Below are 509,316 nucleotides of genomic sequence, written 5' to 3' on the forward strand. Positions count from 1 at the left end.
CATTTTGTCACTGACTATTAGCATCATGATCTCAAGGTGGAGGTAAGGCCAATACAGGTGCAGGAGCCATGTCTGCCCATACCTGGTCTACAAGCAGTAATTAAAGAAAAAAAACCCCAGTGCTGCAATCCTACCCCTTTATAGGTAGAGGAGGAAGGAGGAATTAAAAAATGTTTTAATTGCCTTAAGCAAATACTACCGTACCTACTTGAAAGCAAAACAAAAAAACATATAACACCCAACATTGGTGACCTTCAATCTGCCTTGAGTTGGGGAAAAACAAGACTAGTATAATACACCAACCTTCCTTGGTGTTTACAGAAGTACATAAAGGTAAAGGAATCCCTGAGGATTTAACTCCACTAGTTCTTACCAATTATGGGAGGCAATGCTCATCTCTGTTTCAAGGCCATTGAGCCAGAGCTGTCCGAAGACATTTCCGCGGTCATGTGGCCAGCATGACATCACGGAATGCTGTTACCTTCCCACCAAAGTGGAACCTATTTACCTACTCACATTTACATGCTTTCGAACTGCTAGGTAGGCAGCAGCTGGAGTGAGGAATGGGAGCTCATCCGATCACATGGTGCTCGGGTCTCGAACCTGGGCTGCCGACTTTCCAGTCAACAAGCCCAGCATCGTAATTGCTGAGCCACTGCATCCCCCTACACACATAGAAATACATAGCTATATTAAACTCAACATGCAGGTCATTGTAGAGTCCAAAATGTTTGATGATTGAATATTCCCAACTACAGATTGTTCTGTTTTGATCCTAGAATCAGTTTTGAGGACTGGCCATTTCGGAAATGATGGAATAAGTTGTACTAGTATTGGGTTTTATTCTACCTAGCGGGAAAAGGCATTACAGAATCAAGGCATTTCAGCCATGAAATGATTTGCACATCTCTAGAAGCTAATAGCTTCAAGCTTAACCTGCTTCCAACAGCTCATTTGGGCTGTGAATAAATCCCATAGGCTGACTTCTCTCTCTCTCTCTCTCCCTCTCCCTCCCTCTCTCTCTCTCTCTTTCTTTTTCCCTCCCCCCTCCTCCTCCTTCCCTCTCTCTCATTTATCTATCTATCTATCTTTTTATTACCTTATAAGCAGGGGTGAAATTTAATTTAATTTAATTTCCAATTTATATACCGCCCTTCTCCCTGAGGACTCAGGGCTCCCGGTTTGGACCGGATCAGGCAATCCGGTAGCGATTGTAACAGGTGGTTCGGAGAATCAGTAGGGATGGCGGCATGAGGCTCCGCCCACTCGCCCGGGTATCATTACTTCCTGGTTTTAACCAGGAAGTAATGTGTTTTTTACCCTCTGTGCATGTGCAGAAGGTTTTGCGGGTCTGCGCGCGCATGTGATGGCGGCACAGGCACTTCCAAACCGGTAAGGAAGGTAAGTAGATTTCACCCCTGCTTATAAGTTAACAGTAACAGAATTGGAAGGGACTTTGGAGGTCATCTAGTCCAACCCCCTGCTCATGCAGGAGACCTAGACTAGGGATTCGAACTGCCGAACTGCCGACCTTTCTGATCGACAAGCTCAGTGTCTTAGCCACTGAGCCACCTAGTCAGGCTCAAGTAATGCAAGCAGAGGTGGGTTTCACATAATTTTACCACCGGTTCGCCGCGCACCAAAAATGTGAGCCCGCACGACCTTCCGTGCATGCACTTTGCTCACATGCCCGGCTTGCATGCATGTGCGTGGCTTAGAAAACGTGGCTAAATAGGACGGCATAGTGCCAGGGTGGGTAGGCGGGGACCCGCAGGTCGCCACTACCTACCCGAACTGGCTGAATACCACCAGTGGCGTAGGAGGCTAATGCCTCCTACTAAGGCAGCATTTAACATCCAGCTGCCTGCAATTACTGTGAGTTCAATTCTCACCAGGCTCAAGGTCGACTCAGCCTTCCATCCTTTCTAAGGTGGGTAAAATGAGGACCCGGTTTGTGGGGGCAATAAGCTGACTTTGTATAAAATATACAAAAGTATGAAGGCTATGGCTTAATGCATTGTAAGCTGCCCTGAGTCTCCGGAGAAGGGCGGCAAATAAAAATAAAGAAATAAAGAAATAAAATTGAACTCTAGGTGGCAAACAGACATAATACTACTTCTTCCTCCGCTTTTTCCCCACAACAACTTTGTGAGGTGGATTGTTACCTTCTTACAGAATAAAGCAGCAGACAACTGCAGATCAAGGTTGGCCTCCAGGAAAATAAATATTTTGTGATTGGCCATGTAGCACGATTAAAAACCATTTTGTGAGCATGCCAGTCCAATGTTCTCAGTGCTATAAATGTTCTGCAGTTATATTTGAATGAGGCAAACAAAGGAAATAACCCCCTAAGAACTTTGGTTTATTCCATAATAAATAGGCACATTTGTTTTAAAAGTTAGTTTAACGTTCGTGGTAAACAATAAGGGTGTTGACCGTTCTTTCTGACGGATTTGGCTGCATTGTTTGATGCTGGGACAAAAAGATTTAGGTTTTGTTTTCCTGATTTCAACTGCTTTCACTTTTTCTTCTACTGAAGGGAATTGCATATCCAAAGTGCTATGCTAGGACACACCCTAATCCCAAAGTTGATTACATAATTTATATGCTTAGTCTCCCCAAGCACTTTCACAAAATCCTGTCCCCTCAAAAAAAAAAAAACCCCTCTCTACATTCAAAACAGGTAGGAAATTCCATGCCCAGCTGCAAATTTTGCATATTTCAAAACAGCTGGATGACTATAAAGGTAGTCCTCGATTTACAACCATAATTGAGCCCAATGTTTCTGTTGCTAAGCAAGAGACATTTGTTCAGTGAACTTTGTGCCATTTTATGACCTTCCTCGTCTCAGTTGTTAAGTGAATCACTGCAGTTCTTAAATTAGTAACATGGTTGTTAAGTGAATCTGCCTTCCCCATTGTCTTTTGCATGTCAGAAGGTCACAAAAGGGGCTCACAGGACCCCGGGACACTAAAAACCAGCATAAATATGAGTCAGTTGCCAAGTATCAGAATTTTGATCACTTGACCATGGATATGGTGCATTGGTCATAAGGATGAAAAATGGTCATAAGTCATTTTTTTCAGTGCTGTTGTAACTTCAAATGGTCACTAAGCAAACTGTTGTAAGTTGAGGACTACCTGTAATGATGGCATTACAGCCACAGTGGTGCAGTAGTTAGAATGCAGTACTGCCGACTTCCGGCTGCCTGCAATTTGGCAGTTCCAATCTCACCAGGCTCAAGTTTGACTCAGCCTTCTATCCTTCCAAGGTGTGTAAAATGAGGACCCAGATTGTTGGGGCAAATATGCTGAATCTAAACTGTTTAGAGAGGGTTGTAAAACACTGTAAAGCGGTATATAAGTCTAAGTGCTATTGCTATTGCTATGCACTTGCCTATGCAATGAGAAGCAATGTATGTCTTCTGATGCTTACCCTTCCCAATAGAGATTGTTTCAATCACCCGGTCAAATTTTTTGATCAGATCTCATCCCAATAACATATAGATAGAGAATATGTTTTAGGCACTCAGAGCCACTATTGGTTCAAATCCCAGTCCCAGATGTGCTTAGAGTGAAACAAAAGGGCTCTGCACTACAGGTAGTCCTCGACTTACGATCACAATTGAGCCCAGAATTTCTGTCGCTAAGTGAGAAATTTTGTTAAGTGAGTTTTGGCCCCCTTCAACGACTTTTCTTGCCGCGTTTGCTAAGTGAATCACTGCAGTTGTTAAATTAGTATTACGGTTGTTAAGTGAAACCGGCTTCCCCATTAAACTTGCTTGTGAGAAGGTGACAAAAGGGGATCACATGACCCCCGGACCAGGGGTGAAATGCTCCCGGTTTGGACCGGATTGCCCGATCCGGTAGCAATGGCGGTGGGTGGTTCTGAGAACTGGTAGCAAACATCTCTGCGCCCCCCCCAATGCCCAGCTGAGCCGCGCAATCATCAGAGGCTTTTTTTTTTTTAAGATGATGCTCAGCTGGGATGTCAGAGGCTTTTTTTATTATTTTTAAAAGCATTTTTTCTACAACCTCTTCAAAATGCTTTTTAAACTAAAAAAAAAGCCTCTGATGATCGCACGGCTCAGCTGAGATGTCAGAGGCTTTTAAAATAATTTTTTCTACAACCTCTTCAGCCGAAGAGGTTGTAGAAAAAATGTTTTTTTGAAAAAAAAAAAGCCTCTGCCGATCAGGCAACTCAGCTTGGATCGTCAGAGGCTTTTAAAAGCATATTTTTACAACCTCTTTGGCCGAAAAAATGGTTTTAAAAGTAAAAAAAAAAAAAAGTTGGCCACGCCCACCCAGTTACTTTACCCCCCCACCAAGCCATGCCCACAGAACCGCTAGTAACAAATTTTGCATTTCACCACTGCCCCGGACACAGCAACCGTCATACATGTGAGTCAGTTGTCAAGCATCCAAACGTAAATCATGTGACTATGGAGACACTGCAAAGGTCGTAAGTGTGGAAAAATGGTCATAAGTTCCTTTTTTCAGTGCCGTTGTAACTTTGAATGGCCACTAAATGAACTGTTGTAAGTCAAGGACTACCTGTAATAGTGCCAGGACAGAACTCCTATTACTACGATCCAGTGGATGTGATATTGTCTAAAAATTCACATACGTGCTTAGCGCATTCCTTTCGTAAACAAGCCAGTAAGGTTGGCAAGGACAAAAGAAAAGCAGGAAAAGCTTCTATTTCTGTCAACCATGGATTGTTGAATAAATCACAAAAATAGATTTTTGTGGGGTTTCGTTTCGTCAAGACTCCCATTCACAGTGGCTGTCTTTCCTTGAAATTCACTGTGTGGGCTTGATCTTTAGTTTACAGTAATCCCTTGTAGCCTTCCAGTTAATAGTTACCATCTCTGGTTGATGTTTTATCGAAGGCCAACTCATGAGATGATCAGCCCTAAAAGAATGAGCTCAACTGTGGCCCTTTTACAACCTGTGGACTTCAACTCCCAGAATTCCTGAGACAGCCAAGCTGGCTCAGGAATTCTGGGAGTTGAAGTCCACAGGTCATAAAGGGGCCATATTTGCCCACCCCTGAGCTAGACAAATTTGACTGAGGGGATCTTAGTGCTCTCTGAGCTTGCTTGTTTTTCTTGCAAACATTTCGTTACCCAAACTTGGTAACAACATCAGTGCTAGCTAATACTAGCTTGGGTAATGAAACATCTGCAAGAAAACAACCAAGCTCAGAGAGCATCAGGGAACCCTGATTTCAACCCTGAGCTACAAATGTTCTTCAGTAAGTTTGAGTGAGATACCTACCTGAGGTTGGGGGAAGAAGATAATGCCAGTTCAATAGAGAAGGCGTCTCAGTCAAGATGTCCCACTGGGCTGATTTAAAAAGACTGAGGTTTATTTTTTTTAAAAAAGCGTTGAAGCCTGAAACTGAAGCAACATGTTGTTGTGATAAATTATTGTGCTAAACTGGATTCTTGCTAATTATAATCTGTTGAATGAGTTGTAGTCCTTAAAGCTTGCCAAGGCTCAGCGGAGGTGGGAATTGCGGGGGGGAGAAACTTTGTTTTGAACAACTTGTGGAGGAATACTGTAATTATTTATTAACCATAAGTTAATAATTAATCTGTGATTCATTGATACAATACTGGACCATGATTAAGGGAGGATAAGATAATTCAAACCAAGCTGTAGTTCTGAACTGAGATTGATATGCTCTGCTTTTTCTGCCATGGCTCCTGCAGAACATCATACCACCCCCCCTCCCAGGTGACAGACCACCCACCATCCTGACCTTCTATAAGGAACCAGAAGACCTGACTCTGCCAGTTGACCTCGGACACCAATGAGGGTGCAGCACTGATTAAGAGAAGACCCCACTTCTTCCCATGTACTTCCTGCCCCCTTCTCCCCATCTTTCAATTGTAAATTATCAATATAATTGTTATTTATTGCTTTATCATTTTAATGTTTACTACTTTTTAATCTTTGTAAGCCACCTAAAGTTGGGACTAGACGAGATGGGGGGGATTACAAATCAAATCAAATCAATCAATCAGTAAACAAAATTCTACTTAAAACTAAGTAGCTTAGTTTTTTTCAGGTTCTGCTTTCTTTATCAACAAAAGTTCCCACCTTAACTATCCTGTGACTGATAACTTTGTATTTAACCTTGTTAAAACAAAAACGTTGATTATTGGAACCTTTAATTGTTTATGCTACCTAAGATTGTAGCAAACACCCTTTTCCAAAATTGGGGTTATTCCATTTTTTTAGACCTTTAGCAAAAAAGAAACAGCAAAAGACACATCCGTGTGAGTTTCAACATGAATTGACAAAACCTGAGAAGATTTTTCTTTTTAAAGTTCCATTAACTTTTTGGAATATAGGGATTTCCATCAGGATTTTGAAAGATGCTTCCCTCAGTTGCTCTATGGCTTATTACTAGTAGCAACAGCAGACTATATAGAGCAAGAGTATTGACAGATGTCAACTTGTCCTTTATCTCCTCCAACTATCTTGATGTATTTATTTACTATTACTTTCTCAATGAGCTGAAAGTAGACATAGACATCTTTATTTTATCCCTAAAAGAGCAATCATGTGAGTTTGGTTGGGCTTAAAGTGAAAAAGACAAAAATAGCCAATGAGTTCTCATGATAAAAGATGTCCAACACCTTTGTCACTAGTCCTTATTCAACACTATAATTGATATATCCCACTGGCTCTCCTAGGTCTACTAATTAACCCATTTTTAAACCTACAGAGATTAAGACATTAGGCTAGAAACTGGGAGACTGTGAGTTCTAGTCTCACCTTAGACACACAGCTAGCTGGGTGACCTTGGACTAGTCATTGTTTCTCAGCCATAGGAAGGAGGCAAAGGTAAGCTACTTCTGAAAAACCTTGCCAAGAAAATTTCAGGGACACGTCCAGGCAGTCTCCCAAGAATCAGACATGAATAAATGGAGGGGGTAGGAACCCCAGTCATCGGGATTGAATATGTCTGACCATATGATTCAATCTGAAATGTGTGGTGTGCCAACAATATCTTTCTGGATTCTATGCAAAATATAAATAGAGATGCTGTTCTGTCTCAAAAAGAATAAAATTGGTGCACATCTGACAGCAGAGACAACAGTGTTGACAAATAAGAGAAGATGTCAAGATCATTGACCTTGAAGAGTTCATTCTTGAGTTCATCCTTCAAAACCATTTGAGGCTTGCTCCAAGAGATGGAGACATACATGATATGTTCGTTGGTTCTCCAGAACCTTGGATGCTTTATTAGCAACAATTGCTTTGTAAAGGGCCATAAAAGTCTAGCCACATAGAATATCTATGATTGAAAGAACATATAACTCATTCTGTGCTGTGTGAGAATTGTCTAATTTTTCTCCAACATCTAGTCTTCGTTTGAAAACCACCAGAGAGTGGGAGGCCACTAGTGTTGTGACTGCGTTAGTTGTGTTTTCATACTATGGTAAACTGTACTGTACTTCACTTACCCTGTTGTGGTTGCTTTATTTACTCTAACCTGGAGCCAGATATTTTTAAATAATTATTTTGGGAACTATATCTCAAATTTTGTCTGAGATTATCCAGGGCTGTGGTTTGCTGATTCCTTGTGTACTTGCCATCAGTCTATTGGACACATTCTGGGATGGCTGCAAAAAAAACAACAACAAAGTTTCTCTCCCCTCCTTCCCTAACCCTCCACCCCAAATAAGTGCAGAGTACACAAATTATGGTCATCAAGCCATTTGAGAAAGAACAAATCTATCTCTTCGTTCTGTGTGCAACAGAATTTCTGCTTCCATTTCCCCCTCCCTTTCTCTGAATTTTTTTTAAAAAGGAGATGGTTGGTGGCTCCTCTCAACAGCAGAGGGGGATTTCTATAGATGGACATCCTTAGGGATTGCTAATTTGATTCCTCTTCCTGGGCCATTAACTTGCACTAATAATAATAATAATAATAATAATAATAATAATAATAATAATAATAATAATAAATATTGTATTAATGTATATTGTATTAATGAATATTACTAAATATTTTTAAAATTACTAAATATTAAACTATTACTAAAGGGTTCCTTGGTGCTAATGGCTCTTCGTCTATGAAGATTCTCAGTCATCCAGGTCATGGTTGTCCCAAAAGTGCTTTTTTCAAGCAGCAATTGGAGTTTCTGGTTTTTCTTTGAAGACGTTTCATTTCTCATCTGTAGGAAGTTAGCACTCACCCCTCTCCTAGAAAAATGAAATATTTTCATTTTTATGAAATATACTAAAAAGGCAGAATATTTTCCCTAAAAAAGAAGTAAAAACTCAGAGAAGCAGAAACCCAATTCCCTCCCACCTTTGTCAATGGACCATCATCTGCAACGCAATAGGACCCATCTAGCAACAGAAACTCACCACATGGCACCTGGGAAGATTGCATCAGTCAGCAAGGCTAGCTAAGACCCCCACCCCCTGGGAGTCTGACAACCAATCAGGATACTCTTTCTGGGCCCCAGGAAGTTCAAAGCCAGAGAGGGCATAAAACCCAGGGACTCATTACATTTCGCCCCTTTTCTGTTCAGGAACTCAAGCCATGTGATCCTGTCCACCATTAAACCATCTTTCCAAGCCGTCTCCATGTTTCCAGTGTCTTTTTCCCCACTTGGAGTTGAACCCAGAAGGATATTTCTTCCAACACATCCAAGAAGCTTCTCCAGCCCTGAGTTGAAGATGCTTCTTGGATGAGAAACGAAATATTTTGTCAGTTTCTACAACATACAATGTAAGAACTGCAACAACCACTATGTAGGACAAACAGGCAGAAGACTGGCTGAATGCATCCATGAACACCAACTGGCAGTCAGAAGGCCTGACGAAAATTCTTTAACTTCACAACATATAGACAGATTTAACCATAGTTTCAATTGGGAAAAATGTGACAATCCTAGACAAGGCCAAGTCCAAAGATGTCAATGAATTTCTAGAAGCCTGGCACTCTGACAAATCAGCCATCAATAGACACATTTACAATATTTATAGACTATGCAAAAGAGACAATCAACCAGCCCCAAAGAGGTAGTAAACCAAGTTCAGAAGGAGGTCAAACAGGTTGTCTGGACCCTATCCCACAATTTAATTTTAATTCTGCCTATTGTACTGTCTAAATGGCTATATTGCCTTTCAAAACGGTATCTTGAGGACAAACCTTAGGAATATCTGTCAAAACTAACTGCACTGAAAAAGTCTTAGCAGCACTAAAAGGGCAAGCAGAAGGGGAGGGGGAAAAAGTTTATGAACAGATAATAATATTTCAGCTTGTGTGTTTTCCTGCAGTCATCCTCTTAATGGTGCTTCTTAGCTTTCATTTTGGGAGCCAAAGGCAGCTGATTATAGCTCTGTCTTCTTGATGCCCCTTTCCCCCAATATAAATCAAAGGAAGGGGATGCTTTAAAATAAAAGCCGACACAGGAAACCATCAGAAATGAAATCCATTTCATTCATTAAACTGTCTTGCCAAAATTAATTGCAGACAACACCACATAGAGCCAAGCCTGCATAACAATAGGGATAATGTAATCAAATGTTTCACCAATGCACTCAGTTCCCTTTCACTGTCCTAATGTCAGCATTTGTCAGGAATATGGAATTAAAAGAGATTGCAGAATCATGTAAGCACTATACACCTGACTCAGGAATGACTTTGCTCCCACTAGGAGGAAGTTCACGCTATTAAAAACCTGCCTTCCCTGGGAAAACCATAGCTGCTTAGCATGAAATAGAACCAGTCACCAGTTCTAATCTATATTTTGACTGGTAATTTCAGATCAATAAGTGATAACCAGAGGAAGCATTCCCCTTCCTGACACAGCAAAAGATCAAGAGAAGCTAAAAATGGTTTGGTTACATCTATGGGAAGTTCTTATTCCAGCAGGCATCCTTCCATCTACCTGGGCATCTATACTGGGGAAGGTGAGCAAATGATGACATGGACATGATGTCATCACTCACTCAAATGTTGCAAATATTTGTGTCTGATATCAGGACACAAGTATCTCACGGTGTTCTTCTTCTCAGGTTTCGATGTCATCTCAAATAAATTGCATTTCCAAACAAATAGTCTTTGATGAAATCTTTCATTTATTAAGCACGACAATCTGTCCCTGATTATGTCGAAGCCAACACTGACTTCCCGACCCCAAACCTTCCCTTTCCGTTCCCCAATTCTCTGCGTCTCATTGGCCATCTTCCAAATCACTCTTCCCATATCTACTACTTCAGCTCCCAGGAATGTCCCCCCTCCCAACCCATCTCCTAGGGGATATTATCTTCAGGGAAAATAAGTAGGTGAAAAGTCAAGCGTCCTCTTGCCAGCTGCCCCCTCTTCTCCTCCTTATGTCAGCACTGGAACGAATGTAGTTTGAAGTGCTGACACTTCTCATCTGTCAGAGCAGTCTTTCTTATCCATGGCAACTTTAAGATGGGTGAACTTCAATCTCCCAGAATTTCCCAGAAGCCATGCTGCTGGAGAATTCTGGGAGTTGACTTCCCCCTATCTCAAAGCCAAGTTTGAGAAACATTGCTTTAGAGTTATGATGGTTTGCTATGGATACCATTTTCTTTGGACATGTTAAAACTAAGGTCCTTTCAAGTTAAAGTGCTTTCCATCCATACTTGGCATGAATTTGTTCTCTGTTTCTGGTTCTTAGTCATTTGATTTTCTTCTAAGATAAAAGCAAAAAAATTCACAAGCTCTACACACTCTACACTACTCTTGGATGGTGAGCTGGAATAATGTAGGGAAGTGCAGTACCAGTGCAACTAATAAAAAGATTGTCTTATGCATGGGCAGGAGACAAGATGCAGATAGTGGGGTGAACATAACCATTGCCAAGATAGGATGTGCCATGGTTAGTACCAAATGGGTCTGTAATACTGAACAGCATGTTTGAAAACTGGAAAGTCTGGTAGAAGTAATCCTAGCACATCCAGAGGACTTCAAGTGGTAAAATACAAATCAACCCAATCTTTCCTATTTTCTTTCCTGAACCTTTTAGAATACGAGGTTCAGGTTTTCTCCGTTTCCTACCACTTAGAAGTAAGCCAATGTTAAGGCAAATAAGTCAGAATAGAGTTGGAAGGGACCTTGGAGATATTAGACCCCTTGCTCAAGCAGGAGATCCTAGAGTCTAGGACCTAGACCATTTCAGACAAATGGCTGTCTAGTCTTTTCTTAAAAACCTCCAGCGATGAAGCACCTACAACTTCCGAAGGCAAGCTGTTCCGCTGGTCAATTGTCCTCACTGTTAGAAAGTTTCTCCTTAATTCCAGGTTGCTTCTCTCCTTGATTAGTTTCCAGCCATTATTTATATAGATGGGAAGTTTAAATCAATCAATCAATAAATCCATTGTTTAAATAGATGGGAAGGAAGGTCTCCATCTCATCATCATCATCATCATCATCATCATCATCATCATCAGAACAGGCAAAGGCAGAAGTTTCAACCAACAGAATTAAATTTATTATAGAAACACCAGAAAGAATTTGTGTGTCTGTCTGTCTGTCTCTGTGCATGTATGTGAAGTGGCAACCATTATGGCAGGAAAAAGAAAGTAAACATACCTTTACTCTAAGCCAAAGGTAGGGAATAAAATTACAGAACCAGGCAGAACTAGCCGTTTAACAACTTGTTCCATAGACTTCTTTTTATAAGCAGAATTATGGCTACAAAATGTATGCTACTCAACTGTTTTTTTTCATCATAACTATTTCTCGGTATAATAAAGTCATCACTCAGAACTTTAGGCAGAAAGTTCAGTGTAACATTATTTCTTGCTTTGGGGCAAAACTTGGGGAATGCGTGAATTAGTAACCTGAGAGTTGTTTACAGAGCAATACAAAAGAGTAATGGAGAAACAGTGTGGTATAGTGGTTAGAGCACATGATTAGGGCCAGGGAGACCCAGGGTCAAACCTACATTCATTCATTGCAACTTACTAGATGACTTTGGGGCAGATGTGACAGAGCTCACTCAGCCATTGTGCGATGGAGCTTGAACATGTGTCTGCACAGGGTACATCGGAATCTGCAAAATGGCAGCCATGTTTCAGGTAACCCTCAACTTATGAAAACATTTGGCACCTTGCTAAGCAAGGTGGTTGGTAAGTGAGTCACACCAGGGGTGAAATGCTACTGGTTTGGGCCAGTTCGCCCGAACCGGTAGTAAAAAATGCTACTGGTTCGCCGAACCGGTAGTAAAAAATGTAAAAAAAAAAAAAAAACTTCCAATGATCAGCTGAACGACATACGATCGTCAGAACTTTAAAAAAATGCTTTAAAAAGTAAAAAAAAAAAAAAGTTCGGACATCGTATGTCGCTCAGCTGATCATCGGAACTTTTTTTAAAAAAAATTTTAGGCATTTTTTTACTACTGGTTTGGGCGAATAGGTAGTAAAAAATGCTTTAAAAAAGTAAAAAAAAGGCTCCAACAATCGCAGCTGTGCCGCGTGATCGCCGGAGCCTTTTTTTTTTACTTTTTAAAAACATTTTTTACTACTATTCACCCAAGCCGGTAGTAAAAAAATGCCTAAAATTTTTTTTAAAAGGTTTCCATGCGCACCACATCTGATCACCCCCCCGCACTGTTCTACTTACCTTCCCAAGCCTCCTTTTGGCGCTTACTGCGCACGAGCATGTGCAGCTCACATTTGGTGCACAGTGCGCATACAGCATGTGTTTGGCGCATGGCACGCATGCACGACCAGCAAACCGGTAGTAAACCGGTTCAGATTTCACCACTGAGTCACACTCACTTTTATCCCCTTCTTAGCCATGGTTAAGCGAATCCATCTTCTCCCATTGACATTACTTGTCAGAAGCCAGATGGAAAGTTCACAAAATGGAAATCATGTGATCTGGGATGCTACAATTCTCATATCCCAAGGGTGCTTTTTCAGGAGGCAATTGGACTTTCTGGTTTTTCTTTGAAAACGTTTCACTTCCCATCAGTGGTGGGTTCCTCCCGGTTCGGTCCGGTTCGGCCGAGCGGGTAGCGGTGACGATATGATGTCACCGAACCGGTTCTTCCCCCCCGCCCTCCCACCCACCCACCCACATTATTCTTACCTTTTATTTGGTCCCACCTCCAATCTATTGCTGCCTCCTGAGTCCCAGCTGATGACTAGAGGGAAAAAAACTGTTTAAACTCTTGCCGCGGGGCTTCAAAGGGCCGTCCTACAGTTGATCAGTGTTAAAAGCAAACAAATGAGTCGGGTCGTAAGTGCGAGGACTGGTCGTAAGTGCAAGGACCTTCCAGAAATGACTCTGACCAGCTAGCCACGCCCACCTAGTCACATGACCTCCAAGCCACGCCCACAAAATAAGCCACGCCCACAGAACCGGTAGTAAAAAAATTTAGAACCCACCCCTGCTTCCCATCCAAGAAGCTTCGTCAGCTCTGAAGAACTCTCAAGAACTGCTTCTTGAAACAACCACCTTTGGGACAAACATGACCTGGATGACTGAGAATCTCCATAGACATTTAGCTATGCATGAAACACTGGAAGTTTTTAAGAAGAAATCAAATGAATCATTTGTCTAAAATGGTATAAGGTTTCCTGCCTGAGCAGGGGGTTGGACTAGAAAACCACCAAGGTCCCTTCCAACTCTGTTATTCGATTCCCACCAGGAAATACTACTCACCATAGCCTGAGTTCCTGGCAGTTGAATTAAAGTCTACCAGCCTGTTTGTAACAGCTGCCAATTTCCAGACATTGCTAGCACTTCCTTGTCTATAGACTGTTTGCATTCACCTTTCCCGCCAGACACACCTCACTTCAATCTGCCTTAGCATTTGCTATTCTAAGCTAAGAACTTGGGTTGTAGACACCACCTCAGATATCAGCACATCCTTGAAAATCCCTAGGATGTGGCTCAGTTAGCCAGGCAACTGAAACATCAGTTTAAAGGCATGCGAGTTCAGTTCTGAGGGAATGGTTGAATGCTTGAGGGAAGGATGAAGGGGCTTGTCTAGATGACTGCAGCTACTTTTGGGAAGAGCAGACATCAAGCTTCATTCCCTCATACTCTTTAAGAGTGTGATTTCAAAAGCCTGGTGCTACCTTGATTTTTTTGCGCCCTCCTCCAGTCAATTGCCTCTGTTTCTGTGGTGTTACCTGCCCCACTGCTGATTTGATGAGCAATCCTTCTGTCTTTCTTTGGTTGTTGGATCTAACAGATTAACAGAGTTGGAAGGGACCTTATAGGTCATCTAGTCCAACCCCCCTGCTCAAGCAGGAGACCCTGTACCATTTCTGACAAACGGCAGTCCAATCTTTTCTTGAAAGTCTCAAGTGATGAAGCTCCCACAACTTCTGAAGGCAACTTCTGTTCCATTCTCACTGTCAGAGAGTTCCTCCTCATTTCTAGGTTGAATCTCTCCTTGGTCAGTTTCCATCCATTATTCCCAGGGGTGGGTTCTAAATTTTTTTACTACCGGTTCTGTGGGTGTGGCTTATTTTGTGGGTGTGGCTTGGAGGTCATGTGACTAGGTGGGCGTGGCTAGCTGATCAGTCATTTATGGAAGGTCCTCGCACTTACGACCAGTCCTCGCACTTACGACCTGACTCATTTGTTTGCTTTTAACACTGATCAGCTGTAGGATGGCCCTTTGAAGCCCCACAGAAAGAGTTTAAACAGTTTTTCTCCCTCTAGTCATCAGCTGGAACTCAGGAGGCAGCAATAGATTGGGGGTGGGACCAAATAAAAGGTAAGAATAACGTGGGGGGGTAGGTGGGAGGGGGAAGAACCGGTTCGGTGACTTCATATCGTCACCGCTACCGGCTCGGCCAAACCGGACCGAACCAGGAGGAACCCACCACTGATTATTCCTTGTCTGGCCTTCAGGTGCTTTGGAAAACAGCATGACCGCCTGCTCTCTGGGGCAGCCCCTCAAATATGGAAAGCTGCTATCATGTCTCTCCTGGTCCTTCTCTTCTCTAAACTAGCCATGCCCAGTTCATGCAACCGTTCTTCATATGTTTTAGTCTCCAGTCCCCTAATCAGTGGTGAGTTGCTACCGGTTCTCCCCGGTTCTTGCGAACTGGTAGTGGAAATTTTGAGTAGTTCGGAGAACCGGTAAATACCACCTCTGCCTGGCCCCGCCCCAATCTATTCGCTGCCTCCTGAGTCCCAGCTGATCAGCTAGAAGGAAAAAAAACTGTTTAAACTCTTGCCATGGCACTTCCAAGGGCCGCCCTACAGCTGATTAGCGGTAAAAGGCAGTGTGGTGGTAGACCAATGAGCTCCAAAAACAAATGGGTAAACCGGTACGAGCCTGGTAGACCAGTACCTCTGCTAAACCCTAAAGAATTGTCACATGACCATCAAACCACGCCTACAAAATAAGCCATGCTCACAGAACCGGTAGTAAAAAAATTTAGAATTTTTTTACCTTAATCATTGCTCTCCTCTGCACTTTTTCTAGGGTCTCAACATCTTTTTTATAGTGTGGTGACCAAAACTGGATGCAGTACTCTACATGTGGTCTAACTAAGGCTTTATAGAGTGGTATTAGTACTCACTTGATCTTGATTGTATCCCTCTGTTAATGCAATTTAGGATTGCATTGGCTTTTTTAGCTGCCGCTGCACACTGCTGGCTCATATTTAGCTGGTTGTCCACTAAGACTCCAAGATCTCTCACACAGTTACTGCTATTAAGCCTGGTTTCCCCCAGTTTATATGTGTGCTTTTGGTTTTTCTTACCTAAGTGTAAGACTTTACTTTTCTCAACATTGAATTTCATTTTGTTAGAAAGGATCTGTAACTTGACCATGTATGACAGAACCTTCCTCTAGCAGGCACCTCGAATGATCTCCTGGGGTCCTTGATGCCCTCTGAACTTGTTTTCTTGCAGATGTTTCACCACCAGTGCACTGGTGATGTAACCTAGTTTGGGTAATGAAAGGTCTGCAAGAAAACCACCAAGCTCAGAGCGCATCAATGAGTTCAATCCTGAGCTACAAATATTCTCTTCTATCAGTACCAATGATCTTGGTCTTTCCAATATAGCAGACAGCACAGTCCGTGGTAATGAGATTTGTAAACTGATATGCCTGGAAGTCATCCGATTGGGCATGGATGCCGTGATCATTTTGTTTCATGTCTTTATAGTTCCCACTTTAATCCTTCCCCTTCAATAGTGTTTTGTTTGAAAGAGCAGTGATAATAAAAGACACCTGACTATCAATAAGTGAAGATATACATGCTATTTTGAAGCCCCAGGTGATGTCTGGAGCCATTTATTTCTTGCTTTTCAGTGCACATAAGGTAAAAGCATCTATTTCATAACAGTCAGACGTATTTAACTTTGGCAGGTCAAGCCAAGCCATATCCTGTTTGGAGTATTAATGGCAATTGGGAGAGCAGGAAATAAAACATCCTGGAATTCAATTGTATTCGAACTTATGGCTTATTTTATATGTGATGTAGTCTGGCTGTATTTCGGGGGAGAGGTGCCTTCAAGTCAGTCTTGATTCTTGGAGACTTCCTGAACTAGTCCCTGCTGTTTTCTTGGCAAGTTTTTTTCAAAAGTGGTTTGCCATTCCCTCCTTCTTCCTATGGCTGAGAGCCTAAGTCATGACTAGAACTTAGGGTCTCTGGAGACTATCTATCTATCTATCTATCTATCTATCTATCTATCTATCTATCTATCTATCTATCATCTACCCATCCATCCATCTACCTACCTACCCACCCACTCACCCATCCATCTATCTATCTATTCATCATCTACCCATCCATCTATCCATCTACCTACCCATCCATCCATCCACCCATCCACCCATCTATCTATCTATCTATCTATCTATCTATCTATCTATCTATCTATCTATCATCTACCCATCCATCCATCTACCTACCTACCCACCCACTCACCCATCCATCTATCTATCTATTTATCATCTACCCATCCATCTATCCATCTACCTACCCATCGATCCATCGATCCATCGATCCATCATCTACCCATCCATCTATCCATCTACCTACCTACCTACCCACCCAACCCATCCATCCATCCATCCATCCATCCATCCATCCATCCATCCACCCACCCACCCACCCACCCACCCACCCACCCACCCACCCATCTATCTATCTATCTATCTATCTATCTATCTATCTATCTATCTATCTATCTACCTATCTATCTAGAAATTTATTTGCCGCCCATCTTGTCCAATGCCTCTGGGTGCCTTACAACATAAAAACATTAAAAAAAAACATTAAAACTATCCATTATAAAATAACACAGGAGATAAAATCATTAACCCAAGATGGCAAAGGAAGGGAACTGGATATATTGGAGAGGAGAGGGTGGACTAAGCTTTAATTAGTCTTTAATTAGGCCATGGAGATGCTACAACAGTTATAAATATGAAAAATGGTCATGTCAATTTTTTTTCAGTACCCTTCTGACTTCGAATAGGCCCTAGATGAACTATTGTAAGTTGAGACTACCTGCAATAAAGATAGAGAAAAAGAAACTTGCAATTCTGAAAGCACTTTCTCCTCCTCTGTTTATCTTCCCGAGAACTAGGGAGAGTCAAGATACTTACTTAAATTATGATTCTGGCGTGACTCAAATTACTGTTATACGACCTTTGTTTTGGTTGCAGTTTTTCCTCCCTTCTTCAAGATTATTCCTTCTTCCCCTTACACAGGCAATTTATATACAGCCCCTTGAGATTCATAGACAAATCACTTTGAGTCGGGGTCCCCAGTCCCTGACAGGCCGTGGCCTATTTGAAACAGGGCCACGAGAGAAATGGGCAAGCATGCATGCACGAAGTTCCACTTGCGTGAGCAGAGGACACTTGCACTCACATACGAAGCTCCACTCATGTGAATGGAACTTTGCACACGAGAACAAGTCCCTGCTGCTCGCGTGAGTGGAGGTTTGCTGGCAAGCCTAAGCACTCTCTGCTTGTGTGCGACGCTCCATTAGCACGAATGGAGGATGTGTGTGCTTGCTGGTTGCACAAATAAAGCTGTGTGCGTGTGCACCTGCTACTCACATGTGCCACACACACACACCCCAGCCGGGCTGCCAAGCTGAAAAGGTTGAGGACTGCTGCCTTGAGTCATTAAAGGAAGGCTGTATAGGCTGACTTACTAATGTAGGCTCAAACCTATAACATAGATCCAGAATAGACAATTAATTAGTAATCAAAAACAGTTCAACAACCTCCACCTGAAGGGCATATTGGTAAACTTTGTTTCTCTGCTGTACCTGAACTATCATAACTCCCCATTTCATTCATTCATTCATTCATTCATTCATTCATTCATTCATTTATTTATTTATTTATTTATTTATTTATTTATTTATTTATTTAACTTCTATACCGCCCTTCTCCCGAAGGACTCAGGGCGGTGTACAGCCATATTAAAACAAACATATACTCACAAACTTTAAAAAGCAATTTAAAATAAATATATAAATTTGGCCCTTATGTTAAAAGCTAACAAACACCCAATTTAAATTTCCTTTTCTAAGCCAGCCCAGCCTGTTGGAACAAAAGAGTCTTAAGGGCACGGCCAAAGGTATGTAGGTCGGGGATCATGCGAACCTCCAGGGGCAGTTCATTCCAGAGGGCAGGTGCCCCCACAGAGAAGGCTCTCCCCCTGGGTGTCGCCAGTCGACATTGTTTGGCCGACGACACCCTGAGGAGTCCCTCTCTGTGGGAGCGTATTGGCTGGTGGGAGGCTATCGGTGGCAGAAGGCGATCTCGTATATACCCAGGTCCTAAGCCATGGAGCGATTTAAAGGTAGTGACCAGCACCTTGAATCGCACCCGGAAGACCACTGGGAGCCAGTGCAGCTCGCGCAGGAGAGGTGTTACATGGGTGCGCCATGTCACCCCCATAATCACCCGCACGGCCACATTCTGGACCAGTTGGAGCCTCCAACTGCTCTTCAAGGGGAGCCCCATGTAGAGAGCATTATAGTAGTCCAGACGGGACATGATGAGGGCGTGAGTGACCGTGCGCAAGGCTTCCCGGTCCAGAAAGAGACGCAACTGGTGAATCAGGCGAACCTGATTTTGCTTTCTTGTTCTCCCTTTACAGTATTTAACTTTTTTTAAAAAAATAGTTTTTATTGAACATTTTACAACTTTAAAAAACACAAGTAAAAAAGAAAAAAAATACAAATACAACCACATAAAAAACACAAACAACACAACAGTGTAATATAATTTTACAGCTTTCCATATCAGCATGTATATTCTGCTTTTGTAATTCACTATTCAATATTTGCCTTCTCATAGATTTTAACAATTCTAGTAATAGTATAATAATTATATTATAATAATATAATACGTTCTGATTATACGTATATACATTTATCTTTATATTATAGTCAATGGTTTTTGAACTTTTATTTCTTGTTTTGGCTTCTATTCTCTAGCCACTTGTAGAGTCTACTCCAAGTTTTATAATAGTCCGACTCTTCTCTTTCTTTTAACTCCATGGTCATCCTGTCCATTTCAGCACATTCAAGTATCTTCCTATTTACCATTTCATCTGAAGGGGTATTTATTTGTTTCCAGTTTTGTGCAAAAGCGATTCTAGCAGCGGTTAGCATGTTACAGTATTTAACTTTTATTACTACCCAGGACAAGTAAAAAGTAAATATAATACAGATTTAAGTGTCCCACAGTTACAGCACATTAATCTTCAGCTTGTTTGAAATAGATTTCCTTATTCAAGGAGGAGGTGTTTTTTGGATCAGATAGGACATGAAAATATAACTCCCTCCTGCCAAAAGCTGCAAACAGAATTATCGTGAGGCAAAGCAAAAACATTTACTATGTAGTATATCTCAAGAACCTCCCTCTATACATACTGAACTGGCAGAAAAAGTCATGTTTACAGACAAATGCAAGGGTCATTTTGATAACATGTGCTAATGTTATACTTGTCAACTATTAACGTATCTTTGGTAGTTTATACATTAAAAATAGGGACTCCTGGATATTTTTGCAATCAGAAATCGGATGCAAACAAGGCCATTGAAATCCAAATATACTTTCGCTCACCTATTGTTGAATGGTAGGACTTGGAAGGACTTTTCAGTTGACTTTCTAACTTTCCTTAGGTGAAGGACAATTTCCTTTTGCAGATAAATTCTATTTCTGCAAGATCAGATGTATCACCTGAAGTTATGATGAGTGCTAACAGAAGGGTACCCCCTGCCAATAAAGATATGCATACATCTGGGAAGTCAATCTTCTAAAAAGAAGAGAGATTTCCACTGGCTATATAAGAGATCACAGTGGTGACACCAGAGAAGGAAAGGTAAATATTTTAGGGCCATTGAATTAGGGAGAGTGAGCCTGGCAAACAGAAGCAGAGTTGAATGGCCAATTATTAGCAATTTGAAACTAATGTTAGTAGAATGGTTTTTGGAGTTCTAGAAACTGACAATTAGGATTGGGAATTCCACGAGGAGTTAAAGTTGCCTTTCCCCACAGGATTTTGGTAGAAAACCAAGCCAGTTTCATATGACTTCCTTTTATGTGTGCAATTCTAACAGAGAAAAAACTGCTGACTATACATAAGAGATTCTGACTTTGTTTAGTCAGCTGGCGAAGATCACAAGAACTGCAGTCCTATCCAGGAAGCATGGAATCATTGAAAAGGGCTATTTCGGCTATCGAGTCTTCCTAATGCAAGAATACAAATTAAATATTCTGTTGAAAAGTGTCAGAGTAGGGAAGGTGGCAGTGGTGAAATCCATTTTTTTTTACTACCGGTTCTGTGGGTGTGGCTTGGTGGGTGTGGTAGGGGAAGGATACTGCAAAATCCCCATTCCCACCCCACTCCAGGGGAAGGATACTGCAAAATCCTCATTCCCTCCCCACTCCTGAGGAAAGAATATTGCAAAATCTCCATTCCCACACCACTCTGGGGCCAGCCAGAGATGGTATTTGCCAGTTCTCCGAACTACTAAAAAAAAAAAAAATTCCGCTACTAGTTCTCCAGAACCTGTCAGAACCTGCTGGATTTCACCCCTGGAAGGTGGACTGTTATCTTCTTGGATCGTGCTCTTCCCAACAAGACAGACACAGACATAGACTTCAGAGGATAATTAGAACTGCAGAAAAAACAATGTGTGCCTCTGGTTTCAGGATGTGCCTTAGAGGATAAGTGACCACCAGGTTAAAGGATTTTCTGCCTAAATTTCATTGTTATGCAACTTTTAAAAAAAGAAATAAACAAGGAGAGCAGAGTTCTCCTCATATCCTGACATCAGAGCCATACATCAATTCATTATACTGCTTCCAAAGAAAATTACACAAAAGATTTTAGCACCTAGGCATTTGCTGAATAGCAATTTTGCCCTTAGAGGGCTAAATCAAATAATCTGTAGTGTCAGTACAGATACCCCACCAAATTTGAGAATCAAGAATTTCAGGCTTGAATCTCCAGATGTCCATTTTAGCCTAAAGCCTTGATAATGGTTTACCTCCTCCTCCTCCTCCTCCTCCTCCCCCCCCTCCTCCTCCTCCAGCCCCAAGTATATCATCAAGATACCCAGATCTTCCCAACAGCTAGCATCTGGCTGTAAACTACATAGTAGCTGCCCCTACAAGGAGTTTCCAGGCATCCAGTATAGCCATAATTCACTGCAAGGAATTTAATCTACCCTCTTTGATAATCCCACAAGATGTACAGGCTATTTCATTGGTCAGCAGAAAATAAGAAGTCTTCTTTCAGATAAAGATATTGTTTTGATGTTATACTGTGGGGCATTCTGCAATCCACAAAGGCCTTTGCCTCAGTGCCTGTGATCCTCTGATAATTGATCCAGCAGGCTTCCTCCAAAATTTCTGGATTAAGGTATTTCTGCCTTCAGAGATGTTAATCATCTAGATGGTCAGATCTTTACAATGAAGAGTAGAAACAGTTTGGCCATTTCTATAAACACCAAGTGCCCATTAGCATGAAGAATAGTTGGCTTCCTTTTTGTTTTGTTTTCTACAAAAGAACTTTGTGGGGACTGCAACCTGCAAAACTACAGCTCTGCCTGTGTTCATTTGAACCCATTAAATCATTGGCACAAGACTAGGGCAGACTGACTTCCAGCAATCCTTCAAAATCCAATCCCGCACTCAGCTCTCCCTTCCTCCCAGTCCCACCCATTTGTTAAATGCACAATCAGGTAAATCAATTAATAGCTGGACTTTCTGAAATGTGAACATTGGCACTGAGCTCTTTCTTTTTCCCCTTCCCCTTTTGCCATATACTGCTTTTAAGAATCTTTGTAAATAACTAAATAAGACAAAGTTTGACTTTAACTCTCCATATCAGATGACCTTGGTGGATTTTGTCAGTTAACAAACCAGGAAGAGAAGGATTGAAAGAGAGGAGGGAATTGTGATTTGCTGAGATTCATTCCTGAAGTGATAACCTGAACTGAGTCACACTATGTGCTATTTAGGGTTATATTGTTTTTCCTCCTTTAAAGAATTGTCTATGACATATATGTATATACAGACTGTCAATGTTGTATGGGGGGAAAAGTCACAGCATTCTAGAGGTATTTAAAACTTTTGAGAATGAACTGTTCCAGTTCAAATAATTCACAAATACTCTGAGCTTGGTTGTTTTCCTCAAGATATGTCATTACCCAATTAGGGAACACCATCAATGCTAGAAGTGGGGTTTGCTCTCTTTGTATATACTATCTGCTTGCCCTGTCAGTGTTGGTGGGAATGATCCTGGTAGTCCCTTGATCAAGCTGTTGTTGTTGTTTTACCGTTATCTTCTCTGAGTTAGTAGTCCCTTGATTGGGATAAGCAGTGTCTCTCAACCCTGGCAGCTTTACAATGGGTGGACTTCAACTCCCAGAATTCCTCAGGTTGACTGGGGAATTCTGGAAGTTGAAGTCCACCCTTCTTAAAGTTGCCAAGGTTGAGAAACACACTGGAGTATTGTATGGTTCTTGATTTTCTGAAACATGTGTAAGAAAACAACCAAGCTCAGAGAGCACAATGACTCCCATAGTTCAACTCGGAGCTTCAAATACTCTCTTCTATTGGTATCACATACGTAGCTCTTATATGCAAGGACTGCCTTGCTCCAGGTGGATAGGGGAACCAAACATTTTTAGTTTTACTTGGCCTGTTGGCCAGATCTAATATCATCCCTTCTAACCAACAGACATCATCATTTAGAAGCAAGAAATATTCGCTGTTTAGCTGATAATTCTCCAGGAGTTATCTATCTATCTATCTATCTATCTATCTATCTATCTATCTATCTATCTATCCATCCATCCATCCATCCATCCATCCATCCATCCATCCATCCATCCATCTATCTATCTATCTATCTATCTATCTATCTATCTATCTATCTATCTATCTATCTATCATTATTGCTATTGGTCATTCTATCTTGTTGAATTTAATATCCAATTGTGCTTAAATGAAGATCTTTATTCCATTTCTACATGTAAGTGTTTTTACTCTTTGTGAATAAAAATGAGGAAAAGGAAGAGAATAGAAACAGAAGCAGATTTATGCAAGAGTTAGAAGAATAGAATAGAATAGAATAGAATAGAATAGAATAGAATAGAATAGAATAGAATAGAATAGAATAGAATAGAATAGAATAGAATAGAATAGAATAGAATAGTGTGATTGGACCAGAGGTGGGTTTCAGCAGGTTCTGACCAGTTCTGGAGAACCGGTAGTGGAAATTCTGAGTAGTTCGGAGAACCGGTAGTAAAAATTCTGACTGGCCCCACCCCATCTATTATCTGCCTCCCAAGTCCCAGCTGATCGGGAGGAAATGGGGATTTTGCAGTAACCTTCCCCTGGAGTGGGGAGGGAATGGAGATTTTACAGTATCCTTCCCCTGTCACACCCACCAAGCCACACCCACCATGCCATGCCACGCCCTCCAAGCCACGCCCACAGAACTGGTAGTAAACATTTTGAAACCCACCACTGGGATCACCATAAGTATTTGAATGCATTGTAACTTTGAAAGTCTGTTTAAACCAGTATTTTTCAAATTTGGCAGCTTTAAGATGTGTGGATATCAACTTCCAGAGTTCCCCAGTGTGTTGGCTAGGGAATTTCAGGAGCTGGAAGACCATGCATCTTAAAGCTGCCAAATTTGAAAAAAAATGTGTTTTAATCGTTTTAATTTAAATCTAACCCATGTTAATAAGAGAGAGCAGTTGGAACTTAGCACAGTTCACTTAGTGACCATTCAAAGTTACAATGGCACTGAGTGACTTAAGGCCATTTTTCACACTTACGACCATTGCAGCATCCCCATGGTCACATGATCAAAATTCAGATGCTTGGTGACTGGTTCATATTTATGATGGTTGCAGTGTCCCGGGGTCTTTTGGGCCCCACCTTAGTGTTTCCTGTTCCTGTATAAGAAATGTATCCTGATTGGTTGTCAGACTCCCACGGGGTGGGGGTCTTAGCTAACTTTGTAGGTTGTCTCCCAGGCTTGCTTGAGCCTGTCTCAGACCTTAATGGTCCATTGACAAAGGTGGGGGGACAGGGAGCTGCAGGGAGCTGCTTTGTCTTTAAAACATAAGTCACAATCATAAGTTTATTTGTCAAGCATATATAAGATAACAGGTAAAAGTATAAACATAATTTGAATACATGAAAGGAGTAAGTAAAAAGGAATATTAGGACAGGGACGGTAGGCACGCTGGTGCACTTATGCATACCCCTTACAGACCTCTTAGGAATAGGGTGAGGTCAACAGTAGACAGTTTAAGGTTAAAGTTTTCGGGGTTTGGGGAAGAAACTACAGAGTCAGGTAGTGCATTCCAGGCATTGACCACTCTGTTACTGAAGTCATATTTTCTTCAATCGAGTTTGGAGCGGTTTACCTTGAGTTTGTATCTATTGTTTGCTCGTGTTTCTCCATTTTTCATTTAGGGAAATAAAATATTCTGCCGTTTTAATATTTCCCAAAATATTTCATTCTTCTAGGAGACGGGTGGGTTTTAATGTCCTACATGACAATGAAAGTTGGCAAGAGGCATTAGGGGTATCATTTGTCTTCCCCAAACTTTTATCCAATCCTCCCTAACACTGGCAAAGGGAGGCCTTATTGCAAGCATTTATTTATTTCACATTCCAGAGATATTTACACAGGGAGGATCATTCAGTTTGTGTTCTCAGTCCAGGATAAAGTAATAGAATTGAGTTTTTAAAAACTTTTTAGAAAAATAAATAAAATATAATACAAATAATAAAAATGCATTCTTGTGTAGATCAGGTTAAGGGACAAGGAAATGAAAAAACAAACAAACAACATCAATAAGAAATCCCAAAAAAGTGGTTTCAAAAAGTAGGTCATTTAAATCTGTGGTATGCACTCTGCTCTATTTAGCAGACACTTTTAAGCAGCAGTGAAAGCACTGCAGGCTTAAAAAAACAACAGAGAGTTATTCTACCAAAACATACACATGTAGTTAGTCATCTTTTTCATCATTGTAACGTGCAGGAAAAAAACATGTCCAGAGCTGCACACAGACAGAGAACTTTCAACTGTTTTCCAGGCAGACTGTAAATATGGAAAAAATACTGTATTTTTCAGAGTATAAAATGCACCTTTCCCCCCCTAAAAGGGGGTGAAAATTTAGGTGCATCTTATACACCAAATGTAGCCCCGCCCATCCACTGGCGCCCACCCTTTGGCCTCTGCCTCGCAGCAGTTACCTCTGTGCAAGCAAAGAGCAAGAAAAAAACAGCTCCTTTCAGCTTCAGCACAGCCTAATTAGCACAAGTTGATTTGATAGGCCACCCAACTCTCAGCAGTTTTGCTCTCAGCTGTTTTGTGCAGGGCTCTGCTGCTTGCTGCAAAGAGGTAAATTGCTGGAGCAGATTTTTTTTTCCCCTTGTGCTAATCAAGCTATGCTGAAAACGAAAATGAAAGTAAAGCAGGCTGTTTGCTGCAATGAGGCAAAATTGCTCAGAGGCAGAGGGAGATTTCTTTTTCTTCTTTTCCTCACCAAAAAAGGTAGGTGCATCTTATACTCCGAAAAATACAGTAGTTAATTTGTTCAACTTCAACATGATTAACTATTCACATTTATATATCACCTTTGTTGTTTGCATGAATAACGCAGGGTGGCAAACACCTTTCTCCTCCTATTTTCTCCACAACAACCCCGTGAGGTAAAGTCACCCAGCTGACTTTCATGGCTAAGGTAGGACTTGAACTCATGGCCTCTTGCGTTCTAGCCTGGTGCCTTAACCTCTAGACCAAATTGGCTCCCCAGTTATACATATCCCCAATTATAATGTTAAAACAAATCAACAGTATGGGCAGTCCTCACGTCCTGACTGTAATGGAACCTGTCCGTCAGGGTCAGAACTCATAAAATGGGTAGTTTTGTGGTGGTTGTTAAAGCAATCACCATGGTCATTAAGCAAATCTGCAGTTGTTAAACAAACATTGCAGTCATAAAGCAAACCAATGATTTGCTATGGGTGCTGTTTTGACTGAAAACCAGAGGGAAATGCCATGTTTTGGCAAAAGTGTCGTAAAATGCAGTCACTTGAACACGGAACGCTGCAGATGGCTTAAATGAGGCCTGGTTGTCAAGCAGCCAGAATGCGGTCAAGTTAACTGCAGGGAGGGAACTTCAAATCCAGATCTTGAGTATCCCTTGGGTAGGTCCGTTGGAACTTCGAATAGTCACTAAGCAACCTGTGGTAAGTCAAGAACTGCCTATATGACTTTACAGTAAGCGGAGTCCTAATTCGAACAATATGCTGAGACGATGATACAATCCAACAACCATAAATGACAAACCTCATTTTAGCATAATCTGCTATAGGATATAATCTCGGCCCCTATCCCTTTCTTCAAGAAATACCCAACTCAAAAGCCACAATAGAGAAATGCTTTTTATGAAAAACAACAACTAGAAGATCACAAACACACAACTTTAGTTTCTCCAGAAGACTAAACAGGAGATGCGATGACAAAAAGTAGTGTCTAACGAAGGATCAGAAGCCTAGGAAGGATGATCATTTTAAGTCCTGCAGATATGGGAGAAAACAATTTAGAATTTATTTTGATGGATGAGGTACAGATTTTGGCTTCCACTTCAATCTGAAGAATTATTCGATCCCAGCCCAGTTTAAAACTCAAGGACATTAACCCCAAAGGGCAGAGTGTACAGCCACATAAAGTGTAGAAGATACTAGTTAGAATCAAAGGGTTTGTGCGTTTGCATACAAATTTATGCTGACTTTTGGGGGTATGTGTGATGCATTTGCCCATAAATATCCAATACAGCTGTTTAGACAGCTGTTAAAGAAATGTTCATTGCTACTTCTTGTGGAATGGCCAGTTTCCCTATCTCCGTGATGGCGAACCTATGGCACGGGTGCCACAGGTGGCACGTGGAGCCATATTGGTGGGCACGTGAGCTCAGCTCTGGCACGCATGTGTGCGCCAGCCAGCTGATTTTCGGACCTTCTGGGCCCACCAGAAGTCAGGAAAAACACTGTTTCCGGCCTCCGGAGGGCCTCTAGTGGGGGGAAAGACTGTTTTTGCCCTCCCCAGGCTCCCAGAAAGGCTCTGGAGCCTAGGGAGAGCGAAAAATGGGCCTACTAGGCCCACCGTGCCATCGCATGCCAAAAGCAGGGAAAGCACAGGGGGGGGACGCATAGAATTGTGAATGTGAGCACGTGTGCGTGTGACCCCACAGTGCTCCCCCTGCTTTTGGCATGCGATGGCAAAAAGGTTAGCCATCACTGCCCTATCTCATAGATCACATCCCTATAGCTGCTTTGCAGTGCTCTCCTCCCTACCAGAGATGCACCCCTTGAAACTATGGTTTTCTGGTTGACAGTTATGCATACCCACTGAGTAAGTGCTGCTGAATTGCTGGAGGCCGAGAAATGGGGATTGGTATGGAAGTTGTAAATACCTAAGAAGCCCAGGCACATGAGTAGAGTAGAGTAGAGTAGAGTAGAGTAGAGTAGAGTAGAGTAGAGTAATAGGATAGGATAGGATAGGATAGGATAGGATAGGATAGGATAGGATAGGATAGGGCAGGGTAGGGTAGGGTAGGGTAGGGTAGGGTAGGATAGGATAGGATAGGATAGGATGGGATGGGATAGGATAGGGTAGGGTAGGGTAGGGTAGGGTAGGGTAGGATAGGATAGGATAGGATAGGAGTGAAGCAGAGCTGGAAGGGACCTTGGAGGTCTACTTCAGACAAATGACTGTCTAGTCTCTTCTTAAAAACCTTCAGTGATGGAGCGCCTGCATTTTCTGGAGGCTAGCTGTTCCACTGGTTAATTGTTCTCTGTTAGGAAGTGTCTTCTTAATTCCACGTTGATTAGTTTCCAACCATTGTTTCTTCTCCTGCCCTCTGGTGCTTTGGAGAATAATTTGACCCCCTTTTCTTTGTGGCAGCCCCTCGAATACTGGAATACTGCTATCATGTCACCCCTAATTCTTCTTTTCTTTAGACTACTAGCCAAACCCAAAACCTGTAGCTGTTCTTCATATGGTTTAGTCTCCAGGCCATTGATCATCTTAGTTGCTCTTCTCTGAACTTTTTCCAAAGTCTCAACATCTTTTTTGTAGCATTGTGATCAAAATTGGTTGCCGTATTCCAGGTGTGGTCTTATTACGGTTTTATAAAGCGGCACTAATATTTCACTAATATTTCAGACAAGGAAATTTGCTTGTTATCTATACATATCAGATGCAGCATTGACTCAAAGGAGATGATGTTGTGTCTAATTAAAGAGTTGAACAGCTGGCGTTCCAATTAGTCATCCATTTTCATAATATTCTCCACTCAATGTCTGGTACTTGACCATCAAAATCAAGATATGTACCAATCACAGGAACAGGTTAGGGAGACACAACTACTCAGGTTCAAGTCTATCAGGAACAAAACAGAAAAGCATTAATTTTCAGAGAAACTTGAGAGAAGGGTGTAATCCTACCACAACTTCCGGAAAAACCTGATATGGTTTCTCAAGGACTTACCTTTTCTTTTAGTGAATAAGCAATGAATAAGTATTCTCGGAAGTTGTTTCTCCAACAGAATTGCTTTTAAGTGGGGAAAATATGTACACATGTCATCCACAATTTTATAATTACCCATAATTTCAGTTCACATATTTTAAGAGACAAGAAATGAAAATAATAGTGAGATTCTAAAAAATAAGTCTTCTCCATGGCTAGAATTTTTCTAGGGGAAGCATCTTAAAGAATATAATAGCGAGATTATCATAGATCAACACAAATAGCAAGTAGCAACATCTTAGGAAAACTTCTACACTAGTTATTTATTATGAAATGGTTAACTCATTATCTAATCATTGTTCTGAGTTTCCACATCAATTTAGTTTATCTTGGGAGCTCACAAAATCAGAGTCACAGCTCAATTCCTTCAAGTATAAATCCTTTTAAGATTGTTCTTCAACCTTTCTGAACTTGTATTGACTTTGTCTTAAGAGGGACATTCCAGGTCACTCCAACTCTTCATTCTAAACATGTTAGGTAAGTTTATAAACCTAAGCAACAATAAGTTTTGGTTTCTTGTGGCCCTGTGTATTGTCAGCACAGTCAATTATGACTTAATTCAAGGAACTATGGTTAAGAAAAGAATTTAGCACAATACAAGAACTAATCACTGTCAAGATTCCAGTAGCGAAGCGTCTCAATTTGATTTTGTTCACATATGTTGGACTACAACTTCCCTCATCCCCAGCAGAGAATTATAGGACATACTACTGTCCCCATCTGAAGAGATCAGAGTGGTCTAGTTTAGGGGTCAGCAACCCCGCTACTGCAGCTGTCATTCAAAATATGCGTCACAACCGCCAATGTGACACCCGCCGGCACACGATTTATTGAGCTTTTCAATAACCATGGATATAATCCAAGAAAAGAAAAGTTTCAGAAGAAAACAGAACCTTTAATTCAACTACATATGCTAGTTTTGTGGCCGCTCAAGAAATAGTCAGGCACGGGAAGGGTTTTGTGGCTCCTGGTGTTTTCTTTTCTGTGGGAAACGGGTCCAAATGGCTTTTTGAGTGTTTAAGGTTGCAGATCCCTGGTCTAGTTTTTTCCAGTTTAACGCAATGAAAAGGAGGATGGGTTTAATGCTATTTCCTTAATTCTTCTTGGAATTTGCACATTTGCCTAGAATGTTTTATTTGCATAACATACTTCTTTCCTTCATTTTGTTTACTGAGGTTTCTAGAAAGAATGGACTTGAAATGTTAGAATTAGCAAAAAGAATATTGAGATACAGGTAAACTTCGACTTACGACCACAATTGAGCCCAAAATGTTTGTTGCTAAGTGATAGTTGTTAAGTAAGTTTTGCCCCATTCCATGACCTTTTTTTGCCACAGTTGTTAAGTGAATCAGGAACTGCAGTTGTTAAATTAGTAACATAGGAAGTGAATCTACTTGCCCATGGAATTTGCTTGTCAGAAGCTCGCAAAAGAGAACACATGACCCTGGAAAACTGCAACGTCATAAATGTGAGTCACTTGTCAAGCATTCAAATTTTGATCATGTGACTATGGGGATGCTGCAACAGTCGTAAGTGTGAAAAACTGTCATAAGTCACTTTTTTCAGTGCCATTGTAACTTTGAGCGGTCACTAAATGAACTGGTGTAAGTTGAGGACTACCTATATTGTTGGAATCCTCAAATATTGCAGAGAAATCTGGTTTACACCTCTGTCATGAAATGCTGAATTATGTAGCTGTTGGAAGAAGCCCAACATGTAATTTGTGAGGACAAATTTCAGAAAGTGAGACTAAGTGTGTAAGCAACACCTGCTCCTCCTTTGATGTTTATATTAATAAGTAATATAGTAATAAGGATGTTTCAATGAAACCACTCAGGGGCAATTTTTGTCAATGCAACTGAAAAAGATCTCAACCCAATTCTTTATAAATTAACTTGCATTGAACTTTTTGGATACCCATTTTTTAAAATGTCACTGATTAATTACACATAAAAAGCAGTCTGTTGCATTAGTTCATGAAAAAACCCCACCAAGGAATAGCTAAGTAATCTTTTGTATTATTACCACCAAGTTCATGGACTTTGAAGAAGTGGGATAGGAAGAGCACGGATGTTTTTTTGAACTTTGGCGTTTTATTATTTATTTAGTTTGTCAAACATGTACGAGATAACAGGTATACAGTAAGTATAAACATGGACATGAGCATATGAAATGAGTACAAGTAAATGGGGACAGTAGGACAGGGACGGTAGGCACGCTGGTCCACTTATGTACGCCCCTTAAAGACCTCTTAGGAATGGGGTGAGGTCCATGGTAGTCAGTTTAAGGTTGAAGCTATGGGGGTTTGAGGAAGTAACAATGGAGTCAGGTAGAGCATTCCAGGCATTGACCACTCTATTGCTGAAGTCGTATTTCCTGCAATAGAGTTTGGAGCGGTTTACCTTGAGTTTGTACCTATTGTTTGCCCGTGTATTATTGCAGTTGAAGCTAAAGTAGTCATTCACAGGTAGGACTTTGTAGCAGACAATTTTGTGTACTATGCTTAGGTCAGACCTAGGCAGTATAGTTCAAGGTTGTCCAAGTACAAAATTTCAAGCCTGGTGGCATAAGGTATTCTGTTGTGAGCAGAGAAGTGGAGTACTTTTCTCATGAAATACCTCTGGAGCCACTCAATTGTATTAAAGTCCGATGTACAGTGTGGATTCCAGGCAGACGAGCTGTATTCGAGGAATGGTCTGGCAAAGGTTTTTATACCCTAGTTAGCAGTACAGTGTTACCAGAGAAGAAGCTTCGCAAAATTAGGACAAGGCTTCTGAGATACAGCCAAGAAAGCAAACTAATGGATCATCAAACAAATCAGAGTTCTCACTTGAGATACACAGGTCCACGGTCAAACTATCCTACTTCAGATACATTATGTGAAGACCTAGCTCTTCTTTAGGAGACGTCAATGCTGGGAAAGTGGGGCTTTAGAAGGCTTTAACGCTGGGAAAGGTGGAAGGAAAGATAAGAAAAGTATAATCAGTATATGAGTGCATCTTCGGAAGAGTTGAAGGACATGATTGATGAAGAAAACAATCTACCTGATCACTAAGAGTTCACCACAACTTTATGGCATGTAATCATCATCATTATCAAACAGCCCAGCATGTAAACATTCAAATTCTCCCAGAACTCTTCAAAAGGCAATGAGGAAGCAGAAGATGAAAATAAAGCAGGAAAGTCTAAAGGTGAGGTCAAATGTTTCAGGTCTAAGATCAGGTCAGTCAGCCTGGCTGGGGAATTCTGGAAATTGAAGTCTACAAGTCCTAAAGTTGCCAAGTTTGGAGACCCCTGCTCTAATTCATGGGTGTCCAAGCTTTTGCCTAGGCCGCACTGAGTGAAGAATTGTTTTGGGCCATATATAAAATATGTAATATTGTATCAACCACTTAGTGGCAGGCCATCCATACCCCAATCAAAAGTTAGGGGGCCCACACAGAACCGGATACCACATAAATACCACACTCAGAATAGCTCAAAGCACACATTCTGGTAGAGATAAGTTCCCTCAGGATGGGCTCCAGTATGAGTTTGAAAGCTTGAAAGACTAAACCTCTAGTTCTGGTGACCGATCCAGATTGGATCCTGCATAATATAAAATCACATAATAATATTAAAAGTTTACAATCTTGTGGAACCATATTTCTAGCTGTCCGTGGGGGAAGTGGCCTGTGGACCTCTGGTTGGACATGCCTGCTCTAATCCTTGCAGATATTTATTTTTTAATTTGTCAAACACGTATAAGATAACGGATATAAGTACAAATATGATTATGAATAAATAAATGGGGACATTAGGACAGGGACAGTAGGCATGTTGGTACACTTATGCATGCCCCTTAAAGGCCTCTTAGAATTTGGGTGAGGTCTTCAGTAGACAGTCTAAGGTTAAAGTTTTGGGGGTTTGGGGAAGAAACCAGAGAGTCAGCTAGTGCATTCCAGGCATTGACCACTCTTGTTACTGAAGTCATATTTTGTGCAATCGAGTTTGGAACGGTTTATCTTAAGTTTGTATCTATTGTGTGCTCGTGTATTGTTGTGGTTGAAGCTGAAGTAGTCATTGACAGGTAGGACGTTGTAGCAGATAACTTTGTGTACTACACTTAGGTCAATCCGAAGGCGGTGTAGTTCTAAATTGTCTAATCCCAAAATTTCAAGCATAAGGTATTCTGTTGTGAGCAGAGGAGTGGCGTACTCTTCTCGTGAAATACCTCTGGACTCGCTCAATTGCATTAATGTCTGATATACAGTGTGGGTTCCAGGCAGATGAGCTGTACTCAAGAGTTGGTTTAGCAAATGTTTTGTATGGCCTAGTTTGTTTTGTTCTCGATATCTAGAGAACAGCACAGAAGAAGAAAGACACACACACACACAAATTAAGGAAAATTTTAGTTTGAAGATGCCATCCTCAGCTACAATGCCACTGCAGCTGTATTTCCATACATCAGCAGAAAGTTTCCCCATGAAACAAGGATCCCTTTATGACTCAAACATGCCAGTGGTTACTAAGAAAAGCTCTTTTGTACTCTACAATTGGTACTCAAAAAATTGGTACTCTACCTACACAGCTTTGATCTACATTTTAACAGTGCTCAAAATAGTGTTTCCTGTCCAGAAATATCTCAAAGAGACTTTCAACTTCTGTGAGGAAATTCCTACAAGATTGTTTGCACAAAGTCCAGAAGTAGGAAAGAAATAAACATTCAGCCGTTTGTTAAACTTTGCATGATTTAGAATGTTAAGTGGTTAGATGTGGTTAATATTTAGAGGACGGATTATCTATAGCAGCATTTTTCAATCTCAGCAGCTTTAAGATGTGTGGACTTTTACCCAGGGGTGAAATGCTCCCGGTTCGGACCGGCTTGGGTGATTAGGTAGCGATGGCTGCGGGCAGTTCAGAGAACCGGTAGCAAAAATCCCTGCCCCCGCCCCCCATGCCCAGCTGAGCCGCGCAATCATCAGAGGCTTTTTTTCTTTTAAATGCCTCTGACGATCCTGGCCGAGGGTTTTTTAAAAACCCTCTGACGATCAGGCAACTCAGCTGGGATCGTCAGAGCCTTTTGAAAGCATTTTTACATGGTTTTACATGTAAAAAATGGTTTTAAAAGTAAAAAAAAATAAATGGCCACACCCACCCAGTCACATTAACCCCACCACCACCAAGCCATGCCCACAGAACCGGTAGTAACAAATTTTAGATTTCACCATTGCTTTTACCCCCAGAATTCCCCAGCCAGCATGTCATGGCTGGCTGGGGAATGCTGGGAGTTGAAGTCCACACAACGTAAAGCTGCTGAGATTGATAAACACTTAGGGTGTTTGTAGGGTGGGAAGCTGAAAAACATATTATGAAGACAGTTGTAAACCACTTCAGTTGTAAACCACTTCAGTGTCATGGGAAGAAACACAACAAATATTTTTATTATTATTTTTTATTAACTCTGTGAACACGATAAATCTGACTCCCCTTTGTACGACAACTTTTTTTGTATGGACTACTGATAGTCCTTGACTTACGATCACAATTGAGCCCAAAGTTTTTGTTGTTAAGTGAGACATTTGTTAAGAGTTTTGCCCCATTTTACGACTTTTCTTGCCATAGTTGTTAAGTGAATCACTGCAGTTGTTAAGTTAGTAACCCAGTTGTTGAGTGAATCTGGCTTCCCTATTGACTTTGCTTGTCAGAAGGCCGCAAAAGGGGATCCCATGAACCTGGGATGCTGCAACCATCATAAATACACGACAAATAAGAACACAACAATTTTGCAGATGGGTTAAAATAGCCTGAATGGAAACAGAAAGTTGCAGTGAGACATTATCTGGTTAGAATCAATCAAAGGTGTTTCAGAAAATGCAAGATAAATTCAGATTTGAAAGATGCTAAGACAGTAATTTAGATAGATAATTTACACATTGATGTAAATTACTTTTTTACATCAGGGTTAAAATATTTCCATGATACTCTGAATAGGGTTTATCCAGCAAATCAAAAAATCACTGGCCTAACTCAATCTCCTATACATACCAACTTTACAAGAACCAATAATATGGGATACAAAATTTGGGTCTTGGACTCTCCAAAACATATTTGTGATGACAGAAAAAAAAATATTCTGGTGACAAATAACTCATTCTTTCCTTTCCAATATTTCGGAATACACGAGATCGTTTCTTTTTTAGCCACACGTGAATTTTCAGCTTGTTTCTAGGAAAATGAAACCAGGAGACCAATGATGCTCAAAAGAACCAAAAGGAAATTATGAGTAAGAAAAACTGAAACCTTTTTGTATTACTAACAGTCACATTATCAATCTTGTTCAGTATCATGCAATTCTGTGTCTTTTCCTCCTTGAAAGAAAAACCCTTTGCTGAACGTTTATTTCATTTCAGAATTTCCATTTTACACTCAAATACTTGTTAACTGTGTATTTTACCAGCAATCAAATGTGTTTACTGATTTGCATTGCATAAATACTAAACAGATATGTTTAGTTTAAAAATTGTAAGCTCTATAACCAAAACAACTCCTAACAGAGAGTTTCAGGCAAAAAGGTCTGTTGTACAAGCTAGGGGGAAAAAATGAAATCCTGGTTACTGCAGACAAGAATGAGTTAGTCAGCCTGATTCTGGGCAAGTCTTTCCTAATCGTGATGAATTGTCACATTTAAGCTGATGCAAAACAATTATTTGATATTACAGAGAATGAACTCAAACACCCCACTCTAATCCATATTAGAAGGAAAATAACTTGTCTGTAGGGTGGGGTGTTGCATCTTCAGATCAGCCTTAATTCCCGACTTCTAAGAATGCTTTTTTGGCAAAATTTTCAAAAGTTGCTTGCTCACGCCTTCTTCTTTTTAGGGCTGAGAGAGATTGGCCTAAAGTCATCCAGTTGACTTCCATGCCTGAGACAGAACTAGAACTCATCCTCTCCTGGTTTCTACTCCAGGACACCACTACCTCAATCTGTTTTTTCCTGGGATTGGTACCCAATGGTTTTTGCATTGTCCTGGTGCCCATTCAAGGATCCACAGGAGTTCTTTACTCTCTCTCTCTCATTTATCCTGAAGTCCATCTGCAATTATCATCATTTCTATGACTGGCAAAACTACCAGTGAAGGTGATTGCAAAACCATACAGTGTGTTATGTGTTGGGAGGGAATTTTGGTTTGTGTCTCTAGTGATGTTCTTTTGCTCCTAAAAGGGGTTGTTTCTTATGGGTGGGGGAATTGCTGAAGTTTGTCCTCTGGATGCTCACTGGGAATAACCCATCTGATAAAATTTCAGCGGGACAGTGGAGCAGCAGTGTCAAACTGGCTACCCACAGGCTAGATGCGTCACATACAGGCCACGCCCACCCCAGCTCTGCGAAGGGGAAAAACATCTCAAAATGTCACGTGACGGCAATGTGACAATTGAGTTTGACACCAGTGGTATAAAGCAGGGGTGTCAAACTCAAGGCCCGGGGCCCAGATCTGGTCTGTGGGGCCACCCTGGAAACAGTGAAGGACCGACCCACAGTGCTTCTGCCAGCAAAAACAAACCTCCATTTTCACTGGCAGAGGGTTGTAGGAAGCCGTGGCAGCCGAAAACGGAGCTAGGGACCCCATTTTCACTGGCAGAGTGGTCGGACCACCACAGATGCCCCTGACACAAGTGACGTTGAGCTGGCCACGCCCACCCTAGCCACCCCCACCCCCAAGGTCAAACCAGGGGTGAAATGCTCCCGGTTTTGACTGGATCGGGTAATCTGGTAGCGATTGTGGCAGGTGGTTCGGAGAACCGGTAGCGATGGCGGTGCGAGGCTCCGCCCACCCGCCCGGGTGTCGTTACTTCCTGGCTTTAACCAGGAAGTAGTTTTTTACCCTCTGTGCATGTGCAGGTTTTGCGCATGCGCAGAGGGTCTGCGCACATGTCACACGTGCATGAAGCGAATGCACTTCTGAACCGGTAAGGAAGGTAAGTAGATTTATTTATTTATTAGTTCAATTTATATGCCGCCCTTCTCTGGAGACTCAGGGCGGCTTACAATGCGTTAAGCAATAGCCTTCATACTTTTGTATATACCTGCTTAGTAGAGCTTTCACGCACTCCCCCCAAAGCGGTGTTCTTTTTTATACAAAGTCAGCTTATTGCCCCCACAATCTGGGTCCTCATTTTACCTACCTCGAAAGGATGGAAGGCTGAGTCAACCTTGAGCCTGGTGAGATTCGAACTTGCAGTAATTGCAGGCAGCTGGTGCTAGTTAACAGCACTTTAGTCTGCTGCGCCACCAAGGTTCTTCTTCCCTGAGTCAAACCAACTCTGATGCAGCCCTCAATGAAATCGAGTTTGATACCCCTGATGTAGAGGAATGGATGAAGACATTTGGATACTTCTTGAAGTTGCTTTTTAATGTAGAGGTAATCCTCAATTTATAACCATTTGCATAGTGACTGCTCAAAGTTACAACGGCACTGAAAAAATGTGACTTATGGTCCTTTTTCCCACTTCTGACCATTGCAGCATCCCCATGACAACATGATCAAACTTCAGATGGTTGGCAACTGGTTCATATTTATCACAATTGTAGTGTCCTGGGGTCATGTGATCACCTTTTGCAATCTTCTGACAAGCAAAGTTCATGGGAAGCCAGATTCACTTCATAACCATGTTATTAATTTAACTACTGTATCATGGTTAAGAAAGGTCATAAAATGGGGCAAAACTCATTCAACTAGTTCGTGTCGCAGAAATTTTGCGCTCAATTGTGGTCGTAGGTCTGAATCTTTGCTAGAAAAACCAACTTACCGTATTTTGCACTGGATAAGATGCACTGGACTATAAAACGCACCTACCTTTTTTGGTGAGGAAAAGAAGAAAAAGAAATCTCCCTCTGCCTCTGCGCAATTTTGCCTGGTTGCAGCAAACAGCAAACAGCCTGTTTTACTTTCATTTTCATTTTCAGCATAGCTTGATTAGCACAAGGGGAAAAAAAATCTGCTCCAGCAATTTTCTACCTTGCACCAAGCAACAGAGGCCTGCACAAAACAGATGAGAGGCCGATCCAATCAACTTGTGCTAATTAGGCTGTGCTGAAGCTGAAAGGAGCTGTTTTTTCTTGCTGTTTGCTGCAAGGAGGTAACTGCTGGGAGGCAGAGGCCAAAGGGTGAGGGCCAGTGGGTGGGCGGGGCCACATTCGGTGTATAAGACCCACCTACATTTTCATCCCCTTTTAGGGGGGAAAAAAGTGTGTCTTATACTCCGAAAAATACGGTATGTGATGAATCAGGTAGTGAATCAAGAACTTTGGATTCCCTACACCCATCAACTATGGAAATGTATTTTTAGTAGATAACATTTTCTTCAATCAAACTATGAGGTCTTCTTGACAAAAATATCAGAGTGGTTTCCCACTGCCTTCTTCCTGAATTTATCAGGCAGGCTTGGATTTCCTAGTGGTGTCCATCCAAGCATGCTTAGTTTTTCAAGCTCAGATAAATACTGCCACTTTCCTGGCCATTACGCTGATTAATATAATACATATTTTGCCTTTCAAACGCACAAGCCCAACAGTTCAGTTTTTCTTCTTCTCAACTGTATGGTTTTGACTCTGAATGTCGAAAGGCCGGAATGGAAGGAATTAGCCAGTTTAAGGATTACTCTACCTTCTTCCTCTTATAACTACTCACAGTACCTTCTGGATTTGGAAACACAGCGTAACTGCATTCACACAACACATTTAAACAGGTTACTAAATGAACCCATTTTCTAGATGTAGACACTGGTACGAATTAAAGTATGAAATGACTCAATGGGATCGCTTCTCACACTACCCTTATCTGATTCCTACAGTAGATTTAACTTAGTCAGCAATGCAGCAGCAGTGGTATAAACTGCCAAATTTGCTTAGCTCTGATGTCCGTTTGTTTTGGCGGTTCTATGCTGTGCTGTGCAAACCCAGCCTGATTTACTTGATGGTTCAAGGTCTTGTGCAAATTCTAGGAAATGGGTTCCTTCGGGGTTAAACATGTTGTGTGAAGTCCCAAAGGTGCTTTTTCAAGAGGCAACTGGGCTTTCTGGTTTTTCTTGGAAGACGTTTCGCTTCTCAATCCAAGAAGCTTCTTCAGCTCTGACTTCCAGTCAGAGCTGAAGAAGCTTCTTGGATTGAGAAGCGAAACGTCTTCCAGGAAAAACCAGAAAGCCCAGTTGCCTCTTGGAAAAAAACGCCTTTGGGACAACCAGGACCTGGATGACTGAGAATCTCCATAGACACGTTGTGCAAAGAGTTTGAATTCACCTAAATGCAGCGAGCACGATCTGCTGAACAAGGCGATGTGAAGCATTCCTCCGTTCCAAAAGTGCTTCCCCCACCACCCCCAAAAGTCAATTGAACTTTTCTTAGTGTTTTTTTTTCTTTGAAAAAGTTTCGCTTCTCATCCAAGAAACTTTTTTCAATTGCCTTTTGGAAAAAGTACCTTCGGGATAACCACAACCCTGGATGATTTGAGACTTTCCATAGATCTTTCTTCCTTCTTTCCTTTCCTTTCCTTTCCTTTCCTTCCCTTCTTTCCTTTCTTTTCCTTTCCCTTCCTTTCTTTCTTCTCATCCAAGAAACTTTTTCAGTTGCCTTTTGGAAAAAGTACCTTTGGGATAACCACGACCCTGGATGATTTGAGACTTTCCACAGATCTTTCTTTCTTTCTTCTTTTTTTTCTTCTCATCCAAGAAATTTTTTCAGTTGCCTTTTGGAAAAAGTACCTTTGGGATAACCACGACCCTGGATGATTTGAGACTTTCTACAGATCTTTCTTTTTCTTTCTTTCTTTCTTTCTTTCTTTCTTTCTTTCTTTCTTTCTTTCTTTCTCTTTCTTTCTTTCTTTCTCTTTCTTTCTTTTTTTCTTTCTTTTTTTTTTCTTCTCATCCAAGAATTTTTTTCAGTTGCCTTTTGGAAAAAGTACCTTTGGGATAACCACGACCCTGGATGATTTGAGACTTTCTACAGATCTTTCTTTCTTTCTTTCTTTCTTTCTTTCTTTCTTTCTTTCTTTCTTTCTTTCTTTCTTTCTTTCTTTCTTTCTTTCTTTCTTTCTTTCTCTTCCTTCCGTCCCCTCCCCCCCTCCCCTCCTATCCTTCCTTTCCTCCCCTCCCCTTCCTTCCTATCCTGGGATCTTTTCCCAACTTCCCATAGACTTTCCAAAACTGCCAAGCAGGCGCCGCCGAGCGAGAGAAAGAAAGGAAAAGGAGGAGGAGCAAAGCGGGCTTTGAAAGGCGAAGTCCGGACGCGGCTCCACCTTAACCACCCCAATCCGAGCCCGCCAGGCCTCCCTCTCTCCACACAGGGACGGAGTCTCCCCTCGCCCGTCCGCTCTTTCTTTCACTCGTGCGAAACCCACCAACCCCCCCCCCCAATATTTTTTTTTTTGGTTGTTGTTGTCCGCCAGCGACCACCATGGTGGCATCCGGCGGTCCCAGCACGGGCCAGACCTGCGGGCTCGTCCTGATTTTCGCCGTCCTCTTGCAATCCATCTGCGTGGCGATCACTTTCCTTTATTTCACCAACGAGCTGCAACAGGTCGGTGCGACGTTCATGGGTCCGTCTGGCGGGGGAGTGGGGGGGAGAGGAGAGAGGGGAAGGCTTTACTGCTTGCAAAACAGGAGGTTTCTTCAGCCCCCCCCCTTTACGCTTAATATAAATACATTACTACTTAATACCTGAATAGGTTAGTAGTATATTAATTGAAGCGTAATCATGCATTTTTACGCTTGCAAGAGGGGTCCCTTGGGATGCATGTCCTTTTGCAACTCGCATCGGATTTGCTGCAAAACGCACGACCCGATCTCTTTTTTCCCCCCCTCCCCTTTGCAATTTAGGTCACTACTCCAACAAAGCCCACGTTGCAAAGGATCGCTCGCTCAATGCACCGCGAATACTTTTCGATACTCTTCAATACTGAGAAAATACTTTTCTCAGCTGCTATTTCGTATCCCCAGATCTGCAGCTTTTTGGCTCTTCTCTCGAATCGGGCCTATTCGCCCCACCGATTAGTCGCTTTCCTTCCTGCCCCGATGCTTTGTTTTAGCCAAGTACAGAAGTTTGCTTCGCGGCCGACCGAATCCGCCAGTCTTCCCTTTCTTTCTTTCTTTCTTTATCCACAAACTATATAAACTTATTACTCTAGACTAGAGTAATAAACCCATAAAGCCCAGCACGAGGATTAAATTGGCAAGAAACGCTCGTGGCTGCAGTGGAAGCAGGCGGAAATCCTTTATACGTTGCTGTTTTTGTTTTTTGTTTTTTGTAGGGGAAGGGAAGACAAGTCAATGGGCGGTATAGAAATAAAATAATAATAATAATAATAATAATAATAATAATAATAATAATAATAATAATAATAATAATAATAATAATAATAATAATAATAATAATAATGGCGGGAGATGGTCTTCAGTTTTAGCGGGATTGAACTAACCAAGGTTTTGCTGTTACTGTACTTATTTACAAAGAAACGGTGCAGCGCCTGCAAGTCCTATGCTCCAAACAAATGCACAGCGCCTGCTGCCTCCTGTCCTGTGTTTCAGCTAAACGTGCATTAAAGAATACGACTCAGAACTAACCATGTTTAAAAAAAAGAACAGGCAGCCATTTCTTTCCCCTCACGCCTCACCCGAGAGGGTTAAAAACTTCACAAAAGGCTGCAAAACGATCGGCCTTTGTTTACCTCAGTTTTAAAAGTGGGCTCCCTTTGTCTTGAGAGCCTTCCTGGGTTTTTGTGCCATACATACATACATACATACATTGGCTTCTGGTGTGAGATTTGAACTCTTTACAGAACCATGGAGTTCGTGTTGGGCTGGGTTGGTATAATGCAGAGTTTCCTAAACTTGGCAACCCCCAACTCCCAGAATTCCCCAGCCAAGCGTGTTGGGAAAGTTTGAGAAACAAGTTTGAAAAACTGCTGGTATGGTGCCTACTCAGCACTTAAGGGAGCACAATCTCTGTGGGCTTGGTTTGTTTTCTTAGTGGGTTTTCTTTTCAAAAAACAAACAAACGCTGGGAGAATGGTATCTACCCATTGGGCATTCCAGCGAGATAAGATTTCTATTTCTGCACCAAAAGGCAGTATACAGTAATTTCTTGGTACCAACCGGTCCTAACTGAACTTCCCTGAAGCAGTTCCAGTCTCATCTTGCAACATTCAGCTTGTATGTTTAAAAGTTGTTGTTTTGCACAGGTCTGGCTGCTAAATTACTTTGCCAAAGTTCTGGATTTTCTATATATGTATATATATATTTATTTATTTATTTTACTGCATGGAAAAGTTTAAAAGAAAAATAATGGTTAAAAATGCTGTTTAACTCCTGTAGGACTGTTTCCAGAGGAATAGTACAGATGAAACTAAATCAGCCCTTCCACAAGCCCATTCTGTTGCTTAGGCAAGGGGAAGAGGGGGCTAAGCTTGCATTTGGCTTCTTCCTTTCACACATTTCCACAATTCAGACACATTTCCTGCAACCAGCTGATCAGGAAGAGCAAGGGAGTTGCCCATCCTGCCTACTTCCATGCTTTTCTCAGTTTCTAAACCATTGGCTGGATTCACACATTGCTTTTGTTTTACTGGATCCTGGCTTGTTAAAGAAGGCAGGAGATCCTGTGGTACTCTGGATGCTCAAGTATAAAGGGCATTTTGCAGACCCCCACCCCAGTGGGTGGAATCGCCTATCAGTGCTGAAATAAAAAAATAGTAGGATCTCTTATCTCAGCCTACTGAGGAAGCAAATGGGGAGGGGGGATGCAGTTTGAGGCCCCAGCCCCTCCCTTTTCCTTGGTATTTAGGGGCCATTGCAGTCACAAATGCTGAAGAATTGGGAGCAGGAAATAGCACTTTTGTCCTGCTAAAAACCAGTTTTACATAATGCCTTTTAAAAAGAACAAAGCCCACGCAGCTCTTCCAAGCCCAGGTAAAACTAGCACATTAATCACCCAATGTTGCCCAAGGTGCATCTCCATTATCCCACCACGAACATTTAGTAGAGCACAACTACCTACCTACCTTCCTACTTAACCTGAGTCACTGAGCAGATTAAATAAAATTGCCCTCTATATGTGGCTCCAAGACACTGGGAAGAAATTCAAGGTATTGTGTGATACCTGTTAACTTGGTGGCCAACTAAAGAATGATGCATTTCTTGTTTGGAGAAAACTAGTACTCTTTATGAACAAAAGGTGTATACACCTTATTCCTCCAGGGGTCAGAACAGGTATTCCTTGTTTTTGCCTTATGTACACTTTTCAACACTGGACTACCGCCTATAACCTTTGGTCAGCAAAGGTTATTGTAAAATGTCCCAGATTAGCCTTTGCTATCTAATCACTGGAAGGTTGTTATTTTGCTGAAGCAAAATGCTCTGAAGTGGACTATGTTCCATGGCCAGGTTCCTGTTCTGATTTGAAAGATTCTTTTGGGACTTTGCCAGAGGCAGAGAGGTTGGGTGAAAACCCAGCACCATTACTCATGCTTAACTGAACCAGAGATTAGTGAAATAAGCCAGTATTCAGGATTTTCACTAGGTCAGAGGCTAACCAATGCAGCCTGTACTTGCCCAACACTGGAGGCTAAAATGTGGTTAATTACGTTTGCTTGCAGTTAACTTCAGTGGAATCTGATGAGAAATATACTATGCTGCAACATGCAGTGTCTTGCAGCACAAATATTGTTGATGCAGCTTTTGTGCTTGGTAATAGAAATTGATCTGGTGCATTCCAGGATGTGTTTAACAACATAAGCTCAAGTTACTTATTGTTCGTTTGCGTGAATTGATGTAAAGTAATTAAAACCTAGTTATGCGGGAGAGCTGTAAAACTAGATATGGCTGGGGAGGAACAAGAAGATTGAAGAGGGGGGAAAAAAGGATTATTTATCCTACCACGGTTACTTCAATCAAGTTTGTGGTCTCTCTCCATAGTTCTCTCTATGAACTCTATGAAATACAGGTAAACACCTCCCTTTGTTTGATTGATGTGGAATTAAAAAAAACAGGACCCAAAGCAAATAACCCAGGCTCACTTCGATGTTTATTGTTCAGTACATACTGTTAGGGTTTGCCTTCTCTCATAGTAACACACACACACAGATCTAGAAAAAGACAAGCACTGATATTTATATGTTTCAAAAAAGGAGGAGAAAATGACGCAGGCGGGCATTTACATGATAGATGAGCATTGATTATTTGCTTTGGGTCCTGCATTCCACATCAGCCAAATAAAGGGGTGTGTTCTCATTTAAGAAGCTGTCTAAAAGCCCACTTCTGCTTATCTTCACACATTTCCCAGCGAAAACAAGTTTGTTGAACTGAAGCCATTATTGTCTGAACATAATTTAACATAATCTAACATAATCTGTCACTGCATCGGAGGCATCTTTGGAATTATTGGAGCTTGGGTTGTAATTTTTCTTCAAAAGATAAAATTTTCAGTCTGTAATGTTTTGTAAAGAGAACGGTTTTAAAGTGCATCCAGTAGTAAAATGGGACTTTCCTTCATAGTACTCTGTTTCAAACAATCAGTAGATTCAATTGAACAGAACAGGAAGGGACCTTGGAGGTCTTCTAGCCCAACCCCTGGTCAATGCCCCCCCCCCCCCGTTTCATTTAGCACTTGGCTTTTGAAACCTAGGAGGATGGGATGGGAAGTTAAAACTTCCTGTGATTGTTCCGTTTTTAACTATTTTCACTACTCACACAGAGAGGATTAGAAAATAGGCTATTTTAAATTAAATATGAAATAATGGAAATCTATTTCGGTGTTTCTAAAAAATTCTTCAGACAGGCCTGTTCTATTATTTGTGTTCCTCCAGATGTTAGACTGCAATTTTCATAACCTCTCCCTGTGGCCACAATGGGAGGTGGAATTTAACTGAATTGTTGCCGTTCCTGAGTGGTGGAAGATAAAATTCAGTTTGTCCTGAAGCCTGCATTTAGTTGGACTACCCCTTCATCATGCAGTTGCCTCTCCTGATCTCCCCATTTTTCTTTCTTGACATCTGTTTCCCGAAATAACAATTGCTGAATTATTTAGGCAGAAGCTAAACCCAGCTACATCACATTTGCAATGCTTCATGCTGTGTGACTAACTTCTAATACTTCCCAAAATGCAGTTTCTGGGGAACTTTGTGGGTACCGGAGTACAATTATATAAACCCAGCATTTCTTAAGAGAGAAGAAAAAATGTACAAAGAGGAAGTATTATATATAGTAGTATTTAACTACTATATAGGAATTATAACTAGGAGCTGTGGTGGCGCAGTGGTTAGAATGCAGTACTACAGGCTACTTCTGCCGGCGGTTTGGCAGTTCGAGTCTCATCGGCTCAAGCTTGACTGAGCCTTCCATCCTTCTGAGGTCGATAAAATGAGGACCCAGTTTGTTGAGGGAAATATGCTGACTCTGTAAACCGCTTAGAGAGGGCTGTAAAGCACTGTGAATTCTAGACTTAGAATAAGTCTAAGTACTATTGCTATTATTATTGATCATTGTACAATCAGCCAGATGTTCAGACTGGGTTTGGCATTTTTGTCTACCTAGTCCAAGGACCTGGGATAAGCAGATCTGGATGTTTGATGGTGTTACAGATATCGTCGCAGGATGGAAGCTGTTCCAAGTAAAGCTGCCGTCTGCAATTGACTGATGGCAAATTTGTCAATGCCAGTGGTGTTCAAGTGGTGCTCCAGTTGCTTTTGGGATTGCACCCAAGATCCTATTGCTATTGGTTCTATCCTTGCTTGCCTTTGCCACAGTCGTTCTATTTCTATTTGTAGGTCTTTGTATTCTGTTCTTTCTCTTCTGTCTCCAGACACTGCCATATCCACTATTCAGACTTTTTTGTCTTTCTTATCGACAGTTGTTAGGTCTGAGGTGTTATGTGGCAGGTGCCTGTCTTATTATGATTGTTAAATTAATTTGCTGCCTATTTTGCCACGGAACTACTCTAGGCAAATATGCATTGCCAGACACGACAGCTTCCTGAGTATTGTGAAAATTCATGCATATGCTAGCTTTGAGAGGTGGAGCTTGACTGCTGAAAGGTTTCTCATTGGCTGCTCACCTTTGAGCACTGGCCTATGACGATTCATTGTCAGATTCAAAATCTGAATAGTGGAATTCATTCTGCAAATGAGATGAGAGGACTTCACCTGCAATTCAGTTTTGTTTCAGGAACTCCCTCTAGTTTATTCTTAAATCAGACACATGGAATTATTCTTTGTCACTTCTACCTGAATACCACTTTTGATTTGAATCTTAAACGAAACCAGGGCACACGTGTATGTATGGGTTAAAATAACTTTTAATCTGTGGGTTGTAGGAGAAAAGAAAGCTAAGTTACTAGAAGGAGAGGTTAAACGTGTCATCACTTTGGAGTCATTGCATTGCCACAAGAACCCCAAATCTATCTCCCCCCTCCCCGAATTCCATTATCTAGTGCCAAATTAACTTTGACTGTTAGTTGGCTAGATTCTTATACAGGTAGTCCTCAATTTAGGACCCAAAGTTTGAGGATTGAGCCCAAAGTTTCTGTTATTAAGTGAAACATTTGTTAAGTGAGTTTTGCTCCATTTTACGACCTATCTTGCAACAATTGTTAAGTGAATCACTGCATTTGATAAGTTAGTAACTTGTTTGTTAGGTAAATCTGGCTTCTCTATTGACTTTACTTCCCCATTGACTTTGCAAAAGGTGATTGCATGACCTTGGAACACAGCAATGGTCATAAATATGAACCAGTTGCCAAAGCATATGAATTTTGGTCACATGACCATGGGGACGCTACAAAGATTGTAACTGAAAAATGGTCACTTTTTCCAATCAGTTGTAACTTTGAACAGTCACTGAATGAACTGTTGTAAGTTGAGGACTACCTGTATATAGGTAGCAATAATAAACTTAGACTTGGAATAACTTTATTGTCACTTTAAATGTACACTAATTGGCATACATTAAAATGGAATTCTTCTATGATTTGAATTCAACTAATGCTCCTGATTATTTGCTCCTTGCATGGGTACAGTTTTATGGCTAGACAATACCTTACTTAAGCTCTCCTATGCTCTCTTGTTTTTGAAAGCAAATAAAAAAGACATTTCACCTTTATAGAGAATATATCTTCGGTATAAATAGTATTTGATCCTAGTTCCTAATGCTGCTGCTTCTGGACCCCTTCCTGTGCCTCTCTTGCCCTGTGCTTTCTCCCCGCTTTTTATCTACTTGTTAATTGTGGAGGATGCTAGAATTGTTGTCTATCTTCATTTATAGTGAAAAACATTTGGATAATGAGACTTTATATAGATCTCCCCCAGATGTTTCTTTTCTTAGGATTGTCTACCGCCAGTTCAGACAATGAGACCACAGAACATAAACAGAAAGGATGAGTTTATCACTGGAGCCTACCTCCCACATAGAGCCTTTCAGCTAATGGCAAGTTTTGTCTTTTGTGAAATGAAAATAGCCCTGGAAATACCCAGCAAAAAAGCAGCCTAACTTTCAGTCTAGAAATAATACTTCAGTGCACAGTTAACCTTTATGGGGAACCCCCCCCCTGTAGGTATCTTCCCTTACCTCTTATGACAATGCTTTCTTCCCTTTGAATTTCGAAGTTTACTGAGGCAATGGGGGAAATAGGTTCCCACAATTTCCACAAATTCATCTGTCAGTCACTTGGGACCACGTCTTCCTGTGGTTGTCTGCTTCTCTGGAATCTCTGGAGAAGAAACTGCAGAATTCATGGGTGTCATGTCGACAGTTCTGAAAAAAAAAATCCTTACACATATTCTTTGGCTTTTGCACCCCTAATTTCCATTATTATTATTTTTAAATTATGAACTGTACCCATTCTACTTGTGTGTCTTTCTTGTTATTTCATCTGTTTTTAATGTTTGGGTTTTAAGATTTTGTTGCAAATGGCTGAACGTTTTGGGGAGTCAGCAGTATGCCGGGTTAAATAAATAAGCGAATGGGGAAGAATCTATTCCAGATGGGAAGCTTTGCAGTTGGTGGGGTGTCAGAGAGTGATGGGTATTGAAATCTTGGAGGATTGATGTAGTAACATTGTGTGATGGTTCCTGCAGGCTGGCCTATCAATTTAATCTTCTGTTTAACCAGTTTAGGCTTTTTTTTGGGTGGGGGGGCGGCTAGATAAGACTTTTTCCTATCTTCAGGGCTGATGGTAGAGATAAAAAAAGTTTCTCACAAGGGTTTTTTTCCTGCATGATGTTAGAAAAAAAAAAACAGAATGATGAAACAAATAGACGATGCACACAGTTAACTGGCTTCAGTTTCCGATTCCAGCGACAACTTCCTCCTTTTGCGTAAGAGCAATACTGGCAAGAGAAATGTAGGTAGCGTATAACTTGTATAATCTATTTCTCTTACTTAGTCTGAAACAGCAGCCCATTCTTTTCGGGATAAACAGGTCTGTGTATTTGCAAGATGACCCTATTACCGTGGGATCAAAGCAGAGGCTGAAAAATGGCAGCATTGCAACAGGAAGTGATCGGGCCAAAAGAATATTAGGAAACCACCTTATGTAAATTAGGAACATCTGCTAGATGTTCCTGATTTGCACTCTGCTAGATGAGGCTTGGATCCACTTCATCCAGCTTTCTGCATCATATGGTGAAATCTGGATATATCTAAGAAGCTTAGAGATAGGACAGGAAGGCAACAGTTCTCTTTCCTGGTGGTTGGTTGGTTATTTATTTGATTTATACTTTGCTTTTCATTCAGGAGCATTAGATGGTGCACATAATAATTTCCTCCTCTTTTTCTCTTCACACATTAATAATGTGGGTGGATTGGATTGAGTGTGACTGGTCCAAAATTATCCATAAGATTCCACGGATGAAGATGGAGCAGAATCTGGATTTACCCACACCTACTCCAGTTCCTTAATGACTAGTTATTTGACCTATGTTGACAGAGGGGGGAGAAATTTCAATCTCCCTGTTTCACTTTGTGCATACTTTTATATACTGCCATGGAGTCTCCCTGGTCTACTCTTTAGTCTACTGGAAGACCTAAGCTGCACAATCCACTTTCTATAGTCTTTCTTCTAAAAGGAAAGCTTCTCCAATTCATGAATTCTTTGGTTGCTCTTCATTCTGTGTGTGTGTGTGTGTTTTAAGGCACCCTTATAAAGCACAATCATAAACTCTTTCTCCATTTGCCAAACTAGAGCCAGGGAAATATTTCCTTCTAACGTGGGTGGCTTTTGATTAAAGTCAGACCTAGGAAGTATTTGGATCTGGCAGTAGTTATGACAAAACTGTTCACCCAAGATTGAATAGGAATTCTGGCAATTGACAGTGAGGGAAGATTGCACTTTAAATCAGGACAAGCCAAAACAGAAACCTGAAGCAGGCAAGTCAGCAATGACTGCCTCTGCTGTCAGCTTTTGAAGGCCCTCAAGCCAGATACATTCAGTGGCCCAACCTTGTTGCTACCTGCTTGGCTTCCTTTTATCTTGCTTCCCACCTTCTTGCTTCTCAGACAGAAAGTCATTCAGCAAAGAGACTGGCGCCTTCTGCTTCTCTCTAGGGAGAAGACCAGGGAGCCAATTATAAAGGCCAAATATAAGTCCGTGGGCTGTTATGAATGTCCCCATCTTATACAGGTTTTGACAGGTCTCTGATAAGTCCAACCTGGACATTAACTCTATGGAGGTATTTGAGAAAAGCATAGCTGATTAGCATTGGGAGTCTTCCAAAATATAGTTAAGATCTGGGGGTGTGAAGATCATCAGGACCTGAAATTTCCTATTTCTGTCTCCCATCTTCAACCCCATCTCTCACTTCCATTCTTTTCATCGGTCACTTCCATTTCCCAGTTGTGAAAAGGCAGTGGAAGTTCTGGAAGCCCTGAAGTGACATCGGGCAATAATTTTAAGAGTCCATAAAACTAAATTCAAAATATTTGATATCCAGTTATTGAGATCATATATTGAGGAGGAAAGATTAGATACCCAAAATTATCTCATAGACATTTGTTATTGTTGAATTTCACTATAGCAATGATTTAGAGTTTGGAATTTGTTTAATAGCCTAATGGGAGAAAATATGAAAAAAGATACTGGTTTTGTTCTTTTGCTCTTCTTTTGTAGAGGGCATTCAAAAAGTTGCACGAAGAGGTGCTTTCAAGACTAAAGTTGAAAGCAAACCAACATCTGTTCCTCTCATTTTGTAGATTCATATTTTCTCCCTCAAGTTATTCTACCCAAAGTAGAGTTTCCTTTTCAGTCTGCCTTGAAGTGACACTAAGGGATGAATTTAGGCGAGTGGTTTTGTCTGCTACTTGTGGCTCAGTTCTATAATACAGAAAGGAAGACTCAATCTTGGTCAACTTTGAGAGGAAGTTTGATGGTTTTTTTGATTTTATAGATTATCCTCTGAACATTTCGTACCTAATTGTCCATCTCGAAGAGGCTTCATTACAAATTCAAGAAATGTTTGCCACTGTTCAGAAAAGCAGTTTGTGCCATCTTCTTGTTTCATGGTGAGAAGCCCCCATACTTGTATAGATAATCCTTGACTTACAACAGTTGGTTTAGTGATCATTCAAAGGTACATCAGTACTGGACTAAAAATGATTTAGGACCATTTTTCACACTTATCGACCGTTGTAGCATCCCCACAGTCATGTGATGAAAATTCAGATGCTTGGCAACTAATTCATATTTATGACGGTTGCAGTGTCCCAGAGTCATGTGATCACCTGCCACCTTCTGACATGCAAAGTCAATGGGGAAGGGAGATTCACTTTAAAAATCTTGTAACTAACTTAACAACTAGCGATTCACTTAAAAACTGCTGCAAGAAAGGTCGTAAAACAGAGCAAAATTCACTTAACTGTCTCATGAACAGAAATTTCAGTTCAATTCTGGTCATAACTTGAGGACTACCTGTACAGATTTTTACCAGTGGTGGAATCCAATTTTTTTTACTACCGGTTCTGTGGGCGTGGCTTGGTGGGCGTGGGAGGGGAAGGATACTGCAAAATTTCCATTCCCATCCCACTCCAGGGAAGGATACTGCAAAATCCCCATTCCCTCCCAACTCCTGGGTCCCGCCAGAGGTGGTATTTTCCGGTTCTCCAAACTACTCAAAATGTCCACTACCGGTTCTCCAGAACCTGGTAGAACCTACTGGATTTTACCCCTGATTTTTATCCTTGTGTTTGAAACTTTATCATATGGCAGTGAGTGGAGCATCACGGACCATTGTACACATATATCACTTTGTGAGTTATGAACGAGGGATTGTTTCTGTCATTGATGGCCACCGTAACTCTATTTCTGGATAACCTGTAAAAGCACAGATTTGGATTACATGAAAGTACTCCGAGCGATAAAATGAAAATAGAGATGGAAAGATGGAAACGGCAGGAGAATGAAAGTTATGGATAACTGTAGAATGTTACTGGGAAAGCGTGGAAAAACTCTGAATCCTGTCGATGAAGGAAAGATGACACCTTTCATTGATTTATGCATAGGTATGTACATGTGTGAGGATGAATTACGTGAGGTTGGTTGGGGCCAGAAAAAGCTAGTTTAGAGTAAAGATGGAGGCACACTTTCCATGTGAAGAATTTACAGATATTCTCCCTTTTAACTAGCGTAATGTGTAATCAAAGACCTTTGTATTTTAGGACATCAATTTTGAGGGATGCTATAGAATTTATCTTGGGTGAACAACAAGAGGGGAATTAGTAGAATGGGCAAATAAAGACCAAACTAAACATACTGTCAAATTTGTTTTATACAGATTAGTCACCAGATGTAAACAGAAGAGCAGATGGATAGCAACCATGAAGTTGAAATGAAGATCTACAAGCAAATTAACATGAAGGCTTCAGCTTCCTTCAAAAGCTGGGCAAAGTTCCATTATCCAGTATTTTCAAGGTTCTCTATAAATATCCATGATTTTTTTTTTTTACAGTTTTGGGTAGAAGGTATAAACGGGTTGTTACGAATAGTAATGTTTTTTCCTTGTAACTTTGATGAATAAAGTTTTTACTTATTTTTTGTTAATAACTTGGCTGTTTTGCTTATTTGACTTCCCTGAACAAAGTAATCTAATTTAGCAGTTTATAAATATTTCCTGCTGGTAACACCCCAAACCATTAATAGGTCATTATCACATTCCTCATTGTAGCATCTGTAGAAAGGCTGTGCTCTAGAAGCCCATGCACTCCTGTCCAGCTACCGTTCCTCTCACTCTCTGTGAGATAATGGAATTCAAATAGTTTGCATTGAACAGAAATAAAATTTACTTATTGCTGTAAATAATAAGTTCCACTGGAAGGTGAGTAGTACAAGTAAAGCAGGGGTGAAATGCTACCGGTTTGCACCGGTTTGAGCAAACCGGTAGCAATAAAAGCTACCAGTTCAGGCGAACCAGTAGTTTAAAAAGCTACCAGTATTTCCAATGATCAGCTGTGCTGCGCAATTTATATTTGCTAGAAAGCAGGAAATCCTGCTTTCTAGCAAATCTAAATCGCGCGGCACAGCTGTTCCCCCACCCCTTGCTGTTCCACTTACATTAAGCCTCCTTTTTCCGTGTGCGGCGTGCATTTGGTGCACACTGTGCAGGCAGCAAATGTAGCAAACCGCGAAGGATTTCACCACTGAAGGAAAGAATAACATTAGTGATGTTTAGTGGAGGAAAGGAAGGGGAAGGAGAGAAGGAAAGAAGAAAGTAGAAGAGGATAGAAGAAGGGAAGGAAGGGAAAGAGACAAGAAGGAGAAGAAGGATTGTTGTAAAATAAGGGAGATGGAATGGTAGAAGAACAACTCAATATACTCAACTGAGTATACTCAAATTTTTTAGGATGAAGAATGAATTAATATGAAAGTTAAAAAGAGAATATGTATGATTAACAATTGATAAGAGACTGTACATTTAAGACATGTTTGTGAGAAATAAAAAAACATTAAAAAAAACATTAGTGAGCTTTTAAAGCAGAGCTAAAGTTCAGTTCTAGATAAACATTTTGGGTTCCTCCTGGATTGGTCTTGGAACAAAAGAGTAGCTTATCACGTTGAAATAGCCTTGGGACTTTTATTAGGCCCAATCAAAAAAAAATCACAAATGAAAAACATTTGTGTTGGATTTTTTTTCTTCTGGGTGAATCTCAAACAGAACTCGGGAAATGGAATATTGGAATATTCAAGTCTCAAAAGTGTGCATGTTATAAATTCTGTATTTTGCTTAGTGCAGGAGGCCAAGTCATACAGTAGAATACCTTTCATGATTGCATGATTATCACAACAGCCCTTAATGTATTTTTTTCCTTTGATTTCCCTTTTAAAATAGATTTAAACGTACAATTAAGATCAAGAGCTGAAATTTAAATGGTCTGCCAGTTCTGCACAAAAAGGGAAATATTTTAAGTTTCAAACAGTTGTCTCGAGATGAAGACTTACTGCTCTGAGCTTATTAGAAGTATTTCAATACTTCCGTTCTGCAAAGGGATCTACCATATTTTTTCGGAGTATAAGACGCACCTTAGTTTTTGGGGAGGAAAATAAGAAAAAAGCTGATTGGTGGGTAGATCGGCCTCCCAGAATACCCCCCCAATCAGCTGTTCCCAGAGGTGAATTTTAGCACAATTTCGTTGATTGAGCTCCATGCCCCCCCTTTTTTTTCCTGCCTCTGAAGCTTCTGAAACAGCTTCAGACAAAAAGCCTCTGAAGCTCTGTTTCTGAGACTTTTTTTCTGAAGCTCTGGGGGCTTTTTTTCTGAAGCTCTGTTTGGAGGCTTTTTTTCTGAAGCTTCGTTTCTAATGCTTTTTTCAGCCTCTGAAACCTCCGTTTGTGAAGCTGGGTGGGGCTACATTCAGAGTATAAGACGTACCCAGATTTTCACCCTCTTTTTTGGGGATAAAAGGTGCGTCTTATACTCTAAACAATGTGGTATTTGGAATTTAGGATACTTTCCAAAATGGGCACGGTGCATCCAGTAATTTTGGGACAGCTGTTGCAAACTCAAAATGTTTTAACATGCCACCAAATAGTAGGCAGGATCAGGATGGAAAAAATATGCAAGGGAGAAAAACATATTTTTAGCCTACTCTCACCTTAAATGGTGCAGTTCTTAAAGTAGCATTTTCCCAGTCAATTTCAGTAGAAAACCTACCATAACAAATTCAACAAGAAACTGAACTAGATCTGCAGAAGGTTATTGCAAGAGCCACATACAAGCTACCAGTTGTCCTTCTTTGACCGAGAAGGCCTAAATTTCCTCATAAATTCAATAATTTGTCCATGAAGACAGTTTGATGGTTTGAGGCTTGGACTTCGTGATCAAACTGCATATCAAGATATTTCAAAGGCTCAGCTTGTAGAAATTCATGGGAGATCGATGCTGCTGTCCTGCAAGAGAGAATTTTGTGGTCCAGTAACTGTTTATAAAGATGGCTAACCTTCTGTGTAACCCATTTGTCATTTTGAGATGATTGTGAGGGGGGAAATGGCAGATGGAAGGAAAATAAGACTTCCTTGTTTTGTTCAACTTGTTTTTGTTTTTCGTTGGATTCCTTGTTTTGGACCACAATGTTTTTGTTCCGTTGCATTATAATTATAGTGTTCTATGAATAAATTTGCTTTTCATTTGGGAAGACCTTTTGGGAGGAAGGTTCCCATTCTGTTGTATTTTATAGTACCCTATTTTCTTTCTTTCCTGATTTTTTTCCTGCTTGTTTTGTCTCTTAAGGTAGATGAATAAAGTTATGTAAATAAAAAAATGTATATATTTAGTCAATTATTTTTCAGATGGATTTGACACCATTATGGGAAAGCCCCTAAAAGCATCAAAGACTACAATTTGAGGGAAGTTTATTCCAGATTCCTATTCCAGTGGGAATTATTAGGGCAGTTCTATAGTTTTGGACTTCTGAATCTTTGCCACTGGAAGCTGGAATTAAGGGCAATTGACATTTTAAATCAAATGGAAACTCCTGGGTCACCTACTTGGTTTAATTAGATCGGCTTTCTAGTTAGTTTGCACATACATACCTGTGATGACAAGTTTGATTTAACATAGTATGATTTGCTTCTGATCAGACGTGTCAGCCTGCCTGGAAAATCAAATAATGGTTGAGGGTTTTATTACAACCTGGGAATTTCAGCAAAATCACCAGTGTAGATCAATGATAAAACTGCTAAAATCCCCACGCAAAGGATTGTGAATGAATGCATCTCATAGTTGAAGTTTGAAATTTGCAGAAGAGGAAAGCAGAGATCTGTTAAGTCTCTGTGCTAGACTGAACAGATAGAACTGGGTTGATAGTAGCTTCCTGTTACCAGTACCAGCGGCTTGATAAAAAGAATAAAATAATGAAATCTGTTTAAAATGTAAGCTGGGATTCTCTAGCAGCCCAACACCGATAACAAAAATGGAAGTTGGTTTTTTTTTTTTTTGATATCTAAATGTTGTATCCAAAATAAATATTGACGATATTCAGTTACTGTACTATTCTTACTGAATGTGTTCCTGCCTCTACAGTTCCATTCATTTAAATTAACACTTGGCTTCCCCTGTTTTTCTAACACAGCTCCGAGACACCTACGCAAAGAGTAGCTTCGCTTGCTTCACCAGAGAAAATTTTTTCCTAGAAGATATGGATCCAAATGATAAAGAAGATGGCGATCCCTGCTGGGAGGTCAAATGGCAGCTGTCGAGGCTCATTAAAAAGGTACTCCTTTTTTAAAATACCTATCAGTCTTGTGCCAAAAGGAAATCAGGGGACACGGATTTTACTCCTTTCTAAGATTTATAGTGTCTGCTTTAATGGGATATGTCTGAACTTTCTGGGGTATGCACTCAAAATTCTAAAATGCCGATACTGCGTTTCCCCCAAAATAAGATCAGGTCTTATATTAATTTTTGCTCCAAAAGACGCATTATGCCTTATTTTCCAGTTAGGTCTTATTTTGGGGAAAATATAGTATTAATCACCTCCTGCTGACGATCTTAACTGGAGCTTATTTTGGGGGTAGGGCTTATATTATGCGCATCCTGAAAAATCATGCTAGGCCTTATTTTCCAGTTGGGTCTTATTTTCAGGGAAAGGGGATAGAAGGAGAAACAGTTGCATCAAATATTCCAGATTGTCAAACTTTAATGCTCATGGAAGGTATTTTGAGAGGGAAAAGGGCATCTGTAAAAATTGTTCTAGGTGATGTGTTTCTTTCTGTTGCTGACTTGAGCTTCTCCAGGGAACAAGTTACGGATGTGGGCATGGTGTCCCCTCTCCTTTTTTAAAAAGAAGTTTTCAACTTGGCTAAACAAGAAAGTTGTTAAATGAGTTTAGCCCCATTTTACGCTCTTTCTTGCAACACTTGTTAAATAAATCGCCTCAATTGTTAAAAGGTAGTATAACACAGTGAATCTGGCTTCCCCATTGACTTTGCTTATCAGAAGGTTGTAAAAGGCGATCCCATGACCCCGGGACACTGCAATAAATAAGAGCCATATATATATATAAATATCAACAATACTGGCTTCATCTCCATACACCTTTTACAGAAGAAGGTTCCTTAGACTATTCCAAAAATATTTGGGGGGAATGAAAGAATATAAATCCAGTGTTTGGATTTATGATGCTGCATTCTAATAATATCAGGAGGGGAAAAAGATAATTATATTTGTAATTGTAATTTGTAATTGCAGATGGTGGCCAAGAGTCGTGCAGAAGAAGGAACATCAGCTTCAACACAAGGTTGAGAAAGTTTATGATTAATGATTCATGAATGACTGCATTGTTGCATTGAGGAATTGAATGAGATATTCATGCAAAGACAGATTATGATGTAATCGAGATTATTTAAAGAAGCTGAACGTGGAGCACTCTGCTCTAGGAGGCACTTCTGTGTCTAACTGAACTGGTCCTTCCTGCATTATGCGTAAGTGGATAAGGAGATAATAACATTTATGGAGGCCACAGTCAAGCGGCAGGGCACAGTTTAATTTGCAGAAGGCCCGAAGTTCAGTCTTCCTGTAAGTGATGGACAAAACTTCTACCAGTGATCCTGAGGAGGTGCCAAATAAATACGTGGACATTTTACCTCAGCCACAGTAGTGGGGAAGATGGAAAGAAGAACCAAGCCATCACCTTTGCTGAAAGAACAATTCCATTGTGTTCTTCCTCAATGGTTTCCATTTTAACTAGTTCCCTAAAGTGCTAGACTTCCCTCATTTTCTTACAACATTCATGTTGCATTTTTTTTTTTTGGAGTTATACCTTTTTTATACTGTAGTATTAGTACTATATAGCCTCTTATAGTCTGACCTGTCTAAGGGAGCTTCCTACATTCCTTCCCATATAAGGTGGTATAAGCATCCATATATCTCCCAAAGGTGCTTTTTCAGGAGGCAACTAGATTTCCTTGTTTTTTCTTTTGAAGACGTTTCGCTTCTCATCCAAGAAGCTTCTTCAGCTCTGACAGGATAGTGGGGATTGGAAGGATTTATGCTCCTTGCAGACAGCTGGTAATTTGCATCCTTTTAGAGCAGTGTTTCTCAACCTTGGAAGCTTGAAGATGGGTGGACTTCAACTCCCAGAATCCCCCAGCCAGCAGCGCTGGCTGGGGGATTCTGGGAGTTGAACTCCACTCATCTTCAAGCTACCAAGGTTGAGAAACACTATTTTAGAGGGTCCCCTTCCATTTTCCACTATCATGTCAGACCTGATGAAGCTTCTTGGGTGAGAAGCGAAACGTCTTCAAACCCATTGGCCTCCTGAAAAAGGACCTTTGGGACAACCATGACCTGGATGACTGAGAATCTCTACAGGCAACCATGTATCTGTTTCATCCTTTCCTATAATATATATAGTATATAGCTAAATATTTATGGCAAGGGGAAACAAAACTACGACATCCAAATAAGGCAATACAAGACGCAAAGGAACGAAGAAGATTGGGTTTACCTGATACAAAATTATGTTTTGCAGCTTGTTATTTAGGTTGGATGAAAGACGGGGGGTTGCTGAGAAATAGAAGGACACGATCTGAGATGTGGGTGGCATGGATGTTTCTGGTACGACAAAGCTAAGGTTAACATAGATTTTAAAAAGAGTTCCAGGTAGGATATTAAATGTTGGCATTTCTTTCTATCCAGACAATATTTCTCTAGATACCATTGCAAGAGACGTACCTAGGAACTCCCGAGTCGCAGCTCATCTCACCTCAAGCAGAAGTGCAAGGAGAGCTTTATTTGTACAAAGTAAGACATTGCCTTATTCTGGGGGAAAGTGGCTACTGTTTAGATGAATGGATTTATTTCTTTTATAGATAGGTGGCAGCACTTGTCTGAGCTTGGAAGCTAAGCAGGATAGGGCCTGGTTAATGGTTGGATGGGAGATTTCAGGTAAGTATCTTTCCCATTGTTGTGGGCTGAAATCAAAATATATTTCAGGCAAAGGTGGAAACCACAGGCACAATAAAGCTGCTTTATTGCGTCCATGTAAACACCAGGAATCAAACTTGACAATATCCTTTTCCTTATAAGAAAGAGAAGAAGCTGCAGATTACATAGCAACTATAAGCAATTATAAGAGCCGAGATGGCGCAGTGGTTAGGGTGCAGTACTGCAGCTACTTCAGCTGACTGCTAGTTCAGCAGATGAGCAGATCAAATCTCACCGGCTCAGGGTTGACTCAGCCTTCCATCCTTCCGAGGTGGGTAAAATGAGGACCCAGGTTGTTGGGGGCAATATGCTATTTAGTATACTGTCTTTGGTGTAAGCCACCCAGAGTCCTCGGAGAGTGGGCGGCATAGAAATTATTATTATTATTATTATTATTATTATTATTATTATTATTATTATTAATAAATAATTTAGAAATTCTAAATTTGCCAGACTTGAACATTTTGACTCTACAAAAAACCACCTTACTCGGAACAGCTTACATCCTCCGACGATACCTTAACAGTTCCTAGGTCCTTGGTTAGGACTCGAGCTGCTGAGCTATTAACCAGCCTCAAAGGCTGTGAATCTCACTAAAGATTAAATAATAATAATAACAACAACAACAACAAGAACTCTTATAACCCTGTTTTTTGTAAAAATGAATCCAGAAAATGAAAGCAAAACTATATCAGGCAGACCCATCCAAAAAAAAATTAGTGGGCTTTTTCCAGGTAAGAATGTAAATCCTATCCATTGGACGTGATACTTTGAATTACATCATAAAATACTTCCCCTTCATGGATTACTGCCTTGTCGTGGCGAAGGGGCTTGCGTAGCTCGATGAAGCTATGAGTTATGCCATGAAGGGCCACCCAAGACGGACAGATCATAGCAGAGAGCTCTGACAAAACGTGATCCACTGGAGAAGGAAATGGCAACCCACTCCAGTATCTTTGCCATGAAAACCCCATGGACAGTACTAAAAGGAAAACAATATGATGCCAGAAGATGAGCTCCTCAGGTCGGAAGGTGTCCAATATGGTTCTGGGGAAGAGCAGAGGGCTAGTATTAGTAGCGCCAGAAAGAGTGAAGCGACTGGGCCAAAGCCGAAACGACGCTCAGCTGTGGATGCATCTGGTGGTGAAAAGAAAGTCGGGTGCTGTAAAGATCTATTCTCCATAGGAACCTGGAATGTAAGATCCATGAATCAAGGCAAGCTGAAAGTGGTCAAACAAGAGATGACAAGACTGAACATCGACATCTTAGGAATCAGCGAACTAAAATGGACAGGAATGGGTTAATTTAATTCAGATGACCATCAGGTATATTACTGTGGGCAAGAATCGCTCAGAAAACATGGAGTAGCTTTCATAGTCAGTAAAAGAGTAGGAAAAGCAATACTGGGATACAATCCCCAAAATAACAGAATGATCTCAGTTTGAATCCAAGGCAAATCATTCAACATCACAGTAGTCCCAAGTCTATACCCCAACCACTGGTGCTGAAGAGGATGAAATTGGCCAGTTCTATGAAACCCGACAGCATCTTATAGAATTAACACCAAAAATATGTCCTTATTATCATGGGGGATTGGAATGCTAAAGTAGGAAGCCAAAAGATAACCAGAATAACAGGCAAGTTTGGCCTTGGAGTACAAAATGAAGCAGAGCGCAGGCTGATAGAATTTTGTCAAGAGAATACGATGGTCATAGCAAAGACTCTTTTCCAACAATCCAAGAGATGACTCTACACATGGACATCACCAGACGGTCAACACAAAAATCAGATTGACTATGTGCTCTGCAGCCAAAGATGGAGACGCTCTATACAGTCAGTAAAAACAAGACCAGGAGTTGATTGGCTCAGATCATGAGCTTCTCGTTGCAAAATTTAGGCTTAAATTGAAGAAACTAGGGAAAAGCACTAGGCCACACGGGTATGAACTAAATCATATCCCTGATGAATATACAGTAGAGGTGACAAAAAGATTTAAGGAATTAGATCTGATAGACAGTGCCTGAAGAACTATGGATGGAGGTTCGCAACATTGTACAAGAGGTAGCAACTAAAACCAAACCAAAGTAAAAGAAAGGCAAGAAAGCAAAATGGCTGTCTGAGGAAGCTTTGCAAATAGCTGAGGAAAGAAGGGAAGTGAAAGGCAAGGGAGGACAAGAAAGATACACCCAATTGAATGCAGAATTCCAGAGAATAGCTAGAAAAGATAAGAATACCTTCTTAAATGAACAGTGCAAAGAAATAGAAGAAAACAATAGAATAGGGAGGACCAGAGATCTCTTCAAGAAAATTGGAGATATGAAGGGAACGTTTCATGCAACGGTGGGCATTATAAAGGACCAAAATGGCAGGGACCTAACAGAGGCAGAAGAGATTAGGAAGCGACAAAATTACACAGAAGAACTATACAAGAACGAACTTAACATCCCTGATAACCAAGATGGGGTGATCACTGACCTCGAGCCAGACATCCTAGAATGTGAAGTCAAATGGACCTTAGGAAATCTGAGCAACAACAAAGCTAGTGGAGGTGAGAGTATTCCAGCTGATCTATTCAAAATCTTAAAAGTGCTACACTCAATTTGCCAGGAAATTTGAAAAACTCAACAGTGGCCACAGGATTGGAAAAGGTCAGTTTACATTCCAATTCCAAAAAAAGGCAATGCCAAAGAATGTTCAAACTATTGCACCACAGCACTCATTTCACATGCTAGAAAAGTTATGCTTAAAATCCTACAAGCTAGGCTCCAGCAGTATGTGGATCGAGAACTACCAGAAGTACAGGCAGGATTTCGAAGAGGCAGAGGAACTAGAGATCAACTTGCCAACATACGCTGGATCATGGAGAAAGCTAGGGAGTTTCAGAAAAACATCTGCTTCATTGACTATGCTAAAGCCTTTGAGTGTGTGGATCGCAACAAATTTTGGCAAGATCTTAAAGAGGTGGGAGTACCAGACCATCTTATTTGTCTCTTGAGAAATCTATATGTGGGTCAAGAAGCAACAGTGAGAACTGGACATGGAACCACTGATTGGTTCAAAATTGGGAAAGGAGTCCGGCAAGGCTGTATACAGATTGTAAAGAAGTATGGAAGCTTCTTGGGTGGGACTGCTAGCCTAAACAATTCTCAGAGAGTTGAGCTAATGAGCAGATAATCACCAGATAACTGCAAAGAACATAAATCCTTCTGTTCCCCACCAGTCAGTTAGAACTGAAGAAGCTTCTTGGATGAGAAGCCAAATGTTTTCAGGGGAAAAAACAAAACAAAATTCAGTTGCCTTTTGGAAATATAAGTACCTTTGGGACAAGCATGACCTGGATGATTGAGAGTATCCATAGATAATCACATTATACCTTTTTGCCCAGTTAAAGGTTACAGATCTGAGAGTTTTAGGATACTTGGATGGCCTTGAAACACACATTGTGAGAGAGGGACAAACTTGTAAAGGGGATTTAGCATAACAACCAGGCTTTTGGTTTTTCCCATTTCTTCACTGAGGGCTGCCTTTGCATGCTATGCAAATGTGATACATAACTCAAGACAATGTTAAGAAGGGGCAGACCCAGAGACCAATTCCAGCAGGAAATTTCTGGGGTTCCTAGAAGATTTTAACGAACTCGGCTCAGAACCTACCATCCTGGGCTCTCCACCAATGTGAAGTAAACATTTTCACATCCTAAAACTCAATGAAAAGAGAGTAGATGAATGCAGTCTGCTTTCCTATGATATTAGGCTTGTGAAACCTGGACTAGATGAATGTAATTATTTCAATTAAATCAATTTGCATTAAAATCAGTGGAGTGGAAGTTAATTATCCCTGCTCTAAGTTGTAATGATTTCACTTGATCAAAGGGTAAATACGAGAGTTTAGATCTAACCCATCATAATCCTTTTGCTAGATACTGTTAATTATTTAATGTTCCCTCCCCAAATAAAGGTGTAGGCATTATTATACATATTCTTGATGTATAATTTAGAGACTACTTGTATTGCATTTTTAAGTAAAGCCAAATCCTCTGTGTGGCCTATAAATACGCTATTTTTCAAAAGCACTCACAACCTTTATGTAACCTAACCCAAATTATACTATCTATATGCAAGACAAAGAATTTCTAAGGGGAAATTCAAGTGCGAATCCAAAGCAGCCCATGGAAACCAGCGAGAATGTTCTGGCGATAGAACTTGGCCAGGAATATAAGATTAATACCAGACCTGTAGAAAAAAATAGCATTGTGCAGCTTTTGATGGCTCGCATGGTGTCAGATGGCCATGGGGGCAGAGAATTCTGGGAGTTGAAGTCCCAACACATCTTCAAAGCAGCACATTGGGAAAGTCTGCAAGTACAAGTAGTCCTCACCTTAATGACCACAATTGAGCCCAAAATTGACATTGAGTTTTGCCTCATTTTACAATCTTTCTTGCCACAGTTGTTAAGTGAATCATTGCAGTTGTTAAATTAATAGCAAGGTTGTTAAGTGAATTTGGCTTCCCCATTGACTTTGCTTGTCAGAAAATAATCACATGACCCCAGGACACTGCAATGGTCATAAGTATGAATCAGTTGCCAAGCATCCAGATTTTGATCATGGGACCATGGAGATGCTACAACGGTCATAAGTGTGAAAAATGGTCATGAGTCACTTTTTTCAGTGCCGTTGTAACTTTGAATGGTCACTAAGTGAACTGTTTGTAAATTGAGGACTACGTGTAGAGTCTTGGAAGAGAAGCTGGTTCAAAGCGTTGATAAAACTTTCCATTTTGCAACTTGTATAGCAACAGTAATATGGGTCACTTTCCTTAATCCATATGAATGATGATCACACTTATATGGGCATTGGGATTTAGGACTCGTGAATTGGAATAAAAGCTGAGTGGTGCGGTGGCCTAGAGGTGGAGCTTTCGCCTCACAATCAGGAGGCTGTGAGTTTGATCCTAGATAGAGGAAGATATTTCTCTCTCTGGGCACAGCGAGAATATATCTGCTGAACAAAACTCCGCATTGGCAACAGGAAGGGCATCCAGCCAGTAAACTCTCAGCTCCATTCAGTTGCCCAGACTCCACCCCGCAAGAGATTATGGGGTTGTTAAAAGGAGATGGATGATGATGATATTGGAATAAAAGCTGCTAAGAAGATGCAAAGTTTACATTATTTGCCTTTTTAAAAAAAGAGGTGGGATTTATTTAGCGTTTTACATGCCTAAACTATTTTATGCCTTTTTCAATCTATCACAGGTACCCCCATGAGAAACAATTTGGGATTTAAAATAATCTCTTGGCAATCTTCAGTGTACCCTTCCTTTCTTCACAATATACTGCTGAGAAATGGAGAACTTGAAATACAGCAACCTGGATTTTATTACATTTATGCACAGACTTATTTTCGTTTCCGGGAATCGGAAAGTGTTGAACCCAATGCAGATCCTGACTCAGAGAGCATTAGGAATCCAAAGCAGATGGTTCAGTACATTTCCAAATTTACAGATTTTTACCCAGAAGCCATCCTGCTCATGAAAAGTGCAAGAAGCAGTTGTTGGTCTAAAAACGCAGAATATGGATTGTATTCCATATACCAGGGTGGAGTGTTTCAGTTAAAAAGAAACGATAAGATTTTTGTCTCCATCAGCTATGTAGAATTGGTGGACATGGATAAAGAAGCCAGCTTCTTTGGAGCCTTCCTGGTCTCTTAAACAAAGATGAGAGAATAATTAGACATCCATAAAGAAGTTGTGGAAGACCTGAAATATTCTGCCTTCGAAGTACAGTAAGAAGTAGTTGCACTATCCACAGAATTGGATGAAGTATTTTAGTTCCTCTGTTAAGCACCACTGAGACCAGTTCAAGGTCCCATTATCCAAATTCCACAACGAATGTTTGGCACGCTACAGATAACAAGACATGCTAACAAGCTGCTGTGGGTCCGTGAACAATCTTCCAGGGATTTGGGCTTTTTTTGGTTTCGAACAGGAAAGTTGCATTTGATTTGTTTCAGCAAATTTCTGTTGATTAGATTATGCATGGAATCCATGCACCTAAGAAGACGCATTACAAGTGATTTCAACCTGTACTGTCGTGTGGGTAGTTGTCACCCTGCTGTGGGTTGCATTTGCTGAACCGACTCTGACAACAGAGTGTAAAAGATAAAGCAAAATAGATTCCCTAAATTAAGACTGTTTCCTTTTTTTTCACATCAGAATGGTGATGTTCAGAATAGCCCCTATCCAGAAAGGTAGCATCTCTGATCGCAAGAGAAGAAAAATCCCATATTGGAAAGCTGCATCCTAAACTCGCTTCCATCAAGGGGAACATTCATATACCTGCACCCCCTTCATGCAGCTTGAAATGGTACAGTCCTGAGTAGGCTGTACCAGGCAATAACTCCAAACAAGCTGTTCCTTTTGTGAGAATGAAAAATGTGAATCCCATTTGGAAAGAACCGGATTTGCTTCATGTTCCAATTGGGCCAAATGGATAAAGAGTCAGATTACTCTGAGGCTGGAAACAGGCTTCAGATTAGTTGCGTATCTCCTTTTAATGCAGGAACATTTTTTGTATGAAAAGATTTATTTTTAAAGTTTGTATTTTTTTTAAAAAAAAAGAAAAGAAAATAGCATGCTAACAAAACCAGGACAGTCAAAGCAATTATTTTTTGCAAAGGTCCAGATGCAGTAAAATACAGACTGAAGTGAGGGATGTAATTTGGATGAGCCAGAGTGAATCAATAAATGGTGTCTTTTGTTCTTGTGAGAATTAGCGTTATCTTCTGTAGACCACTGCTGAAGACACTTTAAAAAAAAAAAGTAAGTAACTTAATTGCTGTAAAAGCAGTTAAATGTTTCTGAGAGTTTACTGTTTTATTCCACAAAGGTAAGTGACGGTTAAAGAAACTCACACTTTATTTAGAACTGGAATCACATAACTGTTCAATGCTGGGTAAAAATCAATTTATTTCTGTAATGCCAAATAGTACCAGGTTGGTATTTAGTAGCATTCACCATGTAGCAATATTGTTATTGAAGTTGCTATGAAAATCTTCACCTGTAGCATATTTTTTTGCATTGTGATTGACAAAAGAGTTGCCAATTGTTTCTCCAGCTTTTACAGCACACCACTTTGATGTATACAGCTTAGCGAATACCATTTTTCATGGCTCTTGTTATGAAACCCTCTTTGCAGTTATTGATGTGGTTTTTCATGTGATCCATTAGCTCAACTCCTCTAAGGGCTTCCTATCTCTTTTTCGCGTAGCCTAGAAGGAAAATCCCACCCTAACTACAATTTTGCACAATGGGATCATTGTAGCCTTGTTCACATATGTTAAAAAAAAAAAGAGATAGAAATGTAGACAAACTGCTACTGCAGAAGGAAAATCCCACCATAACTACAGTTTTGGACAATGTATCCAATTCTACCCTAATATTGTTGGCAGCATATGTTTAACAGAGATGGATAGAAACATAGACCAACTGCATCTTCAGAAGAAATTTTTTCCGAAATGCTTTTTAAGTAAATGCAAAGAGATGCTGAAGTTACATGCTGTGTCAAATGTTGAGGTGTATATAGGTAGCATTGACATTAATGTGATAACCCATTTTAGAATCGTCACCCTTTGTTCACACCAGTGTAAAAACATACAATCTTAATTCTGAGCGGAGCCAACCCAGTTTGACGGTCTCCAGTTTGGGATGCCAAGTCCAAGGGGTCTGACTAAGAGCTCCCTGGAAACTGTGTTGAAATAATATTGGGAGATTTTGCGTGGTTAGTAGCAAGTATGTAAAAACATGGCCGCCCTCATACCTCAACTGTCATACTCATGGTGATATCTGAGAAGAAAGAATTGGAAAGGTCTGGAAATAAAGACTCCACGACCTATTCCTGGGAATTTAGCAAATCTGAGGGACAAAAATCTGAATGACCATTAATGGGTAGCAAAACTCTGTTAGGACAGTTTAAATTTTGCAGCCCAAATATGGTTGGTTATACTGTGAAGCAAAGCACCGATTTAGCTAGATAGTTCCATCTTTATTAAAATTGGTTTATCAAATGGATACAGGCAATGTGATAGCAAGCTCTTGACCATCCTTTGGGTTTTTTTAAAGCAGTACTATGGATATCAAAAATATCATGTGTGGTATATATATATATAATTAAAAAATGGGCTTTTTCTGACTGCCTCAAACAGTCAGAAGAAACAGAATACTTAAGCAGGAAAAAAGGAGAAAATCGCCAAACTCTTTTTGGCTAGTCACTTTTAATATGAACTGTAACCAGGGCAATCGTTTACAGGCAGGCAAGTCTAGACCACCAATAGATGGTGTCAAAACCCACCACATTATTGTGTCTCCTTGCTGCCATCTTGTGGTTCTTTTAGTTTTTGCAGCTGATCATATGTAATGGTTTATTAGAGATAAATCACATCCACACACAGACTTCAAAAATTAAAAGACAATTAAAAAAGTTAAGTTTAAAAACAAGCATGATCCATTTTTGCACATGATACAAAATGCTTATAACAATGTTTATCTGTGATGGAGCTCTTCAGCAGGCTTGAAAATGCAACCAATCAGAAAGTGATTCAATTCTTGTATATTTTCTTTTTTAAGTGTGAAATTTACTGATGTTTTGTACTTTCATTTTTAATAAAAAAAAATTCCCAATTAATTGTGGGCTCGTTTTTTTCTTTTCACACCTCCTTTCATCTGAACAAAAGCCTTGGCAAGCTGTTTGGTAGCCTCCGGATGGGAATTCTTGGGAACTTTGCCAACAAGGCTGAGAGCCACGGTCTCCAGAAAGAGGAAAAAGATGCCATAGCATGGCAAAAAACAGGAAGAATAACAGCAATGGATCAAGTTACTGTTTTTGTGTCAGGCAAACAGATTCAAACTGCAGCAATGCGTTGCTGCCAAAAGTTTTTTTTTTTTTAATGCATAGGGCTAAAATACCGGCAGGCTGTTTCAAAGGCCGCTCATTTTTTCTATGTGTGTTTTTTCCTTTCATATTTCTATTGCAAGCATGAAAGGAAATGCACAAAAAATCATTCAAAAGAAAAAGATGGAAAACAGAGTAATAAATGACCAACATTTATAATAAAATTATAAATTTTATAATTTTATTTATAAAATTATAATTCATAATAAAATTATTTGTTATATTAATGGAACAAATAGGAGGAAAAGGGCCTGGTGACTCAGTAGATTGATAGCATTGTGATTAACACCAGCTGCCTGCAATTACTGTAAGTTCGAATCTCACCAGGCTCAAGGTTGACTCAGCCTTCCATCCTTTCTAAGGTAGGTAAATTGAGGACCCAGTTTGTGGGGGCAATAAGCTGACGTATAAATATACAAAAGTATGAAGGCTATTGCTGAGCGCATTGTAAGCCGCCCTGAGTCTCCGGAGAAGGGCGGCATATAAATCAAAACAAAACAAAACAAAGGAAAACAAGTGTAACGTCATGCTTAAAGCTAAAACCTAATATAAACCTTTAAATCTACATATTTAAAAGTTGAAATTACAAATAATCCTCGACTTACAACAGTTCACTTGATGACCAAAGTTACAACGGTAGTGAAAAAGTGACTTATGACCATTTTTCACACTTATGACCATTGCAACATCCCCATGGTCACGTGATTTACATTCGGATGGTTGACAACACACGTTTATGACGGTTGCAGTGTCCCAGGGTCATGTGATTATCTTTTGCCACATTCTGACAAGCAAAGTTAATGAAACCAGATTTCACTTAACCATGTTACTAATTTAACCACTGCAGTGATTCGCTTAACAAATGTGGCAAGAAAAGTCATACAATGAGGCAAAACTCACTTAACAAATTTCTCTCAGCCACATAAATTTTTGGCCCAATTATGGTCATAGGTTGAGGACTACCTGTACCTCAAAATTGCCTCTTTCTGGAGAAATAAGAAATCTATGCCAAAGGAAAACATTGTGCATTGGGATATCTGGGTACACGTGTGTGTGTGAGAGGAATTAATAGGAGAAAAGGCTGTTTTGAAATGGATAAATAGTTCTTAAATCCAGTCCTTGATGTCTTAAGTAATAGTCTTTTTTCTAGTATAGTTCTCTTAACTATTCCCCTAAGCCTCTTCATATTATATAGTGTGTGTAACAGAAGGTCAGCCATTTTGCCTCCCAACTTCAGTTCGTCGTAGCGTGTCCTCCATCTGCAGCCAATGTTTTTGAAGTGCCATCCTGTTAGACAGGATGTCTTCACAACACAGACCAGCTGTTGAGAAATGCCTCAGGAATTAACAGAAAGCAATTTCAAGAGCTGTCAATTGTTTATCTTGCTTCGCTAAGAAGTTTGCAGTGAAACGAGGTCTTCCTTCAATTTGTATACTTTTCGTAGCCTCACAAGTTTTGTTTTCATTGCTCCATGCTGTGCAATACATTAAAAGGTTGGGGTAGAGTGGAATAGAGTGGAATTGAGGGATTTTTTCAGGGTGCATTGAGAGAATTACATCCCCAAGTGATCCTTGATGCTCTTGTATGCAGTATATACAATAACAGGCGTGGAAAGGACTTTAGAGGTCCTCTAGTCCAACTCCCTATTCAAACCTATACCATTTCAGACAAATGGTTGTCCAATCTCTTAAAAACTTCCAGTGTTGGAATACCCACAATTTCTGGAAGCAAGTAATTCCACTGATTAATTGTTCTAAGGGTCAGAAAATTTCTCCTTGGTTCTAGGTTGGTTCTCTCCTTGCTTAGTTTCCATCCATTGCTTCTTGCCCTGCCTTCAAATGTTTTGGAAAATAGGTTGACCCCTTCATCTTTGTAGCTGCCCTTCAAATATTAGAACAGTGCCATCATGTCACCCCATAATCCTTTTCATCTTCAATTCCTGCAATAATTCTCCATATGTTTCAAGCTCTAATCCCCTAATCATCTTTGTTGCTCTTCTCTGCACTCTTTCTAGAGTCTCAACATCTTTATATCATGGCGAGCAAAACTGGATGCAAATTTAAATAGATTATTTTTTTAAAAAAATCTGAAACTTCCATCACCAGTTTGGTCATTTATTTCATTTCCCATCGTGTGGTTCTGAACTTTTTTTTAAAGAAGTAATGTTAATATTGCAGAACCATTATAAGAGAACTGGTATTCATTTCTCATCATGGATATGGAGAAAGAAATTGGCTATTATCTGCCACTCCATCAACCCAGCATTTGCCTAGTGGACATTACAATATCATTTTGCTTCAGCTTCTTAAAATCATCACTGTTCTGAGAATGGAGTGGAACATTGGAGAATACTCTTAACAGTAGATTAGACAGCTGTGATGCAGGTATTCTGTATGAAAATTCCATCAATGAATAGGGTCCAGGCAGAAAGTAAGAACTAAACAACAAATTTCTTCCCATAAGCCAGCTGATGTGCTTCTGTTTGCTTGAGTGCAAGCTTGGTTGCCCTTGGCTATTGTCTTTAGATTTTAGCCAGCCCAAAAGAAGCTGGGAGGAACTTTTCCAACTTCCACCTTAATTTTTTTCCCTCTAGTGGATTAAACAAAAAGTACTGTGATTAACATTGATGCTACCATACACAGGAGCCAGCAAGTCCATAGTGCTCTTCCACTTATTTCTGTTTTATTTATCTCCCGTAGGGTGACCTGTATGAAGCCTCCATATTTTTGTGTGTGAACCTCAACTTTGGCACAAGTCACAGGAGCCATTCACACAACACATAATAGGGATTAGTTTAGTCCTAAATAGGGACGTGGTGGCTCAGTCTCTAAGACGCTGAGCTTGTCGATCAAAAAGTTGGCAGTTCAGCGTTTCGAATCCCTAGTGCCGTGTAATGGGGTGAGCTCCTGTTACTTGTCCCAACTTTTGCCAACCTAGCAGTTTGAAAGCACGTAAAAAAAAATGCAAGTAGAAAAATAGGGATCACCTTTGGTGGGAAGGTAAGAGTGTTCCGTGTGCCTTTGCTGTTTAATCATGCCGGCCACATGACATGACCACGGAGACGTCTTCGGACAGCGCTGGCTCTTCGGCTTTGAAACAGAGATGAGACCGCCCCCTAGAGTCAGGAACAACTAGCATATATGTGCGAGGGGAATCTTTACCTTTTACCTTTACCTTTAGTTCTAAATAAGTGTGACACTTTGGGACTAAAACCAACCTCTTGAGAGCTTGGAGTAGTTGGTCCATTTTTCTTGTTCCCGTTACATACTTTCTCTCCACAAGTCCAATATGTGTGAGCTTGTCAAAAGTTGTTTATAGTTTATATTTAACATTCATACAATTTCTTTGCCTCAAGTAACTAGTAGACCTAAAAAGAGCTGAAATATGGAGTCCAATCAACTTGCTAGGTGGAAACAACCAAGCAATACAAGCATGTGTCTTAAATTCTTAACACTTCTGACAGGATAGTAGAAGGGGATGATAAAACTTTTCCCTCTCTTGGTGCCCTCTAGATATATTGGACAAATTTCAAATGTCCTAGTCAAATTGATGGACAGTTGCGAGAAAGACAATTCTGTCCACATTCATGATCTGCTGTCTCAGTGCCAGTATTTCACCAGCACCTTCTCCATCTCTAGCCTTACAGAAATTTGGGAATGCAAAATTCCAAAACCTTCCTCCACAGAGAATGTGTAGATTGCACAACACTACAGTTCAGGCCTGCTAAAATAAAATTTAAAAAAAATCAGGAGGGATGCTGAATCAACATCCTTCTATTGTCCTAATAATGGGAGAGAACAGGACTAACCAGTCTCGCTTGGAGCTGTCCATGGTCCTGCTGCCTCTTTCTCATGAACTACAGTAGATTTGATTTTCCTTATAGTGCAGTACAGTGTCTTAATTTGGCACTATTAATTTCTGCAGAGTTCAAATCACCATTGAATGGGTGTCTGCCAGCTGCTAAAATCTGCTGCTGAAGATAGACTTGGATGTAGGTATTATCCCAGCAAGTAAGAGGTATGTAGCAAAATTGTAATGATGAGAGGGGGAAAAAAGCAAACTATTATTTGTAAGTCTTGGAGTATAATTCTAACCCTGAGACACTTTGGCTGCAATTATCACACTGTTCCATCCAACTGGAGAATGAGCCATGGTGGCACAGTAGTTAGAGTGCAGTAATGCAGGCTACTTCTGCTGACTGCTGGATGCCTGCAATTTGGCAGTTCAAATCTCACCAGGCTCAAGATTGACTCAGCCTTCCATCCTTCCGAGGTGGGTAAAATGAGGACCCAGGTTGTTGGGGGCAATATGCTGACTCTGTAAACCACTTACAGAGGGCTGTAAAGCACTGTAAAGCCGTATATAAGTTTAAATGCTATTGCTAATGTTATCAAAGCTTTAAACACAAAGAGTGTGACTCAGTGCTAGCACATTTCCTTTCCCCAAGAAGAAATTAGGTGAAGTGAAACCAGGGCGCTGATTGGAAGCTCTGATAATGAAGGCAAAGCTTAGATAATTGGACACATATGGCAAAAACAAAGTCATTGGGAAAGATCCTAAAGTTTGGGGAAATCGAAGGCAATTGAAGAGGAGAACAACAGAAGACAAAATGTTGGTATGGCAGAAATATGAGGTTATAAGAGCAGTTTCTCACAATCAGTTCTGGGTGGAATTGTGGCCAACTGACAAAGACTGAATCATTGAACAACAAAAGTCACACTCTTACTGTGCTGAAAATTCTAAATCCTCCCGTTTATCAAGAACATTGGTGGCAGAGAGAGCTCTCTACCTGAACCGGTGCTATGCCAGAGGAACGGCCATAGACTGCTAGTCAGACCCATTCCTTGATACAAAAAAAGCAACTTTAATAAATCACGGTTTGCAATGGAAAACTTCCAGGTCCACCGAATCCGCTGAAACCAATCCAAACTGAGACAGGATCAGGACTTAATGCACGGTCATGGAACTCAACCAGCGGCAGAGCTCACCTGATACCAGAGATGAAATTCAAATTTTTTTACTACCGGTTCTGTGGGCGTCACTTGGTGGGCATGGTGTGGCTTGGTGGGCATGGCTTGGTGGGCATGGCAGAGGAAGGATACTGCAAAATCTCCATTCCAACCCCACTCCTGGGAGAAAGATATTGCAAAATCTCCATTCCCTCCCCACCCTTGGGGCCAGCCAGAGGTGGTATTTGCCGGTTCTCCAAACTACTCAAAATTTCCGCTACCGGTTCTCCAGAACCTGCTGGATTTCACCCCTGCCTGATAACCCTTAAACCAAGCGGCGTTTTCACCGTGCGCTTAAACTTGGTTTGGTTTCACGATGGCTCTGTGGTTTTCGCCTTTTTCTCCGAACCTGACCCGCTCAGTTCATTCATGGATCGGTAGATTACAGGGATCGGGGGAAACGCGTTCAATGGGCGGGGTGGGGAGGGGCAGGAGGAGGATCATCCGAATCGAGTCGATCAGGTCGCTGAGAGCGGAACCACGTCCCCGCGGGATCCCACCGCTCCTTTGCTTTTCCAGACACGCTGCTGGGCTCTCTCTCTCTCGCCTCCCGATCCAGCCCTTGGACCGTCCTCAGAGCCTTTTTCTGTGCGCCTTGGCCATCCTCACTTCCCCCCCGAGGCGCTCGCTCCTAGTCGGATTCGGGCTCTTTGCTGGGGACTGTTGTGTCCGTCGGGGAGGGAGGCGGAGAGCGGAGCCGCGGCGCTGCCGGAGGGTGGGTGGGTGGCAGGGAGGGAGGGAGGGAGCGCCCCGTCTCCGCTGCAGATGCTCCCCAAGGTCGATCCTTTCTGGGGACGGTCGATGCCACGCTCATTGGGTGCGATGCATGCGTGGAAACAAGAGTCATGAGGCTAATGAGGCTGATGATGATGATGATGATGATGATGATGATGATGATGACAATAAGCTGCTTCTGTTGCTCCTTTCCCAACCCTTCCGAGGCTTGAAGCCGCGCGCTCTGCCCTGCTCAGCGCTTTCTGCAGCCCGGTATCAGGGGCGTCTTTGAAAGCGAGGGGGGCGCGTAGCCGGCTGGGCGTGCCGACCCTGCCTTTCCGCTTCTCAGCCCGTTTCTACGGTTCTTCCGCGCCACGCGGGACAGAAGGAGAAAAGTTGGCCGTGGGAGTGGGCCAGGTAAGGCGGCGGTGGGTAGGTCATGATGGGATGGGGGGGCTGCTCCAGGAGAGGAATCAGACTTTCTTATTTAGGGGACTCTCCCCCCTCCCCGCATAATGGACCCCTTTGAAAGGCAGGAGATGCCCTCTTCTTCATCGTTTAGATGCCACCTGCAGATTACCTACCTGAAATTCAGGGGGAGGGGGGGGTGTCTCATGCCTAATGAATATGAATACTATTAATAGTATTATTAATAATACTGCCAAAATAATAATAATAATAATAATCATAGATGGGAGGTTGGCACTTCCCCCTCCTGTGCCCTGGAATTCTATAGCCATTGGAAGAGTTCTCCTACCGAAGGATAGTATTTTAGTTTACTTTAACCCTGCTCTGCTCTCCTGAACTGTGCACAGTTTTTTTTTCAAAAAAAGAGAGAGAAGAGTTCATCAACTGGGATTTGATCAAAACGCTCAGCAATAAAAAAGAAATAAAATGATGAGGTTGGGACACATTCAAGCAGAATCCAGGGGAGTAAGCCAGCATCTTGTCATTACTCCAGATGGAGAGATTTTTTAAAAAAATATTGATTGGTGATATGCATCTGACTAGGGTAGCATGGATGGATGGATGGATGGAAGGACAGACAGACAAACTGTAAGATCTCCCCCTCCTCTTTTAGCACTTTTGGAAAGTGCAAGCTCCACAGTTGGTTTATAGTTTATTATATTTCACCAGTTATGCTATATTTTATTAATTTTCCTCAGTTATTTGAAAAATGCCATTTATTTGGACTGAAAGCATGATAAACTAAATGTCTAGTTATTTACTTTTTACTCTACTCTTGCTGAAACAACAAACCATTCCCTCACAGAAATTTATCCTGTAAAAATGCTGGTTAGGCTAGGTTAAGAGAATAAAGCTGAATTCACACAACTAAATCAATGAAACACCAAATAATTTGCTTTTGTTAAATTTGTCCCTTTGTTATTCTTGAGTTATTTTATTGTAGACTTGTTTAGGAGTTTAATGCTTAATGAAAATAGATTAGAAAATGGGTTTCTTGTGTGAATGCAGCTTACAAGTCCTGAAATGTACTGATTGGGTTTGAGAGGTCAACTAGTTCTTGAATTCTGATTTCACTGCATAATAATTGATTCTTCCCTGAACTGATGCCTTCCAGCTCTCTTGGCACTATTAAATTCACAGGTTGAGCTTCTCATTATACCATAGTGACCTTTGATAATCCAGGTAAATAATGCAAAAGAATGCCTGTAGGTGGAAAAGGTTTCACAAACACTTTGGTGTCAGAAGTGGAAGTCATATTGACACAAAGGCTCGTATTGGTTAAAGGGGTGGAAGCAGAAGCTCAGCTTGGTTTGTTTCAGAGTGTTGCTTCTATGTTCTGGTTCCTCCATGCATGCTTTTTCATCAGTGACTGCAGCCTCCATCCAAAAATGGATGTGAGCAGCAGGTCCCTCTGGAGAGAAGGACCACAGCTTTCCAAGGTAGACATTCCCATTTTCAGCAGCCCTCCTTCTAACCGAGAGAACTCCCAATGATGAAATAGACACGTGAACCAGCTCATGATTAATGCAGAAGCAAAATGCAGGAGCCTTGATAGTACAGTGGTTTATGCACCCTGTTATTAACACAGCTGCCTGCAATTTCTGCTGATTCGAATCTCTCCAAGGCTCAAGGTTGACTCAGCCTTCCATCCTTTCTAAGGTAGGTGAAATGAGGACCCAGTTGTGGGGGCAATAAGCTGACTTTGTATAAAATATACAAAAGTATGAAGGCTATTGCTTAACGCACTGTAAGCTGCCCTGAGTCTCCGGAGAAGGGCGGCATATAAATCAAATTAAACAAAAAACAAAAACGATGAATATGGTAGAGGAATTACTTTGTTAGAGGAAGCTGAATCTCATGAAGGGACTGGAAAGTTTTCATGTTAGATTGAATGTCCTCTTTCTTCCCCCCACCCTCCAATCCACGTCTTGCTTGCCTGTCTTGTTTGTTTTCATTTAGCATCTCTCAGCTGTCTATTTCTTGCCTTTATCAGAGCCCATTGCCTCATTCTTCTCGGGTATGAGGAAACAGCTGATGTAGTCCCTTCAGATCAACAAACACTGACTGAACGCATAACGAGAGCGACTTGCAGCTCATCATGGATTATGACAACAATACAGAGACTGAAGCTTCCTACCTGTTCCCTGCACCTCTCCTCACAGGTGTCACTGTCACTTGTTTGCTCTTCTTCACAATTGGGATTAGTGGAAACATGATGACAATGCTGGTGGTCTTTAAGTTCCGAGATATGAGGACAACTACCAACTTGTACCTCTCCAGTATGGCTTTCTCAGATCTCTTGATCTTCCTTTGCATGCCCCTAGACCTCTTCCGCCTCTGGCAGTATCGGCCCTGGAATTTTGGGGATCTTCTCTGCAAGCTCTTCCAATTTGTCAGTGAGTGTTGCACATACTCAACCATACTCAACATCACAGCCTTGAGCGCCGAGAGATATTTTGCGGTCTGCTTTCCACTCAGGGCCAAGGCGATGATCACCAAGACCAAAGTCAAACTCCTTATCCTCGTGCTCTGGGTGATCTCTTTTGTCAGTGCTGGGCCCATCTTTGTTCTGGTTGGAGTTGAGCATGAGAATGGGACAAATCCTTTGGATACCAACGAATGTCGCATCACAGAGTATGCCATTCATTCAGGGCTGCTGACCATTATGGTGTGGACCTCCAGCGTCTTCTTTTTCCTGCCCGTTTTTTGCTTGACCGTTCTCTACAGCCTCATTGTGCGGAAGCTTTGGAAGCGAAAGAAGAAAAACATTGGGCCAAAGACCTCCATCAGGGACAAGTACAACAGACAAACAATAAAAATGCTAGGTAAGGTACCTGATCTATTTTTTTTTTTCCCAAGACAAGCCTGCTTATTCTGTAAATCCAAGATGTGAGATTCATGATATTGTTTATTGAACCAATTAAAAGTCGTGTTGAAACATGCAACATTTTCAGTAACAAAGAACATGTCCTTCAGATTAGATTTAAGAAGAGACTGGACAGCCATTTAGAATAGAATAACAGAATTGGAAGCGGCCTTGGAGGACTTCTAGTCCAACCCCCTGCTCAGGCAGGAAACCCTATACTATTTCAAACAAATGGTTGTCCAATCTCTTCTTAAATACTTCCAGTGTTGGAGAATTTACAACTTCTGGAGGCAAGTTGTTCCACTGGTTAATTGTTCTAACTGTCAGGAAATTTCTCCTTAGTTCTAGGTTGCTTCTCTCCTTGATTAGTTTTCACCCATTGCTTCTTGTCCTACCCTCAGGTGCTTTGGAGAATAGCTTGACTCCCTTTTTTTTGTGGCAACCCCTGAGATATCAGAACACTGCTATCACGTCACCCCTAGTCCTTCTTTTCATTAAACTAGACATACCCAGTTCCTGCAACCATTCTGTTTGTCTGAAATGGTATAGGTTCTCCTGCTTGAGCAGGGAGTTGCATAAGACCTCCAAGATCCCTTTCAACTCTATTCTGATTGATCGATTAAGAATGCTGTGCAACTTAAAACAGCTTGTGTAGTCTTACATTCTTTAGCAGATTGCATTATATGCTAGTTATAATAGCTATGCATGTCTCGCTGGTCTATAATGAAAAATTTGATTCTTCCTCAATGATTCTCCAAACTGTCATTTGACCAAGAGGTCCTGATCTAGAACATATCCATTTGGATATGTGAATAGGAGGACTGATCAGAAAGGTCCACTAAGCTTTAGCTTCCATGTCTCCAAGTGTGGTAGAGTTATTAGGATGGATTTGAAGTGAGGACACCCAGCTTCGAGTCCATCCTCAGCCAGGAAAGTTCACTGGATGACTGTGAGCCAGCCATTTACTCTCTGACCATCCTAGCTCAAAAGGTTGTTGCTGTGGTTGATGCACAAAATTTGCGGAGGTATGCTATTTTGAGCTACTGGAGGAAAAACATGATATTCATATAATAAACTAGCTGGACACCCGTGCTTCACTACGAAACTATGTGATCGGGTGTGATAAATTGACACTTAAAGCCTGAAACTTAATGTAGAATGTGTAACTCTGTAGGATCAGAGTGTGTTAATACAGGGCAACTGGCAGTTGGAACGGAGGAGGAGGGGGAGTAGAATGTCCCAGCCCACAGGCTGGATGAGTCATGCCCTGGCCACGCCCACACCTGGTTTAGCGAAGGGGTAGCATCAGAGTGTGTTAATATAAGACAACTGGCAGTTGGGACAGAGTTCCTTTCAGTGGGGAGGGGGAGTAGAACGTCTAACTCCTTAGCCTCAGAGCATGTGAATATAATACTGTATACGAAATACTAATGATCTGATGGTCATTTCAAAAAATCCTTTCTTAGTGAGCACCTAGAAGCCAAGAGGAACATACATGCCAAATTTCAAGTTTGTAGGCTTTACTGTTCTGGAGATTTTGTGATGAGTGAGTGGTATTTGGCTTTTATATATATAGATAAATAACTTTAAAAAGTGTACCATTTTTAAACTGAACTGGCATGTTCATAAAACATAAATAAGAACATGAGGATACGATTTAAAGACCTAGAAAAATGAAATAATGATTGTCTCTGGACTCCTGCAGGGTGTACTTTTTCACTATCTTCAGTGAACTGGTTAGGTCAGGTCAAATATCTGTTTGGTTCCTCATGCAGATGGTGAAATGCTTAAGGCTCTGATGATCACATCTCTTCCTGCTATGACTTTCCAACATCTTTGAAATAACTAGAAAAGGCTTTCAGATTTGGAAAAGTCATAAAACACAGTCATATTCCTTAAAAGTTCAGTTTGCAGAACACTTAACTTGCTTAACTGACTTTCTAGCATTCTGCAATATATGGAGTCCTAACTTTACCAAATTGTGACTGAGCCATAGCTTAACCCAGGTTAAAGCTATCAAGTTTAACATCTTAGGTATGAATATCCATTGGATCTTTAATGATCAGATTGAATATTGTGTTGGATAGATTTTTAAGTCAATCTTCTTCTTCTTCTTCTTCTTCTTCATAATATTTCTATGCCGCCCATTCTCTGAGGATTCTGGGCGGCTTACACCAAAGACAGTATACTAAACAGTATATTGCCCCCAACAATCTGGGTCCTCATTTTACCCACCTCGGAAGGATGGAAGGCTGAGTCAACCTTGAGCCGGTGAGATTTGATCTGCTCATCTGCTGAACTAGCAGTCAGCTGAAGTAGCTGCAGTACTGCACTCTAACCACTGCGCCACCTCAGTTCTTGCATATAGCATTGCTGATCAGATATGATGGTCAGAATCTACAGATTTATTTTCCCTTAAAGAAACTGATACAAGACAGTTTGATAGACCTGATTGGGTCAGAATCCTGTACTTTGAAACCCGAGTGAGGAAATCCATCAAGTCTGAAGAGTGCAGTTTTCTGCTTGGGAATATGTGACAAAGAGTAATTGTGATAACTTGCCTCCAGAGTAGTGGTGAAATCTGAACCGGTTTACTACCGGTTCGCTGGCTGCGCAGTGCGCACCACGCACCAAATGCAAGGTGCGTGTGCACAGTGCACGCCAAAGGGAGGCATGCGGTAAGTAGAACAGCGCGAGAGAGTGGGGGTGATCAGCTGTGGCACACATTGCTTTTAAAAGTAAAAAAAGCCTCTGATAATCGTGTGGCTCAGCTGTGCATGGGCGGGGGGGGGGGGGGAAGGATTTTTGCTACCGGTTCTCCGAACCACCCACCACTATCACTACCAGATCGAGTGATCCGGTCCGAACCGGGAGCATTTCACCCCTGCTGCAGAGGCACCTTTTTTTTAAAATTTGATTTATATGCCGCCCTTCTCCGAAGACTCAGGGCGGCTTACAATGCATTAAGCAATAGCCTTCATACTTTTGTTTATTTATACAAAGTCAGTTTATTGCCCCCACAAACTGGGTCCTCATTTCACCTACCTTTGAAAGGATGGAAGGCTGAGTCAACCTTGAGCCTTGGAGAGATTTGAACTTGCAGTAATTGCAGGCAGCTGATGTTAATAACAATGCTTTAGTCTGCTGCACTACCAGGGCTCTTTCACCTTTCACTGTATTACATGCAACAGGAGATTCATGTTTACTAAACATTACAAAGAGTTAAACATATAACGCTGCCAGAAATAACAATGATCATTTTTCACATGTTTAATAGCTTTTTCCTTTAATCACATTAAAAAATATTTACATTGTAGCAGCAACTTTTGCCGAGACTTATGGAGTGCAATATTTTGCACTTCTGCTTCTTACTATTGGAGGAAAATGAACGCATCATAAATGATAATAGAGCTGGAAAGTTAACACTATTGTCATAATCCTGTACACTACTAAGAATAAGCTTTATAGAATGCAGGGAGACTTACTTGCATAGTTGCAATTATGAACACACTCATTCAAGGATGAACTCCTTTGGTCTCAATGGGAGCATCTGCATAGTGGTGTCCAAAGGTCAATCCATGACTGTATGGTCAAAGCCTCACCCTTTTTCATGTGGAACACATGTAAAAGGGGGGGGGCAGTGCTTTGATTGCATGACCATCATATAGACTTCTTGGAGCTCCTCCCCCAACAGATGCCCCTGTAGATTGGGAACACAGTTGCTCAATAGGTAAGATTTGGTGACTGTTGACAAGTGTTGTTGTCAGGAAGACCAAAAGAGAAGTTCATCAAGCACCAGTAATAATCTTTATTAGGACTTACCCTATGATAAGGGTGGTGAGGCATACTTGGCCTGCATTGTGTTTGCTGATAGCAACCCAGAGACCCTGAGGGAGCTTGGAAGCAGCCCCTGCCCTATAAACTACTGAAGATCTGACAGTCACCCTCATTTTAATTTTCTAGATTCAGGACTTGGCCCTGCCCCAATGCACTGGAGTAGAGTGAGGTCAAAGATATGAATGAAATAAGTTGCATCAGTGTAGTATGGTGGCAGCACCAGATTTTGCTTTTTATTGGGGTTTTTTTTTTGTTTATTTTTATAAACAATATATATATATATAGTGTTCTTATTTCTAGGTTGTCAGCTGCCCATAGTTTGGTATTAAGGTGAGTGGCTATCTAAAGGTTTTAAGTAAATAAATGTTTAACAGGGTATGCAAGGACTTTACTCGGGGTGGGCTCCTGGGGGTTCGGCAAGGTTCGGGCGATCCTCTAGTCAAGGATAGTTGGGGTTGGACCCCCAAATGCCACCTCTGGTTGGCCATGCCCACCCCGCCCTTCTCCTCCCAGGAGTCTCCTCGTGGCCCGTTAATCATTTCAGGTAAGTGCAGGGGCCACACGGAGGGTCTGGGAGGGCAAAAAATGGGCCTACCGGAGGTTCTGGAAGTCCGGAAATGGGCCTGTTTCTGGCTTCCCGAGGCCCTCTGGATCCCAGGGGAAGCAAAAAAGCCTCCCCGCCTGCCGTGGTGCAGGTGGCCGACTAGGCCACGCCCACCATGGCCACGCCCACCCAGCAGTAGGGCAGCAAACCCGTTGCTAAAGGATCTGAAGCCCACCCCTGACTTCTACTTGACCTGGTTAAGCACATTGTGTGTGAAACAGCCATTTTATTAGATTAAGGAAAAAAATGTGTTGCAAGTTGCAAGAAAGATGGTTGGGGAAAAGAAAAAGGAATGGTCTTTCTGTATTGCTATAGAAAGTCATTGGTTTTACAAACCACAATAAAGGGTTTGGTCTTTTTCACCTTATTATTTTTTAAAAAAATTTAAAGCCACTCAACTCCAGAGATAGTTATCGACTCCGTATTCTCCCAGACTCTTTAAATGTGATCCAAAGAGGAAGGTAATAGCTACAATAAGTGTCAATTTGCAATAATTTCGGCTTTCAGTCATTCTTGTTTCTTTTGGTGGACCAACCGTAGAACTCTGAATTTTATTTCTTGGTTAAGTGGGGGAAAAAAACAAACCCTGGAGTACTTTGTGGTTATAGTCCTGACTGCAGAGGGATCTGTTGCCTTTCAATAGACATCATTTGCCTTCAGTTGCCATTCTCCCCCTAGAATTCAAGACTCTTTCCCAGCTCTGATTTCTTTTCTGAAGAACATTCAACATAGACATGACAATTTGATTTTTCCCCCCATAAATCACAATGAGAGTTACATTAAATGCCCTGTGGCATTTTATTGGAAGGTCATTATTTTAAGATGCTACAAGATTCTCATCTGTAAAAATGGAGAATAGGTCCACACCTCTTTTGTAGAAGAGCTCTTCAGATTTTAAAGACTGCCATCATGTTTCCCTTCAATTATCGCAGTAGGCTGAACCTAACCCAACTTTTAGCTCTCTCTCATCAGGCTTATATTGCAGATCTTTCACCACTGGAGATTTAAACAGATTAACAGAGTTGGAAGGGACCTAGTCCAACCTCCGTCCCACAAGAGTTGACTCCAAACTTTTTGGGCCAACAGGCAAATGATGTTTCCTCTGTTAGTAGCCTTGGGGACACTAAAATGGCCCAATTATTTTGACATTCAGGCAGAAAATCTCAGGACATCTTCATTGTTGAAAGTGAGACTGTAGTAATAAATTAAGGAATTAAGGTAGTAATAAATTAAGGAACTCAAAGTTTGTTGTCCTTCCTCCAAATCTGAAACGCGAGAGCCCAATCGAATCGACCACCAATAGTATTTTTTTCCTTTCCATAACAGATGAAGACTTGTTTATCCTCCCAAAAATTTATTGAGTGATGAATATTTGCTGCTTTTCTGTAAAAAAGTTACCTTGGGTAGCGATATCCAAGTTGGGTAGAGATACTATAGTGAAGAAAATGGCAGGTTTATTTGTTGATTGTTTATTCCCATTATCACTAGGACAGGTAATGTTTTGAGACCACTGATATGCCCTCCAAAAGTTAATTCAATAGAAGAACTGTATGGCTATATCCAGAAAGTCACCAGGAACCCAGCTTGAATTGAAGATGATGTCAGGGTTCCAAGTAACACCCCCAATGAAAGAAGACTCCAAGGCTAGAAATTCCTCAAAGTTCTATTTTATTAGAGATGTCATATTGGCACATCTGGGAAAACCCAAATCTGAAGGTTCCAGGTTTTCCCCACCCAAAGGAAAGTCCAAGTCCCTTCCCCTGACCCCACATGTCCATCACATGGTCCAATCAATGCACCGTCCCAACTGGAGATGCCTCCCAGTCACGCCAGTCCAGGTGCAGGCCCAAAAGTCCTTGACTCTCAGAGAAAGGAATGTTATTATGGCTAAATATCTCCACCACTCTATGCAATCCCCCCTCCCAGTTTCCCACAGCACTAAGTGTGGCAGCCCTGAAGATCCAAAGAAAAAGATGGCCTCCAGGGCTGACAGGTGACTGATGTACTTTATATGGCTTCAGGGAACAAAAGGGTCGAGGATATATCGTATGTATTTACCAGATTTATGTCCTGCTTTTCTTTCAATTGCTCATGGCAGTTTATATCAGGATAGCATCCCTATGAGTAATGTGGGCAGAGATAGAGAGTGACTGGTTCAGTCATTCAAGGAAATGTCTATCTAGAGGATGGGTTTAATTCTGGGTCTTCCTAATGGAACCACTACACTCACTTTATTTCTGTAACCAATGAATTGTATGGGTCCATGCAGGGGTGAAATGCTTCCGGTTCGGACCGGATCGCCCGATCCGGTAGCGATGGAGGCAGGTGGTTTGGAGAACTGGTAGCAAAAAAAACGGTAGTTAAAAATCAGAGGCTTTTTTTTTTTATTTTTAAAAGCATTTTTTCTACAATCTCTTTGGCCGAAAAAATGGTTTTAAAAGTAAAAAAAAAAAGCCTCTGATGATCGCGCGGCTCAGCTGGGATCATCAGAGGCTTTTAAAAGCATTTTTTCTACAACCTCTTTGGCCGAAGAGGTTATAGAAAAAATGTTTTTAAAGGGAAAAAAAGCCTCTGCTGATCAGGAAAGTCAGCTGGGATCGTCAGAGGCTTTAAAAGCATTTTTTTTACAAATGGTTTTAAAAGTAAAAAAAAGAAAAGTTGGCCACGCCCACTCAGTCATATTACCCACCACCACCAAGCCACACCCACAGAACCGGTAATAACAAATTTTACATTTCACCACTGGGTCCATGGCAACTCTTAACAGGTTGATCAGCACCTTATTCTTTGTCCTGATTTATAACTAACTCTTTTTATTTTCAGCAACTGAAAACACGGTTGATACAATCTCCTTTTCTGTTTCCAGTTGGAATTGTTAAGAGGTCATCAATCTATCAAGCCCATTGGCATTGACATAGACACTTCTACCACAGACAAGATACATACACATTTGAAAACGTCCATGGTCTTCCTAAGAAATAATTTCATCTGTGTTTACCTATATTCTGTGGCAGGACCCCAAGGGGAATTATTTTCTCAGAGGAATGTAAGAGCAGTTTCATTTCGGACCCTGGTTCCACAGGAATCAGACTTTTGTGAGAAACTCATGTAACAAGACCTGGTGTTGAACAGTATCTTGCCTGTGACTCTTGAAGTAATATATTGATGCTTTAGCTTGTAGCTGTCTTTCATCTTATTTTCCACCAGTAAGTGACAACTACCAGTGGTCTCACTTATGATGAATTACACAAGGTGATTCTCTACTCGGTGGATAATAATACCTTTTGCTTGTCAAGATCCAGAATGCGGCCGCGCGGGTAATTACGGGAGCTGCCTGGCGCTCCCACATAACACCGCTCCTGCGTGAGCTGCACTGGCTCCCAGTGGTCTTCCAGGTGCGCTTCAAGGTGTTGGTCACCACCTTTAAAGCGCTCCATGGCATAAGACCTAGTTATCTTCCAGACCGCCTGCTGCTACCGATGACCTCCCACCGACCTGTGTGCTCCCACAGAGAGGACCTCCTTGGGGTGCCATCAGCCAGTGGCAGGGGAAAGATACTATAAAAATCTCCATTCTCACCTTTCCTTACAATCAGCTGGGACTCGGGAGGCAGAGAATAGATGAGGGTGGGGCCAGTCAGAGGTGGTATTTACCGGTTCCCTGAACTACTCAAAATTTCCGCTACCGGTTCTCCAGAACTGGTCAGAACCTGCTGAAACCTGCTCTGTCCCAAATCCAACTGAAATCAACGAAGTAAGTTAGTGTGTGTCAATTCAGAAACAAGACTTAGTTGCAACTGAGATTTTTTTTTTTTAATAAAAAAAATAAGGTTATATACTATGGACCATAGAAGCTTTCATGTAACCCAGTTTATGTAACAGAACTATGTGAGTTTCTCCTTTCTATTGTAGCTCTTAGGATACCTGGGGAAGTTGTTGTAAAGAACGAGGCATTGGCTGTCCAGAGTTCCTTGGTGCATGAGATGATGGTAGAGGAAAGATTAGCTCATAGGGCTTTGTCCTGCAAATGTCCTGCAAAAGATCAGATACCAAGGTGGTATCTGATCTTTTGGGGCCTTGAGTAGAAATACTGCTGGGGAATGACATGAAAAATTGATTTTGATAACATATCAGCAACAAGAGTCAGGGTTTCAAATTGGTGAACCTGCAGACTCACCATGCTTCTTTTTGTGCTCTTTTGTCTCATCTGCTCCAAGAGATTTCTAACATTTTGGAGAAACAATATAAGTAAAAATGATAAAGTAGGCTACCACTGACTTTTGTATAAGGCCGATAAGAATTTGAGAGATTATTGAGGTGCCCAAGACCAGAAACTTTTTCCATAAAGCCAAATAAATAGTAGGTTCTGTACAAGGTTTATGGATGAGAGATGAAGATTGTTTTCTCTTTGCATCTTTCTCCAATGGCCTCTTGTTCTGGCTGGTTCTACTCACTGTTCTCCAGATGTGTTGTTTGATGAACAACAAGGAACAGCTGGAGGAGAGAAGCAACTTAGAACTAAGGAGTTCTAAGGCAGTTAGAACAATTAATCAGTGGAACAACTTGCCTCCAGAAGTTGTGAATGCTCCAAACACTGGAAGTTTTTAAGAAGATCTTGGATAACCATTTGTCTGAAGTGGTGTAGGGTTTCCTACCTAAGCAGGGGGTTGGATAGAAGACCTCCAAGGTCCCTTCCAATGCTTCTGTTCTATTCTTTTCTAAAATTACTTGTTCAACCATTTGTCTCTTCCAACTCTATTATTATTCTAAGACATTTGTTGCAGGAAGAATAGTTGAAGCATTCCTTTTCTCCTGCTTCTTCTTCCAAGATGGGTAGCTCAGATTCCCATCTCAAAATCCAGCTTGGTTTTTCTGTCCTCTGTGCCTTGACCCTTGAATTAAAAAGAGAAACCTTAGCAAATATTTTAATTCACTTTCATATGCACTTGTCCTTTCTCTCTTGACTAGCTGCTGTGGCCTAGAGGTGGAGCTCTTGCCTCACAATCAGGAGGTTGTGAGTTCAATCCTAGGCAGAGGCAGATGTAGGGTCTCCTGCTTAGGCAGGGGCTTGGACTAGATGATCTGCAAGATCCCTTCCAACTCTGTTAATCATTCTCTCTCTTACTTTTTTTAACTAGCGGTGGTGGTTTTGGCTTTTGTCCTCTGCTGGCTGCCCTTCTACTTAGGACGTTATCTCTTTTCCAAATCCTTCGAGGTCGAATCCTTGGATATCGCCGTTATCAGCCAGTACTGCAACGTGGTCTCCTTCGTTCTCTTCTACTTAAGCGCTGCCATCAACCCAATCCTGTACAACATCATGTCAAAGAAATACCGAGAAGCAGCTTACAGGCTCTTCAGAATGAAGCCGCCGAGGAAGAAAAAGCTTTTGGCGATGACGGAGAGAAGATGCCACACTTGGACAGAGTCCAGGATCAGAGGGACGTGACGGCAGAGGATGGACCGAGGTGTCACTTAAAAGCCACTAGAGAAGGGGGGGAAAAATATTCAGGCTGGCTAAAAGATGGAGTGTTTGTTTCTTTTCATGATTGGGAGGGCTTGCAATGTGAAAACTCAGGTATGGAAACGAAAAAGGGGTTAAAAAAAAAAGCACAGCTGCGAGGAATATTATGACAGATGTTCTGTGTAAATATATTCATCAGCAGTGGGTGAAACAGCTATCCTTTTGAATCATTTCCAGTGCCTATGATTCTATGCATAAAGATGGGAATTGAGGTGGCTTATGTTTATAAAGCACAAATGTGAACTAAATGGAACCTGTCTTTGTGCTGGGCAGCCTGGCATGGGGAGGAACTAGCTGTGATGCAGAAGCTCATTGAAAACGTTTCCCCACCAGATGGGATCTGTATGTATTTCGTACTGCATAATAAAGGAAGGAATGTCATCAAAAGCAAGGAAACTTCCCTCTCCTATGTAGGCAGGAAGACCTTGACAGAGGCCAGAAAGGATGATTTCCTTCATCCCTGTGGAACAGTGTGTACCAGCCTGCTATGTGTTGCTTGCCACCTCATCAGGGTGACAGTCAAGTCGCAGTGAATCAAGACCCTTTCTACAAAAGGGAGCCGGAGAGAGGATTGCGGTGGTCCTGGGGATAGAGACCCAGTAGAACAGGGGTGTCAAACTCAATTTCATTGAGGGCCACAATTAGCGTTGTGTTTGACTTTGGGGGGCCGGGGTGGGCGTGGCCAGGGTCGGCATGGCCAGCTCGACGTCACTCATGTCGGGGGTGCCTGTGGCGGCCCAAGCGTTCTGCCAGCAAAATTGGGCTCCTGTTTTTGGCTGGGATGGCTTCCTACAACCATCTGCTAGCGAAAATGGAGCTTGGGGGAGGTCCGCGTACGGCCCTCATGGGCTTTGTTTACAACTGAAATGGCCTCCTGCAACCCTCTGCCAGTGAAAATGGAGCTCAGAGGGGGCCACATGCAGCACTCCTGAGCTACGTTTTCGTTGGCAAAAGCACCGCGGGCCGGTCCTTCACTGTTTCCAGGGTGGCTCTGAGGGCCAGATCTGACCACCCCGTGGGCCAGATCCATCCCCCGGGCCTTGAGTTTGACACCCCTGCAGTAGAAGGTATCCATTTCTGGCCCATGGCAATGAGAAGATGTGTATCATGGCATACAGAGAAGGTAGTGCTCTAGGGAGCAGCTGTGCCAATCGATAGTAGGTGAATGAGGTCTGGCCAAATCTGGAAAACTGTAACGAAACCCTAAGTTGGAAGGAGACTTTGAGAAACACAAAAAAACCCTTCCTGCCTTGTTTTGAAAATGCCAAAACCCAGCTTTGCACATATCAATTATCAGAGGGACATTGAGAACCATCAAATGATGGTTGACATTAAATTTTCATTTCGAAGCAAGCCTACACACCTCTTTTGGATACAACAGCACGGATGCTCTTCTTTAGAGAGCTTCTGCCTTCAAGTCTAGAACAGGGAGAGAATGCTAAATCTTTTTTTTTTTTTAAAGTAGTGCCAGGGAGAATGCTAGCTCATTTGCATTCTTTCAAAAAAAAAAAAAAGTGAATGGTAGATGGTACATTTAATTATGAATGAAGGCAAATATATGTGTCCTAGGATAACGTTGCAGGATCCAACGTTGGGATTCACTTACCTTCCCTACAGGTTCACTCGCACGCGCCATCTCTGTGCATGTGCACGGACTTCTGTGCATGCGTAGTAGTTGCGCTTTTCATCCAGGCAGATGGGCGGAGCCTCCCACAGTTGCCACTACTGGTTCACGCGATCCAGACAGAACCGGCTGAATCCCACCACTGGCAAGATCCAATCTGGGTTGGTCACTGAGACCAGAGGTTTACTCTTCCAAGCTTTCAATCTCATGCTGGGAGCCCATCCTCAGAGAACTTCTTGTTAGCAGAGGGTGTGAGTGTGTCTAGCAGTGTTTGGGAGTGCGTCTAGCTGTGTGTGAGTGTGTCTGCTAGAGAGAAGTTCCCTGAGAATGGGCTCCAGCACGAGTCTGAAAACTGAGAAGCCTAAACCTCTGGTCCTGGTGACTGACCCAGGTTGGATCCTGTGACATTTAATTATATTTATAGTCACATCCACTTGCTGAATTAAAACAACAGCTATGTAAATGGGTATTCCTGATTAATAAACAAAAGTATATGGACTTATAGCTCATCGTGGAATAGCTTTCAGCAAACACTGGACATTTACTGTAATTTCGTTGACCCAATAAGACATCTACTTGGTTTTTTAAAAAAATGGATTTAAAAAAAATCCATATTTTCTTAACAAACAAACAAACAAGTAGATGTTTCATGCAATGGGTTACTCTGATGAATTTGCCTATGGGAATGGCTTCTTATATATTAATGTGATGGGTGGAATTTATTATTAGACATATTATACTTGTGCGGCAGGGGTGGGTTCTACTTACCTTTACTACCGGTTCGCAACAGGGCCGTGCGCGCATGAGATGTGTAGAAGCGTTCTGATGACATCGGGGTCGGTGGGCGGAGCCTCCCGCCAGTTTTACTACCGGTTCTATAGAACCGGTGCAAACTGGGGGCAACCCACCACCGTTGTGCAGGGACAGGATCAAGAATTTATGTTGTTGTAAGGGGTAAGAAAACCAGATGAATCGCTTGCAATTGAGGATAACCGTGTTAATTTGGGTCACCCCAGATATAGGATGTTTGGCTGAATCTACAGTAAAAGCTAGAAATATGACAACAATTCAGCCTTGCTTATAAAGTTTGAAGTGAAGCTGCCTTATAAATGTGGAGTACAAAACCTTAATAACAAGAGTGGGCCTGAGTTATTAGTTTTGCTGTTCAATATGGGCTCAGCTCTACCAAACATTATTTGAGAAATATTTTGTGGATTTTGGAAGTTCATTTTCCTAAAAAAAAAAAAAAAAAAGTGGCACGACTAAACATTTCTGTCCTCAAAATGATTCTGCAAGCAGAAACCTAAGCTTCAAGAGGGTATCTGAGGTAAGATGTGGAATGGAACTATTGTGTTTCCCCAAAAATAAGACCCTGTCACTCCAGGGGAAGGATACTGCAAAATCCCCACTCCCTCCCCACTCCTGGGGGAAGGATATTGCAAAATCCCCATTCCCTCCCCACTCTGGGGCCAGCCAGAGGTGGCATTTGCTGGTTCTCTGAACTACTCAAAATTTCCGCTACCGGTTTTCCACAACCTGTCAAAACCTGGCCTGACCCTTTGCATCAAGAAGCCCCTTTGGGCTGCATTGCTGGGCTGAGCTGAAGGCCCTTCCATGATGGCTATAGAACAGGCTATTGAACTGGGGTTGCTTCTTGCTTCCTTCCTTCTCTTTCTTATGAAGCTCTGAGCTGGAGCTGGGCTTCCAGGTGTGAAGGGCTAGGCTGGGCATGCCTCATCAGCAATGGGAGCAAGAAGTCAAATATGATCTGCAGAGCAGAGGGTGGCAGAGGCCAAAAGAACATATATGGAAGAAAAAGGGGGGTAGAGTGAGTTGAAACCGGTTACTAAAGCTTGGAGCTGGAATGGTTTGGATTGCTGTAGGCACTTTATTTTTATTCTTTATTTAACATAGTCTAAAGCCACCGTCTCCTTCACAGAGGTCTTTACTTGCAAAATGGGATGCTCAGTTAACAATAGCAGTGGGGAGTGCCAGAAATGCTGTCACTAAGTGATGTGAAATCTCTTTTTCTCCCTGCATTGCTTAGCAGTGGAAATTCTGCTTTTAACTGTGCTCGTAAATCAAGAACCATTTTAGTGTTTAAGTTCGTACAGGTACAGCAAGCAAGATAGGGCCACAAAATTTAATCCTTTCAAGCACATGGATATACAAGTACTGGTATTTGGTTGTGTTTAAATTCTTGACTCAACGTGACTTATATTTCCAGCTGTTATGCTATGATGCTATGTTCATGATCTCAGGGCTTGAAAATATGAAATCTGAAGCAGTAGATGTATTTGACGTATTTGTAAAATCTGGTACTTTCATACCGTTTTTCTGTAAAATCCATGGGCCTAATCTCCAAATCGAATCATTATGATTTTTCTGTTCAACAGAATTGTTCAAACAAATTTGAGAAGACGAAACTGTTCAAGACAAGTACTGTGCTCGATTTATTCTGGATACAATTTGTGGTTTGCTTTTGTTTGCTACGATCTGCTGCTCTTCAAAACATTAAACTCTGGGCTGCTTCTGCATTGTTGCATTGGAATTTATTTTTAATTAATTCTCAAGTCCCTATTGTGTGTTTGGTGAAGGCTTTGTATAGATTTTAAATGGATGATCAGGAATGGAAATCATTATAATAGACCAACTTTCCTTGCCTTAGAAATGATTTAAAAAAAATAATTGAACACGAAGTTTACACAAAGAAAGAAAAAAATCCAAGCGAACAATATAGGAGGATTATAGAAAAAGCAATACAATTAAATACAAACATGGAGCTTCTTTGTGCTCCCTTAGCATGATTGCTTGCTTGCAGACATTTCATTATTCAGCCAGATAATATCGTGATCAAAGGGCCTGATGGCTCAGCAGACTAACAGCATTGTGATTAACATCTGCTGCCTGCAATTACTGTAAGTTCGAATCTCACCAGGCTCAAGGTTGACTCAGCCTTCCATCCTTTCTAAGGTAGGTAAATTGAGGACCCAGTTTGTGGGGGCAATAAGCTGACTTTGTATAAATATATAAAAGTATGAAGGCTATTGCTTAACGCATTGTAAGCCACCCTGAATCTCCAGAGAAGGGTGGCATATAAATCAAATTAAAAAAACAAACACCAAGAACATCACAGTTCAACCCTGAGCTTGTTGGAAAAAGTAAATGATCTAAAAGTTGTTTAGAATTTCCGTATAGTATTAATACAGTTGGTTCTCAACTTATGACCACAAATGTGCCCAAAATTTCTGTGGCTAAGCAAGACAGTTAAGAGAGTTTTGCCTTTTTGCCTGAAGACCTTTCCTGCCAAAGTTGTTAAGTGAATCACTTGCAGTTGTTAAGTTAGTAACATGGTTGTTAGGTGAATCTGGCTTCCCTATTGACTTTGCTTGTCAGAAGGTCGCAAAAAGTGATCACACACCCTAGAACATTACAACTGTCATAAATATGAGTCAGTTGCCAAGTGTCTGAATTTTGATCACATGACCATGGGGATGCTGAATGGTCATAAGTTTGAAAAACGGTCGTAAGTCACTTTTTCCAGTGCCGTTGTAACTTTAAACAGTTACTAAACAAACAAGACTACCTGTATTTATCAACATACCTAATTACGCCTATTGTTACTAACCTAATGAATATAATCTACCCAAAAGTGATGAAAAGTCTTATTCTTGCCTCTGAAATTTCATTGTTCTAGGCTTCTTGCTATTTTTTTTTCTAATATGGCACTTGAATAAGCTATTTTAATCCATAAATCAATCATTATATTTTCAAGAAATTTTCAGGTTTGAGAAGTAGTCAGTTTTGCTGCCAAAAGTTAATAGACAATCGGTTACTTATTTTTAAGAGAAGCTTGGATCACGTAAATAGAGGTAACAAACCTAACTCTGAAGTACATTCAACTCTTTGTTTTGTGATACCAATTTTCCTAAAAACAAAACAAAACAAAAAACAAAATCCTAGAAAGACTGCCTATCCCCATATCTTTTGTGCAAAGCTTCTCCAATAACTTGAAGAATGTTGACTTTAAATAATGGGGTACAATCAGGGGTGGGCTGCTGGGGGCTCGCAGGGATTTGGGAGAACCTCTAGCAAAGATTCTGTGAAGTTCGGAGAACCCTCAAAAATCCCACTCCTGGCTGGCCTAGCCCACCCTGCCCCGCCCCTCCCAGGAGTCCCCACGCAGCCCATTTTGGATGCAGGTAAGTGCAGGGCACGCGTGGAGGCTCGGAAAGGGCGAAAAATGGGCCTACCAGAAGTTCAGGAAGGCCGGAAACAGGCCCGTTTCTGGCCTCCAGAGGGTCTCCAGAGCCTGGGGAGGCCGTTTTCGCCCTCCCAGAGGATCGAGGAAAGCCTTTGGAGCCTGGGGAGGGCAAAAACACTCCCCTTGCCATGGTGCAGGAGGCCGACTAGGCCACACCCACCCAGCAACTGGGAAGAGAACCCCTTGCTAAAATTTTTGAAGCCCACCCCTGGGTAAAATGCCTTCAATTGCAACTCTTGGATAGAGGAAGAAACAAAAACTTCTTGATTTGGTGGCAACAGCACCAAGAAACCTCTCAGAAGATAAAAGCAGAGGGAATGGAGGGACAGATGAATGTGACACAAAGGCCCAAGTCTATCAAGAACTTTGGAGCTAGAAAACTAGATTTCAAGTCCTCTCCAAAGATGTTCATGGGTGGAAACATGTGTCATAAACCTCACAGATTAAGAAAATGGGACTTTAGAGTTTTTGTAAAAGGAAATATGCCTGCATCTGCCTCACATCTGCAGAAAGAAAGGCTAAACCATAAGAAATTTGGACCCGCAAGAGAAGTTAAAAGCAATACGAATACAGGTAGTCCTCAATTTACAACCACTTAAAATTTAAATTACAACAGTGAAAAAAGTTACTTATGATTGGTCCTCACACTTACAACTGCTGCAGCATCCCCACAGTTACATCATCAATATTTAGATGCTTGGCATCCCAATAGTTGTATTACAATAGTTACGGTGTCTTAGGGCCACATGTCCGCCATTTGCAACTGTTCCAACAAGCAAAATCAAGGGAGGAAGTTGGATTTACTTAAAATCAGGTGACTCACCTAGCTGCAGAGATTCGCTTAACAGCCACAGAAAAGAAGTCATAAAATTGGGTGCAACTCGCTTAACAACTGCTTTGCTTAGCAATGGAAATTCTGGTTCTAGTTGTGGTTGTGATGAAACTGTGAGAAGGTTTTTGGCATAACTATTACATGGAGAAAATAATTCCTTATAAAGTTGCCTAATATTGCTACCCTGCTAGCTAGGAATTCTGTGGTTTGCAATTCTTACACATCCTCCACTTGGGCTCTATAGGCAGTGGTGGGTTGCCCCCGGTTCGGACAGGTTTGCAAGAACCGGTAGTAAAACCAGTGGGAGGCCCCGCCCACCGCCCCGGATACCATCATCGGCGATCTGCGCATGCGCAGAAGCAAGGCATGCATGCGATCCCATTGCGAACCGGTAGTAAAGGTAAGTAGAACCCATCCCTGTCTATAGGGGCAAAGATTTTCACGGAGGAACCTTCGCATAATGAACCTTGCCATCAAGAAAGAATTAAAACATTTATTGGGCATAAATATATTACATATACACTACAGATAACAGTTTACATACATAGCGTAATATCTGCAAAAATCTATACATTAAAATTGATATGGCAGTTTTAATACAATGCATATGAAATAGTTAAAATTTACAAGAAAACTTATGATTATTTATTTCAAAGTTGAAAAGCTTGGAATGTATGTCCTACAAGTGAGGTAAAAAAAAAACAAAAACAAAAAGAAAAACAACTTTTAATTTTCTTTTTCAATTTTAAATTGTGCAAGAATAATGTTCAGAAACATTCAATTTTAGGGCACTTTTCCATGATTAACAGAGAGTACTCGTCTATTGTTGCTGACAAAACACGATTAGAAAACTACAACATTTCAAGTTCATAAAGGACAAAGGCAGATAATATAAAAATGTTTCTTTTTCTTCTTAAATAACTTCTTAAAATACTTTCCCCATATTGTCTTTTTATTTTATTTTTTTACAATTTCTTTACACAAAACTGGGGACAAGGGAAGTTGATTTCACACAGCCGATACTGACTGGGCCAGAAAAAGACATACAAGGTAATAGAAAGCATTTTCTTTCTTTCCATAAACTGAAGGTTATGGAAATTGGAACAGGAATGGGTGGAATTATCTCTTTTACAGAATGGCTGCATTAAAAATTGACCTCTTATGGAAAGGGGCTACAAGGTTACTACCTTGTGGTAACCAATGATATCTGATCCAATCTAACTTGGCAATTAAAATGCATTGGCATGTGTGCGGTAAGTATGCACAAATGGGGGAGATGTGGGAAACAACAATAAAAATGTGAAACGCACCTGACCTTCCTTCAGGTCACTTTTCTTCAATCTTGCACAAAATGACGTTCTTTGTCTAAACACACAAATGGTTGGCTCTGGATTAAAGAAGCAATCCTATGTTCTCCTCACGATTGTTTACGGGAGTATTAGAAATTGGGTGAACTTTCTTATTGCTGGAGAGAGTGATGTCTTTTAAGAGAGATTTACTCTGGGTAGGATCAAAATGATCCCTCCCAGGACTGGTTCTCTGCCAACACTGAGACCACAGTAAAGGCAGTCCCCATATTCCTAGCCTTCTCCTTTCCTTATTTATTGGCTGAAGATGATACACTCCTATCTGGGATTGGTTGTCCTGTCCCACCCAGCACAGCTTCAGGAAAGAGAAACATGGAATGATAAGGAAGGAGGGGGACACCCGCCTAGCCAGACAGATCAGCCAAATGAAATCTGCTAATCAATGGGGTGACAGATGTCACACCTGTTCACTCTCACATTTATTTATCCATTGGATTTATATGGCTGTCCATCTATCTGAGGAACTCTGGAAAAAAAATTACATTAAAAGAAAGTCAACTTAAAGTACGTTGAGACTCAACGAAAACACAACCTGTTAGACATATGCATCCACGGTGGCGCTCCCAACTAATACCCTCTCTCCCTATGTTTTCATTACCTTGTGAAAGGCCAATAGGACTACAAGTTAGTTTAAAAGAGGAAATTATTCTAATCCATCAGCGGGTGTAATTAAATCCCTCCCTTAAAAATAAGGGAGAGAAAATATTGACCTTGAAACCAGAGATGGGAACGCTCTGATGGGAATCTCCCTCCGTTTCCTGCAAACAGAGTTGTGTTCTCCACTTCTGCTGACCCCCAACATTAGTCCCACTGAAATCAATGGGAAAACTTTCAACGAAAGGTCTCAACAACCAGTCAACATGATTGACTTTGCCTGCAAACTTTGAGAGCATATGCAGTAAGTTTCTGCTCAGGTCAAAAATGGTAGGGATTGTTATGACAGTGGGTTGATAATCACAAGGCACGATAAAAGGGACAACAGCTGTTTTATAAAGGTGTGGCTTTCCAAATGGATTGCCCCCGATCCAGAAAAATTGAAAGGATTTCAGAGCCGCGACAACTAACAGGTTTCCAATGATTCCTAGTTAATTGTTCCTGATGATTGAAATGAGATCAAAGCCCAGCTAATGCTATCTACATTCTTTAAAATTTTGCCAGCGTTTTTTTTTAAAAATAATTTTATATTTGAAGACAACCAAGTATTATATAAAAAGGAATAAAGTTGAATTAAACAACGACAACAATACCACATTTGTCAAGGCCAAAACTGGAGCCAGCGGGAAGAGGAAATTTTAAAAAAAAGAAAATAGCTGAATATCATTTGTTTGCTAGGCAAATATGCATACTAACATTAGGAAAGAAAAAAAAAATACAGAACCTTTGTACTAGTTTGCTACATCAAGAGAGGCACACAGAATAATCAGTTTCAAACTATTATTTCAAAAGATGCTTATGTTTTTTTTTTTTTTTTTGGCTACATGTAAACTTTGAAGATGATTGTTTTTAATGTACCGCAGATGGAATGGATGTGGTCCCGCAAGTTTTTTTATTTGCGTGCAGGAAATATTGGGTACATTTATCTTTTCTTCTTCTTCTTCTTCTTCTTCTTCTTTTGTTTTTTTTTGGCAATTCATAAAACACTCCCATTTTTAAACATACAGTATACTATAAGAAGGTTAATACTAGGAATGGTGCTGGGGAAATGAAAATATTTTACCTAAATTATACTTATATAAAACAAAATAGAAAAATAGTATGCTGCTAGGGGTTAGAGGGGAGGGGAAGGGGAGAGATTTAGTACATAAGTACACTTTTTATTTTTTTTTTACAATAAATAATGAGATTGCACTTTAATTGGCATTTTAAAGTACTGAATGCAGTATATAGTATAAATAATCCTAAAACAAAAATAATGTTGGTTTCCCCATTACTTTGGTTATGGGAAGGAATGAATAATACAGGACACAGTAATGTAGCAAAGAATGGAAGGAAAGGAGTCCCTGCAGATTTTAACTCCGCTAGTTGTTGCCAACTATAGGGGGCGGTGCTCATTTCCGTTTCAAGGCCGTTGAGCCAGCGCTGTCCAAAGACATTTCCACAGTCATGTGGCCAGCATGACGACGCAGAGCACTGTTTCCTCCCCACCAAAGTGGTACCTATTTATCTATTCGCATTTGCATGCTTTCGAATTGCTAGGTGGGCAGGAGCTAGGCAAAGACGGGTACTCACCCCGTTGCGGGATGCTCGGGTCTCGAACCCCGGACTGTTGGCTTTCCAGCCAACAAACCCAGCATCTTAACCACTGAGCCATCGCGCTGCCCTGTGTCATAACAAAAGAGAAGACCAAAAAAAAAAAAAAAAAGTACAATGCAAGCCAAAGCCAAAGAAAATGAAAAAAAAAAATTTGTTTGTTTGAATGCAAGGCTACACAAAGTCTGGGGCACAATTCACGAGAACTCTTCCAATTCATGCAGAGCTAGAACAGGAACTGCTGGATCACATTTTTATTTTTTCCTGAACAGGCATTTAAGGATAGGGTGCACATTTCATTTCAATTGGCTTAAAAATTAAATAGAGATGATATGATTACTCCCCAGTCCCTCCCCATTCTGGTACTTTAAAAAAAAAATAACATTGAAAATCTCCGCCAGGGGCCATTTACGAGGCTTTCCGGGGAGGGTGCATATCGTTGTGCACCTCTGTTTGATGGAAGTCAACAGAGTTCCGTAGCAATGCCTCTCCAGTTGTAACAACATAATTTGGGAGAGGTTCCTAGTGGATTGCAGCTCTGTGCATTTCCATGTGTAATTTACTTTACACCTCCTGCTCAATATCCCTGAGGCACTTAGACATCATAAAACTAACCCAATGATTCAAATGTTTTTTTTTTCTTAAAACAAGAAGAATAACCAAGGGTTTTGCTGGACTGAATGAATGTGCCTTGGCAATTGATGTAAAAGCACATACAATGTCCCACACAGGAATGAACTAAGTTTGCAATGGACCACACCCTACTCTTCTGAACACTAGTTGAAATTAGAGCTGGGTGTCAAGACTGCAGATGCTCTGAAACCAGCTGCTCTACATCTCCTCCTTGTCTTTTCCCTTTGGCCATGTCCACTACAGGAAACTCCAAAATTGGAGGGCCAGTGAGTATTCCTGGAATTTTGAGTGTGTAATAAAGGCATTCATAAACTATAGTGGCCGATTGTCCAATTGCCAGAAGATAAAGCCAGCACTGGTATGTAGCTACCAGCCATTCAATGAAGTTCTGGAGAACTTCTCAGAGGCATTGCTGGAAATATCAATAATGCTTGAGGTTGATTGCTTTGCAACACAGCACTGTTATGCTTCTTTTGCTTTATTAGGACAGTGTGTGCAGTGCGTTGTCATGTGAACTACAGTGTCCCTCCCACCGTCATTTCTGAAGGCAGCAGCTAATGAAGTCGAAGAGGGAAATGAATGGATATTACATGACACTGTTTGTAATAGGAGATGCTATTAAGAAGAAAGGAGGAGGAGATGGAAGAAATGGCACCTTTTAATGTCAGCTCTAATTACAGTATTTAGCATCTGAGATGCCTATATGAGTTTACCATGTTTTCTTTTCCAAAACTGAAATGCAGATGGACCTTTTTCTTAACAAGGCTGATTGAGAGTTTGCTTATGATAAAAGGTAATAATCTAATTTAAATAGCAAACGCAGCAAGCTTTCGCCAGTTATAAACACATAAGATCACGATGAATATAACAAATCTAGTGACTGGATTAAAAAGTAAGTTTATATACAAAGGCAAACAAACTAGTTAAAAGCAGCTTTTCTTTAAACAAAATAAAAACAGCTGGACATGGGGAATAACTATTGCACAATGCCCTCTTAAAATTACTGCTATAAAATAAAGGAAATGGTAGAAATGGTAATGCTTTTCCATTGATAAAGCTATCTGGCTATCAGATTCGATATACAGGAATTTATAGTGCGCAAACAGCTTGAGTAAAACGTTTACAATTCAGAGAAGACTTTAGGTTGCAAGATAAATTATCGGGATTGAAATGTGCTAAAAATATAGTTGATTACATAATTGAGATTAATTTTTTTCCTCCCCGTATGGGGATAACGCAAAAACAATGCAAAACTGACGGTATGAGGGTTGAGGAGAAAATAAATGTAGTGAATATCGTATGTGATATTTATAATTAACGACTTGTGCAACAAATGCATTGCGGAATGCTTAGCTGCAATGCTATTACATAATGATGGTTAAATTTTGCAGATTCAGAGGAGCTTAAAGCGGCTACTTTAATGTAATAAACTTGCAACTTAAAGACTGCAACAAGTTTAGCACTAAGGCAAAAACGTGAAGGCAAACTGGTTACATTTCTACATTCTGAAAATAAAAAAACCAAGTAAGTGAATAAAATCATAGGAGCAGGGAACTGAACATCCAAATGTTAAATATTTGTTTTGGTCTCTGGCTTGGATATATTTAACCATTTCCTAACCTTGAATGTCCAAAAGGTGCACCTGAACATTGATTTTTATTTTCTAAATAGGACTGATATTCCCACCCACCCGTCACCCCTTAAAAAAACAATAAACCAGAAACAAATGCACTGAAAAAATAAAGAGGACTATCTGAATAAAACATATTGATTATAGTATGAAGCATTAATTAAAACGATACCTCAAATACTTGTGTTGAACTCTCTACTTCATAAACAAATACTGTAGTATAAAAGCAAATAAGATGGAGACGCTTGCAAAGCCAAGGACTAAGAGGGCTGCAAACTGTTCATCAGAAGGCATCATACATTTAGTCTTGGGGTCATCGGTTCTTCCCAGTTCCCCGGTAAGCATGAGCTCACTCCGCTGGAGAATAAAGGCAACAGAAGTGCTGAAAGGTCCATTAAGTTCTTGTGAGGTATCCAAGCATCGGCGGCAAACACACACACGAAATCTATAATCTGTGTTCACCTGAAGGCCTGAGATTTGGTACGTTGTCTCGTCTCCCTTGTACACCTTGAAGGAACAAGAAGTGAGGAAAGAAAACTTAGGTTGCATAAGAAATTGCTATGAAGCTTTAAGTCAAGCTCTTCAAAAACGGAAGGAGCTTTGCTTAAAATTGCAGCACACATTATCTCAACGTTTGCCAAGTTCCTGGAGAGAGAACATCTGGAGAGAAAATCCAAAAGGTGCTTTTCCAAAAGGCAACTGGACTTCCTTGGTTTTTCCTAGAAAAGATTTTGCTTCTCATCCAAGAAGCTTCTTCAGCTTCAGAATTTCTTGAATAAGAAGAAAAACATTTTCAAGGAAAAACCAAGGAAGTGGAGTTGTCTTCTGGAAAAACATCTTTGAGACAACCATGCCCTGGATGACTGAGAAGCTCCATAGACATCTGGAGAGAAAAGTTGACATTTCAGGAAACTAGACAGAGTAGTCCTAGTCACGTTTTTATGACCTTCCTAAAAACCAATAGGATAGAAGCTGTTGAGATTTCTTGGGACATGGGAGGCAGATACTGAGATGGTCCCTGGTCCCTGTGATGACATTTCCTGAGAGAAGGAATACAGAGTAGTCTGCACTATTTGAACTTGTTGGAAAGGTATAAACAATTGGGAATAAAAAATAATGTAGTGGTTAAGTATATATAGCTTCCAAATGCTCTTCAAGGGCAGCCCCATTGCAATATTAAAAACAAGAGGGCATGAATGACTGTTAGAAGAGCCTCCTGTTCCAGAGAAAATTGTAGGTGGCACTCTTTGCACACACTATACAACCACTCAATAAGAAAAATACACATAGTGCGTATTCCAACATTTCTCCAGCTACACCAGCTACACCTGCAGCCTTGCCATTTTTAAACATTTATTCTTTTCTTTTCATTCTTTTTTTTCTTTTACACCAAGATATATAGACTTTAATTCAACAGACCATAATCATTCCCATTTAAGCGTTTATCATTTTCACAAAGCTTATCCTTTACATCCTAACTCTTTTCATCACTTCTATTTTTAACTTCTCTGCTGCTGACCCCTTGTTTAGCTTCATGACAAAATGAAGATGTGGGTACTCCAACACTGGAGATTTTAAAGAAGAGATTGGACAGCCATTTGTCTGAAATGGTTTCCTGCTTGAGCAGGGGGTTGGACTAGAAGACCTCCAAGGTCCCTTCCAACTCTGTTATTCTGATTGTCATCACCATCATCTTCATTTTCACTTTTCCTCTTTTATTCTTAATTGTTTAGAATTAATTATTCTTAATTGTTCCTTATATCTGACTATATTCACTCCGACTATCTTGTTCTCTATACGCACATTATACAATATATTTCATTATTCTTGAATATGCATTTTTCTAGGCACAAACACCAGCAATAGAATTGAGTGTTATAATGCGAAATACATAATTTCTGCCATCTTCATAGATCTGTAAAAAAATTTAACTTCTCACTTCCAAGTAAAAAACAAAACAAAACAAGAAAGACATAGCAGTGTATAATGTAACAATTACTAAATACTGTTTGATCCTATCATAGTAGCCATACAAATATCACCGCTTTCCCAGGTACACAGGAAACATGACGGGTTGGGCAAATTTTACTTTATGTAATGTAAACTATGTACAAGGTTAGATTAACAGAAACTTGCAAGTATGATAGTGCAAATCTTCCACTGTCTTTTTTTTCCCAGCATAAAAAGTTAGGGAAGTTCATTTCAAAGTCTCTTTCTCTGACCGTTATGTAGTTGTGGGCTGTGCACTTCCTTATCGGATTGTTGCTTAGAAAGTATCCCTTCCTGCACCCCACTTCACCCCACCTCTCTCTTCCAAGGTCATTCCCATGTACCATTACAATTTTTGCCAGTACAATTCCATTCCAGCATGCAGCCTAGGTCACCACTCAAAATTACATCCCAAACTGTCACCTATTTCTTTTTCCTTAAGCAGTGAGGGACATTTGTAAGATGGTGATGTGATGTATGTTTTTTACCACTGTTCCATATTATGAATTGCCTGAATAGGGTAAAGGTAAAGGTTCCCCTCATACATATGTGCTAGTTGTTCCCGACTCTAAGGGGCGGTGTTCATCTCCGTTTCAAAGCCGAAGAGTCAGTGCTGTCCGAAGACGTCTCGGTGGTCATGTGGCCGGCATGACTAAACGCCAAAGGCGCATGGAATGCTGTTATCTTCCCACCAAAGGTGGTCCCTGTTTTTCTATTTGCATTTTTTATGTGTTTTCGAACTGCTAGGTTGGCAGAAGCTGGGACAAGTAACGGGAGCTTACCCTGTTACGCGGCACTAGGGATTCAAACTGCTGAACTGCTGATCTTTCGATTGATAAGCTCAGCATTTTAGCCACTGAGCCACTGCATCCCCTTTTTAATTAATATAAAATTAGCAGAAAAGTATACATATAAACACCATTCTTTCTACATCCCAGCTATGAAACAAATGCTCCATTTTATATTTTACTTACATTTTACATACACTTGGAAATGCAAATAAAAATTAAAACCCAAGATTCTGTAATTGCAAACCCAACCAGACAGAACTGGGGTGCAAACCCTGGATGACCACCAGGTGGCAGGAGAGATACATAGAAAAACCTAACTCTTAACTGCCATCAAGTGGTCTTCTGAATTTTGACAGCACCCAATGATTTATTTTAACCAAAACTACCACCCAGGAGTGACCTTTTAAGTTTGAAGTAAAAATTTGATAGTGGAAATGTACTGAATAAAGGATAACACTTCAAAAGGTGAGTCAATTATTTTGTGCCAGATGGAAAGATTATTGTCCTTCAATAATGGTGATCAAACTCTGGCAGAAAACGGAACAAAATATCTTTTTCCATTAGTCTGCTGTGATTAAACAATTGCCAGCTCTAAGCTACACAACACAACATGACAAATAGGGACTCTACAGCAAAATTATTAGATCTTTTCCTCTCAGATCCTATTATAATAGTTTTATGCTTCAAATAAGATAAGCGCCCTGCAGTGAAATAATTAGAAATTTGCATGTGTAAATTGCCATAATTAGAAAGATGGAAAAATGATACCCTAAATGCATATTTAATATGCCTCAAATTTGAAAATCATGAATTAATGCAATGGATAAATTGCTCCTTTTATTCAAAAATTACTGAGAACAGTACATAGGCCAGTTAAGGAAATAACGATGAGAAAATTTCATGATGATGCGTTACTTTATTTTATTTTTATTTATGTATATTTCATATTTCTAAATCGCCCATCTCCCTCAGGGATTTACCAATAGCGCCATTTTTAAAAATCCTCCTATGAGTTGTGACTGAGATTTCACCAGTTCAGGCTAAACAAACAGGGAAATTATGATTCAATAGCATGTGAATGGGAGAAAAACTGAATTTGCATAAGGCATGACAAAAGGTATTCAGAGTTGGATAGAAGACAAAGCCAAAACAGTGGCTTTATAGACAATCAAGGTTTTTAAAAGGAAATGTCTTTCAAATAGACATTATTTTGATTTTAATATTGAACCCCTGTTTGCCCATGAAGCCCCAAAGGATATAAATAAACCAGTGGTGGGTTGCCCCCGGTTCGCACCGGTTCTATAGCTTTGCTTTGCTGGCTGGAGAATTCTGGGAGTTGAAGTCCACCAGGCTTATTGTTGCCAAGGTTGGGGACCCCTGAATTAAAGCACAACCACCCTTTATATTCCTTATACCAGTGGTTTTTAAAAACTTTTTTCCTCTCACAACCCCTTCCCACTTTCAACTGGTGGAGCCAATTTGTGTGAGTCACCCCAATGTATATATATATATATCTACTAGTCATTTCAGCTAGCAAAATAAAAAAAACAGGCACAAAGCTCAGGAAAAGTCACCCCTAATGCATGCTACAAGGTCTCAATTTTTATAAATTTAATGTGGTTGATTATATTTGAAAGCCCACCTGCTTATTACATATGCCCTCTCCGACAGCTAAAAGCATGATCATCAAGCAATTATCATGCTAACAAATCAGTGCATCTGTAGATAAATTCATGCCAAAATCTGTTTTTTTGGCTACACAAATATGCCAGCAAACTTATCTTTTCTGTTTCCAGCAAGGAAGAATTCTTAAGAAATTTTCTTTTCAAGGCTTGTACTCTAATTTTGTTCTCAAAATAAATGTGTCTATTGTCTTGCTTTATGTTAGCTCGGGACAATGGCTAAAATGGTTTTGGAAATCATTCACTATATTTGGAAAAGTAAAACAGGAACAATTTGAATTATCTCTCCAGGATTTATAACCCGCTATTAGCTATGCAGGAGGCAAATTTTGTCTGGCCGCAATGAAAATAAGAGACAAATGGTTGAACAAGTAATTTTAGAAAAGAATAGAACAGAAGCATTGGAAGGTACCTTGGAGGTCTTCTATCCAACCACCTGCTCAGGCAGGAAACCCTACAACCATTTCAGACAAATGGTTGTCCAATCTCTTCTTAAAAGTTTCCAGTGTTGGAGCATTTCACAACTTCTGGAGGTTATTGGTTTAAAAAATTCTCACTTTTATCCCCTATATTCCATTTAGGTAGTTATTTTCTTTTAATCAATAAGTGCCTAGGGGAAATTTAGCCTATATTATAGCTTTTTAATTTTTAAGTTATTTTTACTTGGGTAGACAATATACTTAAAACTTAAAAAGCTATAATACAGACTGCATTCTAGAACAGCTGTAGCTTCCAAGTGGTTTTCACTGCAGTAAATTCAGTCAAGAGGTGAAAAAGATATGAGTGGTTGAAGGGTCTTCTGATCTAAGGAAGAGTGAAACTTATATGCCACGTGAACCTTGATCAGAATCTGTACATCCACGAAGGCTCTCAGATTGTGCACCAGTTTTGAATAGGGAAATGCGAGCCCACTCAAGATCAAAGAATCTTCCAATCTTGTTAGGATTGAGACCAAGCCTGTTATTCCCAATCCAGACCCAAATACCCTCCAGGCAGTTGGTTAAGACCCTATAGGATCTACACGCTAGAGCAGGGGTGGGCAATTGTGGCTCTTTTACAACCTGTGGACTTCAACTCCCAGAATTCCTGAGACAGCTGTCCACAGGTTGTAAAAGAGCCACAATTGCCCATCCCTGCGCTACAGCATCCACAGTATGTGTCCAAAGGACTTGTGAAATTCTATTTCCCCAGCACCAATTTGTAGAGCAATAGAGAAATAGCGAGTCTTGTGATTTTTTAGTTGCACGCTCTTGTCGCCTGACTTACTTAGCAAAATTTCAATGAGAAAAATAACAAGAGTTGCAAAGGAGACCAAATCATGCCTGCTGCTTTGAGTTCCTTGAAGAGAAACCTACTATCAATATTGCAAAAACAGTTGCCATGATAGAAGAAGAGGGGGACAACTTATTTTCCAAAGCACTCAAAGCCAAGACAAGAAACAATGGATGGAAACTAATCAAGGAAAGAAGCACCTTGGAATTAAGGAGAAACTTCCTAACAGTGAGAACAATTAACCAGTGGAACAGCTTTCCTTCAGAAGTTGTGGGTGCTCTGTCACTGGAGGTTTTAAGAAAAGACTGCACAACCACTTGTCTGAAATGATATAGGATCTCCTGTTTGAGTAGAGGATTGGATTAGAAAACCGCCAAGGTTTCTTTCAATTCTATTCTGATTGATTGATTGATTGTTCCACTAAGCCCTAAACCTATTGAGACAACCTGCTTCATTTTGGGGGAAGTTGGGATACAGTGGCTAGAGCCACAGAATCTACCAGTTTCTGGATTTGTACAATAGACATTACCTGATTAGTAAATAAATCCATCTTCTGCATTTGCACTCTACACAAAAATTATAAACTAGCCAAATAATCAAAGTAACAAGACACTAAGCTGCAAAACAAATGGAAGCCTGCTTCCTTCCTCCACATATACCATAAAAATACAATGTGCTTCACTTAGTTTGTGAACTAATCTATTTTTGGAGAATTCACCACTTGTAATGACATGTGGGAGTGACCTGCAATAGGAATGGGGATGGGGTGAGTGGCTTAAAAGGGACCCTCCCTAATTTCTTGGTCTGCAAAGGGGACAGGGAGAAATGTTTCTTGACTTTGAAGATTTTTTTAATGTAACATTACAAATAAAGTAGAATAAACTCATCTTGCTGGGTTTCCTGTCTAGACTATCTCACAAAGCTGACATCATGAACATGAAACTAACTAAAGGACTAGGGTTGTATAACAATCTAACCCACAAAAAGTTTAAGCAAAGTTAGCATTAAACAAGAATTGCACGTTTTATCAAAGTTTCTGCTAAGTCTTAACCTAACCTGTAAGCACTCCTATAACACGTTATCAGTATTGTAGTGTTAGGGCAAGATTATTGATGCTCCTGTCTTGCAGGATTTTTTGGATGCAAATTTCACAGCACTGAAAAACCTGTAAAAACCCCATGCTCTCTACATGGGGCTCCCCTTGAGGAGTACCCGGAGGCTCCAACTGGTGCAGAATGCGGCCACGCGGGGGATTATGGGAGCGAGAGGGTGCTCCCATGTGACACCTCTCCTGCATGAGCTGCATTGGCTTCCAGTGGTCTTCCGGGTGCGCTTCAAGGTGTTGGTCACCACCTTTAAAGCGCTCCATGGCATAGGACCTGGGTATTTGCGGGACCGCCTTTTGCCGCCGATAGCCTCCCACCGATCAGTATGCTCCCACAGAGAGGGACTCCTCAGGGTATCATCAGCCAGGCAATGTTGGCTGGTGACCCCCAGGGGGAGGGCCTTCTCTGTGGCAGCTCCTGCCCTCTGGAACGATTTGCCCCTGGAGATACGAAGGATATCGGATCTCCGGGCCTTTCTCCGTGCCCTAAAAACTTCTTTTCCATCAAGCAGGGCTGGCGTGAACCCCCCCTTTTTTTTTAGTTTTTAAATTGTCAATGGGTTTTAGTTTGAATGTTTTAAATTTTGGGCCAAAGTCATGTAATTCTTTTAAAAAATTTAAATTTTGTATTGGTATGTGTTTTAGTTCTGGCTGTGCACCGCCCTGAGTCCACTAGGAAAAGGGCGATATACAAATTGAATAAAATAAATAAAAATAAATAAATAAAATGTCTCCAGGTTTCTTGTAAACTGGCCTTAGTTACCACCAAATACAACCATTGCCCTAGGAAGCAGCCCAGGTCATTGGGAAGAAGTTTTTCATTGATTGCTTTCATTTCTCATCTTTCTACGCTAGCACAAATTCAGGTCTAGGGTCCTCTCTTGAAAACAAGGGTGTAAATTCATGACAAACACACAAAAATGGAAGCAACAGTCAACCAGTAGCAGATACAGCCACATTCCCCGTGTTTGTAAGCTATCCTGTAGTACGTTCGGTCAATTACACAGAGGACATTGCTTGTAAACAAGGCAGCGTATTGAATTTTTTTTCACGTCACTACAAAAAAAAAAAAAAAAAAAGGAACATCATGTAATGCGTAATTATTAGCTACATGGCTGCATGCTGCTGAATACTTGTCATTGAAGCTCTATGGTGAAGATATAATATAAGCCCTAGTATGAAAGAGTACTATCATTTTGTATTGTTTTCTCTTAATATGAGGACGTTCATTGCTATTATGATCTGATTTAACAGCATGAGTTTCTTAATTAAGAGTCTAGCAAAACTATACTACTGTGCATACACAGATGTTTGTTCGGTCGTGTTGGAGAAACGACTCCCATACTACTGTGCATGAAATCCATCTTAGAATGATCAACTAATAGCAACTTTGAAAAATGCTGAGTGATTGTTGTCCATTTGCTGTGCTATTTTAATCTTCAATGTAGATGTTCTCTCTCTCTCTCTCCCTCCTTCCCTCTCCCTCCCTCTCTCTCTCCCTCCCTCTCTTACATGTTTTCCCCACTTTCAGATACCCACTGAATTTGTTTTTATTGTTCAATACCTCTGATATCAGAAACTATTAAGACTGTTTGCATTCTTTAGATGATGATACTAGTAAACTATTCAGGAGCAAAACCAAAAGTGGCCATGAAAAGCTTCAGAAGGATCTCTTTCAACAGTGTAGTCAAACATTGACAAATAAGTATATCACACTGAGATTGTAGCAGTGGTGAAATTCAATTTTTTTTTACTACCGGTTCTGTGGGCGTGGTGTGGCTTGGTGGCCATGACAGGGGAAGGATACTGCAAAATCTCCATTCCCATCCCACTCCTGGGGGAAGGATATTGCAAAATCTCCAGTCCCACTCCACTCTGGGGCCAGCCAGATGTGGTATTTCCTGGTTCTCCAAACTATTCAAAATTTCCGCTACCGGTTCTCCAGAACCTGTCAGAACCTGCTGGATTTCACCCCTGGATTATAGCGAATAGCTCAGCTGAGTTAAGCAAGTAGCAGTTGGGAATGCTATACTAGGGATCATTAGGAACTGGAGTAATAATAAGATAACCAATATTGTTAATGCCCTACAGAAAACTATGCAGAGTCCTGGTCACTGCATTTCGTCAAGGGCAAAACAGAGCTAGAAAAAGTGCAGAAGTTACCAAAAGGATGAGGGGGCTGGAAGACTTTTATGACAAAAAGATATAACATTAGTGACTCTGGAGCTAACTGAGGGTTGACATACAAGCAGACCTTGACTTATGACTGCAATGGAGCTTGTCCATTACAGGTGCAAGTTGTGACAGCCATAAAGTGGGTGGCCACACTCCGATTGTGTGCCCTTTTTAGCAGAGGTCATTAAGTGAATGCCACAGTTGTTAAGTGAACTAAGTTGAATTGTTCACTATGAATTGGTTTTGCTGAAAAACAGAAGGAAACGCCAGTTTTCATAAATGTCATAAAATGCGGTCATTTGACCATGGAACACTGCAAATGACTGTCAATGTGGACTGACAGCTCATGGTGCAAGATTCAGTCATGTGACCATGGGGGTGAGGGTGGCCAGTGGCTGTCAGATCTTCAGAACCTGGTCATAACCTGTCATCTGCACCACTATAAACTGTCTGGTTTGGTTCTGCACCGCAACAGGACAGACACAGATGTCAGAGGATAATTAGAATTGCAGAAAAAACAATTACTACCAACCTACCTTCCATTGAGGACCTGTATGCTGCACGAGTCAAAAAGAGGGCTGGGAAAATATTTACAGACCCCTCGCATCCTGGACATAAACTGTTTCAACTCTTACCCTCAAAACGACGCTATAGAGCACTGCACACCAGAACAACTAGACACAAGGACAGTTTTTTCCCGAACACCGTCAGGACACTACAACACCGTCAAACTATTTACTAAGTCTGCACTACTATTAATCTTCTCATGGTTCCTATCACCCATCTCCTCCCACTTATGACTATATGACTGTAACCTTGTTGCTGGTTATTCTTACGATTTATATTGACTGTTTCCTAATATGATGTTATTGCTTGGATGGCTATCAAAGAAAGCTGAGAGCTGAGAAACAAGAGATCCAAAGACTCAATGTTAACCTGGAGTTGAAGGCAGCACATCTTTACGACTCAATGTGAACCTCGGTGTCTTATGTCTTAAATATGCGCAGGTGGATAACAGCACAAAAGAGGCTGGTTTATGAGCACTCCAGAGCCACTTAGATTGGTGCTGTGCAAATGAAAATACTGGATTACTTTGTCCACTGCTTATCCTGATTCAACCACGCTGCTCTTACATTAGATAACACTACATAACTTTGCCCAAGTTTAGGGAAAAAAAACCCACAAGATTAGTAATAACAGCATTAAAAGCAGTAAAGAGGATCAAACCCAAATTGTAATAAAAAAGCACCAACATTAAATCTGTTTGTGTCTGTACATCTCGGTTTGATGGAAATCCATTTGCGGTTTAATAACACTAAATGGAATTCGAGCCAAACATGTTAACTTGATGGTTTTCTGCCATCGTACTGTTATTACAGAAACCAAAGTCTACATACATACATACACCACTTGATAACTGAAACATGTCTCAAACTACTAAGTTTCCTTTCCTTCTTTTCTCCTCTCACATCCTGTTACTCAATTGAGCAATTTTGGAAAGAGCACATCCATTTTTACTTTCTGCACACTGCAAAATTTATTCCTGGCACTTCATAAGTGATATAATTTCAGGCTTTAGGGAGCTTGAGTGATAAAGAGAACCACAAGAGACAGACAAAAGAATTTTTTTTTAGTTTGGCCATTGACCAATAAAAAGGACATTCGACAGCATAAAACTATTCCCTAACAACAAGGACTATTGGCAACCATTTGGAAATCTACATGATACAGATAGTCCTTGATTTACGACCACAATGGCGTCCAAAATTTTCTCCTGTAAAGCTATTAAGTGAGTTTTGCCCTATTTTACCACCTTTCTTGCCACTGTTGTTAAGTGAATCACTGCAGTTGTTAAATTAGTAACACAGGTGTTCAGGGAATCTGGCTTCCCCCTTGATTTTGTTTGTCAGAAGGTCGTAAAAGGTGATCACATGACCTCGGGCACTCTGCAACTGTCATAACTATGAGTCAGTTCCCAAGCCTCTGAATTTTGATCACGTGACCATGGGGACGCTGCAACGGTCAGGTGAAAACCGGTCATAAATCACATTTTTCAAGGCCGTAACTTTGAATGGTCATTCAATGAACTGTTGTAAGTCAAGGCCTACCTGTATGGCAATTTGGAGGTCAGAAAATGGATGTCTCTTTAAAAAGCAACAGTATCGTGTGCTTTAACATTTATGAAAGGTTAAAAACAGGGAAATTCTGTCTTGTTCCTATGGCCTATTGCAGGCATCACTTCATTACATAGGAGAGAAGTGATCTTGGCACCAACATATTTCAACAATACCAGATGCTAAATAAAGATTCTGCATGTAGTAATAGCAATAGCACTTAGACTTATATACCGCTTTACAGTGCTTTATAGCCCTCTCTAAGCAGTTTACAGAGTCAGCATATTGTCCCCAACAATCTGGGTCCTCATTTTATCCACCTCGGAAGAATGGAAAACTGAGTCTACATTGATCCTGGTGAGATTTGAACTGCCAAATTGCAGGCAGCCGGCAGTCAGCAGAAATAGCCTGCAGTACTGCACTCTAACCACTGTGCCACCGTGGCTCATGAAGCTAAACCTTATTGCTTTTCTAGAACTAGAAGTTGAATAGAACTCCTTTCAGGCATCGAACAGGAATATGTCAATGCCTCCTGAAGAAAAATTGGATGCAACCAAGTAAGCATCTATAGTCCTTGACTTACAACAGTTCATTTAGTGACCATTCAAAGTTACAATACCATTGAAAAAATGTGATTTATGACCATTTTTCACAGTTACGATCTTTGCAGCATCCCATGATCATGTGACCAAAATTCAGATGCTTGGCAACTGGTTCATATTTATGACCGTTGCTGTGTTCCATTCTCACAGGCAAAGTCAACGAGGAAGCCAGATTCACTTAAGAACCGAGTTGCTAGCTTATCAACTGCAGTGATTCACTTAACATCGGTGGCAACATAGGTCGTAAATTGGGAGAAAGCATCAAGATGCACATCTAAAATAAATAAATATATTAACCCCCCCCCCGAAATTTGCTTAACAGAATGGAGACGTATGTTTAAATCAATGGAGAGAGAAACATACGTAACTGTGGCTAGAACCCAGCCTCTCTTCCTTTATTTCCAACTTTTAAAAATTTGCATAAAATTGATGCGAATCCGGGGCCGCTAGGAGACCATGCTGTGCTTCTGAGGAGATATTGGCATCATTTCCATGGTGATAATAGAAAAGAACCATCTTGAAGATGATCCAGTAGACTGAAATCTCAAAATGACTCAGAAAAAAAAAGTCAGACAGGGCAATTTTCTCCATCAAGTGTACAATGTTCGTCATCTGGGTTATTTTTGTTATGAAATACTAATATAATGGCTGATAGAATTTTTAGGTATACATATTTCTCTCAGTGAGTGAATACAGTTTTCTCCTCTGGAAAAGCAAAATATTCCCGCAAGATAACAAAAGCCAGTAAAAGTTACGTGCATATAGGATAATTTTATAACTAAATTGCTGGAAGAAGATTGCAGCTGCTTTTTTTTACATAATTATTATGTACAAAACATTATTTATTTATTATACAAATAAATATTATATTCCGTCTGATTATCTTGGGGTTTCTTCCCTCATTATTTCATATACTCCATTCCCCACCCCCCCCTCTCTCTCTCCCTCCCTCCCTCCCTCCCCCCTCTCTTTTCCATTTTCCCCTTTATTTCATTTCTTTTGTTCTTTTATTCATCATTTCTACTTCAGGAACATATAACATTACCTCAGAAAGATGCAGCGTGTAACCTAAGGGATTTTCTTGGACTCACAGCTCCTGCTCAAATAAGAGGTGGCAGCCATGGCTAAGAAAGGCCTTTGTGTAACTCCATTTTGCATACCATGGCAACGCGTTCTCTTTGGGGGCTACCCTTTACAAGCTTCCAGAACCTTCAGCTGATGTAGAACTTAGCCACACAAGCTATATTGGGGGCCCAATAGGACACAAATAACAGCTCTGCTCTGCAAAGTACATTGAGTGATAGTTTGCTTCCAGGTCCAATTCTAGATATTGGTTGTGACCTATAAGGGCCTACAATGCATGGGGCCAGGCAACCTACAGAATTGGCTTTGTCCCATTATATTGGCCTGTCCCATCTGGTAAGGCAGAAAAGATACGTTGCAGACTCTGTCAGTTAAAGAACTCCAACTGCTGGGGCAGGGGTGAAATCTACTTAACTTCCTCACCTTACCGGTTCGGAAGCCTGTGCACGCATCACAGGTGCGCACAGACCTTCTGCACATGCACAAAACTTTCTGTGCATGCGCAAAACCTTCTGTGCATGCGCAAAACTTTCTGTGCATGCGCAGAAGGTAAAAAACACATTACTTCCAGGTTAAAACCAGAAAATAATATCACCCGGCCGGGTGGGCAGAGCTATACTCCACCGTTGCTACTGGATCGCCGAACCACCGGCTAAGAACGCTACCGGATCGGGTGATTTGGTCCAATCCGGGAGCATTTCAACCCTGTGCTGGGGTCCATGAAGTTAGCCTTCTCTCCTGCTGCCCCCCAGGGATGGGCTTCAAAAATTTTAGCAAGGGGTTCTCTGCCCTGTTGCTGGGTGGGTGTGGCCATGGTGGGCGTGGCCTACTCAGCCTCCTGCACCACGGGGGGGGGGGCAATTTTGCCCTCCCCGGGCTCCAGAGGCTTTCCTCAAGCCTCCGGGAGGGTGAAAACGGCCTCCCCAGGCTCCGGAGGCCCTCTGGGCCTGTTTCCGGCCTTCCCAAACTTCCAGCAGGCTCATTTTTCGCCCTCCCTGAGCCTCCGCACGCGCTGCACTTACCTGCATCCAAAATGGGCCGCGTGGGGACTCCTGGGAGAGACAGGGCCAGCCAGGAGTGGGATTTGAGGGTTCTCTGAACTGCACAGAATCTTAGCTAGTGGTTCTCCCCAACCCCTGCAAACCCCCAGCAGCCCATCCCTGGCTGCCCCCCTCTGTGGAATAACTCCCCCCCATATGTGAGACTAGCCCCCATTTCCTGGCCTTCCGAAAAAGAGTCAGAACATGGCACTGATGCCTCATAAGGGAAACCCACAGAAGTGCACAGCTGTGGGGCTGGCCCTGAGTGCCCTTTTAACTAATTTTAACAATGTTTTAACAACCTTGCCTCTTTCTAAATTTTTAAAATGTTATATATGGTTTTTATATTATAATATTTTTCTGTATCTCCCCCAGAGGAAGGAGTGTTAGATATGGGGAAGCAACAGAATAGATACATTTCCTGGCCCCACCTTTTTAGCTTCAATGGGGGATGAGAAAATTCAGCATAGCTTCCTGACTCAAAGGTGTAGAATGGGCAGATTCTCCAAGGACCAAGTAATCAGGTTCTGGGCACCAAAGGTGCTTCCCCCCCTCTCAAAAAAAAAAACAAAAAAACAAAAAAACAAAAAAAAAACAAAAAAAAAAAACAACTGGACTGTTTTTCCTTTGCAGAAGAAGAAGAAAACATTTCGCCCTTCATCCAAGAAGCTTCATCAGTTCTGATGGTGGGGGGATGGAAGGACAAATACTGACAGTTGAGATTGGATGATGTGGGGGAGGGGAATGGAAGGATAGGTTCTGATAGGATGGTAGTGATGGGGGAAATGGAAGGATTGTATTTCTTTGCAGTCATCTGGTTATTAACACTCTCTGAGACCCATCCTATAAGAAACTATCCTTTCGTTCCCCTGCCATCGGAATTGATGAAGCTTCTTGGATGAGAAGTGAAATGTTTTTTTCTTCTACTTCAAAGAAAAAAAAACAGTCCAGTTGCCTTCTGAAGAAAAAAAAACCAGAACCTCTGAGACAACTATGACTTTATTGACTGAGAACCTCCATAGATACTGAGCACTGAAGGGTTTATAACTGGCACTAAATATCATTTTGTGCCTCTGTGAACTTGGAAATAAGTCTTGCAGTTACTGTGTTTCCCCGGAAATAAGACCTCCCCAGATAATAAACCCTCCCCCGAAAATAAACCCCCTCCCAAAAATAAGCCTGCCCTGAAAATATTTTACCGGATGCGCAGCCAGTTCCCGCCATTTTCTCTGGTTAGGGTTAGGGACACAGAGCTGGAAATTAGGTAAGACAGCAAGAGGATCCCCGTCTTGCTCCATGTGCCCCAAAATAATAAGACCTCCCCTAAAATAAGGCCCAGCACGTATTTTGGGGTTCAAAAAAATAAATAAGACAGGGTCTTATTTTTGGAGAAACATGGTACTAAGGTTGGGTGTTGGAAATTAGACCAAAATAAATCCACTTTTTGCGTCCCATCACCTATAAACACTTTGTAAGACCATGAAAGGTTGTTGTATCTACTTTGAGGTTCTTCTTACCTGTTTGTACTCAGACTCTCTTCCAACTAGGACCTGCAGAATGTAGTTCACAGGGTCTCCCTTCATTGGGGGTGCATTTTCCCAAGCAATTTCACAGGTGTTTCCTTCTAACTGTCTCACTCGAGGTGCTATTAAAAAAAAAAGAAAAGGTCACCACGTATCAATTGGCATGTGCAGAAGGAACACACACTTCTCATTTTTCTTCTTGCAAATACTGACTTTTATTCATTTTAAAAAATAAAATAATTTTTTAAAAAAATCAGAATTATCTCCAGGAATGTTATCATTGACAAATAAGATGCAGTTAATGTGATGGAAACCAATCTTTCCAAATATGAAGAATCAATAGAATGTATGCATTGCTTTCATAGTCTGGGAAACAATATTTAAAATAAAACATTTAGCTTTTCAAGCTGTGTTTCTCGAGGACATGAATATTTGCAGACGAGGATAAAAAAAAAGAATTCCTGAGACACCAGAAATGTATTTTTTAAATTTTATAATCAAAACTTTTCATTTTAATTGCCTTTTTAGATTTCATTAGCTACCTTGAGTAAGTACTAGACTGGAAAGGCAGGGGTTAAAAAAATGAATGCTTTGCTGAAATCAAGATATATTACATCTGTAACATTCTCATGATCTACTAAAGCTATCGGGTCAAAAATATGGAATAAGTGAAGTCCGCTATGACTTGTTCTTACTATTATTCTTCCCCATTTACTTTGTTTGTGAGAAGCTTGCAGGGAGAACGTCAACAGGGAAGACAGCAGGAAGTTGCGAGTCCAAGGCCACCAGGCAAGTGAGTGAGGGAGCGAGGAGGCGCAGATGAGGAATGTTACATGGGAGTCTGTGAGAGGTGCTGTTGGGGGTGGGTATGCGTGTGCATGCCAAAGATACTGTACAGGTAGGGGAAGGCATGTGAATGGGCAGCATAGTCAGGAGGGGCAACCAGGGATGTCTGAGAGGTGCTGTGCTACTTGGGTAGGGTGTGCAGGGAGCCGCAGGTCAACAAGGTTGAACAGGAGTCAAATGGGTGTCTAAGAGGTTCTGCGTAGGTCAAGTAGAGTGCATGGGGAGGGGGAGGGTTGGTATAGGTCATGAATGCATATGGATTGCAGGAATATGCGAGAGGCACTGTACTGGTTGGGGGCAGCACATGAGTTGGTGGGAAGGGTGCCTAGGAATGCACAAAAGGTACTGTGCAGGTCAGGAAAGATGCACAGGAGGGTGTAGGTCAGGGAGGATGCATAGGAGTACCCAAGAGGTGCCGCATGGTAGGAGCACAGGTTGGGAAAAGGTCATGGGATGCGCAAGAGGTACTGCAAGAGTCAGGGGAGATATGTGGAGAAGAGATGTTAATCAGGGAAGATGCATGGGGATGCCAAGAGATGCTGTGTGGGTTGGGGATGTGGCATGGAAGGCAGGTGAGGGGGCAGCATTGTGTGCCTGAGTTCTTTCCCTCCTGTTTGTCACTTTCTCTCTCTCGTCCTCCTTTCCCCTCCCTTTTTAGTAGGTAGTAAGTATCTACTTTTGTATGGGGGACGGAGCGAGGGATTGTGAGATTGGCTGGGAAACTGTCACAGAATGTTGAAAGTGAAGATCATGTGACTGAAGCAGCAACCCAGCAGTACAGCAGCAGCCAGTAGCACTGAAGCAGCCACAACATTCCCAATTTTCATTCTCTTAGGAGTCATGGCCCCTGAATTTTGGACATATTCTGTAAATTAGCCCATTTAAGGTACTGGCTCCAAAATTGTTGCCCTATGATGCACAGTTTTGCCAGGTTAAAGGTTATGTTAAGAGTATTATTAGTATATAAATAAGGCAAATAAAAGAAAGAGAAAAGGCATACATAGTGATGAACCCAAAAGAAATGTGCATGACTGGAATGGTAAGGAGTTATGGAATGATAGAAATAAAAATAGAAACATGAGTTTGAAGTGCATAGAAGATAAGGTAATGTATTATTCAATTTAACTATCAACCATCTTACTCTATTGCTATTTTCCTGTTAGAAAAATGAAAAACAATAAAGGAACAAGTAGGGCAAACAACAAAGAATCAAACTGCAAAGAAGAAAAACATGTTGATTGTTGAAGAATTTAGTTTTCCTTGCGTTATCATCCAGATAAGAGTTGGTTAAACATATGATATTCGCACAGATTTATTGCTCCACCAGGTGGCAAAAAAAGTGTTTTTATACAAGAGACAAATAAGGGTCAATTTTTTTGAAGCGTATCTATTTGAGAGAGTCCCTGCCTTACACCCTTGGGGAAAAAGTCATCTTCCATCGGTCAAAATCCATCATATGTCATTTATTAGCTAAAAGAATCTCATCTATCAAAAATATGTAAAGCTTTCAGCAATAGTCAACTACCGTCAAGCACCAGTTCCCACAATCAATGTTAATTTAACTGTAGGAGGTTTCAAATGGGAAATGAGCAAAAAAGATCCAAATTCAATATTGGAGTGGATTCATAATCAAGAAAAATAGTACAAAACACACCAACTGAACCGAAAGTCCAACAGTTGTTAAGTGCGCGAAGACCTGTCATAAGTCACTTGAAACTTTGAACCGTTGCTGAATAAATGATTAGGGGACTGGAGGCTAAAACATATGAAGAACAGTTGCAGGAACTGGGTATGTCTAGTTTAATGAAAAGAAGGACTAGGGGAGGCATGATAGCAGTGTTCCAATATCTCAGGAGCTGCCACAAAGAAGAGGGCGTCAAGCTATTCTCCAAAGCACCTGAGAACAAGAAGCAATGGGTGGAAACTAATCAAGGAGAGAAGCAACCTAGAACTAAGAAGAAATTTCCTGACAGTAAGAACAATTAATCAACTTGCCTCCAGAAGTTGTGAGTGCTCCAACACTGGAAGTTTTTAAGAAGAGATTGGACAATGATTTGTTTGAAATGGAATAGGGTTTCCTGCCTGAGCAGGCAGTTAGACTAGAAGACCTCCAAGGTCCCTTCCAACTCTGTTATTCTAGTCTAAATATACACCAGAATGGTTGTAATTTGAGGACTACCTCTATGTTGTGATAGGGGGAAAAGTGATTACAAATGGGTTTTAGGTCCATTAAATGCTTCCTCCCCACCTCCCGCCCACCCCACCAAAATCAGGAGACGTATCTTACTTACCTTTAATGACAGAGGGGATAGATTTAGTTGTGCTGAAGCTAAAGACTTCTGAGAAAGGCCCTTCCCCAGCACCATTTACAGCCTGTATTCTAAAAGCATAGCTGGTATATTCCATCAGCCGTTGTACCTTGTAAGTATGACTAGGCCCCCTATAGATTGAAGTAAACCTAAAAAAAAGAGAGAGAAGTACAAATTTGTTGTTATTTGTTTACAAGGTTTTCGTTGATAAGTTGTCTGTGACTCACCCCCCCCAAAAAAGGTTAATGTCGTTTAATCTAATATCACCGTAATGATATCTCAATCTAGAAGCTCAGGTGCAAGTTCCCTAGATGGATTTATCACACAGTATTTGTATCCTTTTGACCAGAGGTGGTATTCAGCAGGTTCTGACCAGTTCTGGAGAACCGGTAGCGGAAATTTTGAGTAGTTCGGAGAACTGGTAAATAGCACCTCTGACTGGTCCTGCCGCCATCTATTCTCTGCCTCCCAAGTCCCAGCTGATTGGGAGGAAATGGGGATTTTGCAGTAACCTTCCCCTGGAGTGGGGAGGGAATGGAGATTTTACAGTATCCTTCCCCTGTCACACCCACCAAGCCATGCCACGCCCAGAAAGCCATAGAACCAGTAGTAAAAAAAATTGAATCCCACCACTACTTTTGACCCCAAGACCCCAGACTCTCAGTGATTTGCATATATATCAGCCCCTCAAACTATAAAATATATATTAGAATTTTCCTCTAAATCTTAACAAAATACAGGTAGCCTTCGACCACAATTGAGCCCAATGTTTCCATTTTACAACGCAGTTGTTAAGTTAGTAACATGGTTGTTAAGTAAATCTGGCTTTCTTATCGACTTTGCTTGTCAGGAGGTCAATGCAAGAGATGATCACATGACCCTGGGACACTGCAACCCTCCTAAATATACACCAATTGCCGGCATCTGAATTTTGATCACCTGACCTTTGATCACTTAGGACCATTTTTCACACTTATCAAAGTTCGCAATGGGGTGGGTTTTTTTGCTAAAACCTGTAAATGTCAACAATTGTGGACAGGTGACTCTGGCACAGGGGTGGGTTTTAAAAATTTTAGCAAGGGTTCTCTGGTTGCTGGGTGGGTGTGGTCATGGTGGGTGTGGTCAAGTTGGCCTCCTGCACCACAGCTGGGGGCGGGCGTTTTTGCCCTCCCCGGGCTCCGGAGGCTTTCCTTGAGCCTCCGTGAGGGTGAAAATGGCCTCCCCAGGCTCCGGAGGCCCTCTGGAGGCCTGTTTCTGGCCTTCCCGAACTTCTGGTAGGCCTGTTTTTCGCCCTCCCCAAGCCTCTGCGCACGCCCTGTACTTACCTGAATCCAAAACTGGCCGCATGGGGATTCCTTGGAGGGGTGGGGCAGGGTGGGCGGGGCCAGCCAGGAGTGGGATTTGGGAGTTCTCTGAATTGCACAGAATCTTAGCTAGAGGTTCTTCCGAACCCCTGCGAACCCCCAGCAGCCCACCCCTGCTCTGGCGCACTGCAAACAGTCATGGCCAATTGTCAAGCACTCCAATGCAGTTCCATATCTGTGGGAGGGGGCAGTGGTCAGAACTTCAGAACTGGATCATAAATACCTTTTGGGCATGTGTGCGTCATTCACTTTATCCCCTTTATTTTAAAAATGATTTGAGCCAGGCTTAAAAAGATTTCGCCCTTATTCTGTTGCAGTTGATTTCATGTGGCATAGTTTCTATTCCAGTTGGTTTTATTTTGATTTTATTAGATGTTGTCCTTATTACTACTATTTTGTTTTGTGTTAACGTTAAATTGGTTTTCATTTTATGCAGAATTTTAGCTTTTGGCTCTGGAAGATCAAAAATTAAATAAATGGACTTGGTCTCATCCACCCTTTTATGTGAGATACACACAGCCATGAACCAGGAGAGTATGAGGTTCAAAATGTATTGGAACTGAATGATTTCTCCCTCTTCTAACCAGATCATTTCCTACCATTTTTTTTTAAATGCTAGTCAGTGTTTGGACTTGGCAGTATTTGCTGCAAGGGGAGCCGGTGAATTGAATTTTCGATACTTCTAATTAGCAACAGCAGGAGCATAATACCATGCAGTCAATGAATACTAATGTTTCTCAGAATAAATCTGGAATTGTTATTATTATTATTATTATTATTTTAACCTGGCACCAAGGAGGGCTATATGGGTAATGAAAGTTACCGTTTTTTGTTTTTTTTTTTGCAGCAAAAGTTGGCAAAACAGTGAAGTGGTAATGATTAGGGATGGAGATTTTAAGGAATTCAGAAAGCTATAGTATTAGAGATTGATGTGCAGATGTGATTTTTTTAAAAATAATAATAGATGTTGATGTTATACATGTTGACGGCAGAAAGATTACTTTATGCACAAAAATAGAAGGACACTGTGATTCCCACAATGGACAAATGGCTGCAAAAGTTAATGGAGTTATCGTAATTTAGAAAGAGTAAACAACACCATTAATTTTATTTCTACTTGGAAACTGCTTTTGGACTTAAGTGCTTGAGGTGGGGAAAAAAAATGAAACTTTGATTTTGGGTCTTACTGGTTAGATATGTTTGGTGTTATAGAAATGGCTAGTATATACTATTATATAAAAATAAAAAGCTGAGGTTTCATGGTACAGTAGAATAAGAGCTGAAGAAGCTTCTTGGACGAGAAGCAAAACGTCTTCAAAGAAAAACCAGAAAGTCCAGTTGCCTCTTGAAAAAAAGCACCTTTGGGACAATCAAGACCTGGATGACTGAGAACCTCCATAGATACCAAAAGGAATCAGAAGTCAATGCTTTTTTCTTCCCCCACCCTCTACCCTCTACTTTTCTCCTTTTCCCCTTTCCTCCCCTATTCTACCTACATCTTTCTTTATATTTTTGTATTTTATGCTTTGTAAAAATGAATAAAGTGTTGAACCACGTTGTGCAGATGTGATAAGATGGTGGAGAGAAAGAAGAGAGGATTAAGAGTTGTGTTTGTTGGGAAACCTTGTGGCAAGAGTCAGGAGAGTGTAGTGTGGTGGCATTGTGCAGAGAATGGTGGTTGTGGCAGGTTTAAACTAGCAAACTAGAGTTTTCCTGGACTTGATTAATTATCTGGAGTCCAGTTGGAGGAGACTTCAACCTACTGTCACTGAAGCTTGGTTGGGAAGAAGTCACAGTGATTTTTTCCTTTTTTAAAAAAAAAGAAGAAGAAGAATTTATTCAATTTTTCAGATAAAGAGATATAAAAAATAGAAACTAATCATTAACACAGAAAAAAGAAAAAGGTAAACCATGAAAAAGAGAGCAAAGCTCAAACTGCAAAAAGCAAAGAAATGACTTCCAACTTTCCTCTTGCAAACAGCAATGGGATTCTCATTTAAAAGCGAAATTAGTAGAGGAAAGTTCTCATTGTTTGATTTTTTTTTTCATTTTGCTTTGACCTTATCTAAATATTTCTTTAAAATATGGGTGCTGTGAACAGTCTTATCCTTGATCTTAAATGGGAAATACTTCTCTCTTGGAAGATACATTATTAGTATTTATTTGTAGTGCTAGTAAACACTGCAAAGCACTAAGATATAATCCTATCTCACAAGCATTAATAAATAAAAATGAGATGCTTTTATTCAACCATGTGTATCAAAAAGAAAATAAAAATATTATTCTGCACCGAAATCTAGAAACTAGAAAAATGTGCAGCCTGGATTGCTACTGATGTTCAAGATCACAACTTTTCTGAGCTATATTTTGGGATTTAAGGTATGTTTGCTGTTCTTTAAATGGTGGACAATCTGCTTATTTTTTTTTTATCATGACATTTTAATTTTAATTGTTTTAAATTGGTGCACTGAATCTCTATTTTGGGAATCTTTAGTGTAAAAAAGAAGATTAGAAATTATACCTATGTGCACAAATGCTGCTGATACTGTAATAGATAGATTCTGTTATCTTTGTCACACATTATGATCTTGGCCAACAAATCATGTTTTTCTTCATTAAGAGTAGTAAAATGAATATTTCTTTTTTCACAAGTAGATGTTTCCCACAGCAAGATTTCCATGTATAATAATGCAATTTGGGCTAATGATCTAATTGTGTGCTTTCAATTTGTTTTTTTGATTGCTTGCGTTCATTTAGCCTTTTCAAGGAGATTCATTTAACTTGCCAGGTATACAATACAACTCTTATCTTTGTTCCTAAGATTTGCTTGGAGCATTCAAAAGCATCTGTTTGATCACTGTTGAAAATGGTATGTTAGCCTGTGGTTTAGCAATCTGTTATAGCAAATCTGGCCCAGCATGTTAATAATTACGATTTTGGAAGCCAGGTTTAATATCTGGAGGCAACGTGAACCCGTGATATTCACATTACCTCCAGATAATGTGAATATCTGTAGGTTTCATGACTCTGAAAGCAATGTTGGTGAAAAACAAAACTCACGGTAGGACTACCTTCTGAACCCCAGAGCAGGTTAAGTGAATAGACTCTACAGGAAGACTGTATTTTACTGAGATAAACTATAGTAACATAATTTTGAAAGCTGATTATTATTATTCCCCTCTCTCTTTGGAAAACACTTCTGCATTTTTGCACACAGATGTTAAGATCAACATAAGGAAGAAGTTTAATATATTTAAACAGATGTAAACCTGAAAAGTTGTGGAAAGAGATAAGAGTCACTGTTAAAATTTTAAAAAATGTTCCCAAAATTCAAACAGGAAAAGATCAAGGATGGGCTCATGGGGATTCGGGTGAACCCCCAAATGCCACCCCTGGCTGGCCACGCCTACCCCACGCCCACCCCTCCCACCCCTTCTCTCCCAGGAGTCTCCACACGGCCCATTCATCATTCCAGGTAAGTGCAGGAGTTGCCGGAGGGTCTGGGAGGGCAAAAAATGGGCCTACCAGAGGTTTCGGAAGTCCAGAAATGGGCCTGTTTCCGGCCTCCAGAGGGTATCCGGAGCCTGGGGGAAGCTGTTTTCGCCCTTCAGGTGGCTTGAGGAAAGCCTCTGGAGCCTGGGGAGGGCGAAAAACACTCCCCCTGCCGTGCTGCAGGCAGCCGACTAGGCCACACCCATCATGGCCACGCCCATCCAGCAACGGGGCAGAGAACCCGTTGCTAAAGAATCTGAAGTGCACCCCTGGAAAAGATCTAGGTATGAGACATATCTGGCAACAAGAAGGATGTATGGCAGCTGCACACAGATTTCCAATATCAAGTAAGGAAGGATAACACATATTACATTGTGAGACAAGAAACAATAGATGGAAACTAGTCAAGGAGAGGACCAAGCTAGAGCTAAGGAGAAATTTGCTGACAGTTAGGACAATTAATCATAGAACAACTTGCCTCCAGAAGTTGTGGGTGTTCCATCACTGGACAGTTTTAAGAAGAGACTGGACAGTCACTTATCTGGAATGGTATAGGGTTTCCTGTTTGAGCAGGGGGTTGGACTAAAAGACCTCTAAGGTTCCTTCCAACTCTGTTATTCTGTTGCATTCCGATTTCTTTTACTTTTCTTCTAATTTCCACTTTCAATGTGCAAAAGTGGTCTATTCTGTTGCTCTTATGACCTTCGGTAATGCCCTTACTATTTCCGGATAAAAAATGAACTCAATTCATGTTTTCAGATTTGTATTAACTCTTTTCTCATGTGTACATATAAGTAGACAGGGTTATACATTCAATGTAAACAGTTCTTCTTCTAAACAGATAATCACAATTATAATCCTAATTTATTCTTAATGGCCCAATTACTTTTTGTGTACTTCTTCCTCTCATTCTTGTCTATGTTTTCATGTCACCTGCAGACTAATTTTTTAAATTCAGAATGTCATATAATTTTTCTCAAAAACTCATATTTGCTTCTTCTATTCACTAGTCACTGAACAATAACCTATGGATATCTACATTTATTTGCATCCACCAAAATATTCATTCACAGGACCAACGTTTTGAAATAGGCATACTTTGTCAGGACAAGGCAGAACCAGATTTAACTTGCCATTCAAGCAAAGATTTTATTGGGTCATTTGAGGACCAGGCATTAAGAACAACTATGGTGTACTTTTCAAGAGAATAAAAGCAGAAAACCGGGTGTGAACAGCTCTCAGCTCTCAAATAAAACACAAATAATAATACAGTAGGCGCAAATGTCAAGTCATTACTGAATCTCATCCCAATTCTTTTCAAAAAATACTGGTCAGTGAAAGCAATAACAAAAACTAAAGTAATAAAAATGCCAACTAGATACATCGATTCAAAGACCATGATAGTCTGATAATACCCATTATGCCCTCCTACTGTACAACTCAATGCTATGGAAGATCCAGCTTCATTCATATAATATCAGCCAAACTTTTATTACCCATGAAGGAAACAAGGTGAATGTCATCCCAATAACACTATATGCCATTATAAATGAAAAACCAGGGTTGTTTTTTTTTTTAAAAAAAATCTAAAAGCAAAGCCTGGAGTGAAAATACCATTTCTTGCTGAATAAAGCAGTAATGTTCAGGCAAATAGAATAACAGAATTAGAGAGTTGGAAGGGATCTTGGAGATCTTCTAGTCCAACCCCCTGCTCTGGCAGGAAACCCTATACCAGGGTTGTCAAACTGGCGGCCAAAGGACCGGATGCGTCACGCACAGGCCACGCCCATCCCAGCTCTACAAATGGGGAAAATGTCGCGAAACATCACGTGACGGCAATGTGGTGCTGCAAATTTGACACCTGTGCCCTATAACACTTCAGACAAATGGTTGTCTAAGCTCTTCTTAAAAACCTCCAGTGTTGGAGCATCCACAATTTCTGGAATCAATTAACATTATCCATGTTTCTTTTCTATTAATAGCCTGAACTGGCCCCTTTCCCTTTTCTTTATAATGTTAAATAATAATGAAGACAAATATACAGAATAAAAAATTTCAGGGATATCTCCAGGAATATGTGCATGACAAACCCAAATTGATGGCGATCATTTATTAGATTTGTTATACACACCCCAGTTCAAAGATGGCAGCCACAGCCACACAGTCCAGGCCTTACTACTTTTTTCGTGTTACACACTTTTGACCTTTAAAAAACAAAACAAAACACTCTCTTCCCAATGAACAGGCCTGGTTCTTATTAAAATTGCTTAAGGTATGACAACACTGATTTAGTGACCAGTCCTTTTTAAATTTTCTCTAAGGATCTTCCAGGAAAGAATGCAGCGGTGAAATCCAGCAGGTTCTGACAGGTTCTGGAGAACAGGTAGTGGAAATTTTGAGCAGTTTGGAGAACTGGCAAATTCCACCTCTGGCTGGCCCCGGAGTGGGGTGGGAATGGAGATTTTGCAATATCCTTCCCCTGGAGTGGGGTGGGAATGGAGATTTTGCAGTATCCTTCCCCTGCCACGCCCACCAAGCCACGCCCACAGAACCCATAGTGAAAAAATTTGGATTTCACCACTGTGCATGTGCATGTCGCCATACCAATTTCCTGTTGATTTTTTAAAGCCAGTGCAATCAACAACGAGCGGGAATAGAATCATGATTTCCTTTATCCGTGATGTACAAAATTTTATTTATTTATTTCCTTGGGAAGGAAGCTTCCTCCTCTACTATCAATCTGGTTTTACAGCAAATTCACTTAGATCTGAAGCGTTACATAAATGAGAGCCAGTTAAAAACAATACAATACAACAGCAGTATCCAATGGTGTAAACAGGAATCAGAACTTCGCTTCACCTTCCTGGCTGCAAATGAAGCTATTTGTTTGTGGAAACAACCCAGGTGGGGAAATGAGAATGGGGCACATTAATTTCCCAGTGAGTTAAATTGATGACCTGAGGCTGTTTTCTTTGCAGGACACAACCATTGGAGCGTTTTTAAATTGAGGTTAACCCATCTCAGCAAACAAAAGCTGCTAATATTTGAATGAAATTACCATTAGGTGAAAGAGCTTCTTTTTAGATATTGGCCCACATTTCCTGCTTTTTTGAAAAAAAGGAACTTTAATGGCTTGGCCATTCTGCATATCAAGCAGATTTATCAGTCTAGTTCTCCCTGTGTGTCAATCTAGAAATAAACAATGTAGTCCATGAATAAATAAGATATTCCAAGCAGTGCTGCAACAAGGAAAAAGGCATCTCGTTCATCTGAAGTTATAGATGTGTGGACTTACCGATTGCCATAAATCCTTCATTGAAGGTTACACAAAGAAGAAGACTTGTTTACGCTAGAACAGTAAGATTTCTGCCAAGTGCTAATTATTTTCACATAATCAAGTCTATTCTCAGTCTGTACTATCTCAGTGTGTAAGTCTCATTTCCAAACAGAACGTCTACACGTCAACATGCATCCATGATCAACATTTGACTGTCAGTAGGAAGCAATTTATTCCTGAGATTTTAAAGCCTGAATGATTATGCTCCAATTCACTCCTCTAAAAACGGTCCCAAAGGTCCTTTTTCAAGAGGCAACTGGACTTTCTGGTTTTTTGTTTTGCTTCTCATCCAAGAAGCGCCTTCAGCTCTGACTGGATGGTGGGGAATGGAAGGATGTATACTCCTTGCAGACAGTTGGTCATTTGCATCCTTTTAGAGAGTCGTTGAGTCCACCTGGAGGTTTATCTGTGTCATCAGGGTCACCTGAGTGATGCAAATGGATGTGGAGCCTTTCTGGAACTGTTGAAAGAGCTGTGTTGTAGACTGAAGATAGATGATGTTGTATCCCTCTCCCTTTGTTGAGAGAAGGCTGTTCAGTTTTGACATAGGTGGCCTCTTTGACCCCTCTTTTAAATCAGAGGTCCTCTCTGTCCAAAACATGGAATTTGCTGTCTTCAAAAGAGTGGACTTTGTCTTTTAAATGCGGCTGAACTGCTGAATGCCTCTTGAAAAAGCATCTTTGGGTGCTATTCAGCAGGTTCTGACAGGTTCTGGAGAACTGGTAGTGGAAATTTTGAGCAGTTCGGAGAACCGGCAAATACCACCTCTGGCTGGCCCCAGAGTAAGGTGGGAATGGAGATTTTGCAATATCCTTCTTCCAGGAGTCAGGAGGGAATGGAGATTTTGCCGTAACCTTCCCCCAGGAGTGGGGAGAAAATGGGGATTTTGCAGTATCCTTCCCCTGGAGTAGGGTGGGAATGGAGATTTTGCAGTATCCTTCCCCAAGCCATGCCACCAAATTGGATTTCACCACTGGGACAACCATGACCTTTGCACAGGTTCGCCTGGTGCACCAATTGCGACCCTACTTGGATCAGGAGGCTCTCCTCACAGTCACTCATGCCCTTGTCACCTCACGGTTAGATTATTGCAACATGCTCTACATGGGGCTACCCTTGAAAAGTGTTCGGAGACTACAGTTGGTCCAGAACGCAGCCGCGCAAGCTGTCATGGGTGCACCTAGGTACACCCACATTACACCAATTCTCCGCGAGCTGCACTGGCTCCTTATTGGTCTCCGGTCACAATTCAAGGTGTTGGTTATTACCTTTAAAGCCCTACATGGCTCAGGGCCAGGCTATCTTCGAGACCACCTTCTACCGCATAGCTCCCAGCGATCGGTAAAATCCCACAGAGTTGGTCTCCTCCGGGTCCCATCAGCTAAACAATGCCAGCTGGCGGGCCCGCAGGGAAGGGCCTTCTCTGTGGCTGCCCCAGCTCTCTGGAACCAGTTACTCCTGAGATCCGGACCCACCCTATTGGCCTTCCGAAAAGCGGTGAAGACCTGGCTTTTCCGGCAGGCCTGGGGTCATTGATCTCACTGTTGCAATCTGGCGAGATCCGGCCATGAATGGTGTGAATGGGTTTTAATTGTTTTTAATGTTTTAATTTTTAATGTTTTTATATATGGTTTTTAAATGCATTGTAAGCTGCCTTGAGTCTTTGGAGAAAGGCGGCATACAAGTTGAACAAATAAATAAATAAATAAATGATCTGGATGACTGAGAATCTCCATAGACACCTCTAAAAAATGCTTCCAAGTATAAGCACATCCACATACAAGAACATTTTTACGGAAGCTTGGAAAAAAAACCTACAGAGGTAGAAAACAGGATGACCTGCATCCATTACAGATAGTCCTCGACTTAACAACCATTCATTAGTTTGAAGTTTCAAGGGCACTGAAAAATGTGATTTATAACCGGTCCTCACACTTACAACTGTCAGAGCATCTCCAAGGTCACATGATTAAAATTCAGCAGGTATTTATAATTGTTGCAGCATTCAGGAGATCATTTGATCACCATTTGCAACCTTCCCAGCCAGCTTCTGGCAAGCAAAGTCAATGAGGGAAGCTAGATTTGCTTAATGACCGCACGATTCACTTAACAACTGCAGTGTACTGTTGAACAACCAAGACAAAAAAGGTTGCAAAATTCGGTGCAACAACCACCTTGCTTAGCAATGGAAATTCTGGTCCCAGTTGTGTTCATAAGTTGCAACACGGCAGGGTATTAGCTCTAGAGAACCACTGGAGGAAACTTGTACAATCTTTGTTCGCAGCTTCCTATCCTGGAATTCTACAGCAGGTGTCCCCAACCTTTCGGACCTCAGGGACCACTAAATTCATAATTTTAAATCCCACGAACCACTAATATGATCTGCCTAATGACCGGCTGGGTGGGCATGGCTAGGTGGTCATGTGACTTGGTGGGTATGGCCAACTCAATGTCACTTACATCGAGGGGCACCTCGCCGGCCTCTACTCACCCCTCTCCTGCCAGCCACTCCTCGCCTCCCCGCCCGGGCTCCTTAGCGCCCCAACAGGAAGCAGTTGTTGGAGCTAAGCAGCCACCATGAGAAAGAGTTGGCAACAACTAAGTTGGCTTAGTTCAAATTGGATCTGACCGAGAAGGAGGCTCAGCAGAAGCACCTCACTCAGGACTACAAGCATAGGCTTTCCAAGCAGAGGGAAGACCTGCAGGAGTGCAAGGCCAGAAATTATATTTCTACTGAATCTACTACTACTTTAATTTGACAAAGCAGGGTAATGATTCTTCATTCTTTTTTTAACTGGGCTACTCCAATCAAAGCATGGCAGAAAAGTCTTCCAAAGGATTGCACAGTGCGTGAAGCATGCTGTGGAAATCCCTTTTCCTTTTTTCTCTTGGAATCGAGAATAATGTTAAGAATTAACATTAGATAATGTTATTATCTAATTAGATAAGAATTAACAACAATGATAACAGAAGAGAAAAGGGAAGGGAAAACAGAAATATAATCTGATGTACAACAGCTTTCTCAAACTGATGCCTGGGACTGCAGTTGTAGCCATCACATCATAGAATTCAGAGAGTTTGGGGCACCACGTATTTAGAGGATGCTAGGCAGGGGAAAAAAACCTAGTTACTCAGTAATAAATTGGGTATCAGCAATTTATTAGGTGTTGCTGTTCATACTTCAATCTGGCTAATAAGTGGGCTCTTGCAACTGTATGACTCAGTCTTAATTATTAATTTCCTTTCCTTATTCAGTAGCCAAAGCCTTTCAATATTTGCAAGTTGATTATTTGAATACGTTAATGCAATTTGGGGCAGGATATCTTTTGAAAGTCACTCTAGCAGCTTTCTGAGTTAAGTGGGAAGGAGGCATTGCAGTTCAAGGGGGTATTAATGCTTTTGATTTAATTTAGACACAAATAATTTTCTAGTTAAAACTTGAAAACTCACATTTGCAAGATAACTCATATTTTTGTCTTTATAGAGTGTTCTCTGTTTCTGGCAGAAAATAATGTTTATATTATTTAAATGTTAATGTAAATCATCTTGTTCATAGTTTTATATTACATAGTTTTATATTACAGTTTCGGCCTTATATATATTCTGATACCTTTTTGTCCTTTCAGTCAATACTATAAACTAACCTCAAACTGTAATTTGCAGTGCTGGTTTGGATCAGACTTGGCTTGTAATAAACCAGGAAGTAATAAATAAATGGGATGCAGCAATGTAACAAGCATTTGGAAGACACACTTTAAAAAGTGCATCAACATTAAGTACCTCATTTCAGCTCATTAAAGCAGCCATATTTTTTTCTTGCATGATTGCTACAAAGGGCAAATATTTCAGCACTGAAATGGAGGGAAAGCATCAATCAGTCAAGGTTAAGAATACTAAATGTCTAATGCAAGAGCTATTGTAGAAATTCAAGAGCTAATGTTAAAGTTTGTGTCGGTAATTAAATACTTGGAATGTCTATGGAGCTTCTCAGTCATCCAGGTCATGGTTGTCCCAAAGGTGCTTTTTCAAGAGGCAACTGGACTTTCTAGTTTTTCTTTAAAGACATTTCGTTTCTCATCCAAGAAGCTTCTTCAACGTCTTCAAAGAAAAACCAGAAAGTCCAGTTGCCTCTTGAAAAAGTACCTTTGGGATAAATATTTGGAGGTAATGATAATCACTAGGAAGGAAGAAAAACTCAAGCCAAGTCAAGCCAAGCCAAGGAAGAATCAAAATATTATTTTTGAAAATACCTGGAGAATGAACTAACCAAAAAGAAAACCTTTGAAGACCAAGTAATAAAGTGAATAAAGGCCCAGTCCTGTTCAACTCTTGGGCACAGTACTCATCTCCATTTCTTAGCTGAGGAAGCCAGCATTGTCCAAAGACAATTCCATGATCATATGGCCAGCATATGCTGACGCCAGTGGTGGGTTTCTACCAGTTCATCCCGGTTTGGGCGAACCAGTAGCGGTGGCAGCGGGAGGCTCCGCTCACCCACTCGGACTTCATCATGGACGCTCTGTGCATACGCAGAAGGTTCTGCACATGTGCAGAAGTGCACACTCACAGTTTCAAACCGGTAGCAAAGGTAAGTGAAAACCACTACTGGCTAAGACATACAGAATGCTGTTACTATCCCATTGAAGTGGTACCTATTTATCTACTCGCATTTGCATGCTTTTGCACAGCTAGATGGGCAGGAGCAAATCAAGTTATACCAGTGGAAAAATCTAACCAGGTGAAATTCTTTCTTGGAAACAAAAATACCACAGCTTTCATAACTGGCAAGAGAGGCTTGCAGTTAATGTGTAATTGCAGCAATGGTGGGAGTCCAGGCATTCTTCAATATACAACCATTTGTTCAGCAACCCAGGGTCTCCTTCACCCCTCAAGGTATCCCATGCTATGTGCATAATGACTGCCAGGGAGAGAGCCAGGAGTGCATGGGTGTCTTGCTTAATGACAGCAACAATGGCTGTAATTCTGAGCTCATTTGTGATCGTAAATCAAGGACTACCTGTACTTTAATGTTAAATTTAATTAACAAAATAAATCTTAGTTTTAGCTAGAAATGCAAGAAACTGCCTTAAATCAAATCAGGATCATCTGTTTTAGTCTTGCCCTGGTTCATTTCTCTAGACCAGCCCTTTTCTACTTGGCTATCCCCCCTGATAAATGGCATTTCTTTCCCAGAATTCTCAGCAGTTCACACACTAGGGAGATTGAGAGTTGAACTTCAAGTATCTCAGGGGAATCAAACTCACATCGTCACGTGATGTATCATGACTTTTTCTCCCTTGGCTAAACCGGGGGTGGGCATGGCCAGCACATCAGCGGTGAAATCCGGCTGGATCTATCCGGCTTGTGCGAGGTGGTAGGGCCGGCAGTGGGAGACTCTGCCCACCCGCTGGGATGTCATTATGTCCCGTTTTTGATCCTCTGTGCATACTCAAAAAGCTCTGTGCATGCGCAGAAGAGGTGCGCGCACACGCTCACATTTCCAATCTGGTAGCGAAGGTAAATGCATTTCACCGCTGGAGCACGTGACACATCTGGCCCGGGAGCCGTGAGTTTGACACCCCTGATGTACCTGGAGAGTTGTAGGAGGTTGATTTCAGGCTGTACATATTAATGATTAAAAGCAAATTAAATATAAATATAAATTAATTATATAAATTAAATATAAATTAAAAGCAAAAAAAAAAAAAACCCGACTGAAGCTGTGGGAGGCTAATCCGTGCAGAATATATTTTCTAATAAACTGAAATATACAGAATGTAAAATGTATTTTAAAAATAAAATATGCTTTCTAACCCTTTGCAAAGCCCACCCTTTTATTAGTTGGCAAACTAGAGACAACTTCACAGCCAAATTCTAAAGGAAACTTTGAAAGCAGTTGGCAGACAAACATATAATTAGCACACCAGTTAATTGGATTACTTTAGCACTGGTTCTTGGAAACACCTACAAGCTTCCCAGAAAAGCTATGATTGTTGAAGAGTTCAAACTAATTATCGCCATCAGAAATTAAAGTGTTGATGCAACTATGTTAATTTGTTTGACTTGCTTTTTAAAAAAGGTGACCTTACACTCTGGATTTATTTTTTACTTTATGTTTGGTTAACATAAAGGTAGTTAAGGTGCCACCTTGTAATCACCCACAGCTCATTTTTTAAAAAGTCACCAGTATTCCAATTTCCACAGAAACCAGCACAAGCTTGAAAATACTCTAAATTGGTCTTCTTGGTGGGAATTTTGGCAGCATATCAAGAACAGTTATGTGCAGCTGTTCAGTTCCAAAGTGGAAAAGTTGTGATGATGTACACCTGTTGGCACCTCTTTGGAGAAGATACATTTTCTAGAGTTTGTGTGGTAGCTGTGAAATCCCAGAACAATAGGAATTTGGGGATTATATCCCTTGTGGGGATGTAGTGGTGCAGTGGCTTAATGATGCTGGAATGGCCAGCCAGAAATGGTCTGTATGCTGGAGGTTTGAGCCCAGCTCCATGAGATGGAGTGAGCACCCATCGCTCAATCCCTAGCTCCTGCCCACCAAACAGTTCAAAAGCATGCAATACTGCAAGTCGATAAATGGATACCACTTTGGTGGGAAAAGCCTAACTGCATTCGAGTGTGTAAAGAATGGAAGCTGGTGCTGGACCTGGCTGGACATGAGGGATTGTGACACAAGGTGAGGCAAGATGAGATCGGAGAAAGAGCTCAGAGGAACCAGCAACCTGAGCACCACTAATTGGTGTAACGCTAATTTGCTTCCCCCCTCCCCCCACTGCACTTCATCAAGGATAAACATGCAATCACCAAACAGAATGAACTAGCAATCTAGTCTGTCAGGACTACATTGTGTCTACCACACGTATATTTCCCTGATATTGTATCATCATCTTCTTTTAACAACCACATAATCCCTTGTGGGGTGGAGTCTGGGCAACTGAATGGAGCTAGCAGAGTGTTTTAATGGCCAAATGCCCTTCCTGTCACCAATGCAGAGTTTTGTTCAGCAGAAATATTCTCATTGTGCCCAGAGAGAGAAATATCTGCCTCTACCTAGGATCGAACTCACAGCTGCCTGATTGTGAGGTGAGAGCTCCACCTCTAGGACACTGCACCACATTTCCCTGACACTGTATGCCATACACTAAATAATAATACTGGTATATCCCTTGAAAATATTTTTTTTGCTTCAGAAATCCAAACAGTTGTATATCCCTAATTAAGAATCTAATCAGATATTTGCTAAATGGTCACTTTATCCAGATTTATTGAGTGGGTCTTTCCTCTACCCAATCAGCCATCCCCTGCATAGACTGCCCCTATCAGAGCCCCATACATAGGAGTGTATGGCTGTGACAGATACACCATAAGAAAAACTGAATGCTGAAGAATCAATGCTTTTGAATTGTGGTGTTGGAGAAGACACTTAAGTATTCCTTGGACAGCAAAAAGATCAAATCAGTCAATTTGAAAGGAATCAACCCTGATTGTACTTTGGAAGGACAGGTACTAAAGCTGAAGTTCAAACACTTTGGCCACCAAATCAGAAGAGAGGGCTCATTGGAAAAGACCCTTTTGCTGGGAAAGACTGAAGGCCAAAGGAGAAGTAGACGGCAAAAGATGAGATGGTTAGACAGTGTCATCGATGGAGTAGGCATGAGTATGGGAAGAGACTCCAGGAGACAGTAGAGGACAGGGGGCCTAGTGTGCTGGGGTTCATAGAATCGCAAAGAGATAGACATGACTTAGTGACTGAACAACAACAATTAGAGCCTCAGGCCAGTCAGCAGAGCCAGGTTTGAAGGCTCTTTCAGAAGAGCAGGATTATGGAGGCCAACTTCACCTGCAAGGGGAGAATATTCCAGAGTGGGGGCCCATAGCAAAAAAAAGGCTCTTTTTTTGGACCCCGCCAACTAAAATTCTTTGGCAGATGGGATCTGAAGTATGTGTCCTCTGCTGGAGTGAATGGGACAGGCCCAATCCCATTGGGGCAAGATGATTCCTCATATACCCTGGACCCATGACATAAAGAAATAACCAATACCTTGAATTGGGCCTAAAGGTGCTGTTTCAAGAAGCAAATGGAATTTTTGGTTTTTCATTGAAGATGTTTCTTCAGCTCTGAAGAAGCTTCTTGGATGAGAAGTGAAACGTCTTCAAAGAAAAACCAGAAACTCCAGTTGCCTCTTGAAAAAGCAGCTTTGGGACAGCCATGACCTGGGTGACTGAGAATCTCCATAGATACTTGAGTTGGATCTGGAAGCAAACCTAGCAACCAGTGCAGCTCATGTAACAACAAATACATGTGTCCATATTGCTGTGTTTTGTATTTGCTTCCAAAAACTCTTCAAGAAGAGCCCCATGCACAGCGCGTTGCAGTAATCCGACCAAGAGATGACCAGTGCATCATTGACACATTAAAAAACCCTATAGTTCCCTGGCTTGCTAATAAGCTTCCTTTAAATCTCTATGGGAAGATATAATATAACAGGTTTATTGTTGCCTTTTTCAATAGCATTTAGCATACTTTCATGGCTGGAGGTGCTGACCTTGAGAAATAAATCTTGAATAATTTGTTATATTTTTATTTATTAAATTTGTTTACCACACATCTCATCTTCCCATGGTGAAAAGGTGCACCTAATGTCTTTGCTCATGAACCAGGTAGAGAATTTTGAAAGCCATTCCTTCCTAGCTCACTTTCTAAGGTAGGTAAATTGAGGACCCAGTTTGTGGGGGCAATAAGCTGACTTTGTATAAATATACAAAAGTATGAAGGCTATTGCTTAACGCATTGTAAGCCGCCCTAAGTCTCTGGAGAAGGGCGGCATATAAATCAAATTTAAAAAAAAAAACTGTTGAGAATTTAACATGATTTTAATATGCAGCGTATTAACATATTGCCTAGGAAGCATTTCAGTGTAGGAGAAAGAAATGAGATTCACAGTAAGATTCAGAAGACTGTTTAAGAATATATTTAAGGATATAAACCAAATCTGGGGGCAGGTTTTAGTCCTGTGGCAGAGATTTCTCTGCAATTAAATTAAAAAGTTTGTTCCAGCTAGGCTAAAAATTTCCAGAAGATGCTATCAACCAGAACAGGAAAGTACAGTTGCCAATCCAGGCTGCAAAAATATGTACGATTAGTAGATGACAGCTAGGAGAGAGAGGAAAATCTAACTGATGCCATCAATCGATGATCATCTGGACTGTTTGCAACCCAGATATAATAGCCCAAAGGGAAATCAAGGTTTAATGGACCAAAACATAACTTAGCATAAGGCTGCCTCATATGCTCATTGTAATTTGAAAGCAATATTTCAATCTTTATCATGTGTATCTAGCACACAAGACACTTGTTTTATTACAAATACTGGAGAATTGTGAGTGATAAGAGAGTTTCTAACAAACAAAAGGATATTTAATAAATTTCTTCCTCAAATGGCAACTCCAATTTCTGTTATGCAAAAGTTACAAGCAACGATTAATTGTCAATAACAATGCAACAGAGACAACTGCTTTGGCTCCTAATAACTATATTAAAATTAGTACAGCAAGAGACCTACTGATCATTGGATTATTGCATTTGCTAAGAATTACAATTATATTTACTAGCAGTTTAGCATACAGCAAATAAGCGAGTTAACCAGAGAGAAGATCATTTCATTTCAGTTATTATTAATGCTATGGGCATATCTCTTCCAGACATGGTTCTGCATTAAGGAGGTGTTTTATTTGTCTCTATTTTCCAACAGTTTTTTAAAAATTGACTGGGTGTCTCTTGGGAGTTCTTGAAAAGCAAAACAACAAGAGTTTATTGCTGCTGAATTTGGATGGGCTATTGTGGCATAACAACAACTGTATTAATTTAATTTCAAAACAAATTTGCTTTTTTTTACATTTAGCATTTCCCTTTCCCATCAATTTAATTCTGTCTCATTCAGTTCTACTCCTTTGATATAGTGGTCCCCAACCTTCTGGCTGCCAGGGACTGGTTCAGTGGAAGGTGGTTTTTCCATGGACTAGGGGAGTGTCGTTTCGCACGCTGCCAGGATGCTGCGTGTGTACAGATGGGGCTTCACTCACTTGAACAGACTGGTTCCTGATGGACTATGGACCAGGGTCGGATTGGGGCCTGGGGCCTGCTTTAATATATTGCTAAATTCTTCCTGGATAAATCCATTGCTACTTTCTTCAAGTTGATCATCATTGTTGTCTTTTAATGATCTCATAATCCCTTGCAGGGTGGAGTCTGGGCAACTGAATGGAGCTGAGTGTTCACTGGCCAGATGCCCTCCCTGTTGCCAATGCGGAGTGATATTCAGCAGACATGATCTCAACGTGCCCAGAGAGAGAGAAATATCTGCCACTACCTAGGATCGAACTCACTACCTCCTGATTGTGAGGTGAGAGCTCCACCTTTAGGCCACTGTACCACTCATTTTCTTCAACTTGATGCTCTCCAAATATTCTTGACTTCAACTCCCATTGTACCAATCAGTGTGCCCAAAAGCCACACCTGTTGAGAATTTGGGAATTGGTTTACCAATTGGCTTAGTGGATCTTGGTTCCATTGATTTATTCAAATTATGGAATTAATTGTGTTTCCAGAAATGATTTTCCATAAAGTTAACAAACAGAACAAATGAACGCTACAAGAACAATTGAGATACACAGCTTCTTAATCCCTCAGACAACATTTAGAAGATGAACAATGACCCACAACTTGGTCTTAGAATATACAGAGAACATCAAGAGCCAATCAAAAACTGTCTTCTGTTGAAGAAATAACAGGGTGGAAAAAAACTACCATCTATTATGTGCTGACTCCCCGATCTATCACCTAGAAAGATCTCCTAACTCTTACTATACAAAACAAATAAATTTCACACACATTATATTTTCCCTGGTATATTCAGGGAATAAACCCCAGTGTGCATTGCTTTAAAAAGAAAATTGAGCAATTGCTGTAAGAACAGCTTTCAGACCACCTGTTGCTTTTAAAAACTTAGGCAGGTTGTGATGGTAAAATGATAGCGCGTTCAGCAAGTTTGCAATCTGGTGCTTTCCCAATAGCTGTAACCATGGCTACCTGTACATTATGTGTGAGGATTGGGGGGAGGGGGGGGAAGGAAAAATGAATTCTGAATAAGGAATACAGACACGGCCTGTATTGGGTAGGAGGGCTACTTTCAACCAGGAAGCAGGAGAACACTAGTCTTCCTGTCCCAAAGGAGCTTTTTTCAAGAGGCAACTAGACTTTCTGTTTTTTTTTCTTTGAAGACGTTTCGCTTCCCATCCAAGAAGCTTCTTCAGCTCTGACTGGATGGTGGGGAATGGAAGGATTTATACTCCTTGCAGACAGCTGGTCATTTGCATCCTTTTAGAGCAGTGGCTCTCAACCTTCCTAATGCTGCGACCCTTTAATACAGTTCCTCATGTTGTGGTAACCCCCAACAATAAAATTATTCCTAAAACCATTGAAAATATGTGTTTTCCGATGGTCTTAGGCGACCCCTGTGAAAGGGTCATTCGACCCTCAAAGGGGTCCTGACCCACAGGTTGAGAACCACTGTTTTAGAGAGTCGTTGAGGCTACCTGGAGGTTTATCTGTGTTATCAGGGTCAACTGAGTGCAAATGGGTGTGAAGCCTTCTTGGAACTGTTGAAAGGACTGAGTTGTAGATTGGAGATAGATGATGCCGTATCCCCCCCCCCACCCATTTCCAGTCATGTTACTAGCTTAACACATGAAGTGCGTTAACAACCGTGGCGAGAAATGGAGCAAAATTCACTCGGCAACTGTCTCGCTTAGTATTTAAAAAATTGGACTCAATTATGGTTGTACGTTGAGGACTACCTGCATTAACAACACTGAGTGTTGTTAGTAGATCTCCACCTTATTCTCTCACTGCCAAGTGTCAATGGAAAGAATTTAATGACATAAGACCAACCAGTTCACTCATGAAGATACTCATAGCCTTTCCTACAACCAGAACTAAGCCAAGCCCATTTGGGTTGACTCTCATTTATAGAAAGGTAGCTTCCAGCTACCTGAGCTTTCTTACCTCTTGTTCTTGTCCTCTATTTGTAAGAGATAGACCATGTCATCAGTCGCATGCTGTCTGGAGCTGCTCTCCCCCCATTTCAATTTCAGGCTCTGGGGACCTGCTGCAGTACACTCTAGCCGAGGGGGTAACGGTGGCAACGACCGGGTCTTTGCTGCAATGAAATGGCTAAAAGGCCCAGCTCCAACTTCGTTGATGGCCTGAATCCGGATCCTGTCATTGAAAGAGACACAGAAAGAACAGAAGGTTAAAGTGGACAGAATCGAAGTTATGAATACATTTCATACTTCGATATTGCTGCTATTCGACAGTTATTTTGGTGAGACCATGGTTTGTTGAGGAAGCTGCTACGGATAGGCTCTCAGATGGCAGACCAACACAGCTCCCGTTCTCCCAGATTCTACCTAAATTATGAATGCTATAGCAACAGCACTAGCGCTTACGACTTATATTTAAGACTTCACGGTGCTTTTACAGCCCTCTCCAAGCGCTTTTACAGAGTCAGCATATTTCCCCCAATAATCTGGGTCCTCATTTTATCGACCTCGGAAGGATGGAAGGCTGACCTTCAACCTTCTCAGCTGCTCAGTTCAATTCTCAGCTGCTCAGAATTGAACTCCAGGAGTCAGCAGTGACTTAGTCCTGCAGTACTGCATTCCAACCACTGCGCCACCACGGCTCTTATAACTTGAAAAAACGATGGTTAAAAAATAAAGAACTGCACCTAGATAGATCTAACTAGCAAGCCACTATGGGATCATAAAAGATGCATATCACAATGTTCCCTAACTAATTTTTTTCTCCCTGATATTATCCTTGGATATTCTGCAGTAACCCCCCCAACCCCCCCCCCCATACTGGCAGACAGCCTAATACAGGAAGGTCAAACTCAATTTCATTGAGGGCTGCATCGGGGTTGTGTTTGACCTTGGGGGGCTGGGGGGGCGTGGCCAGCTTGACGTCACTCATGTCAGGGGCACCTGTGGTGGTCTGAGCGCTCTGCCAGCAAAAACAGGCTCCCGAGGTCCGTTTTCAGTTGCGACGGCCTCCTGCAACCATCTGCCAGTGAAAATGGAGCTCGGGAGGGCCGCATGTACCCCTCCCAAGCTCTGTTTTCGCTGGCAGAGCCACCATGAGCTGGTCCTTCGCTGTTTCTGGGCAGTCCCGGGAGCCAGATCTAAGTATCCTGTGGGCCAGATCCGCCTCCTGGGCCGTGAGTTTGACACCTCTGGCCTAATATTTATACCCTTTTTGGTGATATAATGTTTTCTGATTTCCAAGCAGCCATTAAGACAGAACAGACTATAGAATAATACTATATGTACCTGAAAGGAAGACCCTGAATATGTCATTCTGGTCTTTCCAACCTGGTCCCTGAAATCGTATCTATTTCATTTGTTCTTATAATTAGTGAACATAAAACAACCTTCTCAAGTTAGAGGTAACTATTCGGAATGAAACCAAAAATTTTCTTGGAGCAAATAAACTGCTCAAAAAAATAAAGGGAACACAAGCAGAAGACATCCGAGATCTGAATGAATGAAATAGCCTTATTAAATACTTTGTTCTTTACATACAGTAGTTTATACACTGCTCAAACAACTAAAGGGAACACAAAACTACTGTAAGTAAAGAACAAAGTATTTAATAAGACTATTTCATTCATTCAGATCTCGGATGTCTTCTGTTTGTGTTCCCTTTATTTTTTTGAGCAGTGTACTTTATGTCAAAAGTATCCCAGACCACTGCTTAAAAACAGTTGGTATCATTGGAAATATTTTTAGGTGGAACTCTGTGGCCCAATTTTTCACATAGAAAATGTACCAGGAATAGGACAAAAACAGCTAAATGCAGTACTTGGAAGGAAATTACTCTGCCGATTAATGTAACATTTCTGTAAAATTAGCCTGAAATTATTCTTTAGATCCAAAAAAAGCAGCATCACAAAAGCTGAAGTCTATTGCTATAAATTAACCTGCTGGCTGGTGTACATAATGTACAGACTGCACACACCGATACCCTAAATAATACTCTGGTATATTATTCTTATTTCTTGATTCTACTCTCATGCAAAACCTGCCTGTCTGTCTCTCTTTATTAACATTCATTAATATTCACTATGGTGTTTCTTTGAAATTTGCACATGAAGATTCTTTGCTCATTAGATCTAGTATACCCGTTGCAAACTGGTAGTAAAGGTAAGTAGAACCCAGCCCTGCCGTGCTCTATAGTATTGACACTGCCAGTAATTCATTGCATGAAGATACAGTTGCTAAACATAAAGATACATAAAGTGTGTGTGTGAGTGTATATAAATGAAACAAACAAAACTGGGATCATGTGATCACCTTTTGTAACATGACAAGCAAAGTCAATGGGAAAATCAGATTCACTTAACAACCACGTTACTAACCCAACAACTGGAGTGATTCACTTAACAACTGTGATAAGAAAGGTTGTAAAATGGGGCAAAATTCACTTAATGACTGTCTCACTTAGCAACAGAAATTTTGGTTCAATTGTGATCGTACATTGAGGACTATCTGTATACACATGTGTGTGTATACACACACACATACACGCACACACACAAACACACTGTGGGTATACACACACATTACCTATTACTGTACAGATGTCAATTTGGCTAGTCTGTTGTGTGTATTTCTGCTCTCAGTCAACAAGAATTTTCAGCTTTTCTGAAGTACAAAATGTAGAAAGATTCAGCCAGGAACCCAGATTATACTGTATAGGTAAAGGTAAAGGTTCCCCTCACACATATGTGCTAGTCGTTCCCGACTCTAGGGAGCAATCCTCAATCAACAGCTTATCTCTGTTTCAAAGCCGAAGAGCCAGCGCTGTCCGAAGACGTCTCCGTGGTCATGTGGCTGGCATGACTAAACGCCAAAGGCGCATGGAACGCTGTTACCTTCCCACCAAAGGTGCTCCCTATTTTTCTACTTGCATTTTTTACGTGCTTTCAAACTGCTAGATTGGCAGAAGTTGGGACAAGTAACAGGAGCTCACCCCGTTACGCGGCACTAGGGATTTGAACCGCTGAACTGCCCTTTCGATCGACAAGCTCAGTGTCTTAGCCACTGAGCCACCGTGTCCCTTATATATACTGTATATATTCCTCTTAACCAGAAACTGTCCTATTTTATAGGCATGACAGCAACTGCTACCTAAGAGTTGACTATATTATGGAATATAAATTACAAACTAACAATGTCTGTACCCTATAAAGATAATATGTATAAAATGTTTTATAGGTGGCATCTACCACCTGCCAGATTGGCAAAGATGTTTCCAAATACCTCCCCGCTATGTTGGAAATGTAAACATCAAAAAGGAACTTCTTATCACATGTGGTGGTCCTGCCAGAAGGCAAAACAATTTTGGCAAACAATTAAAACACAAATAGAAGAAATTATAAATCAACAAATAGAAATGAGGCCAGAAACTTTCTTACTGGGAATAATTACTGGGTCATATGAAAAAGAAATAAGATACTTAATTATTCACATAATTATAGCAGCATGAATAGTTTTTGCCCAAAACTGGAAAAACAATGAAATATTTTCAGAAGACAAGTTGATTAGAAAAAATTATGGAGTGTGCGGAAATGGATAAGCTGACAAAGGAGATACAAGAAAAAGATGAAACAGAATACTACTTAGTCTGAGAGAAATGGTATAAATGGTTGGAGGAGAAAGGGAAAAAAGGGGGGAACAAAAGAAAACTAAACAATGGTTAAATTAGGTGGAGGAATATGGAAACAAATGGGAAGATATAAATTGTGGAAAGGAAACTAGGTACCTGTTTATGTTAAATGTAAAAAAAATATTTAGATTAAGAGAATATATATATATGATATACTAGAAATATATGTATAAAAGATAGATTAAGATAAGAGAAAATATATAAATATGGATTATTGATGCGAAGATGTAAATATCTGTTTTTGTTTTTTTGTTTGTTTTTTAAAAAACAGTTTAGTAAAAAGAGTTGACTTTTCACACTTGTAATAGTAGGAGGAAATCACCTTCAGACAAGAAACAATAGACACAGGAAGAGTCACAGGCAACAGTCATGTGAAAGAAATCACAGAAGGAGAAGGGTGTGTTTGTGCAGTTTTCTGGAGACTCAAATGAGAGGAAGGGAGAAATGCGTCAATGCAACCTTACAATAAAGTGTTGTTATTATTATTGATGGTTGTGCTTCTTGCCTGGATTATCTGAAAAGGGTATTAACACCAGCCCAAACACATCTGCTCAGTCAAAAGCAGCATGAACAGCTCCTCCGGCATAGTAGGAAGTCTGAAAACCAAACCTGCTCTGGTTATCATGTATCGTTGATTAATAGCCTAATTAGATATTTTCCTCCTTTTTTAAAAAAAACAAAACAAAGAACCACCTCCTAATAAGCAGCAGCCAAAGCATTCTGTCTGATGCTCCTTTGTGCCCACAAGGTCACACAGCTCTCCTTAGTCATTATTTGTGCAACATTAATTGAACAGTCTAATGGTTCTTCAGAAAGGCTGCCATAAATACACAGGGCTGATCCATTCGTTTGCTATGCAAAATTCCCTGACAGGTGCAATAGGAAAAGGCTGGTTGCTTTGAAAAGTCATCAGGACAAATTAAAAGTCAAAGGCAGCTTTGTACAAATGTGGCTCAATTTTCTTTGAGATTTCACTTTCCAGAAAGAAATAAGAACCTTTTTTTTAAAAAAAACAAAAACAACACCACTGAAAGGGAAGTTTCATTCCTTTTACAGTGGCTGGGTTTTGCCTTTTAAATTTTCCTTGCAATGTTTGTTTTGTAATAGTGGTTGTGGTGGTTCTCACGGGTTAAGAGAACTGGGGTGACAGAGTTAGAATACATCAGTGCAAAAACAGTAAATACCTATCAAGCTAAATAAAAATACAAGAGTGGCATAATTCAGTGGTGAAATGTGAAATTTGTTACTATTGGTTCTGTGGGTGTGGCTTGGTGGTGGTAGGGTAATGTGACTGGGTGGGCGTGGCCAATTTTTTTTTTTTTACTTTTAAAAGCATTTTTCCTACAACCTCTTCGGCCAAAGAGGTTGTATAAAAAATGCTTTTAAAAGGCTCTGACGATCCCAGTTTGAGTTGCCTGATCGTCAGAGGCTTTTGTTGTTTAAAAGGAAAAAAAAAAGCCTCTGACGATCAGGCAACTCAGCTGGGATCGTCAGAGGCTTTTAAAAGCATTTTTTTTTCTATAACCTCTTCAGCTGAAGAAATTGTAAAAAAAAAATGCTTTTAAAGGCTCTGACGATCCCAGCTGAGCCGCGTGGTCATCAGAGGCTTATTTTTTTTTACTTTTAAAAGCATTTTTTCAGCCAAAGAAAAAATGCTTTTAAAAGTAAAAAAAAATAAGTCTCTGATGATCACGTGGCTTAGCTGGACATGGGGGGGGGGCAGGGATTTTTGTTACCGGTTCTCCGAACCATCCGCCGCCACCACTACCGGATCGGGCGATCCGGTCCGAACCGGGAGCATTTTACCCCTGGCATAATTCATATAAGTTATGTCATTTATTTTATTTCTTCCTCCAAGCCTTGAGCATTTATTTTGCACTTCGACCATATTATGACTGATGAAATGAACAGTTATCTCTGATACCCTTTCAATCAGGGGTGGTATTGATCTACCTTTGCTACCAGTTTTCAAATGTGAGCTCACACATGACACCTCTGCACATGCGCAGGGCCTTCTGCACATGCACAGAGTGTCAAAAATGGGATGTGATGACATCCGGGCAGGTGGGTGGAGCCGGATAGAACCGGCTGAATAGCACCACTTCTTTCAACCTTTTCCCATCAGATTATCTGATTAAGTCGAATAATTGATTAAGTCAAAAGGGAAAGCTGCCTTCTCTTCTTCCCATTTCAGAATTAACACCAGCTTGTAGCTGAAGATTGCATTCATTCCCCTTACAACAGGGGTGTCAAACTCAATTTCATTGAGGCTGCATCAGGGTTCTGTTTGACCTGGGAGGGCCAGGGTGGGCGTGGCCAGGATGGACATGGCCAACATGATGTCTCTCGTGTCGAGGGGGTGCCTGTGGCGGCCTGAGTACTCTGCCAGCAAAAACAGGCTCCCGAGCTTCATTTTCGGCTGCAACAGCATTCTGCAACCCTCTGCCAGTGAAAAGGGAGCTTGCGAGGTCCTTCGCTGTTTCCAGGGAGGCCCCGCAGGCCAGATGTAAGCAACCCGCAAGCCAGATCCAGCTCCTGGGCCTAGAGTTTGACACCCCCCATCTTACAAGATAGGGGCATCTGAATTACTTCCCCTAACAAGCAGGAATCAGAAGTATAAAACGGTATATTTAAATTGAAACTAGGTTTAAAATTCAGTATGACATAAAATACAAACAGTCTTGTACAACCCTAGACAGCTCCTTTTCATTGGATTTCTGGACCAGTGTTAGCCTCAGCAACTTTCAGATGTGTGGACTTTAACTCCCCAGCCAGAAATCTTAAGAGTTGAATTTCACCCATCTTAAAATTTCCTGAGTTTGAGAAACGCTATCCTAGACAGTCTCTGGAAACCCCAAAGATCAGTACCATTCACTTAAAAAGTCATATTTAGAGATAACAAGATACCTAATCTTAACTAGAAGGCTATGTTTATGTTTATTAAGATAATTTTATTTGGGCTGCAAAATCTTCAGAACCACTAAGTGGCAGTATTAAAAAAAAAAAGTAACTCCTTGCTGCCATCTAGTGGTTATGTGGATTTAAGAGAAAAATATTTATACCCCTTTGCACTTAATATGTGTTATTGGGAAAATATTATTTCTCAATATTATTACTTCCAAGTTCCCAAGCTCATCTTATTGGACTTATATTTGATTCAACCTGATAAATTTCTTAGAGCATAATTAATATAATTATAATTAATAATACCAATACCAATAACTAACAACAGTACAAGAATAATGCATTTTTTTGCTCTCTGCTGCTATTAGCAATAATTTGAATTGAGATACTATTATGATTCTGTCTGAAAAGAAAATGACTTTGGGTTACTTTAGATTTTTAGAGTTATATTCGCTAGCTGATCCTTAATCTATATTAATTCTTAAATTAATTTCTCACAAGTCCTAAGAAAAAAAAGATTTATAAGTTCAGTTATTTATCTCCACAGGCCCATTAACAGAATTAATATGCACATTTAATAATTACTACCCAGGACCTAAAAACTGACTATATTATATTACTGATTATGCTCATCATTCTAGTTTGGAAACCTTTAATTGTTTTCTATTATTTCTAACATATATTCTAATTAGTTTAATGGTTAGTAATGCAAAGTAAAAAATGAGCATTGCTTCCTCAATCATTTACGAGTTCAAAACGCAGAGGGGAAAAAGGTAATTAAGGAAGGACATGAATAGAAAGCTTTATTCAACAGCTTTATTCTATGGGATGCAACGGTTATTTCTACTTGGCAGAATTATTATTTTTTCTGCAACCTAAGCAATTGCAAAGCAAAGTGGCATCAGTCATATGCTAGAAGCAAACAGAAGTCCACTGTTCCTCAGGGCACAGACTGAAGCTGTTGGAGCCAAGGCTGAAAAGATTAAAAGCATCTACAGGGAGGCAAACAACAATATGTGATGAGGTCATCATGCAAATGCCACAATATACATTTACACCAGATGTGAAAGCAACACCCATGATGACGATCTCACCATGTGTGTGAAGCTGATTGAAATCACAGCAGTTTGTTCTTGGGGGTCTATCTTTCAAATGTGAAAGAATAGGGAAGGAGAGGGTTTTCTCTCTCTGCTGAGTAATGCTAGTTATGATGAGAGCCAGTTTGGAATAGTGGTTAAGGCACCAGTCTAGAAATCAGGGTACTGTGAATCTAGTCCCACCTTAGGTATGATTACTTTGGGCCAATCATCAGTAGATTGTGAGTTCTAGCCCCGCCTTAGGCATGAAGACTGGATGACTTTGGGCCTATCATCAGTAGATTATGAGCTCTAGCACCACCTTAGGCATGAAAGCCAGCTGGGTGACTTTGGGCCAATCATCAGTAGACTGTGAGTTCTAGCCCCGCCTTAGGCATGAAAGCCAGCTGGATGACTTTGAGCCAATCATTAGTAGACTATGAGTTCTAGCCCCGCCTTAGGCATGAAAGCCAGCTGGATGACTTTGAGCCAATCATCAGTAGACTATGAGTTCTAGCCCCGCCTTAGGCATGAAAGCCAGTGGTGTCGAGCCCCAGACCCGGGCTCAACACACACCTAGGGGAGAGCGGACAGAGAAGTGTCTGAAGCTGATAGTGGTGGGAGGAACGGCATGGCAGTGACACGGGAGAGGCATTCAGATGGCAGCAATCCCAGTGGGTGTCTCAGCAACAGCATGAAGGCAATCCCAGTGTGTCTCTCAGGTGCCGGCGGATGATGTCATGGCTGCCCGGCGCGAATTGAGAAGCTGTGCAGGGCAGGCCATTTAAACCACCGCCGGACAGCTGTGAGGGGGAGGACTTTGAGTGCTGGATGGTGGTTTGCTGGGGGGGGTGCGGCTTTACTGCATTGTTAAAAGGGCGCTGAGAAGCAGAAGCTCTCAGTGCTGACTTTACATCACTTTGTGGCTTGGACTGCACTGAGACCGGGTTTGTAGCTGCAATAAAGCTCTGCATCACTGGAGTTGGATTCTGGCTTCTTTGTGTACCAGCACAAGCCTGGCTTAGCCAGGCCAAGAGCTGAGTTACTTTGGGCAAATCATCTGTAGACTATGAGTTCTAGTCCTGCCTTAGGCATGAAAGCCAGCTGGACAGTGGTGGGTTTCAATCGGTGTTACCACCAGTTCGCTTCACACACACGCTTTGTGCATGATCTGTTAATCTGTATCTGTATCTGTATCTGTATCTTTGTAGTAACACTTACCGGAATGTGGTTTCTGGAGGCAGGTCCTCAATTACGTAAGTTGTGACTTTACCCACTGACAAAATACTATCTCCCAGTTCGATATTGTAAGATACAATCTCAGACCCATTATTGCACGGTTCCTCCCAGTTCAATACGAGGCATACAACAGGCATTGGACAGGCATCCAGGTGCTCATCCTCTGATACGTAGAGGATGGTCACAGCCTCAGGAACAGACGCTGGGGCTCTGCAGGATACCAGGTCACTGTATGATCCTGCTCCTGCCTGGTTGATTGCCTGAAAAACAAATAGAGGTTGGATTTCATTATTCCATAAACTAGTGACATAGTTGGAAGTCAGAGCTATAGAGAGACAAAGTTCTAGATCAGGGGTCAGCAACCCGTGGCTCTGGGGCTACATGTGGCTCTTTCATCCCTCTGCTGCAGCTCTCTGTCACCTGTTGTTGGCTCCACAATTTGATAGGGCTTTCGGTTAGGACAAGTAGAGGAAAAAGAAAGCTGCACTAGGAGGAGACTATGGTGGGGGAACCGGACTTCCTGTCAGCAGAGAAAAAAGGACGCTGTGCTAGGAAGAGACTCTATGATGGGGGAACAAGACTTCTGGTCAGCTCCAGAATTGAATGGGGGGGCTTTCGGTTAGGACCTTTGTGGCTCTTCAAGTGTTTAAGGCTGCCGACCCCTGATTTCTAGATCAAGGGTCCCCAACCTCTGGGTCGTGGCTCACTACCGGACCATGGCTTATTCGCAACGAGGCTGTGTGAGTGGCGATCCAATTACTCACTGGAATGAAAGCTCCTTGCAACTATTCCCTAACTCTGCTTTGTTTCTCCAGAAATGTCACCTTTTACAGTAAGTCCCAAAGGTGCATTTTTTCTAGAGGCAACTGGACTTTCTGGTTTTTCTTTGAAGACATTTCACTTCTCAACCAAGAAGCTTCTTCAGCTCTGACTGGATGGTGGGGAATGGAAGGATGTATACTACTTGCAGACAGCTGGCCATTTGCATTCTTTTAGAGAGTCATTGAGGCCACCTGGAGGTTTATCTGGGTTGTCAGGGTCACCTGAGTGGTGAAAATTGATGTGGAGCCTTCTTGGAACTGTTGAAAGGACTGTGTTGTACACTGGAGATAGATGATGTCGTATCCTTCCCCCTCTGTTGAGAGAGGGCTGTTCAATTTTGACATAAATGGCCTCTTTAACTCGTCTTTCAAACCAGTGATCCTGTCTGTCCAAAATATGGACTTTGTCATCTTCAAAAGAGTGGTCTGTGTCTTTTAAATGCAAATGTTTGTTCTTCTATGTTGTGCCATGCATTTATGAAATGGTTCAGAGGTGGGTTCCAACCGGTGTTACCGGTTCTCTTCACGCACGCGCTTTGCGTGCGATCACTCTGTTCAAGCGCATTAGATTTCTGCCCAGCTGAGGTGCAGCAGTCCACTCTGCCGCGCCTATCAGCTGGGCTAAAAAACAACAAATAAAGGTAGGTATAAAGCGGGGGCAGGCGGGAGGGCCCAGCTCACAGTCAGAGAGAACCAGTTCGCTGACGTCACATCATCATCACTACCGGCTCGCCCGAACCGGGCTGAACCGGGAGCAACCCACCACTGAAATGGTTGTTTTGTTTTCCCAAAGTAGATCTCTGCATGTGGCTCACTGCTTTGTACTGCCTATACCATGTTGCTCAATTTCTGTCTGGGTGTTTTATCCTTGGAGTGGACCCCCCCCCCATCATCCAGTCTGAACTGAAGAAGCATCTTTGAAGCAGCAAAATGTCTTCAAAGAAAAAAAACAGAAAGTCCAGTTGCCTTTTGAAAAAACACCTTTGGGAAAAACATGACCTGGATGACTGAGAATCTCCATAGTCTTTTACAGTAAGGTTGATGAGGAAGGCGGGAACTTATACCCTCATCTTGATTTATATCTAATCCTATGTAAATTGTCTTGACTTACCTGTAGTCTACAGAAATAATGTGCTGCAGCTGAGAGTTGGTGGATTTCAAAAGAGTTGGCTGTGCCAGTATACACCAGTTCTAAATTCCCCTTGTCTTCTCCCCACTCCAGTCTGTATTCTGGGATGTCAGCACCAAAACTCTCAGGACTCTGCAAAAGAAACAGAAGTTTGCGTCGTATTTGGGCCCCCAAGAGATGCTCTTCTATCTTTTCTGCTTTATATATGGCTACCGGTGGCACTCCGGATACGTTTCAAGGTGCTGGTGCTCACCTATAAAGCCCTTCATGGCTTAGGCCCGGGGTACTTGCAGGACCATCTCCAGCCGTTCTCCCATCGCTCTCACAGAGTCGGCCTCCTCAGGGTGCCGTCGGCCAAACAATGTCGGCTGACGACCCCCAGAGGGAGGACGTTCTCTGTGGGAGCCCCGACCCTCTGGAATGGATTGCCCACTCAGCTCAGGACAGCCCCCGACCTTCTTTCCTTCCGTCGCGAGCTGAAGACGTGGCTCTTCCGCCAATTAAACTGATCCGTTTGGGGGTACACTGGTATAATTTTAAATCGTTTTTTAATTGGGTTACTGATTTTAATTTGGTATTGTATTGTGATTTGTATTGAAGTTGTCATTTTGTAAGCCGCCTTGAGTCCCTAGGGAGAAAGGCGGCATATAAATCGCAATAAAATAAAATAAAATAAATAAATAAATAAATATAGAAAACTGGCCAATCCATATCTGAGTCACATATCAAGGCCTCCTCTTTAATTCAGAGGTCAACTGTCGAGAGAAGACATCTCAAAGGGAAGAAATTCAGTAGGAGAAGCAGAAGTCTAACTAACCGCGGCCAATTTATTGAATTGTGTAAGTCAATCTGAAAATGTCCAGGATTGGTTGAGAGGACCTTTCATAAAGAGAGGTTGCCATTGGGATATTTTGAAGGCACCAGTTTGAGCAAAAGTGATAAAAGGAAACTTAGTGCTTATCGGCTATGTTGCTTAGTAAATGGAGCAGTTAAAATATGCATTCCGCGAATCAACTCTTACACCTAGTCATCGACTTACAGCCCAATGTTTGAAGTTATGATCGAGCCAGAAAGGGCACTTATGACCCATATTCAATGAACCTGAGCTTCATTTCGGGCTAAAAGTCCTACAAAACCAGCATGAATAGCTTTGGTCTTGTAAATTCTCAGGATTCCCCCCCCCCATGTATACATTTGAACTAGACTGTGATGTTTTTTTGTGTCATATATGTATGTATATGTGGGTATATGCATAATGGTTACCTTTTAAGAGCTGAATGCAACAAAATTTCATGTTAATATATTCTGATTAGTGTACATTAAAGTGACAATAAAGTTCTCCTTCTAGTCTAGTTGTCTTCAAAACTGTCAAAATCAATTTATGACCCTAATTACTCAATGGGATGGAGATATGATATTACTTGTGATTCATGAACAATTTGTATGGAGTTGTAAACCATACATGGATGAAAAAAGATCATTCTTTATTGCAATATTTGGGTAAAACTCTCTCTCTCTCAAATAAAGGGGAAAATTACATCTTTTCTTAATTTGAAAGATAGTCAAAATATGGGACTTGATCATTGCAATACAGGTAGCCTTGACTTACAACCATTCATTTAATTCGAAGTCACAACAGGACTGAAAACAGTGACCATTTTTTCACACAATCCTTGCAGCACCCCCATGGTCACATGATCAAAATCCAGACGCATGGAGATTGGCTCATATTTATGACGGTTGCCGTGTCCTGGAGTCATGTGATCACAAAAGGTCACTTTTGTGACCTTCTGACCAGCCAAATCAATGGTCAGGAAGCCAGATTCACTTAACAACCGGGTTACTAACTTATCAACTTCAGTGATTCACTTCACAACTGAGGCAAGAAATGGGGTAGGATTCACTTAACTGTCTTGCTTTTGGGCTCAATTGTGGTTGTAAGTTGAGGACCATCTGTAAGTACAATGGATAACTGAAGGTAATGATTCCACCAATTCATTTTCTCTCTCTGTAGGGAGCCCTAATCACAGTTAATTTGAATGGAGGATTGACAGAAGTCCAAAGAACCACGGTTGCAGGAACTGGGTATGTCTAGTTTAATGAAAAGAAGGACTAGGGGAGACATGATAGCAGTGTTCCAATATCTCAGGGGCTGCCACAAAGAAGAGGGAGTCCAGCTATTCTCCAAAGCACCTGAGGGCAGGACAAGGAAACCAGGGGTGAAATCCAGCAAGTTCTGACAGGTTCTGGAGAACCAGTAGTGGAAATTTTGAGTAGTTCAGAGAACCGGCAAATACCACCTCTGGCTGGTCCCAAAGTGGGACTGTGGGAAGTGGGAATGGAGATTTTGCAATATCCTTCTCCCAGGAGTGGGGATTTTGCAGTATCCTTCCCCTGCCACGCCCACCAAGCCACACATGCCCACCAAGCTACGCCCACAGAACCAGTAGTAAAAAAAATTGGATTTCACCACTGGTAGAAACTAATCAAGGAGAGAAGCAACTTAGAACTAAGGAGAAATTTCCTGACAGTTAGAAGAATTAATTAAACTTGCCTCCAGAAGTTGTCAATGCTCCAACAATGGAAGTTTTTAAGAAGAGATTGGATAACCATTTGTCTGAAGTGGTGTAAGGTTTCCTGCCTAAGCAGGGGGTTGGACTAGAAGACCTCCAAGATCCCTTCCAAGTCTATTATTCTAAATTCTTACCTCCCAGCTCACAAGTACACTTGAATCTGAAAGGAAGGTAAGGCAAGGTGCTTTACACTGCCCTGGAGGTCCAGCCACCGTGGTGATTTTTGCAGCTTCAGAATAGGTCCCATACTAAAGGAAAAACAGGAAAACTCATGCACACATTGCATATAGTAGAAGGATTTAGGAGATTACAATATAATAATATGTTCTTCTCCACCTTGACTTTCTTCAGATGGACTGTGAATTGTGGTCCATCGATAAGAAGTCTATAGGAATGTATATATTATAAATAAATACGTATTTATTTGATTCTAGATTAGGGGAAAAAGCCCATTGTAAAAACCACCCAAAACATTCACATAGAGTACTCAATGTGGTCTGTTTCCAAATATTTTCCTAATAAAAACAGTTCTGTAATTCTAAAATTTCAGACATACAAATCTCCCCTCTTCTATTTCAACATTTCAGCACTTGGGCTAGTTTTCCATTAAAATGGAAGATGTTCCATTCCTTTCACAGTGGATATTCCTCAAATTGAACTGTTTTCTTCAGAATTCATTCCTCCACAGATAGGATGATTGCCAGCATTCATGATGGCCCCATTTATAATTGCAGGCAAATTAACACTGATTGTCAATTATGTAAGACTGGAGAAGCCAAACTTTTTTAAAGAAGAGAGTTCACAAAGGACCCTCTTCAAATATTGTTTAGCTTTTAGAGGCAATATTTTGGAGTGGAGCTTTCTTACCCCTCCATCATTCAAAGCCCTCACTCTGAACTGGTATGTTGTTCCAGGCAGAAGATTGCTGACAGTACATTCAAGGTCTGGGCCATGATAGACCTCCGAGGCTACCTCTTCAGGTCCTGTCATTTCTACGCTGTATGCTGAGATATGACTGCTACTTTCTGATACAGGGGGAGCATCTGGAAAGAGACAATTAATATAATTGTAACGAAGCTGGTACTATCACTTAGGCAAAATTACTTTCTCTTAACCATCCATTTTCTAAATTGTGGGAGGTCCAACACTGGAGGTTTTTAAGAAGAGATTAGACAGGCATTTATCTGAAATAGTATAGGGCAGTGATGGCTAACCTTTTTGTCATTGCATGTTGAAAGTGTGTGAGCGCGCCAGTGTGCCTGCACCCATAATGCAATGTGCATGTGACCCCCCCCACACCCTGCCCCCCGTGCATACATGCGCAACCCCCCACGCTCCTCCTGCCCCTCTGTGCATGTGCACCACCTCATGGCCCATTTTGAGCCTAGCAGGCGTCCCTGCAGCTTCCTGGGACCAAACATGGGCCAGGGCAACCCCTGCCCCCCGCGCATACACGTTGACCTCCCACCCTGGGCATGCGCACACATTTCCCGCATGCGCCCCACGTGCGAGGCAGAGTCCCGAAAATCAGCTGGCTGACGGGAAATGCGCACTCATACGGGGTGGAGCTGATCTGGGTGACAGCTCGTGTGCCCGTAGAGAGGGCTCTGCATGCCACCTGTGACATGCATGCCATAAGTTCACCATCACAGGTATAGGGTTTCCTGCTTGAGCAGGACTAGAAGACTCCAAGGTCCCTTCCAATTCTGTTATTCTTCTACCTTTGGCATTGACAAAATCTCTATCAATCAACTGCAAAAGATAGCTTTTCCTAGAACAGCTTACATCCTTGACTTTCATATATAAATTTTGAAGATTTATTTATTCAGCGTATGGCATATCATACACGGACTAGCAATATATATTAACCTAGATTTCACCTAGATTAGCAAAACACAATAAAATATAAATGTTAAAAAGTTCTATGTTCAAATACCAATATCTAGTCAAGCTAAACATTGAAGCGCAGCGCTGTTTATTTAAAAAAAAAAAAATCAGATACTGGACCAGTGATATGACCTCAGCTTACAACCGATCATGATGTGATCTGCAGTTTGATGTGGGGCCCTGAAGTCACACTGAGGGGACGATACTACGCCCCATTGAAGAAGGAAATGAATTTCAAATCCTGATAACTTACCCCACTGCAATTGTATTTCTTTATGCTTTGGTTTTCCAAGCACTCCGGGTGGTTGACACTGGTCTGGAGCAATGCTTAGCGTACGAACAAGTAAACTTTCAGAACACTAGAAAAAAAATGAAAAAATACGTAAGGTATAAAGCTACCTAGTCTAGTCCAAAATCATTTATTCTAAATTCACAATAGCTATAGTCTATTTTACTTCAGCTACAGGCACCTTATAGGTCAGTGATGGCTAACCTTTTTGCCGTTGCGTGCCAAAAGCGGGGGTCGCATGGAGGGGGATTGCACGTGTGCATGCCCACGCCCATAATTCAATGTCCACCCTGAGCCTGCGCATGCGCACGTGACCCTTCGTGCTCCCCCCACTTTTGGCAAGCGACGGCAAAAAGGTTACCAGTAGGCCCGTTTTTTACCCTCCCCAGGCTCCAGAGGCTTTCTTGGAGCCTGGGGAGGGCGAAAACAGCCTTCCCCACCCCCCAGATGCCCTCTGGAGGGCGCAAATGGCCAGAAGGCCCAAAAATCAGCTGGCCAGTACGCGCATGTGCGCTGGAACTGAGCTAGGGCAACGCTCGCGTGCCCACAGATATGGTTCCATGTGCCACCTGTGGCACACATGCCATAGGTTTGCCATTACGGTTATAGGCTTTACCCATGGTTAATTTAACCTTGGTTCATCCAATTAATACAATTTTCTCTAAATTGTGAACGAGCCACAAAGGACAACTTCGCACCATTCAACTATGCTAAAATGGGGTTGGATAACTTGTAGTTCAGTGTGTGCCTCTATGCAATTTTGCCTTCCCCATGGAGATACAAGCGTTTGGATTTGACAATCCAGAAAGAATGGAAAAATGAAAATGCACATCAGGAATAAAATATGCTTCAGGAAATTGACAGTACTTTAGGAAGCTAAAGTGTCTAACTGTTCACTCAACTTCTCTAGCAAATGGGTACCATATTTTTAAAAAGATCAAACAATGTGTATGGGTTGATATAGAACAGAATTTGAGACCGTCTGAAACTCAGTCTGAAATTTTGTTAGTGAACTTTAAAGGACAAATTATAGCACAGCCTTGTGGAAAATATAACAATGTTTTCAGAGGAACCTTCTGTTATTAATACCAAATTACTACTAGGTTAGCCTTCCTCTCTTTATATAACCTTAATCATGGCTGGAACCACCATTGCTAAGCAACCCATGAGATTGTCCTTTACAATCGCGTTGCTTAGCAATGGACACCCCAGTCCCAATTATTGTCATTAAGCAAAGATTACCTGCAACACAACACAGCATAAAATAGCAGCTGAAAATATACACCTCACCGTTGGCATAACCATTTGAGGTGTGACACTATGCAAACTACATTCAAAACTTTACAGAAAACTATACAAGGTAACAGGTTCATGACCAAGAACACTTAACTACTTAACAAAAACAACAAAACAACAACAACAAATCAGCTCTACAAAAGTTGGAAAATATGGCAGAATGGACAGAAAGAAAATGGTACCCTTTGCTGTTCATTTTGTTCTTACCTGGCTGTGTCCACCAGTGCTAATACAGCATGCCCGGAGCTTGTACGAAGTGCCTGGCTTCAAGTATGCACACGTACATTCGGTAGCAGGTCCCCTATATGCAACTTCCCATTGATTTGCTGTAAGGTTAATTGGACTCGCTTAGGCAAGTGATAAACTGCTGTTAACATCCTATCCACATTTCATTTCAGTCCCTGCCTTTGCAGTGATTTGTGGCAATAACTCAGGGGTGAAATGCTCCCAGTTCGGACCTGATCGGGCGATCTGGTAGCGATTGTGGCAGGTGGTTCGGAGAACCGGTAGCGATGGCGGCGCAAGGCTCCGCCCACCCGCCTGGGTGTTTTTACTTCCTAGTTTTAACCACGAAGTAATGTGTTTTTTACCCTCTGCACATGCGCGCAGCGTGTGCACTTCCAAACCGGTAAGGAGGGTAAGTAGATTTTACCCCTGCAATAACTCCTTTATGGGAAGAAACTGGCCTATGATCTTTTCAATCAGATTTTTCCCATTCAATCAGGCCCAGAGGTGGGTGGCACATGAATTAACAACCAGTTAATTAAACCAAAAATGTGAGCGTGTGCAGCCTTCTGCTTGCACGCATGCGCACGGTTTAAAACCAGGACGGCATAATGCCGGGGCGGGTGGGCCTGCAGGTCACAACTACCGGTTTGCCCGAATTGGTCCGAACTGGCTGAATCCCACCCGTGATCAGGCCCTTTCATTAGTTGAAAGCTGCATTAGAGAGGTAGAGTTTTGCTTAATTGCTAGATTTGTATTTGCTTTAAAAAAGAAGGCACCATTCTGGTTTTGGCAAGACCAAGTTTTCAATTAATTAGGAAAGTTGACCCAAAATCCCCCATCTTAATCTAAATAATAATGAATCCTATTTTGAAAATAACTCAACATTGGTAACGATAATTCTCAGTTTGCAAAGGAAAGCTGGATAGACATTTAAGTAAATATATCTGTTTGCAATTCTATGTTGCAATTTGTAAAAACAAACAAACTAAGATTTGCCTGGAATTTTATTAGTCCTATATAATCTTAATAGGCAACTATAATTAAATATTACAGCTCAGAAAGTAATATTAACTTTTTAAAAATTGGTTACTGCATCTGGACTACAGATTTCCATTTTGATTAATTTACCATTTTTATTTAATGATACATCAATCAAACCCTTGAGGATGGTGAAGAATCACTACAGTCAAATAAATTCAACTTCAACTACTTGATACGAGGGTTTTGAGAGTAGTGACACTTTTCCTATCTGCAATTATATTTTCTTATGAACATCATGAATAATTGAAGGAATCAGACTATTTATGAATCAAATTTACCTTCACAGCTTCCTTCTGAAACTTCTAACAGATAATTTAGGATTTCCGAACCACCGTTGTCCTGAGGAGGCTCTGTTAAAAAAAGAAAAAAAAGGATTGGAGAGGAAAAGAAATAATAAGCAAGTTATAAAAATGGGAAAAATTATTTTTAGTGGTGATTAAATGCAGAATCTATCTTTTAGTCAGTTGGCAGATTACCTCCAATATGGTTGTTAGTCTATGTCCTTGAATAATAATAATAATAATAATAATAATAATAATAATAATAATAATAATAATAATAATTTTATTTCTATACAATTTTATTTCAATATATAGAAATTTTATTTCTATATATTGATGGGTTAGAACTGCTAAAAGTTTATAAGTACCATGTTTCCCTGAAAATAAAACCTATCCTGAAAATAAACACTTGTTTAAATGAAGTCTTTCTTGCTGGTGTGCAGATAACAGAACCCTTTCCTTTTAAATGTTCCTTGTCACTTGTTTGTTTTGTCATGACTTGTATTTCGTTTCTGGAGCAACATTCATTTGTTATGTTGCTCCATCATGGAGCAACATAACAAATGGTACATTCATAGGTTTGGTCTAGTGATAAAGGCGCCTGACTAGAAAACAGGAGACTGTGAGTTCTAGTCCTGCCTTAGGTATGAAAGCCAGATGGATGACTTTTGGCCAATCATCAGTAGACTATGAGTTCTAGTCCCGCTTAGGCATGAAGAGCCGAGGTGGCACGGTGGTTAGAGTGCAGCACTGCAGGCTACTTCAGCTGAATGCTAGCTGCACTTCAGCAGTTCAAATCTCACCGGCTCAAGGTTGACTCAGCCTTCCATCCTTCCGAGGTGGGTAAAATGAGGACCCAGATTGTTGGGGGCAATATGCTGACTCTGTAAACCGCTTAGAGAGGGCTGTAAAAGCACTATGAAGCAGCATATAAATCTAAGTGCTATTGCTATTGGTATGAAAGTCGACCGGATGACTTTGGGCCAATCATAAGTAGACTAGGAGTTTCAGTCCCGCCTTAGGCATAAAAGCTGGTTGGATGACTTTTGGCCAATCAGCAGGAGTTTTTATTTCTGCCTTAGGCATGAAAACCAGCTGGGTGATTTTGGGCCAGTTATTCTCTCTCAATGCAACACACCCAGCAGAGTTGTTGTTATGGGGAAGATAAGAGAAGGAAGAAGTATTAGATATTATTTCCACCTTGAGTTATTTATAACAATAATAAACAGACTGAAAAAACTAACTAAATAAACAAGGCAGCATTTGCGCAACACAAGAGAAGCATTTTCTTTTCATTTCATTATCAGTTCAGTGAATCAATACTCCATGTCAATTCTCTGCAGGCATAAACTACATGTGTGGTTGGAAAGAGTGCAATATATTACAACAAAACAGCACCAGCCATCTCTACAGCAATGCCATGCATGTTAAATCATTTCCTTCTTGTGCTTTTAAAATACAGAGATGTACTCTTACCCCATTTCACACTGAAGCCATGAGATGTTACTGGCCCTTTAACAATGGGTCTGGAGGGAGGCCCTGGTCTGTCTGGGCTTGTGGTACAGACCATGACATCACTAGGACTACTTTTCCCTTCTACATTGGAGACAATCAGCTGGAATAAAGAAAATCATGTTTTTTTTTGTGAGTCTGTCTACATGTTGCATTGCACAGTACATTTATCTGCCCAAGTGCTCTGTAAAGGTTTACCCAATGACATTTTCATCATTTTACTAAAATAAATAAACAGTCACTGCAACTAGACTTTTCATTTCGAATCCACATCACTTCTTATGTATTATTCCTATGTTTATTTGATTGTGGATACATGAGAATACGTTTCACAGTAATTGGAGACTTTTCGCAAGTACAAATTTAGCAGTTCAGAGGAAAAAGAAATTAGGCTTCCCCCTTGTGGCACCTTGTTAAAATTGCACATAAAATTAAAATTGAACATTGAAAACATGTGGCATGAGATTGTTATTTAAAAATAAACAAGGGACATACATTTCTGCATGCACTTCCTTGCGAGATAAAATGACGCTATTGTAACTTCGAACATTTACTACTAAATGAATGGTTGTAACTTGAGGATTACCTATAACCTTTTTCCAATAATAAACATGCATGATACGACAGTGTAAACTCTTGTGCTGCACAGGACAATGAAAATGAAAGTGAACGAGAAAGAAATTTACCCTGAATTTGTATTGTGTGCTTCTTTTAAGATTCTTCACAGTACAGGTTCGGTCTTCTCCAGTGTACCTTGGATGAAATGCATTATCCTAAAGGACAAATTAAGTTACCAGTTAAAGAGCAAAAAACCAGCAAGCAAAAATAAATTCAGGAATATCACTCGTAGTGTTATGCATCAAGCAATAATATACCACTCCAACTGGGACATGAAATATTTGTTCTTCTATTGTGGAATTTGCCATTATTTGCAAATTAACCCTCTCCCTTTGAATTTTGCAGAGAATGTTGCTATGTTCTGGATTATCTGTTGTTTGCCCCAGAACCTAATCTACATGACTATAATTATGAACTGAGAAGGAACTTTGGTCATCTGTTGCCAAATCATAGTACAGTACCTTACTATAGTTAAAAAAATATATACCGGTAGATGAAATCTTTTTTTAAAAAAATAATTTTCTATTGTTTACATTTATTAGTGCTTAATAAACATTGTGTTGTCTGGGTATTTAATTTTCTTAACAATACAGATTACATTCTTAATCTTCACCCCTTTTCCCCAACCACTGGTAAAATAAATTCCATGTTTGATAATATTCTGCATCTTCTTTCTGTTTAATTTTCAATGTAAGTCCATCTATTTCTGCACAATCTAATATCTTCCTAATTATCTCTTCATCTCGCGGTGATTCTTCATTTTTCCAATATTGCGCGAATATAATCCTCGCTGCTGTTAAGACATGTAACATTAAATATATACTTTGCCTATCAAGTTTTTCTGGTGTTATACCTAATAAAAACAGTTCAGATTTAAAATCTACATGTTTCCCTTTTATCTTTTCTAACCACCTGTGTATCTTTGCCCATTTTTTTTTTTTTGCTTTAACACAAGTCCACCACATATGATAAAATGTGCCCGATTTTTGGTTGCATTTCCAACATTTGCTAGACATATTTTTAAACATTTTAGCTAACCTAGCAGGTGGTAAATGCCATCTATAAAACATTTATATAAATTTTCTTTATAAGAAGTTGCCATTGTTAATTTATAGTTTCTTTCCCATAAGTTTTGCTACTTCTCTAATTCTGTGTAATAACCAAAGTTTTTTTCCCATTGTACCATTGTGTCTTTTACTTGTTCATCCTCCATTTTCCAATTTAGTAAGAAGTTATAGATTTTCTTAATTAGTTTTTCATCAGAGTTCAACAGTATCTGATCAAAGGGTGTTTGTCCTTTATAGAAGTCATACTTTTTCATATCTTTATCAATATCTAGATTGTATTTGCAGTTGAGGCCACCATGATAGTATAATACCTTGGTCTTCAAGCTCTTGCTTACATTTTAATTTCCCTTCGGTGTCGAGGATGTCTTTATATGTCAGAGTTAAAAACAGATGAAATCTTAAACAATTTAATTTGAAGATTGGGAAGCATAAATGAAAGTTTGACATTTCCCAAATTTCTTACTTGAAATTTCTGGGCTGGTTTTTACCCTAAATCACTACCATTCAAAACAGAAAAATTGAATTTAAATCCCCATTGCATTCCTATTGTAATAATAGTTTCAAGAGCGCTTAATTTTTTAAAACTTTGTTAAAGTGGCTCCCTCTTGTGTTAAAAAGAAAAAACACAACACACTTAGTACCACGTTACTCATGTTGAGGAATGTTCTTCTTTTAGTAACATCCTATCTGTCCACCAGGTACGTGCTGATAAAACCCAGGAGCTTTGCCAAAGCAATAAAGTCAAGGTAGAACATTTTAGGGAGGGAGCAAAGTAATAGCTATGTAATATTCTTTATTTATGCATCAACAGTCTGGGCTGCTGTGCTAGCATGTATGGAAGTGAGACTGAAGTACGGCACTGTTCCCCAATGCAGGATAAAATGTTGGGGCAAGATGCCGACAATATATGTAAAACCAAGTTCTTGGATGGGTGTAGCAATTTCCCTTTGAGTGCCACTGGAAAAGTTGCCAAGAACAAATGTCTCATAGGAACCGCCTTGAGATGGACAGATCAGGACCTCTTTATACACTCCGTCAGATATTTAAAACGCCTTTTAGATATTTAAGAACTTCTATGATTCATTTATTGCAATAAGATGTTAGGATAGGATTGAAGTCGAGGGGAAAAAAATTCTTGGCTCTCTCACAGGAAATTGAGGCGATGACATTACATTCCCTTGAGTGCATTGATGTTACAGAACATTGATGTTACAGCATTGATGTTGAGTGCATTGAGATTGTGACACAGGAGATTATGTCACAATCTCAACAGGAACAAAGTTAATCGGCTCAAACTCAAAAGAAACAAAGTTAATCGGCTGCCCATACAAGAAAATATAGGGAAATTTAAAATCTCTGTTGGTACACAGAAAGGCCCAACAGTTGAGAGTCGAGAATGTTTAGATTTGGCTATTGGCTTAGCTGCATTTATGGATTTAGAACAGAGATGGGGAATTATGTCCCCTTTATGACATGCTGGCTCAGGAATTCTGGGAGTTGAGGTCATAAAAGGGACATAGTTCCCCACTCCTGATTTAGAGCATGGGACAGAATTATTATGACCGCCATGTAATGCTAATTTTCTATGAAGGCAAAGCAAAATGTGGGCCATAATAAAAGTGAGGGGGTCATTGGTGCTCTCTGAACTTGTTTGTTTTCTTGCAGATGTTTCATTACCCAAACTAGATAAGATCAACAGTGCACTGACAGTGAGAACAATTAATCAGTGGAAGGGCTTGCCTCCAGAAATTGTGAATGCTCCATCACTGGAGCATTTTAAGAAGAGACTGGACAACCATTTGTCTGAAATGCTATAGGGCAGTGATGGCTAACCTTTTTGCCATTGCGTGCCAAAAGTGGGGGGAGCGTGGGGGGGGTCATGCACACGTGTGCCCAACCCATAAAATGCCCTGCCCCTGCGCGTGTGTGTGACCCCCCCATGCTTCCCCTGTTTTTGGCACGTGATGGCACGGTGGGCCTGGTGGGCCCGTTTTTTGCCCTCCCCAGGCTCCAGAGCCTTTCTAGGAGCCTGGGGAGGGTGAAAATGGCCTTCTCCACCGCCTCGGAGGCCCTCTGGAGGCCGGAAATGACCTGTTTGGCGACTTCCAGTGGGCCCAGAAGGCCCGAAAATCTGCTGGCCGGCATGTTCATGTGCACCGGAGCTGAGCTTGCGTGCCCACCTATATGGCTCCATGTGCCACCCGTGGCACGCGTTCCATAGGTTCGCCATCACGGGTCTAGGGTTTCCTGCATGAGCAGGGGGTTGGACTAGAAGATCCAAGATCCCTTCCAACTCCGTTAGTTCTGTTCTTTATTTTGGATATCGAAACTTACAGTATCTTCCTCTTGAATCTCCAAGGTGTAGGTAATCACTTCTTCTGGTGTGCAACCTTCTGCTTTATTCCATTGCAGTGTGATCCACGTTACCCCAGCACGGACCAGTCTTGGTGCTGAAGGAGTCTGGGGGATGTTTCCTGAAGTGTAGCATACAACTTCTTGGCTAAAGCCACTGTGGAATGGCAGGGGGGGATATGGGGGAGAGAGAAAGGATGCTCTTTAGTAGAAGTCTGGAATTACACCCAGTGGCTCTATTATTTAAATCGCCCATTCTTTGTTAGCTAGACACGTATTATCACCATCTTCATTTAATGGCCGCATAATCACTTGCGGGGTGGAGTCTGGGCAACTGAATGGAGCTAGCAGAGTGTTTACTGGATGGATGTCCTTCCTGACACCAAAGCGGAGTTTTGTTCAGCAGATATGTTCTCATTGTGCCCAGAGAGATAAATATCTGCCTCTACCTAGTATCGAACTCACAGCCTCCTGATTGTGAGGTGAGAGCTCTACCTCTAGGCCACCGCACCACTCCTTGCTGAACATGTATTATGCGCATGCTAAATTCCATTCTCTTTCTCAAAAAGGAAGAACTTGGTTGCGATTCATAACAGAAGCTTCTACATCTTTAAACACTATTGATTCTCACAGCTACGCTTAACGGATTAAAGACAATATGCAGCAGCTCAGAAAACCTTCAATTCAGCATGGGGTGGTTTAACTTTGTATCCTGGTGATCAGGACCAGATTTTTATCTCAGATCCAAAACACAGACATAACCCCATCTGTTGATCAATAGTGATTTCTAGATTCATATTCTAAATCTATATGTATATAAATGGCTGTGTGTTTGTGTGTGTGTGTGTTCCAGCATGACTCTGGAATGCCTCGAGCAATTTCAACCAAACTTGGTACACAGATGCCTTACTCTGGAAAAAAATACTGGGGGTGGGGATGGGGTAAGACACTCCTAACACTCCTCGGTGTGTGTGTGTGTGTGTGTGTGTGTGTGTTCCAGCATAACTGGAACGCCTGGGCCACTGAAATGAAAAGGAATGAATTATATCTATAGTGTCAAATCACAGTACTTTTGACAGTGATACTATGCATTTTGGATTCAAGTTCTGTTAAGATACAGACTATTGTGCCTTAAAATGGCTTCTACTGTACAGCACAGTGGAGTTGCCATGGTAATGGCTTCCCAGTACTCCACAAGGGGGCTCCCTCTGGTAAGGGGGATTGGTTCTTTAAAAAAAAAAAAAACCACCATAGGCCCTCAGCTTCAATCAAAGAGGGCAAGTTGTCGGAGGAGGTGTCTGCTAATGCAGATAATCACCTCAAAAGCAGGATTGGGATAAATAAATACCCGGGCAACGCAGGGTTATCAGCTAGTGATTAGATAAAAGAGCTGGATATTTTTGACAGCCTTTTTTTTGCCTGACACTATTTCTGTCAAGATTTTGCTTTCTGCTATTTAAATACTTCCTGGAAGTTGGACTGAGTTGTGCTTCTCTTTGTAATCCAGGTTTATGCCTGTTTGATGCTCTTTGGTACTAGGTTTTGATGTGTATCCATTTGCATTTCTGCTTTAAGCAAGCTAGTCCAAACTCTCTCTGAAATGGAAAAACCTCTCCCCTGAAACAACACTGAACGGCATCTGATTGGCCTCTGTGAGAAACAGGATGCTGGAATAAATGGGTCTTTTGTGTTCTCCAGCCAAACTTTTACTTCTCAGCTGAGTTTGGCCTTTAGAAACAGCTTGACTGATGGCTGAAGCATGTTATCAATCAGGCACCAGGACTTACCTTATGCCTATTTCATTCTGAGCTGCTAATCGGAATGTATAACCCACAGCAGGACACAGCTTTGTCACCTTGTAATGTTTTTGGTTCCCAAAGTAACATTCTCTGAAAACATTACTCCTTTTCCCCTGGAAGACAAAGGTGTGAATTCTATGAGCTTACTCTTTCAATTTCTTTCTTTCTTTTTTTTTTCAAAGCAAAGAGCATTTTCTTCTGACTGGACATAAACAGTTCATCATTTATTTACTCATCTTCGCAGTAAGATGCAGCCTTCCTAGACATTTCCACTCAACTACTAATCTCGCCTTTCTATCCTTTGCAACACTTTTTAGCCACAAGAATATCTTCGTGGCAGTTCTCTGAGGGCGAGGCAGGTGAACACGATGGAAAACAAAAACGATATCCAGATGCACAATGGGGTCATAAAAAAATTATCCAAAGGGGAGAGAACCAATCACTGTGAGGGGGTGAGGCCAAATTTTGTCAGGCCTGGAAGCCATCTTTTGTATTAGGCCTTCAGAGCCTCCCAGTTTCCCACAGTAGTAAATGTGGCAGGTCTGAGGGCCTAATATGAAAGATGGCTTCTAGGCGTGACAAAATCATTTATCCAATTGTTTCTAAAGAATGAGGGAAGGAAATGTGGCAAGGGGTACCAGCATCTTGGCTTCAGCAGGAAGGTGCCAGGCTCCAAAATCCAAGAAAGACATGCTTAGGTTCTTCTAAGCAATTTCCTTTATTGTTCCTCACCTATAGACAGAAATCTTGCCACCCTAAAACTAACCGCTTGCTCCATTCAACATCTACTGAGAACTACTAGAAAGGAACCATCTTAACTCTCTTTCTCTCACACAAACTATGTAAACTTTGCTGTATTTTGTTCCTCTGGAATACATTCTCTCCCTCCATCACAAAAGGTGAAAAAATTCCCAGGAATCAGGAACAACGAGAAATCCCCACCAACGGGAAACTGCAACTCAAGAGGAAATGTTGCAAAACTATCTATCCTTTGAAATATCGGCGGATGCAATCAGAAATTAATTGATGCAGCTGTGGTCAAATTTTGACCTAAAGGGGCCGTTGGGTGACAATATCATGATAGTCCAATATTGCAAAAAACATTATGTCAGACACAATGTTAGACACCATTAGAATGACAGTGGTGAGATTCCATTCTCCAGGCATAAACTCATGGCATCTTATGGTTATCTCAATTGTTGAACATGCATGTGGGAACTAGGGTCACCGAAGGATAAAGACTTAGATTCAAGGAAACTGGAGATGGTTTTGGTATCCTTTCACTCCATTTTTCCATTCTCTCTTGGTACTTTTGCAATTAGTCCTTCCAAGAAACATTAAGCAATATTTGTGGCCAGATTTTATTCGCTTAATAGTTTTCTCCCCAATTGCAACATTTTCCGCAACCACCAAAAGAATAGGGTTTGAAAGGAAATGCTATTCCTCCAATAAATCCCTTCTGACCTCTTGCATTGGACAATTAGGACTATTGTCAAATTTAAGTGACCCACAACTTGTTCCAACAACAGGCTAACATTTTAGATGCAAAAGCATCTATAGAAACATTCTGAATAACCTTTGGGTGCTGCTGCTCCCATTATTAAGATTCTACCATCCTTCACATATGCCCAGAAATTTGCTACCAAATTTGACATTTTCATGTTCCGAGCTAAATTCAGATTGGAGCCATTTCAATGGTTTCACAAAGTGTCAAATTTCGTACTCCGACTGCCAATGACACCAGAGGTTGGCTGACATTTCTAATTAATGTAGGCATTAATTGCTTGGAAACCTTCTCAAGCAAGCTGCAATTTTGGGCAAGAAGCAAAGGCAAAGGATCCACTTGACTTACGGATTTCTTGAAATCCTAAACTATTTCTCATCCTCCCCCCACCCCCCATATTCATGTCCCACATAAACAGAATGCTTTTACAAAGGGTTGCCCCCTCTTTTCTATAGAGGAGAAGAAATACTAATGCTAATTTACCAAAGGTCAAGCAAATCCACTCGCCTAAGTTCCTAAATTTCACAATACTTATTATTGTCTTAAGGTCAGCAGCCCTGGGACAAGCCTACTCACTCTATCAAAATATATCAATTGTGTTTTGACACTGCTGGAGAAAAACAGAGCAATTCTGCAGAGTTTATACAAATGAAAGCATCTGTTGAAGAAACAAACTACTGTACTAATTCAATTCTCTCTCACATTTAGACTGCATGTTGCCTGGATATATTTCCTGGACAAGATTATCTATAATTATGTATACAAGATATATTTAGAATGATCAAGGAACTATTTGTAAATGTGAGGGAAAAGGTGGTGGGTTGTTAAAAAAGAAGAAGAAAGAAAGTATTTAAGCACATCTATTGACTCATACTTATGACCATAATTGAGCCCAACGTTTCTGTTGCTAAGTGAAACATTTGTTAAGTGAATTTGTCCCATTTTACGACCTTTCTTGCTACTGTTGGTAAGTGAATCACTGCAATTGTCAAGGTAGCAACACGGTTGTTAAGTGAATCTGATTTCCTCATTGACTTTGCTTACAAGAAGGCTACAAAAGGTGACACTGCAACCATCATAAAGCTGCATTAGCCACCAAGAATCTGAATTTTGATCACATGACCATGGCAATACAGCTCTAAGGGTGACAAATGGTAATAAGCCGCTTTTTCATTGCTGAAACGGTCACTAAATGAATTGTAAGTCAAAGACCACCTGTGCATGTATACAACCAGAGCTATTTCTCTAGCTCAACTATCAGAGAAAGAGAGAAACTGAGAAAAGGGAAGGTGGGGGGAAAGAGATTTATAATCTGAATGCAGGATAAAATTACTGTAATTGTAATTAACTTTACAATAAACTTTATGTATATATATTAAAAACTTAATTTTAACTAATAAATTGAAAACTCTCCTTCCAAAACTATTTTTTTCTTCCATCAAAAGTATCATCAGAAATTTTTCATATTTATCTATAAAATTTCAGTATATTCTTGTAGATGATGGATCAAGCACCTGCTTTTTCTTGTTTGTCCTTTTCTTTTAATGTAATAAATGAGTTGAAAAAAAAATATGTAAAACCAGTTACAACTGCTGCATTGCCCCTTGTGGTCACCTAACTGACATTTTCAACCAACTGCGGCATCCTGAAGCCATGTGATCAGATTTTGTGACTTTTTTTGAACATTTCCAGCCCAAAATGGCAAGACATGCCCATTGGATAAGCTGAATTTAGACTTACTATCATGTGATTCACTTAAATGGGTGATTTGCTGAACAACCATAGTGGCTCACTTAACAACCATCATGAAAAGTATAAAATTGGTATGTGATATGTCCAGTCATGTGGTAACTTGACCTACAGCAGTAATGACTTACGACCAAAATTCTGGGCTCAATTGTGTTGTAAGTTGAGGACTATTTTGTATTAGGGAAATGTAAATTTTATACTTGAAATTTATTCCTTTACAAATCAGACTTTACAAAACAAACTTGTGATTTAGGGGCGTTTGACTCCCACAGAAATATGGCTCTGTGTCAGACTGTTTTTTTGAAAACCTGATTTTACAGCAAGTCAGTTATATGTTTTATAACAAGGCGAAGGGAGTGAAAAGGAATGATTAATCCTACCACCACACCCAAAATTGTGGATGTTAAGCGCCTTGAAAGAGATAAATTTGGGAGGACAGTATTTGTAAAAATATTCAGACATGCTCATTTATTTTTAAATAATGAATAAACAAACCAATGGAACAATTTTTCCACATTCTCTTTCCTCTGCATTTGGTTAAAGCATGTAGAAACAATTTAAGATAAAGGACAAAAGGTTTTCCCCCCCCTAAAATAATTGGCACTTACTTCATCCCACTCTAAAAGGTAGCTGGTGATTCTTGAACCATTGTCAATTGGGGCCTGTGTAAAGTAACATAACGGAAGGTTGGAGAAGGTCATGGAATAAATGTTATTCAAAAAAACAAACAAACAAAACAAAAAAGACACCAGAAAATTCCACAACCGGAAGCTTAGATCTATGGCAGTGCCATGAAAGGGAAAACAGGATTATTTTGAATCTCACTGTTGTCTTAATGCTTTCAAAAAAAAGAGCATGCTGTCAGCCATGAAGTGTAGGAATTCTTGCCTCTTATTAAATGATGTTGTAACCTACGTCTTCGGTCATAGCAGTTACATGCTGGATTCTAAGACACAAGATGATGCAAGAGAGTAACACATTTTAAAGGAGCTGCTGTGGTGTGTTAATTAAATGTTGGACTTGACCTGGGAGTATCAGGTTCAAGAGCACTTTCAGCCACCGAAGTTCATTTGAAAAAGGGCCTTTAATCTACATCACCCTGTAACACCTGTAGAAAAGGTGGGATATAAATTTTACACATAAAATTTGTGGAGTTCTTGATGCTCTCCGAGCTTGGTTGGTTGCACGCGGATGTTTCATTACCCATCTAGAAGAGACCAAACAATCACAACACAACAACAACAACAGCCTGGCTAGGTGGCTCAGTGGCTAAGACGCTGAGCTTATTGATCAGAAAGGTCGGCAGTTTGGCAGTTCGAATCCCTAGTATAGGTCTCCTGTGTGATCAGGGGGCTGGACTAGATGACCTCCAAGGTCCCTTCCAACTCTGTTACTGTTAAACCATTTGTCTGAAATGGTATGGGTCAGGATCTCCTGCCTGAGCAGAAGGTTGGACTAGAAGGTCCCTTTCAACCCTGTTATTCCCTTATATTCTGTTCTGTTAGGTAACATCACCAGTGCTAACATGTATGGGATTTGCTCTCTGTTGAAATACAGGAGCTTACCCTGCCAGTGTTGGTGGGATGTGTGGGTTTTTCCCCCTTTGTAGTTCCTTGATTAGGGTACATATATTCTCCTTTACTGAAACTTGTTTAATTTTAATAATTTTTGCCCATATCAATCCATTTATTAGAAGATGTATGTTGACATGGTTAATATTAGCCCAACTATGGGAAATACCATATTGGGTTTTTTAAAAAAAAACAAAAAAGGTTGTATTATATATAGTAACAGTAGTAACATTTCTACTAATTTTTAAGATGACAATCAGTTGTTAAGATCTAAGATCGCCCAGGGTTAAGGCTGAAAACAGCTGTTTGAAAAAAGATCCACAAAGTTGTATGAAATAATCCAGTTCCTAACTAAAATGAGGGTTAAAATTCCCTTAAGATTTGAAAGCAATTCTTATAACGTTGGAAACTGGGCATTTTCTCCAAGCTCGATTACTGACAATTTTCTCTGCCTTGAAAGGAAACCTGTAATTCAACAGAAGAAAAACCATTTATTCTGAGTTTCCAACCTCTCTCTTGCCTTCGTCCTCTGGTTATTAACATCCAGAAAAGTGGACAGAATAAAGTGAGGCCTTTGACAAGGATAATTAAAGTTCCTCTTGGGCAGGGGTGGGCTGCTGGAGGTTCGCAGAGAACCTCTAGGTAAGATTCTGTGCAGTTCGGAGAACCCCCAAATCCCACTCCTGACTAGCCCCACCCACCCCACCCCACCTCTCCCAGTAGTTCCCACGCGGCCCGTTTTGGATGCAGGTAAGTGCAGGGTGCGTGCAGAGGCTCATGGAGGGTGAAAAACGGGCCTACTGGCAGTTTGGGAAGGCCTCCAGAGACTGGGGAGACCATTTTTGCCCTCCTGGAGGCTCGAGAAAAACCTCCAGAGCCTGGGGAGGGCAAAAAGCCCCCATCCTGCCATGGTGCAGGAGGCCGACTAGGCCACAGTCACCATGGCCACGCCCACTCAGCAACTGGGCAGAGAACCCCTTGCTAAAATTTTTGAAGCCCACCCTGCTCTTGGGTAGTATGGGTTTGCTTCTTGTTCTTACCATATCTACTTTTGGTCATCTTTTGTTTCTTAAAAAAATATTGTATTGTTTTATTTTGGGCTCAATTGTAATTGTAAGTCGAGGATTATCTGTATTGCAGAATCAATCAATCAATCATTACATTTGTGTTTTTATTTGTGAATCAGCCAAGGGAACTGGAAGTTGAAAGGTGTAAAAATTTAAGAAAGAATAATATTTAGCAAGTCTCAGTTTTCCTGATAGCTAGAAGGCCAAGATGCTGGCTTTCCCACCTAAAAGAACTTCATCCTTTCAAAGTGCCTTGTTTGGATACAGTGAAAAACAGTTCATTAATATTTTTTTTAATACACAGACACAACATATGTTCACATGCAGAGAAAACTTAAACAGTGTTTCCTAGCTTCACACCTTCCAGGTATGGTGGAGTGATACACCTCCAATCATCAATTTTATCTACCTGGGTTAAGGAGAAGAGAATGGAAACCTGAAGAATTTCAGAAGAGAGAAAGTTTTCCTCAGAAGATTTACCTTCCATTGCAAAGTCAAGGAATTTTTGGTCCTGTGTGAAGGTCTGGGTGGAAAAGGACATTCTGGAGCACAGCTACGGGTGATGAAACTGATGGGTTCTGAGCAAGATCCTTTCACGGAATTGTACATAGCGTGTATCCTGAAAAATGGAACAAAGTTTAAGAAACACACTTGTTATTATTAATTTAATTGGATGAGTTTCATGAAATTATTCAATCCATCAAAAGTAGCTTGAAAATGCTCATCTTAATTTGCTTAGTGTAAGAACCGTGGAATATCATTTAGGGTACCAGGGGTGGACTTGATGGCATTTTCTACTTCTATTTTAATTACAAATTTTCACTGCCCTCATCAGCTGTATGTTCTGGACTGGAGCATCAAGAATCTTACTCCATGCAAGAGTGAAATCAATCCCATATACAGGTAGTTGACTTATAACGGGTCACTTAGCATCCATTCAACGTTCCGATGGCCTTACCTTGGAGGTACTTACAACCTGGATTCAAACTTCTGATGGTCACTCTCTCCCTGCAGTCACGTGACCTCACTTCAACCACTCAGCAATCGGATTTCAGCACCCCTTGATCACGTGACCATGTTTTAAGATGGTTTTACCGAAAACTGGCATTTATTTCCAGTTTTCAGCAAAACTGCGCCTATAGCGAGCCACTGGTGCATTTAATGACTGTGGTGTTCAGTTAACAATTGTTGGGATTTTCTAAATGGCAAGTTAGAAAAAAAAATGTAGCTTTACAACCATCATGAGTTACAGCTGTGACGGGTGGGCTCCATTAAGGTCATAACTCAAGGACTACCTGTACAGTTATCCATATTTTTACTTTTTCATAACAAACGTTTTTCTGCTTGAAACGTAAGAGCTCCTGCAAACAGAGAAACAGACCAGTCTCAAGATTCACAGAGTGGCAACTTCGGGGAGGAATGATTAATTTTACTTCCCTCTCAAATGGAGTGCAAATGAAGTGGAAATAACCTGGTTCAGCTGCCAAACCCAGACCACAGCACAGAATCATATGGATGAAGGCCTGATTTAGACCAAAGATTTTATCTGGAAGTACCCTGCAATAGAAGGAGGAAAGAGGCCCTACTCTATTTGTCAAACTGTAGGATTTCCCCCCCTCACCTTCCTTTTTAGATGGATGTTTCTGAAAGTCAGAATTAAATCTTCTAACATAGATTGTTTCACCCTTGTGCCCTCCAAATTTATTTGGACTGTAATTTCCAGACTTTGCAACACCTTTGAAGTACAGAAAGCTACAGAGGGCTGACCTACAATAACCATGCATGACGTGTGAAAATATTTACAGCAGGGGTGAAATCTAAAATTTGTTACTACCGGTTCTGTAGGCGTGGCTTAGTGGGGGGAGGGAATGTGACTGGGTGGGCATGGCCAACTTTTTTTTTTTTTACTTTTAAAAGCATTTTTTCTACAACCTCTTCAGCTGAAGAGGCTGCAGAAAAAAATGCTTTTAGAAGCCTCTGACGATCAGGCAACTCAGCTGGGATTGCCAGAGGCTTTTAAAAGCATTTTTTCTCCTACAACCTCTTCGGCTGAAGAGGTTGTAGAAAAAATGCTTTTAAAAGTAAAAAAACAGCCTCTGATGATCTTGCGGCTCAGCTGGGCATGGGGGGGGGCGCAGGGATTTTTGCTACCGGTTCTCTGAACCATCCACCGCCATCGCTACCAAATCGGGAGATTTGGTCTGAACTGGGAGCATTTCACCCCTGATTTACAGGCCCCTCACATCTTAGACATAAACTGTTTCAACTCCTATGTTCAAAACTAAGCTATAGAGCACTTCACATCAGAACAACTAGACACAAGAACAGTTTTTTCCCAAAAGCCATCACTCTGCTAAACAAATAATTCCCTCAACGCCGTCAAACTATTTACTAAGTATGCACTACTATTAATCTTCTCATCATTCTTATCACCCACCTCCTCCCACTTATGACTGTATGACTATAACTTGTTGCTTGTATCCTTACGATTTATATTGACTGTTTCCTAATATGATTTGATTGCTTATTTGTACCCTATGACTATCATTAAATGTTGTACCTTATGATTCTTGATGAATGTATCTTTTCTTTTATGTACACCGAGAGCTTATGCACCAAGATAAATTTCTTGTGTGTCCAATCACACTTGGTCAATAAAGAATTCTATTCTATTCTTTCTTAAATGAAATAAAGATGTCAGGTTTGGTCAGATAAAAAAAAAAACAGTATTATGCAACAGATTGAAGGGAAGAAGAACTATATTGTGCTGATATTGGTAGGAAAGGATTGTGGCACCGCTGGGGTAAAAAAAAAAAAAGATACCAGCTCCAATGCTTAAGGGTTATTACTCAGTTTCCAAAAAAGAATCTTCCAGAGTACATAAAATTAACTGCATTCAAGTCTAGACAAACGCCTTGCCAACTCTGAGTCCAGCTAAATTTAGTTTTATTTTTCAAATGGCAATGCCACTATCCCGATCTAACCCCACGGTTGAGCTGAAAATGTCTAAGGGTCTTTCTCTATCCTTGTGCTTTTGGATGGTCTCCCCCTCACTTCTCTCTGGATCTCTCTTATGAGAAGCTGAACAATGAATCGGAATTTATCAGGGGAAGCAAGAATTGTGGCATTCTTTAACAATAAGGCAAGGAACAGGACTCAAAATGCCTTGCAGTTTTCATACAGCCCTTTGAAAGCTGTATGCAACATAATTTCATTTTAATGTAACATTTTAATGTTAGTGTATATTCAAAGTGACAATAAAGTTATTCTAACTCTAAGTCTAACCATATGAGGGTTAATATTTCAAAAAAATAGTATTGAGCTTTGAAAATGTAGAAGACTGTCCTTTGTGGGGCACATAACATTGGAATGTTATTACTTATTTCCACTAAAACCGTGATATTTACTTGGGTCAAAATATTGTAAAAAGGCCTTTTTTAAATTTCTGGTAGTGATAGCAGCTAGACTTTGGGTTTGTAGATTATATTTTTATGATGAGCCTCTTACATATTTACCATTATGGAAGAATTATATCATAAAAATAGATGATGAGATGTTATGGGTGGAATTCAGAATAATCACTTTAAACCAATTGTTCTGTAATTGTTATTTGAAGGATGTCTCCTAATCTCACATATAATGTTGTTTGCCTAATTAACAGCAGTAGCAATAAAATCAACTCAAGTGTCCTGTCTTGACAACTCAAGGTGGGATTCAAATTTTTTTACTACTGGTTCTGTGGGTGTGGCTTTGTGGGTGTGACATGGCTTGGTGGGCGTGGCAGGGGAAGGATACTGTAAAATCTCCATTCCCACCCCACTCCAGGGGAAGGTTACTGCAAAAATCCCCATTTTCTCCCAATCTGCTGGGACTCAGGAGGCAGAGAAGAGATGGGAGCGGGGCCAGTCAGAGGTGGTATTTACTGGTTCTCTGAACTACTCAAAATTTCCGCTACCAGTTCTCCAGAACTGGTCAGAACCTGCTGAATACCACCTCTGGACCAGAAGCCTTAGCTGCTTTTAAGGTCCTAAGATGGTTTTATTTCCGAATGAGTTCATTTTTGAAACCAAACCCACATCCTGTTTGTATCAAACATTAAATGTTTTAAAAGTTGAAATCATTTAACTCCTATAGGTGCAAATAACGTTCAATTTTTCATCGGATTTAAGACTGAAATCGTTTCATCAAAAGATTCTATTTCAAGTTCATTGGATAAAACAAGATATGTATTTGAAATAACGAACATCAGATTTTCTCTGAAGCTTATGTAAAAAATGTGAGGGTTCTGATTTTCTCTTCTGGTTTATCTTGTGATATTGGTAAATGATTGACATATAAGTGAAATGTTTATAGAGGATTTGCCATTTTTTCCTCATTGCTTTTGCTGAACTTGATTATCTTTGTCTTAGTTTTTATTTGTAATTGGTTTTTTTTTTTTTTTTGTTAATTGGCGATTTTGTACTTTTTGTATAAAAGAAAAAAAATAAAGCAAAACCAAATTATAATAATACCATACATGTTTGTAAATAAGCTGAGCATTTTTGGTGCCACAAATGCACCCCCAAAATTGGTTCAGTTTACCATACATTGCAGACAATAAGCACATCTGCAGATCAAGGTTTAAAGGTTTTCCCTGTCCAATCATAACCCAGTCAAGGGGGCAATGCTCATCTTCAATTCTCAGCCTAGGGAACCTGCGCTGTCTGAGAGAGGCTTCCATCATTATGCAGTTACTATGAAACTACAGAACACAGTAATCTTTCTGAAGCAGTGCCTATCGCACTTGCATGCTTTTGAACTGCTAGGTTGGCAAGAGCTAGGGCAAGAACGGGAGCTCACCCCATCCTGTGGTGCTGGGGTCTCAAACCTAGGCTGTCCAGTGTCTTAACAGGTAAGGCATCACGCCACCATCTACTGTGTTTCTCCGAAAACACGACCTACCCCAATAATAAGCCCAACACTATTTTTTGCGGGGTGGACCTAATATTACCCCTATCTTGAAAATAAACCCACAGGGATGGGCGTGACCAGCACAAGTGGCAGTGCAGGCGTGGTGGTGGTGCAAATACCACTTGGGGCAGTGCAAATACCGCTTTTCCCTTCTCTTTCTGGGTGTAGTGCTTCTGCTTGTTGGGCTGCTCCCCTAACAAGCAGAAGCTCTGCGACCAGGTGTGTTGCTTTTTCCCTCATGGGAGGCTTTTTGGTGAACGGGAGGAAAATGGGGAGGGGGATTTTCCTGCCTGCCATCCTTCTCTCGGTCTGTGCTGAGCTTGAGGAATGGATGACAGGCAGGAAAATTCCCCTCTCCATTTTCCTCCTGTTTGCCAAAAAGCCTCCATTCCGAATGTTGAAGGTCCGGAATGGAGCCCACGGTGCGTCCAGCTCACTGAGCCTGGCCTGCTTCACCTCAAAAAAAGTAAGACCGCCCCAAAAATAAGTCCAAGTGCTTATTTTCAAGTCTAAAAGAAAATAAGACTCGGTCTTATTTTCTGAGAAACATAGATAAGCCGATCTTTAAATTTTTTAAGCATAATACTATGTATTATTCATGGGTAAGCCAATTGTGAAAATTTAAATGTATATTTATTTATATTTATTTATTTAGGAGATTTATATTGCCGCCTATTCACACATGGCGACTCAAGGCGGTTTACAAGAATATAAAAACATCATATAAAAAACTAATAAACTAATAAAAGAGAGAATCATATAATAAATTAATAAAATAATATAATAAAATAACCCCCCTTTGGACAATAGTCACTGGACTGAATTTTCCCCAGAATCGGTGCAGGTGAAATAAATAAATGTCAATGCTTATCTAGAAATCATATAGAAAATTGCGGTTTTTGAAAAAGGATCATTGATATCACCTTGGGAAGAAATAGGACACCTAATTCCAGAAGGCTGTTACTTATGATAGATGTGAATAGCCTGCTTAGTTCATTGGAACAAAAGATAAATATGTTATTTCCAAGAACAGTTTATCCCTGTAAAACAACATCCGATTATTAATGACTGCAATCTAGACCTAAAATAACATTTTGATCTTTGTGTAGTTTAATGGTTTGCCTTGATATAAACTTCATTTTTAGGATATAATTTAGGATAATATCGGTAAAAAAATAATTTTATCTGCTGAATACCTTCATGAAAAAACCAAAAAAAAAAAAAAAAACTTCAGCAGATGGCAGCATTTGGCTGGTCTCACAAGTTAAGCAGGACTGTCCTTGGTTAGTGTTTGGATGGGAGCCCACTTTCTTTTATTATATCTGACAACCACCTTTATTATTGATATGTGAATATGAAATGAAATAAGATATGAAACAAAAAAATAAAATAAAAATAAAGCAGCAATCTTTCTCAGAAGGAAGAACAGGAGTTCAAAAAATCTTTGTTAAGGTGATGGGCTAATACAAATTTCTTTTCATGATTCAGGAATATACTCCTGGCTTTGGTTGATTATTTCTAGTCAGAAGCGGTTTCTAATTATAAAAAGAAATTCAGAAATCTGTTTCTCAGTCTGGCACAATACTCAGAGTGGTTCAATAGAAACCAATGAGGCTAAGAGCAGTGGTGGGTTGCTACCGGTTCTCCCTGGTTCTTGCGAACCAGTAGTGGAAATTTTGAGTAGTTCGGAGAACCGGTAAATACCACCTCTGCCTGGCCCCGTCCCCCAATCTATTTGCTGCCTCCCGACTCCCAGCTGATCGGCTAGAAGGAAAAAATCAGGACTCACTTGACAAAGAAGAGGAAAAAAAGAACAAGATACCTTAGCTTTAAATTGAGAAGCCAAGAAGCCTCTCAACTGATTGGCTAAAACCGATCCGCTCCTTGTAAACCGCTCAGTGGTGGTAGATTGGCAATTGAGGCCAAGGTGCCTGAAAGCGGTTTCCGATGCTCTCAGGGGTGGCAGAGTGGCAAAAAACTGTTTAAACTCTTGCCGCGGCGCTTCAAAGGGCCGCCCTATAGCTGATCAGCAGTAAAAGGCAGTGTGGTGGTAGACCAGTGTGCTCCAAAAACAAATGGGTAGACCGGTGTGCTCCAAAAACAAATGGGTAGACCGGTACGGCTCTGCAAGCAGTTAAAAGCCTGGTAGACCAGTACCTCTGCTAAATCCTAAAGAATTGTTTGGTCAAAAAACTCACAGTGACTCTGAGATAATTGAACAGACAATGGTTGAAAGCCAGATCTGCTAGAGATGTTTCTCTCAGGTCGACTGAGTCGAAACTGGGCCTGAGAGGAAGGAACAAGGGGCGTGGTCAAAAAACTATGACTCCCCTTGATGTGAGTGACACTAAGTTGAGTATGCCTACCCAGTCACATGACCATCAAGCCATGCCCACTGTCACATGATCATCAAGCCACGCCCACAAAATACACCACGGCCACAGAACCAGTAGTAAAAAATTTTTAGAACCCACCCCTGGCTAAGATGCTTACAAATTTAGATCCTCTTAATTTAACTGAGTCTAAGTCTAGAGCCATCACACAATTCTAAGCCTCTGTGATTATAACCTCTGTCTGGTTTGGCTCTGCAACCCAACAAGACAGACACAGACTTCAGAGCAGGGGTGAAATCTAAAATTTGTTACTACCAGTTCTGTGGGCGTGGCTTGGTGTGGGGGGGTAATGTGACTGGATGGGCGTGGCCAACTTTTTTTTTTTTTTACTTTTAAAAGCATTTTTCCCACAACCTCTTCAGTCTGTCTGTCTGTCTGTCTGTCTGTTCCATAACAGATTTTCTATTTCTTTCTTTCATCCTCCTGAAATGGCTGGCATGTTTAAGCCACAATTCAAATGTGAGAAGCTAAATTATTTCCTGGTCATAGATATAAAATGTAATTCTTGTTCAAGCGTCTTACAAAAGAGAAACTGAATGATTGCTTCTGTTTCTAGAAAGCCATCTAATAAAAACTGATTCTAAGGACTTTGTTCTTATTTCCCACTAATACTGTCAAACACTTCTTGTTTGTCAGGAATTGACTATCCTTCCAGCATGCTTAGATGCAAAAGCATTCATGACCCCCTTTTCTTCAAGTCAGGAAGAAAATCTTTAAAAAGCTTGAAAAGCCTGAATCCAGACTTTTAAAGGGCAGTTCCTTTGAGATTGCAGAGTTGGGAATGATGGAAAGTTAAGGGTTTTGACAGCAATAGAAAAACAATGATAAATTAATATGATATAAATTTAGTAAATAAATCAATGGTCATGGTTGCTTCAGCTGGCCAGAATAAGGCCAAGGACTGCATGGAGGCTTCAGGTTGCCAAATTTTCTTGTAATGCATTTGAGAATGATATAAACACCTATTCTAAAAAATTTAACCTGAGATTTAGGAATCATCAGAAATGAAGAAAATGGACAAATGGCAAAGAGAATCACCGGTCCTTGTCCAATGTAATTTAAAAAAAGACACAGCATTTCCACAGCCTTAATTTTTCTACTTTACTACCATGTTCCAAAAAGTTTCATGCTCTGTTAAGCTTTGCGAATGTTGACAAGCCTAGAAAATTTTGTGAACAGCTAAAAAAAAACCAAAAAAAAAACCCCAACCCCTTCTATGACAAACTGCTGAAAGCTGATAGCCAGTTTGGGACATTGTTCAGCATTCACTTGGCTAAATTCCCAAAGTGAAAAACATGCTTATTTTAAAACATTTGTGGCATTGTTACTGTTATCAGCATTTGACAGAACCCATCAGTTTTGGTATGTCTATTATGATATCTAGAATGAAATGTATTAAATTATGGAGTCTCACCTGACATGATATTCTGTCGCAGGCCTAAGATCTTTCAGTTTGTATTCCAATTCTTCTCCGCTGGAAAAGAGACAGAGTTGTAACAAACAAACAAAATTAAAAGTGTGGTATTGAATTATTCAGCCAATATGCCCTATATATTAAGATCCCATCCAATACATTCCAATTATATACACGACCTCAGTAATTTTGCCCAATACCAAAAGAAAAATATAATCCCAACGATATCTGATTGGGAATATAATATAATTAAAATTTAATTCCAACAATATCTGATTACACATGGACAACATGCAAGTATGCGAAAATTAACAAATATTCACACCAGAAGTTTAACCCTAACCCTAACCAAATTTAAACATGAATTTGCATGCATAGATCACATAGCATGGTAAATATAATCATTTTGGTTTCTAATAGACCTAAACATTTATTAATATTGTAATAAACAGGTGCATAAAAGGAGGGAGTTAGAAATTAAATTAAATTTTTAATTAAATTAAAACACAAATTGAAGAAATTATAAATCAACACATAGAAATGAGGCCAGAAACTTTCTTACTGGGAATAATTTCAGGGTCATACGAAAAAGAAATACGATATTTAATCATTCACATAATTACAGCAGCACGAACAGTTTACGCCCAGAACTGGAAAAATAACAATATACCATCAGAAGACAATGTGATTAGAAAAATCATGGAGTGTGCGGAAATGGATGAGCTTACGAAGGAGATACAAGAAAAAGAGGAAACAGAATATTACCTAGTCTGGGAGAGATGGTATAAATGGTTGGAGGAAAAGGGAAAAAAGGATGAGGAAAGACTAAATAACGGTTGAATTAGGTGGAGAAATATAAGAACAAATGGGAAGAAATAAAAATTGTGGAAAGGAAATTATGCACACGTTTATGTCAAATGTAAATAAAACAATTAGAATAATATAATACATTATAATGGTATATATATGATATATTAGAAACATATGTATAAAAGATATACAATAAGATAAGAGAGAGAAAATGTATAAGTATGGATTACCGGCGCGAAACTGTTGAAAAGAAGAAAGTGTTAATATCTCTTTTTGTTTTTTAAAAAAACTGTTTAATAAAAATTATTTTTTTTAAAAAGGAGGGAGTTAGAAATCTAATAGATCCCCCCCCCTTTTCCCCTACTGGTATTCTACTCATTGTCAAACTTGTTTGTTCTTTTTCACTTTTCAATATGCGCAAACAACATAAGTTAACAATACAGTGTTGATCTAGTGAACTTTTAAATCAGCAACACTATGTTGAAATAATGTACTATGTAATTTACAAAATTAAAACAATTCGTTTAGCAACTATTCAAAGTTACAATGGCACTGAAAAAACTGATTTATGACCAGTCCTCGCACTTACAACCATTGCAGCATTTCCCCATGGTCATGTGATCAGAGTTTGGGCTCAGAGCAATGGGCATGTATTTACAATGGTTGTAACATCCTGGGGCCATGTAATTCCCCTTTGCGACCTTCCTAGCCAGCTTTCAACAAGCAAAGTGAATAGAGAAAGCTGGATTCGCTTAAAGACCACGTGATTCACTTAACAACAGCAGTGATTCACCTACCAGCTGTGGCAAAAATGGTTGTAAAATCAGGCACAACTGACTTAACAACCGCCTTGCTTAGTAATGGAAACTCTAGTTCCCATTTTTAGTTCTAAATCAAGGACTACCTGTTTGGCAGGAACAGGATAGGCTTGATCAATCTGCTTAAATCCTAGGACAGTGATGGCTAACCTTTTTGCCATCACGTGCCAAAAGTGGGGGGCGCGCGGGGAGGTCGCCCACGTTTGTGCCCACACCCATAATTCAATGTGCCCCCCCACTTTTAGCACGTGATGGCCTAGTGGGCCCGGTAGGCCTGTTTTTCACCTACCCCAGGCTCCAGAGGCTTTCTAGGAGCCTGGGGAGGGTGAAAATGGCCTTCCCCACCACCCTGGAGGCCCTCCGGAGACCGGAAACAGCCCATTTCCCAACTTCTGGTGGGACCGGAAGGCCCAAAAATCAGCTGGCTGGCACATGCATGCGTGCTGGAGCTGAGCTACGGCAACACTCACATGCCCACTGATATGGCTCTGTGTGCCACCTGTGGCACCCGTGCCATAGGTTCGCCATCACGGTCCTAGGACTTTTTTTTATTACAGTGAGGTGATATCCAGTTTTTGGAACTGCTTTCAGAGTCACTGGGCAGTTCTATAAATTTCTTTCCTATGGTTATTTTTTCCCCTCCACCTAATGCACAACAGTTGAATCAACAAGGATCCCAATATTCCAGTTTGGCACACAACAGAGTATGCATTTAGATACTTCACAGGAAACTTTTTCAGCTGGTGAACGTCATGGAAAAACCTCTTGGAAGAGGAGGAGGAGATGACAAAAATGGGAAACATTTTGATAGTGAAATGGTATTCAACTCTAGAAAAACACTCATGGATTTGCTTCCATGCCTTGCTGCTTCAAACAGAAAACATGACACGTAACTTCGTGCACATGCAGAATTTTACCTGTAGATTGTTTTGTATTTTCCATCCCTCCCTTTGTCTGATAAGGCAACTTCGTAAGTACAAGTATAAGGCAAACCATTGCTGAGTCTATCGTCACTTGAAAGACCATTTGGAGGAGACCAAGTGAGCGACACTGTTCTAGCTTGAATATTTGACACCTTGGGAGATAAAAACAAGATGAGGTTAGTTTTCATGCCAAGAGGCACATTGACATTTTGGAGTGATATATATTTGAGGAGTCAGAAAAGTTATGAACTATCAACAGAATACAATACTTGTAGCTCAGGGTTAACTGTGGGAATCCTTGGTGCTCTAGGTAACTTCATCAATACAGTACTAGCTAAATATCTATGGAGATTCTCAGTCATCCATGTCATGGTTGTCCCAAAGGTATTTTTTCAAGAGGCAACTGGGTTTCTGCTTTTTCTTGGAAGATGTTTTGCTTCTCATCCAAGAAACGTCTTCAACTTTGAAAAAGCTTCTTGGATGAGAAGCGAAACGTCTTCCAAGAAAAACTAGAAAGTCCAGTTTCGCATCTCATCCAAGAAGCTTCTTCAGCTTTGAAGAAGCTTGTTGGATGAGAAGCAAAACATCTTCCAAGAAAAGCCAGAAACCCAGTTGCCTCTTGAAAAAGTGCCTTTGGGACAGTACTGATGTTGTTACCGAGTTGGGTAATGAAATGTCTGCAAGAAAACATCCAAGCTCAGATAGCACCAAGGGCCACTGTCATCTTTCGGAAACTTGACAGCCACAAAGTTATGAATTATCATTGCAGTTCCATTCATCCTGAACCAAAACATGTATCACGTTAAACATTTTCACAAAATTCTATTATGATCTTGCTTAGGATTCTTTTTTTTTTTTTGTAAAAAAAAAAAGAAACCCTCCAAATTCAAAACAGCTACTTCAGTTTATCGGCCAGTGGAAGAGTTTGTGTAGTCTTAACACTTTTTTTCTGAATTTATGTAACATTCTAACACTGATTGCTTTGAGCACTTGGACTATTTAAGAGGGCCATTAAATTAAACCAGGCATCTGTAGAAATATCATGGAATCTCAGATTAGATCAGATGATGCAATTAAACTAAATTATACTAAAGGACTGCAATGGTAGCCAAGAAGAAAGATATTTACAGTGAACATACCATATTTGACCTCAATTAAAGATTTAATGAACTAAAAAAAAGGGGGGGGGGAATATGAGGACAAACCGACATCTGAATCAGATTTCTGGCATTAGGACATAAACCAGTACAACTAAGGAGAAAGGGCTTTTTCCCAATTCTTTTATTATGGACATATGGTTGCATAACTGTTTTGCATAAATTCACACAGGGATTTGGAACTTAATGTACCATAGCCAGCCAATGTTCAATTGGAATGCTTTCTTTCTTTTATGAGCACCATCTAGGACACACGTAGCTATGTGGAACATATGGCCAAACAAAAAACAACCAAAAAAAATCAAAACATTTTATCCTTTCATGAACTTTAATAATTTGGAAAATCCAAAGAGTAAAGTGAAGAGTGTTCTTATCTGTACAGTAGAAGTAAATATGGAAAATGGAGAGAAGACCAGTCTAAATGCTAAACAGATTGCATTACTCCTTTTACTAAGATTTGGTTTCCTGAAGAGGCAATGTAGTAGCAAAAGGCTGATTTGGCCAGGTTCTTAAAAACAGTGATACATGGGCCTTCTGGTTCAAATCCATCTCGGGTTTTAGTCAGTCTAAACCAGGGGTGTCAAACTCGATTTCATTGAGGGCCGCATCAAGGTTGTGGTTGACTTTGGGGGACCTGGATGGGTGTGGCCAGGGTGGGTGTGGCCAGCTGAACGTCACTTGTGTTGGGGGCTCCTGTGGTGGCCAGCAAAAATGGGCTCCCGTTCCATTGTAACCTGCAACCCTCTGCCAGTGAAAACAGAGCTTGGGAGGGCTGCCACTGCCCTCATGGGCTCTGTTTTTGCTGGCAGAGGTACCGCAGGCCAGTCCTTTGCTGTTTCCAGGGCAGCCCCGTGGGTCAGATCTAAGCACCCCATGGGCTGGATCCAGCCCCTGGGCCTTGAGTTTGAACCCCTGGTCTAAGCCCTCCACCAGGAAGGCTTTAGAGGAGATTGCACTGATGTCTAATTCAGTGGTGAAATCCAAATTTTTTTACTACCGGTTCTGTGGGCGTGGCTTGGTTGACGTGGTGTGGCTTGGTGGGCATGGCAGGGGAAGGAGTCTGCAAAAACTCCATTCCTACCCCACTCTGGGGCCAGCCAGAGGTGGTATTTGCTGGTTCTCCAAACTACTCAAAATTTCCGCTACTGGTTCTCCAGAACCTGCTGGATTTCACCCCTGGTCTAATTCCTGGTTATAGTTTTGTCTGGAAAGAGCAATTGAATATGGGTAGATGTTCATTTTACAAAATTCCCCACAGATCTTTGTGTCCAACACAGTGACACAAAGCCTTGTAGGATATTTAGAACATTATGTGCAACTTTTAAATTTAATTTATATGCCGCCCTTCTCCGGAGACTCAGGGCGGCTTACAATGCGCTAAGCAATAGCCTTCATTCTTTTGTATATTTATACAAAGTCAGCTTATTGCCCCCACAAACTGGGTCCTCAATTTACCTACCTTAGAAAGGATGGAAGGCTGAGTCAACCTTGAGCCTGGCGAGATTCGAACCTGCAGTAATTGCAGGCAGCTGGTCTTAATAACAGGGTGCTTTAGACCACTGTACTACCAAGGCTTGGTAGTACGGTGGTCTACCAAACTTGATGTGTCTATTTGTATGGATAGCTAAGGAAGACCCTATTCATTAGAACTGGGGGGAACCATTAGTACTGTATGTATGAGATATGTTTCTGATACACACAATCTATTCTCGAAGGTCATTTGTCCATTGTGAATATTCCATTGAAAACATACAAGGAAAGTACAGCCGAAATGGGAGAGATCTACATTTTTGGGTAGAATTATGATAAGCTCGTTATTTTTTTTATAAGCTTCCTTTTAAGTTATGAGAAAGATTTCTTATAACACAGAATCAAATGCAAGTAGAATGTCCAAAGGAACATTTTATTTATGTGGCCATACGTGTTATTTAGTTCTGCACATTAATTATTACTAGTTATTACACTACCCAGCAAAACGGTCTGTTTTCAATTATGCAAGCAGATGACAGTTCATTCTGTGTATGCGCCTGTCAAAAAAAATAAACATCTTTCAAGTTAAAACACTACATTAAATCTTTCACAAAACACTTCCAAAACGCCTATTAACTCAAGGCCTGGATTACATAGTGATTGACGTTTTTTTTTCTTCTGCATTCTGCATTCAAGTCAATGAGTAAGTAAAAGAAATGTTGCATTCATCTTTGACAGTAATTCGTTTAATCGGTTTCATCCGATTAAACCGTACGTGGTTTAAGACCTATTGCAAAACAACTTTCTCCCATTTGGCATCCCCTGGAAGTGTTGATCTTCCAAATTCCCCAATTCTCAGCTCCCTGGTCCCGTTCCCCAAACATTTCAATACTGGCAAGTTGGCAGTGCTTTCAGAGCCAAAGGGAAATGAGGTTGACCATGAACAATTTGTTTTAAACTTCCAGGATTATATTCTAGTGATTGATTGCTTTATTTTGGTACAGTTGCCCTATTTATATACATGATGCCGGACATCTTGCAACAATTGAAAACAAAACAGTAAGAAATCTGCAGGAAAAAGCAAATAATATATATGTGTGTGCATGCGTGTGTGTGTGTGTGTATCTAAACTGTAGAAAACACAATTGCTATCAACCTGCCTTCCCATTGAGGACCTGTATACAAGTCAAAAAGAGGGTGGCGAAAATATCTACAGACCCCTCACATCTTGGACATAAACTGTTTCAACTTCTACCCTCAAAAAGATGCTATAAAGCACTGCACACCAGAACAATTAGACACAAGAACAGCTTTTCCCCGAATGCCATCACTCTGCTTAACAACTAATTCCCACAACACAGTCAAATAATTTACTAAGGCTGTTATACTATTATTCTTCTCTTCCTTACTAGTATACATCTCTTCCCAATTATTACTATAACCATGTTGCTTGTATCTTTCAATTATATTGTTTTTATTTGTTATCTAGTACAATTTGATAGCTTATTTGTAACCTTAACTATCACTAACTGTTGTATCTTTTTATTCTTGATGAATGTATTTTATTCTCCTTATGTACACTGAGAGCATATACACCTAAGACAAATCCCTTGTGTGTCCAATCACACTTGGCCAATAAAGAATTCTATTCTATTCTATGCTAGTATTACGATAAGCAGGCAACACAGGTACTCCTCAACGTATGACCACAATTGAACCCAAAATTTCTGTTGCTAAGTGAAACCTTTGTTAAGTGAGTTTTCCCCCATTTTATGACCTTTCTTGCCACAGTTGTTAAGTGAATCACTGCAGTTGATAAGTTAGTAACCCAGTTGTTAAGTGAATCTGGCTTCCCCACTGATTTTGCTTGTCAGACAGTCGCCAAAGGGGAGCACATGACCCTGGGACACTGCCACCGTCATACGTATAAGTCAGTTGTCAAGCATCTGAATTTCGATCACACGATCATGGGGATGCTTACAAAGGATGTAATTGTGAAAAATGGTCATAAGTCACTTTTTTCAGTGCTGTTGTAAACTTTGAATGGTCATTAGATAAACTATTGTAAGTAGAGGACTACCTGTATAAAATATTCACAGCATTTGATATACTGTAACTATTGAACCCTAATCCTAACTCTAATTCATACGACTGCTGGATTTCAGCCTCTAAACCAGATAGCAAAACCATAACTTCAGGGCTTTTTAAAAATCAGGTTCTTATCTCCAGGAGAATGTTCCAAAGGATGGGCGCCATGACAGAAAAACCTTTGCTGCTAGGCCCCGTCAGATGCTACAGATAGTTCTTTTGACTTACAACCCTTTGTTAGTTTGAAGTTACAATGGCATTGAAAAAAGCATCTTACAGTTGTTTTTCACACTTATGACCGTTGCAGCATCCCTGTGGTCACATGATCATCATTATTATTTATTGATTAGCCTATAGGCCAGTGATGACGAACCTTTTCGGCACCGAGTACCGAAAAGGTCGCGTGGAAACGTCGTGCATGCGCGTGCTTGTCAGAGCCACACTCCAGAAAAGCCGAACTTCCAGGTTCTAGTGTGCATGTGTGTCCAATGATTAGCCGGCCAGCGCACATGCGCAGGCTGGTTTTCGGCACTGTCGCACAAGTGAAGGAATCACGCTCAGAAAAGCTGAACGTTCGGGTTCTGGTGTACATGCGCACCCGAGAATCAGCTGGCCGGCGTGCATACGCACACCAGGTTTTGGCACTGCCGCATGCGCAAAGGACAGCTGATCGTCACGCGCACATCCGTGCCAGAAACCCAGAAGACAAACAGGCAAGGCCGCGCGTGCTGGGTGACATGGCTTTGTGTGCCATTTTGGGCACGCATTCCATAGGTTCGCCATCGCAGCTATAGGCCATATCAACATACAAGGTTCAAATCCATATTATCAATAAAATCCTATACAAACAATTTAAAACAAGAGTAGGGTAAAATACAATAATTTAATATATACATATGTAAAGCAGAATAAAATGACATAAAATTATATTTCTGTATCACCCCTGCAATCTACCCCAATCAGGCTCGCATATGCCGATCTCAGTTGGACCATTTTAGTCAGAATGTTACTAACTTGACAAGTGCAGCGATCCACTTAACAACTGTGGCAAGAAAGGTCATAAAATGGGGCGAAGCTCGCTTAACTACTGCCTTGCTTAGCGACACAAATTTTGGGCTCAATTGTGGTCATAAATTGAGGACTACCAGTATTCCTTAATAGATGGGGTCTGTAACATGTCTCTTCTGCCTGACCTTTGTAATCGGGGAGAGGCAGCCACTTAGATAATCTGGTCCTATGCCATGTAGGCCTACCAATGTTCCTTTTATCTGTAATGTATGATTAATAATAAAGAAAACCATCAATGAGACTTTAAGCCTATCCTGATCATGGTTCCCAGTTAAGGTTTTGCACACTATCCTCCAGCAGAATAAAGTTATTATAGCTTGAAATACATGTGGATCTATCACTTACATGTGTGATGAAGTCACTGTTCTGACCCAGCTCCCCAAACACGACAAACCCTCTGAAGTGAACTCAAAGATTCCTTTATTAGGAGTGTCAGCAGCCCCGGCAAAAAGTTTCTCTCTCAATGCAGGCTAACAAGTCAGTCTGGCTGGAAGATGAATAGTTGTCTGCCACATCTATTCATCTCCACCCCCTGCCTTTTATCCCAAGAGCTAGGGTGGGGTTTCGCTAGCAGCGGTGGCCCTTCCTTCCCAAGGATCGGCCCATAGATTTCCACTGCTCTCCTCTCCTCTGCCTTCTGCGCATCCGCGTGTCAGGCACTGGACCCAGCTGTTCCACCTCTTCCTCATCAGCCACCTCCAGAACTGGGGGCTGTTGACTCTCCATCTGAGGGTTGACGGACAGCCGAGACTCCGCCTCTGTCTGTCTCTCTCTGCCAGCTCCATTCCCTCTTCCCCCTTGGAGCTCTCAGGTTGCCTTGATACTGATCCTAACTCCCATGCCTCCTTCTCCTCCTCTGATTTGGCTGCTTGAGGGGCCAGCCGCTGACAGGCCACAACAGTCACAGGCAAAGCATACAGATCCATCACAAATGAATGCTAGTAAATGCTTTTCATTAGGCTATTTTCCTACATGATCTTTGAATACCCCACATGTAAAAAGAAAGCGAGAAGTAAAACGCGAGGAGCACCAGAGAGAATGTTTTATTTATTTATGGGATCTGTTTCTATACATCCACTTGTTTTGAAAAGGCATATGACTCATAATCTGACTGTAGCAGTGGCTGTAGCAATAAACAGTTTCAGATAAGGAATCAGAGTGATGTCAGCTTAGCATTGTAGCGGTTGTTGAGGCTGAGTGAAGCTACAAAAACAATTATAGGACTAACTTCTTTGTTGTCTTTGCTGCTTTGAATTGCAACCCACTTTTTTGGAGAGGGTCAGGGTTTTAAATTAGTATTTTTTTTGAAAAACAACCAGAAGTCGCACATGAAGCAGAGAAAATTATTCTGAAGTACCACCCACTGGAGCTGGCCAATGAGAACGATTACACCCTCTACCTAATCCATTAATCACATTTAGTGCTCTTCAATATTTCAGCAGGATGGAGCAAGGCTGGATCAGCCACCATGGACCAGAAATTTGAAATCATGGCTGTTTGTCAGTTTAAAATTGTTTAATCATTAAAGGTATTTGCTCTGAGTTCACATGTGCAGAATATAGCTAAATGAGAGGGAAGATACAGTCATGTTTACCGTCCGTGGCAGTTTAATTTGACATACATTCACATTGGAAATCAATTAGATACTTTGATCTAAACTCAGAAATCTTAAAATGAATAGTTACAACCAGAAGCTTTATCTGGAGAAATGAGTCTTTCATCGAATTCAGGTATTATGTTAACTTAATGCTGACTTAATCTTACTTTGTTGAGTAAACCACAATTGAGTTCAATGGATTTGCAGTTCTCCAGAGGCAGACTTAAAAATAGTTTCTGAAGTCTATGGAGATTCTCAGTCATCCAGGTCATGGTTGTCCCAAAGATGCTTTTTCAAGAGGCAACTGGACTTTCTGGTTTTTCTTGGAAGATGTTTCGCTTCTCAACCAAGAAGCTTCTCCACCTCTGAGAAGCGAAACATCTTCCAAGAAAAACCAGAAAGTCCAGTTGCCTCTTGAAAAAGCACCTTTGGGACAATTTCTAGAGCTTGCAGGGAGAAAATGTGACATTAAAACTCCTTAAAGGTAACTGTGTGATTCTGAGAAAAGACAAAGCTGTTTTAAAGAGTTGCAGAGAAGTCCCTGCATACTGATTTGGGAATCAGATCTGAAGCACTTCACAGGCTAACTCAGTTGTTTCGATGTGCTAAACTAAAACAGGGTGGGGAAAGAAGAGATTACTTAGCATATGTGAAGCCAGACGAAAAAAAATGTTATGATTCATAGTATGGCGTGTACTCCTCTTTGACTAGTCAATGGCTAGTATACTAGGAACCTAGTATTTATAATGAGAAGACCAATTAAATTCACACTATCTTGCAAATAAAACGTACTTATAATAGTTTGACATAATATGCAGCTTATATTTAATGTTGCTACTTTGGGTTAAGCTTGTCTGTCACGTACCTGTGGTTTCTCAATTCCAGAGAGAACATCTTGAACTTTCTTTGTTTCTGTGTCACATTCTATGCAAGAGAGAAAAAAGAGGGAGACAGGTGAGTTATACATTACCTTCAGCAATGAGATCTAACCAATTTCTAGTGCATGCTAAATGTTCTCACCACAGATAATCAGAGTTGGGCTATAAACAAATTAGCATGGGTTTAGTAGCCATGTGCTTAGAGATGAAGAACCAGAAGTTGGTGAAATACAAGTCTTATCAAATGTTAGCCACAGTAAAGGATCCTGGGAGTTGTACCTCAGCAATGTTTGGATAAATGGAATGCTTAGCAAGAAATTCAACATTGAGTAAATAGTTAAACAACAATATTTGATATCCTCTTGGTTTTATACAGTACTTATGGATAAATAGATACAGAATGCTGATTGTGATGGCAGAGGTGTGCTGGTTGGAAATGTGAACGTATCTATATTTTTGTGTGCAGATGGTATTTTTGTGCTCAGACAACCACAAAAGCTATATTTTTGTGCTCGGACAACCCAACAATAGTTGGGTTGTCTGAGAATACAAATAATTTGTACTGAATTAAAAAGGAAGGAGCATGGGTCTGAACATTAATATATTAAAGATGAAAGAAGAGGACCTTTTCCCGAGAAAATTCCAAATCATACATAATTATTATACATAAATAGGAAGTATGCTGGTGTAATGTTTATTAAACATAGGAAAACGGATCGCAAAAATTTAAACATGGGTTAATCCTAGCAGGAGGCATTATGTGATCTGCCCTTGAGGAATTAATGTTTGTTGAAATAAATGACATTGTGTCTAAAAGCATGCTTCTACCCACACTATTATATGGAAGTAAGAGTTAGGTAATAAGGAAAGACGTATGTTAGAAGAGAAAAGTGGGAATGGGGATACAGGTAATTCTTGACTTAGGATCGTTCATTTAATTATGGTTCAAAGTTATGATGACCTTGCAAAAATTACTTACAACTTGTACTTATAACCATCATACCACCTCATGGAAACATGATCACAATTTGGGTACTCAACAGCTTCCTTGCTTTTAAGACCAGTTTCAACATTCTGCAATCATGGTTGTGATTTGTGACCTGTTTTGCTGATTTCCAGCAGAAATGCCCATTGAGGAGACCGTGTTTCCTTAATTTTGCTGAAAATTGGGTCTGACTCAATTTATGACTTACATGCAATGACTTACAACAGAAATCCCAATCCCAATTGTGGTCATAAATCAAGGACTAGCTCTACTTGTTCACGTCCTCAAATAAGATAGAAGGTCAGGAAAGAAGAGGTGGTAAAGGAATGTGGTCTGAATACAAGAATGAGCAACCACTATAAGTACTTCCAGTGTCAGCTTTGGAAACCATATTAGGCCGGAAGCTTCCATGCTGCCATCTTCTCATGTGTGGGAAAGTAGGAGGGGGATTTTAGTAGAGAGGTTGTCTGTAGATATAATAACATTCTTCCTGTCAGTCCATGTCAGGGAGATCCTGCATCTGGAGAAGGAGTGGTCGGAGTGCTGTCTCAAGATGGGACGGATGGTGATTGGAGCATGTGATCAACTGAGGAGTAAGGGGATGGTTTTGGGGGTTTTGATTTACTGAGGGAAAACCCGGACCTCTCAGATTCGGATTTTCCCAGGTGTGCCTGTTTACCTATTCTAGTAAATAGAACTTTGAAAAATGCTTGCTTCAGAGTCTTTACTTGGAGTTGGGGGTTTTCTGGAACGCTGACATCCAGTTGGTTTGGTCATAGAAAAAGAATGAATGAGGACTTAGTTACAAAACGAATGTAAGAAAGAAGAGTCAATGGGTCAAGAAGAACAGGAAGACTATGGAAGTCTTGGTTAAAGAGACCCGAGATCTTTAAGAACAAAAATGAAAAGTTTAAAGAATAAAAATCAGTGTATGATGCTATGCATGGTTTGGGTGCAAGCTAGGATGGTTTGCAAGCATTGAAAGCTATGACGAGGTATAAGTGAATGGTATTGATATAGTCCCTAGATTATGGCTAGCTGTTGTTCCTTTTTTCTACCCCAATCATACTTTAATTCCTTCATCTTATTCTGTCTTATTCCTGCTTTGCACTTTGCATAAAGGTGCAAAAGTTATATGTCATAAATATGATTCGATAAAAGATAAATATTGTATCTTATGTATTTCTCTGCCTTCCCTGGATGTTGCCTTAGACAGTGAGATTTCTAAATTAGATAGATAGATAGATAGATAGATAGATAGATAGATAGATAGATAGATAGATAGAGATAGATAGCAATAGATGGATGGATGGATGGATGGATGGATGGATGGATGGATAGATAGATAGATAGATAGATAGATAGATAGATAGAGATAGACAGACAGATAGATATCGATAGATAGATGATGGATGGATGGATGGGTGGATGGAGAGAGAAAGAAAGAGAGAAAGAGAGATACCGATAGATAGATAGATAGATAGATAGATAGATAGATAGATAGATGGATGGATGGATGGATGGATGGATGGATGGATGGATGGATGGACGGACAGACAGACAGATAGGCAGGCAGGCAGGCAGGCACAGAGGACAAACTAGCAGAGACACAAGTTTAAAAAGGCAGTTTATGTTGCTGTAGGCCCATGTTTTCCTCCTTGCATGACATTTGGACAGCAAGGCAGGGTATAAATTAAAAGAACATCTACTATTACTTCCTAACTTAAGTTGGAAAAATCATGTGAACATTGCTTTGATTGGATTTTGCCAAGAGGCTAATTAAGATAAAGTCACTGTACTTTGTAGAACAATCATGTCAGGCTTTCAGCTAAACTCTTCTTGTTAAGTTCAGATTCTTGGAAAACGGAAACCTATTACAGGAACATTTTTAGCCTTCTACCAAGCCCAGCATTGTGATTCAGAGGTCTAATGGGCAAATTCCTTGTCCTAGAAGCTGCTTGGCTTCAGGAACAACTGGATGCGCCAAATCAATCTGATGTAGAGAAATGGTAAAATAAACCATTCCAATGAGCAGGTTGGAACAGACCCAAAGTCCTAGCTGGTTTAGCATCCTCTTTCCCACAGCTGTTTTATCCTACATTGGTCCCTTAGCAATTGATCTTCAGAACTTTCCTGTTGCAAATGTTTGGATGACAGGTATAGGTAGTCCTCGACTTACAACAGTTCATTTAGTGACCGTTCAAAGTTACAACTGTGCTGAAAAAGTGACCTGTGGCTGTTTTTCAGACTTACAACCATTGCAGCAGCCCCATGGACACGTGATCAAAATTCAGACACTGGTATACACACACAAACACAGACACAAGCAATGGATGGAAACTAATAAAGGAGAGAAGCAACCTGGAATTAAGGAGAATTTTCCTGACAGTGAGAATAATTAATTAGTGGAAAGACTTGCTTTCAGAAATTGTGGGTGCTCCATTGCTGGAGGTTTTTAAGGAAAGACTGGACAGCCTTATCTAAAATGAAGTCTCCTGCCTCAGCAAGTGGTTGGACTAGAAGTCCTACAAGGTCCCTTCCAGCTCTGTTATGATCGATTGATTGATTGACTCATATTTATGACAGTTGCAGGGTCCCGCCATCATGTGAGCATTGCTTGTGACCTTCTGACATGCTAAGTCACCGGGGAAGACAGATTCACTTAAGAACTAAATTATTATGTTTCACATAATAATTGTGGCAAGAAAGTTCGTAAGTGTTCTGTTGTTCTTGCTTAACAAGAGAAATTTTGGGCTCAGTTGTGGTCGTAAGTGGTGGACTACCCATATGCACGGGTAGCTTGATCTTTCCCAAACAATCCTGCACAACCACATTTCTGTATGTTGTCTTCCTTGTTTTCCACTTACCCACCAGTCCTTTTTTTATACACTCAATATAATCTGCTCTGCAGGACCAGAGGACCATCTGTGGCAAATTCTGAAGATCTGGCAGGAGGGTCTGAAGGAGAAGGACGGGCAAAATGCCTCTTCTGGATTCCAGAAACAAAAATATTTCCATTGCTAGAAAAATTCCACTGGAATTTAACCATGAATTTGTAATTCCTTTTGAAAGCCATCAGAGTTGTTGGCTATCGCCACGTCATGTGGTTAAACTCTGAATTTGGAAAGAATTGGGTTTTTTTTGTCCTTTGGGTTTCACGTTATTAATGCCACAACTAAACAAGAACCAGACTCTGAATTCTAGAGAGGAAAAAAATTCATCTCCTATGCATTGATAGAGAAGATTATTTTGCATCGTCTGAAAAAAACAGAAGAATTGTTCATAGTGCCGTAAATAAAATAGCTGATGTATTTTATGTCAGCAAAATTTTAAGTTCTGCAGAGCAAAAGACTCATATATCTGCCTCTAATTTTTACTGGTGTGAAATTTACTGTACAGCTAACTAGCAAAATTGTCTTATCCTGTTGATAGATGAATTCAGATCAATACCTATTTACATTCCAACAATCCAGCAGCTAGTTTATCTTGGCTGCACAGGGACATACCCAGTGGTGGGTTTCACATTGTTACTACCAGTTTGCCGTGCATACGCACACTCGCTTTTTGCGTGCTCACACCCGGTTTGCGTGCGTGCCTGCCTCCCGCAAATGTGCCTGGCCTCCCACGCATGTGCTTTGCTCGCACACACGCCTTCTGTGCTTGTGCCCAGCCTCAGAAACATGCCTAAATAGAATGGCATAGTGCTGGGGGGTGGGTGGGTGAGTCCACCCGCGATTTCTGCTACCGGTTCGCATGAACTGGCCCGAACCAGCTGAATACCACCTCTGGACATACCAAGAAAACACAGGATAATTATTCATTTGCTGATAGAGACCCCATTATAGCACTAATATATGAGCAACTCATTTATTGGACACCGCCTTTCATGAAGTGAGCCATTTTACGACTGTCATGACTTATGACCATAATTTCCAGACTCAATTACAGTTGTAACTCAAGGACTACCAGGTACATGGGAAGTGTTTCTAAACCTTACATAGCCTGCCCCTAATTTGAAGCTTTTTGATATGATGAATTAACAAGTAGCAATAGCACTTAGACTTATATACTGCTTTACAGCCCTCTCTAAGCAGTTTACATAGTTGGCATATTGCTCCCAACAATCTGGGTCCTCGTTTTATCGACCTCAGAAGGATGGAAGGCTGGTTCAACCTTGAGCCTGGTGAGATTTGAACTGCCACATTGCAGTCAGCAGGCAGTCAGCAGAAGTAGCCTGCAGTACTGGACTCTAACCACTGCACCACCGCGGCTCAGTGTAGAGAAACTATGATGAGGATCCAAATAAAATGGATGTGTTTTGGGGTTTTTTTTTTGCAGAAACTCATTGCTTTCTAGAACATGGAACTTGCTTCAAGTTTTTGTACGCACTGAATTGAAACTCAGGGGTATGTATCATTCTAGCTATAATTAAGATCGAGCCAAACTATCTCATCTCGCAATATTCACTTTGCAAATTTCTGAACAGATTTTTTTTTTCCAATCTGGCTCCTTAAAAGTCAACATAGTTTCCAGGGTTTTCCACTGATTCTACAAATACAGGGAGAGGGATTCCTGCTTTTCCCCCCATAACAACATTCTTTGTTATTACATCACCTTAGCTACCAGAAGCAGGAATTGAGTCATTCTTGACCTTTAAACCTTAAACATGGACAAGATTTTCTCTCTTTTGACTGCTTTAGAGCAGGGGTGTCAAATTCGATTTCATTGAGGCCCACATCAGGGTTGTGTTTGACCTTGGGGGGCCAGGGTGGGCATGGCCAGCTTGACATCACTTGTGTTGGGGGCACCTGTGGTGGCCTGTGGTGCGTCTGCCAGAGAAAACGGGCTCCTGAGCTCTGTTTTTGGCTGGGATGGCCTCCTGCAACTCTCTGCCAGTGAAAACGGAGCTTGGAATGGTGCATGCAGCCCTCCTGAGCTCCGTTTTCACTGGCAGAAGGTTGCAGGAGACCATCCCAATCAAAAACCGAGCTCGGGAACCCATTTTCTCTGGCAGACGCACCATTGGGCCGATCCTTTGCTCTTTCCAGGGTGGCCCTGCAGGCTAGATCTAAGCACCCTGCAGGCCAGATCTTGCCCCCGGATCTTGAGTTTGAGATAAAAATAAAATCCCCAAGATCAATGAACATTTTCTTTCAACTGTAGAAAATGCAGCAGGTTTTTTTTAACATAATAGATCCCTACATTAACCTTTCCCGACTCAACGATAACAATGTCTTCTAGTTCAAGCACACAGTGGGAATAAGACACAAAAACTATAATTATTTTAGATCAGTTTTCTTCCCTTAATTTCCTTTAGATGTGTTGGGACAAATATATCCTAAACCCCAGTAGAAAGCAGATAAAAATTATTAATAAACATCTCTGGCTATTATAATCCTTGACTACTGAGAAAACAAAACTGCAAACATATCAACTAGTAGATCAAATGTAGCACTGATGTGCAATTTTTCAAAGTAGACCCATCTTTTCTTATAATGAAACTGTGGTGGAGTTTCCTAACCCATCTTTGAAAAATCTAACTTTCTCCAACTTGGTGCTATTCTAGCAGAGCTGGACTTCCAATTTTCACATTGGCCATGTCAAAGTCCAACCCATGAGAAAGGAAAGTTAGTTGCGGGAAAAACATTGCAATCCAATTTTCATTTAATTAGGTTTGGTTTGTGTTATTGTCCATTTTTATAATTAACATGCCTTCAGAGAGAGGGGAATGATTTTGTACTCTAAGGCCTGGCCCTCACTGGGTTTTTCAAGAGTTAAGATACCAATTTTGAAAAGACAGATTTCCAAAAGCAATGAAAGGGAAGCTGAAAGTTCAGACTAATCTCTTGGCTTCCCCATTCACCTACTTCAAGAGCCACTTGACTTTTATGGGGGGGAAAAGGGAATTATTTCTGCAGCTTATTGGATGCAGGCAAGGTGAACGGGAAGCCTTAGCCAAGTCATGTTTCAATAAAAAAAAGAAAAGAAAGCAAAGTTGATTAATAATTTCTCAAAATTAGTCTTTCAACTCCGAGCCATGTTAGAATGTAGCCAAAGCAATAAAAAGCTTGTTGCATAGCTAGACATTGTTTTAACCAAGCTTCAAAAAGTGAATTGAATTATGCAGCCAGGTAGCAGTAACCTAACTTCTAATTAAAGAAGGAGAAGCTAATAGATATTGCGGCATTGTGTAAATTTTGGTTTACGGCTGAATGCAGCTTTGAAATTGCAAACATTCCATCTGCTCAGCAGCTGCGTACTCTAATCCCCTTTAATAACTTCGGCTTGTCCCTGTAAGAATCCAGGGTTCTTCAAACTTTGTCTTTGCATTCAAGGCCAGAAATCTTTTCCCCTTTCCTCTGCCTGTTTTTAAACAGATATTCCTGTTCAGCAAATGTTATATATGCATAATAGCAGTGGTGAAATGTAAAATTTGTTACTACTGGTTCTGTGGGCGTGGCTTGGTGGGGGGGAGGAGTAATGTGACTGGATGGGCGTGGCCAACTTTTTTTTTTTAACTTTTAAAAGCATTTTTTCTACAACCTGTTTGGCCAAAGAGATTGTAGAAAAAATGCTTTTAAAAGCCTCTGACGATCCCAGCTGAGCCACACGATCATCAGAGGCTTTTTTTTTTACATTTAAAAGCATTTTTTTGGCCGAAGAGGTTGTAGAAAAAACGCTTTTAAAATTTTTTTTAAAAGCCTCTGATGACTGCGTGGCTCAGCTGGGCATGGGGCAGGGATTTTTGCTACCAGTTCTCTGAACCACCCGCCACCATCACCATCGGGCGATCCGATCCGAACTGGCAGCATTTCACCCCTGCATAACAGCGCTCTAGAGGACTGTTCAAGGCATCGTGGTGCTTAACTGTACCAAACATCTATCTTTTTACAGAAATATTGGAGCAGGACAGAGGTTAACTCTACACAAAGATGAAGACCTGAAACAAATGGCAAATTGCTGGTACAGGAACTGCAGAACCTCTAGAACAGGGGTGTCCAATGCAAGGCCCGCGGGCTGGATCTGGCTCACGGGATGCTTAGATCTGGCCCGTAGGGCTGCCCTGGAAACAGCGAAGGACTGGCCCACGGTCCCTCTGCCAGTGAAAACGAAGCTCAGGGGAGCCGTGCGCAGCTCTCCTGAGTTCTATTTTCATTGGCAGAGGGCTGCAGGAGGCCAAAAACGGACATCGAGCTGGCCATGCCCACCCTGGCCACGCTCCACTGGCCCCCTGAGGTCAAACACAACCCTGATGTGGCCCTCAATGAAATCGAGTTTGACACCCCTGCTCTAGAATAAGCCTTAACTGAGGTCCCTTTTATTAAACAACGTCATTTATCAGGCCCTAGAAAGCACACCTTCTCTGCTGCAATGCCTATACTTTGAATAATATCCCCTAGAAATCTGTATGGCTCCTACTCTGATGAATTCAAAAACCTGGCTCCTCGGCTCCTCTAGGTTGTTTTTCATTTTTATATATTTTTTTCTACTTCTGGACATCATAGGGCAGTTTCTTAATTTTGCTGAATAGGGAATTCTGGGAGTTGAAGTCCACATCTCTTCAAGTTATCAAGGTTGAGAAATAATGGCACTGAGTGATATGAAACAACTAATAATTGTAAAATATCAAAAGCGTAAAAGTACAGCATCATTAGGCCCTGCAGATTTATAATAAGAGGCATTAAAACACTATTAAAGAAAGGCGAGCCAGGACAGACTGCCCTTTAAAACAAGGCTGCTGATGCACATTATAAGGACCATTTTAGAGAAGTGCAATTCTAGAATTGTGGTGCCATCAACGAAGCGGACTCATCTTTTAATGAAAAGAGATTCAGTGAAAATGCAATTTCTTGACTCCTGTACAGGCATACTCATGCAGCAGATTTTTTTTAAAAAAATCACAATATATAAGGAAGGCTTGGTACTACAGTATACCAAGAGCCTTGGTACTACAGTGGTTTAAAGCACCCTGTTATTAACACAGCTGCCTGCAATTTACTGCTGGTTCGAATCTCTCCAAGGCTCAAGGTTGACTCAGCCTTCCATCCTTTCTAAGGTAGGTTAAATGAGGACCCAGTTTGTGGGGGCAATAAGCTGACTTTGTATAAATATACAAAAGTATGAAGGCTATTGCTTAACGCACTGTAAGCCGCCCTGAGTCTCCGGAGAAGGGCGGCATATAAATCAAATTAAAAAAAAAAAAAAAAGGCTGACCCCGTAATTAAAAGTGTGATAAAGCAGATTTCTTTCTGGTTATTAGGGGTTTTTTTTGTAATGTGTTTTTATTGATTTTTCTATGAAGCGCCGAAAGTTAGGGTATATATAAGATGGGCATCCATATAGGTTTGCAAAGTAAGTAAATAAAATTATCAAGTAATCTGCTTGTCAATTAATTTATTTCAAGCATTGTGACAGAGAGCCTATTGCTTGGAATTTTTGCCTCGGGCACCCAATATAAAGGTCCTCCCGATACATAATTTCAGCTGTTTTATCAAAAGAAAGATATTAAGAGAAAGATATGCAGGAATGCATCCTTGGCTGAGTGTCAACAGAAGATCCCAGCGTAAAACTAGGATGCGTCTTTGAAGTATTAAATGCAAACCATCATATTTTTATGCAAAACTTGAGATTCATTTACATTACAGAACCTTCCCCCAAACCTATCCGCTCCAGATTCTAAATTTCAACATGTTGTTCAGTCAATAAATATTTTTTTCCTCCCTTTTCACTTGGTCATCCATGACCATCTGTTTTCATTTCCCCAAGCCTCTCATTAAGGTGACTTGGCTCTTTTGCTTCCTGCTTGGAAACTGATTGCTGATCAAGGCAAAATGCGATATTACATAATATTATACGCATGTGACAACTCCAGCAAAATGTTCTTGTATGCAGAGTGTTTTGCTGGATGTTATTGTCACGGGATTTTCTGTCACGTTTATTTCTTTTACAACCATTAAACAGAGAGTTGGCAATTTGGAGGCAGATTAATTTCTTAACACTGTGATTACACAGATAGACTTTTGCAAATCTCCCCCAGAGTTTAATGATACTTTCCTTTTGTGTGTGGATCAATACCATTTTGGCTCCATAAGAAAATGAGCGTTTGATTGCACTGCTTATAATGGATCAGAGCAATTTATAAATCACTGATGGTTTAAGTAATAATCTATAAAGGGAAACAATGCTTCTTCTTCCAAAAAAAAAAAAAAAAAGAACCGAGTCCTTTTTTTCAGGCGCCTCCTCCTCCTCCTCCTTCCAGAAAACCAAACGGATTTCATAATGAATTTTAAGGTATACCATGTTTAAAGATAGTGGTAAGGATATGAAGGAAGCCTATAATGTATAAATGGTGTAAGTATTAAAGCATTCCACATGAATGAATTTAGTTACTCTCACAAAAGCCCAGGTTCTAGCTCAGATTTACTATCTCTATATTGCAGTTAGAAACAAATTGCTAAGTGAACAGTAGTTTGTGCAGGTAATTAAATTCCTGGCAAACAAGCAACTGAATTCCATACTTTGATCCCTGAACCGTTACATTATACTAAATCAAAGCATAAGTGGGTAAATATTTATAAGAAAGTTGAACAAATGGAGGAAAGAATATTAAATTTGGACATTCTTTTTTCTGCATTAAAATGCACATAATCTTGCCTTAATCTACATTCAGAAACCATACCCTCCAGGTTGAAGAGCTGGCTGGGAAGAATGAATAACAGAATAATAGAGTTGGAAAAGACCTTGAAGCAGTCGTGGGTTGCCCCTGGTTCAGACCTGTTCACAAAAACTGGTAGTAAAACCGCCCCGGATGTCATCATAGGCAATCTGCACATGTGCGATCCCGTTGCGAACTGGTAGTAAAGGTAAGTAGAACCCAACCCTGCCTTGGAGGTGTTCTAACCCCTTGCTCAAGCAGGAGACCGTATACCAGGGGTGAAATGCTCCAGGTTCGGACCGGATCGCCTGATCCGGTAGCGATGGAGGCGGGTGGTTCAGAGAACCGGTAGCAAAAATCCCTGCCACCCCCCATGCCCAGCTGAGTCACGCGATCATCAGAGGCTTTTTTTTTTATTTTTAAAAGCATTTTTTCTACAACCTCTTTGGCTGAAAAAATGCTTTTAAAAGTAAAAAAAAAAGCCTCTGATGATCGTGCGGCTCAGCTGGGATCGTCAGAGGCTTTTAAAAGCATTTTTTGACAACCTCTTCGACTGAATTGGTTGTAGAAAAAATGGTTTTAAAAGTAAAAAAAAAAAAGTTGGCCATGCCCACTCAGTCACATTACCCCCACACACACCAAGCCATGCCCACAGAACCAGTATTAACAAATTTTAGATTTCACCACTGCCATATACCATTCTGGATAAATGACTGTCCAATTATTTCTTAAAAATCTCCAGTGTTGGAGCACCCAGAATTTCTGGAGGCAGGTCGTTCCACTGATTAATTGTTCTCTCTGAGAGAAAATTTATCTTTAGTTCTAGGTTGGTCCTCTCCTTGATTAGTTTTCATCCATTATTTCTTGTCCTGCCTTCACGTGCTTTGGAAAATAGGTTGACCCCCTTTTTTTCGTGGCAGCCCCTTAGATATTGGACCCTGCTATTATGTGCCATTTCAGAAATCACATTTTCAAATGTACTTATAAACCGTTCAAAGTATTAGGTCTAAAAGCAAGGTCTGAATGCAACATCATTTTGCAAGTGTAGACAGATTTGCCTGAGAACCAAGATTAGTTTCTGCTCCCTGTCAAGTATATATGCTTTGGGCCAAAGTCAGATTTGATTTCCTTTCATCTGTTGTGTGACGTAGTTGTTCCTTGAATGGACATGAGTAATGTAATTGAAATCTGGAGTTCTTGAGGTCACATGCTTGGGCTCTGCTGTTCTTTGAAGGACATTATTACGGACCCTCAGTAACATGAAAGGAAGGAGCAACTATCAATCTTGTTCCAATCTACGTTAAGTCAGTTGAAAATATGGAAGATTCTACACTGTCTCAATGAACTACAAATCCTGTATTTTAAGAATCAATATTAGAGAATAAAGTGAGCCACAGAGTCATTCTTTATAAATGTGGTACAGATGGCCATGGCTAATGGAAATCTTATGGTGAACTTGCTTTGAACTCCGTTCAATTTAGCACGTTCTCCTTTTTTATAAAATGGGGCAATGTGAACTATGAAAGTAGCCAACTCATGAAAAGTTATGGCGTGGTTTATTATCAGAATTAGCAATAGAACCTGAGCATTCAACAGCTGCCTAATGTTGGATCTGAGGGCATAAAAGAGGGCAGAAGTGATAGTAAAAGTGATTCTTAATACAGGTAGGCCTCAATTTACAACCACAATTGAGCTCAACATTTCTGTTGCTAAGAGAGACACTTCTTAAGTGAGTTTTGCTGAATCACTGCAGTTGATCAGCTGGGACTTAGGAGGCAGAGAACAGATGGGGGCGGGGCCAGTCAGAATTTTTACTACTGGTTCTCCGAACTACTCAAAATTTCTGCTACCGGTTCTCCAGAACTGTTCAGAACCTGCTGAAACCCACCTCTGAAATAACTTCAGAAAACAGCTACAAATTGGCATTCATCCTACCCTGCCAATTTAGAGATAAGACATGTCTAATACCAAACTCTAACCTGTACGAACACAGACAAGCTACGATTTGGATGGGACAGTGACATCAGAATCTGAATCTGGGCCTTATAAATAAACTTAAAAATCTTGCTCCGTCTTCAGATGCTCACATTACAGTAAGAATTATCAGGGGGAAACAAGAAAGAGGGAAATTATACAACCATGGTTTATTTATTTAACTGAAGCATATGCTTTGGAGTCCCTATGGTCAAATCATTGTTTTGATAAAGTAAAACATGCTTAGGGTCACGTAGTTTTATACTGAAGAATAGCTAGATTTTGCTAGGTGCAAAAGACCACACGTGAAGGTTCGATTAAGTTGATTTATTGCTAAAAGCCTATGCACAGGAATCTTCTCAACTAAAAGCTAGCACTTGGTTACATAAGTGCTAAGTTAGATAAGAGTCAACAACACTCAAAGGGAAGTTGGGCATAGCTTGCTTGTCACTTTATAAGGATTCTAGGCTGATTCATCTTTTCACTCTGTCCCCGGATTCTGCCATATCTTCTCCTATAGATTTACATTAAAAGAATGACCACAAATATCTTTATTTTCATTTTTCCTCATTCTTTTTCTTAGCATTGCTTTGCATTCTGCAATTCGCGTGATTCCTTCCATGAATCCAGTGCTCTTCCCTCCAAGCCCCATTGGATCGTATCTCTAGCATCTCCCCCAATCCTTACATGGAATATATTAATTCACCAGAGTCTTTATGTATTGCAATTATTACTGAATAATAAGCTGCCAGCCCAACTCTGGATGCATTTTCTTCTTCTGAAAACTACAGATGGCAGGACACTGTAAAGGATGATGGGGGATGACCATGGCAGATCTGAAGGAGGCAGTACAAGACAGAGGGGGCATGAAGAGTGTTGATCCAGAGACAGGATCAAAATTTCCGCTACCGGTTCTCCAGAACCTGTCAGAACCTGCTGGATTTCACCCCTGGTTGGGCTATAGTAATATTTTTAAAAGTTAGCAACAAATACTAGCTGGGGAATTCTGGGAGTTGAAGTCCTTGTATTTTAAAGTTGCCAAGTTTGAAAAAAACACTGGGCTATAGTGAATGTATCCTATTTGTATCCTGGCCACCCTCAGTAATATGCTTTCTTCCTAGATCTGTATTCACGCATTTCAGACTTTGATCCTTGATTTACATTCCCACAGCCCAATACAGAAGAGGATAATCCTCGACTTACAGACAGTTCATTTAGTTAACTGTTTGAAGTTACAAAAGCACTGAAAAAGGTGACTTATGATCATTTTTCACGCTTACGACTGTTGCAGCATTCCCATGGTCACATGATTTGCATTCGAATGCTTGAAAACTGACTCACACTCATGACAGCTCCAGTGTCGTGGGGTCACGTGATACTCTTTTGCGACCTTCTGACAAGCAAAGTCAATGGGGCAAACCAGATTCCCTTAACAACCATGTTACTCATTTAAGAACTGCAGCGGTTCAAGTTAACAAATGCGGCGAGAAAAGTCGTAAAAGGGAACAAAGTTCACTTAACAGTATACATTTTGGGATCAATTGTGGTTGTATCGTATTTTTCAGCTATAAAACGTACCTTTTTCCACCCTAAAAGGGGCTGAAAATTTGGGTGCGTCTTATACAACGAATGTAGCCCCGCTCACCCACTGGTCCCCACTCTTTGGCCTCTACCTCCCAGCAATTTACCTCCTTGCAGCAAGCAGCAAGAAGAAACAGCCCATTTCAGCTTCAGCACAGCCTAATTAGCACAAGTTGATTGTTGTTGGATCAGCCTCCCGACTCTCAGCTGTTCCAGGCTGCAGGGATTGCCTATTGCTGCGTGGGCTTCTGCTGCTTGCTGCAAGGAGGTAAATTGCTGGGAGCAGGTTTTTTTTTTTCTTGTGCTATTCAAGCTATGCTGAAAACGAAAATGAAAGTAAAGCAGGCTGTTTGCTACAACGAGGCAAAACTGCTGGGAGGCAGAGGCAGTTTTGTTTTTCTTGTTTTCCTCACCAAAAAAGATAGGTGCATTTTATAATCCGAAGCATTTTATACTCCAAAAAATATGGTAAGTGGAGGATTAACTGTATTGGTGATTCACTTAGTTTCTAAAATAGGAAAAATGAATAATAGAAAGAAGAAGTATAAATTAAATTGATTTTGATAAATACAAATGTTCCATCTAAGTGCCATGACACTTCCAGAACTGATGCAACATTTACTAGTACAATAAGCATGCTGCTATTTGGATCAAAATCGCATTGCTCTGCTCTGCGACAAACATTTTGTGTAGGAGAACTGTTAAAACACCATTTTTGAGATGAAGCAACTGTGGGAAGAGAGGCTTTCTTCCTTTCTTTCTTTTTGCAACAACCAGTTAATTTCCTTATTGTACAAATGAACAACAATCTGAGAAAGTCCATAAATTCTATAAATTTTTATAAGCAACCTGCCTCTTAGATTATAAACCCCTCTGGTGCTCTTATATTCAAATACTTTATTCTGCAAGCAGAACGCAATCCCAGAGCGTTTCAGCACCAGCTATGTATAGGGATCCTGAAGCACCATTCCTCAGCTGCTTGTGTGGCAACAAGACTGTTGTTGTTTGACAGTAACATGCCTGCCAAAATCACATCGCAGAAGCTGGCTCTGCAGATAGCTTTGGAGATCCAGAAGGAGGCTGCCAGCTGCCATTTCATACAGATGTCAGCTAAACGGTGGACTTTCTTTTGTAAATACCAATACATACCGTTTGCTCAGGTTTTTTGTTTTAGCAATCCACACACACTGCAAGTTTGGAAATTTTGCATTAAAAAAATGTTCTTACGCTTACAACTGCCGCAGAAACTCCTCCTTGCAACCTAAACACGTCAAGAATTTATCGAATATTTGTTAAGTCCCGGCCAATCCAACAGTCATAAATTTTCTTTCTTCGTTTTAAAATGTGCTCCGTTTCTTTTGGGATTTTAGGTTTGTTATGAACTGTTTTAGTTACTGTTACAAACAAGCGAGCAGCTGCCACGCAAGATCCTTATTCTCCACTGTTACTGGATTGGGACGCTCTTCTAAAATTTGGTTGTGAACCAAATTTTAGCATTCATAGCTGTGCTATTTCCTAATTACCTTTAAAACAAAATGGCAAAAAGTAAAATCTCCTTTTTGAGTCAAGCTTGACTCCTTGCATCTCCATGTAGCTTTCTTGGTAACAGTATAGTTACCAAGCAATAGTACTTTTGCTATTTCCTTCTTCTAGGACAATCCCGGGGTGTCAAACTTGATTTCATTGAGGGCCACATCAGGGTTGTGTTTGTGTGGGGGGATGGCTGGGTGTTGCTGGGGTGGGTGTGGCTCCCCGAGCTCCATTTTCACTGGCAGAGGGCTGCAAGAGGCTGTCGCGGCTGAAAGTGGGGCCCAGAGAGGCCATGTGTGGCCTCCCCGAGGTCCGCTTTCGCTGGCAGAGGTCTGCAGGAGGCTGTCATGGCAGAAAACGGAGCCTGGAAGGGCTCTGTTTTCACTGGCAGAGGCACTGTGGGCTGGTCCTTCCCTGTTTCCAGGCCAGACCCATGGGCCAGATCTAAGCACCCTGTGGGCCAGATGTGACCCATGGGCCTTGAGTTTGACACCCCTGTTCTAGGATTTTTTTAAAAAAAATATTATTTTCTGTTGTAGTCTATAGCTTTGAGATTTATTCTGGATGTCTCATCAGGTTCAGCCTGGCTTATTGTATCTGTCTTTTTCACCTCAGCCAAAGTCAGCTAGATATTGCCATCTAACTGAAAATGGTAAGGATGGATCCTTTTTTTTTATTTTTAAGAAAAAGCAAAAGAAGAAGAAAAGAAAAGAAAAAGGCTCAAGTTAACTGAATCAAAATGGTGATTTGTTCAAAGACAAGCACTAAATTAAAAGAAAAAATCAAAATACTTTTGAAAGTATCTTTCCTGGCTTTTTTTGGAGATATTCAAGGACTGGGTAACCATCTGTTGGAGATGCTGCAGTTCTGGATTTCCTGCATAATCTAGTCAGTTGCATTACTTAGCTGCCTATCCAGCTATAATTATCTACTATCAAAATCTTAATTATTCCAGCAGTTAAAGGCTTTTAGTGTAATTCTCTGTAAACCGGTGCACTCAATTTGGGTGACCTTTGATGGTCATCTAACAAGCTCATTATATCAGCGTTGAAATCCTGCCGGATCTATCCAGCTCGTGCGAACTGGTAGGGCTGGCGGTGGGAGGCTCCGCCCACCCGCCGGGATGTCATTATGTCCCGTTTTTGACCCTCTGCACATTTGCAGAAGGCTCTGCGCATGCACAGAAGAGGTGTGCATGCTCACATTTCTGAACCGGTAGTGAAGGTAAGTGTATTTCACCACTGCATTATATCCTGCTAGTAAGTCTCTTCAGGTGCAGTGGAAAGACTTCCCAAGTCCATTTAAGGGGAAGACAGCCAACCGATTAGGTTCTTTTCAAACCTTATTCTACATTTGGCTCCAGGTTTCAAATGAAAGCCCTCCATGGTGCAGAACCTTCCAATAAGCTTTGGGAAAACCTTCCAAATAAATTTTGGAGTCTTTGGTGGAAACATCTGCTTTAATTTTTTCCTTAAGGGTCTAGCTGCAGAGAATTTGAGCTGCAGAATTGAAGCCATTTATGAGTTTCCTTTTGTTGCAGTTTGAGTTGGGAGCAAACTTGATATAACCTGAAAAGGGTGTTAACATTTGTCCAGAAAAATAAACGCTCATACTACAGTCCCCCGTAGTACACACACTAATCTGATCAAAGTTGCTCGCAATCTTTGCCTTGTTTGTGCTTTTTTTTTAAAAAAAAATGAAAAAGCATTCTCTGGCTGGCCCAGTGGATGTTCTAGAGATGTTCTGACTTCACTCAATGTCTTGGCGTTTTGCAGTTCATCTTCTGCAGCTGTAAAGTCTGTAGAATTTCCCAGAAAATAGAGCTTCCAAACATATTATAATCAGAGCCAGGATAGAGAAAAACACATCCCTTTCTTTTAGTTGAAGAATTCTTGAACAAATAAAATAGTTCCATCAGGTCACCAAAGAACTCCTGACATACTCATTCAAAGTATAGGACTCACATACATGTTCACAGATAGGGGATCCTAATAATATATTTTTTATTTCCATATAACACTTTGCTGAGAAGAACAGACCAACATTGCTTTTCCCCATAATGTACAGGTAGTCCTCAACGTACGACCACAATTGAGCCTAAAGTGTCTGTTGTTAAGCGAGACATTTAAATGAATTTCCCCCAATTTGACGACCTTTCTTGCTCCTGTTGTTAATTGAATCAAGATTCCCCATGGACTTTTGCTTCTCAGAAGGTCACAAAAGGTGAGCATATGACCCTAGGACCGTGCAATCCTCATAAATATGAGTCAGTTTGTCAAGCATCTGAATTTTGATCAAATGACTATGGGGGTGCTGGAATGGCCATAAGTGTGAAAAACGGTCATAAGTCACTTTTTTCAGTGCTATTGTAACTTTGAACGATCACTAAATGAACTGTTGTGAGTTAAGGACTACCTATATAACAGGGTTATATAGGGTTACCCAAAAATGGAATAAAGAATTGTTAAAAGTTTGGCTCACCTTTTCAACTGGCATCTCAGTACCACTGAAATTCCTAGTCAGAGATATAACCTGTACCCTCAATCATGTACGATGATGGTTGGCATAAGATTATTGTGATCTTGATTTGGTCTAGTGGTTTTCATGAATTCTTACAGAATCCCACAGGGGCACAAAATAAACTCCTGAAGAACTTTGTTTACTTCAAGCTCATTTAAATGTCTCCAACACATGAGTAGAACTTTTCCCACACAGTTGGCAAAATGCTCACCAATACAGGATCGCTTTCTATATTTTACAACAGAGGTGTCAAACTCGATTTCATTGAGAGCCACAACAGGGTTGTGTTTACCTTGGGGGGGTGGGGGCCATGGCCAGGGTGGGCGTGGCCAGCTTGATGTCACTCATGTCAGAAGCGCCTGTGGTGGCTTGAGCGCTCTGCCAGCAAAAGCGGGCTCCTGAGCTGCGTTTTCGGCTTCTACGGCCTCCTGTATGGCCCTCCCAAGCTCCCTTTTCACTGGCAAAGGCAAAAATGGGGGCCAACCCTTCACTGTTTCTTGGGAGGCATCACGGGCCTGATCTAAGCACCCCGTGGACCAGATCCAGCCCCCGGACTTTGAGTTTGACACCCGTTTTACTAGATTGGCATGCAAAATGTGCCAAATCCTCAGCTCTATACTAAGTTATTTTTGTCCCAAAACATTCCTCTATTAAAAGTTTAACATGACTGCCCAGTTTGCACTTGCCACACAATGGGCAAATTCTTTTCATCTCCTGCCATCTTCCTCTGAACCCTATTAGTTTGATGTTCTTCCATATCCCCTATTCTATTATTGCATTAACGGTAACTGGTATCCATTCTTTTTCTAAGCCTGTGCTAATTTTAGTCTTTCAGATACATTAGGGAGAAGGGATGGGCACCAAATAAGAAGTGCAATGATATGGTACTTCCAGAGGCCGCTAATAACTATTAGACAATTTTACTACCCATTTTGACATTAAAAATGTGTTTCATGCATATCCTCCCTCAATGCAAAATCTGGGGGGATAATCAAGGTCAGGGACTATATTACATAGCCAAGACACCTGAACGGATATCCGGAAGAATATCCACTTGTCTGGAATTTGCAGAACTGATTCTTTGACTTTTTTTTTTTGAATCTATGTAAATATCCAGCTGTCCTAGAGGACAATTTTTCCTTTGGCATATTCCTAGGAAAGGAAATGCTATTTTTTGTGTGTGTGTGCAATGCAGGTGCTAAGCTTGGATTAGTTTACATAGATGTGAGATGTCAATAGGTAAACTAAATACTGGCAGTGGAATCAATTCAATATTTTTAAAGTTCATGGACACATATATGAAGACTGGAAAGCAAAAGATGTTTACTGTGCAGAGAAATTTAAAAAACCATCCAGATGCATAGATGATGCCCAGATTTCCTTTCTTAGCAAACTGTGATTGCCAACTGTAGTTAAAACCGATCCTGGCTAATATATATGTTGATGTAGCACACATGTATATGTGTCAAAAGTCATATTTGAGAAAAGGGCAGAACCAGAACAATTTTTGTATTAATTGAGCCAACTAATTAAAAATTAATTAACTCTGCAGTAAGAAAACTCTTTTACAAAATCAAATGAACCCCATCTGGTGGCGCAGTGTTTAGGGTGCAGTACTGCAGCTACTTCAGCTGACTGCTAGTTCAGCAGATGAGTGGATCAAATCTCACCGGCTCAAGGTTGACTCAGCCTTCCATCCTTCCAAGGTGGGTAAAATAAGGATCCAGATTGTTGGGGGCAATATGCTATTTAGTATACTGTCTTTGGTGTAAGCCGCCCAGAGTCCTCGGAGAGTGGGTGGCATAGAAATATGAATAATAAAAATAATAATAAAAAATAATCTGTATGTGCCAACAAATTCACTCTAACATACAAATGTACAAATATACACACATATTCTTTTCTTTTAGGTGAAACAGCAAAGAATAAGGGGAGGAAACCCAGGATTTATATAATTCCTGCATGCATTTATAGAAAGGTAAGTTCAATTCTCATGCAAAGAGCTTAGTATATTTCTGCAGATCACTGCAAAATGAATCATTATGTCAAAGTGAAAGATATGGAATGGATAAAAGACTGAATGGAAAAAGGCTGGACAATTCTGTTTTCAGGCAGACGACCGAAACAAAAAAAAAGCTAAGAATGAACAGAGAATTTCATCACAATATGGTTTTCTTTTTTTAATATGGCTATAAAAATATTCAAAACACTGCACACCAACCCAACAATAGAAATCATTTTGAACAGCCTCATTGGAACAGTTGCTTCTGCGGAAATAGCATTTCTTACGCCGAAACAGGAAAAATTTGGTCATTTGCATTCCTTTAGAGAATAGGTTGAGGTCACCTGGAGGTTTATCTGTGTCATCAGGGTCACCTGAGTAGTGCAAATGGATGTGGAACTATTCAGATGATCCTGATAACACAGATAAACCTCCAGGTGGTCTCAATGCAAATGACCAGCTGTCTGCAAGGAGTATAAATCCTTCCATTCTCCACCATCCAGTCAGAGCTGAAGAAGCTTCTTGGATGAGAAGTGAACTGTCTTCAAAGAAAACCAAGAAAGTCTAGTTGCCTCTTGCAAAAGCACCCTTGGGTGTGTTATAAATGTTTGTCACCCTATGTTATTTGTTAAAAACAATAAAGGCAAGGTATTAACTAAGTCAAATCCTTTGTTCTCAGAAGCCAGTTTTATAGGCACAAGCTCAGCTTAAACAACCAATGATTTGATATCCTGGTTGTTTTCTTTAGAGAAGGCAGAAGACTATCTCAAGCCTGCCAGCTTGAAAAGCAAAAGAAGAAAAAGGCTAACAATTAAAATGCTGCCCTTTTCCCAATTCAGCTGTTGAAGTTCCTTGCTGAAGTCAACAGACGTGACCAGCTGATTGGAAGATAGGACAGATAAGCCCCTGTCAGTTTTGTCATGCAGGGCATTCTCCATGGGCAACAAAAATACTGAGCTTGGGCACAAGGTGCTTCAGTCGACAGTTGCAACTACACACCTGAAGAAAATGGGCCAGGACAACCATAGCATTGTAATTCTACTATAATGTTGTCCGATTCTGTCCTCTGACACCTGAAGCCCTTATCTCAACTGCACATTCAGACTCAGGCTAAATTTACCTACAGAAGCACAAGAGCTACCAAACAAACCAGTGAACCTTTTTCAACTGCTGCATTTACCCCTTGATATAGGGGCCTTGGTGGTGCAGCGGACTAAGTGCTGTTATGTAGCACTTAGCTGCCAGCTGCCTGCAATTAGTGCGAGTTCAGATCTCACCAGGCTCAAGGTTGACTCAGCCTTCCATCCTTCCGAGGTAGGTAAATTGAGGACCCGGATTGTGGGGGCAATAAGATGACTTTGTAGAAACACTGCTTATGGGGGGCCAAAAGCCCTAATAAGCAGGTATATACAAAAGAATGAAGGCTATTGCTATAAGTGCATTGTAAGCCGCCCTGAGTCTTCGGAGGAGGGCAGCATATAAATTGAACTAATAAATAAATAAATAAACATAAATTACTTGAGTGATTGGGAATCCAAGACATTTGGAGGGTGGAAGTATGAAAAAGGCTACAGTTCACCATTTCGTTTGTTTTGTCTGGAAATGGGAAGATATCTTGTGCTGGCAAGAAAGTCTCAAGGTAATTTTTCTTATCACACCTGAAGGTGAAGTGGGTGTAGACCTAGGAGGTGATGAAAAGCACAAGCCCATACACACATGCAGATCACAGATGAACTTTTGTTGCAAGCCTCAACTTGGCTTTGCTGAATTGTCTCTCAATAAAGGAGAATATTTGTAGCTCAGGGTTGAAATGAGGGCTCCTTGGTGCTCTCTGAGTTTGGTTGTTTTCTTGCAGACATTTCATGACCCAAACTAGGTAACATCATTATCTAGGCATTGATGATGTTACCTAGTTTTGGTAACAAAATGTTTGCAAGAAAGCAACTAAGCTCAGTGTCAACCCTTAAGCGAAACTGGCTGGTCCATCTCTGAGGCATCAGGGTTGCCACTAGATGGGAGGGGGAGGGAAATAGTTAACTGGAGTTTTGCAGTCAAAACAAAAGGTTTTTCCTGTGGGAACCAAGGTCATCCCAACAGGTGGCTGGGAGGGGAGGAGGAGCGAAGTAACTAAGCAACTGGCCAGCACATCTATTGAGCCATGTGACTGATGACTTGGGGAAAGGGAAAAAACTTTCTCTTTTAATTAAGTAAAAACCGCGGGAACGTTCAGAGTCGGTTTTCACCAGTTGTGTCAATATGATGAATCCAATAAATTTGTTTTTTGAGGAATCTACCTGCCTTGGAGTTCTGCTTTCTACCGGTGCATTTCTTGGAACGCTGACATTCAGAGAGTACCAAGGACTCAATTGTCTCTCTCTCTTTCCTTCTCCAAAAGGATTCCATTCTGCCACTGAGATACTCTGAATCAAGGGAGATTTGCACGTGCTATTGTGCAAATAGTCTGCTACTATTTATGATTTGTCAATTTCAAAAGCAATCCCCAAAAACTCAAAGAGAGCTCTCCTGGCATTCAGAAACAGCAGCAACCATCTGATGATAGTTTGGAGGACAGAGCACTCACAAGGACTGATATGACTATAAGCCATTCTTACTGGAGTGGCTTCCAAAGTACATTAGTACTAATTTAAGCTGCCATACAACATGGTCAGAATTTAAATGGCATACCACAGCTGGTTTGAGGAAGAGTTGAGTATTGTTTGATAGCCACTACCTGTGCTGGTTCATGAATGTGTTCAGGCATCACCAGACTTTAGTCAATCAGCTTCCTCTAGCAATTAAACTAAATTGATTTTCTTCTTGCCTAGGTTCAGCCCTTTAACCTCCGTCTTCCAAAATGTTTCCATGGTCAAAACAGCCATTGCAATTCATTATTTTATAGCTTACAAGCATTATAAACACTTCATTTATAAAGAAGAGACAAAAGCCAGTAGAATTTGGTTCCAACATAGATGCAATGAAACAGGAACACAGGAAACGCCTTATTCTGTTTATCCAACTAGCTACTACTCAGTGGTGGGATTCAATTTTTTTTTTACTACTCGTTCTGTGGGCGTGGCTTGGTGGGCATGGTGTGGCTTGGTGGGCGTGGCAGGGGAAGGATACTGTCCATTCCCTCCCACTCTAGGGGAAGGTTATTGCAAAATCCCCATTTCCTCCCGATCAGCTGGGACTCGGGACGCAGAGAATAGATGGGGGCGGGGCCAGTCAGAGGTAGTATTTACCGGTTCTCTGAACTACTCAAAATTTCCACTACTGGTTCACCAGAACTGGCCAGAACCTGCTGAATACCACATCTGTACTACCTGTTCCAGCCTTCCCCATCCCCAATGCCCTCCAAATATGTCGAGATGCTAGAATTCCCAGATGAAAATTTCTGAGAAATTATAATCCCTACACATCAGCAAGTCCCTAAATTGAGACAAGTAAGTTTACTTTGCCTGGCAAAAGGAACTCCAGTAGACCATTTTTTTTAAAATTTAATTGCTCCCTGACCTTTTTCTCTGAATAAGCCAGGAAACAAATACAAGACTTTCTGTATATAAAGAACTCTGTCATAGCAGTACAATACCCCCAATTAACAGGATGATGACTGTTGACTTCCTATGACGAATTTTCTACAGCAGGCATTCACCCTGACAGCAAGCTTATTTCAGAATACTAATACTGGCAACCACAACAACAAGCCAGCCTGCCTTTGGGTAGATTTTTCAAGATGCTTAGAGCTACATGCCAGCATATGCTGATCTCTTGTATCTGATGTGGCACTAAAAATAAGGCCTGGCAACCAGAACCGTTACGTGGGATGAAGAATAATTGCAGGGGAAAAGAAGGAGCCAATCAAAGTAGCCAGTAAGAATAGACAAGGAATAGAATCTGGAAGAAGGACGAAAAGCAGTCAAGGAAGAAATCAGACCCTGCAAAGTTATTTAAGTGATATGTACAGGTAGTTCTCAATTCACACAGCCATTCATTTCTGACCATATGAAGTTACAATGGCATTGAAAAAAAAGTGATTTATGATCGCCTTTCACACTTACGACCATTGCAGCATCCCCATGATCATGGGATCAAAAGTCGGACGCTGGGCAACTGACTCATATTTATGACGGTTGCAGTGTCCCATGGTCATGTGGTCATCTTTTGTGACCTTTTGACAAGCAGAGTCAAGAGGGAAGTCAGATTCACTTAACAACCCTGCTATACTAACTTAACAACGCCACAATTGTGGCAAGACAGGTTGTAAAATGGGGGAAAACTCACTTAACAACTGTCTTACTTAGCAATGGAAATTTTGGGCTCCATTGTGATTCTACGTCGAGGACTACTCTACATATAAAATGAGCATCACCTAATATTTAAAAAACATTGCGTATGTTTTCAATTATTTTCTTTTAGCACAAACTGGGAATTGACTGAAATATCACTCCATATCAACTTAAAAAGGTCCACTGAATGTAAGAGGCCTTAGAATGAGTACATCTACCGACAAGCTAAGTTATGAAGCAAGAATGATAAGCAATCACTTTTGAGCTATTTTCACTTTGTAGTCTTAATATACATCAACCCAGAAGTTGAAATTCAGTGGAACTTAGTCCCAGGTTGGGGAACTTAAAACTGCAGCCTCAAAGAACAAGAATAAATATATCAGGTCTGCTATCTGCGTGGTTTTGACTTAAGAAATGTTTGGTAAAAAGAGTATGGTATAAGAACAGCTGGAGAGACAATGGTTTCCTCTTTCTTTTGAAAACTTGAAAGTTTTAAGGAAGTCATATTTTAATTTCTTTATGACTTCTTTAATATATATATATATATATATATATATATATATATATATATATTGAAATGAAATGAAATGAAATGAAATGATATCTATGTTTTCTCAAAAATTAGACCCTGTCTTATATTTTTTTGAACCCCGAAATAATCGCTTGGCCTTATTTTCCGGGAGGTCTTATCATTTTGGGGCGCATGGAGCAAGATGGGGCTCCTTTTGCCTTCTTACCTGATTTCCAGCTCTGTCTCCCTAACCCTAACCAGAGGAAATGGCGGTGACCGGCTGCGCATGTGGTTAAATATTTTTGGGGAGGGCTTATTTTGGGGGGCTTATTTTAGCGGATGTGCTCAAAAGCCCAATTGGGCTTATTATCAGGGGATTTCTTATTTTTGGGGAAACACAGTCTCTCTCTCTCTCTCTCTCTCTCTCTCTCTCTCTCTCTCTCTCTCTCTCTCATATCTATCTATCTATCTATCTATCTATCTATCTATCTATCTATCTATCTATGTATTTATCTCTCTCTCTCTCTATATATATATATATATATATTCATACCTGTGTTTCCCCCAAAATAAGATCCTGTCTTATATTTTTTTGAACCCTGAAGTAAGTGCTTGGTCTTATTGCCATGCGCTCAAAAACCCTATTGGGCTTATTATCAGGGGATGTCTTATTTTGAGGGAAACAGGGTATATATATGAAACTCAGATATATATATGTGCGCATGCGCGCACACACACATCTATATATGTTCTATGTATCTACCTACCTACCTACCTACCTACCTATCTATCATCTGCACATGGTGTGAGTCCCATGTATTTCTTTTATTTTTCTCCTAGCTTGTTTCCAGAAATCTGAAATGATAGGAAGAAATGCAAAAAAAAAAAAAAGAAAGAAAAGAAAAAGAAAAAGGAAGGAAGGAAGGAAGGAAGGAAGAACCAAAAGTCGCTAACTTTACCATGCAAATCCTGTTCGTTGGTCTTGGGGCTGCTTCGTGCTCTGCGTTCTGCCTTTTTGATGACGGGCATCCCCCCTCCGCTTATGCCTCCGATGCCTCCTGCCCCATTGGTGGCCCCGTTTTGAGTCTTGAGGGTACCATTGTAGACCGTCGTACACGCTGGATGGCTCTTGTAGATGGCTGGAGGGCTGTTCAAACGGTTCTGCCGATCAATCTGCCTGTCTTTGATTTTTTTGTGCTGCGGTTTGTTGTACTGATCTTCCCTGTTTATGAAACTTGACATTCCATATATGATTTCTGAAATGAAACAAGATAAAGGGCATACAGTTCAGATTCCATGCAAATGCCATCTGCATTTCTTTTCAGGCAGCCCTCGACTTACGACCACAACTGAGCCCAAAATTTCTATTGCTAAGTGAGACACTTGTTAAGTGAGGCTTGCTCCATTTTATAGCCATGGTTGCTAAGGGAATCGCTGGAGTTTTTAAATTAGCAACACAGCTGTTAAGTGAATCTGGCTTTCCCTGTTGACTTTGTTTGTCAGAAGGTAGCAAAAGGACACCACCTGACTCCAGGACACTGCAACCATTGTAAATGTTGGCAACCTGTTGCAGTGTCCTGGTATGTCACATGATTGCCACACCTGTAACCTTCCCACCTGGCTTCTGACCAACAAAGTCAGTAGGTGAAGCTGAATTTGCTTAATAACCATCGTAAATGTTGGCAACCTGTTGCAGTGTCCTGGTGTGTCACATGATCACTACACCTGTGACCTTCCCACCTGGCTTCTCACCAACGAAGTCAGTGGGTAAAGTTTGATTTGCTTAATAACCACACGATTCCGTTAAAAACTGCAACAAATTGTTCAACAACTGCGACCAAAAAAAAAAAAAAAGAGCAGAAACATCCAACACGGCTCACTTAACACCAATGAAAAATATCGATCCCAGGTGTGATTGTAAGTGGAGGACAGCTTGTGCCCGTCCTGTTTCAACAAATCAAGGCAGCGCGGCAAAATACGTAACCTAGATTTGAAAGGTGTAGAGTTGAGTTTACCTTGCTCTCCATAAATGGTAGGCGGAAGGTGATGCTGAGGAAAAAACTGAGGTGGTATATCTCCAGGCCCGGTAACAGGCGGGTAGAAAGCTGTATGAGAGTTATGGATGAAATGAGGATGATGAGTGAGGTATGGTGGTAAGTGGTGCGTTGGAGAAATGGCAGAAGGATAGCTAGCAGGATAGCACTCTGGAGACTGAGGTGTGACAACCACCCTTCGAACGCCCGTACTGTCTTCTAATACCTGCAAAGGAAAGGCAACCGGATGAATAAAATTAGCATATATATATATATATATTTGCCTGAAATAATAACAGTATTGTGTCATTCTTTTCCTTCCATTCAATAAACAGAAAAGCTTTTTTTTTTTTTTAGGGTAAGGAAGATCATCTCTATCTAAGAAAGTCCGATGCCAGAAATTTCCATGATAACAGCTCACTCACGGCAGACATTCAGGCAGCCATCCTAATTATAGCAAGGCATTTTGTAATTGCTTTAACAATGAGAATTTGAACAGAGATCAAAGTAGCACTAGCGTGCAGAAGTTACTTGTCCCTTTAAAAGGACACATTTTGTTTTTGCACAGATTCAAATGCCAACCTAAAGGACTGGGTGAATACCAAACAGGGGGCCTTTTGTTCAATATTATTTGTGGAGTTTGATGATAGATAGAAAAAGCAAGGAGTTCAAAAACTAAGGAAATCAGACCTGTGAGAAACCAAGACTTAACATCCAAAGTCAACATTATGCCTTTTGTGGTTTATACCATTGTACACAGGGGTGGGATTCTACCGGTTCAGACCGGTTCAAGCGAACTGGTAGCTCCGATGATCAGCTGGGAGTGAACAGGTTCACTCCGACGATCAGGTGGGCCCACCCGCCCCTGCACTTTACTGACCTATATCTTCTCAGCTGATTCACGCGGCAGAGTGGATTGCCGCGCCTCGGCTGTGTTAATTTCCAGCAGTAATGCAGAAGGTACATTTTTGTAAAACTGTGCATGTGCGCATGCACATGAAGTGCGCAATCACCGAACTGGTTGTTAAACCAGCAGGATCCCACCACCGATTGTATGGAGTATATTTGGTTTAAAATGCAGTGGCCTGCATGGTTTTATGCAGACCCAGATGTTCATAGGTGTGTCATCTCTCCTGAGGGAGCTGCAGTGGCTGCAGATCTGCTTCTGGGTACAATTCAAAGTGCTGATTGACACCTTCAAAGCCCTACATGACTTGGGATCCAGTTATCTGAACGTCTTGACCATCTTTTTCTAGTCACATCTATCTGACCCACTAGACTGGGGAGACAGGGAATGTTGCAAATGCCCTCTCCTAAAGAGGTAAATCTTGTCAGAGTTTGTTGCAGCAATCAAATCCAGAAAGCAAACACAGGTAACTGATTCAGCAGGATTCATTAACTTCTCTTTATATATAACACATGAAGTAAATATACAATACCAACAGGAGAGAACAGTTTTCAGTTTCAATTCAGCAGACTAGTTTTTTGTTTTGGTTCTCAGCACAGCACTTAGAGCTAAACACAGCTAAGCCATGCCCAGGCTCCTTGCTGTCTCAGCTCCCATTGGCTGGTACTAAGCCTTATTCATTGGCTGACCTTGTTACCATGTCTCTGCCAGTCATGAATACACTGACAAATCTGGTGGTACTCAGAACAAATCTGGTGGGACTTCTCTGTGGTGGCCCCTTCCCTTTGGAACTTCATCCCTGAGGAGATTAGATTGGCCTCCACTTTGACACTCCTTCATAAGGCCCTGAAGACCTGGTTTTGCAAACAGGCCTGGGGAATCCAGAGTTGGATGGTGCTCATCTAGTGACTTGTCTGATTAATTGTTGTTACCGATGGGTGGGGGTTATTGTTTTTATTGCATGTATACTGGGTTTTTACCTTTGTAAGCCACCCAGAATCATTGAGAGCGAGTGAGCAGCCATACAAATTCTATAAAAAAAATAAATTCATTTGGATTGGTTGCTGGTTTTGAAAGCTAAAGGGCAAGAAGAATCTGTCTCTATCATCCATGGATTGCTTCCAAATGTCTGTATTGCCCACAGATTGTTCTCCAAGATGCCGGAGCAGAAGGTTCTGAATCAAGTGATTGAAAGAAAAGTGCATGAGAGAAAGATAATAAAACTCACTGAGGGTCTATTTATTTTTCTTGACCAAAAGGAGCATCCTGGGTCATCTCCAACGGGTGGTTCTGTGTTGCCTAGAAAGTACTGAGTTGGGGTAATAAGGAGAAGGCAAATAAGCAGCGGTTGATGGTTGGCTTGCTTGCATTTTTTTCCCTGCTGGAAAATATAAAGGAATTTGGGCCCGTAGAAAAATAAGAGTCATGGCTGCTATCCAAAAAACGTTGGGAAGAATAAAATAATTTAGCAGTTGAATTCTACAGTTGGAACAGTTGATGGGACAGTTGCCACTACATCAAGCTTAACCCCCAGAAAGTGCCAAGTTCTAAGATGTCCTTGGCTTTCCATGTTCAGCTGTTCTCCTGAAAATGATGTACTGTAGCTTCAAAGATTCTAGCTTTAGAGGAGCATGCCAAAAGATTCTGTCAAATGGTATATTAATTGTCCTTGGATTAAAGGAAGGTCTCACTTTGATTATTGCCATGGGAATGAGATGCTTCATTCATCTGTCCTTTTGGATCTTTACCCAAAGCTTGATAAAGTGATTGAATCTGCAGTTACTTCAGTCTTAGATAATCTTCTATTTAATTTCAGAGGCCCATCGGTCCAATATTTCTAGCCTATAAAAGTTCCCTCCATAATTTATCCCAAGAGGTTTGGACTATGTTAGAAATAGCCAAAAGAGGGGTGGGGGGGAGGAATGCATGGAAACGTCAGGCAGTTTTTTAAAAAGTCAGTCTTTTAATTATTACTCAACTATATCTCCCATATCTCATTATTTCTAATCCTATTCCAATTATTCCAAGCGCTGTTCCAATTATTATACACTTAGGGTGGATTTCTTACTGTAAATATATAAATATGAATTTTGTAGATACTTTTAAGACTTATTAAATAGTGTGCTCTAATTATATTATCTGTTCCCCAAGCTGCTGTGTGTGAGTAAGGAAAGCAATTGGTAATCCAATTCTTTGACAGAAGTTTGAAGTGACATTTACAAAATGTTGGTTATCTGAACAACATACAGTATTTTGGCTAAAGTAAGGGATACCTTGGGAGCAATGGATGAATTGCTGTTCCTTTTGAGATTGAATTAAGGAGATGATTGACAAACATTTATTACATATTAACCACTCCATAGGTTAATTTGTAAGTACATTAGCAATACTCAATCATCTGTATCAACAAACTGTCTTCTTTTGTGACATTTCAATTAGTGCTAATAAAGGCATTGATTTTGTTCCCTAATGATAAAAACGGCTTTTCATTTGCTTTCCTGCATGAATACAACTTGACATCCATCTACATGCCATAAAATGTGAAGGACATGTATGGTGAGGCAACAACTATATGAAGGTCAATCAAACTGACACCAAAGAGTATGCAAGGTTTTAAATTCTGCAGAACTCTTTTTCAGATAAAATGCTATATGAAGAAGTGAGTGGAGAAACAGCAAACCTTTTTTTATAAAAATGAGACCAGGCGTTGTATTTGTGGGGTATGAAGTTTAAAATCTATCTCATGATGAAAATGGCGGACTGAATGCATTAGTCGTTAGTAGCATTGTGTTTGCCTTTTGAAACTGCCTGCTAAATTTCCAAATATACCATAAATCAGATCTACTTCTTGTGCCATATCCGTTGGATTGGATGTTGGCGATCATGTTGGCGATCCTATTTTTATCAACAGCCACACAAAAAAGTGCTGCTGAGTTTTGTCCAAACCAGTCCCTTAGGTTTTGAAGCCATGATGTTCTTCTTCTGCCTGGACCTCATTTGCCTTCAATCTTTCCCTGGAGGATTAAGTGAAGTATGGTGTATTTTTCTGGGTGTCTCATCACATGTCCAAAATATTCTAACTTTCACTTTTTAATGGTTTTGATGATTTCCCTTGGCTTTCCCAAGTGGAAGTCAGATATTGCTCCCAAAAGCCTGGTAGTGATCACACCGATTGGCAGGTGCAACCTGGAGTCTCATACCAGGATATTTTTAGCACTGACACCTCTGAATTAGGAACAGAGGATTACTGATATATAAAGCACGCTTTATAACTGAGTAATGGTTTTTCTCCAAGGCAAACTGATGTAGACAACAAAATAGCTAACAATGAAGGGGATCCATGCTAGAGGAAGAGAAGGGATGGGTGTCTTTGCAAAAGCCTTTGTTTTTCCAAGGTTCAGCTGATTCAAGTGATTTGTCTTCAAGCAAATTTGTTATCAGCTAAGGTACACACATTTGTGCTTGCCTCATAATCTGTGCCTAGTTATGTCAAGCATGATCTGGATTATCCACTGAAGTGAGATTTAGATGTCTCTCGTATATTTTATGTCAAGCAGAGTTCCTTTCTGAGAGCTGTGGTGGTGCAGTGGTTAGAATTCAGTATTGCAGGCTAAATTCTGCCAGCAGTTCGGCAGTTTGATTGTCACTGGCTCATGATTGACTCAGCCTTCCATCCTTCCGAGGTCGGTAAAATTAGGACCCAGATTGTTGGGAGTGGGGGGCAATATGCAGACTCTGTAAACCGCTTAGAGAAGGCTGTAAAGCACTGTGAAGCAGTATATAAGTCTAAGTGCTATTGCTATTGCTTTCCAGCTCTTCTATCCTTTCCCCCCCAGTTCTATCCTGATTGGCCTAGAAGGACTCATAATCCCCATCTTCCCCCCTCCATCGCCCTACCCACTTCCCCATCACGTGACCATGAATTTACTTTGAAGGTATTGTCATTTTATTGGTTAGGGATATTTATGGATTCTAATGTTTTTATGCCATAAGTCACCAGAGTCATTTCAAAACCAAACAGGTGGCAAATAAATAAAATAAAATTAGAGTGTTGATTTGAGAGCCAGAATTTTCCACTGCAGAGATGTCAATAATGTGAACAAATCAGTCATCCAGTCCAAGGCTGAACAGTGTAACAGGTGCCAATCAATTATTTTAGGGTTTCCATCATTATTTGTTATAAAGGGTTTTTTTTAAAAAAAATTAAAACATTTTAAAGGGAAAAAAAATGACCAAATAAGAAGAAAACTGAGATTAAAAAGAATAAAATACCAAATAAAGCAGAAATTTACAAACATCATGAAACTAAAAAAGAAAAAAAAACCCTACAAAGTTTTGATAAGAATTTTCAATAGCGCTGTAGTTTGGTTTTGCTCAAAATTGGCTTATAATTTTAAAATGCTTATGTCATTTTAAAATTTCAGGTTATCGTTAAAATTAAATTAGTATACCAGAAACAACACCATATAAAATGTGAAACAAAATATATAATTGCAGTAATTTCTATCTAGCCAAAAAGGTTTTGTCCTTACCTAATAAATCACTGAAGACTTAAATACTAAGACTTTATGTTTTTTTTTTTAAAAAAAAACCTTCAAACCAGAAACTCATGCATGGAAAGGTAATCCAAATATAATTTCCATGTTGAGATACCATAAATTCTAGGTCAGTTCTCCTTTTCAAATGCATAGTTATTTCATATGTCAAGACACAGTTTTGCAATTTGATGTGCCATTCTTTGACAGCTCTAAAGAGTTGTCTTGTGCCATGCCAAAGGTCTGAGTCCTTAAATCCAGTCAAGCTTTGCCAAGTCAATTGTGAGGAACCCATTGCTGAGCTCCAGCAATGTGAGCTTGCCAACGAGGCAGGCAAGACACAACTATTTATTAAGGCAACATTTGTAAACAATCTTTCCAGCCTATCAAATGCTTGGGCTCCTTAAGGGCCTTGCTCCATGTTCTGTCATTAATTCCCCAGAGTGACATAGCAAAGAGAGAGTGTCAGCCAGGAAAAGATAGATCTTTCATTCCATACAGAAAAGGGGGGAAACATGTCTAAAGCCAGAGAGGGAATCATCTTCCATTATTTTCCACTGTAAGCAATATTTTTAGAAAAGCCCCCCCTCCTCCTTCCTCTTTTGTTCGTGGTTGGGCTGCTAGGACACAATAAAGAGCAACGAGTCACGTAGCATCACTGGGATTTGACATGGAGGCAAGTAGATCAAAAATATCCTTGGGGACAGTGTTAGCGCTGCTTTTCTCTAATTTTTTGTGAATTGGAGAAGGAGAGGACAGATCCTAATGGGTCTAGACAGATGGCGGAAAGAAAAATAGCAGAGGTGTAAATAGGCATGAAGGGATGCGGTGGCTCAGTAACTAAGACACTGAGCTTGTTGATCAAAAGGTTGGCAGTTCAGCGGTTCGAATCTCTAGCGCCGCATAACAGAGTGAGCTCCCGTTACTTGTCCCAGCTTCTGCCAACCTAGCAGTTCGAAAGCACGTAAAAAATGCAAGTAGAAAAATAGGGACCATCTTTGGTGGGAAGGTAACAGCGTTCCATGTGTCTTTGGAGTTTAGTCATGCCAGCCACATGACCATGGAGACGTCCTCGGACAGCGCTGGCTCTTTGGCTTTGAAATGGAGATTAGCATCACCCCCTAGAGTCGGGAATGACTAGCACTTATGTGTGAGGGGAATCTTTACCTTTTTAAAAATACGCATGGATGCTGTTATCAGATTTACATCCATCCTTTTGTTCTAGAACTCAAGCAAGCTTATGTATATTTCTTGTGCCTAGTTTCTATCATCCTGTGAGCCAGTCAAAAGAGATTGTCTGGTGTAAAGTCACCCAACAGGATTTCGTGGCTGATAGGTTAGACCCTGGGTCAACACACTTACTTAAATCCAAATGTCTTGAGGTTATCGTGTGAATAATTTGGGGGAATGTTGCAGTTTGGGTTTGTTGTAAAGTCTATCTAACTGTAGTATCTAATAATATAGATTTGCAACAATAGCAATAGCACTTAGACTTATATACTGCTTCACAGTGCTTTACAGCTCTCTTTAAGTGGTTTACAAAATCAGCATGTTGTCCCCAACAATTTGGGTCATCATTTTACCAACTTTGAAAGGATGGAAGGCTGAGTCAACCTTGAGCCAGTGACAATTGAACTGCCAACGGCAGGCAGCTGGTAGACAGCAGAAGTAGCCTGCAAAACAGCATTCTAACCACTGCAGCTCCTTCTGCTCCTTGCTCACAGTCCTCTCTGGACCAACTCTGGAGGAAAGAGGTTGCATCTTGGAGTGTCCATCAAGGAAAGTGGTTCTTTTCCTTCCTATGAGGATGGTTTGTATAGGATACAGGTTGGGAGGGAGAGGTTGCTTCCTAGGCTCCTCTTTTTTGGAGTGACAAAGGGGACAATTCTCTCCCCCCACCTTCAACACCTACTCCAAACTGCTGGGATCGATCATTTACCATTTTGAGCAGTGTATTATTTATTACTGTATCTTTTGACCTCAGGCTGGTCAATTGATATTGTCAAGGTTCTATCCCAGGGGTCCCCAAACTTGGCAGCTTTAAGACTTGTGGACTTCAACTCCCAAAATTCTCCAGCCAGCATAGCTGGCTGGAGAATTCTGGGAATTGAAGTCCTCAAATCCTAAAGCTGCTAAGTTTGAAGACCTCTGTTCTATTCCAATTCCTGGACGAAGAGCCATCTCAAACTCTATTCTACAATAGTCAGAATAGAACGCTGGGCTCCAGCAACTCACAAAGGACACACGGGTTGTGTTTCACAATGAACTCAGCATGGTTGTGCATTAACCTATTTTCTGCAGCTGGATAATACATCAAACCATAAACTGTCCAAAAACCGTGGCTTCATAGAATGCAAGTCAGGAAAAAAAGTAACAATGGTTAACCAATAGCCTCCCACCGACCAGTTCATTCTCACAGGGAGGGACTACTCAGGGTACCGTCAGTCAAATTATGCCGACTGGCAACTCCCAGGGGGAGGGCCTTCTCTGTGAGGGCTCCAACCCTTTGGAATGAACTGCCCCGAGAGATACGAAATATCCCTGATCTCCGTGCTTTCCGCCATGCCCTCAAAACCCTGATGTTCCAACAAGCGGGGCTAAACATATGAACATGTGAATGTTTTTAAAATATTATCTAATTTTAGGTTCTATTTAATTGGGCCAAACTATTTATAATAATAATTTTAATTAGCAATTTTATGATGTTTGTGTATCTATATTTTTCTTGACTGTACACCGCCTTGAGTCCTACGGGAGAAAGGCGGTATAGAAATATAATAAATAAATAAATAACCATATTCCCAAATTTAGAAAGTTTTATGTACGCAACTGGTAGATTTCTACCTGGCCCAGTTAAGTATATTATTAAACACTCTGGCAAACAAACAGATGAAGAACTAATCAAGTCCTCCTGCCTGTTCCACACCAACAAATGATAACCTCTTTTTCTGCTGATCATTTTTATGCAGCGTATATAATAAATGCAACATTTTAATCTGGATTTGCAATCAATGGACAGTCGAGACAATGTTCAAGCACATTCCATCACAGTCTGAAAGCTGGCATAATAAAATGGAAAAAAAATAAGTTAATGGCTTTTGTTTAACAGGTTATTTCTCCATGGGGATATCTGTTTTCAGCTCGATCTTTGAGACGTAGGCTTTTGAGGACTGAGCAAATTGAAGTCAAAATATGTTTTTCTTCACAAATTGGAATGTTCTTATTTCCTTTACATTCATATCTTCCCGGGGGCCAAAACAAACACGAGGCAAATTAAAGAATCACTCAATAATCCCATTAATTACCTACATCACTGAAGCTAGGCAAGAGCAAACAAGGGAAATACAACTATTATAACATCACCATCAACAAACAACAACAGGAAACTTAACCAAGTGGCTACTGCGTGCTTCAAGCTGTTGTTTGGTATGAAGTTATTTGCAAAGCAGAACATTCATTTACCACATGGTGAGAAATAGATTTTGATTCAAGAGAGAGGGTGGGTGGGGAGAGATAATATATAACCTTTTCTTTTTACTATGCAACCAGCTGTTTTATTTAAATGGGGGGGAAAAAAGAGTTTTCACAACACTTGCTTTGCATGGGACTTGAGAACAATGATAAGCAATTGATTCCCAGGCAAACTGGGAGCCCTTAAGCAACACAACTGCAGAAGGAGCTGCTTTATACAAGATCAGAGGTTTTCCTCTATCTGGCCCAGGGTTGAATCTAGCTACTCTCAAATTTTCGCCATCATATGCTATTTCTTTCTTTTAATTAGAGACTGCTAATGTAGTGCAATTGCAGCATTGAACCAATCCTGGTTGATATTGAAAAGTTAAGCATAATCAGATATGTTTGGCACTGGATGGGAGACTATCAGAAATCCCACAAGCAGAGACTAAATTTGGACATCTGGGGAAAAAAGCTTCCACGTAATGGTAAACCAAGTGCATCTATTGGCCAAGAAAATCTTACGGACATGTCCGTGAAGGTACCAGAAGTTGAGTTTGACTTGATTTAATTTAATTCTTACATAATTTTACTCCAATTCAAGATCTTATTCATATCTTCACAATCTTTTTAATAATATCAGTTTTCATAAGTTATTGATTTATATCCTTATAGTACAAAGTCACTTTTCGTGAGATGGGCGGTCATACAAATTTGATAGATAAATAAATAAGCAAATAAATAAATTCAAGTGCTGGTTACCACCTATAAAGCCTTTCATGGTACACAGCCAGGTCATTTGAGGGACTTTCTTCCTTTCCTTATTTCTATCTGCCCAAAAGGTTCTGTTAGGGTGGGCATGATCCAGCAGCCACCAGCCTTTTGGGCATCAGGGACCAGTTCCCTGGAGAGAGGTTTTTCCGTGGACTGGAGTGGGCATGGTTTTTTGTGCTGCCTGCATCCCGTGGATGGGGCTTTGCTTATTTGGGCGGACCAGTTTCTGGTATGCCGTGGACTGGTGCCAGTTAATCGACTGGGGGATTGGGAACCACTGATTTAAACAATGTCATCTTGTGGGTCACAGAAGGCATGTCTTGTCCTTGTGCCTGTCTAATGAAACAACATCCACCCCTTCAAATTCAGATCCACTTCATTCTCTCTGTCTTTCTGAAAACCTGTTTTCTCCTAAGCATTAAATCAAGGGATGCTGTGCCCCTCTTGATGATCTCGGACTGTTTTATGCCCTCTGAAGTTGCCTCTGGTGCTATATGGTTTTGCTATATTGTTACATCTTTTTTTATTAGTATGCATTGTTTTCAATCATGTACATCCCCTTGAGTTAGTGTTGACTGGAAAACTCTATACATCTTGATTGATTGATTAAATAAATAAATGCCCTAATAAAGTATAATTTAAAATAAGGTATCAAAAATGAAAGTCAAATATGGTAATATTATCATAACAGAATTATGAAGTAGGCTAGTTCAAGAGATAGACATGGCAAGGATTCTAGGAATCCACTTTATTGTAGTAAGGTAGAGTATCAGAATTTTGAAAACCTGACTAAGTTGCTCATTGTTCCACAATATACCTAAAATAAAATAAAATGAAATAAAAAATCAAGGTGAGATAGCTTTGAATTTCTTTCTTATGCTCTTTCTCAGAATCTGTTCTGCAAGTCCCTCCTTAATGGCCCTTCCATTCTTTTCTTGTCCCCAAGGTCAGTTCTACATTCCTTTCCAAGTTCAGCATCAGCGACAGGACCAAAACGATCTCATCCTGGAGCACTTAAAAGAAAATAAGCTGACAGGGCCTACCAGATGGAAATGGGAGAGTCTCTTTAAGATAGGCAGAGCTCTGGATAACTTCCCAGATTAACAAATACCTGGTCAGTTGCTGGAAACTAGCCAAGCTATTAAGAAAAAAATTCAGCTCCTTCTGATCTATATGCTGAAATGTGTGGAAATCAGTCACAGAAGGTATTTGATTCTTCGACCAAGACAGAAAGGAAAAACAATAAATGAAATCCTTATCCATTTTTTGCAATGGAAACGCATTAGATGGAAGTGGAAAAAGCGGTCGATACTCAACCCAAGAGATGACATAATAAACATCTCAACTGACAAGAGCAAAAAAAATAAGAACTGTCACAATAAAAGAAGCCAAAATAGAATTACTAGAAACGCCTGGCTTATAAACCAGTGTCAAAATTATCTCCCTTATGGCCTGAAAAAATAAAAAAAATAAAGCAATGATCTGTAATGTCACAGTGAGTAAGAATTCTTTCCCTACAGCTCATAGTAATTTAGGTACAGGGCAAAGAGTTACTGCTGAGAATGAAATCTACCGTTTTTTAGATTTAACTAGTCATTGTCCACATACGTTCACATCATGCCTTTGAAGCCAGCCTTGAAAGTTTGATATTTGTCTGTTTCTCTTTAAACGAAAAGGAGAGAAATTGCAGAAATGCCATTACAGAATTGGTGAAGATCACACAACCCAGCCATGCTACATTCTCCTGCTGAAGGAAGCATACCTGTGATATATAACCTGGAGGCACATGTATGGGAGGAATAGATCCATTGGGGGACATCATGGGTACCTCTGCAGGTCCTGTAGGACAGGGAAAACAAAAAAGAAAATTAAACAATGGAGACACAATTAATGCTCAATATAATGCACTGTGCTGAAAATTTCCAAGATAATTTGATTTTGTTATGTGTTTTGGGGTTTATATAGAAGTCACATTTTATCCATACTTTCCTGATTGTGAGAATCTACCTTGAGTGGTTTTGCATTCATTGCGTACTAGAATCTTCTGGCTTTGGGTTAGATAATAAATACTAACAAATGACAAACAAATGATAGCTAGGCAAACTTGGGCTGCCTCTATCCTTGTAATGGTATTGTTCAGGGGTGAAATCCAGCAGGTTCTGGCAAGTTCTGGAGAACCACTAGCGGAAATTTTGAGTAGTTCGGAGAACTGGCAAATACCACCTCTGGCTGGCCCCAAGAGTGGGGAGGGAATGGGGATTTTGCAATATCCTTCCCCTGGAGTGGGGTGGGAATGGAGATTTTGCAGTATCCTCCCCCTGCCACATCCACCAAGCCACACCAATAAGCCACGCCCACAGAATCGGTAGTAAAAACAATTGGATTTCACCACTGGTATTGTTGATGTTGAAGCAACCACTAGTTCTAATGTGCTCTGGCTTCCTTTTGTATTTACACCTCGTGCAAACAATACTTTCCTTCTCACACACCTCGATGATAGTTATGAGCATGCACAGTTATTTCTAAAGTAATGTGAAGGAAACTAATACACAGACAGCACCCATATCTTTCCAGGTGCATCTAAAGAATGTTTCTGTTAAGAGTGTGCAGTAAGCTTTTCGACATTCATAGTTACAATTGAACTCCTATGTCAACTTTGAGCTATTTGATTTATCATGCTTATACCCAGATCTAATTCCCAAAGCTTGAGCATCAAACATGGGTACATCCTGGTTTACATTTGGAGTAACAACATGAGGCTGAAAGAATCCTACTGACTTTCATGACTGATAAGTCTTCATCCAACAGTAGTAGCTCTTGTTAGTGTATTATCTCAAAATCTAAACTGCACCAGAAAGCCTCTGTTGTTGACTGATGCTTTACAATGGTAATAAAAAATGTAGGTGTTAGTACATACTACAAAATAATTCTGGAGAATTACATTCACAGGGAGCTATTCAGATGTAATGATGACATTCAAGGAAGCGTCTATATAACAACTTAAATATTTGAATGGTTCAATATATCAGAATTATGACCTTTCAGAAATATGCTCAGATATGCTAAAGATACCTGTTTGATGAGAGCTAGAGAAGAAGACTTAAGGGAACTCTTGCCGAAGCTCAAAGAACAGATAATGTCAACAGGCAATGACAGCCCAGTGGGAAGTAAGCAAACAGGAAGATGACATTGTATCAAACTCCTTTTTCTATCATCACAAAAAGTCACAGGGATGGTTTTCATAGCCATGAAATAAATGGATGTCTACTATTTGACTATGGTAGATCTAGATCAGAGGTCTCCAAACTTAAGACTTGTGGACTTCAACTCCCAGAATTTCCCACCCAACATGGCTAACTGAGGAATTGTAGGAGCTGAAGTTGACAAGTCTTAAAGTTGCCAAGTTTGGAGACTTCTGAACTAGAAAAAAATATTAATCTGCAGAGACAGAATACTGAAAATTTAAGTACATGTCGTCAAAGCAGTATTTATTCCAAGTGTAATAGATCTCCGAGTAATCAGCAAAACCGAACAATGAAAAATTGATTCCTCCTAATTGTGGTACAATACTAGAGAAAATTGTTGAGGGATTTTGGAGTGCAAGAACAAACCTCCCTACACTGCCTACAGTCACCTTGAGTGTATAAATAGTCTAAATAAATAAATCTGTCCTAAATGAAATAAAAGCAGATCGCTCACCAGAAACATCATTAATGAAATTAAAACTTGGATGTTTTACACACATAATAGAAAGGCATTGGAGAAGACCTTGAAGTTTGGAAAAAGGAAGGCAATTGAGAAAGAATGACATAAAACAAGACGTCTAGTTACTGTCACTGATGACATAGCCGTATGTTTACAAGAACTCAAGGGAATTATTATTGATGCCGAAAAGTGATATTCATTGGGTTACAAAGAGTCAGAAGCAACTGAAAGATAGAACAATTGACAGAGGAAAACTCAGTCAATTCACAGTGTACAAGATACAAGCTAGAGCAGGGGTGTCAAACTCAAGGCCCGGGGGCCAAATCTGGCTCATGGGGTGCTTAGATCTTGCCTGTGGGACCACCCTGGGAACAGCAAAGGACCAGCCTGTGGTGCCTCTGCCAGTAAAAATGGAGCTTGGGAGGGCTGCGGGTTTTCACTGGCACAGAGTTGCAAGAGGCCGTCATAGCCAAAAACGGAGCTCGGGAGCCCATTTTTACTGGCAGAGCGCTCAGGCCACCACAGGTGCTCCCGACATGAGTGACATCAAGCTGGCCACACCCACCCTGGCCACACCCACCCTGGCCATGCCCACCCTGGCCCCCCAAGGTCAAACACAACCCTGATGCGGCCCTCAATGAAATTGAGTTTGACACCCCTGACCTAGAGATTTCCAATTCAAAATTTGGACTTGTTGCTATTTATGGTATACTAACTCTTGATCCTACATAGAGATTCAGCTATGTGCACAAACATTCATAAAGATCTGCATGCCTCGTTTAAGTTGTATAAATAACATAGTAAACCACATAATGTGAATATTGTCCTGGCGTAGAAGAAACAGTTGCAACTTAGTTTTGAAATATCTGAAACTACTCTCTGAAAAATGCAAGCATTACAAACAAACCGAATTGCCACTCATATGGATGCAGTGTTTGGCATCTGCATCTAGAGAAAACTTTTTCTTTATGACCGTTGAATCAAGACTCAGTTGCATTCAGTTTTACATATGTGAAGAACTATCTCAGGAACATATGAAAATCACAAAACTCATTACCTCAGCACTTCAGATTAACCAAAGAATGTGGTTATATAAGCAAGAGACTTAAAAGTTTCCACTCAAAACTCCAGCCTTGGATGTGAAAAAATCATTTCTGGAGGATCAAATGTAAATATAGTAATGCATGTAACATAGGGATTAGAACCCTCAATTTATGGGAAATAAAAACCACAGACAGAATAGTTTAAAAGTAAACTTCCTCAAGCTGGTAAACTCCAGTGATCTTGGAATCCTAATTCCTAGAATTCTTTTCTGGGAATTGTACTCCCAAAGCATCTAGAGGAAAATCTATCAGGCGGAGACTTTGCTTAGAAGAGAAAAGGCCAATTAGTTCCTCTGGAACAGGGGTGTCAAACTCAATTTCATTGAGGGCCGCATCAGGGTTGTGCTTGACCTTGTGGGGACAGGGTGTGTGTGGGCAGCTCAATGTCACTCGTGTCGGGGCATCTGTGGTGGCCTGAGCGCTCTGCCAGTGAAAATGGAGCTAGGCACAGCCCTATCAAGCTCTGTTTTCGCTGGCAGAGGGTTGGAGCCGTTGCAGCCGAAAATGGAGCTCGGGAGGGCCACATGCAGTCCTCCCGACCTCCATTTTTGATGACAGGGGTACCACCAGCTCAGGGGGTGGGTTCTACTTACCTTTACCATCGTGCCTGTGTGTGCGCTCTTCTGCGCATGCACGGATCGCTTCTGATGACATCTGGGTCAGTGGGCGGAGCCCTCTGCTGGTTTTACTACCGGTTCTATAGAACCGGTCCGAACCGGGGGCAACCCACCACTGCACCAGCCGGTCCTTCACTGTTTCCAAGGCAGCCCCGCTGGCCAGATCTAAGCATTTGGCCTGCAGGCCTTGAGTTTGTCACCCCTGCTCTAGAAGGACTAGGGGTGATATGATAGCAGTGTTCCGATATCTCAGGGGTTTTCTACTTTTAGGTCAAAGCAGGTGCCAACCACTTTTACATTCAAATTCCCTTTGCAAAAGACTTGCTCTAGCCTCAGTTTCTATCTCTTTCTCTTTCTCTCTCTCTCTCTGTGTGTGTGTGTGTGTATGTGATCATCATATGTGCACTTCATAAGTAGTCTCTGAACCTCAGGTGTGACCGTCAGTCTGTTAATATCACTTTGATAAAGAGTTTAGAAAATGCTGGAAGAGGGGATGATTTATTACTATAGTATGTTTTCACTGTCTTAACGTCAATGCTGCAAAAATGATTTCCACATACATTTCATTTCTCATTCTTTGTTACCATCATCCAAACTACTTCAACTGGTAACTCTATCTGAAGCCTGAAACTTTCTTCTGCCTGCAGCAATTCCTTGGTTCTTTTAAAAGACTAATATTGGTGTGCGTAAATGAATGCTAAGCCCACACAAAAGACATTGCAATCCTACAGCTAAAAGAAATCCACTTTTTAAAATCCCTGCTTTCCTTCAGCCAGCGTTTCTCAACCTTACCAACTTTTAAGATGTATGTGGACTTCAAGTCCCAGAATTCCCCAGACAGACATAATGGTATCCTTAATAGATGACTATCCTACCCCTGTTATATACCTCTAGAGAAGAGAATCTATCATATTCCAAAGCAATTTGTTTCACTCTTGTTGTAAGTTAAGGACTACTTGTATTAGGTTTGCCTCCTGATATGAGGGTATTTTTTGAATGGCTACACCATGGAAGACCAACAAGGGCATATCTCTAAAATTCCAAATATTCCCAGTAGTCCAAAATGTTGGAGATTATTAGAATGAAATATCATATCATTTACAGATAGAAGACAATTTTGAAATATATAGCTGGCCAGTGCAATCTGAATCTATGCAGATTTCTTCCAGGAGCCTACAGAAAGGTGTAGGAAATAACTCTTCCACTCTAATTGAAGAATTGCTGCTTTCACTCAAAGTCACTGATCCATGAGGATTCATTTATTCATAATGGTGCCCAAGCAGGTATCAATTTGTCCCCCACATGAAAGGATTTGACCTCGTTAACCCCTGACCACTAATATTGGCTTAGTTCGCATAACACGTCTAAACTGGTAATATATTATTCCATTTTTTGTCTTCACACAATATCTAGAACTATAAACGAACCCAACAAGCTTGGTTCTGTTGGACCTTACCTGATCGGATTAACTAAGCATCGTATGTACACATATACACCTCCTCCTACACTCCTCCAAGCAATCATCCCATAATCCCTTGCGGGGTGGAGTCTGTGCAACTGAATGGAGCTGAGTGTTTACTGGCCGGATGCCCTTCCTGTCGCCAATGTGAAGCTTTGTTCAGCAGATATATTCTCATTGTGCCTAGAGAGAGAAATATCTGTCTCTACCTAGGATTGAACTCACAGTCTCCTGATTGTGAGGCAAGAGCTCCACCTCTAGGCCACTGCACCATTCACACTCCTCCAAGCAATGACCAGATTAATTTAGTATTTTGTCTTAAAACACAATTTTCCTAAAGAATGGTCTTTACTATGGCAATCTTGTACCCTAGTCAGTTCACATCTGGCCTACTTGAAAAGAATGAATGGTACTATAATATACAAAAAGCTATTGGGTTCTAAATACTAAAGAAACAAAACAAAAAACCAATTATTTCTGTGACTTATTAGCTGGCACACTAATTACTTTGCCTAATTGAGAGAATGGATTTAAATCCAGCAGCACAACCATGTCCTTCAAGTTTGCATCACTTTCCAGAAATAATCACAATTCCGCTATGATGGAAGTGGTCATATATCCTATGACTATCTTCCTTTTTTTTTTTGTCTCCAGAATGAAGTCATGTCTTATTTCAGGAAATTCTGTCTGATTAATCACCCTCTCATTTTTAATTCCCAACTCCTTAAAAAAAAAAAAAAATACTGCAACAGTATTTTATTTTCTATTTGGCACAGATGGCAATATTTGCTTGCTCATGTATCATTTTAACATGGTCATTAACTAATTCATTTATATTTTTTACTAGTACTAGTACTGAGTACTGTGCAGGAAACATCTAGGAAGAGTTAATCATTGATACTGCCTCGTGTCGCTTTGGTTTTCATTGTTACTCTAGTCTAGCCTTCCTTAACCAAATAGGCTCTAGATTTCTTGAGCCCATTATCCCCAGCCAACATGGTCAGTGGTGGGATTCCAGTAATTTAACAACCGGTTCTCTGCCCTAATGATTTCTTCCAATAACCAGTTTGCCAAACTGCTCAGAAAGTTAACAACCGGTTCTCCCGAAGTGGTGCGAACTGGCTGAATTCCACCCCAGAACATAGTCAATGGATGCTCCTTTGTAGGTTTCTTCTTCCCCTGAAAAATTCTACTGAAGTTTCTTTTTAGATGAAAATTTGAATGCCTCCCAGTGTTATGTTTACATTTTGAAATATATACTGTACTGTTATACTTAAGTTCATTTTTTTTCAGTATAAAATTCAGTTAAGGAAGCCTATGGGTACCTTTTTATGTTTTTTTGTAAGGAATTTTTTTAGTCATTAAAAAGAACAGCATTTTATGATATGGAACACAGCCAAGTACCCATTGCAGAGAATTTACCCTTCACAACCATAATAAGAATTTTCGACTACTTCTTCCATGTGTCAAGTGTTGGCTTTAAAACTAAGCTCATGATCAACTTAACTTTCACAGAGTTCTTAAAGTAAAGCTCCAAAGTCTACACAAATCAAGTAGAACAGTCAAACAAGATGTAATGTTCAATTCCATTGCATTTGATATGGACGCCCACTTCTGGATGGTTTACACAATACAAAACCCTATTTAAACAGTTAAATATAATATAGAATATGGCAGGGGTCTCCAAACTTGGCAACTTTAAAACTTGTGGACTTCAACTCCTAGAATTCCTCAGCCAGCAAAGCTCGCTGAGGAATTCTGGGAGTTGAAGTCCACAAGTCTTAAAGTTGCCAAGTTTGGAGACCCCTGGAATATGGGATTTTCTACATGGCCTACTTTAAATAACCTAAGTAACATCCAGTTCAATTAAGTTGCTTCAAGAAAATTGTTTAGGAGGAGTTCTTAGTTTTAAATCATGCTAACAGAATAACAGAGTTGGAAGGGACCTTGGAGGTCTTCTAGTCCAACATCCTGCTCAGGCAGGAAACCTTATACCCATTTTAGAGAAATGGTGATCCAATCTCTTCTTAAAAACCTCCAGTGTTGAAAGTACCCACGACTTCTGGAGGCAAGTTGTTCCGCTGATTAATTGTTCTAACTGTCAGGAAATTTCTCCTTAGTTCTAAGTTGCTTCTCTCCTTGATGAGTTTCCATCAATTTCTTCTAGTTCTGCCTTCAGGTGTTTGAAGAATAGCTTGACCTCCTCCTTCTTTGTGGTAGTCCCTTAGATACTGGACTGCTACAATATAGGTTCAACACCGCTATCATGTTGAACCATTCCTGTTTATTTATTTGACTTTATGGCTACCTATGCTAAGAATCTTAACTCTGAATAGCTCACAACAGCAACACTGGACTAAAAGTTCAGAACCTTGATGCCTCAGTCATTCTACTCTGATGCAGCCAATCACCCCAGAGGTGGGTTTCAGCAGGTTCTGACCAGTTCTGGAGAACCGGTAGCGGAAATTTTGAGTAGTTCGGAGAACCAGTAAATACCACCTCTCACTGGCCCTGCCCCCATCTATTCTCTGCCTCCCGAGTCCCAGCTGATTGGGAGGAAATGGAGATTTTGCAGTAACCTTCCCCTGGAGTGGGGTGGGAATGGAGATTTTACAATATCCTTTCCCTGCCACACCCACCAAGCCACACCCACAGAACCGGTAGTAAAAAAATTTGAAACTCACCACTGAATCACCCCCACCCTCCAAGCTCCAATGGGGAATAACCAGCTTCTTTATGGCCTTCCATAAGACTAAGAGGGTGGGGCCTTCTGGGTCCCAGGATCTTCTGTATCAACCCCTTGGTACATACTGATTCTTTATAACCAATGAAGTCACTACTGATATTGCTTTTAACATGGCCAAGCTTCTACACTAAGCCACTAAGTTAATTTCCCTTAACTGAGGTCATTTGTTCTCCTTTCCTATTCTGATGCCAGTATTACGATGCACATCATTACTGATTTGTTTGAAAACGCGCACACAAAAAAATCCTCAAGGGGGTATGGGGATACTTGGAAAGGCAGTTAAGCACAAGTGATCTGAATGTGGATTTGTTAAACGAAAACTGAAGTCTCTTGGGTCTTTTGATAATAAGGCGGCTTTAATGTGATGAATAAGTAGCAACCATCCACCACAAATTATTTACCCAGCTGTGGTAGCCCATAATACTAAGCAGCTTTCAATGTGCTGATAAATTTATTTATTTATTTATTTATTTATTTATTTATTTATTTATTTATTTATTTATTTGTCCAATTTATATGCCGCCCTTCACTGTAGACTCAGGGCGGCTTACAATGCATTATAGCAATAGCCTGCATACTTTTATGTATGTATATACCTGCTTATTAGGGCTTTCGGCCCCCCCAAGCAGTGTTGTTCTATACAAAGCTGGCTTATTGCCCCCACAATCCGGGTCCTCAATTTACCTACCTCGAAAGGATGGAAGGCTGAGTCAACCTTGAGCCTGGTGAGATTTGAACTCGCACTAATTGCAGGCAGCTGGCAGCTAACTGCTAGCACTTAACAGCACTTAGTCCGCTGCACCACCGAGGCTCTTCAGCCTTGGAAATTCAGTTTCCAAGTGTGGATTTTTATGTGACCTGTGCACAAACAAGCAATCAGTAGGATGAGCAGAATCACAGAGTTTGCTGATATATAGTAATAAATATACAAATGCTTCAGAGCAGTGTCTCTCAATTATTCTATCACAGGCATTGAGGGCCAGACAAAACATATGGGACTCCAGAGGCACCGCTGGCCGGTGGTTCATTGTTTCCAGGATGGCCTCACGGGCCAGATCTAAGCACCCTGTGGGCCAAATCCGGCCCACGGGCCTTGAGTTTGACACCCCTGCTCTAAAAGGATGCGAATGACCAGCTATCTGCAAGGGATATAAGTCCTTCCATTCCCCACCACCCAGTCAGAGCTGAAGAAGCTTCTTGGATGGGAAGCGAAACTTCTTCAAAGAAAAACTAGAAAGTCCAGTTGCCTCCTGAAAAAAAAAAACACTTTTGGGATTGCCAATAAAGACAAACCCTAATTAGCAGTATAGAATACTCCACAACAGATTGTCATCATACTGGGCAACAGATTGTCATTGCACATAGCTGGCAGGCATGAATCTTGAAAATATGCAGGACATGTGTAAGACCACAAATATGATAACTGGGCTCATCACTTTTTTAAAAAAGGATCTTGGCTAGCTTGGTGAGACAATACATCACTTGAAAATACTGACAGCTCGCACCTAGTTATCTAAGTAATAAATCAATTTCTAATAAAATGCTCTAATAAAATATCATGGCCTTTTAAAGGACGTTTGGAGTTAAAGTTACTATCCTAGCCAAACAACTAAAACTCACGACTGCTGCTTACCTTCTTTTCCTACCTTGTGGTCTGTATCTTGAACACATTAAATCATAGAAAGCTACCAGCAAAGATTATTTCATAGACTTTTCAAGCACTGAATATAAGCTTTAGTCCCAGAACAATTTATCACCTAGGCTACAATGTGTAAATCACATCTGTCTAGACTGTAAGACAAGGGACAAACATCTGTCAAAAATAGCGAATACTGTTAAAGAAATCACTTCACCTACCGAAGGGGAAAATCCATGGAGTATGTTAAAATCAGTTCTATCAAATTAATTCATCATCAGCCAGCAGCCAAAACATTTCAGACTAAGATGTAACTCAGTACACTGATTGTGGAATAAAGTTGACACTGAACCCGATATTTTGAATTACATTTCCAAAGAGTGAGAGGAAAGGCCTTAGAATTCGTGTGAATTTCCACTATCACAACACTAAGGCACCTATCAAATATTCATCAGTTACGTAATGTCTGCTTTTAATGTTTGTATTCCCAACAGATATGTATGGTATGCACTTCATTTCTAACCTGCTGAATGAACCAGCTTTATGTCAATGCAAGTCACATGTGCATTGCTTCCCTTTCATTTCCTCTATCAGCCTTAGATTGCTACAGACTAAACTAGGGGGAGAAACCTTGTTCTACATCCAGGAAAAAATAGAATATCCAAGTACCTAGGACAACTTGTATGTCTCTCTCTCTCTCTCTGTCTCTGTCTCTCTCTCTCCCTCACTCCCCCCTCTCTTCCCTAATAATCCACCTTCTTTTTTAAAGTAGAAAGCAACAATCCCTGAATTGCCATAATTGAAAAGGCATGTACAGCAGAGGTGGGTTTCAGTAGGTTCTGACCAGTTCTGGAGACCCGGTAGCGGAAATTTTGAGTAGTTCGGAGAACCGGCAGTAAACATTCTGACTGGCCCGGCCCCCATCTATTCTCTGCCTCCCGAGTCCCAGCTGATTGGGAGGAAATGGGGATTTTGCAGTAACTTTCCCCTGCCACCAAGCCACGCCCATCAAGCCACGCCCACCAAACCAGTAGTAAAAATTTTTGAAACCCACCACTGATGTACAGGTAATTTTTGACAACCATTCATTCAGTAACCGTTTGAAATTACAACAGCACTCAAAAAAGAGACTTATGACTGGTTTTTCACACTTATGTCCATTGCAGCATCCCCATGGTCACATGATCAAAATTTGGACGCTTGACAACTGGCATGTATTTATAATGGTTGCAGTGTCCCAGGGTCATGGGATCACCTTTTGTGACCTTCTGACAAAGCAAAGTCAATGGGGAAGCCAGGTTCACTTAAGCATCTTACTAACTTAATAAGTGCAGTGATTCACTTAACAACTCTGGCATGGAAAGTCGTAAAGTGGGGCAAAGCTTACTTAACAACGGTCTTCCACAGCAATGGAAAATTTGGGCTCAATTGCGGTTGTAAGTTGAGGACTGCCTGAATTCTGAACATGCGGTGAAGATCTCTGCAGCTTTAACCTCACGAGTTCTGCAGCAACCTTCTTCGACTTCCATAATCCTAAACCAGTACAGCCAATGGGAGGAGCCCCTCTGAAGCACATTAGCAATAGCAGTAAAGCAATAATTTATCAGATTAATGGAGACCAAGGAAGAAATGGCCAAGCAACATTGTTTGTCCAGGTTTAAGCTATTTGCAGTTCCTTGTGCCAAGCAGTACTGCAAACATGGAATCAAATTAGAAATTAGACACTATCTAAATTTTATTCATGGATGAATAACATTTAGGTAGTGTCTAATTTCTAATATTTACCAACTTCCTCCCATCTGTCCCCTCCGTTCTTACACCCAATCGCTAGAGCAAAACTAGACAAAGGCCCACAGCAGTAGTGGGTTGCAAAACCCGTTGCTACCGGTTCACTCATGTGCGCGCGCTTGCATGTGCTTGATGCTTCTGCACATGTGCAGAAGTGACCGGCATGGGTGGGCGGAGCCTCCTGCCACCGCTACCGGTTCACCAATCTGGGTAGAACTGGTAGCAACCCACCACTGGCCCACAGTATATACAGACATGATCCACAGATCCACAGTAGATTTCATGCAGAAGACTCCAGGTTTATCAACTGCAGCCTTCTCAAATATGATTGGGAGGGACTGCGGTCTAAAAAAAATGGAGAAATGCTGCAAGAAACTTTACATAGATTTTTACCATTAAGTTTCTGCAAAAGCACTCCCAGATCTCTCTAATCACATGCCGTCAGCAAGATTGAAGATCCAAATTAATCTATCGTGCGTATAGGTAAAAGGGCAATGAAACTACTATTTTTCTGCAAGAAAAAAAATTATCACCCTCGCTGCCCTGCGGTCTACCACCCCAGATGACCTTCATAGTTTCCTCCCTCCCACGCGGCTGCCCAGCCTGGCCCTTTATGAGAAACAAGAAGAAAAATGCTAAAGGCAACCGTTTGGTTGCAGTGTCTTAAAATGTCCCATTCCAGATGTTCCTGGACTAGGCTAGAACATGGAGCTAGTTTGACTTGAAGTCAACCTCTGCCCCATGTCTGGGGAGGCAGGTATAACTGATCAATTTTACTATGGGAATGTAATGCGTTGTAAATAGTCATCAGTTTTCTGTTTTTTTCAGTCCAAACTAACCATTTCAGCTTGTGTTCACTTAATAATTCCAGAAATAAGTGGTGCACCTGGGTAGGACACTGGGCTAACAATTGACAGGCATGCGTTTGAGAGCCGGTTGCTGCCACAAAAACGGGCTGAGCTTCCGTCACACGCTCCAGCTTTTGCTCACCCAGCAGTTTGAAAACGGGTGATTGCAAATAGATAAATGGGTACCACTTTGGTGGGCAACTTAACAGAGGCATGAAAGGAACTCCCAACTGAGTGTACCCCAGGCAACGGTGATGTCATACTTCAATCCTTTCAACCTGGAAGCGCTTCAGTGCTCCCAACATGACTGTAATAGTATTTCCAGCAGTGTGCTGTATCACAGATGTGGTCTAGGTATTGAGGAGATTGGTAGTGTTTCCACTGTTCGAATTTGTCTTTAGCAGTTTACTCATCACATTTTTTTAACTTGTCCATGCTTGATATTATCTAACTGTAAATTATTCAGATACTAATAAAGGAGAATATTTGTAGCTCATGATTACAAATATGTAGGGGGGTTCTGGATAACTAGGTAACATCATCAGTTAGTAACTCCTTACTAGCACTGATCATGTTTTCTTGCTAACCTTTACTAACTCCTTACTAGCACTGATCATGTTTATTTCAAACCTTTCATTACCCTACCTAAGTACCTAATTAGGGTAATGAAATATTTGCAGGAAACAAGCAAGCTCAGAGAGCACCAAGGATCCCTCATATTCAGATACTAGTAGGCTTCACCCTGATAACTCCTGGTAGTTTGCCCGTTCATTTGGCAGTTCAATTCCATTACTGTTTGTGATTTTATCCTGCTTGATTGCTATATAGCACATTTCTCTAAGCTAAATTCCATTGCTTTATCTGTGCTAAAAATTACAGTTATAATTCCATTGCTTTATTTGTGCTAAAATTTACCGTTAGTTAATGACTAGGTTCCAATTTCTGATTTTCCATAAATCTTTAGGTCATCCATATAAACCAAATTTCCGATTTATTAGCATTTTTTTAAATTGGTTGATGATCAGAATTTGTTTTCTTCAAAATCACTGAAAGTGATTGTATGGTAATGACAAATATAAGGGATATAATGAGTCACCCTGGAAGATGACTTGCTAATAATGACAAGCGCATATTATTCATTTCCAACCATCAATTCCATCTTCCACAGCTTCATTATTTTCTACATAAACATTCTACTGTTTTACAGACATCAGTTGCTTCCAAACATTTGATGATCCAATCATGTAGTAATGAATCAATAATGCCTTTTTATATTCAATGTAGACCATACATAACTTGGTTTTCCGTTTTTGCTATTTTCCAGACATTTTATCAATCAAAAGTTGGGGTTTTTTTTTATCTCTGCTTTTTCTTTCTGTTCTACTGGAGGGATGTTGCTTTCTGCTAAATAATCTTGGATTTTATCAACTATTATCCTTGTGAATTAACTTAAATATTATAGACAAGCTTATTATTGGACTCTAGTTTTCTGGTATTGTCTCTTTCTCTGGTCTTTTTGAATCAGATAAGTTTTGCCACTTATTAACCAGTTGCTGAGCTCCCTTATGGAAACTGATTTAGCTATAATTGGATGTAACCTAGTCATATATTTAAGCCCAGGGGATGGATCATTTCCAGATAATGTCCAGTTTTCAATCCTTTTCACTTGATTTGTAACTATGTTTGCTGTTATTATTAGTTCTTCCATTTGAGTTTTACTACATTCATCTTCAATTTTTTTTTATCCACCCAGCTTGTTTTATTATAGTCTTTTTCAGTTTTCCATAGATCTTTCCAAAACTGAATTGTTTCCTTTTAGTTTGGTTTTCCATTTTAATAATTTTTATTGCCATTTATACTTCGGTAGAATCGCTTCTGGTCTGATTGAAATAGCTAATAGTTGCTTTAAATTGGATGATCTGTGCCTCGTAGCATTCAATTTTCCCAGCTATTGCTGTTATGTGATTTCCAAAGCCTCTGCAAGTTTTCTGGTGCTAAGCCAGTATTTTCTTTATTAGGCTAATTAAAATTAATTAAATTAAAACCAGGAAGTAACAACGATTGGGCGGATGGGCGGAGCTTTGCGCCACCATCGCTACTGGTTCTCCGAACCACCGGCTGCCATCGCTACCGGTTCGGCTGAACTGGGCCAAACCAGGAGCATTTCATCCCTGCCTTAATAGTAGAGCACTGTTGAAACTGATTACAGGCAGTCCCTGATTTACGACCATAACTGAGCCTAAAATTTCTGTGGCTAGACAAGACAGTGTTACCCCATTTTATTTTCTTGCCACAGTTGTTAAGTTAATAACATGATTGTTGAGTGAATCTGGCTTCCCCGTTGACTTTGCTTGTCAGAAGGTCACAAAAGATGATCACATGACCCCAGGACACCGAAACCGGCGTAAATACATGCCAGTTGGCAAGCGTCTGAATTTTAATCATGTGACCATGGGGACATTACAATGATCATAAGTCGTGGGTCACTTTTTTCAGTGCCATGGTAGCTTAGAATGGTCACTAAACAAATGGTTGTAAATTGAGGACTACCTGTACGGTACTGTCAGTTTTTCCTCTTCTGTTCTACAGGAGAAAAGCGGGCATATGAACTACAGAGATTGTTATTTTAGGGTCTGTGGCAGCTCAGGACACAATAATAGCAATAGCACTTTGACTTATATACCGCTTCACAGTGCTTTACAACCCCATCTAACCAGTTTTATAGAGTCAGTATATTGCCCCCAACAATCTGGGTCCTCATTTTACCGACCTCGGAAGGATGGAAGGCTGAGTCAACCTGGAGCTGGTCAACTGCTGGCAATTAGCACGGTCAGCCTGCAATACTGCATTCTAATCACTGCGCCAATAGTGGGTTGCCCCCGGTTCGGACTGGTTCTATAGAACCGGTAGTAAAACTGGCGGGAGGCTCTGCCCACTGACCCTAACATCATCAGAAGCGATCCTGTTGCGAACTGGTAGTAAAGGTAAGTAGAACCCACCCCTGCACTGCGCTACCATGGCTCATAATGATTTTTAGTTTTTGTTCTCAGAAATTATAGTTCAGCAGAAGTAAAGATGATTTGTTGGCTTTGAGGAATCAAGGAACAATTCTACTTTATCCTACTGAAAATCACGCTATGCCCAAAGGGCGTCCAGAAGTACTGGATTAAATATCTCAGAATACACAGACAAACTCAAAGCAGCTCAAACAAGAAGCCCTATTCTGTGTGTAGCATCCATAGATATGATAAAATATTATAAATGCATTAAAAATAATTTTTGACCATTTTTTCTTTAGAACAACACATCTTTTGCACTCTAAGATCGGTTTTAAAATATCGCCACCCAACTTGTATGTTGCTCCAGGAAGGCTATTTAAAACCAGGAGTGGGGCTGAGGCACAGAAGGATTATAAAGCGGAGATTCAAAACTGCAACAAACAATTTACTGTTCTACAAACACAGATGTTATGGCTTTCCAAATTCTCCAGCTGTGGCATATGAATTTCACAATTGTCTTTGCAGAAGTACACAAAGAAGTTTGTCATCTTTCCTTTGTTCCTGCCATCTTCCTCCACCCAACTTTCCAACTTCATATTTAGCTATCTACATGATCAGTGTGAGTCCTCAAGTCTTGTTGTCTTGTTTCCAAATGCAAAATACAATGAAAAGAGGAAGGAGGAGGAAGAAGTGGAAAGTGGAGGAGAAGATGAAGGAGGAGGAGGAGGAGGAGGAAGAAGAGGAGGAGAGAAGGAGGAGAAGGAGAAGGGACCACAATGTCTTGTACATCTTAATGCTCAAGCATATGGAATGGCAAAATATCCCTGAATGAATGAAGCAAGAGCTGTTTCTCACATTCTATGTAGTTGTGTTTTTCAGTAGTCACCTTGAGCAAGTCTACATTAGTTTGGTCTGCACCAGGGGTGCTATTCAGCAGGTTCTGACAGGTTCTGGAAAACCGGTAGTGGAAATTTTGAGTAGTTCGGAGAACCGGCAAATACCACCTCTGGCTGGTCCCAGAGTTGGGTGGGAATGGAGATTTTGCAATATCCTTCCCCCAGGAGTGTGGAGGGAATGGGAATTTTGCAGTATCCTTCCCCTGGAGTGGGGTGGGAATGGAGATTTTGCAGTATCCTTCCCCTGCCACACCCACCAAGCCACACCACGCCCACCAAGCGACGCCCACAGAACCGGTAGTAAAAAAAATTGAATTCCACCACTGGTCTACACATAAACTGGTGGATTGATTGAATGATTTCTAAATAAAAACCGAAATCACCCTATTTCAATAAATTGTACGTCTTTTCTGTATTCCTGCTAATTTACATTACATCCTAGTAACGTAATAGATCGGGTTTTTTTTCCTTTCCAGCCACTACTACTATGGGAACCCTAGAGAACCCTGAATTAGCATCCAGCTGCAATGATATAATATAGTGTGAAATGACTGTAAAATTGTGAGTACAAATAGGACAGGGAAGTCTTGGAGGGAAAAAAACAAAGAAAACAAGAGGAAATTTCAGCAAGTACTTCTGTGTCTCCCTGCACAATCATGAGTCAGTTTCCCCCTTGTTACAAAGATTCATGACTGTGTGTAACAACAATCTCTCAACCCCCACCCCCAAAAAACCTAGCTGTTTCTATAGAAACAACAGAACTGTTTGCACAGCCACCTCTTATTAGTGAATAGTTTTCAACAAGTTATTCTTTGTTTCCCTCCTCTTCCCTGGGAAGAACTGGGATGCTGGAACCCAGGAGAAGCGATTCAGATGTCTGCTAATCCCAGTTTTAAAGCCAATTTCCTCTATGACTTTAGAGGGATCCACATAACTTCTCTGTGCTTCTGTTTTCCCATCAAATGAAAAAACAACAACTCAACCAAACTCAGTGGCATATTTGTGAAGACTGATTTGCATGAAACCAAAAGGTATATAAAAAGCAAGCAACCACTCCACCATAAAATCCCACACGCTCTATTTTCTTCTTCGTTTACAGAAATGCCAATCTATTTTTGATGAACAATGCTGAGTTTCAAAGTAGTTGAGTAAAAACCCCATTAGCTAAACCAATTTAAGCTCCAGCAAATTGTTCACGCTTAAATTCTAAGTAAAACTGCTTTCCTAAAATAGAGAGTACTTGAAAATATAAAAGCAGCTACGACTTAATAACATCAATGACCAGTCTAGCCTAAATCCTATTTGTGCCAGTTGAAAGGTATGAATGCTTTAAGAATGCAGTAATGCAATATTTTTGCCAATGGTGTCCAATACTTTTTGACAGATTCTAGTAAAAACATTTTTTGACAAATTCATGTAACTGGATTTATTTTACACAATGACTTTTAATAGGTGACTGAGTAGCACGCTCACATGCATGCCTTCGGGTGAGTTAACATTCATTATTGAATTAAAACTCCAGATATTTATTAAAATTATATGTATGTATACAAGAGACCAACAAAGTAGCAGCATTGCTATCAACTCCTTTATAGTCACTCAGAATCTAGGAAGCAAGATTTTTATAGATTTAGAGTAGGCAACTTTAGGGCAGTGAGCCAATATTCCAGAATCCTGGATCTAGGACTACCATAATTGAGCGAGTACTTAAATTGTGTGATATTGTGTCAAGAGCCGTGGTGGTGCAGTGGTAGAATGCAGTATTGCAGGTTTATTCTGCCAACTGCCAGCAGTTCAATCCTGAGTGAGCTCAAGGTTGTCTCAGTCTTCCATCCTGCCAAGGTCGGTAAAATGAGGACCCGAATTGTTGGGGGCAATATACTGACTCTGTAAGCTTAGAGAGGGCTGTAAAGCACTGTGAAGCGGTATACAAGTCTAAGGGCTATTGCTATATACAGTGTGTGTGTGTGTGTGTGTGTGTGTGTGTGTAAAATCAATCAATCAATCAATCAATCAATCAATCTAGAACCCTTAATTTGGAATAACCACCTTAAAAGTGAGCCTATGTGTATTGATGACCTATTAATTTCATCATGGTTAAAGCCAAATTATAAGAAGGAGTAGCTCATCTTAAGCATCAGGAAGATGCATTTAAATTGCTTGGAAGAAGCAAAGCGTTCACTTGCTAAAAGGTTCAGCAAGACTGAATCTGCCTTAATAAGATCTTTAAAAAAGTTTTTTTTTTTTGAGTCTCATTGCTTGAGACAAGAACCACCATTCAAGACACAGTGGAGCGCTAAGAAAACCCCAGTATGCTCTCCCAGTTTGCAAATATACATGTGTTTGGATAGTAAGAACAACCATCTACTCAGCAAAGAGCAAGATTCCTCTGACTCCATAGTAAGGAAAACCAGTTACTGTGGGCCCCTAGTAACTCATTAGGAGAAGCTTTATGGAGGAACAAAAAAAAAAACAACCTTCCAATAAAGCACAAGGTTTCAAGTACTCTCGTGTCCAGCTTTTATAATAAATGGATGAAATTTTATAATAAATGAAACTAATACTCTGGAATTCAAGGTACCTGTGAATATCATCAGAAACATTATAAATATCTTTTTAATAGTTTCCACCAGTCTTTGTTGTGCTCGACAAACTGCTTACTTCAGAATAGGCCATGGGATTCATTTGGACTGGCATATAGTGAAGCTTTGATTCAAATGACAGCTGTTTATGGCAAAATAAGCAGAAAATGGAAATAAATGGCAATTAGAACACTAACAGCTCTCATGCATTTTTAAGAATTAGCGTTCTTTGGAAAGATTTGCTCTAAAATGGCCTGCCTTCTGAAAATCAGATTCTCATTGTTTTTGGCTGAGAACGTACAGTATATATTATTGGAAATTCCTGCAGAATCCAACATGGCCAAAACCTGCAATTCTTATTTGGATATACTGGATGGCTGTTGGATTATTCTTTTTTTTTTTTTTCCTTACGGAGGTTTGGGTTACTTGTAGCCACTCCCGTTGGCAAAGAACCCAAGTACAAGATGCCAGCATATTGGTTGGGGGTGGGGCAGGGGGGGCAGGATTCATTATAATTTATTGATTTATTTTTTGCATTCAGCGAGATTCTGCAAAACTGTGTTCATATGATCTCACATGGAGAGTATCACTCAAGTGATTAAACTGAAAAAGATTAAAAAATGCATCGGAAAGCAAAGGCAATGAAAAGGAAAAAGACAGATTTTCCAGAAAGTGAGAGAGGTGGACTGTAATTTGTCTGAATGGTCAGTTTTTCCTTGAAAATCTAAAATGGAAAATAATCTTACAGCTCTAGCTTATATTTCTTAAATTTTAGCAGATCTTTCATTCTATATTTCAATGAGGAGACATGAGACTTCCTCCTTTCCTTTCCTTTCCTTTCCTTTCCTTTCCTTTCCTTTCCTTTCCCTTCCCTTCCCTCCCTCCCTCCCTCCCTCCCTCCCTCCCTCCCTTCCTTCCTTCCTTCCTTCCTTCCTTCCTTCCTTCCTTTCCTTCCTTCCTTCCTTCCTAGATCCTGATGGTCTTCGGATAAGATTAAGGTTAGAAAAACATAGTTCTTCTTTCCTTAAACATTGGAGCCAAACTGATTAGAATTTCAGCTCAGAGGATTTAAAGTAGATTTGGCATGCCAATTGCTTATTAATTTCTTTTGACAATCAATTAATAAGCTGTCTAATGATCAAATTCCTTTTGCAGTTTTTATTTGTATGGATCCATTGCTCTTTGTTTTTCTGTTTGTTGACTATACAGTCAGAGTTGTTCAAGTTGGGCAACCATATACTGTACATTTCCTAAATAAACAACCGAGCAACTTCAAGATTTAATTGGATTGTGGGATTTTATGTATGTGCTTGACTGTAAACCACAAATTATTTCCACATCAAGTCTGGAATGCAGCTTTCTCACAATCTGAGAGAAGGGTTGTAGGAGTTGACTTGCAGCACATCCGGAAGGCACCTGGCTGACGAAAGATGCTAGAAAGTCATTAGAACTGCTCACATGCATAAAGATGAGCCCTCTTCGCCAAGTTTTATTCCGGAAGAATTCAAAACTAGGTTTAAACAAACTGGAGACTTAAACACAGCCATCATTTTGCGCTTTTCAGTTAAAAAGTGATTTTTTAAAAAAAAAACAAAGTGAAACTCAAGCCATATCAGTTACATAAAGACATTTTCTTCCTTTTCTGAACTCTTCAAAAACACACCTTAAGGGTCACCTGCACGTTCACAAACCAGCTGGAGACAAATAAAACCCACATTCTGCTAAGTTGCAACAGAAGTATGCTAGAAAGAAATTTCAGAAAAGAAGAGAGCATCATGCTAATGGCAGAGGATATATAGGATAAAACAAAACCCTACCTGCATTTTCACGAAACACTTTCTCGCCTTTCCTCTACCAAACTTTTCTTTTAAAAGAGCTACACAACACTTCCTTTAAAGCTCACATGCCACCAGCAGAATATGGGATCCAATTACTGGGGCTTGTCTGCAGCTACAACCCAAAGCGAGGTTGAGCAGCATATAGCTCCAGATAGCAATAGCACTTATATACCACTTTACAGTGCTTTACAGCCCTCTCCAAGCAGCTTACAGAGTCAGCCTATTGCCCCCAACAATTTGGATTCTCATTTTACCTCAGAGGGATGGAAGGCTGAGTCAACCTTGAGCCTGGTGAGATTTGAACTGCCAAATTGCAGGCAGCTGGCAGGCAGCAGAAGTAGCCTGAAGTACTGCACTTTAACCACTGCGCCACCGTGGCTCTTGTAAAGTAAAAAGACTAAAACCTAGGCAGATCCCCCCTTTTAGCTCCACCCCCAGATTCTGTCACTCCTACAGTTTCAGATCAATGGATATCCAAATTCATGACTTCTGTAATTTATTATTGATACTTGCCCTTATTGCAATGGTTAAAAATAAGCTAAACAGTATTCTCAAAATGCCCAGCAACAAAACTCAACCCCAACTACTTTGTGTGCCACTGTGCAATGACCTTTGACAGATGCTGGCTAACGTTGTCTGGACTCAGAAGCTAAGCAACACTAGGTCTGGTTAGTTTTCGGGTGGGAGACCCCCCCAGGAAATTCCAAGGGTGCTGACTAATCCAGGAAATTGAAAAACATCCCATAAGAAAACAATGGAAATAATGTTGGTACTGTTGACATTAAATGATAGCATTGTTGTAATCACCATGAGTGAATTCAGAGTCTGGGAGTAGCTTTTCCTTCTACAGCATCTGTAGATGAACATACACAGGCCACATGAAAAACTTCGGAAAATTCCAATTTAGTTGACGATCATATAACTAAATAGACTGCAATGCAAAGAAATTGAGTGGAAGTAAGTGACTTTTATTCACAGATTAAGACTATTAGCATAGCCTAATAATTATTTGATTCCTCCTCCCCCCCCAAATATAAGAACTACTGGTCGTTAAATGTTGAATCATCTTTCTTGAAAGAAAGTCAGATTTAAAGGGGAAAAAAAAACCTTCAATAGAATCTCCATAGTCTAAAGAGAACAGACAGCAGCCATTATTTCGTCATGACAACCCAACAACATAATGCAAAGTGTTGCTAAGCAACACAATAGCACTCTTTTGCGAAAGCTCCGAGATTAATTTGTTTGCAGGCTTGAAGACACAGTTTTCTTCCCTGGCTCATCGACAAACGTGAACTTAAACTGGAAAAATGTTTTCCTGGCATAAATCCTTTCTCTTTGTTATATACAAATATTCTCTGTCTGTCTCTCTCTCTGTCTGTCTGTCTCTCTGTCTGTCTGTCTCTCTGTCTGTCTGTGTCTGTCTCTCTCTGTCTCTGTCTCTCTCATACACATACACACAAATATATATACTATATGTTTCTATATAGTATTATATACTATATAATATGTACACAGATAGTCCTCAACATACAACTGTTCGTTTAGTAACCAAAGTTACAACAGAACTGAAAAAAGTGATTTAAGGCCATTTTTCACACAATCGTTGCAACATCCCCAATGGTCGCGTGATCAAAATTTATACAAAATTTGGCAAACTTGTATGTACTTATGACAGTTGCAGTGTCCTGGGGTCATGTGAGATCACCTCTTGCAACCTTCTGACACCCAAGGTCAATGGGGAAGCCAGATTCACTTAACAATTGTATCACTAACTAAAGTGCAGCAACTCATTTAACAACTGTGGTAAGAAAGATCGTAATATGGGACAAAACTCACTAAACAATTGTCTTGCTTAGCAATGGAAATTTTAGGCTCAATTGCGGGTCCTACATCGAAGACTATCTATAATGTATATTATATAACTATCAGTGGTGGGTTTCAAAAATTTTTACTACCGGTTCTGTAGATGTGGCTTGCTGGGCATGGCATGGCTTGGTGGGCATTGGTTTGGTAGGCGTGGCAGGGGAAGAATACTGTAAAATCTCCATTTCCTCCCCAATCCTGGGGAAGGATAATGCAAAATGCCAATTTTCTCCTGATCAGCTGGGACTTGGGAGGCAGAGAATAGATGAGGGAGGGGCAAGTCAGAATTTTTTATTACCGGTTCTCCGAACTACTCAAAATTTCCGCTACCGGTTCTCCAGAACTGGTCAGAACCTGCTGAAACCCACCTCTGATAATTATATAACGTATAAATGTACAAAATATACCTTATATATTTATAGAGACATGCAAAATTAGATTGAGAAGTAGGAAAACGGTAGTTGGAATAAATGTTTTGGAGATATCTATTTTCAGCCATCTACCTTATTAAAACCATTTTTTTGGTGGGAGGGGGAACAAGTTTCTATGTGCTAATTTTAAAGACAATGTTAGCAAAATCATAAGGTGTAAAACTTTACTTTGAAATCATTAATACCACTATGTCTATCAACTTTCGCATGAGCAAAGTGGATTTTGTAATTAACAACAAATCCCCTCTCAAAAAAAAAAAAAAAAAAAACAGGTACAAGAGCAGATTATGGAACTCTATTTTAACAATTCTTTAGTTTACCCTGAACGAAAGCTAAGTTTCAAGAATTTTATCTCTAGGCTTTATCTCTTAGATCTCATAAAGAAAAGAAAAAACTGCAAAGTAATGCAAGTAATTTGACATTTTAATAGCATCATACTCACTCACAAGTACAGGTTTATATTACATATGACCCCTCCAGATGATGTTTAGAGCAATTTGCTACATATCTGATAATTACTTTCTCAGGCAACACAAATGTTCTATTAGATGGATGCCAAGTATGAGAGGAATTTAAAAGTTCAGAGCATGGCAGGTGGAAAGCAGCTGGTGACAACTTGCTTTCACACAGACAAACTTCTGGGTTTGTTTGTTTTTTTCTATTATCACCCATATGGTACTCCAGTGTTAGATCTCTATTGCATACTTCAGTTTAAGAAACCTTCTCTAAGATCCTTTCACCAGAATTTAAGACTCTTTAGCCCAGTTCTTGCAAAGGCTTCAAAAATGACAAAGAGACTTCTGAGACAAAAGAGCTCTGCAAAATTAATGTGTCTCTCTCAGTGGTCTACTTTAAATTAAATTCTAGCCATGCAAAAAGGAAAATTGCAGACCAAGCCATGGCAACCTACGCAAGCAGGCAGATGTTTGAAAGTTGCATATATGTGATTATCCTTTATCTCCTCTGTGTTGCAAGTATTCTTTATTCAAGTTTCCACTAATATAGCCATATATTTTTCTCCCTCACACTAACAAGGTGTTTTAATTGGACATATTGCCTAAAGGCAACTGCAAGGACAATTCCAGTTCTGCGACAGAAAGAGATCTTATTCCTGCAATTTGACTAGTATTTGAAAACCAGTATCTCAGGGGTTGCCACAAAGAAGAGGGAGTCAAACTATTCTCCGAAGAACCTGAGGGCAGGACAAGTAGCAATGGGTGGAAACTCATCAAGGAGAGAAGCAACCTAGAATTAAAGAGAAATTTCCTGACAGTTAGAACAATTAATCAGTGGAACAACTTGCCTCCAGAAGTTGTGAATGCTCCAACACTGGAAGTTTTTAAGAAGAGATTGGATAACCATTTGTCTGAAATGGTATAGGTTTCTAAGGGGTTGTGTACTAGAAGACCTCCAAGTTCCCTTCCAACTGTGTTATTCTGCAATCATGTAATGATTGTGTATAAAAATTACCCATGAACCAATCTCCCAATATTTTATTAATATTGCTCACAACAGTATTGCAGTGTATATGATGTCCATCCAGATCAGTACAACTAATTCAGCAGAAGCCTTGAGGAAACCTACACACCAAGGTGTGACAGTGAGAATCTCTCCAAAGCATATTTCTTTAGCTTAAACTCTCCAAAGAGGATATGATATACAGATAGTCCTTGATTTATGAGCACAATTGAGCCCAATGTTTCTATTGCTAAGTCAGACATTTGTTAAGTGAGTTTTGTCCCATTTTACAACCTTTCTTTCCACAGTTGTTAAGTGAACCATTGCAGTTCTTTAGTTAGTATCATGGTTGGTAAGCGAGTCTGGCTTCCCCATTGACTTTGCTTGTCAGGAAGTTGCAAAATACGCCTCGGATTTATTTTGAATTTCAAGATGTAACCGATTTTTTTATGTGTCTCAAAACTGATATTAAATACAACGGATTCTTCAGAATTTTGGACTACATGTAGTCCTCAAATTACAACAGTTCATTCAATGACTTGTTACAACTGCACTGAAAAAAGTAACTTATGACCATTTTTTATACTTATGACCTTTGTAGCATACCCATGAACATGTGATCAAAATTCAGATCCTTGGCAACTGGTTCATACTTATAAACTTTTGCAACTTTTTGATAAGCAAAATCAATGGGGGAGCCTGATTCACTTAGCAATCGTGTTCCTAGCTTAATAACTGCAGTGATTCATTTAACAACTGTAGCAAGAAAGGTCATAAAATGTGGCAAAGCTCACTTAACAAATGTCTCATTAAGAACAGAAATTTTGGGCTCAATTGTGGTCATAAATCAAGGGTTACCTATATAATTCTCGGAATTTTTATTTTATTGTCTGCTGACTGAGATATTGAACTTGTATATTTTCCTATAAATCTACAATTTGCATCCTTGTACTTGACGGGCTCTGAGATTATCTGATATTACTAAAATATGGGAAGCTCTTTTAATATTCCAACAAACTTGGCCTGATGCCTTGTTCGCTGGCTTTTACTATAAAATTAACAAAAAATTATTGGCACTCAAATAAGGGGAAAACGGTGGCCTTCTTCCAATGAATTGAAGATTATTTACCAGTGTAGTGCTCCACAGAATAGATTAGCCTCTGCCCCAAAAGTATTTATGGGGAGGCAACTATTTTCTAAAAGAACATAAAAAGCTTCCTGCAATGAAATATAGGTATTTTGGAAACCACAGGCGTTAACTGAATGTCTGGTATTCCAAGGCCAATGTAGCTCGGAGGCATTTTCTTCTAAGAAAGACTTCAATCTTTGTGCGTTTTTGTTAATCAGTATGTCTTCTGCAAACATTTCACAGAGGACTCCAAGCCACTTACTCTATTTTGAGCTAAAAACCACACAGAAAGTGACATTAAATTTGTTTTCTAAGGAAGCCAACTGAATTTTCATTCTTCATATAGGAAACTAAAAGCAATTACTGCTCACTAAAACCAGTGGACCAGATGTGTTAAATACAAGGAAAGAGCAATTCAGTTTGCTATCTTCTACAGGTAGTCCTTGACTTATAACAGTTCGCTAAGTGACAGTTTGAAGTTACAATGGCACTGAAAAAAGAGACTTATGACCACTTTTCACACTTATGACCATTGCATTCAAATTCTTGACAACTGACTCATTTTTATGACGGCTGCAGTGTCCTGGGGTCATGTGATCCCCTTGTGCAGCCTTCTCATAAGCAAAGTCAATGGGGAAACCAGATTCCCTTAACATGTTCATAATTTAACAACTGCCGTGATTCACTTAACAAATAAGTAAGTAAGTCTAGTAAGACCACACCTCAAATACTGCATCCAGTTTGGAAATAGCCTGTTTCCCTACTTCTGGTGGGTCCAGAAGGCCCAAAAATCAGCTGGCCAGTGCCCGCCTGCTCGCCAGAGCTGAGCTGCTGTGCCCACTGATATGACTATGCATGCCACCTGTGGCATGTGTGCCATAGGTTCGCCATCACAGGTGTAGGGTCTCCTGCTTGAGTGGGGGGTGGGTGGGTTGGGCTAGATGACCTATAAAGTTCCTTCCAACTCTGTTAATCTGTTAAATGTGGCAAGAAAAGTGATAAAAAGGGATAAAGCTCATTTAACAAATTTCTCACTTAGCAACATAAATTTTGGGCATCAGTTGAGGACTACCTGTATTTAGAAATCAGCACCAAAAAAGAATTCTCAGGCATCAAGACTATAATACTTAAAAATAAAACCAGTACAGTTTTATGGGTTTTTTAAAATTGATTGTTTATTACATGGTTTCTGCCTACAGCTTAGCCCGCAGGGGAAAAAAAGAAGAAGAATGGAGCCATTAAATCATCATTGGGATTGCTTTTTTAAAGAAACACTCAAAATCAAATCAACTGGTGATAATTTGTGGGAAGAGAGTTCCTTCTCACTCTCTCCAGGAGAGTTCTGGCACGGTCCCATTACATCTCTAGCTTCTTCCCTATTGGCAGACAAGTAGTAGCAGAAGTGGCTTGATCCTACAGTAAGTGTTGGGTGGGTTTCTACTTTCTGGGCAATGAATTCTGTAATTCAGTGGTCCCCAAACTTTTCAGATCTGCGGGCCAGCAGTGTCGGCAGTGGGAGAGGGTGGTTCCAGTGGTGGGTTGCCCCTGGTTTGGACTGGTTCGCAAGATGCCCTTGAAGTGATGTCCCAGTGCCTGGAGGCTGTGCGGATCTAGATGGGGAGGAACAGGCTCAGGCTCAACCCTTCCAAGACTGAGTGGCTGTGGTTCCCGGCATCCCGATATAGTCAGTTGACTCCATCACTGACTATCGGGGGCGAGTCTTTGGCCCCTGCGGAGAGGGCGTGCAATCTGGGAGTCCTCCTGGATACGCAGCTGTCCTTGGAGGAACATCTGACGGCTGTAGCCAGGGGGACCTTCTGCCAGTTGCGGCCCTTTCTTGATCGGGATTCCCTGTGCACAGTCACTCATGCCCTTGTCACCTCTCGCCTGGACTACTGCAACGCTCTCTACATGGGGGTCCCCTTGAAGAGCACCCGGAGGCTCCAACTGGTCCAGAATGCAGCCGCGCGGGTAGTCACGGGAGCCGCATGGCGCTCCCATACAACACCTCTCCTGCGTGAGCTGCACTGGCTCCCAGTGGTCTTCCGGGTGCGCTTCAAGGTGTTGGTTATCACCTTTAAAGCGCTCCATGGGATAGGACCTAGTTATCTTCGAGACCACCTGCTGCTACCGACGGCCTCCCATCGACCTGTGCGCTCCCACAGAGAGGGCCTCCTCGGGGTGCCATCAGCCAAACAATGTAAGCTGGTGACCCCCAGGGGGAGGGCCTTCTCTGTGGGGGCACCTACCCTCTGGAATCAGCTGCCCCCAGAGATAAGGAGAATCCAAGACCTCGGTGCCTTTCGCCGTGCCCTTAAAACCTTCTTTTTCCAGCAAGCCGGGCTGGCCTAACATTTTTTAAAATGTTTTTAATTGTTTGTTATTGTTTTTAATCATGGGGCCAAATTTATATATATATATTAATTGTATTTTAATGTTTGTAGTTTATGTTTTTACTTGGCTGTTCACTGCCCTGAGTCCTCAGGGAGAAGGGTGGTATACAAATTTAACAATAAAATAAATAAATAAATAAATAAAACTGGTGGGAGACTCTGCCCACCGCTCCGGATGTCGTCATCGGCAATCTGCGCTTGCGCAGAAGCATGCGATCCCGTTGCAAACCGGTAGTAAAGGTAAGTAGAACCCACCCCTGGGTAGTTCCCCACATGCAATCTAATGCCACACATGTGCAACTAAACCTTTGTGCACTCATCTGCTACTTGTGCGGTTCGGTTCCTACAGCTGCTAGCAGGCCATGGCCTGGGTTTTGGAGACCATTGTTGTAATGGATAGGTTTATTTTATTTTTTTTAACCACTCTTTTATTTGGAGAATTAGGTATGCAAAATAAGTAAACTGACTGGATGACATGTCTCCACAACATAATTAACTATATGAATATAGCTTCTACTCACAAGAGCTGTGGTGTCACAGTGGTTAGAATGCAGTATTGCAGGCTAATTCTGTCCACAGCCAGGAGTTCAATCCTGACAGGCTCAAGATTGACTTAGCATTCCATCCTTCCAAGGCTGGTAAAATGAGGACCCAGATTGTTGGGGGCAATATACTGACATTAGTAAACTGCTCTGAGAGAGCTATGAAGCGGTATATAAGTCTAAGTGCTATTGCTGCCTTAAACCTGGGAATGATCAAATCTCTTTTTTCCTTCTGTTCAATCTGATTTTCGAGACTACCTGGATAAGTCCCTGCAGTACTCATGGCAAGGTTTTTCAGAAGTAGTTTGCCATTGCCTTCTTCCTAGGGCTAAGAGAGAGTGACTGCTCCAAAGCCACCCAGCTGGCTTTATGCCTAAGGTAGGACTAAAACTCATGATCTCCTAGGTTCTAGCCTGATGCCTTAGGCACTACACCAAATTGGCTCTTTAAAAAATTGTAAAAAAATAATAATAAATAAATAAAAATCTCTTTAATTTCAGATCAGCATTACTAAAAACTAGGGACATTAGGTGTCATGAAAGAAGTAGCAGAACATGTTAAATAATAGTTACAAGATACGTATTAAGTATATTTTTCCTCAATGATTAGAATTTCTCACAGTAAACCAATTTAGGTCATTCCCAGTTCACCTTCACTTTCTTTAGATGATCTATAACTTGCAACTAGAGTCCAAATTCACAAGCTGAAAAGTAGTTCCCAAAACAAGTTTAATCGATTGCAAAGAAGCTCTTTTTCCAGTGATTTCATTCAAAATTAGTTTCAGTGAATGGCAATAATGGCAAATTCAGACACTAGTGGGCCAGTGAGACTTCGATATCAATAATTCTTGGTTAGACACCCAAAATGTTTCTCTCGTTACCATCACCCCCCACCTAAAAGTTTGGCAGCTTTCAAAGGAGACTAAAATAGCAATACAATTCTGGGTGGCTTTTTTATTCATATTGTTTTTTTCTCCACTAAACAATCATTTAACTAAAATGAGCTGTTTCAGAGGAATGTTTCCTTCCTAAATGGCAACTTAATATAGTGTTTTCAGTGGTATTTAAAGCATCAGTTTTCAGTAATGAGCCTTGAGGGTTGGCTGTTTTGTCTCCAAATGAGTGAAGGTAAGTAATAAATGTCTGTAAACAATAAAAAAAAAAAGCAGAATGTTTTCTTCCTTTCTCCTTTCCCCTTCCTTTCCCTCCCTTCCCTTCCCTCCCTCCCTTTCGCCTTCCCTCTATCTCATTAGGGTGATCTTTAGATGGTATCACTTCTAGTTTCATTAATCTCTATTTGGGAAAAAATGTAATACCATAAAAGTACTTTCCTACGTTAATAATGTTCTATATTTCTACTTTAAAATATTACTTTTAGGAGACTGGAAAATATGTAAGTTTTACCAAGAACAAAAGCAGCTGGATACATTTTTCTTTAAAAAAACAAACCCTGTATAACACTTCAAATTAATGTAAATATGGATATCCAGTTGATAATTCTTTAAATAGTCCTCTAATATTTTTGTGTAACCAGTCGGGTTACACAAAAATATTAGAGGACTATTTAAAGAATTATCGGCTAATAAAACTAAAACAGTGGCTGAATTCAATAATTTACCAGCCTTATTCGTCACTTGGTTTCTCATTGATTCAGCCAAATACCTTCAGGAATACAAAAGCAATATGCCAGCCTTTTCTTCTTCCCCAAGAATTGTTATTCAAGTGCCTCACTCATCCACGACCCACTACAAACTGTAGCTCTGTTTTTCTCTAAAGCACCAATTCTATTTGAGTGTTTCGGGAGCAGCACTTAGATTGCAAGAGATGCATTGGTGAATACGCTGATAAAATTGCCTCCACATAATTGTACGGAATAACTAAAACATTCAAGTACAGGAAAAAAGATATTGCTCTCTTGCCAGATAGATTTTGGTCATTAGATGTCCCAGTACTGGAACACTGAACTTTTTAGATGACTAGAATTCAGCAAGGAAAGAGGGGAATAGAATAGAATAACAAAGTTGGAAGAGACTTTGAAGGTCTTCTAGTCCAACCCCGTTTAAGTAGGAAACCCTATACCAGTGATAGCAAACCTTTTTGCCGTCACATGCCAGAAGCGGGTGTGTGTGTGTCGCATGGGGGGTCATGTGCATGTGCCCACACCCATAATTCAAACACCCTGCACCCTACCCCCCACGCATGTGCACAATCCCCCCTCCCGTGCCCCATTTTGGGCATAGCAGACCTCCCTGACGCCTCCTGAGGCCGGAAACGGCCCGTTTCCCAACTTCCAGTGGAACTGGAAGGCCTGTTTTTCGCCCTCCCAAGCTCCAGAAGCTTTCTTGGAGCCTTGGGGGGGAAAAATGGTCTCCCCCACCACCCCCCGGAGGCCCTCTGGAGGCCAAAAACACCCTCCCAGAGTCTCCGCATGACCCCTGTACTTACTTGGCATCCAAAACAGGCTGCGTGGAGACTCCTAGGAGGGGAGGGGCAGCCGAAAATCACGCTGGAGCTGAACTAGGGCAACGGCTCGTGTGCCCATAGATACAGCTCTGCGTGCCACCTGTGGCACGCGTGCCATAGGTTCACCATCACAGCCCTACACTATTTCAAAATGTGTAATGTATGTACTATATCGGAGTCAAAGCCATATAGAAAAACAATAACACAGATAAACAAAATGCCCTGTCAGGGAATGTAGATTTAATAGCTGTAAGATAATAGAAGGTTGTAAGCGGAGGCAACTGAAAGCTGATGCAATAGGAACGAGGAGCAGGGTTACTGCCATTTTAAGAAGCTGGGTCAGAAGCTGTCTATATAAGGGAAGCCATTAGAGGGGTCTTCCTTCTCATGTTCTCTCTAGTCATGTATCTCATTGCTCTCCTTGTGTCAGTAGCTATATGATAAGGTATTTAACCACGTATATGTATGTAAATATTTAGCTGTATATAAACCACTGTTATTTATCTAAAGGCTCTGTGTGCTGTGTGCTGTGTTTTGCTCCTGAGCAAAATCTCATAATACTAGTTACGCTGCCTAAACTCTGACATGCCCAATATGGGAGAAGACAAATCTCATTTTTTTTCAACGATGAGTGCTTTACAATGAAAAAAATAATTCTCCCACTAGAGAGCTATCCAGAAACTTTCTCTTAAAAAGTAAATTCGTTTGTTCAATCACTAAACAAGACCATATACAGGTAGTCCTCAATTCACAACAGTTCATTAGTGATGGTTTAAAGTTACAATGTCACTGAAAAAAGGGACTTATGGCCTTTTTCTCACACTTATGACCATTGCAGTTATTCTGTTAAGATTCACTTAACAACTATGGCAAGAAAAGTCATAAAATAGGACAAAACTCACTTAACAAATGTTTCACTTAGCAACAGAAATGTGGGGCTCAATTGTGGTTGTAAGTTGAGGACTACCTGTACTCCTGATGACTACAATGGCAGTGGGCTTCCTATTTGGAGAACAAGCCTCTATAAAAATATCTTCCTCTTGTAGGAATGTCCAGCCTAAGGAATTTGCAGATTTCTTTTTTTAAAAAATGGAATAAAAGACAACAGGAACTTTAAAAGTCTACTCCAGTTAATACTGGACAGCAGAATAAACAAGCACACACATCTGCTTTTCCCAGCTGGGAAGGCATATACTGGATTTTATTTCAATTCTATTTATTATTATTTTTCTAAATTTGTACAGCTATATCCTCTTTAGTCATCTATTCTGGAACTGTATTTCCTTTTCCTATTGGTCATCCTATCCCAAGTATGCTGCCCTGAACAGATAAATTTAGAAATTATAGCAACATATCACAAAAAGCAAAATGCTATTATCGTTAAGATTCCAATTACTAATACTTGTCCAGAGATAACCTCAGCGATTTATTTCTATCACATCCTGAACATTTAGGTTAATACCTCTTTTTAATCTGAAAAAAATTCTAAAATGAACGGATTTTCAGTTCCAATTCCTATATTCATACAAAAAGATCAAGTGATGTTTTTTCACAAGCCTCCAATTAGAATGGGGAGGAACTTGTGTTAATGACTTGATTTAAATACTGTTTGCATTTTTCATTATCGGGGAGAGGAAAAAAAAGATTACCAAGTCAGATCAATTGGACCTGGGTCATAAAATGTTACTATCATGCCAAGAATTTATCTTAAAACATTCCACTAAGATGCTTATAAAGAATTGAAGGCACTGTAAAGATATTCTGCAAGTTATTGCTAGATTCCTTGAATTTTCTAGTCTGCAGATTCTGCCAGTACAAAGCTTTCCAGGAGTAAGATGAAAGATCACATGAAGTGTTAATATCACTTTATAATGCCTTGGTAAGGCCACACTTGGAATACTGCATTCAGTTTTGGTCGCCACGATGTAAAAAAGATGTTGAGACTCTAGAAAGAGTGCAGAGAAGAGCAACAAAGATGATTAGGGGACTGGAGGCTAAAACATATGAAGAACGGTTGCAGGAACTGGGTTTGTCTAGTTTGATGAAAAGAAGGACTAGAGGAGACATGATAGCAGTGTTCCAATATCTCAGGGGCTGCCACAAAGAAAAGGGAGTCAAACTATAGGACAAGAAGCAATGGGTGGAAACTAATCAAGGAGAGAAACAACTTAGAACTAAGGAGAAATTTCCTGACAGTTAGAACAATTAATCAGTGGAACAACTTGCCTCCAGAAGTTGTGAATGCTCCAACACTGGAAGTTTTTAAGAAGATGTTGGATAACCATTTGTCTGAAGTGGTGTAGGGTTTCCTGCCTAAGCAGGGGGTTGGACTAGAAGACCTCCAAGGTCCCTTCCAACTCTTCTATTCTATTCTATTCTATTCTATTCTATTCTATTCTATTCTATTCTATTCTATTCTATTCTGGAGATCCTATAAAATTCAGGAGATCCTATAAAAATGATAAATTAGAATTCCTAATTAAAATTTCTCTAATTAGAAATTAGAATTATTAGAATTAGAATTAATCCCAAGGTATCTGGAAGGCACTAGGTTCAAGAAAATAATACTACACTTTCCTTCTTCTTCCAGTTTCATAAAAATACTTATGAAAGTAGGTAGATTTTCTTATTTCCAAGATTTTAATCTACAGTCGCATCCCATCCTTGGATGTATCTCTATGGCATTTCTTGGTCAAATAAAGAATATCCACTGGTTAAGTGTTGAAAGACAGAAGACTGATACTTCTGCCATTTCTCTACTGGGTTGGAAGGATAGACAAGAATGGGGCTGAAGAGAGACGTCCTCCCACAAATATGGGTTGTACACAATTAAGCGTTTGTTAATTGGAGTTACAGCTGGAAAACAGATGATTTCAGTTAACACAGGAAACCAACTTCAGTTTGCTGAGTTTCAAAACATTGGACTTCAAAATGTAGGGTTGACTGAAGAAAAGCCCATTCTGTTTCCCCCCGCCCCCCGGCAAGTATTCAAGAGTGATTCAGAGGACTGCTTCCAAAAATAAATACAGCTAGCCCTCGACTTACGACCACAACTGAGCCTAAAAGTTCTATTGCTAAGTGAGACATTTATTAAGAGGTTTTTGTCCCATTGTATGACCAGTGGTGGGTTTCTACCAGTTCGCCCTGGTTTGGGCGAACCAGGAGCGGCGGTGGGAGGCTCCGCCCACCTGCCCGGACATCATAATGGATGCTCTATGCATGCACAGAAGGTTTTGCACATGCGCAGAAGCGCCGCACGTAAGCGAAGCGAGCACACACGCACTGGTAGCGAAGGTAAGTGAAAACCACTACTGTGTACGACCCTTCTTGCCACAGTGGTTAAGTGAATCACTGCAGTTGTTAAGTTAGTTAGACAGTTGTTAAGTGAATCTGGTTTCCCCATTGACTTTGCTTGTCACAAGGTCTCAAAAGGAGATCACGTGACCAAGAACACTGCGACTGTCATAACTATGAGTCGGTTGACAGGCACCTGAAGTTTGATCACGTGACCATGGGGATGCTGCAATGGTTGTAAGTGTGAAAACCGGTCATAAGTCACTTTTTTCAGCACTGTTGTAACTTCGAATGGTCACTAAATGAACTGTTGTAATTCGACGACTACCTGTGTTTGCTTATCCTTCCCTATCTTTATTGAAACAAAAATGGCATGGATTTTTTCCCCCTCTATCTCCCCTATAGGGCAGGGGTGTCAAACGCAAGGCCCGGGGGCCAGATCCAGTCCACGGGGTGCTTAGATCTGGTCTGCGGGGCCACCCTGGAAACAGCAAAGGACCGGCCCGCGGTTGCCTCTGCCAGCTCTGTTTTTGCTAGCAGAGGGTTACATGATGCAGTTGCAGCCAAAAATGGAGCTTGCGATGGCCGTGGGTGGCCCTCCCAAGTTCCTTTTTCATTGGCAGAGGGTTGCAGGAAGCCGTCACAACCGAAAACGGAGCTCGGGAGCTCGTTTTCACTGGCAGAGCGCTTGGGGCACCACAGGCACCCCCGACATGAGTGACATCCCACTGGCCACACCCATCCTGATCATGCCCCCCCGACCCCCAAAGTCAAACACAACCCTGATGCAGCCCTCAATGAAATTGAGTTTGACACCCCTGCTTATAGGGTATCTAATAGTGCCTCCCCTTGGCTTAGGCATTGATGAAAACCCTTGGAAATGAACAATGCATAACCCAAGATACCTGATATTATGTGTTAAAGGGCAAGCTGGAAATACTGTCACAAGGATATACCCTATTTTTCAGAGTATAAGAGGCACCTTTTTCTGCCAAAAAAGAGGGTGAAAATCTTGGTGCGTCTTATACTCCAAATGTATCCCCGTCCAGACTCTCAAATGGAGGTTTCAGAGGCTGAAAAAAGCATCAGAAACGAAGCTTCAGAAAAAAAAGCCTCCAAATAGACCTTCAGAAAAAAAGCCTCTGAAATGAAGTTTCAGAGGCTTTTTTTCTGAAGCTCTGTTTGGAGGCTTTTAGAGGCAGAAAAAAAAAAGCCTCTGAAACAGAGGTTTCAGAGGCTGAAAAAAAAGCAAGGCACAGAGCTCACGACCAACGAATCTGTTGCTAAAATTCACCTCTGGGAACAGCTGATTGGTGGTATTCCGGGAGGCCGATCCACCCACCAATCAGCTTTTTTCTTATTTTCTTCCCCAAAAACTAAGGTGCATCTTATATTCCGCTGAGTCTTGTACTCCGAAAAATATGGTAAATTATCTTCTAGAGCAGGGGTCCCCAAACTTGGCAGCTTTAAGACTTGTGGACTTCAACTCCCAGAATTCTCCAGCCAGGTACTCTGGCTGGAGAATTCTGGGAGCTGAAGTCTACAAGTCTTAAAGCTGCCAAGTTTGAAGATCTCTGTTCTAGAGCATCCCCAAAATGCCTCTCCCTTTTTAAAACCCAACTTCTTGTAGACAACTGTTATTTCAAGTAGCTATCAGGTGAAAGAAACCACCACTTAGGAGACAAAAGGATAATACCTTACTATAATAAAACAGCAAGTATTTTGCAATAAACCCCAAATCGAAGGTTCGGTTTCCATTAACACAGGGTAGCCAGAAGGCATGTAGAGCAACTTTTCAAATTTATTTTTCTCTGCTGACATTTTGTTTACAAGAGCCAAAAAGAGGAGATTCACTTACAAAGGAACAAAAGTGTGCCTGAATGAGCAAGGCAAAATAAAACAGGAGAGAAAATAAACACACCTATAGAAAGATAATGGCCAAACATTAACATTCTCTTAAAACAAGATTTTTTCTTTCAGCTGACAGATCCTACTGAGTCACAACATAACTATTCCATCCTATCCTTATTATAAATTCTTCCTTCTTGACAAGTAATATTGCAAACACCACACCTACAATATTCTAAAGATAATGACATGGCTTGCAGCTGTATGCAGAGGGGAAAAAAAGGGGGGATCAGCGGGGAAGAATTGGAAAGGGAAAGGAAAATAGCAATGTACTGTACACATCTGTTCCTTGTGGGAAAAATATTCATGCTGGTGTCCTGTCAAAATGCCTCTATTAGTAATGGATACAGCTGTTTTGCCTGATGTTGCAACGTTTTGCAGGAGTAAACCAATTCCAGACCAAGCTACGCCATATTGTTTCTATTCAGCTGGAATGTGCATGATCAAGGGAAATGCAACAGCAAAAGAGTAGCCATATGGTAACACCTTTGTTACGAAGGTGCCAGTTCACTTCCAGGTCCAATTCAAGATATTGATTATGACTTTTAAAGCCCTACGTGGCATGGAACCAGATTATCTTGGGTACTGCTTTCCTCCCATCATATCAACCCATCGCACCTAGTCAGGTAGGGAAGAGATGTTGCGGATCCCGTTAGTTTAAGAACTCCAACTGATGGGATCCAGGATCCTTCTCTGCTGTTGCGCCCACCCTGAAGAGATCTGCTCCTCGATTATTTATTTCTGTAAACCTTTTTTGAAATTACTAACTACCAAGGTCTACCAGCAAGGTCCCAAAAGCCATAAACACAAAATTAAAATGTGAAAATATGATCATAGCAATAGCACTTAGACTTATATACCGCTTCATAGTGCTTTTACAGCCCTCTCTAAGCGGTTTACAGAATCAGCATATTGCCCCCCAACAATCCGGGTCCTCATTTTACCCACCTCGGAAGGACGGAAGGCTGAGTCAACCTTGAGTCCGTGAGATTTGATCTGCTGAATTGCAGCTAGCAGTCAGCTGAAGTAGCCTGCAGTACTGCACTCTAACCACTGCGCCACTTTGGCTCTATTCATCAAAATTTAAAGCACCAAAAGTTACAGGGCCCAACCTGAAAGGGTTCAATTTATTTGTTTATTTTTAATTAATTTAATTTATCTGCTTAAGCAAATAGTTTAGTGAGTCTACTGCCTCAACGATCCAGCTGAGAATACAAAGCAATGGTAGAGCAACCTTCTCACACCAAAAATCTAATGCAGAGAAACTTGAGGCATCTACTGGCAGAATTAATGCTCAAAGGAAGTTCTAAGGGTCTCAGAGAAGGGGACTGGGGGCCACCTAAGCCAATATGTTTCCCAGCCTTGTGTAATGAAATGCAAATGCATGCACGTAATATATAGTCCAATAGGAAGGATACTTAATGTACACACCATTTGCAGTCTTGCTTACTTCAACAACCAGAGCGTCAAAGAAGAAGCCGAATCAAACCTCAGATTGCCTTAAAAAACATTTGCATCTACGTATACTATGCACTATATACAGGTAGTCCTCGATTTACAACAGTTCATTTACTGACCGTACAAAGCAGTAGTGAAATTCAGCTGGTTATATCCGGCTTGGGTGAACCAGTAGCGCTGGTGGCGGGAGGCTCCGCCCACCTGCCCGGATGTCATCACGTCCCATTTTTGACCCTCTGCACGTGTGCAGAAGGTCCTGCGCATGCGCAGCGGTGTCACGCGCGAGCACGCTCACATTTGCAAACCGGTAGCAAAGGTAAGCAAATTTCACCCCAGTACAAAGTTACAACGGCTCTGAAAAAAGTGATTTAGAACTGTTTTTCACATTTAGGACCATTGCCGCATGCTTTTGGTCATTAAATTTTATGGTCATTGATTTAAAAAGTGGTCATTCATTAAATGGTCATTGATTAAATTTCAGATGTTTGGCAACGGACTCACATTTATGACTGTTTACAGGGCTGAAAGGAAGAAACCTTAAAAAAACTGAATATGCTTATTTCGGGAAAATGTGATCAGCTGGAAAGAAATACAGATATTCCTTGACTTATGACCACCATTGAGCCCAAAATTTCTATTGCTAAGTGAAACATTTGTTAAGTGAATTTTGTCTCATTTTACGACCTTTCTCGACATGGTTGTTAGGTGGATCACTGCAGTTGTTAAGCTGATTACATGGTTGTTAAGTGAATCTGGCTTCCCCGTTGACTTTGCTTGTCAGAAGGTCGTAAAAGGGGGAATCACACGATGCCAGGACACTGCAACCGTCATCAATACGAGTCAGTTGGCAATTTTGATCACGTGACCATACGGATCCTGCAATGGTTGTAAGTGTGGGAAAATGGTCATAAGTCACTTTTTTCAGTGCCCTTGTAACTTTGAATGGTCATTAAATGAACTGTTGTACGTCGAGGAGTTTACCTGTAACTCTGCCATTTTTATAGGATGTCCAAGAATTTCTCCTCCACCGATCTTAAAAGCAGTTGCAAAGGAGCTCTGGTGGCTCAGCAGACTAATTAACATCCACTTACATCTGCTGCCTGCAATTACCTCAAGTTCGAATCTCGCCAAGGCTCAAGGTTGACTCAGCCTTCCATCCTTTCTAAGGTAGGTAAAATGAGGACCCAGATTATGGGGGCAATAAGCTGACTTTGTATAAATATACAAAAGTATGAAGGCTATTGCTTAGCGTATTGTAAGCCGCCCTGAGTCTCCGGAGAAGGGCGGCATATAAATCAATTTTTTTTAAAAAAAGTTCTGTTTGAATAACAAGATAATTATATTATATGACTCTGAACCACTTGGCTAAGGAATCTACCTTCAACCTTTTGACATACCTGAAGTGCAACCTAAGACTACACAGGACAGGCCCAAACCCCACAGTTCAGCTTACACTGTTTGGAGAACTATACAAACCCAAATACAGAAGCCCTTTGTTTCCCGTATCCAGATGGTCCTGTCTGGACTGAGGAGAAGCTTCCAAAGAGCCCTCCCTTTGTAGAGAGCAAACGCAACAAATAGTATTATCTTACAGCAAATACAGTACTGCCTTCTAGCCAGGTGATCATTGCAGTTCAAACAATGTCAGATTTGTGCAAAGCATTTTTGTTTTCAACAAGTGACATTTCAGCAAGTCATGCTGTATCTAAGCAGAGCGGGGTGATATCGTTTCCATGCTAATGCAGCTGCTTCGGAATATTTTTTACAAATAATATTCTTGTGTACAGTTCCCCAAGCTCCTGAATCCACACATAAATTCTATTTATATATCTATTAGATTTCTTTTTTTAAAAAAGATATCCCGTCTTTCTTACTTTGTAAGTAATAACTCAAGACGGTTGTACATACATATAAATCCCCATGTGCAGCATTATTATACTTGTAGGAAGTTTCTATTTAAGAAGATTGACAGTTATAAACGATATGGTTTTCTGTTCATCTCTGTAGCTTTACACCATTTATGGGGGTGGACCCAGATAGACAGACAGACAACCCTTCACAGCTGACTAGAGAATTGAAAATGGATCTTTCCATCCTGCTCAGAGATCCCGCCAACTGACGGAACACTAATAATATACTACTAGTGACAGACTGCACATTCAAAAATTTTGAGGCTGAATATCTAGCATCAATCATTGGCAGCAAGAATGAAGTTACTATTCGTTACTATTGAACTCTAAAATACCTTCTAAACTTATATTCCAACGTTAAGAGTTGACCACAGTGGCTAGAATGTACAGAAAATTTAAAATGCACAGAATAAAGAACTCAAATTGTAGAAGGCTATTTAAAACAAAAGTCCTCGACTTATGACTGTCATTGAGCCTGGAATATGGTTGCATATTGTGATGGTCATTAAGCATATGACTGTGCCTTATTTTATAACATTTTTGTGGCAGGCATTTAGCAAATATGGCAAGTTGTTAAGCAAACACTGGAGTTATTAAATGGGTCTGTTTTTTCCAAATGGGTGGTTTTTGCTGGAATCCAGAAGAAAACATAAAAAATGCCAAAATTTACAGTCATGTGACCATGATACTGTACGTTGCAAAAGGCCATGCATGCGAGTGGGTTGCCAAGCACTCAAAATGCAGTTATGTGACTGGGGGAAGTAGAACAGTGGAACTATGAAAATGGGTTGTACCTACATATGTACCTCTCCTAAATTCGAAGAGTTGCTTAGTGAGGACTGCTGTAGTGATCAGTCACAAAACTTCCATTTTGAAAATATCTTGCTATAAAATAATTGTATTAATGTAACGTGTTAAGATCGTGCAATATCCATTCTGTAACTGTCTTCCATGACACACTGTCGTTGACCTTGAACGTAATCTCAAACAAAGGAACATCAGTAGGAGAAAAAGAGCATGAAAAGCTGGGTTGAGACTTATCAACAAGTTCAGATCTATCATGAGTGATTTCAACTGCATTTCTCTAATCCGCTGAACCAGATCTTAAACAGAATTATTAAAGAGAAACTCGGCTTCCCATCCCAGGAGGAATGAAACCAGACTTGGGCCAGGAGGCAATATGTGCCAAGCTGCCTCTCTTTTCTGTCATATGCTGACTTCACTCTCCTTTTATACTATCTTAACACCATAATTAAGATATCACATTTCATTTTCCAATGCGTCCTATATATTTTGTTGAAGCCATCTTTCTTCCAAGGAACATGCATACTTTCCCTCCCTTTCTTATATATTATTTCACCTTGCGAGAAAGTTACTAAGAATGGGTGGTCGACTTGGCATTATGACAGAGGAAAGAAAAGGACGGGAAACCTTGTGGGAAAAGTGAAAGTGTAGAGTTTATAGATGGGCTGTTTCCAGTGGGAGGAACTCTTGCATCCTCTGCCCTCCTCCTTTCTGAGGTTCAGCTTCTCTAGGACGTTTTAATAAGATGAATGGTGGGTTGACTTAACAAGACTGAAATTAACAAGAAATTCAGTTTTCCCCAAAACTTTGTGGGAAGAAATAAGTATGTAAAGTTCTAGGCTGCTGGGTTTCTGAAATTTATTTTATTGCCTTTTCATTCTGAGCAGTGGGGGTGAGCAGGATGTTGGTTATTCCAGTCGAATGGAAATGGTGGTAGCACAGACATTCTTTTACGGTGACATTTTCACTTCTTGCAATCTAAAAAAGTATACACATTTTGCTTCCAACTTATCGCTCCTTCATCTGTTTTAGCTGCCCCCTGCAGTCTACAATCCTAGTTTGTGGCACTGTGGAAAGTTTTAATTGCAGAACTGATACTATATCATACCACTTTCACCCCTTGCTAAAGAACGATAGCTAAGCAGCTACATTGAATCACAAATGCTTAATTTTGTTTTAGAATAGAAATAGAAATAGAAATAGAAATAGAAATAGGAATAGAATAGAATAGAATAGAATAGAATAGAATAGAATAGAATAGAATAGAATAGAATAGAATAGAATAGAATAGAATAGAATAGAATTCTTTATTGGCCAAGTGTGATTGGACACACAAGGAATTTGTCTTTGGTGCATGTAAGCAAATTAATCTACTGAAAACAAAGATAGCAGGGCAGGACATTAGCCATTTATTTAATTTCCCTTTAATTTTAATTTTTCTTGCTTCATTAAACGGCACTAGTTTGGGCAGGAACTGATTGGACAGTCAGCTGGAAGAAATGTATTGATTAACTCTCTATATACACTCTATTCCACGGGTATTAAACTCGCAGCGTCACGTGAGGTATCGCAATGTTTTTTCTCTTCATGGAGCTGCGGTGGGTGTGGCCTGTGTGTGACACATCCGGCCCATGGGCCGCTAGTTTGACACCCCTGCACAGTATTTCAAGGCTGTTTGGAACAAAACAATCACAGGCCTCTTCAAACTGTTTTAGAGGGATTAAGGAACAAATGTAGTGCCACGTGAAAATGACCTCAACTACATAGTCCATAAGGCATACAGAACCAGACTCTACTTTAGCTGGGTGACTTTAGAACTTTTACTACTTGTTGGCACAAGGCACTGTACCACAAGTTACTTTGTGATATAGTGCATTGTGCCAACAAGTAGTACTGTGAGCACATTGGCACACATTAAAAATGACATTCTGTTGCCCGCTCTCAAAAGAAAGTATACATACACCCACACATAACACACATATATGTACATATACATACATGTGTGTGTGTGTGTGTGTGTGTGTGTGTTATGTATGGAGACACACACACACACACTTTCTTTTGAAAGTGGACCACAGAATTTCATTTTTAATGTGTGCCGGTGTGTTCACGGTAAAAAAATGACAATAAAGGTTATCTTATCTTAATTTTATGGGCAGGCAGATAATATTTATTTTCCTTGTCCAAGTCAAGCCCTCTATTCATACAGTCTCTCTGACCAGCTGATATAAAGTACATTTGAATAAAATGACTTTTTCATGGTCACCCAAGACACAGTCAAGATAAAACATTTAATATAAAAAAGAAACACATCTGGAATCCATACAGTATAATGTTTAGAATACAAATAGGTTAGCACCAGGATAGGAAGGCAGTATTTCTGACATTCTATTTTGGTCCCAGCAAAATTCAGAAAGCTAGTGTTCAGCAGAGAGGTTTTTCACCTCTATTTCTGCACATTTTTGCCTGAATGTCAGTGATAACGTGAAATGTCCTTCATTTTATCTTACACCACAAAGGCGACATTTAGGTTTCCTTGGCATGACATATCTACTAATATGAAATGCCAAAGTATAGGACAGATAACAAAAATGCATTTTTATTGGTGTGGGAGCTGAATAGCTGGCCATGCACTCCTCTTCTCATAAATATATTACAGCTTCCTTCAAACCTAATGACCATTTTTAGCTGAAATAAGGAAAAGGAAGACAATAAGGAGGCATCCAACTTGGGAGGAGAAATTTCCTGATGGTAAGAACAATTAATCAGTGGAACCACTTGCCTCCAGAAGCTGTGGGCCCTCCAACACTGGAGGTTTTTAAGAGATTGGACATCCATTTGTCTGAAATGGTGCATGGTCTCCTGCTTGAGCAGGGGGTTGGACTAGAAGACCTTCAAGATCCCTTCCAACTCTGTTATTCTGTATAACACAACCTCTATATTTATGCCCAGTTCTAATTAACTTGGAAAATGGTTCAGATGTTTATTGTGAGAGGATAGGGATTTCATAAGGCTGTCCAGGCCTCAGAAATGATTCAGTTTGTGCTGTGCACTAAAGATATCCAGGTGCCCGCCTGAATCTGGAAAAATGGTGATTCGTAGAATCCGGTTATTTAAATTGGAGTGACTTCTAAAATATGTAGTGACTTCTAAAACAGCAGGACTGTTTTTTCAGACTCACTTTGAACCTTGACTTGTGAAGTTCAAAACATTTTTTTCCATTGCAAATTTGAAGTATGCACTGCCCTACTATTTAATAGCAATAGCACTTAGACTTATATAAGGCTCCATAGTGCTTTACAGCCCTCTTCTAAGTGGTTTACAGAGTTAGCATATTGCCCCCAACAATCTGGGTCTTCAGTTTATTGACCTTGGAAGGATGGAAGACTGAGTCAACCTCAATCCTAGTTAGTTGAATTTTACTTATTAACAGGTACATAGCACAAGCTGAGATCATTTCTATTCCGAATCATTGGATCTCTTATCCTTATCCCCAGCTTAGTTAATGTGGAAGGGCTGGCCACAGTTCAGCCAATTTCACGGTTGACACATTGATTCGGAAGGCAGATTGCAGATATTTAGTGCATGCGTGTTCTCATCTGCTTCAGTGGTGGGTTGCTACCGGTTTATCCCGGATCGGGCGAACCGGTAGTGGCGTAGGCAGGAGGCTCTGCCCATCCTACCCTCCGGATGTCTCTGCGCATGCGCAGAAGCATCACACGTGCGCAACCGAAATTAAAACCCACTACTGATCTGCTTGTATGGTTTCATTCCATACACTAAAGTTTGGTGAGTAGACAGATTTGCAAGAACCCTCGCCTGAAATAAATGTGACTTCCAAGCTTTTTAAATTAAGGTTCCCATTTCTATGAATTTTTAAAGCTACATCTGATTTATTAGCTCAAGTCCTCTCTCGGACAGACAAAGGTCTCTTTTTCACCTGTTGCATCTGTGAATATAATATAACCTGTGATGGTGTTTATAGTTGTTCTGGTGTTGCACTTAGTGTGTCATTGTGCATCTGTAATCTTTTGCTTTATTAAGTTCATCAACCTGCTACATTTAAATTGTATCATGTTCATCAACCATCTTATATGTCTCTTCTCTTCTCTTCTCTTCTCTTCTCTTCTCTTCTCTTCTCTTCTCTTCTCTTCTCTTCTCTTCTCTTCTCATCTCATCTCATCTCATCTCATCTCATCTCATCTCATCTCATCTCATCTCATCTCATCTCATCTCATCTTATATGAGTCTCCGGAGAAGGGCGGCATATAAATCGAACCAATAAATAAATAAATTATATCCTTGTTTCCTGCTAGCTTAATTCCCTAAGCTGAATTCTGCATTCTAATATCCACTATAAAACACAGTTGCTGAAACATTCATAGACTCACATTTGGTTTTTTGCTCCAAACGATCATCTAATCATCCAGATAAACCCACAAGGTTTTTCATTTATTTGTTATCATTTCTTTGTGATGTGTAATCTCATGGGAACATTCGAATACAATCTAGCCATAACATGTCTAAGAAGCAGGCTCATTAGAAGCTTTTTCTGAGATGCAACCCTTTCTCTATTGCTCTCTTATTGACTGACCCTGAAGTTTGGATTATTTTCTTTTGGTTAGGCATGCAGGAAATTTATGAGTCATTTTAGCTTCTAGTCCCCAAGTCAAAGATGCAGCTCAGGTCATGAGTTGCAATTATAAACAATACACTTGCAGCAAGATCTAGTATGTTTCAACTTCTTCCTTTACATTGAAAAGATGTGTAGCTCACACACACAAACAAGTAAGCCAAAAGTAAATCTGCACACCATGCTAAAACAGGATTTGCTTTAGTTTAATGCAGAGGTCTTCAAACTTCTCCTGCTGTGCTGGCTGGAGAATTCTGGGAGTTGAGGTCCACAAGTCTTTAAGCTGCCAAGTTTGGAGACCTCTTGTTTAATGCATTACATAAATCATAAATATATATTTAAGGATTACTTTGATATACCTGTGTGTGTGTGTGTGTGTGTGTGTGTATCTATATCTATATCTATATCTATATCTATCTATCTATCTATCTATCTATCTATCTATCTATCTATCTATCTATATGTAGGTCTTTGGTTATTCGGGTTTTCTCCCGCATAAAATTGGAAGTGTCTTGGCGACGTTTCGACGAAGTCTCATTCGTCATCTTCAGGCTGGTGTTTTCGGCTTCATGCTTCTAGGAGCAATGTGTGATCGCAGCTGTTTCTTCCTTTTAATTGCCAGTGGGGGTGTGAACTGATTGGGTGGGAGCTTGGCTATGTTCTGATTAGGTGGAGGTGTGTTCTGATTGGTTGGGGGTTTGGCTGTGCTCTGATTGGATGGGGGGTTGGCTGTGCTCTGATTGGATGGGGGGTGTTCTGTTTAGGTGGGGGCTTGGTTGTGCTCGGGTTAGTCTGAGTTGCAGGGGGATTTGAGCTGGTGAGCTGCATTGCTGTTGTTTGGCTTCGCATTCGTGGTCGTGCCACATCTTCATGGTGGGTATCAGTTTGCTTCATGTATGGATTGGAGGGGTTTAAAGTGGCTAATGATGCAGCTGTGGCCTGGCTTCTGGTTTGTGATCGTGCCTCATCGGTGTGGGTTTGCTTTTTGCGTGGATGTGTGGTGGTGGCATCCTGTGTGGTTTTCGTGAGTGTGGGTCTGGTGTCATTCTTTGTGTTAGGGACCCGTTTGTCAATGAGGGAGGGTTTCCAAATGGCTGGTAGGCGGGAGGTATCATCTCGTTTATTCATGCTGTGTGGGCGTTTTTCTATCTCGATGGCTTCTCTGATTATTCTGTTGTTAAAGTGTTCAGTTTTGGCGATAGTTCTGGTCTTTTTAAAGTCAATATCATGTCCTGTGGCTTTAAGGTGTTGGACCAGGGAAAAGTTGGTTCCTCTTTTCTGACTGAGTTCTTGTGTTCTTCAATGCGTGCACTTATTCTTCTGTTGGTTTGTCCGATGTATGTGGTGGGGCAGAAGAACTCAGATAAAATAAAAGAAGGAGAAAAAGGTGTGCCTAATAAAAGGAATAAGTAGTATAAGAAACACCAGGTATATAATTTATATATATGTATAAACCCTGCACATCCGATGTAAATAAAAATGATATTTAATGTATTTTCATAAACTTAATAAAATATTGAAAAAAAACAACAACTTTGTGCGCTCAAAACCAGCGACTAATGTACTGAAGCTGACCAGACTAAGGATGCTAGCCAGATGAATACCTGGTAGGCAGAAATTTTGTTTTCCTATTTTCTTCCCCAAAAACTAAGGTGTGTCTTATACTCTGGTGCGTCTTATACTCTGAAAAATACAGTATATATAAACTTGAAATCACAGTTACCTTGATATGGAATCCTTATAATTTGTGTGTTTGTTTGTGTGTGTGTGTGTATATAAAACCAAAAAGGAGTTATGGTGCCTCAGTGGTTAGAATGCAGTATTGCAGGCTAACTCTGCCCATAGCCTAGAGTTTGATCCAGACGGGTCAAGGTTGACTCAGCCTTTCATCCTTCCGAGGTTGGTAAAATGAGGACCCAGATTTTGGGGGCAATATGCTGACATTGTCACCGCTTAGAGAGTGCTGTAAAGCATTGTGAAGCAATATATAAGTCTAAGTGCTAATGCTATTGCTAAAAATAAGCAGGGTTAGTATTTGCATTGGACAACACCAGAAAGAGTAGTAGAAGTTTATTTAGACATCTTCTACTTCCTTAATGTTGCTAAGAAAATAAAATGGAGGTGCCCACAGACTCAAAGAGATTGTGATAGGACTTCAAAGGGAGTACTGAAGCTAGACCTTTGCTAGGATGGATATGGCTAAGCATTAATACATCTGCCAGAAATGTACATTTGGAAATCTTTCTACATAGCAAATATAATCTCAGCAAAAGGGCAGCACTATTTTGTTTGATATTAAAAGGGTGGCTCTTTGTGGATGAAACCATATTGGGAAATAAAGGAGTCCTAAGTGTGTATTTTGCTGAGAAAAAAAAATATTCTTTTGTTCTGTGAAATATAATATTATAATCAGATTTCCTCTCATATCCTCCTTTTCTTTCTCCTCTGATAGTACAACTTGTTGGTAGTGGTTGCATTGTTTCCTCACTGGTTCCCAGTTCACAAAGTGCATTGACCAGGAACTCTGTCTAACTATACTTTGTATTTTTATATGTATTATTTCATATATTATTTTTATATTATTTCATATATTTTTGTAGTATTTTATTTATACAGTTTCATCTTTTAATATTGGGATCCATCCAGAGTTACTCTGCGGCAAGATGGGCGGCCAATAAATTTGATGAATAAATAAGAAATAAATAAATACTACTCCTGTCCTATGCCAGTGAAATCTGCATTATTCATATGCATATAGAATTCTCAATGTGAAAAATAGGAGTTTGGCAGTGATGAACATAACACGAATCTGCAACTTCCTCCATATGCCTTTTGGAAAGAAAATATAAGACGATCAGATTTCTCATACATCTTCACTGCCTTGTTTTGGCTGTCCTTTGTTGTTCAGTTGGCAGAGAAAAGTGAGGATCAACTGTAGTTGCAAACACATAAGGAAGAAAACTTAGTTATTGAAGAGACCCGCCGGGAGCCACAAAATTATTCTGCTTCCTAAGTCTTGACACATTTCAAAACACTGTCAATATTCAAGAAATGCCCATCCTAATCAGCGGACAAATGTCGCTTCCAGGAATACCTTTGCTGCGAGATAGTATTTCCTTAGCAAAATAGGGAGGTTGTTTGGTTTTGTGATGGAATGCAGCCCTTACCGTTTTTTCCATCCAGAGAATCTTGGCACGGGAAAGAAAGGGAAGCTTTGAGGAGGATGGAGGGTTATTACTGTTTCTCTTGTCTTTACTCCTAGCACCGCCACTGCCATCTGTGCAACCTTCTCCCTTTGTGAAGGGATGCCCCCATATTTAGTAATTCTGCCTAGACCTAAGAGTTTGTCTCTTTCAAATGTTAGCTAAAAGAGTTTTAGCTGGTAGGTTTGCTCTTTGTTGTGTGAAAATGTTAGTTCAAAAATATATACGTTCTTAAGCAAAACTGTTAAGGGACGTGGTGGCTCGGTGGCTAAGATGCTGAGTTTGTCGATCGAAAGGTCCGCAGTTCAGTGGTTCAAATCCCTAGTGCTGCGAAACGGGGTGAGCTCCCATTACTTGTCCCAGCTTCTGCCAACCTAGTAGTTTGAAAGCAGGTAAAAAATGCAAGTAGAAAAATAGGGATCACCTTTGGTGGGAAGGTAACAGCATTCCGTGTGCTTTTTGTGTTTAATCATGCCGGGCCACATCACCACGGAGACGTCTTCGGACGGCACTGGCTTTTCGGCTTTGAAACGGAGATGAGCATCGCCCCCTAGAATCAGGAACGACTAGCACATATGTGCAAGGGGAACCTTTACCTATTTAAACTTAAATTTGACCAATTTACAACGTCTAATAGAACAACTTTAGGACTTTTTTTAAAAATGGATATAAATAAAGCTGAGGAGACTTGATAGACTGTCCCGAGAAGAAAAAGACTGTATTCTATGAAGTTAAGCTGGAAGGAGTGACTTAATTAGGATGGACTTTTTAAAAAGTGATATATGCATTGTTAGAAAGCTTTAAGTTAGTTTTGTATGTATAAAATGACTATGTATGTATATGTAGGTATGCCGGTCTTAGTAATGCTGAACAATATTTTAAAGTTGGTAAAATATTATGGACTAGATTTGAAAATATGAGAATGAATGATGTATTATTCCACACAGCAAGGGAAGCTGAGATGATTAAAATGTTTCTTTTATCCAAATAAGAGATTATATTTAATTTTGTCTCTAGTTCGAAACTGCTTCCGGATTTTGTGTTTGTAATGAGGAAGAAAAATATATGAAACTTTGATTCTGTTTTTGTAAATTAGACATGCTTATTGTTATAGAAAGGGCTTGTATATGTTGCTGTGTAAAAACAAAAACCTGTAGTTGTAATGTCGTTATCTTTGACTATGTCAAAGAGAGTCGAAAGTTGGTGCCTTTTTTCTTTTTTTCTCCCTTTACACTATATCCCCTTTTTTTCCTTCCTCTCTTCTTACTTTTCCATGGTTTTTTTCTTTGTATTTTATACTTTGATAAACTAATTAAAAAGTTTTAATTGAATATGTTCTTGTTTTCAACTTGTGAACACGCTATTTAAAAAAAATCTAATAGGATGGATGATGTACATGGTGAAATTGATTGCCCTTTGTGACTTAATGGACATACCTAAATGAAATCAATACACTCAACGTATCGGTCTGAGTCTCAGCTAGAGTAAGGAGGAAAAGCACTCAACGCAATGCTATTTTACTTCCCGACTGTTTCGCTTCTCATTTGGTTCCATTTTAAAGTCTTTGGAGTGAAACAAAATGAACATTTGCCAAAAGAAGGGAGCCTCATAAAGCACATTGAGAAAAAAGCCAGGTGAAGTAGATTCTTTGGGATAACATTATAAACCCAACGAAAGGAAAAGATAATCTGCAGCAGGGGTGGGCAATGAATTTTCCCAAGGGGCCACATGAGAAATTTAGACTGTTATGGAGGGTTGAATCAATACGGCCATGAAAGTGCATAGGCACTCACCAATGTATGTAAATTGGAAAAAAAATGGTTGCCTTCAAAATAAAAGCAATGCGGTTGCACTGTATGCATGGTGTAGTCTTATTTACATTTGATTTCTAATTTCTGATTGATCTCGCAGGGGCCGGACAGGGACAGCCAAAGGCTGGAACATAGAACATAAATAACAGAGTTGGAGGGACCTTGAAGATTGTCTAGTCCAGGGGTGTCAAACTCAATTTCATTGAGGGCCACATCAGGGTTGTGTTTAACCTTGGGGGGCTGGGGTGGATATGGCCAGAATGGGTGTGGCCTGCTCAATGTCACTCATGTCGGGGGTATCTATGGCAGCCTGAGTGCTCTGCCTGAAAGAATAGGCTCCCGAGCTCCGTTTCTGGCTGTGACGGACTCTCCCAAGCTCCATTTTTATTGGCAGAGGGTTGCAGCTGGAAATGGAACTTGGGAGCCCATTTTCACTGGCAGAGGCACCATGGGCTGGTCCCTCACTGTTTCCAGGGTGGCCTCGCTGGCCAGATGTAAGCACCCCGCGAGCCTTGAGTTTGACACCCTTGGTCTAGTCTAACTCCCTTGCTCAAGCAGAAGATTCTATACCGTTTCAGAAAAATGGCTGTCTAGTCTCTTCTTGAAAGCCTCCAGTAATGAAGCACTCACAACCTTTGAAGGAAAGCCATTCCACTTGTTGATTGTTCTCATCATTAAGAAATTTCTCCTTACTTTTAGGTTGCTTCTCTCCTTGATTAGTTTCCACCCATTGCTTCTTGTCCTGCCCTCAGGTGCTTTGGAGAATAGCTTGACTCCCTCTTCTTTGTGGCAGCCCCTGAGATATTGGAACACTGCTATCATGTCTCCCCAGTCCTTCTTTTCATTAAACTAGACATACCCAGTTCCTGCAACTGTTCTTCATATGTTCTAGCCTCCAGTCCCCTAATCATCTTTGTTGCTCTTCTCTGCACTCTTTCCAGAGTCTTTACATCTTTTTTATGTAGCCAGATGTAACCCAGAGGTTGTAAACTGCCCAGGTCAGATCTACAGGGATATTGTGTCTTCTTGATTAATTCCCATCCAGGTCAAGATGACTTATACAGCAGAAAATCTCCTCAGTTTAATTATATTAGAGCAGCAATCCTGCTTTCTGATTTTCTCCCTTCCTAACCAAGATATTGTGGGCTGACATCTAATAAAAAAGCAGAAAAGACCTTGAGGTGTTTTTTTTTTTTTTTTTTTTTGGTCAAGACGAACTTCATCTCTAATCCAACAATTGGCCCTGAGACATAAAATATAGACAGAACTCCTATTATAAATAAGATTTTAAAAAAACAATCTCAAAGTGCACAAAGTTCAAAGGGAATCTTTTGGGAGAGGCTTTATATAAAATTTAATTATTCCTTACATGTACTTCTATATTCTACTGTTATGAAAAATTGGGGAAAAAAGGTTGACAAATATTTTGTTTGACTGCAATTTAATCCTTAATGATGATGAAAAGACCCCAAACCATATCACTGTGACATTCCCATAAATACCTAAAATCGTATTCCTGCAAATCTGTGTGCTATTAATAAAAGTAACATGATTTTAAAAGCTGTCATTTATCCAGGAATTCCCAATATTTAGTTATCTCATCCTGAAGACAAAAGCTCAGTATCATATACTATGGGTAGTCCTTGACGTACAACCATAATTGAACCCAACATTTCTGTTGTTAAGCGAGACATTTGCTAAGTGAATTTTGCACCATTTGACAACATTTCTTGCCACAGTTGTTAAATGAATCACTGCAGTTATTAAGTTAGTAACCAGTTGTTAAGTGAATTTATTGTAACTATGCACAATGGTCATAAGTCACTTTTTTCAGCACCATTGTAACTTTGAACAGCCACTAAGTTGAGGACTACCAATAATAAAATGTTTTCTGCATATAAAGCAGTGGTGGGATTCAGCCAGTTCGCACCACTTCGGGAGAACCGGTTGTTAACTTTCTGAGCAGTTTGGTGAAGTGGTTGTTGGAAGAAATCATTAGGGCAGAGAACCGGTTGTTAAATTATTTGAATCCCACCACTGACATAAAGGCTCTCCCATGAAAAACAAACAATTAAAGTTTGTGTCCCGATTTACTCTTTCTTGTTCTTAAATGGAAATTTTAGAACTATTCGGTCTAAAACACTTAATAAAGCCCCTCCAAAAAATTAAACTGTTCACTAAAGATCAGAGAAAAACATTATGTGAATTGTCTTTTAATTATACTCAACCTTGTTTTTACATGGGTGGAGTCCAATTATCTCTATGTATTTAATTTCTTGCTTTCTAAAGCTTTATTATTCCTTACCCATTCCAGATGTGACAACACACCCACCTCTACCCTGCAAAACATGCACACAATTAATTTTCTGAAAGGTAATTCAACTGCAACACAAGAGTAACTCTTCACTGTGAGTGTGAGATATGTAAGCGAGGGGCAACACCTATTAAATTACTTATGCCAGAGTTCCCCAAACTTTCTGGCTTTGCGGACTGGCGGGGGAGAGAGATGGGATGGTTCCGCTGCTATTGCAAGTGGGGATGGACACATGTGCATGCACACTTGTCCACCACTTCCATGGCCGAGTTAGTAAACTAAGGTTTGAACAGACTTTGTGTGTGCTGCATTCTTTGGGGTCCGTAACTGGGGCAGAACACCTTCTGACTAGCAATGGGGAAGTCAGATTCACTTAAACAACCGTGGCTAGGAAGGTCGTAAAATGGGGCAAAACTCGTTCAACAACTGTCTCCCTTAGCGACACGAATTTTGGTCTCCGTTGCGGTTGTAAATCAAGAACTATCTATAGTCAGAAGTAAATGATTCTGACAAAGACAATTTTGGAAATGCAATTGAATAGGGGCAAAGCCCGTCCAAATAACTTTGTGGACAGCTCTTATCTTAAAAGAGCCAGGGGTCAATATTTATAGTTGATACACTGAACAATGTTACTTTTTATGTCAGCTTCAAAATGGAGGAACCGCAGAAATTTCTGACAACTTGGTGACCTCAAAATTTTGTTTTGCATTACAACTCTGACCATCCTCTGACACTGAACATGCTAGCTGGGTGTGGGAACCTAACCTCTGGTTAGACACCTCCAAAGAGCATCATTTTCAAATGATCTGGCTATGCTGTTGAATATGCCTTATCACTAAGGCGTTTCTCTAATATTCCTTCCACTCCCTAGAATTCTTTCCCTCCCTCCAAGTTCTGCTATTTCTTCCACCTGACAGCCTTTTTGTGTATTTGAAGCTGATGCCTCTCCCCAGTTTTCTCTTCTCTACAGAAAACTCTTCCAACTGAACCTCACTGGGCTTTGTTTTCATTCTCATCGTTTCTTCTGGAAAATTCTCAATTTTGCTAGTGCGATTCAATTATGGTACTCAGAATTGAACAATATTCCAAGTGCAGAACCCAAGAGAATCATGACTACTCTCAATCTGGTCATCCTGCTTAATTTCTTGTTTAGCAATTTCACTGCACTCACCAATATATGTAAATTGAAAAAAAAAATGGTTGCCTTCAAAATAAAAGCAATGCGGTTGCATTGTATGCATGGTGTAGCCTTATTTACATTTGATTTCTAATTTCTGATTGACCTCGCAGGGGCCAGACAGGGACAGCCAAAGGCCGGACATAGAATATAGAATAACAGAGTTGGAAGGGACCTTGGAGATGGTCTAATCCAGGGGTGTCAAACTCAATTCCATTGAAGGCCACATAAAGGTTGTGTTTGACCTCGGGAGGCGGGGCAGGGCAGGTGTGGCCAGAGTGGGCCTGCTCAATGTCACTCATGTCGGGGGTGTCTGTGGCAGCCCAAGTGCTCTGCCAGAAAGAATAGGCTCCTGAGCTCCATTTCCAGCTGTGATGGGCCCTCCCAAGCTCCATTTTCATTGGCAGAGAGTTGCAGGAGGCCGTCGCAGCCGGAAACAGAACTCGGGAGCCTGTTTTCACTAGCAGAGGCACCGTGGACTGGTCCCTCACTGTTTCCAGGGTGGCCTTGTAGGCCAGATCTAAGCACCCCGCAGGCCTTGAGTTTGACATCCCTGGTCATATCAGATGTGATATGATAAGCACAGAACGCAAGAGAACTATGACTACTCTCATCCTGCTTCTGTTCATTTCTTGTTCAGCAATTTCACTGCACTGTGATTCATGTTCATTGGCCAAGAGTAGTGGGAATGAGAAAGCTGCCTATCAGCATTGGCTTGGAGCGTCATTTATATTCTGCTTTAAAGATACTTGTGTTTTCACTCATTAAGATACCATGTAAAAGGAATACAAAATAATAAAAACAAAAATAATAAAATAACATAATGTCATCAGTGCTAGTCTAACTGTGCTAGAACTAGAGAACCATGGACTGCACAGAAAAGATTAGAAGACTAGAACTGTGCTAGAACTGGAGAACCAAGAACTCTACAGAAAAGACACTTATGGCAGGGATGAGATATATGTCAGAGTCTGAAGAAAGGCAAAAATTCAAACTGACCTTTGCAGTTTCTTTGCTTGTGAATTAAGCTTTTTAATCCCACAACTGGAGAAAAATACCAAGAGGAAGAGGACAGCACAAACAAACAAAATAAAATATTGTATTTGCAGCCCACGCCCCCCCTATTGAAAACCAAAACCAATTTCCCTAAATTCAAAAGACAATGATGATTGTGGTGAGCGTCCCAGCCCTTTTCTTAGCTTGTATCCTTCTGGCCTCCTACACATAGGCGCCAGAAGTAAACACAGTAATTTTATAATTCTCTAGACTTAAACGCAGAAGGCACCACCTAAGAAGACGGCAAAGCCTGTTCCAGCTATTTTAGAAAAGGGGAGGGGAAACACAGCCAAGAAAATTATAACACGATACTTGACAGTTTTATAAGTTGTAAAGGCAAGATTTTTTACTTCGACTTTCAGGATTTGCTGCTTTTAAAACATTTGTTTCCTAATTTTTTTCCTACCAATTAGTTACCAATTAAGTGTATTCAACTTGAGAGATGAGTGATTTGAGTGTTCTAGATATATGGCATTTCACCCTGGAGAAAAGACAAACACCTCTTCATAATTATTCATTCTTTATATATATATATAGTAAACACGCAAAATGTTAGCAGAATCAAATAACATATCAATCATCACGCATGGAGGATTGTATCAAATGCCGTTATGACTAAGCTGGAAACTGTTGAAATATAACTCTAGTTGATGGGGACGATGGAGAACATGCTTGGTGGTATCAGTCTAGTATTATTAACTTACTGTATGTATTTGTTAACGTTACAATTCATGGGAACAATAATAAAGCAATGGCCATAATTTAAGTGATATATGTTCAGAAATGCACCATCCTGCTAGAGCTTTATTAAACAACAGCAAGACCAAAGACATAAATTACGGAGGCACAGCAGGCAAACTCCTCTGGAGATCAATATTTCCACTCATGGGAATCTTTAAAGCTCAATTTATTTCTCATGACACGTAAGCAATTTTCAAAAGGCAAAAAGCATTTGAGAATCAATGATTTACGCCAAAGCTTTCCTTCTTGTTGGAGGTAGAGCAGAACATGTCCACCCCACTCTGAAATGCAAACATCCAATCTCTGAGTTTTTTAATTCTCCGCAGTAACAAAATATAACAAGTGGTTCTAATAAAATCTTTGCTGTCCTTCCCTAAAAAATCCCAAATCAGCTGCCTGAAGCAGCCACAAATTCTAGCTAATGGTAGGGCTGGTCTTGAATAAAGGAATAATAAGCCACGAAAGTTACATAAGTGCAAATAGAGGGGTTTTGTAAAATAGTATTTAAAAGAATGATTTTGAAATTTTAGAAGACCTCAACATAATAGGCGCTTATGAAATATGCAATGCAAACACTCAGTTCAAAGCATGCAGCAAATACTTTATAATTAAGCAGGAAACAACCCCTCTTCTCCCAAACTTAAAAACTTTAGGGAGTCTCCAAACTTGGCAATTTTAAGACTTGTGGACTTCAGTTCCTAGAATTCCTCAGCCAACCATGCTGGTTGGGGAATTCTGGAGTCCACAAGTCTTAAAGTTGCCAAGTTTGGAGACCTCTGCTTTATGGGGATGGGGGAGTACAATTGCAACCATTTCTATAGACTCTATTTTTAAAATCTTTCTGACTATATTTCTGGAATGAACATGTCAGTGAGAACCAGAAATAGCTTGTAGTCCCTCAAGCTGCAACACTAACTTGGAATTTTAATAGTTTATTATCCATCAAGTAAAATTTCCATAAAGGAATTTCATCTTGATTAACAGAGTAATGTCTCGCAGACAGCTATGTTATGCTTAACCATTTGAGGTGTGTGTGTATTTAATTTTTAAATTTAATTTTTAAAATATTTCTTTAAAAAAATTCTATGTTTTGTAGTATATTATTTAATGTTCCTGATCATATTATTCTGATATCCTATTGTGATAGTACTTTATGTCATTCTTTTTATTGTAGTAAGCGAATGCCAAAAGAATAAAAAGAATTCCTTAATTTAACAGCCATTTCAGAAATATGTCCCTAATTGAGTATCTACTTATCTATGCAAGCTCTCTTATGCTTTATTAAATGTATTACTTATATGCTATATACAGGGTCATAAAAAAGGAAATATATATATGTATATGTCAGTGGTGGGTTGCTACCAGTTCGTCCTGGGTCGGGCGAACCGGTAGTGGTGGCGGGAGGCTCCGCCCATCCACCCAGATGCTTCTGTGCATGCGCAGAAGAGTTGTGTGTGGGCGCATGCACGCACAAGCAAACTGGTAGCAAACTAAATTGAAACCCACTACTGCAGTGGTGGGTTGCCCCCGGTTCCCACCGGTTCTATAGAACCAGTAGTAAAACCGGCAGGGGCCTCCGCCCACTGACCCTGACATCATGAAAACACTTTTGTGCATGCGCGGAAGCTTCTGCACTTGCGCAGAAGAGCACATGCATGTGCGAGCAAAGCGAGCGTGCACGTACAGCCCCGTTGTGAACCGGTAGTAAAGGTAAGTAGAACCCACCCCTGCACTACTGGTATACGTGTGTGTATGTATGTATAAGGCTGCCCAACTCAAAGCAGTTTCAGACAGGATACAAGTTAAAAAAAACCCCAATACATTAGATCTATATAAATAAAAGTTGTTCATAGCTGGGAGAACAAAAACAACAGCAACATTCTAAACAAAATCCAATTCAGGTGGATACAACTCAGACTTGACCTAAAGCTTGGGGGGGAAAATCCAGGTCCAAGATTCATTTTAAAAATCCAATATTCCTTTTAAAATAGTAGGGTTGGAGCTGTTTGAAATTCTGGAGATACTATTGTATTCCAGACAACAGGCATTGTGACAAAGAAAACACATTCCTGGCCCCCATCAGATGGCCTCAGTTAACAGATGGAACCCATAGGATGTCCAGTCTCTCTCAATCCAATTGACCATCTGCTCTTTAAGCAGGAGCTGTGAATCCAGAAGAACCCCCCAAATCGTGTTTCAGTTTTGTCTGGGGAAGTGCAGCTCCATTCAGAACTGCAGATGGAAAACCTAGGGCAGGAGAAGAATCATGAAGTCACAGCTACTCTGTCTTGCCAGGGTTGAACGTAAGCCTGTTCCTCTTCATACAGATCCTAACACACTTTGGAACCAGACTTTGGATAGCATCATCTGGGTTCCCAAGGATCAAGTGGTACATTGGGGTATCATTAATACATATCCATGGATGATCCAACTCAGCAGCTTCACAGAGATATTCAATAGGAGGGCCTCAAACTCCATGGAAGTGCATAACTTGGAGCTTCAGGCTTCACCGTTTCCCCAGTCAACACTAAATGGAATCCGAGCACAGAATGGGGGAGAGCCATCTGTCCCTCCCACTCCCATTAGCTACAGTTGATCCAAAAGAATATTATGATTATTGTATGAAACTCCACTGGGTGATCAAAAGAAAATCAGGATAGTCAGCTTACCCCCATCTCAGCTCTGTCAAGTCAACAATAAGTCTGATCAATACTGGTCCAATACTATAACCTGGCTTGAAATCTGACCAGAAAGTAACCCGATAATCCCCTTCCTACAGAGTCCTCTGAAGCTGCAACTCCTTCACCTTTTCCACAATTTTAATCTAAAAAGAAAACACAAGAGACTGGAGAAAAATTATCCAGGATTTTTGGATAATGGTTTCTGAAGGAAGGACATAACACTTCCTCCTTTGAGGCAGGTGGAACCAATTCCTCACGCAAAGATGAATTAATATACCACTGCATGGATCCAACCACGTATTGTCTCCTACAAAGGATATGGATCTAAAAGACAGGAGAGCAGGTTAACAATCCCAAGGATCCTGTCCACTACCTTAAGAGTTTCAGATCAAACACTTGCCAGGTCAGACAAGACTATGCCTCTATCAATTCTAAGACACCCGACTCATTTGAAGTTGATGTGGCCAGAGGATCTTAAAGCTCAACATTTTGACAGAAGGACTATGAATTTCCTTTTCTCTAGGAGTAACAAAATATCTGATAGCTAAGTATGCCTGGATTCTGATCTTGCGCTAACCAAGATATAGTCACAATCTGCTAGTGACTGGATAAATCACGAGGCCGATCTCAAATCAACCATAATTCTGACTTCCATGCACAATATATTTGGCCATTCTGACTATCTTAGAAAATGCTCCACACATTAAAATCTCACCTGCTCTGGCATGCTGTATTATAGAAGGATTCTGATCAAAACTGACTGGGGGACTTTGGATCAACCTCAGCCTAACATAACACATATGATTGTTGTTGTTGTTGTAGTAGGAAAAATAAGATGAAGCATTATCCCTGATGCTTTGCACTGGACAAATAAAGGTGGGTTATAAATCTAATTAGTAAATAAATAATAAAGACCTGTCAAAAGAAAGCTTCATCTTAAGCAGGACTCTTAAGACGGGGACAGGGGTGAAATCCAACAGGTTCTGACAGGTTCTGGAGAATCGGTAGTGGAAATTTTGAACAGTTTGGAGAACTGGTAGCAGAAATTTTGAGTAGTTCAGAGAACCGGCAAATCTGGCTTGCCCAAAGTAGGGAGGGAATGGGGATTTTGCAATATCCTTCCTCTGGAGTGGGGTGGGAATGGAGATTTTGCGGTATTCTTCCCCTGCCATGCCCACCAAGCCACGCCCACCAAGCCACACCACACCCACCAAGCCATGCCCACAGAACCAGTAGTAAAAAAATTTGGATTTCACCACTGGACTGGGGCCTACCATGTCAGGAATAATGCACCCAGCATGTATTTTACCTACAAAGGATTAATTAAGGATTGTTTCCCACCTATTTGGATCTGGGGGTGGGAAAATGGGCAGAGTGTTAAACAGCTGGCAAGCTAGAACGTGTGGCTCATCATAATTTGGCAGGGCTGAGACATTTTATGTCTCATACCAACACTCAGGGGTAAATTTTCCTTTCTGGCATTTTACTCATATAATAAAATGTTTATTAATATGAAGGATCTTTTATTCGTGGGTCATTATCCAATTCATAGCCTAAAAGAAAATAGATTTAGAGGACTATAAAATGTGTCGATTTCTTTTCATTTTCTATGCAATTTCATCTTCTGGCAGTGATGGATCCAGAAAATATTGATCACCAAGGAGGCAGTGATCCAAAATCTCTCCTTTATTGGAATTAACAGCTCTCCTAAACTGGAAGGAAACATCTGCCTGGCTTGGGTTATGAGAAGGCAGGTCAAATAATTGTTTCGCATGAGATAAGAGGAAAAACAGAAAACAGATGAAGTTAATAAGCATCTTGGAGTTAGCTAGCAGAAGTGATTCCTTAGAAAGAAAGTATACAAGTTTGTTTTAATAAGTCAGCTGTTTTTAACCTTTGGTAATTCATAACTGCATAAGCCTGACATTTTTGGATGATAATTCCTCATCCCTCTAGTGGTTTGATGTGTCACGAGGTACAGATGACTATATCTCCGCAAAGTCTTTATCCAAACAGTTCATCTGTGAGATCCAGAACACAAGATTCAGCATGATAAAAATGTTCTCTGATGGAATGTCTGAGGTAAAGGCTAATTTATAACATAAACACACTACTGTCTCAAGCTATTTATTCCATCTTATTTTACTATAATTCAATGGTTTTAGCTAAATCCTGGTGGCTGGCAGCTCCTCTTAAAAACAAGCCAGTACCATATGGCACAAGCTTTCAAAGGAAGCTACTACACAGACTTAGCTGCCCTATCTGAATAAGAATATTTTCGTCAGTAAAAAGTTGATATCAACCCATTCAAAATTTGAGAGCAGGCTGAGATTACCTTTAATCCAAAGAATTGAGGATGAAGGACTGCAGGGTTAGTCAATTGCCAGTCTTAATTTACTTTTCCAAGGGTTTCACCCTGTAAGGTTCTAGGCCTCTTTGGGCACTTCGCCAGCAAAGCACTTAAGCAAGAGTTTCATTATATTCTCATGGATCAACTCCATTTAGATTGTGCTTTTGCGTTAAGTACAACAGAAACTAAAATGTGTTGCTTTATTCTCAGAAGAAGAGAACGTTGACTATACTATAACTTGACTCACTATTTAAGTCATTCAAGTAACTTTTTGTCTGCATTTACATCAGTGGTGAAATCCATTTTTTTTTACTAGTGGTTCTGTGGGTGTGGCGTGGTGGGCGTGGTATGGCTTGGTGGGCATGGCTTGGTAGGCATGGCAGGGGAAAGATACTGCAAAATCTCCATTCCCACCCCACTCCAAGGGAAGCACACTGCAAAATACCCATTCCCTCCCCACTCCCGGGGGAAGGATATTGCAAAATCTCCTTTCCCACCCCACTCTGGGACCAGCCAGAGGTGGTATGTCCCAGTTCTCTGAACTACTCAAAATTTCTGCTATTGGTTCTCCAGAACCTGTCAGAACCTGCTGGATTTCAACCCCGATTTACATCATGATATTGGATGACACCATGATGCAGAAAAGACAAAGTAATTGTATTTTTCCTTTCCCTTATATTCTCTATGTGGGCATAATACCCAGAGTAACCTATTTGAGATGGCTGATGTAGAAATTTAATAAATAATATAAAAGGTAGGAAAATAGAAACAGTAGGAAACTTACCAGCATTGTAAGTCTAGTACACAATTGAAGCTGAAAAGCAGAATAAACTCTTGTTCTAGATTATACAGTAGTAAGAATGCACATTTGTGAAATATGTTTTAATTCCAAGCTTTAATCTATGCCATTTCTAGGTACATCTGCAAAGCTGATACTAATAGGTGTGATGGACAATGGGCAGTTTCTGGATTCTATGTTCCTTCTGGACTGAATAAATATTAGAATTCCTTGGAGATCTTCTAGTCCAACCCCCAGCTCAGGCAGGAAGCCCTATACGATTTCAGACAAATGATTGTCCAGTCTCTTTTTAAAAACCACCAATGTTGAAGCCCTACAACTTCTGGAGGCAAGTCGTTCCATTGATTAATTGTTCTTGTCAGGAAATTCCTCCTTAGTTCTAGATTGGATCTCTCCTTGATTAGTTTCCACCCATTGCTTCTTGTCCTGCCTGCAGATGTTTTGATCATCTCTTCTTTGTGGCAGCCCCTTAGATTTTGGAACACTGCTATTTTGAAGACTGGCCCAGAAAGCTAATTCAAAAGAAATGGATGAAGAAGACATGGGCGCTAGGACCATTCCAGCTGGACAACAGTGGAATGTTATATGGCAACTTCACAGCTATAGTTCAGAAACAATATGCCATATCATTCAAATGAATAAATTTGTTTATCTTTTCTTAAGCGCAAAAAAATGTGTCTTAGGGTGTAAGAACTGGACCTATTTCATAAAACATGTGGTAAGTATACTCTCAAAGTTGGGAGCCTGAAAATAAGAAAGAACTGAGCAGTTCATATCAGCCCAGCCTGTAACAGTGAATGAGAATGAGATCAGAATGAGATACGTAATTTAAAAATTATACTGTATCGTTTTGTTTTGGGTGTGTTAATTTTCAAGAGTTGGCTTACGGCACATAAAGATCTAAATAATAACGATGATGTCTATGATAATAACATGATTATCATGATGTATGCCTAAATGATACAAGACTAGTTAATTTAGTACTCTAATGCCAGCATCTCCATCTGACAGAAAGCTGATTCAGTTAGGTAGAAAATACAGATACAGGAAGTCCTTGATTTACAACAACGTTTTATCAGGTTCGCCTGATTCGCTAGTTGCGCCCCTTTCTGGATTGGGACTCGTTAAATACGGTCACTCATGCCTTTATCACTTCCCGCCTGGACTACTGCAATTCTCTCTACATGGGGCTCCCCTTGAGGAGCACCCGGAGGCTCCAGCTGGTCCAGAATGTGGCCATGCGGGTGGTTTTGGGAGCGACGGGGCGCTCCCATGTGACCCCCTCCTGCGCAAGCTGCACTGGCTCCCGGTGATCTTCCGGGTGCACTTCAAGGTTTTGGTTACCACCTTTAGAGCGCTCCTCGGCTTAGGACCGGGGTATCTACGAGACCGCCTTCTGCCACCAGTAGCCTCTCACCGACCAGTATGCTCCCATAGAGAGAGGCTCCTCAGGGTGCCGTCGGCCAAACAATGTCGACTGGCGGCCCCCAGGGGGAGAGCCTTCTCTATGGGAGCACCCGCCATCTGGAACAAGCTCCCCCCGGAGAGACAGAGGATCCCGGACCTGCGCACTTTCCACTGTGCCATCAAAACATTTCTTTTCCAGCAGGCCGGCCTGGTCTAACCTCTCTTTTAAACTGTTTTTAAAACTTTTAAAATTTTTAAATTTTAAATTTGTCTTATGAATTTGGGGTGTTTTAAATTTCATTTTCCGGGCCAATTATTTAATTGTATTTTAATGGTTTTTTAACATTTGTATTACATGTATTTTATTTGGCTGTTCACCACCCTGAATCCTTCGGGAGTAGGGCGGTATACAAATTCAATAAATAAAATAAAATAAATAAAATAAACCATTCGTTTAGTGACCTTCGAAGTTATAACAGCACTGAAAAAAATGACCATTTTTCACACTGACAACCCTTGCAGCATCCCCATGGTCACATGATCAAAATTCAGATACTTGGCAACTGGTTCATATTTACAACGGCTTGCCGTGTCTCGGGCTCATGTGATCCCCTTTTGCGACCTTTTGACAAGCAAAGTCAATGGGGAAGCCAGATTCACTTAACAACCGTGTTACTAACTTAACAACTTCAGTAAGTCACGTAACAACTGTGGCAGGAAAAGTTGTAAAATGGGGAGCGGGGGAGGGGAACCCACTTAACAACTGCCTCACTTAGGAACAGAAATTTTGGACTCAATCGTGGCCAAAAGTCGAGGACTACCCATTCTTGACAACTGTTGCTGATCAAGACCAGAATGGCTTGTTTCAACACCTTCTATATGTGGGCTTTCTATATGTGGGAAATATGTGGGCTTTGTCATCAATTTTGGCCAGAAGGGGAGAATTCAATTCAAATTGTTTTACTAACATAACTCAATATTCTCTCAAAACCCACCATGGAAGTTAAGCAAAGTCTAAGCAAAGCCTTCCTTTTTGGTATGATCGTATTGCATCGTACTCCTTCTCTAAACTTCACTTCTCTTTGTTTATTAAAAGGTAAAGGTTCCCCTTGCACATATGTGCTAGTCGTTCCTGACTCTAGGGGGCGGTGCTCATCTCCGTTTCAAAGCCGAAGAATCAGTGCTGTCCAAATACGTCTCCGTGGTCATGTGGCCGGCATGACTAAATGCCAAAGGTGCACGGAACGCTGTTACCTTCCCACCAAAGGTGATCCCTGTTTTTCTACTTGCATTTTTTACGTGCTTTCGAACTGCTAGGTTGGCAGAAGCTGGGACAAGTAATGGATGCTCACCCCGTTACGCGGCACTAGGGATTTGAACCACTGAACTGCTGACCCTTCAATCGACAAGCTCAGCATCTTAGCCACTGAGCCACCACGTCCCTTTGTTTCTTACTAGCCTGTTAATTCTCTAGAATCTGAAAGTCCCAAGTCTTCATTTATTTCTCATCCTGTCTGGGATTCAGTATTTTTTTTCCCTTTTCAACACTGCAGCAAACTATAGCCACTCTGTCCTGCTCTGGTTGCAAGAAGCCACGTCATCAGGAAATCATGTTGGTTGCCAGGTCACATACGCGACTGTCTAAAGCAGGCAGAATACAGTACAGTGCATGTACTACCCAACCCTGATCCCCTCTCTTCTTCTTGAAGGGGGAAAAAAATCCTTCATGCTATCACTATCCCACTGCACTACTGTGTGCTAAAGAGAAGACCTATGATTTCACACTGACTTTTCGGACTGAAAAGTTTCCATATTCTTGCATTCCAGAAATATTTCCGTTCACACAGAGAATCTCCCGTCCTCCAGTGTGTACAGTACAGCAGCCAAAGTGAGATATTTGGAAAGGATTAATAAATGCCAAATCAAACTTCACATTCTCTCCTCCTCCCCTCCCCCCCCCCCTTTTTAAATCTAGCTAGCTCTGGACAATTCCATCTGTGATTCATTCACCAGCATTTAATTGGAGGGGTGATAGAGAGGGGAGGAAGATTATTAAAAGCATTCCTTGAAGCAGAATTGGATTCAAACCCCACCCCACCCCTTCCCTCAAATTTAAAGCAATTTATGTTGATAGTACCCTTCTGTATTTCTTCAGCTGCTTACTACACAGCCTAACTCTGTGATGGCAAACCTATGGCATACGTGCCCGATGTGGCACACAGAGCCATCTTTCTGGGCACGCGAGCTGTCGCCCAAGTCACCTGCAGCTGCACATGCGCACGTGCCCCAGCTGGTGTCTGGGCCTCCCGTGCGCATGCGTGCAATTCAGGGGACCCAGCTGGTCTTCGGAGCTCTCCTGCACATGCACATGCGTATGCGCATGTGCACGAGAGTACTTGTGTGCAGCGCCTGCGTGCACAGATGGCATTCGTGCGTGTGCATTGCATGCACGAAAATCTCATGCATGCGCATGGGGGTGCCGCGCGAAACCTGGGTGCATGCACAGGTGGTGTGGTTGCACACACAGCACATGGGGGAGGAGCCACAAGCTAGCATGGATAGCACACATGCGCAAAGCGCGTACCTGCTTGGCACTCGGTGAGTAAAAGGTTTGCCACCACTGGCCTAACTTTACGGGAAGGTGGTTGTCCTTCCTTCTATGACTCAGAAAATCACAATGTTGATAAATGCATAAACCTAATTTTATGAGTTTGAGTCCTGGTGATTTCAAGGATTTCATATCAACTTACCTGGCAAACAGTACAGGAGTGATGTGCCACTGCTTTATTTGGCAATATTTTTTTTTACCCTTCTAATTAGCCTACAGGACTATTCTCTGTTCACCTCCTATTCAAGTAGTAATCAGGCCCAATAATGCTTATTTCTGAGCCCATATAGGTTTAGTCCGGGACATTGTCCAGTCATTGCATGTGTCCAGATCTCCATAGTTATGCAATAAACTACTTAATATATGTTTTATTTCAAAGAGTAATATCCTTCAAAGCAGTTTTGCTCCGGCTGTAATGTGATGTACCTGAAATGTGTCTTAAGTGCACTTATCTTACAGGCTTGTAGAGGACTTTATTTTAAAGTTAACTTCTAGTTGCAGCTAAAAATCTGTAGGGATTCTCAGCCATCCAGGTCATGGTTATCCCAAAGGTGCTTCTTCAGGAGGCAACTGGACTTTCTTTTTTCTTTTGAAGATGTTTCGCTTCTCATCCAAGAAGCTTCTTCCGCTCTAACTGTCCCCAATGTCCTGTCACAGCTGAAGAAGTTTCTTGGATGAGAAGCGAACAATCTTCAAAAGAAAAAACAAGAAAGTCCAGTTGTCTCCTGAAAAAGCACCTTTGGGATAGTTGCAGCTAAGTGACATTTCAGCTTGAGGAGAGCTAGCAACAGTTTCAGGAAAGTTTCACATCGGATCTATAGCAGTGATGGTGAACCTATGATATATGTGTCAAAAGTGACACACCGTTATGTTCTGGGTGACACACCAGGATTCCCCAACCCCCAACAACTATTCTCAAATTACACCTTGTTCCTGCATGGTTTTTGGAAACTGCAGAAGCTGTGTGAGAGTGGGAAGATTCTAGGACAACACTCGTGTGCAGCCTCCAAAAATTCTGCAAAAGCAGGCCCGCTTTTGCACAGATTTGCAGAGATTGTGGAAGAAAATTGTCTGAAGTTGCTTCAAGAATGAAGTCCTCGGGAGACCTCAGGTAAGCGGCACCCAGCAGATCCTGGAGAGTATACATGATTGGACTGTATTTTTTTGAAAAAATATGTAAATATGTAAAGAATTGTTTCTCATTTGTTTGGGGTGTATCAGGGGTGGGTTCTACATTTTTTTACTACCGGTTCTGTGGGCGTGGCTTATTTTGTGGGTGTGGCTTGGAGGTCATGTGACTAGGTGGGTGTGGCTAGCTGGTCAGAGTCATTTCTGGAAGGTCCTCGCACTTATGACCAGTCCTCGCACTTACGACCCGACTCATTTGTTTGCTTTTAACACTGATCAGCTGTAGGACGGCCCTTTGAAGCCCCGCGGCAAGAGTTTAAACAGTTTTTTTCCCTCTAGTCATCAGCTGGGACTCAGGAGGCAGCAATAGATTGGGGGTGGGACCAAATAAAAGGTAAGAATAACATGGGTGGGTGGGGGGATGGGAGGGTGGGGGGGAGAACCGGTTCGGTGATGTCATATCGTCACCACTACCGGCTCAGCCGAACCGGACTGAACCGGGAGGAACCCACCACTGGGGTGTATGTATATGACAGCAGAAGGAAGGAAGGAAGGAAGGAAGGAAGGAAGGAAGGAAGGAATACACACATGCCAGCAGAAGTTAAATTGAGTATTTGAGTCAACAATGAAACTAAGAGCAAACTTTTCCTCTTTTTAAATGGGAATTTTAAATTTGGTTTTAAATTGGGGTTTTAAAATGGTTCAGCCAAATTTTTTAATTTGTTTTATCTCTATTTTAAATTTTGTATTTATATGTTTTATTTTATGGCTGTTCACCGCCCTGAGTCCTTCGGGAGTAGGGCGGTATACAAATTTAATAAAATGAAATGAAATGAAATGACATGAAATGAAAGAGCAGTGTTGGCGCAGTGATTAAAATGCAGTATTGCAGACTAATTCTGCTGACTGCCAGCAGTTCAATTCTCACCGGCTCAAGGTTGACTCTGTCTTCCATCCTTCCGATGTCAGTAAAATGAGGGCTCAGATTGTTGGAGGCAATTTGCTGACTCTGTAAACCACTTAGAGAGGGCTGTAAAGCACCATGAAGCGATATATAAGTCTAAGTGCTATTGCTATTTTCCAAATTTTGGACACACTGAACCCAAAAGTTTTGCCCTCACTGATCTATAGATTATGCTTACCAGTCTACAAAGAAGCAGACATCTTCCTTTTTGCCACTACGGTTACATTTTTCTCACAAATGTAGAGAAACTTTATAGAAAGCCTTCTGAAAATCCAAGTAAAGTAAATCTGCTAAATTATTCCAACATAAACTCCCAAAAAATTAGCTCATCTCATTCATTTTAAAGAGCCTTGGTAGTACTAGGGTTTAAGGCACCCTGTTATTAAGCTGCTTAAGACCAGCTGCCTGCAATTACTGCAGGGTTCGAATCTCGCCAAGGCTCAAGGTTGACTCAGCCTTCCATCCTTTCTAAGGTAGGTGAAATGAGGACCCAGTTTGTGGGGGCAATAAGCTGACTTTGTATAAATATACAAAAGGATGAAGGCTATTGCTGAGCACATTGTAAGCCGCCCTGAGTCTTCGGAGAAGGGCGGCATATAAATCAAATTAAAAAATAAATAAATAAATAAATAAATTTGTGACTTTCCTTTTTAGAAGCCATACTGATTCTTGTTTAGATATGTTTACGTGCTATTTACCGTTCATTCAATTATTTTATCTTTAGAAACACTTTGCACCAATTTATTCAGAACAGATGTTAAGCTAACTGACCTGTAATTTTCTGCTTCCTACTCCTCTCCTAATCTTATTTTTAAAATTGGTCTTACACTCACCTTAGCCATTTATATTCACTTTATACCCAGTATGCTATTTTGAGTAGAAATTCCAATTCCAATCTTAAGGTACACTGTGTGTGCTTGTTTAGAAGACAAAATTTTCACTCAGAATTCTTCAAGGTCTTTGTTTACTTTTAAGATGAAAATTCATCTTAAATTCATTTTTAGGATGAAATTTTTTAAATCTGAAGTCATTCCAGGGGGGAGCAAGGGGATTAGGGATATAGCAGTGATGAAATCCAAAAATTTTTACTACCAGTTCTGTGGGCATAGCTTGGTGGGCGTGGCATGACTTGGTGGGCGTCGCTTGGTGGGTGTGACAGGGGAAGGATACTGTAAAATCTTCATTCCACCCCACTCCAGAGGAAGGATACTGCAAAATCCCCCTTCCCTCCTGACTCCTGGGAGAAGGATATTGCAAAATCTCCATTCCCATTCCACTCTGGGGCCAGCCAGAGGTGGTATTTGCCAGTTCTCCAAACTACTCAAAATTTCCACTACCGGTTCTCCAGAACCTGTCAACCTGCTGGATTTCACCCCGGGATATAGAACAGAACAGAACAGAACAGAACAAGGCAGTGATGGTTAACCTTTTTGGTGCTGAATGCCCAAAGCACATGCGCACGCACGTGAATGCACACGTGTGTGCCCGAACCCCCAAAATGCAATGTGAGCGCCCCCACGCATGCCCCCCCTGTGTATGTCCTGGGTCCCCCCAGGCCTTATATTGGGCCTAGAAAACCTCCTGCACCAACCTGCACCCCCCTGCGCATGCCCCCTGCACATTCTCACACACATCCCCCACATGCACCCCGCCCCCTGTGCATGCGTGGCAGAGACCCGAAGACCAGCTGGCCGGTGGGAGGCGTGCACACATGTGCGGTGGAGCTGGGCTGGAGCAACAACTGGCGTGCCTGCAGAGAGAGCTCTGCATGCAACCTGTGGCACACGTGCCATAGGTTCACTATCACGGGAATAAGGAATAGAATAGAATAGAATAGAATAGAATAGAATAGAATAGAATAGAATAGAATGGAATGGAATGGAATGGAATGGAATGGAATGGAATGGAATGGAATGGAATAGAATAGAATAGAATAGAATAGAATAGAATAGAATAGAATAGAATAGAATAGAATAGAATAGAATAGAATAGAATTCTTTATTGGCCAAGTGTGATTGGACACACAAGGAATTTGTCTTCGGTTTACTTGCACTTATTGCTTTATCTTTTATGTCTTTCCATTTCTGTTTTCTTCCTTACTTTTCACTGCTTTTTATTCATTTTTATCTTCTTCAGGCAGTACTACTAGAAAAACTAATCCTTCTGAAAAGAAACCTTACAACATAAAGCAATCTCTGTGTAATGCCATGCTACATAGATTGACGTAGTAGTCACCCCGTTCCAAACTGAAGTGTAATCTGCTGACAAAATGAATCTCACAATTGGATTTTTAGATGATTCTTTAAATAAAAATAATTAAATATGTTTCCATTTGCTAATATTGAGTTAGACTAGTTTCTAAACAAAGCACTAACCTGGTGAGAACTCTAATAAAGCCAGCCCACATGAATAAAATGTAAACGTTTTAAAACATGCAAATGCATAATCTCTCAAAGAGAAAACAGACAGAGACACCAAACCAATTTCAAACCATTTCACAAAGAATCACAAGAAGACTGTGCAAGAGAAACAGACATAAACAGTTAAGATAATAAAGTGAAGGTTACTTGGATAGGAACATAGGACAACTGTAATCACATTTTTTGACGGACAAACAAAATTCCGAAAGTTTGATTAAGATAAGAAATTCAGATTTAATTGCACTAACAAATAAGTTATTCGGAATGATAAAACAGATGTTTGCATACTCTAGCTGAAGTGACAATGCAAAAAGATAAAAAAAATAATCTTGTTTGTGATTAATTCAAATTCTCTGCATGCTCTCAAGCCTATTTTGATAAGTGAGACTCATTTTATTTAGGCTACTACTCTCTTGTCCCTTCTCCCCAACGCTTCTAATTCAGAGTAAAACTCAATAATAAAATCTGAAAAACTCTTCTGTCAAGGTTTATTTTTATTTTAATACCATGTTTCCCCGAAAATAAGACCCTGTCTTATATTTTTTTGAACCCCCAAATAAGCGCTTGGTCTTATTTTTGGGGAGGTCTTATTGTTTTGAGACGCATGGAGCAAGATGGGGCTCCTCTTGCTGTCTTACCTGATTTCCAGCTCTGCATTTAAATATTTTTGGGGACTGTTTATTTTCGGGGGGGAGGCTTATCTTAGCGCATGCGCTCAAAAGCCAAATTGGGCTTATTATCAGGGGATGTCTTATTTTCGGGGAAACAGGGTATAATTGAATAGCTAAAACCATGGGATTTTTTAAAAGTAAGGTGTAAGAGAACAAGAAGTAATCGTTAGAAATCACTAGGTCTAATTATTCAGCCTAAAGAAATATCAGAATTAGCAAGAGGTGAGCTTCATATACTGTAGCAACCAGTTCACCCAGCACTGAAACATGAGAATGCACATGCGGTATCACAAAACACGGCAATTCACTCACACACGCTGTTCACACATGCGTCCGACATCATATAACATGGCAATTCGCTCACACGTGCCGTCCACACATGCAGGCAGCACAGGGGTGGGTTCTACTTACCTTTAATACCGGTTTGCAACCGGACCGTGTATGCACACTTGCTTCGCTCGTGCATGCGCACACTCTTCTGTGCAAGCGCAGAAGCTTCTGCGCATGCGCAGAAACATTTTGATGACGTCGGGTCGGTGGGTGGGGCCTCCCACAGGTTTTACTACCAGTTCTATAGAACCGGTGCGAACTGGGGGCAACCCACCACTGATGTGGCATCAAAAAACACAGCAATATAGGACAGGATTGCGCCTGGGCAGGTGAGCTGGCCCACCTGCAGGTCGCCATTACTGGTTTGCTCGAACCAGTCCGAACTGGTTAAATACCACCTCTGGAATCAGTGCAAGGGAGTTAAACAGGTGACACTACATGAAAACAGATCCTATAAAAGAAAGGGTATACAGGTAGTCCTCAATTTGCAACAGTTGAGTTTTTTACACTTAAGACCATTGCAGCATCCCCATGGTCACATGTTTTACTTTTAGATGCTTGACAGCTGGTTCATATTTGTGATGGTTGCAATCAGGGGTGGGTTTTACTTTCCTTTACTACCGGTTCGCAGCGGGATCACGCATGCGCTTTCGTGACATCGGGGTCGGTGGGCAGAGCCTCCCGCCAGTGCGAACCGGGGGCAACCCGCCACTGGTTGCAATATCCCCGGGGTCATGTGATCCCCTTTTGCAACCTTCTGACAAGCAAGACAATGGGGAAGCCAGATTCACTTAATAACCGTGTTACTAATTTAACAACTTCAGTGATTCCCTTAACAAATGTGGCAAGAAAGGTTGTAAAATGGGGCAAAACTCTGCCAATTTCTCATTTCAGTTATTCTCCTTTATTCCCTGGTTATTTTTTTACTGCAAATTTCTTTTTTTTTCAACATTGCATTTCTGACATCGAGCCCTCGCCTCTATAAATTATTTCTCCTAAACTCCCTTCAAATCACTTGGGTTTAGAAATTCTGGCTCACGGTACATTAAAGAACTTTCTAAACACATAACAGCTAAAGCTGGGAAGGAGACATGTCAACCTGTTTAAGGGATTTTTATTCTTTTAAGATGAATATCTGGAAAAGGTTTCAGCTGATCCTATTTACAAAGAAGAAAACAGACTGGGTGTAAAGCTATTCAGATGAATGCACTTATCTAGAGCTACCACACATAAGCTGCAAAAATACAAATGACAGTTTGACAGCAGCAAAAAGGCACCACACCACTTCATTTAACTTGTGGCAATCCAGGTTTTTTTTTTACAATCTGTAGTCCTCTCTTAGGGCTATGATTCCTATTTAGTCCCTTCTGACTCCAGTTCAAAGTTAACTATCTTTTCTGATCTTTTATCCTTGTTATAACTGTTAATAATACCAACTGTCCTAAAACTTCTAATGAAAATCTCCAATATTAAGTTGTCCCCCATTTGTCCAAATTCCTGAAATTCCATCTTAAAAACACCACTTCTGCACCACTTCTGCAACTGCTCCAACTCAGCGGCTGAAGCCTATCATGCACCACATCCCAGGATGAAGTTCTACAATGCTTGCTCCGTAAATTGAGAACCTTAGAACTTGAGGCACGGTGGCGTAGAGGTTAGAGTGCAGTACTGCAGGCTACTTCTGCTGATCACCAGCTGCCAGCAGTTTGGCAGATCAAATCTCACCAGGCTCAAGGTTGACTCAGCCTTCCATCCTTCTGAGGTCGGTCAAATGAGGACCCAGATTGTTGGGGGCAATATGCTGACTCTGTAAACTGCTTAGAGAGGGCTGTAAAGCACCATGAAGCGGTATATAAGTCTAAGTGCTATTGCTATTGCTATTGAGATCTTCCGTTGAAATAAAACATTGGAACATGAGAGATCAATAAAACGAAGGATTCCTTTATGCTGTGCAAAGTCAAAGAATGGAATTTGTTACCCTCAAATATAGTGGTAGCCATCAATTTAGAAAAGTATTTCCTCAATGCTAGCAAGTTTAAGAAGTGTGGACTGACTCCCAGAATTCCCTAGCCAGCATACCGGCTAGATAATTTGGGAGCTAGAACACTGATTCAGAAGGTTTTAAAAAGAAACTAACGAATGCTTAGAGTATGAAGCAATCTGTGAAAGCTACCTTAGGAAGCCTAGATCTTAAACAATAACTGCTGGGAAGGAGAACAATCACAAATTATACTTATGTCCACCCTTAGGAAATCTAGTCACTGTACAATGGAGGGCGTTTTTTTTTTTAACACTTCTCTTTTCCTTCCTCATTCACCTCTCCACCGGAAAACAAAAGAAGGAAATAAAGTGATAAATAAAACGGACACTGAACTAAGGAGTAAGCATTTATAATTATCTACTTTTTAAAAGTTTTCATTCTTTTCCATTCTTTGGATGTTCTTCCTTACTAACACATAATTTAGACTAACAGCACCTGAAGGAAGCAACGTAGTCTTTATGCTCAAAACAGCTGTCAATTCAACAGGAACACAAAATATAAAACACTAATGTGTTTCATGAAAATGGTGCTATTTCCCCCAAAATTGCCTGCATCCTTCTTTTCTTCTAGTATAGTCTCTGAAACTTAAAACTCTGGCAGATTTCCCACTGTGACCAAATTTTCTAAAAGGAAAATATAACAAGTTACTCTTGCACAACGTGTGGTTTCAGATTATCGCTAGTATCGCTAAAGAAAATTGGACATTTTATTGGCAGGTATTATGCTGAAGACATTTCTCTGACTTGGCAGGTGGCATAATTAGTTTCTAGTATACTTATATACCTACACAACCCGTTCTGGCCTGAAGTAAACCATCAGTTCTGAAAGCATTTGGCAATGATTTTGAAGAGCAACCCCCCCCCCCCTTCACACATATTACCCCAAAGGCATTTTAATTAAAACACTGCCCATCAAATATATGAAGGTATTAATCAATAAACATCATATATTGCAGCTGCTGCTCTCTTGCCAGCTACTTAACTTTGTCCTGGGACCAGCTGGCCATCCGAACAACAATAATAACAACAAAAAAGTTCAAGAGAATAGCTTACATTCCAGAACTCTGTAATGTCTGGCAGAATTTGGGTGCAGGTTTGAAACTTAAAATTCATCATTCTCCCAGGTTTCTGAGAATGGCTTGTTTTTCAGAAGAATGTATTTTAGCCATAAAGAAAGAACACAAAGTTCCAGTGGTTGGAGATTTGAATTGTTTCAATTGTAGGGTGTCTGTATGATATATTTTTATTCAGGGCAATTTGTTGTTTGAAGCCATTCTCTTTTTCTGTATGGCAGTTTATTTTAAACGTTCTAGGAAAAGAGATTAGAGGTTGATCTATGGTCAACCCTTAGAAAAGTCAGCAAGTACTCTGTACAGATTGTTAATGCTGTATTATTCTCAGAAGTAATTATCCCAATAAAGTCTTTAGATGTAAACAGCCCTTAATGAAAGTCCCTCGTTAAATTTCATTACGTTTCAACTTTGAAATATTAATGACTGGACTTCATAATGTCCTCCCTTAAATCTTGAGTTGTAGGCCCTAGATAAAAGCAAGGTTTACCTTTGCTTTTTGCAGTTGTGAGTTTGCTTAATTTTAATTCTAAATGATCGCAATGCTCCTGAGTGTGTGCTTGAACAATATGAACTGCAATGCAAGCAATTAAGAGATAATAGAATAGCATGAGATTACCTAGGATAAAACTAGCTTTTGGTTGTGTTTTGTAGCATAATGACCATGAACTATCAACACTGACCAGTATTGTCTTTACACTTTTCTTATACATTTTACACAAGTACAGCCAAGGATTATAATATCTTGTCTTACTTTCTTCTCTCTCTCTTGTTCTCTCTTTATCTTCTCTATAATATAAAATAGTGTCAACATCTTAACTGACTAAAGCCATGAGAAATGGTACCGATTCATAAAGTCACCATATGATATATGGAATCTTATAACTTGGAAATCAAGACAAATACAGGGTAAAGAGCATGACTTAATGTACTAGATTATATTTGTATATTGCTGGGTATTTATGAGGAAGGAGAACCATGTAACTTTTGAATTAAGATGTTCTGAACTCAGCGAATGGAACAGATGAAAATCTGAAGACAAGTAGCAGTCTAGAAGTAGGCTTGCTTACAAAAAGGACAAAATATTTATCAGAAAGTATAAAGTGGTATCATCTACAATAGGTTGTTGAGGCTGTCTATAAAATTAGGAATCCAAAATTTGCATGTTATACTCCAGTGTATAATGGTAATGGAAGCACCAGACAAAACTTTGTGTGTGTATGAATGAAGGAATGAATGCTAGGGGGAAAGCTACTTTAAAAAGTGAGATGAATGGAAGTAGGAACAGAGTACACTCAGTGAAGAATAGAGTACATTCAGTGGAAGAATGAATCCGATTGCTGAGTGATGAGTATCTGCTTAGAAAAAGGTATGTTTTAGGCACATGGTTTAAAGATAGCAACTTATATGTACCTATATCAAAGGAATAAATATAAACCTAAATGCATGATTGATTCAATTCCTTATAACAGACTGAGATACGTATGAAGGATAAGATGATATTTAGAAGCCCTGCATATGGTACAGACCATTATTTAGTAAAAGTGGATTTTAGGAAAAAAAGCAGGCATAGAGAAAAAGGATGAAAATGAAAGAAATGAGAGTGAAAGTCAAAGAAGAGTGAATGAATTATGGTAGGAAGAGAAACAATTAATGAAAAATGGAGTAACATGGAAACTACAGTGAATTTTTTGGAGGGAATGGCTTTATAGTGTACCACAAAAGTATGAGTAGCAGCACTAATGTGAAGAATTGGTGCATTAAGAATTAGGTATTTCGGTTAGGAAGTTAGCATGGGACTTTTGGAATGGATGGATGTTCTAGTGCAGTGATGGCTAACCTTTTTGCTGTCACGTGCCAAAAGTGGGGGAAACGCGGGGGGGGGGGGTGTCACACACATGCGTGCCCACACCCATAATTCAATGAGCCCCATCCCCATGCATGCGTGTGGTACCCCTGTGCTCCCCCCACTTTGGCACATGATGGCACGGTGGGCCCAGTAGGCCCGTTTTTCGAACTCCCCAGGCTCCAGAGGCTTTCTAGGAACCTGGGGAGAGCAAAAACGGCCTTCCCCACCCCCCGGAGGCCCTCTGGAGGCCGGAAGCGGCCTGGTTCCTGACTTCCGGTGGGACTGGAAGGTCTGAAAATCAGTTGGCCAGCATACACATGCGCACTGGAGCTGAACTAGGGCAATGCTTGTATGCCCACAGATATGGCTCCGTGTGCCACCTTTGGCACACATGCCATAGGTTCACCATCACAGTTCTAGTGATTTTTACGGAGCCCTAATTTAGTTTAGTGATTTTTGGTTTTAATGAAATTCTCAGTTTTTATTTTGCTCACTACCCAGATGTTCTTGAAAAGATGAGCAACCATCTAAACTGGATCAATATATACATAAATAAGAATGAAAGTGATGGAATTGTGAACTTAAAATAGGAGTCGATGAGAAAACACGCATATATTAGTATAAAAAATGAAGATTGAGAAATATTCTATATTGTGTAGAGAGATAAAAAGAACGTTGCAAAGACTGTAATCAAAGACAGCCAGGAATGGTTAAGTTAAAAAAGGCAAAGAATACGCAGTGTGAGTTTGGTTGGAATAAATAAAATTGTTTTGGAAGTGGTTTCAGAGAATTATGCAAAGAGACTCCAGCAGAGCAAATGGTATTAAAAATAAAAGTGATGAAATGATTAGGGACTGCAGTGAAAAACACCGGAGTTTTAGATATTATTTGAGTGTGGTCATGATGTGGCAAAGAATGGGACTGGAATAAATGTTATAAACATTAGTTTCAAAGGGGGAAAAAATGAAAAGGAGGTCATAATCGTTGAGAGAATGTTGGAAAAATGATAAGATTGTAAACGTAGATGATTTAACTGAAGAAATGTTAAAATATGTCTGTGATTTGCTTATGGAGTGGCTGCACAACTTATTTAAAGCCTGCATGTGAAGCCTCTGTCTGCACCTAACAATTGAAAGAATGCTATGATTCTTGATAAAGACATCAGGAACGAATGCAAAATCTATGAGGTATTATATGTACCTTTGGGAATTTCTAATGGAAAGAGAGCAGGAGAGGTGACAATGAGCAATATTTGGAAAATGCAGTATGGTCTTATGTTCCTGAGTAGCAGCCTGCAGACAGATATTTGCTTCTCAATAAGTCACCGAGATATGTATGAATGTGGAAAAGCTTATTCTGTATTTGTTGATTTAGAGAAATGGGCATCAATGGGTGTGAGAAATGGGATGAATAGGTGTGAATTGGAGGATGTTTTGCCTGAATATGCACAGAGGCATTTTGTGTGTGTGTGTGTGTGTGTGTGTGTGTGTGTGTGTGTGTGTGAAGGACAGAATGACAAATACAGCATCACTGCATCTTCATGCAAATCCTGTTCCTTTTTAAAGTATGATGTGACATTTTCACCCCCTTTTAGGGGGGAAAAAGGTGCGTCTTATACTCTGAAAAATACGGTATGTTGCTAAGTGAGAAATTTGTTAATGAGTTTTGTCCCATTTTACAACCGTTTTAGCCACCATTATTTAAATGAATCTGGGTTCCCCATTGACTTTGCTTGTCAGAAACAGGGTGGATAAAAATCAATGATTTTTTTAAAAAAATAAAAAAAATTGGATTTTTTTTATTTAAATCGGATTTTTTTGATTTAAATCGGATTTTTTTGATTAAATCAGATTTTTTTGATTTTTATTGAATTTATTTCAATAAAAAACTTTTGGGGTAAAAATCTATTGTAAGATAGTTTTCTATTTAAGATACATAAATAATTTAGTTTATTCAGCATGAAATGGAGCTTAGTTATGTAGCACAAGTCTGTATATTCTGCAACACTGTGACAATCGGTGAGTCAACAGCGGGTAAAAGGAGTAGCAGAGATGACAGTTGCTCTTTAAAAATTATGATTTAAATCGAGTTGATTTAAATCAAGTCTTTTTACTAGTGATTTAAATCATGATTTAAATCATGATTTAAATCGACTCGATTTAAATCAAATCCACCCTGGTCAGAAAGTCACAAAGGGGGATCACTTGACTCCGGGATACAGCAACCGTCATAAATGTGAATCAGTTGAATCAATATACAAAAGTATGAAGGCTATTGCAGAGCACATTGTAAGCCGCCCTGAGTCTCCGGAGAAGGGCGGCATATAAATCAAATTAAGGAAAAGTTGTCAAGCGTCTGGATGTGAATCACCTGACCATGGGGATGCTGCAACTGTCATAAGTGTGAAAAATGATCTTTTAAGTGCCATTGTAATTTTGAACGGTCACTAAACAAACTGTTGTTAAGTTGAGGACTATCTGTATGAAGTAAAACAGAACGAGAGGGTGGAAAACCTGTATACCATCCTTCCTATTGAAAGGAAGGATGAACTACAATTTTTGTGTACATATTGTATTATACAGTCAGCATTTTACTAGACTATGTACACCAGGAAAAATATAGATGTTCTAAACTTCAGAAACTCTGTTGAAACCAAAACAAAGCGATCAGGACCATCACTGCGTCAAATCCTGCTTGCCAGTTTCTCCCTCCAATTTTTGTTCATGGATTCTTTTACATTTTAAATTATCCATTGGCTATGAAGCGGAACCAAAAGCCACCACAAAAAAAAAACAAAAAAAAAACCAGAAACTCAGACAGACAGGCGGACGGCAGCAAACACACACACAGCTGAGTTTTTTTTAAAAAAAAAAGTGGTAGCTTACTGGTACTTTAAAATTCAAGCATAAGATGGTGAGGCTTCTAGAAAGGAAGTCAATAGAGCAAGATCATTCTAACACAAAGCTGAAGTATACTGAGAAACAAAATACTCAAGATTTGAGAGACTGATCTGCTAGAATCCAGCTGCATGAACCCTGCACCATTAAAAAAAGAGACCAATCAGAAATTCCTAGCACTTCAAACCTACCAATCTCTGGTCTACCTACTAGCAATAGCACCTTAGACTTACCTTCATAGTACTTTACAGCCCTCTTTACAGGGGTTTGTAGAATCAACATATTGCCCCCAACAATCTGGGTCCTCATTTTACTGACCTCAAAAGGATGGAAGGCCGCATTAACCTTGAGCCAGTCAGAATCGAACTGCTGACAGTTGGCAGAATTAGCCTGTGATGCTGCATTCTAACTGCACCACCAGAAACTAGAACATGTAATTAAAGATAAATCTATCTCAGCATCTACTTCTGTCGTACTATTATAGCACCATTGAGAATGTCCTGACATACAGCATTCTTGCATGGTATAGGAGCAGCTCTGTAGCAGACAAAAAAGCTCTACAGAGAACCATTAAAACTGCCCAGAATATCATCGGACTCCAGCTATCAGCCCTAGACGACATCTTCAAATTTCGCTGTTTGAGGAAGTTGCATAACATTCTCAGAGACTCTTCCCATCCTGCTTACAATCTTTTTGGACTGCTGCCTTCTGGCAGAAGATACAGAACAATTAAAACCTGGACCACACATTTTTTGAATAGTTTTTATCCCAGAGCTATAATTGCACTCAACAATGAACTAAAGAGCCACCAACAGTGAGCTGTTGGACAGTATTACTTGGTCTGTTGTGTGGATGTTTGGGTGGTTTAGGGGTGGGGAATTGTGGTGGGTGGGACTGTGTTTAGGGATTGTTATGTTTGTTGGACCTGGTCTTTGGATGTTAAGTGAATTTTGTTGTATGGGTATACTGTGTATACACGTACAATGACAATAAAGTTATTTATTTATTTATTCATTTATTTATTTAAATGTGAGGTATATTTTGAGAAAAAAGCAGTTTCTCATTTGTGTTGGGAGATTAGCATCTTATATTTACAGGTAGTCCTGAAGTCCTGAATTTATGACCCAACAACTGACCCAACATTTACGTTGCTAAGTGAGAGATTTGTTAAATGAGTTTTGCTCCATTTTACAACTTTTCTTATCACATTTGTTAAGTAAACCACTTGCCTTGTTAAATTAGTAACATGGTTGTGAAGTGACTCTGGCTTCCCCATTGACTTTCCTTGTCAGAAGGTCGCGAAAGGGGGTCGCCTGACAGTGCAACCGTCACAGGTATGAGTCAATTGCCAAGCCTCTAAATTTTGATCACGTGACCAAGACTGACGTGACTGCAGCAGTCATATGTGTGTATAATGGTCGTAAGTCACTGTTTTTCAGTGCCGTTGTAACTTTGAGCTAAAGGAACTGTTGCAAATCAGGGACTAGCCGTATTGTCTTGATTTTACTGGACAAAAATGGTATACGATTTACAGCATTTCCATCCGCCACAGCCATTGACTAGTTCCAGCGCTAGGTTTAAAAGAAAGATTTGCTCTGTGTCTCCAGCAAGACTGGAGTTGTTGTTGTTGTTGTTACTTGCAAAGTCGTGTCCGACCCATCACGACGCCATGGACAACGTTCCTCCAGGTCTTCCTGTCCTCTACCATCCTCTGGAGTCCATTTAAGCTCAGGCCTACTGCTTCAGTGACTCCATCCAGCCCCCTTCTTCTTTTACCCTCAATCTTTCCCAGCATTAGGCTTTTCTCCAGTGAGTCCTTCCTTCTCATTAGGTGGCCAAAGTATTTGAGTTTGATCTTCAGGATCTGGCCTTCTAAAGAGCAGTCAGGGTTGATCTCCTCTAGGACTGACCGGTTTGATCGCCTTGCAGTCCAAGGGATTCGTAGGAGTCTTCTCCAGCACCATAGTTCAAAGGCCTCAATTCTTTGGCGCTCAGCCTTTCTTATGGTCCAACTTTCACAGCCATACATTGCAACTGGAGGGGAACCAGCTAAAAGGCAACTCTTTGTGCCCATATTTCAACATACACTTTTCTTTCTTCATCAAGGGACTGAGTGTTAAAGCAGAGCCCAGTGCAGAAATTCAGGGCATTAACACAAATGCTTTTCATTAAAACTCAATCAACACTGCAGCAAGGCTACCAACTGAGATTAGGAATTGACTGATCGGCGAATGTCACCAGCTTTCAAGACTGAGAACTGAAAACAAGTACAGAGAAAGACTCAATAAAAACAGTCTACACAGAAACCTCCTAATCTTAAACACATGTTCATGAATAGAAGCTGTATGCACAACATGTTCGTGTTTTAAAAGAAAAAAAAATTAGGGATACCAATAGAGACAGAACTTGGAATGAAAGACACGAATTAGTACAGAACGAGAATAGCCAACATGGTGCCAATGTGCCTACAGGTTATCCATAAAGCTCCCTTGGCTTACCTGTTTATAGACTTTTTTTCTTTAAAAAAGGCATATTTTTAATTAAACAATAATTATACTGGAAAGAACCATGCTGCAAATCATCACCTTCACATCCCATAATGACTCTGAGCCTCACCAAGACAGCACAAACAGTCTTAGCAAATAAAATTAAAACATAGGTAGTTCTGCCAAAAGCAGTGTTTCTCAACCTTGGAAGCTTGAAGATGGGTAGACTTCAACTCCCAGAATCCCCCAGCCAGCAGCGCTGGCTGGGGGATTCTGGGAGTTGAAGTCCACCCATCTTCAAGCTTCCAAGGTTGAGAAACACTGGCCTAAAGCTTTTGGGGAAAGGCTCATGAAAAGACCAAAGGGAAGGGGTGGGAAGGAGAGGGAGTAGCAGGAAGCAATCACATTTACTTGCCTGTTGTTAAGTAAGTATTTGTGGGGTGGGGGGGTAAAAGGGCTGTCGTGATGGATGTGGCCAAATGTCAAGTGTAGTAATCCACTAGAAGAGAGCCATTCAGGGTTAGTGCTCACTGGTTATTTTGGAGTTGTTTTGAGGAACTCATCCCCTCAAATATCAAATGATCAAGGATCAGCACCAGACAAACAATCAAGCAGAAAATAGAAATCTATTCAAGGAACCACCAAGGAGAAGAGCACACATTCCCATCAAAACTGGCAAGGCGCACCATTATATATATAAACAGGAAGCACAGCACTTACTCACTCACTCGGATGACGTTATTTAGCTGGGTAATAAAATGTCTGCAAATAAATAACCAAATTGTCAGACTTCCACAGCATAGTAGTGATCCCTTTGGTGTGGTGATTGTCCCAAAAAGGCAGCATAGCCTCGGGGCAAGAGCTGTAATGCCACACCTATATTGTCCACCTTCTTTGTTCTGTTGTTATGTACATTTCCAGGTGGCTGTTACACAGCTGGACATCAAAGATGGAAGAGTAATTACTTAGAAGAAGGATTGGAAAGATTTAGATCTTGGCTTGAAAGTCATCTAAAGAAAACTCTGATAGGATCAGAGCACCAGAGTCAAAGGGCAAGAAAGGCATTTCAATGGAAGCTTACATAGAACTGGATTGTCTTTCAACAATGTATGGTTTTTAAGAAGACGCTCAGCAGTTATCTAACAGAACTGACTCAACCAATGACAATTATTTTCTGAACTTACATATGAAGCCTTAATCATAAAGTCCCTTGGAAAGACACACAGCATGTGAAACCACAAATAGTTTCTAGGACTGTTGCTTCTTCTGGACTAGACAGGTATGAATAGGTTAGTCATAAGCACTAGTCATCTTCCTTAGTCCCCTTTTCATTTTTCCTACCAATAAATGAAAAAAGGCAAACCAAAAATCATTTTATGAAATGATGCCATTGGAAGGTCAGGAGTGAATTGCTCCTTTTATAATATGAAGCTCCAGTGATTAGTTTTCTTGCTTTCATGATCGCCGGCTTCAAGCAGGGGCAAAAAAAAAAAAAAGAAGAAGAAGAAGAATGTGAAAGGGGGGAAAAAACGTAGCTATCGGGCAGATTTATTTACCATGAATGATTCACACATAGTATGCATGGCTGCGGGCATCACCTCTCCCAGAACCTGGCAACGTTACAGGGAGCAATTTCAACTCCCACCCCCAAGCATAAGCTTAACTTGAAGAGTTTCTGCATTATAGCAAGCCGTACAAATGTGCTTTTCTTTCAACGTTTAGCATGAATTATATATTGACCAAACACCTTTCATGTGGCCTAAGCAAGGAAAATCCAACTTGACATTTATTTTCTGGCTTTCCATGTCTCTTTCAAGGACAAAACTCAAGTTGTACTAGAAGCAAAAGTCAGCCAAACCCTAGAATTCTACCCTGTCACTAAAAGTGTGAATCTGAAGTTGTCTTTTAAACTTTGCCTACATTATATGCTCCCTAGGTGGTCTAAGATAAGGTCTCCTCTTTCACTTTCAGTCATTACTTACCCTATAGAAAACAGAGTAAGCGGTGTTTTTACTTGAGTAGATATTTTTATCCTATGTTTCACCTAGGGAATTTAGGGCTGTACATATCATTTCAACTTCCTGATCCCTTTTATCCCCACAACAATTTTGTGAGATACGTTAAGGTTGACAGCAATTAATCCCAAATCATAAATTGCATGGATGACTGGAGATTTGAAATGTGAACACTCTGTCCAATACTTTATCCATATAGACTTCACTGGTGAGCTCACAGATTGCCTTAAATCAAAACTTATGGAACTAAGTCAATTTGAGGGGCTTTACATATCTTGCTACATCACAACTCAAGGGTAAACATCTTAAAAAAACAAAGTTCCACCCCATCACCCCTGGTTGTGACTTTTGTATCACTACCACAATCTGATAGAGAATCAAAAAGTTCAAAGGGTTTCTGAAACAACAAAAGGGAGACAGAGTCAGGCCCATCCATGCGTATCTGCCCTGTTTAAGAGCAGAATACACAACAGAAAATTCAAGGTGATAGCGACAAAACTAAGAGAAAGTAAAACAAGTTCCAAAAGTTAACCACCTACATGATGTTACAAAATCAGAATTAGGCTATCCCAACAGATTTCGTTCTAGCCTCTGCCTATAAAAATCTGATTTCTTAAAAAAAAAGAAAAGAAAAGAACTTGTATTATAGTACAAATCCGTATCACTAAAGATCCTCTTTCTGGATGTCTTATCTTAGATATCATAATTTGTTGAATGGGTGCCAGAAAATGATTTAAGTTATTGGGTTCAAAAGGTAAGGCTCAAAAAATTTGTACCTATATGAACTGCAGATTATCCAGATAGTTTTTTAGCACTTTGCAAGGTGAAAACCTTTAACATTTTGTATATTTGAGCATTATGGGTCAATGTCAACAGGAATTCATTATCAATATCACAGATGAACACTCAAGAAAATAAAGCATGAAACAAAATCTTCCTTACCTTGAATGCACTGAAGAGTTCCATCTTCACCCCTTATGGTAAAAGTTTCACCTGGATTAACTTGAACAAAAATGACCTGCCCAAGAAAAAAAGAGAAAGAAACTAACATGAAATCTTCAAAATATTTCAAGTATTTAGCCTATTTACTTTTAGTTCCTCTTCATTTTATTGTCAATGTCATTGTTTCATGGTATATCATAGCATTCAGTGGCCTAAGTAATTCTATTTGCATATGCACCAACCCAACTCTAATGAGCGAAGACACACAAATGTTTCAAATAAATAAATAAAATTTATTCCAGATGAGTTGACTTAAAAAGTAGAAACTGCATATTTCCCTCTTCAAAGTCACGTTCCTACAAACGATTATAAGGAGACAAGATTCACTGAACATAGTGGGACTTACTGCAGAATGGAACAGAGCAGCAATCTTATCAGCCCGCAAAATAAATTAATCATCCTCAGGGGGAATGCATTCCAACTGAAAGGGTCTTTGTAAGCTATCAACTTATTAGAACGAAAAGAGGAAGGAGACTGGAAAAAGTACACCATGCCAGGGAAAAGACAAAACATTATGAATTATTTAGGAAAGGCATTAAAAAGAAGACAAGGATAAACACCATTATATCATTCTTCAGTCTATCCACATCTGGGGTGCTCATTAGGGGAGTGGAGGCTAAAGCATATAAAGAATGGTTGCTGGAAGTGGGTATGTTAGCTTAATGAAATGAAGGACATGATAGCAGCGTTCCATATCTAAGGGGCTGCCACAAAGAAGAGGGAGTCAACCAATTTGCCAAAACACCTGAAGGCAGGACAAGAAGCATTGGATGGAAACTATTCAAGGAGAGAACCAACCTAGAACTAAGGAGAAATTTCCTGACAGTTGGAACAATTAATCAGTGGAACAACTTGCCTCCAGAAGTTGTGGGTACTTTAAAACTGGAAGCTTTTAAGAACAGATTAGGCCATCATTTGTCTGAAAAGGTATGGGGTTTACTGCCCAAGCAGGGAATTGAATTAGAAGACCTCCGAGGTCCCTTCCAACTATGTTATTCTGTTCTGTTATTATATCAGCAAGTTGGACAGTAAGAGAAAAGATCAATTGGGCTTTCTCTCCTATGAAAAATATTTAACAGTTGGGATTTTCTTGTTTAAGGGGAAAATAATGGAGTAGAAAATAATTTGGAACTGCCCATTGTCCCTCTCATCCACAAAGCCTAGAAGGAGGGATAAATTGTTCTTTTCTTCACTATTTAATTCTCACAAAGGCCATGTTAGAGAATGACTGGCCCAAACTTCAAAAAATTTAGGAATTTCAATCTGGATTTTCTTAACCCACTCTCTAACTGTAATACCACATAGGAAAGTAAAAACCATCTTGAGATCCACATTGCTTTAACCAATGCGATTGGATCATAGTAGAGCCCAACTGCACACAAATAAGCATTTTGAAATGAGTCCACAGCTGATACCATTTATCACCATGGAGCATTCTAAGGGGTGAAGCTCAAATACTTTGGCCACCTAATGGGAAAAGAGAACTCATTGGAAAAGAGGCTGATGTTGGGAAAGTTTGAAAGCAAAGGGAGGAGGAGGAGAAGGAGAAGGTAGAGGATGAGATGGTTAGTTGGTGTCACTGATGCGACGAACATGAATTCAGGCAGACTCTGGGAGACAAGGGAGAACAGGGGAGCATGGCATGCTGTGGTCCATGGGGTCACGAAGAGTCAGACACAACTTAGTGACTGAACAACAAATTCTAATGGGTAGCATTCAGATATTATAAGTGAATCAATTCATTTTTTATTTTTTTATTTTAGTTTCGGAAACAATGCAAAATGTAGATAAAACACATTAAAAAATAAACAGAACACTCCTTAAATTACAAAAACAATTACAAAAAAGAGAAGGATAAATAACAGACTAGGAAAAGAGGAAAAAAATCCATCACTTGTATTAAATTCATCAATAATCACTGATTATACCATAGAGTACTATGGTACGGTAAGAACATTACCATAAAATAACATAACATCTCAGCCAAAGTAGAATATGTTGCTTCACCCTTTGATTAGTAGAAATATTACCTTTTTCAAGACAGATAAGTTAAACATTTCCCAAAGCCATTTCTTAACATCTGGGACAATTGTTTGTTTATCACTTTTATTTATCACTTTTCCAAGTTCTCAATATAATTCTTTTGGCCATCCCTCATGCAGGATACAACCAAATTCCTCTTCTTCTGGATACTCTTAGCCATGATAGCCATATACAAACAACCTCTAGTCTTTATTGGTTGAGACAAATAGAGGATGAAAAGAAAAACCTGACCAAGTGACATCTACTAATAATGACTGCAATGACATCTGTGACTGGTGGCAACACTTTGAAGCTGTCTAGCTCTTCACAAGCTCTGTCATTTTAAATCCTTTAACATGAATTGTGCACCTGCACAAATTGGTATTCATAAACACACTACCTCTGATTTTAGAGGTAGCATCCTCTCAATATGAGCAGCAGTTACAGATCATTTTACCTTCCATGGGTGTACCTAATGCCTCCTTTAAGCTATTATTGCATCTTGTGATCACTGAACTATGCTTCGCATGGAAAAGGAATTCTCTTTGTCTGTTCTGGATCTGTCATCATGCCAATTTTTGTATGATTATCCAGATTCTAGCTTGGTGGAATTTATTTTCTCACAATGCGATTAATTTTAAAAACCTTCATAGTCCTGCTCGCCTTCCTTTCTTCTAATTTAAAAAGGCCAAAGTGCATCCTTTCCACATACGTTGTTAGTCCTCAAACCAATGCAGCTGGAAATATAAAGCTAAAACAGGGGTGACAAACAGGATTTCTTCGCGGGCCGGATCAGCATTGTACTCCTCCTCCACAGGCCAACCAGGGGAGGGGTGGGACAGGAGAGACACCTCCTGCAGCACCCTGTCGGCCAAAACAGGGTGCAGGGGGCTGCGTGTGGCCCCCCCCATGCCTGTTTTTGGCCTGGATGGCCTCCTGCAGCACTTTGCCGGTCAAAATGGGGAGCCACCATTTTGGTTGCCAAAGGCACTGTGGGCCGATCCATTGCTAATTCCAGACTCGCCCCGTGGGCCAGATTTAAGCAGTTTCCAGAAAAAACCCATTGCACCACCCATTGCAGACAATGGATTCACTTGCAAAAAGGTCATAAAATTAGGCATGATTATTTGGTGACCCCTTGATAACCGGCATGACTTACGACCATAATTCCAGGTTCAGTTATGGTCATAAGTCAACTGTATGGAAATTCCTTCAATGCCTTAATCACTATACTGCTTGAGTATATGTTTTAATCAGTAGTGGGTTTCACTTACCTTCGCTACCGGTTCGGAACGGTGAGCGCGCTCGGGTGCTCGCTTTGCTTGCACGTTGCACTTCTGCGCATGCACAGAGCATCCATGATGACTTCCAGGCAGGTGGGCAGAGCCTCCCGCTGCTACTGGTTTTCCCGAACCGGGGCGAACCAGTAGAAACCCACCACTGGTTTTAATACACTGTCAGACTCCAGAGCAATTATGAACTTGGTCACTCAATTTAAGGCGCTCAATTCTAATATATAGATCACTGCAATCTCCTCCAATATACATTATTATGATTACAGTATTGCTAATAATGTGGGGATTTTTTTTACTGTACATCACCTACATTCTTGGTTGGCTGAACTAAACAGATAATTTATTCCTCCTAACTTCCTTCTCTGTAAAAATCTTGAGACACATTTACGATATGTAAGCTATTCTAATAGATGTTTGTACTATCTTTAAATCAAGTGACCTTTTCAAATTATCACAGCAAAGAACTCTTTTTCAGGGCTAGGAACAAAAAGTTTAGCAAGTGAAAAGAAAAAAATGTTAGAGATTATATCGGCTTTGAAATCACTATAATTCTGCTATAGCTTACTATTATGGCTAAATTATAAGTTTTAGGAAGAGAAAATACTAGCGTGGATCCGCAGCAAGGATTTCACAAGTTACTCATTAAAAGGCGCAAGGACAGCAAAGCGATCAGGATTTGAATTCCAGGAAAGAGGAAAAAAACACCCTGACAAAAGGCAATCTATCTGCAATCTTAGTTCAATCAGCAGTTAGAGACATCTGTCTTGCAGCCTGGAAAGTCCTATGAATTATTCACAAGGACCAGTGTTTCCTTTAAATAAAGACACAGCACTTCAAAACACAGTGATAGAACTGAGAAGATCAGACGGAGTTTGGCTCTTTAAAGGGACATGTTCTTTAAGTTACGTGGCATTTCAATAGCATTCAGACTGTAAGACTTTCAGAAATGAAGCCCTGAAGTCTGCTTTCTAGAAATCAAAATTGACTTCACGCTGCTACCACCCCTTTGGCACAAGGCCATCTTCAATCTGCCAATTCCACAAAGATCTTCAATCTGCTCATTCCTTAAAGATGAGCTATATTATTCTTCCAGTGTTCAGGAACAGAATCAAGATACGTATTTCCAATCAAATTTTCTTGAAACATTTGAGCATTTTAGGATTCTAAAAATGGGGGGAAAATAGAGCAATATGTTTCTCTGTGTTTTAGATTGAAGAAGTTTAAGGATTGAATTCATCTTTTATGGGTCATTTTTCCTTTGGTTTCTTTTCTCTCCATAGGCTTAGTCTATTTAATCAATATTTGGTTGTTCAATAAATATTGAAAATATGTAAATTGTACCAAAGTCACATCTGTCTCAGCAGTATCACATGATCTTGAAACTTTGGCCTACTACTAATTTACTTATATAGGATGTGCACTTTGCCCGAGATTAAAAGTGCCTCCTTGAAGAGGTTAGTTACTCCTGGCACCAGTGATGGAAAAGAAGGATTTTTTGCCTTTTCAAAGTGTTTACCTCTTCCATGATTCAGGCCTGCTGAGTTACTATAGCAACCAGACAATAATCTAGAGTCACCTCAAGACACTGGACTAGCTTCAGCATCTTAATGCTCAATTTCCTCTGACAAAAGATGCAAAAAAAAATTACCATCTTTCCAAAGTGCTGCAGAGAGGATCAGGTTCCATCAAAAAATGTAGCTTATTTGTTTCACCGTGATATATAAAGGATACTGGTAAATTCAATGGTACCTCTCTCTTACTATTCTATCATACTAAAATCTATTCATAGAGGCCTTTTTATGCAGACTTGTAAAAATAATGTTACGTCTGCTAGCTGTATTGGAATTGTATCTTCTAGAACTGCCATCCTGTTGACCAAGTTTATTTTATTTATTTTATTTATTTATTTAATTGTTTGTCAACAAGTACAAGGAAACAAGTATCAGTATAGACATAGACATGGACACATGAAAAAAAATGGCACAAATAAATGGATATAAATAGGCAAAACATAGCCATAAACACATAAAATGATTACATATAAATGGGGACAGTAGGACAGGGACGGTAGGCACGCTGGTGCGCTTATGCACGTCCCCTTAGGACCTCTTAAGAAATGTGTAAGATCCACGGTAGACAGATTAAGGTAAAAGGTATGGGGGTTAGAGAAACTAACAGGATCAGGTAGAGTCTTTCAGACATTTACTACTATATTGCTGAAGTCGTATTTTCTGCAATCAAGATTAAAGTGAATTACATTTAGTTTGTATCTATTGATAGCCCTTGTGTTATTGCAGTTGAAGTTAAAGTAGTCATTAATAGATAGGACGTTAAGGTAGATAATCTTGTGTACTAAGCTTAGGTTGGAACGTAACAGCATAGTTCAAGGTTATCCAGGCCTAAAATTTCAAGCCTGGTGGTATAAGGAATTTTATTACAAGCAAAGGAGTTGAGTACTCTTCTTGTAAAATATCTCTGGACCCTCTCTAATGTATTAATGTCCAAAATATAGTGTGGGTTCCAGGCAGGTGAGCAGTATTCAAGGATAGGTCTGGCAAAGGTTTTGTATGCCCTACTTAGACGTATAGCATTACCAGAGAGAAAACTTTGTAAAATAAGGTTGGCAACTCTTAATGCCTTTTTAGCAATGTTGTTACAGTGAGCTCTGGGGCTTAGATCTTTTGAAATGAGTACTTCTAGGTCCTTGACAGGGTGTGGGTCATCTTTTAGAGTTGTTGGCTAAGAATTTGGGAGTCATAGTCTTGGCAAACCTGAGGGTCTCACAATGGGAAACAATGCTTCAATCTTGATTTCAAATGAAAGGAAACAGCCATGGTGGTGAGATTGCAGTATTGCAAGCTAATTCTGACGACTGCCAGGAGTTCGATCCTAACGGGCTCAAGGTTGATTCAGCCTTCCATCTTTCCAGAGCTGGTAAAGTGAGGACCCAGATTGTTGGGGGCAATATGCTGACTTTGTAAACCACTTAGAAAGGGCTGTAAAGCACAGTAAAGTGGTATACAAGTCTAAGTGCTATTGCTAATATGCTGAAGAATCATGGCTTACTGTTCATGCACTTTTGGTAATAATAATCACAAAATATAAAAATCTGCAAATAGCAGTATGGCAAATAGACTATGGCAAAAGAAAACAATGCATGCCTTGGATGTAATCTCAACCATCCATAATGCCTCTTGACCATTAGCACTGACCAATCATCATGAGTCAGTTGCAGAAAACAGGTTTATTTGGGATAATTTACATCCTCAAGTGTAACAACATCTGCCTATATCAGATTCTTGGAAAGGACTCAGTAGGTAGGCAAAAATGCCACCTGACTGACTGTGCAGCCAACCATAATAATAAAGTTATTGTTTGTGAATCTGAACATTACAGAGGGTGGTAAGCACAGCACAAAACATCGTGGGCTGTCCCCTGATACCACTAGATGAGATTGCTAGAGCTCGTTGTCTTAGAAGAGTGAGGAAAATCCTCAAGGACGACTCTCACCTTGGTCATCACTTCTTTACCCTCCTACCATCAGGAAGGAGATATAGAAGCATAGCCAGCCACACAAACAGGCTGAAGAACAGTTTTTATCCGTGGGCTGTCAGACTCCTGAATGAGAAATAACATCGTAACAATGTAGTAAGATGGACTGCAGAGAGAACTATTTTTGTGCAGATTTCTCTTTGCCTGTTCCCACTTTTGGGTTGTTTCCACCAAGACCTCTCTCTTTAAGAGGGGAATTTACACATACTTTCTATCTTTAGATTTCCTTTGCAGGAACTTTTTTAAAATTCAGATTGTGCAAATTCTGCCAGTCTGCTGGAAAATACCACTGTTCTCAAAAGCTAAAGTCATCATTTTTAAACAGAAATATGAAGCTAAGAACATAATTTTGCTCCAACAGTATAATCAGGCAACCTGTTGTGGTCCACCAGCAGCCTGCAGAGCTGGCAGCAGAGTCAGACAGTCAGGAGACTGGGGAGGAACATAGGCCAGTCCTGGAGTCTAGGGAAGGCCCAGACGAGGGCTCTGTGTCGGAGGCAGAGATGGGGCCAGGGCCATCTGGGAATGATGTGCGGACTCTGGAGCCTCCAGAGTCAGACAGCAGAGAGGCAGAGGAACAGGAGTAGCCTGTTCCTAGTTCGCGCATGCGCAGAGCTGCCAGAAGGCATGAACAGTTAAAACAAAAGGGACGACTCAGGAGTAAGGCCTGGAGATGATTGGCCCCTCCCATAAGGCTTAAAAGAGGAGCAAAGGCATGTGGGCTCTTCCCAGGAAAGGAACGTTGTTAATTCTGTTCCCAGAAGGCATCTCTGTTTGATTCTGTACTCCGTATGGCTCCGTATCCCTTTATGTCAAGGGAGATAAAGGTTGGTGATTATCCTGAAGGACTTCTCCAGAAGAACTTTTTGCAACTTTTTGCAACTAACTGGGACTCAGCTGTGAATGAACATCATTCACAGCTGTTGCAATAAAAGAGGTGTTTTAATGACTCAGGAAGCCACAATCCTGATTATGGAATTTTTCCTGCCACTTTCCTCAACGGACAGGATAAAACACAACTACAACAATAAAGATTCTTCATAAGAGACCCACCATGCTATTCTTGATTATAGAATAATCAGCCTGTGAAAGTATATCTATGGAGATTCTCAATCATCCCAGTCATGGTTGTCCCAAAGGTGCTTTTCCAAAAGGCAACCAGACTTTCTTGGTTTTTTTCCCTTCTCATCCAAGAAGCTTCTTCAGTTTCTAAGTGGGGAATGGAATGATTCTTTGCAGTCATCTGGTCATTAGCACTCTGAGGGTTGGTTATTAGCTCTTCAAGCAGACTCTCAGAGATCTTATGAAGAATTTTGAAAATGAATACCCACATTTGAAGTTGATGTTTTGCTTTCAGCATTTGTGTTAATTTTTAATATTTTTTTAAAAAATCAAGTTGGATATGAAGTGAAGCTGTCTGCAAATACATCAACAGCTATGGTCAGTTATGGAGTTTGTCAGAATTAATCTAGACCAGGGGTGTCAAGCTCGATTTCATTAAGGGCCCATCAGGGTTGTGTTTGACCTCAGGGGGTTGGGGTGGCGTGGCCAGGGTAGGCATGGCCAGCTCAACGTCACTTGTGTTGGGAGCGCCTGTGGTGGCCCGAGCACCCTGTCAGAGAAAACAGACTTCCAAGCTCCATTTTCTGCTGTGACAGCCTCCTGTAACCCTCTGCCAGTGAAAGCAAAGCTCAGGAGGGCCTCCGACGGCCCTCCCGAACTCCATTTTTGCTGGCAAAGGCATCACGGGCTGGTCCTTCGCTGTTTCCAGGGCCAGATCTCCGGGCCAGATCTAAACAACCCGTGAACCGGATCCATCCCCCGGGCCCTGAGTTTGACACCCGTGATCTTGAGATTTGAACTAAAAAGTATATAAGTGACATATAACTATTTTCTTTTTTCTTTCTTGTTTCTTCAGGGGTAGAACCCCTGAACAAACATGTGGAGGTGATTCAAAATGGATGAGGACCAACTAATTAAGCAGGTAGACAAACTGGGGCTACATCTGGATGAAATTATATGTAAGGAAACAGCAGAGCTTTAGGTATTTCATACTAGTCCATACTTCCATCCCTTGTTCCTGTCCATTCTTATGGTGAATAGTTTGGAGGCTAATTAATGTATTTTATTTAAGGAAGATGGGTGATTAGGAACCATCCACAGAGGACTTCCATACACACAGGGTGTTTCATCAACACTTGGAATGAAGTAAATATAATTCTGGAAAAGACACTTTGTCCCACAGTGTTTCTTCTTCCAGCTTACTTAAAGTTGTGTGTGTGTCTCTGTATATGTGTCTGTGTGTTTTATGCCTTTTTAAAAGACAGAAAGGTGAGGGGGCCAACAAGAGTTTAAAAAGTAGTACAAAGCATCTTGGTAATAATGGGCACCATGGTAAGGCCCACCTCATTGCCTAAGTATACAGCAATTACGCTGTTGAATTTATTAATCACTATCCAAAGCGATTCTATGATTGTAACTTATTGCTGTATCCTTACAATTTATATTGATGGTTTCCTAGTATGATTCAATTGCTTATTTGTACCCTATGACTATCATTAAGTATTATACCTTATGATTCTTGACGAATGTCTCTTGTCTTTTTACATACACTGAGAGCATATACACCAAAGACAAATTTCTTCTGTGTCCAATCACACTTGGCCAATAAATAATGCTATGCTATGCTATGCTATGCTATGCTATTCTGTTCTAAAATGAACATTACATCTAAGTTCAGCTCTTCGTCTAGAAACAAAATTTGCAAAGGAGGGCATTAAAGTAAGCAATAGCAATAGTCACTGTCAAGATAATAAGTCTCTGGCAGTTGACCCCAAATGCCTGGTGTGCTTAAATGTGGTTCATGGTATTCCCTTCTCCCTTCTCTCCACCTCCCCCCCCCACACACACACACACTCCAGATGACACCATTAACTTCAGGGCTCTACAGTAAAGCTATTCTATGGCTGGGATTTTCAGCATACTCTGAAAATTGAATAATGTTCTATTTGAGGCCTACTGGGTCAGAATGATAGGCTGAAAATCATGCCATCCTCTTGCTGTGCTGAAAAGAAGGAGAAATAGCTACAAAGACATGTTGTGTACCAGTGTAGGAATCGTTGCATCTTGTTTTACAGGTATTTTGTAAAATAGGATTAGCAGCTTACTTGTCCCTCAACTATTCACATACTAAGTTATTAGGAATCATCTCTTGGCTGTATCTTACTGTGCAGGACATAGAAGAAAACAAAACAAATTTGTAAAAAAAATGTAGTTTCTTCCCTGGCATCCAGACCCACATTCGTGATCATGATTCTCCACAAGAGAAAAAAATGGGGGGGGGAGGGGAAACAACAACGTGAAACACATTTTCCAGACTACACCCCCTCAGCCCTTTCCTCCCACACTAATCACACAGGAATAAAATGGTTGCTATATACGCCTCTCCTTCAGAATTTTGTTAGTGCACCATGACATCAGCGTTGGAGATACAGCCAACTTTAGAACTCCATCTGGGACAAATAACACTGGATTGGATTCTGCTTGCTTTTTGTTTATACACAGTGACTGAAAATGTCTTGGTGGTAAGCAATCTTTGCTCATAAGATTTATTTCTCAACTCTTCCCAAACTTTTTCCCCCACCTCCTCTTTCTGCATCCTGGAAATACTTTCAGACTCATCTTAATTTTCAAAATGGTGAATTAAAATGGGTATTTCTCCCTTTCTTCTCTGTCTTCCTGCTTCATCTCCAAAGATAATACATTGTTGTGAAAGTTGTAATTAGCCTTTAAGATGAAACACTTTCTTGAAAACTAAAAAAGATGCTGTGGCAAACAAGGAAAATTAAAGGCCCATTCTTGCATTCTTTCCAGCCAAACTTTAATTGAAGAGAGTCTAGAGTCCACCTGGGAATTTCACTAAGAATACCCTGAGCAGGTATGAATTATCTGATTCCAAATCTTTGTAGATAAGGGGAATGCAATTCCAGCCATAATCCTTTCTCCAGACCATCAAAATTTACAGATTACAGTTGCACCCAGGGAATGCTTTCTCCAAATTCAAAAAGTTTCCCAAAACAAAAAAAGCAAATATAAAAATAAGGAAGCTGCCTCTTCTTTCCATGCTATTTTTCATATGCAGGTATAATTCAATACAGATCCACATTGCACATCAATTTTTTAAAAAATAAAAGGGGGTCTTATATTAATTTTTTGCTCCAAAAGATGCATTATGGCCTATTTTCCAGTTAGGTCTTATTTTGGGGGAAATACAGTACTAAACGCCTCCGTCTGCTGACTATCTTAACTGGGGCTGATTTTTGAGGTAGGGCTTATATTTTGAGCATCCTGAAAAGTCATGCTAGGGCTTATTTTCCGGTTGGGTCTTGTTTTCGGGGAAACAGGGTAGTAGTGTTGTGATTACTTAGTTTTTCAAACAAAATAATTTAGATTTATAAACAAAGTTTCATTGATACTTTTTATAAGAAATTGGGTAATTACCATGCAAAAAGGAAATGAGAAGGGAGGGAGGGAGGGAGGGAGGGAGGGAGGGAGGGAGGAAGGAAGGAAGGAAGGAAGGAAGGAAGGAAGGAAGGAAGGAAGGAAGGAAGGAAAGAAGGAAGGAGATTATAATGAGAGTGAGGGAGGGTCTCAGGGAAGTCCTGCCTTAGCACTAAACAGTCCAAGTCATAACATCTCAAGTATTATTACAGTAAAAAAAAAAAGACTGAAGAATATGCTATCTTTAAATGGAGCAGTTTGAGTCTTATTCATGCCATGATTATATCAAATCCTTCAACAGTTTCTGCCTTAGTTGATGATTATGCAATACAACCAATATTCTGATCAGGGATTTTGAAGCTTGACTCATTGGGTATTAGGTCTTCTTTGATCTTCTCTGTGTAATGAGGAATGACCATCTGCCATTGTCTAACTAGAAAATTGCTTGTTGTTTGAGAGAAAATGTGACACAGATGTTCTAAAAACATTGCTTTAATTCCAGACACACCCAGGCTTCATCCGATTTTTTAATTAGTTTTGTCCTACAGTGTTTGTATCTCCCTAGACAAGTTGCCCATTTAGACTTTTGAGGAAACTCAACATGATGAATCCATTAGATAAACGGTGGTACTGAACAACAGTCAGCAGTGTCTTCAAGGATGGAGACCAAAATGGGCAAGATGGCAGTTGTGGTATTGACATCAAAGCCTCACCCCTTTGTCACATATATAACAGGGGTGGAGTTTCTATTCTGAAACTACCCTTCTGGTCAGATTAGCTCTTGTCTGTGAGACTTTCTGGGGAATCTTGCATTACATAGCCTTGAGCCCTATCACAGAACAAAATAAATTAGTGAAAGTCATAAAGAATAACACTAAAGTTTTCTCTCTCTTCTTCCTCAAGAATTGGTTCCATTTTAAGCCTTGATAGCACACTGGTTAAAGTGCAGTACTGCAGACAAACTCTGTTCATAGCCTGTAGTTTGATCCTGATAAGGCTCAAGGTTGATCTTCCAATCCTTCCGAGAAAATGAGGACCCAAATTGTTGGGAGCAATATGCAAATAATGCTTACTCTGAAAATTACCAGAGAGTGCTATATTTAGGTATATGAGCCTAAATACTATTATTATTATTATTTCTATTATTCCATGTACCTTAATTCTAAGTAAACACATAAACCATCATTGCACAAGTCACAAATAGCAGAAATATACATTCCAAGCCACCACTTTCAGAATATACTGACTTGCTGTGTTCCATCTCCATTGACTAAGTGAGGCATCATGGCTACTTCCCCATTCAGCAATGATGGCAACTCCAGTGGGATTTGGTCGGTCATCATCATTGTGACGTACATTCATGGAGAATTTTCCTCTGCGGGCTTCCTAAAAGAGATAAAATTTACAGTGAGCAATGTGATTCCTCTTTTTTTTTTTTTTAACTTTAATTAAAACCTTCAAAAATGCAAACATCTGCTGCCAGATTGAATAGCTGGCGCTATTAATTAACAAGTGCCCCATAGCAGCTGATAGATATTATGCCTTGTTACCATATATAACCACAGCAATGCCCAGAAATAGTGTTAGTGGCATAATTCCATATTTATGAAATGTGACTTTCTAGAGTTGCTTCTCTGGACTGAGGAGGAATGCAAGTTGATTTAATATAAATAAATAGTATAATTTATCAAACAGAAAAAGCTGAGCACCTGTACTTTTCTGCCATGGCCACCATGTTTACTATCCATGTATTCTTTAAATTAATTTTTCCATTACGGAGCATTCTAAAGCTCTATGAACTATATTTAATCTTTAAGTAGCCAATGACTGAAATGCACTTTTAAACATTATGCCAATAATATGCATATATAGCATATAAGCACTTTAAACTAGATTTAAACTATGTTTAAATACATAAAGAATTGACTCAATTTACTGCTGGCTCAGGAATTCTGGGAGCTGAAGTCCATAAGTCATAAAGCATCCATAGCAGGGGTGCTATTCAGCAGGTTCTGACAGGTTCTAGAGAACTGGTAGCGGAAATTTTGAGTAGTTCAGAGAACTGGCAAATACCACCTCTGGCTGGCCCCAGAGTGGGGTGAGAATGGAGATTTTGCAGTATCCTTCCCCTGTCACGCCCACCAAGCCACACCCACAGAACCGGTAGTAAAAAAAAATTGAATTCCATCACTGATCCATAGTTCCCCACCTCTGCTGTAACATCAAGAGATTTCTAGGCAAACTTGCATGGAGACCTTTGGGAATATAAATTTGCATCCCAATCCTCTCTACAAACCGGCAAGGAACGAATACTTCCCATGCAAACTAACAGAGAAAAACTACTTAGCAAAGCCCTAACTCTGAATTTGCAGATTAGATTTAAAATAATATCTTCTCTAAGACAAGTGCTACTGCAGGCAATGTCATGGATACCCAGATAGTTTTCTAGAATTTTCTAGTTATCTCAAGTCTATATGTCTATGAAGATTCTCAGTCATCCAGGTCATGATTGTCCCAAATGAGAAGTGAAACGTCTTCAATGAAAAACCAGAAAGTCCAGTTGCCTCTTGAAAAAGCACCTTTGGGACTCAAGTATATATCGTCTACTAGTACTCAGAACTATTCAGGTAAGAAATATAAAGTACAGTACTATCTGCAAGGTAAATTAGGCAAGGGGGGGAGAGAAATGAGAACCAACTTGCTAGTCTTAGATACAAAATGTGCATTAAGCTTTAGCCAAGTCATAACCAAGAAGTTAGTGTTCACAAATACATTGGCAATAATAACAGTTTGATTCAAAAAAGGATCATGGTTACAAAAATCTACTTCAGAGAAAACATATTGGTCCCAGACCAGTAGGCACTCATCCAACACTGAAGAAGAATTGGATTGAAATGTTCAATATTGCAAAATCAAGAGAATTATATAATTTTGGAAGCAGACAGAAGACAGGCATTTCGGAACTAAATATTCTAGGGCTGTAAAACAGACTTTGATTTTTTTTTCTGTATTTACATATAGAAGCACCCAATCTTTTTCTAACATAGAATGCAACATATATTTCCTTATGATAAAGTCAAACTCACACAACCTAGCTATCAAATGCCCAGAAAAAGACTCTAATCATTTTACATTCACTACACATTCCATCCATAATTCCCCACTTTTATGAGCACAAAGAACAAAATGGGCCTATTTAGGTTCCCTTGTTTTGCTCAGACAAGACCTTGCTTTAAATTAAGAGATCAGTCATGTTGGGTTTTGTTTTTATATTTAAGAATTATTTTACTTTTGACTTGCTAAAAGATTAATTCTCAGGGTTGGTGTGGAAACACATGTTTCTATTGTGTACATATATTTTAGAAAAATATATATGGCATTTTTCTCACAGCAACTTCAAGAGTATGTTGGCCTGTTATCATAACCCATCAATCATTGCAGGGACCCTTACAAATACAGGCAGTCTTTCATCTGATCGGTCAGTCACTCAAAGTCAATAATATTCCCTATTCACTTCAAGCACACTTATAAAAGTTTGGTAAGGAGCCTCTAAGACCGTGATGGCGAACCTATGGCACGCGTGCCACAGGTGGCACACATAGCCATATTGGTGGGCACACGTGCTCAGCTCTAGCGCCAGCTGATTTTTGGGCCTTCTGGCCCACCGGAAATAGGGAAACAAACTGTTTCCTGCCTCCGGAGGGTCTCGGGGGGGGGGGAGGCCTGTTTTTTTGCTCTCCCCAGGCTCCAGAGCCTTTCTAGGAGCCTGGGGAGGGCGAAAATGGCCTTCCCCCCCGGAGGCCAGAAACGGCCTGTTTGCCAACTTCCGGTGGGACCGGAAGGACCATTTTTTGCTCTCCCCAGCTTCCAGAGCCTTTCTAGGAGCCTGGGAAGAGAAAAAAATGGGCCTACCAGGCCCACTGTATCATCACGTGCCAGGAGCAGAGGGGGGAGGAGCGGGGGGGGTCACATGCGCGGGGGTGGGGCACATAGAATTATGGGTGTGGGCACGCATGCGCACGACCCCCCTTCCCCCCCCGCTCCTGGCACACGATGGCCATCACTGCTCTAAGAGATTGAAAGATATTATACATGCATTAAACATATCTTACGGGATACAAATGGAATAAAACAAATAAAACCAATACTGTACAGAGCTATGCCTGATAAAAGTTCAACATTTCAAAACAGTAAATTTTAAAATTCTAATACAAACATGACAATTTATGAAAAGTAAGAAACCACAAGGGACTGAGGTAGCATTATTGTTCAGTTCCCAAGCCAAAGACAGGCTTTGTCAAGCTGAGCATAAATTTGTAAACAATATAATTAAGAATGCAAGAAGGGAGCTGAGTTTCTATAGCAAATGTCATTTTCCATTATGCTTTTTGAGCAGCAGTAAAGCAAAAGGCACCCATCTGCAGACTAAAACACATGGACTGTACGTCACTTATTCAAAGATCAATACAAATGCAATGCTTTAATCTCTGTTTTAGAATTTAAATAAATAAACTGATCTTGCGAGGAACTGCATGAAGAGCTCCTCAATTGTGGTTCACCAATAGAATAGAATAGAATAGAATAGAATAGAGTAGAGTAGAGTAGAGTAGAGTAGAGTAGAGTAGAGTAGAGTAGAATAGAATAGAATAGAATAGAATAGAATAGAATAGAATAGAATAGAATAGAATAGAATAGACAGAGTTGGAAGGGACTTTGGAAGTCTTCTAGTCTAACAGTGGTGGGTTGCTCCTGGTTCGCACCGGTTCGCAAGAACCGGTAGTAAAAATTTGTAGTAGTTCGGAGAACCAATAATAACATTGGCTGGCCACACCCCCAAACAGGTCCCTGGCCCAGTCGCCGCTTGCTTACCCCGCCCACCTCATCAGGGGCTTTTTTAAAAAAACTTTTAAAAGCATTTTTACTACAACCTCTTCGGCCAAAAAATGTTTTTAAAAGACAAAAAAAAGCCTCTATGATCGTGCAGCTCAGCTGGGATCGTCAGAGGCTTTTAAAAGCATTTTTTTCTGCAACCTCTTAAGGTTGTAGAAAAAATGCTTTTAAAAGTAAAAAAAAAAAAGTTGGCCACGCCCACCCAGTCACATTACCCGCACCAAGCCATGCCCACAAAATAAGCCACGCCCACAGAACTGGTAGTAAAAAAATTTAGAACCCACTCAAGTCCAATCCCGCTTAGGTAGGAAACCCTACACTACTTCAGAAAAATGGTTGTCCAATCTCTTCTTTAAAACTTCCAGAGCATTCACAACTTCTGGAGGCAAGTTGTTCCACTGATGAATTGTTCTAACTGTCAGGAAATTTCTCCTTAGTTCTCAGTTGCTTCTCTCCTTGATTAGTTTCCACCCATTGCTCCTTGTCCTGCCCTCAGGTGCTTTGGAGAACATCTAGACTCCCTCTTCTTTGTGGCAGCCTCTGAGATATTGGAACACTGCTATCATGTCTCCCCTAGTCCTTCTTTTCATATAGACAGACACTATTCTACAGGCATTTGAGAAGCCATCCAAAACAGTCGATTCAGTTACAGTAGATCTTTATTTGAGCTAACTGAAGGGCATCTACGATGTGACCGATTTCTATTCATGGTTTTTATTGTCTTATTTTTGTTTTGACATTGTTGAACCCCGAGAATCGTTTTGGGCTGAGCAGATTATAAATACTGTCAAATAAATATATCATTTATGAAAAATAATTTATGTATACCAAAAAAAGGTATCTAATTATTTAATTAGATTTTTTTTTTAAAAAAAAAGTGAAGGGTAAACAATACATAAATTGGTTTCATATAGGAAAAGACAGTCAACAGTAATTCTAAGTAAAAGCACTTTTTTTAAGCCATCTATCAACTAAACTGCAATAAAAGTTGCAATTTCGCTCAATATTGAAGCAAAATTTTAATATTACAATGCATTTAAATTTTCTAGGAAAAAACCCCCATCCTTCTAATATTAACATGTCAGGAAAATATTTTTTTCTCAATCTTCCTTTTATTTTCTAATGGCAAAACACCTATATATATATAAGTATATATTTATTTTTATTATCGTTGTTGTATGTATGTATCTGTATGTCACTTAACAGAGATGGGTGGTGTAGAAATGTATGTGTGCATGCATCTGTCCGTTCATCTGCCCATCCCTCCCTCCCTCCCTCCCTCCCTCCCTCCCACATTACTGTCTTTGAGGCATTATAGGCAGCTAAGATTAAAAAAAAATAAAGCATACACTTCCAAAGTCTGAAAAGGCCTAGCTGAAGAGCAATTTAGATTTCAGTTTAGTTTATAACCAAATGCATCTTTACTAGAGTGTAATGTTTATTTGAATTGGATTGAAATTACTGTTGAATTCATACACAGAATCACAAGTACAAGGGAAGGTTGGAGTTGAACTCCATTCCTTGATATCTCATCCATGCAGTTTTCTTGGGAAGATTACAGAAACAGTTTGTCATTTCCTGCCTCCAAGATGTTATTTTGACCTCCCAATCTGGTAAAGTAAAAAAAAATAAGGTCAACTCTAATCCAATACTGGTGGCTTCATTCTGTAGACTGCTAATTTTTTTTTTATAAAAAAACAACTTCCAACTCTAATGTGCAGCTCAGGTGTTCCTTGAAAGTGTCCTCACCAAGTTCAGGCCCATCTTATTTAGCGTGTGAAACCAGAAAACTTTGGCCAGACAATTTATTGAAATATCATATATGATAGATGGTAATACTGCAGTACAATAATTTCTCCACTATACATGTTGTCAAACAAATATTGTAGCTAAGTAATACTTAACGCACAGTCTCTTCAAACCTTTGGAACTACTGGAAATCAACTGATTTTAACTATTGATCCTTTGATTAGCCTAGGCGTTACAATAAAACATCTTCCCTATTTTCAAAATTCAGTAATTTCTGATGCGATTCAAAATCAAAATATAACCACTTAGCAACTGATAACTAAAAATGCCTAGTAGCTTTCAAGATGGGGAAGAAAAATCCCTGTTTAGTGAACCTCAGCAACAAGCTTTAGGCAAAGATACGGAGCAAGGTTCAGTTAAAAAATAGCTTAAGTAATTATTTTTAAAACACATAATGACCAGCAATGGTATTTGCCAAAAACAATGCTGAGGTTATTTTAAGAAAGGGTTTTATGCATGTCATTCTCAGACCTATTAAGCTGCCCATTACATCTCGATTTCCAAAAGTATTAAAAGATATAAAAATAATGTCTAGAAACTATTAAATATATTTCAATAGTCCTTAGAATAATGAAATCTAAGGCTTCTTTTAATTCAGTTTTACTTTCAGTAAATCAATGGAAAATAATTTGGGATATAATGATAATAAATGAAAGTATCAAGTACAGATTGCTTTTGAATGGAAAGACAAATTCTGTACACTTGAAAATATGCCACAGGTATGCAAATTTCAGGGATAATATGCATAGCTATAAATAAAACAATAACTTTGTAGAAAAACACTCCGCCTGGAAAAATGTCCTGAAAATACATTTAAATACATTAAGTTAAAATAAACTGTTTTCATTCTTTTATTGTTATTGATGATACTACATCTGCACAGGTCCTTTTTTTCTTAACTAAGAATGTCCTACAGTTATTTATAGATTTATGTAATCAGAAAATCAATGTACTGTATATTGATACATTTATTGATAAATCGTTAGGTGGTACCAATTTAAGGAATTTATGCACCAACCAATTGATGGAATGAATGAACTTGCCGAGATGGATAAATTGGTTTCTTTGATCACAGAAAAGGTATTAGCTACATATATTGGTGACTGGAAATTTTTTATGGATTTTTTTGCGTAAAAAAGGGGGTGGAAAGAACTTATGACCTGCTTTGGATGACTGGATGGGATGTAGTATAGTAAGAAGACTCTCTATACTATACTATACTATACTATACTATACTATACTATACTATACTATACTATACTATACTATACTATACTATACTATAGAGATATAACTTTAGAGAAAGAAGTAAATTTATATTTGTTGTTATAACTCCTCTAAAGAAGATTGTAAGCAACATTTGTAACTTTTTTTCTTTTCTATTTTAGTTTCTTGCACTTTTAGCTTTCTCTTTGGCTTATTGCTTACTTTAGTTTGTAGTAGTTTTGATCTTTCCTTTCAAAAACTTTAATAAAAAATATTTTTTTAAAAAAAACGGAGATGATGGAGTAAATGACAGACAAAGCAGCGTCCAGGTGATTGTCTTGGATGGGCTCCCAGTGTGACACAAATCAGAAACTGTGTTTTACGATCCATGAATGCAGATAATGGAATGACTCGTGCATCAAGAAAATCTGAGCACCAAAAATAGGCATGTCTGTGCCAAAGAGCTGGATGCTCAAAACATAAAGAAGCTGGAATTTGTCTCCTTGTCTGTTGCGCATTTATTAAAACAGTCATATCACATCTGCTTTCAAGCTTTCTTATCCCTAAAAGAATTCTTCATATATCTAATTGCCAGCAGAGCGGATTAATCTGAAAGCATGAAAAACAGGACAACCTTCTTTGCAACAACTTCATATAAAGGATTTGTCTTCTGTAGATTGTACCAATTAACATAAAGAACCATTTGCAGAAAAACTACTGTTTTCTTCCAATGAGATAGAGACAAAGAGAGAAAGAAATCAGCTAATTTAGATCTAAATAGAACCTAGTTTTTTAGGAAGTTTGAGTTGAACATACTCAGCATGATGTGTGTGTGTGTGTGTGTGTGTGTGTAAGAGAAAAAGAGAGCAAGTTTTGGAGGGTTAAAAGTAGAAGTTTATGTGTTACAGAGTCTTATGGTGCCATTTATCTTCTTATTTAAGCATTCTTTGTAATAAACCATTGAGATTATTTTGCTACCAAACTTCCACACCATTTCAAGTTATTATGAAAACTGAGAACTTTGGTATATTAGGACTTTAATGTGGCGCATCTCTTTCTTTAACGAATGCCCAAAGTCACCTTATCAGTGAGATAAATTCACTGATCTATAAATTCAATAAAATTCACTCATATAAATTCAATAAAATGCCCGGCCAGAGAACCGGTAGCAAACCGGTTCAGATTTCACCACTGGGGGTTGGGGGGGTTGCCCCCCCAACCCCCGGATCATAGACTGACACCGGTCCAAGGACTGGGCCACACTAGAGAGTGAAGCCCCATCCGTACATGTGTGGCAGCACAAAAAACCATGTCCCAAAAGTGGGGAAATCCCCCCCTCTGTGAAATGGTCCTTGGCACCCAAAAGGTTGAGGCCAATGTATTAGAAGGAGCCATATCTGAATACGCAAACATTGGCTCATACTTAACTTGAACCCTATTTGACCAGTTTTGTGCAAAATACTGAGATACAAGCTAACCAAATGGTTACATTTTCACAATATGCTAAGGCCACAAAATAATTAACCAATATTAAAGCTAAGTAAAGTATATTGTGCACATTCATTTTTAAATGACTTAGAATGTATTGTGCAGATCTATCCAAAGATTACTTCCTATATACTTTTTGGAAGTACTTGAAAATGCCAGAGGCCTCAGATCTGCTTATGTGTTCATAACACATGATCTTCTACACAGAGCTAATTGCATCACTTTTGAAAGAGTTTAATGTTGCATTTAACTCTCCATATCAACTCTGACCTACTAGTTTTGGAAGGGTACCAGAATCGGCAAAATCTGATCCACAAGGGCAATCCTGAGGCACCCATTCAAAATGAACTTTTGCTTATTTCAGTCTACATTCAACTCATTTGAGAAAGCAAAGTTCTCAATCTTCGCATCTATGTTTTGTTTCAGCTATGCACATGGTGTCCTTTGAGTCTGAGCCATTTTATGTTTTCCAGACTAAGTAAGTCCCCCATGCATTTCATCCTCCAGAGAAAACCGTGAAGCAACGGATACCAATTGTATGGCGAATTAACTCAGCACACATGAGGGAAAACTGACCAATAACAGAGAAAATAATAAATTTATAAATCACTGGTTCAAGAAGACTCAATAAAGCTGCGTCACTGGCTCACGAGATTTGCTTGCCAGCATTTGCCTGTATGGTACAGACATTTGGAGGAGATTTATAAAATAATGATACACAATAGCATATGCAAGAAAAGGGCCTATTGGAATCCAGCTGTCTTATATAGGTAAATACAAGTTCCCTCCACGAATTGGATCTCCCAATTATAAACATTTCGGTAACCTGCTTTGGTGATGCTCTATTTTCTGTAACTGCTCTTTGTTATTCTCAAGTCACATCAGTAGTGGGTTTCACTTACCTTTGCCACCGGTTCACAAATGTGAGTGTGCATGCATGCGCAGAGCGTCCATGATGACATCCGGGCGGGTGGGCAGAGCCACCCACCACCACCGCTACCGGTTCGCCCAAACTGGGTAGAACTGGTAGAAACCCAACACTGAGTCTACTCAAAATATAGAGATTTGGAAACATTTTTGCATGTGTGTCCAATTGCTTAACGGGGATCAATTAATAGCATTTTTATTTAACAGCTTAAATGGCAACGATTAAAAAATGGAAGTAAGCACCACAGCTAATTAAAATCAAATAATGTAACAGAACACTGGCTCAATTACAAAGCATGCTCAGCTATAAACAGCTTTCATGCTAACACATCATGCTAAGGAAAAAAAACAATAGTTAACAAATCAAGTCAACTATTGATTTGTCAACTATTGTTTATCGCTTAGCGTGACATGTGAACATGGTCTTATCCTGTGTTATTCAAAAGCTAAGATAATGCAAAAATGATTGAGCGTCTCTGCCTCTTCAGATGGAGGAAGAGGAAGAATAGAAATAGAGTAGAGTAGAGTAGAGTAGAGTAGAGTAGAGTAGAGTAGAGTAGAATAGAATAGAATAGAATAGAATAGAATAGAATAGAATAGAATAGAATAGAATAGAATAGAATAGAATAGAATTCTTTATTGACTAAGTGTGATTGGACACACAAGGAATTTGTCTTCGGTGCATATGCTCAGTGTACATAAAAGATATAAATGATAAATCGTGATCATAGTCATCATAAAAATACATTCATCATAAATCATAAAATACAAAACTTAGTGATAGTCATAGGATATATTTGCACCCAATTATTACAAAAATTTCACATTCACTTTATTTATAATTACAATGTAAATGTTAAGAAATGTATGTTTCAAGTCTTTGGAATGCGAAGGGAAAAAAGCTTTAAAACTTTTCCTGAAGGTTGTTATGTTTTTGCAGTTTTTCCAAGCCTTCTCATCGCTAGATACTGAAACTGTGTCGTGTGCAAATTATTTGCGCCTCTACTCAGTTAATGGCGATATCCTTCAATCTTCAGAGCGACAGCCCTGCTATTTCCAGATGTTGGTCCCTGCCCATTTTGTTTATTTAAAAGCCAACACAACAATAACTTGTAACATATGGTAGGTTCCTCTCCTCCACCCTCTCCAGTTTAAAGCTGCTCTGGTCCTAACCGTTCCCATGAGCTGAGTTCACGAGGGTCAACGTAATTAGGCAAAAAGCTGACTTCCAATAAATTGCATCACTCTTGTGCTGATAAACAATGCAGCGGAGAACATGCAATTAGCAAGCGCATCAGAAGAAGGGAATCTGAGGAATGGGGAGATTAGCTTTAAGTGACATTAAGCAGGAGCATCTTGTTTCGTAAGGTGGACAAAATCAATCTGGGGAAAACACAACCCAGAAAAGATCCTAGAATACAGTGGCAAACACTTTCGTATTTGAGAGTTTGGCATTTGAGAAGCTGCCACAAAGAAGAGAGGGTCGACTTATTTTCCAAAGCACCAGAGGGCAAGACAAGAAACAGTGGATGGAAACTAATCAAGGAGAGAAGCAACCTGGAATTAAGGAGAAACTTCCCAACAGTGAGGACAATTGACCAGAGGAACAGCTTGCCTTCAGAAGTTATGAGTGCTTCATCACTTGAGGTTTTTAAGAAGAGACTGGACAGTCACTTGTCTGAAACAGTATAGGACCATGATGGCGAACCTATGGCACGCATACCCAAAGTGGCACACGAAGCCATGTCACCCGGCACACGTGGCCTTGCATGTTTGTCTTCCGGGTTTCTGGTGTGCATGCGGGCGCGACGATCAGCTGTCCTTTATGCGTGCGGAAGTGCCAAAAACCAGTGTGCGTGCTGGCCAGCTGATCATTGCGCGCACAGGTGCACTAGAACCCAGAAGTTCGGCTTTTCCGGAGCGCGGCCCCGACGAGCTCATACGCGCCCGACGTTTCCGCGTGACCTTTTCAGCACTTGATGCCGAAAAGGTTGATCTCCTGCTTGAGCAGAGGGTTGGACTATTAATTAATTTATTTATTTATTGGTTCTATTTATATGCCGCCCTTCTCCGGAGACTCAGGGCGGCTTACAATGTCTTAAGCAATAGCCTTCATACTTTTGTATATACCTGCTTAGTAGGGCTTTCGGCCCTCCCTAAGCAGTGTTCTTTTTACACAAAGTCAGCTTATTGCCCCTACAATCCGGGTCCTCATTTTACCTCATTCTACCTCGAAAGGATGGAAGGCTGAGTCAACCTTGAGCCTGGTGAGATTTGAACTTGCAGTAATTGCAGGCAGCTGGCTTTACTTTAACAGCACTTTAGCCACTGCGCCACCAAGGCTCCTTTAGCCACTGCGCCACCAAGACTAGACGACCTCCAAGGACTCTTCCAGCTCTATTCTGATTGATTGACTTAGAGGGCTCTTCAACCATTTCAAAGAAGCATCGGGGTCCATTAAGTCTGGTGTTGTGCTGCATTTTCATATCCACGGATTAGACAATATGAAAAGGGGAAGCCATGGTTCTCAGGAGTTAAAAGACTGTGTAAATAGTTTGACTTATCGAATTCAGAGGATTCCTAGGGGTTTCTAACAAAGGCATAACACAAAGGGAAACTTTAGCCGTCCAAACACTGAAAATAAGCCCTTTAATATTGACTCAACACCACCTTACCGTGATGTCATAAATGGTTCTGGCTCAGTAGTGCAATCACATTTTGAATGCGCTAATAATAAGAGGATGGGGTCAAATGTCATCCTGCATTTCAACAGATTATTTTAGTAAATGGAGCCACTGAGACTGCAGTTGGAATTCCCAGCATGGAAAAAGAAGGATTCTTTCTGTTTTTCATGCTCAGACTTCCTGCTAAATGTGGAAAAAGGATATCTGTGCTTTCTCCCAAGCTCAGCCAGGTTTGGGGCTGCAATTTTTGGTTAGAAAGTCATGAGTAGGACATTTTTAAGAAACATCTTCCTACTTATCCCTAGGTACTGGTCTATTCCCTTAAAGGGTAGCATCTATACACAATGTTTAAAGCACTTTATTTAGGATTGGCAATGTTTGGGAAATTAAATGTATAAGCTAGTATATGCAAACTAATTTTCTAAATATTCTTCCAATAGCAAGATCCAATCCCATTTTATATCCAGGAATCAAGTAACCACATGGTCATTGACTCAAAAAGATAAGAGGAAGAGACCCCCAAATTCAAATAATGTGCTAGTGATTTAATGACTGTTTTATGACTATTTGATGCTATGACAGTCACAGAATGGCCCATAAAGCATCCCCAAAAGTCGTAAATGACCACATTGCTGTCCTCCAGAGTCATATGACCATACATCATGAAGGTCAGCTTTATGATTGGCTATGATGGTCCATAGTCATATGACCACAATTCTTTCTTTCTTTCTTTCTTTCTTTCTTTCTTTCTTTCTTTCTTTCTTTCTTTCTTTCTTTCTTTCTTTCTTATTTGCTGGTTTCTAGCAAAAAACACCCATTCAGATTAATGGGTTTGCTTAACAACTGTGGCATTTGCTTACCAACCACCATGAAAAAGGCTGGAAAATTACTTTTGGTCACATGGATGTCTCCAGTTACCTCCACAACAACTAACAACCATAATTCCAGGCCCAATTATAGTTATAAATTGAATGCCTACCTGTATTCCTTGGGCTTGTGGAGAGAGAAGGAGGGAGGGAGGGAGGGAGAGACAGAGAGAGACAGAGAGAGAGAGAGAGAGAGAGAGAGAGAGGCAGACAGAGAGAGAGACACACAGAGAGAGAGACACACAGAGAGAGTGAGACACAGAGAGAGAGAATGAGAAAGAGAGAGAGAGAGACAGAGAGAGAGAGAGAGTGAGACAGAGAGAGAGAGAGAGAATGAGAAAGAGAGAGAGAGAGAGAGAGAGAGAGAGAGAGAGAGAGAGAGAGAGAGAGAGAGAGAGAGAGCGAGCGAGCTTCCTAATTTTAGGAATTACACCAAACTTATTTTCATTCAATAATAATTATATAACATTATTTTAAAGAATTGGTGGTCAAAAATTAAACTGTGGTCCTACAAATCTATTATATTGACAGGAAAAGATTAGGCAAAAGAATCAAATGTTCCATTTTAAAGAGAATTTTTAAGATGAATAATAGATAATTTAATCTAATTTAATAGATGAATAATTATTTCCATATATAAGATATCAAGCAGTGATAGGGGGAGGGAAATTATAAGTCAGAAAAAAAAATTTCTGGCTTTGATATATTACATATTTATAGCCCCCAAACAGAGCTTCGGAAAAAAAGCCCCCAAACAGAGCTTCAGAAAAGAAGCCCCCAAACAGAGTTTCAGAGGCTTTTTTTCCGAAGCTCTGTTTCGGAGGTTTTCAGAGGCAGGAAAAAAAGTTTTTTCTGAAACAGAGTTTCAGAAGTTTCAGAGGCAGAAAAAAAAGCAAAAAAAAAAAAAAAAAAGCAAGGCACAAAGCTCACAAACATTTATAGTCACTATAAATAAAACATAAATCTGTGCCAGCAACAGATCACTATTCATATTTGCACATCCACGACAGAACAAGATAGCACGGAGTATTTAAATCAAAGTTATGAAAATCAACAGCCGTTTTTCACAGTGCCACTTGTTTCCGTCCTGTGAAATATTTTATTTTTATTTCAGCCGCTCTTCAACTGACCTATGGCTGAAGTCATGTTGACAGTGAGTAGTGCATTGTATGATTGTGGGAAACGACTTCGCACAAACCTCTCATTCAAGCAGTCATTCACAGGGATTTAGACAAGCCACTAGAATAGGGCACCTCTGGCTATTAGCTGAAGGAATTTCTAGCACAGTGGGAATGTTGAAACACTGTAAATGCCACATTCATAAGCCTTAATTGCCTGGATCGGAGGATAAAACAAACGAAGGCCTTTCAGGACTAAGGGAAAGGATGAAAACCATGCCTTGTCCCTCTTTAGTTTGGATGCAATAAAAAAGAGTGCTATTTAATATACCAGGAACTATTTATAATACTAAGGGAGCTGAAATTGTAGACGTAACATATTTTTTGGAATATAAGATGCACCGGAGTATAAGACGCACCTTGGTTTTTTGGGAGGAAAATAAGAGAAAGGTTGATTGGCAGGTGGATCAGCCTCCTGGAATACCCCCAATCAGCTGTTCCCAGAGGTGAATTTTAGAAACAGGTTCCTTGTTTGTGAGCTTTGTGCCTTGCTTTTTTTTTTTTTTTTGCTTTTTTTTCTGCCTCTGAAACTTCTGAAACTCTGTTTCAGAAAAAACTTTTTTTCCTGCCTCTGAAAACCTCCGAAACAGAGCTTCGGAAAAAAAGCCTCTGAAACTCTGTTTGGGGGCTTCTTTTCTGAAGCTCTGTTTGGGGGCTTTTTTTCCGAAGCTCTGTTTGGGGGCTTCTTTTCTGAAGCTTCGTTTCTGATGCTTTTTTCAGCCTCTGAAACCTCCGTTTGAGAAGCTGGGCGGAGCTACATTCGGAGTATAAGACACACCCAGATTTTCACCCTCTTCTTTGGGGGAAAAAGGTGTGTCTTATACTCCGAAAAATACGGTATCTACCGAAAAACCCCTAAATATATACTAGCAGATAGCAATTAGCAATTAGGAAAGCTATGGCAGATCTAGATAGCTTACTAAAAAGCAGAGACATCACCCTGCCAACAAAAGTACTATGGTTAATAAAAATAAATTAAAAAAAATAAATATGGTCATAGTCAAGGCTATGCTTTCCCAGTTGCAAAGTTGGACGATAAGAAAGGCTGAGCGCCGAAGAATTGAGGCCTTTGGACTATGGTGGTGGAGAAGACTCCTGGGAGTCCCTTGGACTGCAAGGCGATCAAACCGGTCAGTCCTAGAGGAGATCAACCCTGATTGCTCTTTAGAAGGCCAGATCCTGAAGATCAAACTCAAATACTTTGGCCACCTAATGAGAAGGAAGGACTCACTGGAGAAGAGCCTAATGCTGGGAAAGATTGAGGGCAAAAGAAGAATGGGACGACAGAGAATGAGGTGGCTAGATGGAGTCACTGAAGCAGTAGGCGTGAGCTTAAATGGTCTCCAGAGGATGGTGGAGGACAGGAAGGCCTGGAGGAATGTTGTCCATAGGGTCACGATGGGTCGGACACGACTTCACAACTAACAACAACAAGAATTATCTCCGTTCTTTAGTCCAATTATTCTAATCTAGTACTTCTGGGGATAAATCATTGGGCTTTAGGCAGTTGTGGATCCAATTAATCCATAATTAATCGGAACATCACTGAATGGCCTGGGATATATAAGCTCAAGCCTAGCATATGAGTCAACGAAGATTCTCAGTCATCCATGTGAAGGTGTCTGAAAGCTGAGTCATGGCAACTGAACTTATTTTTCTTGTTAGTTTGAGATGTTTCACTGCTCATCCAAGCAGATTCATTGGTCAGACCAAGTTAGTTAGACTAGCAAGAATAATAAGTCTAGTTACCCAGATTCAACGTTCAGACAATTTCACCCGAATGACTGAAAATCTTCAGTGACATTTTGCAATGCACTTTGGGCAGGAAATCCCTGAGGTTGGTGCAGAAGGAATCAATATGTTCCAATGACTCTCTGCCAACTAATTTCCTCTGACTGATGAAGCTGCTTGGATGAGCAGCAAAATGTCCTAAATTAACAAGAAGAATAAGTCCAGTTGCCATGACTCAACCTTCAGACATAGCATATGAGCTAATATTGACTAAAGCTATACAATAAGAGCATGAGTTCTCGTGATAAAGATTCAAGTTCAATGCCCAATGTCTCCAGTCAATGTCACTGCCCCTAGGCTAGCTGGTCCAGGATCTGACATGATAACATAGCTTCTTGCATTCCTGTGTTCCTTTTTGATAATAAATCTACCTTACCTTATGAGCCATGGTGGCACAGTGGTTAGAATGCAGTACTGCAGACTATTTCTGCTCACTGCTGTCTATCTGTAGTTTGGCAGTTTGAGTCTCACCGGCTCAAGGTTGACTCAGCCTTCTATCCTTCTGAGGTCAGTAAAATGAGGAGCCAGATTGTTGGGGGCAATATGCCGACTCTGTAAACAGCTTAAAAAGAGCTGTAAATACTAGTAAGACAAAGGAGATGGTGCTAGATTTTTGGAAGCACAGAGGGGAACCTGCCCCACTGTATATCGAGGGGGGCTGTGTGGAGAGGGTTTCCTCTTTTAAATTCTTGGGAGGGCTTATTAGTCAAGATCTCACCTGGAAAAACAACACATCCCTGGTGATTGGCAAGGCCCAACAGAGACTTCATTTCCTTACAGTCCTGCGAAAAAATCAGGTGGAACAATGGCTGATGACCTCTTTCTATCGGTCCTCGATAGAAAATGTCCTCACATACTGCATTACAGTGTGGTACGCTGGTTTAACTGCTGCGGAAAGGAAGGCACTACAGAGAGTGATCAATTCGGCACAAGAAACCATTGCTTGCCGTCTAACACCACCGGATGACATCGCCAGGTCTCGCTGCTTTAACAGACTAAGGAAGATACTCAAGAGATTATTCACACCCTGGTCAGTGTCTCTTCGCACTTCTACCATCGGGCAGAAGACATCGAAGCATAACCAGCCAAACAAATAGATTTAAAATAGTTTCTATCCTTGGGCTGTCAGACTTAAACACAACCACAATCACTCCATGCACTCGCGGAAACGTATGACTAGTTTTTCTTTTTCTTTCTTTTTCTTTTCCCCCCTAATTACTTGCATAGGGATTATTCTTTATACTATTTATGTTGTTTGTCATGGATTGCACCAGTTAGGCTAAAACCAATTTCATTGTATACATGATGTACAATGACAATGAAGTCTATACTATACTAAAGCACTGTGAAGCAGTATATAAATCTAAGTGCGATTGCTATTGCTATTACCAGTGAGATGCAAGAATGAAAGAGGATAACCATGACACTAAAATTGGCCTATTCAGTCCTCAAGGAAAATTACATATGCCGTTCAGGCTGATCCTAATATCAGGCAGAACGATCACCTCCAATAAAGACATGTAATGTATTACAAATAGGCATACTTTTATTATCTTTCTAGGCTACCACAATCCCAAGACTCTTAGCAATTTTCAAAAATCTGAACATCTACAATACATCAGTAAAAAACTAAAATGGGAAACCCACAAAATTATTACAATGAATTTCAACTTAAAACAGCATTCCAGGCACAATTAACAATTTGATGTTGTTGGGTCAATTCAATCCTTAAAGCAGGGGTGAAATCCAGCAGGTTCTGACAGGTTCTGGAGAACCAGTAGTGGAAATTTTGAGCAGTTTGGAGAACTGGCAGTGGAAATTGTGAGTAGTTTGGAGAACCGGCAAATACCACCTCTGGCTGGTCCCAGTGGGGTGGGAATGGGGATTTTGCAGTATCCTTCCCCTGGAGTGGGGTGGGAATGGAGATTTTGCAGTATCCTTCCCCTGCGATGCCCACCACGCCACACCACACCCACCAAGCCACGCCCACAGAACCGGTAGTAAAAAAATTGGATTTCATCACTAGTCCAATCCTGAATAAAAACTCTTCCTCTTTAGCAACAGTTCTGAATTGTTTCTTACAACAAAGAAGACAAAGAAGTTTCACCTATCATCTCAGAACAGTGGCTTTTCCTGGCACTGGTATTTTGTGAAAGAACAGAATCAGACTCTGTAGCGGAGAAGAGTTGTTATCTCAAATGACTGCATTTCTGAAATTTGCTCCTCTTTGTTTTGCATATTTGCTTTCTCTCTTTTTTTCTGCACTAGTTCAGAGTAGTGATTGTGTGGATGGAATCTAAAAATGCTTTTGCAGTACCAATAGCAATAGCACTTACCCTTGTACACCACTTTACAGTACTTTACAACCAGTGATGGGGTTCAAATTTTTTTACTACCGGTTCTGTGGGTGTGGCTTGGTAGGCATGGTGTGGCTTGGTAGGGGAAGGATACTGCAAAATCCCCATTCCCTCCCCACTCCTGGGGGAAGGATACTGCAAAATCCCCATTCCCACTGCATTCCAGGGGAAGGATACTGCAAACTCTCCATTCCCACCCCACTCCAGGGGAAGGTTACTGCAAAATCCCCATTCCCACCCCACTCCTGGGGGAAGGATACTGTAAAAATCCCCATTCCCTCCCCACCCCACTAACCTGCTTTCCAGCTTTGTTCTCCTGTACAGGGCAACAAAAGAAGATCCAATGATAAGCTGAGATTCAATTAGCTGAGACTCGGGAGGCAGTGAATAGATCAGGGGTGGGGCCAGCCAGAGGTGGTATTTGCCAGTTCTCCGAACTATTAAAAATTTCTGCTACCAGTTCACTAAAACTGATCAGAACCGGCTGAATACCACCTCTGTTTACAGCCCTCTCTAAGCAGTTTACTGAGTCAGCATATGGCCCCCAACAATCTGGGTCCTCATTTTACCCACCTCGGAAGGATGGAAGGCTGAGTCAACCTTGAGCCTGGTGAAATTTGAACTGCTAAATTGCAGGCAGCAGGATGTCAGCAGAAGTAGCCTGCAGTACTGAACTCTAACCACTGCACCACCCCAGTAACTGGGAAGACAGATTTGAAGACCTACATTCAACAGACAATTCTGAGTTTGTTTCCATTATGGAGGACAGTCAATCTGAGAATCCTGGGAAGAGCCGAGGTAGTGCAGTTCATTAGAATGCAGTATTGCAGGCTAACTCTGCCAACTGCCAGGAGTTCGATCTTGATCAGCCTTCCATACTTCCAAGGTTAATGAAATGAGGAGCCAGACTGTTGGGGGCAATATAATGACTCTATAAAACTGCTTAGAGAGGGTTGTAAAGCATTATGAAGCACTATATAAGTCTAAGTGCTATTGCTATTACTTCAAAGGCAATGCAATTTTGGTTGATAGGTTATAATGCACATTTTGCATGCAAAGCTCTGTGGCTGTCGGAGAAAGCTACATGCAAAAGGAATATGAGTAATAAAGTGTCTCACCTAATCAGAACCTGTGCGTGATTTCTTTTATCACATTCAAAGTATAACAGCTCACAGTTAAACAATCCTACAACCCAAAGAGAAACTAATGTCCCCAGAGAAACTAAAGGAATGGAGAGGTCATATGACCCATATATTCCAGTATCCATAAATGTCTAATTTCTGAATATTATTGTTGCTTAGTCTTTTTTTTTCCTTTTTTTTTTTTTGGCAATGTACCAAATAATTCAATAAATCAAGAAAACCACTACTAAAATATTCAGAATTTAGGAATGCATACATGGTTCTGGATGAAGTCACTGCAAAGCGCTTTGCAACGATGTGTGCCTACATCGCAACCTTATTATCATGACTTCGCTTTCCAGCTTTGATCTTCTTGTATAAATACTGAGTCATGACAGTAAATATATCTTACAAATTAGAACTTGCTTCTCTTTTCCTAGAAGTCTTATGGTACTTATAGTAACACTGCATGAGTCACTATAATGTATATCCTGGATTGAGGAACGTACTTCAGTGGTGGGTTTCAAAATTTTTTACTACCAGTTCTGTGGGTGTGGCTTGGTGGGCGTGGCAGGGAAAGGATACTGTAAAATCTCCATTCCCTCCCCACTCCAGGGGAAAGTTACTGCAAAATCCCCATTTCCTCCCAATCAGTTGGGACTCGGGGAGGCAGAGAATAGATGAGGGTGGGGCCAGTCAGAGGTGGTATTTACCGGTTCTCCAGAACTGGTCAGAACCTACTGAAACCCACCTCTGACGTCCTTGCACTTGCCTGCATAATATGAGCATTAACACATTATATTGCAATAACTTTGTCTCACAAACCCAGACAATATTGTATGCTATTATAAAAACTGAGCTGTAAAAAGTTCCAATTCAGAGCTCTCTTCAGATTGTATGCTATGCAAGACAAACTACTTAGAATCATTATCAAACCCACTTACTAAGATGTTAAAGTTGGAATCATTTTGTCTCAATTTGAGACCTATGCCGCGAATGTAGCTAAAAGGTTTCCATACAGTTTATGAAATTACTAATCCTACTGCACTTATTTATATTTTTCTTTCCATTTGGCTCTCCTTAAACTATGCTATCTGACAGAATATATTGGCGATAAATGCCAAAATATTTGAAAACAACTATCTGGATCCTTTTCATAATGTGATTTTTTTTCTTTTTATTCCACATTATTACCCTCTTTCCTTGGAGGTTTTCTTAAAGGTTTCACTTACAAAACTGGGGGCTGGGAAGCGAAGGAAACATGACTAATAGATTTTGTAACAGAATTTGAAATGACTCATAGATTCCTTCTTGATTTTTTTCAAGGGAAGCCTAGGAAAACCACATGAGTTGAAAGTCAGACAATGGATAAACTTGCATGCAACAGACGTCATATTCTCCCTTGCCCGCCCCCCACTCAAAAAAAATTGAATTTGCAAACAAAAAAGACTTTAATTTGAAGGGAAGGGACAGATAGGTATCTAGCTTTTTTCCCCTCACACACCATTAGCCTTCATTCGTGCTGCTTTTTAAACATACATCAAAGCTTTCCAAACTCTGAGGATACAATGAAAAATATGAATAGCAATTTAAAAGAAAATAAAACATGCACTTGAAATAATCCTACCGCACTATTAGCACCAATCCCACATTTCTTATTATATAATATAAATCATCCCGCAGCCACAATCTTTGTCTAAATGGGTCTTTCCTTCATAGTTGATTCCTTTTTCTAATATGAATTTAAACCAGAAGAGGAAGACATTATTCAGGATTGGGAATAAAAAGGAAACCATGACTAAGGATAATAAGGGTGGGTGAATCCATTTCATTTAACTGTGTTCCCATATTAGGCAGTTATCCATTTACTGTAACTTGTACACACATAACTAACACATCAAAACTAGGTCTTCTGAGCATAAATGGCTGGGATCTTGGATTGCTGATCCTGCAATACTTAATATGAATATTCTAGGACTGTGATGGCTAACCTTTTTCGGACCGAGTGCCAAAGCGTGCACGCGTGGCCCCTGCGCATGCAACCAGCCCGACTGTAAATGCAAAATGCAATACGTGTGTGGTGCCTGTGCATGCAACCAGCCCCATTGTAAAACCCCCCAAAATGCAATGTGTGCACAGCCCCATGCATGCGCCCTGCTCCCCATACATGCATGTGTGCCCCTGCACGCGACCCGCACATGCCCCCCGCATGCACCCGATCCCCCACGTATGCATGGAAGAGACCCAAAGACCAGCTGGCTGGCGCGAGATGCGCTCCTATGCATGGCAGAGCTGAGCTGGGGCGACATCTCACGTGCCCACAGAGATGCTCTGCGTGCCACCTCTGACACGTGTGCCATAGGCTCACCACAATAGCTCTAGGAGAAATTGTATGTAATCCCCCTATCTTTGGGACAAGAGGAGTCATGAGAGAAGACAGGAGGAGTTGTGGAGATCTCTTACGGGACTTATAATAGTTAGATGCTTCATATACAGTGGTACCTCAGAAGTCATTGTTCATTGGTTCTGGGAAGTGTGATGGGTACCAAAATGATGAGTATCAAACAATTTTTTGCCCATAAGGAATAATATAGTAAGTCACAAGGCAGGTGACAATGACAAGTTGTAGCTTGTGCGTCAAGTACCAACAAACGGTGAGTACCAGAATAAAATTTTTCATGTCAAAATGCGTTGATTATCAAATTCGATGAGTTGCAAAGCAGCTGAGTACCGAAGTACCACTATAATATTATGTCACTGTCGATCATTGCCTTTTTAGCTTAATTTTGGCTGAACTGTTTTTCAGGTTCTCATTGTAGGAATGACGATACATGTCCGCAGCCAAGAATTGTGTGATTGTGTATGGTGTTAAATAAATAAATAAGTCTCCACCTGTCTCAGAATGCAAGCAGTTGAGAAAGGAAGTGACAACCAAGTTCATTGAAAGGGTATCACTCTCAGAGCCATTCTCACTCACTGGTTTCTCCTCTACAGAGGCAAAAAATTGTGGGGGGGTTTTTTAGTGGTTCCTCAAATCTACCCAGTTTTTAAGTCAGTCGATGGATAGGCAAATTATGCATCAAGTTCCTACTCTAAGCCTCTGTAGACAGTTATGCATATCCCCTTTAACATTCAGCTAAGGAAATAGCCTCATCCTTAATGAATTCTGAGCAACTTTTTCCACTGACTTGAACAGAGCAAAAAAAAGAAGAAGAAAACAAAACAAAATGAAATCAGAGCCTCTGGTCAAGAATTTCTCATCTTGATGTTCCTCATTACATCAAGCACTCAAAAACAAAATTCAGTAGGCGTCAGACTACACACAAAGGCAACAATGGTGACAATAGGTCCTTCTCTTCATTAAAATAAGAAACGTCCGTCTGCTACAAACAAAAACTAATGAAAAAAATATACAGTGCAGCCATTGAAGCAGATGGAAGACAATTGACACAACAACAAAAAAATGTCTCGGTTAAAGAACACACTGAAATTGATAGTGAATATACGTGAAGTTCAATAAAATTTGAAATCACACTCTGGATTTAAATTCTCTCTCTGGAAAATAGTGTGAGCAGTAACCATCGTATTCTTCTGGGAGATTGTGTTGTAACACTCATTTTGTCATTTTGATATCATTATAACAAGCTACAGGCCTGTCTAAAATGAATATTCTATTATCCTGGTTGGTTGCAGTCAAGTCAGATGCTTAGACTGGGTTTGGCATTTTTATCCACTTATTGAACTCTGCCTAAAAACCTGTGATAGGCAGATCTAACTGTACGGCACAGTGCTTGTGTCCATTTCTTGGCCGAGGGAGGCAGCTTTCAAACTGCTAGGTAGGCTAAGCGCTGGGGGCAAGTAACAGGGGCTTATCACCTCATAAGAAGAGTTGTTGTGCAGTGAGATGGGCAGCCAATAAATTTAATAAACAAACAAACAAAATGTTCCACATAAAGCTACCTTTTGCAATTGACTGATGGTGATTTTGTCAATGCTGACGATGTTCAAATGGTGCTTCAGATGTTTTGGGATTGCACTCAAGAATCCTATAACCGCTGATATTATTTTTGCTGATATTAAGACTTTGTATTTTGTGATTCCCCCCCACCCCCCACCCCGGTTCCTTCTCTTCTCCTCTGCTGTTTCCAGCTATGCAATATCCACTATCCAGACTTTTTTGTCTTTCCAATTGACAATTGTTACTAAGTCTAGAATACTATGATGGTGACAAATAGGCAGAGGTTCCTAAGCACCTGAATGGCATCACAAGAGTTCAGGATGCCGTGACAGTCTTAAATAGGAGGGTGGGTCACAAAGTTATTTTTTAATGCTGTTATAAATATGGTCACTAAATGAGGCAGTCAGTAAGCAAGGCAGTCGATAAGCAAGGTACAGTTGCAGTCCTTTCAAAGTATTGCTGGAGAAGTTAGAGCCAGCCTTATGTATATGTCCCTATTTTAAGTTCATTCTTTTAAGATTGTCTGTAAATTCATTGTATTTATTCGTAAATCGAATTCGTAAATTGCCCTGAAACCAATTATAAAGTATCTAAACGATGTTCAAATCAATAACTAAGTAACTCTTGAGTTAGAAATGGCAGGTAATATAGGTTTATATCAAACTATACAATTAATAATTAGCCAGGACTTCAATGCAATGGATAACCTATAGGTGAAATTCTGTCCCTTGAAGATCAACGCAGGTTTTGTTCCCCTTGTGAAAGGGGCCTGTAAGGTTTTTGCGGGTTTTTTTAGTATCACCATTTTAACTTTATAAGTTACAGTGCAGTTAAGAGAATTCAAGTAAGGAAATTTCAGTTCTATTTAAACTGCTTAAATGTGCACTCATGGGGACAATGTTCCTTTAAGAGAAATTGTCCGCTGCCTGTTTTTTAAATATTGTATTACATGTGCGCAGCAAATATCACCTTGGATGTCTGGAAGAGACATTTCCGCTGCTCGCACTCGCTCTCTCTGACAGTGGGGATTATCTCCTGAAATTGCGTCTGCCATTTGCATTTTCTGTATTAAAATAACGCTTAAAATCCCATCTTAAACATAAATTTAAAAAAACAGTCTCCAGCTGGATCCAGAGGGCACCTCTGATTAATAAGCTATAACTATGCTTTGCATCCTTAATTCTTCATTTCATCACGGCTAAAATGTATGAATAGAAAAGATTTGTCAATTCGTAAATAATCAGATTGATTGCCTGATTAACAGTCATATCTCACTCATCAAGTTAGCATTTAACATTCAAGTAGTTTTAGACTAGGGACACAGTGGCTCAGGGGCTAAGATGCTGAGCTTGTCGATCAAAAGGTCGGCAGTTCAGCGATTCGAATCCCTAGTGCTGTGTAATGGGGTGAGCTGCTGTTACTTTTCCCAGCTTCTGCCAGCCTAGCAGTTCGAAAGCACGTAAAAAATGCAAGTAGAAAAATAGGGACCACCTTTGGTGGGAAGGTAACAGCGTTCCATGAGCCTTTGGTGTTTAGTCATGCCAGCCACATGACCACGGAGACGTCTTCAGACAGTGCTGGCTCTTCGGCTTTGAAACGGAGATGAGCACCGCCCCCTAGAATCGGGAATGACTAGCACATATGTGCAAAGGGAACCTTTACCTTTACCTTTAGTTTTAGACTTACAACTAGTCACTTAGCAACCAAAGTTAAAACAGACCAACCGGGGTATTACTTACAATTGTCCGCTGCCCACCCTTTGTGATCATATGATTGTATATCATGCACTCAGCAACCAGATTGCATTTATGGGCATTTGAAGTGGTACATGGTCACGTGACCATATTTTACAATGATTTTGCCAAAAACCAGCCTTTATAACTGCAGTGTTCACCTTACAATTGTGGCATCACTTAAGCATCATCACAAAAACGTCATAAAATAAAATGCAATCATTCCAAATTATAAACATGATGGGCAAGTTCCATTATGGTTGTAATTCAAGAACTACCCATATTACTGTAGATATCCAGCAATGTTTCGTCTACTAGAAAAAGTGCAGAGAAGAGCAACAAAGATGATTAGGGGACTGGAGGCTAAAACATATGAAGAATGGTTGCAGGAACTGGATATGTCTAGTTTAATGAAAAGACGGACTAGGGGAGACATGATAGCAGTGTTCCAATATCTCAGGGGCTGCCACAAAGAAGAGGGAGCGAAGCTATTCTCAAAAGCACCTGAGAGCAGGACAAGAAGCAATGGATGGAAACAAATCAAGGAGAGAAGCAACCTAGAACTAAGAAGAACTTTCCTGACAGTTAGAACAGTTAATCAGTGGAACAACTTGTCTCCAGAAGTTGTGAATTGACCAACACTGCAAGTTTTTAAGAAGAGATTGGACAACCATTTGTCTGAAGTGGTGTAGGGTTTCCTGCCTAGGCAGGGGGTTGGATTTGAAGACCTCCAAGGTCCCTTCCAACTCTGTTATTCTATTCTATTCTATTCTATTCTATTCTATTCTATTCTATTCTATTCTATTCTATTCTATTCTAACCAATAGAGGTGACCAAAAGAGCCAAGCAATAGGTCCAATAATACACTTTGGGTCAATGTGGTGTGGATTTACTACACAGTACAGGAAACCTGATTCAGATGAAGTCCCCATCCACAAGTGGAAACTCTTTGGGCTTGTGCTGTGGTTCCAATCTGGATCAGGTCCACTGGATCAGTAAAGCAGTTTTCCTTTCATTCAATATTTCTACAGCAAGAGCCAGCAATTTCAAGAGAAACAAGCGCACCATCTTGGCATTCAGAATAACAGCTCCTGGCACCTACCAAGTATTCCAAGTTTCTTGTATTTGTGTCAGAAGCACTGAGGTGCTTCCATGTTGAAAGGATTAGCTGATGACATCACCGTTGCCCTGGGAATATCCAGTTGTGGGCTCCTTTCATGTCCCTGGCAGGAGCTGGAGTGAAGGATGAGAGTTCAACCCTTCCCCATGGCAGCTCTCGAATCTCAAACAGAGGCTTGCTAACCTCCTGCCCAGCATCTGTACCACTTGAGTCCTTATTACAGATCACACTTTTGTTTCAGTGTCAACCATTTCTTCAATATTGGATTTATGTTTTAACATGCTCACAGCCTATGCCAGTCACACAATGCAACTCTGGCACCAGGAATACCAAAGGGCAAGCGCTTCCAACACTTACCAGAGCTTAAATCTCTCAACAGGTTCTTTCAACACCTCACATTCTATCTTCTAATTGGTGCCAATCCGCTTATGAAATTGGCAACAATTCACTCCACACCAGGTACACCACACCGCTCCAAAGACTAACTCTAGATTATTTCAAAAGGATATGGGATTAAAAACAGAAACAAAGAATCTCCACCCACCCCTTGAAGATATGAAAAGTCTGTGTCTGGCTTGTGCTTTTCAGCAGCAATTTGTTTGCAAAATAGTTAGAATATATATCTGTCTAGTTATAAATTCTCTTTGCTTTTTCTTTTTTTTTAATGTTGCGTAGCAGACATTTTTAGAAGGAAATTCCTGCCTAAACCTGCTCCAGTTTTGCACATTTCCAATCCCTGGAAATCCTAGGCAACTCCTGCTATTTCTCATTCGGAAGCACAGAAACATTATTAGACTGATAGTGGAGGGGGCCATAATGTATATATTCCCATCAAAATTTTATTTTTGGGGGGTTAGCAACATTTTGTAAAGTATACCAGAAAAAGAAGAACTAGTAAGGCAAAGTAAATAATGGCATAATAAGAACAGAAAGGAAAACATTACCAAGATGAGTTGCAGGTACACCTTGTTTAATAGGCCAATTGGGACACAAACTCCATTTTTAAGCAACAGAATCATAAGTAAAACAAAAAACAAAAAATCACATGACTGCACTGCTTAGTGATGGCAGTTCAGGCAATCCTGGCTGCCATCAAAAGAGAACTGTATAGTTGGTTAAGCAGGGACCTCACATCCCCGCAACTTCCAATTTCCCGCTGGCTTCCCCATTGACTTTGCTTGTGGGAAGCCAGCAGGGAAGGTTGCAAATCATACTCACATCACTGCAGAAGTGCTGTGGCAGCCATGAATATGATGTCTTTCTTTCCTAAATGTCCAAGTAGGGAGAAGCCTGAAACTACCATTCATTCAGCACTGTCAATAGTACAAATAGTTCATGAAGGAATGGTGGTTAAATGAGGACTACCTAACATTACTCAGTATACAATTCCGTACTCTTTTATCCATGCAAACAATCTTTCATCAATACTTTAGGAAGTTGATGTTCTTTCTTCTAGTTTTATCAGGATTTTTTCAGTTACCTGTAAAGACGACTTTCTCAATCTTCTCTTCCCTCTCAATTTGTTGATTCTTCCTTCTTATTCCAAGATCAACATCATTTTTTTTCTTTTTATGACCCTGTAGTCCCTTAATTCAGGGTAGAGTTGGGTTAACTGGATGGATCTGAGTGTTTTCTGGCCAGATGCCCTTTCAGATGCCTACGTGGAGTTCGCAGATATTTTTTCTTTGCACCCTAAGAGAGAAACATCTGCCACTACCAACAATTGAACTCTCAACCTTTCTAATGGGAGGCAAGCATCTTCACCACTGGGCCACCATGCTGCTCAATTTGATCCTCACTCATTCTCTCCACATAACCAAGTAACTCAAAATACTTCTTTCATATGGATCACTTATTTTTGTATTTAATTCACATTCATTCATCACATTCATTCTAAACCCTACTACTAAAACTATTCTGATTGATGTGAGATCCTATTCTCCTTGGTTTAATTTATTTTTATATTTCTCTTAATAAAATGAGCAGGAACATATTCATATACATCACTTTCATTTCTTTTTACAAGTGTTCCTTCCAACAGATCACTTATATCAATTATCTTCCTGCCAGCATTTCTACATCTTTAGGTTCCGCCATTATTTTTCTTGCCTTTATTAAATTTTCTGCTAACATATACAAAATCATCTACTCATTTTTTTTTCACTATATATAATTTGCAATTGCTCAGTCCATTTTCCATGTCGAATCCAGCTATCTTGATCTTTGGCACATTTTATATCCATCATGTACAAGTTTTAGAACATTCAGCAACCAACCATCAACTCCATGGAAAACATCCCACAATTCAACCATAGTCTCTTTATCATATACTTTTTCTAAATCAACAAATTTGCAATCAACTTTTTTTCTCACATTCATGCTGTCCAGAGTAACGCCTGTTATGCCATCCATGGCAAGATGGATGGCAAATAAATTTAACAAATGAATACATACATTTCTCAGGGTTTTCCTGAAGAGATAGAATTCTGATTTGTAGATCTTCTGTCTAACATAAAACTGAACTGCACTTACTATTAATTATCAATTTCTAGCATATTACTAATTGTCATCTCTTATACTGTTTCATCCAAACACCTTCCGAAGCACACTGAACAAATTAATACCTCTATAACTTTCTCCCCCCCCCCACTTCCTACAGAAGAACAATAAGGGGATTCTTCAGGCACAAACTCAGTCCTCACACATACACAAAAGAATTTGCAAAATCACAATAGGAAATGTATATTTCATATTAAAATTTTCCCAATTATATTTATGAACTTCTATACCAATTTTACATTTTTACCATTCTTATAGAATTCATGACTACCTTTGATCAATGTTTTCTTTGACATGACTCTTAATAAAGTTTGACATTTTTGAGGAATCATTTGCAGACAAATTACAAAGTATTCCTTCCAACATTCCTTACTTCCTTTTCATCCCAAACCATTTTACCCCTTTTATTTTTAATTCCAATCACTCTGCTGGCGGCTCTTTGTTTATCCTTTATCGCCTACTTCTAAAATGTTTTATTTTGGTTAAAAACACTCCACATTTTTTCTTCATCTTTTAATCTTAAGCATTCTTTGGACTCTTTGACTGCATTCTTTAAGATTATCCTTTTCTCTATATATACATATTGTGTATGTTATGTCTGCTTTCTATTCATTTTATCAGAGGAATAATCTGACTTTTTCATACCTGATTCATGCTTTCTCTTTCTGCAAACATTCTACTTTCATTTGTTTCTTAAACCTCTTTCCTTTTTTCCATGTCCATTTCTCCCATTGGTCCACTTCTAACTTTATTTGAAAGATGGCATTATTGTCCATCCTTGTATCCTTCACTAATTTCCTCAATGTTTCTTCACAAGCAAATCCATTATCTCTTCAGATTTACATTCACACTTTGTACAGTTCAGTGGTGGGTTTCAAAAATTTTTACTACTGGTTCTGTGGGTGTGGCTTGGTGGGAGTGGCAGGGGAAGAATACTGTAAAATCTCCATTCCTACCCCACTCCAGGGGAAGGATACTGTAAAATCACCATTCCCTCCCCAATCCAGGAGAAGGTTACTGTAAAATCCCCATTTTCTCCCAATCAACTGGGACTTGGAAGGCAGAGAATAGATGTGAGTGGGGCCAGTCAGAATTTTTACTACCGGTTCTCCGAACTACTCAAAATTTCTGCCACCGGTTCTCCAGAACTGTTCAGAACCTGCTGAAACCCACCTCTGGTAAAGTTGAATAACTTAGGTGCATTTAAAACAAATAGGCCTATTTCTAAATAAATACATCATTCTCAGGATCTTTCAATGGCCCAATCACTTTTTCCATACTCATATCATTCTCATCTATCTATTCATATCACCTACCAAAATAATTTTTTCCTTTGATTTGTTTCCTACAGAACTCTGAACAATGTTACGCCTCATATGCGGCTATCATCATCTTATACATTCCTATGTTTATACACACACACACATCTGGATGACACCAATCCTTACTTTCTGAGATACATCTTAGATCTTTCATTCACATTTTTATTCATTCATACTCTTTATTGTTTACCAGGATCTGCAGCCATTTGGATAGAATGTGAAAAGTTCTTCATGTCTGATGAAACTATGCTCTGTCCACCTACTAATAGTTTTTGAAACAAGGAGGCACTTAAAAAGAGGAGCTCAATAAGGAATAATATGTCCACATGTGCTATGTCAGATGGACCTTTCCGTCTTTGTATTCTACTAGTTGTGCACCTTTATACGTATCAACTCAGAATTTCCTGGTCAGCTATCTTATAACTTTGTTGCATGGAATATTGCCTACTAATAAAAGATAAAAGACAGTATCAGTCAAGTCTGATATATTTCGACTCATATGTCACAGGCTCAATCACAATCTAGATATATCCCAAGCATGCTCGTATTATTCTATATCAAGGGACGTCATTGAGGGCTGCATCAGGGTTGTGTTTGACCTTGGGACACTGGGTGTTGTGGCAGGGGCAGGGGGTGGCCCAATTTCAGCTGGGATGGTCTTCTGCAGCCCTCTGCCAGCAAAAATAGAGCTAAGGGAGGGCGCATTTCCCCCCCCCCCGAGTTCCGTTTTCACTGGCAGAGGGCTGCAGGAGGCCATCCCAGCAGAAATCATTTTCACTGGCATAGGCACCGCGGGCTGGTCCTTCTCTGTTTCCAGGGCGGCTCCAGGGCCATATCTAAGCACCCCATGGACCAGATCCAGCCCATGGGCCTTTGACACCTCTGTTCTATACAAACTAAGATTGCTTACCTAGACATTATTCCACAACAGCAATAGCACTTAAGATTTATACACCGCTCTGTACAATGTCAGAATATTGCTCCCAACAGTCTGGATCCTCATTTTATCAACCTCATGAGAATGGAAGGTTGAGTCAACCTTGAGCCCATCGGCATTAAACTCCAAGCTGTAGGCAGAGTTAACCTGCAATACTGCACTCTAACCACTGCACTTCCAGGGCTCACAAGCCACCAATCCATTGACTATACCAGCTAGAAGGTACAATATATGTCAATGATGGCTAACCTTTTTGCCGTCATGTGCCAAAAGCGGGGTGGGGCACAGGGGGGGTCGTGCATGCACATGCCTACACCCATAATTCAATGCTCCCCACCCCCCATGCATGGGTGTGCGACCCCCCCACCGCAGTCCCCCTGCTCTTGGCTCATGATAGCATGGTGGACTCTGTAGGCCCATTTTTCGCCCTCTCCAGAGCCTTTCTAGAAACCTGGGGAGGGCAAAAACGGCCTTCCCCACCCCCCCGGAGGCCCTCCATTTACCAACTTCCAATCCCACTGGAGCTGAGCTAGGGCAACGCTTGCGTGCCCACCGATATGGCTTTGCATGCTACCTGTGGCATAAGTTCACCATCACGGGTATATGTGATGTGTGGCCATGCTCAGAATGTGGAAGCCTGTTATTATGATTCATTCTGTTTCTCTAAAACGACAGACTTTATACCCTTGTGCTGTTCTACTTAGAGCAAGACTGTCTTGCACAAAAGAGGCAGCTGGAAATGTATTCAAATACCAGAACATTGGAGTCATGTCTATGACTCACAAGCTCATTAGCCGTGCCCAAATTCAGATGTTGTTCGCTACTGATGACTTCACAGCTCCTAACCTCCACACATATACACCCCACTGCCTAACAGCTTCCAGCTCATGTTTCAAGGTTCATCTGCATTCAAAGGGGTTAAAGCCTTTTATTCAAACAGTCTTGCCACTAAAACAGTTTCCTGTCCTTTATGGCAATGGGAAAGAGCAAGGCAAAGAAAGCAATTGAGCGAATGCCAAATAAGCCAAATTTGGAAACAAACCTAAAGGGGAGCAGAAGGGTTGGACAATCTATGTGAGGGCACAGAAAGCTCCAAAGAGCATTGCAATATCAACATTTTAATGATAGGATAGGATAGGATAGGATAGGATAGGATAGGATAGGATAGGATAGGATAGCATAGCATAGCATAGCATAGCATAGCATAGCATAGCATAGCATAGCATAGCATAGCATAGCATAGCATAGAATAGAATAGAATAGAATAGAATAGAATAGAATAGAATAGAATAGAATAGAATAGAATTCTTTATTGGCCAAATATGATTGGACACACAAGGAATTTGTCTTGGTGCATACATAAGAGTACATAAAAGAAAAGATACATTCGTCAAGAATCATAAGGTACAACACTTAATGATAGTCATAGGGAAACAGTCAATATAAATCTTAAGGATACCAGCAACAAAGTTACAGTCATACAGTCATAAGAGGGAAAAAATGGGTGATAGGAACGATAAGAAGATTAATAGTAATGCAGACTTAGTAACTAGTTTGACAGTGTTGAGGGAATTATTAGTTTAGCAGAGTGATGGCAAGGTTGACTCAGCCTTCCATCCTTTCGAGGTAGGTAAAATGAGGACCTGGATTGTGGGGGCAATAAGCTGACTTTGTATAAAAAAGAACACCGCTTAGGGGGGGCCGAAAGCCCTACTAAGCAGATATATACAAAAGTATGAAGGCTATTGCTTAACGTATTGTAAGCTGCCCTGAGTCTCCGGAGAAAGGGCAGCATATAAATCGAACCAATAAATAAACAAACGAACAAATAAATAAATAAATAAATGGCGTTCGGGGGAAAACTGTTCTTGTGTCTAGTTGTTCTGGTGTGCAGTGCTCTATGTGTCACTTTGAAGGTAGGAGTTGAAAGAGTTTATGTCCAGGATACGAGGGGTCTGTAGATATTTTCACAGCCCTCTTTTTGACTCGTGCAGTATACAGGTCCTCAATGGAAGGCAAGTTGGTAGTAATTGTTTTTTCTGCAGTTCTAATTATCCTTTGAAGTCTGTGTCTGTCTTGTTGGGTTGCAGAGCCAAACCAGACAGTTATAGAGGTGCAGATGACAGACTCAATAATTCCTGATCTCTCAGGATAAACAACAACAACGAGCTCCTAGTGCTGGAGAGGACCTGGAGAAGAAGCAAGAGGCAGGCAGAACTCTTAATTGGCATCCAATTATTTTCCTTTAAGGGTAAGGAGCCAGTTTGGTGCAATGGTTAAACATAGATTAGAAAACCAGAAGACAGTCAGTCCTGGTCCTGCTTTAGGCACAAGTTAGTTTGGTTACCTTGACCCAGTCACCTTTTCTCAACCTTAGGAAGAAGGGCTGCAGGGATTATTCCAAGGAGGAGTCAACACTGACTCAAAGGTAAGTGTTTCCTTAGGGGTAGGCATGAACCTGCATATATTTGGGGCTCCCATAAATCCCAGGCTGCATGGCCAGTGGCAAAACTGTGGAAGCTGTAGCCTAAAACAGGGGTCCCCAACCCCTCGGCCGTGGACAGCAGCAAGCCACGGCATGTCAGAAACCGGGCCGTGCAAACAAGCGAAGCCCCATCCACAGGATGCAGGCAGCATCCAAGACCACATCCCCTCCAGTCCACAGAAAGACTCTCTCCACGGAACCAGTCCCTGGTGCCCAAAAGATTGGAAGCCACTAGCCCAAAACATCTGGAATTAAACTTACTTGTTTATCATGGTAACACAGGGGTTAGAATGCAGTACTGCAGGCTATTTCTGCTGACTGCCGGTTGCCAGTAGTTCGATTCTCACCGCTCAAGATTGACTCAGCCTTCCCTCCTTCTGAGGTCAGTAAAATGACGAGCCAGATTGTCGAGGGCAATATGCTGACTCTGTAAACCGCTTAGAGAGGGCTGTAAAAGCACTGTGAAGTCTAAGTGCTATTGCTATCTCTGATTTAGTAGAGCAGAAGTAGTACAGTAAAATTGTCCAAGGATGCAGAGTTGACACTCTCCGATTATGTTTTTCAGAAGAAAAAAATTATTCTTAACTCGGCATCCTATTTAGGACCTTTTACAACCTCCGAGGTCATGATTAAGCCACCAGGCTAAAAATCAGGAGCCTGGGAATTCTAGTTCCTCGTTAGGCATGAAAGCCAACTGGGTGACTCTGGGCCAGTCTCTCTCCCTCCCTCCCTCCCTCCCTCCCTCCCTCCCTCTCTCTCTCTCTCTCTCTCTCTCTCTCTCCCAACCCAACTCATCTCACAGGATTGTGATTGTGGGGAATGTTTGTCTTTCTCTTTTAAACTGGGTAAGGTTTAAGAAATAAATGGGTAAGTGGAGTGGTGGGATTCAAGTGATTTAACAACCGGTTCTCTGCCAAACTGCAACAACCAGTTCGCCAAACTGCTCAGAAAGTTAACAACTGGTTCTCCCGAAATGGTGCGAACTGGCTGAATTCCACCACTGGGCAGCGGCATCTTTGAAACCCAATTACCTTTGTTCCAAATTTCCAATCAGGTAAAAGCTAGTCCCTTTGTGAAGTTGTTCGCTTACAGATTAAGCAGTATTATTTTCTAAACGCAATCATATGATTTCTACGCAGAGGAGGGGATTTGTAACGAGTCGTATAACATCCCCACTGCAAACACCTTGACTTGCAGCATCAGTAAAAAAAAAAAAGACAGGAATTTATAACCAGATTACTCAAATGCCAACTATTTGAAGCCAGTCATGCTTCATTTCATCCCTGTGAGAAATATACCAATAAAGCAGTGGCTGTCTTTCAAGGTATTTACTCTAAAATTGCAGACCTAACAACAGTCTCTTATTTATAGCCTCTACACCAAGCAGATTGAAGAGTATATAACGAGAAAGGAGGTTTCAAGGCTGAGACATTAACGCAACTCTAATATGTCTCATCATATAACATAGGGGCAAGTTAGAACATCACAAGTTTTCAAATTTTGCACACCTTAAGCAGTGGTGGGTTGCTCCCGGTTTGGCCCGGTTCGGGCGAGCCGGTAGTGGTGATGATGTGACATATCAGCAAACCAGTTCTCTATGACTGGAAGTTGGGCCCTCCCTCCCGTCCGCCCCTGCGTTATACCTACCTTTATTTGCCGTTTTTTTAGCCCAGCTGATAGGCGCAGCAGAGTGGATTGCTGCACCTCAGCTCGGCAGAAATCTAATGCGCTTGCGCGGAGCACAAGTTTGGCGCGCGTGTGAGCATTGCGAGCATGAGCGTGGCGATTGCGCGCAAAGCGCATGCACGAAGAGAACCGGTGGTAACACCTGTTGGAACCCACCACTGACTTTAAGTCTTCACAAAAATTGACTTTGGCAGACTAAGGCCATTGGTTCATTAATTCAACAACAGTGAATTTTCATTCCATTATTCAACAAGTGTATAATTCCATATAATACAAAATGCACTTTTACTGTCATTTTTTTTTATTGTGAGCACACTGGCACACATTAAAAATGGAATTCTTTTGCCTGCTCTCAAAAGAAAGTATATATTTACCCATACATGTACCTAACACACATATACATACACACATACATGCTATATACACACACACATGCACACCCACAACAGTAGTGGGTTCCACTTACCTTCGCTACTGGTTCTGAATTGGGAGCACGCTTGCGTTCTGCGCATGCCCAGAGCATCCATGATGATGTCCGGGCAGGTGGGCAGAGCCTCCCGCCACCACCGCTACCTGTTCGCCCAAACCAGGGTGAACTGGTAGAGACCCACCACTGACCCACAGCCACTTATGCATATATTAATCATTGTCCGTTTTGAATACATAGCAGAAAGAGGAAACTTGGGAGTTCACAAGGTTGATACTTTAAAGCCCTACAGGACATGGGACCAAGTTCTTTGAGGAACTACCTCTCCCCAGGGATGTCTACCTACCCCATCAGACAGTGGCATGGAGCAGGTCCTGTCAGGTAGGGAGATTTTTTTGGTGGGTCCTAAGCAGTGGTGGGATTCAGCCAGTTCACATCACTTCGGGAGAACCGGTTGTTAACTTTCTGAGCAGTTTGGTGAACTGGTTGTTGGAAGAAATCATTAGGGCAGAGAACCGGTTGTTAAATTATTTGAATCCCACCACTGGTCCTAAGGGGAAATCCTTTTCTGCCATAGTCCCCGCTCCCATCATTTCCCCTCCCTATGGTAAGACTGTTTGTTTTTCAGAAGGTCCTCATAATAACATAAATACATTCAGAAGAAGCAACCCACACACTGGAATTCAGAGATAGTAAATGTGAAACTGGGAGGAAGGGAAGATAATATCTCCCAGCTTCATACCAGACCACAGATACGCTGATATTACCTTAAATAATTTAAAATTCTGAAATTCTCTTTTCTTTTCTGCCATGGATTTCTCACACTCTGACATCAACTGAGGAGTACAATAACTTATCCCAAATTTAAAACTACACACACACACACATACTGTATATGTGGGTTTTCTATCGAAGCAACCTGGTCTACCCAAATATGGGAAGGAGTATACTGCTTCCTTTTCACCTTTCAGCCCCAATCCAGGAGCCCTCAGGTAGTCGCTTTCATGACAAATTATTTTGTGTTAAATTTATATTTACTGACAAAGAAATAAATAGAGAACTAAATAGCTTGAAATAGATCTATTTCAAGCTATTTAGCTCTCATCAGCTAGCCATACCCATCTGGGATTCAAACGTGGGCTTGCTTGCATATTAGGCAGATGTATTAACCTCTAAGCCACAGGTTCTCCTCGCTTTGTCAGCTTGTACCAGGGGAGATTAAATATATATACAGTATATATAGTTTTAAAATTATATACTGTTAAAATATATATTTACACATAACGAACATCAGGGAGGCATACAACCAATCATGTAATGCCACTTCTAGAAAGCCTAGATATTTGTCTTTTTATCATCTAAAACGGGAGTCAACTAAGAACATTTGAAATATCACTGAACTGTTATGGCCATAAGTACAAGTCAACCAAGAGTAAGTGATTATGACAGCATTGAACAAAACAGTGTAGCAAGTTGATTACTCCTGGCGTAACACTGAAGCCATAAAGCAGATTTCTCCTGGGATGGTTGTGCTAGGATTGGAGGTAGTTGAGGAAATGCAGTGACATTTTGAAATTGCATTACGATCATATAGAACACAGCCAACTCTAGTAAAAGCTACTACTATTCTGGGGCTGTCTCTGAATCTGAGAATTTTCAAAATCTAGTTTAGCACACAAATGACAATCAATTCAGCTTGCCTAGTCCATAACACTTCTACTGCTACGTGCTTCCAATTTACATATATGCACTGAGGTGATATTTTATATGAATAGAAATAATGAGTTTCAAAGCATGGTATCCAACATGCTATTGATATTCTCATCAAGAATAGCTGAACTTCTAACAATTTACACTTTGGAGTATAAATCAAACCAGAGGTGGGTTTCAGCAGGTTCTGACCAGTTCTGGAGAACCGGTAGTGGAAATTTTGAGTAGATTGGAGAACCGGTAGTAAAAATTCTGACTGGCCCCACCACCATCTATTCTCTGCCTCCCAAGTCCTAGCTGATCAGGAGGGAATGGAGATTTTACAGTATCCTTCTCCTGCCCACCAAGCCACACCAAGCCATGCCTACCATGCCATGCCATGCCCACTAAGCCACACCCACAGAACCGGTAGTAAAATTTTTGAAAGCCACCACTGAATCAAACCCAGACAAACCTTGGCTGTAACGAAGGGAGGGAGGGAGGGAGGGAGGGAGGGAGGGAGGGAGGGAGGAAGGAAGGAAGGAAGGAAGGAAGGAAGGAAGGAAGGAAGGAAGGAAGGAAGGAAGGAAATCTATAGAGTTGGGCAGCCAATTCATTTAAATAAGTGACTTTTCATCAAAATTAATTTTGAAATTGTATTTTTTTTTACCCTGAAGCATAGTCAATTATATACTTAAAGGTGGGTGAACATTCTTGTTTGCTAGGAATCAAAATTCCATTGATGATCATGCTTAGAAAGAACCAAACTTTCTAAGCATGTGCTCAGTGCATCCGCAGCCTTACCCAAAATGAGATGGCGGAACAAAGAGCTGTATTATCGGCAGCATAAGAATGATACCTCATTTCAGATTTCAAAGAAATTATATCCAGGTTAATGTGCGTACAACTGTAATTTTTATGACCAACTACAACCTCTGCACTTTAGAATATATTCATTTTTTATCCATCAAAAGCAGTGGTGGGATTCAAATAATTTAACAATCAGTTCTCTGCTTTAATGATTTCTTCCAACAACCAGTTCTCCAAACTGCTCAGAAAGTTATCAACCGGTTCTCCTGAAGTGGTGCGAACTGGCTGAATCCCACCACTGATCAAAAGTGATACCACAGAACCATCTGGCAAGATATTTTAGGAGCCACTGCTTGTGAATTCCTCCCACAATGCAAATTTCCAAAGCCTAACCGTTGTTTATATATTTGAAACTATCTTTAAAGTCACAATTGTACATGGTTACATCTTTCTCTTTACTACAGTCTGCCCTTAGTCAACAAATTAAAAGGTATGTCTATAGCAAGCTAAAACTTATTAAATCATCACATTTTTGAAAAATACCACTTATAATGTGCTGATTTGGGGGGGGGGGCGGAATGGGGGCTAGGCTATAATTTTAGAAAGGAATGGAACCACAGAGTTTGAAAGATGATCATTTGTAGCATACCATGAAAGTGACACTTCCAGTCATAAGTTTCTAAAGAGATCAACTTTCCCATTCAAGTCATTGGCCCTAATTATTTGTGTTAAGGATCTTGTGGGGAAAGGTGACTTATTTCAACAACAGATCACTGGGTTAGGTGTCAAGTAACATTATGATTTGACAGTGGCAAAAAAGATTTCCAAACATAGAAAAGTCCAACTCTCCTTAGAGAGATAAAATGGTAAAGGTAAAGGTTCCCCCGCACATATGTGCTAATTGTTCCCGACTCTAGGGGGTGGTGCTCATCTCCATTTCAAAGCTGAAGAGTCAGCGCTGTCCAAAGGCCTCCATGGTCATGTGGCCAGCATGACTAAACGCCAAAGGCACACGGAATGCTGTTACCTTCCCACCAAAGGTGGTCCCTATTTTTCTACTTGCATTTTTTACGTGCTTTCAAACTGCTAGGTTGGCAGAAGCTGGGACAAGTAATGGGAGCTCACCCTGTTACACGGCACTAGGGATTCGAACTGCTGAACTGCCGACCTTTCGATCAACAAGCTCAGCATCTTAGCCACTGAGCCACCGTGTCCCCGTCCCTCAGAGAGAGATAGAAAGTTCTATTTCACTGACTGAGTTGAAGCAGAAGCTAGGCAATTGTCTCTCTGAGATTTTTTTACTTTGTATTCCTGCTCTGAGCAGTATTGGTCTTATTGATATCTTACAAATCTAAGGTTCGGCTATTGTACGATCTCTAGACTGTATCCATGGTTCTCACTTTATATATCATCTGATTAGATCATACTAAGAAATGATAAGCTCGAAGAGCAACCTATGCATCACTGGGGTCACTTCTCTGCAGTCTCAATGAACCTATATTTAATCAGAAGGACTGAACTGGAAATGCATTACCTTCTACATCAGAACACCGATAACAAACTGGGAACCCAGCTGTATACATCCTTGGAACATCTGAACTTGTAAAAATTTATATTCGTTTTAATTAAATGATTGCATTTCTATTTTACAGCTTTCCCAAATAAAAGAGATAAACCCCCTCTTTCTCTCTCTTTGTGTATGTGCGTGTGTGTCATAGATAGCACACATTGCCCTATTCTCCATTTTTCTGGCACTGAAAAACAGCTGCAGTGATTGGCTCAAAGTTTCCTCTGAGTTTGTGGCTAAAAGGACCTCTTATCCTCCTCTCCATTCAAAATGCACAGAACTAGCTGCTAAGAATCCAAACCAAAATTCCAAAAAGGTTATAGTCTAGAACAGGGGTGTCAAACTCGATTTCATTGAGGGCTGCATCAGGGTTGTATTTGACCTCAGGGGCCCATGGTGGGCGTGGCCAGCATGGGCGTGCCTGTGGTGGCCAGAGCGCTCTGCCAGGGGAAACGGGCTCCTGAGCTCCAGTTTAGGCTGCAACGGCCTCCTGCAACTCTCTGCCAGTAAAAACGGAGTCCTTGTGAGCTCCATTTTCAGCTGCAACCACTCAGTTTTTGCTGGCAGAGGCACTGCAAGCTGATCCTTTGCCGTTTCCAAGGCGGCTCCATGGGCCGGATCTAAGCACCCCGCGGGCCGGATCCGTCTCCCGAGCCTTGAGTTTGACACCCCTGGTCTAGAATATCAATTTGCTGGGAGGAGGGGGGGAATTGAGACTTCAATGTTATATATGTTGATGGCAGGAAGATTACTTGATGCCCCAAAATGGAAGCGCACTTTGGATGATTCACACAATGGATGAATAGCTGCAAAAAATTGATGGAGTTTGCAGAGATGGCCAAATTGACTGCTCTGATTAAAGGAAAAAACACAATTAACTTTGTTTCTACTTGGAAATCACCTCTGGACTTTATCCCTGAGGTGGAAAAAAAATGAAACTTTGGTTTTGGGTTTTGCCGATTAGATAGATTTGTTGTTATAGGCATGGCTATTTTCTATTATTATATAAAAGTAAAAAAGTTGAAGTTTGATGTTATTATCTTATTCTATTGCAACAAAAGGAGTCAGAAGTCAACGCCTTTTCTTTCTTTTTTTCCCCTTTGCCCTTCATTTTCCCTTCCCCTTTTCCCTCCCTTATTTTCCCATTATTTTCTTTTGAATTTTTGTACTTTATATTGTATTTGGATAAACTAATAAAAAAGAATTTAAATAGAATATCAGTTTGCTTTATAACGTGCTTACCTTCTGAATACAGGGAATTTGTGTTTACAGAGGAACGCTCAATCATGTGAGCTCTTAGGAGAAGCCTGAAATGTTTCCTCAAAATACCGCCTCATCCGCCTTTTGTGAGAATCTGCTGTAGCCCAATGCTACAGCAGATTCTGTCCGAAAATGGTCACAATAGCTCAACAGACTGCCAAAACTCCCCTCCTTTCACTGTTGTTACTCCAAAAACATTCCTTCCTTGTGTGTGCAGGAAACCGTGTATAGGCTGTTCTCAGACTCACCAGAGGTTTTTTTTTTTTAATCGGGAAGTTGTTTTGTTTTTTGAGCACAAGTAGAAGTGACAAGGTCATAAAATTAATTTGTCATTCACTTGGCTCGAGATGGAGACATGTCTTGTTTATACTTGAGTGGAGAAGGACTGACCAATGCAATCCTCAACCCTCAACCCTAACTCAATTTGGTATGTAAAATGCCAGATCACGCAAGGGTACAGAAAAAATGCATTTGCAGCATAATTCTTTTTGCTGGCCACTTACTCCCAACAAATTTTTTTAAAAAAAAAAATTCACAGCTTAAATAGCTGCATCTGCCAAATTTTGCAAGTCCAGTAGTTATGAAATAGCTTCCTTCCTCTGCCAGATTTATCATATTTCTCAAAAAATGCACATACAAAAAATGCATTCTTGGGGAAAATATAAGCATCAATGCTATAAGCAGAATATTTATTTATTAAAGTTGTAGCCTTATCTCGCTGAAGGTGACACCTATAGCTTATTCCAGATCAGCCTTGCCTTCACTGCTCATTCAGTATTTGTCTGTTCTGGCTGTTAGGGAGGATCCGAATGTGGAAATTTTTGCAGAAACACAACTCCATTGCCATAAACCAGGGGTCTCCAACTTTGGCCACTTGAAGCCTGGTGGACGTCAACTCCCAGAAAGCTGGCTGGGGAATTCTGGGAGTTGAAGTCCACCAGGCTTCAAGTGGCCAAGGTTGGAGACCCCTGCCATAAACAATATAAACCAACCAAAAGAACTTAGAAGGCAACCAGTTTTAAGTGCAACATCACTAATTAGTTTGAATGAAATATGCTTCATCTTTGGCCCATCTGCTTCCTTCTTAAATGTTTCAATCCATACCTCTCTGCAAATGGCAGTTACAGAAACCATGCCTTCATTTTACACGAATCTAGAGCAAGCTAGAATCCCTGTGCAAGATGGTCTCTCCAAAATAAAATTGGAATTGAAGGGTGACAGCCTCCACATGCATCTGACAGATCTCTTTCTGCAGCCTGTTTGAACAACACACAAGCCCTTCTTACACAAACAGGATTCATCACTAATCAGCCTAGCAAGCAAAAAAAAAAAAAAAGGCTATGGCAAAACCTCAAAAGTCAGTACATTGCGTGCATGCCATACGTGGATGTGTATGACTGGGTGTGAACTCACATGCCTGCAAATCAGCAGACTCTGAAACCCACAGCTGCGCAAACAGGGGCAGTCACCTAATTTCGGTCTCATTTTATGCCAGCCATGCTCTATTTTTTCCCCAAGTTGTACAATTTCAGCCTCGTGCAGCAAGGTGAAGCACTGTGTTATTCACGCTTCTTTTCAATACATTGTGTATTTTTTATGGTCTCATTTTTCAGTACTGCAGACCGATGCAAACATAGGCACTAATGAATTCCTAGTCATCAGGCAAAATCTCATCCTTTAGTTTGGGAGGAAAACTTTCAATTCTTCATCCCTCTTTGGGATACTCATAATTTTATAGAGCTTGCCTAATTTTTAGAATTGTCGGGCTAATTCTTGCTTCCTTGAAACCTTGTCAACTTTCCTCTGCCTCCATCCCTTCCCATCCCATCCCATTCCATGGATGGTTTGGCTAATCCACAAAAGGAGATCCGCTGAACATTATTTTATATTTTGGATTTGAAACTAGAGGCACAGCAATCTCACATTTTCCAACAGTTTCTTACATATAGGAGTTAAGAAACATAAAATGTAACCAGCTGATTTTGTCCCTGGTCACAATTGTATGTATCTGTCTTATGTTCACAATGTAGCTTTCATTATTGCAGGATGCATAACACAGGCACAAATTAACACCATGATAAATGCTAATTCTATAGGTAATCTCAACTTGGAGGTACCCAGAATGAACTATTGTCCAAACCCTTTCTAGAGGGCAGAACAGCATAATGAAAATGAAAATTGTGGTAATGTCTGAATCACTTAATCAGTAGCATAGACCACCGCATCTATTTCTGTTCACAAAGATGCAGGAAAACTAAAAAAAAACAAAACTTGGCATGCAGTACAGATGATCCTCGACTTATGATTGTTTATAGTCATAAATACGAACCAGTTGCCAAGCACCCAAATTTTGATCACATGACCATGGGGTTGCTGCAATGGTCATAAGTGTAAAAAAAATAATAAGTTACTTTTTTTGTAAATCTGAACGGCCACTAAATGAATTGTTGTAATTTTTTTTTCTTTCTCTTTCTTTCTTTCTTTCTTTCTTTCTTTCTTTCTTTCTTTCTTTCTCTTTCTTTCTTTCTTTCTTTCTTTCTTTTTCTTTCTTTCTTTCTTTCTCTCCCTCCCTCCCTCCTTTCCTTCCTTCTCTCTTTCTTTCCTTCTCTCTCTCTTTTTCTTTCCTCCTCCCTCCCTCACTTCCGCCCTCCCTCCCTCCCTTTTATTATTTTTACAAGTAACTCAAGATCATAATAAACATACCCGACATACTTTCCTCCTATTTTCCCAACAACAACAACAAGTCTCTGGGGTGGGGTGGGCTGAGAAAGCGTGACTGGCCCAAAGTCACCCAACTGGCTGTCAAGGCAGGACATCAATTCACAATCTCTCGCCTGGTGCCTTAATCACTAGACCAAGCTGGCAATGCTACTGTATTGGAAGGCAGGAAGTCACATGTTCACTAGAGAAGCTGGGTCTAAGAAGGAAGACAGCAAAGAAGGGAGCCAGGTACATCCACTTCAGTTGTGGTCGCTGAGTGCCAAAATTTTGTTCAGGGAACTGGCAGAGAACTGGGTAGCAAATGCTGTTGCTTGGTAGGAGAGAATGAATGGCGGGGTAAGAATGAATGGTGGAGCTTGCTGAGGCTGTTTGGGTGCCTGTAACCAAAAGGGGAGAGATTGAAGGGAGAGAGAAAGAATGTTGGGGGGAATTGGCTCAGGGCTAGGAGACATCAAGCCCGGAGTAGTCTGGATTGGGGTGGGTACTCATTTAATGACCCCTGATCACAGTTAATTACCACAATGGGAAGAGATGAGACTGTGGTTGCTAAGCAATGACGTCATGTAATATTTCGCTTTACAGCAGGGGTGAGGAACTATGACCTTTTATGACTTGCGGACTTCAACTCCCAGAATTCCTGAGCCAGTCAAGAATTCTGGGAATTGAAGTCCCCAAGTCATAAAGGGGCCATAGTTCCCGGCCTCTGCTTTACAGCATTGCTTAGGGGCGAAATTCCAATGGTGGTTGTAAGTCAAAAGGACTCCCTGTACAAAGTATCAGAAATTTTCTCCAAAGATAGTATCAGTACCAGTCAATAAAACTCGTCAGCATAAATGTCAGGAATTAAGGACAATTACCGATTGTGCAGCCAATTAAGTCGACAGCTATCAGTTAACATAATATTTTCTTTATCTTTCACTGGGATTTCCTATGCAAACAAAGTATCATTCTTTATTACAAGCCAGTGGACAAATTGCATTGCATCATGCGAAATTGACATTTTGAGGTACTTTTTATTTTAATTACAAACGGCACTCTTGAGAAAGAGAGAAATTAAAAAGGCTAAAGAAGAAGGGGGAGGGACAATAGGTTTGTTATATGTACAAAGATGGAAATATAGAAATTCCCACAATGAAGAAACAGACATTTTTAAAGGTAGGAAACAGATCTACGGTTTATTTGCTTATTTTTTTTTTTTGTCTTTATTATTATATTTATTTGATGCCCATCTCGCAGTTCACGTCAACCGGTGGGCAGTTCTATAGCATGTCACAGAACCTCAAGGGACACATCTATATCTTCACTATTAAATTATGAAAATGCATACATTCATTTTCTCTGTTAGAAAATAAATTGGACGTTAACCAAAAGAGTGCCTAGATTTGTAGCTGTAAATGTGGCCCCATTTTTTTATCTCCTCCTTTTGCACTGGAATGAAGGTTAACTAGAGGAAAAAAGAGCATATTGAAATTTTCTGCAAAAAAAAGCTAAGCAGGGATATGCTTGCTTCTAAATTAAGTATGACCTCACGTTCTGCATGACTGAAGCCACGGGCGTCTCTGCTTTGATCTAAGAAAACATCATCTTAGCAATCAGGTATTTTAAGTACTGTGTCTTGGGCTCTTGCAAAGCACGGCAAACTCAGGTGCAGTTTAAAGAAAGTGATTAGGCAACATCAAGGATAACCATTACTGTCTAGTATAATTTATATAAATAGATGAAGTCGCCATCGCATTGCAGACAGGATGCAGAAATAAATCCAGCAACTAAATGGAGGCTGCGCCCTTTTTTCCTTCCTGTATTTTAGATGCAATCAGGGTCAAACCCAGTTCCTTTCTTCGCCTTATCCCCAGGGGTGTCAAACTCGATTTCAGTGAGGGCCGCATCAGAGTTGTGTTTCACCTCGGGGGCCAGGGTGGGCGTGTCTATTTTGACATCACTCATATTGGGGGCGCCCGTGGAGGCCCAAGCGCTCTGCCAGCGAAAACGGGCTCCCGAGCTCTGTTTTCAGCTGCGATGGCTTCCTACAACCCTCTGCCAGTGAAAATGGAGCTTGGGAGGGCTGGACGCAGCCCTCACGAGCTCCATTTTCACTGGCACGGGCACCACAGGCCGGTCCTTTGCTGTTTCCAGGGTGGTCCCACAGGCCAGATCTAAACAACCCACAGGCCGGATCTGGCCCATGGGCCATGAGTTTGACACCTCTCCCTTATCCCATCTGAGCCTAACTGATCCTCCCTACCCTCAGAAAAAAGTCCCCTGCAATCCCATTTAAACTCAAGCACAGGAGCCTCCTGATCAGCTCATAGCACTGCCCAAGGGCAGACCTCACGGAGAAACTGCAACAGAGTGATAAGATAGGAAATCAATAAATGTAATAAATAAGAAATCCCAGGGATCCATCCCTCATCAGCCAGATGACCTCAATTGTCCCTCCCGAGACTTTCCCAGCTCTACCGTCCTTCTGAAAGGCCTATTTCATCTAAAAAACAAACTAACATCGGATACTCCAAGATTTCCTTGGTTTCCCCAAACTGATCAGCAAGTTGGGTGCCTGGGATTTCCTGCCTGGTAGCCCTCAATGTTCATAAACATCTTTGCTTTTCCTTCATTTGGGGTCCCTCTTTCTTATAAAGCAGGCACCCAACAATATTTGCAATAAACACTGTTCTCCTCAGTGTTGCTCACCTTCTGAAGGAATCCACAATAAAAGATTCAGAATTCCCAACTAGCTCATGGCTCATGAGAAGTCTGAGAGATTCACTTAATGAAGTCACCAGATTGGTAAAGAACTATCATTTACCCAAAAAGACCATTTTAATCAGCATAATCTGTTGCACACTGCAACTCACTAACAGTACTGCCATACTAAAATACCTTGCTTTTCAGGTTACTGCTGCATGTGATCTCTATACATTAAATCTAATGAGAACTAAATTTGTAAGCCAATCTCCTAGTTAACTTTCAGTCAAGTTTTAAGAGCTTTTTAAAAATTAACTTCTTTGTTCTATCCCATTAGGTAGTAAAGAAATGTATTTTCAGGTTGACATTTCACCTGTCAATTGGATTGGATTAACAATATGTTTCTGATATCAGATGAGTCTTAATCCCAGTTTGGCAACCACAATGCTAGTAAATTTTGCACATAAATTAAAGTCATAGTAGTCATTTAAAGTCATTTTTCTTACTTAAACTAAGAAAAATATGTGAGGAAAGGAAAGATTATACAACCAAATGCTTCTTTATACAATGTATTTGTATTACGCAATATTGTATTTCACTTGTATGCCTGTTTTTTTTTTTAATTTCCTGCTAAAAAATCTAAACAAACTTTTTTAAAAAGAAGGGAAAAACTATATCAAGGATGCTGTGAAAAGAGAATATTAGACCAAAACTAAACAAACCTTTCAAAAAAAGGAGGAAAAACTATATCAAGGATGCTATGAAAAGACAATATTAGTCCATGGTAGGCAAAAATTATGAGTCTGATAGCTTTTTGTCAACTAAGAAATGTTCTTAAAAGGGATAAGCTGTAGCACATGCACTGAATGCTTAAATAATGTAGGATTTCCAAAATGAATTATAAGAGCAAAAGGGAAGTTATGCAGATACAGGGTACATGTCAGTCAGATCGCAGGTGCCTGATCAATTAGCATTTATAAATTTTTTTTAAAAAAAAATCTGTTTGTTAAGACCTTCTGAGATTCCTAAACTCCCATACATGCAAAGCAGGGGTGTCAAACACGCATCGTCACGGCAGGGTCACATGACATATTGGGACTTTTTTCCCCTGTTCGCTAAACTGGGCATGGGCGTGGCCAGAGGTTTGACACCCCTGATCTAAAGGCTTCAGGCCCTCTCTCCCTCTTGCTGTGGAAAAGTAAAGATAACATAGCATCCTTGTAAACTGGTGGCTTCCTAATGTGCTAAACTTCAGTTCCCACAATCTGTAGCCAGCATACTGAAAGGGAATCAAGAAGCCAGCTTCTATCGGGACCCTGTATTATATCAACCTCCTATAACTGATACAACTCAAAGAGTCTTGATAGTACAGTGGTTTAGTGCACCCTGTCATTAACACAGCTGCCTGCAATTTCTGCTGGTTCGAATCTCTCCAAGGCTCAAGGTTGACTCAGCCTTCCATCCTTTCTAAGGTAGGTGAAATGAGGACCCAGTTTGTGGGGGCAATAAGCTGACTTTGTATAAAATATACAAAAGAATGAAGGCTATTGCTTAACGCATTGTAAGCCGCCCTGAGTCTCCGGAGAAGGGCAGCATATAAATCAAATTAAAAAAAAAAAAAAACTCACCAGAGCATTATGAGTGTCAGAAAAAATATATATATTTGGTAGCTTTTCAAGCAGATGAATACAGTCCTTAACACAGACCCTTAACATAAAGCATAGCACAGTTTAAGCATGTTGCACAACATGAAGCTTGTGGTTTGCCATGTTTTTGATAATATCTGTCATCAGGCCACACTTCGACTGTTCCCAGTTTTTAAAACAAACCAGATCACAGAACAATATAAGACTCCAGACATAAAGAGATTATTTCCAAGGACAGTCCAGAAAACAAGATGAGAGAGCAAAGAAGATACGAACAGTTCATAATTCAACACTTAATATACGAACTCTCCCAAGCTAGAATTCTTTTAGTTCTAAATGCAGTGTTGAAAGCCAAAGAGAAACAGTCCAACATATGCTTGGGATTCAGTAAGTTTGAACTAGGCTGACTTTACATGACATACAGTTTGCATTCCCAAACCTTGTTTGGTTTCCAACTTCTTAAAAGCCAAGAATGGCAAAATATCTTTTTGTAATAACTTAAAATAAAACATGTCTGTGTATACATGTGTTTTAAATGATGCCAAGATGCCAAGATTTTGAAAAAAGGCTACAGCTTTTTAGGAGGCTTAAGAAAGGATAGCCCCACCCCACTCCTACACATTTAGCTGTTTGAAGTATTCAACATTAATCCATCTGACTCAGGGATGGGTTCTAAATTTTTTTACTACCGGTTCTGTGGCCATGGATTATTTTGTGGGCATGGCTTGATGGTCATGTGACAATTCTTTAGGATTTAGCAGAGGTACTGGTCTACCAGGCTTTTAACTGCTTGCAGAGCTGTACCAGTCTACCCATTTGTTTTTGCAGGCACCGATCTACTCATTTGTTTTTGGAGGCAGTGTGGTCTACCACCACACTGCCTTTTAATACTGATCAGCTGTAGGGCGGCCCTTTGAAGCCCTGCGGCAACAGTTTAAACAGCTTTTTCCTTCTAGCCGATCAGTGGGACTCGGGAGGCAGCAATAGATTGGGGGTGGGGCCAAATAAAAGGTAAGAATAACGCTGGGGCCAGGGGGGCAGACCCGGTTCGGGGACGTCATATCATCACCGCTACCGGCTCGGCCGAACCGGGCCAAACCGGGAGGAACCCATCACTGATCTGACTATTTCATAAGTTTTTTTTTTTAATGGAACTGTAAAGAAGCACAGGCCATGCCTCCTGTCTTCACCACCCAACTGGCTTTAGGCCAGAAGTGAATTTTCATTCTGCTATAGCAACAAACAGCTAAAGGGCCAGAATCAGCCACTGTTAAATATAAGGGATATGATACTGAAAGGACATATATTCCATCCAAATCAGTGGTGGGTTTCTACCAGTTCGCCCTGGTCCAGGTGAACCAATAGTGGCAGTGGGAGGAGGCTCTGACCACCCACCAGGATGTCATCACAGATGCTCTATGCATGCACAGAAGCACCGCACACGAGCACTCACAGTTCCGAACCGGTAGCGAAGGTAAGTGGAACCCACTACTGATCCAAATGGATGAGTTCTAATTAGAATTCTGAGGGTGTTATGCCTAGAAAATGAGAACAATGTTAGCATAAGAGTGTGGAATTATGATTCTGCCTTAAGGTACTAGAGGGTAGGAGAAGGAATGATGGAACCTGGGGGTGGAGTTAAAAGAGGGATCAGCCTAGAATCCCTATGTAGCCACAAGTGAACTAAATCCAATCACCATTGAATTCTGTTGAACCTTATCGAACTCCAAGTTGGTGTTTGTTAGTTGAGAATATGTCTGTGCATAGGCGTGAGTAGCAATAAATAAGTTTAATTGGACCTTCATGTAGGGACCTGATCTTTCTGCTTGACACCATCTCCTAGTTAAGCAGAGTATCTCTGCACAGTCTTCCAAAGGGATCACTTCATTTATTCTGAAGCCTTTACAGTAGTCTTTCTAAGATTAAGGTGAAAAAGCTATTATACTGGATTTGATGGATCACTAAAAGGTAACGAACAATGATGGGAACTAAAAGCAAAGCAAACAAGAAGTAATTAACAAGGTAACACTTTAAACCATTTTGCCCCAAAATGTGTAATATATACATTACAAAGTATTGTCCTCAATTCAAGGGTGAAATCTAAAATTTGTTACTACCGGTTCTGTGGGCGTGGCTTGTGGGGGGGTAATGTGACTGGGTGGGCATGGCCAATTTTTTTTTTTTTTTACTTTTAAAAGCATTTTTTCGGCCAAAGAGATTGTAGAAAAAATACTTTTAAAAATAAAAAAAACAGCCTCTGATGATCGCGCGGCTCAGCTGGGCATGGGGGGAGGGGAGCAGGAATTTTTGCTACCAGTTCTCCGAACCCTCCGCCACCATCGCTACTAGATTGGGCAATCCGGTCCGAACCGGGAGCATTTCACCCCTGCCTCAATTACTTAATCACTCTTTCCCAACCTCTTTGCCATAAAACAATTCAGTTATATAAAATGTTCTTAAATATGGTTCAGTATGGATGAATACACACCACAGAAGTTTTGCATGGAGTGTGGTTTCTTTATCTTAAAAAAGCTTCTGATTAAACCATTAGATATGAGTTCACAGCCTTAATCTGCATTATTCAGTGGTAAATCAAATCAAAGAACCAGAAAGATTACAATTACCACCACTAAAGCATATAGCTATATTTTTACAATGCATTATCATGGAAATCCAAGCAATGCCAACAGAATTTGTAAAACAAAGCAGCTCGTGTACACCACTCCTGATGTTGCAACACCAGAATTTTGTTTGAAAATAAGGAATATTTTTAATATTCCTTTATAAAAAGAAAACCAAAATGGAAATTTTGCCTTCAACAGAAAATCAAAAGAGCTTTCAGCAGATTTGAGCAATCTGACGAATCAAAATCAAGGCTCTATTAAAACATTTAGCCTTATAAAATGATATAATGCTGGACCCAAGACTATTACCAACACTTCAAAAGAAGCAAGAAAACAAAGATTATAGAAAGTAAGTTACTTTGTAACCATAGAGAAAGTAATAAATTTATCATTGTACTTATGAGTACTTTAAAGATTGGAAACCAATTTCATTATATCTTTTTTGCTTTTTGCTTTTCCTATTTTCCTTTTTCTTCTCTTTTTCCAATCAGAATAGAGCTGGAAGTGATCTTGGAGGTGGTCTTCTAGTCCCATTCTTTCTTCTACTTCTTTTTGTTGTTAGTTGTGAAGTCATGTCCGATCCATCGCGACCCCATGGACAATGTTCCTCCAAGTCTTCCTGTCCTCTACCATCCTCTGGAGTCCATTTAAGCTCAGGCCTTCTGCTTCAGTGACTCCATCCAGCCACCTCGTTCTCTGCTGTCCCCTTCTTCTTTTGCCCTCAATCTTTCCCAGCATTAGGCTCTTCTCCAGTGAGTCCTTCCTTCTCATTAGGTGGCCAAAGTATTTGAGTTTCATCTTCAGGATCTGGCCTTCTAAAGAGCAGTCAGGGTTCATCTCCTCTAGGACTGACTGGTTTGATTGTCTTGCAGTCCCAAGGGACTCGCAGGAGTCTTCTCCAGCACCATAGTTCAAAGGCCTCAATTCTTCGGCGCTCAGCCTTTCTTATGGTCTAACTTTCACGGCCATACATTGCAACTGGGAAAACCATAGTCTGGACTATACGTGCTTTTGTTGGCAGGGTGATGTCTCTGCTTTTTAGTATACTGTCTAGATTTGCCATAGCTTTCCTCCCCAGGAGCAAGCATCTTTTAATTTCTTAGTGTTCTCTTTTATTTCTTTTCTTTTTCTCACTTTATATTAGTTTGTATTAGCTTTATCTTCAAGAAAAAAATATTTAATCAAAATTCTACGCAAAAAAAGAAGACAACAAATTGTGACAGTGGCACAGAAAATTCAACCATAGGAAAGCAGAATAATTCAGTTTAAATAAAACATTGTATTAAGAATTAATTAGAAGCTGTCCAAGAAAAATATAAAGCATTTAAGAGTCCTAATGAGGAAGAAGCCATGGAATATTAGAATCCTTTGTGGGAAAATGATAAAGAATACAGCAGTTCAATGTAGTTAGGAAATAATTTTATGAAAAGCAAATGAAAGGAATAGTGATCACAACAGAAATCTTTCAAATATGAACCCAAAAGTTAGGTAGGTGAAATGAGGACCCAGTTTGTGGGGGCAATAAGCTGACTTTGTATAAAACATACAAAAGAATGAAGGCTATTGCTTAACGCATTGTAAGCCGCCCTGAGTCTCCGGAGAAGGGCGGCATATAAATCAAATTAAAAAAAATAAAATAAAAAATGGAGGCTATCTACTTAAGATAATTACATGTTGCAAGGAATTAAAAAAACAGGCCAGTTTCACTGAATTGTCTAAATTCAGTTTCAGTGAAACTGGTATGCTTACCAACTGCAATATGATGCTCTTGTTTTACCGAAGTGATTGCACCTTGCATTTGAATGCTAACCTGAAAGTAGAACTCAGAAGCCTAATTCCTACATAATATTAAATGACTGTTTATTCCAAACAACAATTTACCATTTAAATGTTAAGTCTAGCATTTTCTGTAAATTGAGCCATTTTATTGAGAGTGCATTTCACCTCTATTTTATTTTATTGAGCAGGGTTATTTTCTAGCAAGTGTGTTTGAAGTGTGTGTGTGTGTGTGTGTGTGTGTGTGTGTGTGTGTGTGTGTTAATGCCAAGAACGTTCAATACTAATTTTCCCTTCTAGTATTTCAAACACATTCTCAATGTCAATTTGTCAACAGAAAGGACCACATTGATAAATTAAAAATCATTGCAGACTGTAATGATGACTTGGTGTGTCCATCATCTGTTCTGCAGCCAGTATAGTGGTGGCAAAGTTGTAGCTGTCTGTCTGTCTGTGAGTAACTTTTGAGCCCTCCAATGGAATGGAAAATGTACAAGACATTCACTCAACAACCAAAACATTTGATATTTCGACAGCAACATGCAATGATACTGAAATCATTTGCCCATTTGAAAAGCGGAACATATTCCATCTTAAGCTAGTTTTTCAAAGGCAGTTCAGGAGCATGTGAGAAATTGAGTATCTGTCTACCTAACCAGTATGGATTATTATTACACCAACAGAATAAATATACTTTGTGCTTTTTCTCATCTTCTTTAAGAATAGCAAGCATGCAGACATAGGTCATCTGGTACATATTATACCCTTGCACTTCCAAAGAGCTTCTGACAAATTTCCACATCAAAGATTTCCAGATAATCATATCCCATGACTTTTAATACTGCAAGGAATATAAATCTTTCCATTCTCCACCATTCAATTAAAACTGAAGAAGTTCTTGGATGAGAAGTGAAACAAACGTCTTCAAGGAAAAAATAAAGTAAGTCCAGTTGTCTTTTGAAAAACCACTTTTGGGACAACCGTGACTTGGATAACTGAGAATCTCCATGGACAAATTACATTTAATATGTTTACAGTTGAGCCAAAAAAACCCCAAAACCCTTACTCCATAAATGTCACTCATGGGATCTTGATTTATTTCTGAATACCCAGAAATCATTTTGTGACTTTAGGGTAATAACCCAATGTTATGTCAACCCGCTTGGTACAAACCATGAAAAAATAGAAACAAAGATAGGAAGGACTGAAAATAAAATGATCCGCCTGTTGAAGCTTTGATATAAATTTGAAATGCTTCAATCGTAACTAATGCATGACATACTTGTTCCTATCACCACATCTCAAAGTATACCATATAGTAGGACTGGTAAGTATCTAAAAAAGAGGCAATGAGAAAGATGAAGAGATATGATTGCCTTCCTTGTGATGGAAAGATAACATCCTTAGGCCTTTTTGCTTTAAAAGCAACAACTTCGCAATTAACAACAACAACAAAAAGGATGTGTGTGTGTGTGTGTTTCAGTGTGAAATCTCTTTTCCTCATTCTAATTAACTGCAATGGAATCAAATAGGATTTTACATAACTTAGAGCAGGGTTCCCCCAACCCCCAGTCCTGGACTGGCACTGGGCCATGTCATGCCAGAAACTGGGCTGCGCAAACAAGCAAAGCCCCATCCGCGGCACACGAAACTATGCCCCCTCCGGTCCACAGAAAAACCTCTCTTCACGGAACCAGTCCATGGTACACAAAAGGTTGCAGCGGGATGGGCAATGACTTAGAGAACTCTAAATACTGAAGTTAGATAAAGAACATAGAGAAATAGCTATTCTCCTCACACAGCAGTATGATGACTGCTAATCACAAAATGCTGGTCCATATAAAACCTTGGTTTGATCTACCTAGGCATCTACATTCATTTACTTACTGTTTTCAGGCTACACAGACTTAATGCCTATAGAACAGGGATGTCCAACTAAAGGCCCGTGGGCTGTATCTGGCCCGCAGGGTGTGGGGCCGCCCAGGAAACAGCGAAGGATCGGCCCACAGTGACTCTGCTAGTAAAATCGGAAGTCGGGAGGGCTGTGAGCGGCCTTCCCAACCTCTGTTTTTGGCTGCAATGGCCTCCTGCAGCCCTCCGCCAGCAAAAACAGAGCTCGGGAGCGCTTGGGCCACCACAGGCGCCCCCAATAAGAGCTGGTCATGCCCACCCTGGCCCCACCCACCCCCTGCCTCCTGAGGTGAAATACAACCCTGATGCAGTCCTCAATGAAATCGAGTTATAGAACTTTAGCACTATTTACCAGCTACTTTGCAAAGCATCAATAAATATTGATTTGTTTGCATTGTATAACTCCATTAATATTCACCAGAGAGATGGCATGACATTTCAAAACTGGGGAAAGAAATCAAAGAAGAAAGGAAGAACTTTGAGGATGTGATTCTGATTTTTTTTTTTTTAATGAAGCAAACTACTTTAGAAGTTTAATAAAATGCAGTTTCCAAATGAGGATAGAAAAATTAAATATGCTATTTTAATAGCTCTGTTCCTTTAGGATTACGCGCACACCGTGCACACACGCACACACGCACACACGCACACACACGCACACACACATAGAAAGCTTGTGATGTTTCATGTGACTTGGTTCCTTCCGCACCTCACTAATTCCATTCAGAGAAAAACAGCAGGAGGTTCTTTCTCAACTCAACCAAAAGTTGCATTCGTTATTGCAATTAGCAAGGATGTGAGAAATGTTGTTACAACAGTAGGCTAGCTGAAGAGGTTTGCTGTGGAATCAGCAATTTCTGGTCAAAACAGATTATTAATATTTTTTTGACAGAAATAACAGGACAAGTTCAAGCCGCATTCTATAACAAGCTAATTTAATCACCTAGGACAGTGATGGCTAACCTTTTTGCCATCGTGTGCCAGGAGCGGGGGGGAGAAGGGGGGTCGTGCGCATGCATGCCCACATCCATAATTCTATGTGCCGCACCCCCGCGCATGTGACCCCCCCGCTCCTTCCCCCCCCCGCTCCTTCCCCCTCCGCTCCTGGCACGTGATGGTACAGTGGGCCCGGTAGGCCCGTTTTTTTCTTTCCCCAGGCTCCTAGAAAGGCTCTGGAAGTTGCGGAGAACAAAAACAGTCCTTCCAGTCCCACTGGAAGTTGGCAAACAAGCCGTTTCTGGCCTCCGGGGGGGAGGCCGTTTTCACCCTCCCCAGGCTCCTAGAAAGGTTCTGGAGCCTGGGGAGAGCAAAAAAAAAGGCCTCCCCCCCCGAGACCTTCCAGAGGCAGGAAACAGCCTGTTTCCCTATTTCTGGTGGGCCCAGAAGGCCCAAAAATCAGCTGGCGCCGGAGCTGAGCACGCGTGCCCACCGATATGGATATGTGTGCCACCTGTGGCACGCGTGCCATAGGTTCGCCATCACGGACCTAGGACAACTGCACCAATTTTACATTATATGACCCATAGCCCACCCATTTGAAATTAACAGCCACATGGTCCAAGTCAACTCGAGTGGGCACAGAGAAGACATTGTTTGGTGACAAAATCAAGGTGGATTTCATGAGGTGTGCTTTCAGATCTAGGTTCCAGATTTTCCAAGCTGTATCTTTCTCTAATTTGATGGAAAAGAATCCATCCTGGAATCAGCAGCTCCTGAGGATGGGGTCTTCTGTATATAGCAATAGTTATAAGACTTACCACTTCATAGTGCTTTACATCCCACTCTAAGCAGTTTACAGAGCCAGCATATTGTCCCCAATAATCTGGGTCCTCATTTTACCGACCTCAGAAGGATGAAAGGCTGAGTCAACCTTGAGCTGGTGACAATTGAACTCCTGGCAGTGAGCCGAATTCACCTGCAATACTGCATTCTAACCACTGTGCCACCACGGCTCCTGTATTTATAATGCATGAGTTTATTCAGACATATTCCTATGTTGCCTCTTCTTTGCAACTCTAATGTAGAAGTTGTTCAGTTGACTTAGGGGAAAAGATGGCAACTCTAAGGGAAGGTCTCTTTCCAATAGCTAAAAACAATAGGATACTTAATTCCTGTTGTGCCATGTTCACACTTGAAAGGCATCTGCAGTCATCAGCTTCTTAAATTGGAGGGCACAACTGGGTGATCAAAGCCCTGTCTCATTTTAATATTCCAAATGCATATAAAAAAAGGCAGGTCTTCCATCACACAGTTATAGCCGCCATCTTGAAGCCAAGTGACAGTTGCTACAGGCACCCCACCATGGTTCTAACTAATGTTCACTAGGAATTATGAAAATTGTACACCAAACATATCCTATGAGCATTACTTCTGAGGCAATTTTATTACAATACAATAAAGCAAAACTTGAATAACCGGTCAAGACATCTTGAAAGTATACACTATTTCCATTGAAGTATTATTTCCATTCTGTCTATCTTATACATAGATGTTTCAAGAAAGGAAGGAAAACCGGAGGGACCAGAATCTACCACAGGCAGAACTTTGATATAAAATTCCCTTTCAGTTCTCCAGAATTTGTTATCAATTGTTCCTAGTCCCTTCTGTGAGACAGTAATAAACTTTAAATGCCATAAGGTTAGTTCACAGACAGACAAACAACTTAGAACATAGAATCTTTCTTCAGAGTTCTCCCATTTCAGTCAAAGCCAGCACCATGCTATTGTTCCATATAATATTTATAATAAATATTATCCTTATAATACACCGGCTTTACATAAGTGTTGCCAACACATTGTAGAATAAACAGTAATTTATATAGTTATATTATCATATTAAGATATTAAAACAGCTTAAAGGGATTATTCACAATTTTGAAAGCAAAATGCAAAGATATGTCTTGAGACACATCCAACTTCTATGGTTAGAAGTTGAGAGGAACCCTTATCAATTTTAATTTGGATGGAAAAGCAGTTTTAAATATTAAGAAATGGTCAGCTGCCTATCTTGTAGATCTGAATAACAGGGTAGGGTTCCTGTTAGGAAATGAAATGTTCCCCCAGGCAGGTCTATGGAGATTCTCAGTCATCCAGCTCATGGTTGTCCCAAAGGTGCTTTTTCAAAAGGCAACTGGACTTCCTTTGTTTTTTTTTTCCTTGAAGAAGTTTCGCGTCTCATCCAAAAAGCTTCTTCAGTTCTGACTGAACTTCAGTCAGAACTGAAGAAGCTTCTTGGATGAGAAGTGAAATGTCTTCAGGGAAAAAGAAAGTTCTCCCAGATAACAATGCTATAAAACAGCGATGGCTAACCTTTTTGCTGTCATGTGCCAAAAGCGGGGGGAGCGGGGAGGGTCACTTCTGCGCGTGCCCACACCCATAATTCATTGCACCCTGCCCCCCGTGCATGCATGCGTGACCCCCCCACCCCCACCCCACTTTTGGCACACAATAGCACAGTGGGCCCGGTAGGCCCGTTTTTCGCTCTCCCCAGGCTCCAGAGGCTTTCTAGGAGCCTGGGGAGGGTAAAAATGGCCTTCCCCACCTCTCCGGAAGCCAAAAACGGTCTGTTTGCCGACTTCAGTGGGACCACAGATGGCACACATGCCATAGGTTCGCCATCATGGCTCTAAAAGAATGAATATTTTAAAACACCTTTATTTTAGTGTTTAACTACCATCCAGGATATTGGAGAGATATGATCATTATGATAGCACTGTTCTACATTGAGTTACCTACTGCACTTTATATACCAACTGAAACTTTCAGTTGGTATGGTATATAATACAAAAGCAATATATCCAATGGAGTTGGCATTATTCCACAGCTCACTCTGAAATGCCAGTCTGAAGAGAAAAGTCTAACAGATCAGGAAAGGTTCAGGTCAATAGGTGTCTAGTGGAAGAGAAGTTTCCAAACTATAAATATTAACATTTAGTCATTAAGTGAACAGCATGAAATATTATTCCTTGAACAACTTCCCCTGCCTCTCAAATGCTCTCCAACTTGCCTAAACCAGGAGAAGCAAGAAGTTCTGACTTTCCATGGTGGAAACAATAAAGCATTCTGGGAGATGAATGTGAACCTTCATTGTTTGCCTTCACTACCTTTTTCTCTTGATCCAGAGACATTCAAAGAACAGAGGGATGAAAAAGAGGAAAAATGAAAAAGAGGAAAAAATAGGGTGCTTTAAATCAGGGGTCTCCAATCTTGGCAATTTTAAGACTTGTGGACTTCAACTCCAGGAGTTCCTCAGCCAGCAAAGCTCTGGGAGTTGAAGTCCACAAGTCTTAAAGTTGCCAAGATTGGAGACCCCTGCTTTAAATGCTTCTAGGACTTCTGCATGTATGCAACCCCTTCTTCCTTCCAGAGGCTTTAACTTTTTAAAAAAAATTCTATTTGCTATGCAGTTGCAAATGGTTAAACTTCCCTGTGTTTACATACATAATAGCACTGGAGACTCCTGCTGATTGAATTGTTACTTCCAGCAATAAAATGCAATACTTTTACATTGTGCTAATTAATATACCTAGAACAAGGAGCTCCCATCTAGCTCAGGGTCTCCAACTTTGGCAACGTTAAGCCTGAAGGACTTCAATTCCAAGAATTCTGGGAGTCGAAGTCCTCCAGGCTTAAAGTTGCCAAGATTGGAGACCCGTGATCTAGTTGGAAGCCTCATAGCAAAAGAGCATCAGAGAACTCTATTTCATTGCCTGAGTTTCAATTTTACCTTTGTTGCCACCTTCACTTGGTTCTTCCTTCCTCAGTTTTCAAAACTGAAAACTGAATCAAGAAGATTCTTTGGGCTGCGTTTTCAAGGTGAACAACTTTTTTTCTCTAAAATCATGTGACTTTGAGAATCTTGCAAATGTGCCCAAGGAAGACCTGACAAGACAGATAAATAGATTGAACGGCCAGCTCTGATAGGTGCTGTAAAAACAATAAACTTGGCTTGGGTCAGAAGAATTGTGCAATTGCCCACAAGCTAGAGAAAATTAAACCATAACACAGGAATTTTTTTTTTTTCAGAATTAAAGCCACAGCAGGCCAGATATCTTTTTCAGGAGGAAACCCTACTGAATTGGGCTGTTTGTCAGAAAAGAACTATACCTTCTCCATATCCAGATGGGAGAAAAGTTAGAAAGTTCAGAAAAGAACAGTTGGCTGTGGAGAAGAAGCCATTTGGGAACTGGGAAGAGTTGTTGGTTGTTGGCTGAAGCAGAGAAAAAAATCTAGCTCAGCTCTGAATCGGAAACTTGTTTTCATCAACATCTCCCAGTGGGAGAAAGAGCAGTACGACCACAATCTAGCAAACCATGTGGCAAATATATCAAGACAGTCTTTCTCAATTTGGGGGCCATCCAGAGTGTGCGCACCCCTGACCCCTCAGTAGTCCATGCCGAAGGACTCTGGAAGTTCAAGTCCAGCCATTTGAAAGGCAACATAATGGAAAAAAATCTGTCTTTTGTTAAGAGTTCTCTGAATTCTTAGTTGCTAGTATAACAATTTTAAACACATTAACATTATTTTTTTTCCACAAGATTACGCTCTCTAAAAACTAGTCTCTTAAGGCCCAGACATCAGGTTTTCCACTGGAATTCCAGACAGAAGAGTAAAAACACATCAGGGTTTCCTTTTCAGTTCAGACAAAGCCCTGAGTTTTTTAATCCATAGTTAGTTTAGCAGTTCCCACTGGCGAGGAGAGCCAAGTAGAGGCAAACAGGTTTGATGCATTAATTGGCGAGTTCTGAATTTTCTACAATTCTGGCCTGCTGTTGTGAGTAAACAAAGCCAAAGAATTTAAACACTTCCCCCCACTCTTTAATACATACCACTTGTTTCAGTTGGACTCTAACTATATCCAAGAAAAAGCTTCTTAAGTCCTGATCTTGAATTCACATACACCCTCTGGAAATAATTTCTCTGGCACCCACAAGTTCTGCTGATGTTAAAAGGGGGTTTATGGAAAATTACTTTAAAAATTTTCAGCCACTGATCTCAACCTAGCCAAGCAAAAGCAGCAAGACAAGAATGGACCAACTCGGGTTTTCAAGCCAGCTGCCTCAGGCCCAGTTGAAGTCCCTTAATTAACTGCGTTTAAAAAAAAAAGATGACATCACAAAACAGGTAATAGCAATGATTTAAGGGTGACTTGAAGCTGGATCCACAGCTGCAAAGCAGCCGTTCTTGTGATATTCAGTGACTTCACACCTCCTTGGGTTATTCTTCTGAACCCTGTTACTGCAAGGTTGAAGTATCACAGATGTTCCCTTTGCTTCTATCACCCACGTGGTTTTCTCTTTGTCTAGAGAGGTTGCATAACTAAAATAAACAGATTTGTTTCCTGTCTGCTGCTGCCAAGCAATTTAACAGACTCTAAGAACTTGCTGAGATCATTCTGGGAAGGAAGAAGTGAAACCCCAAAGAGAGAGAGAGAGAGAGAGAGAGAGAGAGAGAGAGAGAGAGAGAGAGAGAGAGAGAGAGAGAGAGAGAGAGAGAGAAACCATCTGACTGTCAGTAGACTATCTCCAAGGGCCAATTTCAACAAAAGTCGGAAATCAGGTTGACCAGTTTGTTTTGTTCCTCTCCTTTTCAAAAACATTGCCTTATCGGGAAGGCAAGGGGAAATCAAAAAAGTCAAGATGGCCGACACAATGTGATAAACCACCCGATTCTTTTGTGTGTGTGTGTGTGTTATATGCGTAATGCATCCTGGTAGTCCTTGACTTAAGACCACAATTGAGCCCAAAATTTCTGTAGCTAAGCAAGGCAGTTGTTAGGTTAGTTTTGCTCCATTTTACAACCTTTCTTGCCACCGTCCTTAAGTGAACCGCTGCAGTTGTTAAGTTAGTAACATGGTTGTTCAGTGAATCTGGCTTTCCCGTTGATTTAATGTTGTCTGGAGGTCATGAAAAAGAGAGATTTCGAAGTATTTCTAGCAGGACTACCAGATTCTGTAACAGTTTTGTTCCCTAGAGGCCATCCATCTGATAAACTAGCAAGATTTGTTTTTCTCGCCATGGACATGTAAACATCCAAACTAAATTGTGTTGTTTCTCTGTGTCATATAATACACGTGGGTACATATGCATAATTTTGTAATTATTTATTTATTTTGTTATGTTTTTGTAGTATATATTGGAGGTGCTGACCCTTTGAGAGCTGTATGCAATGAAGTTTCGTTTTAATATATGCCGATTGGTGTACATTCAAAGTGCCCAAGTTATTCTTTCTTTTCTTTTCTTTCTTTCTTTCTTTCTTTCTTTCTTTCTTTCTTTCTCTCTTTCTTTCTTTCTTTCTTTCTTTCTCTTTCTTTCTTTCTTCTTTTCTATCATCTCTATCTATCTATCATCTATCATCTATCTATCTATCTATCTATCTATCTATCTATCTATCTATCATCTCTGTCTGTCTATATATCATCTATCATCTCTATCTATCTAACATATCTACCTACCTACCTATCATCTATCTACCCACCCACCCACCCATCCATCCATCCATCTATCTATCTATCTGTCTGTCTATATATCATCTATCATCTCTATCTATCTATCATATCTACCTACCTACCTACCTACCATCCATCCATCCATCCATCCATCCATCCATCCATCCATCCATCCATCTATCTATCTATCTATCTATCTATCTATCATCTGTCTGTCTATATATCATCTATCTATCTATCATATCTACCTCCCTACCTATTTATCTACCTACCCACCCACCCACCCCTATCTATCTATCTATCTATCTATCTATCTATCTATCTATCTATCTATCTATCATATGGCCCCTGAATACTGCAACCATCATAAATACATACCAGTTACCAAGTGCCTGAATTTTGATCACATGACTGTGGGGATACTGCAATGATTGTAAATGTGAACAAAGTCACTTTTTTCAGTGTTGTTGCAACTTTGAACAGTCACCAAATGAATGGTTATACGACGAAGACTAGCTTATTTAAAAAAATGGAACTGTGTGTTGTCAAGGGCCCCATCCTGATTTTTTTTTCCCAGCTGCTCTGTGGTCACCTCTGGGGAAAGCCTTAAGCTCATTTACATACAGATGAGTCACTATACACGTAGTCCTTGACCTACGACCACAATAGAGCCCAAAATTTCTGTTGCTAAGTGAGACATTTGTTAAGTGAGTTTTGTCCCATTTTACGACCTTTCTTGCCACAGTTGTTCAATGAATCGCTGCACTTGTTAAGTTAATAACACAGTTGTTACGTGAATCTGGTTTCCCCCTTGACTTTGCATGTCAGAAGGTCGCAGAAGCAGATTCCATGATCCCAAGGCAAGGCAATCGTCATAAATACGAATCAGTTGCCAAACGTCTGAATTTTGATCACATAACCGTAGGGATGCTGCAAACAGTTTTAAGTGTGAAAAATGGTCATGTCACTTTTTTTCAGTGCCACTGTAAATTTTGAATGGTCACTCAAAGAACTGTTGTAAGTTGAGGACTTCCTGAATGGAGTGACTCATGTACAAAGCTTTCAGAAATTAATTAAGCAAAGACTACATATCAGAGCCTGGCTGTGGATGTTTGCAGTTGATTATTACAATTATCATTCCGAAACTGACTCTCTCTGCAGAAAGTAAAATGAAAAAAATCTCTTGAAATAACAGTTCGTGCTACATAAATCAGTCTTAGGCCAGGAAAAAAAAGATATTGTACATTCTTTCAAGATCAGCCCTAAATGAAGTAGGTATTCACATCTGCAGCATTTTTAGCATTCTTTCTCAAGTTGTGCGATCTGCCGATCTTTTTGCAGCTTCGTTCCACAACATTTTAAACTCGGAATGACAAGCGCACAAAGTAACAAATGCTCCATTCACATGACACAGCAGACATTATCAATAAACCACACCACATCGTTATATTGTAGAAAGTTAGCACCCACCCATCTCCTAAAACCGCGAGGGGGAACCTATGGCACGCGTGCCACAGGTGGCACACGTAGCTATATCAGTTGGTACGTGAGCTCAGCTCCAGCGTGCAGGTGCGCACAGGCCAGCTGAAGTAGAGAAAAGGCTGTTTCCTGCCTTCGGAGGGCCTGGGGGTGGGGGAGTGGGGAAGGCCCGTTTTTCTTTCTCACCTGGCTCGAGGGCCTCTCTAGGAGTCTGGGGATCTCCGGGGGGGAGGAGGCCATCTTTGCCCTCCCCAGACTCCTAGAGAAGCCCTGGAGGCTGGGAACAGCAAGAAATGGGTCCTACCGTAAGTTGTTAAATGGGCAATTTTCAGCCTCCAGAGGACCTCCAGGGAGGTGGGTAAGGCCATTTTCGCCCTCCCCAGACTCCTAGAGAGGCCGTGGAGCCAGATGAGAAAGAAAAACGGGCCTACCGGGCCATCATGTGCTAGGAGCAGGGCAAGGGGGGTCACACGCATGCATGGGGGCGTGGCGCATAGAATTATGGGTGTGGGTACGCACGCCCACCCTCCTGGCACGCAATGGCAAAAAGGTTACCCATCACTGTCCTAGAAGAATGAAATATTAAAAAAGCAGAATATTATATTTCCCTGGATGAGAAATGGAAAAACATGGGGGTTTTTTTAGATGGAGAAAGCAGCTTCCCCTTTTCTTAATAGCCCTCAGCAGATGTCAGCACTTAAGAGGTAAAGAGAAAGATAGCTCTATTCATAAGCAAATACCTTCACTCAAGGTCCAACACAGGAAAAAGCCATAATAGGAATTGCCTATTATGCCTTTCAGAACACAATCCCCTTCATTGCATCATCTCAGTTGCACCACCCCCAGCAAACTTCAACCAAATGTGGGAGCTCAGATAACCTATAGTGCCAGCTATGACCCCTACATAACTCCTACAACAGCCAATAGAATACATGCTCTTGCACAGGAACAGGAAGTTCAAGTGCAAAGCCTAAGAGAAGGTATGAAAAACCTCCACTCTCAACTCCATGTGGTCACCTGCACCAGAACCCATTGTTAAACCATCTTTCCAATCAGCCTCCAGCCTCCATTTTGTCTCCAGTGCCTTTCTCCCAGCTTCAAACTGAACCAGATGGATATTTCTTCCCACAATGTCATGGCTTGGTTCACACCAATGCTAAACCCATGGTCAACTTTTCACAAGCACAAATTTCTAGTAACGTTTAATCATGCTGTGCAAACCTAGTCCCTTTGTCCTGTATCCTGATGCACATTTCACTTTTCTCTAATGATAAATACATACAGGCATGCATGGATATGTTCACAATCACTCCCACTTTTTGATAAAGGGCACTGTTGCTTTAACAGCTCCTGTGAATGAAACAAATTAAAAACACAAATTGCTTCTTAAGTGCGGGATATATGTAGGCCCATCTTGCCAGCTTCACGAACAAAGGCGTTTTATATTAAATTTGTTTTGGCTGCTGAATGAACAGTTGAGCAAACACTCTTGGCTTGGTTCGCACATCATGCTAAGCCATTGCCTCTGGTTCACAAACTATAGTTGCTTGAGGTCTCCCAATACATTATGAAAAGCAAACAAAACTCAATGTATGATATAGGAGCCAGGTTCATGTCATTTACAGTAGTAGTATATTCAATTGAAAAACAAAACAGTAGAGATTACAAAAATAAACATATCACAGACGAAACAATGCATGTCTTCAAGAAGTATTCTTGCTAATTGGCAAGTGGGGAAAAAAGTCATCCAGCATCTCTACATTGGTGTTGACACTGAGAAAGCCAATGTCTTGAGTTCCTTAACCAGTTGTAGAGGAGCCTCTCTTTACTTTTACTGCATCTGTATCCAGTTTGGATAACTCTGGGCAGTTTTTCTTCACTACACACCAAGTTATCCAGTATAGAGATAACTATATATTGGGGTTGCTACTATATATATAGGAGTGATAGCTCCTATATCTTTTAGTATTTTATACATTCAATTTTAAATTGGTTTTAAAAGTTTGGGGTTTTAAATTTGTCGGGGCCAAAATTATTTAATTTGATTTTATTCTACTTTTAAATTTTGTATGTATGTGTTTTTATTGTTTGGCTGTGCACCGCCCTGAGTCCTTCAGGAGTAGGGCGGTATAGAAATCAAATCAAATCAAATCAAATCAAATCAATCAATCAATCAATCAATCAATCAATCAATCAATCAATAGCTGTATATGGGTGTTAAAAGATAGCAGTATTCCAGTATTTGAGAGGCTGCCACAAAGAGGGGGTCAACTTATGTTCCAAGGCACCAGAAGGCAAGACAAGAAACAGTGAATGGAAACTAATCAAGGAGAGAAGCAACCTGGAATTAAGGAGAAACTTCCTAACAGTGAGGACAATTAACCAGTGGAACAGGTATGCAAGTCTTGGTCTTTTCCCGTGTAAGATTGAGAGTATCTTGGCGACGTTTCGACGAGGTCCCACTCGTCATCTTCGGGCTGGTGTCTTCGGCTTTGTGCATGTGCGAACAAAGCGTGATCCGATCACGCTTTGCTCGCACATGCACAAAGCCGAAGACACCAGCCCGAAGATGACGAGTGGGACCTCGTCGAAACAGGTCCTCATGCTAATGACCACCATAGATCCCCATAGTCATATGTTCAAAATTTGGGATATTTGGCAGCAAGCGTGCATTTATGATGGTTGCAGAGTCTCGGGGTCACCATTTGCTACCTTCCCAGCTGGTTTCTGACAAGTAAAGTCAATGGGGAAGTCAGATTCACTTAATGACTGCACGATTCCTTTAACAACTGTAGTGATTGACTTACCTAATGTAGCAAATATGCCACTTAACGACCATTTTGCTTTGCAATGGAAATTCTGGTCCTAATTTTGGTTGTAAATCAAGGATTACATGTACCGTATTTTTTGGAGTATAAAACACACTCCCCCCCCCAAAAAAGTGGGTGGAAATGTCTGTGTGTCTTATACAGTGAATGCTGCTGAAGCCCTGCCCACCCACTGGCGCCCACCCTTGGCCTCTGCCTTCCAGCAATTTGCCTCCTTACAGCAAACAGCGTGGTCAGCTTCAGCACAGCCTGATTTAGCATGAGCAGCTGATTGGTGGTTGGATCTGCCTCTTATCAGCTGTTCCAGGCTGCGGAGATCGCTGCCACCCATTGGTGCCATCGCCGCCCATCACCGCTGCCACCTATCGCTGCCTCCGCATGCCCCATTTTTGGCCTCCACGCATCCCGTTTTCAGCCTCCCCTCACCCCATTTTCGGCCCGTTCCAGGTGGCGGGGATAGGCCACCTGGAACGGGCCAAAAATGGGACATGCGGAAGCCAAAATGGGACGCGCGGAGGCCAAAAATGGAATGCATAGAGGCCAAAATGGGAGGCACTGAGGCCGAAAATGGGGCACGCAGAGGCGGCGATAGGTGGCAGTGGTGATAGGTGGCGGTGATCCCCGAAGCCTGGAACAGCTGATCAATGGTATTACGGGAGGCAGATCCAACCGCCAATCAGCTCTCATGCTAAATCAGGCTGTGCTGAAGCTGACCACACTGTTTGCTGTTTGTTGCAAGGAGGCAAATTGCTGGGAGGCAGAGGCAGATTTTTTTTTCTTGTTTTCCTCCCCAGGTGCGTCTTATACTTCGGAGTGTCTTATAATCTGAAAAATACGGTATGTTATACTCTGTTTGTATAAGATTATAAAGTGTTGGCTAATTAGCAGCTCAACTTCTTTCTTCCCTGGACTGCCATAAATATATGATCCTTTTATGGTTAAAAACAGCAGTGTAGAAAACCTACAGAGTGTGTTTTGTTCTCGGCTCTCTGAATTTATTTTAAAAAGAAAATAAAGGTAAACCTTCAGTACAAAAATATCGACCAGGGAACTTCAAGTGGAATGTGAAAAATTACATTAAGAAAAAAAGGGCCACGAATTTCCGGAATGTTATGAATGAAAAAGAAGAACAGACTGAATATTGACAAAAAAAGAACTCAGCACAACTTGCTTTAACACTTTAGTGCAATTTTGACTGTGCACCACTGCTTTACAAACTTCTAATAACATACGACTGTAGTAGCAATGCCTCAAGTTCTGAGTATCTACTGTTACTTGCATCAAAATCTTTTTCCGCCATTGGGATTTGTACAAAGCAGAAATACACAAGCTTCATTCGATGGCATCATTCAGTGGTGGGATTCAGCCGGTTCTCTCCGGATCAGGCAAACCGGTAGCGGCGACTGTGGGAGGCTCCGCCCACCTGCCCGGATGTAATGCAGGAGCACTGCGCATGCATAAAAGGCCGTGCACATGCGCGGAGGAGGCGCGTGTGCTCACATTTGCGAACCGGGAGGGAAGGTAAATGAATCCCACCTCTGCATCATGTCTGCTTGGCACTAACCATACTTCTATGTATGTTGAATTTCCACCCATTAAATGTTCATCAGAAGGTGCAGAAATGTTCCACTTAAAAGGACATACGCCAGTTTCCATACTTCTCACTCCTGAAATATAGAATGCTGTCTCTCAGCCGTACCTATTACTCTTGGGGAGGGAAGGACGGAGGGAGGGGGAATCCCAATTTCTTCTTCTGTAACCTCAGCTTTTTTGGGGGGGGGGGAGGAAAATACCATTCTTTACATGAACTCCTGCCATTTTTCCCCCACTGGGATTTTTAAAAAAGCAAGGCCTTTATTCATTCGCGAGAAAGCCTTCAGGCTGAATTCACATTCATCTAACTGTAAAGGCTACCATGCAGCCCCTAAAAATTCTCCCCAAAAAATGAAATGTAGATTTAGAAAACATTCAGGGTTTTTTTTTTCCTAACCAAGAAGAGGGTTCCTGGGAAAGATCTAAGAACCAGTTTGCCATTTTTACTGGTTCCTTCCTGTCCTTGAACTTCTGCTATTTCCTATCCAATTCTATTTTAAATAGTCATCTGAGCTCTTGCCCTCTTACATTTTAAGGAAGAATGGAGAGGGAAAGAGACAAGGGGAAGAGGGGGGAATCTCTTTTTTCCTTCATAATTAGGAATCCGGGTAATGCACAAACCAGATCTTGGAAAGTAAAATGAGTAGTATTTGCCTGAGTTTTCTTTTAGGAATCAGTGATATTTCAGCATGTGTATATTTTAACAAAGAGATGCAATGGCTCAGTGACTAAGATGCTGAGCTTGTCGATCGAAAGGTTGGCAGTTCAGCGGTTTGAATCCCTAGTGCCGCATAACGGGGTGAGCTCCCATTACTTGCCCCAGCTTCTGCCAACCTAGCAGTTCGAATGCACGTAAAAAATGCAAGTAGAAAAACAAGGACCACCTTTGGTGGGAAGGTAACAGTGTTCCATGCACCTTCGGCGTTTAATCATGCCGGCCATATGACCACGGAGACGTCTTTGGACAGCGCTGGCTCTTTGGCTTTGAAACGGAGATGAGCACCGCCCCCTAGAGTCGGGAACGACTAGCACATATGTGCGAGGGGAACCTTTACCTTTACCTATATTTTAACAAGCGGGCAGACAAAAAGGGTGGATTTTGAGCTTGTCTAAAAATGTGCAATTATATGGAGGTGGAGAGGAAAGCAGTTAAATTAACTCCATTAGAGCAGCTAGTAAAAACTTACAGGCTCCAAAGGCCTAGAAACCAGTAGGCTGAGTAGACCCCATCTGATTTTAACAACAGGTCTGCTGTTGTTAATAGGAACAGTGAGGTGTCTTTCCTTGCCTTGGGCCACAACTTTCATGACACCATTTCTTTCCTTTAACATTTCACAGACTGGGGAAAATAGAGGCACACTTTCAACACCCCTATTCTTATGCCAAGGACTACAGCCTCAGGGCTGTAGACGCATATCCTTGTTATTTCCAACTGTCTGCTCTTTCTTTTTCATAGTTTGCCCTTTACCAGAACTCACATCTGGCTGCAGAGATTTCATCTCAAAAGTTTCCACTGTTGCAGCCTGTTGCGCTGTCGAGAAACTTAAACAGACAGACTTAAATGGATTGTTGAGAAAGCAGTGATTGTCTTCAAGAATAATCTATCTTCCGTCTAGATTTGACCCTGGCCAGAGATAGCCGATGAGGGTTTCTCTTTATCATTTTTGCCTCTACACCTCAGGAAAAACCTGGCCTCCACTTAATCTACTGTTACCGGAAGGGAAGCAAATCTGGAAAACCAGTTATTGCACATCAAATAATAACAAAGTGCAGAGGAAACATTTTAACTATTAGATGGCTTTGAGCTAAACCTCAACAGATGCCACTATGATAGTTCCCATCTCCCGACTTCATGGGTGGCACTACTTGTACTACTTTGCAACACACGGCGAAGTATTTCCCTCTTTCAGACAGACAATGTTTTGTCTCCAATGGAGGATTGCTGAGACCAGTAGCAAGCACCTCCATTCCCTTCCTTTGCCAAGGTTTCTTGTTGTTCAAAGTAAAGAATGGTTTAAGAAAGCATGATGGATTCCAGTTTAATAGGAGGCAAGGCAGTAAGTGGCTCAGTGGCTAAGACACTGAGCTTGTCGATGAAAAGGTCGGCAGTTCAGTGGTTCAAATAGCTAGTGCCGAATAACAGGGTGAGCTCCCGTTACTTGTCCCAGCTTCTGCCAACCTAGCAGTTCGAAAGCACATAAAAAATGCAAGTAGAAAAATAGGGACCACCTTTGGTGGGAAGGTAACAGTGTTCCGTGTGCCTTTGGCATTTAGTCATGCCAGTCACCTGACCACGGAGTCGTCTTCGGACAGCGCTGGCTCTTCGGCTTTGAAGCAGAGATGAGCACCACCCCCTAGAGTCGGGAACGACTAGCACATATGTGCGAGGGGAATCTTTACCTTTTACCTTACCAAGGAAAGAACTAGAGATCATCTCTCTCCAGGAAGGTTTTCTTGATGTGGCATTTAAATAATAAAGAAACCCACATTTCCTTTAGTTTGTACATTGTATATAATTGGCTTTATTTCAAGATAACACCCTCTCAAACCACAACAAGAATTTCATCATAGTAGACAAACTTTAAAAGAAAAGAAATGAAACACAACTGAGTCAGTCAGTGCATGAAGCCAGTTCCATTTTCTTCTGAAATCTGATGAAAGTAGGAGATGACCTATGGGAAATTATTTACCTTGTCATCACTTTTCTTATTTATTTGTTTGTTTGTTTATCAAATTTATTTGCCTCCCATTTTGAAGTTCAGGTGACTCTGAGTGCTTACATCAAGATAAAACAAACATTCAACATTTATAAATAGAAAAACAGGTTAAAATTACAAAAAAAAAATTGAAAACGAGGGTTTGAGGGAAGGATGCCTTCTCTGTCAGAGTATGAATTACCTCACTGAATTGCCAACAGCTTCTCCTTCTGGACTCCCAACTATATAGACAAAAGCAGCTAATTGAATTTGATGTAAGCAAGGCTAGACGAGATTACTACTCGAACAGGAGGCCACTAAAAATTCCAGGTTGTAAACCATCCCAGTCCCAAACACAACAGGCCACTTTCATATTGTCAAAAAAGCTACACATGAGTATTATTTATTCTACTTGTTTATTCCACTTGTATCCCACAATGCTCCAAAGCAACTCTCGGCTGTGAAATAGCTGTAATCACCAGAAATCAAGCTCATTGATTGAAGCAAACTTTACCATTTTTAAGCCAAAGTTATGTATGTTGTTGTAGAGTCACCAAAAGCTGACCTCAACCTGGAGGAACCATTATTTGCTTATTATATGGGGGAGGAAAGACAATCTGTTGAAAGTCTTTTATCTTTCAAAGAGACAAACATTCCAGCCTGTAGATGGCCTATTATCATTGCACATCCATCAGCTCCTGTTTCCCTCCAGGTTTGAAAAGCTGCCCTTGTTCCACATAGCTTTGGACCGTGGGGACCGACTGGAGTGACAAAACTCTTTTGATACATGAGCCGTCTGCTGGGAAGAAGAATTTTAACATCGTGTTACCTTGCAACCATGAGATCCTACAAACAAAATATTCCCAGGTTCCCCAAAACACATTGGTTAGTCTTGCTTGAAACAGCCAGCTAGTGTGAGAAAGGAAAGGCGTACAATGGTATTCAAACATGACTGCTCCTCATTTCCGTATGGGTTGCAAAGACAACTTCCAACCCAATTGCACTTCTTGTTCACATGTGTGTTCATTGAAAACACACATTTACATAATTATTTAAGCGGTGGCTCAGGGGTTAAGATGTTGAGCTTGTCGATCAGAAGGTTTGAATCCCTAGCACCATGTGACGGAGTGAGCTCCCGTTACTTGTCCCAGCTTCTGCCAACCTAGCAGTTCGAAAGCATATAAAAAATGCAAGTAGACAAATAGGGACCACTTTGGTAGGAAGATAACAGCGCTCTTTGTGCCTTTGGCGTTTAGTCATGCTGGCCACACGACCACGGAGACGTCTTCGGATAGCGCTGGCTCTTCAGCTTAAAAACGGAGATGAGCACTGCCCCCTAGAGCTGGAAACGACTAGCACACATGTGCGGGGCAACCTTTACCTTTAATGTATCATGTATTCCCTTCTCCTGCACTTGGAATTGGGAAAAAATTCATGGTTTCTTGGTTTTTTCTTCAAAAGCCCTTGTTTCTATTCTGTACAGATAGTCCTTGACTTACAATCATTGGTTTAGTAATCATTTGAAGTCGCAATGGCACTGAAAAAAGTGACTTATGACCATTTTTCACACTTTTACAACCATTGCACCATCCCCATAGTTACACGATCAAAATTCAGACACTTGGCACCTGACTCATATTTATGATGGTTGAGGTATTCCAGGGTTACGCGATCACCTTTTACAATCTTCTGACAAAGTCAATGGGGAAGCCAGATTCCCTTAACAACTGCACTGATTCACTTAACAACTGTGACAAGAAAGGTGAGACAAAACTCACTTAACCACCGTCTTGCTTAGCAACATAAATTTTGGGCTCAATTGTGGTCGTAAGTCATAAATCAAGGACTACCTGTAATTTATGCCTACAGATTAGCCATTTAACCAGGCCTGTTATAGTCTACTTTAGGCTTTCTGTGATTAAAAAAATGGCACAAGGAAGAAAATGAGCATTACACATTGCTCTTTTGGAATGGGCACCAAACCAATACAAAAATATCTATGTTGATATGAAAGAACATGCTTTACAGTATCAGTTATGCAACTGAAAAGCAAGCAATTCCTTGGTTCAATGCCTTAGATCCTTTCTAAGAATTCAAAGGAGCGCTTTCTCAGTTAACTCTTTAGTGTCCTGACCACTTTAATGACTCTTTCTTGGTATTTCAGGGTGTCAGCAAAGAACAACATTTAAAGAACTTCCATCTCTTCCATTGTGGGGGCTAGGTTGCTAACAATTAATCAGAATCTCCAGGGGCTTTCAAGTGGAAGATTCTAGCAAGAAAATATTGAATCATAACAGCTTGCTAATGAATCTCTTGCCATCGGCATCTTGAGCATCCTTTCTAAGAGAATGAGCAAGCCAGTGAAGAAAAGAAACTTTTACTCTATCCTTTCTCCACCAACTCACTCTACTATAATGCTGGTCAGAGTCCTCCTCCTTTCTCAGCCAGTGCAGAAATTAAATTGGCAGAGGAGATATGAAGCAATCTATCTCTTTTACTCTGGCCTGCCGCATTCTCAGTTGGATGTGTGGGAAACGAAGCTTCTTCCTACAAAGAAAAGCAACAGGCTAATGGCAAGTTGAATCATACTGCCAGCTGCTTCATTCTCTACCACCACACAAACAAAACAACTACGGCTTGGTTTCTCTTCTAGCTGCCCTTTTCACAAGTAAAAAGCAAGAAACCCAAATGTAACAAGTACTAGCTATATTTACCCCACCACACCCCAAAGAGAGAGAGAGAGAGAGAGAGAGAGAGAGAGAGAGAGAGAGAGAGAGAGAGAGAGGGAGAGGGAGGGAGAGGGAGGGAGAGGGAGGGAGAGAAACAATTCTGAATTGAAGGCACGTGCACACCAACACTGACTAAAGAAAATTACGGGGGGGAAATACTTCCTGCGGATGTTAATTTCCCTAATTTGCCAGTCTGGGATTGCAAAATCAAGATGAAATTATTCCTGCAGATATTTTCCCCCAATAAATATGTACATGTGTATGTGACACACTTCTATGTGTATATGTACATATGTATTTGTGGATATATATGTTTAACCAAAGACCATCCTCTAAAAAAGGAGGGGAAATACTGTGACATCATCATCGATATTGAAGGATTAAAATTCTCTGTAAAATAAGAAACCCTGTTTATTCTTGCATTCAACCGCATGAACATGTAAAATATAGCTTTGTACACATAAACCACTCTCAGGTACATCCATGCACAAAAATATACATTCGTACTTATTAGCCACCCTCCTTCCTGAAGAAACAGAGGAAGAGAATGAAAACAGAGATGGAGATGATGGAGATGCAGATGGAGATGATAAAGAAGGAGATGGAACTGGTGGAGATGGACATAATGGAGATGACGAAGATGAACATGATAGAAATGAAGATACAAGGTGGAAATGGACATGATAGAGAAGGAGATGGAGGAGGAGATGAAGAAGATGGAGATAAAGATAGAAATTGAGGTGGCAATAGATATGATAGAGAAGGAGACGGAGGAGATGGAAATGGAGATGATGGAGATGAAAATGGAGACAATAAAGGAGATGGAACTGGTAGAGATGAACATAATGGAGATGACGAAGATGGACATGGTGGAGATAGAGATTGAGGTGGAAATGGACAGGATGGAGAAGGAGATGGAGGAAATGGAGATGAAGGTAGGATCCCTACACTGTGAAGGAACAGTGACAAGGTAAGGGGAAGCAGAAACTGGAGAAGAAGGGTAAAGAGACAGAATTTTCAGGAGGATTCCTGCTAGGGTCAATAAGCAATGATGATGCTGTCCATTCATCTGTGTCCAATTCTCAGCAATTCTATGGTCCAGCTCTCCACATTTTCTGATCTTTCACAGCTTCTTCAGTAATTTTATGATCTGGCACCACGCTTTTGGCAACCTTGTTTCCTTTTGCCGCTGACCATTCCAAGCATAACTGCATTTTCCAATGACTGTGAACACATGGCATGGCCAAAATCAGTAAAGCAGAATTTTGTGACATTGCCTTCCAGAAATATATATGGTTTCAAATGCTCCAGTGCTTGCTTGTCATCTTTGCTGTCCAAGGAATGCACAGGAGCCTTCTCCATCGCCATGGCTCAAGGAAGTTGAGCTCAACAAATACACATCTCTATATACTGATCCTGGAATAACTTTCCTAACAGCTTTTCCCCTAAAAAATATGCGTAGATCTTCTCATCCTGTTTAGTCACTAAGAAATTATGCAACAGTCCACCCACATTCAGGAAGGAACAGGATGAAAATGTGTTGGCACGGTCCTCTTCTCATGGGTCTAGGACAACCCGCTGTAGACAATTTGTTGGGGCCAACTTGCCACCGCCAACTCACCACAGCCAATGTGCCACAGCCAACTTGCCGTGGGACAAGAGTTACACTAATATCGAAGAAATGGTGGAATAGAATCATTCAAGTATGGATGCAAAAGGAGGGACAGAATGAACTGTGAATGACAAAAATTAAAATATGTTTTAATTATTTAAATTGAATTGTTGAATCGTCCTTTGGCGAGTTGTCCTGCAGCGAATTGGCCACAGCGAGGTGTCCTGTGGTAAGTTGGCTGTGGCCAGTTGGCCATGGCGAGTTTCCCATTCTGCTTTTCATTGTCCTTCATATAAAAAGGATGGTTGCCAATGAAGAAGGAAGCAAGAATGCCACCATCTTCTGGGTGAAATCCACAGACAGAGAAGAGAATGTACAGGATCCTGCTTACTTCAAAAGTAATTATTTAGAGAGAAACAATCTGTTCACCTTCCAAGGAAATACTTTTGACCTTTATCAACAAAGCTATATTACAGTGATGGGTTTCCAATATTCTTACCACCGGTTCACCGTGCACATGTGGCACCTTCTGCACATACACCTGGCCTTCCACACATATGCTTTGCTCGCTTGCGTGCCTTCCATGCGTGCACCCGGCCTTGAAAAGTGCCTAAATAGGATATCATAGAGACGGGGCAGGTGGGTGAGCCCACCCATGATATCCGCTACCAATTCGCCCAAACCAGTACGAACCGGCTGAATACCACCTCTGCTATATTACCATATTTTTCAGAGTATAAGACGTACCTTTTTCCCCCCCAAAAAGAGGGTGAAAATCTGGGTGCGTCTTATACTCTGAATGTAGCCCCACCCAGCCTTGCAAATGGAGATTACAGAGGCTGAAAAAAGCCTTTGAAAAAAGCTTCAGAAAAAAAGCCTAAGAAACGAAGCTTCAGAAAAAAAGCCTCTGAAAGACTTTAATTTAAAATAATATGGCAAGCAACAAAAAAAGAATCAGTAAAGGTTCTAACCAAACTATGTTAACAAATCTGGAGAATGACACAATAACCAACAGATTGGAAGAGGTTAATCTACATACCAATACCAAAGAAAGGAGATTGAACAGAATACAGATAGTCCTTCAGAATAAAAGCCTCTGAAAGAAGCTTCAGAAAAAGAGCCTCCAAACAGAGCTCCAGAAAAAAAGCCTTTTTTTCCTGAAGCACTGTTTCAGAGGCTTTCAGAGGCGGTAAAAAAAGTTTTTTCTGAAACAGACTTTCAGAAGCAGGGGGAAAAAAAAGCAAAGCACAGAGCTCACAACCAACAAATCTGTTGCTAAAATTCACCTCTGGAAACAGCTGATTGGGGGTATTCCGGGAGGCCGATCCATCCACCAATCAGCTTTTTTCTTATTTTCCTCCCCAAAAACTAAGGTGCATCTTATACTCTGGTGCATCTTATACTCTGAAAAATACGGTAATTCTAGTAGTATCCCTCACATCTTAGAACACTTTTAGATGAAACTCACCAAAACTATATGACTTTGCAATATGGCCACAGGCAAAAAAAAAAAAAAGCTTACTATCCTAACAACTTTGTGGTATATCTATAAAATATGGCTTTCTCCTGGGAACAAAGAAAGCAGCCACTTAAGTTGAAAAGTGACATGGGTTTCTCATTTTCCACCTTCACTGGATCTTTGCCTCATCAACTTGTTTTCCAAGGATCCCAGAGCAACTGCTAATCAGACTTAAACTGTTAGGCACAAAGGAGCTGGACTACAGATTAAGTGACAATTACAAAATATATATATATTGCTCATGCCCATACTCAAAAATCTAATCAAGGAAAGTTCAAATATGAGTCAGCACCTGATAAAATTCAAGAGAATTTAAAGAGGGCTGGCTGGGCTAAACTGTTTATGGCAACATAGAGATTCGAAGCTGATGACACATTTAACTCCGCCCTCCAATTGCATAAATCACTGTAAAAGCCCTGCTTTTTCAGAAACAGTTCTCTGGCCTTTTGAGCAAAACCATTCATTTGCACTGACAAGGGGCAGCTGTCTGTTCCATACTGAGTTTGCAATAGTTGCATTTTTTTTACTGCTTGAGAAGCAGGAAAAACCTTCTGCCTCTGATGCCAAACTAATTTTACTGGCCACAGGTATTTATGCACCTGGTCTGGAGTGTGGATTGTGAAGGTGGGTGGTGGGTGGGGGTGAGGGGTGATTTGCTATTCTGCTGGAGGCCTCCAAATATCTGAGGCCAACCCTCTTTGTAACTGCACATTCCAGAAGAATATCTGCAGCACTAGACAAGACAGTTTTAAGGGAATATTCTCACTGTTCAGCTGATAAACTTCCAAGAAGAGCCAGGGTTTCCTGGAAAAACAGTTCAAAAGTCACTTTATGAAGGTCTGGATATATTTATTTTTAAAACAAAGTTTTTTTTATATAACTCCTGTTTTTTTTTTAATTCAAATGTTGGTTTATTTTTAATTTACATAACATAAGATTCATTACAAAGATCAGTGATTCCTGCCACAGTGGCAATTAGATGGAACATAAATCATCATAGCCAAGAAATGTACTCATTCTAGCCAACTAATGATGCAAATGGGCATCAAGTAACATAGACAGAATCTAGGCAAGAAAAATAACCAATCCCACCACAGGACAGCATTCTTAAAATAAAGCTCTCTACATCCCAAGACCTATAACTGAATTCAGCCACATTTCTTAAAACTGCAATTAGAAGCTCAACTGCAGGAGACAGCTTTTTCTTTTTTCCCCATTAAACAAGACAGAACGAATTTCTCAAAAGGAAATAAAGTTATAAAGGCAATGTAGGCTAAAAATATTTCATGTATGAACTTGGAAAACTTTATAATGCAACAGCTCATCATCTTCTATCCCAGCAATGACCTCAGCGGGTGAGTTCACCCTTTTTAAAAATGGCAAGGGGCTAATCTTCATGACAGAACAGACATGAATTGTGCTAGAAACATTAAAAAAAAAAAAACTACCAGAAATTGGCTAATCATAGTTCATCGGTTCAAATCCCTAGTGCTGCGTAATGGGGTGAGCTCCCGTTAGTTGTCCCAGCTTCTGCCAACCTAGCAGTTCGAAAGCACGTAGAAAATGCAAGTAGAAAAACAGGGTCCACCTTTGGTGGGAAGGTAACAGTGTTCTGTGCGACTTTGGCATTTAGTCATGCCGGCCCCATGACCACAGAGACATCTTCGGACAGCACTGGCTCTTCAGCTTTGAAATGAAGATGAGCACTGCCCCCTAGAGTCAGGAATGACTAGTACATATGTGCGAGGGGAACCTTTATATATATGTTTTTCTATCGAGACACCTGGTCTACCCCAACATGTGGGAGGGGGCATTCTGCTCCCTTTTGCCTTTCAGCTCCAATCCAGGAGCCCTCAAGCAGTTGCATTCACACCAAATCATTTTTATACCAAATTTATATTTTGCTGTTAAAGAAATAAAGGGAGACTAGTATAGATCTATTTCAAGCTTTTTAGTTTTCATCAGCTAGCCATACCCTTACTCGGATTCAAACTTGGGCTTCCTGCATGTTAGACAGTTGAATTAACCTTCTGAGCCACAAGTTCTCCTCCCTTCATCAGCTTGAGTCAGGGGAAAGATTAAGTGTTTTTCTATCGAGACACCTGGTCTACCCCAACATGTGGTTTATTTCACACACACACATTTATATATACACACACACATATATATATACATATATATAATAGATAGATAGATAGATAGATAGATGATAGATAGATAGATAGATAGATAGATAGATAGATAGATAGATATGATATGATATGATATGATATAGAGAGGGAGGGAGGGAGAGAGAGAGAGAAAATGAGAATGAGCTAAGTATTTGCGGAAAGAATAAAATCAAGGATCAAATGCAGTAAGTTATTTTGATATATGCCCTGAAGGAGATGTGAGTGTGGCAAAGCATTACACCACTTCTATAAATGAAGCCAACAATCATACAAGTTTGTTCTCTGTGGATTGGAGGAGCAATATAATTCCACTATTTCTTTCACTGCTTTAATCAGAGATGCATCAGGATCACTGTACATTCAGAAGTGTATATATTAAAAACAATACAAAGATAGCAATCTCCAAGGTCTGGCTTCTGCATGCATTTCTGTTGTACGTTTACAAACACAGGAAGATGCCATGCAGTAAATCTGCTAATTTGCATGTCCAGACTCATACGCTTGTCTGGCTGTAAATGTATATCCAAACATGTGCTTTATTGCTGAGCTGTACAGATATTGAGGTTTTTTTTAACTAGGCATAGGGCAATATAAACAATGGCATCTGAATATTAGAAATTTCTGCAATTTCAAGCAGGTTCTTCCACATGCATTCAAACACACACACTAAGGACTAGAAACATGCCCTTCTGATATGACTAGAGTCAAATACTGGGGCTACAGAATTCATTTCCCCATCTTACATCCTGCAGTTTTTCTGCCTACCTGCATACAGAATAATCTAATAGTATTCATACATAGCATTTGAAGGCACTAGGAGATTGTGTTTATCTGTGTATGATTCAAGAAAAATTAAATGAATTAATTTTACTAAATCTTCTCTCAAGCAACCCAATAAATAAACAGAGCCTTTCCCCCCCCTTCTCTCTGTCTATAGATAGAGATGTCAACTAAAACATGCAAATAATGTCGTATTAATTCCAGGGAAGCCAATGGCCTTGGTTGCTAGGTATACACAATATTCATAACCAGGTGAAAGAGAGATCTCATGGGTACCTTTGAAGAACATGGATTGCTTGATTAATTTCAAACACTGGCAGAAAAGGAAACAGGCTACAGAAGAGATGTTTGAGAAATAAAATGCACAGAAGCCTCTTTTCTGGAATGAGGTTCCATATCAAGATTTGAAAAGCTCCCCAAGGCCCTGAAAATCTGTTTCTTGATTCAGATCCTTGGCAAATGGTTGAAGCTCTCTTTTTTCTTCTTTTTTCCTTGTTCCCATCAGGGCTTGTTATTTCTGTCATATTTGTTTCTCTCTCTCTCTCTCTCTCTTGCTCTGGTTGTTTTAAATATTTTTAACAATTTGTAAACCTCACAGAGTCACAAGGAATTGGGTGGCATATCAATCAATAAATTATTAACTATTATTTAGGGGGGCAGGAGTGAGCATGATGTGCAGATTCAGCTCCTTGAATTTAATTTAATTTAATTTAATTAATTCAATTTATATGCCGCCTTTCTCCAAAGACTCAGGGCGGCTTAATCCATTTAAGTTCAATTTTTTTTTCCAAAATGAGAAAAATGATTAATTCAGCTGAGGTATATGATGGGTATACAATCTAGACCAGGGGTCTCCAACCTTGGCAACTTTAAGACTTGTGGACTTCAACTCCCAGAGTTCCTCAGCCAGCTTTGCTTCAATTCTGGGAGTTGAAGTCCACAAGTCTTAAAGTTGCCAAGGTTGGAGACCCCTGATCTAGACAATTGGATAGGAAGACTCTTGCTCTGTCATTGCAAATACATTTCTATGAAAGTACAGGTAGTCCTCAATTTAGAACAGTTCATTTTGTGACCGTTCAAAGTTATAACAGCACTGAAAGAATGACTGATGACCATTTTTCACACTTATGACCATTGCTGCATTCCCCACGGTCACGTGATCAAATTCACATGTTTGGAAACTGAGTCATACGTGCAGTTTGCAGTGTCCTGGAATCATGCGATTCCCCTTTTTACAATCCTCTGAGAAGCAAAGTCAATGGGGGAGCCAGATTCATTTAACAACCATGTTACTCATTTAATTGCAGCGATTCACTTAACAACAAGTGGCAAGAAAGGTCATAAAACGGGGCAAAATTCACTTAATATCTCGCTTAGCAACAGAAATTTTGGTCTCACCTCTGGTCATAAGTCGAGGACGACCTGTATAAATTGGCAGAAAAGGAAGCAAGGTGTAGGGACAGATATTTTAGAAAGAATATGCATGGAAATTTCTTTGTATCATTGTCTTGATACAATGCTGGAAAGACTATCCACAAAGGCAGAGAAGGCCTTTAAAATTCTAACCGCTTGCAAATGCTGTTAAAAGATCATTCAAGTGCAGCATGGAAATTTCACTCCTGTAACAAAAATAAATATGGAATACACCACACACACACACACCCTCACACTAGTGGCCACCCACACATAAGACATTAAAGCCATTCAGTTCTTTGAAAAAGTATCAATAAGTAACTTGGAGGCCTTACTTTGAAATAAGTCAAGTTTATGACAAAGCCAGCCTCACATCAACTAGGATCCCATCCAAGAATGAGAACTTTGTGGCCTTCTCAACGTTGCTCAACTACATTTCCCAGCATCCCTCATCTCCCCAGAAAAGATTTGGCAATATCTTTGGCTCCCTATTCTAATTACTCCATCCAAATTGGCATAGACAGAGAAGAGAATACTTGTCGCTCGCGGTTGAACTGTTGGGGTCCTTGATGCTCTCTGAGCTTGGTTGTTTTCTTGCAAACATTTGCAAGATGATTAGGGGACTGGAGGCTAAAACATATGAAGAACGGTTGCAGGAACTGGGTATGTCTAGTTCAGTGTTTCCCAAACTTGGGAACTTCAAGATGTATGGACTTCAACTCCCAAAATCCCACAGCCAAAAGTTCCCAAGTTTGGAAAACACTGGTCTAGTTTAATGAAAAGGAGGACTAGGAGTGACATGATAGCAGTGTTCCAATATCTCAGGGGCTGCCACAAAGAAGAGGGAGTCAAGCTATTCTCCAAAGCACCTGAAGGCAGGACAAGAAGCAATGGGTGGAAGAGAAGCAAGGAGAGAAGTAACCTAGAACTAAGGAGAAATTTCCTGACCGTTAGAACAATTAATCAGTGGAAGAACTTGCCTCCAGAAGTTATGACTGCTCCAATACTGGAAGTTTTTAAGACGAGGTTGGATAACCATTTGTCTGAAGTGGTGTAGTTTCCTGCCTAAGCAGGGGTTTGGACTAGAAGACCTCCAAGGTCCCTTCCAACTCCCTTATTCTATTTCATTACCAAACTGTTACCTAGTTTTATGTTACATAGTTTGGTAGTGAAATATCTGCAAGAAAACAACCAAGCTCAGGGAGCACCAAGGACTCCACAGACCAGGAGAAGTCATAGCCAGCAGAGGGCTTCATTTTCAAAACTGTATCAAAGATGGACCTCCAAATCATCACCAGTTTGATCGCCATAGCATCCGCTGATGCAAGTTCTAATCCAGCACATCCGGAGGGCATCCCATTGAAGACAATTCATTCAGGAGGAAAGGAGAACAGACTGACACCATTTGACTACACAATCAGCTCAGTGAGTTGGCTGGCTCCCTCCCAGCCCCTTCCTGATCTCAGACACTGATTCCCGGGCCAAACACAAGGCAAGGAAAATGCCATCGGCATACTGATGCCACTTCTTTCCAAAGTCCAAGCTAATTTGTGTTAGCATTTGTTTGTATTTTAAAAAAAAGCAAGGCGGAGGAGTGTTTTTTAAGTGGAGCTGAGTTAGGGGGAGACCATGGAAGGTTGCAGGTTCAATTCTGGGTATCTGCAGCTCTGTATCTGGTGGAGGGACCCACCCCAAATGACACTGGAGGTTAACTGGAAAAAATCCATTTCTGTGGATTTCAACACAGGCACCCAATCTTGTGAAGGATTCTTGACATATGAGTCTCCTCTCCCCACAAACTCTCCAGGAGAATCTACCGGGTAGACCAGAGAGGGTATTCAGCTGGTTTAGACCGGTTCGCCCGAATCAGTAGCGGAAATCACAGGTGGGCCCCGGCTCTATGCCATCCTATTTAGGTGCATTTTTGAGGCCGGGCGCATTTGCAGAAGGTGTGTGCATGAGCAAAGCACATGTGTGGAAGGCAGGCACATGCGCAAACTGGGCGCACACCCGCATGAAGTGAGCATGCGTGCATGCGGCAAACCAGTAGTAACATAATGTGAAACCCACCGCTGGGGTAGACTCTCCCCTTTCCAACCAATATGCTATTCCACTGAATCAGTCATCAAAATGGGGTAGGGATGTGGGGGATTGAGAAGGGAACATAGGTTGTAGCTACCGAGAAAAAGTTCTACTCTCACTAGAATGAATTCCTCTTCAATTGGAATTACCGAATTACCGAAACATCATGCATCTTTTATTTTGCCAATAAAGTTTAGCATTAAAAAGAGGAGGGGGGGAAGCAAAAGGCTGGCCTAGGAAAGTGGGATAATAATATCAATAACATCTGGAGCACTGATGACACACCACTGGCATTGACAAAAATCACCCATCGGTCAATTGCAAAAGGCAGAGCCTTGGAACAGTTGTGCAATCCTGCAAAGATAACCTGAAGGCCTTCAAAACCACAACATGCCTACCTGCCCTGAGTCCTTGAGTAGGTCTCGATAAGGACCAAAAAAAAAATGCCAAATCCAATCTAAACATCTGGCCAACCAACCATAATAATAATATCAGCCAGCATTCCATTTCCTGGCAATGTGCTATTATTGGGGAGGGGGGAGAGAGAAAGGGGGGGTTGTGTGCATTTGGCAAAGGAAATCAAAAGTTTCCAGAAAGCTTTCTTCACTTTTGGCGTCAGGGAGAACGGGAGGAGCCCTGGAGGACAGGCTGGCCGTCTGCATCTTTCCATCGCTTTCTCCAACGTGTCCCTAGACAGAGGCGTTGTGCCAAAACGGAGGGAGGGGGGGGAAGGGAGGGGAGGGGAGGGAAGAGCCTGGATTTTTTTTTTAATTTAAAAAAAAAACCCCAAAAAACCAGCTTTCTCGCGACCGCAGGGAGGAACGCTGGCTGCATCGCCTCCACCTGAAGGACTCCTCTCCATCCTTCCTCGCCGCCCAGCCGGCATCGATGCGTTACGCGGCGGGAGGGGAAAAAAGACCCTCGAAGCGACCCCCCCTTTTTTTTCCGGTTTCATTACTTCAACCGGCTGATTCTGCCCTTATATATTTTGGGCGAGGAGGGGGGTGTGGAGGGGAAGGAGGGCTGTGAGGGGGAGGAAAGGAGGATTGGTGGGAAGGGAGCATTGGGGAACGACAAAGCCCATGCTCCGCTTCCCCAAGAGAGAAGTCGCCTTAGCCCTGAATTGTGACGCTCCTTTCCTTTTGGGGAAAGGAGGCAAATCGGGGGGGGGGGCGACAAAGGACGGGGAAGGAAGGTGTGTGGAGATGGGTGTGGGGGGGTCATAGCTTGACCGCCGCGGTTAGAAAGGCTCTCAGCCTCCCGGGGAAAGCCGAACGGAGTCTCTCTGGATTGCTAGGATAGGATGGAGCGCGACTCTCCGCACCCGCCCAACGCTGAGGGGAAACCCTCCCCGCCGATCTCAACCCCCCCCCCCGCGGGTTTCCTTCCCAAAGAGCCCCGTCAGGCGCGGAGCAGCCCGTCCCCTCCCTCCCTTCCCTCCCCTCCCCTCCCCTTCCTTCCACTTTCCGCCCCGCAGCCTTCAGGGTTACCCAGCCATCCCCCCCCCTTCCCCGCCTCTGACCCTCAGCGTCGCCCTCGGCCCCTCTCTTCCCTCGCCCAACGCCAGGGCCAACTTCGGCGGCTCTGAGGGGAAACGGAGCCGATCCCTTCTTCTTCTTCTCCTTCTCCCCTCTCCTCGGGCCGGGCTAGCCCGAGACACGGACGCCGCTTGAGATCGAGTCGATCGAAGGGTTTCCTTTTCGCCACTTCTTTCTTTCTTTTCCCCTTGGCTTCTTTCAAAGTAGATCTCTCTCTCTTTCTCTTTTCCCTTCCTCCCCGTTTCCCCCCTTAAAAAAAAGGAGAAGAACCAGAAAGCAGGGCAAAGAATCAAGGCGCTCGAGGCTGAGAAATGGAAGTTTAAGCAGGAAAAGTATGAAACGCGGGGGGGAAAAAAGAAATTGGACCGGATAGATTTCAAAGGCACCGGCAGGGGTTATCTCCCCCACCCACTCACCCCACAATAATAATAATAAGAAGAATAATAAAATAAAATGGAACTCAAAATAATAATAATAATAATAATAATAATAACTTGGGGCTTCACTCCTGCGGGTTATCCCCACCCCCGCCCCCGATTCAACTTCCCAAGTCTTCTCCCAATTTAGACTTAACGGCGATCTTGACTTCTCCTTGCTTCCCTCCCACCCACAAAAAGGAAATATTGAACCCCGATCCCGGTTCCCACTCGGGAGATTTTTTTTTTCGCCCTCTGAAAACAAAAGGAACCCGGATCGGGAAGAAGTGGGGGGGGGGGTGGAAAGAAGAATGACGCGACACCCCCCCCCCACGCCCCAACATACATACACACGTATGCACACTTTGGAAAAAGCTAAGAAGCCTTTGGCAAAGACCCCCCCCCCGCGAGGAAACTGGGGCGCTTTGGGATTCTTGCAATCGGAAGCGCCTCCGTTTGCTTTTTCGCGGGTGGGTGGGTGGGTGGGTGGGAGAAGAGCGGCAGATCGAAATCCGTTTTCACGCAGGGCATATATATTTTTCCCCCTCTCCCTCCCTCCCTCCCTCTCCAGTTTTTCCAGGCGCGGATTGCGAAGAGAGGGTCTTACCTTGGGGTTGAAAACGGGGGGGAAGGTGGTTGCGCGCGAGGAGAAATGCCCTGTCTGTCCTTCGGAGGGAAAGGGAGAAGGGAAGGGAAGGGAGGCGACCGACAGTCCGATAAAAAAAAAAAATCCCCGCCTGGCTGGAGAGACTGAGCGAGCTGGAATAACTACCAGGCGGGTTCGGAGGGGGATTCCGCCATGTCAATGATGTCGGACCACATGGGATTTGTGACCAGCCCACATACCATACAGTCTGGATTAGAAGCTACTGTGGGAAAGGATGGGGGTGTGTGTGGAGGAGAGTAATCAGCTGAGAAGGAACGGGCGGGGAGGGAGGGAGAGGGAGGGAGGGGGGAGAGCAAGGCCAGCGAGGGAGGGAGGGAGAGAGAGAGAGAGAGAGAAAAGCAGGGCGGGAGGGGTCGACATACCCCTGACACCACACCTACAATATATATAGTTATATATTTATAATATATATGCCAATATAACTGCCATTTATAATATATATGCCATTATATTTATATATAATATAAATATTATATATTTATAATATATATGCCAATATAACTGCCATTTATAATATATATGCCATTATATTTATATATAATATAAATATTATATATATTTATAATATATATGCCAATATATATGCCATTTATAATATATATGCCATTATATTTATATATAATATAAATATTATATATATTTATAATATATATGCCAATATATATGCCATTTATAATATATATGCCAGGTGCAATATATGCAATATATATATTTATAATATATATGCCAGGTGTGTATTGTATTTAGAATCGAATATAGAATATATACACAGAATATACACAGTCTAGAATATATACACAGGCGGACACCCGGCCCCGAGCCTGCCCGTTTCCATTCTCCTTCAACTCAAACTGCCTGCAAACTGTGAGGCGAGATGGGCGAAGAAGGGCGGCCGGCGGTTTCTTGCAGCCTGGCCGTCTCGGGTTGGGTGTTCGCACGACCCACCGAGCCCCGGGCTAGACTAGAGAGTCTTAACTTTTTCAACCCGATATTGTTGTGTGGTTCCGTCTTGGTGGTTATTATAACGGAGAGGTCGGGCTGTCGCCTTCAAAACTCGAGAAAACGGACTGTAGGGAAAAGCGGCTCCATTGAGTAGGGCCCCTACAACAGGCTTAAGAAGAAACTGCCCCACGAGGTGCCTAAACCGGGAATCTGTCCTGTGAATTTGCATTGAGATCCATAGGGAAGGTGATTAGTTAGGACTTGGATTCTAGCTGGGAATGTGGTCTTCACTAGAGATCACCCCCTCCCCTCATGGGGACTATATAAGGAATTATAGCCCTAGTGACAGGCAGGTCCAGTTCCGCCTTGAGTCAAGCAGGGCAAAGAGTAACATAAATTTTGCAGAAGCTTTGCCATAAAATCAGCAGCTTCATACAATCTCCGGTTAGATCAGAGGCTTTGGGAGGATGAAAGTATCATAGTACATACTAAGCCTCTTTTTAATACTCAATACTTTTTATTAAAAATACTCAATCACTTTTTCCATACATAGCTAAGCTACAAAGCCATACCTCTCTGCTTATAAATTACACGCCCTCTGAGCTCTTACTTAGATTTTCATTGTAATCAACCCTGAAGAGATACCAAATCCTAAAAAATTTAGCTTTCCATTTGTTGTTGAGATTCCCTGCCATCAATATTTTTGCAAAATCAATGGAATTTCTATTTTCCCTTTTTCAGTTGTAATCTCTTCCTCATGTTTGCATCTACAAGATTCCTGTAAAGGTTTGAAAACCATATTTGGGGATTACTTACTTTATTCTGTGTTGTGGGCATAATTATTTATAAATGAGGGCAGGAATATTATCTGCCAGGATGGATGTGTTTGTATGTCTAGTGTTATGAATGGGAGAGGGAGGGAGGGGAATGTATGGTTTTTGTTGTTATGTATAATCAATGTTTTTGTCTTATGTTGATTTTAACTTGGAAAATTTAATAAAATGTATCTTTTTAAAAGATTCCTGTAAAGATTGGGTTATTACTTACCATATGCCTTAACATTAATCCCCCCAATCCACACTTAACCTCTTTCAATATCCACTTCTCGTGGAGATAAAATAAAATATTGATATGTATACATGATTATTTATGTAACTTTATTAAATAGGATAAGTTTCCTTGAAGTTGTATGAGGCTCTTGGTGATTCTAAGGACATGTCACTGCAATTTGCTTGCTAAGAGTAAAACAGATTTTCTGGGATATTTTTCAGCATCTGTTTTACCAGCCTCTTATTTCCTAGTGGTCTCCCATCCAAATATTAACCAGACCATCCCTGATTATTTTCTAAGCCCAAATACAGGTAGTCCTCAATTCGTGACTACAATTGGGACCAGAACTTCCATCACTAAGCGATGCAGTCATTAAGTGAGACACGCTCAAATTTATCACATTTGCTATGGTTGTTAAGCAAATCACACAGTCCAGCAAACCCAGTTTCCCACCTTGACTTTCTTGTCAGAAGCCCCCCTGGGAAGATTTCAAATCGTGATCACAATGACTCTGGAATGCTAAAAGATCATGAATACATGCCTATTGCCAAGGACCCAAATTTTGAACATGTGAATCTAGGGTTGCTGTGATCATTTTAAGTGCAAGGACAGATCATAAATCAGTGCCACCTGAAACCAGCTGTTTTTTTCCCCAGTGCCATTATAACTTTGATTGGTCATTAAATGAATGGTCATAAATCAAAGACCACCTGTAACCAGCTTCTGCCATCTTGCTGAGGCATTATTATTATAATCCTAATCTTTTTTTTAACAGTTACATTTTAACCACGTTGTCCTAATTCAATTAAAGCAAAGGTGAACAACTATTTGTTGAGCTAGTTTGTAGGCCAAATGTTTACAGAGTTTCTCTGTCATCAAGGTCATAATTGTCCCAAAGGTGCTTTTTCAAGAGGCAACTGGACTTTCTGGTTTTTCTTTGAGGATGTTTTGCTTCTCATCCAAGAAGCTTTTTCAACTCTGACTGGATGGTGGGGAATGAAAGGATTTATATTCCTTGCAGACAGCTGGTCATTTGAATTCTTTTACAAAATCATTGAGGCCACTTGGAGGTTGGAGCCTTAGTTGGCCTCTTTGACACCTCTTTCTTGTAGTCTGCAATTTTTTTCTGAAAAGCCATTCATTCTCCGGCACCATTCAAAGGGTGTTCATCCCAGAGGGCATAGCTAAATGTCTATGGTCCAACCTCCAACCACTCTCTAAAATGACCTGCTGTCTGCAAGAAATATAAGTCCTTCCATTCCCCACCATCCAATCAGAGCTGAAGCAGCTTCTTGGTTGAGAAGCAAAATATCTTAAAAGAACAGGAAAGTCCAGTTGCCTCTTGAAAAAGCACCTTCGGGACTACTTTGAAGGCCAGTTATGAAGGAACACCATCCCATTGGCAATTTTCCTTTCCATAATTCAATGCAGAACCTTTTTCTGGGCCACACAGACTGTCTCCATCCTCCATGACTGTCTGAAACCCAACTGGAACTGATCTAAATAATAATTGTTATTCAAGGCTCCCTGAAATGGAAGAGGAAAAAAAAAAAAACTACCCCACGTGACGTTGTACCATCCTCAAATAGATATTTGCTTCTTGCTGATTTCAGTAATTAAAATGAACAAGAGACGAGACCCATGTCTTGATGTTTTCCTACTGTCCGGGCTAAAACCCAGCCAGATGGCCAGATCCCATTGTATGCTAGTTCTATCCACAATGGGGCCTGTCAAAACTATGGCAAATTCAAATCCATCAATGACATAAGCCAAGTCAACGTGCCCTTTTGCAAGAAATTGGAGGTAGCACATTCCCTTTCATTTTCCAACCCGGGATTAATTAGTAACATTCATATATCGAGGGCGCTGCAGGTAAACGTCTAAGTGTGTTGAAGCAAGGAGATGAAATTGAAAAGAGAGTGGCTTGATGCCCACGGACACCAACGTGCCTGCATTTAAATCCCTTGATGCTTATCCATACTCTTCATTAACAAAGAAGTGATTTATTTCCTGTAACGGGATTGGTTGGCAAGCTTCCTGCACCTTCTTTATTTCCAAGGATGACTCCACCCAGCAGTCTTAGAAAATGAAGGGGGGGAAGAGGGTAGGTACAGTCCTTTGCATTGTTCAAAAGCAGTGTCCATCTATCCAAACAAAGGGGGAGGGGGTTGCAACATAGGATGCTGCACTGGACTCCAGAAAGATTTCCTCCCCGCAAAACAGGCACTGGAAGCCAAAAGACAACCATAACTTATATACCCCTTTACAGCCCTCTCTAAGCAGTTTACAGTTTACGGTTCTGTGGCTTAATTAGTGGGCGTGGCTTGGTGGTAAGGTGACTGGGTGGGCGTGGCTTGGTGGTAAGGTGGGCGTGGCCAGGTCGATGTCACTTCTTTGCCCTTTTTTAACCTACAAAACACAACACAACACAACTGGCTCACCCACAATGTAAAAGCAGCTGTGCTAGACCCAAAATACCCCCTGCAACAAGCAGGAACCTCACACAGCCAGAAAAAGTCCAAAAACCCAACTTTCACACTTCACATACACAGCACAACACAACTGGCTCACACAATGTAAAAGCAGCTGTGCTAGACCCAGAATGGCCCCTGCAACAAGCAGGAACCTCATACAGCCACAAAAAGTCCAAAAAACCAACTTTCACACTTTACATACACAGCACAACACAACTGGCTCACACAATGTAAAAGCAGCTGTGCTAGACCCAAAATGGCCCCTGCAACAAGCAGGAACCTCACACAGCCACAAAAAGTCCAAAAAACCAACTTTCACACTTTACACACACAAAATTCCACATATAGCTTTGTGAGATTTTGTATGTTTGTGTAGTTAGAGTGAAACCCTACAGAAACACACAAAATCTCAGAAACCTGCACAAATATTATTTTATTTTATTTTATTTTATTTTTATATAAAAGCAGCTAAATTTAAAACTTCCTAAACTTTAAATGGCTAGGTCTAAAAAAAGAACAACAACAAAAAAACCCTAATTAACTATTTTTTTAAAGCTCCCAAAGGGGAAAAAAACTTACCAGGACAAGGCAAGCAGGCAGGCAGGCAGGCAGGCAGAAAGAGCTGCTCACCGATGAGCTTGATTGCACGCAGGGAGATTCAGTTGCTTGCTGATGCAATGGATTACAGCAAGCGAAGCAAGGCAGGCGTGCGAAGGTAAGCAAGCTGGAGGCTGGGGGGGGGAAGGGATTTTTGCTACTGGTTCTCCGAACTGCCCGTCGCCATCGCTACCTATTCACCCAAGCTGGTCCGAACCAGGAGCATTTCACCCCTGGATTAAAGCAATTTACACTCAACAGAACACAAAAGTATTGGTTAATGGAGATGTAACAGAAAGTTTTAGTATACAAAAAGGAACAAGGCAAGGTTCTCCCCATTATTATTCATTTTAACATTAGAGGTATTGACCAGGAACATAAGACAAGATACAGAGATAAAAGAAATGGAAATTAGAATTGAAAAGTACAAACTCCAAGTTTTCGCTGATGACTTAGTGTTTATATTAGAAGAACCTATACAAACTGGCCCTAAATTGATAAAGAAAATTGAGGATTATGGAGAGGTGGCAGGGATGAAAATAAATAAAGATAAAACCAAGATATTAGTTAAAAATCTCACCAACAAACAGAAAAAGGAATTGACAGAGAAAATTGACCTACAGATAGAAAAAAAAGGTTAAATACCTTGGTATTTTCTTAGCAGCTAGGTGTGGGACAATCAAAGAGGACAACTATACAAAGTTGATAACAACAAATTAAAATTGATTTGGAAAGGTGGAAGAATGTACAGTTATCGATGATAGAGAGAATTGCAGTGGTAAAAATGAACGTACTACCAAAACTACTCTTTCTATTTCAAACCATACAAGTAAAATTAGAAAAGATTTTTTTTTGATGAACTAAATAAAATGACTCTGCAATATATTTGGCAAGGAAAAAAATAGAGAATAAAATTGAAAGTATTACAGGATTCTAGAAATAATGGTGGTTTTGGGCTCCCAGACTGGGAATTATATTACCAGGCTGCAGCTCTTACCTGGCTAAAAGATTGGGTAAACTTGAATAAGAGAAGACTATTATTACTAGAAGGGCACGACTTACAATTAGGCTGGCATCCCTTTCTCTGGTATGGCAAACATAGGTTGCACAAATATTTCTAGAGGCTTATGTGAGGAACGCGTTACTTAACATTTGGGAAAAAATTAAACTGCAACACTATAGGGAAGATGGCTCTCTCCAATGGAGGCAATAATATATCCAAATCTTATAAATTGGGGAAAAATTGTATCTTACAAGGACATTTTAGATGAAAGGGGTGAACTTAAATCCAGACAACAATTGCAGAAGCAGGGGTTGGACTTATCTTGATGGCCATATTTGCAGATCCAAGCAAGGCATGAAAAAGATGTAAATTATGGGGTGTAAACAAAGAAAAACAGCATTCAACAAAATTTTAATGGTTTTAATGATGAAACATTGATTTTAAAAAAATATATAATTATTTACTGAACTATAAAATGGAGGAAGAGATAGTTAAAGAAACAATGATTGCCTGGGCAAGGAATTTCGGATACAACATAGAATCAGAAAAATGGTTAAAAATTTGGGAAAGAAACTACAAACTGAGGATGGCTGTGGCATATAAAGAAAACCTTCACAAAATGTTTTACAGGTGGCACTTGCCGCCAGCAAATTGGCCAAAATGTATAAGAACGCCTCCGCCAATTGTTGGAAATGCAACCAGACTCCAGGATCATACTACCCAGGGGTGAAATCCAGCTGGTTCTGACAGGTTCTAGAGAACTGGCAGCGGAAATTTTGAGCAGTTCAGAGAACTGGCAAATACTACCTCTGGCTGGCCCCAGAGTTGGGTGGCAATGGAGATTTTGCAGTATCCTTCCCCTGGAGTGGGGTGGAAATGGAGATTTTGCAGTATCCTTCCCCTGCTACGCCCACCAAGCCACACCCACCAAGCCACACCACGCCCACCAAGCCACGCCCACAGAACCGGTATTAAAAAAATTTGGATTCTCCACTGATATTACCACATGTGGTGGACATGTAAGAAAGCAAGGAGTTACTGGGAGAAAATTCATAAACGGCTAGAAATGATAACTGAGCAACATATTGAGTTCAAACCAGAAACGTGCCTCTTAGGTATATTGTCAGAAACTTATGATAAGCAACCATCTACTTAGTGTTACATATATTGATGGCAGCTAGAATTACATATGCTTATGTAATTATGATGACATAATTAGGAAAATTTGGGATTGTGCAGAAATGGACAGATTAACTTTAAAAATTAAAGATAAAAAGGACTCAAATTATTACAGGACATGGAATAAATTTTGTGAATGAATAGAGACAAGAAGTAGAAATGAGAGGGAAGTTTATGAATGTCAGTACAACAAAGATGTATAAAATTATGGATATAATATGGAAAAAATTTGTAAATAAGCTAATGTAAGTAGAAACAGTTGAAGCTTTCTTTTATTTCCTTTCGGGAGTCACTGTAAAGTAGCAAGTTTCTCAGATCCCTTATCCATGAATCCCAGCAGTATTGAAGATGCACAGAAGATAGGCTCATAATGATAAATACTTTGGACTGTGATCCAAAATTGTCATGGTGACTCAGCCTTGTAAAAGCAGGATATGGAAACAAGTGTATGAATCAGCTTTTTACCGGGCTGGAAAATTCAAGACTCATTGGAAAAGTATCACATCAGCACTTCAATATGCAGGAAAATCAAATAATCCGGTGATGAAAGTATTCATTCCTGTCCTAACTCTGAAAGTGCTGTTGTTTTTATTGTTGTTTTTGATCCTGCCACCCATGACAGTTATTTATTAGCTTTACCTAGCAACCCACTCATTCACACTCACATCTCCAGAAAGGGCATAAATTGTGTGTTAGCCTTTGTGCTACATTTAATATAGGCAGAGTCAAATAAAGGGGGGGGGAAGGGAATCAGCTCTAAACTGATGTCTTAAAGAAGACTGCAATGGCATCAGAATTCCTTCAAAGATACCCCTTGGTCCCTCCAAAGTTTTCCAGACCAGCTGGTGTTTCATTTTAAATCTAAAACTCACCCGGTGCAAAAAATCAAATCCACCAACCATATCATTTTTATTTTCCAAGAATATCCCTGGTTTCATAACTGTTCCTAAATAAAATAAAATAAGAATGGTGAGTACCATGAAGAAAGGGAAAATTAAGAACTGGTAGGAGGGAACACCGTGTGAAAAGAATGGGAGTAAACAGTTCCGGTTAGGGTTAAATTTGAATTTACGTTGAGAGCGATGACCTCTTCTGTTTCCAGTCAGTTTAAAATTGTCACATCCTGTTCAAAGTCTGCAACTGATTAGGATTAAGTTCAGGGTCACCTCTATTTTGGTCAGTTCAATGACCAACTGTTCTAGGGCATTGTCCTATATAGCAGCTAGGAAGCTTACCTCTTTTTCTTGACTGAAACATACAGTTATTCTATCTCATGGTAACCGAAATTTCCCTCTGCTATTCCTCTGTATTCTCCTGAACATGATCACTGGAGTCCATGATTAACTCAAGGTCTTCCTGAATATTTTAGATACTGGCTGATATAATGTCTCTAGCAGTGGGGGGTTTCAAATTTTTTTACTACTGGTTTTGTGGGTGTGGCTTGGTGGGTGTGGCATGTCTTGGTGGGTGTGGCTTGGTGGGCATGGCAGGGGAAGGTTCCTGCAAAATCCCCATTTCATCCCGATCAGCTGGGACTTGGGAGGGGGAGAATAGATGGGGGCGGGGCCAGTCAGAATTTTTACTACCGGTTCTCCAAACTACTCAAAATTTCCACTACCAGTTCTCCAGAACTGGTCAGAACCTGCTGAAACCCACCTCTGGTCTCTAGTACTGAATTGCTCTCAGAACCCAATATTTTGGGTCTAAATGCAAACTAAGATTACCACAGGATTCCTGATGAGTCTCAGTGGCTGAAGTTTTTTTTTTTCCTTTTGCAGTTCCTCCCCCCACCCCCGCATTCTGTTGTAACGTTTATATTATAAGTGTATGTGTGCAGAGATTATCTCATGTTTTAATCTCTGGACAGCACTTAGCAAATGTTAGGTACTTTTAATATAATAAGCAAATTATAAATTTACACATTATTAGCAAACAAACGTAATATAAACAAAGCAAAGCACTACCAGCAGGAATAATACATTAGAAGATAGCCTAGTTTCATTTTTCAAACCTTGCTCCAGCTGGGCCTTACAGTTACTTTTTCTTATGCCTTCAAGCAGTGGTGGTATTCAGCCGGTTCGGATTGGTTCAGGCGAACTTGTGACTGGTTCACACGAGTTGTGGGTGGGGTGGGCCCAGCCACCCGCCCCAGCTCTATGCCATCCTATTCAGCCACATTTTCTAAGCCGTGCACATGCGTGCAAGCTGCGTGAGAGAGCAAAGGGCACGTGTGGAAGGCTGCGTGCATGCGCACGTACTCACATTTTCAGTGTGCGGCAAATCGGTAGTAAAATTATGGGAAACCCACCTCTGCCTTCAAGTCAGTGTTGACTCTTAACAGCCTGAACAAGTCCCTGCAGTTTTCTTGACAAGATTTCAGAAGTAATTTGCAAATGCCTTCTTCTTCCTAGGGGTTGAGAGAAAATGACTAACCCAAAGTCACCCAGCTGGCTTCATGACTAAGATGGGCCTAGAAAATTGGGGTAGTTGGGTCTTTAGGAGAAAAGTTCCAACATCAGAATGGTTGGAAGATAAAATGGCTCATTTTGTAATCAGATCGCTTCTAGTTGAAATTCTTCCATTTGTCTTAAACGGGCCATTTCAACGTCGGAATGCTTCTGTTGAGTTCAGAATGAGACATTTAGGATTTGGTTTTGAAATGGGACATTTAGTGCTTTGCTTGGGAAATGTTTGGCACTGTTGTAGAGCAGTGGTCCCCAACCCCCGGTCCGCGGACCGGTGCCGGGCCGTGGAGTACCTGGCACCGGGCCGCGCAGCGGCCGGGGGACATGAACGCTGCAGCGCAAAGGCTCCTGGGCCGTGCGCAATGGGCCGTGCGCAAAAGCTCCTGGGCCGTGCCGCCACCCCTGCACGCGCTCAGCGGGCCGCGGCGATAAAAAGGTTGGGGACCACTGTTGTAGAGCACTGCTGTCAACAGCTTGAGAGATAGAAAGCATGCATGTTACCTCAGTGGTGGGTTTCAAAAAATTTTACTACCGGGTCTGTGGGCGTGGCTTGGTGGGTGTGGCATAGTGGGTGTGGCAGAGGAAGGATACTGTAAAATCTCCATTCCCACCCCACTCCAGGGGAAGGTTACTGAAAAATCTCCATTTCCTCCCGATCAGCTGGGACTTGGGAGGCAGAGAATAGATGGGGGCGGGGCCAGTCAGAGATGGTATTTACCAGTTCTCGGAACTACTCAAAATTTCTGCTACCGGTTTCTTCAGAACTGCTTAGAACCTGCTGAAACGCACTTCTGGGCCACTGTTTTTCTAGAGCCATCTTTGCAAATGTCTTCATTCTCAGTCTGGAGAGCCTCTTAAAATTATATATACACCATTGTTTTTCAGGGAACTTGGATATTTGCTTAATGCCACCATACATGACCAATGTGTTTGGTACTTTAAACAACTTTTTCAGTAATTATGGTCTGTTTGTAAGGAGACAGGAAGGTCTCCCTCCGCAGTTATTTTAAGATCACATATATACCTCTTTATTTGTTTACCTGTTTACATCTGACCATGATAAGCCTCTTGGTACTCATTCTTATGTCTTTTTTTTTCCTTTGAACCTAAAGCAATCTTACTTAAGAAGAAATGCTGTATTTAATATTTGCTTGCAGGTTTCCAGAAACGTAAGGTTTTTTATTTATTTATTTTTGCATCAATCCCATGATACTTTCATGAAACAGCAGCTGGACATGAAAATTGCAATAGTAATCTTATCTGATTGCTCCTGGTTATACTGTACTTTCAGGATTGATAGATTGTACAATGATTTTCTAATCATGCTTATATCCCCAGTGTTTGCCTTCTGGTTCTCTGCAGTTTTCTCCGTTTGTGTTCTTCCTAGCTATTGGAAAGATAAACAAGTAGGAAAAAGCTCAGCTACAAACAGAACTTACAAAACCAGAAGTTTTGTAATACTTGTATTAATTTTAATATTTAATATTACATATTACATTTAATATTAAATATTAAATATTTGTATTAATTTTAATAATAGTAAAAATCTAATATAATGTAGAGAGCCAGTTAGGTGCAATAATTATGGCACTAGGCTAGAAACTGGGAGACACTGAGTTCTAGTCCCACTTTAGCCATGAAAGGCTGCCGGGTGACCTTGAGCCAGTCACTCTCTCTCAGCCCTAGGAAGATGACAATGGCAGACCAATTCCAAAAAAACTTAGTCAAGAAAACAGCAGGGACTGCTGCTCCAAGCAGTTACCAGGAGTCAACCATAACAGGAAGGAAGGAAGGAAGGAAGGAAGGAAGGAAGGAAGGAAGGAAGGAAGGAAGGAAGGAAGGAAGGAAATCTGAAATATTGTATTCCCCATCCACCTCCATCCATCCTCCCATTCTTCCCATCTAAAAATGTCATTTTTCATCTTAGATATAATTCTGTACCTTTGACTTGTTTCAGATAAGAACGTTATTAAATGTTTTGGTAGAATGATGATAAATGTCAGCTTCTTGTACAACAATTAAACATACAGGCTCTCTTCTTGGAAGACCCTTGACCACTCTGTCTTTTATTGGATCTCAGCAGGTGGCAGCACCTGGCACTTCCCCTGCTAGGCTGGGAAACAACAAACCATGGTCAGGCTTGGTCAGGGTTTAAATCTGAGTCCTCTCTGGACTGGGAAGTAAAAAAGAAATGTCCTAGAACGACCAGTGTTGTTTGCTGTGTCTAGAAATCTCTAGGAATCAAGCTAATTCAAAGCAGTCCTTTACCTTTAGTTTTAAATAAATCATCCCTGCTCAATCACAGGTATAGAATAGAATAGAAAAACAGGGTGGAAGGGACCTTGGGGGTCTTCTAGTCCAGGGGTCATCAATCTTTCGTACCTCAGGGACCACTAAGTTCATAATTTTAAATCCCACAGACCACTAATATGATCTGCCTAATGACTGGCTGGGTGGGCGTGGCTAGGTGGGCATGTGACTGGGTGGCCATGGCCAACTTGATGTCACTCATGTCGAGAGGCACCTTGCCAGCCTCTATCCACCCGTTCCCTCCCAACCACTCCTTGCCTGCCCACCTGGGCTCCTTAAGGCCCCAACAGGAAGCAGTTGTTGGAGCTAAGCAGCCACCACGAGAAAGAATTGGCAAAACAGCTGGTTCAGTTCAAATTGGAGCTGATCGAGAAGGAGGCTCAGCAGAACCACTTCACTGAGGACTACGAGCATAGGCTTTCCAAGCAGAGGGAAGACCTGCAGGAGTGCAAGACCAGGTACCAGCGCCCGGAGGCTCAGCAGACTGGGATGGTCAGCCAGTTCCAGGCCATGATGCAGTCCCACTGGAACAAGGCCCTCTGGCTCTTTGCCACCAGCGGTGCTTCCCTCCAGCCTTCGCCCAAAGCCCTGCACCAGGAGGCTGAAGCAGACCCCAAGTCGGAATTTCTGCCCTCCTCTGACCCACACAAAAAGCCCCCAAGGGGACTCTCTGCAGCAACACAAATGTTCATTGCACATATCCTGCCCAGGGGCCGTAGTTTGAGGACCCCTGATATTAAAAATGCAAATAATTTTTCTGCGGACCTCCAAAATTTTCTCATGGACCACCAGTGGTCCACAGACCATCAGTTGGTGACCACTGTTCTAATCCAACCCCCTACTCAGCCAGGAAGCCCTACATCAGTGATAGCGAACCTTTTAGAGACCGAGTGCCCAAACTGCAAGCCTCTCTCTCTCTTGTGCGCGCACACATCAGCGACCCAAAGACCAGCTGGCTGGCTGGGGGCATCACAACACCGGCAGCTCTGCAAGAGGTGAGATCTTTTTCTTTCGCAAGCTTCTGTTTTGTTGTTTGCAGGAAAACATTTGTTTCCTGCAAACAATGGCGAGAAATGCCACGGAGAAACGCAGTGGAGCTGAGCTGGAGCGACGGCACAAGTGCTCACAGAGAGGGCTCTGAGTGCCACCTCTGGCACGTGTGCCATAGGTTCACCACCACTGCCCTATACCATTTCAGACAAATGGTTGTCCAATCTCTTCTTAAAAACTTCCAGTGTTGGAGAATTCACAACTTCTGGAGGCAAGTTGTTCCACTGATTAATTGTTCTAACTGTCAGGAAATTTCTCCTTAGTTCTAGGTTGTTTCTCTCCTTGATTAGTTTCCACCCATTGCTTCTTGTAGTCCTAGCCCTTTGGTATAGAATAGAACAATAAAGTCTCCTATAAAAAGTATAGCTGAGAAATCACAGAGTAATAGTAGAGGGCCCCTCTTTTATGCTACGGAAATGTGTGCTTCTGGGATTCTGAGAGATGGCACTGTTTAATCAAAAGAACCTGGAGTGCCAACAACAAATCCTGCCAATTGGATTGGTTGGGTAAATATTAGGGGAGAGAGGCAGTGCCTCAGTTAAGCAGGAGGTAACAACCAGCATCTTGAATCACACCCAGACCACATTGGCAACAAATATACAAATATATCTTGCAAAGTAGTGGTGTTACATGGGCATACTAAGGCATGTCCATTAATCACCTGTGTTGTTACAATCTGGATCAGTTGAAACTTCTGAATGGTCTTCATGGACAACCCCATGTAGATAGAGTACATTGCACTAGTCAAGCTGTGAGGTGACCAGGGCATGAGCGCAAAGGACTGCCTGACCTAGGAGATGGTGCAATTCCTCCTGTAAAAGATGTAGCTGCCAGCTAGTCATATGGGAGTCCAGGAAAATTCCAAAATGCACACCATCCTTGAAGTGCTACTGCATCAAAGGTCAAAGTTGGAATATCCCCAGATATCCCAAGTCCAAATATCCATAGCCACTCAGTCTTAGTAGGATTGAGCTGGAGATAGTTCCTGCCCATCCTAACCTGCACAACCTCTAGGCACTGGGAGAGAATCTCAACAGTTTCACTTGATCAGCCTAGAGTCAAAAGACTCTAGCGTCAAACCCTAAACCTAGAGTCTTTTGACTCTAGAGTCAAACCATAACCCTAACCCTAACTCTAACTAACTCTAACTCTAACTAACTCTAACTCTAACTCTAACTCTAACTCTAACTCTAACTCTAACTCTAACTCTAACCCTAAACATAAACATAAACATAAACCCTAAAAATAATAATCTTTTCCTCTTACATGGCTGGCTAAATTTCATTCCTAAACTTTCCCACATTTGCGGGATAGGAAGGGACAATCTCTGATATGTAATTCAGTTTGGAATTCAGGATTAACTTGGCCTCCAAAAGAGGCAATTGAAAAACACGTTGTGACCATTACACATTTATAGTTCTCCCAATTTTCAACAAAATATCTATAAAGGTCTCCTAAGTCCAAGGCAATCCAATGCAAATTACAGCACAACCTCAATTACAGGGGAGGAAAAAAACTATATTGCAGTAGAAAAATGTCCTTTCTCAGTCTGAAGTGTCCTACGTGAAACTTCATACTTGCTATTATGAAACATCTGGGCCTCATCTACTTTAGACACTGAAAGGAGAAAACATCCCCCCCCCTTATTCCTTCTTCGCCAAATTCTTGTTTTTTTCCTCCTGGCCCAAGAATCCATGTTGCAACTTTAAAACACATGTTAAAGTTTCTTACTTCGATGAGCACACTTGAGTTGCTCATATCTACACATTCCAATCACTGCCCCTGTGAACAGGAGCAATTAGAACCCTTGTTGCTGACCTCAATTGGATCTTCATATTTTCACTAGAAGCACATTTTTTTAAAAAAAACCCTGCAGGCTTAGGCCAAAACGTTATCAAGCTCTGTATTCTATCTCACACAGTTTCTAGTAGCTGCATCTGATAAGTCATGTGCAGTTTTCTCTGCACTTGTAACAAATGAAGCTGGAGAAGAAGAAACCAGATGTTCCCAGATTAGGGAGAACTTGGTATGTTAATACAGATCAAATGTCTCTTAAGGCGAACAAGAAAACCACTGAATAATCCATTGAGTCAAAAAAAATGTGATGGGGATAAAGGCCTAGCAAATACACCACGGAGCATAGATCTATATATTGGTAGGAAGATCTTCTGTGTGGTAATGTTGGGAGAAATATCCATCTGGGTTCAGTTCCAAGTGGGGAGAAAGACATTGGAAACATGGAGGCTAATTGGAAAGATGGTTTATTGATGGACAGGACCACATGGGTTTTAGATCCTGGGCAGATGAACACATGGAGTGGAGAATGAGATGTATTTATAGCCTCTCTTGGGCCTTGCCCTAGAGCTTCCTGTTCCTGTGCAAGAAATGTATTCTATTGGTTGTCAGACTCCCAGGGGGTTATGCAAGGGTCATAGCTAACTTTGAAGGTTTTCTGTGTCAAGCTTGGTTGAAACTTGGGCTGATGCAATGCAGTTCCTATTGTGGCTGAATGGCTTTGCCCTGAAGGATAATCCCATCATCCTGGAGCTGAAGGCCTTTTGTCTTGTAGATAGGCTGGCCCAGTCCTGCTGGGGCTATTAAGAAAGGTGGGGGCTCCTTTCCAAGAGCATGTTTCTCCTTTAGGGAAATATAATATTCTGCTTTTTATAATATTTCCCAATGTATTTCATTCTTCTAGGAGAGGGGTGGGTGCTAACATTCTACAGTAATAATTTTGAAATAAACTACTCTAGCTAGGAGTCTCCTGGCAAGTGAATTAATCCTTCATCCTGAGATGAAAGCTTTAAGATTTTCACCTGGGTCTGATGACAGCCAAGTCACTGGTAGTTAAACTAGACCCGTGATGGCGAATCTATGGCACGGGTGCCACAGGTGGCACACAGAGCCATATTGATGGGCGCGCAAGTGTTGCCCTAGCTCAGCTCCAGCACACATGTGCACACCAGCCAAATGATTTTCAGGCCTTCCGGTCCCACCGGAAGTCGGGAAACTGGCTGTTTCCGGCCTCCGGAAGGTCTCCGGGGGGGATGGGGAAGGCTGTTTTTGCCCTCCCCAGGCTCCTAGAAAGCCTCTAGAGCCTGGGGAGGGGAAAAAACGGGCATACCAGGCCCACCATGCCATTGCGTGCCAAAAGCAGGGGGAAGTGTGTGGGGGTCACGTGCGCATGTGCGGGGCGCATTGAATTATGGATGTGGGCACACGCACCCATGACCCCTGACGCTCCCCCCGCTTTTGGCACGCGATGGCAAAAAGGTTAGCCATCACTGAACTAGACTGTCTTTTATTCTAGATATAAGTAGAAGAAGATAAGAATGTACTAATGGTCACATATTGGCGCCATAGAGTCAACTGACAATCCAGCCTTTTGTACCTCAAATTTACTGACCTTGCTATGAAAACCGGTGGAGGAGTATTACTGTAGGTACAGAGAAATAAAAGTCATCCCACGTTCTCTTTTCTGATTTTCTCTTTGAGAATGTTTTTAAAACGTATGACTATTAACCACAATTTGATCTCACAAATGAATGGCTCAGAAAAAGCCAACTTTTGAAATTTCTCTGGCTAGATTATGCAGAGCATAATAGGAAATGAAGTAAATTTGTCTGGCTTTGGTTTAGTCTGATTTGGAAACTGGGATTATGTTGTGATCTAGGCCCAAGTAGTTATTGCCAGACACAATCAGTCCTAAACAAACGTATTTTATTAGAACAGCTGAGAATTACTTCATTCTCAGCTTAGTCCAAATTAATTCCAAAACAAATTCTTCCTAAACAGTCCTTCGGCCTTATCACCAACCATTGTCTTCTTTGGCACCCTACCAAAGGCTTTTCTTGGCAAAAGTTTAGAAGCAAGAGATGCTGACAAGAAACAAATGTAGCAACATTGCTTTCCTACAAAGATCCCAAGAGCCATTGCTGCTCTTTTAAGCCTTCTGGGAGGGGCCAATCATCTCCTGGCCTTACAACCAAGCCATCCTTTTTGCTTTAGCTGCTCTTGCCTTCTGGCAGCTCTTTGCATGTGAGCACTGGGAACAGGCTCCTCCTGTTTCTCTGCCTCTCTGCTATCTGCCTCTGGAGGCTCCAGAGTCCATGCATCGCTCCCAGATGGCCCTGGCCCCATCTCTGCCTCCGACGCAGAGCCCTCATCCGGGCCTTCCTCTGACTCCAGGACTGCCAATTGTCCTCCCCAGCCTCCTCACTGCTTGACTCCACTTCCAGCTCTGTAGGCTGCTGGCAGACCACGACAAATTAAACCTCTGCTTCCAAATAGGAAAACAAAGCTGCTGTGTTGCTTTGACACCTCCTTCAGCACTTCCAGTGGATGGAAGAAGTATACAGATAGTCCTTCACTTATGGCAATAATGGAACCTGCTCAATATGGCTGCAAATCATAGGACTTTGTCTTCATCTCATCCACAGTTCGTGGAATAGCTTTCAATCAATTACTGGACTAGTACGGAAGTTTATTCTGAACCTGGTCAGCTATATCTCAAAGTGCAATCTGTTTTGCTTTATCAAGACGAGAGACATGGTGGTGCAGTGGCTAGAATTCAGTATTACAGGTTGACTCTGCCCACTGCCAGGAGTTCGAACCTGAAGGGGCTCAAGGTTGACTCAGCCTTCCATCCTTCTTAGGTTGGTAAAATAAGGAGCCAGATTGTCAGTGACAATAAGCTGTCTCTTGAAACTGCTTAGAGAGCCCTATGAAGTGGTGTATAAGTCTAAATGCTATTGCTGTTGCTAAATTCTATTTCACTATTAGTCCCTTCTACACTCTAGTTCCCAGTAGGATATCTATTTGCTGGCTAAAAACTTACAATGGAAGGAATCTTCTACCTTCTAAGACAAGGTGTCCCACTGTTTAGACTAAAAAAAAATTGTCATAGAGAATAGAGGACAGGTTTCAGGCTGCTGATCTGGAGCAAAAGAAAATGAACGAACTATAGATTAAATTAAATTAAATTAAATCCAATATGTGGGTCTGGTTGTTATTCCTTTATCCTGGCCTAAACATTGGATTGACATTTTAAATGTCCTGCCCATGTTGACCTCACCCCCTTCCTAAGAGGTCTGTAAGGGGCATGCATAAGAGCACCAGCGTGCCTACTGTCCCTGTCCTAATGTTCCCTTTAATTCATTTACATTCATTTTATGTATTCAATTCATGCTTATACTTATATATACTGCTCAAAAAAATAAAGGGAACACAAGCAGAAGACATCTGAGATCTGAATGAATGAAATAGCCTTATTAAATACTTTACATACAGTAGTTTATACACTACTCAAACAACTAAAGGGAACACAAAACTACTATATGTAACTAACAAAGTATTTAATAAGGCTATTTCATTCATTCAGATCTTGGATGTCTTCTGCTTGTGTTCCCTTTATTTTTTTGAGCAGTATATATTATCTAATATGTACTCGACAAAATAAATAAAATAAAATAAAATAAAAATAAAAAAAATGATCCTACTTAGCTGCTTGCTTGGTAACAACAACCTCTTAAGAAAGAACCATTTGTTGAAATGGGCAACTTTGCAAATTGATTGATTGACTGATTGATTTCAAGACTACTTTTGCTGAAGGCTGGTCAGATATGCCAGCTCTTTATTTGACTTTCCAACTGCAGTGATTTTGACTTTTTCAGATGACTTCTGTCCTGGTTTTTTATTGATCTTTCATTTGATTGTTTCTAGCTGCTCGGATCCCTTTTGTGAGAAAACCCAGATGCTAAGAAGGAGCAGAAGAAGCCTAAGGCAGCCAACAAGGCAGAAATGAGCACAGAAAGATGTTTGTCAGCTTTGGAAGCCATATTAGCACCAGAAACTTCCACGCTGCCAACTCCATGCGCCTGGGAAAGTAGGAGGGGGGATTTAGGAGAGTGAATATAGTTAAACATAATAGCATTCTTCCCTTCGGTCAAGGTCATGGTGTTTATGCATCTAGAGCAGTAGTGGGTTGCCCCCGGTTCGGACTGGTTTGCAAGAACTGGTAGTAAAACCAACAGGAGGCCCTGCCCACCGCCCCGGATGTTGTCATCGGCAATCTGGGTATGCGTAAAAGCTTCTGCGCGATCCCATTGTGAACCAGTAGTAAAGGAAGTGGAACCCACCCTGATCTAGAAGAGAAGTGGTTGCAGGGATGGCTCAAGTTGGGATGGATGATAATTGGACCATGTGACAGACTGATGGGTGAAGGGGCTGGATTTGGGGTTTTGATTTACTGAGGGAAAACCCAGAACCCTCAGATTCGGGTTTTCCCAGATGTGGCAGTATTTATTTTTTATTTATTTTATTTTATTTCGAATTTATATATCGCACCTTCTCCCAAGGGACTCAGGGCGGTGTACAGCCAGATAAAAACATACAATACAAACATTAAAAACAATTAAAAGAATATATATTAATTTGGCCCCAGTTTAAAATGACAAACCAATTAAAAATTTAAAATTTAAAAATATGTTAAGCCAGCCCGGCTTGATGAAAAAAGAAAGTTTTAAGGGCACGGCAGAAGGCACCGAGGTCTTGGATTCTCCTTATCTCTGGGAGCAGCTGGTTTCATAGGGTAGGTGCCCCCACAGAGAAGGCCCTCCCCCTGGGGGTCACCAGCCTACATTGTTTGGCTGATGGCACCCCGAGGAGGCCCTCTCTGTGGGAGCGCACGGGTCGATGGGAGGTTGTCGGTAGCAGCAGGGGGTCTCGAAGATAACTAGGTCCTATGCCATGTATACCTGGCATAGAGTATACCTACTAGAGTATACCTAGTAGGTAAAATGGAACTTTGAGAAATGCCTGCTTCGGAGTTTTTAACTTGGAGTTGTGGACTTTCTGGAACACTGACAATGTTTACATTTCACATCTTGTTGTGGTGGTTGTGGTTTTCTTCTCCTTATGTATAAGAGTGGGGGGGGGAAACCTTGAGCAATTCTCAAGCTGGTCTAAATCAAAGTGATATCTGACGTCATTGTGGATGACCAGAGGGCAGTTTTAGGATGATGGAGAAGTCATCCCCATCTGAGTCATCCTCTAGCTTGCCAGTAGAGAAGCAAGAAGGAGAATTAGATCTAGAATCGGTCCTTCTGATGCTCTTTCTCCAGAAGGGAAACCAATATATCTGTCAAAGGTTCTTTTAAGGTATACGCCTTCAGCAGTGGTGGGATTCAAATAATTTAACAACCAGTTTGCCCAGGGTCAGATTGGCTGTCATGGAAGGCATGGCCCAACCTGACTCTGGCCGAACCAGGGTTGTTAAATTACCACCCCCACTATCAAAGTGGATCCTGGGTGCTGCACTGTGCTGCAATAGAGAAAGAGGCAATGGAATGGCTGGCATGAGGGAAGGAGGACGAAAAGCGGCCTTCTCCTCTCCTAGCGTTGGCCACTCCGTTGCCTTTTTCTCCATTGCAGAGCAGTGCAGAGCCCAGAATCCACTTTGATAGTGGGTGGTGGTGGTGGATAATTTAATAACAGGTTCGCCTGAACTGGTGCGAACCGGCTGAATCCCACCACTGGCCTTCAGACTATTTTAGTTTCTCAAACCAACACCTCTCCTCTCACATCATCACCCTTACCCCATCTATCTTTCTGATCAGCTTTTATAGTCACAGTTGCTCGGCTAGCTATGGAGAGGTGTTAAAGCCACCCAAGTACTGGACATTTTGCAGGCAGCCTGTCCTTTCACAATAGGATCAATCTCCTGAACCACTGAATAACAAACTTTTTTTCTTTTTTTAAAAATGAACTTTTAAATTTTATTTATTCATTTGTCCTATTTATACAGCATCCCCCCCCCCCAAGCAAGCAACTCTGGGCAGCATAGGACAAAGTGTAACTTTAACAATTCCCTTGTTCCTTTTTGGATGGTCAGCTGCATAATGCACCACAGTATTATCACAGAAAAAAATGTGAATTATGTCAACTCGTAGCCATAAGCATGTGTACTTACTGGAAACTGCAAAGCCGGGGACAACAAATGTTTCTCAGACCCAGTGCTTTACAAAGTGTTCTTCAGCTACGTGTTTTAGTTCTGATAATTCTCCAAAACAATCAAGGAAGCAGGAAATCAATAGTTCCAAAGAAACGGTTATCATGGCTGTTGCCAGCACCGACCAGGAATGTTGGTGATTGCAACAGCTTTAGCTCACTAATTTTGGGTGTCTGAGGTCTTGTCCCTGCTTGCACTTAAGCACAGCACATTCATTTATTTGTCAAATTTAAAAGACCACCCATCTCCATAAAGGTACTTGGTGATACACAATATTAAAAAAAATCTGTCTGTCTGTCTGTCTGTCTGTCTGTCTGTCTGTCTGTCTGTCTGTCTGTCTGCCTGCCTGCCTGCCTGCCTGCCTATCTATCTATCTATCTATCTATCTATCTATCTATCTATCTATCTATCTATCTATCTATCTATTATATGGCATACAATGTCAGGGGAATTTACACATGCTAGACACAATGCAATCCTGACAGTCTAAATTGCTAGATCATCCTGTTTGGCACTTGCCTGCCTATCCTTAGTGCACCGTAGGGGGTGAACTGGCTTATACCAGCTGATTAGCGGTGCTTAGGTTGCTGGCTCTTCCATGGCTCCTCTGTTGGTTTCCTCTCACTTCGCCTTGTGTTGTGTTGCGTTGCCTCACATCTGGTCAGTAGGTCCAGCACTGGCTTTTGCTTGCCACACACATGAAGGTAGCTAGATTTTCCCCACCGAAGTGGTACCTATTTATCTACTTGCAATATTGCATGCTTTTGAACTGTTGGGTCGGCAGGAGCTGGGAAGCGGGCGGCAGGAGCTCTCCCTGTCTTGCGGAGCGGGACTCAAGATCTTGAGGGCAGATCATTTTTGGCCAGCGGTTCCAGGGTCATTAAGCCACTGCATCACCACATCCACCTATTAAAAGTAATAATGACCATAAAACAATGTATAGAAAAAGGGAAAATATTCAGCCTTATATATAAAATCCCATAGAGTAAGGGGCTTGCCACTCACATTAACCTAAAAAATCCCCCAAGTTTCAAAGACTGTCAGGGCAGAAGTCTTATGGATCTCTGGAGGAATGTATAGTTGGACTGCTGCCACTTTCTACCTTGTCCCCCATGATATTGTTCTAATATTGCTCTAATTTCCCATAGATCACTTTTTTCCCTCACAGATTTTTCTACACGATCTATTCATAGAATTTTGACTCCTTTTTCTTTTCTAAAGAAAAGCTGTATACCTTTTAGTATGTAAATTGCTTCAAAAATACAATCCCAGACTAAATTTCTGATGAACTTGAGATCATTTGCCTTGGGTGTATGTGTCCCTTATTTCCACGAGCAGAAGGCCTATCCTTTTTGTTTGTTTGTTGATATACCACCTTTATTATTTTTATAGATAACTCAAGGCGGTGAACTATTTTTTGTACATTGCCCAGAGTCTCGCCTTGAGGGAGAAAGGAAGTTCAGAAACAAATAAACAAATATAACTAACACTCCTTTCTCTTATTTTCTCCAAAATGACAACCCTATGAGGTAGGTTGAACACAGAGAGAGAGTGATTGGCCCAAAGTCACCCAGCTAGAATTCATGCGAAAGACAAGGCTTGAAGTCACAGTCTCCTGGTGATTGGCCCAAAGTCACCCAGCTGCTTTCCTGCCTAAGGTTGGAACTAGAACTCCCAGTCTCCTAGTTTCCAGAGTGATGTCTTAATCACTAGACCAAATTGGCTACCAGTAGAACCATCAGTTCTTTGCAACATTTTTACTATGGATTACGAACTGAAAATATCAGAAATAGAGATCACAAGCAAGGACAATCTTTTTATGCTTCTTATTGTGTCTCTGCTTTGCTTTTCTCTGATGGAAAGTGGACATTTTCAAGCTCTTCCACCAGAAAGAACAAAGACCTTCGTCTTTCTTCTTTTTGTTTTCCCCCAACATGAAGATTATAATATTGGAGTATGTGATTTTCTTAATGATTTTTCTTATCCTCAGGCACTCTAGATTTTCTTAATAGGCTTACCTCAACCATAGATATATGCTAAATCCAAACCCTAGTGAATGAACTGGAGAATTCTAGAAAATTCTAACTAGAGATTCCTTGAAACTTTTTCTACACATCCACCATGGAGATCACAGGTATTTTGTGAAGAAGTATTTAAGTATAGAAGGGCTATGAGTTGGGTTTCTTCTAGATGCAGTCTCCCAGATGTCCTTTTAATACAATTTAGGCCTATCAAAAGGAACTTTTGATCAGCAGGATTCAAAATATCTTAACTTCCACAAGAGGTTCAATGATTAGACCTCTTTAGTGCATTACTTGTTTATTTTGTTCGTTTTCTTTTCAGAAAGTTCATATGGAAAGTGGGATTGCTAATAAAGATCTCCTGAGCTGTTTGGATGGAGAAAGACACTCATGAATTATAACTTGTACCTTAGGTGGTGGTGAAACCATTAGAAATTGAAAAACTATCAATTCATTTGTCCCTCACTCTAAGGTTTGAGAAATATACATATGAATATGAATCTACCAACATCTACAGACAGTACTGTAATTGCTCATTTGTAAATGAAACTATAAACTATCAGCCTCTAGATTAATACTGAGGAACAATTAGAAAGATTATTAGAAGAAAATGTATGTAATATTATACCTGCCATTTAAATGTTCCAAAGAAAAAGGGAATTACAGTCTTGAGTAACAGAAACTGACTAAGAGCCAACATCCTTTTGAGATGGACAGAGATTTAAAATGTCACTGTTTTAATTTTGTCAGAAATTACCTTGGGGCGTGAGTCACTATGATACAGAAAACACAACTGGAGGTATTTAAAAATAATTTTTTAAATAAGGGAAGGGAAAAAAAGATTTTTCTCCTATTGATGGTTTGAACACTTTTAAGAAATCAATAAAATTACCCATCTTACAAATAATGACTTTATTGCAGTGACAATATATCCACCCCTTAAAATTTTCATCCACTGAACTGGGACAGTATATAAAATTGAGATGTTTGTGGTATATTTTGCTACTAACATTTCTCAAGCAATTGCAAAAGAATCTAAACAATGTTGATAATAGTTTTAAAAACTTGTCTGGATCTCAAATCAAAAATTATGAAATTGCCTTTCAATTGAGCTTGATCCCTGATAACTTCATGGAGATATTCATATATTTTTCTTGACAACTACGGCATTATTCCAAAGCAAGACAAACCAAGGCCCAACCCTCTCGACCATTTCAGGCTAGGCAAGATCAGTGAGTGTTAATATTGAAGACAAAACTAGGTTTGAAGCAGGTGTAAAATGCTACCGGTTTGCACCGGTTCAGGAGAACCGGTTGTAATAAAAGCTACCGGTTCGGGCGAATCATTAGTTTAAAAAAAGCTACCGGTTCATCTGAACTGGTATTTATGACGATCAGCTGTGCCCAATGATTTATATTTGCTAGAAAGCAGGAAATCCTGCTTTCTAGCGAACCTAAATAGCACGGCACAGCTGTTTTCCCCCCCTCACTGTTCTACTTACCTACAAATGGCTCCTTTTTCTGTATGCAGCGTGCATTTGGTGCACACTGTGCATACACATGCGCTGCATGCATTTGGTGCACACTGCGCATACGTGGGCAGCAAACCGGTGGCAACCCACGGAGGATTTCAACACTGGTTTGAAGGAGTAACTGGGCAGCACTCCTATGCCATTGGGCATTAAATTTGGCTCTCTGAGTAATTTTATTCTTCATTTATATTTATTTTTTTTAAATACTATGAGGATCTTTACAGAGCATGAACTTTTTGGATTCTGTAGAAATCAAGCTGTAATCCGTGCATAGTAATGAAAAAAGTAATAAAACAATTATGAAAAACAGCTGTATAAATCTCAAGAATGAAATAAATCATTTTCTTTGATGTATAGCGTAACATGCATAATATTCCTACTTTGAACTAAGCTGTGATTTGTTTAATCATGGTTTCTATTGTCCATTTCTAAATGTATTTTTAAAATTTGAATTATTATTATTATTGTTTTGCTAGGATAAACTATAGAAACACTCTTTCAACCACCTGAATTTTGTTAACTATAGAGGTAGTCCTTGATTTATGATCACAATTGGGATCAGAACATCTGTCACTAAGTGAGGCAGGTAAGTGAATCACACCTGATTTTAGTTTTTGTCTATGTTGTTAAGTGAATCTCCATGGTTGTTAAGCGAATCTGGCTTGCCCCATTGACTGGGCCTGTTGGAAGATGGCTGAGGAGACCACAGATGGTAATAAATGGAAGACTGGGATGCTGAAACCATCATAAATCACATGACTTTGGGAATGTTGCAACAGTCATAAGTGCAAGGACCACTCATAAGTCACTTTTTCAGTGCTGTTGTTGTTGTTAGTTGCAAAGTCATGTCTGATCCATCGTGACGCCATGGACAACGTTCCTCCAGGCCTTCCTGTCCTCTACCATCCATTTAAGCTCACGCCTACTGCTTCAGTGACTCCATCCAGCCACATTGTCTTACATTCCAGGTTCCTATGGAGAATAGATCTTTACAGCATCGGACTTTCCTTTCATCACCAGATGTATCCACAGCTGAGCGTCTTTCGGCTTTGGCTCAGTCGCTTCACTCTTTCTGGCGCTACTAGTACTAGCCCTCTGCTCTTTCCCAGTAGCATATTGGACACCTTCCAACCTGAAGGCAGTGGTGGGATTCAGCCAGTTCGCACCTATTCGGGAGAACCGGTTCTTAACTTTCTAAGCAGTTCAGAGAACCGGTTGTTGGAAGAAATCTTATTTTGTTTTTTTCCACTTTACAAGGCTAATCCTGTAAGGAAGGCAGGAAGGAAACATTCTGGTGTTGTTTCTAGCCTAATCTTTATTGCCCTGCTTATAGAAACTGCCTCTCTGGTTAACCCTTATTACATTGTAACAGTTAAGGTGAAGTGCCCATCGACGTGAGTGACGTTGAGTTGGCCACGCCCACACGGTCACATGGCCACCATCTGGGCGTCATTAGGGCAGAGAACCGGTTGTTAAATTATCTGAATCCCACCACTGCCTGAAGGGCTCATCTTCCGGCATCATATCTTTTTTTCTTTTGGTACTGTCCATGGGGTTTTCATGGCAAAGATACTGGAGTGGGTTGCCATTTCCTTCTCCAGTGGATCACGTTTTGTCAGAACTCTCTGCTATGACTTGTCCGTCTTGGGTGGCCCTGCACAGCATAGCTCATAGCTTCATTGAGTGATGCAAGCCCCTTCGCCATGACAAGGCAGAAATCCATGAAGGGGTTTCAGTGCTATAGTACCTTCAAATAGTTGCTAAAAGAATGTGAGTTGAGGGCTACCTATGTGCTCCTTTTTTCATTCCACTGAATTTTTTTTGGAAATTCATGGAACTTTGTTAGAATGATGACAATACATTCTTTGGATATAATATGTTTCTTGATTGATACAAATCACTCATTCTGTTATGTTTCTCCAAATCTTCTGAAGAAACTCTATTTGGGAAACTGCAAATGCTGCATATCATATATTATCAGAAAAAAATAGATTGCAAATTTCAATCTTTCAAAATTTTTGTTATATCATCTTCAAAGTATCAAATAAAATGTTCAAAATTTTCCACAGATGTGTTTCTATATTTTAATGTCATTGGAGTATAAAGCAGTAGGCCTTCATGCTTTTAGCAGTGTTGATTTTCTATGACACCTAAATCTTTTTTAATGGACAAGAGATTTACTGAAAATTTGAAAGTCATTTTTCCATCAAGGATAATGTTAATTTTTCCTCATGTATTGCGCTCAAAGCTGGAATAAACCGAATTGCTAATAATATCTTCCTCTATTTATGCTTCTATAAAAACAGAACTTCAAATTTTAAACTTGCAATTCACCTTGAAAATCTGCTAGCAATGTATTTTATTTTCACAAACATTATATATTTATATTGTTTATCTGATGTGTCCAAACCTACTTTTTATCTGCACAAACAGCAGCCTGAATGGGAAAAACATCTGATTTGAATTGTTGATATTAACTTCCTAACAGTATTTTCTTTACATCTTCCTTCTAATAATTACTTCGTAACCTCAATTCAAATGGCTGCTCAGCTTTTCAAGATGTATTTAAACAAAATTGCTTTTCTCATTCTCTTTTGCATCGTAATCCGGAGATTTTAAATGTTAGGATTATTATATATTTTTTTGTTTCAGTTCCTCCTGAAGTGAAGTTTTTAAATTGTTACTCCTCCAGTTCTGCTCAATTTTGGGAAATTATTTCTTAGACTATAAAAGAACAACCTTCTATTTTGCTATTATTACTGCATATTACTATATGGCATAAATTACAGGCAGACAATTTAGCTCTTATTACTTGAAACTTCATTCAGACTGGAGCTTCCTATTCCAGAATGGAGCATCTTATTGTGCAGAGCTGCTGTACTGTAAAGAAAATATATAGGGTGGCTTTGAAGGACAGACGGAAGATTCATTATCGAGGCAATAATCAGATAGACAAGGTTTGAACCCAGACCAAGAAAGCAGGTTGTGAAAATGTCTCAATCAGTTCCCCTCTCTCACCAATTTTCATGAAAATAAAAGAGAAAGAAAAGCACATTCAGACTTGTAAGATTCTGTTACTGCTGCTGTTGTAATGAAAATATTATATAAAACATGGATATCATTTAAGAATTTGGAAAGCACATATAAAGAAGCATTCAAATAAAATCCCATGGAAAAAATCTGGAAATAAGTGTCAGCCCTTCCAGATAGACCAGACTAAGAAACTAAAGTCATACAGGCTAACATTACTTTTAATATAACATTATAGCAACAGAATCTTTCAAGTCTGAATACACTTTTCTTGTCCCTCCCTATACGTTCATAAGAACTAGGGAGGGTTCTTTCTGAGATGCTTTATCAGATTACAGTTCAGGCCCTGACTCAGATGTCTTTTATTTGACCATTGCCTTAGTTGGCTCTTCCTCCTGTTCCTAAGAGTTATTCCTCTGTTCCTAAGAGTTAACTCTGTTCCTAAGAGTTCCTTCTGCCATTACAGTACAGAAGTTTTTAGTCTCTCTCTCTCTCCCCCCCATCTTTGCTTGTTCCCAGTTGACCTCTGAGTTTTCTAAAAAAGAACATGGTATGGGTATCATTTTATGCCCAGCAAGCAACCTATAGTTTGGATTTGAAGCAAAGGAGGCAAATCCTCCTATCAGTTTTATGTCTACCAACCATTCTCAGCCTATAATTTTTCAGGAATGCTTTCAAGTTATATTTAGGGGAACTAAATTCAGTAGAAGGAGAGAGTTGAGAAGACTGTATATGAAGGCTTTACAATACAAGCTTGGCAAGGAGCACATCTTACATCAAATAAAGGGGTATTCAAGTTTTCACTGACAGAAGAATGTAAAATATTCTCAGATGTGGCGGGTGGCATGCTGACCAGACATGTCTGTGTAATAGATACATTTTTCCTGAAAACAATGTTTGGATTATAGCTGCAGAATTAGACACTTTCCTTAATTTAGGCCAACTAAAGTTTCTTTGTTTTGTAAAGAAGTGCATTTTTGACAGTAGTTTCCTGACGTATGGGCCTTAGAAAAGTTTGCATTTTAGGATAACTTTCTTCCCCTTTCTTTGTAATTATGGGCAGGGGTGTTCAAAAGTAACAACCTGTGTTAACTCTTCCCCCTTGCAAAAAATTAAAAAAGATCAGGAGTGCTTCCCTTTGAACTGGGGGAATGGGCAGGAGTGGGAACAAAGTGCTTTTACAATGTTCTTTTCTTCCTTTCTAAATCTTGAATGGGATGTTTGCCAACATCTCCCCCCTCCCCCTTTTTTTGGGGGGGATGGGAATCAATGCTGTAAATTATTCATTGTCATTAGTTATCGATTTGGATATCTGGCCTGAAAAGGGTTCTTCCTTCTCTCGAAAAAAAAGCTAGAGGTGGAAGTCCCACCCTCCTTCTCCCTCCTTCTCCCTCCCATTTCACTAAGGCTGTTCCTTTCTTCCTTCCCCGTCTAGCTGATTTGTTGGGCCCTAACTGTCCCAGGTGCCAAAAAACCTAGGACGAAAACTCCTTCTGTATATGGGCTACGGCAAAGCGCCTGGGAGGGAGTGGCCATGGCCATTGTGCCGTGGCGAAAGACTGGCAGAAGGCCAGCTGAGGAGAAAAGTTTGTGGCTAATAATCCAGAGGCGAAAACCTCAAGGCAAAACAGGCAAGGAGAAGGGTTCAAGCCGAAAAGTCCTAGACCCGGAATGCTGTTACCTTCCAGTAGTGGGTTTCAATTTAGTTTGCTACTGGTTTGCTTGTGCACACTCGCGCGCGACCCTTCTGCGCATGTGCAGAAGCATCTGGGCAGGTGGGCGGAGCCTCCCCCCACTGCCGCTACCAGTTCGCCCAATCCAGGGCAAACCGGTAGCAAGCCACCACTGTTACCTTCCCACCAAAGGTGGTCCCTATTTTTCTACTTGCATTTTTTATGTGCTTTCAAACTGCTAAGTTGGTATATAAGGGTATGGTTGCTCATATTTAGAAGAGCTTCAAGTTGTTTCTCATCTAACGATTATCTAGATGAGGAATCTGTAAACATTTTGGGAATGAGCTAGATCCCGCCACTCATTCATGTCCACAGGCAGTGAATAGATGCCAATGCTGCCCAGAACAATATGCCCACTTGGACTGGTAGCTTAGCTGAAGCTCACCCCAGATGATCTACCACATTCGCTGCCAATTGTTAACTTACAATATAACAATAGATAGTGGGTTTAGATTCAGCCCATGGGTCCTTAGTTTCTGATCTGTGACTTAGATTTCTGCAGCTTACATCTGACAGCTGTAACATTCACAACAGTTTGAAAACAAATATTTTCTTTTTAAAAAATGGTTGGATTTTAGATTCCTAAAGATGCTAGTTTTCTATGTCAGTTTTGTTTTGTTTTAATAGAGAAGAGGCGTTCAAATGTGTTATTTTTAAATGTTCAGGTTGAAGTGACATCTCTCAGCTTGGTTAGAAGACAAGTCCTAGAAGGCATTAAAATGTCACGACGTATTATGGCTTATCTTAAGATGAAGAAACCCAGTTCTGTCTGTCTTCAGGCACATATGTTTACCCACCCTTCCCTTTTCCTCAGTGCAGCCATGGGGAGATTAGAAATTTCTTCTTCTAATTTAGATAAACTGAAGGTTTATGATCTCTAAAGTCGGTTAATTTTAAACAAACAGTGGTTAAGATATATCACAACTTCCTGAGTTCTAATGAAACTTGGACGCATCAGAAATGGAAGTGTACTCTTTTTCATTCTGCATGAAGAAAGAAGGAATGTGCAAATCCTATCTGGGGAAAAGCTAGGCACATTGCCATCTCAATTAATCATAATTTACTATGACATCTGGCTGAAATGAGTACATTCGCTAGTTTTTCAAGCTACGATCTTAGGAACCTTGGACGTCTTCAGATATTTTCATGGTTCCTAGATAAACAAATGTGAAATGAACAAGCTGCTTTAACAGTTTAAGAGATTACGGTTTAATTGCAGAGGATATGTTGAAATTATGCTCTAAGCCCTAAAAAAAAAAAAGAGAGAGTGGGAAAACTATAGGGCTCACCACAGAATATGACTCCAAGTTCAGAGGTGGGTTTCAGCAGGCTCTGACCAGTCCTGGAGAACTGGTAGCGGAAATTTTGATTAGTTCGGAGAACTGGTAGTAAAAATTCTGACTGGCCCTGCCTCCATCTATTCACTGCCTCCCAAGTCCCAGCTGATCGGGAGGAAGTGGAGATTTTGCAGTAACCCTCCCCTGGATTGGGGAGGGAATGGAGATTTTACAGTATCCTTCCCCTGCCATGCCCACCAAGCCACACCCACCAAACCACGCCATGCCCACCAAGCCACACCCACAGAACCGGTAGTAAAAAATTTTGAAACCCACCACTGTCCAAGTTCCATCATCCACATCTCTTGGACTTGTTGACAGGGATAGGTAGGAGTTGGCCAGAAACGTTTCATTAGGCCACAGACGTATAACTTGGGAAGGTACTGTATATTTTACAATATTATGTAAAGTATTTCTAGCCTTAATAAGTAATTAATCTCATGTGGAAAACCTGCATGTTTTAAGGGACCAAAAGACAGAAACCCATTGGCCAATTTCATTGATAACAAAAACATTCCCAGAAGTGGCTCTTTTTTAATAGCCTTTATTCCAAAACAAATCAGATAACCAGGCCAAGCTATTTATATTATTTAGACTTTCATTGACTTGTCTGGGCGTTTCATTTCAAGTAAAAACATGAGGAGATCATTAGCAAAATTAATGCTTTTCTATCGTCAGAGAAAGATATAAAGTTCATAAACTCAGGGTTGAAGTTGCTGTTTTCAAATAAGTTATTATTACTGTCACTGAGTTTACAGTATAATGAGAAACTTAAGAGCTAGCATAAAAACTTTCTTTTTTAATGCTTGATTTTTCTTTTCCTTTCCTTTTTTCTATCCTCTCCTGAAATGTTTTTGGATCATTTGCTATTGAAAAAAAAGAAAGAATTGAAATACAATTTCGGTGAAGCTTGCATTTGGAAAGTGAACTTCTAGTCTGTAGTTAAACAGTGCGGCGTGTTTACTGGATGAAGTTAACTCCTAAGCAAATGCATAAAACTGGCCTTGAACAGAGTCAAAATGTTTTTTTTAAAAAAAGAAAACATTTGATTCCTTTGGCTGATAACTTTTTGCTTTTGCCATTGAGACTTAAAAACACAAACAGAGCAAATGCTATTTACTGACCGTATTAACATTTTGACGTCTAAAGAAAAAGCATTTTGTAGATTTTTCAATATCTTAGTCACTTCTTCTTCTTCTTCTTCTTCTTCTTTTTTTTTTTTTTTGGCATCCAGATTTGTACAAACCATGTTCAGAAACAGGGGCGCATTTTAAGTAGCAAACACCTCCATTTCGAAATCTTGCTGCACAAGAATAATGGATCCACAGTAGGGCCTTGAGACTTACTGCTAGAAACTGCAAAACTAAACAGGAAAAGAAAGGTGATACTATAATTAAGCAAATTGCCGCATTCAAGCTTATGTAAGTTAACTTCTCCTTCCCCGCTGCTCCAAAGGAATATAAATTTGAAAAAAATGGGCAAGTATTAAACAAAAACCTAGCTTTTTTTTTTTTTTTTTTGTATTCTGGAAGAAATTGGTCTTACATTTTCTTTTCCTACCCTGTTTCCCCTAAAATAAGACATCCTCTGATAATAAGCCCAATTGGGCTTTTGAACACATGCGCTAAAATAAGCCCCCCCAAATAAGCCCTCCCCAAAAATAAGCCCTCCCTGAAAATATTTAAATGCATGCACAGCCAGTCCCCGCCATTTCCTCTGGTTAGGGTTAGGAAGACAAAGCTGGAAATCAGGTAAGACGGCAAGAGAAGCCCCGTCTTGCTCCACGCGCCGCAAAATAATAAGACCTCCCCCAAAATAAGGCCAAGCGCTTATTTCCGGTTTCAAAAAATATATAAGGCAGGGTCTTATTTTTGAGGAAACATGGGAACAAAATTATTTGAAATTGATAAATTATTATAAGTTTATTAATGAATTTATAAGTGAAATAACTGTCTTCATTTCAGCTATTGAAGGGACTATGGTAATGTTAGAAGAAAAATCTGGTCTGGTTCCAATCCGGGAACGCTGGAAATAAAATGGAGGCTGGCTGCAGGAATGAAGGTCTCTGTTTATTTGGATGCCAGAAACTTCAGTGACAGCAGCATGTTTCTGGGGTGGCTGACAAAATGAGGTTGAGAGAAGTGGGTTTTTATATGTTCTTTGGGGCTTTGTGATTGAGATGCCTGTTCCTATGTAAGAATGTGTCCTTTAATATTTAAACGGCTGTTGCCAAATTCCTATGGGGTCATGTATAGGTGTTACGGCTGGCTCTACAGGCCAATGGGGAAATGAAAATCCTAGATCTTTGTCTGAGCTAATCTTGTCACCTTTGGCTTGCCTAATTTTGTTGCTTATTTGGAGTCTCTTTGCTTATGAATGGATTGGCCCAGTCTTTCCGAATAGATACAAAATCTCCATTCCAAAAGACCAACCTCTTCAAGCTTTTGCTTGAGGCTGTTTTCCTATGGCAGGAAGACTGGAGCTGCTTTCTGCCTTTGTTAAGATTTTCTCCATTTCTCCTTTGGGGGAAATATTCTATTCTGCCCTTTTTAATATTAAGAATAAAGAATATTTTAATCTGCATAGGAGGAAAAGAGAATACTGAAGAGAAAAGAAAATACTGTTCATAGAAAGTAGGATTTAAGTCATCTATCGTGGACTCCCAGATGTTTGGTGCATTCCCAGTCTGAGAAGCAAACAGTGTTATTAAGCCTGTTTCATAAATAAGCATCCCAGATGAGGGGAAAATGAAGAGCTTCATCAAATTAATTTTCATCAGTTCTTCACTTCTTACTTCCTCTTTGACAATCCAAGAAATTTTGTTGCCTGAGCGATGACAAGATGGTGCCATCATTCCTCATCATTTCAGAGGGAGTGGTCCATTGAAATATAGGCAGTCCTCAACTTACAACCTTAATGGAGCCTGCCCATCATGGCAGTGGTGGATTTCAAAATTTTTTACTACTGGTTCTGTGGGTGTGGCTTGGTGGGTGTGGCATGGCTTGGTGCGCATGGCAGGGGAAGGATACTGTAAAATCTCCATTCCCTCCCCATTCCAGGGGAAGAATACTGCAAAATCCCCATTCCCTCTCAATTAGCCGGGACTTGGGAGGCAGAGAATAGATAGGGCAGGGCCAGTCAGGATTTTTACAACCGGTTCTCCGAAGTACTCAAAATTTCCGCTACCGGTTCTCCAGAACTGGTCAGAACCTGCTGAAACGCACCTCTGATCATAAGTCACAACAGTTGTAAACTGGATTAGTCATGTCACCAACCTGATTTTATTATAATATTTTTTTTATTTTTTTAATGATGGTTGTTAAGCAAGCACAAAGGTTTCAAAATGGCCAGCATAGTTGTTAACTGAACCAAAGGATGCAGTTTTGCCAAACATGGAAATACTTTAATGCAGGGGTGGGCAAATGTGGCCCTTTTACAACCTGTGGACTTCAACTCCCAGAATTCCTGAGACAGCTGTCTCAGGAATTCTGGGAGTTGAAGTCCACAGGTTGTAAAAGGGCCACATTTGCCCACCCCTGCTTTAATGAGATGTGGAGAGATGTTATCTTTGTTTACCCAAAGTTTCCAACACAACTTTTTAGAACTGAACCTAAAGCATTGCAGAGCATGGTATTTAGTACTTATAAATTGCATGTGATATGTAGGAATGAGCTTGAGTGATAGGAAGTAGGAGGAAGAGTCACAAATTGGACAAATTCAAATAAAAGATTGCTGAGTCTATAGAACAGTGTTGTCGAACCTTTTCGGCACTGAGTACTAAAATGGGAGCGTGCGCGCATCTGCCAGAAACTGGAAGAGCAGCTGCCCAGTGCACATGTGTGCACCAAGAGGATGATCTTCTGGTGTCTGGCACGCGTATGCACACTGGCCACGCATGTGCTCAGGGTGGCTGCTCTTCTAGTTTCGGTTGCTCCGGCATGCATGAAGACCAGCTGGCTGGCATGCCGGAACCTGGAAGAGCAATGGGTGTCAGCTCGCATGCCCGGAGAGATGGCTCTATGTACCACTTCCAGGATGTGTGCCATAGGTTCGCCATCATGGCTATAGAAGGAATGGGGGTGTATTTAATTTAATTTAATTAATTTAATTAATTTAATTAATTTAATTAATTTAATTAATTTAATTAATTTAATTAATTTAATTTAATTTAATTTAATTTATTCAATTTATCTGCCGCCCCTCTCCAAAGACTCAGGGCGGCTGAGTGTAGCAAACATCTCAAAAGGATCCTCCCAAGTTTCTTGGACTCTAATGTGTGGGGGAAGATATACTTCCAGACTTGCAGGATCCTGTGAATATAGGATGTTACATTAAGATAGCACTAGTACTACTTGGGATACTTCTTGCTTGAACGACCTTGCAAGCTTGACAACTTGCTATTAAATGGTTGCTACTATGGCCTTTCAAATTTTAAAAAAAGTATTGCATCTTACTGGGAGGTTGTTTTTTTTTTGCTTTGCATTTTAGTTTTCTCTGAAAATTGCTCCTATTTAATCTGGAGAATTAAATCCTACACATTAGAACAGAATAGAATAGAATAGATTTTTTTTTATTGGCCAAGTGTGATTGGACACACAAGGAATTTGTCTTGGTGCATATGCTCTCAGTGTACATAAAAGAAAAGATACATTCGTCAAGAATCATAAGGTACAACACTTAATGATAGTCATAGGGTACAAATAAGCAATCAGGAAACAATATCAATATCAATTAACAATATTTTTTTTTAATTTGAGGGAATAATCAGATCCTATTTTTGAATGTTCTCCTACATTAAAATGTCCCAGCAGTTTGGAAGGAAATACAGTGCATTAGGTAGAATAACCATGTATCCTGCTTTACAGAGGACAATCTTGGTATGAAGTCATCCTCTTTTTGAAGAGTTGCTCATGTCTGGTTTAAAAATAAAGAACCATAAGAAGGGCAGCCAGTTACTAAATACCTAACAGCTCTTGGAAAGCAAGTGTATGTTTGTTTGCTTATGACCTTTCTTACTACCAGAAGAAATGGCTATTTCCATTTCATTTGCAAAAGTATTTTCTCTATTTGAATCTCTGCGCACAAATTATGAAATGGAAATCTCTGCATTCTATTCTTTCTTCCTTGATGACTCATAAGAAAACATCTTGGAACAGATGGGTGCATTAAAACTTTTCTTCCTTATGTATTTGTTCTGTTCTTTACAGCAAGAGTTTTGCAAGTGGTTTCCTTTAACTGATGCTGCCTGTCAGGTCAGCCTGACCAATAACCCATCGTGCTCAACAATTCAGAAAAGGCCACGACAGCAAAAACTGCCAGGAACAAGATCATCCCACAGATCTGTAATTGAACCAAGAGTGTATCTGAGGACAAATGAACAACTGACAAAGAATATTCTAATCAGAGCAGAAATGTCGACAGTCAATTCCATTTCATTAGGGTGCTTTATACATGGGGTCCCGAAGTTAGGACCATAATTGAGCCTGCCCATTACGGTCATAAATTGAGATGATCAGGCTTGTCACCTGATTTTATGACTTTCTTGCAGTCATGAAGTAAATAGCATAGTTTTTAAATGAACACCATAGTCATTAAGTGAAGCAGTGGTTTGCTAGGGAGCCAGTTTTCCCGAAAATTGGAAGTGACTGCCAGTTCACTTCTAGTTTTCTGGAAATTACATCTGCTACAAACAGCCATAAATGTGTCCAGTTGGTGAGCACCTAATGTGTGGTCACATGACTGTAAGGTAAAAGTAAAGGTTCCCCTCGCACATATGTGATAGTAGTTCCTGACTCTAGGGGGGTGGTGCTCATCTCCGTTTCAAAGCCAAAGGATCAGCGCTTTCCAAAGACGTCTCTGTGGTCATGTGGCCGGCATGACTCAGCGCCAAAGGCGCACGGAACGCTGTTACCTTCCCATCAAAGGTGGTCCCTATTTTTCTACTTGCATTTTTTACGTGCTTTCAAACTGCTAGGTTGGCAGAAGCTGGGACAAGTAACAGGAGCTCACCTCGTTACGCGGCACTAGGGATTCGAACCGCTGAATTGCTGACCTTTCAATCAACAAGCTCAGCGTCTTAACTACTGAGCTACCGCATCCCCATCACATGACTGTAGGAGGAGCCTAAAGATTGGAATTTTGAATCTGTGTCATAAGTAGTCCATGGAGAGATCTGTGGGGACTTCAAATGGTCTCTAAGGGATCCACTGTAAATCAAGGACACCTGTAATACAAACACGTTCCATTCTAAGAGTTCAATGTATATCTTCAGCAAATTTGGAGAATAAATATTTGTTTCATAAAAGTTAGTCTATAGAAAAATCAAATCAGGAGAGAGAGAAAAAATATGAATCCAGCATCCAATATCTTGTGAGTTCTTAAAAGAATTGTTGTAGTAGTCTAATTGCTGCCTTTGTAGTTTTTGATTGTGAGGGAAGCAACATCCTGTTTGGTCCCCATGTGTATTGACTTTTAGTCACTCTGTTAAGACAGAAAGTTGCCTGGTGGGATAATGGTATATCATTGTGGAGGTAGTCTATATTTCATATTATACTTCATATCCCATTATATTAACTTCTATTCCAATGTTTCTCAACTTCAGCAACTTTAAGGTGAGTGGAGTTCAATTCCCAGAATTCCCCCACTAGCCATGTTGAAGTCCACTCACCTTAAAGTTGCTGAGGTTGAGAAATGCTGTTCTATCCAGTTGCAATTCTATGAGTGCCATATAATGGTGATTTTATTATGGTTTTATCTTAATTTAAAATATTACTTCCTATATTGTATGGTCCACATATCTTATATTTATATATTTGCTGTCACTTTGAATAAATTTGTATATCAGTGATTGCATGACCTCTGTACTGTAGATGCCATATGCTAAATAAATAAATAAATAAATAGGAGAAAGAAAGAAAGAAAGAAAGAAAGAAAGAAAGAAAGAAAGAAAGAAAGAAAGGAAGGAAGGAAGGAAGGAAGGGAGGGAGGAAGGAAGGAAGAAAAAGAAAGAAAGAAAGAAAGAAAGAAAGAAAGAAAGAAAGAAAGGAAGGAAGGAAGAAAGAAAGAAAGAAAGAAAGAAAGAAAGAAAGAAAGAAAGAAAGAAAGAACCTCTAGCATTTTTTTTTTATTTGATTTATATGCCGCCCTTCTCCGGACACTAAGGGAGGCTTACAATGCGTTAAGCAATAGCCTTCATACTTTTGTATATTTATACAAAGTCAGCTTATTGCCCCCACAAACTGGGTCCTCATTTTACCTACCTTAGAAAGGATGGAAGGCTGAGTCAACCTTTAGCCTGGTGAGATTCGAATTTACAGTAATTGCAGACAGCTGGTGTTAATCACAATGCTTTTAGTCTGCTGAGCCACCAGGCATTTTGTGCCTGAACACTGCCTTGCAATTAATTTCAATGGAAAAATTCATGATGTAAATTGCATGATAAATTCCCTTGATAACAGGTTTTCTTTTTCATAGTGAAGGTTGTGTGCTATTTTCAGTTGCACAACCTTGAAAGTCTATCAGATGTGCAGATTACAGGCAAATGTAGACGTTAATTTGAAATGGGCTAACATATCTGGTTTCACCCAAGAGATTGTTTTTAGCCCAAAAGGAGATTGCTTATTCATTTCATTCCATTTATATGGCTGCCTACCTCAAATTAAGGATTCCTATTTTTCAATCCATGTTAAGTAGAGCAATGCAATGGGTTTCCAGGCAAATGGCAATCTTTGCCACCTATGCAAAGACTTACGACCACAATTGAGCCCAAAATTTCTGCTGTTAAGTGAGACATTTGTTAAGTGAATTTTGCCCCATAGTAATAACTAATATTAGAACCCAAGTCATTCTAAATGTAGCTCAGTACACTTAAGAGGGCCAGTAAACTTTACAGATTGTCCTTGGAATTTTTTTACACATGGGATAGTGGGAAGCTCTAAGATCCATCACCTGTTAATGGATTGAGGAGGTGGATGGGGAAAGGTTTTCTGGAAGTGAGGTTTTATAGGATCTAAAGCCTTCTATTCATTCAGTTCTTCAGAAGCAAATAGAGCAGGGGTGAAATCCAGCAGGTTCTGACAGATTCTGGAGAACCAGTAGCGGAAATTTTGAGCAGTTCGGAGAACTGGCAAATACCAACTCTGGCTGGCCCCAGAGTGGGTAGGAATGGAGATTTTGCAATATGCTTCCCCCAGGACTGGGCTGGGAATGGAGATTTTGCAGTATCCTTCCCCTGCCACACCCACCAAGCCATGCCCACCAAGCCACGCCACGCCACGCCCACAGAACTGGTAGTAAAAAAAATTGGATTTCACCACTGAAATAGAGAATTATTTTATGTTGGAACAAAAACCCTGAAAAAGGAAGGAAGGAAGGAAAGAAGGAAGGAGGGAGGGAGGGAAGGAAGAAGATTTATTGCATAATACATGGTTTCTGCTGCTGGTTTCAAAATTTCAGTGTCATATCTGGACACTGTGAATATAAAGGTTTTCGTGACATCCCCTTTATCATCAGTCAATAGAACACATAATTATATAAATATGTACATATTTAACTAACTTTCATTAAGGTCACATTTATGTCCTCAGTAAGTTGAGGTCGCTGATCAACAATTGGGACCTTCTGACCTGCACGTCATTTGTGTACAAAGAAGGTGGTTTTGTCTCTTTTGGCAGGTTGGATATCAACCTTTTTCTGCAAAAATATGTCCTCTCCAAAGAAGGAAGGCCTGCTTTAGGAAGCACATAATGTATATTCTTTGCAGGACTTGCATACAACATTTGATACTGGAACTTCTATCCAGTCAATCACACTTGAACATGGAAGCTAAGCAGCATTGGCCCAATTAGTAGGAAACCCATTGGCAATTTCAGGCTTGTCCTGGAAAAGGAAATGAAAAATTACCCCAGCAGAAAATACTAGTAAATTATATTCATAATGCTGCAAGGAACTACATGGATGCACCAACAGACTCAACTCAAAGGTGTTTTTTCTTGCTTTGAATACATCAGATTTCTCCCACTGGACACCCTCCGAACTTTCAGCTTTACTGGGTGAAATTACTATTCTTTTCCATAGGTTGGAGTGCTTTCCTAATAATTATAAATTATAAGATAATTATAAATTAACATGGGTTAGGCCTATTTCACAAAAACGTCAACATACCTGGTCTTTTTGAGCTGATAGGCTATGAGTGTGCATTCAGTACATTTAAACAATGTATTAAAGATCAAGTCCAGCAGGATCTGTCTGTTCTACCTAGAAATGTTCTCTTGGGCAGTCAGGCGCCCATTTCATAAATCAGCAAGTTATCTATATTACAAACTGTCTCTAAATTTTTTTTTGGAGGGGGGAACACTAATTCTACCATGTTATAATACTCTCTGCACAACAGTTCTAGAGGGCTGATTGTAAAGTCTCATATTGTGCCCTGTGGACAAGGGGCCATTGAAACCACAGCTCATGTCCTACTACTGTATATTGTATTCTCTATCAGCATTCACAGACTCATTTTACAACTCCTTATCTGATAAAATATCTGATATATGTCCAGGGGTTCGCTTCTGGGGGTTCGCAGGGGTTTGGGAGAATCTTTAGCTAAGATTCTGTGCCATTCGGAGAACCCCTAAATCCCGTTCCTGGCTGGCCCCACCCACCCCACCCCATTCCTCCCAGGAGTCCCCACACAGCCCGTTTCGGATGCAGGTAAATGCAGGGTGTGCGTGGAGGCTCGGGCAGGGTGAAAAAACAGGCCTACCGGAAATTCAGGAAGGCCAGAAACAGGCCCGTTTCCAGCCTCCAAGCAGCCTCCGGAGCCTGGGGAGACCATTTTCGCCCTCCCGGAGGCTCAAAGAAAGACTCCAGAGCCCAGGGAGGGCAAAATGGCTTAGGACCTGGTTATTTACGGGACCGCCTGCTACCACCAATAGCCTCCCACCAGCCAGTACGCTCCCATAAAGAGGGGCTCCTCCGGGTGCCGTCGGCCAAACAATGTCGACTGGCGGCCCCTAGGGGGAGAGCCTTCTCTGTGGGGGCACCTATGATCTGGAACGAGCTCCCCCCGGAGATACGGATGATCCCAGATCTGCGCACCTTCCGTCGCGTGCTCAAGACTTTCTTATTTCATCAAGCTGGCCTGGCCTAAATCTTTTCCCCTTTTAAATGTAAATTTTAATTTGTTTTTAAATTATTGGATATTTTAAATTTGTCTCAGCCAAATTATTTAATTTGTTTTTATTCTATTTTAAATCTTTGTATTTATGTGTTTTATTCTGTGGCTGTTCACCGCCCTGAGTCCTTCGGGAGTAGGGCGGTATATAAATCCAATAAAATCAAATCAAAATCAAATCAAAATCAAAAACACCCCCCCACACACACACCATGGTGGAGGCTGATTAGGCCACGCTCACAATGGCCACACCCACCCAGCAACTGGGCAGAAATTGCTAAAATTTTTGAAGCCCACCCTAGTGTTCTCACTATGTCACTATCAGTTTAGTATGAAACAGTTTCTTTGAACATAGCTAAATTCTGCTATATTGTCTGTAAAATTAGGTAGACTTTGGCCACCCATTGATGATCTCACACTAACTATAATATACTATTATGTCTTGCTTTGTTTTCATGTTTAATTCTGATCTGTAACCACAATAAAAGATTGATCTCACCTTTTGGGATATTCTGCTTTCAAATTCAAATTAGATGCTCTACTTTGAGAATGAAAGTGCAGTTCCATTCCCAGAAAACCTGGAGTATACTAGAAATAAGAAAACCTAGTAGTCTTGTAAAAATGTCTTGTAACTTCAGCAACACCAGTTCCTGAGAAGGATCCTGGTTTGATGTAGACTTTACATTATTCATACCCATGAATCAGAGGTGGGTTTTAGCAGGTTCTGACCAGTTCTGGAGAACCGGTAGTGGAAATTTTGAGTAGTTCGGAGAACTGGTAGTAAAAATTCTGACTGGCCCCACCCCCATCTATTCTCTGCCTCCCTCCCGAGTCCCAGTTGATCAGGAGGAAATGAAGATTTTACCGTATCCTTCCCCTGGAGTGAAGTGGGAATGGAGATTTTACAGTATCCTTCCCCTGGAATGAAGTGGGAATGGAGATTTTACAGTATCCTTCCCCTGGAGTGAAGTGGGAATGGAGATTTTACAGTATCCTTCCCCTGGAATGAAGTGGGAATGGAGATTTTACAGTATCCTTCCCCTGCCACGCCCACCAAGCCATGCCACTCCCACCAAGCCACACCCACAGAACCGGTAGTAAAAAATTTTGAAACCCACCACTGCCATGAATATCATACTGTCACATCTACTGTAGCTACAAAAAGATTACTAGCCAATCAAAATATAAGGACTTACAAGAGGAACCAAAGAAATGTTTTGAAGTCCCTGGACAACCCCACTCCTCATAATACAGATCTAAGGTATGCTTCTCAACCTTAGCAACTTTAACATGTGTGGATTTCAGTTCCCAGAATTCCTCAACCGGCATGCTGGCTGGGGAATTCTGGGAGACAAAGTCCACACTTCTTAAAGTTGCCAAGGTTGAGAAACACTGATCTAAGCCTGCAAGTGGAACGATCGGTTTTACAAATAAAACATTTTCTGAAGCTCCAGCCATAAAGGCTGAGTTAAGTGCTTTTCTTTCCCATCCCTTGGTTGCAAATTCCCTATTTCATCCTGCACCATCCATTGATCCATTGAGTTAAAAAACAAAAAAGTAAGCAGGATATGCGAGTCCCGTATTTCCTTGCAAAGCTGTTTCCAGTATCTCATCCAGGCTCTTTATCTCTTGCCTTCTGCAAACCGGCAGTTCTGACAGCTAGCAAACAATGGCTACACACCCTTGTGTGTTTGTCATGCCACTTCTTATTATAACCCACTGTCAGGATCAGTCGTATAGCAGGGGCAATATCCGATTTCCACTCATAATGGTGGAAAAGTAATCCACGACAAGCTGAACAGTTCACCGAAACAAATCTGGCGGTGGTTGATGAGCCATGTTGCAAAAAGGATTGTGGAAGCTTATCTGTTCTTAAGGATTACATTTAATTGTTCAGACTGGGGCTTCACTGACTCAGCTCTTGACTCTCCATGTTAAAATCAACAAAGGAGAGAGCTAAGAATAGACCATAGCTGCAAGGTAAGTTGTATAGAGGCTGATGACCAGCTGCAAATAAAACCTTCACCTGCAACATGAAGAATGAGAGAATGCTGGGTTTCAGCCGCATTGAATGGCAACCCCATCTCTTTGTTCAGATCTTACCACGGCGACACACCCAGGCCAACCTAATCTGAGCTTTGACATTAAACAGAGTCAGGCTGGTAGAAGCGTAGCTGTAGAATTGCTAGGGAGTTCCAAGGCTGTAGGTTAGGCTATAGGTAGGCTTCAAAAAAAAAAAAAAAATCCTGCAAGATAACAGAAAACCACTTCTGTATGATTGCTAAGAAATTGCATGAATATGAATATGATCACGAGGTCACAGACAAGGCAGCAAATTGCAATAGCTGACAGGCTAACATCACCCCCCACTGATAAGCAAGCTAGGAGAGAGGAAACAGTAGGAATCAAGCCTCCATCATCCAGCATGACGACAGCAAAAACAACACAGCTGATTACAAGTGTGAGACACCCGCAAGAGCTAAATTGATTAATGATATATAAAGGCAGAGATATCTGTAATGGTAGTTTAATACTCTGACGATGTCAGCAGATGGCTGACGAAAGCTTAGTAAAATAAAATATTAATTCTTTTAAAATTTTAAAAACTTAAGTTCCAGAGTTCGCAGTATGTCTGCTTCTTTTTTTACTGATATATCTGGAACTCATATTTTTAGAATAGTTTGTAATTCGTATGTATGTATGTATGTATGTATGTATGTATGTATGTATGTATTTCTCTTTAGCCAGTTTCTTCCTACGTAAACCAAGATTTTTATGCAGCCCTAGTTCAGTGAAATCACAATCCACTAGTTTCTAGGCTTTTTTTCCTGGCAGCCAGTAAACACTCTGCTGCCCATTGGGAGACTAAGAAGACTAAGATGGATCTATTTCGGACTTATAAGTCCTCATCAGTTAGCCACACCCTCATCCCATGTATCCTCCCTGTAAAGGTACAGTATTTGTTTTCTTTCCTTTTCGTAGGCTTTATGTGTATTTCTCTTTAGCCAGGTTCTTCCTACGTAAACCAAGATTTTTATGCAGCCCTAGTTCAGTGAAATCACAATCCACTAGTGTCTAGGCTTTTTTTCCTGGCAGCCAGCAAACACTCTGCTGCCCATTGGGAGACTAAGGAGACTAAAATAGATCTATTTCGGATAGATAGATAGATAGATATTCACATAAAAATCTTGGTTTACGTAGGAAGAACCTGGCTAAAGAGAAATACACATAAAGCCTACAAAAAGAATCTATATCTATATCTATATCTATCTATCTATCTATATCTATCTATCTATCTATTTATCTATCTATATACATACACATACATATACACACACATATACATACACACACACATATACATACACACACACATATATTCATACTGTTGTAAATCTGATATATAGATAGATAGATAGATAGATAGATAGATAGATAGATATAGATATAGATACAGATACAGATACAGATACAGATACAGATACAGATACAGATATAGATAGATATAGATATAGATATAGATATAGATATAGATATAGATATAGATTTACTGTTGTAAGTCGAGGAATATGTATATGTGTATTCCTCGATTTACAACAGTTCATTTAATGTCCCTGAAAAAAAGTGATTTATGATCTTTTTTCATCCTTATAAGCATCCCCATGGTCATGTGATCAAAATTTGGACGTTTGGCGACTGACTCATATTTATGATGGTCCCAGAGTCAGGTGATCACCTTTTTTAAAAAAAAAAATATTTATAACACAACACAATATAACAAACACAAAGCACATAATATACGGTAAGTTCCTTTTTTACAACTGTTCTATAACGGTCATCTTCTAATATTTACATCTTCCCCCATTTCCCCTTATACTGTTCTTTCTCTTCTTGTCCCTTTTTCTCTTATTTACATTATAATTCCTAACAATCATGATATTAATTTTGTACATTTTATACCTTATCCTATAAACGTTTTACATTTATAACTTCTCCCCTGTTCTTATTGTTCACTATGGTACAGCTGGCTGAAGATTAGAAATAGTGAACAGTTGATCATCTTTTGTGACCATCATACAAGCAAAGTCAACAGGGAAGCCCAGATTCACTTAACAACTGTGTTACTAACCTAACAACTGCAGCAATTCGCTTAGGGCAAGAAAAGTCATAAGATGGGGGAAAATTCATTTAACAAATATTCCACTTAGCGACATAAATGTTGGGCTCCGTTGTGGTTGTAAATCGAAGACTACCTGCATAGTGATCCAAGTCTTTCTGAGCCATGATGGTGCAGTGGTTAGCGTGCAGTACTGCAGGCTACTTCTGCTGACTGCCGGCTGCCTGTAATTTGGCAGTTCGAATCTTACCAGGCTCAAGGTTGACTCAGCCTTCCATCCTTCCAAGGTGGATAAAATGAGGACTCAGATTGTTGGAGGCGATACACTGACTCTAAATTGCTTAGAGAGGACTATACAGCATTGTAAAGCAGTATATAAGTCTAAGTGCTATTGCACTATTGCAATGCACAACGGAGATTGTAAAACTTTTTCCAAGTTGAGGGAGTGCTCTTTTTAAAATGTTTGTTCCAGCAAGGGAATTTCTTTCATTTTTATTAAATTCCAATGTTTTTTTTTAAAAAAACTAAGCTGCTAACAGATTCAGGATTTCAGGTTTTACTGTCAGTATAAAAAGCAGCACACGGATGGAATTTTAATTAATGTGACACACTCTGTCTTGCAATTTCTCAAATGTATTCTTCCCCTGAGAAATAGTTTTTTTTTTTTTAAATTATTATTTTAACAGTTTCTTCTTAGGGTGCTTGATCATTTGCTTTGAAGTCCTCTTGACAGGTTTTTGAGCGAATGTGACTGGTGGAGGTGACAGTGTAGGTGCTACTGGTGTTATTTCTGCGAGACCTCTTTCAAATGCTCAAAAGCCTCTGCTGTTGCTCCCACATCCGATTCTGAAAAGGGCCCCTGGGAAGATCACCTTTCAGGATTTCATTAAAACTGTGGAAACCAGCAAATCTGCAGATGACTGGAGAGAGGCTGATACAGTGAAATCTGGTCTTTGAACACGCCCTTTAGCTACCTTAAGGGCATCATAATCCACCCATTAAAATGTCATTAATTTTATGGTCTCCTAAATAAACCTGAAAGGCCAATTTCCACCCCTCAAATTGAAAGAGAACAAATTTGGAAAATGTAGCAGATACTCACATTTACATGCATAATTATAGTGGTGGGCTGCTGCTGGTTGCAACAACCGGTTCTCCTGGAACCAAAAATGTGAGCGCACATGGCATCAAAAACCCGGCGATTATATAGGACATGATAGCGCCAGCACCAGACCATCCGCTGGTCAGAACTACTGGTTCGCCCAAACTGGTTCGAACCGGCAACAGTCCACCACTGCATACCATATTTTTCGGAGTATAAGACGCACCTACCTTTTTTGGTGAGGAAAAGAAGAAAAAGAAATCTCCCTCTGCCTCTGAGCAATTTTGCCTCCTTGCAGCAAACAGCAAACAGTCTGCTTTACTTTCATTTTTGTTTTCAGCATAGCTTGATTAGTACAAGGGGAAAAAAAAAATCTGCTCCAGCGATTTACCTCCTTGCAGCAAGTAGCAGAGGCCTGTGCAAAACAGCTGAGTGCAAAACAGCTGAGAGTAGGGAGGCCGATCCAATCAACTTGTGCTAATTAGGTTGTGCTGAAGCTGAAAGGAGCTGTTTCTTCTTGCTGCTTGCTGCAAGGAGGTACCTGCTGAGAGGCAGAGGCCAAAGGGTGGGGGCCACTCGGTGGGCGGGGCTACATTCGGTGTATAAGACACACCAAAATTTTCACCCCCTTTTAGAGGGGGGGAAAGGTGCGTCTTATACTCTGAAAAATACGATACTCTGCTTGTCAGGAGGTGGCCAAAGGTGATCATATGTCCCCGGGTCACTGCAATGGTCATAAACATGAGTTGATTACCAAGTGTCTGAGTTTGACTCTGGGGATGCTGCAACAGTCATAAGTGTGAAAAACGGTCATAAGTCACTTTTTTCACTGCTGTTGTAACTTCAAAAGATCACTAAATGAACTTCTACAAGTTGAAGACTAGCAATACTAATACTGAATTGAGCCTCCAACTGAGTCCTGGGTGCCAAATGAAATTTATTTAAATTAATTTATTTAAATATTGGCAAGTCCAAAACAGTGTTGGTGTGAAACCAACAAGGGTGAAACCTGAGATATCAGAAAATGTTTCTCTGCCTGCAGGTGATGTAGATGATCTTTAATGAAGAGGAGGACTAGGGGTGACATGATAGCAGTGTTCCAATATCTAAGGGACTGCCACAAAGAAGATGGAGGTCAACCTATTCAGCACTTGAAGGCAGGAGAAGAAGTAATGGATGAAAACTAACCAAGCAGAGAAGCAACCTAGAACTAAGGAGAAATTTCCTGACAGTTAGAAGAATTCATCAGTGGAAATACCTGCCTCCAGAAGTTGTGGATGCTCCAATACTGGAGGTTTTTAAGAAGAGATTGGATAAATATTTGTCTGAAATGGTATAGGACAGTGATGGCTAACCTTTTTGCCATCACGTGCCAGGAGCAGGGGGGGGGTCACGTGTGTGCGTGTCCACACACATAATTTTATGCGCCCTGCTCCCGTGTGTGACCCCCCCACACTCCCCATGCTCCTGGCATGCGATGGCACGCCCACCGGAAATTGGCAAACGGGCTGTATCTGGCCTCCGGAGGCCTCGGTGAGAGGGGGAAGGCCATTTTCGCCCTCCCCAGACTCCTAGAAAGGCTCTGGAGGCTGGGGATAGCAAAAAACAGGCCTTCCCCACCACTCCCGAGGCTCTCTGGAGGCAAGAAACAGCCTGTTTCCCTACTTCTGGTAGGCCCAGAAGGCCTGAAAATCAGATGGCTGAGCTCACGTGCCCACCGATATGGCTACGCGTGTCACCTGAGGTTCGCCATCACAGGTGTAGGGTTTCCTGCCTGAGCAGGAGGTTGGACTAGAAGACCTCCAAGCTCCCTTCCAACTCTGCTATTCAGTTATTCAGTCACTTCTCGCCTGGACTACTGCAATGCTCTCTACATGGGGCTCCCCTTGAGGAGCACCCGGAGGCTCCAACTGGTGCAGAATGCAGCCACGCAGGGGATTATGGGAGCCAGGGGGCGCTCCCATGTGACACCTCTCCTGCGTGAGCTGCATTGGCTTCCAGTGGTCTTCCGGGTGTGCTTCAAGGTGTTGGTCACCACCTTTAAAGCGCTCCATGGCATAGGACCTGGGTATTTGCGGGACCGCCTTCTGCCGCCAATAGCCTCCCACCGACCACTACGCTCCCACAGAGAGGGACTCTTCAGGGTGCCGTCAGCCAGGCAATGTCGGCTGGCGACCCCCAGGGGGAGGGCCTTCTCTGTGGCAGCCCCCGCCCCTCTGGAACGATTTGCCCCGAGAGATACGAAGGATATCGGATCTCCGGGTCTTTCGCCGTGCCCTGAAAACTTTTCTTTTCCATCAAGCAGGGCTGGCGTGAACAACCCCCCCCCTTTTCTAGCTTTTTTAGTTTTTTAAATTGTCAATGGGTTTTAGTTTGAATGTTTTAAATTTTGTGGCCAAAGTCATGAAATTCTTTGAAAATTTAAAATTTTGTATTGGCATGTGTTTTAGTTTTGGCTGTGCACCGCCCTGAGTCCACTAGGAGAAGGGTGGTATACAAACTGAATAAAATAAATAATAAATAAAAATATTCTGTCTCTGTATCTATAGCTGTAATCTATTTAATAGGGTACTTGAAACTCAGACCAGGTGAAAACCTCACAGGAATTTGACACACCTGAAGTTTCTAATCTCAATAGCTGCTCGGATATGGTCATTTCCTTTGAAGCAGGGCAGGGGAATTTGTTTTTCAAGAACTTGAAAGCGCAGTAAAGATGAAACATTAGTCTGGTCCTTCCTGAGCACTTAAAAAGAAGTGTGTGTGTGTGTGTGTGTGTGTGTGTGTGTGTGTGTGTGTGTGTTGGGCAGTTCATTTTCTAGCAGTGTAATGAGAAGAAGCTTTTGGGGCCATTTCTGCACAGCTGGATCTTAATTGAGAGAACCAGCCCAGCCAGGAGCGGCCACTTTTGCTGTAAGAAAATGCAAAAAGGAAAAAAAAAAAGAAGATAAAGAAAAAGAGATGATTAGGAGGTAGGTGGAGAGGAGAACCCAAAACAAACACAACTGTAGAAATTCCTAATTGCTCTGCTTTGTGGAGTTTTTAGCTGAACTGGCTGCAGTGCCTATAGCAACAGGGCTCTGTTTACAATACGCACTTGGGGTATTTTTTTTTCCCCCTCAGCATTATCAGCTCAGGAACTAAAGAGAAACAGGCCTTCCATTGGGTCATAAGACTTTTTCCAGTCCGTTATCTATTCATATTCTGTCCAAAACATCCAAACTGCCCAGCTTTGGATCATTGGGTGCGGTCATAACAACTTTGCTTGATTTGATTTGATTCACAACAAAGAAGAACAACAAAGACGATTAGGAGACAGGAGGCTAAAAGCTATGGAGAATAGTTGCAGGAATTGGGTATGTCTAATTTAATGAAAAGAAGGACTAGGGATGACATGATAGCAGTGTTCCAATATCTCAGGGGTTGCCACAAAAAGAGGTGGTCAACCTATACTTCAAAACACCTGAAAGCAGGACAAGAAGCCAATGGATCGAAATTAATCAGGGAGAGAAGCAACCTAGAACTAAGGAGAAATTTTCTGACAGAACAATTAACCAGTGGAATGACTTGCCTTCAGAAGTTGTGGAGGCTTTTAAGAAGATATTGGACAACCATTTGTCTGAAATGCTATAGGGTGTCCTTCTTGAGCAGGGGGTTGGACTAGAAGACCTCCAAGCTTCCTTCCAACTCTGTTATTCTGTTAATTATAACCTGGATTGGATGTGACTTCAAAACTGTATGCTAAAAATTTGATGTTTCTCTCTACTGTGGATCGACTATTGACGCCCCTATTCTGCTGTGGTGTATACTAAGTTATTAACAAAGAAGTTATTAGTCCATCAAAAACTAAAACTTGGGTTAGGCATGGCTTGAAAGTTACACATGTTTTCATTCCTTCCTTTTGTCCTCCAACTTTTAAAAATCTTGCTTGATTGAGTGATTCTAAATGTACTCAAAATCTTGTAACTTCTGCTCCTTATTTTAAAACTTCTATTGGCCAAGTGAGGGCATTGCCTTAATGAATGTGTTGGAAGAAATATCCTCTGGGTTCAGCTCCAAGTGGGGAAAAAGACACTGGAAACATGGAGACTGCTTAGAAAGATGGTTTAATGGTGGACAGGATCACATGGCTTGAGTTCCTGAACAGAAAAGGGGCGAGACGCAGCGAGTCCCCGGGTTTTATGCCCTCTCTGGCTTTGAACTTCCTGGGGCCCAGAAAGAGTATCCTGATTGGTTGCCAGACTCCCAGGGGGTGGGGGTCTTAGCTAGCCTTTGCTGGCTGATGTAATCTTCCCAGGTGCCATGTGGTGAGTTTCTGTTGCTAGATGGGTCCTATTGTGTTAGTTTCTGTTGCTAGATGGGTCCTATTGTGTTGCAGATGATGGTCCATTGACAAAGATTGAGTTTCTGCCTCTGGCCAATTGACAAAGGGTAGGGGCAGGAAGATGGGAGCTGCTTCGTCTTTAAAACATGCTTCTCCATTTCTCATCCAGAGAAACATAATAGCCTGCCTTTTTAATATTTCCCAAAATATTTCATTCCTCTAGGAAAGGGGTGGGTGCTAACATCCTACAAATGTTAGTGCTTATAAATTTTGTCAGAGTATGAATATTCAAAGACTGGAATAGATTAGCCAATGGGGACTGTTTGGATAGACATGGTAACAAGTCAGTCAATGGGGACTGTTTGGAAACTGAAGCATAGCATTTGTTTGTATGGGGCCATAAGAGACCGTTTGAAGTCTGGGCGTGGCTTAGACTTGCTGAACTGTATAGAAGGGTTGGTTTGGCCTCTGTAATGTGAGCCTCTGTATAATATATTAGCCTCTGTATTTTTCTACTCTGTAATGACTTTCTTCTATGAATATTGCTTCTGTGTTCCTGATATTGTATACTGAATTCTGCTGTATGGTATTGTATATAAAGACGTTTCTTGTATATAATTGAACCCTGTTGCATTGTCTGATTGTGTGTGCTGCAACAAACTGACATATTTTGTCCAAGCCCTGCCAAGTCCAGAGGTGCTGAATCTATTACAAAGTCTTTTTGTGCACTGTTTTCACAACTTGTTGAAAATGTGTGGAGATAAACCTGATTCCCAGATTTATCTCCATATTGCTGAGTAATTTATGGCAGGCAAAATATAAAGGCTCTTTTGCTTCCAAGAGGTTTATCAGCAAAATAGCCTGCTTATATTCTAGGCATTGCTGCTTTCAGACAGAATGAAACCAATTTAGCATAAGGATCATTATTTAATTAGTTTGATCAATGAAGGACAGCCTCATGTTCTTAATATTCTGCCCCTGCAATTTATGTCATAGGTTAACTTGGCTTGTGGAGTAAAATATAAATTGTGTGCAATCTAATTAATTGATGGCATGGAAGAGGGTTGCTCAGGTAAGCAAATTCAACTTTTCTAAACGGAAATCCAATTATCTTTTAGGCTCCATATTAATCATCAATTAAAATCCCTATCTGTTGGTGGTAGGTGGTGAAGGCAGGGATGTAGTAGTGAAGAAGTTTGCCAAAAGTCCATCCAGTTTCGTCTTGTCAATCAAAACTACTCACCTCTTACATTCTGATTGTAGTAGCCATATAGCCTTTATTACAGTGATTTTATGCCAGTTTAGAGACAATTAGTGACGAAAAAAGGAAAATTTGGAACCCAATACAGGTAGACTTTGATTAACAACCACAATTGAGCCCAAAATTTCTGCTGCTAAGTGAGATAGTTGTTAAATGAGTTTTGCTCCATTTTACAACCTTTCTTGTCACTATTACGTGAATCATGGTATTGTTGTTCAGCAGGGGTGAAATCAGGGGTGAGATTCAGCCAGTTTGCACCACTTCAGGAGAACTGGTTGTTAACTTTCTGAGCAGTTTGGCAAACTGGTTTTTTTTTTTTATTTTATTTTATTTTTTTTAATTTGATTTATATGCCGCCCTTCTCCGAAGACTCAGGGCGGCTTACAATGTGCTCAGCAATAGCCTTCATCCTTTTGTATATTTATACAAAGTCAGCTTATTGCCCCTACAAACTGGGTCCTCATTTCACCTACCTTAGAAAGGATGGAAGGCTGAGTCAACCTTGAGCCTTGGCGAGATTCGAACCCTGCAGTAATTGCAGGCAGCTGGTCTTAATAAGCTTAATAACAGGGTGCCTTAAACCCCTGTACTACCAAGGCTCTTGGTTATTGGTTGCTGGAAGAAATCATTAGGGCAGAGAACCAGTTGTTAAATTACTTGAATCCCACCACTGGGTGAAATCTACTTACCTTCCCAACCAGTTCGGAAGTGCATGCGCCCTGTGCGCGTGCACAGACCCTCTGCACATGCGCAAACACTTCTGTGCATGCGCTGAGGGTAAAAAACAGGTTACTTCCTGGTTAAAACCAGGAAATAACGATAACCGGGCAGGTGGGTGGAGCCTCGTACCATCATTGCTACCGGTTCTCTGAACCACCGCCCGCCATCGTTACCGGTTCTCTGGACCACCGCCCCCCATCGCTACCGGTTTGGCCGAACAAGTCTGAACCATGAGCATTTCACCCCTGATGTTCAGTTAGGAACATGGTTGTTAAGTGAATCAGGTTCCCCATTGACTTTGTCAAAAAGTCACAAAAGGGAAACACATAACCCTGATACACTGCCACCGTCATAAATATGAATCAGTCACCAAGCATCTGAAATTCGATCATGTGACCATGGAGATGCTGCAACGGTTGTGTGAAAAACAGTCATAAGTGCTGTTATAATGTCAAACGGTCACTAAATGAACAGTTGTAAGTCGAGAACTACCTGTAATTCAAATACACTTTGATATACTATGGCTCTGATGAATTTGTAAATAAAAGCTGCTAATAAAAACGGTTAAATTCACCCTCTCCCTGATGTTACTTGAATGCATAAAACTAGAGTGCTTATGTTTGGTTATTTCAGGTTGAAAAATCTAATATTACTTTGTCAAATACTATGCTGGTAATATCCACTGGATAAACATACAGTTTGGAATAGCTTGTCCTAGGTGCCCATATGAAATGTAAGTAAGATTGAATTACTTTGTCTTCCCTGCAACAAGCCATCATTTTATAAGAAATACTGTAAGCAGTTTTATTACGCTGTGTAAAAACAAGATTTGCTTAAGTTTACCAGAGAAGTCAATATTTGCAGTCATAAAACAAGCTGAGCTAAAACCAAACCAATGTTAACTATGCTAAGCCAAAACCAAATTTGAGTTGCTATTTCTCTCTCTCTCTCTCTTTTTATGTTTTCTGATGTTTTCAAATTATTGTTAGCTGTTCAGAGTCACGAATCTGAAACTGGCAATCGCATACAATGAATGAATGAATGAATGAATGAATGAATGAATGAAGGAAGGAAGGAAGGAAGGAAGGAAGGAAGGAAGGAAGGAAGGAATTCACGTGGCTTAGTGCAATATGTGAATTTGACATGTGATTTAATTTCCCCATTGCAGTAAGACTGTCAAGCACGAAGGAAATCAGGAGATTCAGGCAGTTCAAATGAGTATAAAGATGTATTGCAAGCTTAAGCGCTCTAGAAGAATCTGAGCTACTAGCAGTCAAGTGAAACGAGCGGGAGATAAGAGAAGCATTCAAGGTGAACTAGAGTTAGATCTCTTGTGGACACGTTGGGATGATGCGTTTGACGCCTCGGGCTCAGCCTGGTCATCTCCTACAAAGACATGATTTGTAAAATCATGATGAATTCATAAACACAACTGTAAACCACTTTCGCAAACTGCAGTGACTATGTTCATGCCTTTCCCAACACTCTGGAACGTCTCTTCAAATGCTATTGTGCTGAAACAGTATGCAGAACCACCTCTTAAAAATAAGGATAAATCATTGCTCTAAAATAGGGCAGCCAGGCTCCTTTACTTTACTTTTACTTTTATTAAACTTTTATACCGCCCTTCTCCCGAAGGACTCAGGGCGGTGTACAGCCATATTAAAACACATATTATTTATTTATTTATTATTATTTATTATTTAAATTTCTATACCGCCCTTCTCCAGAATAGGACTCAGGGCGGTGAACAGCCAGAGTAAAAAACAATACATACAAAATTTAAAAGCAATTTAAAATAATTAAATATTATTGGCCGTAAATTAAAATAACCCAATTTAAAATCAATTTAAAATTAACTCAAGCCAGCCCCGCTAGTTGGAATAAATGAGTTTTCAGGGCCCGACGAAAAATCCGGAGGTCTGTTATTGTACGTATCTCTGGGGGGAGGTTGTTCCAGAGGGTGGGCGCCGCCACAGAGAAGGCTCTCCCCCTGGGAGTCGTCAGCCGACATTGTCTGGCGGACGGCACCCTGAGGAGGCCCACTCTGTGCGAGCGTACTGGCCGGTGGGAGGCTATTGGTGGCAGAAGGCGGTCTCGTAAGTACCCCGGCCCTAAGCCATGGAGCGCTTTAAAGGTGGTCACCAACACCTTGAAGCGCACCCGGAAGACCACCGGAAGCCAGTGCAGCTCGCGCAGGAGAGGTGTTACATGGGAGCGCCTCGTCGCCCCCATAATCCCCCGCGCGATCCTGAAGTTTACAAAATTTAAAAACCATTAAAATCAAATATACAAAAATTTGGCCCACAACTAATGAAATCTGGCACAAAATAGAATATGGCTTACAGTTGTATGTTTTCATTTATTTCATTTCTAACCTTTGTTCATTTGCTTTCTCCCAAGTGGTGTTCAAAATGAGGCGGGCATAAAATACAAAACAGACGTTAAAATATTTAAAAGGTCAGTAAAAATACACTAAATGAACCAGTATGGTAACATTCATTTTTTTTAAAAAAGCCACAGCTGCAACGTTTACAATTCAGCTCACATCTATCAAAAGCCTGTTAAAATACCAAGGCCTTTGCCTCTTACCAGTGAATCAACAGATAAGGAATTGGTTAGAGTTTGTCATACTTCTTCCAACTGACAATATGTTCTATGGCTGCAATCCAACTAGATCCTATAGATCCAAACTAGCCAAATTATTATTTTACTTGGCCTAATGTTGAGTATGCAGAGTTCTCTGCAACTTCATCTAGAACATCTACTTGTTCTGGATGGACAGCACACATTTAGGTTTGAGGCTCCATTGATTTTAAACCCCCCCCCCCAGAATTGCTTTCATGTCTACCTTACCACCCCAATTGTGCTTGAATCTCATCAAGTTTTTCAGATAGTGTTCAGTGTCCAAGTTCAATTTAAATTATGCAGAGTTGAGGATGTCCAATTGTTACTGGAACTGGGGTGGTAGTAGTGGTATTCTTTGATGTTAAAAAAAGTAGACACTATTGAATCTATGTTGAGGTTAACATCATTGTTTCATGAAGGTCCTGCATCAAAGTAGCAGAAAGTCCTGCCACTAGTTTTCAGTACTTGTAATCCAGAGAACGTGGGGATCTGCATAAAAAAAAAATCAAATGCAATTGTGGGAGGGTGAGCTGCCTACCCATTCTAAAGAAGTTTCTTGGATGAGAAGTAAGGCTTTTTCAAAGTGAAAAACCAAGAAAGTCCAGTTGCCTTTTGGAAAAAGTATCCGTGGGACAACATGACCTGGATGATCGAGACTGGCCATAAATACCCCACCTTAAATAACTTTGGTACATAACTTGCAGATTTTCTTTCTCCTCACTCATTAGTGTGAGGCTTTCTGATGTTCATGGGAATTAATAATTTAAGACACACCTAATTTAAATTTTACGTATATGTATGTAAAATGTACATTTTATGTATCAGACAGGAAGATGAGTTCTTTTCAGCAATAATGACTTGTGGAAGCCTTCTTACATTTCCTGATAAAAATAAAACAAATTGTTGAAAAGAAAGAGAAAGGGTAGAATGTAAAATGGCTGCTGAAGATGCTTACCTCTGAAAAGCAGCTGCCAGCAACCACCTATGGGAAATCCTCGACCTTATGACCACAAAGGAGCCCAAAATTTATATTGCCAATTGAGAAAGTTACATGAATTTTGCCTCATTTTACAACCTTTCTTGCCACCTTTCTTAAGTGGATCGCTGCAGTTGTTAAGTTAGTAACATGGTTGTTAAATAAATCTGGCTTCCACGTTGACTTTGCCTGTCAGAAGGTCGATGAAGGTGATCATATGACTGATTCATATTTATGACAGTTCCAGGGTCACTGGAAGTGTCATAAATATGAATCAGCTGCCAAGCGTCTCAATTTTTTTTAAAAAATAACTTCCAATAGTTACTCAATGAACTGTTGTAAGTTGAAAGCCTGTATTTGGTGACAGCCTGTATTTGGTGACAGGTATTTGTACAAGATTCACGTACAGCTTCCAAATAAAGCATCAGGATAGGAGAGGACAGGACAGGACAGGACAGAATAACAGAGTTGAAAGGAACCTTGGAGGTTTTCTAGTCCAACCCCCTGCTTAAGCAGGTTACCCTACACCACTTCAGACAAATGGTTATTTTTTTTATTTTATTTTTTATTTGATTTATATGCCACCCTTCTCCGAAGACTCAGGGCGGCTTACAATGTGCTCAGCAAATGGTTATCCAATCTCTTCTTTAAAACTTCCAGTGTTGGACATTTATAACTTCTGGAGGCGAGTTGTTCCACTGATTAATTGTTCTAACTGTCAGGAAATTTCTCCTTAGTTCTCAGTTGCTTCTCTCCTTGATTAGTTTCCACCCATTGCTTCTTGTCCTACCCTCAGGTGCTTTGGAGAATAGCTTGACTCCCTCTTCTTTGTGGCAGCCCCTGAGATATTGGAACACTGCTATCATGTCACACCTAGTCCTTCTTTTCATAAGACTAGACATATCCAGTTCCAGCAACCGTTCTTCATATGTTTTAGCCTCCAGTCCCCTAATCATCTTTGTTGCTCTTCTCTGCACTCTTTTCAGAGTCTCAACATCTTTTTTACATTGTGGCGACCAAAACTGGATGCAGTATTCCAAGTGTGGCCTTACACATTTCTTTAATTTCTTCTCATCCACACTTCCAATTTAGTCTTCCTCTTCCATACCTTCCCATCCCAATGCAGCTACTGTAGGCTGGCTGGGGAATTCTGGGTGTTGAAATCCACAAGTCTTAAGTCTAAAGGTTGGACACCTCTGAGCGATGGCTTTCCTCATTCTGAGCTATAACTTTCCTCATTCTGTCAGCATAATGTTTACACCTTTACTTCATATTGTACTAAAACAGGGTTTCTGAACCTTGCCAGCTTTAAGACCTGTGGATTTTAGTTTGGCTGGAGAATTCTGGGAGTTGAAATCCACAAATTGTAAAGTCGCCGAAGTTTCAAACATGAGAATGTACCCTGTTTTCCCCAAAATAAGACATCCCCTGATAATAAGCCCAATCAGGCTTTTGAGCGCACGCACTAAAATAAGCCTCCCCCTGAAAATAAGCCCTCCCCGAAAATATTTAAACGCAGAGCTGGAAATCAGGTAAGACGGCAAGAGGAGCCCCATCTTGCTCCATGAACCCCAAAATAATAAGACCTCCCCCAAAATAAGGACAAGCGCTTATTTCGGGGTTAAAAAAAAATATAAGACAGGGTCTTATTTTCGGGGAAACACGGTATGTATTTGTGCACGGAAAGAGAGATAATTGTAGTGATTGATTTTATACTCTATTTTGCAGGAAATTAATATTAATCAGGATGATAAAAATGTACATTTACTAGAAAGGGGACAGTATCCTGAATTGGTTTCAATCAAAGGGGCAGTTTCGGGTTGATAAAGTGGAGAATGGGACACTCTTTGGATATTTTATTTTATTTTTCTTTTGAGATAGCATTGCCTTAAGCTGGCAATTACTTTCCTTTTGGGAAAATAGAATGATGTCGGTAAAAGCAGCATTTTTCAAACTCATGGGACCATATTTATGAAACATTATCCCTGAAGATATTTGCTTAGTTAACATAGTGAGGTAGTTAAAACTACCATATTAAAAAGGCATTTGTTGCAGTTAATTACTGATTATTTGTGTTTTGGTTGAGGGTGGTTAGGTTTGGGGGTTTTTTTCAATTTGTAATTGAATCGCAATTATTTGGGATTAAATTCCAATGGCCTTATTTCAAGAGACATGGTAGGACTTTTGTGAATGTGTTCTTGTTCAACAGAACTGTGGTTAGCCACTAGAAGATTCAATTGGATCAAAAAAGACATGCAGAAATGGTAAAAGACTAAGTAAGCATAGCAACAACAGAGCTAAATCCCTATCCTTCTTATGGGAAAGAATGCAGGAAACAGGATAAACCCAAGCATTTAGCTCAGAGTATACAAAAGTAAATCTAGAAACTCCCACAGGCAAGGATACATTGACATTAGCAGAAATAAATGAAAATCTTCTCAATTTCTCCACTCACTGAATTCTTCAGTTCTTGAAAATGAGTGGTTCAACAAATTTATGAGAAGACCTCCCAACAACAGATGTAAAAAATAGAAAGGGTAACAGCCCATGGCCTCCAACACTGGACAGATAAAAATAGGAACAGAAATTAATTTGTCACTCACTCTTAAGCCACACAAAGAATAGGAGAAAGTATTCACTGGACTCATTGGAATCACTTGGATACAATACTGTACCCAGTTTTGGTCACCACAATATAAAAAAGATATTGAAATTCTGGAAAGAGTTCAGAGAAAAAGGAACAAAGACAGATACAAATTAAGAGGGCAAGTAGTTCCATATCTGCAGAAATTCTGTACTTCTATAGAATCAGACCAAACTGGGAGCAACCCACCACTGCATTACTCCCTGCAACAAGGTCTGAACAAAGGTAGGGTTAACCATCAGCTACAAAAGGAATTACCCAACAAGCCCCTTCATTGCATCAGCCAAACTTCAATCAAGCTTAGCTCAGACAAAACTCCTAGGATTTTTACATGGCACAATGGGAGTCTGACAACAGCCAATAGAATACATGTTTTTGCACAGGAACAGGAAGTTCAAGTGCAAAGCCCAAGAGAAGATATGAAAACCCCTCACTCTCAACTCCATATTGAGAGTCTGCCCAGAATCACACGCGCTTGGTGGTTCTGCTTCATCAATAAATGGACCCTCTTTCCAATCAGCCTCCATTTTGTCTCCAGTGCCTTTCTCCCGGCTTGGAACTGAACCAGATGGATATTTCTTCCAACAACAGAGTCATTAAAAATGGCGAGATTAATTCAAGATGAGAGCCAGTTGCTAGAATGGTTGAAGCACTAGGCTAGAAACCAGGAGACTGTGAGTTCTAGTTCTGCCTAGCTGGGTGACCTTTGGCCTTATCACTCTTTCTCAGCCCTAGAAAGGAGGAAATGGCAAACCATTTCTGAAAAACCTAGTCAAGAAACTTGCAGGGATTTATTCAAGCAGTCCGCCAGGCATCAACATTGATTCAAAGAGAAATAGGACACACAAAAATAGCAAGAATTAGACATAAAGATGTAGAATCTCATGAAACCAAAACAGGAACTTCCAGCCTTCTCTTATTAGTGAGATTATTAAAGATCTCTTCTTCGTAGTGAGTTTATTTTGAATCTCTTCTTTCTGGGATTTGCGTCACATTGTAATCTGCCATTATGAGATAAAGTTACTCATAAGTTCCTCTTCCACTGAAGACTGCCTATTCTATAACTCCTCCTATTTCTTTCAAGGCCTCCTCACAGTCTGTCACACATGTCTTAACAATAGAGATGATAAAGGGTGACTAAACAACTGGTTGGAATCTACTCAGTTTGCAACTGTGGTCAGACAATTTCAAAACTCCCGCTCCCCAATCTTAAGGCTCTTAATCTCTTAAAACTATTTTAAAAGGCATTTAAGAGTCTGTTGCAGTCATTAAAGATAGCATCTTCTTCGTTGTTGCATGTGACTCCTGATGATTGCATGGATGTGCCATTCTTCTTCTCTTTTTTTGGCAAAAAAAAAAAGGGAATGATTTGCAACTGTGTTTTCTCCAGGTTGCTTTTTTACTTTCCAATCTAATTACCAGATCTGGGATTTGCTGGTCTTTTGCTGCTTAGCTTTTCTAAAAACAAGCAAAGGTCACTTAAGCAGTGTCATCTGGTAGGTTTATCACTTGTTGAAAGAAATATCCATCTGGGTTCAGTTCCAAGTGGGGAGAAAGACACTGGAAACATGGAGGCTGATTGGAAAAGATGGTTTATTGACGAACACAACTACATGGGTTTGAAGTCCTGGTGCAGCTGAATACATGGAATGGAGAGTGAGGATTATTTAACTCTCTCTTGGGCCTTGCCCTTGAGCTTCCTGTTCCTGTGGCAAGAGCATATATTCTATTGACTTGTCTGAATCAAGTTCGGTGGAACGTTGGGCAGATGTAATGTCCCCAGGTGATTTCGCAATGCAGTGAGCCCTGCTGTTAGATGGGTAGAGGGCTAATCCTATTATATCCTGAGGGGTCATGTCTTAATCCCATCACCTGGAGCTGAAGGACTTTTGTCTTGTAGATAGGTTGGCCCAGTCTTAATGTGTACCAAATATCTGCTGGGGGCAGGGAGCTGCTTTGTCTTTAAACACATGTTTTTCCATTTCTCATCCAGGGAAATATAATATTCTGCCTTTTTAATATTTCCTAGAATATTTCATTCTTCTAGGAGAGGGGTGGATGCTAACTTACCACCTGACATGATGCTGCCATAAAGGTAACGTTTGTGGGTGTAGCCCAACACTTCAAAAAGTTGGTGGAAACTAAAGGAAGCCTCTGATCCCACCACAGGTTGCAGTCTCTCATCCATTTATTCTGCGAAGAATCATGTCAGAGGTCAACTAGGTACGGAGTGCTTTGCTGCTAAAGGTGGATATTAATGTACAGTTTTGCTCAACAAAATGGCAATGTTGCACTCCAGAAAAAAAAGAGAAATGTATGCAGGAAGCCCACCGCACACAGAAGAATGAAATGTTTTGGGAAATATTAAAAAGGCAGAATATGATATTTCCCGAAAGGAAAAATAGAGAAACATGTTTTTAGAGGCAGAAAGCAGCCCCCAAGTCTTTCTTAATAGCCCACAGCAGATGCCAGCACTTAAGAGATAAAGAGCTTATTGAAAGAGAAAGACAGCTATTTAGATAGCTCTATTCATAAGCAAAGCAAATATTGCAGGCAGAAATCCATTCAAGACAGGATATTTCGAAACAGCTTGCAGCAAAGTTTGATAGGATTAGAAAGCACCACCCCCTAGAACAGCTCAAACTTCAAAATCACAGAAACCTATAAAGATCCATCCACTTATTCAACCAGTTGTTCAGCTGACCCAGAACCGTCTTTGTGGTTCTGTTCAATAAACCATCTTTCCAATCAGTCTCCGTGTTGTTTCCAGTGTTGTTTCTCCCAGCTTGGAACTGAACCAGACAGATTTTTTTCCTTCTAACACGTATGAAGTGAGAAAGAGCGGCTGCCAAATACTTTTAAGACCAGTCAGAGTTTGGATCAAGTGGGGGAGAAAAATCACTTAAGGAAAACAAACCCATTCTTGGCCAAGAGAGCCGGTGCTCAGTAAGGAAGTTGGCAGTGCCAACTTTGGCTTCAGGGGCAAAGCACAGCTGCCCGAAGCAACAGTTACAGTTTCGGCTTCCTGTAAGTTAGAATCCCAGTAAAAAAACAAAGAGATCACTCTATGTCACGTCCTGCACAACATAAAGTTAATTTGTCCTCGTGTTAAAGATGTACTATATTACTTGGTGTGTGCAGATTTTTGCTAAATATGTATTTAACCTATACTGACTCTATCAGAATCTTGTGCCTAAAGTTGTTGTATTTCCTGTCTCTCTCGGAGGAAGAGAGCGAGGGCGAGAGAGATTTATGAAAGAGATTTTCTGTTTATAATTGGATTTCATTATGTAATAGGAAGACCATCTCCTGGAGCAAGGAAGTGACACGTCTGGTAAGAACTGTAAGTGTAGTTTCTGTTCGTTCTGTTCTTTTTTTAAACAAGCACATTATTTATTTCTGTTTATATTTTAATCCTTTCCACAGTTTTAGAATGCTTTCTATGTAATTATATATTTTGGACCATGAAAGAATATAAAGCCCACTTTGTAAACAAATCTTTTCGTTATGGTAAATGGTCTCAGTTGACATTAATCAATCTGCTTTAACTCTGAAGGAGACTGAGCAACTACGGCTAAAAATCCTTTAGCTATGAATTTGTATTTTGAATGTTTAACTAGAAGAAAATTCAACTGGAAGAGAAAGCGATATTTGAATATTATTAACACTCCATGATTATTTCTACATGATTCTATATAGCTCCACGTAGAAGAGTCCCCTTCACCAACATAGATGTTCTCCCTGTAGGGTGACAGCTGGATCTATATGCCTGCCTGCCTATCTCCTTGCCTGTTTCTCTGTCTCTCTGTCTGTCTATCATCTCTCTCCCCCCTCTCTTTTTCTCTCTTCTATCTATCTATCTATCTATCTATCTATCTATCTATCTATCTATCTATCTATCATCTATCTATCTATCATCAATCTATCTATCTATCTATCATCTATTATCTATCTATCTATCTATCATCAATCTATCTATCTATCTATCATCTATCATCTATCAACCATATCTATCTATCTATCTATCTATCTATCTATCTATCTATCTATCTATCTATTTATCTATCTATCTATCATCAACCTATCTATCTATCTATCTATCTATCTATCTATCTATCTATCTATCTATCTAATTTTTCTATCTATATCTTTCTATTGTCTATCTATCTCACCCATGCAGTATTGCAGGCTAATTCTGCCCACAGCCAGGAATTCAGTCTTTACGGGCTCATGATTGACTCAGCCTTTCATCCTTCCAAGGTCAGTAACATGAGGATCCAGATTTCTGGGGGCAATATGCTGACTTTGTAAACTGCTCTCTCTCTCTCTCCCTCTCTCCTCCAAAGGTCAGCATACAAAACTAAAAAAATCCCATAAAATGGCTAAAACCATTAAATCAGATAGGCAGTCTGATTTGACTAAAATGATCTAACAAACACCAACAAAATAACACAGGGGCCATTAAACAAATAACAAACATCAAGCCCAGGCCTGGGACCAAAGTTAGAGAGGTGCCATCTTGTTTTCTGAGGGGATGCACTGTACCTGAGGATTGGGGTTGCAACAGAGAAGCCACACTTCCTTGGACCAACACAATGATAACATCTAACAGAAGGGATCTGGAGCACAGCCACCCTGCTGGAACATACTGGGTGGGCAGAAACAATTGGAGACAAGCGGTGACTCAGCTATCTAGATTCTACATCATACAGGGCTTTATTGGAAATAACCAGCACTTTCAATTGCTCTTGGAAGCCAACTGGCAGCAAATGCAGCTTGTAGGAGTAATACGTCGGCACATTAAGAGGCACCCATTACTGCTTGGGTTGCTGCATTTTGAAACAGATGTTTCTTCTAGATGGTCAACTATGTCTTTGCTCAAACATAGAAAACTGGATGCCTACTGTTCTCATCCTGGCAATCAGAACTAACACATCTCCTCATGAGTCTGATAAGCACCATTCATAGGGAGGCAATTTGAGCTACTCTTATTAAATGATCAACAGCCCAGCCTTTTGCTACTGGAAGTAGCAGCAACATTTTTATTTATTGCCCTAGCTCAGGGGCAATGGCGGTATTCAGCCGATTCTATCTGATTCGGGTGAACCGGTAGCGGTGGTAGCGGGAGGCTCAGCCCACCCTCCCGGATGTCATCACATCCTGTTTTTTTATTATTATTATTTTATTTAAAACAAAAACAAAACATAAAATCACCATCATTCAAATACAATTACAAACTGTGTTGATCAGTTAAAATTCTTTTGTGCTCGATTCCTTATCCCAAATTACCAATTATTTAATTTCTCTTATTTAACAGTTTTATATGTTATCCTCATTTATCCATTGTTTAACAAAAGAAAACATTTCGTATATTTTATAATTACATTAATTTCATATTTCATCTCCATGCTTTATTATCTAGCCATTGATAAAACAAATTCCAAATCAAATAATATTGTTTATCTTCCTGTTCTCTAATTTCAAATGTCAATTTACTCATTTCAGCACAATCCATAATTTTCTTAATAACTTCATCCTCAGTAGGTATCTTCTCACCTTTCCAATTTTTTGCAAAAACAATTCTAGCCACTGTTAAAACATTCACAATTAAATATCTCATTTTTTTCTTACATATTTCTGGTAAAATCCCTAATAAAAATATCTCTGGTTTAAAGTCAATGTGTTTCGTTGTCATTTTTTCCAACAATGTGTAGATTTTAATCACATCCTGTTTTTGACGCTCTGCACATCCACGGAAAGTCCTGTGCATGTGCAGAGGTGGCTCGTGTGGGCGAAGCAAGCAAGTGCGCATTCACATTTGTGAACCGGTAGCAAAGGTAAGTGAATACCACCCCTGGCTCAGGGCTGTCAAATTCAATTTCATTGATGGCTGCATCAGGTAGTGTTTGACCTGGGGGGGGAGGAAGGGCATGGCCAGGGTGGGCATGGCCAGTTCGATGTCACTTGTGTTGGGGGTACCTGTGGTGGCCCAAGTGCTCTGCCAGTGAAAATGGGCTCCCAAGCTCTGTTTTTGGCTGTGATGGCCTCCTGCAACTGTCTGCCAGCGAAAATGGAGCTCAGGAGGGATGCCCGTGGCCAATGCAAGCTCCATTTTTAGCTGCGACAGCTTCCTCCAATCCTCTGCCAGCAAAAACAGAGCTCAGGAGGGCTGCCCACGGCCCTCACAAGCTCTGTTTTCGGCTGCGACAGCCTCCTGCAAGCCTCTGGCTGCAGGCGGCCCTCTCAAGCTCCGTTTTCACTGGCAGAGGCACCGTGGGCTGGTCCTTCACTGTTTCCAGGATGGCTCTGTGGATATAACATATCTAAGCATCCCATGGGCCGGATCTGGCCCCTGGGCCTTGAGTTCGACATACCTGCCTTAGGTTATAGAAACCACTTCACTGAAATGTTAACACTATAAGGTTTCTTCCTTTTATTTGTGTATGTACTATTACTTTTTTCTTTCTTTCATTCAGTGCAGACTACTGGACAAGTCCCTGCAGTTTCCTGACAAGGTTTTTTTCAGGGGTAATTTGCCATTGCCTCCATCCTAGGGCCAAGAGGGAGTGACTGGCCCAAGGTCACCCAGCTGGTTTTCATGTCTAAACAGGACTGTTTGGTTGTATTATTTTGTGCTGTTGAATTGGTTCTGAAATAATCTACTTTATTTCTTATTATGGTTTTTTTTCATAGTGTTATTTGTTGTTTTAACAGTAAAGCACATTGAGCTGTGTGTCAAATGAGCAGCTATACAAACTAGCTAAATAAATAAATCTTACAGCCTCATACAAGAAAGGAAACCAACATCAACATCAAAATATATAAACAGTTAAAACATTCAATATTTAGAATTTGCCACGGGGTGGATTGCCACATTCAATTATATACAGTACAGTAGATTAAATCTTATATTAATTTATCTAAAGTAAGTTAAATAACTCGCAGGAATGGCTGGAATGAAAAGAGAGGTCTTTAGTAGGTATCTAAACTGACTTCACTGTCAGCAATTTCTTGTCAGTTTTATTGACAAGTATACTTCTGTTTTGAGTATCAACAAGGTTTTGTTCTAAATAGATTTGTTTAGTTTTAAGCTGTGATGAATAAGTATCTGGAAATTCAAATGAAGAATATCAACAGCAGGTTGTTGTTTTTTTAATTTCCTGGACAATTTATCAGGCTAAAAGATTCATTGGCTATCAAGCACCATATTAGGATGCCTAGAGCTGACCTTGCTTTTTGTCAGTTCAGCTGGATAAAATGGTTTGAGTTCTAGTATGGCTTTACCTGAATGGCTCAGAAAAATATTAGTCCAGGATGACTTGCCCTATCTAACTGACTGATTAGTTTAGGTCAGAGGTTTTCAAATTTGGCAGCTTTAAGACTCGTGGACTTCAACTCCCAGAATTCTCCAGCCAGCATACATATACTGGCTAGAGAATTCTGGGAGTTGAAGTTCACGAGTCTTAAAGCTGCCAAGTTTGGGGACCCCTGGTTTAGGTAGCCACGAAGATTTTCTTAACTTAAAGTTTTGGTGACTACAACTGTCAGTTCAGTAGCAACTTTGAACAATGTACAGATTAAAACCAAAACCAGCAGTAGCAAGTGTGCATTGCAAACAGCCTCATGTGTTCTTCATTGTGTGCCTGGTTACTCTATTAGAATATCAAGGCCACAGCTTTCCAATGGTTAATTCCTGAAGTGAGCGAACTTAATTTGAGTATATTTTTATGGCTGGGTTGAAAAAAAAGTGCTTATTTTATTTATAATTTATTTATTTATAATGCAATTTATATGCCGCCCTATCTCCAAGGACTCAAGGTGGCTCACAACGGTAAAAACGCACAGTTCCTCATTAAAAGAAATATAAAATTAAAATTCCAATTTAAAACAATTTAAAATTCATTAAGAAACCCCCCATCAGTCCAGGCTGCGGAACAACCAGGTTTTCAAATTGCGGCGGAACAAGCGAAGGTCAGGGGCCATCCGGGGCTCCAAAGGAAGTTGGTTCCAGAGGGTGGGTGCGCCCCCTGGGGATTGCCAGCCGACACTGTCTGGCCGACGGCACCCTGAGGAGGCCCTGTCTGTGGGAACGCACCGAATTGTCGCTGGCTGCAGGGGGTCCGACAAATATCCCGGGCCTAGGCCATGAAGGGCTTTGTAGGTAATAACCAGCACCTTGAACCACACCCGAAGGGCAACCGGTAACCAATGCAAGTCGCGCAGGAGGGGTGTAACATGGGAGCATCGGGACGCTCCCATCACAACCCGCGTGACCGCATTCTGCACCAGCTGAAGCCTTCGAGTGGTTTTCAAGGGCAGCCTTAGGTAGAGAGCGTTGCAGTAGTTTATTTATTTATTTATTTATTTATTTATTTATTTATATTGGATTTCTATACCGCCCTTCTCCCTAAGGACTCAGGGCGGTGTACAGCCAGATTAAAAAAACATGCAGAACAAATATTAAAAACAATTAAAAGATATATAAATTTGGCCCAATTAAAACTCATTTACCAATTAAAAACGTTTAAAACATTTAAAAACAGTTAAAAATTTCATCTTAAGCCAGCCCGGCTTGTTTAAATAAATGGGTTTTAAGGGCGCGACGGAAGGCACTGAGGTCTTGGATTCTCCTTATCTCTGGGGGGAGCTGATTCCAGAGGGTGGGTGCCCCCACAGAGAAGGCCCTCCCCCTGGGGGTCACCAGCCTGCATTGTTTGGCTGATGGCACCCCGAGGAGGCCCTCTCTGTGGGAGCGCACGGGTCGCTGGGAGGTCGTCGGTAGCAGCAGGCGGTCTCGCAGATAGCTAGGCCCTATGCCATGGAGCGCTTTAAAGGTGATAACCAACACCTTGAAGCGCACCCGGAAGACAACTGGGAGCCAGTGCAGCTCGCGCAGGAGCGGTGTTACATGGGAGCGCCATGCTGCTCCCGTCACTACCCGCGCTGCTGCGTTCTGGACCAGCTGGAGCCTCCGGGTGCTCCTCAAGGGGAGCCCCATGTAGAGAGCGTTGCAGTAGTCAAGGCGAGAGGTGACGAGGGCATGAGTGACTGTGCACAGGGAATCCCGATCAAGAAAGGGCCGCAACTGGCGAATCAGGCGAACCTGACAGAAGGTCATGAATGTTTCTACTTCATAGACCCAAAATATGGCTGTTTGGGAGTATACTACCGGTAGTCCTTGACTTACGACCACAATTGAGCCCAAGTTTTTGTTAAGTGAGACATTTGCTAAGCGAGTTTTGCTTAGTGAGTGAGTTTTATGATCTTTCTTGCCACAGTTGTTAAGTGAATCATTGCAGATGATTACTTAGTAATCCAGTTGTTAAGTGAATCTGGCTTCCCAATTGATGTTGCTTGTCAGAAGGTCGCAAAAGGTGATCATGTCCTTGGGACACAGCAACGGTCATAACTATGAACCAGTTGCCAAGCATCTGAATTTTGATCACATGATCATGGGGATGCTTCAGAGGTCTTAACTGTGAAAACAGTCATAACTTACATATTCAGTGCTGTTGTAACTTTGAATGGTCACCAAACAAACTTTTGTAAATCAAGGACTACCTGTACATATTTTGATTTGGAAAGGGCATCATTCATTAATCCTTTATAGTAAAAAAAATATGTTTTGGATTGGCACTTTAGAACACACCCAATGTTGATAGAGCATAACCTAATTATTATTATATTTATTGTATCATTATAATTAATTATGGTGCTGGAGAAAACTCCTGCGAGTCCCTTGGACTGCAAGGAGATCAAACCGGTCAGTCCTACAGGAGATCAACCCTGACTGCTCTTTAGAAAACCAGATCCTGAAGATGAAATTCAAATACTTTGGCCACCTAATGAGAAGGAAGGACTCACTGGAGAAGAGTCTAATGCTGGGAAAGATTGAGGGCAAAAGAAGAAGGGGACGACAGAAAACGAGGTGGCTGGATGGAGTCACTGAATCAGTCGGCGTGAGCTTAAATGAATTCTGGGGGATGATAGAGGACAGGAAGGCCTGGAGGAAAGATGTCCATGGGGTCGCGATGGGTCGGACATGACTTTGCAACTAACAACAACAACAACCTAATTATGATGATTAATTCAAAAATAAACCAGGACTGTCTTAATCACTTGTTGGTTTGTCAAAGCTAATATTTACTGAGCTGTTAGTTTTTGGCACTTATTCACTTTTGATCATCACTTTTGGCAATCTGGGAAATGAGGATCTGTCCTGATTTCTCCATGGATTCTTCAGAGTTGATTTGATACTCATCCAAGGTCCCAGCTGGCCAAGATCTCTATTTATGAAGCCAGACTCTTCCCAGGCCTGATTATTCCTATGGTGATGAGTGCTTAGTCTAGTTTTCAAGTATCTTCGTCTACTTTGTCTTCCTTTTAGCTTATATGGACATTCTGACAAAGAGGGGATTGTATTAGTCGTATAATTTGGTTATCTCTACCCTCATTTTGTAGGCTAAACAAAATGTTGAGCAGAAATACAACTGAGCTCATGTTTACTTTTGAGGGTACATAAAGAGGAAAGAAGAGGAAGGAGGAAGAGAGATAGAAAGAATTGTCTAGTCTTTCTGAATCCTCCCTTTCCTTGGTACTTTTCAGATAAGGGAGCATCACAGTGTAAAATGACTTAAAGCTAGAAATTAAAAGTAACACCACCTCTTCCATTTTGTTCCCTTTTCCTTTTATTGGAGCCAAAAGAAGTTCCAGATGAGTATCAATGCTCTTTGGGGGTAGGGGGGGTCTGATGTTATCTTGAATGGATAGACACTCCTGCTCAAGCAGAGGACTAGAACAGAGGTCATCAACCTTTTGGACCTCAGGGACCACTGAATTCATAATTTTAAATCTCGCGGGCCACTAATATGATCTGCCTAGTGACTGGCTGGGTGGGCATGGCTAGGTGGTCATGTGACTGGGTGGGCATGGTCAACTCAATGTCACTCACATTGAGGGGCACCTTGACGGCCTCCCCTCCCCCCTCCCCTCCCAGCCACTCCTCACCTGCCAGCCCGGGCTCCTTAAGGCCCCAACAGGAAGCAGTTGTTGAAGCTAAGCAGCCACCATGAGAAAGAGTTGGCAAAACAGCTGGCTCAGTTCGGATCTGACCGAGAAGGAGGCTCAGCAGAAGCACCTCACTGAGGACTATGAGCATAGGTTTTCCAAGCAGAGGGAAGACCTGCAGGAATGACCAAGCTCAGCAGGCTGAGATGGTCAGCCAGTTCCAGGCCATGATGCAGTCCCATTGGAACTAGGCCCTCTGGCTCTTCACCACCAGGGGCACTTCCTTCCAGCCTTCGCCCAAAGCCCTGCACCAGGAGGCTGAAGCAGACCCCAAGTCGGAATTTCTGCCCCCCTCTGACCCACACAAAAAGACCCCAAAGGGGGAGACTCTCTGCAGCAACACAAATGTTCATTGCATGTATCTGGCCCAGGGGCCATAGTTTGAGGACCCCTGATTTAATGCAATATAAAAAATGCAAATAATTTTTCTGCGGACCACCAAAATTTTCTCACGGACAACCAGTGATCCATGGACCACCGGTTGGTGACCACTGGACTAGAAGATCTCCAAGGTCCCTTCCAACTTTGCTATTCTGTATTCTGCTCAAATTCACCTTCCCCAGTCTATTACAAGAAAGGGAGAAAAACAGATCCAGATATGTAGAGATATATATTCAACCAACTTCATACCTCCATAGAACAAGTCTTCAAGGCACCAGGAGAATAAAATTGGAAAACAAAGCTGAGAAAGACAAGAGACACAAATCACTGCCTAGTTTCCAGTTTCAATCAACTATCAGGTTAGCTCAGCTTTCCCCCAAATGGTTATTATGGGAATTGTAGTCGAACACATCTGGAAGTTGCCAGATTAGAACAGGCTGGGCTGGCTAAAAAGATATTCTTGCCTTCTTCATAATGTTGTAGGGACTACAGTAAGAGTGGTAAGCAAAGGTTGGTTTGCAAGCAGTGACTTGGATATATGGTACCCAGACTGCCTGTTTCCAGTTATGGGGTTCCTAGTTCTTCAAGGGGACATTGCTGCTGCCCTTCAGAATCCACAGATGCCGTTTTCAGGTAATAATCACCCCATTATCATCACTGACAGGAATGATAAATCTGTCAGCATCTAAACTCAGCCAACTGTTTCCTTGCTTCCTAGGAACAGTTAATTTTTTGCTGTAGCCTCAAGGCAAAGAAATTTATTTTCTGAAATACCATTTCCTGATACCGGCAGAATAATAGCTCCCCTAGAATCTGCAAGAATGATTCTTAATCAACTGAAAAAGGTTGTTACTGTTGCTAAAACAGGACATATAGCTCAGTCAAAACAGCTGTGGAAATTACCCAAAGGCCACAACAAATGAATAATGCTCAGATTGGGATTTCTGTTCACACCCCTGGGTTTTGGGGCTGGGGTGGAATGGACAAGTGAAACCAGCAAGGAAATACAGCAGGACTGAATGGTCCCTGATCTGGATTCCAGACACTTCTTCCCATTCATTTTGCAATTCAGATATGTAAGTTACTTTAAAAAAAGTAACTTTGCATTAAAAAAAAGGAGGATAGGAAAAATATTGACCCCTTTGAACTGTTGGTTGATTTCCTAAAGGTGCTTTTTCCAACGATAAAAACCAAGAAAGTCGAGCTGCCTTTTGAAAAGCACCTTTGGGACAACCATGATCTCCATAGACTTTCAGTTGATATGTTTGATGATCCACTGGTTTGTTGTCTAGGTTTCCATGGTATTCTAAGAAGTTGTCTTCAATACAAAAGTTTTCAATTGAGACAGGAGGGAGGGAGGGAGGGAGGGAGGGAGGGAGGGAGGGAAGGAAGGAAGGAAGGAAGGAAGGAAGGAAGGAAGGAAGGAAGGAAGGAAGGAAGGAAGGAAGGTAGGTAGGTCCTGGAACATCTCTGTTTGCTTGTAACAGTTTATGAAATCAATCATCAAGAGAATATTAAAGATTTCAATATAAAATATGTAAAATGACAGTAAAATATGCCATGATTTGATTATAATAATTAATGTGTGCACTATTTTAAATTACTTTTAAATTCTATTTTGCATTTTAACTGTTTTTAGCTTCCTTGAGTAGTCAGTTGAGTTAAAAAAAACTGGGATGGAATTCAAACCATTATCATTGCCATCATCAATTTTGTTGTTGTTAGTTGCAAAGTCATGTCCAACCCATCGCGACCCCGTGGACAACTTTCATCAACTTGGGGTCTCCTAAATGAAAGACAATTCCAGGAATCAGGATCCAAAGAAGATATACCATAAATATGGTATATGTTTGGGTGGCAGCTATGAATTTTATCTAGCTTTCAATGTGGGGATTTATTTTGAGGTGGCCTCCCTGGAACCTTTTTTTTTTTTAAATTTGATTTATATGCCGCCCTTCTCCGGAGACTCAGGGCGGCTTACAATGCGTTAAGCAATAGCCTTCATACTTTTGTATATTTATATAAAGTCAGCTTATTGCCCCCACAAACTGGGTCCTCATTTAACCTATCTTAGAAAGGATGGAAGGCTGAGCCAACCTTGAGCCTGGTGAGATTTGAACTAGCAGTAATTGCAGGCAGCTGAATGATAATAATAGGCTATTAGTCTGCTGCGCCACCAGGAAAATGGTCCTTTGTTGACAATGAAATTTGCAAATACTGTGAGCTCATCTTCCCTTTTTTGCATCTTGCTAGCCTGTGTTCTTCATATGAGGCACTCTAAGAGGCAGCTGCTCTCTTGTTGGCTGGATGATGCATAGTTATTTGTGGCAGAAATTAATGAGTGGATGGTTTATAGAGCAATATCACAGCTCTTTACATAAGCCTCAAGGACAAGTCATGGACTATGTTAGTATGAGTCTCTGTAAAGGCAAAGGATAACAGTCTGGCTGTTGGGAAAACAAAAACTCATTATTATTTGAATTAAATCTCTCACACAGTTGGATAAAAAAGAAAACATCTAACTAACCAAATATCCATGTTTAAGTGACACACACCAGCAGCCAATTAAGGTCCTGTAATATACAATGCTTGCTGACAGAAAACAGGACTGCTTCACCAAGACATGAGGTCTTCCATATCTAAACTCAGTTAATCATAATCATAATCTTAATCATAGATTTATTTGTCAAGCATATATAAGATAACAGGTAAAAGTATAAACGTAATTTGAATACATGACAAGAGTAAGTAAAAAGGAATCTTAGGACAGGGACGGTAGGCACGCTGGTGCACTTATGCATGCCCCTAACAGACCTCTTAGGAATGGGGTGAGGTCAACAGTAAACAGTTTAAGGTTAACGTTTTGGGGGTTTGGGGAAAAAAAAACTACAGAGTCAGGTAGTGCATTCCAGGCATTGACCACTCTGTTACTAAAGTCATATTTTCTGCAATTGAGTTTGGAGCGGTTTACCTTGAGTTTGTATGTATTGTTTGCTCGTGTATTGTTGTGGTTGATGCTGAAGTAGTCATTGACAGGAAGGACATTGTGGCAGATAATTTTATGTTCTATGCTTAGGTCAGACTGAAGTCAGCGTAGTTCTAAGTTGTCTAAGCCCAAAATCTGGAGTCTGGTGGCATAAAGTATTTTATTGCAGTTAGAGGAATGGAAGAAAGGTAAAGGTAAAAGATAAAAGGAAATATAAAATATATTTAATATATATTTTATAAATATATATATATTATTTTTTATAAATATAAAAAAGATAAAAGTAAAGATTTCCCCTGTGTCTGACTCTGGGGGCGGGGGTGCGATCCTCATCTTAGTTTCTTGGCTGAGGGAGACGGCGTTGTCTGAAGACATTTCTGTGGTCATGTGGCTAGCATGACTATATGCCAAGGAGCATGGAATACTGTTACCTTCCCACCAAACTGGTACCTATTTATCTACTTATATTTCCATGATTTCGAACTGCTAGGTAGGCAAGTGCTGGGACAAGGAAGAGGAGCTCAACCTGTCACATGGTGCTGGGTCTCGAACCTGGACTCTAGCTGACAAGTTCAGCACCTTTAACCACTAAGCCATCGCATCTCCTGCTGATGGCCTGAATGGGGGAATCCAGTGGTCGGGAAAATACTAAGATTGGGAACAATACTCTTTGCAAATCTTTCACTAAACACTCTGGCAAATAATGAGGTTAGATTATTGCACCACAGTTTTCCAGAAGAAGGAAAAATTCCAAAAGAAGAACTCTAGCTGAGGGGAAGCTTCTACTTTCCCTTGGGATTAAACAGAAGTCTGGGAAGCCAAGAAGGATAAAGATGGCTGGCAAGATCATGGTGGAATGAAAGACAGGATAGTCACCCAGATCTCTTGACTGCCTTTGTAACTAAATAAGTTCAAAACCTCCACTTTCACTGCAATTCCCTTCTTCAAATGCATTTTCCCCCATGAAACCAAGTAAGAACTTGTAGGAAACAATGTTAGGGAATTTCTCTAGTGGTGATTTGCAGTTATTCCATCTCTGAAGCTAAGCAGGTCCAGATCCAGAAGATAATTTCATCGGGAGACTCTTTGGAAGTCCTATCAAGAATGATCTTAGTCAAGAAATCCAAGATGCATTTATGAAGGAAAGATACTATTTTCATTTTAAAGGAAGGAGTATTAGTTATGTTCACTACCTTGAGTGATTTATAAAAATAACAAAGGTGGGATTAAAAAAAAAAAGTGTGAGCTGGTTGCCAAGCACTCAGATCACAAGTAGGTGGCTATGGGGATGGTACAATGGCTGGAACTTTAAGGAATGGTCATAAATCTCCTTTTCTAGCACTATCATAAATTTGAATGCTTGCTGAATGGTCAGTAAGTAAGGGCTACTTGTCCTTACTTACCCTAGAAGCTCATGCTCCATTCTGTCCTTCCATCTTCTAGTAGGTACTCTTTCCATATTTGACCAGGCTGCATGAGCTCCAATACTGCATTCAGTTTTGGTCGCCACGATATAGAAAAGATGTGGAGACTAGAAAGAGTGCAGAGAAGAGCAACAAAGTTGATTAGCCTGGAAGCTAAAACATATGAAGAATGGTTGCTGGAACTGGGTATGTGTAGTTTAATGAAAAGAAGGACTAGGGGTGACCATGATAGCAGTGTTCCTATATCTCAGGGGCTGCCACAAAGAAAAGGGAGTCAAGCTATTCTCCAAAGCACGTGAGGGTAGAACAAGAAGCAATGGGTGGAAACTAATCAAGGAAAGAAGCAACTGAGAACTAAGGAGAAATTTCCTGATAGTTAGAACAATTAATCAGTGGAACAATTTGCCTCCAGAAGTTGTGAATGCTCCAACACTGGAAGTTTTTAAGAAGATGTTGGATAACCATTTGCCTGAAGTGGTGTGAGGTTTCCTGCCTAAGCAGGAGGTTGGACTAGAAGACCTCCAAGGTCCCTTCCAACTCTGTTATTCTATTCTAAGCATGTTCCCCTCTGCCCACAGTTCTGCAAAGATTCCATTTCACTGTCTTTACTTTTTTATGATGCTTGAAAGAAATATTGCTATTGCCTAGAGAGTATCAATTCTTTCATTATACGAAGTTACCGAAGACCTACAAAGGAAGGCAAGGATGAAAGAACCACCTGTTTCCTATAGCTTTGATGATTGTAGCATCAGAATTATGATGGTATCATCAGAAGGAAGAAAGGGAAGATGGCATGGTAGTGTCAAAGGAGGTAATGTGAGAAGGCTGGGAATGAATCAGAAGTGGGTTTCAGCAGGATCTGACCAGTTCTGAGAACCGGTTGTGGAAATTTTGAGTAGTTTGGAGAACCGGTAAATACCACCTCTGACTGGCCCCGCCACCATCTATTCTCTGCCTTCCAAGTCCCAGCTGATCGGGAGGAAATGGGGATTTTGCAGTAACCTTCCCCTGGATTGGGGAGGGAATGGAGATTTTACAGTATCTTTCCCCTGGAGTGGGGTGAGAATGGAGATTTTGCAGTATCCTTCCCCTGCCATGCCCACCAAGCCATGCCACACCCACCAAGCCATGCCATGCCCACTAAGCCACACCCACAGAACCAGTAGTAAAAAAATTTGAAACTCACCACTGGAATGAATAATCCTTTCAAAAAAAAAAGTCAGGTGCTGCTAGATCAGTCCACCCCAAATCACCCACTGAGACTTGCTTTCTCAGCATGGCTGAGTAAGGCAAGAGGTAGAGGGATGACCAGTCAGGTCTTATGGTGGCTGTAATCCAGATTTAGCATCAGCCTATCCAGATTGTTAATGTACTTCAATCTGGAATGGAATTTCTGAAGTTGGTTTAAGAAACAGCTGACAGCAGCATGAAAGACCAGTGGTTTAGAGTGCAATGTAGACTTCTCATTACTTTTACAACAGAGAAAGTAAGCTGCATCAAGAACCTGGAGGAACTATTTTTAGAATGTCAAGTACAAATCCCAGAATCTGGGGAGAAGCTGAGTCAGTAATAAGGAAAGAGCCAACAGTCAATAAAAATACTTCTTCCACCCAGAATTAGCTCTGGAACTGATTAACCCAAAGATGTCATTTCTTTAGGAGAGCTGGGTCAACTTACTTCTCATTCTGTTCCAGGTTATAATGAAATTACTCTTCAGTTGTCTGTAGTTGATTTTTTTTCTCTTTAGAACCAACTCCCAATAACTTCCGGGTCTATAGTCTGATGCTTCCCTGACGAAGATTTTGTAAGTAAAATTGTGTTTGTTTCCAAACTGTTGTGTTATTTTAAGTAATGGGCTAATCTTAAAGCAGAAACATTGGCTTGGCTGCCATCTGTATTCTAAAGCAGAACATTGTGTTTGTTTATATGTGTTAACTTTTGAAATAGGCTCTCCGATTTCATGTTGCAAATTGGCAAATAAGAAGTTTTAAGACTTCCTTTTCCCCATAAAGGCAGATTGATGTCGAAAGGCACCGTGCCAGCTTTTATATTGCTCCGGTGCCACCGTCGTGAGTCACAGGAAGCAATCCAACAGGATGCTAAACCAATATTAGTTGGGAAATTATCCCTTGGTCAATCATACTGCTTGACTTCAAACAACCCCCACAGGGCAAAGTCTCTTAATTAATTTTCCATAATTAAGACATTTAAAAGTGTTCTAATTCCATATCTGTTTATGTAACTTATAGCAAGCAAAGCCTTGGGGCGGAAGGAAGAAGATTAATTCTAACTGGGGTCCAATTAATTTGCAGCTTCAAAAACAAAAATGTTAAGCGAAGGGTCACACACAGGGTAAAATTGCACAACATACACAAGGACCTTTCCTACTATTTAGTCTTTTTTTTTCCCCTGAGCGCCCACCAGCATGTTTTGTTTTCTTACTGTATATTGATTCTGACATTAGCAGGGACAAAATGGCGCTACTTTGTGGTCTTTGGCTTATTAAAGCATGCTTTCAACTAACTATACAGGTCACCAAAAAGATCTTTTAGCAGCTCACAAGAATGCATAAAATCAACATTAACAAACTGTTTAAAAGGCATTTATTTTTAGGGTCTTTAAGGCCAAAAAACAGAGGTTAGGTTCTTTAACTTACCAAGAACTGAGTAGCTACATGAATCCTTCAAACCACAGCTTGCGTATTTGTGTTTTAAGATGACTGGTAAAGTGACCGGTAATTCCTTTAGGATTTTTCATTTTAATAGAATAGAATTCTTTATTGGCCAAGTGTGATTGGACACACAAGGAATTTGTCTTCGGTGCATAAGCTCTCAGTGTGCATAAAAGATATAAATGATAGATCATAATCATAGTCATCATAAATACATTCATCCTGAATCATAAGATACAACACTTAGTGATAGTCATAGGATGCTAAATAAGCAGTCAAAATCATATTAGGAAACTATAAATCGTAAAGATACAAGCAACAAGGTTATAGTCATAAGTAGAAAAGGAGATAGGTAATAGGAAGGATGAGAAGAAGAATAGTAATACAGTCTTAGTAAATAGTTTGACAGTGTTGTGGGAATTAGTTGTTTAGCAGAGTGATGGCATGTGGGAAAAAACTGTCCTTGTGTCTAGTTGTTTTGGTGTGCAATACTCTAAAACAGGGGTGTCAAACTCAAGGCGTGGGGGGCGGATCCACCCCATGGGGTGCTTAGATCTGGGTGGGACCACCCTGGAAGCAGCAAAGGACCAGCCTATAGTGCCTCTGCCAGTGAGAACAGAGCTTGAGAGGGCCACCTGCAACCCTCCCGAGCTCCGTTTTCACTGGCAGAGGGATGCAGGAGGCTGTCGGGAGCTCAGGAGCCTGTTTTCACTGGCAAAGCGCTCTGGCCACCACAGGTGCCCCCGACATGACTGACATTGAGCTGGCCACACCCACCCTGGCCATGCCCACCCCGGCCCACCAAGGTCAAACACAACTCTGATGCGGCCCTGAATGAAATCGAGTTTGACACCCCTGCTCTATAACATCGTTTTGAGGATAGAGGTTGAAACAATTTAAGTCTTGCTTTCAGAGTGAGGTAGGAAGTTATCAAAACCAGAAAGCTCAAAACTAGGAAATGAAATCTGGATTCAGGATCGGGAGTGGAATTCTAACTCCATTCTGCCTCTAAGCAAAATTGCAGATAAAAAGTTACACTTAAAGAGATAACAACCCAAGGGCTTAGCGTGACCCTGATATGCTGCTTTAAAGACAGTTGAAAGTACATTCGCTTTTCTTTTTCAAGGGCCTAATTTGGCATTAGATAATGGCAGGTCTCTGAATGATTTGCAATATAATTGCAAGAGTATTTGTTTCCCCTTTAATCTTTGCAACAACAACAAAAAAGGAATTCTTTCAACCAGCAAGTTTTGGATCAGCTTCCTTTGCCCTGAGAAAGTTTACCATTACTGATTAAGGAAAGAAGCTAAATTTCTCCTGAATTCTACTTTTTTGGATCCTTTCACTTCCCCTCATCTGTATAACTCAAGTGATTTTTAAACTTCACCTATTTTCTTGTAATCCTTTCTGCTTACCTACAAATGTTCAAAGTACCCTATGTAAACCTTGCTGTCAAACTCAGAACGCATGTAGTTTGTCCTCAGAGCTTTTTTTAAAAAAAGTTTAAACCAAGGGCCTCGCGAATGTTGTCCTTCATTATTCAAAACACACTTATCAGGAAGTCCTTTTTATCCACTGTAGATAAAACATTTTCAGTCAATGTTGTGACTGGGTAATAGGTTCGTATGTGCACTTCTACCCAATTTTGGGTACTTTATGTAGGTTTGGGAAGCACTAATTTAAACTGATCCCAAAATGCAGAGGGAAATTTTGAGGGAAATAAAAATAATGTTTTGGAAATATGTGAAAAGGGATACATATGGATATTTCAGCAAAATGCAAATCAAATATAGGAAATAATTTGTGATGGAAGTAAGATGAGGGGATTTTTAGAGTTTTAGAGAATTGTATAGGAATGATAGTGATGCGTCAAAAGGGTGGGTTGAAACAAATGATATTATGTTCTCTTGCAAATTCATCATTTATGTGCAGACCTGAGAACCCTCTGAATGATATTATGTCAGGGGTGGGCAAATGTGGCTTTTACAACCTATGGACTTCAACTCCCAGAATTCCTGAGACAGCCAAGCTGGCTCAGGAATTCTGGGAGTTGAAATCCACAGGTTGTAAAAGAGCCAATTTGCCCACCCCTGTGCTATATGGAACTGTCTTCTAAATCACTAATATTTTGACAGAATAACAGAGTTGGGAGGGACCTTGGAGGTCTTGTAGTCCAACCCTCTGCTCAAACCGGAAACCTTATATACCATTTCAGTCAAATGATTGTCCAATCTCTTCTTTAAAACCTCCAGTGTTGAAGCATCCACAACTTCTGGAGGCAAGCTGTTCAGGTGATTTTCTTGATTATAATTGTCAATTATCCTGCTTTTTCTCTGCCAGATCTCATTCAGTTTGATTGAGCATTTACTTTCAAAGTTGAAAAACAGAATTTTGGTGAGCTTCATCAGACAAAGGTTGCATTGTCTCATTTTTTCAGTTCCAAAGGGCCAAACATAGCCTTTCAGAATTTTTTATCAGAGACAAAACATGCTTTCTGACCTCATAATGGAAACTCCAACCCCCTTCATTCTTGCACGTGGCATCAGTGGTGGGATTCAAGATTTTTTACTACCGGTTCTGTGGGCATGGCTTGGTGGGTGTGGCAGGAGAAGGATACTGTAAAATCTCCATTCCCTCCCCACTCCAGGAGAAGGTTACTGCAAAATCCCCAGTTCCTCCTGATCAGCTGGGACTCAGGAGGCAGAGAATAGATGGGGGTGGGGCCAGTCAGAGGTGGTATTCATGGTTCTCCGAACTACTCAAAATTTCCACTACCAGTTTTCCAGAACTGGTCAGAACCTGCCGAATACTACCTCTGCGTGGCATCATAACTAGAGTAGAAGCATGGCAGGGTTCACAGGTGAAATCTTTTTTTTTTTACTTGTCTCAGAGAGTGCATTTTATTAAGCTGTTTTTCAGCCAAAAGAAAAAAGTCATTTGAATCTTTTCATTGCTTGGGGAGTCGTGCACACCGGGCCATCGTGCAAGGATGAACATCTGCTGGACGAACAACTGGCTGCAAACCAAAGGGCTGTTGGGTGAAGATACACTACTGCAATGCTCTCTACATGGGGCTCCCCTTGAGGAGCACTCGGAAGCTCCAGCTGGTCCAGAATGCGGCTGCGCAGGTAATTATGGGGGCGACATGGCGCTCCCATGTGACACCTTGCCTGCGCGAGCTGCACTGGCTTCCGGTGGTCTTCCGGGTGCGCTTCAAGGTATTGGTTCTCACCTTTAAAGCGCTCCATGGCTTAGGGCCCGGTTATTTATGAGACCACCTTCTGCCACTGATAACCTCCCACCGGCCAACTCGGTCCCACAGAGAGGGCCTCCTTAGGGTGCCGTCGGTCAAGCAATGTCGACTGACGACCCCCAGGGGAAGAGCCTTCTCTGTGGGGGCACCCGCCCTCTGGAATGAGCTACCCCCAGGAATACGACTGATCCCGGACCTCCGGACCTTCCGTCGAGCTTTGAAGACCTTCCTATTTCAGCAAGCTGGGCTGGCTTAAAATTTTAATGGGTTATTTTAAGGGTAATGGGTTTTAATTTTTGGGAAGCCAATTCGATTTAATTCTGCTTTTAAATTATTTTAAATTTTATATTGTATGTATTTTAATTTTGGCTGTTCACCGCCCTGAGTCCCTCGGGAGAAGGGCGGTATACAAATTTAAATAATAAAATGAATAAATAAATAAGATGGCGGACGATCTAAGGAATCCAGGGTTTTGCTGCCTATGCCTCAGTCCTGCTTGACTTCATATTTGTGCTTGATGTCTTTCCAGAGTCTCCCCTCATTGAGGCGGCAGAAAATCGCCTCCTTGGCCTGGTCGAAGCTCCGCTGGAAAATCACGGCGCCCACCACGACTGTGAAAACCAGCGTGGACGTGCGATGGAAGACAAACCGGTACAGCTGCTGCACCAATGCCATCTTGGACGCTATTTACTTTCCCTATTGGTTCGGAAATGCACGCACCGCGTGCATGCACATCATGTGCGCACAAAGACCCTCTGCGCATGCGCAAACTCTTCTGTGCATGCGCAGAGGGTATAACACAGTTTACTTCCTGGTTAAAACCAGGAAGTAACGACAACTGGGTGGGTGGGCAGAGTCTCGCACTGCCATCGCTACCAATTCTCTGAACTACCCGCCACCATCTCTACCGGTTCGGTCGAAGCTGTCTGAACCGGTAGCATTTCACCCCTGGCAGGGTTTGAATTCTGATATTGCAATTCATTTTGCAGCATTTCACCAGGTCCATGCAGCCAAGAGGTATAGTATATATAAATTAGGGTTCAGCTCTTCTGAGATCTTGAATAATATTCTCTACAATTATGCTTTCAAAATAAACCCTATCAAGGTTCATCCTGCAAAACATGAAAGGTGCCTTTAAAAGAAATCCTTGTGCAAAACCCAAAGAAGGTATGAAGAGGGGAGGGGAAATTTATTTCAGAAAGGAAGAAAGATTCTTACACAGCATGACTTAAATGCATGAAATTCTTCTCTTCAGTTGCTTTTCACAATACAAATTTTGTAATGCAAATGGATATCAACAACCTGTCGTGTTTGCTCCCATTAATGATGAATTTGCAGGAGAACATAATATCATTTGTTTCAATGCACCCTTTGACGCATCACTATCATTCCTATACAATTCTCTAAAACTCTAAAACTCCCCTCATCTTAGTTCCATCACAAATTATTTCATATATTTGTTTTGCATTTTGCTGAAATATCCATATTTATCCCTTTTCACATATTTCCAAAACATTATTTTTATTCCCCTCAAAATTGCTTTGCATTTATTTGCTAATTTTAACCTTAACAATTGCCTGCTTTCTCTAATTACATTCTCTACAGGTTTCTTTTTCTCTCCATACACACTATATAATTTACACAACATGCCCTAAACAGTTTGAGGGGTGGATAACTGCAGAGTTGTACCATTAGTTGACTTCAAAACAAATTATATGTTAATGTAGTTGATTCAGATTCTCAAGCACTGATAGAAGGAAAGTCCAGCTGGTATATTTTTCACCTTTTGATACTCTCAAACCAGGGGTGAAATCCAGCAGATTCTGACAGGTTCTGGAGAACCAATTCAAAGAACCGGCAAATACCACCTCTGGCTGGTCCCAGAGTGGGGAGGGAATGGAGATTTTGCAATATCCTTCCCCTGGAGTGGGGTGGGAATGGAGATTTTGCAGAATCCTTCCCCTGCCATACCCAAGCCACACCCACCAAGCCACACCATGCCTACCAAGCCACACCCACAGAACCAGTAGAAAAATTTGGATTTCACCACTGTCTCAAACACTTTACAAGGAAGGCTTCATATACAGCTGATTACTTTTATTGATTGATTGATTGATTGATTGATTGATTGAATGAATGAATGAATGAATGAATGAATGAATGAATGCTTAGTGCATCCAGCCAATGAGGTTCTCTGGGGAGCATTAATAAAATTAAAAATATAAAAAAGCAAGATAATCGTAAAACAAGAACTATAAAGCAGCCATGATAAAACCAGGATGAGTCAAACAGCAGGGTGGAAAGCAATGGAGCATGTAACAAAATTCAGAATCAGACCAATTGCAAGGATAAAAATGATGCAATGATCTGAAAGCATTGTCCTTATTTATGTGTTTTACACCATTTGGCGAAGAAGCGAGTATAAAGCAAAAGGTCAAGAGAAACAATGGATGAATAGACTCATGAGTTGAAGAAATGAAGCTGGATAGGGAGTTACCAACCACTTGAGCTGGTTGTCGCTTAGCCAGTACATATTACAATAAACAACCAGGGACAAACAAAGGATCAAATATTTTCATATTCAAATCTCTTCTGTCATATTTAGTCATGGTTTATTTTCAAAGCCCCAAACAAGACAGTGATTCTTGCAAACAAGCTGTGGAATAATGGCTGGTTTTTCCCTTCAAATGTCACTTGGTTACCCCCAAGTTTTTCTAGTTGGCCTTGACTTATAACACTGGAGGCCGATTAGAGACTTCAGTGAGGGAGAAAAACAAGCAGGGATAAGTCAGAATGTCACAAACCACACAACCTTGTTTACATCTGTTGATAAGGTACAGGCTTGGTTCTTGCATGCTGATAAGCTCTTCATTTATTGTTGATCAAATAACAGTTAGCGATCACGACCTTTTGAAATAATATGAGGGGTATCAGTAAACGAAGTGATAACTATGGTTTAATATTCTAAAAGAAACCATGATCTATTCATTGCCCATTTGGCACACCACACAAGATCAATAGCAGACAAGTCACATTAAATGATATTTAAGCCCTTACTTATTTAAAAAAAGCAAAGCTGAATTTGATTTTTGGTAGTTACCTGAACATACTCATATTACAGAAGATGTAATAACAGAAACAGAAAGTGGTTTAATACTGCGTTCTTCTGGTATCGGAATCTGGATATTGGTCTTGAAATGAAGCTTCACCTCATGGTGCCAGAATAATAAAAAAAGGATACCTTAATAGACCTACCTAAAAAGATGGTTGTTGTTGTTATTTATTTATTTATTTATTCATTCATTCATTCATTCATTCAATTTATATGCCGCCCCTCTCCGAAGACCAGGGCGCCTCACAATACACTCAAAAAATCAATATAAAAACACTTAAAAATTAAAAACATTAAAACCCATTCACACCATTCATGGCCGGATCTCGTCAGATCGCAAAGCGAGATCAACGGCCCCAGGCCTGCCAGAAAAGCCAGGTCTTCACCGCTTTTCGGAAGGCCAATAGGGTGGGGATGGTCCAGACCTCAGGAGGTAACTGGTTCCAGAGAGCTGGGGCAGCCACAGAGAAGGCCCTCCCCCGTGGGCCCGCCAGCCGGCATTGTTTAGCTGACGGGACCCAGAGGAGACCAACTTTGTGGGATCTTACCGGTCGCTGGGAGCTTTGGGGTAGAAGGCGGTCTCAAAGATAACTGCAACTGCCAATCAGCACAGGCAAAGTCTTTCTTTTTTAAAAAAAAAAAAATCTGATTTTTTTCCCCCTTATGAAATGGATTGAGGCCTCAATACTTGCATTGCAAATCACCCTCGGTTGGTGGCAAGGTGTTACAACGGACTATTTCTGCCATCAAGCCGTTAATCACATTTTTGCAGCTATGACAAAAACAGCACTAAAATAAAATATCAAAAGCTATACCTTAGCTCACTGAAGGCTGATCATATAAAGCCCCCCCCCCATTTCATTCCCAGTAGTATCTATCTCAAGAGGTTAAGTTGTGATTTAACTGGGCTTTCCTTTGATCTGCAAAACAGTTGGCAATAGAAGCTGATGACTAGAGGCTATTTTTGGTGAAATGAAGTCACTCTAGCTGCAAGCCTTTTTTCCCTTGAATTGGAGCAGGGTTTACTCCAAATGCTAGGCAGAGCTTTGATATGTTGAAGAGTGTGTCTTAGCCAATGTCTCCTCCTTCTCTTTCTCCTTCTCTTCTTCTTCTTCTTCTTCTTCCATTCCTCTGATCACTACTACATGTTACAGCGACGACGGCACCCACTTGAGCCTTCTTCCCTCAGCTGTCGTCTTCTTCAAAGGGATTTTTCTGTTTTGTTTTAGGAAAGTGTTGCCATTAACAGCAGTTTTAAAACCTTTGATGGTTGGAAAGGAATCTTTTTTCCCCCAGCGCTAATGACAGTTGTTGCTGCTGCTCACATCATCCTCCCACCCACCATTTTCTTTACTTTTGGTTCATTTAAAAAAAAAACCAAACATATGAGAATGTATATGTGCACATGGCCAAGAAATGGAATGGAACATGATCAATTTTCATTTGGTTCATATATATGTATGTATGTATGTATGTATGTATGTATGTATGTATATTTATTTTCTTATCGTAGGTTTTGTATGTATTTTTCTTCAAACCAGGTATTTTCCTACATAAACCAAGTTTCTCAAACTGCAGCCATAGCTCAGTGAAATCACATCCACTCTCCTAGGCTTCTTTAGAAAATACCCGGTTTGAAGAAAAATACGTACAAAACCTACAATAAGAAAAGAAAGCAAATACTTAGCCTCTAGGGGGAGGGAACATATGGTAAGGGTGTGGCTAACTGATGAGGACCAATCAGTCTGAAATAGATCTATATTAGTCTCCCAATAGGCAGCAAAATGTATGCTTGTTGTCTGAAGAAGCCTAGGAGAGTGGATGTGACGGGTGTTTTCCCATACACACATACAAAAATTGCCCTGCAGGCAAAAGATGAGAGAAAGAATAAATTCTTAGGACCAACAGGAAGTTTTAGAGGGGGAAACTTTATGTCAAATCAAGACAGGAACTAAATTGTCTATAATAAATCATTAGCAGGTGTCCCGAAGAGAAAAGGGGTTGAATGAGAGTTTTTAATGCGGCAGTTTGCTTTGGTTTTGGTGCTTCAGATTGTGTTGAACATTTATGTGCAATGTTTGTTAACACAGGATAGTGGTGAATGCTGGCATATAGACAAAATGGTCTGAAAGAAAATAATTATTTAGGGAGTATTAAAAGAGAGGCAAATGAATGAGGGAAGGTATTTTAGAAATAATCATATATCAGCTATTTCTTATGAACATTCTGAACTGAGCCTTGAGTAATTCACCCAAGTTCAAATATAAGCATAAACAAGAAACAATGGATGGATGGAGAGAAAGAATCAAGGAGAGAAGCAACTGGAACTAAGGAGACATTTCCTAACAGTGAGAACAATCAACCCGTGGAATGGCTTGCCTCCAGAAGTTGTGGGTGCCCCATCACAGGGGCTTTCAAGAAGAGACTGGACAGCCATTTATCTGAAATGGTTTAGGATCTCCTGCTTGAGCAGGGGGTTGGACTAAAAGACCTCCAAGGTCCCTTCCAATTCTGTTATTCTGTGTTCTGTGTTCTACCTTATCAAGAGAGATGGAATGGTGGGTGGAATGAAAAGACTTGAGTGACTCAAATGGTAGCTGACCATAGATTTGAATTATCTTTACAAAAACATAGATCTCGGGAAAGCTGAACTCATGGGTATGACTATTCCAGGAGAAAAAGAATCAAAGGCTGATTTATATAGGTGTTATAGCCCATCAGTGTGTTGATGGCAATCAGAATACACAGTCAGTCTTCTGATAATACTTTCCCTCAAAAATCCATTCCTACTTCACTTATGACCCAGTCTTGTTGAGCAATTGTGTTTTCTCTATGAAACACTATTTCAAAGCTGAGGCTCTATCTAAACATGTGGGATATTACTCAGAGAGACATACAAAACTGATAACTGTAAGCACTGTAAACCAAGCTCAGGCATTGTGAAATTGGCCGGAATGGACTGAGATTGTATTTTCTGATTAATTGGAGAAACGTTTTTCAACCATGGTAACTTTAACTTGTGTGGATGGATGTCAATTCCCGGAATTCTCCAGCCCAGAAAAACATTGGCCTAGATCAGTGATGGCAAACCTCTTCGACACCAAATGCCCAAACTGGAATGCGTGTGCGTGCATTCGCGTGTATGCGCCAGAGCACCGGAAACCCAAAGACCAGCTGGCCAGTGCGCATGCGCACGCTTTGCTACCTGGTCTTCGGATTTCTGGCGCACACATGCGTACTCACCAGCTGGTCTTCGCACATGCCGGAGCTGGCCAGCTAGTCTTTGGGTTTCTGGTGCTCCGACACACATGAAGACCAACTGGCCGAGCAGCTGATTGTGGCTTGTGTGCCCATAGAGATATTGTGGCTCCGTTACCTGAGCCTTTGTCATCGGCAGGAGAGGACTCCGAGAGTGAAGGAGAGGAGTTGGCAAGGCCTCCCTCTCCAGGACCCTCCTCTCTGGCAATGCCTTCGGTGTCCGCCGAAGGGCAAGAGATAGGGCCGGGGCCAAGCACATCCACACAGCCACAGGTGGACAGTGATGACAGTAATGAGTCTTGGCTGGATCCTCTGCAGCATCACAGAGATAAGTGCGCGCAACAGAAGAAAAGGCGTGCCAGAGATTAAGCTGAGTCACTGGACCACACCCCACAGGGTATAAAAGAGGGTGAGGTGGCCATTCAGACTCTGTGATGGACAAAACTAACTACTATCGAGTCACATTGCATCTTTGGGAACAACATTATCGGCCTTGGATTTATTTTACGAACTGGACAATTCTTGACTGTGTGTATTTTGTTTATTGAGTAAAGTTCTTGGCAAGCAGCTACTGGGTTGCTGCCAAGCTTCTTATCGGAAGAATTGGTTGTCTGCCAGTTATTTAACCCCCGGCTGTCTGTTTGTGTGCGTGTGTGAGACGGGGACAGAACAAGAGAGAGCTCTGCGTGCCACCTCTGGCACGCGTGCCATAGGTTCGCCATCACGGGCCTAGATTATTGATTGCACAAGAACCACAAAAGTGAAAGGAACAGACTGAAGTCTCTTTATCCTTGTAGATGGAAAGAAAGAATGGAAGAAAGATGAGTGGATGGTACCAAGCAGAAATTAGACACACAAAAAGACTCATGGTCTTTGTAGTACCGTATTTTTCGGAGTATAAGACACACCGAAGTTTAAGACGCAGCTTAGTTTTTGGGGAGGAAAATAGAGGGGGTGGAAATCTGCTACCAGGTATTCATCTGGCTAGCGTCCTTAGTCTGGTCAGCTTCAGAACATTAGTTTGCTGGTTTTTATCCCCTGCTTGGGGATAAAAAACAGCTTCTAAAGCACAACTGATCTTTGGAGAGGGAAGCAATGAGAAAAGCAGGCAAACCACGGAGATCGCTGCACTCGCTAGCGCCTCCTTAGGGCTGGAAAAAAACTTCACAGCTGGGATTCGAAGGGAGCAGGCAAAGTGCTTCACTCTTTAGCGCCTCGTTAGGGCTGAAAAAAAGCTTCGAAAAAGCTACATTCAGAATATAAAATGCACCCAAATTTTCAACCTCTTTTAGGAGGGAAAAAGTGTGCCTTATACTCCGAAAAATATGGTATGTCCTTCTTTAGAGGATGGTAATGCATGGCCAATGATCCAATATACCCCAGCCCTATTTTGTGTTCCACCTTGCCTCATCACTGTTAAAATTTCATGAGAAAACTACCAAATTTTCATCATTTACCCCTTATTTTTCATCTAAAAAAGGACATGAAATAAATGTGAAACCATTGAAAGACGTATGCAAGTGCTTTCTCCTTAATATCCTTCCAATTTGACGGAATAGACTGTGAATGTCAGACCCCCTCCATTGAGTCTATTGGTCACCAGCCTGCAGTTCTTGAATGTAAGAAGAAATAAGAACTTTCCATCTAGAAATGGTTCTTGATCCCATCCAACTCATCCTGTATCAAAAGGTGCGTGCCCTGTGATCACTTTATAAATAGAGAATACAGCGGGAGTTACTCTGCATGGTTTTTCCAGTGCCTACCAAACAGCAATTGTGTTCTGGAAAAATACCTAAATGCCATTCCTTGCTGCCCCAATACGGACTGTAACGAAGTGAATGGGTCGATTCTTAAAAGCGAGATACTAAAGGCAGGGTGGTAATCTATTCTAGGAAGCAAGGGAAAGTGGTGATATTTGAAAAGAGCAATGACAGCTACAGAAGAAGGAATTCCAATGAATGCAAATAGAATGGGGACGTGTATAGAAAACAGAGAAGCAAATCACCAAATGTAAGTACAAGCACAGCGTCAGACTCTTAGGAAGAGTGCAATCTGAGCTGAAGTTTGCAAAAGATGTTAAGATTTAGGATGGGAGTATATTTAGAGAGAGAGAAAAATAGGGTGTTGATAAGTCCGCAAGGATGAGAAAGATTGATAAATGTTAGTAGACCACAACAAAGGCAGAAACATTTAGCTGCCACAGGGAAAGTGGGCTTAACCTTCTGGTACGGTGATAGTAGATCAAATGGAAAAATGAAGTTTGAAGTCTACAGTAAGTGAAATAGGGATTGGAAATAATACTCACCCCTATGTCTGTTGACTATAGATATAATGCTAAACTAAACCATAGTGTTTCGTTTATGGTGTTAAACCATAGATAGTTGAATAAGCCATGGCTTATTCAAGTACTGGTGAGGCACAGTACTTCAATTACATATGAATCAGCTTAAAGAAGGTCATATTTTCAAAACTTGGTAAAATGTACAATAATGAGCAATAATTATATATTGTTGGATGCAATTCTGGGATCACAACTCTTATTCTTCTAAGCCATGATGGTGATTCTATGGCACATGTGCCATAGGTGACACACGGAGCCATATTGGTGGGCACTGGCCAACTGACTTTCAGGCTTTCTGGGCCCACCAGAACTAGGGAATCAGGCTGTTTCCTGCTTCTGGAATACCTGGGGGGGGCTGGGGAAGGCTCATTTTTTGCTGTCCCCAGGCTCCAAAGCCTTTCTAGGAGCCTGGGAGGGCGGAAATTGCCTGCCCCCCTCAGGAGGCCTTCCAGAGGCCAGAAATGGCCCATTTGCCAACTTCCGGTGGGATCACACACACACTTTTGGCACGCTATGGCAAAAAGGTTAACCATCACTGTTCTAAACTAAGAAGCCATATTGGATACAAATTAGAGGAGGTGTATTCACAGTTTATCTAGAAAATCCTTGGTTGAAGAAGGCTGGCCTAAAGGTTTCTAATTATCCTGGCCTATGTTTGATGGTTCTTAAATACATTTTAGAAGGTCACACATTAAGGAGACTGATAATATTAAGGTTTGTGTAGCATTTAGGACTGCGTTCCAAAGAGGAGCTTTGGAACATAAAGTAGCATGAAATACTATCTATCAGCAGCTTGTCAAACCAGCTCGGGAACATCTGTAAAACAATCTCTATGCAATCCTAGGAAATAGCACAATCCCAGTGTAAAGAGTTGCAAGCCAATAAGTTCGTGTTCTTATGCACTCCAAAGCATTATTCTGGAATTGGCCAAAAGCACACCGCACGCAGCCACGATTAATATACATTTTCGGTAGCTGTGCACACGTTTTTTGCAGTAACACAAGAGAACTCCCCTGTGTGATTTTACAGAGGTTGCATCTCCCTGTGTACGTTGCTCAGTGGAAAACTTTAATCAGGCACATGGAATCTAACCTGCTGGTGTCAACCAATTCCAAAAGAAATGAGTCAGGTTGAGCAAACAGTAAAAAGAAGAATCTCTGCCCTTGCAAACATTTTGGACCTTTGATCTTTGTCTTTGTAGAGTAACAGCCTGTGATCTTGAAAAGGTCAGACCGTACATTTAAATTGAACTGTACTTGCAACATGGGGTTGATAGGTAAAAAAAAAAAAACCCAAAAAAGGAGGAAGATTCTTTAGTCCCTACTGACTGGTTGGCTGAAGCTTTATCTCACTGTGTTCCTAACAGAGTGTATATTTGAACAGGAATCAAGCATTCTACATTAACAGGATTTACTGGAAATCTTTGAGATTAGAATTAACCATTCACTTGCTGTAACTGGGCTGAAGAAACAATGGAGGTTTTAGGTGCAGACCTTTTTGGGTGCTATACTCCGTGCAAATGGGTTTCTTAGCTATCCCTACCAACAAACTAATCATTGTATTAGCACAGGAAAGTTAAGTCTCAGTCTTGGGCGTTTTTTATCAAGGCAACCTGGTCTACCCAAATATGGGATGGAGCATACTGTTTCTGCTTTTGCCCCAATCCACGAGCCTTCTCAGGCAGTCACTTTTGCGACAAACTATTTTTGTGTTAAATTTATATTTTACCGACAAAGAAATAAAGGGAGACTAGTATTATGAGCCGTGGTGGTGCAGTGGTTAGAGTGCAGTACTGCAGGCTACTTCTGCTGACTGCGGGGTGACTTCAATTTGGCAGATTGAATCTCACCAGGCTCAAGGTTGACTCAGCCTTCCATCCTTCCGAGGTCAGTAAAATGAGGACCCAGATTGTTGGAGGCGATACGCTGACTCTAAATTGTTTAGAGAGGACTATACAGCATTGGAAAGCAGTATATAAGTCTAAGTGCTATTGCACTATTGCAATGCACAACAGAGATTGTAAAACTTTTTCCAAGTTGAGGGAGTGCTCTTTTTAAAATGTTGACAATATGCAATATGGGCATTAAATGGGCAATATGCTGACTCTGTAAACCACTTAGAGAGGGCTGTAAAGCACTGAGAAGCGATATATAAGTCGAAGTGCTATTCAGAGGTGGTATTCAGCCAGTTTGGACCGGTTCGCCTGAACCGGTAACGGAAAGTGCAGGTGGGCCTGCCCATTCGCCCCTGCTCTATGCCATCCTATTTAGGCATGTTTTCGAGGCCAGGCACATGCGCAGAAAGTGCATGCACGAGCAAAGTGGATGCTTGGAAGGCGGGCGCACACACGAACCAGGCGCACATGTGCACGAAGCGAGCGTGTGTGCAGTGAACCGGTAGTAACATAATCTGAAACCCACCACTGGTGCTATTGCTATTGCTAGTATAGATCTATTTCAAGCTATTTAACCCTCGTCAGCTAACCATTTGCCCTTCTGGGATTCGAACCCAGGCTGCTTACATATTAGGTAGGTGTATTAACCTCTAAGCCATGGGCTCTCCTAGTTATGTTGGTTATACCAGGGAAGAGATTGTTTTTTATCAGGGCAACCTGGTTTACCAAATATGGGATGGAGCATACTGCTTCCACTTTTGCCTTTCAGCCCCAATCCACAGATAGTCATTTTTGTGACTCAGTCTTGGGCTTTGTCTAAGAAGGACATATATGGTTATAAATAAATACACTTATATGCTTCATTTTATAAATCATATTTTGGAAAGAAAGCAAAAACTTCCAGGGGAAGTATATTGTGGTGACACCACAGATGATGGCTCTTAATTCCAAGTCATAGAAAAATTAACTTTTTCCAATTAGTTCCTCCTATTAGTTTATGTCCAAAGCCATGCTGGCTGAGTATGATTGGGATTGTAGTCCAGTGCATCCTGGACACCAGAAGACTGATGAGGAACAACCTAGACCAGCGGTCACTAACTGGTGGTCCATGGACCACTGGTGGTCCTTGAGAAAATTTTGGTGGTCCTCAGAAAAATTATTTGAATTTTTTATATTGCTCTAAATCAGGAGTCCTCAAACTACGGCCCCTAGGACAAATACGTGCAATGAACATTTGTGTTGCTGCAGAGAGTCTCCCCCTTCAGGGTCTTTTTGTGTGGGTTGGAGAGGGACAGAAATTCTTCTGGGATTCGAACCCAGGCTGCTTACATATTAGGTATGTGTATTAACCTCTAAGCCATGGGCTCTCCTAGTTTTGTTGGTTATTCCAGGGGTCTGCTTCAGCCTCCTCCTCGGGCTTTCAGCGAAGGCTGGAGGGAAGTGCCGCTGGTGGTGAAGAGCCAGAGGGCCTTGTTCCAGTGGGACTGCATCATGGCCCGGACCTGGCTGACCATCTCAGCCTGCTGAGCCTCCAGGTGCCAGTACCTGGCCTTGCACTCCCATAGGTCTTCCCTCTACTTGGAAAGCGTATGCTCCTAGTCCACAGTGAGGTGCTTCTGCTGAGCCTCCTTCTTGGCCAGATCCAATTTGAACTGAGCTGTTTTGCCAACTCTTTCTCATGGTGGCTGCTTAGCTCCAACAACTGCTTCCTGTTGGGGCCTTAAGGAGCCCAGGCGGGTAGGGGAGGAGTGGCTGGGAGGCGAGGGGTGAGTAGAGGCCGGTGAGGCGTCCCTTGACATGAGTGACATCAAGTTGGCCATGCCCACCCAGCCACATGATCACCTAGCCATGCCCACCCAGCCGGTCATTAGGCAGATCATATTAGTGGTCCGCGGGATTTAAAATTATGAATTTAGTGGTCCCTGAGGTCCAAAAGGTTGGGGATCCCTGACCTAGACTTTGGGTTCTGTGCTGTGCAGTGTTTATTTAGCCATGGTTTCACTGAATTTAGCCATGCTTTCACTGGATTCAAGGTAGAAATAAAAAATGAACTACCTCTCACACAGCCTCTGAGGAATCATATACTATAATGCAGACTTCTGCTCTTTCACAAATTTGCAGATGCCTGTCTGCCAACACAATGACATCCCTGGAAAGGGACAGGCCTGACTTTTTGGTCTATTTTTCTTTTGGGAGGAGTGTCATGCCACACCATATAACTTTATATACTGTTGTTGCCCTCTAGCCCCATCTAGTGGCCGGAGAGACAAATATGACCCAAGTATATTGTTTTGAAGCTGACCCAACCCATTTTACCCATCAGCCCACGTTCTCGAACCAAGCGCCCACTGGGAAACCAGATCCCATTTCCTTTAACAGAAGGCAGAAGCACATGGTCATCCAAGGACAAACCTACATCCCACACAGAGCATCGCTGGTGAGGTTTAAATTGCTTGTATTTATTAATTGTTATGTTCAGCAGTAACTTAATACTGTCTACCTTGTATCTGGTTCTCATTGTATGTATCCCTAATTTCCCCAGTTTCACCATATCCTGTTCTTTCAATAAAGCATTCAGTTCTACGCACGGGGTCTGTTTTATTGGAGGATAGGTGAGTTTAGCTGCATGTCGAGCTGCACACAGACTAACGTGTAGTGGGGACAGAACAAGGAGAGTTTTTGGGTTGGTTGTTTCTCAAAGTTCTCTAGTTACAATTTCCATCCTAATCACACCAAAAGGACACTGATCCCTTCCTCATCCTTAAAAAATTTTTAAGGGATCCTTAAAAATCCCTATTTTATACAACATCATTTCGCAATTTCGCCAGTCAATTTTGACACTCAGATCTTGGTGGCTACAGTCGTGGTTGCCCAAACCTTCCCAAAAAAAAACAAAAAAAACCCCCACTGTTAAAAATTGTGGGTGTATTTTGAGCTTGGTGGTTTTCTTGCAAATGTTTCATTACCAAACTCGATAACATCATCAGTGTTAAGAAGGAGGGGTTCTTGTGTCTGCTAAGTCATATCTAAAGAAATCACATTATATATTAATGAGTTTGTCAAATTGGGACATAAATATTCTCCATTTATAACAACAAGGCACAGACAAATGTAACATATATTTTGGATCTGGTTTCTGGATTCTAGATTCATTATTACTCAAAAGAATTACCTCAGGCCACAGATCAAACGCGCAATACACAACCACTTTAAAATCTTCATGGGGCTAGGTTATTATTTTGAATATGGCAACAGAGGGAAATACTAAATCTGTTAAGAATAAACTTTTGAACTGTGCTTCATGAAATTTAAAATTAAAATGAGATTTTGTTGTGATCCTGACTGCTTATTTAACCAAGCCCTGCCTGACCTCTTGGGTATTCAGACCTTAGGAGAACTTTGAAATGCCAGGTGCATCACTTCACCCAACAAAGTAGTTGAACATCATTGATTTATAACTTTCACTCACAATTTTTTTTTCCTGCAAATTTAGTTTGCAGTGATAGAACTGTTGATACCTGCGTGGAAAGCTAAAGAGAGTTGCAGGAGACGAATTCCTGTCAAAGTGCGGCAGCATCCACAAAAGGTGCTAGTAGGGCTTGTAAAGTAATCTCACGATTATTTCATTATCCAGAGTCCTGAATCCTGTGCTCCCTGCACATGTGAAGCTTTTCAGATCTTTCCTGTCTCTGGTTCACTTCTCCTTGCATGCATAAGTCCATCAAACAGAGGCTCTTCAGAGGTGCAATCCATGAATGGCTGCGGTTGAAGAAAAAGTCAACATATTAACTCAGAAACACTCTTTGTGCAGGGAACTCTCTAAATCCTACTCCATACATATAAAGCTGAGCGCAAATTGCCTTCTGGAATTCAAGTTCAATAGCAGAGAAATTGAATATGCATTTATTCTGAACTTTTCCGGAAAAAAGAGACTTTCTCAAGGACAGAGCTTCCCTTAGTGATGGCAATCAAGTCACCATTGTAAATTCCAAAATGAATTCTCTCATTATATCATTTCTTGGGATTTAATAGAAGTATAGAAGACTGCTGTGATAATACAGTGAAAGATAGGTCATTGATATGTACATCAAAGAGAAATAATTGTTCCTCGCCATTCTTCATTAGACTGCCTTCAGAACAATGTGTCCAGTTCTGGGCACACAGCTTAATAAAGATATTGACAAAGTAGAGCTTGGCCAGAGAAGAGCAATCAAGATGATAAGCTGAAAGGAAAACCATATGAAGAATGGTTGGAGGCATCAGATGAGTTTAAGTCTGGAGAACAAAAGTTTGCAGAAACTTGAATTGTCTTCAGAAGAATATAAGCAGTACTTTACTGGTTCAAATTCATTGCCCATGTAGTCCTGCAGTCTGTTCTCAGGGTGGCCAACAACTGCATAAGGAAGTTCACTAGTTTCTTAGCAGATGGCCTTCAGAGGCAGTCACAAGTGGGTGTTATGGGTGGGTGTGAAAGAGTGGTGTAAAGGTGTGGGCACCAGAGTCCGAAGTAACAGACCCAATTCAATCAAAACTCTGAGGCCTGGGGTTTCCTCAAAGCACGAGTTTATTAGGCATGTCATATTGGCACAGCTGGTGAAAACCTGACTTTGAAAGACCCGACGTTTTCCCCACCCAAATCAAAACCCAAAGTTCTTTCCCCCACACCCATCACATGGTCCAGTCAGGTCACCGTCCCAACTCCAGTTGGCGTCAGTCCACGCCTCCCCAGCACCTGGTGGGAACGTCCTTGGTTCACAGGAGAAATAATTTTATTTTAGCTACAAGTCCCCAGCTATCTCCCTTTCCCACATCTCCAACCGGCCTCACTGTGGCAGCCTTGAAGATGCTCCAATATGGCTTCATGGCTGACAGGTGGGTTCTATAGAGTATAGACAGGCGCTATGGGGTGCAGGATCCTCCTACCATCCAGGGAGTCTTTGGGAGAAAAAGTGGCTGGAGCAACTTGCAGGAGCCACTTACTGCGTGGACCTCCCACAGACTTTCTCATTGACTTTGCTTATGGGAAGCTGGCATGGAAGGTCCCAAATGGTGATCAACAGGACTGTGGGACACTGCAATGTTGCAATTGTGCAATTGTGGTTGCCAGATACCAAATCACAATCATGTGAAACTCTGCAAGTGATGTAACTGATGTTTTGAATGGTCACTGAAAAAAGGGATGTAATCAGTGGTGGGTTCCTCCCGGTTTGGTCCGGTTCGGTATGACATCACCGAACCGGTTCTCCCCCTCCCCGCCCTCCCACCCCCCCACCCCCCCCACATTATTCTTACCTTTTATTTGGTCCCACCCCCAATCTATTGCTGCCTCCTGAGTCCCAGCTGATGACTAGAGTGAAAAAAACTGTTTAAACTCTTGCCGCGGGGCTTCAAAGGGCCGTCCTACAGCTGATCAGTGTTAAAAGCAAACAAATAAGTCGGATCGTAAGTGCGAGGACTGGCCGTAAGTGCGAGGACCTTCCAGAAATGACTCTGACCAGGTAGCCACACCCACCTAGTCACATGACCTCCAAGCCACACCCACAAAATAAGCCACGCCCACAGAACCAGTAGTAAAAAAATTTAGAACCCACCCCTGGATGTAATCTTATCTGAATGGCCGTCATGTAAAAGATGGATATAATTATTCATTATTATTCATAAAACAGGACAGGAAACAATGACTTATTTACAAGGAAGTACATTTCAGTAATTCAGCATCATGAAAAATGTCTGAACGATAAGAAGTGTTCAACAATGGGACAGACCTGCCTCAGGAGATCTTCTTTTGCTAGATGTTGTAAAACAGGCCTATCAAACTTGCGGCCCATGAGCCGGATGTGTCACGTGCTGGCCATGCCCATGCCCGGTTTAGCGAAGGGGGGAAAAGTCGTGATACATCACATGACGCCACCATGACACCGCGTGTTTGACAGCCCTGTTCTAAAGAGAATCTGGATGGCCATTTTGAAAACAAATTCTCCCGATAACAACTATGTGGGAAGCAAATTGTTTACAATGGTTTACAATGCTATTTGGATTTTTAAGAATCTATATTCTTCTATGATTATGCCTTTAAATTAACATGTTTGTTGCATCATTTAACTGGAGATTTGTGAGAAACTGTTGCTTTTGTAAAGATGACATTCAACCTCCTCCGTGAAGCTCAGTCCAGATGTATGGAGGTCCCAGATCACCATGAATTCCTTTCTCCCTACAAAGAAAAGGCTACTATGAAATATTTGTTCAGTCACACAATTAAGTACAGGCTAGACTAGAAGTGGCAACCTGTTTAGATAGATGGGTGTTTGCAGGGTATGATTTTAAAAAAAGTCAAGGCAATGGCAATCAAAACGCCACCATCTTGATTTTTTTTACTGTATCCTGTGGACACCCCTGTTGGGATAATTATTTTGAATTAAACACATAGTTCAAACAGCCCAAGCACTCTTTTTATGCCTGCCTGAGTGTTTGTGCTGCCAATGCAAAATCCCACCCCTATGCAAGGAGCAATTTGGGGACAAAAGGTTATTGGCCTCACTCTAGATCAGGGATGTCCAATCTTGGACTTCAACTCCCAGAATTCCCCAACCACAAGTCTTAAAGTTGCCAGGATTGGACACCCTGATTTAGATCATTACACACACACTCCACCTGACAACTGTTACTTACATTTTAAAAATCAAAACTGATATGACTGTTCACCACCCAGAGTCACTCGTTTGAGATGGGTGGCTACACAAATTGAATGAATGAATGAATGAATGAATGATGCTGTTGAAATGACCTATAATTTCTGCCAAACTTTAGCAATGTGGTCTGGTGGCCCTTAAATGTTTGCAGGTGGTCAACTGTTTGCAAATCTCAAACAGGTCATAGGCTACTACAAGCAGATTTTGGATCATGTGAACTAAGTGGGTAAATCCTGATTTATAGTTTAGGATGAGCCATTTGTGGGTTATTCAAGCATATCAATGACAAGCATATGTGCGAATGGAAAGTAGAAGATCAGACAGAGAGAAACACTAAAGGAACTTTCCTATTTGTAGCAGACATGTTCTTTTCACCAAAAATAACAGCAACTACCTAATTTTGGCTGAGGTCAAAATATTAACCAGATTGGGATGGATTGGTGCTTAGATGGGAGACCACCAGACTTTTGGTTAGATCAGAGAGTTGTAAAAGCTTACTGGACAGCATTGTCTGCCATGGTTGGGTTGGGGAATAATGAAAAACAAGACAGTGTTGATGACAAATGCACCCCTTTATCAATGTGCATTGTCAATGTCTGTCAGAGTTTGCAGCACATCCGACCAGCACACAAGTAAATGAACTTCAGCAGGATTCAGCATACAATATCAGGAACACAGAAGCAATATTCATAGAAGCAAGTCATTACAGAGTAGAGAGATTCAGAGGCTAATATATTGTACAGAGGCTCACATTACAGAGGCCAAACCAACCCTTCTATACAGTTCAGCAAGTCTAAGCCACGACCAGACTTCAAACAGTCTCTTACAGCCCCATGCAAACAAATACTATGTTTCAGTTTCCAAACAGTCCCCAATGGCTGGGGACTGTTGTTGCCATGTCTATTCCAGTCTATGAATATTCATACTCTGACAATGTCAGTGTGACTACAACAGGGGTGAGGCTTCCTTTTGCTGCTACATCTGCCATCTTGCTTTTTTTTTTTTTTTACCTTTCCTGAAGATACTGAGCTTGGATATGGACAATGGCAAACTATTTGTATTTTATTACAAAAACTATCCAAATGAATCCTTGAAGCCATCAGAAGGTCAGCTTGACTTCAAGGAGATAGTTTTAAAAACATTTATTTGTACCTATCACATTTACCAGGGCCTTTAGCTTCCTGCTTTTTTGGGAATCGAAAGGCCCTGGGAGATAATCTTACTAAATCCTTATCATTATACCCTGATAACAACTCTGAGAGGTGGAAACTTTCCAAATCACCCACTGAGATAGATATATCCCCTTTTTCTCTCTCTCCCCTTTGCTTGCTAATGAATCTATCAATGGTTTTACTAAAGTGATATTTTAATTGCATAGAAAACCATTCTCTTTCCATGGACCTATTTATCCCTCAAAGTGAGACGGATGTTTGTTTTAACAAGTATTCTTGTCTTCTTTTATTTTAAAGAAACTTGCTGGGATCAAGTCTGAAAAGCTCCTCCAATATTGCTGTCTCTGTTCACAGCTGTTCTTCTCTCCCTCCCTTCCAATAATTAAATGAAAACAAGCTTGAACATCAACAAAAGTAAAAAAAAAAAAAAAAGCTTCTTCCAACATGTTAAAAACAAGAGAAAAGTCAAGGAAACAATTGGTCCATTGCTGGGAGAAAGCGGCAAGAAGGTGACAAGCAACAGGGAGAAAGCAGAACTACTTAACTCATTTTTTGCATCTGTCTTTACACAAAGGGAAAAAACAGTCCAACCTATCAAAAACAGCACCACAAAAAACAGACTAGGAACACAAGTGAAAATAGGGAAGAAAATGGTAAGTGACACCTGCCTATCCTAGACGAGTTCAAATCACCAAGACCAGATGGACTACAACCCAAGGTTCTGAAGGAACTGGCAGACAAGATCTCAGAACCACTGAACTATATCTTTCAAAGATCCTGGAGCACCAGGGAACTGCCAAAGGACTGGAAAAGAGCTGATGTAGTTCCAGTCTTCAAAAAAGGAAAAAAAAATAGATCCAGGAAACTACAGGCCTATCATCCTGACCACAATACCAGGGAATATTCTGGAAAAGATAATCAAGCAACGAATCAGTGAATACCTACAAGCAAACAAGGTAATAACCAAAAGCCAACATGGGTTTGTCAAAAACAGATCATGCCAGACTAATCTTATTGCACTCTTTGATAAAGTGACAAAATTAGTGGACCAGAGGAATGGTGTCGATATAATTTACTTGGACTTCAGTAAGGCATTTGATAAAGTAGACCACAACCTACTACTAGATAAAATAGAAAAATGTGGGTTAGACAGCATCACCACCAGATGGATTCGTAACTGGCTGACCAACCACACTCAACGTGTAGTCCTCAATGGAATTGCATCTACATGGAGAGAAGTATGCAGTGAGGTACTCCAAGGCTCTGTTTTAGGCCCAGTACTCTTCAACATCTTCATCAATGATTTGAATGAGGGGATAGATGGGGAATTCATCAAATTTTCAGAAGACACCAAGCTAGCAGGAATAGTCAACACTCCGGAAAATAGAC

General features: G+C 40.7%; 4 protein-coding genes and 1 pseudogene across 7 annotated transcripts in view; 2 read left to right on the forward strand and 3 right to left on the reverse strand.

Annotated features, from left to right (window-relative positions):
* Nucleotides 1–39,523: 39,523 nt before the first annotated feature.
* Nucleotides 39,524–67,200, forward strand: TNFSF10 (TNF superfamily member 10). The gene is made up of 5 exons (XM_034438978.2): nt 39,524–40,640; nt 55,667–55,807; nt 56,785–56,833; nt 58,234–58,338; nt 63,775–67,200. The coding sequence occupies exons 1-5, from the start codon at nt 40,518–40,520 to the stop codon at nt 64,227–64,229; spliced, it is 873 nt and encodes a 290-aa protein (XP_034294869.1). The 5' UTR covers nt 39,524–40,517; the 3' UTR covers nt 64,230–67,200.
* A 6,206-nt stretch (nt 67,201–73,406) lies between these two features.
* GHSR (growth hormone secretagogue receptor) lies at nt 73,407–89,313 on the forward strand. Its single transcript, XM_034438977.3, has 3 exons — nt 73,407–73,607; nt 75,652–76,483; nt 86,103–89,313. The coding sequence occupies exons 2-3, from the start codon at nt 75,757–75,759 to the stop codon at nt 86,408–86,410; spliced, it is 1,035 nt and encodes a 344-aa protein (XP_034294868.1). The 5' UTR covers nt 73,407–73,607; nt 75,652–75,756; the 3' UTR covers nt 86,411–89,313.
* Nucleotides 89,314–96,182: 6,869 nt separating this feature from the next.
* FNDC3B (fibronectin type III domain containing 3B) lies at nt 96,183–409,261 on the reverse strand. Of its 3 annotated transcripts, XM_034438975.3 has the most exons (27): nt 408,956–409,261; nt 324,064–324,202; nt 311,388–311,463; nt 227,689–227,765; nt 216,240–216,483; nt 215,184–215,480; nt 189,168–189,226; nt 180,917–181,074; nt 178,372–178,431; nt 170,095–170,233; nt 167,585–167,638; nt 163,712–163,836; nt 161,907–162,081; nt 158,574–158,660; nt 157,852–157,990; nt 156,373–156,444; nt 155,033–155,151; nt 153,494–153,599; nt 152,221–152,396; nt 151,488–151,601; nt 148,763–148,912; nt 146,813–147,090; nt 137,889–138,101; nt 117,599–117,765; nt 114,456–114,583; nt 99,258–99,592; nt 96,183–96,892 (listed from the first exon to the last, which is right to left on the reverse strand). In XM_034438975.3, exons 2-26 carry the CDS (start codon nt 324,172–324,174, stop codon nt 99,281–99,283), a joined length of 3,636 nt encoding a protein of 1,211 aa, XP_034294866.2. In that variant the 5' UTR covers nt 324,175–324,202; nt 408,956–409,261; the 3' UTR covers nt 96,183–96,892; nt 99,258–99,280. The 3 variants fall into 3 exon arrangements, with proteins under 3 accessions (XP_034294866.2, XP_034294865.2, XP_087728641.1); XM_034438974.3 differs by having other exon boundaries at nt 96,183–99,592; XM_087872515.1 differs by lacking the exon at nt 408,956–409,261 and adding an exon at nt 373,189–373,273 and having other exon boundaries at nt 96,183–99,592.
* Nucleotides 409,262–489,945: 80,684 nt separating this feature from the next.
* LOC148113044 (cytochrome b-c1 complex subunit 9 pseudogene) lies at nt 489,946–490,401 on the reverse strand (annotated as a pseudogene).
* Nucleotides 490,402–503,105: 12,704 nt separating this feature from the next.
* Nucleotides 503,106–509,316, reverse strand: part of TMEM212 (transmembrane protein 212) — a 30,307-nt gene continuing 24,096 nt past the window's right edge. The window contains exon 4 of one of the 2 annotated variants that reach the window (XM_087872516.1): nt 503,106–503,825. In XM_087872516.1, the coding sequence (XP_087728642.1) occupies nt 503,739–503,825 (87 nt within the window). In that variant the 3' untranslated portion in view covers nt 503,106–503,738. Of the gene's footprint in view, nt 503,826–505,364; nt 506,278–509,316 lie in introns of those variants that run through there. The other variant, XM_034438980.3, reaches the window with a different exon arrangement.

This window comes from Pantherophis guttatus, chromosome 6 (genome assembly GCF_059756535.1).
Source record: "Pantherophis guttatus breed Tessera chromosome 6, ASM5975653v1, whole genome shotgun sequence".
NCBI lineage: Eukaryota > Metazoa > Chordata > Lepidosauria > Squamata > Colubridae > Pantherophis > Pantherophis guttatus.

Bases quoted from the DNA above. Each gene is read 5' to 3' on its own strand.
- GHSR (XM_034438977.3), top strand. From the start codon at position 75,757: ATGGATTATGACAACAATACAGAGACTGAAGCTTCCTACCTGTTCCCT. The intron at 76,484-86,102 runs GTAAGGTACCTG...TTTTTTAACTAG, and splicing joins ACAAACAATAAAAATGCTAG to CGGTGGTGGTTTTGGCTTTT.
- TNFSF10 (XM_034438978.2), top strand. From the start codon at position 40,518: ATGGTGGCATCCGGCGGTCCCAGCACGGGCCAGACCTGCGGGCTCGTC. The intron at 55,808-56,784 runs GTACTCCTTTTT...TTGTAATTGCAG, and splicing joins TGTCGAGGCTCATTAAAAAG to ATGGTGGCCAAGAGTCGTGC. The intron at 56,834-58,233 runs GTTGAGAAAGTT...CTTTCTATCCAG, and splicing joins AACATCAGCTTCAACACAAG to ACAATATTTCTCTAGATACC.
- FNDC3B (XM_034438975.3), bottom strand. From the start codon at position 324,174: ATGTACGTCACAATGATGATGACCGACCAAATCCCACTGGAGTTGCCA. The intron at 157,991-158,573 runs GTAAATTTCTTT...TCTTTATTCCAG, and splicing joins GCACACAATACAAATTCAGG to CTGATTGTCTCCAATGTAGA. The intron at 114,584-117,598 runs GTAAGTAAGATA...TTTTTTTAATAG, and splicing joins TATCCCCTCTGTCATTAAAG to CACCTCGAGTGAGACAGTTA.